The sequence below is a fragment of the Pseudopipra pipra genome, chromosome 9 (genome assembly GCF_036250125.1).
Source record: "Pseudopipra pipra isolate bDixPip1 chromosome 9, bDixPip1.hap1, whole genome shotgun sequence".
Classification (NCBI taxonomy): Eukaryota; Metazoa; Chordata; class Aves; order Passeriformes; family Pipridae; genus Pseudopipra; species Pseudopipra pipra.
This window is the reverse complement of record NC_087557.1, coordinates 17,409,100-17,965,367: the sequence shown is the minus strand read 5'-3', so window position 1 is coordinate 17,965,367 and position 556,268 is coordinate 17,409,100. Positions and strand designations below refer to the sequence as shown.

The window sequence follows — 556,268 nt, the reverse complement described above, 5'->3', positions numbered from 1 at the left end:
AAGGCAGAGAACAAGTAAAAGTAAAAGCAAAAGTAATCAGATAACATAAATGAGAAAAAATTCCCCATTCATTGAACTTGATTTGATCTTGTTGCTTTTCAGACAGGATGTGGTCTCCTGGGCCTAATTTTGTGTTTCCCACAGGGACATGTCCTGCCCAGCAGCCCGAGGTCTGTGGTGGCTTTGGTTGGTGGTAACACCCTCTGTCCTTCACCACTTCCCTGGAATAACAGTAATAACAGGGAACCTCAAAACCCATCCAGTTCCACACCCTGCCATGGACAGGGACACCTTCCACTATCCCAGGTTGCTCCAAGCCCTGTCCAGCCTGGCCTTGGACACTTCCAGGAACAGGGCAGCCACAGCTTCTCCTCTTCCCTCCCTGCCTTTCTCTCAGGAACGTCTGAACTCAGAGCACTGTGCTGTGTTCTCCTTTCCAAGCGGGCTTTTGTCACTGCTGTTGCCTTTTCCAAAGACTTATTTTGGAATCACTTTGGTTCCCAACATCAAATCTTTCATGAGGGCTTTGACACTGACAGTGACTCACAGAAGCTTTCGCTGAAGTGATGCCTTTGCCAACAGCCACAGATCTGTTCCCAGAACTGCTGCCTACGTCCAGCAGCTCCTCCTGAAACTCTTCCCAGGAGCTCCAGGCACGTCTCTGGCAGAAGTCCTTGTGTTTCCCATCATACTAGTGCCACTAGAGCCCTGCCCTCACACCTCCAGTCCTTGATGGAGCAAACCAGAGGGTGAACATGGAGCACTCGGTGGGACTCAGTTTGACCTCAGCACTGCTTGGGAGAAAAGAGAAATCTGGAAAAGGGGCTTTTCTTCCGCAGGCTCTGGGCTGGGCTGGAGGGGAGCTTCAGGACATCTGGCAGGAGGAAGGCTTCTGCACCTTGGTGGGTTTTGGGGACTGGAAGGACCATGAGCAGGAGTGAATTGAGTCTGGTCCGTGCAGGAACAGCCCGTCCCCGTCTGAGCTTGGTCCCACCTCAGGAATCTGCAGGAGCTTTCCTGCAGATTTTCCTTTCTAAAATTTTCAGAGACCCCTTTCAGGTGGCAAAACTCATTGTTGATCCCTAATCCTGAAGCGAGTTACTTTTTTCTATTGTACATGAAACGCCCCTGCAGTGTCTCTTTGGTTTGCTTCTTTTTCCTTGGAAACAAATTTCTTTCCAACTTGGCCATCAGGCCAAGAATAATTAATGAAAACTCCCCTGAGACTGCAAGAAACAAATGCCTCCATTTGCAGCAAAGGTTAAACTCAATTTATTCTGTATTAAATCCATTCTTCAAAGAAAAATCCAAACAAAAGCCCTGCAGGACTTTCAGCACAGGTGGCTGTTGCTGTGCATGTCACCTGTCCCCATCCACAGGGTCAGGACAGGGACATCTGCTGCCATTCCAGCTGAAATGGGTGTTTGTCCAGCTTGAATCTAATAATCTAATCTCAGTCTGTGCCAGGGGAGGTTCAGGTTGGACATCTGGAGGAATTTCCTCATGGCAAGGGTGGTCTGGCACTGGAAGGGGCTGTCCAGGTCGGCAGTGGAGTCCCCACCCCTGGAGGTGCCCAAGGAACGACTGGACGTGGCACTCAGTGCTCTGGGCTTGGTGACAAGGTGGGGATCAGGCACAGGCTGGACTCAATGGTCTGGGAGGGCTTTTCCAACCTTGGTGATTCTGGGATTTTGTGATTCCATGATCCTATGGCAGGGAATGTTTTCTGGCTGCTGGGAGCAGAACCATTCTCTCTGTTCTATGGATGTGCATGTGCTGGGAGCCCCATAATGAGCTCAGAGGGGACTTGCGGGGGACAAGAGCTGATCCCAACGATTCTCTGCACTGCTGAGAGTGGACAGGAACCTTCAGTTCATTAGCTGGTGAGAAATGAGCCTGTTATCCTGGGAATAAAGGAAATGGGGTTCATATTCAGTGTCAGACAACGAGGCATCAGCTCTCCACTCTCACCTATTCAGGTACATCACTTTTTACCTCCTTATTCCTTTCTGACACCAAATTTGCCCCTTCAGAAAAGACATTAATTCCATTTGCTCCAGCCCCAGCTCTTGCACACTCCGTGCTCTCCTTTCCCTCACCACTGCAGAGCCTTTCTGCCTTTGAGGCTTCAACCAGAGCCCCTTAATTTGACAATCACCGTGGGAGCTGATGAGGCTAGAGCCAAGATTTAGTCCTTCCAGGGCTCCTGCAGCAGCTGAGCCTGTGTGGAAGTGAGAGTCCTTTGGCAGCAGCGTTTTGGAGCTGCTGAAAGGGCAGGGTGGGCAGCCAGGCAGGGAGTGAAAGAGTTTCATGTCCCCTGTGATCCCTCGGCTGTTCTTTCCCTGAAAGGTGAATTCCTGGGGTGCAGCCTCTGCAGATGCCCTGTGCCTGCACCAGTTTTCCTGGTGGTATTTCCATCCAGCAATAGCAGCTCCTGCTTAAGGGAGCCCTGACCCTGGGGCCACCTTCCTGGTCCCAGTGGTGGCCAGGCCAGCAGTGGGGTGGCCCTGCAGGGTGACACAGGGTGCAGGGGTAACCCTGACCCAAGCAGAGACACCTCTCCTTGATCGTGTTCTGCTCATCCTGGGTCTGCAGGAGCAGGTGGCTCTGACTGCTGATGGATGCTGGATGGTGGAGGATGGAGGATGCATGGTGGATGGTGGAGGATGGAGGGTGGCTCATGGATTCCATGTGGAATTTCTGTAGGTATTCATGGAGTGCATCCATAAGGCTCCATGAGATGGAAGAGGCTTTGCTGGAGGTGATGCCTCTGCACATCTCTCTGCAGCTGGCAAAGCCCAGCCTGGCAAACACACCATTGATGCTCTGGATTAAGCATGTTTTTCAGGGAAATGTAGGAAAGCTGGTGGCTGATGGCAGAGCCTTGTTGGAGATCCTGTTTGCAAACAGTCCCTCCACATCTGGGAAGGTATGTGCAGCCCTGGCTCAGACCGGGGCTGTTAAAAAGAGAACTAGCTGTTAAAAGATGAATATTTAATATTTTGTTATGTTCATATGTTTTTATTGAATATGTTTTTTATTATTTCTTTATTAAACACACATTTTGGGAAGCTTTGCTCGGCTGATGGGTGAAAAGCTCTTCAGCCCCCAGATGCTACAGAGCCTACTGCAAACCAGCTCCTGTGCCAGGAAAGAGACTTTTACTTGGAAATGGTTTTGAACTGAAAAAGGAGAGATTTAGACTAGAGGTTAGGAAGAAATCCTTCCCTGTGAGGGTGGGGAGGCCTTGGCACAGGTTGCCCAGAGAAGCTGTGGCTGCCCCATCCCTCAAGTGTTCAAGGCCAGGTTGGATGGGACTTGGAACAACCTGGGAATGAGATGGTCTTTAAGGTCCATTCAAACCCAAAGCAGTCTGGGGTTCTGTGACTCCTCTGAGGTGCCCCGATGCTCCTCTGAACCCCAAAGGAACTTCCCTCCTCACAAACCAGCCAGAAAACTTCCTCTTGATCCAATCCCGATGCCCATGGGGACCCAGCTTTTCCCAGTGCCCACAGCATCCCTACCCAGGGTGTATAAATATTCATGAGATGGGGAGAAATCCTTATCCCATCATCTTTTACATAAAACCTCTCATTTGTACTTGCCCAGCTCCGCCCCCTTTGAGCAAGAGCACTGAGAGTGAGACACAGGCTCACACGAACCTGACTTATCTTCATCCCTCACTGCTGCTTTCCAACTTTGAGATATGACTCCCAGTCCTCCCATTTCCTTTGTTCTGAATCCCAGTTTATGTTTTCTCTAAGAGGTTATGCTAACACCAATCAAAAGCCCCACAAGTCAGTTTGCAAATTTTGCTGCCAGCCCTTAATGACCTGCTAAAAATAACAGGAATGATTCATCTGCTAATCTATGGAAACAGTGTTATTTGCTCTTGGGCTTGGCTGCTGGAGATGACAAGTGTGAGCATATCAAGGAATATTGAAGGGATTTTTCTTCTTTGTGCTTCAGGGGAATGAAAATATTTTCTACAAACCCAGGTGGGGTTTTTTTTTCTACAAACAGAGGTGGGGATCCCTTGGGGGAGGTCTCAGGGCTTTTCAAACCTGTGGTCCCAAATTTGGGCACGGATATCCAATACTATTAATGTAATTTTTAGACAGAGGTATTTAAACAGAAATCATTTTAACCAGATTTACTCCAAACAGCGTGTTTGGGAAGCCCTACAAAGGCTCAATATTTTCTAATCTTTTAATAGGGGCTGCTTAAATGCCCTAATAAGAAAATAAGGGCTGTTATAATCACTTCTTTTTAATTGAAATAATCTCATTGGATTTATTAAAATGATTTAGGTTTTAATTCCAAACCTCCTCAACCCTGCAGCACATTTATTGTGGAGGTTTCCCAACTCCAGCCCTTTCCTGCTCCCTGCCATGCAACAAGGTACAAAATGCCTTAAATCCTGTTCTTTTCCAGCTCTCCAAGGCTGGATTAATATTAGATTTGACCAGAGCAGCTCCCAGTGCCACTGGATCCACACAATCCCACCTGACACAAATGGAGCTGCAAAACCTACATGGGCTGAAATTTGTTTGCAAATTATTTGGCAGCTGCTGCAAAAATAAATAGACTTTCAGAAATCTGTGGTGGCTTGTGAATGTCCCCTTAATGAAAAAACAGTCTATTTCCTCAAATAACCAATTTATTCTCTGTAATTCAATCACCTCTGTTGATGTCAAGGCTCTTTGCCCATGGCAGGAGATGCTGCAGTGGGCGGTGTGTGGGATCCTTGGGATCTGTTCTAGGATTTGGGTCTAGGGACTCCTAGGATTTGAGCAGTGTGGACCAAAAAGCCATGGAGAAAAAATTAGTCTTCTTGCTTTTTTATCAATGGTTATTTTTATGCTTTGAATCACAAAGTGACTCAGAATGGAAGGATTTGGAAGCACATGTCATGTTTCCAGATGTAGCTTAGGGAGCTGGGGGGTCTCACTGTAGTTCTTACAGCCAGAATCTATTCCAATGAATGAAAAAGGTGCAAAACATGCTAAATCCAAACATCCCTTTGAAACCCTGTTTATTTAAATGTGCTTTTATCGCCGTGCTGAGGAAGGAGAAAGTGCTTGTGTTTAGCTGTGGAAGAAAAATATTTATGTAACTCCAGAACTTCCACTGCTTCCCTGTGTCTGACTCCCAAAGCTTGTCAGGAGGTTTCCTGCAGATTTTGGCATCTTCCCTGAGACCAAAGTGGGCAGGAGCTTCTGTTGGCTGCACACTCACTGCAGGCAGAGGGAGCTTGGCCACTTCCCTTGTCACCTTGAACAGGAGATCCATGACCTCATCTCCTTGACCTCCTGCTCCGAGCATTTCTCTGAGTCACTGGGGGCACAGGGACAGGGGGCAAAGGGACAAATCAGACAGGAAAATTGGGTCCTGGGTCTTAATTCCCAACAGGATGGTGAGGTTGCCCTTGGTCATTGAGAAAAGCATCACAGGGATGGGTGTGAAGTTGGTGTGCAAAGATCTGGTGGATCTGGTGGTCTCCCTGTTGGAGTGCAAAGACTCCCTGTGGATTTAATCGAGGCTGCCATGGGAAGGGAATGAGAGGAGAGGACATGTCAGAACAGGTACATTCAACAGTGGGAAGGGCAGCAGAGGGGGGGGGGTATGTTCTGCAGGCAGGGCTTGGTTCTCCTCTGGGCTTTCATGAAGAAAATGAGAATAAAACAGGATTTACATAAGGTGAGGACAGTCAGGATGGTCCAGTGGTCCAAGGCACTGTGCCCAGGTCAATGTTTCCCTGGATCCCAGGTTCCGATGCCGCTCCTGGTGCTCCATTCCCCAGGGTAGCGTGGCCGAGCGGTCTAAGGCGCTGGATTAAGGCTCCAGTCTCTGCGGGGGCGTGGGTTCGAATCCCACCGCTGCCACAACTGTTTTAACACCTGGAGGCCATCCAGAGGGATCTGGACAATCTCCAGGAGTGAGTTTTAGCCAGACCAAGTGCAGGCGCTGCACCTGGGTGGGGCAACCCCTGGGATCAATCCAGGCTGGGGATGAACAGGTTGAGAGCAGCCCTGGCGGTGCTGGTGGGGGAGAGGCTGGACATGACCCAGCCCAGAACCCCCTGAGTGCTGTGCTGATCCCACAGTGTGGGCAGCAGAGGAGGGGGGATTCTGCCCCTCTGCCCCCTCAGGTGAGACCCCACCTGCAGAGCTGCCTCCAGCCCTGGGGTCCAACATCCAAAGGATGTGGAGCTGCTGGAGGAAATCCAGAGGAGGCCACGGAGATGCTCCAAAGGCTGGAACCCCTTTGCTCTGGAGCTAGGCTGGGAGAGCTGGGGATGTTCACCTGGAGAAGAGAAGGCTCCAGGGAGACCTTAGAGCCCCTTTAGGCACTGGAAGGGGCCTCCAAGAGAGCTGGAGAAGACTATGGACAAAGGCCTGGTGGGACAGAATGAGGGGGATTGGCTTCCCACTGCCAGAGGGCAGGGTTAGATGGGATATTGGGAAGGAATTCTCCCCTGTGAAGGTTTGCAGAGCTGAATTGAGGGGCAGGGCAGGGATGAGGTAAGAGCTGCTGGTGCTCCTGCAAGAGCTGCCACTGCTGATAAAGCTGCTTCTGGAGATCAAACTGTGCTGTCCCTGGGCACCAGCCAGGATGTGGTGGGTACCCACAGGGGTCAGAGGGGTCTGGCCTAAAACCATGAAGTCATATCCAGAAAAGATTAATTTTGTGATGTGGGAGGAGGAATACACCTTACATTGAGCAATGGGGGCTGGTAACAGTGTAGTTTCACTGCATCATCTCTACAGGCTCTGGACAGGACATGAGGTTATTTATAAAATCATAGAATGGTTTGACTTGGAAAGAACCTTAAAGCTCCTTGTGATCTTAGAGATCAAGATGAGCTTTAAGGTCCCTTCCAACCCAAACCATTCTCTGATTGGGTCAAAATTATTTGCTGCTGGGTCCAAAACAAAAAGGGAATTATGTTCTGGATAACATGGATCTTGTTTCCCTTGCTGCTATTTCTACAACCAAAATCTGGTGTGATTATGCTCTAAACACCTTTCCCTGACCAGAACATAATCTCTAATTTGAGATTCTGCTCTAAAACATCTTTCCCTGACTTCTGGCAGCTGCTCATCCATATAACCAGGGAGTGATTCCTCCTTCCCAGCCAAGCCGGGGTGTCAGAGCTCAGTGGGTTTATCCCTCTTAAGTCCAGTTTGATGTGTGGACCGTGGCTCTGTGGCAGCAATCAAGGGTGAAACTCCTTTTATAGCTTCTGCTGAGCCATTTGTGATCCCCATGACAGCTGCCTGAAGAAATCCTGGATTTATTCTATTTACTTCTGCATGACCTCTGTGCAGGACCCTGCAGTTCTGCAACCAGCTGACACTAACAAAGCTAAATCCCATGGATTTGGGGTTGTTATTGAGCCATCCTGTCTGGATCTGGGGGAGGGACACGTTGGGTTTCCTCATCAGTCTCTCCAGTTGGCTTCTCCTGCCGTGTTCCTTGATGTCTGGGAATGCCACGAGGAGGAGGAGGTACTTTATCAAGGTAGTCCCTTGTAGAGGTTCCGTGGCTGAGGGAGCTTGGGGGGGCTCAGCCTGGAGAAAAGGAGGCTCAGGGGGGATCTTCTGGCTCTCTGCATGGGGAGAGTGAGCCTGATGGGAGGGTGGAGCCAGATTAGGGTCAGGCTCTGCTCCAAGGGAACAAGGGACAGCATGAGAGGAAACGGCTTCAGGCTGTGCCAGGGGAGGTTCAGTTTGGACATCAGGAGGAATTTCCTCATGGCAAGGGTGGTCAGGCATTGGAAGGGGCTGCCCAGGGAGGTGTTGGAGTTCCCATCCCTGGAGGGATTTAAAAGCCATGTGGATGTGGCACCTGGGGACAAAGGTCAGTGGTGGCCTTGGCAGCGCTGGGGGATTGTTGGATTGGTCTGAGAGGGCTTTTCCAGCCTAAACTATTCCATGTTTCTATGATTCTATCTGATGACTAATGAAATAAAACTGCACAGAACTGTATTTCCCAGGGATCAAGGAGCTGGGGAACACTTTGCTGTGAGCTGCCCCCTCTTCATCCCACCAGAACTGTCCTCATGGACACCAACTGTGTCCATGTGTGGAGCCAGGGGGGACCTGGGGGTGTCATCCCCCCCCTGCCAGCTCTCCCAGGCCTGTGTTATCTTTCCAAGAACACCCTTCCATCCTGCCTGGGCAGCCAATCCCTCCCAGCTCCTGGAGCACTGGGACAGAGAGGAGCCACTACAGCCAGCACTTACCACCCCAGGCCATTTCTTATTCCCATTCCAAATGGGTTCTTGAACTGGAAGAAAATGCTGTTTCTTCTTTCCGGACTCGATGAAAAGCAAGAAGCTCATTTTCAGCACAAATTGCAGAAAATATATTAAATATCAACACTAATGAGATCAGCCTGGCTCAGGGCAATATTAATATTAATTGGATTAGGTCGAGTTTAAGAGGAAACCATGTTTAACTTAATGCCTGCAATAAATGAGGAGGAAGGTAGTGAAGCTTTTCCTCCTCCATTAAAACAAGCCAGATCAGAACATAAATAACTATCATTTTTATTTTAGGCTCTGAAGGGAGAGATGCCATTGCAGGGGAGTGTGACTTCAGGTCCCTGCACATGACCTGCTGTTGACTCTGAAGGGACTTGGAGTGCTGAGCAGAGCCACCCACCCACAGTGCTCCCAGAGGGATTAAGGAAGATAAAAAGGAACATCAGGGGAGAATGGGAGTAAGGCCAGTGGCTCCATGTGCAGCCCAACCCTACCTGGCCCCAAGCCCTGTGGCTGCACATCCATCAGCTCCAGGCCGAGGGTGAGCTCAGGCTGAGGGCCCTGTCAGACCTTCTGGCGTCTTGATTTATCCTCCCTGACAGTTGTTTTTCTCCTCCTTTTGGCTCCAATTCTTCCTCCTGGTGCAGGTCCAGCAGATGGAGCAGGCAGGTCCGGGGAAGCCTGGGAAGCACCCGCCCGGCAGGATGAGAGCAGGGGGTGATGGCACCTCCGCCAGGGACAGCCCAGCATCCCACACAAACCCCTCTGCGTGGGGCCAAGGAAGGTTTGGGGGATGCTTGGAGTGTTTCTTTTGGGGATACAGCACTGGTGGGACCTCCTTCACAAGGGACTCCATCTCCAGATGCTCCTGCCCTCACCCACTGGTCCTGGTCCAGTGGGAAGTCTCCCTGCCCATGGCAGGGGGTTGGACTAGATGACCTTTAAAAGGTCCTTTCCAACCCAAACCATTCCATGATTGTACAGTAATCCTCCCTCCCCACAGCTGGCCAGGAGCAAAGTGCCATCATGTTCCAGTCATCTTCACTGTGCCACACCTGAGATCCCAGCAGGAATTGGGCTTATTTGGTTATCAGTGGATTTTATTGACTCTTTGGCACTTCTTAGAGGGAAAAACTTTTTAATTTCAGTGGAGAAAACTGTCCTTTGGGTTTTTGAGGCTTAGTCAAGTCTGTGGTTTGAATAGAAATATTTAATCCCACAAACGTGTAGGACCATAACCAATGAGGCCATAATTATGTCCTGTTTAATATCATTATTATCTCATAATAGTGAAAACAGGATATTCCTGCTGCTCTGGGCAGATTTTCTAGAAGAGTATGATTTAACTCCACTTTTCTGCATCTTTGCTTCATCAAAAAACTCCAGGGTAATTAATACAGATGTTATTGGAGCAACCTGGTCTATGAAGTGTCCCTGCCCATGGCAGGAGTGGGACTGGATGGGCTTTAAGGTCCTTCCAACCCAAACCATTCCATGATTCCGTGATTAATCTTCTCCTTCAGAGTTTGTTGTTTGCTTTGTGTGTGAGTAAATTTTTTAGTGCACCAACAGTGGGGCTTTTCCTTTGCTCCTTCAGCTTTTAAAACTGACTCCCGTGGATATGAAGGGAAATGCCAAGATCATCCCTGGATTCCAGCAGCAATACTTGTCTTGTAGTGCCCCGTACTCCTGTTCTCCCTGCTTTTATAAGCAGAGATAAAGGCTGAATAATTAGCTGCTCATTAAGATGGTGGGACACTGCCATGGCTCAATAAATCATCACGTCCTGTAAACATCCCTGTCTCACAGACAAACAATGAACTAGTTAATTTATTACTAATTCTTTTTGCTGATTGATCTGAGTACTGAAGACTAGCAACGATTTTTAATAGAAAAGGCTCAGAGTCAAATCCTTATTTTGCTGACATTTTCCTGGGGTTTTTCGGTGCTGAATCAAGCAGGGAGTCAGAGCTGTGATGCCATAACCTGCTCCATGTGAGTGCCAAACCACGCAGTGCCTGCTCTGCTGCACGTCCCAGAGGCAGCTGAGGGTCCCCAAAGGGCAAGCTGGGGGCTTCAGTATCTCAGTGTTGCTTTGCAGCTGGAGAACCCTCCATGTGTGGGATCAGGGTGGGATCAGCTCTTGTGCCGTTGTTGGATGTTCCTGTGCGTGTGTGACATGGTGCCACCCCACCGTCACCTGGGGGGGTGCCCTGAGCTGGGAGAGGGTGTTTTCATAACCCCTCTCCCAGGATTCCTTAGCTGAAAAGTCTAAATATATTGAGATTATGGATACCACAATCTGCTTTTGCCAGACTTTGTTTGGAAACAAGCTCATGGCATGATGGCCCTGATAGCTGAAATCCATAGGAATTCAGCTGTCTAGACAGTCCTTCACATTCAATCTCCATGGGGCAGCATGTTTATCCTATACCTTTCCTTGTTGCTGTGTTGGAAATTCTTCTTGTTTCTAACACAAGCTCCTATTTTCAAATGATCTTAGAGAACAGAAGGAAAAAATAGATGGAACGAAGGGAGAGATCCTGGACATGCACAAAAGAATTCCTTCAGGCATCAGACGGGTGGTGCTGCCTCCTGCTAAAGGTCACGTGTGTATTCCTCCAGAAATGTATCTGTTCCATGGAGCAATAATGGATATTTACTGCCTGCCTCCTTGTTTTCACACATTCCAGCTAAAATGACGTCATTAAATGTGGGACAGAATGTGCGCCAGAACTGGTGGGAAGTGCTGAAGAATTCAAGGCTCCCATGGTTGATGAAGCAAAGCAATTCATTAAGACACACCTTTGAAAGGCCTGGTTTGAGTGGAAATGATCAGAAAATGAGATTTTCAAGTATTATCCTGCTCAGGATCTTCCAGATCCAGGCCTATTCATGTAATTACATTGTAATGCAAGAGTTTCCCTGCTATGGTCCTTCTGAAATCCTAGGAGTCATCCTATGTACCCTAATCATGCAGCATTGAATCCCTGCCACCCCAGGGCACCACGGGTGGGAGGCCCACGGGGCTGGGTTTGGGAATGGCATGGGAAAAGGTGCTGAGCAGTTTGGGGGTGGGGTTGCACTGGTGGGAGCTGTGGCTGGGCTGTATTTTATCACAGAATCTCCTGAGTTGGGAGGGACCCACAGGGATCACTGAGTGCAACTCCTGACCCTGCACAGGATACCCCAACAATCTTACCCAGTCCCTGAGAGTGTTTTATGTTGTGTTTTTGCCTGTCTGTGTTACCTCCGACTCCACCTCCCCTTCACAGGAATTTGCTCTGCTATTAATTCCTGCTGTTCCACTCCTCCGAGGGGCTGTTACTCATCAAATTCTCTGCGTTTAAAGAGCTGTTTCACTCTCTAATTTATATAATTTCCATTCCCCTGCAAACTACTCCCTTACAGCTCATCCAGTCCCACCCCCTGTCATTGGCAGGGACACCTTCCACTATCCCAGGTTGCTCCAATCCCTATCCAACATGGCCTTGGACAGTCCCAGGGATGGAGCAGCCACAGCTTCTCTTGGCAACCTGTGCCAGGGCCTCACCACCCTCACAGGGAACAATTCCTTCCCAATATTCCATCTAACCCTGCCCTCTGGCAGTGGGAAGCCATTCCCCTTTGTGCTGTCCCCCCATCCCTTGTCCCAAGTCCCTCTCCATCTCTCCTGGAGCCCCTTTAGGCCCTGGAACGGGCTCTCAGGTCTCTCTGGAGTCTTTTCTTCAAGCTGAACACCCCCAGCTCTCCCAGCCTGCCTCCAGAGCAGAGGGGCTCTGGCCTCCTCTGGGCTGGATTTTATTTTTTTTCATCAAAACATGTCCATATAACAATTGCATTAGTGGACTTTTCACTTTAGAGCATTTATTTTATCAATATTGAGCAAATATTAGCACCTCCTCAGCTGGATTTGTTTAATAACCTGAATGAGCCTCATTGGCTGTGACTCATGATCCTCATTAAAGGTAATCCTTGATTGTCCTAACAAGGAACACGTGGGGAAGGGGTTTGGTGGTGCTGGGGTGGAGGGGAGGTGGTTTCCTGAGCCCAGAGGGCAGGGCTGGGGAGAGGTTCTGAGAGTCTTGGGGAGTGTGGTCTGTGCAGGGCTGCCCCTGTCTCCCCTGTGGCCACTGACCACGAGCGACAGGAACATCTGCTGATCCATCACTCGCTTCCCTCTCACAGCTCCCTGCTTGCCAAACCAAAGCAAAGCCCTGCAATTTGTCTTCCCCTCTGGTTTGATCTTTAAAACAAAACAAATCCAGACCTAGTCATTACAGATGCAATTTAATAACGTGCACTTTCAGGCTGTGGCTGGTGGTCAGAGGCACAGATATTTTTCCAGGCTTTGGAGGAGCAGGAGCTGCTGGGCTGCACTGGGAGTGGGGGCTGAACTGGGCACAGGGTCACAGCTCCTGTGGGTGCCCAGAGCAGAACAAACCCTCCTGTGCCTCAATCCCATGGCGGGACTTTTGGAGTGTCCTGTGCAGGGCCTGGAGTTGTACCCAGTGATCTTGATGGATCCCTTCCAACTCAGCATATCCTATGATTCCAAGTTTCCAGGGAAATCCAAGCAGACACAATAAATCAGAGCCCCACTGTTTTCAGAGCTGTTTTTCAGCAAATCCCTGGCTTTTGTGATCCCTCTGTGCTCCGTGGTTTGTGGTGTGGCACAGGATCACCTGTGCCTGCTCCAGCTTGGCCCAGGCAGCCCTGCCCAGGTCTGAGCGATTAACTGGAGTTAACTTGGCCTCTGTGGGCTGGGAAAAGCAGGGTACACTGCCAGGGAAAACCCACTCCCGTCCCACCCTCTGTGCCAGGACAGGTGATGTTTGGGGTGAGCACAGGGGATGCTGGGTCCCAGGGTGCCCAGCGGGGCATGGCCAAAATTTTGGGAAGCTGGGGATGTGGCAGAGCTGGGAGGTGGGTAATGAGCATGGAGAACCTGGGCTGGAGGCAGGGCTGGGGGACAGCCTGAGAGTCCCTGTGACACCCTGAGTTGCTCCCCCTGGTGGGTTTGGGGGACTGACAGGAGGCAGGAGGCCAGAGGTGGCTGTAGGGCTCCACTCCTACTGCATCCCAGCATTCCAGCCACGGGAGCTTTTGCCTCCAGCTGGAGCCAGCTCAGGTTCTCCTGCATGTTAAAATGTACAGGGGGGCAGGGACACAGCTCCTTGTTTACCCCTTGTGCCAGCTGTTTGCTCCCTCCCAGGCTGGCACATTCCCTTCCTCCTCCTGTTTGCTGCTAAAGAACATTTTCCCTCCACTGTTATTATGGATGGAATTGCATTTCTCCCAAACTTGGCAGGGATCTGATGTGACTGGGAATAATTTTGCACAGGTGACAGTAAAAACGCTCCTCATTTGTAACAAAATGGGCTTGTTGCTGCTAATGGGGGGAAATGAAATTTGGAATTTCCAAAAGATATCCAGTTTGTAGAGTTATGAGGAATTTACTCACTGATGGTGGTCTGGGGGGACCCAACGAAATGAAATTGCTGCTAGAAATAGATAAATGCATATAACAACAACCACATTTATATATATATATAACAAAAAAATGAATATAATTAAAAGAAAACAGAGAATCTGATTCTGATTGTTATTTACAAAGGAGAGAATAACATTGTCCTGAAATGTGTTTTTGTCATCTTCATCTTTCCTTACTGTACATCTGACACACAAGCAAATCCAGAAAAAACAGGTTTGGGAGGAGGGGCACAAACACTGGCAGCAGCAGGAGCCCTGTGCCCCAGCCCTGTGCTGGGGATTTCTGTTCCTGGTGCCCTTTGAAGGGCAAAAATAATTCACCTTAAGGATGGGGTGAGGAAGGATGTGGCACAGAACTGGTTGGATGGACCAGAGCAGCAGAGCTGGAGCTTCATCCTGGGTTTGGCATGAAATGAGAAAGGACTGGCTGTGGGTTTGGTTAATGTGCTGTTTAAGTAAAATAAATGAGTACTTTTGTAGCCTTGTGTAGAGACTTTCCTGATGCCCAGCAGGATGTTTTTTTCTTTGAGAAGGAGCCAGGTCCCCACTCCAAATTGGAGAGCACATTTCCCACTGGAGGAATCAGGCTCGGGATTGGGGTGGTGGGAGACTGAGTGCCTGGGAAAAGGACTGGAGCTCTGGGAACACCTCTGCTGTTGAAAGTCAACCCCAAAGCCACTGTGTGAAGCACCCCCGGGATTACAGAGTAGGGGGGAGAAAGAGCTCATGCAAAATTGATGGGAAGAAGAATTTTCCGAAAGTACAGCAGAGAAGCAATGGCAGGGAATTCTCTGATATCCCAGCTCGAGGCTGCAGCCCAGCTCCAGGCTCCATCACTACAGGGAATGTTTTCTCCAAGCAGAGCTGTTGGAGCAAACAGGATCAGCACAGGCTGTGGGATTTATGGGATTTTCCAGGGCCCAGGTCTCAGCCTGGAGTTCACACTATTTGACATTGGAGCTGATGCCAAAACCTCCTGGAGATGTTGCAACACCAGCAAGGCTTCGGTGGCTCAAGTGGGGCTGGAACAGGGTTGGAGCACTCCCCGCATCCTGAAGGGATGAGAACATGGAATTTGTGGCTTTGGGGACCCCTGGCAGCCTGCTGGAGGGCGTGGGGTGTCCACAGCCATGAGTGAAGGAATGGCAGGACATGGGCAGGGGTCAGATGGTGCAAGAAAATTCCAGACTGGACGTAAGGAAAGCCTTGTTCCTTGGGCAGTGGCACAGGTTGCCCAGAGATGATACGCAGTGTCCATCCTTGGAGGCTGTCAAGACCAAACTGAGAAAGTCCTGAGCATCACAGAGCTCCCAACTCTGAGTGGGTGGTTGGGCTGGAGACTCCCTGAGGTCCTTTCCAATGTGAAGTGGCCTAAACACCCAGGATTTTAATTTCCCCTCAGTGTATAAAACAATTGTTTCAAATCAATCCTCAGTTTTTGGATCCCAAAGTCATTTTCTGAAGGATTTATACTTCTGAGGATATAGACTCAGACTGGAGGTTGGAACAGCTGATTCATTTAAAAAAATCTATTTAAAAAAAAATTCTTTACGTGTGTCCTCTAATAAAAGTCAAAGTTGTTTTGAAAATTTTCCTCTCTGAAATACAACCACAGAGAGAAGTGACACGTTAGCAAATCCTGGGCTTTTTATCTGGAAAAATTGTGCACATGGAAATTTCATCTCCAAATGGGGAGGTGATTTTTCCTTACTGGTCCATTGCAAAGCAAGGGAATAAATCTCTGGAACTGTCCAGGTTGTAGAGCTGTGGAGAGGGATGTGGATGAGTTTGCTGTTGGCTGGTGATGTCACCTCAGCTGGGGAGCACTGGGGGGATGCTGGAGCATGTCCATCCCTGTCCAACTGGCCTTGGGCACTTCCAGGGATGGGGCAGCTACAGCTTCTTTGGGCACCCTGTGGCAGGGCCTGTTCCAGTGCTCTCCAGGTTCTCCAAGGGAACTCCGTAAAACAGCTCCACACAACAGCTCCACACAACAGCTCCACAGGGACCTGCCCTGCTGCAGGAACTGTGTGTGTGTCCATCACTACTGGGGACCTTTTTTTTGCTGATGATGAATTTTCCAAGCAGATTCAGCTTCCTCTTCCTGCTGTGCCTCAGGAAAGCCTCTGGCAAGGGGCAAGCCAGGACCACTGGCACCAGTGCTTGGTGGCCCTGGGCAGCGTTACCCCCTCAGCCAACCTCTTGACTGGTTCAGGTCACAAAGCTCAGCAAAATACACCCTTCTTCAGTCAAAGATGGGACTCAGTGACCTTGGAGGTCTTTTTCAACTTTATTCTATAATTCTGTAGTTCTATAAAACCTCTTGTTCAGAGCAGTTTGTTGGGAGAACATTGCGTTATCTCTCCAACATTCAACTTTAACCTTTTGGGTCTGATGTAATGAACCCTCCATAAAGAGCTGGGAATGGAAAATTTCCTGGAAAATCTGGGCCTTACGGAGGAAAATTGGCACACAGACTCCAGAATATTGAATACTAAATAAACTGAATAATTTAAATAAACTGAAATGAACCGGGAGGGCTTAACTGGTGCTGCTACTGCTTCTGGTAAGTAAACACACCCTTCCCTTGGTGAGTCTTCAGCTCCTCTCTGTCCTCTTCTGGTGGAGCAAGGGCTTGAACTTGGAATCAGAGAGGAGCAGAGCTGGTTTGCACAAGGATGGGTCAGGAACTGGGGGTGGCTTCCCTTCCAAACACGTTGGACTGGTGCTGCTCCAGCTCTGCTGCTCCTCCTGGGTGAGGACCAGACCTGTGGAGACATTGGCTCTCCTGACCTCCCCTCTCACACCACTGGAATGTGCAGGAGCAATAGGTCCTGGCAGACACTTCTGCTGGGCCCAGCTCCCCCATGGCTGTCCCAGTCCCAGCCAGTGCTCAGCTGGGGAGGAGCAGGAGCAGAACAGCCCCTTCTGCACAGGGCAATGGCCCTGGGACACCCTGCTGGGACCCTCAGCTGTGCCTGGGGCTTTCTGGCATCTGAGCTTCCAGTGTGCCATGGAGACCCACCAGATCTTGGGGGTTGAGACCCACCACAACACCCACATCAGTCCTCATGTCTCTGCACTGCTGGGTCTTCTGAATTTCTGCAAGCTGAGACTGTCACATATTGTGTATCTGTGCAGGATATTTAGGAGAACATAACCTGGCTTGCTACCAGTGTGAAAAACCTGTATTTTCTTTTTTTTTATTTATTTTAAACAACTTTCTTCACTGCTTTCCATCCCCAGTACACAGATCCTGCTGAACCAAATAGTCTGTTGTTGATTTATAAGGACAAAAACAATCTTCAAGTGCTTAAAGAATACACCAACCTCCCCAGAACCAGCTCTGGAATATCTTTTAAACTATTCCCATGTCAACAGACTCTCCACATTACCTCCTCCATCATGCATCTTGTAAAATTAGAAGCACCGACCTTTCAGCCTGTGGAGAAATAAACTACAGGATATCTCAAGTTACTGAGTTTAAATTAGACCTTTCTTAGAGGTTTGAGGTGAAAAGGAATAAGGGGTTCTTCCAGGAGACGCTGTTGTTGGAGACCACTGTTGATGTGATTACTCACTGATGGTTTTTCAGGCTCTGGTGTTGGGGAAGGAAGGAAGGCAAGATATCTGCCATCTCAGCATCTTCCTGTGGCTGAGAGAACTTGAACGATAATCTTACACTGAAAAATTGCCCTGTGCCAGTCCTGGGGACATGGTGAGGGAGTCACATCTGGGAAATGGTTTCAGTGTCATGAGGGGAAGTGGAAGGGAATTGAAAGTAAAGGAAACATTGGTACAGATTTCCCAGAGAAGCTGTGGCTGCCCCATCCCTGGAAGTATCCAAGGCCAGGTTGGATGGGGCTTGGAGCAATCTGGTTTAGTGGAAGGTTTCCCTGCCCATGCAGGGAGTGGGACTGGATGAGTTTTAAGGTCTCTCCCAACCCAAAGCATTCTGTGATTCCATGGTTCCAAGTTAATTTGGGAATGACAGCCCAGCATCTGTTGGTAGTGATTTATTTATTGATCTATAAATCTATTTACTGAGTTTCCATCCCCCCTCTCTGTGATCCAGGCCCCACTCTGCTTTGAGCAGGAGCTGAGGCAAACACAGACTGAGCTCAATGGCTGGAGCTGTGGAGCTGCCTTGATCCTCACCAGACACTGTCATTAGTGTCTCAGCTGATGAACTCTGAGCTCTGGATGTGCTCAAAGCTCTGGGTGCATGTGCTGATGGGCAGCTGGGCATTCATGTCCCAAATATGCCTTCTGCCCTCCTCCCTCCAGCTCCTGTGCTTCTGATTGTGCTCTCACATGCCTGGCCTTGTGCTCCTGGGATTCTGGAGATGGTCTTCTGTCTGTTTTCCTCTTTCTCCTGACCTCTCTGATCACCAAGACATGGCACTGAACCAGCCAGCTCCTTCAGCCCAGTTTGATCTCGCACATTGGGTGGGGCTTTGAGATTTCAGAAGAAACACACGTGATGTGGTGTGTCTTTCTAGTTTAAACCAGAGTCATAATGTTTCGCATCCTCATTTTTGAGGAACTTTCAGTTCTGTGACCCTTCCCCACCAGCAGCCCCAGCTCTCCCTGGCTCCTCAGGATGGGCTGGGCTGTGCCAAGTCCAGTGAATGGAGCACCAGGCAGATCACTCATGCTCTAATTAATGCTTTTAGTCTCTTTTATTGCTTTATTAGTTTTAAATTGGCAGCACAGACTCCTGCCATCTTGACACCACAGGGTGCAGCATCTCGGTTCAGCTGGCAGTGTTTTAACCTGTGGAACACTATTTTCCCCACCCCTACAAGTGTCCAAGGTCAGGTTGCACGGGGCTTGGAGCAACCTGGTCTATGGAAGGTGTCCCTGCCTATGGCAGGGGGTGGAATGAGATGAGCTTTAAGGTTCCTCCCAACCCAAACCAGTCTGGGATTCTGTGATTCCACGATTTCTGGGTAATTTACTCTTTTTGAAAGTAATGCTGCTTCAGCTCCACTTCCCACCCCCATTCCCTTGCCTTCCCTCTCAAATCCCTTGCTGTTCTTAGTTGGATCAGGGCTTGGCTGGAAGCTTGAAGGGATCTCACGGCTCTGCATCCTGTCACAGCCAGAGGTGCCGGAGATACGGTCCATGGGATGGCCATGCATCTGTCCATGTACCAGCCTTGGGAGCCTGAGCCTAATGGAAATAAAGGTGCCCTAAAAAGGTAAATTTTGAATAGAAAGCAAAGAACGTCCTCTGGAGAGAAGATGGGGGAGAAACTGGCTGAGATTATCTGGATGGAAAATCTTGAGCTCCTCCACCATAATTGGTATTTATGAACCACGGGAGAGGGCCCTGGCTTGCCCGTGGCTCAGGGGTGTTTGGTGCCATGGCAACTTCTGGCTGCAAATAATCAATATCATGCACGTAAACAGTGGCAGAGACATGGTGGAGGGGGACTAGAGCCTGTTCTCTCTAGGTTAAAGTGCTGCTGTGCAAAGAGATAAATAAACTGCTTCAAACCAAACATGCAGTGTAATTGTGGCAGGGAATTTGTTAAATCTGCTCATATTTCCATGCCTGTGGAAGCTGCAAGGATGGATGTTTGGCTGATAGAACCACACAACTGCTCTCAACAGCTGATTTTGAGAGTCTTTGATATTTTAAATCCTGAGTGCACACTCGGGTGTGACCATGAATGCTGGTGTTTTGGGAGAACTGGGGGGAATGCGCTGGGATAACTCATCACGCTCAGGAAAATCATTTTAAACAGTGATGGTCAGGGTCTGCAGCAATAACACAGGGCTAAAAGCTGAGATCTTGAGGGAAATAATCACGGCTATTTCCTAAAAATTCTTTAAAAAGTATCATAAAATGGTGTTAAATTCTATTAATCACTTTGGATATTGGAATGAAAGGTGAGAAGATGGTTGTCCCAGTCCTGGAAGTGTCCAAGGCCAGGTTGGATGAGGCTTGGAGCAACCTAGGATAGTGGAAGATGTCCCTGTCCATGGCCAGGGGTGGGACTGAATGAGCTTTGAGATCCCTCCCAGCCCAAACCAGTCTGGAATTCTATGAAGTCAGAGCCCAAGTAACACTGCCCCCTCCCTCCCCAGTGCCCGGAGCATCCCTGGTTACTCCAGGTTTTTATTCAGCAGCTGTAGCTCAGGCTCTGCTTGGCGGTGGAATGACCTCTCTCCTCTTTTATTTGGCTGATTTAACAGGAATGTGGACAGGAATGTTCCAACCTTCTGTGAAGCTCTTTTCAGAGGAGCTGTGGGCTCCCTGCCTGAGCAGGCCATGGAATCCTATGAGGATTTGGATTGGAAATGTGCCACTGCAGGGGGACCACAACCTGGGGCTGGTGGGATCACTGGGGCTTGGGGGGGATGACACCAGACTCTACCCTGGCAGCCCCCGGGGTTTCCCAGGACCCAGCACCCTCTGCCAGGTGTCCAGGGACAGCCAGGGGTTTTGGGGGTCAAAGGCAGGAGCAGGATTCCAGAACATTCCTCTGAGCACCACAAGCGCTGCCTGACACAATTGTTTCAACAGGGAAAGGAAGTGGTTTGGGGATTGTTTTTTTTCAAAGAATAGTGGCTATTTTAAACAGAGGAAATTTTCAAGGTACTTCCTGTTCAAGAACACTATGAGTCAGTGCTTTTTGGTAGGAAGAAAAGTAGTTTAAAGAATAAGTGTCCATTCTTGTCAATGACAAGTCACATGTATCTGCTGGAGAAATGAAACCAATCTTCAACCTGTTTTGACTGATTTTGCGGGTTGGATCAGATGACCCCCAAAGGTCCCTTCCAACCCAAACCGTTCTATGATTCTATGACCCTATAGAAGGTTGAAGGAAAAGCCTAAATTACTTTAGGGATGCTTTGGTTTAATAATCCAGCACAGAAGAAAATGGCACAACTGGAACCAAGGAGAATCATAGAATCACGGAATCTCCTGAGTTGAAAGGGACCCACAGGGGTCATTGAGTCCAACTCTGATATTTCACTGGTAGGTGTGTAAATGTTCACAGATGTGGGTACAAGTAAAGTCTAAATATCAAATAGAACAAGAATGGGTCACTGGACTTGGCACTCAGTGCTCTGGGCTGGTTGACAAGGTGGGAATCTGTCCCATCACAAGACTTGATGGTCTTGAGGGCTTTTCCAACCTTAGTGATTCTGTGATTCTGTGAATTAGCAGATTCTTTCTTTCTTATTGCTTCCTCTGAAAATGATTTCTCCCCTACTCCCCACACATCCACTGCACTGGAGGGTGTGCTGCAGTTTGGGAGGAGGCATTGCACCTTCAGGCAGCCACAGGAGCTGAATTTCTCCCGAGAGTTCAGAAAGTCATCCCAAAGGATCAAGGCCAGGCTCGTTTCCTCTTTTACTTCTTGCACAGCTTCAGCTGAGGAACCAAGTGCAGAAACAGCAACAGGCTTGGCCCAATGTGGCTGTGGGTTACAGAGAACAAGTCTGACTGTGCTGAGGTTATCTGGCAGCTCTTCCTGTGTGAAGTGTGTGGGTTCCCACCAGCCCAGCTCCTGCCCTGTGCTGGCCATGTGATGCTGCAGTTCTCAGAGCAGTGATGGATCTAGACACCTCATCTTGGAATTTAGCTCATTTTCCTGCAGTCTGAGGGATCCTGCTGGAGCAATCGTGGTGTTTGCAAACAGCAGCAGCTCTGCTGAGGCTGTGGCTGAGGCCCAACAGCCCTTGGGGAATCCCTCAGCCAGGAGCACATGCTCATGGCAGGGTGGAAATAAAAGGAGCTTTGAGGTCCCTCCCAACCCAAACCATTTGTGATTCTGTGGTTCTATGACATGGTGGTTGTTGAAGCTGATGGTGCTTGTGGGGTTGGTTGCCCACATGGGACTGAGCCTGAGGAGCAAAGGGAGCAGCTCAGGGGCCCCTCATGTCTAGAGAGACTAAAACCACAGGTCTCAGCCCCTGAGCCCCTAATGTCAGGTGCAAGTCAGCCAAGGAATGAGGTTTTGAGAAAGGCAGGAGAGAAACTCTGGGGCAATGCCAGGTGCTGACGGGGTCAGTGTGGACGTGGTAGCTTCTGACCTCACATGAGGCCCCACATGGTGCTGCTCAACTGCTCTTAGTGCAGTGTTCCATTAAGGGCATAAAAACTCTTTTAAAGGCCCTTCCTTTCTGCCTTCATAGGAAATGAATAGATGTGTTTGGTAAAATACATTCCAGTTAATATTTAATGCAATGTTTGAAAGTGAAAACAAAAAGAAAACTATTAATTTATCTTTCCTTGGTGCTTATAATAGCAGTTTAATTTAACTCTGCAAATGCTTAGAACAAAAGAAACACCTTTCAGATTCCTGCCTTCGTTATTATTAATGGCTTTATAGGGCTCAATGTACTATTTGTGTTCTTCCAGGCTGTAAAAATAAGCCCAGTGGAATAATTCAGCTGAGCAGTGTCTGGATTTCCCTGCCCTTCCTGACTGGAAGCATGGAAGTGTAACAGCTGATCTCTTTCCCTCCTGTGGGTCAGCCTGCCCTCTCTCTGCCAAGGGAGGTTGGGAGGAGCAGGGCAGGGTCCCATTGGAGCATCCCAGTGTCCATCCCACCACAGGTGGTCCCAAGGGGGTGACCCTGGGCTCTGGGCTGGAGGCTCTGCCCACTCTGAGTGCTGCCCTTAGGGAGAAGCCAGCAGCTTTTCCCAGGCCCTCCAGTTCAGCTCTCCCTGGAGAAAAGTCTTTGAAGACCAGAAAAACAATAGACAGCCATAAAATGTCAACAACTGCAGAATCTGGGGATGCTCAGATAAGGGGCACAGAACCAAACTCAACCCAAATGTGTGGGAAGAAGTGTCTGAGGTGGAACTCACATTCCATGTGGGCTGGTGCTGAAGGCAGAGGCTGGAGTGGCCTTTCTCAGGAATCCTCATGACACCTGGAGGGTGGTTGGGCACTGAACAGGCTCCCCAGGGCAGTGGTCACAGCACCAAGGCTGCCAGAGCTCAAGGAGTGTGTGGATGATCCTCTGGGGCACCTGGTGTGACTCTTGGGGATGGTCCTGTGCAGGGCCAGGAGTTGGACTCAATGATTCTTGTGGGTCCCTTCCAAGTCATCATGTTTCGTGATTCTGTGATTGTGAATCACCATCTATCATGGAATGGCTGGTTCCCTGCTCAGGTTTCCTGGAAAACACCCCACCAAGGCTCAGCATTTCTTCCTCTCTGATGACTTGGAGGATGTAAAACAAAAGTTGGGACTGGAAGTAGACTAGGAAGTTAGACAATGCTGCAAAATAAGTGGATTTTCTGCTTTTTTACATCTTATTTTTAGTTTCTTTTTCCTTTTTTAGGCTGTGCTCATCCTTCCTCTTCCCAAACCAGTCCCATCTGGATTCTGCAGCCTCTTGAGGTATTCTGACACAAGGACCCAGTGCTGAATGATTTAGTGCCTCTCAGCTGCAGCCAGATAATGCTACTCCCAGGTACTTAAACTTCCCTAATCAGCCTCTTGAGTTGTTTTGTTTCCTGAGTGGCTTTGAGTCCACAGAACACTGTGGAAGAGAGAAACCTTCTGCTGCTCCTCTCCACCATCAGCAGCTTTCTGCTTCCAGCAATGACATGGGTAAGGAGCTCACACAGCCCTTAATAGACATGTGAGTCTGAGAAAGAAAAAGGAACAAAGAAGGTGAGACTGGGAAAAAAAGGACTTTTTTCACATGTTTTTTCAGCACTGCCACACAATGTGTCAGAGTGTAAGTCACACTGGGAACTACTGGCCTGCTCTGCCTTGGATATCTTAAGAACTTAAGAAAATGAAATGTACTTGATTATCAAGTGACATTAGAAAATTTAATTAAACCACCCATAAATAAATTGTACAAACAAATTCTCTGCTGACTTGGGCTCAGCCTTGGCGGGTTGGGTTCCCCTCTGCCTTTGGAGGGGGAGGATTTGCAGTGGAGATGTTTTGAAGGAGACAAAAAAGTTTCCCAAAAAAGGAATAAATTGTTGCTCTTGTGCTTAATTTATGGTGCTCAGTGATCCTTCTGGGAAATCCAAGGTGCAGCCCCTGCTCAGCTTGTCCCAGGCTGCGACAGCCCTATGTTGGTGCCAAAGGGAAGGCAGGAGGAGTTTCCAAGACATCCAGCGTGCTGCAATACAGTGAATGGCACTGGATTTTAGAGCAGAAATAGGAATTGCTGTTTCAGTTGTACCACAGGGACAGAATGCAATAGGGACAGGTATTGTACCCGGTTGAGTCTCACCCAGCAAATTCCCACGTGCAGTTTCTGGGGTGTCAGGGTATCTCTGGAGCTCTGGCAGGGGGGGTCAGGGCCAAGTGAGACCATGCAAGGGAGGCACACCATCCCTTGGGAACACCAGCCCTTGGAACACCAGCCCCTGGCACATCAGCTCTTGCACTCTACCCACTCTTTCCCAACTGTGGCAGCTCCCAGTCTGGGAAAGGTCATGCCTGCTGTGAATCCAGGGTGAGTCTCCAGAGATGCAGTGCCGGGAAGCAGATTGGGAATGTCCAATGGGGAGTCTGAGCAGCTTCACCCCATGTCTGCCACTGCTGTGAAATCTCGAGGTCGCGCTTGCACAAACCTCTCTGATGTGGGACAACAGCTTTTATTTCCTGGGCTATTGCTTGCCCCAGTTATTTTGGGAAGGAAAAGGACATCAGGGTGCCGTGGTATTGCTAAATGTTTATTTTGTCAGTGGGAGCAGTTGGTTTTCCACATGCTGTGTAGCTCCCACTGTGTTTTTACACGAAACCCACCAGAGCTCTGAGTTTACAGCAGGATACCAGAGCTGAGGAACGTCTCTGGCTGTGACGCTCAGATCTGCTGGCAGGAAGGAAGTCTGGATGCAGGCAGGGAATTGTCCACAGTGTGCAGTGCTTGCCTGGACACTCCTGGATGCAAGGAGGGGGACAAGGAGACTCCTGGGTTTATCTTCCCCTACCTTCCCAGGAGATGCCAGGCTGAGGAATGGGGAAAAGGCATTGCAAATGCAGGTGAAGCCAGATGACAAGGTGATACTAAGGTATTTATTTTAATATGCTAATTGAAATGATTTGTTAATGTTCTGTGTAAAAATGAGGGGAATTTGGCCCCTGGATGTTTATAAATGGACTGGAGAAGATCATAGAATCCCAGACTGGTTGGGGTTGGAAGGGACCTTAAAGCCCATCTCATTCCACCCCTGCCATGGGCAGGGACACCTTCCACTATCCCAGATTGCTCCAAGCCCCGTGCAACCTGCCCTTTGACACTTCCAGGGACGGGGCAGACACAGCTTCTCTGAGCAACCTGTGCCAGGGCCTTCCCACTCTCACAGGGAAGGATTTCTTCCCTAAGAAGTGTCACCTGAACCCCCCCAATGACCCACTCACAGCCCAAAGTGTGTCATGACTCCTTGGGGGCTCATTCAAAACCACTTACAGTCACTAAATCACTAAAAATCCTCATTATTCTCAGAGGCATCAGTGCTGCCTTTCCTTTATTAGGTTTGCTGGGAGCTCCTGTGCTTCCCCCACCACTCTGCTGTGGGGTGTGAGCCCACTTGCACAAATGGCTTTTAATTCTGGGAGCTCAGGATCAGCCAGCACGAGCTGTGTCAGTGATTTCATTTCAGAATTGCATTGCAAGGTGGCATAAATGAAGGATAACTGATGCCCAGGTGGGTCAGGAGCCTTTGGATCAAGTGGGAAACCTGAATTAAAAAGCCCTCATGGCAAAGGGAACCTGGTTGGGTGAACCCAGTGGCCCTAGTGAAGCCCAGAGCATGGTCCAGCGCAGCACAGAGGGGACATGTGGGGACACAGACCCTTCCCAGAGTGACACCTTCTACCCAGCTTCAGACAGGGCCACTGGGAAACTTCTGTCAATCATTAACCAGCATTTCCCAAGGCACTGCACAGGTCTCTGTGCTCACATGCACCTTGCCTTGGACTGGCTCTCCAGAGCATTTCAAGACATCAGATCAACCACACTGGGGGGTTGTAGTTACTATAATGTTACTCTAAAGTGCCACTGCTGGAGCCACAAGAGGCTTTACAGTCATCTACCATTTTTTTCTCATTTGGGGTGAAAAACGCAAAGAAAAAGACATCTTAGTGTCCCACAGCAGCCACTCTGCACCTGCCCTTGGGGAAGAGCTCTGTGCTGGCTTCCATACCAGCAGGATGGCTGGGGACACTGGGGACACTGGGGCCAGGCCTGCCCAGCCGCAGTGACCCTAACACTGTGTCCTTTGTTTTGGGACATTTGGTGTAAACGGGTCATGGAGTGACTAAAACAAACCCCCTCAGCACGGGCAGTGCCCGCATGGTCGGGTGAAACACTGGCTGAATTATTAACTCTGCTATTGTTACTGTAATCACACAATTTATTGACAGAGCTGCTCCAACCCCTCATTTCCCACAACTGGGACAATTCTGCTGTGTCAACATGTCTGGGAGAGAGAGGAATGGGGCCAAATCCAGAAGTGGGGGGTGTTATCTGTGTTTTTAAAGTGAGGGAGGGGATGGGGAGAAGACAAAGAGTGACATTGGGCACTTGGCAACCAGGGCCTGTGTGGTTTGGGTTTTCCACAAATTCATGTGGATAAACTGGTGGGAGTTGTTGGGTGTCTGAGTGTCTGATAGAGGGGTTGCACAGGACTCAGCCATGAATTCAGACTTGGAGCGGGACTGGAGGTGTTGGATTTCTCAGGGTGGCAGGGACAGGCTCCCCCAAGGTCAGGATGGGACAAAACCTTGCCCAAATGTGGGCAAAGGGTTTCCAGGCACATTTTTGGTCTTTGTCTTTTGAGGTCTGTTCACATTCAGAGCCAGCAAATTGCAAACACATCAGGCAAAATCCAACTGACTCCAACCTGTCACATAAACCACAGAGTGTTGGGAACTGCATCTTCCCACTGTAAAGTCACTCCAAATTGGGATGTGCACTTCCTTTCATCCCCAAGCCTCAAAGCCTTTAGAAATGCTGAATTTATTCTCCCTAATGGATGCATGTAAGAACTGTGGCTCCTCAGAGCAAACAGTCTGTGTGGGGAGGAGGGGCAAGGTCTGTCAAACCAGCGTGTTTACAAAAAGTCATAATAACTGGGGCTTCTATCCCTGGCCACAATGTGTTATTAAAACAAAGCAGCCCAAAATATAAATACATTGTCTTTAACAAAATGCATTTGGGCATATTTGACATATTTCATATTCAAAGCAACTCTTTCATGTTGTGCTGTGGAGTGAAGGGGGAGCTCAGTTCCTGCATCCCCTGTCAGTGTTGAGGCCACTCAGGCTGCTCTGTGCTTTATGACAGGCCCGGCTGAGCACAGGATTAATCCTCCTTTTGACTTCATTCCTGAAACATCTGAACTGCTCCGAGGGAAGCCAGAGCTGGCGGGAGCTGGCCAGAGGATGCCAGGGGCTGGGTCAGCCAGGCAGGGCTCGGAGCCACGGGGAGCTGCACGTGGCCAGCCCAAAGTCCTGCTCCGTGGCTGCCCAGGACAGGATGCCAGTGCTCCATATTTTCAGAAGTAATGCTGGGGAAAGGCTGGAGCTCCTGCCAGCCTTCCCAGTGCTTGGGCTCGTTTTCTTCACCATGTTGGCCTGAGGCCCTGGCACCCAGAGAGGCCCTTCCTAAAGGCCCACCAGCAGCTGAATGGAAAACTTCTCCTGTATTTCCCAGGAGGATGGAAACATGGAGGCAAACAATGCATGGGGGCTTGGGCAAGGACACTCAGTGTGAGTTCAGCAGCTGGATGAGTACCCAGCACAGGCTCCATGGGGATGGCAGTGGGGATGGGAAGGGCTGAGCTGGCCCCTCAGGGAGCACCCACAGTGTGTGGGATGCAGTGCTGGGATGCTGCTGCAGCCAGGACCAGTTGGGACCCTTCCCAGCATGCCCCAGCCAGTGCCCACCACGGTGCCCATGCTTCCAGCCAGGAACACTGGGACCATAAGAGCAGCAGCCAGTTAATTTATAACCTCTGTTCTCCAGTGAAGTGTGGATTAATGGTGCACAGGAAGGAGCTGGGGCTCAGCTGCCATCGCAGAGCAGGAATCTCTGGAACATTAATGCCAGGGAGCTGCTTGTGGATTCCTGCCCCCATAAATCTGCAGGGCCCAGCCTGGAAATACCTTTCTGGTCCCATTGTCCTTGCCAATAGTTTTTGGAAAAGACCCCCCAGTCCCAAGGATGCTGGATCCCAGCAACCAGGGGAGTGATTCACGGGTGGGTGAAAACTGCCCTGAGCAGGGTGTGAGCCTGTAAAACACACTTTATATAACACAGGGTCAGATGGGATATTGGGAAGGAATTGTTCCCTGGGAGGGTGGGGAGGCCCTGGCACAAGTTGCCCAGAGAAGCTGTGGCTGCCCCATCCCTGGAAGTGTCCAAGGCCAGGCTGGACGGGGCTTGGAGCAACCTGGGATAGTGGAAGGTGTCCCTGCCCATGGCAGGGGTGGAACTGGCTGAGCTTTAAGGTCCCTTCCAACCCCAACCAGTCTGGGATTCTTCTGGGATTCTATGATATCACACCAAAGCTCCAGAAACTCTGGGCTGAGGCTTGTGCATCTTGAAGGAGTGGTTTATCCTGACAGAGCACAGTTTTGGGGAGCTTTCTGCTGTCTCTGGGCAACCAGACCTATCAGCTCTTGCTCTTCCTGCTGCTGTTTAAGATCAGAAAGATCTGCCTTTTGTGTTTCCATCTCTGTTTCACAGCCTTCACCACTCTCTCGCAATCTGCTTTTTTAAAATATAGTTTCTGTGTTGCTTTCTTTTTTTAACTGAGATTAAATTAGTTGATAAAGGGAAACTCAAACCCAGACCCCAAACTTCATTAGGGATTTTGACTTTTTCTTTTGGGTAAGTGGCCTTTTAAATTCCAAACATCTTTCAAGACAGGAAAACCATTTCCCTTTCACTTTAAGAAGAAACTCTGAGATTAGCTCAGTTGGTTGGAGCCTGGTGCTGATAACAGCAAGGTTGTGGGTTCAATCCCTCTACAGGCCATTCACTTAAGAGTTGGACTTGATGACCCTTGTGGGTCCCTTCTAACCCAGAATATTCTGTGAATTCCTGCTGTAGCTCTGAGCACTGTTCACCTCCCTTATCCTCCCCTCTCCAGCAAACACAGCCAGTCTTCACTTACGTGGAAGATTTGGCCTCCTTTATGGGCTTGTTTGGCAAATAAACATCTTGGGCCAAGCCTTTAGTGCAGCAGGTGCTTGGTGTGGAGGTGAAGGGTGGCCCCTGCAAGGAGGAAGCTGAAGACAAGGGCAACAGACACCCCAGGGGACGTCCCCGGGGACCCCCCTGGCTCCAGCTCTGGGAGTGGCAGGACCCACCTTGGCAGGGCTCAGGGAGCACTGGGGCAGCTGGGCCAGTGCAGGGCACCAACTGCTGGGCATTGAAATGAGGGAAAACTGCATCCAGTCACCTGCTGTTGTTCCTCCCAAGGTCATTTAAGAAAGGGCAATGTAAGAAAGATATGAAGCCATTAGAGAGTGTCCAAAGGAGGAAAATGGAGATGGGGAAGGGCTCTGAGGGGAAGCCATGTGAGGAACAGCTGAGGGCACTTGGTCTGTTCAGCTGGAGGTCTCATTGCAGTTACAACTTCCTTGGGAGGGGAAGAGGAGGGGCAGGCACTGATCTATGCTCTGTGGGGACCAGGGACAGGACCCAAGGGAGTGGCCTCATGTTGTGTGAGGGGAGATTTAGGTTGGATATCAGGAAAAGATTCTTCCCCAGAGGGTGGTTGGGCACTGAACAGGCTCCCCAGGGCAGTGGTCACAGCACCAAGGCTGCCAGAGCTCGCAGAGCATTTGGATGATCCTCTGGGGCACCTGGTGTGACTCTTGGGGATGGGCCTTTGCAGGGCTAAGGGTTGGACTTGATGATCCTTGTGGGTTCTACTCAGCATATTCTGTGATTTAACTGGGAGAAATACCCAGTGACCTTTCCCTGGCTGGACCATGCCCAGTTCTGCTGGGCTGGGCTGGGTTTGCCCATCCCAGTGATGCTACAGAGTCATTGCTCTCCTGTGTAAATGTGCTTTAGGAACTCAAAAAGTTTGTGTTAAAGATACAAAATTTAAAAAAACCTGGAAAATAACATGAATAATACAATAAAAATATGGGAACAAGCCTTGGCCAGAGATGCTGCAGAGGGGCTGTGGGTCTGGGTTTGGGATTTGCGGGTGCAGGGTCCTGATCCCATGTGCTGTCCTCCGCTAGCATTCGGGATACCTGAGCTGGGAACTGCCTTCAGCAGGATCAGCCTTTCCCGGCAGCACAGCAGGTTGCACCAGGCACTGCCTGGAAGAGTGGGCAGATAAAATCTGTTCTGGGCACACCCCATCAGCAGGTGCTGCTCCTGCAGAAACCCAGGAAGCCAGGCGATTATTCAGATTTTTTATTCTGACTGATACAACATACATGGATTTGGTACACAAACAAGTGGGTTGAAGGCAAACCATGTCCTCCAAGTGACTCTTCCGTACCCTCCAGGTCCCATAACACCTTCGACAAAGGTACAACACATCGAGACCAAGTGGGAAAGGCATCGCTAGAGAAATGCAACACAAACACCTTCCCACTCCAAGCACATGGGAATAAAAGCTTCCATTTACACTTTGGCTCTTCAAATCCATTTTTGAAAGTGCATTTCTCCAGCCACATCCCATCACACAGCTGTGGCTGGAGAACAGTGTTCCCACTCCTCCCCCTCTGTAAACGAACGGAAAGCAGACATTCCTTCCCATTTTGATATTCAAAGTAGCTTCTTCATATTACTGCACCCCCAGATGCACAGAAAGGCCTTTTTCCAAATATATTGTGAATATTTCACTAAAAAAGGTATAATTCTAAGTGATCTGAAGTGAAACCACCCGTGACTTTAGGAACCAGCAGCCTTAAAACTGGTGGAGGGCCCTTCTCAACGTCACGTTAGAGCTGCTCTCCCAGTGCCCCGCACTGGGTCAACAGTGTTCAGGAGATACAGCACCTCCCGGTCTTAAAAGGAGCTGAGAAATTGGGATGGATTCCCTCTTCTTTGCAGAACTTCTCCCTTTGTATCCCACACGTGATCCCAGATAATCCCAGCGCTCTGCAAGTGCTGCTGCTCCAAGCCAGCCCAGGCTGATCCAGGCAGTTGAGGTCATCCCAACATACCTCCCAAGTGACCGGCTGTGTTTATTTCTTTCCCAAAGCTAATGTACACAGAGGGAACAATACGGATCCTCTGCACAGAACAGGCTTTTTACAGCCCCAAATAATTAAAAACCCAAAGGCTCTGAAAAGGCACTTCTTCAAGGAGAATTTTATCCACCATGTTCCTGAAAGCACCAACCAAGGTGCAGGTACCTGTAGTTGTTACACTCAGGAGTAGCTCAGCACAGAGCAGGGTCCTGTGGGTCAACTCATACTGAAAGACATTTATTCCATTCAGTTTAGGCCGGCTCTTGAATTAAACCTAGACCTTAGCTTTTAGCTGCACTCAGATGTCATCTGGATAAAATGAGATTTGTGTGGACAAGGAATCAGACCATGTGGCAGCAGAACAAAAGTGAGTGGACAGATTCTTTTTCGAGGAGTTACTTTTCTAAACAAAGGAAGAAAAGTAACAGTAAAGTTTCTGTGCAAGAAATCCTCCCAGATGCAGGACTACATTTGCCTGGAAGGCCCCTGAATTCCATAGTACCTGGCACATGATATAATGTATTTTTTTGTATTTGTATTTACTATCATCCCAAAGGCCGGGAGACAGGAGACATTAGAGACTGTAAGCTACAAATGGGTGAAGAAAATGAGTTAAAAATCTAGCTTATTAAAAAACAAGCGTCAGATGTGACCCCAAATGTATTAGAGCCGAGTTTTTAAATAAAACCTGAAAAGTTACTTTGGGGACAGACCTGACTAATTCACACACTCCCAGTGTGCTTGAGTTTAAAAATTCCCAAAGTTGCCACAGTTTTCCAATTTGTCTCTTTGGGGGAAAGAAGAAATAAAGCATTTGGGATGCTGGTTTGGCCCCTTTGAAGGACATTTCAGGAATGAAGGAGCTTTTCAGTGGCATCCCTTTTACTTTCAAACCATTTGCTGCTCATTTTACTCCTGGCCATGTGCATTTCCCAATAATGCAGCTCATATGGAAACAGTGGTTTTGGCTGTGTGAACCTTTGCCATTAATCTACAGGGAGAAGGCCATGGACTGTTTTTACAGCCTGTTTATCACCCTCTCCCATCTGCTCCCAGCAGCTTTATGGTGTGTTGTGCAAACAGCAATTCCCACTGGCCCTGGGTATTCCACAGGCTGCTAGTACAAAAAAAAATCATAGATTTCTCCCTACATCCTCCTCAGCAGATGAGCTCCCTTCAGCTTCCACATGGGTGAGTATTTATCAGGACAAATTCATGTGTCAGGAGACTCATGTTACTTTCAGTTCTTGGAAGAGATGGATGTACCATCACTGGCACAACACAATCTGCTCAGTTCTAAGCCACTGAAATCCAATCAAGTCTCCTAATTTTGTTTTCCTTTAATTCCCGTGTTTTTTGCCCCTTTTTCCCCTTGTCCCTCCAGAAAAAAGGAAGAAGAAGGACTCTCTGAGTAGATAATCTCAGTATTAAAATATACACAGGAGTGTGTCCCTTCAGTAATTCCATCTGTTGAATCTGTTCTCTGACAGAAAATACATTTTTTCTACCTTAATGACAGAAAATTCCCTTCAGGCTCTGTTTTAAGCACACGAAACACCATGTTCTGCAGCTCAGTTGTGAGTGGCAATAAGGACAGGCTGTCTTGCTGTGTCTGAGCAGTTTTGGCACACTGGATAAATAATTTGGCACTGAAGTCCACCAGTAACACCAATTTCAGCCATTCAGGGGATGCGAACATGGAACAGATGCCCCGATTCACAGTAAGGTTTCCAAGTACCCACTGGAACAGCAGTTCCCAAGCCCAGTGCTCCCTTAGGCCGTTGTCCGTCGGATCTCCTCCGACAAGGTGATTGACCTCTCCTTGCACTCGGTGTTGGAGCACTTGGACACAGCGTTGGCCGCCTGGCAGAACTTCTGGAGGAGGATCTTCCTGAGCAGCAGGTACACCCAGGGGTCCAGGATCTGGTTGAGCGAGGCCAGGCGTACGGCCGTCAGGAAGAAATTGCATTCCCGGTGCAGTTCGGAGCCTGGAGCCTCCCTGGGGACACCCTTGCAGTGCTCAAATGTGTGGCCCCAGATCATCTTCAGCATTGTGATCTGAGGGAAACGAGGAGGGAAAAGGGATAAATGGTAAGGGAATGTTGTCTGTGTACCACCAGATCTTATGGTGCCCAGAGAGGCTGTGGATTCCCCATCCCTGGAAGTGTTCTAGGCCAGGCTGGACTGGACTTGGAGCAACCTGGTCTAGTGGAAGGTGTCCCTGCCCATGGCAAGGGGTGGGACTGGATGGGCTTTAAGGTCCCTCCCAACCCAAACCAGTCTGGGATTCTATGACAGGGGTACTGAACACCCCACTTTTCCTGGCAGGTCCTTTTGTTGGTTGCAAGTCTCTCCTGGGTATGGCTTGGACACCCCAGCTGTGAGTGTGCTGCCTAAATCACTGTGGATGGACAGGCAGCAGCTCTGCCCATGGTGCTGTGTCTGCTTGGAATGTCAAGGAGATGGACACCCCCAGCATGGCCCCAAGGCGCCTCCATCGCACTGTCTGGGCAGAGCTCAACACTCCCATCCTCTGAATACACTGGCCAGTCCTGAAAACCCCTGGAACAGCCCAGGGACAGGCTCATAGGCCATCACTCACAGCCCTGTCCAACTCCTTGGCTTCAGTCCTTGGAAAGAACCAGGACAATCTGCAGCAGTGGCAACACAGGGGGAGTGATCTCACCATGGCTTTCCCACAGAAAGCCTCTTGGGAGCAGTGTCAGCACAAAGGTCACATCTGGGCTGCTGCTGTCCCCACAAACTGGGACAGCCAGAGCCAGAGTGACCAGAAGCAGAGGCTACAGGGGAGGATTTTTCCATTCAGCAGGATATTCTGGGTGCCAGATTAAAAACCATGTGTTGACCTTGGAAAGACTTGGATGAGTCCGGAAGGTAGGGCAGCATAGACAGCAAAGGAGAACTGTTTCTCTTTCTTTAAATAGAAGCTGTTGAGGATTCCATTCACTACATTTCATTTACAAAAGAAACCATGGATAGAGCTTTGTAAAAACTTGGATAGATCCAGACCCAGATCACATCAAGCCACTTGTGCACCAGACCCACACAGCCACAATCCCACCACTTCCTCAGCCACCTCCAGCTCTTCAGGACACTGTCCCTGTTCCTGTCACAGCATCTGCCTCCTGTGCCCGCCCATCCAGCACATCCCAGCTCCTGCAGCATTCCCATGCTGTAAGGAGCAGCAGCGTGATGGAAACATGCTGTGCCCACGTCACAGCCAAAGGGAACCCCCCCGCACTCAGCATTCCCAGGATTCACATTACTCTCTCTCAGATCAGCTCTTCCTCTGGGAACTCTGCAAGGACCCTGGTTCTGCAGACCATGTTGTCTTTTCTTTAGTTGGTGAACCCATGGAGCTACAAAAACATCAGGCTATAAAATACATTTTCCAAGCAGACAACCACTGCTTATTTTTGGGGCTATTACATAATATTTCTTTACTGGAATATTTGTTGGACCAACAATTGCTCCACTGGAAATTTTATTTGTTTGATATCATTAGAGGTTGTTTATTTTATCATGGCCTGTATTGGTCTTCTAAATAAATTAAAATAAGGGCTGCACAAGGCAGAGGAACAACACCAGGTGGAATAAAGGCAATGGAACTATGTAATTTATGCCAATAAAAAATTTGGCTCAAAATGCATATACTAATATAGTTGATAATTGTATTTATTCAACTAGAGTACCTCAACTTTACTGTTATCATGACTGTGGTTTTATATATCTTTAATTTCTGTCTGCCAGGAAGCTTAATGAGCAGAAGTATTTTAACAGGAAATGCAGCAGAATTCCTGAGCATTTTGGCTTTAAATGACCTTGAAACAATTCTGGGAGGGAATAATTTTGTAGCCTGGAGCTCCAAAAGACTTATTATGAGAATTCTAGTTTGTGCTGCACAGGTGTTTCTGTGCAATCATGGAACAGCTTCCCCTACTTCCACTGAAGAGTTATTTGTCTGCTGCCAGTCCAGCTCAGCAGTTATCCCTGAATCCCAGACTGGTTTGGGTTGGGAGGAACCTCAAAGCTCCTCTTGTTCCACCCCCTTCCATGGGCAGGGATACCTTCCACTATCCCAGGTTGCTCCAAGCCCTGTCCAACCTGGCCTTGGACACTCCCAGGGACGGGGCAGCCACAGCTTCTCTGGGCAACCTGTGCCAGGGCTGCACCACCCTCACAGGGAAGATTTCTTCCCAATATCCCAACTAACCCTGCCCTCTGGCAGTGGGAAGCCATTCCCCTTGTCCTGACAGTACATGCTCCAAAATAAGCAGAAGATCAGTGTGAACTGGAAACCACTTAGGATAAATCTTATTGGAGTGGGGTGTCTTCCCAGGTTCTTGATGCTGAACTCCCCCAGATCCTGTGAGTGCACAGAAAAAGGAGGCAATACCTCCACTGTCTGTCTCCTCCCTTCTACCCAAACCACCACAGAGCCAGAATGAGCTCCACGGAGTCCTTCAGAGCAGAGCCACGACTGTCAGAACTTTCACTCTGCAGCTAAATCACATTTGAGTTTGTTGTTTAACAGATCAAGTCTAAAAATACTGTCCGTGTACAAGGGCATTGTTTTCCTAACAGCAACAGCTGTTAGTTCTCAGCTACAAAACTCAGATGTCTTAAAAAAAAAAAATCACAAAGAACTCCTCTGTAAATCCCTGGTTTTCTGTTTCAACTCAATTTCTTACAACTGCTGAGTGATGCAGCTACATGGTAAATGATTTCTACAATCTCGCTTTCACTGAAAATGCGCTTGCATTCTCCACAGTCACTCCTCCAAAAATGCAGCATCTAATTCCTAACCCTTTCTCTGTGGCTGTACAGAACAGTCAGGGTGTATGTATAAAAATGGAAGGGTATGTACAAACATGGAGGTGTATGTACAAATATGCTCCTGCAGTCATGACTCTGGATTTTGAGAATATGAACACCTGAGAACACACTGACCAGGCAGAGAAGTTTTGCAGAACTCCACAGAAAAAGTTTCACACTTCCAAGTGTTGCTACCACGGAGGGAAGGGAACTGCTGACGAATTCCCTTGGGGTTCTGGGTTGACTTCTGCCTGCTAAACCCACAGAAATGCCCTGGGAATCAAACCACTAAGAGGAATCCCTGCTTCCTCACTGATTTATCTGAGAACTCTGGTTATGAAGGAGGAGAAAGAGTTCCTCATCTCGGATCTTCTCTTGATGCTGCAAGGCTGGTTAAACCCTCAGGAGAAACAGCTCCGTGCCCCGGGATGGCCAAGGGAGCAGGATGGGTCCCACTGTCCCAAAAGCAAGGGCTGAGGGGGAAACAGGCTTCTTCCATCAGGGTAATGATTAACTTCTGGAAAACGAAGAAATCCTAGTGTCTCCCTCGGGACAAAACACCAGCAGGATGGACCCCAGGGAGGTCAGGGTGTGCAGGACTGCAAATAACCACCTCATGAACACAGAGCCAGAGACAGGCTCCTGCTTTCACTGACCAAATCTGCCATTCCATGGGGTTTGAGGAGCAGAACATAACTCTCTGATTCCAAGTTCTCACTAACCTTCACGGTGGTTTCATGTTTTACTTCCATCACTGTTAATGATCTCTAGAAAGTTAACTTAAACTCCTGACTGATTTTGGGGCAGTGTTATTTTGAGGATTTGATGGAATTTTAATTCATTTACAAGGATAACATTACTAAATTGAATTGTTTTCTCTTGTCACCTCACTGACCGTCAGCTTTGTCAGCCATTTCTCTTGTCTCAGCCCCACTCACGAGGGCTCAAGGACAAGAGGGAAGAAAATCCTTCTCCAGCCATAAAGAACCTTTCACGTAAGCTCAGTGATTCCACAGCCAGTTTCAGCCTGGTTCTGCTTAGAGATACCAAGTACAAACTTTCTATTCCCAGACAGCAGAGTAAACCAGCCTTTGGGGATGGGGTTCTGGACACCCGGGTGTGCCCTTGTCCCACATGGCAGAGAAACGTGGATTCTGCCTCCTCCTCTCCTACATCATGAGGAGGGGTTCATAAATAAGGAATAACAAAGCAGTGGAAAGAAATGCAAAGGTCCTTAAAAAACAGAGATGAAAAGCCAAGGAGGCTGCTGCAAATCAGGCACAGGGAACAGATGGCTGCAAGCCAGAAGGTGCTCACAGAGCTGGGGGCACATTTTCTCATAAAACGCTAAGTTTTGCTACAAGGTGGAAGGAAATAAAAAATCGTACATGATAGCCGACTGCAGTATCCTGCTCCCAAGCCCACTCCTTATGTCCTGCTTCCCTCCTCTGTACAAGACTTGTTTTCCTTCTTTTGACTCCAGTTCCTTCACCTGATTTTTCGAAACAGGCTGCACTTTTGCTGTCCTCTTGGACCTCTCCCAGCTTCTCTCCTACTAGCTTCCCACTCCGATACCCCCTGGGCTCTGTCCCTGTCCCTGCTTTCCTTCCAAGAGGCTGTTCATGGACACGCTGTCCACAAGGAACAGGAATTCCCAGTGCCTCCCACCCTGCCCAAGCTGGCAGCCACGCATTGTCCTTCCCAAAGGAAGGAGGGAGGAAGATTTGGGTCACCCCAGGGTGGTGAGACAGGGACCTACCAGCAGCGGTGACCAGCAGGCCGAGAGGACACACATGATGCCGAGGAGCTGGATCAGCGTCTCCGTGGTGATCCGTCCCCACTGCTTGCTGGAGTGCGCCTCGGTGGCCTTGGTGCGGCAGCGGGACACCAGCGCCTCGATGGTGGCCAGGTTACAGGCCACGGTCACCACGAGGGACAGCAGCCCCAGCACGGCGAAGGTGGCGGCGAAGACGGTGCTGCCGCTGGGGCGGCCGTCGCCGGTGCTGATGAAGCACCATGTGCCGGGCCACTGCAGGGTGTACTGTCCGAGCCCGGCCACGGGCAGCAGGGCGAAGGCAACCACGGCAGCCCAGATGGCAAGCAGGCCGCCCTTGGTGAGCCGCGGGTTCATGTGGCTGGCGTACCAGTGCGGTGCCCGGATGGCCAGCGTCCGCTCCACGGCCATGGTGCTGGCGATGAGCAGCGGGCACAGCCCGAACACCGTCATGCTAAAGCCGAAGAAGACGCAGAGGTGTCCTGAGGGGTCCACGGCCTCCCAGGTGCGGTTGGCCAGGTAGACGGAGATGACGATGGGGCTGGTGAGCAGCTGGCCCAGCATGTCGGTGAGTGCCAGGGAGCCGATGCACAGCAGGAACGATCTCTTCCTGCGGCTGCCCTTGGCGCGGTAGCTGCGGGACACGAGCAGCATGGCCAGGGCATTGCCCACCATGCCCGTGATCATCATGGTCAGCGGGATGGCCACGGACACGGTGCCGCAACCCTCAGCCGCCCGCCCCATCCCGCTGCCTCGCTGCCCCACGGCGCCGGGCTCGGTGGCGTTGGGAACGGGCTCGCACTGCTGCCAGGGGCTCATCCTGGCGCCGCGGAGCCGAGGCACAGGGCATGGAGCTGGGCAGCGAGCCGGAACCCGACGGAAAGCGCGGGCGGACACCTTATAAGGGGGAGGTGGCTCGACCCGCCCTGAGGCGGCACCGCTCGGTCCCGACCCGCCCCTCCGGGCGAGCCGCCTCAGCCCCGGCGGGAACGAGTCCCACCACAGACCGCACACTGAGGGGCTGGAGCGTGTCCAGAGAAGGGAATGGAGCTAGGGAAGGGTCTGGAGCACCAGGAGCTGCTGAGGGAGCTGGGGAGGCTCAGCCTGGAGAAAAGGAGGCTCAGGGGGGACCTTCTCACTCTCTGCAACTCCCTGACAGGAGGGTCGAGCCAAGTGGGGGTCCGGCTCTGCTCCCAGGGAACAAGGGACAGGACGGGGGAAACGGCCTCAAGCTGTGTCAGAAGAGGTTCAGGTTGGATATTGGGGAAGCTGAAGCAAGATGCTTACAGAGAATGGAACTTCCATCCCCTCCCCTGACAGCCCACAGAGTCCTGGGAATCCTGGAGTCCATCAGTCAGTGCTTGATTTTCAAAATTTACTTTTTAAGAAGGCTTTTCTGATACCTGAGTAAAAGACACCAGGTATCCAAGAATCCCAGACTGGTTTGGGTTGGGAAGGACCTTAAAGCCCAGCCTGTTCTGCTCACTAGACCAGGTTGCTCCAAGCCCCGTCCAACTTGGCCTTGAACGCTTTCAGGGATGGGGCAGCAGTGACTTATAGGATTCTTACAGGGTGAGGGACAGGCTGAACCTTACTCTGTCATTTCATCCATTTAGGCCAGATATCAGGAAAAGGTTCTTCCCCCAGAGGGTGGCTGGGCACTGATCAGGCTCCCCAGGGCAGTGGTCACAGCACCAAGGCTGACAGAGCTCAAGGAGTGTTTGGACAACAGGGACAGGGTGGGATTGCTGGGGTGTCCTGGGCAGGGCCAGGAGTGGGATTGGATGATCCTTGTGGGTCCCTCCCAACTCAGAATATTCCATGTTCCTATGGAAACACCCTGAAGCTTTATAAAAGCTCAGCTTGAATGCACTGCTGTTGAAAGCCAAAGACATTTTCAGAACTTAAAGAACTGAACTGATCTGAAAACAGATCTATTGGCCAGCTAAGTGGGACTCCAGCCATGGAGTCCCTGCCGGTGCAGGTGACAAGGAGGGGGGGGGGTGTGTCCCCAAGACAAAGCACTCATTGCACAGTTGACTCACAGGTTTTATTTACACTTGTCTACAGCATCATTTTGCCTTACACATTCTCTAAGCCAAATGAACCCATTGTTCTCCTTTGCCTGTGGCCTATGAGTTGCTAACTTTAACCCCCCTCATCTGTTAAGTACAGCAACAATTGGAATACAAAGCACAAGAAAACCCCAATGCTAACAACAGAGCGTCTACTTGATCTGAGTTGTACACTTTAGTAGTTGGACGTTGAAGTCAGAGGCACAGTTACAGACTAATCTGCTCTTGTGCAACCTACACACATTTAGCATCGAAATTAGAGAGAAAAGAAAGCATTAAAGAAACTGCATTTTTTTTTCTGCAAAAAGATTACCAAAATAGTTCTACACCAAAAACATTTCGCTTCTAGACCAGTCCAAAAGACGTCTCAAAAAAAAAAAAAAGGAAAAAAAGAGTAGAATGGAGTTTTTGAATGTTGCTCCGTTTGTTTCTGTGCAGTTTACTGAAAAAAGCAGCAAATCTGGGTTTGGGAGTTTTACTATTGAAATAAATGCAGATATATTGCTCTTTGTTTGCTTAAAATTAATTTTCCTCACCATACTTACCTTGCGATGGCACTGAAGACTTAAACCTTTCTTAACCAAACGGAGCTCAAGAGAGACCAAGTTTTATACTAAAATGGATTCCACAAAGCATTTTAAGCCATAAATTATGTTGCAGGAAAAAAGAATGATTGATGAAGAACACATTTAAGAAGCCAGAACCTTCTACACAGTTTATTCATTCTCATTTTTTGAAAGAAAAATAAAATTGAGATACCTTGAAAATTTTAGTCAGCCCCAAAGGGAATTTTACATGCGGCCTGCGGAAGCTTCCCTTGATTCCAAGGAGCTAGTTCCAAACTCCTCCATGGCAGGACCAGATCCTAAATGATCCGTTTGTAAAAGGATCATGGAGTCCAGGGTCAGGAAACCACCACAGCCAACAGGCCCTTTGCTGGCTGCAGCAAAGAACTTCTATCTCCAACATCCTCGCTTCCCAACAATGAAGGCTAATTCCCTCTATGGAATCATGATGGACTGGGGGGTCTAAGAGCTGCTTTGCACTGAGCACTGCTAGAGAGGGGTGTCCATCTACACTGGTACTTCAACATGGAACAAGAACAAATCTTAGCCCTAAGCCCTCACACTGTCCCCAGGTGACTCCAGCCCTACCCTATGCTGTGGTCCCATGGGAGCTCCATCACACGCTCCAGAGGTGGCTAAAAAAAGCTCAAGGGGTCCTCCTCACACGGCTTTAGTCCAGGAGCAGAGTGGGATCAGGACATTCCCAACCTGCTCCTACATCTGAGGGAGCCAGAAATGGAGGAACTGATCTTTAAAAATAATAACCCTCCCCTCGCTCACACCACAGAACCTCCCACCTCCGCCGGGGGAGTTTATGGCTTAAAATGCTACCTCACGTTTTGGGTCATGGATGAACAAAGCTGCAGTTTGCCAGAAAGCAAGGACAGACATGCACCTCTACTAGCAGATTTAGCACTTCTGACCAAGTAAGACACCAACTTCTTAAAAATGTCTCATGCACTGACTGGAATTTTGGTGGGTTTTTTTGTAAATGTGAGCTTTAATACATTATTTCTTTTTAGAACTTGTACGGGAACCAGAATGGGAGGATCCGGAGGATGATCTGCGGCGTCTGCAAGATACAAATGGAGAAAGCATGCAAAGAAATAAGTGGAAATGAATTTTGGCATCTACTCTGAGCAGTCTGCATCCTACAATAGCTGGAAGCCAAGTATATCTGATAGGGGCCTTATTGAGTAACTTTAAGCTACTAATTTAATACTAAAAGTCTAAGTTTAATACTGAGAGTAGAATACAATTTCTAAATGCAATATTTACTTATGAAAATAATTCAATAATGTACACAGTAACACTTTCACACGCTGAAAGAAGGGTGAGCCAGGTCTTTCTACGGAACATGCTCCTACCAGGAGGAATTTCATTGGAGGGGGGGAAAAATAATTAAAAAAAACAATTACAGAGGGTTTAACAAGAAGTAAGAGTAGGGGAAGTGAGAAAACTATTTTTTACTCTCAGAATAACTGATCAGATTCAATTCCTTCCCAGTGAATCTCAGTCCTTCAGAATAAATAAAATAAAAAATCACACATTTCAATACACCCATTCTTATTCTACATAAACCCAAACCTTTCGGGTGACCGTGATCTCGATCGTCTTTTTTTGCGATCACCAGATGAAGAGGATCTAGAGCGGCTTCTCTTCTTGCCTCTCTCGGGGGAGGATGAGGAGCGAGAGCTTGAGTAAGATCTTTTCCTTGGGGTGGAAGACCCCCTGTAGGACCTGGAGCTGGATCTTTATTGATTAAGAAATAAATCAGATTTAATTCTGGTATCACAGAGAAAGCACAAAGAAAGAACAGACAGAGACAGTTTTCATGAACATTCACTACTCTACACCAGTGCTCTGTAAAGCAAATGGGGGGGCTTCCATACTTACTCCTGAGTTCTGCCAGTAAAACTTCTGCCAGGTACCTTCCTGAATAAATTTTGCTAAATAGTGTTTCTTGATAAATGGGCCACCAATGGTTTGGAAAGCTTTTCCCAGCATTCACCAAAACGACCCATTTTGACAAAAAAAGCATTGGGAGACTGGGCCAGGAAATTGCCTCTGTAAGGACCTTTCTCAGCAGTTAAATTCAGAAAGCGAAAAAACCCCCAGAGATCTAAAGCTCATTTAATCCCGTTTCATTTCATATCTTAATGGATATTTCACACTGGAGATTTGACTAAAACAGTAAAAAATTCAGAAAGTATATTTACAAATCGCAGAATAAATCTGTGTAGAGATTGAAATCTTCCTCCGCCAAAATAATGTAAAAAGCCTTTTAGAATATAGTAAAAATATTTTAAAAAAAGTCTTAGAATACAGTAATTTTGACATAAAAAAAATAAAATGAACCGTCTTCACTTACAGCACTCAAAAATCACTTTGGCTTTCTAAAAAAAAAAACCAAGGAAAAAAACACTTGTGGAAAAAGTAAGAGCTAAAAAATCCTAAACTGTCCTTTCAAAATGACATAAAATGCCAAGCTAATGTGCTGGGGACACTCTGTAAATGGCCATGTGGCACCTCAAACAACCCAGCTCAGCTGAGGAGCCCCTTCAGTCTCTAGTGGGGGCACAGGGACCCTTCTCCTCTTCCCAAAAGCACGGATTCCATCCTGTGCTGACCCTCACATGACAATCCACAGCACGCTCCTGCCACCAAAGGGTGGTGGCACCATTTGTGATCCTTCTTCCCAACTCAAGCTTCCTTATTTAGAGTTTTGGGATTCTCTCTCTGCGTGCATGAAAAAGGGACATTTCTTCATCCATCACACAGGGAATGTTCTGCCAATGTGCAAGGACACCTCCAGTGTGCTCCTGTTACTCTGCCCTGCACAGCTCAGTGACAGCTCTACAGAACTCAGCTCTAATTGCTCTCAGCTCCTCACAGCATTTGCCATCAACCCTTTCACACAACCCCCAAGTTTATAAGGATGACGGCCGCAGTGCCTCGTGGAAGGTATGGAATTAGCACTAAACACAACACCACAAGTACAGTGCAATTTCTAACTCTCTTCCACACCAAGCAGCCCAAGTGGAAACAATAAAAGCACCCAAAATGCCTGGAGCAGGACCAGGCACTCAAATCCTTCTTCCTCCACACTGCAGATCTGTGGCGTCCGCTCGGCTGGCTTAGGCTAGACTTAACCTCTTCCACCAAAACCTCGCCTTCTCCACAAACACATCTGTGGTGGCAACAGCCTCGTGCAGAGACCCCAGGGATTCTGACTTCCAAGATAAAAACAAGTTAATGTTTCTCTGACCAGCACAACTTTACGATGAACTCAACAAGGTTGGTCCTTCTGCCCTTTCCTCTCTGCAAGGACAGAGCGGTACCTCATTCACCTGGATTTCGACCCACGAGATCTAGACTGTTCTCTGGAACTGGAACGAGATCTTGATCTGGAACTGGAAGAACTCCTTGAATGGGACCTGCAACAACATGGAAGATTTTTTTCCAGTGTCTGACTTGCATTTAGCAGAGTAACTGCTCTCTGAGCAGAGACACGATGCAGCAACACAATTTGAGTTGCTAAGGTGACAATTTCTTCCTGCCCCCCCATATCACCACAGCACATTTTAAACCAGACACCTTAACATAGTAAGATGATGCATTAAATATTTATAAAGTCAGCTTTAGATTGTGTTTCCTAAAACAAAGCACAACAATTAAACAGGATCGCAGTTACTTGGAAAAAAGAAATAACTGCTTATCTATTAATTATTTCATGAAGTCAGTGCCTTAATTTGTGCCTTAATTGGAAAACCATCAGTTTCTTTGAAAAGCAGAGCAGATAAGAGCATTAGGAAAGGCCAGCTCAATTTTTCCCCCAGTCAGCTCTCAGAAGCATTTTGTAATCAACTTCTAATTCACATAAAGATTTTCCCCTGCATTAAAAATTAAGTAGTTAATTTGGGGCTAAAACACAGCCAGATCTAACATGACTTGTAACTGACCAAAACCACGTTCCAATTTTTCACTGATGGATTTCTTTTAAAGCACAAACCACAAGAGATATGTAACAATGGCAGAGGACTCACAGCAATCATTGTAAAAGGAGGCTTTGCAATCAAATTCTCATAGTATTTTCAGGAAAAACATATTCTACTTGCTGTTAATCTCTCAGTTTATACTGTTACCATGGCTTTCGCACTTTACTGGGCAGGACACCAGCAGTGTGAACACATGCTAACTAGAAAATACATTGAAACCCTTTTAAAACCACAGAGGAGTATCCACAAATGGCACTGATATTTCCATTAACTGCAGTCAAAAGCAAAATATTCAACAGGAAGTTGAAATCTTACGACAAACTACTTTTTACTTCACATTTGCAGTGAGAGCAGAGAGGGGCAGTTAAAAACCTGGGAAGATCAGAAGAAACTTGAACTTTATATATATATGAATTTTATGTATAACCCTGTGAGCTAGTACATATTTTAGCTCTTAAACCTATCAGATTCTCCTTGTATTAGTTACAGGGCAGCTCAAAAGCTACACCATGATTTCCATCACATGTTTACAGAGCACTGATTGAACTGTTCATTTATTACTGAATGTAAAGAGTAATGACAGAACTTAAGTCTGCCTTAAGCAGAGCTTTGTGTGGTCCCACATAAACCTTCAGTGTTATTAGAGAATCCCAGATTGGTTTGAGTTGGGAGGGAACTCAAATCTCACCCCCTGCCATGGGCAGGGACACCTTCCATTAAACCAGGGTGCTCCACGCCCCATCCAACCTGGCCTGGAACAATTCCAGGATGGAGAGGTTCTGACAACATTACCACCGTACTTTAGGATTTGTCACTTGCCATCAAACTAAGTTCAAGTTTCTTGTCTTTATTCCCAGGAATTCCATCCTTTCACTGAATCTGCCTGGACTGCACCATCACTGCCCCTTCTGCCACATCCTCCCACTCCAGCAGTGCCACCCTCTGTTCAACAACTGAACCACACACGGCCAACAAGCCTCAAAACCCTGAAAATAATTTCTATTTTTAAAATTATTTGGAGGATTTCATCAAACATCAACTTAAATTCACTACAACAAGAAACAAGACCCACAGAGCCTCCCCAGAGGGCAGAGAGAGCATCGTCCCCCCTTCGTAAATCCTGTACACAGAATCATTCACATCATTAACTACAACTGTAAGGCAATCAAGAAAAACAAGTAAAGAAGGAAGTTAGATACTGACATTTTGCCTGGCGTTACCCTGGACCTGTACCCGTTTACCTGGACCTGGACCTTGAGCTCGAGTGAGAGGATGAGCGCGAGGAGGAGCGGGAGTGGGACGAGCGGGACTTGGAGCGGCTGCGCCGGGTGGGCTTCTTCTTCTTGGTGCTGTCCTCCTCCTCACTGGCATCCAGGTTGTACTTGGACAGGTCAGCATCGTCCTCATCCTCATCCTGGGAAAGGCACAGACAAGAAACACTTCAGGAATGGCTTTATTTTTTCTTCACTTAGCGGTTTGTACTTATTCTATGGTTTATTTGTGTTTTCCAACCTTTGAAAATTAAATTGAATTTATTTAGATCTCCTAATTTTAAGGAGTGACTGAAAATTTGTGTTTCAAAGTAATAAAACCCCACATGAAATCACATTTTTTGTTATTTAATGAAGTTAATGAAAAAACATTTTTACCATTTTAAATGAGTGCCTGAAAGAGTTTTCAGACTCAAAATCAATAACCAAAGATATATATATATACTTTTATTTTTGTATATATATCTATGTGTATATTTTTTATTTATATATGCCTATTTTATATTTACACATGCATATTTTATATTTATAGATGTCTATTTTTTATTTATATATGTATATTTTGTATTTATCTATATTTATCTATAACCAAAGTTAACCAAATCTCCCAATTCTGCAGAGACTTGTTTCACATGCAAAATTTGGTGACTGATGTACAAAACGCAGCCATATGCACATGTTTCTGCAGGACTCTTGTCTGAAGATGTGGACAACCCAATAAGTGATGCTCATATATTTCAGCAAAGATGAAAAAAAAACCCTGAATATTTTATTTCATTTTATAATGACGTGCTTTTAAAAGCCTAAGAAGAAAACTCAAGAGCATTCCCTATATATGGTAACCACACATAAAGGTTCCAAATAAAGACATTGGAATTTTGGACTCTGATCTCAGATAAGCTTACAATTTATGATTTAAGAAGTTATAAATTTCTGGATGCAGGTATTTAGAACAAAGTAGAGCTTGTGCTCATCTTTCACAGCAGCTTTGGGCACTGTTATTCCAAGGGTTGCTGCTCTAAAGACAGCTAAAAATACAGACCAGACCTTCCCCGCTATAATAATGATTAAAAAGTAATTAATTTAAAAATAACCATCCTACCTCATCCAATTTATATTTGGAGAGATCTTCATCCTCATCCTCCTCATCCTCCCCTTCAGATTCCTTATCTTCCACTTCCTTCAGGATGGACGCAGGACCCACTGGTTTCCCTCGGTACTTTTTCTTTTTGCGCCCAAACTACAACATTTTAATGCCATCAGAATATGATTTAATCAAAAAATAATCACCAACTGCATTTTGTGATAAAACTTCGATGAGAAAAAAATTTACATCAATTTAAAATAAGATCTTGCTCAAAGGGAAAGGGGAGGATCATGAAACATCAATTAGCAACAAGAAACTTTTTAGAAAGAGAGAGAGAGAGAGAGATGCTTGTCTTCGGGACAATTAGAATCAACAGAGAAGATGAATGGAAATCTGAACATTTTATATTTTAATTTTACGGAATATCCTTAGAAAACACTGCTGAACATCTGGCACAACACGTGTCTCTCCAGAGTAATCCCTGCACCTTCTCTTACCTCATCATACTCTCCATCGGATTCTTCCCGTTCTATATATTCCACATTCTCCCGTTCATTAAATCCTCCTCCGTAGCCTTTAAAAAGGGATAAAACAGGACAATCTCTTGAGCTGCACCAAATTCAGCTGCATCAAACCCATAAACTTCCACAGAGGCTCTGGAAGCCTTCATGGAATTATAAATATGCCACAAGGACGTAATAGGATCTCAGGAGGAACATGAATTGTTCCCACACACATTTATTAAATACAGTTCCTCGGAAACCTAATTGAGAAAATAGGCTAAGACATACAACCAGCACAGCAGCAACAATGTTTAAAGGAATGGAAAAAGAATAAAAACTATTTCAGGATTACAGCTGTGATAAGCAACCAGCTTCCCAAAGGGCTCTGCAGTGTCTCCAAGGGCTGGGAATAAAGGGCACCATCCTCAAAAACTGGAATCTCACCTCAGAGCAGCCAACTTGGGAAAGGAGTGAGAGGAACACAAGGGGAGTGCGTGTGTATATTTACATATATATATGTATATGCAGCTGCACAGTTGTACAACTGCCAAAATTTGCCTTAAGAATATTTCTATTCCTTTCCTGTTTCTTTTCACAATGGAGTGGAAAATTCCAAGGGCTCATTGTCATTTCAGCTGACTTTGTAATTTACTGCTAGAGTGTGTAACACGCTGGGTGTCCTGCACGTGTCTGCCAATGTCCTCTGCAGGACAGCAGAACTCCAATAATTCATTAAATACTAAGTATCAGGGAATCCCAGACTGGTTTGGACTGGGAGGGACCAAAGCCCTTCTCATTCCTTCCCCCTGCCCTGGGCAGGGACAACTTCCACTGGAAGTATTTTATCAATTAATTATTAAACACTTCAATAAATTATTTAATAAATACTTTAATAAATTGCACATCACAATAATTATATGAAACACAATTAAATTATATTCTTTAATATTTACCATTTTTACAAAAATAAATAAGAATATTAAAATATTGTTTTTCCTTTTGAATAATGAGCTCTAGGCTCTTCTCCAGGCTTCTATTTTTTTTCTATGCATTTGTGTTCCACTCTGTGCAGAAAGTTCCCTGCCCTGTTCCACTCCGTGCATTGAATCCCCTGCCTGATCCCACATGCAGAGGGAACAGTGTCAGAGAGCTGTAAGGAGATCCTGCTCCAGTTACCTCTGGGCTCATGTTCGTGCAGGAGGAGCTGAAACTGGGTCCTGGTGTGACCAGCCCTCCTGGGGAGATAACAGCCTTATCTGCAGAGCCTCAAACCTGCCCTGGGACAGCCCAGCCCTCTGCACATGGATACCACACACGCCCCAGCCCTTTGGGACAGGAATAAAACATTGCTCCCAAATGTCCTGGCATCAAAATCAAACATGGAGGCGGTTTAAGCTGAATATTCCCTGATTTTCCACATTAAACCATCACTTCACACACCACCAAAACTTATCACGGCAAAGAACCTAGCTGTGAAATTCCTTAACTTCCATTCTGATTTACAAAGCTATTTTCTGACGGTAATTTCAGGATTTAATCCACACAGATCTCACCTGTCCTCTCCTCTAGCTTGGCGTACTTTGGGGTGTTGCACATGTTACACTCTGATCTCCTGGCCCAGTTCACGTTGCCACACCTTCAGGGGAAAAGGAACAAAACAGGAGTAAGAAATGTTTTGTTTCAGATTGGAAATAAAAAGGTGAAGTGTTGAGACACTTTGGAAGGTGACTGTACTGGACAAATCAGGGGAAAGATGTGCAATCACCAGGCAAGTGGGCAGGCACATGGACAGAGGCAAGATTACACAAAAAGCATTAAAATTTCTCGTTATTTCCACACTTCAGATGAGTTAACAAAAATGCTACCATAGGACTAATGGTCATGGAATCACAGAATAGTTTGGGTTGGAAAAGCCCTCCGAGCCCATTGATTCCAACCATTCCCCAGCACTGCCAAGGCCACCACTAACCCATGTTGCCAAGTGCCACATCCACATGGCTTTTAAATCCCTCCAGGGATGGGGACTCCAACACTACCCTGGGCAGCTGTGCCAGGGCTGGACAACCCTTTCCAGGAAGAAAGTTTCCCAATATCCAACCTGAACCATCCCTGGCACAGCTTGAAGCTGTTTCCTCTTTTCCTGTCCCTTGTTCCCTGGGAGCAGAGCCCGAACCCAACTGGCTCCACCCTCCTGTCAGGGAGTTGCAGAGAGTGAGAAGGTCCCCCCTCAGCCTCCTTTTCTCCAGGCTGAGCCCCTGCAGCTCCCTCAGCTGCTCCTGGTGCTCCAGACCCTTCCCTAGCTCTGTTCCCTTCTCTGGACACACTCTGTGGTCACGCCCCAGTGCACAGCTGCAGTTCTCTGCTTCCACATCTGCATTTCCCTCTTACAGCACCCAGAAGGCACCTTTCAAATAATGTTTGACTGTCATTCTCTAACACAGACGTTAATTTTTTCAACTGATGGCCTGGAGAAACATCCAAGCCTTCACCTGTGTGATAAACTCTGCTCATTAGATATTTAGGGAACTTCATGGAATCTCAGACTGGGTTGGGTTGGAGGGGACATTAAAGCCCAACCAGTCCCACTCCCTGCCATGGGCAGGGACACCTTCCACTAGACCAGGTTGCTCCAAGCCCTGTCCACCCTGCCCTTGGACATTTCCAGGGATGGGGCGGCCACAGCTTCTCTGGGCAACCTGTGCCAGGGCCTCACCGCACTCATGCGGAAGGCAGCTCCTTGCCCTGCAACGGGGGTGTTACTCCAATCTCCACATTCCCTCCAAACCTGGGAAGTGTCTCAGCTTATCAAGGACAAACTTGTCCTGTTACCTGTGCAGTCCTGACATTTAAACCCTTTTGCTGCCACATTACTGAAGTGCTGTGCAGCCAACGAGAGGCACCCCCACAGCTTCCCCCCGCTGCGGGTCTGCTCTCTGGTATCAGCAGCACAAGGACTCACAGCCCCCCAGGGTGTGTTTGGTGTCTGGGCCATACGTTTTGCACTGCCAGTCGTTGGCACTGAACAGCCCCCGGCTCTTCTCTGCCAGCGTCTTCCCGATCTCTGTCCCTCCCGCCTTCATCATCTTCGCCTCCGTCGTCTTCTCTGGGGAGGGAAGGGAACAAAGGGCTCTCAGACAGTCCGGGGCTAACGGGGAAGGTTTAGCGCTGTTTTAGGGGGGCCGCAGTGCAGGGGGAGGAGGGCTCTGTCCCGGCACTCACCTCTCCCGCATCTGTTACAGCTGGTCCTCCTGGCGAAGTTCACATTCCCACACCTGGGACGGGACAGATCACGAGGAATTGGATCAATAACGTTGGGAACGGCACACGGGAGGCTCGGACCCCTTGGATCGAACCCGAATGTGGCCCAATTTAACCCAATTTGTCCCGAACCCAACGCGAAATTGCTCAGTCCCTACCTGGTCGGGGCTGTGACACCCCTGATCCGGCGGTTCCCCCTGCCCCGCTTCCACTACCTGCCCCATTCCCAGTCTCGTTCCCATCCTCTGCCCCATTCCCGGTGGGTCGGTCCCGTTTCCGTCCCGGTTCCTGGTCCTGTTCCCGTTCCCCGTCCCCCATCCAGTCCTCATTCCTCTCTCCCATCCCCCGTTCCCGTTCTCATTCCTATTCCCGTTCCCTCACTTCTTATCGGGACAGATCCAGACCCCGTTCCCATTCCCCATTCCTCGTTCCCATTCCCATTCTCATTTCCATTCCCGTTCCCTCACGTCTTGTCGGGACAGATCCAGTCCCCGTTCCCGTTCCCATTCCCCGTTCCCATTCTCACTCCCATTCCCGTTCCCTCACTTCTTGTCGGGACAGATCCAGTCCCCGTCGCTCACGCGGAAGTTTTTCGCCGCCATCTCGGGCCGAGCGGGGCCGGGCCGAGCGAAGGACCCAGGCCCTGCGCCGCCGGGCTGCCCGCGGCGCGCCTGCACCCGCGCCGCGCCCACACCGCGTCTGTTTCTGTCAGGCATCGCCGCGGACGCCTGAGACCAGGGAAGAGGGAGGTGGGAGCGCGAGCGCCCCCTGGCGGAAGGAGAAGGGGGAAAGCAAAGGGTCTCCGAGAGGGAATTGGGAACAGGGGTCAGGGACACTGGGAAGGGTTTCCACTGCCAGAGGGCAGGGTCAGATGGGATACTGGGGAGAAGAGGATAGTGAAGCCCTGGCACATGTTGCCCAGAAAAGCTGTGGCTGCCCATGCCTGGAAGTGTCCAAGGCCAGGTTGGACGGGGCTTGGAGCAACCTGGGATAGTGGAAGGTGTCCCTGCCCATGGCAGGGGGTGGGACTGGATGGGATTTAAGGTCCCTCCCAACCCAAAGCATTCCAGGACTCCAAGGAAGGCAGCGAAGATGAGGAAGGGCTCTGAGGGGAAGCCGTGTGAGGAGCCGCTGAGGGCACTTGGTCTGTTCAACTGGAGGAGACTGAGGGGAGACCTCATTGCAGTTACAACTTCCTTGGGAGGGGAAGAGGAGGGGCAGGCACTGATCTCTGCTCTGTGGGGACCAGGGACAGGACCAAGGGAGTGGCCTGAAGTTGTGTCAGGGCAGGTTTAGGTTGGATCTCAGAAAAAGGTTCTTCCCCCAGCGAACACATGAGGTTGGGGCTGGTTTCCCTCTGTGGTGGCCCCAGTGAAATCCCCATAGGGACAGACAGAGCATTCCAAATATCACAGAATCATGGAGCATCCTGAGCTGGAAGGGACGCACACGGATCATCCAATCCAACCCTCAGCCCTGCATAGGACCAAGAGTCACACCAGGTGCCCCAGAGGATCATCTGAACACTCCTTGAGCTCTGGCAGCCTTGGTGCTGTGACCACTGCTCTGGGGAGCCCGTTCAGTGCCCAACAACCCTCAGGGAAGAACTATTTCCCAATATTTGAATGACACATTGGGATGACTATTGATGTTAGAGTGTCCAAGGAAATTCGTTATTTAAATAAATATTCTTTTATTTTGACCCATCCCATGGTTTGCTGGTGGGTTTGTGTCAGTGGTGGGGCACCATTCCTTGTTCCCTGTGTGTGCCCGGGCTGGACATGGTGCTCTCTTGGCAGCTCCTTCCAAACAACCTCTGATCCCTCTTCCCTGTTTTTTTTGACTGGGAATGACCTGTGTTCAAGTGGACCAGCATTACCTAATTACATCCATGCAATATGTTTATTTATAGCAAATGCTACTTTCCTGGCAATTTTTATTCCCTCTCCTTCTTGTAGTCACATCCTGTGAAAAAATCTGGAATCTGGGTACGAAGCTGGTTTTTATCACATCATGAGGCAAGGTGACAGTGTTATTGCTGGTTATTTATAGAAGTATAAACCAGTGTGGAAAAACATGCTGGGGCATCTGCTGTACCACAGGGGCTAGGAACAAATTCCCACTTAGGGAATGTCCATAATAGTCAGGAAGGACAGAACCTGTGTTTCCCTGCTGCTGGAGAAGTGCTGGATTTTGGAACAAGGCTGTGTGAAATGCTGGAAGAGTTCACTGCTGCCGTGTCCTGCTTCAGTCAATACAGCAGGTGGCACTTGAGGAACATGTGTTTTCCATGAAAAAAACCCCTGCTTTTTCATGGAAGTCAGGGGAGATGTTTTAAATCCAATATATTGGTAAGTCTAATAAAAAATATCCTCAGTGTGCCCATGTGTGGTTGGCACTGGGAACTGAGCACAAGATTGTTTTGGGCTGCACGTGGCACAGGATATGGAGCTGTTGGGATGTAGCAGGACTACCCAGGACATGCCTCTGATCAGGATTTTCCCAGTATTCCCTGCCTGTTCCTGACAAACAGGCACCACCCAGCTGCTCCTGTGGTTTCCTGGGGGAGGCTCTGCTGATGTCAGGAGAGGTGGAGGGAGGGAACAATTGCAACGTGGGCCGGCAGTTGATTCATTCTTGCGTGCCTTCAGGGAAGAGCCTGTCACAAAAATGGGAATATCTGCCATAAAGTGTAATATCAGCGGCACAAAACTGTCTGGTCTTAGGGAATAAATTAATGAGTGATGGAAGGGCTGCTGCTGTGATGCCCTTCTGTATAGCAAAAAAACTGGAATGTTGGAGGAAAAACTGGTATCTGTTGACTTCAGTGAGAGTTGAATTGAACTTCAATATGCTTGGAATCATGGAATCATAGAATCATGGAATCATAGTATCATGGAATCATAGATTCATGAAACCAAACAATCAAGGAGTCATAGAATCATAGAATTGTTAAGGTTGGAAAAGACCTTGAAGACTGTCAAGTCCAAGAAATGAACCAGAATAGACCTTGTTTAAAACCAAGCACAGGCAAAGCTGCCTTTCACCTGGTAATAATTTCAGGTTTAAATATTATAAAAGTTACCACAATAAGAATAGTTAGTAGTGTTTGTTTTCTGCTGGAGGAGTTGCCTGGGGAGGCTCTGACTGGGCATACGTGGTAATTTTGATGTGTTTCCCTGTGTGTGCCGAGAGAGTGGTTTTGTAACCTCTGTTTGTTCAATTTATTTCCAAACCAGAAATATTCATACAATCCTAGAATAGTTTGGGTTGGGAGGGACCTTAATCTTGTCCCACCCCATGCCATGGGCAGGGACATGTTTCACTATCCCAGGTTGCTCCAAGCCCTGTCCAACCTGACCTTGGACACATCCAAGGATGAGGCAGCCACAGCTTCTATTAAAAGCTGAAAAACCAACAAGGTACTGAAAAATAACCAAAACTTTTAATTTATGACTAAAACAAGGCCCAAGTGGACAAGGTAGGACCTGGAATCCCTCAGTGTGGAGGGACACTGTGACCAGACACAATCTGCTGTTCAAGCTTTATCCTAGGTTTTTGTTGTACCGCTCTTCTTTTCCCATGTTTCTCATCCAAAGCTCCATTTCAATGTCTGGTCCCTGTTTCCCAATAGCTTGTGAACACTTTTATTGGATTCCTGTTTCTATCACAGTACATTTGGCCTTCAAACGAGGATAAAGAATTGATAATAACCCAGTAAATGAGAAATACATCAGCCATCATTTTAACGTAATGAAACCGAGCAGCTGAGAATGAATCAATGTGCAGAAAACTGGTTAATTGGCCCAGCTCTAGACAGCCAATTCCTCCCAACAAGCCCTGAAAATCAGTTTCCTGAAGAAAAACTAAACGGTACAAAGGGCAGAGAGATCAAAGTCAGGTAATTAAACAGAGTTTCTGTTCCTCCATCCCTTCCCATCCCTTCCTGTGTGCTGTGTTCATACCACGCTCTTTACTCGGCAGCTCGGGGCTCCCAGGTTTTTAAGCATCACTTTAAAGCACTTAATACATCGTTGATGCTTTCCAAGACACACTAATAATAATAATTCAAGCTCTTGGAGCTAAAGGAGTGCAGTGTGCTTCCATCAGGTGCAGTGTGACTATTGTGAGACCCCATTTGTGTTGCTGTAATTTCACAGGCACTGAATGACACGGAACAGGGGGGGCTTGACTGTTTGGATTTCAACATCACAACATGACAGGTCCTTGTTTAAACGAGGAATGGGGAAGATGTAGTGCCTGTGTTGGGAAGTGCAGGTGTATAAACCACCCAGGACACTCCTGGGCTTGGGGTTTACCATGAAATCCAAGGAATGCTGCGCTGGAAAGTTTTAGGATGCACCAGGGCAGCTGGAGAGTTGGTTTTCCACGGTTTATTTCAGTTTTCAGGTGTGACAGATGTTTGATCATCAAGTTTTTCAAGCGAATAATGAGGCTTAGATTTAGATCAGATATTGGGAAGAAATTCTTCCCTGTGAGGGTGGTGGGGCCCTGGCACAGGTTGCCCAGAGAAGCTGTGGCTGCCCCATCCCTGGAAGTGTCCAAGGCCAGGTTGGACGGGGCTTGGAGCAATCTGGGATAGTGGAAGGTGTCCCTGCCCATGGCAGGGTGTGAAACTGGATGGGCTTTAAGGCCTTTCCCAACCCCAACCAGTCTGGGATTCTGTGATGATTCCATGTCACTCAAACTGATTGTGCTTTTGGAGGGAAGATTTCCTTCAATATGTGACTTTTTCAAAAGTTAAACACTACATGTCATTTGGTGATTTAATAATTAAAGGGTGATTCGAGCTTGCTAAGAGGACATAATATCACAAAATAAATGTTAGAAATAATAGTTGAAATATTTTAGTTACAGTAGAGTTGGCAAATAGACACTAAATCCCCTAAGCCTGGGGCTAGAAGGGTCTTGCGGAGGTGTTTCAGTCTCTGCCTGGCTTCAGGGTAGGCTCAGGTGAAGGAACCAACCACAACAACCACTGGTTTAACCCCCACCTGGCCCTCCCTGTGAGCCCTGACTCAATCTGTGTTGAATTCCCTCTAACTCCTGTCACATATATGTCACACAGTCCAGGCCACAGGCATTTCCCAAGTGAGGGTGGATCATTCCTGGCTGTTTCCCTCCTCCTGCTGAAGATGCTGAAAGGAGTGAAAGGAGGTTGAACAGAATCATAGAACCAGTTACCTTGGATCTGCAAGTCTTGATTTACATAAACCTTCTATTTTTGGCTACTGTGTTGTTTTCTGTTCTGCCAGATATTCAGTATTTTGCATGTCGTTGGTAAGGCAGTAACAGGAAATACTTCACCTGAGCAGTGTGTGAAACCACTTCAGCTTTGAAAAGGAGAAGCCTTGACACCTTGCCCACGTGCTCTGCTCTGAGCCTTTACATCCACCAGCAGCGTGTGATAGAGGGATAACAGGAAATTTCAGTAGTCAAATGTGCAGGGATGATGGGGATGGATCATATCTCATAATTAAATGTTTACTCCCAAACAGTACAACACATTCTCCAACCATTGTTGACAACAGCCTTTCCTGCAACCACAATTTGATACAGATGTGTTATTGTCTCCAGCAAATTCTACCTGTCAGGCAGTTTTTTAGTTCCAGTGCTCCTCCTCAGGAATAAATCAGGCCTCATGATACACGTCACTTGTCTGACAGGAAGATCCAAACATATATTTGCCCACAATTTACTTGACATTGGCAGCTCAGGGGAGGAATTTCTATTAGAGCCACAGGACTGGTTTAGATTTTAAAACTTAGTCTTCAGAGCAGATGTGGAATAAAGTCATGTTTTCTTTATTGTTCAGGAGAAGTAACCAAACTTTGAGGGCCCTCCCAACCCAACCCAGTCTGATCCCATGGTTATCCAATGAACTGCTCTGTGGTTGCTCGTTGCTGTTTTTCTTTCCCTTTTTCCTCTGTCTCCTCCTCTTTTTTCTGACCCACTGGCATGTCTTTCAGGAAAGGACTGCAGGGTTCCTGTCTAGAATCAGAGGAGTCTGTCAGACAAGAAAAAAGCCCCAAAGACTTGTTATTTGGTCCTTTTCCAGCTAGTTTCTGGTGCACCATGATCCCTGCAGGTCATTGTGTGAGGACACGGAACCTCCTTCCTCTGGTACCTTCGGAAAACACAAAAGGCATTTGCAATGTTCCCACCTGACAGCGCAGGGAAGCAGGGACTGGTTCAAAAGATGACACGTGTATGATGTTGGAGAGGGATGAGCATCATCCCTTTCCCTCTGCTCTTCTGGCACTGAAGGAACGAGACTCCCAGCAGGAAAAGCAGGAAATGCTCTCCAAACCTGCTGCCCAAAGGACGGTGATGTGTTTGAGAAAAACATACATAAATAAGCCAATATTTATCATTTTCAAAAGTGTATTTGGACACTGTGTAGGTGAGATGCAGAATAAATCATGCCCCCATTGACATTAATTACTGTGGTTCAGAGAAGCTTCTTTTGAATACAAATTTCTGGGAGCAAAAGCATTTAATGGGCATTCTTATTTAATGTAGGAATAAAGGTGAGGAATGTAAAAATATCTAATATATATGTATTTTAAAGCCAGGTTAGAAAAGGTTCATCATTTAAGGAGTCGTCATTTAAGGCTTTGCAGATCAGGGTACTCCTACAGATTTCAAGTTTACTCCTTGAAATTTGGTGTTAAGCCGACAAAAGTGTAACTTGGTCCCAGAAATAATTAACCCCTTCATATCAGTCGATTTTAATTTTGTACTCTGTACATGTAAATGAAATGTATTTGCCAAAGTATCTCTTCCTTTGGCAATCTGCCTCTCTAAACAAGTGATATGGTCTGTTCACACAGATCCCAGTTGATGGAAATGTGCCAGCTGCACATTTAAAGGATAAGGAACAATTCCAAAAGAAACCGTACTGACAAATTTTTGTACTAATTTTAACTAGAGTATTACTGTTCTGAGCCATGTTCTTGTTAAAGGCCATGGAATTGCACCTGTTTAGGACTCTGAAGTCAGAGTTTGGCTCCTCTGGTTGCTGAACTGTCTCCTTCCCAATGGAGTTCACTTTTGCATCTCACTGACATGGAATATTTTGCTTCTTCTCCAAATTGTGTTTTAACAAAATGAAACAAACAAAAAAATTTAAGAGATTGGTTTAGGTAAAGAACTGAACAACCCCAAAGAGTGAACAGTCCAGAGGGTCCTCCATGGTTTGCTGGGTCACTTCCTAGAGATGCATCCCTGTGTCCTGAACCTTGGGATGTCCAAGGAGAACCAGGAGTTTTCCCACTGGCCAGGATGCAAAAGCAATTTCTTGTCCTCATTTTTACAGCCAGTTCTCCTTCAGATCCACCCATTTTAGTGAAGACAGTCTCCCTTTTTCCAGGATAACCAATTACACTAACGTCAGACACAGAGTCATTGTGAGAGTGCCCTATTTCCAGGGAAATGAATGGCCAACGAGGAGAAGAATCTGCTTTTTTCCCCTTTTCTTTCTTTTAGTGTAGAAGAAAACTCCTGAGTAAATTTTGTTTTCTTTAAGTTACAATTATAAATAGAATGAGGAGTTCCAAATGCAATTTCAGTTCACTTCAGGCTCAAATCAAACCAAAGAGAGTCAAGTGAATCCAGACTTGGAGCTCACTCCAGAGAGGGGCTAAGTCTCCTGCTCAGGAGGTGGAGAGATTTCGGTGAGCTGACAGCTCAGCACCTCCACAAGACAGAACTTTTTTTCCCAAAAACCTCCTGAGGTGTATTAATCACACTTTTCCATGAGGTTGGATCAGATTCTGAGTTCAACACAAACTCCTGGCAGTGGACAATGCAGGCACTGATTGAAGCAGAGGTGTGGATTTATATCTGTGGGCAGGAGGGGTTTCTGGAAGGTCTCCACCTGAAGCAGGTCGGTGGAATCAGACCACCCATGGCTTTGTGTGACTCCAAACCCTACAGCAGAGTCCAGTACATCCCCATCCCCCCAGAAGTAGAACCCCACTGGTCTCCAAGGTCCCTCCCAACCAAAGCAGTCTGTGATTCTGATTCCTTATTGTGTTACAACTCTGCTTTTTGTTAACAACAGGAATTCTGAGTGCTGTGCAAACTCTCCACGTTGCTATGGTTACAGCACAGCCATTCCCAGAGCCTCCCTCGAAATGCCAGAAATCCAAGGGACACTATGGAAGCAATCCCAGCATCATGGGGGTTTCAGATGTTCCTCTTGCTGTCAGTGGGATTGGAGGTGGCAAAGCAAGGGAGTGCCATTGCTGGGATCTGGGGAATTAAAATCCACTGACAGCCGGAAACTTTTCAATTTAAATTACCTCCCAGGAGGTGCCATCAAAGCTAAAGGTGTCATGGAATCACAGAATCACAGATTGGTTTGGGTTGGAAGAGACCTTAAAGCCCATCCAGTTCCACCCCCTGCCATGGGCAGGGACACCTTCCACTATCCCAGGTTGCTCTAAGCCCTGTCCAACCTGGCCTATGTATTCTCTTACCTTCCGTCTTTCCTTCACCTCTGTGTTCATGCTCTCCTCTCTCTCTGCTGAACCCCAGCAAAAGAAATGAACCCCATGTTGGAAATAATATAACTTTCTAATTTTTTAATGGTTTTAATTAACCTTTTAATTAATTATTTTAATTCATCATAAGTGCTGTCTTAGGCCTTAAATCACTTTTAGCCAGTGTTTAGCAAAAAGTTGTCATAAGCTCCTCTTACAAGAACACAGTTTGGGAAAAGTACTGAAACTGTAAGTACATTCAAGGAGTGTTTGGATGATACTCTGGGGCACATGGTGTGACTCTTGGGGATGGTCCTGTGCAGGGCTATGGGTTGGACTCAATGATCTCTGTGATTTTTAACACTGAAAAGATGATGTTGGAGAGTTTTATTTGTCCTGATTTTGGAGTATTTGGCAACACTAACCCTGTGAACTGGGCTGAGAAGTGGCTCCCGTGGTCCATCGGGCTGCAACCACACCCTCCACCCTCCCTCTCCCCGTGGGGCACCCAAGGGTGCCCAGCCCAGGCCCTGTGCTGGGTAATTGCTGTGCCAGGTAATGGAGACTGACAGTTTCATCTTTAAGCCATTTATCAGCCGTGCTCAGTGCATCAGGTGTCACAGGAACATGACAACTCTTGTCAGGGAAACAAGAGAGGCCTGTGACAGGCTCTCAATTGAATCCCTTCACCTAGCACTCCCAGCATTAACACTGCCTTAAAACAACTCCATTCATTATTCAAAAAAGGAAAAAAAAACAGTGAGATCCTGACAAAATATATAACTTTGTTTGAATCCTAAAAATCCACTTGATTTTGCTTCTTGGGCGCCTTCAGAATAACCTGTCTGGGTTCATTAAGAGCTGTGTTATTTGTTGCCAGTGAAGAAGCCAAGTGTGGGTCATTCTTCCAACGAGTGGGAGTCACTTGGTGGCCATGAATGATTCATAATCCTGGCTGCTTTTTAATAAAATGCTCATGTTAAAATTCTACATATGCTGAGAAGGAAGAAATAAAAATTCCTCTCTCTATTTTCATTAGAATTTGTAATAAATTACAACTCAGAGATTTATTCTTGTGTCTGAGTGGCCTTTCAGCAGCTGCACCATGCATGTAGACAGGCTTCACTTGGCTGCCCACCATCCCTAAAACCACTCTGCTCCCTTACAAACATTGCAGAGAGACAGTTAACTCGGATTTTATCTCATATTAAAAGAAAAAAGAATTAGAAGAAGAAAAAGCAAAAGCTGCAGGAAATGGCATTCAAAGAATCTTCAAATCACAGACCGGTTTGGGCTCATCTTGTTCCATGGGCAGGGACATCTTTCAGTATCCCAGATTGCTCCAAGCCCCATCCAACATGGCCTTGGACACTTCCAGGGATGGGGCAGCTTCTCTGGGCAACCTATGCCAGGGCCTTACCACCCTCACAGAGAAGAATCCCTTCCCATTATCCCATCTAGCCCTGCCCTCTGGCAGTGGGAAGCCATTTCCCTGGTCCTGTCCCTCCAGGCCTTGTTCCAAGCCATTTCAATGTTATATTTTTATTTAGCAGTGCATGTTGTCAGATATATTTTTTTAATTACTGTCTCTTTATTCTACTTGTTGGATCCAAACATCTCAGAAAACCAATTTCTGTTCCCCAAGAATCTATGGGACCCTTTATGTGGAAAGGTGCCGCAATGTCAGCAAAATTAGACTCAAGAGTGCTCTTGAGATTTAATACCCAGCCTAAGGACTCGTCTGTCTCCCCATCTCCCACAGCCCTGCGGAGGAGAAGGGACTGCAAAGGGAAGGTCAAGATGGTGTAGTTGGGCTGTTTAAATCAGGGAACTAAATAGGATGTGGGCAGGTGGGTGTGGGGTCAGTCAAACTCATCTGGATAACACAATGGAGTGAATTGGAGGGAGGTTTTGTGCTGCCACTCCAAGTTGCACAGCAACACGCTCCAGACAAAAATAAACCACACAGATGGCTTTGAAAATCTGATTTATTTCTGAGGTAAAATACAGGGGTTTTTTCTTTCTTGAAGGTTAAAGTCTCCTGACTAAAATGAGTAAGTCCAGTGACAGCTCTAAAAGTGGCTAAATCTTGAATTTTTCAAGGATTCCTCTGTATATATTCACTCCCATTCCCACTGCTCTTGGCCAGTTCCTTCTCAGCTTTGACCAATCTTGACCATTCCCTAGAAGTGTTCAAAGAATGAGGGATGTGGCACTTTGTGTTATGGTTTAGTGGGCATGGTGGTACTTGGTTCAAGATTGAATTTGGTGACCTTGGAAATCTTTTCCAACCTTAATGATTCCATGACTCTGTTTCCTTTTTTAAGCTGTTCTTCCAGCTCTTGTGGTTTTTTTAAACTTCTTTTTGGAATCCTGAATTGTTTTGATTGATGAAGAACAATTCCCTAAGTCATTCCTGTGAAATGGGAGTCTCAGGGCATTTTTTGTGCCTTGCAGACTCTGCTGATCCCACACTCCCCAGACAAAGCTGGGTTTGTTCCTGCAGCCTCCAGAGGGACAAAGGGATGCCTCTGGTGTCTCCCTGGGCATGGAAATGCCTTCTTACTGCAAACAAGAGCCTTTAAGCTATTAAATCGAGGGTTTGTATTTTTGTCCTCAGCTTCCAGCCTTGGAAGAGCAGGGGAAAGCACAGGGTTTGAGTGGATCTGTGGAAGGAACTTGTGTGTCCTTCGTACGATGTCAGTGTGGCTCTAATTACTTGGGATGTGAGTAAAGAAAGACCTATTGAAATGGTTATAAGGACCTGCAGCATGTCTTGGTGGTATCATGGAATCCTGGACTGGTTTGGGTTGGACAGAAACTCAAAACTCATCTCATTCCACCCCCTGCCCTGGGCAGAGACAACTTCCACTAGACCAGGTTGCTCCAAGCCCTGTCCATCCTGCCTTTGAACACTTCCAGGGATGGGGCAGACCCAGCTTCCCTGGGCAGCCTGTGCCAGGGCCTCAATACCCTCACAGGGAGGAATTCCTTCCTGGTGCTGTTATCCCATGTACCTGTGCAGGTGGGATGCAGTTGCTGCTGGTGGGATGTCGTGGGGCCTGGGGGCTGGTGACCCCTTCCAGAAGGTTGCATTTCTGTGCTGTGATGGTCCCATCAAGCCCTGCCTGTGCTGCCTCAGGGATGGACCATAAATATTCAGAGATGTAAAACAGCAGGTGCAGCAAGTCTCTGGTGAGGATGTGCTTAGTGGGTGAAGGACTCAAACAACTGCATACAAAACCTCCATCTGTAGCTTTTTATATAATGTTGAGGGGTTTTTAAATTTAAAACCACAGTTTATTTTAAAAAGTACAGATACTCTTGTAAAAGATGGTTTTATACAATTAAAAAGCAAAATGTATTAGAGCCATTGATGAAAATGTAAAGATTTGAATAATTTTAGGTTTCATGTGAGTACGTTCAGAACAAAAAATCTTGTCCTGTGCAGTTCTTCATGTTCCATTTCCAATGGGAAAATTCTTGCCTGCAATTACTCTCTTTCTTTTGGTCTGTTCTTCCTTTGTTTCCATTTCCCCTCTTCTTCTCCCCTGGCTCCTTCAGCTCCTTCTGCTTCGACAGCAGCTCTTCATGTTATAGGGATGTGCTGTCAAACCTCAACATGAGCCAAGTACCTCACCGGCTCCCAGGTTAGAGACTGAGCTTCCAGCAGTACAGTTTATGGAAAGCAATGCCTGGTATTTCCATTTATCTCCCCATAATGCCTTTAGAAACCCCCCCCTCCTCCATGCTCATCTCTCACTGATTGCTGTTCATAGGAGTGTTGACATTTATATAGTAATATTCCAATATTCAGATCAAGAGAAAAAGGGACGGGAGAGAGGGAATGGTGGCCTCAAGCTGTGCCAGGTTGGATATTGGGAAAATTTCTTCATGGCAAGGGTTGTCCAGCCCTGGCACAGCTGCCCAGGGCAGTGGTGGAGTCCCCATCCCTGGAGGGATTGAAAAGCCATGTGGATGTGGTATTTGGGGACGTGGGTCAGTGGTGGCCTTGGCAGTGCTGGGGATTGTTTGGACTCAATGGTCTGAAAGGGCTTTTCCAAACTAAATGATTCCATGATTCTGTAAAGACCACCTGATTGCAATAGCCAAGTGCTGTGTGGCTGAAGTTTCTCCCAGAACTGAAGTTTTACCCCACATACACAATAATTCCCTGTTATGGTGTGCATTAACACTGATAATTACTCTTTGAAATGAGCTCATCATCAAAGCCTTGATTTAAAACCACATCTATTTCTCTGCATGTTCTCTATGACCTCTGATATCCCAAAGCATGAAAATGTTGCTGTTCCAGTAATTAGCTGTTCCTGCATTGCTAATCCATTAACTCCTCGATTCTAGTCAGGACCATGATGGGCTGAGTCAGGGCTGAGAACAGGAAAATATATCCCATGTGCTAAAACAGAAAGGTTGAACTCCGGCTGCTCCCCAACGTTTGCAGTTGCTACTCGTGCTGTGAACATTGGGAAATGTTATATTGCTGAGAAATGAATGAAAAATGAAAATAAATGTTGTTTCCAGAAGATCCTAAGCATCACTGGTGGGAATTGATAAATAAATTTTGGAGTTTATGAGCTGTTTGGCTGATAAAGGCTGTGTGGGATGAGCTTCAGCACCATGTGTGGGAATGCACAGGTCAGGAGGGACCTGCCCTGGTCCTGCACAGCCAAGGCTTTCTCATTTTCTAAAACATGTCTAACTCATCATTCCCAGCCCTACCTCAAACACAGCAGCAGAAAAGCCACTTCCTTTGTGGCAGCTGCTTACACCAAGCTGCTCTGAGTTGATTGTGTTCTGAGTTAGCTTCAAACACAAGCAAATTGCAGTTGTACAGGGAAAGGGGTTTAGTGATTAATTAAAACCAGTCCCAGGATGTGTTGAAAGGAGGTAAAATGAATAATGAATTTTTTTTTAATTAGTGTGTTGAAATTTATCATAAACTGTATGCATTCAAATACAAGAGTGAGAAATACATGAAGAAACTCCTTAGGAAGGGATTCTTCCCTGTTAGGGTGGCGAGGCCCTGGCACAGAGAAGGTGTGGCTTCCCCATCCCTGGAGATGTCCAGGGCCAGGTTGGACAGGGCTTGGAACAACCTGATCTAGTAAAAGATGAGCTTTGAAGTCCCTCCATACCCACACCGGTCTGGGATTCTGTGATCTCACCAAATAAAATACCTCTGAAGCAAATAATAAGCTCTAAATCCACTTCTCAGACTAAACCCGTTGCTTCGGACTTCTGAAAATGTTGATTAATTCTCATTGCATGTATTATATTCTTGTTGTTTCATTTCATCTGTATTTTCCCATTAAAATGCACATCATCTGCATCCCTTTATTCCGGGATTAGCTCTTTTTGTTTCATTTGCCCACAGGATGAACTGTCAGTTCTGTTTGAGTGGCTTCAACCATGGCTGGATTTTCCACACAGCTACCTGGGCATCTGTGGGGTAGAAATATGAATGTTTTCCAGCAAATCCAAAGATTTCTGCTAGGGGTGGCAGTTATCTGTAAGAATAGTTTTTTTGGAAGTGTTTCATGTTCTTCAAATGTAGCCAGACAAAGTATTGAAGTTCAAAATTATTTATCCTCAAGAAACTGTGGATATTGTTCTTTGGGTCTTAGTTAAAAATAATATAAATCCTGCCTTTAAGGAATCTTTGGATTTCAAGCTTCATTCTCACCAACATCAGGAGATATGAATCTGAAAATTGGAGATCTTTAGGAAACAAAATTCCTGCTCAAAGGCAGGACATTTAACACCTTACATGGCTCTGAGCTGGGGAGAAAAGGGGAGGAGGAGGAGGGAAAAAGGATTATTTTCAGTGTGTTTTGATTTTAGCCACTTATGATTCACTGCTCTGTGTATTAAAGGCAGATACCTGGAGGTGATAAACTCTGTGTGGAGACTCCTGGAGATTAATATCCACATTTGACTGGTGTAGGCAAAGTGAAGTGATTTCTTTTTACCTGGCAGAGATGGAGATTGGGTATAAATCTCATGGAGAACAGCACATAATCCTTTTCTAAGAGACACCCTAATGGGGATAAAAGCCCTGCAGGCCCAGGGGAGCCGAGTGACAAACAGTATCTCTGGAGGTGCAGCATCACCCAGGCCCCAGGCAGGGACCCCAACTGCCTCAGATTGTGCCAGGGCAGGTTTAGCTTGGATACTGGGAAAATCTCTTCCTGGGATGCGCTGTCCAGCCCTGGCACCGCTGCCCAGGTCAGTGGTGGAGTCCCCATCCCTGGGGAATTTAAAGGCCATGTGGATATGGCACTGGGGGACATGGGTTAGTGGTGGCTTTGGCAGTGCTGGGGAATGGTTGGATTTGATAATCTTAGAAGAGTTTTCCAAACCAAACCATTCTGTGATAGTGTGTTTCTGTGATTCAGTGTGATGATTTACAACAGAAAAAAAATGGAAAACATGTTTACAACCTTGTGCTTTACCACCCTGAGACTCACCCAGCCTTTCTGAAGTCATTCTGTGCACAGCACAATGAAGATGCCTCCATCCCTAGGGCTGGATTCAAAGCAGGACGTGTTTGAAGATCTCTGAGAGATAATTCCAAGTCAGGACATGTGGGGTTTAATGCCAAAAGGTTCAGTGATGTGCTGATCGTGCATCCTTGCATTGTTCCTGCTGGGAGCCTCTGGATCTGATGATCTTCCACATCACAGGATGGTTTGGGTCACAACAAACTGGGATCTGGCAACTATGAATTCAAATATATTTTAACCTATGAAACATATTTTCAACCAGGCAAGATCTGTGGAAAAGAGTTGGAATAAACATAGTGTTTGTGTGTTGCCAAGGCTTCAAATCTGAGCATGGAAAAGAAAAGTAATTTTGGGCTCAGCAGGTCCCAAAATATTCCCAGCCAAGTGGGAAGGCACGTGTTTCTCATAGATACAAGGACGAATAGTTTAATAAGCATTCCTACCCATCCCAAGACAGGCAGAACCACTTCTCCCCTTCTCTGGCTGAGTGAAGGCCAGTCTTTGCCCTGCCTCTCCTGGCAGCCTCTTCCACATCCTTGGAGCCCATGAAGCTACAGACCCGGGAGCACCAGACTCGGCACTTAGAATAAAAATACCACTCTCCCCCTATTTTTTTTTTTTCTTTTTCTCTTTAAGGAGAGCCTCCACTCCATCACAACAGCAACATCACTAAACCTGTTCAGGATTTAATTGATCATGTTTAAATCATTATGATACAGGTGGCTGGGTGAAGGATGTGACAAATGTCCTCAACAATGCCCAGTGAAGAGAGAAGGCATTTCCCAGGTGTGTCCCTCATTCTGGGGCTGGCAGTGCTGCCCAGTCCCTGTCCCAGCACTTGCTCCCTCATGGAAGGAGAGCTTGAGCTGCTCTCAGGCTGCAGTGTCAGACTTGGTGCAGAAGGACAGGGGACACAGACCTCCCCAGCCCCGGGTCTGATCCTACAGGGAGGCACTGTCTGGGCACAGCTGGGCTTGAGGGGCCCTGAGCAGCCCCATCCTGTCAGACACTGCAGGCACTACATGCTCATTACACAGCACTTCACAGGGGCTTTATCTCCTGCAGAGAAAGGAACACAAGACTCAGAGAAATGGTTTGTTACAATCAGCAGAGAATTATTATTCCAGTGCTGTGCCAATACATTGTCATACAGGAGCCAAGGCTGCCTGATAAGGTTCCTCTGTTCAAGGCTCCTCTTCTGTCTTGAGATATTTGGGCTGCATTGTTATTCTTAAATAATTTCTTTCATAATACGTAGAGTGAGTTGAAATTGAAGACAATCTCATGCCATTTCCCCCCCTTCTGTTCAGTTCTAACTATTCAAGGCCATATCCAAATATTTTATTAATTAATTTAGTCTGAAGAGCTGGTATTTTTCAGCAACCAAATCCAATTGCATGGTGGATTTCAGTAAATCATCCTTGAAAGCTTTTTTTTCTACTTAGATGCTGGTTTTGCACAGCATCAATCATTCTGCTCGTTGACAGGAAAAAATGTTTTCTAAATCTGGCTTGCTTTATTGTTCTCCATTACATAAACCAAATGATTTATGGAGGGAGAGAAGGAAAGGAAGAGAAGGAAACATTGTCTGATCTTTTTAGCACTGTTTTTTCTTTATCTTGTGTTTTATGCATTTTTTTCTCCTGGGCTCATGTTGGTGCTGGAGAAGAATCTCAACTTCTCGGTGACCTCTGCAATGTCTCTTTTGCACTGTGGCCTGGAGATGAGGAGACTCTCAGACTGCTCCTCAGTTTGGGTGAGATCATGGAGGTGTGAAGAGCTCCATGAGCTTGACTGTGCTGTGTTCCTCTGGAACCAGCTGGGCTGGAGCCAGAGTGGGATCAGTGCTGGGCTCTGCCTGTCCCTGCTCCAGGGGGGAATGTGGGTGCCAAACACACACAGGCACATGGACACACACGAGTCAAAATCAGTGGTGGCTGTTGTGAGGGACAGCAAATGACAGTTCACTGATGGCTCTGTATCAGGTCAGTTGGTGCTGTCGGGCTGCAGGAATTCTTCTTCAGGCTTTGCCTCAGCTCTTTGCAGCAACAGCTGAGTCAAAGGTACTTGGAGAAAAAAACTAATGCCTGTAGATAACTCCAGGTGTAAATCTTTGCTCCTGTGAAGAGAGTGTGCCAGCGAAGCCCTTTGGGGCTGCTCCAGGAGATGCTGATGTGGTTTCACTGTGTTCAGCTCTGGCCCCTCACAACAAGACACTGAGGGACCAGAGTGTGTCCAGAGAAGGGAACGGAGCTAGGGAAGGGTCTGGAGCACCAGGAGTGGCTGAGGGAGCTGGGGGGACTCAGCCTGGAGAAAAGGAGGCTGAGGGGGGACCTTCTCACTCTCTGCAACTCCCTGACAGGAGGGTGAAGCTGGGGGCAGTAGGGCTCTGCTCCCAGGGAACAAGGGACAGGAAAAGAGGAAATGGCCCGAAGCTGTGCCAGGGGAGGTTCAGATTGGACACTGGGAAGAGTCCTTCCTGGAATGGGTTGTCCGGCCCTGGCACAGCTGCCCAGGGCAGTGGTGGAGTCCCCATCCCTGGAGGGATTTAAAAGCCATGTGGATGTGGCACCTGGGGACATGGGTTAGTGGTGGCCTTGGCAGTGCTGGGGAATAGTTGGACACGATGGGCTCAGAGGGCTTTTCCAAGCTGAACAATTTTGTGATTCCATGTTGGCCCACTATTGGATTTAATGGATTGCTGAATATCCCTGAGCTGTAACAATTGTGCTGGACAGGTGTGAGTGTCTTCCTCCTGGGAAACCCCCCACATCTTGTCTGTCACATGTCAATGCCTGACAACAACACTGGGCCTGAGGGCAGAGGTGTCACACGAGTGTAGCAACCACAGCTGTACTGTATTTCCATCCTGCATTTTGATTGAGGGACCTTAAAATAGGGGCACCACCATAACACAGATACCCTGCAGTGCACACAGCATGTGGAGCAACCTGACCAGCCATATCGTCATGGAGCTCTGCTTTAGAGCAAAGTCTGGGTAAGAAAAATCTTAGATGTAACTTAACAGTCTTTGGTACATTTTTCTGGGGCAGACAATACCAGGGAAGGATCATTTGTCATAAGTACATTCTTCTAATATTCAGAGAAACAATTTTTCAGCTCTGCGTTATCTGGTATTGCTCCTTCTGTGTTCTGGTACCTTACTAGGAGTTTCTGTTTGAGAGAAAAAAATAAGTCTATTTGAGAGTGACTGGAGTCCTACACACAGTTCTTGTGTGATATATTCAATATTTTATGATTCCTTTCTTCTTAAGCATTTCTAAGCAGCAGAACGTCACAGGCGGGCAAAGAGAAATCGGATTTGTTTTTATTGAATATAAGTATCCTTAGAAAAGGAGATGGAGCTATATAGGTGTGGGATAAGCTTAAAGGTTGAACTGTTCCATCTCCAAAGGAGCACAGAAGGCTGCTGGAAATAAGAGCTGAGGCTTCTGACCTTTATATCATCCCAGTTTTGAAACAGAATCCAGGATTAGAAGCCAGAGGTAAATTTTTGTTCAAACCCTGTCATTGGTCTGACGTGACCTGTGTTCCCTGGCAGCAGCTTAAATGTTCTCCCCTCCAAGGGGAGCAGCTGTGCTGAGAGGCTGGACCCCCAGTCCCTGTCTGTCTGTCACAGAGAGAATCCCAGAGCCACTGAGGATGGAAAAGCCCTCCCAGCCCATTGAGTCCAGCCTGTGCCCGATCCCCACCTTGTCACCCAGCCCAGAGCACTGAGTGCCACGTCCAGTCGTTCCTTGGACACCTCCAGGGATGGGGACTCCACCACCGACCTGGCCAGCCTTTTCCAATGCCTGACCACCCTTTCCAGGAAGAAATTCTTCCTCATGTCCGACCTGAACCTCCCCTGGTGTAGCTTGAGGCTGTTTCCTCTCATCCTGTCTGTCCCTTGCTCCCTGGGAGCAGAGCCTGACCCCCATCTGGCTCCTATCAGGGAGTTGCAGAGAGTGAGAAGGTTCCCTTTGAGCCTCCTTTTCTCCAGGCTGAGCCCCCCCACTCCCTCAGCTGCTCCAGACCTTTCTCCAGCATTGTTCCCTTCTTTGGACACTCTCCAGCCCCTCAGTGTGTTTTCTGTAGTTAATGAATGACAGTAGGTGACACCATGGCACGTCTCCCCTGCCCTGAAGCACCCCCAGGTAGTTCCTCTCACCCCTCCTGTAGCAGAGGATGTGGTTTGAAGACGGAGGGTATGGCTTCCACTTCGCCTATACCCCTTTGGCACACCAAATCTCCAGTAAACAATCACTAATGGAAATCTCCAGACTGGTGACTGAAATCAGATGAGATACAGAATATAAAAAAAATTGGGAATTTTATTAGCACTGAATATGGACAATAATAAGGGGGAAACAGTGCCAGCTGGGAACTGGGCACTTAAGATAAATGTCACCCAGCCAGTATGGGAATTAATTTGCTGCATAGATTGTCCTGACATGTCACATTCTGGATGAAATGTGCCTTCCGTGGCATTTCTGAGCTTGAGCCTGAGCCTGGGAATCCTCGTAGCGTGTTCTGGCTCTTAAGAGATTTTTGACTTGAAGCTGCATTTGTTTGGCTTTAAGCACTACACTGTGCAGGTCTCTGCAATTTACATTTCAAACTTGGCAGGGGGAGAAGAATAAAAATACATAAGGCAAATTTTACCGTTATCTCTGAATTTCTGTGGATTTATCAGTTTCACTCAGAATCCTGCACGTCTTGGAAAGGCTGTTTTTGAAAGATAAAAATAGGAATTTCAGATTTCTAAAGTAAAAGATATTGATAAAAGAAGAAAGAAAAAAATATCATTTGAGGAAGGGCATATACCCATGGATTGAAAGGATGCTCCGAAGTGAAGAACAAGGTGAAAAATATGGATTCTTAATAGTGGGAGATGTTTCCTGAGGAGAATCAGTCACAGCCTTGATCAGCCAAGGCTCTGCTCACCCCTGGGCTGTGGGTGAGCATTGTCCTGATCACAGGAATCTCTGCTCTTCCCACAAACAGCTTGGAGATGGTTTTAATCACTGGCAGTGGCTTACAGATGTGTGTGAGCTCTGAATCCAGCTTTTGTCTCCTGAAATTCTTTCCAGTAACAATGAACTTCCTTTTTGACTCCACAGACAACCTTTAACCATGTAACTGCCAGAGGGCAGGGTTAGATGGGATATTGGGAAGGAATTCTTCCCTGTGAAGGTGGTGAGGCCCTGGCACAGGTTGCCCAGAGAAGCTGTGGCTGCCCCATCCCTGGAAGTGTCCAAGGCCAGGTTGGACAGTCCCCAGTGGTGGGAACAGTTGTCCTGTTATTTTGATTTTGACAGTTTGAAGTATTTCCAGATTTGAATGCTGCACTTTTGAGCTCCTGAACTGCTTGGAGTTTGGGGCAGGTCCTGCAGCCCCTGCCTAGCCTGCCCCAGCCCCGTGTTCTCACCTGTTGTGAGCACAAAAACAGCTTCTAGAAATCAGTGTGTGCACTGAGCAGTTCCCTGAAACATTGGAGAATTTTCTGAAATGTGATGTTTTCCTGGCAATATACACCAGTATCATGTATATCAGCACATGATACACTATATTCTGATCATTTTTAGTCTTAGACTAGCAAAGCAGGATTGAGGGGAGTAAACACAAGGATGTGATCTCTGAGACGATCAGGAGGTGCTACTGTATCTGCCTCAAGTTAATGCAGAGACATTCCCAGGCCTGTGCTTCCCTGAATAGCCCCTTAAACTGGAGAAGGGTTTCTTTGTGGGAGGCACAGCTAGATGCAGCAGGGGGAACTGTTCACCTGCACATTGCACAGCCTGTCAAAGACAGGTTTGGAAGGCTTTTCCAGGCTACTGATCCTTGTGGATCCTTTCCAACTCAGGATATTTCATGATTCTGCTCCCTTTCAGGAAAAAGCCAGTGGCTGCTGAGGATTCCTCAGCTGGTCAGCAATGCCCAGAGGGGTTTGATTTTATCTGGTTTAGGCAACAGCAGTTATGTCCCTCCTTCTTTGCTCCTGTGTGATGCAGAACAATCCTGGGAAGGGAGCTCTGGGTTTTGCTTTCTCCATCCTGCATCAGGTTCGGGCACTGAGGGGGCACTTGGGCTGTGTAAAGGACACAGAGGTTGGAGCAGTTGGTACTGACTGATCTGGGACCTGAATTAGGCTGAAATCTTGCTGGTGCCATGGTGGGACTATGAAAGAATCCTAATGCTACTGATCTGAACTGGCCAAGGGCAGCTTCACCCACATGATGGAGAACAGAAGAGAATTTTCCCAGATTATTACCAAATAAATTATCTCAATGCTTTAAAATGTGGAACTGTGAAGGCTGCCTTTAGGAAGTTCTTGCATTAGGGGAATCATACTCTCCTGGAAGGGTTTAGGTTGGAAGAGACCTTAAAACTCATCCAGTTCCACTCAATGTCATGGTCAGGGACAACTTCCACTATCCCAGGTTGCTCCAAGCCCTGTCCAACCTGGCCTTGGACACTTCCTGGGATGGGGCAGCCACAGCTTCTCTGGGCAACCTGTGCCAGGGCCTCTCCACCCTCACTGCACACACTGATATTCACAGACACAGCAGAATCATTCCTATTTTTTTTGTTGCTCCTGCGGATTAACTGCTTTTATATTATTTCCAAGAGATACATCTTGTATTATTTATTGTTGTAATCATTAAGATTCCAGTGCCATAAAGAACTTTGCCTGCACAATGCGTGACTTCGTTTTATGGATCCCCTTTAATGGATTAAATTAGATTTTCCTGGAGATTGGTTTTACTGCGGCATGTCCAGTGAACACCGTCATAAAGAAGGAATTGTTTGGGTGACCTTGGCCTTGAACTTTGGGGTTTTGGCAAAGGAGGTTTTACAAAAAGCAAGAAAGACCATAAAGTAAGTTCAGGGAGAATAAAAGATAATCAAAGCCAACATGAGCATGCATTTCCTTCTTCCATATGTTCATAGAGTCATGGAATGGTTGAGGTTGGAAGAGACTCTAAAGCTCATCTCAGTCCAAACCCCTGCCACGGGCAGTCCTACCAGGACTGTCTGCCCTGAAACACAGGACTCACCACTTTCTTCCAGAGTTTTATTCCTCCCTTATGTTCTGAGGAATGTTGTAAATGAATGAAAAAAATTCACATTCTTTGCAAAAAAGCCCAGAAACCCATTTTGCAGTGAGTAAAAACTTTCATCCTTCTCATCTTTGTCCTATAAACCTGCTCTGGGAGCTCACGTTGTTCAGGACACTCCCATGGCAGGAAGGGTAAGAGGCACATTGTTGTTGTTGTTGGGGTGGAAGTGGTTCAGGGATGTGGATTTGCCCTCTGGAGCTTTCCTGGAGTGTATCAGTCCATAAAACCATGAAGCACTAGAGAAAGAAATCTGCTTTCAAGAGGTGATCTCTGACATTGGGAGGGAGACAGGAACCATCAGTAACTTCCACCCTGCAGCATGTGAGGAGCTTTAATGATCCACAGGCACCACAAAGCAGCATTTTGTGCCTATTGTGCTGATAGCAGGTTCTGAGCCACACCACCATTACAAACTGTTACTGTCATTAGGGTATCTTAAGAAAAGAGTCAGCAAATAAAGACAAAGGTTTTTTTGTGTTGTTTTCATTCCTTTTTTAAAAGCATAGAAAATAATATCCGTTCAGCTCCCATGTCTTGGAAAAAATGAGCCTTTCTGACAACAAAGGGAAGATGGGGGGAGCATAAGCCATCAGCAGCTCTTTCTTTTTTTGGAGAAAAGAACAAGCAAACAGCATAGCAGCAAGATTTGTGCTTATTAAAGACAGCACCAGGGCTCTAGGCAACATTTATTAACACAGTCACAAAAGTCTAGTGTGGGATTTACCACTGCCTATCACCAGGAAAAAATAACAACTAATGAACCCTGCATTTGTTCAAGCAAGTCAAATATCCCATTAAAATTCCTAGTTGGCATTTGCAGGTAGGAAAAGCAAGACAATGCATTTTCCAGAGGAGTTGTTTCTTAGGAAAAAAGGGAAGGTGTGAGTGGCAGGTCTGTGTCTGTCCCTGGCCGGTCCCGGAGGATCAGGGGTCTGGTTCCTGCCCATCCCACATGATCCCTTTCTCAATTCTGTTCCATGACAACAGTCAGTGAGGTGAAGCACTATTCCTGACTGGTAGCAGGTACTGAGACCAGCATTCCCAGTGTGGGAAGCAGAAGGAAGAGCTGCTGAGTCCAGGCCATGTGTTCATTGGAATTGCCACATGCAAGAAGCAAAAATACCTAAAAGTATCTTGCAGAAAAATTCTTGGTCATATTTTTGGGCATATTATCCACATTTAACTCGCTGCAGACCAAGCTACTGGAGCTACTCTATTTTAGTTATCACCACTAACGCTTCAGAGCATCCAAACCCATCTGCCTCCAATTTTAATCCATTTTCAAATATATTTGGTGAGAGAAATTGAATAATAAATTTAATTTTTAGTAAGGAGAATCATTAGAGAGGATCCTCTAGTAAAAGATGATGATTAAAGTGTTCTTGTGCTTTTTTCACTCTACAGAATTTAATGTGCAAGTTGTCTTTTTCTCAGGGTTCTCGAGCTCAGAGGTAAAGAATCTGTGAGGGACACAGAGCTAAAGGTGGGTGGAATACAAAAATGAACAAACATATAAGTAATTGCAAGGTATTCTTTAATCTGATAGTAATCTCTTTTTAAGGCAGCATTCTTTGCTCTCCATGTATTAATTAAAACATAACTCGGCTGCTGAGCTTATCTTTACAAAGTCAGAACTATTAATATTCTTCTTTTTTGTGCTCCTTTTATTGGCTTTTCAGCCAAGGCACAGAAGCGATGGCTGAACCAATTAGGTGGCCAAGTACAAGGTTTATTACACATGCTCTGAAATTAAATTCTTGAACATCCAGTAACGAGGCCCCTTAAAATGCAAGAGGGTGGGCAGGTGCAATCAATCACAATGAATCCATTGGTGATCGTCTCTTTAAGGTTTTATTGGTAACTATAAAGGCAAAGGAGACCAGCAGTGATCAGAATAGAAACCCTCTGATTAAAATTCAGTTTGTTTCCCGTTTCTGTAGTGGAAAAGGCTCGGCTCAGCAGGTGAGGGTGACTCTGGGAAAACCAAAGGGATTTAAACAAAGCCATCACCCCAGTTGTGTCAGGAAAAACTTGTGTTTTTCCCTGAAACAAGCATCCTGACTTTACCCATTGGCATTGTAAAGAGTTAAACCTAACAATTGGAAAGATCGGATGCTTTAGATAAATATTGTTGTTGTTGCTGCCTGAGATCATATATTTTTTTGTTTTCAACTCATTAACCTTCAGACAGGAAGAAATGACTCCCTGGGAAGGCTGTAATGTTACTGAGTGTTCCACATTGGGTACTCCTTGAAATTCATCTCCCTGAGACTGAGGAGCAGCACTCACACATCTGTGTGTAGGACTCACAAATTCAGGGTGGTGCTGTGGTGCCCAGGAGGGTTTTGTCCTGTAGGACATTGTCCTTTGCAGACTGCCCCAATCAGACCCACTGGCACAGGGACAGGCCCTTGGTCCCTGGGAGCAGCATGGCCAAGGGGTTTGGAGACCAGGTTACAGCTTCTGAAGTGCCAGCAGCAGCTCAGCCCTTCAGGGGCTTCCTCCTGCGCCTTGAATGTGTGTCCCTGGATTTTTTTTTTTATATACTTTCTAGACTATTTTCTCTTTGTGGAAGTGGCCATGCTCAGCAGCAGTGGAATGAGCTCTTGCTTGTCCAGTAGGAATTCTGGGAAGGTCAGCAAGAGGCCAGTGGGTACCTAAATTGTGGGCTAATACTAACCCTTGGCTGTTGCACATGACCCAAACTCACACACCTCTAACCTCGTGACTTTGGGCAGAAACCAAGTGGTTTGTTATCTCTTTGATAAAGAGAAGATTCTTTTTGACAGATGAAGAAAATTACAAGGAAACCCCCACTGGTGTCCCCATGATTAATATCTCACCCAGCTTTGTTTTTTGATAAGACAGTAGGAGAGGCATCAGATTCGGGGCTGTGCCGCTGCCAGACGATGCAGGAACCCCCCGGCTCCACTGGGCAGAGCAGAGACTGCAGGGAGTGATGCTCAGAGGTTTTGTGTAGCATTGCCTGGGTATAATTAATGCTGTGATATATCGTGAGGGCTATCAAAGGGGCAGCTGCTCCGGAACGTGTGGCATCAGGATGTGGTGCTCATTCCTCGGAGTTTTTATTCTCAGCCTGCCTCAACTCCCTCTGAACTATCAATTTATCCAGGCAGGCTCATTTGGGATGCAGCTGCTCCACATCTCCTGGGGTCTTACAGATCTCAGCATGCAGCTGCATTCCCCCATCCCTGCCACCAGCTCCTGCTCCAGCAGCACACAATCATTGGGATATTCTTCATCCCACCTCCTGAGCTGCCTCCGTGTGCTCCTCCCCACTCCCAGTGTTCCACCCCACAGGAGCTGCAGTTCAGCGTCAGGTGAAGCAATTCTGGAGTGTGTAAATGTTTCTGAGATGTTTTTAGACCCTTTGGAAATGGAAGTGGCTTTATGAGACCCATTATTATATTATTATTCTCCTTCCACAGAAACATTTAAAGCAGGAGCATTGTCTTGGCAGGGTTGCCTTGGAAACGTGGTTGATGTAGTTGATGCTTTAAAAAGGTATCTTTGTGTTGGGTGATTGCAGTGCTGTGTTTGGTGGGTACAGAGGAGACACCTCATCAGCTCCATTTCCTTTGGAGAGCAGCTGTTTTTTCCTGGGGTGCTGCCTCCATCCCTCCTCCGCCTCTCAGAGCTGTCTTGTGTTGATTTATGGATCAGGAAGCCTCAGGGGAACTGGTTTTCCTCTGAGCTTTTATTAGTCATGTTTGCTGGCTGACCAGCCCGTACCAGCAAAGCACTTGGCTTGGGAGTGTCACAGGATCCCAGAGTGGGTTGGGTTGAAAGGGACCTTAAATTTCATCTCATTCCACCCCCTGCCATGGGCAGGGACACCTTCCCCTAGACCAGGTTGCTCCAAGCCCTATCCAACCTGGTCTTGGACACTTCCTGGGATGGGGCAGCCACAGCTTCTCTGTGCAACCTGTGCCAGGGCCTCAACACCATCACAGCCAAAAATTCCTTTCCAGTATCCCATCTAACCCTGCCTTCTGGCAGTAGGAAGCCATTGCCCCGTGTCGTGTTCCTCCAGGCCCTTGTCCCAAGTCCCTCTCCAGCTCTCTTGGAGCCCCTTAGGCACTGGAAGGGGCTCTAAGGTCCCCCTGGAACCTTCTCTTTGCTAGGTGAACACCCCCAGCTCTCCCAGCCTGGCTCCAGAGCAGAGGGGCTCCAGCCCTTGGAGCATCTCCATGGCCCTATATATTAACACTATATATATAAAAATATAAATCTCTTCACACCATATATACTAATAAGATAATAATACTAATGAGATAATGGTACTATGTCTATTTTTTTACTTCTTTTCCCTGGCATGGCTATTTTCACAGCTTTAGCTTTGGATACAGCTGCCTTGTGCTGCCTGGACTTCTAGTTGAGTCTTTTTCATTTATATTTTCCCTTGAAGAATAAAAAGCAAGAGAAAAAGGCGTAAATGCCACCGTCCCCCGAGATGTCACAGCTCAGCCAATCCCTGTCTCTGCAGGGTTCCCCTCATGAAGCTCTCAAAGACTCTCACCAATAGCTCTGCCTGAGCTGAAGAATTGTTTCTTCCATACCAATAAATAGCAATGGGCAGAAAAATCCATTTAGAAATTCATTTTAGGGGTTGCAATACAAGAGGGACATTCGCTCAGGGCAACTATGGAAAATTTGATCATCCCTCTTTTTTTTCCCGAATAAAGTAAATTATTGTGGAATAAATACACCTTCCCCTTTAGAAAGAAAAGGTAGGAGTTAGGAACAATACAGCCAAAATGTTTTATTTGGGCAATACAAATACAATCAAATCAAAAATATCACAGATTTTCATACATTAGTAAGAAGTTACTGTACACTTGAACAGTTGCCATTTTTTACAGCTAAACAAAGCTTTACCTTTATTAAAATGTATTTTCCTCTCACATAAAATATACACTTTGCACTGACGTATTTTACATCGTACACCTCTCTGGGATAAGAAACAGCTCACGAACAACGCACGACAGAGGCCATCTTCTCTAACCCATACAAGAGTACATCGAAGCGAGGGACACGGGGACATCCTACTGGGCTGCGGCCCCCAAATGGCAGATCTGTGGCTACTAAAGATACTACATGCATCCTAAAATGCTGTACATCGGATAAAGTTGGTATTGGATCCTGGTTCCAGAGGGTACTTTGAGGTGAGTGTTAACTATGATGACACACCAACCCTTCCTTGGGTTCACATCTGCAATGAAACCCCCTCCAAGGATGTTCCCAATGCCAGAGCAGAGGATTTGGGAATATAACATCACAGCAGGTGGTTTGGGAGTTTGTCCCCGGAGCCACAAGGTCTTCTCTGTCTGACAGCATAACAAACAGCTCATGGAATTCTGCATCCACTGGAGTCAATGGAAGTCTTGCCATGGACTCCCAGCAGAACAGATTTGAACCCTGCAGTGGTGTTATATTCCCCTTGCAATTAGTAGAACATAAAAGGAGAGGAAACAGTCGTGTGAGGAATGACCCTGGCAGATCACTGGGATGGAACATTCCAGAAGAGCTTCCCCGGGCACTACCAAGAACCATAATCATTTTCTGAGTTAATTTGGGGAACAGATGCAGAAATAAATACACTCATCCCTACAGGCTGTAGCTGAGATCTGGGAAGAATTAGGGACTTTGTCAACTTCAGGTTAAGCTAATTAAAGAAATGTAGAAAAAGGAAGTGTTGCTGTGTTTTAATCCTGGGAGAAGTTCTGTTGCTACCCTAAGGAATGAGTTCTGGAAAAGTGGTTTTGTCCCTGCCTATTGTGCAGCAGTGAGGGGACGGGGAAGTCAGTGAGTGACTCTGGAAAAAAATATCCATGAGTGACTCTGGAAAAAAATATCCACGTGTTTTAAAGAGGTTTTATATTTAATTGCAAGTAGGATGATCTGTGTGGGCATGGAGGCAGAGACTCCCTGTACTGTAGAATTCTGCTTGGAATGGTCTTTCTTGGCTTGAGACCCCCAAAAAAGGCACCAGCCACTTCCTGAGGGTTAGGAGGGGTCGGGCTAATGCTCGGGTTTGGGAATGTCAACCCAAGCCTGGGATCTCAAGGCTCCTTTCAGACATCAACTTCTCCTTTTGCAGAGATTGGTCCTGTCCCAGTGCCATGTTGGCTTTACACAGAAACACCCTCCCCACCTCAGCTCATCTCCTACTGGGATTCCTTCAGGGACCTTGGGATAGGGGCTTGTTTCTTTTCAAAAATATCCTGCAATCCTCAGAAATAAGGCATCTGTTTAATTTAGTTACTGTAAACCACTCTTTAAAACCTAAAATCCTCACCGTATTCTGGCATCTGATTTACTTAGAAATGAATAAAAACCAGTAATATATATATATATATAAATAAGTATCCTTTGCTACTTGTAACACAATGTACAATCTGCAACCTGATTCTGTAATCAAATACAATCCTCAACAGGAGCAATGGGAACATAGGGAAAAGTGACTCAACCATTGTGCATTTACTGTGTTAAATGGCTTTGTCCTCTCGGTGGCTCAGGGTCCCTTGAGGAGGGATTCTGCACACCCCACCTCCCCCTGTGGAGCCACATCACTGCCATGGGACCAGATCCTTCCTGGTAGTGAGGGTCAGATCCTTCCTGGCAGTGAGGATCAGATCCTTCCTGGCAGTGAGGGTCAGATCCCCCCTGGGAGCGAGCACCACGCAGTGGATTGTCGGGCTAAGAGAAGGATGTTTGCACAAGGAATGTGCCCTCGGCCTTGGCTGGGTAGGTGAGGAATGCCCAGTCCTGGTTGCCCCTGGAGCCAAGGTGGGAGCCTGGCTATGCTCCATCACCCCCAAGGAGCTTTGGGAACGTGCTTCCTGCATGGCTGCTGCTGATTGATGGAGTTTAAGTGGAATTTGATGCAGTTGGAGTCGCACCAGTCACAGGAATAGATTCCTGCAGCAGTGCAAGGGTGACCAGGGACTGCCACAGGTTTGATTTCCTTGGATTCGCTTGGCTTGTGCTGTTCTCAGCTCTAAACAAGCCAGAAAACAAACACATACAATATGTGATCTTTCCACAGAGGTACTGAACGCTGGGCTGGAGGCAGGAATTTTGGCAGAGAAAGGGGGGATGGGTATTGCCCAGAATGGAGTGAAATTATGGCTCTGAAATTGTGTGAATTGCACATTCTACAGAAACACTTCCAAGTTGGCTGCCCAGAGAAGCTGTGGCTGCCCCATTCCTGGAAGTGTCCAAGGCCAGGCTGGACAGGGCTTGGAGCAACCTGGTCTAGTGGAAGGTGTCCCTGCCCATGGCAGGGGTGGAACTGGATGGGCTTTAAGGTCCCTTCCAACCCAAACCAGTCTGGGATTATTCTTGGATTTACTATGAATTCAGGAAACAATTCACCTGTGAGAAAACTGCCCATGCTCAAACAGGGGCAGGAGTTGGCTTTGCTTTCATCTGAATGCTACATAATTTGTCCTGGAATAAAATACAGCATTATTTGGGACATTTGCCAATACCTCAGCTAAATGTTTACAGTTCGGAAATTCATTATAAGTCAGCTGTTAAGTTTCCTCTTGTGGTTGAGGTTTTTTCAGTCTGATAATTAATAAAATTAGAATAAATTTATTTAACTAAACTGAGGTTTGCGAAAGTATATAAAAATTATTTCTTTTACATGTAAGGTGCGTGTATGGGATATTCTTTATAGAAATGAGCATATCTGTAGTTGTTTATATTCATGTCGTGCCTCCCTCCTTCATTTGGATCACTGGTGTGTCTCAGTAAGGGCAACTGGTGGAAACATTTTGTAATTGCTCAGTATTAACTTGCCTATTTTACTGTGCCCCTGGACACCAGTCAAACTCCTCCATTTGTAGGCTGATTTTTATTCTTTCACATATTTTAATGTAACAGTTCCACCTCACTTTCTGTATGAAATAAGAAGGGAAGTCCAATATTTACCATGAATGAATATGGAGATTCATAAGCAAACACCCTGGGCCAACCCTCTCTTTTTGTGTTACAAATCCTGGCAGGGTTTGCTTTGTTTAAACCACTGAGGGCACTTGGCTGTGTTTCATTAAACCTCTCTGATTTTGTATTTATTTTAATAAGACCATTTTATTATTGTGGGTTGTTAGTTCTTACATGACGCATATCAAACTTGGCAGGTGCCATTTAGAATATTCTTCTGGAAAAAATTTTTTTATACTTGAGGATTCACCTCAGTCATTTACTCTGCAAGAAAAAGAATACTGGTCTTCTACAAAAGGGTTTTTTTTTAACATTTAAGAGATTAAAATGAATGGAAAATATTTGTTTTCATTCACCAACCATATGTAAAAAGAGCCCCATTTTAGAATTCCCAGGCAATATGATGGAATGGTTGGACTTGATCTTGGAGGCTTTTTCCAACCTTAATGATTCTGTTACTCTTAATGATTCTATGAATGGGGTCCCAGAAAAAAAACAAGGCGTCAGATTCCTGCTGAGTCCTTCCCATGTGTTGTTTCTCTCTTTTGAAGCTCATTTTAATAAACACTTTCAATTTACTCAGCCACTTCCACCTGGTAATCTCACTGGCTGTGCTGCACTAACTGGGAAGTGACTCTTCTCTCCGTCAGCGTGCCAGGGACTGGCACTATGGGCTGTCAAATGGGAACTCCAGGACACTCTGGGATTTGCCTGCAGGGGATCAGAGGGGGCACAGGGGACCCCAGAACCTGCACAGCCCTGAGCAGGGAAGCAGTGAGACCACTGGAGCATAAGGGAAGTGCTGCCCAGGCAGGTGCTCATCCCACCCCTCCCAGCCATCCCCTCATCCCTCCTTACACCCCAGCACTAATTCCCCAGCACTGATTGGATTTCCATGGGTGAGGGGCTGTACAAATGTTTGCTTTCAGCACCAGCCCTGCCATGGAGGCTTTGTGTTCCCAGCGGGTGGGTATTGCCAGGCTCCCCTTCGTGCCTCTTAATGCCTCCCTGACCCTGTATGCCCGTAAGTAGCTTTGCCATCAGCGCTGTAATTCCACTGAGTGATTTCAGGAGGGCCCTGCTGGGTGATCCCTGCCTGGCTCCCAGCAGGCAGCCCCTGTTACATGGAACGCTGGCTATGGAGCGATTCCATTGCACAGCCCAGCTCCTCCAGCTTGTAATTAAACAGCAAACCCCTGCCGAGGAAAGGTCACCCAGATCAAACCTGCCAAAACGAAGGGACTGGGGAGACGGAACTCCAAGCCCACTGTACATTCAATATCCATTCATTACCTTAGGATTTAGCACTTGCCATGGAAGTAAACAGTTTGCAGTGATGCGCTGTGTGGGAGCTCCTGGAGCTTACATGGGCTCTGCCTCTGTGACCTGTGTCAGTGCCATGCTCAGGTGCATTAATTTTTGAAAGGGAGGCATTAACAGTGCAGTGACTTTGCTCATACACATGCTTTGATCGGGTGTTTTGAGCCGTGTAATCGGGAGCTGCTGCGTGATCGCTCAGATTGGGGTTTATCTCTCAAGCTTTTCAAGCTTTCAGAGGCTGACAGGGAGATTAGGTCGGGAATATCAGCTCCATATCCTCACCCCTCATGCAAATAAGTTTAACAGATGCAACAATGCTCCACTCCCTGGGTGTAGTAAAAAACATAACACACTGTTATGTGCCCAGAGCACCTGTGGCTGCCCCATCCCTGGTAGTGTCCAAGGCCAGGTTAGACGGGACTTGGAGCAACCTGGGCTAGTGGAAGTTGTTCCTGCCTATAGCAAGGGGTGGGACTGGATGGACTTTAAGGTCCCTTCCAATTCGAAACAATCTGGAATTATGTGATTCTATAATAGACCCAGTTGGTAGGAAAATATAAGCTGTAGGTTGTAGCAGTTTGATTGTGTTCGTTGATGTTCATAATAAATTTTTCCTGTCCTAGAAATGAGCTTTACTCTGTCTCTCACAGAACTCATCATCTACTGTTTGTTTTGCACGGGTAACAATAACTAAGATCTTTTTGAATAATTTGCTCCTCCAGTTTTAATTGGAAATGTCTGGGCGGGTCCTTGTCCTGTCCCCTTCTGATGCTGTTTGACTCTGCTTCACAGAGGGCAAATGGAGCTGCAGCAGCTGCAGTGACACATTTAAATCTGTTTTTTCACAGAATGAGCGGGCTGCCCAGGGAGGTGGTGGAGTCCCCATCTCTGGAGGTGTCCAAGGAACGACTGGATGTGGCACTCAGTGCTCTGAGCTGGGTGAACAAGGTGGGGATCGGTCACAGGTTGGACTCAGTGATCCTGGAGGGCTTTTCCAACTTTAACAATTCTCTGATTCTGTGATTTTGTGCTTGAGATGCTGGAGATCCTCAAAAATACTGGATTTTGTTGTTGAAAAAATTGAGGAGCAACTATTTTGCAAAACCCTCTTTGATGATGCTTTAACATAGTTTTTCATGAGTCTGCACAGGACTGAATCAACCAAAATGCCCTCCCTTGTCCTTCTGCAGCATCACTGGGAGCTTTGGTGCCAGATCACTATCCATATTTATCAAAGAAATGATACACGAGTGGAGCAACAACGTTGTTGGAATCACTGGTGTTATGAAGAAATCTAAACCTGATAACTGCTGAGTAAATGTTAATATTCAACATTGTCTGCTGGTGATGGGGAGAGAGCGGGGCCCATTAGGAAGAAAAAGAGAAATCAAATCCCTGGGAAAGCTGTTTTCCCTCTTGCAGTAATGACCAACACTGTTAACAGGATTTCTAGTGTATGTTTTATTCTCTTCCCTAAAAGTCTGCTGCTAATAGAAGCCCTTTGTCATAGCCAATGTATTTATTGGCAGCTGTGTGTAGTCCCGCATGTTACTGAGTGCTGGGACCTGGGGGAGCTGCTGCACAAAGGACACTGAGAGGAACTGGCAAACCAGCCGATGAGGATTCAAATGTTTTGGGCTCAGAGCAGAGGGAAAGCAAGGAAAGGGAATTCTGGAACAGGGACACAATTCAGAGCCAGCCCGGTGACATGGCTCTCGGTGCCTGTGCCCCATGGAGCCTTGGGGTGGGGGCAGGATGTCTGAACCAGGATCTCTGCTTCCAAATTCAACCTGAAACACTCAGGGTTGGAGACTGGCATTTCCTTCATTTTCCTGACCAAGAGGTATTGGAAAGACCATCACTGAGTGTGGCATGGTCAGCAAGTGAAGCAAAGGCTGTTCAAGATTGAGTGGGGATTGGAGCAATCTGGTCTAGTGGAAAGTGTCCCTGCCCATGGCAGAGGGGGGGACTGGATGAACTTTGAGGTCCCTCCCAATCCAAACTGTTCTGTGACTCTGTGATTCTATAATGAAGAGTGAGCACCTTTGGAACATCACATGGTCATTGGCCATGTGATGTGTGGAATTCTACCAGCACATTGAAATGGATCTTGGGCAGAGAGGGGGTTTTGTTTGTTTAATTTAATTTAATTTAATTTAATTGTATATTTTATTTTATATATTATTTCATTAAATTTCCTGTATTCTATTTTATTTCAAACCCACAAGCCAGGCCCTGCCATTGCCCCCTGTGAGCTTCATGGAGAGCTGCTGAAGCTCCAGGTTGCCACTGCTCTCCTTGGCTCTCTGTGGTGTACTAGGCAGGGATCAGCTTGAACAGGGAAGGTGGAATTGGCTCTTTATTCCCCCCGTTGTGGAAATAGTGTCTATTTTCCCTGGTAGAACATTCTGAGAATACCTTCCAAAGGTGCCTTCCACGACACTGCTGTGGTACCCCCAGGAATGCCACGGCCTCATTTGTCCCTCTCCAACCCAGAACAGCCAAGTCCTGCCCTGGAGGGGTGGAATTAACTGCTGGAGCAGCCCCTGGCACCTTCTTTCCCATTCCCATGAGCAGGGTCAGTGTCTCTACCTTCACTCATTTCTCTTTCTAGTTAGATAAAGATTTTAAACAGAATCTCTCCTTTAAGTCATGGTCCTCACTTGGCAACCAGAAAGAGTGTGATACATATGGGGAGTTTAGAGGAAGTTATTAACACAGCAAGATTATTTTGTTTATTCCAATTTCACTGTTCACAGCTCAGCACAAAGCCAGGACTACTTCATAATTCCTAATAAATCACCTTAAAACCACACTTTCATTACTTGTCCGCAAGTATTTTTAGTTTTCTGAGCTATTTTTAGCTTTAATCTCTGCTGCATCACTCAGGTGTTATTGTCATGTTGGCTGCTTAATGCTGAGCTTATTTATTCTTTGAAATTGTCTTATCATATGCTAATGTGCTAAGCCTTGTGCTCTGGATCACCAAGGAAAGATATTTTGTGGAATGAAGAACATATGGCTCCAAACCAAGGTGTTATGCAGGGCACTGCTTTGCAAAATCCTCCCTGTATTAGTGGAGTAATTAAAATATAAGCAAGATGCACCAAAACCTGAGGTGTTTTTGCTCAGGGCTCAATATGCTGTTGTATTCTCAGCTTCCCAATTGCTGCCGTGTAAAACAGGAGAGAAAAATCCAAAGTCCATCAGGGCAGAGGAATAATCAATAGTTACAATCTCTCAAAGACAGGCAGTGCTTGTTAAACCTAAGGGGAACACTCTGCGCTGCACTGCAGGAGCCCAGCCCTGGCCTTGAGCTGAAGGAGAGGGGATTTAGATGGGATAATGGGAAGGAATTGTTCCCTAGGAGGGTGCCCTGGTACAGGTTGCCCAGAGAAGCTGTGGCTGCCCCATCCCTGGAAGTGCCCAAGGCCAGGTTGGACAGGGCTTGGAGCAACCTGGGATAGTGGAAGGTGTCTGTGCCCATGGCAGTGGTGGAAAGGGATGGGCTTTGAGGTCCCTTCCAATCCAACCCAGTCTGGTATTCTGAGATGATTTTATGTTTTGTCTTTTTCCTAATTTTTCAGCAGAAGCCAGGCTGTAATGTGTCACATGACTCTGGCTCCAACAGCAAAGCTCATTTATAAGAGAACATCCTGTTCACACATGAAGGTTGATGCCACTGTACCATTTTTGGGCAGCAATTATGTGCCCCTGGATGTTTCTTTCATTCAGATCATTTCATGCCAGTACAGAGAGAGACCCTCCAGAAAAAAAACCAGGATCCTAACCTCACACCCATTGGATTATTTCAATTTATCATTAATACCACCTTTTTATTCTACTGCCTTTTAAAAATCTGTTTGTGGAAAATGCTCCTGGAATATATTAGCATTTACCTGGAATAGGGTATTTAATTTCACATGCAGGAACTGACAATGCAGCGTGGATGGTGCCTCCCACACAGCATTTACTGTCATTACAGTCGCCTACATCTATTAACTTATTTTGTTGATGATTGGGGATGAATATTAGAGAAAGAACTTGGTGCAAAATAAAACCACAGCTGCCCACCACCTGAGAATGAAGGAAAAAGGGCATAAACATGGCTTGCAAACTCTGAACTCACTGTTTTGAAACTATCTTAGGAAAATAAAGGATTATATTGAGTTACTTGTTGCAGTGTGGCATAAACCTGGTGTCCAGGAGTTGGACTTTGATGATCCTTTTGGGTTCCTTCCAACTCAGGATACTCTGTGATTCTATTCCATGATGCCTTCAAGGTTTTTCTCTGCTCTGTTTTCTGCCCTTGACCCTTTCCAAAGGCAGCACTGTGAACACTGAGCAGGGCTGAGGAGGGAAGGGAGACAGAGGCTGCATCTTCCAGTCTCGCAAAAGATCCCAGAATTCTTTAGTGCTGCTGCCTTTATAAGACAAACTGATTTATTGTTGCCGTGGTAAGTCCTGCATGAACGATGAATTAATTCCCCCCGAGATATAAATCAGAGTCACTGCTGTCTCTCATGCTCTGCTGTCCCTGCCAGGGCCCTTCCCTGTTCTGTAACACTCCCACAATATCACTGCACTGGAGCAAAGGCTCCCATGATGGCACTAGGGACAAACTGGAATGACCTGGAAGAGTCACCAAACCCCTGCTGGGTCCCTGGTTTACTTGATCTTCTGATAATGGCATTAACTGAGGGAGGGCAGGGTTGGATGGGATATTGGGAAGAAATCCTTCCCTGGGAGGGTGGTGAGGCCCTGGGAAAGGTTGCCCAGAGAATCTGTGGCTGCCCCATCCCTGGAAGTGTCCAAGGCCAGGTTGGACTGGGCTTGGAGCAACCTGGGCTAGTGGAAGGTGTCCGTGCCCATGGCGGGAGGGGAACTGGATGGGTTTTAAGGTCCCTCCCAACCCAATCCATTCCATGATTTCATGTTTTCCTAAGGAAGCTACAAGACATTTTATGAGAACAAGTGCATTGGAGAAGGTTCTGGAGCAATCACTAAAATTGTCTCATGTCCTCAAGGTACTGCTAGAGTGGTGGCCCCACGGTGGGCAGAGGTGGTCCCCTGTCCCCAGGTGTCCCTTGAGCTGATCTCCTCCAGAGATGGCTTCAAGCCCCAATAGTCTCCTTTGTAACTTCTGAAGGCTGGTAATTATTTTGTCTTACCACTGACTAAGTTGACAACTTTCTTTCCCTTTTCCACAATAATTCAATGACTTTTACATGTTCCTATGAAAGGGTGTGTTTACTTTGATTAGACAAACTGTGAATATTAAATTACAGTCTGTACCATTGAATCTGCTCTTTATCTTCTGCCCATTGTCATAGACCAATATTCCCCTTTGGGAAGGCATTTAAGCCTCTTCACAGTGATTGAAGGCAATGACTTACTTTTTATATTCTATTTACACTGATGTCTATTAGATTTCCACAGGTATAAGAGCTTTCAATAGCAGGATCCCCCTTATCTGCAGATGTGGGCTGAGCAGAGGCAGCACATGGCACTGGTGATCCCAGGAACCTGCTTCTCTGAGAGTATTGCTAATTATGTATGGTTAATTACACAGTTTTAAACAGTAGCTCAGGCTTAGTCCACAGCCTTAATACACACAGACTGTCAGCTGGCTACCTAGGACAGCACCCAGGGCCTTCTGGCTGGGTACAAGCTGTGCTGCACATCACTGGCCTTATTTGCTGAACCCAAATTCTCCAAGAGAGGTAAAAATTTGGCACAGCATTGGTTTAAAGCAACTTTCCTCTTACAAAAATGCACATAAACAGCCTTTAGAGTAACGAATTCTAATTCTTATATAATGAATTTCTAGGAAGTGCATTATAAACAGGGTTGTTTCACAGCCCCAAGAACTCGGGTGAAGGGAGGAAGAGAGACCATAATACTGCTGCTGCTGCTGCTGCACTAAGAGCTGGTTACTATTTTTTTGCATCTTCTCAGACCATTTTAGTACACATTAATTTCCTAAGCTCAGACAGACACCCTCGTTGAAATTGTTATATTATCTGTTGGGGTATTTTTTAGCTGCTTTCCCATGCTGACACTGAAATATTGGGCCAGCTCTGTGCTGGCATGGATGTCTCTCCCAAAGCTTTCTGTGCAGACAGGAGCAGATGTTATCAGTGTTAGCTGTAAACAATCTGATGCTGGTGGGAAACTGAGAGTGGTCCAGCTGGAAGATCTTTGGAGGACACTAATGGGCAATTGCTCCTTGGATGTCAGCCTGTCCTTCTGAATAATGGAGGAAATCCTACTTACAGAGGCTACAAACCCTATCCTGATTTGGGTTGTTTTGCTCCTCCTCCTTAGTAAATCCAGGAGTCTTTCACAGGACATTCAAAGTTAAAGGAACCATAAATAATATCTCCTTGTTGTCTCATTAAATCTGAAGTTGGTGAACAGCTCTGGTGAGTTCTGGCCCCTTTGGTTCCACACACAAGTCTGTTTATTGCATGAGTGATGGGAAACTTGGGATGCTCTGGTGGTTTTCCAGCCTGGAGAAGACAATGGGCTGGCAAGGCTTCCTTGGGAAGCCATAGAGATGTCATGGAGCCCAAGAAATATAAATCCTTCAGTGGATGGAGAGCAGCCCTCTGGAAGGTCGCTGGGATGGTCACATTTTATTAGGTAGTTCCTCACTTTCTTCATGTGAGAGATTTCTGAAGCTAATTACAAAATCTTTACCATGAAATATTCAGGGACACTTATTTTTGAATACCTCAGGTTTAATTTAGGTTCCTTGAAATTTTAATATCTGGCTTTAATATTTAATGCTGCCCTGACAGGAGTATAGAAATTTAAAGTCTATCCTTTGAATGAAACAAATCCTGGATTTCTTTGTGGAAAAAGCTGAGATGGAGAGTTGAGGAAAGGGTCTGTCTTAAAAGGGTCCAACTCTCTCTTCTTTTATCCTACACATGTATATATATATGTATGTGAATATACTGGGCTTGCTCTGCTCTAATTAAAGCCTCTCATTTATTACAGCATGGTACCTAAAAATGAGAAGTATTATGATATTTTTTAGTTTTTTTTTTTTTGTTGTTGTTTTTTTTTTTTTCTGGGAAAGGGATTAGCAGCCCAATTAACAGACACCATTAATTCATGAACTGCATTTAAGGTGAAATGAGTAACACAGGCTTTGTGAAATTTGCTCAGAATCTCCATTAGAGTCAAGATGTATAAAAACAACTGGAAAAATATCATGAGCTGATGGGGTTTAGTGTTTAAGAGATCCAGGTAAACCTGTAGCTGGGTGAAAACTGGGCGAAGAAAGGGTTCTTGTTAAGGTCAGCGTGAGACTTGCCTGGAGGATTTTGCCACTGCCTCATTCAGAAGGCACAGGAAAAATATCCACTACAGGTTATGGAGTCAAGCTGCTGGGTGGTGAGTGTCAAAGAGCAGGAAAATATATGTGAACATGTAAAACAGCCCCCAAAAACTGTGCTCACAAAGGCTCTTTGTGAGAGAGACCAGGGGATGGATAATGGGGCTGATTGGGAAAAGCAGTTCGGGCCCATTCTGTGCCTGCAATTTCCTGAGCTCATAATGCCTGAGTGTCTTTATGGCCACATTTTATACACTTAGATGATCACCTTCCCAGCTTTTACTGCCAATCAGTCAGATTTCCATGGGGCTGATCTCATGTGCCATTATTCCCACAGGATAAGAGCCTGCACAGTCTCTCCCCACGTCAGCCAGGCTTTCTGTGCAGGTACAGCAGGAGCAGGATGTCCCCAGGGATCCCCAAACCTCTGCCTGAGCTGAGTAATTATTTGAGACAATAAGATGTAATTGTCAGATACGAGGACAGAAAATCCCTGAAGTAATTTAAAATCCCTGGTAAATGTCTGCACACACTACTCAGAAGGTGCTAGTGGCTCCTTGGAGGGTGGAGCCAGGTGGGGGTCGGGCTCTTGTTCCCAGGGAACAAGGGGCAGCACAAGAGGAAATGGCCTCAAGCTGTGTGAGGGGAGGTTTAGTTTGGATGAGGGAAAATTTCTTCATGGAAAGAGTGGTCAGGCACTGGCACAGGCTTCCCAGGGCGGGGGTGGAGTCCCCATAACTGGAGGGATTTAAAAGCTGTGTGAATGTGGCACTTGGGGACATGCGTTAGTGGGGGCCTTGGCAGTGTTGGAGAACAGTTGGACTCGACGGGCTCAGAGAGCTTTTCCAACCTAAACAATTCCATGATTCTGTCTGACCTAGCTTATTCATCACAATGGAGAGAAGGGGCCAGGGATCAGCTCTAAGGGCAGTGTTGGCTTTTAACATCCTGTACTTGAGCTAAATCATTGTTGTAGGGTCCCTTCCAACTGCAGTATATTCTATTCTATTCTATTCTATTCTATTCTATTCTATTCTATTCTATTCTATTCTATTCTATTCTATTCTATTCTATTCCATTCCATTCCATTCCATTCCATTCCATTCCATTCCATTCATCTTTTTTGGGGCCTTTTTTTTTGAGTGGCCATCCATACTGTCAAACTAATTTGAAGGTTTCCAGGGGCTGTGGTGCAGCAGGATATTTCTGTACAGACAGGTTTGAGGTGGGATAAGGGTGAACTTGGCTTTTAAAGCATGATGGAACAGGAGACAAACTCTGTCCTTACTCCTGTGGCAACTTTGCTAAAGTGATCTTGGATGGGGATTTGTTCCTATGAGAAGATACAGAAAGGGAACTCGGGGGAATGAGGAGCAATTCAAGGCTTGAAGAAGTTAAAGAAAAAGGAAGAGTGACGAGGCCTGATGAAAGAAATTCATTAGCCCCCAGCTGAATAAGGAACTGTGAATCTCTTTTAATGGAAGAGCTCTGCCAGCTTGCAAAGGAGCAGATGTGCACACAAGACGGATAGTTGTAAATAGTCAAAATACTGTTTTTTGGGGCTTTTCCTGCTTTAGTGATTACCTTTTTTCATCTAAAATAAATCCAGATTGTGCATAGTCTGGAAAACAAAATAACAATATTTGGAGAGTGGGAGTGTTTATTTAACAGGTGGCTTATTTAGCAAATGGTTTACTCTTACAAAAATAATATTCCTGGAGTATCCTGCAGTGGTGGTTCAGAACATATGAGAGCAGGGAGGCATTTTGGGGGTTATTGCTTCATGTGGGCTCGGGCTGGGCTGGTTTAATTAAGAACATCTGCGGGAGCACTTTGCTAAGTGCATTTGCATAAGTTATTGATAAGAGTTGGGTGCTGTGTCTTTGAGAGCATCACCCTCCTCTGGGGGAGGTGGGACAAGGCAGGGGCTGTTTGCAGAGACACCGGGATGGGTTTGCAGGGACACTCGTATGGGTTTGCAGGGACACTGGGATGGGTTTTCTCTGCTGCCACAGAGCCCTGTGTGGGCAGAGGGTGGGTGGGCTCCACCATCACTGAGGGACACCTCAGCAGGTCTATTTCCAGTCTCCAGTGGCATGGGATACCCATCCTTGAATGTGAATTTGACATTTGGATGTTATTTCCTACTCAGGATGTTATGCCTTTATAGGATGTTCCCTCTAACAGAATGATATTTCTGTTATTTCCAGGAATTTATCCTGCAGCAGGGAAAAAAGGGGAAGATGCCCCAGTTGAAAAGGTGGAGGACAGGAGCTGAGAGCAATCCCAACCCTTCCCAGAATCTTGCCTAAGGCTCATTTTTGATATGAGTTGCTCTTTGTCCCTTAGTCACAAACTCAAACCTTGGGGTTTGAGGTTTGCAGAAAATTTGGAGGAATTTTAAGGGTTTGAGGGATTTGGGACTGCAGGATGACTGGTGAACCCCTGCCTGGTGCCAGGGAAGCTGTCATTACCACACTGGGAGCGCAAACACATCCTGCTATAGAGCAAATACATATTCTTTACATGTCTCTACACTGGGTGTGATTACTGCACTGGAATTGGAGCTGAGTTGTTTTAATAACAATATTTTGAATATTCAAGGGAAAATTACACACAGACTTGGCTCGCTCCCTCCAAGCTTTGGTTTTTGTCTTCAGATGGTGTCTCTCAACATTTAACAAATGACAAATGTGGGGTTTTTTTCCTAATACTTGTTTTATTTTTATTAACCCTTCCGAAGGCACTGGATCATCACTAGATGATCTTTGAGGTTCCTTCCCACCCAAACCAGTCTATGATTCCATGAGGAAGTTGCTGGCCTGGTACTGAGCAGTACCTGCTTCATGACCCACTGGGGTGTGTTTTGGTTTTGCTTTTCTGCCTCAGCCTGTGGAAGGGATTTCTTCCCACAATATTTGTAATCTATTGGTATATTAAAGCACTTGTCACAACTCCCAGGTTTTCCTAAAAGCATGAGTATTAAATGCAGGTAAAATACCTCTGATGACACAAGTCATGAACACAATGAAGTGATTATTAAATTATAGCGGCCTTAGTTCTTGCCATTCCTTTGAGGACTCATCCCAGTATTTACCATTATGATTTGTCATTTACAGCAGTGGTGCCATGATTTTTGGGTGGAAGAGGAATTAGAAATTGAGAAAGTCTGGAGGTGGGGGGGGAAGGTTGGGTTGTTTTTTTACCTGAATTGGCCAAATCAACACTCATAAAAGAGATCCTTGCTAAAGGAGCTGCGATGCCAAGTATAAGAGGCCTGACAGCAATTTTTTCACCTTTCACCATATGGCAAAATAATTACTTTGAATGAGCATCAGCTTCACGGGGAAGCAAAGAAATGAATTGTAATTCAAGATCAGTTTGTCAGGAAAACAAACACATTTTGAATGCCCAGAGGAAGGTCTTGTGTTCTCTGTGGGGGTCTCAGCTGAGAACCAAGACAAGTCTCCCATGGGCAAGACCTGCAGTGAAACCCTGTCCCTTCCCATCCTCTGGCAGGAAATTCTCCTCCTTCTTTTCCCTTTCCCCCCTTCTGAGAAGGTTGTCCTGGTGGCCACGGGGGACAAGGGGAGCAGTTCCTCCTGCCACAGACCTGCCCAGAGACCTGCACGTGTTTAAACCCATTTCAGGAGTATTTCAGTGCAAATTTCCCTACTCCCTTCTGTTCATTAACCTTTCCCGGAGTGCTAATTCTGCATTCAGACAGAAGGTCAAAGCCCTCAGCTGATTTTTTTTCAGGAGAATTAAGTGTCTTATCTGCAATATTCTGGAGAGAAATACCACGCCAGGAGACTCCTCAAAGCCTCTTGACTGCGCTGCCGCCGTCGCACTTCCTGAGGAGCCACAGCTGCTGGGGGAGCAGCTGTGCCGGAGCCGAGTCACTGAGCATGATTAACTTTGGGAAATTAATTTCTTAAATGTACTCTCTTACATCGTGGCCTTTTGCAAAAAGGTGCTTAAGGCATTGAAACAGAGACTGAGACACTTATTGAAGCTCCCATGACAAAAATCGATAGACTGGAAAAACTCAGGTGTCTTTTCCACACCGTGTCTCATCAGCCATCCCTGCCCTGCTGCAGCTGATGGAAGGACACTGTCTCGCCACCCCACCCTCAAGGGTGGCAGAGTGGATGTGTCCAGCTTGGGGAGGGAAGTTTGACTGAGTCAGAAGGACCTCACAGAGCTTTCGGGTTTGTTTGGGTTGAACTCAGAGCCCTTCTTCTTCTTAGAGAGGGTGAGAGCTCAGTGCACAAGGAAGGACACCCCGTTGTCTTTGGTGACTGCCTGATGCCTGGTTTTAAGCTCCATATTATAGGTTGGGAGCTCAGTCTGAGAACTGCAGCCTCCTCCTCCTGCTCTCCTGCCTTCCCCTTCTCTGTGGTTGGGGAGAGAAGGGCACCGAGTGATGGGGACCAAGAGACAGGGATGAAGAGATGAGGACCAAAAGATGGGGATCAAGAGAAGGGGCCAAGAGATGGAGACTGAGAGATGAGAACCATGAGATGAGCACCAAGACAAGCACCAAGACACAGGGACCAAAAGATGGGGACAAAGAAATGGGGGCCAAGAGAAGGGAACTAAGAGATGAGGATCAAGACACAGGGACCAAGGCTTTGGGAGCAGCACATGGGAAGGCATCTTGTCCCATCACACCATTTGTCTTTCTGGTACTCATAACACAAAGCTGAGGAGGATTTGTGCACCTGTCTTGCTAAAAGTCATTTAGAAATGAGTCACAGGGACTTATGATCTGTAATTTTTAGCAAGCAGACATTAAATCCTCTTTTTACAGAATATAGTGGCAAATTAGATCCATTGCTCCCCTGGTCCAGCCCCCCAGGCTCTCTGTTTTGAAAAGGTTGGGGGGTGTGTGAATTTGCAGTAGTTTCCTCCAAAGTTAACTTGGTTTTTCCTTATGGTAATACATGTAAAAAGGTCATGGATAATGAAGGAAACAGTGAATTCGAAGTTCTATGGAAGAGCAACTCAGCGCTTTTAGCAATTCACTTAAATGGGAGAGGAGAACCAGTTTCTTGAAGGTTTTAAAGCTTTCACAGCCTAATGAACTGAGCTGCCTCCCACAGTTTCTGCCGAGCCCAAATTCCTGCCAGGAACTGTCTCATTAGGCTCAAGTGGCACAGCCAGCCTGTCCTGCAGCTCCCACTGCCTTTCGCTCTCCCGCCTGTGCCACGGCTCCACCTGGACTGACACATCCAAAATATCAAACACATCTGAACGGCTGCACCTCCCAGCCAGAATTAACCACCCTGAAGGAGAGGGAAGTCTGTTTCATATAAAAAGTCTGGATGCATATATACAGAATGGAGGGAGGGAAGCCTGGCCCTGCCATCTCATCCTCAGCCACCCACCAGAAATCAAGGCTGCTGCTGTTCCAGCTCATCTTGGAGGGTTATTCTCACTTGTGGTTCACATTTAAGTCGCTGTCGTGGAGGTTAATGGGAGTGATGTGCTTCTGACTCTAATGGGGCTGAGAAGTGGGAAAACTGATGTTATTGCACATAAATCGTGGTGTGTAATGTGCGAATTGTGTTTTGGTTTGGGCTGAAAAATAATAAAGAGAGGGATGAATGAGCATTAGGAGAGAACAGATTTCCCCCTCTAGATACTGAGGAGAATATTCATCATCATTACAGGCAGTTTGTTATCTGGCAGCATAGGAAGAGGGTAGGAATAATGAGGACTCCAATATTTGACTGATAAGAGGGGAAAGTCCTGTGGCTGTTGGGGCTGGAGCAGCCATGTGCTGTCCCCTCCTCCCTGTCCTTAAATTCTGGCTGCTGCAGAAGTGTAATTTATTCTGCTACTGGGGGCCAAGGTGTACCTGCCTCCCACTGCCTGGGGCTGAGGCACTGAGGCACTGCAAGGAAATCCCTGTTAACTGTGCTGGTTTTCATTGCTGCTTGTGGGTGGTTCAAAGTTCACTGTGTGGGAGAACCCAGCGCTGTGCAGGGAGGGAGCCAAGGAGAAGGTCCCTCCTGCATTTCTCCCATCACCGGGATGGCTCTAGGCATAAATTGACTTAAAACTTCAGGGATAACTCGGGCAGTCAGGAGTTGCGGAGCAACTGTGCAATGGCTGCAGAGTGGCTGGGGACTGATGTGTACCCCTTGAAGGCCCCCCTCAGAGACCCCACAGCCTCACAGAGCTCCTTCCCAGACAAAGGCAGAGCAGCCAGAGCGGGTGGGAATCACCCCCCTCACTCCCCCACCCCATCCTGTAATGCAGATTTTCATCCTACCCAGTGATGGGGAAGCTTAATATGCCCTAAAATATGAATGACTGAAAACTAAGCTTATGAGAAGTGGCAAATGTGCTGATCTCTGCATTTTTTAACATGAGAATTATCTAATAAAAAGGAACCTTGGAGCTCTTCATGAATTAGGCATAAGGGTATAGGAACAAACAGGTATGTGCTCAGCGCTGAAGGTGCCCCTGTAAAACCTCCCCTGCCCTTGCTCAGACAGAACTCTTGGAGCAGGATTTACTGAGAATCCCTCCCAAACCATTCTCAGACCCTGTGCCAGTGCCTTGGCCTGGTCGTTTCCAGTTAGATTATAGACTTTGCTGATTACAGAATAAATCCCCTCCCTTGCCCTCAAAGCTCAACAGAGGAACACAAATAAGGACCAAACCCAACCCAAATTCAGGCCTGCCCCTGCCACGGCCATGCTCATGGCTGGTCAAATTCAAAGCAAATTCTTCCCTCCCACACCAATACTGATTTCTCTGCTCTCAATATTAAGGCTGAGTGGAGAATTTTTAATTCCTATTTTTTTTTAAATTCTATTTTTTTGTAAGATTTTCTTGTTTTAAAGGATTTTTTGTTGCCAGTAGTAGCATGGGGTGGGGAGATGGCCCCATTCCCGCAGTGCTGTGGGATGGGGGGCCACCCAGGCCCCTCACTCTGCCCCAGCTCAGGGCCACTTGAGAGAGCTGAGTGTACAAGGGGACATCAAATGGGTCGTGCCAGGTTTTGAGTGGCACTACAGCCCCCACGGCAAGCCCTGCATTGCCAGTGCTGAAGTGTCAGGCTAAACTCCATACTTTCCTAAACTTTCTCACATATATCAGTTTATGCAAGAATTTTAAAATTATTTAAGATTCTTTTAAAAGAAATGCTTTTTCTCCCCCCTTTTTTCTCCAAAGAAACAAAGCCTTCCATGGCAGCTGTGAAATATGGATTATTTACCTCCAGACTGGGCATAAGTTTTATCCAGCCTTAGAAGTAAATGCATATTTAGTCTTTAAGGCATATTGTTTATCCATGTAAATACATATTTTGGTATACACATTCTTCATAACACAGTTCTGTGGACTCGGTGGAGGTTTTGGTAGCAGAACATTTGCCATTGTCTATCTAGAACACTTGCTCAGAAAATGTGCAAAAAAGCAGCTGTCACTATGATGGGTTTTAACACTCCTGTGTCTTAAAAACAGCAATGATTCGAAAAAAAAACAACTATTGAACAGTTTAAAAAAAAGCTGTCTAGCTCTGACAGATCCTGCCAAGTTCTAAACCCTTGAGAAACAAACTGCATTTGTTGCAGAAGTTGTGAGACATCCTTTCATTGAGTATTAGGATCATATTCCCGACCAGCAGCGCCACTGCTCCGTGTGGCCCCGGAGCCATGGGGGTGGCAGCCCTGTGTTACTGCACAAGGAGGAACTTCCAGACTTCGGGGGTTCCCATGTGGACAACAACCTTGATATAAATGTTCAGCTAAGCCATTTATTTTTTGCATTTGAAAGGTGGTAATAAATATAATAAGATTTCCCCGACAGATATGAACATTATGGGTCAGAACTTTGAAGAACATACACCCAAACAGTTGGCTAAAGTGCACCCCACAAATTACAGGGTTGGAACGAGATGGGCTTTAAGGCCCCTTTCAATCCATTCTCTCATTCTACAGTTCCTAAAATGTGAAATGTTGTGTTCAATTTGCAGCATGGCCCATTTTTGGAGAACACCCCGGTAAGTCCCAGCCTGTACAATCACCAGGTCACTGCACAGCATGGATTCACCAAGAACCAAGTGTCTTTATTTGATCCACTCTGCCTCCAGCTCCAATCCTGCCAAAATTGTGGTTGCAGAGTCTCAGAGCACCTTCAGGAGACCAAACTCTACAGACCCTGAGGACAACCATCCTAGTGGCCTCACCCACCCCCAGGTCACTGCTGAGCACACAGCTCCCACAGACAGCAATCCCTGTGTCACCTAAGGAAAGCCATTGGCACTTAGAGATATTTGGGAATTTGGCTGGATTTTTTTTTTCTTTTTTTTGGACTTGACAATAATTATGTCCCCCCAAAATAAAAATTCAAACATAGGACTAAAAATCTTGTACCTGTCATCCAGTGGCTCTACCTGGTCCGAATGCAAACAGTCAACACTTAACTACATATTATCTTTCCATATTTAATAAATCTGCTGTTCATTCTGTTCTGTTGCTGGAAAGATCAGGTTCCAGATATCAGGGATCCCTGGAATGCAATATATCACCAAAATGCAGGATCTGATCCAGGCACAGCATAGAACCACCTCTCAATTCCACACGAGATGAGGCATATGGGTTGGGTTATCCCTATCCTTGTTTTTTCCTTCATCAAACTGTACTGCCACAATTCTTCCTGCAGCACCACTGTTTCTAGTGAATGGATTCTAAAATAGAGCACTTTAAAGCTGCAATACAAGATAGATCAGAATATCAGGGCTGTGTACAATATAATTTGAGCTGAATTTTTACCCTTTCCTTACAGAATGGATTTTGTCATGTTATTCCAGGTTTTAAAAAATGCCACATTTCTGAAAATAGTAACTGCTTAGCACATGGCTGCAAATAATGAGACACAGTTCGGTCTGTCACTGAACATGCAAAGTGACCTGGGACATCTCTTTGGAGTCAACATACCTCTGTTTATGCCCTTTATCAGCAACTACAACAAACTCACTGCATATTCTGGCTGCACATTGGGACAGGAGACATTGAGTGTAGCAAAACTCAGAGTCCTCCTTGTCAGAAAAATGGAGTATCTGTGCTGAGTTTGGGACTGCTGAGTACACCCAGGACTCAGCTGGTGCTGCTCTCTGCCAAAACCTGCTGTGAGGAGAATTAATGTTGTACTGTAATGTTTGTGTCAACTACTGGAGCTCATACACAGAACATGGGAATGATCATGGTGAAAAGTGGGGGCTGCCCCACCCCTGGAAGTGTCCAAGGCCAGGTTGGACAGGGCTCAGAGCAACCTGCTCTAGTGGAAGGTGTCCCTGCCCATGGTAGGGGGTGGGACTGAATGAGCTTTAAGGTCCCTCCCAACCCAAACCAGCCTGGGATTCTGGGATAATGGTTTTGTTATTTGTGTCATCAACAGTTGTTTGAGAGCAAGTCAAGATCTCTTGGGGTCACCAGGGGATCTGAGATTCAAGGACTGTTGGCCACAGTCATGCCCCAGCAAGTCCCACAGATGGCAGCTTGAAATCAGGTGTAAACCGTGAGCACATTTCACATTAACACTGTCCAGGGGGTTTAAAAAATAAAAGCAACATTATACACTGTTTTGAAACTTGATCCTCATGGGCTGCAGGACTAGGAAATGGTGTATGGGGACTGCCCTGCTGGGGGAGGGACCTGAACAGTGTGAGCACAAGTCCTGCCTGGAAGGATGATCCTACCGTGGACGGCAACATGCACTTCAGTACCATTACTGGAGCAACTTCCTTTTAATAGATATATGTATATATATAAAATTCTGCTTGATACTTCATGTATTTTCAGATATCTAATATTTAAAAGCATCCTTTATCATTGCTAAATTAGCCAAACCAGTACAAAATTAAGTGCAAGAAAAATACCAATTCCCATCAGTTTTGCCAGTAATACAAAAGGGGACGATTCAGCTTCTGCCATTTACAGTCATGTAGGAATTTGGATTTAGTTAGGATGAGTACAGGAAACCTTCCTACATTCAAAAGATGCCTCAAAATAATTTGTGTTCTGTTTTGTAATGGGAAAACTAATTTTTACAGAGATCACCTACTGGTTAGTTGTGGTGGAGGTAAAAACAAAAAGGACTTGGTGCTACCCTTGACCTAAACCCTGTGTCTGGAGCAGCTTCTGGACCCCCTGGAGATGGCAGAGGAGGTTTTCCTTGTAGCCTGTAGCACCTTCATCCTCAGCTAGAGATTTCTTATGCTCAAAAGGATGCTTTAGCATTTCCCAAAACACATTCCAGATTTGTTGGAGAGGAAGAGGAAAGTCGTGTTTTATGAAGGCACAACCATGCTGAATTTGCAGGAAAAAGGGTAGAGAACAAAAGCAGTACTGCACAATGCAGTTATAATACAAGGCTCATTCTTGAAACCTGAATATCATGCTAGAAGAAAATCTAGATATGTGTAATATTTTGAAGAAGTACTTTGAAGGCAATATTATTTGATTTTTTTTTTTTTACTCAAAAAGGAACAAATGCTTCTGTGTAAATGTGGAGAGAATGGTGGTTGAGAAGGGAACTGAATGTTTGTATTGCAGCCTTAAAGAAGCACATTTTTACTGCAATATCCTTTTTTCTTTTGTAAACTACAGTCTGCAACTCAGCAGACCATGACTGAATGCTTTTGAAAACCTGTCGATTACAAACATGAAATCACAATTAATATCCTCTAAAAGTAATTTCAGAGTTCTCACGTCTTAAAAAAGGACAATGTGTACTGCTTCACAAGGTAATGCAGCTAATCAGAAAAAAAGGAGGGGAATTAAAGTATTTACATAATGAGCAATTCTACAGAAGGCGATCATCCCCATGTAAGCACGGCTGATTATATCCCACGCTGCTTTTAACAAACTCTACCAGATTGGAGCCAGTCATCAGCACTCTCAGGGAATCCTTAAAAGCCTTTTATGGTCTTTACATTTAGTGCAGAATGATGTTCTTCAGGTAGAATATGCTACTGAGGGAGGACAGTGTCAACACAAGGTACCAGCAGGAGAAGAGGACTTCGGCGTCACCGGTGATCCCGTACTGGGCTGTACTGGGAGCTGCAGAGAGAAGAAAAAGGGGTTCAGTGAAAATTCCCACCAAATTCTTAGTTTTCATTAATTCTTCTAAGATAACACTTAGGGCAACAGAAGCATTCTCCTGAAAACCAGAGAAAACACTGGAAAAGTAGCCCAACCCTCCTGTCACCCTGCTCAGGGAATATTCCTGTTTGTTTAAAGAGGATAAATTGTTTTTAAGGCAAGCATTTAAAACTTGGGAGTGCTTAGTGTCAGATGAACGTTTCATTTTTAACCATCTGAATAACTGATCTGTTTCTAAGTTACTGAGCATTAAGATCTGCAGTGAAAGCAATAAGAGGGGACTAGATTTAATTCTGTTGGAAAGCAACTCATTTACTGCCTATGTCTAAAAGCCAAAGTTTGACAATTTTGCTCAGCCAAAGACATTCCCATGTATTTCTGGCCTCTTTGAAGAAATTGTATTTATTTGTTTACCATGAAGTCTTCCTCAAATTCCTGAGTAAATACACACTAACTGCATGCAAAGAGAGGGAAAATACAAGAAAAGTATAATCCTGAATTCCAAGTCTTGATCAGTCCAAACACTGGAACAGAAAAACTCCTTTTCCATCTGTACAGAACCCAGTGCTATGAGATCTGTTGTTAATGTATAACATTTTATTTGGTGAAGAGTATGTGATACAACCAAAATCTATTTGGCTTCCCCCCACGCAGAAAGGTTCAGGTAATAAAACCAAAACAAAACAAGATTGAACTTGATTTTGCAGCTTAGTTTAGCGACTGATAACCGTGACTAACTGTGGGACAGGGCACTCTCCTCCTCTCATTAAAAAGGGGCTTTCTGGGCGAAGTCAGTGTGACAAATCAACCTTTAATTTATTACCAGACCCAGGCGAGGCTGCTGGAGCAAAGCACAGGTGCTGTTTCATTTTACGGTATTCAAAGAGTTTCCTCAACTTAAAGATAATTTGAACTATGGTGGCTATAAAAGCCAGCGGAAAATTATGTAAATCTGATTTCCTGCATATGAACCGGCACTGTCTTTCTAAGGCTTATTAAATCATACCTGGATTGTTTCAGCACAAAGGTACAAGGTGAGTTAATGAGGGAAAAATACACTGACTTGGGCAGATAATAGAGAAGAGTTATGGTTCCCAGAGCTGCCTAACCAGGGGAATTTGATGGGAGAGAAACCTGAAGGAGAAGCAAATCTGGAGAAGTTTAATTATCAATTATGATGTCACAGTAAGCCTACTGCATGACATACAGCTTAAAATATTGTGCTTGGCTCTTAAAAGGTCTTTAAAATTAATAAGCTTCTGCAGTCCTTTTCCACCTCAGAGTATTGAATTACTTTTCCTGTGGCTCCCTGAATACTTTCCTGTTCCTAACTTAATAAAATCCTATAGATTTTTTTGTGGTGTTTCACAAACTTGAAAAAGTAAAGAAGGTTTTACAATTTACAAATTTAAAGGTTCTTAGTATGGTCTTCTCAGTCCTTTATCTACAAGGAGTAATTATTTTGGTAAGTAATAAGCAGTCCTTGCTTCCATGAGCATTTGCTGTGCAATGCTATGCAAGGGAACTTTGTTCTTGGATTGTTAATTTTCATGGTGCTGTGTCAGACTAAGCCCTTAGTTTAGGAATAAATGAAAAGGTTTAAACATTTGAAAATAGCATAAAACATCTGCTTTCCCCCCCCCTTTGAAATCTTCCCCTGTCATTGTTTCACACACACACACACACACACACAGTCACAGTCTTAATATTCATGGAGGAAGATAATGGTGCAGGTATGTGTGATCAGGCATTAAATAAAGCTGGAATTATTTGAGTCTGTGATTACATCCACAGCTATCCTGGGCTTTTACATAATCCCTGTCACCACCATTACAATAGAGCATGACATTTATAACTGATTTTACAGCCTGTGAAGCTTTTGGTGCATGAAGAGGGGAAGGAAAAGTGGTTGGCCTTCAGAGAGTTAAGGATTCTCCTCTAGACCACCACCTTGGTGACTCTTAATAGAAACCAAGGTCAAACGGTCTGCCTCCCCTTGTGCTAACCCTTGTGAAGGGTCTGGAGCACCACGAGTGGCTGAGGGAGCTCAGCCTGGAGAAAAGGAGGCTCAGGGGGACCTTCTTGCTCTCTGCAACTCCCTGACAGGAGGGTGGAGCCGGGGGGCGTTGGTCAGGCTCTGCTCCCAGGGAACAAGGGACAGGGAGAGAGGAAACAGCCTCAAGCTATGCCAGGGAAGGTTCAGGTTGTACATCAGGAGGAATTTCTTCCTGGAAAGGGCTGTCCAGCCCTGGCACAGCTGCCCAGGGCAGTGTTGGAGTCCCCATCCCTGGAGGGATTGAAAAGCCATGTGGATGTGGCACTTGGGGACATGGGTCAGTGGTGGCCTTGGCAGTGCTGGGGAATGGTTGGACTTGATGGTCTGGAAGGGTTTTTCCAACCTCAGTGATTCTGTGATTTTATGAGCTGGTGATGAGCAAATTCAGTTCAGAGCCCTGGTAGTGATACTTTAAAACATCTTAGAAGACGGTGAATTTCCACTTAGAAGAAAGATTAAAATGAGCTCGATAAAAAGTCTGATGTCTGAAATATAAAATGACCCAGGATTTAGAAGATGCAATAAGTTTAAAATGTCAGCTTCAGTCATGGAGGGACAATAATTTCCTTTCCTGCTAATGGATAAGTCATTAAATGTTCCTTAGAGCCCGAGCAGCTGCATCCCTGTGGGTGAGAGAGTAACATCCAGCTGAGCCACACACAGAGCAGCACCACTGAAGAGCTGGGAAGAGATCATGGATTCACAGGCTGGTTTGGGTTGGAAGGGACCTGAAATACCATCTCATCATTTACATGGTGGGTCAGCCCTTTGGAAGGAAAAATCCCATGACTGACCCCAAAGTCCCAGCTGCACATCTAGGATGCCCATGTGCTCTTATCAAGCTCTTTTCTTCTAATTTAGTGATTATTCTGCATAATCCTAATGTTTTATACCAGCCAGCCATTGTGAAAATATTTAAGACACCCTTAGCACAGATAGGATTATATTCAGACATCTCTCCTGGTGCTGAAAAGAAAGGAAGAAAGTAATATTATATCAGTATCTCTAATTAATACAAGAGATTAGGAGAAGTGCTGTGCTGGAACACACAAACCAGCATTTCCTAACACCAAGGGCTGCATTAACCAGAAATAATTATAAGCTTTAATGCTGATGCCGTGTAGACAAAAGCACAGACCCCTTTAGGTTGTCTGAATAAGCAAGACTAATTCTGTTAAATGGATTATGCAGGGAGATGTTAATAAGCATTTCATTTAACTATATTCAGGTTAATCATTTACTATAGGAAAGCCTTAATAAATTGGATTTTTTCATGCAACATTTAAAATATCCAGCAAAGGAAGGAATAAACTAACTCAAGGTCAAAGCAGGAAGAAAAAAAGATGAAAACGACTGGGCTGTCAAAAAATGTTCTTTTAAAAGAAAAGATTGTGAGATAATGGGCCTCGGAAGGCTCAGCCGAGTCCTGGGATAACATCTCTACATATTGTTACACTTGAAGTTAGTTGAGGATTTATGGCTGTGCAGGAGAAGGTCGACAGCCTCTAAAAGATCTATTGGAAAGGAATGGGTGATAGAGGAGATAATCAGCCTGGAGAGCTCCAGAACAGGCTCCAGAGGGCTCTGACCAAAGGGGAGCTTGTCAAGATGAGAAACATCCCCCTGTGCCTCAGAGGCCAAGGAGGGTTGGAGAAAGCTTGACCTTGGGAGAACAAAACCTTAAAGTCTTGTCTAAAAATGACTCCGTGAAGACACCGATTTGTTTAGTCTTATGCAAATGCAATCATCCTCCAGGCTGAGAGACAGGAAATTCACTGTGATGGAAAATTCACCAGTGAAGTTAAAGAGATAAATCCAAAGGAGGAGGCCCTTTTGAAGTGTGTGCCAGATGGAGGCTGTGATTAAACAGGGCTTTGACCATGATAATAACACTGGAAAATGCTGAGGATTTTAGTAATGGTGAAATGCAGTTGGACCACGGCTGTAGTGGCTGAGAGGTGGATGTGGAGAATGAGAAGGTCCTCTCCAGTCTCATGTTCCTCTGTTACTGGCATGGTTTTTTTAAAAAAAATTACCCCTGTTGAGGCTACACCTTGAATCCTGGGGTCAGATTTGGGCTGCTAAGGACAAGAAAGACATTGAGGGGCTGGAATGTGTCCAGAGAAGGGAACAGAGCTGGGGAAGGGTCTGGAGCACCAGGAGTGGCTGAGGGAGCTGGGAGGGGCCTCAGCCTGGAAAAAAGGAAGTTCAGGGGGACCTTCTTGCTCTCTGCAAGTCCCTGACAGGAGGGGGGAGCCAGGTCGGGATTGGGCTCTGCTCCCAGGGAACAAGAGACAGGGAGAGAGGAAATGGCCTCAAGTTGCGCCAGGGAAGGCTCAGGTTGTACATCAAAAAGAATTTCTTCCTGGAAAGGGCCATCCAGCCCTGGCACAGCTGCCCAGGGCAGCGGTGGAGTCCCCATCCCTGGAGGGATTGAAAAACGTGGGTCAGTGGTGGCCTTGGCAGTGCTGGGGGAATGGTTGGTCTCAATCTCAGAGGGCTTTTCCAAGCTGAACAATTCTGTGATTCTGTGAATCCCTGACATTCTTTTTAATGCGAGAGGAGTGTGCAGCACTGCCCAGGCCAACTTCCCCAGAGCACGTGTGAAATGCACAGTGATCCTATATTTGAAATAAAGCTATAGGTTTGTCAGAGATTATTTTATAAGGAATCTACAGTCAGATTGTTTCTGTATCCCAGCAAAGAAAGTTAAGTGAGGAAACCAGCACTTCCCTAAAAAGTGAAACATGTCTGTGATGGCTCATGGGGCACCGGAAAACTTTCTCTCTGAGTATAAGGAACTGTTGGATGAGGATGCTCAGCACACTGGACATGAGCCACAGCATGAGCTACATCAAATATTTCAGCCCAGGGAACAGCCAAATTTGGCTCAGGTAATGCCTGGGCAGCCATTCCCTGTGTTGTGTGGATGTAATTTTGGGTAGAATCTTGCTTTGGTATATTTTCCATCCAGAAGAGCTCATCACTTCTGAGACAAATCCATCTGAAAATCCTTGAGAAAGGACACAGGAAATACTGCAGAAGTTGTCCAAGAGCAACTCTACCCGGTGGATAAGCCAGAGCTGGAGAGGATAAAACTGAGAAGTGCCAGGTTCTTAACAGAGTGGCTTTATCCTTTTCTGAGATGTGAGTGCTGGCAGGAAGATTTCTAAGAAGAGTCCCCAGGAGAATGATGTTAATGATAAGAGAAGGGTATTGTCAGGCCCTGATCTTTGGTGTCCAGACAGGGCTGCTCTCACAGGCAGGAACTGTAAAATGAGATGCTGATTTGTCCGTATTTCTAATTTAAAGGAATAAAATGGCATTTTCTGACTCTTAACATAGGAAAACAGAGAATAAAAAATTATTGCTAGAACTGCAGAAGCAAAAATCTACTATTTGTTGTGCTAAAATATTAAAGCTAAGTACTTTAAACACTTGAGATGTGCCACCAGCAATGTTTTAAAGTGAAATATTATCCCAGTGTATGCGTGTGTGTAGCTCTGTGTATACATAGAAAATAAGACAGAAGCATTTCTCATGAAGACTCCACTTGGGACATGCCCTGTGTCTAATTTAAAACTGGTTCTTGATACTGATTTTGACTGAGTTAAAACAAAAAATAAGGTATTTACAGGATGAAAATGAAAGTCAAGCAATCAAAACATGGTAACCATAGCCACCAGCTCTGTAATCTCCTAATTGTGGGGATCTTTGCCTGGGAATTGGGGTTCCCTGGCTGTGGAAATACTTGGGTGAGGAGGCAGAAGGAGACACACGTTTCCCTCCCTGCCTTCCACAATAGTTGGAGTCACCCTTCCCATTCCATCTACCGAGAGATAACTACAGTTAAATATTGTAAACAGCAACAAACTCATTGAAAACCAGCTAAAAATACACCCAGCAATGGAAATTATAAAGTCAGATAATTTTTCTGGGTTCTGGGTGTGATGGGACCTGCCAGACATATCCTGCAGTTGTTCCAACCAGACCTACTTAATGAACGTTAAACAGCTGTGTTTCCTTAGGCTTGGAGAGACAGCGGAGCCGGAACTGATGGTGCCGCGAACTACAGGGAAAAGAGTTTAAGTGTCTTAATTCCTGTTCTAAAACAACTCTCTGGAACAAAGCATTTCCAAAGTCAGCAATCTCTCAAAATACTGAGTGGGGGCACCTTAATATCTACAGATGGATACGAAGCACCTCTGACCCCCCTGGGCTGAGTCATCAGCAATATGTTTCTTGCAGTCGGAATTCTCCCTGTTCCAAGGAGACCATCCCATGCTGGGGATGGAGAGGGGAGCAGTTCCAGATCTAGACAACACTTTGGAAACATGATCCTGGGGCTGGGAAGAGCACTGGAGGGCAGCAGCAAGGAGCAGCCCCACTCCAAGGGGGGGGGTGGTGCCAAGAGGACATTGGGTCAGGTCACCTGTTGGATTTTCACTGTCTCCTGTTTCCTTTTCACTCATTTCACTGCCTTGAGATCTGCCTGGGGCAACCAATCCTCAGCAACCTCTCCCTTACTTTCAAAAACTGTGCTAATAAATGGAACCCTGAAATTGTAGGGAATTTTTCCCCCAAAAGTTCATTCCTCCTTCCTGCCAGCTTCCAAAGTCTCATTTATTTTCCACATAAATTTGACTTTTCTCATACAAACCCAGGTTTAAATCTGGTTGTTATTGTTCAGAGCCAAACATTTAATTGAAAAAAAAAAAATAGGTGTGTTATTTTAGAGAAGCAAACATGTCTAATTTTTCAAACTTATAAATGGTTGAGTAAATAAAACTTATAAATGGTGAGTATATTTTGCATCTAATTTATACTTTAAAAAATCATGATAATGTGATGATATGTAAAGTTACAGACTGATTGGCAAAATTTGGGTAACAACTGAAAGAGGGCAATATAACCTTTTCATTCTAATTAAAGGGATGCTCTTGTTGAAGAGTATTTAAGATACTGGGAAAAAAGGAGGCACATGGGATAGTTTATAATGAGGCACAATATATGACAACTCACAAACCTTGACTTCGGACATTTTCTGTTCACATGGCAAAGTAATTGCTGTGGTTCTCAGCATCAATGTGTGCTTTTTCAAGGAGTTCAGCATGGAATTATTAGTGATCCCATAGTTAAGAGACCTACAGGAGTTATTCCCATTTTCTATTCAGTGTAGTACACCCTTGAGTTGTTACAAATCTGCTGCTGCTGCACTGGAATACATTCCAAAAAGCACTTTATATTGCCACTGTTTTCGCAACGAAGAGGAATTAGTGTAACTTTATTACCCAACTGTGATTTGTTTCTGAACTCACATTTTGAATTTTAATGTATAGCTGCCTAAAGAGAAGTTCCCATTTATGGGGAATTATTCACTCAATGGTACCTAAAACTCCCTGTGGGTCCTGGTCCTTCTGACTGTATGGCCTTGCTGTTGTACCTGCTCAGTGATGGAGAAGAGAAGCATGTGGGGAGACCTCAGAGCCCCTTCCAGTGCCTAATGGGCTCCAAAAGAGCTGGAGAGGGACGTGGGACAAGGGATGGAGTGACACGACAAGGAGGAATGACTTCCTATTGCAGAGGGCAGGGATAGACGGAATATTGGGAAAGAATTGTTGGCTATGAGGGTGGGAGGCCCTGGCACAGGTTGCCCAGAGAAGCTGTGGCTGCCCCATCCCTGGAAGTGTCCAAGGCCAGGTTGGATGGGGCTTGGAGCAACCTGGGATAGTGGAAGGTGTCCCTGCCCATGGCAGGGGGTGGAATGGGATGGACTTTAAGGTTCCTTCCAACCCAACCCAGTCTGGGATTCTATGAAATGTCTCTGAGTACCACAGACTCAGAGCTCTGGGGTTGCTCAGAAAGAGCCACCTCACTCCAATCATTCCCACACTGTAGGACGTTAGTCACAGCCCCAAAACAAACCCAATTTTAAACCCTTACACACTACTCTATGGTGTATCTTTAATAGAATTTCATTTAGACAGAGATAAACTTGATCATATAAAATAAAAACCCCTTCCATGAAATACTGCAAAGGAAAAGAATCCTTCTCATGCACTGATGGGATAAATGAAGCAGGTACTGAACATGGGGTGTCTTGATGTTTAACAGGATGAAATAGTACAGCCTTGATGGACTTGGTTCCTGCTGCAAGCAATATTTCATAATCCAGAGAAGTATTTATGAGGAAAAGTACTGTGAGGGAACAGAATAAAATCTGGCTTTACATATCATCCTTTTTACTCAAGTCATGTTCCATGTCTTTGTGTGGTTGAGATGCTCAGTTATGTTGGAAAAAAGAAACATCTTTTAGGAACTTCAGAGTGATGGATGTGAACCAGCTTTAGAGGAATAGGATGACTTTTAACAGACAGAGAAGATACCAGTCCCAGTCCTGGGATGAACCTGTGTTTAACTGGATCACCACCTGATCCAGCTTAACCAAAGGAGACAGGAGAAATCAGCCAAGCGGGGCCTGGAATCCCTGGCTCTGAGCAGCCTGAACACAGTTCTCCAGAGCAGACACAGCCTGCACCTGGTCACCCACAGCCCCACATCATCTCCCTGGGTCCTCTGCCACCGACCAACAACACAAGGACTGTCCCTGAGCTGGGATTTAATGAAGAACCTCAAAGCTGGATGTGCCACAGTGGGAAGGAGCTGCATGAATTCCAGGGGACAGAGGAAAATTCAAACTGAACTTAGTGGCTAAGGGAAATGTTTTGGCCAGAAAGGAAATAATTCACTTCAATAAGGCACAGGTTGCCCAGAGAAGCTCTGGCTGCCCCATCCCTGGAAGTGTCCAAGGCCAGGTTGGATGGGGCTTGGAGCAACTTAGGATAGTGGAAGGTGTCCCTTCCCATGGCAGGGGTAGAACTGGATGGGCTTTAAGGTCCTTCCCAACCAAAGCCAGTCTGGGATTCTGTGATATTTCCCAAGATGTCAGTATAAAGGTGTCCTAGTTCTGAGAAATACGGACTCAGAGACAAGTTCTGAACAGATACAGAATTTGAACTATTAATTTTCAGATATTTTAAGCTGTAATCCACAAGAGAAATGTACAACTCTCAAACTGTTTTTCTTGCCCCAGATTTGGTGAGAAACCCACTTTTTTTCTGAGTTTATGTCTGGAAAAACTAAAAATTTGTCAGGAGAAAGAAAGAAACTCTTTCTTTAGAATGAACCCTGAAATCAATTTTAGAGACTTTTCTAAATGATGTAGCAACTGAAACCTCCATTTCTTTAAAATGATGCTTTATAACTGATATCAAACCTAATTGCTATTATTCATGGGAAATCTCAGCCTAGCAGGCAGTTAGGCTGCCTCACCCTGGGGCTACACTATGGTGACTAAATATGAGCATCACAATCATCTTCCAAAGCTTTGCTTCAGAAAGGTGACTTCTGGAGTGTCTGCAGAGTGATGAACACACTGGTTCTGGAGCACATATATGGACTCTTTTGTTGATGTAGCTTACAGGCTTTCTGTTTTAAGCTTTCAATTTCTTTAAACTAATTTAGATTTGAAAACCTGTGTTAAATTTGTTGTAAATATACAGTTTTCATTAGTCAAAGGTAAAAAGATTCTTGCTTATTTTGCAGAAGTTCTTGGCAGGCAGATATGCTTGTTAGGACATTCCCATGTCCTAAGAGACACACCAGAGCTTCCTACAACAGGTCTTACCAGCATATCAGAGATCCACAGAATATCCTGAGTTGGAGGAGCCCACAGAGAATACCCAGTCCAACTCCTGGCGCTGCACAGACACCCCAACAATCCCACCCTGTCCCTGAAAGCATTGTCCAAATGCTCCTTGAGCTCTGGCAGCCTTGGTGCTGTGACCACTGCCCTGGGGAGCCTGTTCAGTGCCCAACCACCCTCTGCAGGAATAATCTTTTCCTGATATCCAGCCTAAATGGATGAGATGCCAGAGTAAGGTTCAACCAATCCCTCACCCTCTAAGAATCCTCCAAGTCATTGCTTTTGGAACAGTCAGGGCAAAGGAAACCACAAATCCAGCTTTGGTTTATGAGCCTAAACCCTTTTGTCTTGTCTGGAAGATGTGGAATAGCAACAACTGTTGAGGTAGAGGGGGATAACAATTAGAAGGGATCATTTGAAAGGAAACTTGTAAGCTCAGCACAAATAAATAATGTATTATTTCATGCTACTGTGCAGTTTTCTGATCACATGACTGGTTTTGGATGTGATTTGTTCAAGGTTGGGACCACCTCCTTACCCACATATCTATGATACTCCTCTGGCCCTGATTTTGTGATCATCTGCAGCAATCAGCAAACCCAATTAGCTTGAAATAGAAAACAAGCCTGATGCTGGTTCTGCATAGAAGTCCAAAATTAAACAGGAGAAAGGGTCATGATCTTCCGCTGGACATGGTAAACACAGCTTTGGTTAAGAGGACATTGAGAATAAGACTAGAAAAGTACCAGAAAAAGCATTGGGAGAAGCAAGAGCTGCCTATTCCCATTCCCCCATCCATGAGCTGTGGTGTGTAGCCCAGTTCTCATCTGTAACCCAGACCAGGGAGGCTGAAAAAGTTCTTCAGTGAAGGAGAACCAAGAAGAGCCAAGGACTGAGGCTCTCCATGAGAGATAGTCCCGTACCGAGGGGTACAGAAATTTCTGAGTCAACTGAAAAGGTCCAAGCTGGATAAATTTGCCCACTTCAGAAGTTTGATGCTGCAGCAAAACTACAGAGTGACAAAGTCTGTTGCTGAGAACCACAGGTTGTTTTGAAAGTGAAGTGTTTTCAGGTCTTTACGCACCTCATTTTGGCAGCCTACAATAACTGCTTCCCTGACAATGTGGCCCTCATTTGTAAGTGTCACATTGGAGAAAAGGAAAAGCATTTTAATGTGACAGAAAAATTCGACTTGGGAGCTAATTACTTTAATTTGAGAGAATTTTTGGCTCATCTGCATAGTTGACAATTATTTACAACTTCCATTGGTAATTAGAGGTTGGGTCTCATGCACAAATATTGCCAATGGCTTTGAAGACATTTGCTGATCCTTCTAACTTTTAAAGGAAATGAATTTATTAGTTGTTAATATGTAAAATATTTGTACTTCTGACCTTTTGTTAAACATTCTTCCTATATTTTAAATGATTGGTTGTCAGAACAATTTTTCTGCAAGTGACGTGTGACATTGTAAATAAGCTCTAGAATTAAGCAGCACATTAAATCTCCGTGTTCAGTGGCAACCTTTGATAGTTCTCATATATCATAAGGACTCTGTTGGTTCTGCTACGTTGAGGCAATGTCATATGCATTGTGAATGATAATTTTTTACGCTGAACTTTCCAGCTACTGGATGGTTTCAACATCATTCTTCTGCTCTTGACAAAGGATGTTGAGTTAAGCAAGTTAGGACATGATTTCTCACAGTTTTTGGTGACTGTGTATGAGGAAGGAACTTTTTTGCTGAAGGAGCTGACACCTTTAAACAAATCTTCCACTGCTTGTCAGATGATTTCTAAGATGTGGGGTTTATTCAGCTCTGCTGTTGATTTCCTTAAGCATTTCTTATAGGTTTCTCTTGGTCATATTTCTGCATAGTGTATATATTGTTCTTGTTTTATAGATATATTAAAAACCCCATAATCCATCCAAGTTCACTGCTGAACCTTGTTAAGAGCCAAGGAATTAATCATCAATAGTGCTTTGATTACAATAAGGTGATGGATGAAATAAATAACAAAGTCTAACTGTTTACTGATTTCAGAAGGTTTAGTGGCACCTTGAATCATAACACCTCTCAAGCTGTGCCAGGGAAGGTTCAGGTTGGATGGCAGGAGGAATTTCTTCCTGGAAAGGGTGGTCAAGCATTGGAATGGGCTGCCCAGGGACGTGGTGGAGTCCCCATCCCTGGAGGTGTCCAAGGAATGACTGGATGTGGCATTTAGTGCTCTGGGCTTGGTGACAAGATGGAGATTGGACACAGGTTGGACTCAGTGATCCTGGAGGGCTTTTTCAACCTCAGTGACCCTGTGATTCAGTGATTTTGTGATTGATTCTGTGATCTTGTGAGCTGACTAGGCTGGTGTTATCTCTTGGGTCTGTCTTGTCTGTCAATAATGCTCAATCCTGTCCTTTTTCATGGGGTACATCTTACATTGAAGGACACAGGGTAAGTCATCTACGTAAAAGCAATGCACATCTCACTGGCATGTGAAATCCCTCTAACACACATTTTTACAGAACTACCAGCAAATTATGTGCTCAACAGCATAAATAAAAGAGCGGGTTACCTGGCAGTTTTACATTTCCTACATTAGTTAGTAAATGCAGTGGCCACCCTTCCTCTCCTATAGTAAAATCTGCTGAGCCTTTTCATGAAGGATGATTGCAATTTCCACCGGGCTGTGTACTCAAGGAAAAAACATAACTCATCAAAAGCTGAGCTATTTGCTCTTAAGATACAAGAGAGTTTTTCTTGAACACTTGACGTGACATTAACTATTCATGAAACTCAAGAGTGTTCAAACACTGCCTAAGTAAAATTGTTACTACTTTTCAACTTGATTGAGATCTTCTCTGAGCTATCCTCTGCAGCAGCCAGCAATGGGCTCCCCACACATGAGGAATGCAGAGAGTGTGCAGGTACTGCAGCTGTGAACTATCGATTCGCTGAGAGTTGAGTTCCTCCTCCCACACTGATTCATGATCACGGCCTCCATTTGGGTCACACAGTATTTAACCACTTGTAAATTTTAATTAAATGATTTGTCACTTTGAGCATATAGTTTGTCATCCTGCAGCTGAGTGATGTGCCTCTCTCGGGGACTGACTCAAGGGAGGGCATCCATCTCTCCTGTCACCTGCCTTCCATTAGGGGGATGTAGCCATGGCACAGCAGGAGGGTCCGTGCGACATGAGCCACTTCCACGAGCGAGTCCAGCCCACCAATCATAAAAACACAATTTCCTCTTTTGTCATCAACATGCATTTAACTTTCTGCTGGAAAGCAGTGCCAGGAAAGGTCCCTGGAGGTCCTGTCGGTGGCCAGTTGGCCATGAGTCAGCAGTGCCCTGGCAGCCAGGAGGGCCAGCTGTGTCCGGGGGGGATCAGGCCCAGCATCGCCAGCTGGGCCAGGGAGGGGATTGTCCTGCTCTGCTCTGCACTGGGGCGGCCTCACCTGGAATATTGGGGCAGTTTGGGGCACCACAATATAAGGAAGATATGAAGCCATTATAAAGTGTCCAAAGCAGGGCAATGAAGGTGAAGGGCTCTGAGGGGAAGCTGTGTGAGGAGCAGCAGAGGGCACTTGGTCTGTTCAGCTGGAGGAGACTGAGGGGAGACCTCACTGCAGTTACAACTTCCTTGGGAGGGGAAGAGGAGGAGCAGGCACTGTGGGGATCAGAAACAAGACATGAGGAAATGTCCTGAAGTTGTGCCAGGGCAGGTTTAGGTTGGGTATTAGGAAATGGTTCTTCCCCCAGAGGGTGGTTGGGCACTGAACAGGCTCCCCAGGGCAGTGGTCACAGCACCAAGGCTGCCAGAGCTCAAGGAGTGTTTTGGTGATCCCCTTAGGCTCATGGGGATGATCCTGTGCAGGGTCAGGAGTTAGACACAATGATCCTTGTGGGTCCCTTCCAACTCACATATTCTGTGATTTTGTGATTCTGAGTGCACCAACCCCTTTTCCCTGCAGCACTTGGCAAAACACTGTTTTCCCTTCCAACAACTTACTTTCTCCTTTTTCCTGTGCAAATCCCACAGGTAGCTGCCCAAGTGTCTTTTTCCTGCCAGCCTTGAGATAGTTGTAGCTCTGGGAACTGCTAAGCCAGAGGTGGTATCTCACAGAATTCCTTTTTTTCTTTTTTTTCCTAGTCAGTTCTGGAACTCATTTAGCTTTGGGAATCCACAACAACCTGCCATTTGCTAGTTTCATTTAATGTACTCTTTGTCTGATTGGAAGAGACAATGAATAATGATTTCCTTAACAGTTTGTGCTGTCCAAGGTTCTCTTTCTCTGCCTAAAGTTGTCCTTATATGGAAGATGTTGATTCCAAGAGAAAGTGAAGCTTATAAACCATAGATAGCTGTTGCCTGACTCTGCTTTTAATTGTTTTTTGTGACTGTGTAGCTCTTTCCCTCCTCTCTGCCAGCTCTGGAGTTCTCATTTCAATGAATTTAAATAGCTGCATGTTATACAGCACTGAGGTGAGCACATGGATTTCATAGACATCCTCCTCTGGCTGCAACAAGGGTTAATCCTTCGAGGCAAAGGGCTTCTTGGTTGTGTAGGGACATGAGCTGCTGATTTAAAGGTGTTGCTTCAATTGTGGGGGTCACCATTTGTGAGCTCAGGGAAATTAAAAAACATCATGGAAAGTCCAGCCGCAAAATACACAGAAAATGTGTATAATGGAGTCAAGTATTTTGTACTTTGCATGAATGTGCAGATTTTCTTTTTCCCAAAGCACTTTCAGATTTCTATTCTTTAACCAAGGGTATCATGTCAGAGTGGTGAGGCTCTGGCACAGGTTGCCCAGAGAAGCTGTGGCTGCCCCATCCCTGGAAGTGTCCAAGGACAGGTAGAATGGGGCTTGGAGCAACCTGGGATAGTGGAAGGTGTCCCTGCCCATGGCAGGGGATGGGACTGGGTAAACTTTAAAGTCCCTTCCAAGCCAACCCAGTCTGAGATTCCATGATTCCATGATTCCATTTATCCTTATTCACTGTTCCCTCTGATGAATGATTTGGGATTGCAGCAGGAGCTGACATGGCCATTGGGAGGACTCTGAACTTTTGGAGCTGTGTGTGAGAGGGCAGATGAAATCCCTCACATCTGGAGCCATTTTGGGTTGTCTTTCTGCTGGAAGTCCCTGAGCTGTGGGAGTCCCTTTCCAGAGCCCCTCACCCCTCCTGGCTGATGCTGCTTCTCCTCTGCAGCTTTTACTGCCGCTGGAGGATTTTGCATTGCAGGCCTTTTGTGCACCAGCCTTTCCTCACCTGCTTTTTAACTTAATCCAGAGGATTTTGGAGACATTATGGCTCAGCTTTGCATATGTGATTACACAGAGGAGAGGAAAAAACCCCAATAGTTGAGATTTTTCAAAGTTGATTGGGACATTTAGGCATGAGGATTCTGTTAAGAGTCATGGCTTTGAAAATCTCTATCAGTTAGTATATTATTTTAGGGGAAAGAGAAAAAAGCACAAAAGCCAGCATTGGTGCCTCTGTGGGAGGCTTCTTCCTAATTAATCATAGAACCACAGAAATGTTAAAGTTGGAAAAGACCTTTAAGTTCATCAAGTTCAACAGTCAACCTACCACCAACTCCATGTTCAGCACTAAACCATGTCCCCAGATGCCAGATCCACATATTTTTGAACACTTCCAGGGATGGAGACTCCACCACTGCTTTAGGCAGCCTGTGCCAGGGCTTGACAACCCTTTCCATGAAGAACTTTTTCCTAATATCCAATCTAACCCTTCCCTGATGAAAGTGTCCTTTGAAACAGAAAACAAAAAGCACCAAAAAAGGTTATTTTGTATTATCAGCGATCACCTTGTAGGTGATCCATGGCTCAGCTCTTCTTGGGGTGCAATCAGATGAACCTGACATGATGCATGTCCTTCTGCTCCAGAGGGACACATGGATTCCCAGGAAGGTTTCCCAGCCAGGCAATGGGCAATTTCTTTCTGCCATTGATTTTGGCTCAAAACAAGGATTTAGAAAGACAAGACAGAAAACAGCACGTGGTGCTTGGCAGGAATGTGAGCAGCTCTCAGAGTAGTTATGGATGGTATATTTTTAAAAAAACAGGAACAGAAGGGGAAATGAGATATATTCTATAATAAAGTAGGTAAATCTCACAGTTGATGCTGAAAGCCTTTCACCTTTCCTTTTTTTCTTTCCTCTCTGGGAATTAAGGGAGCTTTCTTTTGAGTGTGTATCCCAGGCCATATCTGCCTAAAGTGCTTTTGGGAAGACAGAGATGGACTTTTAGATGCCTTCAAACCAACTCTGATAGTCTTGGGGACACAGCAGAGAAAGACACATTTTGCCTCAAAACCAATTGACTTTTTTCCTAGTTTGTACCATGTATAAACCTTAAGTATAAAAGCCTGCAAGTTTCTATGAAAGGAACTTTTTGAATGACTGATTTGGACTTGGATAGTCATCATCTGCATTTAACAGGTGGGATTTCCACCTCTTTGTAAAACACAGCTCTTTCCTCATTTAGGAGTTGGACTTGATGATCCTTGTGGGTCCTTTCCAACTCAGGATATTCCATATGAGAATTGAACACTAAATGTGACTGTGCAATGTGGGAGGGTAAGACACAGTATGCTCGGGTTTGGAACCCTTAAAAACAGCAACGCAGACATTGCTTTCTCCTGACACATCTCTACAATCAGAGTACTTTGCTTTGACAATTTACTGCAGATTATTCAAACGACTCCCTGTTTTCCCATTACAAAATCCATACCCTGTTTGTTCAAGTGAACATGCTCTTGAGCTTTCAAGACCTATTTGTTTCCTGAATTGCCTCACTTTGGCAGCAAACTTATTCAGAGTGGTTTTATACACCATGTTGTTGAATGAGGAGCTGAATGGTTGGCAATCATTCGGCTGCAATCAGGGGTATTAAGGAGGGTAAGTTCTATCAATTCTTTTTCTCATGGAGATGCAGCCCTGCCATTGTGGAAGATGATCGAGGGAGAAATGCGAAGTTGAGTTGTGTACCTCAACAATGAGAAGGATGTACAAAAGACGTCAAGGTCAATCATTTCATCATCACTGAATGTCCCAGTGTCATCCAACATCACCCAACGTGGTGCTATATCGAGGTGGGCGGGTAGGAGAGGACAGGCTGCCACTCATCCATTGAGTTAAACTTCCTCTCCCTGATGCCAACATCTTTTTCTTACAGAAATGTCTGACTAAGCAGCTGAAAATGGTCACATATTTTGCAAAACTTCCATCTTGATGAAAACAGCCTTTAAAATTTTAACCAGATGGCTCCACAGTGTTTTGTGGATTCAGAGGCTCAGTTAAACTGTGGACTTAATGAAAATCATGTACAGGAACAGGTGCCAAAGCACAGGAACAACTATAAAGTGAATTTTCCTTGTCAACCTTACATTGATGAAGCAACACACACTAAACTGAGCCTGAGCTCTCAAAATGTTTCCTTCCACCTGGGTGGGTGTGAGATTCCTATGAACATCTGCTGCTCAGAGGTACAAACCTCTGAGCCTGCCATGCCCACTTTGAGGATCACCTGCATCCTTGTTTAGTTTTGAATTTTGGTATTCAGGTCATAAATCCTCATCAGCAGCTGGGCCTGGAGGAAAGCAAAGGTGATGGTGTAGCAGGACAATGTGCAAGTGTATAACACAAGGTAGGCTCGAGCCTATAACACAAAGTACATGGCCTAGACTTGAGCTCTGGTCCAGCTCTCTGCAAACTATCTCTGTTTTACTCAGCACTCTCAGCTCCACCAGCAAACAACCTCAGCCTGCTCATAGCCCAAGTCTGTTTGAGCCCTGTTGGATGTTCAGGGACTTCTGCACTGCTCTCACCAGAGTATTTGTGCCTTCACAAGCAGTTCCTATTCTGAGGAAGGTCTGTCTCTAATAACTGTAGACTCAAACAAAGGCAGGTAAAACCAAGACAGCACCACTCCTGGGATTGCTGACAACTCATGATAAAGAAATATTTGCTTAACTGTTTAGAGGTACTGTTCAAACTTGTTATTCCTACACACTTGGAAGGACATGGGCTTGGCTCAACCATCATGTTTTTACTTACAAATTTTGGTGCTGTTTTCTTTAACCTAGAAGAGATTACTGGAAAAACCCCACGTCCTACAGTGTTTCTTGGGTTGCCTGAGAGCTCATCTGAAAAGTTCAAAGAAGGGCCAAAACCAGCTTAAAAGCCAGTTTGGTAGACTGAGTCTTGCAACTGGTTTGCAATAAGAAGAAGGTAAAGATGGAGCTATACAGATTTAAAGGTTCAGAGCAAGGAAATGGATTCTGGATCATCTCAGGATGTTGTTTTTCATCCCTGGATGGAAATATTGTTGGCAACTGCATCAAATTGTCCATGTTGCATAGATACTCTAAATGCAGCTGGCATGGAATGGAGATTTCCATGTGGTGCGAAATTCAGACAGGGAAAAGACAAAAAAAGCAGAAGTGTTGCTTGCAATAAGATGGGTAGCTTGGAAAGAAGCCAATTTTTTTTTCCACTCAAAACTCAACAGGCCTTTATTTGAATTTCTTTAAAACTGACATATTCAGGGAGATTTCAAATAGGCTTTTTCTGACAAGTCCCCTAATCCCCCAAGCCTTCCCTCCCTCAACAACCCAAGTTTGTCAGCTCCTTCCCAGCCAGCTGTAGCTAGAGGCTCTTTTATATTCCACTAAGAGTTGGGACCCTCCCTGAAGTTACAGATACCCAGTTCTATATACATTGTAAATCTCTGCACATGGCCACATATCTCATCGAGATGGATATATGCATATTTATTCCTGTACGAATTACTGTAGTCAGCCAATTCTGGCTGATAAAACCCTCACATAAAACATTCCCTTCTGTGATAAATAAAAACAAGGACTGCTCTCTTCCTGCTGCTGAATCACATTCTGGAATCTCCTGCTTCTCCTTTCTTAATCAGAACTGAAAGGTGTCTCAATCTAGTGGAAGGTGTCCTTGCCTGTGGAAGGGGGTGAAACAAGATGGGCTTTAAGGTCGCTTCCAACCAAACCATTCTGGGATTTTACGTGCTGGTTTAGATGGGATATTGGAAGGAATTCTTCCCTGTGAGGGTGGTGAGGCCCTGGCACAGGATGCCCAGAGAAGCTGTGGCTGCCCCATCCCTGGAAGTGTCCAAGGCCAGGTTGGACAGGGCTTGGAGAAACCTAGTCTAGTGGAAGATGTCCCTGCTCATGGCAGGGGGTGGAATGAGATGAATTTTAAGGTCCCTTCCAACCCAAACCATTGTAGGATTCTATGATTCTATCGTCATGATTCTATGGTTCTAGGAACATGGCCCTCTAGGGACAGTCTTTCAGTGCTCCTGTGCCATGTCTTGCAGTGTTGCAGGCTACAAGATATTCCTTCTCTTGTTGCAGGATCATGGACAGAGCACAGGAACATATGACTGGGCCACCCAGATCAGCCTCCATGGATTTACTGTGTCATGAGCTAAATGTGCAAACACCCAACTTCCCGGCATAGTTTGGGAGCACAGGCCTAAATCATGGCTGTGGATGAAGAATAAAATTTAACTATATGGATCTCTGCCCCCAGCCTGCCTTCAGAGCAGATGTTTTCAGCCCATCTGAGGGAGTACATGCCATGCCAGGCTTCCCCCATGGCCTGAATAGAATGGGTACCACTATCTCACTGAGATGGGGAGATGTCTTGAGGGTGTGGACTGAGGAGGTAATGTTTTTTTATCTATAGTAGCAATTAATAAACTGATGTCACACCTATAAAGAAAGAGGGAATGACATGAAGTTGTGTCGGGGAGGTTTAGGCTGGATGTCAGGAAAAGGTTCTTCCCCCAGAGGGTGGTTGAGCACTGAACAGGCTCCCCAGGGCAGTGGTCACAGCACCAAGGCTGACAGAGATCAAGCAGTGTTTGACAACACTCTCAAGGACAGGGCGGGATTGTTGGGGTGTCCTGTGCGGGGCCAGGAATTGGACTCATGATCCTTGTGGGTCCCTTCCAACTCAGGATATTCTATGATTCTGTGATATCGATGTTTCAAAAATCTATTAAATGTGCAAAGTGAGTGCTGTGCTGAAAAGAGACTCCTCTGTGCCTCCAGTGTGTGCTGGTTCCCATGCTGGGGCTCCTACACTGAGTGCACTTATATATGCAAATGCTGATCCTATTTACAATAACATAAATGAATTTGCATAATGAAAAACAGCTAACACCAAGGACAATGATCCGTTGGAGCTGAGAACTTCCACAGAGGGGTGAGCATCACTCAGAGATGTAGAGGAACATTGGGCTCATGAGATGTGGCTCATCCATCCCTCAGCATTGGAAACACTTAGACAGGAGAAAGGTTCAACACTGAAGCAGCAACAGTAAGCTGAGCATCTCCCCACCTTCCACATCCTGCGCCCTTCTCTCAGACTACAGAAGCCATTTCACACCTGTCCCTGGCATTTCCCTGGCACTGCTCTCCTGGCATTTCCCAAAAGCACTTCTTGGTTAAAATGTGACATTTCAGTAAACTGGTCAATGTGTTATATTCTAAAATATTCATCAGCTTCTCCTCCTAAGTGGGCTTCTCATATTTGCGGGAAAACTCATTAACATTGAAATCCCCCATGACAGAAGGCTTGTAGGCAATACACTATTAGGATAAAAACATTCTTGTATTTTACATTCTGGTTTAGAGAGTAGGAATCAATGGACTAAAAATGACCTAGTTCTAATCCCATTTTTCAGCTGATAGAAAGTAGCTCTTTTGATATTAAATAATGCATCTCTTCAGCAAGCAGTGAATAATATGATTTACTGTGTTCAAACAGGCTGGTGAAATGATGCAGTCTCTAACCACTGCAGAATGTCACTGAGCACACCCTGCGAGCTGTCTGAGACGTGCATTCTGCTCAAACAGAAACATTTACCTAATTCCATAGATTCTGCTTTGAGGATGGAGCTTTCACAGAGTGATTTAAAAACATCGAGTTCACCTGTTTGTAACAGCAGATGTATGTAATGCTTTAAAGACAGCTATTTCCCAGAGCACAGGCACTGTATAATTCCCAGTGTTCTTAGTTTAAGCACCGTGTTCCCACAGGAACACATTACCACAGAATTCACTGGGCAGGTGCACTGAGCTGGGGGAACACAAAACAATTTCTTTCTAGCAGAGAGAACTATACTGGAATTTCACATTGGCTTGGAGTTCTGAAATGCAACAGCAATGCCCATGAATGTAAAGCTTTCATCTAATTAACAAGTAAGTTTAATATACTGGTATTTTTTCTTTAGAGACTGTTCTCCAGTTTGGTACAAAACTACTTGGTAACTCTATATCTGTTTTATATTTGTTATATTTGACAAAAAAAGCTCTGGTGTGGTTCTCCCGGGTGCTGGAGGGTGATTCAGCCATCAGCTGCATACATGGGACATGGGGCAGCCTGGGAGACACTGCCTCCCTTCCCAGGGTGGGGTCATTTGGGAGGCAGTGAAGTGGCCACCAAGCATCAAAAGCTCTTCGAACAAACAGACATCTGTTCCTAACATGATTTAGAAGTTAAATTTGCAGTGGTCCAGGATCTGTTACCCTAAATCTGGATCATCTATTCATACTTGTTTAGTGTTTTGGAAGGAATTCCACAAACTGGGAAAGAAAGAACAGTTTGAGTGTTGGCTGCCGAAGCACGACCGGCTGTGACTCACAGCTGGTCACCCTCTCCTGCCTCAGGGCTTGTCCCCAGTCCAGGGTTTGCTGCACCAATGGCTCTCCTGCCCATGTGCAAAAATCTCCATTTGAAGGTACAAAGACAAAGTTAATGGCAAGAAAGAACACCACAAATTCTGAGATTCAGAGTCCAGCCCTGTAGATATTCCGTGTGCAAATCATTTATTGATTAAAATGGGATTTGCAACTGCACAAGAAGAGAAAAAAAAAGCTGGTCTGAAAGCTTCCCATGAGACAAATAGAGCCTGCTTGAAATTAGGTGTGATTTGGTATTCTGGCCTATTAAATATATTAGATATGCAGAAAGGCAGATCAGGGACAAGCCACTGAAGTTCAAGGAGTTGTCCATCCTGCCCGAGTGCTCATTTAAACACACGCTTTTGTTCCTGAGAAAATTAAATAACTTAAGGTCCTTCTCCCTCCAACTCCAATTTTTATAATAGTGCCTCATCAGATGTGAAATCATTAATTAAAGAAGATTCCTCAATTATTCTCTGTGACCTGTCACAGTTACTTGTTTAGTCAGCGTTAAGAATTCAGCAGCATCTTCAAAGGCTTTTCAAGACACCACCTGTGAACTAATTACACTGAAGGAGGAGACGTTTGTAAGTACCTCCAGCTCCTGGTGCTGCCTGACAAAATAGATACCAACCCTGGCCTTAATTTTTTTAACTTTTTGTAGCTAATTCTACATGTTTTAAGCATTGCCACTTCAAATTAGGAAAGTAAATCCCCAAATGTAAAAAAAAGGGCTCCAGCAGAGAAATGCATAAATGTATCACCAGGTCCTCAAACACTGGGTAGGTTTGCAAATTATGTCTGAGATGGTTTGTCTCCTACTTGGAACTGTGAGGGATCCTTAAAGACCTTTGGGATTCCTACAGATTCCTCAGTTCCTACAAAAAGTAACCTCCTAGTTTGGGCTTTGAGAAAGATCCTGGAAAATTCAACAAGTGATGTTGAACAGCCTGTCAGTCGTTTACTTTGATTTCTGGGAGATCCTTGACCTGCAACTCTCCCTCCTCTACCTGCAGTTAAATGTTGACTCTGTTTGGGGTGTTTTCAAAACCTTTGGCTCCATGTTGAAACCCTACAAAGGATCTGTGTCCTTCCAGCACCAAAACCTTCTGCAGGAAAAACATCCAGTGGAGCTGCACTGAAGTGGTAAAGGATGGTGGTAATTAACCAATTAGCTGCAAAGCCTTGATTAAGCAGGGGGGAGGCTGATGATCTGTGTTCTGACTAATGCAAGATACAAGACAAAAACGATTTCCTACAGATTATCCACATTTTGTGTTCCTGCAGGAGGGAAGCAGGACAGACAGACAGTGATCCAACAAGCTCTGTGGCTAAAACCTCCTGAGATGACTTAAACAAAGCCAGAAATTTTGTCCCTGCCCATGGCAGGGGTTGGAACAAGATGATCTTTAAGGTCCCTTTCAACACAAACCAGTCTAGGACTCTAGGATAAATCTTGTTTTACTGTCATATTTTACTGTTGAAAGCAGCTACAGATGAATAACTGGGGTTTTCTGTCCCCATTTCCCACCCCAACCTCCTGCCTAATGCTGCAGCACACGAGGGACTCTGTTTCTGACACTGGAAACTTCTGAATTGCCTCTGCAGCTGTAGAAGTTGGTAGCAATAGTGATGGTATTACCCAGCTATTTACCAGCTAAAAGTTAGCCAAGTAGAGGGACTATGATAGTGTTATTTCATTATGCAATGCCAATAGAACAGTTCAGTGGCAATGCCACTGCTGATACCAGAGCTAAGTTCCAGGAAGAAGGACTCAATCCTAAATTTTCAACCATTTGGAGAACTTCCTTTGAAAAATCCCACCCCTTCTGTTGTCTTTCAGTGGTACAGATATCTTTCAACTGCAAACTGATCTCAGAGTCCTTCCCTCGGTCATTTAAAGTTGGACTAGCTCATGTGGCTTCAAAACTATTACAACTTTAACAGCTTCTAAATTTTCCCTCTGTTGCATTCAAATATTTTCATATTTTCAATTTTATATTGTATATGGCAAAATACCTCTGTATTTAGGACTGTGCCCTCAGAATTAAGACAGAGATCACTATAAAAGGATGTTATTCATTTCCATTCCCCCATCTTCACCCTGCTCCCAAAAATACATATGATTTTGCTCATTCATCAAAAATTTCTACAGCAGCAAGAATTCAAACACACCTCAAAACTGTGTTACTTGAACATCATTGTTTTAAAGTGAGAAAAGCTGTGCTCTTTGTTGTAGTTTTTACTTATGGAAATTAAACCCCAAAATGTTACTAGAGAGCATTCCAACCAGAGCCATACAGCAGAAACCATCACTCTCTGAACAAAGCTTGGAATAAGATCAGGCTATAGGGACTTTTTAAGGAATTAAAAACCCCAGTGTTAACACACAGACTGAGGTCTCCTATCACCACTTTGCACGATTGACATATCAATGACTCTTTTCTTCTTCTCAGCTTCTGTTAACTCTAAAAATAATTCCTTAGCTTATTTTCAACTGCTTGGGAGTCCAAAGCAAACCATGGAAAATCACAAGGAAAGGGGCTTTCATTGCAAGCACTATCAGCTTTTTGCAGTGAAGTCCATTCCTCCCCTCCTGCTGTTGGGTTGGCAATGGGGCGGTCCTACATTGCTCAGGGTTCTACTGCTGTTTGTGGTCAGCCACGGGAGATTCCCTGCACATAAAGGACACTGTGCTTTAGGGAGCTCAGGGCTGTTCAGGGCACAGGAGAAGGCAGAGAGGCAACACCTCTGTGCCCCGAGTGTCCCCACAGAGGACACCAGGGATTGCCCTTCCTAAGCCTTTAATTAAAATCTACAAAGATTTATTCACTTGTCTAGCTACTCCTGTAAGTCTGAAGCTGTTGGAACCTCCTGCTGCCTGCAACTCTTGGTTTAATCTGCTTTTTTTAACTGATGAGTCGATCACCTCAATTGTTGTGCCTTTCTGGTGCACTCTTTCCAATCATTTTATCTCAATTTGGAAATAAAATTACAGTTTAGGTGAAGGTTTTGCCAGAGGAAAATTTTCCTCGTGTTTGTCTCCCAGATAATCCTGATCTGGCTTCCCAGACTCCTACTTGGAGGAGACCTGAGACTGCACATCTTACTACATCATGCACATGGAAATCATATCAACCTGCTGGGTCTGACACTGTAACTGCACCACGGGGAAACTGTTTAACGTGGATCAACAGAAGCTGGACCATGGTATGTAAGACTCCTGCCTGCCCCTCCCAAACCCTTTGAGAAGCATGTGGGAACCTTGTTACAGGCTGACCTGATCTGAAAACATCTTTTACCCAGCTCTGGGCTGGGCAGCTCCTGTTCAACACCCTGTGCTGGGCTGATTGAGTCCAGAAGAGACCACAGAGATGCTCAGAGGGCTGGAGCCCCTCTGCTCTGGAGACAGACTGCGAGAGCTGGAGGTGTTCACCTGGAGAAGGCTCTGGGGAGATCTTAGAGCCTGTTCCAGTGCCTAAAGGGGCTCCAAGGGAAATGGAGAAGGACTCTGTATAAGGGCCTGGAAAGACAGGACAAGGGGGAATGGGTTCCCACTGCCAGAGGGCAGGGCTAGAGGGATATTGGGAAGAAATTCTTCCCTGTGAAGGTGGTGAGGCCCTGGCACAGGTTGCCCAGAGAAGCTGTGGCTGCCCCATGCCTAGAAGTGTCCGAGGCCAGGTTGGATAGGGCTTGGAGCAATCTGGTCTAGTGGAAAGTGTCCCTGCCTGGGGCAGGGGGTGGGACTGGATGGACTTTGAGGTCCCTCTGAGTCCAAACCAGTCTGTGATTCTGAGACAAGCTCCACTGAGAGTGTCCTGTTGAGGAGCAGCAACAGGAAATCCCCAAGGACATCGGAATGTACTGTGAACAGTCAACCACCTGCCAAGCACAAGGGCAGGTGTTTCAGCTCTCCATGAACACCTTCTGGCACTGTAAATGGGAAGGAGCTCACAACAGGCCCTTGGATCCATCCTACAAGTCACTCAGTGATGAGATAGCAAGAAATTTGTCAGCCTCAACCCAACATTCATGTTTACAGCAACACCAGGGGAGAGTCAGGAAGAGCCAGGTCATCACAAGAGCACAGAATCGCCCGCGCGGCGTTAGCCAGGAGAGACCGAATGGCAGGAACAGAGATGCGGGAGGGGTCTGCTCAGAACGGGAGAGAAGAGGACAAGAAATGAAGCCTGGAGGGAAGACACACCAATGACAGCACAAAGACAGAAGGAGACAGTCCAGCACTACCACAACAAGCTGCCCGTAACCAGCTCCGGTCACTGACATGGCAATGCATTGGGATGAGTCCCTCAGGAGTACCCAACATCCTGTGGGAATGTGTGTGGATACTGACCTGGGCTTGAGACAGCACTAGAGGTAGTAGGCTCAATAATTTCTACAAAAAGGGAAAAGGAAAAAAAAAAAAAGAGAACATTTGGGAGTTAATCACACATGGAAGACAAATACAGAATGAGACAGCAAACAGTCATGCAACAGACAGCACAGTTTTATTTCCAGGTTGGGCTGGGCACCACCGGCCCCTGACAAGCCTGCAGGCGACCAGACTCCTGTGCCTATGAACTACAGCAGGGCTGCTCTTTGCCCAGCTACCTTGTGTGAACAGCACCAGGACCATCACACTCCCCATATGCAAATATTTTTGCCCTTGGAGTTCTCGAGCTCCAAACCATTTCTCCTGGGAGGTCCTAAAACCTGGCTGGAAAAAACAGTTTGCTCACTTCATCAAAGGCAATTTCCTCCCATGAATATAAGTCAAGGTAACAATTTTGAACAAAGAATGTTTTAAAGCAATAGTTTTGTGCTTCAGTGAACTTTTAAGAAGGCACATCTTTTTAATTACTGAAGTCTTTCCAGAAGAAAACATTTCTCAGAAACATCAAACCCATTTGGAAGTTGTTTACTTCCCCCGGGGCAACCAATGCAAACAACAGGCAAAGTTAAGAGAAGACACAGCTCTCCTGCATCCAGCCTAATGAAACAATCACCTGTGGCTTTTCATTATAATTTGACTTCAGAATTCATTATTCTGGGCCTTTTCATTAGCTTTGAATAGTGCTATGCAAAATGAAATACCAGTCCCAATTAATCTTGCACGGAAGCAAACTCCCATCTCAATGCAGCAATTCAATACTCTTCATAAAAAAGGTTTAACAAAATTACCAAGCTCAAAAGATCATTGACCATATCTTGGCTATAACAAGAAACTAATGAAAAAAAAATGTGAGCAAGTTGACTACAGGGCTGTGCAGGGAATAGCTGAGCACACATACCGCTCTTGGCCAAATTTGAGGGGTTTTTTCCCCTTACAATTACTTTTCAGGTTAATATGATGCAAAAGTGAGTCCAATGGAATAACAGACAAATATTTTCCCAAATAAAAAGTTGTGACTATGGCTTTTTACAAAGGCAAAAGTTCCTCTTTTTGCAGAATAACACCATTCTTTGCAACTATCAAATAAATTAACATACTCACTAAGTACAGTATTTCATTAAAAAGCAAAATACCATTCCCAAACCAGCAGGGATTGTACTACGATCGTGCCTCTTTGGATCTAGACTTAATTATAGGTGCTTAAGGTGGCATAAAGTCACATATTCATGGCATCATTGAGGCTGGAAGTGAAGGTGGTAATATCCATGTATTATTCTTGCAAAAAATCTCATTTTTAAATATATTATTAGATCAAGGAATTGGTGAGACGGATCTATTTCTAGTTTCAAGTTCTAAAACTCTTTGCAAATCTTTATTCATGAAAATGTTCAGGTCTGTAGAGAGAAAACAAAACCAGCTGGTTTTCTATAAGCACGCTCGGCTGGTTCATTAAAATGAAAATATATTAATGACTTCTTAGCAACACTGGGAGGCAGGGATGTGTGGGGAAGAGTGGGACTGGCTCTACTTCATTTTCCTGGGACCCCAGTCCTACAGTATCAGCACTGCTCAGATTTTCAGGGGTGATTGTGGAAAAAAAATCTGCAAGTATAATGGAAAACCATGATATTCTGTGCCACTTTTGTGACTCCAGTGGAGAATTCTCCTTGAGCTGAACTTTTGGGATTTTATAAAGCAGAGGAACAGCAACGTGTTCACAGCAGCTCCTGGTTTGCCCTTGACAGACTTGGGGCTGTCTGTGTGCAGGACCTTGTGTTATCTCCAGAGTTGTCTATTCTGGGGAGGCAGGTGTGAACCAAAACCATCTCCTCAGTTTAAAGCAGAGCTTTAATTCAGGCTGGGACCAAAGAGATAGAAACAAGAACATCCTGGGCATAGGGATACTGGTATGGCATTCCTGGCTGCTACACATACATGGAGAACAGGAGATTTCCATCCATATCTGGCCTAAATTTCTTCCAGTGAAGAAATTTAGTGAATAAATTTTCCCTAGTATCTAATTTAAACCTGCCCTGGTGCAACAGAGAAATGCACTTACAGGCCCTAGTGTAATCCCATTCCCAGGAGAAATGTATGCAGGAATCTCCACCCCATTGTCATGGGAAAAGGCAAAATGCCATGTTCTCTTCAAAATCGGTTTTGGTTGTTGGTGGTGTGTGTGTGCTGGATCTGAGCGCTGGAGATGACCTGAGAGTCAGCGGCTGAGTGAGTTTAAATGAAGTGGAAGAATAAGCCCCCCAGATTTGTAACTGCAGCTCTAATCCTCAAAAGGGAAACCTTTGGAGAATATAAGCTCCTAAAGACACCTGGGCAGGGGAGGTGAGGTTTGATGTCAAGGACATTTAATGCTGCCTTTCACCAAAGGGAAGAGATGGTATCTAGAAATTCCTTTCTGATCCCAGGCAGAAAATAGCTGGCAGAGAAAAGCTCTTAATAAAATGGGAAACCACTCCATGAAAGGCTCCACAGCAAAAGGAGGCAAATTGCAGGGAGCAAAAGGAATTGGCTGTAAAGAAGCAATGCCTGGGAAAACCAGAACAGCATCTTGGAAAGGAAGCCACAGCATACATTCCCTGACCCCAGAGATCATGGAATATTTGAGGCTGGAAAAGACCTCCAAGATCATCCTGAATGCCACTATTCCCACTAAACCATAACATGAAGGGTTGAGATACCTCAGAAAAATGGGAGCCCTTCTGCTCACAAAGAAATTAAGCAGGACCTAAAAATATTTTTGTCTCAGTTTTAGCACAAGCTTAAAGGCTGAAGTTCTGCATAACAACATGGAAACGGAAAATGCCAGAGCAGAGTTAAAGCAAAATTCAATCAGCTCAGGAGGCCGAGGTCAGAGGGATTTAAATATGTTTGCACATAAAATTGTCAAAACAACAGTAAATTCATGGGGAAGGGAGGACAGCAGGGGCAACAGGATTGAGAATTACAGACGTGTTCCAGGAGGGCAAGACCTACAGCTATAGCTTCATGGCATCCAGGGCCTCAGAAAATATGAGCTATTAAAGGATATAGGCAGGTAAAAATAAGCAGGTAAATAAAACTGGCTATCAGTTTACTAGAGGCCAATTACTTGTAATTATTTGCCTAGAAAATGTCCCTGTATATGATTATGGAACAGAGCAATTCATGAGCCCCTGTTTGCATGAGCAGAGGGTACAAACTGAGGGTGGATGAGTTCAGAAATGCAGTGTGGGGCTGCAGCTTTCCAGCCTTGCTGTTCTCACACTGCTCCTCACTGGACCTCAGGAAAGGAAAACCAACTCCTTCAGGAGAAAATCCCATTAACTGAGGGAAGGAATTCTGCAGGGAGCAGCCTGCAGTGTGAGGGGATTAGATCCAATGCCCAGGTGTCCTCCCAGGCCCAGCCTCTTCAGAGCAAAATGAGCTTTTTTATACCCAAGAGATCACGGAAAACTCAGCAACAGTAAACAACTCTTCGTTTCAGGCTAAGCCTGAACAAACCAGCCAGAAGAGTGTCTGACTCCCAGAAAAAAACCATCCAACCCCAGCTACCTCCTCTCCCAGCTCCCAGCCCATAGCACTCAGCATGGACATGGAGCTGCCCCCGGAATGCACACTGGAGAGTTCTCATGTCTTTTCATCTCAAACACCAACAGAGACAATGATCTTTTTCAGTTTTTTGGAGCCCCTCTCAGCTCGAGCTCAGCACCAGCCCCTTGCTGGGACTGTGACAGAACAAGGCTTGAGTTAAAGCCAGGAACCCAATTTTTTTGTTACAATGGTACCTTATTTAATCACCTCGCAGCTGGTCCAAAATGAAACTGTTGGGTTTGGTGCAATTAATACTGCTAGGGGGATAGAGGTTTTTAAAAATGAAAAAATATGCTTTATTATGAGTAAAGCCATGTGCCGCACTCCAATTCTGGTTTGGGGAACAAAAAGCAATTTTAATTGTTTTCTGTAGCCCTTGTGCCATTAGCCCCTGATATTCTTCAGGGATCTGTCAGGGCAGGTTTTGGTTGGATATCAGGAAAAGGTTCTTCCCCCAAAGGGTGGCTGGGCACTGAACAGGCTCCCAAGGGCAGTGGTCACAGCACCAAGGCTGACAGAGCTCAGGGAGCATTTGGACAACAAGGAGCATTGGTGGGATTGTTGAGACCATCATAAGGAGAACAATTCACAACAGGGGAATACAAAAAGCTTCTTTCATTCCAGCCTGGACCAGTAAAATTGTTTGACTTTGATATTTCGCCTTCCCATGTATTGGAGGAATCAATAACTGGACCAACACACAACTGGCAGTTAAATACCAACTCATTAGTTAATTAAAAAAACTCACATAACTCTTTCCATGTATGACCTTTGATAATTAACTGGGCTTATTTAAGCTAATCTCCCCCAGGCTTCATCAGCTTTGTTAAAGATTAATGATTTATTGTGAAATACAGGTCTTTAAGTCCAGTGAAGCCAGAGCCTGTTTGAGAACCATGGCAAATGGAAAAACATATTTAATAAAAAATCTTTAGGGTGCAAACTAAGTGGATTGGGCAGAGACGTGACCTTAATTTATTCTGTGTCTTTCCCTCACCCTTAATATTTTGCAATTACAATTAGTGCTCTTCTACAGGTTTGAGTTATTACACCTTAATTGCCTGGTAATGGTTTATTTTATTTAAATGGTTTATTTTTTTATTACAGGATGATAAATATTTAATAGCTCAATGCCTGTGAGACATTAAAAAATAGTAATTCCTAGCTTGAATTTTGAGGTCTGAAATTGACGGGGAGTTTCCTCCCTCCTTGGGCAATCCTCCCTCTCCACCTGCAGCTGTTTGCTTTTGCTTGACAGCAGGTTTTCAATAAATATTCAAATATCTTTTAGCCTGTAGAAAACCACATTATTGACACCTTTTTTTGTCCTCTTGTGAAAAAAGTCCAATGGAAGGTAATTTTTAAGAGCCCTCACTAAAAGTCAGTTCTATGGAGTCCAGACTTGAGGTTTACTTAAATTCTAATGGAATTTGATTTTCCTGTGAAAAGCAAAGAAGTACTAAACATATTGTTTTAACTCCAGAGTCTCCTAAAGACTGATTTATTTATTTATTTTTAATAAGTTCCAGGATGAACCATCATGTTTTATGTAGGATGAACTATTTTAGAGTGTGAAAAAAATTGACTTTAATTTAATTTAATTGTGGGGGTTGTTGGTGGTGTGTGTATGTGTGTGAACCACCAACAGGCAAATCTATATTTCCATTAAAAATATTCAAAATAATATTTAATTAAAGGTCACACATTTGATTTTCTTGGCAGGAAGAGTTTGCAGTTTCCATCCCCACTCTCCCAACAATTTCCCATTTCTAAGACATTGATATATGCTCAAGGCTTTACCTTTTACAGGACTGCCTGTATTTTGAATAAATCAGGGAATTTTTTCCTCAGCAAAGGGATTTTGGCAAAAGTACCCATTCATTTACAGGCTACTTTTTGAGTACCACAAAAACATATCCACTAATTTGAGGTCTCATCTTTGCACTTGTATTTACAAACACTAAACTATTAAAAAATGAAACAGTGCAACAAATTGCAAAAAAAAAATTAATAAATTAATAGTGAATTTTTTCAGATTTGAAAAATAAACATGACTAGTGAAATCTTTACAGATTTCAGAAGGACCCTCAGCACTTTCAGCCTCCTGCCACCCCACACAACATGTGCTTGAAGAAACTGCTGCCAAGCAATTACAGGAGGAGAATATAAATCCAGCCATGTGAAGGGTGACTTGTGTCAGGAGAGCAAAACGAATTAATTAATTAATTGCAAAGAAACTATGGATTTGGGTAGTCTGAGTACATGAAGGTGACGTGTGGTAGCAGTGAGCAGCTCTGCCTTTCCTCCAGAGCACCACACATATCCAAAGGGTCCAGGACACACAGCCTCATGGAATATCCCAAGCTGGAAGGGACCCACAAGGATCATCAAGTCCAACCCTGTCTCTGCATAAGACACCCCAAAAATCCCACCCTGTCCCTGAGAGTATCATCCAAACACTTCTCAAGCTCTGTCAGCCTTGGTGCTGTGACCACTGCCCTGGGGAGCCTGTTCAGTGCTCGACCACTCTCTGAGGGAAGAACCTTCTCCTGATATCCAACCTAATCCTCCCCTGGCACAGCTCCAGCTGTTCTCTTGGGTCCTGTCAATGCTCACAGGGAGCAGAGATTGGAGCTGCCGCTTATGAAGAACCTAACTTACTCTACATAGAGCCACATAAGGATTATTTTTTCCAAAGAAACTGAGGCCCTTTCAGATGCAGATTTCTAACGCCCTCAGTTTCCCTCCCAGGAACACTTGTTGCAGTTTATGAAATATAACGATATAACAATAACTTCCGCAAACAAAGACAACCTCAAACAACACTTTCGCATTCTGAGAAGAAACATCAAATGGGCTTGTTTGAAATCAAATCCAAAAACATTTCTCCCCACGCTGTGTATCCAGTTACAAGAAACTGTCGAGTATTACCAAAAATAAAAGATAATAAAAGGCACAACCAATTTGCAGCCTCTGTCAGGACCTGTGTTTATGAAACATTCCACCTGGTTTACAATATCTCTCCTATAATGAGTGTCAGAAAAGCACCACTGAGGATGTGATTTATGACATTCCCTTCCCCTGACTATCTGCCCAAAAGCAAAGGCAATCCATTGTTTTAACCACCATCAGTTAAGAAAAATCTTTTGAAAGTTTCCTGTTGCCCCCTAAGCTGTCCCTGTGTTGCCTGACCACCCATTTTGGCTTGTGTGTTGTGCTTTGCCCATCCATCAATACATGGAAGCATGTGCCATGGTCCACACTATCTGACTCCCAAGCTCTCTGCAGAGCAAAGAGCACCCCAGTGTCCAGGGATGATCCAGCCACACAGAAGAACCAGCAATGGAGACTCTTGTAAAAGAAAAAGCCTGTAGTTGTGGCTGCCCCATCCCTGGAAGTGTTCAAGGCCAGGCTGGACAGGGCTTGGAGCAATCCCGTCCAGTGGAAGGTGTCCCTGCCCATGGAGGGGGTGGGACTGGATGAGCTTTGAGATCCCTCCCAACACAAACCACTCTGAGACTAAAATAAATTGCATGTTTTTAATTAAAATGAATAGAGAGAAGGAATGTTTCATGGAAGAGAAAAAAGAACATTTTAGAGGTTTTCTGAAAGTCATCTCTAAAGGCTTGATCACCCCTTCCCAGCCTGCTGTTCTTCTACACCAAGTTTACACATCAGAGCTGCATAACCAAATAGCAGAACGGACAAAGGAATAGCCAGGACAGACCACCAGCTGCCAGGGCTGGACACGACCTTGCTCGATGGCAAAGGTCTGAGGAGGCTGGTCCTGACTCTGCCCCTTTCCAGGTGCCATGTCACCCGTGGGCTCTCTGTGCCTTGGGCAACAAAACCATGGGAAACAAGCTGAGAAATCCATTGAATTTCTATTTTCAATCAACATTTGAAGTATGTCTACATCATCAAAGTCACATGAAAAATAATGTTTTTACTTAGTTGTTCAAGTTATAGTATTATAAGGCATATACAATATTTGCTCACTGGTCCTTTTTCCCTATTTCAGACTTTTCCAGAGAAAACTTCTGCTTTAATGATTTTTACAGCTGTTGAGACCATAGCTCAATGAAGAAAAGTGACAAAGTCGTCTGTGTCCTTTGAGTTTGGTCTTTCATTCATATGTATAAATAGGAAGCTCATGAATAATGCAGCTCTGGAAATCTGTGAGCATTTCTGCTGCTCAGGAACATATGATTAGCACTGCTCTGACTCCCAGTAATTATATTCTTGTTCTCAGAGGTCATTCTTCAAATCTGCACAACTGTCGCTGTATTTCTGGAAGTAAATAAGGCAAAATATCCTTTAGAGATGCAGTAGGGAGACACCCGTGAAGGTGCAAGTCCTGGTACACAAGAGACACCTTTCTGCCTGGGCCCCTCTCACAACTCAGAGAAGGCATGTGGGGTTGGGAGTCCCACATCCCATGGGACACAGGAAAAGTCACAACAGAAGCAGTGGGACAGGCAACTCAGAGAATCCCAGACTGGTTTGGGTTGGGAGGGACCTTAAAGCTCATCCAGTCCCACCCCCTGACATGGGCAGGGACATCTTCCACTACACCGGGTTGCTCCCCATCCAACCTTGCCTTGGACACTTCCAGGGATGGGGCAGCCACAGCTTCTCTGGGCAACCTGTGCCAGGGCCTCACCACCCTCACAGGGAGGAATTCCTTCCAATATCCCATCTAACCCTGCCCTCTGGCAGTGGGATGCCATCACCCCACTTATCAGAAAACAGTGGAATCTACCTGAGTTTCAACAGAGCAAGAAACTGGACACATGGAGAGGTCTGGGAATACTTCAGACTATCTTCAGGTACCAAACTGGTAACATCCATAGTGGATTTATAGCCCAACAGATGGTACCTGTGCTGGTGGGTCCATTACACCTCGGGACAGCCCATGAAGATGCTCCCCCTGACCAAGAGAACCTGGGTTCCTGACCCAACCCCTCCAGGTTAAGCTCTAGTAGGGTGAAAGCCTTCTCCTGCTGCTTGCAGCTCTGGGAATACAGGCATAGGATAAAAGTCTCATTCTCATTTACAGACTTTAGTACCTGATCTATGCATTACCACCATGTTTAGAGCAAGCAGCCCATCCCTGCATCCTTGCACGTATAGAATATATGCCCAGAGGAACAAGATGCTCTTCAACTGCTCTGATATTTGCTTTCACTGGCACAGCAATTTGTAAGTTATTTAATAATTACTGTGTAATTATAGCTCTGCTGATCCCTGACGAACCAAAATCCACAGACAATGCCTATCAAATGAATCATTACAAGCCTCTAGAAATTACATGGTGAGATGTGCCCATGTCACAGTGAAATTCATAAAATGTCTACAATTCACATAAAAGGAGATTAATTAAGATGGAGTTAGAGCTTAAGAAGGACCACATTATCCTGCCCCTCTGCTCAGCCCTGTGAGGCACATGTGGAGTGCTGTGTCTGGTTCTGGGCTTCTCATGACAGGAGGGACATGGAGCTCCTGGAGAGCGTCCAGCTTTGCAATAAGGTGTTCTCTGAAACAGCAGAAAAGGAATTTTACGTGAGAGCTACCTCTTCTGGGACTTTTTTTTTGTGTGTGGAGAAGACCTGTGACTTTTGGTCCATCTCTGTGACACTGAGGACAAATCCCTTCAATAAACTCACCAAGTTTAATTGCCAAAATAATTTTGACTGTTTGCCCCTGTGCCAGGGTCTCACCAACCTCACAGGAAGAATTCCTTCCCAATATCCCATCTAACTTGACCTCTGGCAGCAGTAAGCCATTCCTCCTTGTCCTTCCCTCCAGCCCTTGTCCAAAGTCCCTCTCCAGCTTCCTTGGAGCCCCTTTAGGCACCAGAAGGGGCTCTGAGATCTTTCCAGAGCCTTCTCTTCTCCAGGCTGAACACCCCAAACTCTCCCACCCTGTCACCACAGCAGAGGTGCAGATGTGCTAAGAGGAAGTATTTGTATGTCCAAGAAAAGTCCCAGGCAAAAGTTTCATGTAAATTGGGGAGCAGTAGTTTCAGTCCTTGGCCTGGGAATTGTATTTAAAGCAGTGCAAGCTTTCAGGGTATTTTTTATAGCAGCTGTTGACAAAGACCATGAGGAGCTGAACCACCTTCTCACTCACATTGACACGGCGTGTTCTGACCACAATGATCTGCTCAGGCTGCACAGCCAGTGAGGAAACAATATTTACAGAGCCCTGGAGCAGCTTCAGCAAGTGCTGCTTGAGAGTAAACGCTGAAAGGTCAAGATTCAGCCTTTCATTTACAAACAGAAATGGTCTGGCTGCCAAATTTCTTGAGCAGGAGAACCACTGTGTGCTGGATGTGGGGGACACTGCAATTCTGACAGGATGGGGACAAGCAGTGTGGGGCAACTTTCGTCCTTTTGTTCACATGGCATTCTAATTTAGAAATCTGCATCAAGGGAAAGCATTTTGTTATTTTATGAAACTATAGTTGCATCCTGACCCTGGAGTTGATTTTTCCCTTCTGACAGATCTTTTCCCATATTCTTGCAGCGCTCTGGACAGCTAAGCAACAGCATCAGCAAAGAAAAGGGGCTGGTACTGATGGACATTTTATTGACTAACTTAAAGCTCCTACATAAGGATATGCCTTGGCCTACAGTGCAGTTACTCCATGAGATTTGTTCCTTTTCTGCTCACATCCCCAGTAATTTAAATATTTTCTTCTTTTTCTTGGAATCTAATTTTAAGTGAATAAATTAACAGGATTTAAATGATCCAGTTCGCGAGTTTGTGTTTTATTTTTGAATAAAATTAGTAAATCTAAATCTAAAATATGAATATCTTTTTACAGGCCAATCTATAAGTAAAGCTCTATACAGTAACAGCCCCACAGTAAAATTTAGGGTATTGTTGTAGGTGCTTCATAGCAGAAAGTTTAAAAGTCAAGAAATCAGCTTTAATACCTGTGATAATATACTGGGGGAAAAAGTAAGTTTCTGAAAAATTCATCATAAGCCTTTCTCTCTGAATAGTTCTGATATCACAAGGAATATCTGACGGTAACTCTTTTCACTGAAGGTTTGGAAAAGCCCAGAGAAGAGGAAGATTTTATACTCAATTTATTATTACAAATCCAGCCAAAATCTCAACATATAAACCTGGAGGTGGAATTAAGGATAACATTAAATGAGCTCTTGATTTTAGAGGCTTGTTGAGATACCTCAGCATTTTGTTACTCATGTGGTTCAGTACAGAGGTTAATTAGTGCTTATGGTGTAGGCTCACTGGAAAAGCTCTTGTTTTTAAACCTCTGAGGCTATTTTTAGCTTTCTTGTAGCCAAAAATTAATTAATTTTTTTTCCCTTCCTCTTTTTCTTCAGCTCACAGACTGTCCAGACCTCATACTGTTAGACTAGGAACATGTAGCAGCTCTCAGGAAAATGTAATGGGAGCTGTTGAGACCATCTCTATATTTTGTGAATCACTATATTAGAAGGCACTTGACTCAAAAGGAGCACACACACTTCATAGACAAAGGTTTCAAACAAGTGCTTTTGTTAACTAACCTAGAACTTATTTGATAAATTATCTCAGTTGTGGCATTTTCCAACCTGTTGGACTATTTGCTTAAATGCTGAAGTCTTGGGTGTAAAATCTATTCTCTGATCTTCCTGGAAACTCTGGATGTCCTTGATCAATAGCTCATTCCTTTCTAAAGCCCCGTGAGCTTTGGTCTCAACAACTTGTTACAAAAATAAGTTCTACACTTAATAATCTTTTAATGAAGAAGTGCTTTGCATTAACTTTAAAATTTGCCACTGATCAGTGTAAGTGAATCTCTCTCGGGTTTGTTTTGTGAGAAAACTTTCTAATACACCTTCTCTACACTCTAAAATATTTCAATAACCTCTTTTCCTGTAGAAGATAGATGGTAATCATCTTAAATCTTTTGACTTGGGAATTTCTTCATCCTTTATTTCCAAACACACCTTTAGGAGCCTCTGCCCTCCATTCTGCCAAAGTTTTGAGGCCAAGGCTAAAGTCTGTGTTTCACCCTGAGTTGTAAAATATATTTATAGTGCTATTTTTAGCACTTCTGATTTCTATCCCCTTTGTTACACAAGGTATTCTTTGGATTTTCAATTTTGCTAAAAAGTTAATTCAAAGTTTTCTACCCTGTGAAAAGAAACTCAAGTTCAAGAGAGCTCTGACCACAGGTGCTCCTCCCCCTGACGGGGGCAGGGGCAGGTAATTAAATTCCATGGATGACCTTGAATGTTTTAGTCATTGTTTGGACAATGCTCTGAGGGACAGGGTGGGATTGCTGGGGTGTCCTATGCAGGGGCAGCACTTGGAGATTGATGATACTGGGTCCCTTCCAACTCAGGATGTTCTATGATTCCATGATTCTGTGATGACTGACTGATACTTGAGATGAAGCTTTGGATATGCTTCAGCCTCTCTGATTTATCCAGTTTTGTAAGAATATATGTCTAAATCTTGTGGGCTGTTGTTATAATTGCAAAATTCGAGAGTAAAAGCACAAATGTAACAAAACAGAACATTAGGAAACTTCAGTAAGGATCCAGAGCAAAGATCCCCAGGGTTTTCGTTTGATTTTCCCCCCTCAAACACAGATACCCTCTCAGATCTTTAAATGTTCTGCTAAATGTCAAGGAGAAACATGTTACTGGCCTTGCTCAAATGGGTAATTTCTACTTCATCCCATCTCAGTCACTTATTGTCATATAATTCATAATAAAGCTCAAGCTGCAAAAGGGATTTAGAGAAAATTTCTTCATAACTCTCCATAATTGTTACCTGGAGCAGCCGTTGGCATCCATATGGAAGGATCTCAAACCCAACATTTAACAGAATTATTACGACTTACATGAATGGAGGATTTGGCCATTTATCTTATTCTGTGTGAATATATGAATTTAAGGTGCTGGGTTTTTAACTCTGTTGGGCTCCTTGTCTCAGCAATATGTTATGAAATTAGTCCCCCAGGTGCACTTGTGATGTGAGGAAAGCTCCCTGCTTTGGCTGAGCTGCTCAGCTGCATCGCATGCCTTTGTTCCACTCTGTGTGAGAGCAGGGAGAGAAAAAAGGTTTTCACTCTGTCTGTGAATCCCATTGGGGACGGTTGGAAGTTTTCAGAGTTGTTTTCCACTGGGAACATGACCACCCAATTAAAATGCCCTAGATGAATACACCTTGATCTTTGAGAAGGGTCCCCAAGGAACCAACTCCCAGATTTATAACCCAGCTCCTCTAATGCCCTGGATTTCAACCCACTGCTCAGGAGCTGGGTGTCCATCTCCAGGACAGGTCCTTTCCATGATGGATCACCTATTCTGCAGCAGCTGGTCCTATTAGTCCAACTTGGATGTGGAAAGCAAAGCCAAGGCCTAAGACCAGAAATACCACCAGTGAAGACAAAGCCCACACAGAGGGAAGGAAGAGGAAAAAACCTTTCAGATTGTAAGGGAAGAAGGAAACCAGGAACCTCCTGAGCTTCTAGATGGGACAGTGCACCAGACAAAGATGTGGCTTGGCTTTATGAAGGGTGCACAAGAAACCCCACAGGTGTGTCCTGGGTGTCCCATGACACCGATCAGACACCAGAAGAAAGCTCGATGGCTCCGATGTGTGACCACCCCTTCACAAAGGACTTGGAATTTCCTAGAATGGATTTCACATCTGTTCCCTGTCCATCATCCCTCCAGACATGTGGAGAGAGAGACCTTCCCATCAGGCTCAGCAGGAGCTGGATGAGATCAGGACAATGACTGCATCTCTGAGGGAAGGACTGAAAGGGCTACAAAGAGAAATTAGGTCCGTGGCCCCAGTTCTCTGCACAGTGATGTCTACAGGAGACTTTGGGCTTGATCCAGACCTTATTAAATCAATAACTGTCTTTTGAGTGACTGCAGCAGGCTTTGAGTGGGCTCCTAATGAGCATAGGAATTTTCATTTAAATTTTTGTGTGTATATATATATATATATATATAGTTTTAAAATAATTTTTTTTGATGCAGACCAGCCTGCCTGGCTGAGACAGAACTATGCAAATTGAAGTTTGATTTGCTTTGAAGGTTGGTACTTGAGAGACAAAATAGTAAAATCTTACTTAGGTAATTGGACAACAGCTGAAACTGTGGACACAAAGGGAATTCCCCTGGAGAGAATATTTCTTCTTGAAATGTCAGATTTGGTGGGAGAAGCAAAGCTATTGAGCTAAACTGAGCGGAAACCTGTCATGTATCCAAATACACTAAAACCTGATTTCTCAGTCAATAAATGAAACTGCTGAGTTTAATGATGATACTGAAATATATGAATAGAGATGACTCAAGCACTGTAATTAAATCTGTATAAATTACTGATAAACCTGCCCCCACACAGCCTGGATAACACTGGAAAACTCCCACAGGAGTCCAGAGGTCAGTGCTGGGAGAGGGGAGCATGGCCAGGGATGGAGCCCAAACTTTGTCTGCATCAGGAGACTTATTCCAGGCAGAATCAAAGAATCACAGAATATGCTGAGTTGGAAGGGACCCATGAGAATCGAGTCGGAAAATATTTGGTTTAAATATAAAGAAGAAGTTACCAAAGGAGGGAAAAAGCTTATTTATAATATGACCACAATAGTGGAGGGTCGCCATGGATCATAGGAAGCAAGTTCAACAACTGCCAGGAGTGAGGAGCAGCATCATGACTGTTCAGCCAGAATCATTAAGGTTGGAAAAGACCTCTAAGATAATTGTGTCCATGACTGAGGAGATCTCTGAAATCCCCTTAAGTCTAGTCTGTCACTGATTGTCAGGACCAGGCACAGCAGGAGGCACTACTGGAAATCACCCATGGGAAATGGTTGTCTGTCCCCTTATTTAGGAGATGTGTCATTGCAAGGCCATGACACCCCTTTGCAGAGCCCCTCGATCCCTCTGCATCGCTGATGTTCCCGCAGACACAACCAACGCCACACCAACTGTTCGCAGTGCCACGGAGGAATGTGCATACTATCACAGGTTGTGTGCAATTCCTAATGAGTTCTTTTAAATTTTTGGAAGAATATTAATTTTATTTACATTTCTGATACGAAACCCGATGTATTAAAAATACAAATCCAGCTGTTTAATTAGGAATCTCTGTGTAGGAACCAGTACACAAGGCAATCAGCACGTAAACTGAGGGCACGGTCTGGCGCTCCCAGCACGTAGAAATGTTGGAGACAAGATTATAAGTGTGTTGCACCAACCATGAGCTCACAGTTGGATGCTTCCTCAGTAAAACAGTTGTGTTCAGCTGCAGTGATTAAATTAGTACAGAAAATGCTACCACATCTCTTGCACACCTTGCCAGGCTCCTTCTCCTTCCAAATGTCCCTCCTGAACTTTTGGGCAGCTATTCCCCATTATTTACATTTTTTGCACAATTACTGGCAACATATCTCATATTTCTGTATAAACCTAGACATGAGTAATATCTTTGCATTATACAACCAGCCATGGAAAGAAGTAATTCCTTTGGCAGCTATTAGTAATGGACATGGATGTTTCCTCTGAATTGCAAGTTTTCTTAGGAAATGTGCCCCTTACCAGTCAAATTATTTGTAGGATTCTTAAAAGTATTAGGGAAGGTGCTCTCTAGAACATAAAAATAATACCTTTACTTAAGAATACACAGATCTAATAGAGGAGTAATGATTATTTTAATCTTCTGCAAGGTGAACCCAGACTTGTGGGTAATGTGTCTTCAGGGGACACAGAGAGACCACATGTCACAGTGAATTTAAGGCCCCTATGAACTCTCTAATGTAGGTTTATAGTTTCTGTAGATGTACAGATTAAATCTACAGATTTAATGCCCTCCATCTGCCAGGCCTGCAGAGGTGTGGAGCGGCACTGCACCCCTGACAGAACCAGAATACCAAACTGCTGCACCCTAGAACCTGGAACAGACTGGAACTCCGGTGCTGCGGAGCTGAGCTGAACCCTGTGCCATGCCTGGCCTGGGATCTCCACTATTCACAGGTGCTTGTGGTGGCAGCATCTCACTCCACATCCCACTGTGGGGAGCAGAAGCTGGGGTCCACCTTCATCCTCATCACAGAAGGGGAGGAAAAACCTTCTGCCACAACTCAGCTGGGGTAAGAGAAAGGAAATCCACCACCAGCTGCGGCCTCCAGTCAGGAGAGCACGAGGACAGGAGAGACCTGTGGAAGGATGTGGCTGCTTTAGCAGTAATAGACCCATCTCAGTTTTGGCTGCTTGAGAAAAACGCCAGAATAAACCTCCTTTGGTTGCCAATGGTTAATGACAATTTCTCTCCTCACAATGGCCTTGCAAATCTGTCTGTAGGAAAATGCCTTTTGTCTCAAGTTAAGATTGCACTAATTTAAAAGCCAAATGTACTTAATTAAAAAAGGCTATTCCATCACTCCCTGCTGCCTCCTCGCCCCTGGAGAGGGAACCTCTTGCCCCCGGTCTGTGCCGTAAAGCCTCATCTCCTGGGTTTAATGAATCAGCAAATTCAAACTTTATTTACAGGAAAGGATTACATTTTTCTTCTTCTTAAGTATCAGAAATTCTGGGAACAGTCAGCGTAGGCAGTGCTAAATATCTGATCAATTAGGCCCAGAGATGCCAGTGTGGGACTGTCCAAACACGCCTCCCATGGATGCTCCGGGGGGATCATGCACTTCAAACGCTTCCCCACAAAACCCAATGCAGTTGGATGATCCAAGGACTCAGCCATGAATAATTAGCAAATTGCCATTCATTATTCACTTTTTGGAACCACTGCTTCTCTGCATTTTCCCCGCAAGGCTCCGACTTTCTCTTTTACAGCTGCTGCATTTATTATTAATAGCTGGATCTTAGACATGGCCAACAAGTCCTCAGTTAGGGAGATGATAAATTCCGGTATGTTCCTGGGATCTGGGATGTTCATAACTCCCCAGACACAAGGTTCTTCTGCAAACTGATCTGGCTGCCTGTCCCCAGGACAGAAGCAGCTCTGAGTGTCCCTGCTGGGTGTCTTCTGGCCCTGGGGACTAGCCAAACCCCAGACAGGTTCTCCTCCTGCCTCATCACCCCACGGCCACCATCTGGGACAGCTTCATTAACCTCCCATCTCCTTGGTTCAGTCCATGTCCCAGCCACACAAAGTCAGCTTGTACCTTGTCCTGACACCCCCTGATCTGCTTCATGACTTTCTGTTAGCTCAAGGTTGCCTTGATGGATCACAGAAACCCAGAGCCTCTCCATAGTAGACGAAATAATCCTGGTTCTGGTATCCTGGAGTTTTATATCTGCATTGAATTCAGACACCAGTAATGGAGAAGGGGCTTAGTCTTGTCCCTGAGAAAGGTCCCCATCCGTGCACAGCTTCTGTGTCATTTATGTATTACAGGGGGATGTGCAAAGAAAAAAATACAGATTTTCTAACTCTGCTACACACATTATTATTAAAAACCCCAACCTAAGAGCAGAAAGAAGCAGCCAATTGGCAAATTCCCAGCGATGCTGGACAAGGTGCTGATACCAGACCTTGCTGATACCGTGATACCAGAGGGGTGCTCTGTCTTTGCACATCTGTGGTGGTTTTCCACGGGACAGCAGCGAGATGTGTGGTGGGGGTCCCAAATCACTGCATCAGTGATGTTATTCCAACCATTCCACATAAAATCACAGAACCACAGAAGACACGAGTTGGAAGGGACTCACAAGGATCATCGAATCCAATCCTTAGCCCTGCCCAGGACCACCCTCAAGAGTCACACCAGGTGCCCGAGAGGATCGTCCAAACACTCCTTGAGCTCTGGCAGCCTTGGTGCTGTGACCACTGCCCTGGGGAGCCTGTTCAGTGCCCAACCACCCTCTGGGGGAAGAGTCTTTTCCTAAGAGCCAACTTAAACCTCCCCTGACACAACTTCAGGACATTCCCTTGGGCTCTGCCACTGGTGCCCATAGAGCAGAGATCAGTGCCTGTCCGAGGAAGTTGTAACTGCAATGAGGTCTCCCCTCAGTCTCCTCCAGCTGAACAGACCGAGTGCCCTCAGCTGCTCCTCACACGGCTTCCCCTCAGGGCCCTTCCCCATCTCCATTGCCCTCCTCTGGACACTCTCTAATGACTTCATATCTTCCTTATATTGTAGTGCCTAAAACTGCACCTCAGACTGTATCTCCCCAATGCAATTACAGACTAAAAACACACACTGAAATTTTTAACACTTCTTTCAAGTAACATGATGATCAAATTACATTTAACCCTACATTTGACTACTGAATGTTGCAACCAGCCAGGAACTGCTCCCAGTTCCTTCGCACATACCTGAACCAGCACATATGTTCTGCTATCGCTGCCAAAAAAATTAAATGTAAGTAGAGCTTCACATGAGAAAATTCTCTCTGAAGGATTAAGGAATTCACATTTAACAAGTTGCTACCCTGTGATTTTTTTTTTGTAGTTATAATATTCCTAGATAAGATTAATGTAAATTATCAGCAACGAAAAAACTCCACCAAATCATTTTAATTCCCAACCAAATGTAGATCACCACTTTCAGAAATCTCTCCTTTTTTTGACTATATTACAAAAAAATCATAGTATAAAATAAGACATTTCATCTTGGTCTTTCAGTCAAACCTCTGAGCCAACATCATCCCCCATTTCCTTCTTGAGGTCAGGATGAGACCCAGATTTCAGCGTTTTCTCTCAGACCATTCTGCTTCACACGTCCCATCTCTTTCATGATGGAGAACATCTATTTTTATGATTTGTAACAAGGTACTTGGTACTTATATGACATTTTCAACCTCTGCATCCCAAAGTGTTTTTTAAGGATGGCCCCTCACAATACAAGACTGATAATATCCTGGCAGCAGCTCAGAGACAGATTTGGCTCTGCTCTGTTCAAATGAAGCCAGACCTTCATTTTCCCTTCTCTGAATTGCAAATACACCAAATTCCATCTCCTTCTGGCATAATATTCCTTTGTTTTCACTTGCATTTTCTGTTTAAAGTAAGTGCAATGTCGTTCCCCCTTTGTTAATGATTCCTCAGATATTAAATATATGGCAGCCAAGGCTCTGTGCTGTTTTCTGCCTATTACAGCTCTTCTGCAGAAATTTAGAATAACCTGACAATACACATCATACAGGGAATATGTTCAGAAGGAAGTTTCATGGCTAGAAGGCAATAACTGTAGGATTTAAGCAACTGAAAATGTACATTTTTGCTCAGTAAGGAGTATCTTTATGTGGAGAAAAACATGTAGGATATATCCTGAGTTTTGTCTTTCAGTTTTATTCACTATCAGAACAGATAGTTCAGCACCAAGAGTTCAACTCTGAACATCTTTGGATGCCATTAGCAGAAGGCTAAATATTCAACAAAGTGAAACACTACCAATTCACAGATAAAAATACCTTCCAAACAGGACATCTGAGACCCATTTTAGGCAACCTCCATGCTGAAAATCCCGATGCTTTGCCTCTTACAATGCTTATTGTCTTTTCCAAAAGATTTCACCTCAAGTCCTCTGAGACTTTCCTATACCAGAGGCCAATGACCAACAAACTGAGGTGTGAGCAGAGCTCCAGCACATCCCAGTTCTTCAGCTCAGGATATTCCTTGTTGGAAATCCTTGTGGAACGTTCTAACCTTTGTTTACAGTGGTACCTTAGGGATCTGGCATTGCTCTTCTGAGCAGAAAGATGTTGCTGTGCCAATTCTGCCTCTACCCCACGATGGCGGGTTGGGTTTAGCTGTGAGTTTTTTGGTAGATCCATAACTCATCGATATCCCCAAAACGTGCCACCACCTTCAGAGCAGAAACCCTCCTGCAGCACAGGGTAATCAACCAGGTGCATCATTTCCAGTACTGAGGAACGCAATGGTATTTAGAGGGGAGAAAAACACACAGCCACTTTTTGGCTTTTGAATCCATGTCTGTGTAACAAACACCCATGAACACTGGCCACATGTCCACGTTACTTACGGTTGAGAGGCAGGCTGGCATTGGTCGTCCCTAGCTTGTTGGCAGCGACACATGTATAGTTGCCAAAGTGCTCTTCTGTCACATTGGTAACAGTAAGAAGTGATCTTGTACTATAATTTTTAATAGTGATTCCTTGTTGACCATTGATCAGTCTAGAAGGCAAAAAGAAAATGTCTATAACTCATATACCATAACCAAGATTTTCTTTTTTTTTTAATCTCTTTATTTTTCTTGTTTTACAGACACCACTGACATCACCATCAGCTCTTTTCAAGCTGCCAGTGTCATCTGCTGAGCAAAACTCCCACATCGGAGAGGTCACATGCAACGCTGGAGCTGGGGGTATTGAGGGGAAGAGTTGCTCCCTGTGTGTCCTATAGCTGAAAGAAAATAAAGACCCACACCCCCTCGTGCCTTGCCAGAGTGTGGGATAGAAACTCTTAGATGGAGAGCCTACATTGTGAATTGGGAAAATCCAACTGGAAATTGAAATACCCTCTTTGGGGCAGAGAAATATTACTGTAAGTCCTTCAAAGTGTGTTTTTCAGACTCCGGAGTTTGTTGTCTCCTTTCTCACCACCAGCTGATGGCAGGTGAGGATTAGGAGCCAGAAATGTGACTGTGGGATTGTGACCACAGTTTGTTTTACAGGGCTGCAAATCAGACTTGCAACTAGGAACATGTGCTGAGTCAGCAACCTGGGCAGGAACCAGGGAACCGAGTGCAGGAAAAAGCCAAATCAGGGCTCTTTTCACTCAACTCCAAGCTTCCTACCCCGAATTTAACAGAAACTGTGCAGGTGTTTTGGTATTGCTCCCAAAGCCATGTCAGAATCATCGCTGGTGCATCGAGGCAAAGCCAGATGACCAACTTAAATGGTGGTGTTGTAGGCAAACCACGTCTGATCAAACAAGGAGATGAAAAGGGTAACCACGTTATTAAAAAACTCGCTATGGTTATTACTCCTAATTCCTTATATTTCCCATCATGAGCAGAGTTTTAGATTAAGAATACAATTTTTGTCTGCTATATTGGAAGATATAATGGTATATCCTGGGAATTAAGGCAATCTTCTACCTTTCTGTCTAAAAACGTCCACAAATCTGTCATTAATTGCACTTCGGCATGTTGTGGGTTGAACACTCATCATTACATGAGTGCCTCTCTTCCCACTGGATCACTACAGGCTGCTCACTCATGGGGACTTCTTTTCCCTGTGCAGCTTGTGTTGGTGTAGAGGACTCTGCTCCTCCAGCCCATGGTTGGGGAGAGGACGTGGCACATCCCACGGACACACAGGGTTTTGCATGAAATGTAAAAGAAATGGGATTGAAGTGCTTGGTTGGAGGTGAGCACTGCAGTTGGAAGATTCATCTCTTCCTGTGCAAGGCAGAAGTTTGTCCATTCAGCCTATGCACATGGATGTTCTTCTAAACCCACCAATGTCTCTTCGCTTCCTGCCTCTCATGCAGACAATCTCAAGAGCCTCCTTCACTCCCAAACCCACCCATCACATCGTGGTTCACACACAGTGACAGTGGTAGGGCAGGAGCTGCAGCCATGGCCACCATCCCTTCCTGCTGCCTTTCAGGGTTTGATCCCTGCCCCTCACCCAGGGAAACTTGGGGTACTGGAATCACAGCTCCTGGTCCACCTATGGCTTTTTCTTTGTTGGGAGGGTGGTGAGGCCCTGGCACAGGTTGCCCAGAGAAGCTGTGGCTGCCCCATCCCTGGAAGTGTCCAAGGCCAGGTTGGATGGGGCTTAGAGCAACCTGTTCTAGTGGAAGGTGTCCCTGCCCACGGCAGGGGGTGGGATGAGATGAGTTTTAAGGTCCCTCCCAACCCAAACCAGTCTGAGATTCCATGGTTCCTACCTGCTCTTTCCAAGCCACCTCCACCCCTTTGGCCCATAACCACAATTTGAGCTACAGCATCTCTGTTTTATAGTTGTAAGGTTTAACTCATTGTCCAGAAAACATTGCAGGGGTGGGAATTTTGCTGTCCCCATGCCCTGTCAGGGGTGACATTTGCCTCAAAAAATAACTGTACCTGCTTGTTGTGACCTGCTGCCTCCCCAGGCTGCCGAGAGGATGATATCTGTGGGTGCCAGCTCAGAGCCTTTTTCCTCCTACTCCTGCCCCTCCTTCCTCTCCCACTTCTCTCACATTACCGTCCCTCCACGTCCCTGCTGGAAGTGGCTGATGCTGGTGGCCAGGACTGGAGGTTCTGGAGTAAATGGAACTGAATAGATGTGCATATCAATAAGCCAGGCAATTAATGGAGCGAGGAGCTGGCATTAGTTTGCATAAACTCAGCAGTTCCGAGGGTTTCCATTTGCAGTTGTGAGAAGCAGATGCTTTTACTTTTAAATTAATTGCTCCCGTGTGCTGCTCAGCTTCGTTTACTGACTGAACACACATTTATCACTCGTCTGGGTTTCACCAAGTTCTTTCCCAGCCTGGAATGGCATTTTAAGTTGTGTGCAGCCACCCCACATGTTTCTTCACCTTTCTGCTTTGCACCAGTTAGAAAGGGAAGAGTGATTTCCTTTTTATTCCAGAGATTACTCCTGCACATCCAGAGCTCATGCATCAGTGCCAGCCCCCAGGGGGTACCTGCCTTTGGTTTCAAATTTGAATACTTTCACCTTATTATAATATATTAAGCCCCTATAATGAGTTTTGTTATTTCAAATGTGTGTCTTGTTTGCTTTGAGAAGGAAAAGGGAATTAATATTTTAATATTTTATTTAGGTGACTTTTGGGCTTCTTCCCTGTGGCTGTTTAATGTCTGAGATCTAATTTCTGTGTAACCCTAAACATAACACACTGAACAGACGTGGATTTTGGAGTTGGTATAGTGAAGTCATTCTCCTCTCTACAGGGAATCCTGCTACAATTTTAGAAGCCACACACATTTATAAAGCCCCATCCCTGGAGGTGCCCCATCCCTCGAAGTGTCCAAGGTCAGGTTGGACAGGGCTTGGAGCAACCTAGTCTAGTGGAAAGTGCCCCTGCCCATGGCGAGGGTGGGACTGAATGGGTTTAAGATCCCTTCCAACCCAAACCAATGACAATTTTAATATGATTTTACTATCTTCTCCCCCAGACTTTCTGTCTCTTCCCAGCTCACCCCACCTTGGGCACCAGCACCTATAGAAAGTTATCAAACAGCAGTTCTTGGGAACTCAGTGACTAGGCAGAATTAGCCTCTCTGCCTCAAAGACTAATATTTTTAACTTAATGTAGTCTCTTACAGCCTTTATGCTTAGCTGTAATGGCTCTTTTATGATAAGATGATCCCTTGAGTCTGGAAATGGTGGGTTTGGATTTACATTAATCTAAGTAACAACAATATAGTTTACAGGCCTAAAAGGCTTGTTTCAGACACTGAACATACACTTAGGGTTTCAGATGTCCAAAACCACAAGTCCCAGTCCAAGAGTATCTGAAGCAAATGGGATTCTCTCTATTCTGTTAACAGAAAATCCAGCAGGGTGTGCATTCCCAGGGGATAAATGTAGTCTTGGAGTACAGCTGCAAATTATCTGCCTGCTAATGTAGATGCTACTCTGAGCTACCTCTGAGAGCTTTGCATTAAACCAATGACTGAGCTGCCCAAGGCTCATCTTGTGGTGGCTGCCCATCATCCAGAGGGAAAGGGGATATACTGAAGGAAGAAACAGCGTGTATGGATTTCCTTCCTTCCTGCAAGTGAAGGGGGTTCAGGGATCCCCAGCACCTTTGTAGTCATCTGCCAACAACAGTTCATGGAATATCCTGAGTTGGAAGGGACCCACAAGAATCACAAAAGTCCAACTCCTAAAAAGGATGGAGTGTGAGATTTAACACAACATTTGAACAGCAAAACACAACAGGACAGTACTGTTCTTGCTGAGGTGAAACACCAACTGAAACTGAGACAGAAGCACAACTCTGGTGTCCTGAAATGCTCTGCTTCATTTTTCCTGCTGCTGCCTTGGCACTGAGTGCACTCATGGGAAAGGAATTTGGTCACTGTTATAAATAGAAAGGTGATTAGCACGCTGGAAAGGGCTGGTTGAATCCAGAGTGCTAAAACTGCGCTGAAATATTTCCTACGCAAAATATATTCCTGCTGCAACTCCCCCCAGGATAGGTACAACGCAACGGGCATCTCTGCAAACAGGATGCAGCTGAATTTCACCAACAGAGGAAAACCAGTTTCTGTCACATAAAGGTCAGTTTTTAGAGAATGTTTTAGGATAGGGTGAAGTGCAAAGCTGTGACTGCTCAGCAAAGTGAAGAGGGAGGAGGAGCAGCTCCTGCTGAGGGAGGGGAGCAGCTGAGAAACGAGCTGACAGATGGCTTTCTGTGAAAAAGGGTCATTAATATTCTCCTGCCAGCTCCCAGGTTTAGGGGGATGTTTGAGCTGAGAAACCTAACTTGGAAGCTGGGAAGTTCCAAAAGCTTGACACTAAGTTACAAGGGACAATATCCACTTGCTTTTGCACTGACATGAGAACCTACCAGAAATAAGCTCTCAGACAAGCCAAGAGCTGAAAAACCCAATGTCCTATTAAAAATGGAAAATATCTACCTGTTTAATGAGCTGGTTTTAAAATAAAGCTGACTCTACAGAGATTCCTGTTACCATTCCATAACACTAATGACCTGGAAGTGAAGCTGGCTGCAAACAAACCCAAAGCACAGAATCAATTTCTAGGGTTCAAGCAAGGAGCACTCCCTGGACCCACTCTTGGATGCAGTGACCTGCAGAGCTCTGTGGAATACAGACCCATGGTCTAGACCACCAGTGGCACAACTGGGTGAAAATCCATACACAGGAAGATTTGGTTGAAAGTCTTGCTCATGAAACAACCTCTCCACCCCAAAACCCACAGCAGGAAAACTGGGAAGATGAATTAAAAAAAAAAAAAAAATCCTTTTAGTAGCTTTTTCAGTGCTTTTTTTTATTATACTTAAGAGGCTGTAATTACTAAAGCACGTTTGAATGTTAGGCTTGTTATTGCAATTATCACTCTCAGAGCCCAGCACAGCCTGTGTCCAGAGCAGGAAATACAACCACGAGGAGACTGAGTTGCTCCCCCAGAACTGCACAGCCAACGCTTCCAGGTACCCGCTGCTGGAGCTCGGCATTGATTGCAGGCCAAGCTGCTGGACTTGTCACCATGGGGACAACCCCAGCCTGGCGGCTCCTCTCTCTTCCACCCTGGTCCCCACGGGCAGGCGACAGCCCCGGCAGCACCGGCTACTTACTTCCTCTCTCCTTTGTACCACTCAAAGTTCGGGGCAGGAACTCCTGCACCTTCGCACCGTATCAGGCCGTTCCCTCCAAGCACCACACCGCTGGATTTAAGTTCCTGAATTGTGGGGGCAACTGAAAGAAAAGAATTGTAAAACGGATGTTGGCATCTGGACACGCAGATCATTCAGCACCGCTGCTCCTCGGCGCGCTCGGCCTGGCGCGAGTGGTCTCCAGCTTGGTTCTCATTCAACCACGTTTGCTTCCAGAAGAGTCAAAATTACCCCACACTGCAGATTCTGAGATCTGTCCTATATGTTTGGTGTAAAAACACAACTGAGACATGGAGCGAGATCAATCCAATCCTGAAAAAAAGCTGGTTGTCCAACAGTTACTCGGCGTAAACCACAACTGTAAGCATTAGTGTCATACAAGATGCACGTAAATCCTGGGAATTGGAAAGAAGCACATGAAACCCCAACACTGGTGCACTGAGAGGCTCCCACTGGGTTCAGCCGAGGACCCCTGGCATTGGGAGGGTACAGCAGTGCCAAGGCAGTGCTCAGGCCACAGGGTCCCCAGTTCCAGCACGTCTTACCTCCTGCATCATGGCACCAGCAAACAGCACATAAACCCCAGAGCTCAGGTGGCCTTTGAGTTCTCGTTTTGCATATTTAAGAAATAAACCTTCAAGATGATGAGCCACCCATCAATCTCACAGAACAGTGACTTTCCCAGCATTGCACTGGATATAGCGTTGTTTTAGTAAATGTATTTTGTCTTTTTAAATAGTAAACACTGTAAATAGTAATGAACATTTTGAGCTTAGAAACACAGATACAAATAAAGATAAAAAGCCATTGTCAGGTTTTCCAGTTGCCAGCAAAAGGCAACAGTGAGCTGAAAATAAAACACAGCAAATTCCTCAGGAAAGAGATTATCAAAGGGAACAACTGCCTCCCCCCCGGAATTTCTTTTATGTTTTCTAGTTTGATACAATAATTTATGTGCATCATCAAAACACTATAAAAACCAAACCACAGAACTTATAAATAAAAATCTGTTTACTTTTTCCCAAGCAGTTTTCCAGATGTTGCTTCAAGGTGTTTATGTTCATGTGGAGCTCTGACTGCCTCACGTCTGCTTTCGGCACCATCTCACCCACCGTTCATCATCTGTGTTGTCGTGGTGCATCCCCACCCCATCTTGACCTGACCTCAGAAGCTCCTGATAAACCTTGACAGAATCATCTGAGTGCTGAAACATCCCCTGACTGTCCCAGTGGAGCCTGAGACACTCCCTGATCCCACCAGGAGCTCATACATGGTACAGGTGGGAACAGTCAGAACCAACACAGGGGAATTTTCAACACGTGCCTTTACACACCTGGAAACAGGAGCACACAGGGCTTTAACCACGTGCATGGGAATTGATTCTGGGATGAATGTTCCTGTCCCAAATCCAGAGTTAAGGCATTTTTATAACTACAGCAAACCTATCAAATCGCTTTGTAAATGTTAAAGTGCTCAGTGATTCAGTGCTGCTAAACCCTTTGGCAGCGTTATCTTTGCACCCATACCCTTTGCATTCCCTTTTGCATTCCCAGCTTCTGTGTTAGTCATTCCAAACGGCTTCTGATCTGATCTTCCTGTGTGTGCTTCAGCATGGGCAGTAACAGAGCAACTCTTGACACCCAATTCTGTAAAGTCACATTTTCACAAAATCAAATTAAGCCTGCTTTCGCCAATACCTTTGATGGTGTTTCTTTAGACAGCCAAACCCCTCATTTCTGACACAATTTAAGAGATCTGAATATTTTACACAAACCTGCCACTAAAGAAGCATCAGGTCTATGACAAAACAGTGATAGGCAGGTTCCCTCATCACAGACTTGATGATTACAACAAACCAACCCAGAAACTGATTAACTTTCAACTGGTAACATTCAAATTTCCAGGAGATAAGAAGTGTTTAAGCAATTTGCAGGACTACTTCTGCATAATGTGCATAGAAAAAAACACATTGGTTTTGTTAATCCATAAAAATAACAGGGACACGTAAAGCGTTCCCACTCCTTCACTCAAGTTGTACGAAAGATGTGACCACTGGAAGAGCGAATAAGAGACAAGAAAAGGCCTGAGTCGTGTACAAAGGTTTTTTCTAAAACGTACCACTTTCATGCTACCTCTGGGGTCTATTCACCTTTTGCTTGGTGTTTTGTGTCGTTTTTAGGAATTTTTTTTTTTGCTTTGGATGCTTTTTACATAATGCAGAACATCACTGACAATATGTTTTAAAATGAAATGATGCATAAAAATGTACAGCTTGCTGCTCCTTCTTCAGGCAGGAGCCTCAGGGCCCGTGCTCCCATTGCAGCTGGGAAGGGATTACAGCTGCATCCCAGCCATATGCAACGATTCCAGGCTTTGCTATCTGGTGAGGTTTCTGCTTGGAAACTACTGGAAAATTTCTGAAGAGGGAGTTTTCTTAGATCTCCCTTTCAGAAGGATTTCAGATTCTGTTTCTTCAGAATTAGAATTAAAACCAATGTTCCCTGCTCCAGGAAATCCCTGGTTAATACAGGTATGGAAACACAACCCAGGGATCGCTTGGAGCCACCATTCTCTTGGATTTATCACTGTCAGGTTATTTTATTGTTTTTAGTCTGATGCAGGTGTGTTCCTGGAGCACTGATTAGTAATGAGCTGAGCCAAAAATCCACCAGACCCACCTGCTGCCATGGGGGTGGAAGACCGAGATATTCCAGCTAAAATCACACCTAAAACCTGCTGCTCTCACTGCCAAGGCCTGCTTTGGAAAGAGAAGAGGCAAACTCCTGGGAGAGATTTTCAGATCATCACTATTATATATATATATTTTAATGTAGTTTTTTTATGCAGTCAAAAAGACTCACTTTTGAGAAGATATTTGGGAGCTGATTTTATTGCTGTCAGTCAAGCTGCAGCTGTTGGCATCCTCTGAGGTGTGGGACAGGTGAGGCTCCAGCTGCAGTCTTCCCTCAAACTCCTAAAACTAATGCCTTCGCTGGGTTTCCCCTCCACGAGTTCTGTGGGAAGAGATTCCCGTTGTGTTGCAGACACAGCCTTGTGCCTGAGCCCTTCACTATAAATAATAATAAACAAGCCAGCAAGAAAGTAACACCTTGTCTCAAAGGTACAGAGCACCAGGAGAGAGGGAAACCTGGCAGAGGCTGCAGAAGGAGGGAAAGGGGTGAAACCCTTGCTGAGTTCCCAGGGTGGGGATTATCCCAGACAAGTCAGGGGGCTGACAGAGATACTGCAGTCAAATCGAACAGTGATGTTAACAAGAAAACCTCATGCAAGACTAATAATTTTAAAGGTATTTGTCATTTTTATATCTCCTAAATAATGGTTATATAAAATAATAGAGAAAAGAATATGATTGCTATAAATCTGTCAGCAGCACTGGGCTTCTGTGACTCATGTTTGTAGGTTTAGTCTCCCTCAGTGGATCCTTGTTTAATCCTCTCCCATGGTTCAGCCCTGCAGAGAAAGGTTCTTAAAACAAATGCCTAATTTCTGACTTGGAAATACATTACTGGAACTTATTTAATATCCATTTCTCAAATCTGTGTGAGTGCTTTGCTGGGAAAGGTTATTTGGAGAGGGTGTCAGAGCCGTGGCTTCACTGGAGCTTCACCAACACCCTTCACGTCTGTCCCTGTGTGAGGTGGCTCAGGAGGGAAGGCTGGGCTTGAGCCAAAATACATATTTATTATTCCCCAGAAATACATATTTATGTATCCCCACATGAGAGATCTGTCAGAAGAAGTGTGTGAGTGAGGAGAGTTGGACCCAACAGGCACTGGAGGCGATGCCAGATGTCCCCAGGCTCGCCTGGGGTTCGGTGTCATTGCGTGGGGCCTGTGCAGGTCTCACCCTACAAAGCCCAGTGTGCAAGGCCAGGCTGGACAGCGCTTGGAGCAACCTGGTCCAGTGGAAGGTGTCCCTGCCCATGGCAGGGGGTGGAACGAGATGAGCTTAAAGGTACCTCCCAACCCACACCTTTCTATGATTCTGATTCTGCACATCTTTGTCCCCCAACACCTTCGTGTGACTCAGGCGTTTGTGCTGGAAAACTGAATTTTAGAACTTAAGTTTCATCCAGAAATGACTCAAAGTCCTGCTGAATCTGGTCCCCTTCCAGGTAGTTTCATTTTGCTTTTAAATGCCTAAGGCAACAGTTAAAACAATCCCTATCATTCACAGGCACAGGGAACACGCTAAAACTCCAGCTAGAGCAGGTTTCCCCTTTTTACATTTTAATGAGCATTGGGACTTTTATGCACATTAGTTATGTTGCCCTAATTACTCATTATAATTCTAATGTGCATTTTATATTTAATTACAATGCTTATAAAGATTTGGTATGGACAGTAAATTATTATAACTAGCATGTGCATAATGATTACGAGATGAATTTATTAACTTTTACGCGAGCATTCAGGGCTGGTAACTTTCAATTTCACCTTTGTAAGCACCCATATTGTCTGATTAAACTAACATTTTTGTGGCATTAATTGTAAATGTCAAAAAAAAGAAAGTCTTTTATTTTCCTAGTTTTCATCAGCTTTTAATTTGGTATCCTAATGTCAGCTTTTGTTAGTGAAATTGCTTTCCAGGGTGTTAAGATAAAAACTTAGGTAAGAGAACGGGTTTTGAGGTCTGTTTTGCTGCTCAGAAAACCAGATATCAGTGATAGTCAAATATATTCTTTTAGATATATGTACACACATAGTGTTTTGCCAATACAGTAACAAGTCTTTACAAGAGAAACAGTATTACTTGTGCTTTAGATAATTAAGATGGGCTTTTGACAATCTAGATTGTTTAATTTTGCTAATTTATTCCGAGCATCAGTCCTACCTATTCCCAAAATAATGGAATGGTTTAATAAATGGCTCTTCACGTCAGAAACTTCTGTGCTGTGCAGAAACATTTGAGAGATATGCCTGTAACAACCACTGGGCTCAGCAACTAACAAGTTTATTTATTCCATCTTTTCTTGACGACTTATCAAAACACACAGATTCAGTGGGATCTTGACTTGTAGATGCACATAAATTTTATATGCAAATGTATGAGATATCAGTGAGAATGCAGTTCTATATGTAACCCAGCATCTCTTATGTGCTTTTCATGGAATCCTGGAATGGTTTGGGTTGGAAAGAACCTTAAAGCTCATCTAGTTCTATCTCCTGCCATGGGCAGGGACACCTTCCACTATCCCAGGTTACTCCAAGCCCCGTTCAACCTGGCCTTGGACACTTCCAGGGATGGGGCAGCCACAGCTTCTCTGGGCAACCTGTGCCAGGGCCTCACCACCCTCACAGGAAAGGATTTCTTCCCAATCTCAGATCCAAATCTCTCTCTTTTTCAGCTTTCCCTTTCCCTTTTAGGATTTCCCTTTACAAGCACTATACTCTAGATGTCAGTTAAACAATTGTGTAAATACCTTGCACTGTCAGGAATCGAGTGGATTCTCCAGCACTCTCTGTGTGGGATCTGCCTTGTTGCAGGGCATATAAATTTCCCAAAACATGTCCCTCCCTCAGCTCCATCTAATGGATTGCATTATAACCATCCAAATCCCCGGCTGCTGTGCAATTTATAGGTTGGAATATAAAACCTCCTGGTGTTGAGAGAAAACTTAAAATCCATGAGTAATTGTTATGTGGGAGGAAAACATAAAAATCAGCAACATAAAATAATACTTAATAAATAATAGCCTGGCAGACAGGAAATCTTAACAACATGTTTTACAGGTATTTAAGGGATAAAAAAAGAAGAGAAAGAAACTTAATGAAACCTCCCAAAACCAGCAAAGCAAACAAAGACCTCAAGGGAGCTGGAGAAAAAAGGCAAGTTAGAACTGCTTTGTTTCTCTGTCCACTGGGTTTTATCTCACTGCTTCATCTATTTAATCCTTCTATTTTCCAACAAAGCGTTTTTCTCCTCATATTCCCTTGAATGCAGCTCTGTAAATGTATTTTTATCCCCTATTAAAGGAGTTGCTCTAGCGTGGGAACACAAACCCTTTCCTTGAGCAGCATCCAAGGACGGGTGAGCAGCTCCAGCCATGAACTGGCACGTTCCTCAGGTGACCTGGGATCCCTGCACGCATTATATGGACAAATATTTGTGTGTGAGCGTTGACACACTGAACCCCTTTGGCCACAGACCTGTCTGGAATTAGCCCCTGGCCCCTGTGGGGGAGATGCTCCCCTGCTCCCTTCGGCTGTGTCAGGGGAGGGTGAGTGGTAATGCCAACGTGTGCATGGGGAGTAAAGGGGAAAAATGAGAATCCATATCCTGGAGTGGTACTGAGGAGCAAGGAGGAGGGAGGGAGATGCTGTCATACAGCTGGTGCCAATCCAGAAGGAAGAGCTGGCCGGGAGCCTGGGTGTGAACAAATACGAACGCTTTTGCTTTGCTATTTCTCTCCCTCTAAGGAAGATAAAAGCAATGGACTTCAACAAATTCCAAGAATTACTAAGCAGATCTTTTGGCAGTAAAGCTGAGGGGAAAATGAGTTAAAGGAAGCTGGTAGTTTTCCAAGGAAAGAAAGTTTGCAACAAAAATGCAAAATCCCTCACAATAGGTCAGAAATGCAGGCAGGGACCTGCTCCAGTCGTAGCAGAGCACAGAGGAGCCAAAGCACAATAGCAGGTGTGGCAGGATGGAAACACCAAAGGGAGGGAGAAACCACTCCAGAAAACGCTGTGCTCAGTTCCCCCTGACTGGTGCCCAGAGCCTCAGCTGCCCACAGCGGTGCCTTTCTGTGCCACCACCTGCAGCTCGGCCCCACCAGGAACCACCAGGTCACCACTCACACACCGGAGCACCGGACTCAGCTCTGGGGACCCACGTCCCTGACAAGGAGCCTTTGGGGGACAACTTTCTAACTAATTCAACATCCTCCCCAGGGACATTTTTTCTCATCCATGTTTCTCCCACTTGCACCTGTAAGCACCACACACCAAAAACTTGTGACATGTGACATCTTCTGCCTTCCCCTGTGATAAATGGGAATTAGTGACACAGTGTGAAGTGTTGTTGATGAACTCATGGTGGCTGTTACCCTCCTCAGGGTCTCCCCCAGGTACAACTACATCTTGCTACAGCTCTCACACATGTCTGGGGACTGGGGATATGCCAGTCAGTCCCCTTTGAACATCAGACACCGGGGGCTCAGTGTCAGGACCCTGACCAGCCTTTCTGTGGTCTCAAAAAATAACAGTTTCATCTTCATGTAGATATTTGATGAAGTTTATTGTCCTCATCTGATGGCTTAAGATGACAATTAGCCCAGAAATGCACAACAGATGTGTTATCTAGAACAAACCACTGCTTTATGGCCAGGCACTACTGTGGGTTCAACTGGAGTGCCAAAAGTTCAGGAAAACAGAAGGAACTGGGATTAGTAGAGCTGGAAAAGGTGATTTATTAGGGATATATTGAAGCACTAAATGTGCAAGACAGGAGGAAAAAGGGATCAGCTCTTCCCTTCTCCCTTATGGGCCAGGCAAGCAATAATCAGTCACAACTGAAGCAAGATTTAGAGCTGGTAAGATACTGCAAGAAGAAGTTACTTAAGGAGACTGTCAAGGTGCTCTTTCCCTTTTCTTTTTATTTTAAAACAAAAGGCTGACAACTTGCATACTGGATCTGGACAGCAGCACCAGCCTGACTCCTCAGTTCCTTCTTCAGGTGGAATTTTAGTGGGCTCTGAGATCCTGGGATAATTAAACATCAGAACCAATTCCTGTGGATCCTGGTGTTGTCTTTAGGGTTATAATCCATTTTTAAACACAATAGGGAAAGTAAGAAATGCTAATCTTCTTATGTTACAACAGTAATGAAATCTCCAGGTCAATGCTTAACTACAAAAATTGAGGTAAGGACTGGATCTGGACTTTAAAAAAATAACTCCAAAGACAGAAGTAGAACTTTTTTGCAGCAAACTTATCCCGTCCACCTGGGCTCTGATTTGCTATATCCACATCCATACCAAAACAGCCAGGTGAGCTCCCCAAAATGCTGTTTCCAAGGCCAGAACTCATTACTGCTGTATAATAAATGGAAGCATAAGTCAGAGTTAGCACTGAACAGATTGTTTGGGGTTGCAAAGACAGCAGCTGTCACAGCTTGACAGCTTTCTTGTTAGTGAATCAGCTTTCCTGACAGGCTTTTTGATTGAAAACCCCTGTTCGCTGACAGTGTGTTGGAGCTCATGTACATATGTAGCTCATGAAGAATGAGAACGAGCCATGAAAGGTCTCCAAGCTATTGCTCTGGATTAAAAAGAAGTGAAGTTTACATAAAGGGAGGGTTTGGTGCATGTCCCCCCCATCCCCAGTAATCATGACAGATGTGACCTGATGGAAGGAAACAGGACCACGGACACTGAGAGGTGACAAAGACTAGCCACCTCCACAGGGGGTTCTGACTAAAAGCAATAAAGCCCCAGAAATCCTGGCTGCTTCCAAACGCTCTCAGAAAAGTTCATGTCATTGAAAACAAGTTTTAGAATTAAAATCATAAAATTTCAACTCAGTGTAACTGACAAGGGCTTCCCAGACCTCCTGCAAGTCCAAAGGGGAGAGTAGATACAGCCATATAAATTTAAAAAGAAACTTGTTTACTCTGAGTGACATTTACTTTTCTCTTAGAGGCTCCATCTGTGTCCATGGTTTCAGTTGGCAGCTCCATGGGACAGGGAGAGGTGGTTTCTGCATCCTGCAGCACACCCAAAATACCTGTGCAAACCCTCCATCGCTGCATGGCCAAGGAACACATGAGGTTTCCTTGGGCATCTTGGCTCAAACACAGCTGCCTGCTTTGGACTTCTCCTTAAACACGGCCTGCACCCTTGTGGCACCAAAAAATCAGCTGGCTGTGGGAAAAGAAGCATTTTATTGAAGCAAATGCATCTCAAGGGTCTATCCTTCTCCCCCTCTCTCCAATCTGTATTCATTTATAAGATTGTCCATATAAAGTAATTTCTTGCTCCTCTGTTTTGTGGTATTGAAACAGGTAAAAGCCAATGAATTGGGTACAATGGAGGCATTGAGGTCACCTTCTATTCTGAGATCAGGGCTTAAAACAAAGCACACACGTGATGCCGAGCTGGGGGAAAGCAGAGCCAAAAACTGAGCCACTGCCGAACACCAGAAACACCCAGGGCTTCCCAGTTTGTCCCAGTGGATTGTTTAATGTTCTTGTGACAACTCCTTGTTTCCAAAGAATGTCACGCATTCTTCAAAAAGGGACAATAGATTCCAAGTCAACACTCAGATGTAGATGCTTTACATGGGAAACCTGGAATACTGGGAATTCCTCACTTAAGGAAACTGCTGCTTTGAAAAATAATTCCTGATTTGTTCTCTTTCTCCAGACTCTCTTTTTGCCATCAGTCCCACCAGGTGCAGAAGCAGCTGAACACCTGGATTTTGATACATCTGATATTACACAGAATTTTTTCCAAATACACTGGAGATGGTGCATTTTAAGTGAGTTTTTCAAAGTTTGTAAACTGAATTCTTTAGTCTAGCACTGACTATCGTGATCTTTGTGCAACAGGTGCCAAATCAACACAGTCCATGATGTTCCCTGTCTTTGGGAAGTGTCCCAGAGTCTGGCTGTGCCTGTGAGGCACAAACTTCCATCATAGAACCTCGTGTTTGCTCTGCAGCTCTAAGGTCCAGAAAAGGTCACTTCAGCCTCAAAACACTTTGTTTTGGTTTGAGAAGAAGTAGAAAACATGAAGAGAACCAGCTTTATGAATTATAAAGCCTGAAAAGTGATGTTGGAAATTTTTCCTTTCTTTGTGTCAACAGCACCATTTTGTTTGAAACTAGAAAAGCAAAGTAAAGCTTCCCAAGCTGCCTTAGCTCCAACCTGTTGCCTCCACCACACACTTGCTAACACCAGCCAACCCCCTCAGGAGACATTAGATCTCATTTAGCCATGTCAGCATGGAAAACCAGGTTGTACCAACATCCTTACAGCCTTAGCAGGTATTGGGTGTCCTGCTGGATGCCAAATGTAGCCGGGGTAGGAGCCAACAGGGACTGTCCCACGTGGGGTCACACTGCGCCCACACACTCACAAGTTGTGCAAAGCACATTCCTTCTGCACAACCATTTCAAACTGCAATTACTGGTCAAAAAAATATTAAAAAATAATCAAGGGATGGAGAGTTTCACAAGACCGACCCACTGTTCAGACCTGTCTTCCCATGATCCCGCTTGGTGTCACCTGCTCTCTTGGAACCCCTTTGACTGTCACCTCAAAGGCACTTCAAGAGACGAGGGAGACTCAGTCTTGGCCCAACAGCAATAAGGAATAATACAATTATTGGGAGAAATATTGCTTTACAGTGTGTAAAGCTAGGAGAAATATTTTAAGTAATTGTTTTTGCTGAAGAGTGATCTGGGCAAGTGAACACTCATGGAAGCTGGAGAGCTCTCCATTAATTTTGGCTTCTGCCTGGAGTCTCACACAGCCTGGAGTCTCACACAGTCTGCTGAACACTCCAAATTGCTTCTTGAAACACAGGAGCTCTTTAGAGATGACTCATCTTCTATTAAAACTTTAATTTTCCCAAACTGTATTTTAGCTGGTTTTCAGAGTGGGATCGCCTGGAGAAGCCAGCAGTGGGAGAAAGCATCCGCCCCAGGCAGGATCGGCTTCCCAGGAGGGCTTTTCCTCAGTCACTCCCTGGCTTTGCATCCCGTGAGGTTGGGGGTTAACATCCACCTGCAGGTGTGAAATTCCAGCACCTCTGAAGATGACAGGACCTGCATGCTGACCCTTTGGGGAGCCATACCCACGGAGAGGAGCATGTTCCTGCTCCTACTGGAGCCAGGAGAAGGAGCTACAAGAAAGGCAGCTTCACTAGAAATGGATACACAGGGGTGTCCACAATATTATTGTAACCTTATTTTGGCCTTAACATAAATCAAGAGTAGAAAAGATAAAAACTATTAAAAAACCCTTTCATTAATTTTTCTGTCCACTTATTCATGAGCTGGTCCCACACTTTCACCAACAATGGTCTGAAAGCTTCACACCAGTGTCTTCATAAAAACCATCAACAATATGTTGATGACAATATTTTTCACTGATTTTAGAGAGCATGTCATGGGTTGTTATTATTATTTCACAGCATCACAGTGAGATTGAAAATGACCTCTAGGATCATCAAGTCCAACCTGTGCCTGATCCCCACCTTGTCACCCAGCCCAGAGCACTGAGTGCCATGTCCAGTCATTCCTTGGACACCCCCAGGGAAGGGGACTACACGACCTCCCTGGGCAGCCCCTTCCAATGCCTGACCACCCTCTCCGGAAGAAATTCCTCCTGATGTCCAGTCTAAAGCTCCCTGGCAAAGCTTGAGCTCTTCTTACTGTGGTTCAGAGATCAGTGTTGGAGACCCTCTAACACAGCGAAGGGAGAACTTGAGGTGGTTTTTGTGGTTTAAACTCTTAATTTGCCTTTGCAGCAGCAATGCTGGTGTTATGCTGGAGTACCATCTCTTCTCCCACAGACGGACTGAAGCTGCCTCCCTGTCCTGCAGCCTCAGCTGCCACTGGTCAACCTGAGGTGCTGCTGGAGGGCAGAAGCCACTCCCTTGCCTGGCTGCAGTCCCAGCACACCTGCCCTGCACCACGGCAAGCACGGGATGTGCAGCCCCGCCACTCCCTCACAATTCAAATCACTTGGCACAGTTAAGCACAGAATTTCTTTGAGAAGATGAAAAACATGCTCCTTATCTGTTGGAGAGAGATCTTGAGTACTAATGCTCCAACTCCTTCAAACACGAGCCCTCGTTCTGTGCTGCCAAAGTCCCCGATGATCTGCTGTGTTGGCACAAATGCCACCAATGTGGAGGAACAGTATAATCAATTCTGTCATGCTTCAATATGAGCAGCATTTTTCAGAAATATGCAGTAACCACACAGCAGTTTTCAGAACCTCAGCACAAACCATCACACCCCCAAAAGAAATCAATATTAATTTAGGAGCCAAATTGCACCTGAGTCACAAACTTGAACTATATTGTTTTAATCTGACTTCTGAAATGTTAATAAAAATACCTGAAGGATATAGCATGACGAACATTACATTTACAAGAGGCTTCTCTCCCCACCAGCAAAGGAAATATTTTCTTCAAACCAACTACATCCTTTCCGCACCCAACCAACTAAGGTGGCTTCAATTATAAGAACAGTTTTTATTGAATTGGTATAAGTTGTTTTTCTTTAAGTGTTGCCATGAGATAGGACATCATGACTCCTACAAGTGGTCTCGGTGATGATAATACCTTGCAAATTAAGTAAATAAGAATTCAATCCTAATGTTGACCAAAAATAACAACACCCTCCAAAGTAAACCCTGGTTAATTATTTTGTGCATGAGCAAAACCTCCATTTTACAGGATAGCAGAAATTCTACAAAGATCTTTATCTTATGCAAAACCCTGGCTGTTATTTGCATTGCTTTCACCTGGAATATTTGGTTGGCAGTCCCTGGACTGGATGGCTGGACCCAAACTCAACTCTGCTGTTACTGTCTTAAATCCCGATCAAAGTTCTCATATGGGCTGTACAAACACCTCATCTCCTTTAGCTGAGTGGGCTCTGTGTTCTCATACACTCAATCCGCCAACACAGAAACTAATTCCAGTGTTATTTCTCCCCTCCCAGCTGTGTGAAATGTGCTGCAGGAAAACAGGCCCCTCCATCATTCCCTGGCAGCCTTCCTACAAGTTTTTAATTGCAGTAGTATTTCAAATGTAAAAGTTATAACCGCTGAGCCTGAACATCTGTACAACAGAGAATTCCATTGTTAGAATTAGGTTAATATTGAACAATAACAGGAAAAAACAGACAAGAGAGAGTCTTGCTGGGCTGATACACAAACCTCCACACCCCCCTCCCTCCTGGTCTGCCTGTATTGCAGACTGTCAGTGCATCCTTCGAGAAGTCAGGCCATAGTCCCCCAACAGCACACTGGGGAACAGGACTGTTCCCCCGCTCGAAATCACAGAATATTCTGAGTTGGAAAGGACGCACACAACTCTGAGTTTGATCTTTTGCAACAGTTTTCAGATCAAAAGGAGTGAAGGTAGGACACTCTTCCTTCCCCAGGTCTGCAGTAGGTAGACCTGGGGAATGGAAACCCAAACTGAAATTGGACCAATCCTCATAGTACCTTCCCAAAGAAAACCAGGAAATTTGTGGCAAACAGAGCAAGCTGAAGTCATGCCTTGGGCACAGCTTAGACAGGCCAGGTCACCTCTTGCGCCTGAAACCTCTGCCCCAGGATGCAAGTCCTTGGTGTGCACCAGCATCCCCTTGCCCACACGTCCCAGACCAAGGCAGCTCACACAGAGCAGAACCACATTCTGGAGAGCTCACATTGCACTAAACCCTACTGACCCAGTAACAGAACCAAATAGGAACCAGGACTCAGATTTATAGGAGTCCCCAGTGTGACTTGGAAGCCAAAAATCCCATTTTGAAAGGTAACCCAAGATAAACATAACCTTTAGGAAAACATGTTCCCCCAAAGGCAGTGAAACCACACGCTGGAGGACTTTTAGCTTTTCAAAGGGTGATTTTGGCACTTCAGAAGGCCATTGCCAAGTTCAGTCTTTCTAGACTCCACACGGACCTCTGCAAACAGCCAGTGGGAATTGTGGCTGCTCAGTCAGTACCTGCAAATTGCTCTCTGTAGTTACAATATTGGGAAATACATCTTGATTAAAGAGAGACTGATCTATATGATGCTGTTTTCCCACCAAGATAAAACATTTGGGATTAAATTTCAGGTCCTCTGAGGCTGTGAGATGCAGCATGCCAACCACAGTCACAATTAGGAACTTCTGGTGGAGCAGCCAAGGTGGCCCGTGTTCTTCCCAGGCTGGTTAACAACCAACATGGCAAAAACAAGGAGCCACAGAAACACCTACAACTGTTCCATACATTTTCCGTGATGTTTTAAGAAAAAAAGGTGTTGCACTTATGAACAAAAATAAATTTATGTAGATTCACTGATTTCTTAACAAAAATTACTCCTGGGCTCCCAAAGTCAATGCTGACCATAACCCCCCAGTCCCAAATTTAGTCAAGGATATAAATATGGAGCTGCACATCTGTGGCTATTAAAAATTGAAAGAAATCAGAGTTATTGATTTATGCTTCAAGAGAAGCCCTCCTCCCTCCACTCTTTATATTAGAAGAAAGTGGAAATTAAAACTAAATTGCTCTGAGCAATTTTAGACTTGGTGCCAAAGCAGAGGAGGACAGAGACCTTCAGAAAATATGTGGGCATTGCCTTTATATGTAATAGTTTCATAATTTAACTGAGGCAATTTTCTTTCTTGAATCCAAACCCAAAACCTTGCCAAGAAAATGTTTTTCCTACGTCAGGAACAGTTCATAGCACGACACTTACTGGGAAAACAAAGTCACAGCAACGTGTCCAGATCTGAGGAGCCCCAACAAGCACTGAAGTCCAAGAATGGTTCTCCCCAGTAGGTTTAAAGTTACAGATCTAATGAGGACAGAGCGGCTTGTACAGTATGTGTGATTTCCAAGTAAAATCAGAATATTACACATAATGTTATGCCAAGTGCCATAGCAACAGGAAGGCGACTTCTAAGAAATGTTAATGAGCTGAGCTGTTCTGCACAGCCCCAACCTGGCCAAGTGAAAACAAACACAGCACTTCAAATTCACTACAAGAAACTCACACATTCCTGTTAGAAAAATTCCCCAGTGTAAAATACCTTATCAAACCATCACAGCAGGAAGGGGCACAGGATCCGTACAGGAGGCACCTCTGGAACAGCCTCACTGCTCCCCAGAAACCCAGTCCCACAGGATTGACACTGCTTCGGCTGAAAACCAGTGGCAGAACAGGGATGTCCAGGGTCCCTCTGCTCTGGACTTGAGCGGGACCACCACAACCTAGGGGATGAGGGACTTGCTCTGAGCACACAGACACGAGGTCCAGAGGCAGAGGAAAACCTGATGAAATTAGGAAAAAAGCCCCCAAACCCCAAATTTAGATGATTTACTAAAGAACACAAAACACATGCACAAAAAGGAAAGGGTAAATGAGACAGAATCATTGCAAACACAAAATGAGACCAATCAAATGACCACAATTCACAGGTTTATATTTCAGGTTAAGACAAGGAAAGAATAATGCAGCAAGTACTTGAATAAATCAAACTGATATACACCCAATTGGCCTAATGAGGTTCAGAAACTTATCCAAAGGCTGGATTAAGCAAATGCAGAGCTGCAATGTCATTCCTGAGGTGTGGGGTGAGCACCTAACACACAGCTTTGGTGAACTGTTATGAGGCAAGGAGAGCACACCAAGAGCCAGGGAATTGCACTCTAGCCCATTTCTCTCCAATGCCCATAAAAATGCTGGTCAAGCAATCAAAGGTGTGAGAGCACCTGGAAGGTAACGAGGAGACGAGCAATTGCCAGCTGGCTGGTTAAGAACAGTTTGTATCGGGTCAGCAGATCCTGCCCACAGCAGGGAACAGCAGCAGATACTGTTTGACCACGGCCCCCATGCACAAACAAGCCGGACTTGGCTGAAAGCTGCCTTAGGTGAGGACCCTTTGTCTGTAAGACTGTGCTCAGGGCTCTGCTGTCCCATCTGCTCAGCTGGGCGCCAGTCCTGGGCCTGCTGCTGGAGGAGGGGGTGGGTTTGTTAACATCATTATCAGAGATGAGAACCCTGAAATAATTCAGATAAATTGAAGAAGTGGTCTGAAAACTGGACAAAACCAAAAAGGAACGAGTTAAACGCTCATGAATCCAGTGAGGGGGTGAGATGGGCATTCTGCAGAGGGTGATTTGGACCCTTCCCCCCCAAGGGTCCTGCTGTCACAGGGAAGACAAGTGCCTAGAGCCAGGTATATGGAATCACAGAGCCACTGAGGTTGGAAAAGCCCTCCCAGATCATCGAGTCCAACCTGAGCCTGATCCCCACCTTGTCACCCAGCCCAGAGCACTGAGTGCCACGTCCAGTCATTCCTTGGACACCTCCAGGGATGGAGACTCCACCACCTCCCTGGGCAGCCCCTTCCAAGGCTTGACCACCCTTTCCAGGAAGAAATTCCTCCTGATGTCCAACCTGAAGCTCCCCTGGCACAGCTTGAGGCCGTACAAACAGGCATCAAAAATAATCCTTCCCCATCCTCAGCAACACAACACCTAATCTGGTGTGTTAGTTCAAGATTTAAAGACATGGTGAACACAGGAAGGTGAACAAGGGGGGCACAGGTTCACTGGCTGAGAAGAGACTGAAGGAGAGACTGATCTCCATTCCCCAGGGGACAGGTGAGGAATGGGGCTGTGATTTTGCGAGACAGAGTCACATTAGACACTGTGACAAATGTCCAGTTAAGGACTGTGACTGAGGAGAGTTTGCTGCCATCACTGGAGGTGCCTTATGGAGGGACTGGGCAAACACCTACTGGGACTGTGGATTCACTGGCACAGCTCACAAGGTTAATACAGGTTATCATACCATATATGCACTTCCTTTTCTCAATATTTTCAAGGCTTAATGGAAAATACCCATGCAAAGAGATGCTGCTACAAGCAGACAAGGCTCAACATTTGGAATATTTTGAGTTTTCTTTGTATTCTTTGTACTTACTGCCTGCAAATGTTTCAGATAAGCTTTCTCTTCATGGCACATGGGAGGCAGGAGAACTGCTGCAGGTTGAACCCAGGCTGCAGCAGACATGGTTTCCCTCAAAGCAACTCATGCCAAAAAACTGCTTGGGAATTCTGGCCCCAAAATGAAGCCCTGTCCTCCCTCCTCTGCTGCCAAGAACAGGGACCCAAACCAACAGACCCAACAGGCCCAGAGCTCTCTGGTGTTCCTGGCAGGAGTTGGGCTCCCTCAGCACAGGAACTCTAATGAAAGATGCAGCTCTAACAGAGCTGTCCAAGGAACAATTACAGGAAAGCCAACCCTTAGCATAAATTATCTTTAAAAAAAGGAATCCTGCGATACCACTCCACTTTAAAACCCACGTTTGCTATTTGTTTAGATAGCTGACAGTTTTAAATGAATTAAAATAAATCCCAGTTTTCTGATGCACACATTCCATCCTTCAGTCTCCTAGCACGGCCTCAGCTCTTCTGGAAATTCCAGGATTTAGCAGCTGCCTTCAGTATTTTTAAGCATGGCACTAATAGAGCAGAAGAGAATCAGTGGAGTGACAGTAGCACATAGAGAGTTTCAGACCAGTTTTCAGATGACATATTAAATCCAGACACTGGTTCATTCAAAGCAGGGTTCAATATTATAATCTATAAATCAGTATTTGCCTTACAAAATGTAATGGAAAATGCTAATAGGATTTACTGGAGCAATGAAATTGGATCACGTCTTATCTATCTGAACTTGATTTGGTACCATATTCCTTCGTCATCAGCCAGCAGCTTCAATGGCTTTTCTCCTCTCCTTCCCCGCCCTGTCCTCTCAGAATTCAGGCATAACCTCAGGCCACCGTTTCTCAAAGGGAAATTAGGGGGGACAGACATAAATCAAGTAGAGAATGTAGATTATGCAATATCAAGCAGTATAATGAAAAACTCCTGTAAAGTCATTAGAGCTATAACATGTGTGCCTGAGCTCATTGTTTATGTAGGGTGGGAAGCTGCCCAGCCAAGAAACTTGAATTTCAGAAAGTAATTTAAACCTGGTAATTTTCTTGTCCACGCTCGGGTGACTGAACACCCGCTGTATCGATGAATATCCGTGTTCAGAATTATGCTTCTATCCACAGGAACCACTCTGGGCTCATTGATACATTCTATTAACTGGGCACAATAAAGCCTTGATTTATTTCCAGTTATCAGGGCTACGGGAGTGAACGTTCCCTTTCACAACAGGGAAATGTATGAGAAGTTGTCAGAGGCAGTTAAGTGACGACATTCACACAAACGTGGCTCTGTGTGCTGGGGGGCGGGAGGTGTAGCAGGATATGGCACAACACACGGTGGGGGGACACAGAGATGGAACAGGGATTGCCTGCACTCTGAGATGAAGTGATGCTTCTGTAGAATATGACTGACCAGACCCCATCAGGTCATTCAGGTTGCAAAAGCAGGAATCATGAAACCCCAGACTGGTTTGGGTTGGAATGGACCATCTCATCCCACACTGTGCCTTGGGCAGGGACACTTCCACTAGACCAGGTTGCTCCAATCTGTTCAGATCTGGAGCATAAGCCACACATGTTACTTCCAAGAGTATTTTCTATCATAAGCACTCCAGGTGGGAAAGGTGGTGGACATTTGTGAAATTCCAGGATCCCTGTGAGACTAAAGGAGGAGAGTTGGGTGTGTTGATCACAGTTTAAGTGTTGCCCACCAAGGAACTGAGTCATGAGTAAATGGAATAAAAAGCACATGGAGGGACCTGGCAGATGGGCAGAATATCCCTGCACCAGGAGTACAATCATGAAATGACATGGGGGTGGGTGAGAGCAGCAGCAGAGAAAAATCACAGAATAGTTTAGATTGGAAAAGCCCTCTAGAAGCATTGAGTCCAACCATCCCCCAGAACTGCCAAGGCCACCATTAACCCATGTCCTCAGGCACAAAGGAAAAGAATGGAATTTCTGGGGGGATGTGGAGGGAGAAAGCCTTGTTCTTCTCAGTTTGTCAGAAAAGTGAACAGATACCTTTAAAGAAGAAACAGGGTGGAAGGACATTTAACAAAGGAAACTGCCCAATCAGGACAATCAGAGGAGCTGAAGGCTTCCTCTCTTTTATATTTCTTTTTTTAAGAACTTTGCAGATTTAAACCTGAAAATAAATTTGATATAAATTTCTTACAAATAGTGACCAGTAGGCAAAGTACATCTCTCCTAAATGAAATATCTCACTTTCATTGATGGAAGCTGTCCTGCCAGGCCAGCTCAGCAGCAAAAGGGCATCATTCCATTGATTTGGTGGCAGGCACGACATTCCCATTGAACAGGGTTGCCCACCCAGGCTGCCCTGGGCAGAGAAAGTCACCCCCTCATGTCCCACCTGCCTGGAGCAATGTGCCCATGGGGCTGATCACGGTACATAAGCTCTGCCAGCACCCCCACCCCTGGCACAACCCTCTCCCATGTGCAACAAGCTGTTTTTCTGCCTGATTAGGATGGACGAGGATCAGCAGCAAGGAACAGATGTTGGAAGAGCTCCTGCACTGGGCTCAGCTGGCTGGAGGACACTAAAACCCAGCCAGGGCAGTGTCAGCAATCAGCTGACTCTGGCTGATCACTCAGGTGTACGAACTGCTTCATGCTGTAGCCACATCCTACTTCTACATTGCTTCCATTTTATCCCTGTTCCCTCCTTGTTTAGTGTAGTGCATTGACCCCGGCTGGATGCCAGGTACCCACTAAAGCCACTCTCAATCTCCTCTGCAACGGGACAGAGGAGAGAAAAAAACACCTAAGGATTCATGAGTTGAGATAAGAGCTGGCAGAGGTCACTTACTGATTACCTTCACAGGCAAAACAGACTCAAAGTGGGGATATTACTTGAATTTATTACTAACAGAATAAGAGCCAAAGAGTGAGAAATAAAACAATCTTAAAAACACCTTCCCCCCACCCCTCCTTCCTTACATGTTCTCCCTCCCCCCCTCCCCAGCGGTGCAGGGGGACAGGGAATGGGGGTTACAGTCAGTTGTTGTTTCTGCTGCTGCTCAGGGAGAAGAGTCCTTCCCCTGCTCCCGTGGGGTCCCTCCCACGGGAGACAGTCCTTGATGGACCTCTCCAACATGAGTCCATCCCTTGTGCAGCAGCTCTTTCCAGACTGCTGTCCCATGGGTCACTTCTCCATGGGGTGCAGTCCTTCATGAATGAGCTGTACCAATGTGGGTCCCCCACAGGGGCCACAAGTCCTACCCGGGAAAAACCTGCTCCAGTGTGGGCTTCCCTCTCCACAAGCTGCAGATCTCCAGCAGGACCCTGCTCCATCCTGGGCCTCCCATGGGGTCACAGCCTCCTTCATGCATCCACCTGCTCCAGCGTGGGCTCCTCCATGGGCTGCAGGTGGGTCTCTGCACCCTGATGGTCCTCCATGGGCTGCAGGGGCACAGCTGCCCCACCATGGTCTGCACCACGGGCTGCAGGGGCCTCAGCTCCGGTGCCTGGAGCACCTCCTGCCCCTCCTTCTGCACTGACCTTAGTGTCTACCTTGTTGTTGCCACGTTCTCACTCTGCTCTTCCCTGTCTGGAATTCTTCCTGTGCAACAACCTTGTGTTCTTAAATACGTTATCACAGAGGCATTACTATTGCTCCTAATTGGCTTGGCCTTGGCCAGTGGCAGGAAGTCTGTCCTGGAGCCAGCTGGCTTTGGCTCCACCAGACAGGGGAAGCTTCTAGCAGCTTCTAACAGAAGCCACCCCTGTAGCCCCAACTTGCTACCAAAACCCAGCCACAGAAATCCACTACATTTAGTTATAAGAACTATTAGAAAAATAAAATACTCTGCATATCCCCAGTGCAGGCTCAGAAGTGTGCCTGAATCCCACATAATGCCATGTGATCCACACTATGGCCAAGGACACTCCAGCTTAGCCCAGTGTCTGAACTGAGACAAAGAGCAGGTTTATTATTTTATTCTTTGTACTTATTATTTTCCGAGCTTGTTGGTTGATGGAGCAGCCTGGACACGTTTCTCCCTGCAGACAGAGGTCCCTTACACCATGTGCTGCAGTTGGACCTGAGCACTCCTTGCTTGTGGCACATACCAAAGAGGAATGGGACCTCCTGAACCTGCACATCCTTCAACACACACATTTTCTGCCATTGCTCCCTTGGCTCACTGTTCAGGGAGAGCAAACTCCATCCCACCTGCACCCCTGGGCGCAGTCATCGCTCCCACAGAGAGACCTGGGGTGGCTGGTACAGCAATGAGCCACCACTGCTCAGCTTTACCTTCCTGGCACTGTCAGAGTCAATTGTTCTCATCACAAAGCCATCTGGCAGACTCAAAACCCCTGTTAAGGAAACAGTGATCTGAGGTCAGGAATAGTTCCAGCTCAGGCACGACTTGGGGCACAGGGCACACACCAACCAGGGCATCAGCTGTGTGTTGCATTTAAACTGCAGTTTTGGCTCTGGCCAGCTAAGCTAGTGCTTTCATCCAAACTAGGACTCATGTATGTCTAGATCTTGACTTGGAATGTAAGAAAAGTTCAGTGAGTTTATCACATCCATTGTGCTCTTTTTCTTACTTAAAAAAACCCAAATACGAAAGCAACCACTGAGCAGCTTTAGCAGCTTCTCCCGTTCTCTGAACATGACACAGCTGGTCTCACCCTAATTGAAATCCCCATGATATGAAATAACACAGACGCAATATTTGTTTTGCTAAAACCAGGCTGAGCTCACCACCTTTTTGCTCCCTACTGCGAGTTATGGCCACAAACCATTTTGGAGAGCAGTTTGTTGAAGGTGTCACCTATAACACCGAGGGCAGGCCTGAGCAAATGTCTGCACAGGTTCTTTTACTGAGAGTCTTCCAGTAGCAACTCATTGCACAGAAAGTAAAGGTCACTTGTTCCATCAGACACTATCCACTGTGGTTTTCCCTCTCCCACAGAGCCTCTGATTTTTAGAGCACTGCCTGTTTTTGGAAATGCAGCAAAGCTGAGATAGGTGGAAACAGATCAATGAGGGCAAAGAAGCAGCAACAGCGATGGACTCTGAGTGAGGCTCCTCAAGCTGCTCTGCAGTTCAAGTCTGTCCTTGTGACTGATGATCACATCCCATCACACCTGAGCCTCAGGACCTGCAGGCAGTGTCACCAGGCAGCACGAACTCGGGGCAGTGTCATCCGGCAGCCTGTGTGACCCAGTACACCATCAAACTGTTCTGTAAGTGCCTTGATCCACCATGTTTCTGGACAGCACGAACTACAAGAGCCTTGGTGTCACATAAATGAGGACAGTCTGGTCATGAATGAACGCCCCCTGAATGCCCTGATGACACAACTGGCCCCAGCAGTGACCAGGGGACCAGGGGCTTTGCTGCCCATATCAACAAGGATAGTGTCTGTGCAGGAGACACGATGCTGACATTTGCGACCAATAAAGCTGCCACAGCAATTCTAAAGCCAGAAACTGTTACAAATGACAAGCTTGATAATTGAACTTAATCAAACAATATTAACTGTTAGAATGAACAAGAGAAATTAGGCACATTTTCTTTCCTCTATTTTCTTTACATGTTGGAGGGAAAAAGAATGTTTCACGTCATACCAAGTGCTAAATCAAATTCAGCTCCAAGCTGAGAACACCTTGGCGTGGAAGTCTGAGGCGGTCCAACCTGACAGGCTGCAGGGACAGGTACCAGGTGGCCTTGGAAGCTCCTGGTGTCCCCCACCGCCCTCAGGATCCCCACAGCAGAGCCACACGCCAGTAAAGTTCTTCTTCCTTCAGAGGGCAACCACATGAACAACCTGCTGTCTCTCCTGGGAATATTTCAAATTTCCTTAGAGACTGATCCTCATCCAATCACCCAAACAGAGTTTCTTGTCTCCTTACAGTATTGCACACCATGGCAAGTTAAATCAGGAAAATCTCAGCCCAACAACCTCAGCAGCCACCAGCACCTACTCAGAAAATGACTCACAACAGAGGGTTTGCACCTCAACCTCCTTGGTGACATCAACCCGGCCATGACACAGCACAGCTCCCTTTGCCACTGTGACACAAACCCCAACACTACAGTTTCACCACTGCACCAGACTTTCCTTCTCCGCCGCTTCTCCACCAGATTTAGGGAATAAGAAGCAACATGACTTACAGTTTACTGTGACTTTTACTTTTTTCACATCTGGGACTGAGACATCATTTTCTGCGCTGCATTCGTATTCCCCCGCCTGGTCTCTTGTAATTCCATAGATGTCCAAGTACTGCCCGCTCTCGAAGGGCTTTGCTGAAATGAAACAATAACAGAAAGAAATTACTGGAAGCTTCAATACCTGACCAGCATTTGGAGGATTTAACACACATCCAAGGCGAGCCGGGAGCTGCTGCAGCTTTCACCCAGAAACCCCACTCTGAGGTGAGCTGAAAACCCCCTCAAGCTCCTGGAGCTGAGCAAAGGTTCTCTCCTGCCCCGGCCCCACAGTGATGCCCAGACACATTCAGATACATGAGTAATTTGCACCTGATGGGCTTCACAGAACAGAGAAGCTGCGGCTGCCCCACCCCAGGAAGTGTCCAAGACCAGGCTGGATGCCTCTTGGAGCAACCTGGTCTAGTGGAAGGTGTCCCTGCCCATAGGAGGTTATAGAATTAGATGTACTTTAAATCCCTTCCAACTCAAAGCAATCTGGTATTCCTGCCTTAAAAGCTTCAGCATCCATTAGGGCTGATGGTTTGCACTTGGGCAGAGCCCAGCCCCTGAAGAGACCATGAGCGATTACTGGAGCAGCTGATCTGTTGCAGCATCCACTGCCCATCCCAGCTGCCTTCGCTGGTCAGGGACCATTCGTCCTTGCTACATCAACCAGCAGAGCATGAAGCTGGATGGTGAACCCCCACAGCTGCCAGAGCCAGGCATGTCCTGGAGGGAACCAGCTGATCACCTGTGATGGGGGTCAATGGGTGCAAAATGGGTCATCACCCTTCCTACCTCCAAAGAAAAAGCTCTTCCAGGCTTGCTCACCACCCATTCAGTGCTTACATGTTGTGCCCTAATAAAAATTTCATCATATTAGTAAAAAATTGCTGAAGAGTTCTCCTTTCCCAAAGGAGCCAAACCCAGGAAAGGGGATCCTCAGTGTTTGCCTTGTTACACAGAAATAAGGACAGTCTGAGTGAGCAATTCTGAGCACAGGCCAAAGTCTGTCTGCTGGGAAACAACAGGAAATCAAAGGGAATGTTTGTGTCCATAAAACCTCAGTGCCCTGTAATGCACACACAGATTGTTTCAGAGACCAGTGACAATGACACCATTCAAGAGCTCCTTTAACTCCACTTGACACAGCAGATATAGGCATTTCTGGAGCTCCCGAAATCCCAGTAACTGCTAGTGCTTCCCTGCTGTGGTTTCCACCGTGCAGGGAGTGCTCTGATATCCCTCAGATGAAAACTGCTCTTTGCTTCCAAGTTCATCTCTCCATGTCTTTTAAGCAGAGCTCCCCACGTGATGGCCAAGTAAGTGGTTTAGATTCCTCACAAAGCACCCACCACATAATAAACAAAAAAGTGTTAAATATAATTATTATTTTAACACAGTATATCACAACAGCCATGACCACAGATGCTGGAAATTATAGGTCTAAAGGTTTAAAAGACTTGCTGTAAGTGTTTTCCCACCCAGACAAGCCTTTAATTGACTGTTAATAACTGTGTGGCTTGTGGAGCACTGAAAAAAACCCAGAGTGGGCAGTGAGGACCAAGCAGGAGCTTGGTTATGTCATGTCCATCATGGTGGTGAATTAATTTGCTTATCTGCTCATGAATTAATGTTTTAAAGTGTGCAAGGTTCAGAACATCAATTATCACATCGTTCAGCACGGCAGCTCATTAACATGCACATGACGATGTGTCTGTCACGGGGAGGAGCCCAAGTGAGCACTGGTGGTGGGAAGTAGAAAGATAAGACTGAAATAGGAAAATTAGTGTGGATTGAAGTGAATATTCATAACATGCAGTGAAATAGTTTATGGGACATGAGGAATTGCATAAGGATTTTTAATTGCATGATTTTTTTTTCTCTTCCATGTTCATGGAATAAATGATAAAGAACCCCTTCCCCAAACAAAGCAGGTGTTGCTGTTCCCATGCAGGTGCAGCATGGTCCCATCCTGCTCTGCTTTGGCCAGGCTGAAGCAATTCCCAGGAAAACTGTATTTCCTCTCACTTTGAGCAGTAGAGAGGGATGCAAAGTCCCTCCTGCACAGGGGCATTGGCCCACAGAAAGGAAAGACCTTCCAGCAATTCCACTTTGGTTCAAATGCTGCGAAAATTATATAAAATGCAAAATTCCCTCTTGTGTCAGGTTAAAAATAACTAAAAATGATGCAATTGTAATGCTCTCCAATGCCAGTGCTTCCCTGGATATATGGTAGGCACCAAAACATTGTACAGCATCCCAGAATCACTGAGGTCAGAAAAGCCCTCCCAGACCATTGAGTCCAACCTGTGCCCATTCCCCAACGTGTCATGTGGGAGGCAACTGAGCTGTGGACAGCTTGGGCCCTGAATTTGAGTGGTTGCAGCTGTGAAGTTGTGAAAGAATATAAACAACGAAGATGAGAAGGTGGACAGGGAGGACAGTGCTGTGGAGCAGCTGTGATAGCCAGAGAGCCTGGACTGTTTGCTGAGCGACCCTGAGTTGCAGAAGCTATAGAGCAGCCAGTCTTAAGATGTGTATGTAGTAAGGGCACCGATGGTGGTGAAACACACTGGCTAGGGGAGACTATAAATTGTCCATGTTTATATGAAATAAAGGCTTTTCTGCATGAAATCCCAGTGTGGTGTCCGTCCCGACAACGACAGTGTCACCCAGCCCAGAGCACTGAGTGCCACGTCCAGTTGTTCCTTGGACACCACCAGGGATGGGGACTCCACCGCCTGCCGGGGTAGCCCAGTACACTGAATCTGAGATAAATTTATGATGTATCCCTCGGAGAAAAAGAAACAAAATACATCTCCAACTACTTGGAATTTTATTAAAACTTAATTGTGTTTTGGAGTTGAGGTAAAACCAAATATTCTCTGCTCTAAACTTCTGGTTAAATGTCAACACACCACAGAATGGCCTGATTTGGGAGGGACCTTAAAGATCATCCAGTTCCAATCTCTCCTGCTGTGGGCAGGGACACCTTCCACTAGACCAAGTTTCTCAGAGCTCCATCCAACCTCGCCTTGGACACTTTCAGGGATGGAACAGCCCCAGCTTCTCTGGGCAACCTGTGCCAGGGCCTCACCACCCTCACAGGGAGGAATTCCTCCCCAGTATCCCATCTAACCCTGCCCTCTGGCAGTTTAAAGCCATTCTCCCTTGTTCTGTCACTCCAGGCCCTTGTAAGTAGTCTCTCTCCATCTTTCTTGTAGCTCCTTCATGTCCTGGAAGACCGCAATTAGGTCACCCCGATGCCTTCTGTTCTCCAGGCTGAACAATCCCAATTCTCTCAGCCTTCCCTCACAGCAGAGCTGCTCCATCCCTCTGATCCTCTTGATACCTCCTCTGGACTCGCTCCAACAGCTCCATGTCCCTCCTGTGCTGGGACCCCAGAGCTGGAGGCAGCACTGCAAGTGGGGTCCCACCTGAGCAGGGCAGAGGGGCAGAATCCCCTCCCTCCATCTGCCCGCCAGTTCATTGGTTTAGATTCCTCACAAGCCATTCACCACTTAATAAACCACCATTCCTGTTAGAATGATTCCCAAAAATGCACGAGTCCTTTCCATGACCCTTGTATTTATACAGATTTATGCTGAGCTCTGACTCTCATTTATGCTGCAAATGCTCTTGTATTTTGATAGTGCTGGGTAGATCCGTGATTTTATGCAACTCACACACACATTCCAAAATCTTCAAATTAAGGCATTTTAAACCCTCATGTCCTCCGAAATGTTACATCCAGCTCACATAAGTAAACTCTTAGTAAATACAAGAGATGAACACTCTTAAGGAATACACTGATATCCTGTTTCATTTCCCCCATTCGCCTGCCCTGTGATGCCCCTTCCTCAGCCTGTTCTTAGTTCCAGAGATCTCCCAGGGCTGTGTGGGAGCACGTGGATCATGTGAGAGCACATGCACTGAGCTGTGGGAGGGATCTGTGCATAAGTATATGTATGTGTATTTATGCTGCATCACATGAACATCCAGCTGAGGCAAGGGGATCCATAAGCAGCAGGAGAATAAACTGTGGATGAAGACATTGGGGAAAGAAGATGAGTTTCAGGAGATATCTCAGTTTTCTCACTGTTTTTTCCTGTGATCTATTACAGTCCTGAGTAACCAACCCTTGTTCTGCTCTTCTGCAGCCCACAAGCATTTTATAGACTTATCAAGAGATTGGAAATACTTCTGGCTGCCTTTTCTGGCCATCAAGCCAAAATACTCCTCAGGCTTTGTACCTGGGAAAAGGAAATCTGAAGGTTCATTAGCAGCAGTCCCTCAGCCTGAAGTCGTGTCAGCCAAGAACTTTGATGAAAGATGAGAAAAAAACATTGGTTGAAGTAAAAGTAACATAAACGTGCAGGTGCCCCACATCCAAGGCCATTCCTGATGGGATTTTCAGAAGATCTCTTAACTAGATTATTGATACACATACAGATACCTAAGTAATCACGTCTGGACAGCACAGGTAAGGAAACTAGGTTCTCCAGGAAGGGAAATGCCTGTGAAACTAAGCTTGAATGTCTATTTTCTGCCACTGATGTGTGATCTGACGTCTGATAAATCCTTACACTTTTATTCCTCAGGAGAACATAAGATTATATCCGTGTTTTCTCACCACACCTGTGGTTTCTGGCACAGGTGCAGCACACACACACGCATGGCCATATGGACCCATTCTCACAGCCTTGGATGGAGGAGTTCTGCAAGGGCAGCACTTGCCTCCCTGGTGTTAAACATGAGTCAGTCCAATCAAAAATCTGGTGCAAGTCCAGAGAAGCTCCAAAAATGGCTGAGGACTTCAGCTGAACCAAGGGGGATTTATTTTTATTTTTTCTTTATTCACTAGGATATTATATAACTACAATATAGTCCCAGTTTATGAACTGTAAAACAGGTGGAACAATTTTGTAAGGAGTTAAAAGACAAGAGATGGGAACAGAGAATAACAAAGCTGAAAGTTCCAGGGGCTGGAGGGGGTTCAGAGGCTGGCGTTTGGAGAGCTGTGTGTTCTCCCAGTGTGAGCAATGTAAATCTCAGCCAGTTATCGAGAGCATAGTGTGGAGAAGGTGGAGTTGGTCCTACAAAAGGAGTTATTTCAGTTTTCCCTATTCTCTACAGTTACACCAGATTCTTTCCCTGTACAGAGCCATTGCCAGGCTGCCCTAGAGTCTGAGATCATGGACTTAGTATGGCTTGGAGCAAGTTTAATTCCTTTCTTTGCTGACTTCATGCCAAGGAACACATGGTTGGCTCATACTCCAGAATATGGACTGACCTTTCCTCCTTAGCAGCTGAGAATTAACGTAAAGGAGAACCAGCTCCATTTTAATACCCGATGTTGCTCAGAGAGGTTGTGGACTCCCCATCCCTGGAAGTGTTTAAGGCCAGGTTGGACAGGGCTTGGAGCAACCTGGTGTAGTGGAAGGTGTCCCTGCCCATGGCAGGGGGTGGAACTGGATGGACTTTGAAGTCCCTTCCAACACAAAGCAGTCTGGGATTCTGTGAATTTAAGATCCAGTAAACTAGATGTTACTTTGAAAGAAAAAAGTAACCTCTCTTGAGATAGGTTTGACCTGCATGTCATATATGGATATTGATGTTCCTGTATATCAGACCTCACTCTGATCTTTGTGGATCTGTTCAAAACTCTGTGATGACCACAGAAAATTAAAAAAGACTAAATTAAAACTGTGTAAGGAAGAACTGGGCAATGATCTTTTTAATAAGAAAGCTACGTGATTAAATCTCACTTGAGCTATTTATAATTCATAGGACTTAATGTGGGCATTTGGCTCTTGGGAAGGGGCTAATTATTCCCAATAAAGGCCAGTGCCTACGGTGGCTTTTGGAAGAGCCTTGGTCTGTCAGTCAGATGGAGGCTGAGGGCGCTCTGGGTATGGGGAGCAGGAGGGATGGGGAACAGGAGGAATAGGGAGCAGGAAGGATGGGGAGCAGGTGGGATGGGGCAGGAGGAGTCTCAACAGGGCCACATGGATGTTCGCCCTGGGGTAAAGGACTGTGGTCTCAGGTGGTCTGACAGTTTTATAACATTCCTTCCTCCTCTTCCTATATCTGTACTGATTATCTGTTTGGTTCAAATACATTTGTTGACGGCTCCCATTTGATACAACTCTCCTGTTGGCAGTTTGTTGAAACTGGAAGCATAACTAAAGCTAAATGAATCACTAATGAATTTTTTTTTCCATATTGTTTCGAATCACTCAAAAGCTACACCATGTTTTTTGTAAAATATACATCCAAAAAAGCACTATTAGTATGTTTAAAATATGATTTATTAATAAAAATGCCCAGAAGAAATGATTCTGGGAATTAAAGCAGGAGGAACTGCAGGTATGGTCGGGATGACCACAGTAAACACTTGTGGTACCAAGTAATAGCACAAGAGGCAATGGGCAGAAACTGATGCTCAGGAAATTCCAGCTGAATATGAAGGAGGAGCAGATGCCCCCAGAGGGAAAATAAGAGCATCTTGATGCATTTTAAAGATTATCTGTTACGTTTCTCTAGAAAACTTTGTGCAAGTCCCAGATTTGTCATGCTTGGTTCAAAAGACCAGGATCTCCCAAAAAAACATGAGGGATGTTGTACAAAGGAAGTAAAAAGAGAGTGAAAAGTTGGTTTGGTTCTGAACATTAAAGACTTTGTTTCATTGAAATATCTCCTGAGAGTCATACACTGCTCACTCAAAAGTGCAATATTTCTCACATAAAAATGAACTAATATCTGTGGGAATAAGCTCAGCCTGTATTAAAATTCTCATTCTCATTGCATTTTATGAGTTATTAATGAGTTCATCTACTTTTATTGAAAAGTAAAAAATACTTTCCATTTGTTATAAAATTGTCAAAAAAATAATCATACTTTTTTCTGTGCAATGATTTTGGACAGTTTTAGTTTGTATTTCACCAAACTGTAATTGTGCTCTTGTTTCTCAGTTCCTTCACAAGCCCCCAATTATTTGACCATCTTAAACTGAATATTCTTCTGACAACTGTACTTTAACAAGAATATTCTTTTAAAGATTTTAAGAAGATCTGAGGATTCCTGGGAATACCTTTAATTGTTCCTGCAGGGATGGCCAAACTTCTGGAACAGTCCTGATTAAAATGACATTTTTCTGAGAAGTCTTCCTCAGAAATGCCCTGACCACAGTGCAATGCCACCTCACCCCAGAGTAATGGCTTGTGGTACTAAATGTCACTTAATTGGATCCTAATGCTAAATCTCCCAAGAATGGTACTTACAAGTCTCGTTAAAAAGAAAAGGCCAAAATTCCCATAACCTAAAACCAGAAGGCACCGTCTTTTCTAAGGGAGACCTGTGATTTTGGAAGTCACTTTACTGCTTGTACAAAGGCAAAGGGAAGAAACCCACCCAGCAGTTTATCCTGGGTGCTGTGTTTGCTGTGCTGTCTTTAAACTGTTAATTAATCCCTCATTACTCTGTGCAGAGCTCCACACTGTTCCCCTGGAGCTCTTGGGAAGCTGCCAGCCCTGTGTTTGATATGAGGGAACCATTGATTTACTGACATGCCAAGCCTTTATCAACAGAGAAATGGCCCTCCAGGATCACGAGCCAGGCCATTAAATGCCTATAAAATATTAATCACAAATCTTTAAGTCCCTGAGGGGTTGTAGGATGGCCCTGCTCCTTATTCACGCAATTCCCACGTGCCCATCGCTGGCATGTTCAGCTGCCCCATGCACATCATGTTCCTCACGTAAGGCCTGACAGAACACCCTGAGTGCCCCCTGAGCATGAGTCCCAGGGGATGCATGTTTTAGGTGTTTTCCAGGAACATGCTCATCCACGCCCAGGATGCAACCAAGGAAGCACTTGGGCAGGAGGGAGCGGTGGGACGTGCAGCCACAGCCCAAGCCCTGGTGCTGTGCCTTTGGTGTTAACAGGGCACTGTGCCAAGCCTCCAGGCTGGGAGATTCCCTGACTCCTGGGGGTCCTGTACACCACTGATAGTTGGGAGAAGCAGGAATCCCTGTTCAAGGTAAAAATCCAAAGCTATGGTTTTGTGTAAACCACCCACCACAGAGCAGTAAACCTCAAGCTGCTTCCTCAGAGGGCACAGAAAGAGAAGTTTACAACAAGGCAGGAAAAGGACGGATGTTCCCTATTAAGTCATTCAGTAGCAGGACACAAAGGCTTGGTAAAGCCCCAAGGAATGTGAGCTCTAAATTATCTGATCTTTGTCAGGCATGCCTCAATGCTGGCATTGAGGTTCCTGCTGGAACCCGGGACAGGACAAGTGGGAATGGCTTCCCACTGCCAGAGGACAGGGTTAGATGGGATACTGGGAAGGAATTCTTCCCTTTGAGAGTGGTAAGGCCCTGGCACAGGTTGTGGCAGAGAAGCTGTGGGTGGAATGAGATGGGCTTTATGGCCTCTCCCAACTCAGGCTGGGAGGTCCAGGTTCTCTGAAACCAGCTGGTGCCAATAAGTACAACACGCAGCCAAGAGGCCACGTAGAGGTTTCTCTGGAGACCACATCCCTGTCCTTCCTCCCTCCCAAAGTCGTCCTGGAGAGTGCTGGCAGATCCCAGGGGTGCGTGAGTGGCAGCAGAGCTGACGGCTCTGGACAGGCCTCTCCTGCCTGGCCCCTCTCCCGTGGCACAGGTAAACCCTCCCTGGTCTGGGACAGTCTTAGCCTGTCTCTGCTGATCCTCCCCGCCTTGGTCTGTCACTGAAGGTTCCCTGGCTCTTCTCCAAACACTTTCAGCTCAGTTGCGGGAACAGATGTTTGTGTTCAGGCCGGTAATGCTTCACCTGACCTGGGAGCACTGCACCAGCGCTGGGATGGAGCTGTTCCCTGCAAGATGAGTAATGATGGCACGAGGGAGGCGTAGCTCTGTCAGCGCTCATCAGGTCAAATCACTGAATCATTTCACATTCTGCTGCTCAGGCGCCTAAAAGGAACCAGCTTTGCTTTGGACCTAATGCAGCAATAAATCTCCTCCCGTTAGGAAGGTGACTGCGTGGCATTGTCTTCACTGGGACAGGATCCCACTTCATCCCCCAGCCTGTGAGCCCTTTGTCTCCAGCCCCAAAAGACCATCTCCTGCAAGACGTCACCTCAATGAAGGGAAAGTTCCATAAGAGTAAGCCCCTCACTGCCTTTAGGGCTGTTCCCCAGCAGCTGACAAAGTGACTGGGAACAGCAGCTCCAGGCGCTGCAAACCCAAACCCATGAACAGTAAAAAAGGTGGTTGAAAAAGAATTCTTTGATAGAGGAGAGTTGAAACAAGATAATCTTTAAGGTCCTTTTCAACTTGAACCATTCTAATCACAAAAGCCTGGAGTGACAGGACAAGGAATGGCTTCAAACTGGCAAAGAATAGGTTTAGACTGGATATAAGGAAGAAATTCTTCCCACTGAAAGTGGGGTCCTGGCACAGGTTGCCCAGAGAAGCTGTGGCTGTCCCATCCCTGGAAGTGTCCAAGGCCAGGTTGGATGGGGCTTGGAGGAACCTGGGATAGTGGACAGTGTGCCTGCCCATGGCAGGGGGGGTTGGAAGGAGATGAGCTTTAAGGTTCCCTCTAACCCAAACCATTCCAGGATTCAGTGAACCAGGAGAAAATAATCACTGGTTTTGAGCTATCTGTGACAAAGCTTGAGAAAAGAGGTCGTTCCAGCCAGCAAGATTGCCAGGCTATTTGACACACTGCTAATTGAATTTGGAATTCCAAAGTTGGGAAATGCAGTTCGACAGCAAAATCCTTCATATGACATGGTCGGTGCTGAGAGCAGCTTCACTGTGCACATGCAGCAGCCAAGGGGAGGCTGGAGGAGACCAGCTTCTCACTGATCACAAATGACACAATGCACAATTACACTGGCATGAGGGGAAACTGGTGTGAAATGACTTCACCAGCAATATCTGCTCCATGTTTAGAACTTAGTAAGAAAAAAAGAAACAAGATAGAAACTCATGTTTCTAAAACTTTCACTTTTAAACCTATTTTTAAGTGAGGGATGGAGGATTTTAAAAGATTTCACCATTCGTACACACACAAAGCCCTTGGAATCTGATAATAATCCGTGTCAGTTAAGTATTTTCAGCCTGAAAATCCACGTGTGAAGTACTTGCACTTGAACAAAACACTTCTCATTTCTGTCACGTGTGCACACATCTGAGAGGCAGTGGCTCTGCAGCAGAAGGGCAAGTGGAACAGAATCTTTGACATTGCCTGGCTCAGGTCAAGCTTTGTTTGTTTCTCAGCATTTAGGGAGAGTTTTTAAAAACCCTCTTTGCTTCTCCCTCAGAGAAGGACCTCAGTGTTGTGCAGCGGGATTGAGGAAGGGTCCTGTAGCCCAGGGACTGGCAGCGCCTTTTGTCCGCAATGGAATCAGCTCTGAAGCTCCTTCCCCACCAGCCCAGCCCGGTAATTGCAGAGCTCTGAAGATGAATTGCACTAATACATGGTCAGGCTGTGATGATACATTAATGCAATATATCTCCACAGCTTTAGGGCTGTCCAGGAGCAGCAGGAGGGGCATTAGAGTGCCTTCAGTCCTATCACATCCTGCACACGTGGCAAATGGAAGAGGGAAAGGGAGAGGGAGAGGAGGGAGAGGAGCCATCATATGGACATGTTCAAGTCTAAACTCAGCCTAATTTCTGCTTAGTGAGCACTGCCACTGGTTTCCTCAGTGTTGGTGAAAAATCTGTTATTTTGCACATGCTAAACAGTTCTTACAGGGCTTTTGGTGGTTTGTTGGGTTATACTGGAAATGTTTCTGTGTCATCATTCCCTGGAACCCGGACAGAATGAACAATGGGTGTTCTGGTGCCAGGATCTGCCTTCCACTCAATGTGGGAAGATCTGTGTTTATCCAGCTAAATTCACAGTTTCTGAAAATCTATTCTTCCAAATGCATCCCTGCATCCAGATCATCATCCTGTTTGGGAAAGTAACTGAAAGCTGGACTGGGAACAATGGAGATATAACCGTGAGAAAAGGAGCAAGAGAGCAGGGAAGAACTGGAAAATATGGAACTGGAAGTAACCAGGGATCATAGAATCCTGGACTGATTTGGGTTGGAATGAACCCTACAGCCCACCTTGTTCCTCCCCCTGCCATGGGCAGGGACACCTTCCACTATCCCAGGTTGCTCCAAGCCCCATCCAACCTGGCCTCGGACACTTCCAGGGATGGGGCAGCCACAGCTTCTCTGGGCAACCTGTGCCAGGGCCTCACCACCCTCACAGCTGAGAATTCCTTCCCAATATCCCATCTAAATCTCCCCTCCTTCAGCCTAAAGCTGTTCCCCCTTGTCCTGTCACTGCACCCTCTGAGCATTCCAATCCCTCTGCAGCTGGAGAACCTCCCCTTTGGAAACTTTTGTCAAAATGAAAGTGGAAAAGAATTTTGACATAACAGCACCTGAACTTTGGAAAGCAGAAACATTTTATCAAAAGATTTCTGAATGTCTTTTGCTAGTTTTGCTGCCGACAGAGCTTAGCCAAACCCTCAGTGTAACTCACACACACAGGTTGGACATACAAGTGCTAAAGCTGGAGTTGTGTCAGAACTGAATTCTTTAGCATTCTGGTTTCATTCTTAAACTATCGATGATGCACTTTGCTCTGAAATGTCAGAACAAAATAAGTAATACCTGCAATTTATTCGGGTGACATTTCAACAATACAGATTTCCAGATTACAAACTGCAGCCTGAGCGTTCCGCTGAGTGTGGAGATTTGCTGCATTTACATAATGGGGCTGTGTAATGAATATTTATATAATGAAAGCATTTACATAATGACTGCAAGTTAAACATGCACAATAAAGATTCCAGGCCAATGATTTACAGACTGAGCTTAAAAATCACCTCAAAATGTATTTTATTTTTATTCCTACGAAAGGTTCAATTTATCTCGTGTTCCAAAAAATTGAATCCAACCTCGTGCAAGTCAAGGCTGCGCTGATGTAAATCATGATCATATCCTGGAATTAGTCTACATTGAGTCATTTGTATTCAGAGATTTCAGTTCCTTATCTTTTAGCAGCAGCTTTGACAAACAATTTGAGAATATTCTAAATATGCTTGGTTAATATAATTTAGTGCTGGATTGGAGACGCGACGCTTCCCTGTGAGCCTCATTAGTGCCACTGGGAATTACAGGGGAAAACTGGGAGAAATTAGAAAGTGCAGATGAAGCTGATGTTTAGAGAGAGGTGAGGTGCTGCAGCCAGAATATAAACCATTACAGAGACCTGATGTTTGCAGCTCTCTTGCATTTTCTTTTCTAATAAATCCAGGCTTTGTGTTTGCCAGGCTGATGTTCCCTGGGCTATGAGAGCCATTTGTAACTGTCTGCACCCGGAACATGCACCTGAGCACAGAAGTGTTACTGGAATGGAAGAAGTCTTCTTTATTTGTTGCACTAGCAGAACATGTGCTGGAAATTGTACCTTTGTTTCCATCACATTTTACAAGATTTTTGCGCAAGAAGTTATTTGGATCCTGTGTTCTCCCATTCCAGATCGAGCCGTGTCCATTAATCAAACAGGGGACACCCAAGGCACGTCTCAAGGCACAGAATCTCAGAATCACTGAGGCTGGAAAAGAGCTCCAAGGCCATCAAGTCCAAGGTGTGACCAATCCGCACCTTGTCACCCAGAGCAGAGCACTGAGTGCCAGGTCCCAGTGCTCCCCCTTGTTGCCCACCACTTGGAAAAGGAGGGTCTGTGGGGATGCAGGTCTGTGACATGGCATCTGCAATGAATTTGCCAGACCTCAGCACTGAGGCTTATCAGGGCATCTCTGCCTGGGCTGTCCTGATGTGCTGCGTCAGCCTGGGAACTCTCCCTCCTCTCAGAGACGTCCCTGCCTAGTCTGTGGTACCTTTGCCTCTTTTTTGTCTCCCATGGGCACTATAAACTAAAAGAGGAGAGATTTAGATTAGAGATTGGGAATAATTTCTTGGCTGTGAGGGTGAGGAGGCCCTGGCACAGGTTGCCCAGAGAAGCTGTGGCTGCCCCATCCCTGGAAGTGTCCAAGGCCAGGTTGGACAGGGCTTGGAGCAACGTGGGATAGTGGAAGGTGTCCCTGCCTGTGGCAGGGGGTGGGACTGGATGAGCTTTAAGGTCTCTTTCAACCCAAACCAGTCTGAGATTCTGGGATTCTATTCATATCCACTTCCAAGAAGCGGTGAGAAGGCAGAGTGAAGCAAGAATTTGACACCTAAAGGGAAAACAAAGAGAGGCTATACCTGCCTGCCCTTAGACTTTAAGTGGTGGGAACAGCTCCTGTGGGAATACCTCCTGTGTACCCACACTTTGCTCTGCTAGGCACTTGGCAGGAGCACCCTGAGCACCCCCATTGTCTCTCCCCGTTCCACAAGATCTTCCAAGAGTGTTTGCCTCAAATTCCATTTTCAGTTCTCACTGTGGTAATGGATGAGCACACCTTTCGTCATTCGCAGCCCTTTTGTCAAGATACAGAGCCAGGGGCTCACTGGAAGCCCTTCTGATTACCTGCATTAATTTTCATGGAGTCATTAAGGTTGAAAAACCCTGTAAGCTCATCGAGTCCAACCATCGCCCCAGCACTGCCAAGGCCACCACTCACCCATGTCCCCAGGTACCAGATTTTCATTTTGCCTGAATTCAAGAGGAGACTGCCTATTCCTCAACCTCTCCTGCAGCCTGAGTGCACTAATTCTCCTTTTCTGCTTTATCCCTCTCCAGGAACATTATAAGAGCTCCTTTCTGCAGCCACTCAATGCTTTAAGCTATTACTCTAAAGTATCACCATGGCTTCTAATAAAATTTTATTTGACATTTAGTTAAAATCCATTTTCTGCTACAACTGAATTTTTCCTCGAGTCCCTTGATGGACACTCCAAGCCAAATTCATTGTCATTGTCTTAAAGGTCAAAAGTGACCTTTTTTTTCCAGATCTTGCTTTGTAAAGCAAACTGTTCCTCAGGATTATGAGAGGCTGTGACAGTCCATGAAAGCCTCCTTCCCTGCAATTACACGGATTTTATAAAAGTTGTGGGAGCAAAGAAAGCCTTTCATTGCAAAATCAATCATGACTGTAGAGTCCCTGTAAAAGAACCAGTGCAATGCCAGTCTAGCCAGCTGGGAGCAGGGAGCAGCTCCTCCCAGGAACACCAAATCCATCCTAATTTCCAGAGATAGGGAGTGGGGATCTCTCCACAGACCCTGCTTTGCTCCCAGGGAGCAGCTTTGGTGGCTGTACACCAAGCCAACAGTGGAGAGATGCCTACAACATTAGCCAGAACTTTTCTTTAAATATGTTATGAGGAATCAAAAGTATAAATGGAAATATCAGACAGAAGTGATACCTTTAGTTGCCATTTTGTTTGCAATTTTTCCTAAATATCATTTACTTCATTCATTAAAACCATTCCAATAAGCTGTGCTGCATCAAGGAATAATCATTCAATGGTATAGAATCCTAGAATATCCTGAATTGGAAGGGACCCATGAGGATCACTGAGTCCAGCTTCAGGCTCTGCACAGGACACCCCAAAAATCCTACCCTGCATCTGTAGTTACAGTAAAATAAATGACAGTAAATTAAATCTATTACATGATGTGTTCATATGTTTAACTTTCATTCCCATTTCTAGAGAGTGCTGTGTGTTCCTGATTATGTCCTTGCTTGGATTTCAATTGAAATTGTGTGGTCCATGTCTGCAGCCTGTTAAAACATACTTATTCATATTTAAGAGGCCCTTATGTCTTCATTTGTGTGTTACAGTAGTATCCGAGTTTTCCCTGATCTCACCCAAAATCTGAAGAAGATTCTTTTCTAAAGGTCCCATTAGACAAGCACTTTTTAAGGCAAAAATGCTGCCACTCGTCCCACTTGTGACTCCCCAAAACACTAACCCCGTTGGGGTGGCAGCTCCACACTCACCAGACGGGGAGATGTGCCTCCAGGAGATGGAAGGCTCCGGCTTCCCTGTGGCCAGACACACCAGGGTCACGTTGCTGCCTTCGTTCACAGTGATGTCACTGGAGATGCGGAATATCTTGGGAGACACTGGAATGAAACAAGGAGAAAGGGGTCATGGAAAGCTGCTGACTCAGTACAATCCCAGCAGAGCACAGAGAGCTGGCTGGGAGAGCTGGGATACCTGGATTTGCTGGGAGAGCTGGGATAGCTGGATCACCTTTGGGATAAAATTACAGGCAGGTGTTGAAATGCAACTGTGCAAACCCTCAGTGAGGTGTGAGCACAACTATTTTCATCAGGTTTGCAGAGCTCAGCCTTGGATTCTAAATGCTGCAACTGAGAAAGCAGCACTTCCCTCTGTTTTGTGCAAAGCAGGGGTTGCTCTCGATTTCCCAGGAAAGATGGATGCTCTTGTTGAAAGGCTGTGCTTGCTCGTGACAGTGTGTAAAGAAGAGAAAATGAAATTGTTCTTGTACTTTTAAAAATCAAGATGCCTGTTACATCCTGCCTGTGTGTACTTGGAGAGTTGTATCTTCTCCTGCAGAAGACTAAAATACATTTATTTCTGTTGTCTCATATTGCTTTGAGGCCCCCAGCAGCACCAGGGCTAAGAAAAAAATAAGCTGGATTTTTTTTTCTTTGATTTCATCAGCAGAATTCTTCACTAACCCCATTTTCTGTACTATTTATACACCTGGGCATCAGAGAACAGAGTTCCATGTGGATGGAAAGTGATGTAAAGCATTAAATGGCCTGTCCTTAAGGGAATGCTTTACTTGTAATGTTACAAAGGGAGAAAGGGAACTCGGGGTCCCAGCAATGAAAGCAAGAATTCTGGCTTTCAGTGTGAATTTCTCTAAAGAAAAAACCCTCTCCAGACTTTCCTGAAGCCAAGAAGGTCTGATGCAGGAGAAATGTGCAGGCTTTTGTTTGGGTTTGAGGTTGATCCTCCGGAATTTTACAGTCTTTCTAAGGGAAGATTGGACCCATGACATGGTTGAAGGTGAAGAGTTTTCCAGACTTACAGAGTGCAGATTAAGTGATTTTCTCTTAAGTATGTGCTTTGTTCATTTCCTAATTGACTGGGCTCCTCTTTAATCTTGGTTTTACAGCAAGGAAATGAAATAAAACCTAGTAGTGTCATTACAATGACACTGAGCAGGTCACATCATTCATTCATTCATTTCCAAAATAGAATTAGAAAAGAAATGAATAAGAGATGTACATCAATTAAAATAACATAAATAAGCACAAACATGTAGTCCTGCTGTATAATGTAATTCTGTAAATTACATAAATGACACAATATGATCTGGTACTCGTGGAGAATTGTTGATGTTATTATTATCAATGACTTCCCAGGAAGATTTTCTTTCCCATGATAGAAATTGGCTTCCACAGTATTTCTGGAACCTCACAGTGTGAGACAAATCAGGATTTCTGGTATATCAGTATGCTGCTAATTTTTCTGCTATTTACTGACTGATAGGGATCATTACATTCAGATCACTCAAATCTGTGGAATTTAGTAATTATGACTTAAATATATATGCATGAACACAATGGAATGTTAATATTTATTAAGAATTAAGAAATGTTTATTTTGCATACATATTTCTTCTGATACCTCTAAAGACTCTGATCTATGAGCAGATTTAGCATTTCATATCTGCTCTGCCAAGCCTCGAGTGCAGATTAAACCCATCACAGAGCTCCTCTACATTTCAACAACTACAGCCTTCCACCCATCTCACGTGGCAGCTGAGAAGGTCAGAAAAAAATTAAATATAGCAGCGAATAAACATTTATTCAGTAAATGGATTAACGAGAGGTAGAAGAAATGAGATAATAAACAAGGATGAAAAAGGAATTAAACTCCCAAGTAAATTTTGTGCAGGGGTTCAACATGAAAAGTACTTTGCAGTAATCTGACTTCTCTTTTTAATGTTTTTAAATGAGAACCTTTCCATTTCAGACAAGGTGTGTAACCAAAGGCCTGGGAAGCTACTGTGAGAGGGAAGGCTGAGAGAACTGGGGTCATTCAGCCATGAGAAAAGAAGGTTTAAGAGAGACCTTGTCACAGTATTTCCAGGGTAGCTGAGGAGAACATGGAGACTCCCTTCTTACAGGAGTCATATGGAAAAGGTGAGAGGTAACAAGAACACAAGAGGAAAACATGTCACAGTAGAAACCATCAGTCACAGAATCATTAAGGTGGGAAAAGCCCTCCAGGATCATCACGTCAAATCTTCGACCAAATACCCCCATGCCCACTGAGCCACATAAGCCCCTTCCAACCTGGCCTTGGACACTTCCAGGGATGGGGCAGCCACAGCTCCTCTAACCTGTGCCAAGGTCTCAGCACCTCCCCCAGTAACAACTACAGGGAGCTGAACATAAAGGCAATGTGGGCAGTGTGTCCTCAGTGAAAGGTGGTGGAGACACCACGGTCCTCCTCCCACCACACACTGCCCACCCCTAGGTGCTGTGCACTAAGAACTCGTGACCATCTCCAGATCTCTGAAGAGCTTCTCCAGATCATCTTTGAATACATGATTTTTTCCACGTACACACAGGTTCTGTAATATTTTCTGTGCATCTGCCTTTTCAAATTTCAAAACCAAATCTCATTTAAATATATCTAAATATAGCTGTGAAAATGCAAAATATGTTGTTGGCGGGGCTTTTTTGAGATGTTTATCAGCGATGTGACTCATCAGGTCTCGACCTGGGCTAACAACCTCCAGCAATTCATCCCACAGACAGATGGAGCAGGTCCCTGCTCAGTCCCCATTTGCTCCTGGGTGCGGCAGCGATGGGGGCATGGGACAGACATGCTGGTACAAGAAGTGGTTCCTCTGAAGTGGCCAAGGTAGTCAGGGCCAGTGGTACAGCCCTAAAAGTCTTCTCACCCCGTGGCAATGGACAGCCTGTCCACAGCACACAGGAAAGCTGCCTTTCCCAGGGCGAGATCATCACCTGCATCTCTGACCCACCCTGCTGTAATGACACATCAGGGACCTTCATGGCCTGAGCCCTCTGCTGTAAAGACTGAAAAAATCAGATGAAGCATTGATTTCTCTCTGCAGACACAATAATGCATAATTTTGCTTTCCTAATATGCAGATTGATTTCATTAACTTGTGGAATATCTCAAAATCACTGACATGACACAGGAAATAGAATCTTATTCTTCTTTTTATGGCTTGGACATAATAATTAGTTTTTATGACAAATACATAGAAAAATTAGAATGTGCTTATGAGGGTTATTAAAAGCAGGTTTGAACTCCATTTGCCACTAATTGAGAATCTCTATGACTCCTCAGTTTGCAATCACCACATCCCCTGGTCTCTGGGAAACCTTCCTGTTACAAATAAGCCTGTTTTCCTGAAATTTTCATGAATTTTAGTGCTGCACTTGCATGAAGATTTCTTGTAAGAAACCCCTAAATTCCAGTTCTTTCCTTCTCCTATTCTTCACATTTTAGTCAGGACAATGAAGCAACTTGTGGCTGAATAACTAGACACAGCAAGAACACTCAAATCATAGAATTATGGAATCATTAAGGTTGGAAAAGACCTCTAAGATCATCAACTCCAACCATCAATATGGGAGGGGGGGAAGAGAAAAACAGGACAGTTAATCAAAGGAAAGATTTAAAGAAAAAACTCAACCCAAACCAGGTTGAAATGTGGTTATTAGGAATAGTGACTATACCTGAATCATTTGGGAATGAGAAGAGGGTGAAGCATTGACAGCTACAGAGTCTGCAAGGGGCCACAGGACCATCTGCAGAGCTCATCAAGAACCATCTCCAAGCCCCACCGAGGTGTGAACACTGCCAAACACAGCACCCGAGGTGTGTTCATCCCCCAAAACAGATGTCACTTATTTCCAGGAGATTTCACTGGCTGCTGTCCCACACAGCAGTGAGAGCTGCTAATCCAGTCCCCCACTAATGAGCCAGGGAGGTGTGGGCAGCTCCACCACCTGCTCCTGACCCCAGCCCAGCTGCAAATCCAGTCCTAGTCTTGCTTCCGTGTGGTTTGGGAGAAGATACCATCCAGCCAGTGCTTTATGTAGAGCATGCCAAATCTTGCTGACCCCAAACTAAAAATGGCAGGATTGCAGAGCCCCCTTGAAGCCTGGACTCCGCAGGAATTGCCATCAGTGCAGAGGTTGGTGAACCAAAGTCACAGTGCAGAAAGCAAATTCATAAGTTGTCATAAATCAGCTGCTTTGAATGCTCCCAGGAATAAGGAACTGTTTGAAAACAGTCTTAATTCTGTTAAGGTTGAAAAATTATTTATATAATAGCATCATATAATCATGGAATAGCTTGTGTTGGAATGGATACTAATGCCCATCCAGTCCCACCCCCTGCCATGGGCAGGGACACCTTCCACTAGACCAGGTTGCTCCAAGCCCCATCCAACCTGGCCTTGGACACTCCCAGGGATGGGGCAGCCACAGTTTCTCTGGGCAACCTGTGCCAGGGCCTCACCACCCTCACCCAACAAAATCATTTGTGTAGTTGAACATATCACACTACTGATCATAAAAAAGATAACTGTGCTTTTTAGAGCAGTAAAATAATTTATCAATTTTTTATTTAAAAAACGCTTCATTTTTATACTTTTCATAGTATTTTTTCGTTTCGTAATCAGATGCACTGAATATTTACTGAGTTGTAAAATACCCTCAAATCACACATGATTTTTAGCGTATAGTTAATACAGATTTTAAATCAGGGGAGCAAATAAAATAAAGCAGAACCACCAGCCTGTGCAAATGGGGCACAAATCTTCATTTACGTGACAATCAGTCTCCAACTGGGAAAACCAAGAATCTTTTGTATTTTGCATTTTCCTGATTAGTTCCTTGGCACAGTTTGATTGAGGAGCATTGCCTAAAGGTCCCACCCCCTCCTTATTAAACATACTTTGTCAGCTTTGGCAAAGTGGGGCTGAAAAAATAAATTATGGGTGGGCTGGGAAGATAAATGGTTGGGCCTTGAGTCTTCATTTATTTCCAATTCCTGTCAACACTAAAGCCTGACAAAAACCTCATAAAAGAAGCACTCACATAAGGTTTTGATTAATCTCTTCCTCTTCCCTGTTTTATATGAGTAGCAGTATAACCATAATCCGTATAAATTAAAGTAATATCATTTATGTTTTCAGTAGAACTTTATTTTCACCTGTTATCTGTGATCAGGGATCAGTTTATTTTAGACCAACTTGAATATTAAATTCTAGAAAAAAGACCCACATTGCCACAGGAATGTGATAATGCAGAATTGGAATTAAAAATTGAATTAAAAATGTGTAAGCAAGTATTTTACCTGTTGGAACTATTGAATTTGTATCACCATTGTCCTAAAGTCACAGGAGAGGAAGGTTTCCTGCAAGTGGACACTGGCTGGAAAAAGGTCCACGCACCTGGAATCCCTTCTGAAAGATTTTTCCTAAGTCATTTGCCATTCCTAAATCAATCCTAAATCATTCTAACCTTCCTAAATCATTATCATTCCTAAATCTTCCTTAATCAATCTTCCTAAATCTTCTTAAATCACTGTCATTCCTGAATCCATGCTAAATTCTGAAGGACATCAAAACCAACCTAAAGTGAGCCTTGAATATGGGAATTGAATAAAAAGTTTCTTTATACTTGAGACAATCAGAATCCCTGAGAATGACTTTCCACTTAAGGGAAAAAGATGGAAAGCCTTAAAAAACAATATTGCTTGATTTTTAGTTCAGTGAGGTTGTTCTGATTTGTAGCTCCATCTTTGCAAATCAATTAACAGACATGGCAATTTTATTTTCTACATTTCTTCTGCCTTCCAAAGCATCAGGGAGCTGCTGAGAACAAACCCACCACGAGACTAAGAATTCAGCTTTGCTATTCCTGTGCTTCCTCAGTGATAAATTGAGTACAGTAATGAAAAAATGCAGGAGTGATGAAAGTGCTGCAGAGAGAGCAAGGGCTCGTCCTTCCCCTTCTCCCTGCATTTACCAAGTGAACAGTAGGAGGCACAGAAAACAAGGAGAATCTATGGCATCAGAAACTGAGCAGTGATTGCGTGCAGAGAGTCTGTTGCTGCCTGACAAAATATCTGGGGGTAAGAGATGCAGATCTTTGGAATTTCTTGGGGAAAGGCAAATGTCCTCCTAAAGAATTTTGAGCATCCCAGGGAATACTGAGCAGCAGCCTTCGCTTGGAGCCTCCTCCTGCCCTGAGGAACAGGAGCTGGTAGGTACGTGAAGCTTTGGGCTCCATCCTCCTCCCTCCCAACATAACTTTGGGCTTTAGGTCAGCCACAAAACCCCATCCTGCTCTTGGACCTGAGGGATGAGCCTTGTTTGGGTTGGGGGAGATGAGCAGAGGTACCAACTCCATCCCCCAGTGCTACAGGAGCAGCAGCTCCCTCCTCATTCCTCTTCTCCCAAGGACTGGTGGAATGGCACAGCCCATGCAAGGCTGATTTTGGCTGACTACATTTTCCAGTAACACGACTACATTTGTGCTTTTTAACCCCATTTTCAGCTGTACTCAGCATGCTTGGGATAAGTCAGTGCTTTTTGTGTTAACTGTCTAATTATTCTTTTTAACATTTTAAAGCACCACTGAATTTGGTTAAAATGAAAAACAAACACGCTTTTTCAAGGCCAGGTTGGACAGGGCTTGGAGCAACCTGGTCTAGTAGAAGGTGTCCCTGCCCATGGCAGAGAGTGGAACTGGATAGGCTTTAAGGTCCCTTCCAACCCAAACCATTCTGGGATTCTGTGAAAACACATAATTTACAGAAAAGCCCCTTCCTGATTCCTGATAATAATAGCACTGTAATGGGATGATGGGATGTAGTGTCTTTTTGGTATGAAAAACTGAAGTAAGAGGAAATGAGAAGAAAATGTTTCTATAAACCATAAATTCCTCAAAGCCATCATGTCCCCTAAATCCAGGTCCAGGTGTGCCCCCATGCAGGTGGGAATGGGACACTTCCCAGCTTCAGAGAGAATTCCTCATCCAGAATAGAGATTATCAGGATATGGATAGAAAAAGAATGACTCTATTTGGAAATTATTCCTGTGCAATTGGGGGTGAGATCTGTGGGCTCTCAGACATTCCATGAGCCACTTTCAGTGAGCAGAGCTCTGCAATCAACCTGCTGCTAATGGTTTAATCATGGAAATGGAGACAAAAAGTTATAATGGGTAAAAATACTAAAGAAGAGCAATAACCTGCTGGCTAAACCCAAAGCTGTCCCAGCTGGGCTCTGATTGCTGGCTGAGCACGAGGCCTGAGCCCAGACAAGCTCTGCTTTAGTCATATTGTTCAACTAATTAACACACACTGATAGGGAAGGGCTCAGAAAAATCAGGGATTCTTTTCTGTGTATCTGTCAGATCATTAAATATCTGATTTATTTAATTATTTCCTAGGCCCTGGCACAGGTTGTCCAGAGAAGCTGTGGCTGCTCCATCTCTGGAAGTGTCCAGGGCCAGGCTGGACGGGGCTTGGAGCAACCTGGTCTCTTGGAAGGTGTCCCTGCCAACAGAAGGGGGTGGAACAAGATGGACTTTAAGGTCTCTTTCAACCCAAACCATTCCATGATTCTGTGACTCTACGGAATTATTTCAAATTTCATTGTGATTCTACAAGGGATTCTTCTCTGTCTCAGATCCCAACACCCCCAACCCTCAGTCTGACACTGGAGACTTGTGTCATGGCTATGAACTGCTTCTGTGCAAGAGCTAAATATAATCTGAAGAAGGATTCTGGGAAGCATTAGCTCAGATAATCAATGCCAAAGTCTTACACGCAGCAGCAGGGATATTGTTTGATTAATGAAGTCATTCTAATTCATTAAATTTATAAATATAAAAATACACAGAGGTTATTCTTGAAAAATCCTTTCCAGTTTAGTGAATTTAAACATTTAGTATATCCCCAACTGCAATATAATGTGGTTTTAACGGTATGTTGTTATAGAAAATAGGTACTCCCAAAAAGATGAATTATTAAGAATATGAAAATAGCCAAAGGTTAAAATAATACAATATTTTATATAATTAAAAAAAAATTTTCCCCTGCATTAATTTTTATGCCAGCAGAGCGATTGCTAAGAAAAGACAAGAAGAAAATAGTTTATACAGGGTAAGAAAGGAGCACCTGGGTGGAACAGGATAAACATTTGTCAGTTAAAACACAGCCTGAATAAATCTGCATAAACCAGTCAGAACATCTCAAAGCCCTCGTGGTCCCCAGGAAATGTCTGCAGATCTCGGTGATTAAGCAGACACAGACTGGAAGAGGACAATAATATCCAAGCAAAACTGTATAAATAACCTTGCAGACAAATCTCTTCCATCTGTGATGCACCAGCAAACACCCCCACCTTCCCCAGTCTGCCAGAAATATCCCAAACTCCTTCTTTCTTCCTGTGCCATCAGCCCTAGGCTACACTGTCCCTGTTCCTCCAGAAGGTGTCAATAAGCTGCTGGTTATTATACAAGGACACACAGATACTATTCCTTCAAACCCCACTCTTCCTTTTTCCAGACCACAAGTTCAATCCTACAAGGTTTGATTTAAAACCAGCAGAGAGAAAACCATTGTTTGCTCCAGCCAGAGAAGCAATATAATGTAATAATTCAAAGTAAACTTTATTTCCCTTTCTATATCTTTCCAAGAGCCCACCCAGGGTGTGGATGCTGCTGAAGGGGCTGGGTACAGTTAGAATAATAAAATCACAGAATCATGGAATATCTTGATCTGAGAGGGACCCACAAGGATCATGAGTCCAACTCCTGGCCCTGCACAGGACACCCTAACGATCCCACACTATGCCTGAGAGCATTGTTCAAACACTTCTTGAGCTCTGGTAGCCTTTGGGCTGTGACCACTGCCCTGGGGAGCCTGTTCAGTGCCCATCCACCCTCTGGGTGAGGAACCTTTTCCTAAGATCCAACCTAAACCTGCCCTGACACAGCTCCAGCTGTTCCCTCGGGTCATGTCCCTGCTCACAGGGAGCAGAGATCAGAGCTGCCCCTCAGGAGAAGGTTGTACACACATATATGTGTGGACACTTTTTCAAGACAAATTCAAACTTAGGTGGCCAAGGGCTTTTCACTGCAGTATTTATGCAACTCAGAAGTACCAAGAAAAAAATCTAGACAAGAAAATTAGAGGTAAAACCTCATCACTGGTTCTTCCAGGCAAAATGAGAATATTAAAGGGTTTTGACAGATAAACACTGATATTCCTGTTGCTACTCTTGCTGTCACAGGAACTAAATAAAAGATCTGTAATGATTTGCAGTGGTTTCTTGTAACTCTGCATTTTTCCTTTTGGAGAATTCTACAGGTTCAATCTCTCTCCAGTGAGGATGAATGACAGATTTATATCGTATTCCCAATATAGTTATTAAAATCATTTCCCTTGACAGTTCTCTGGCTGCATCACTCCCCCTTCTCTGTATCCCAACCATATGTCTCTGCTTATTTTGCATTTTAAGTATCTTGCTTTGATCTGAAAAACAATTCCTCATCCTTTACTCCTCAGGACATGTCTGGTCCCACCTGTTACAACTTGAACACCAATCCCAGGCCTGGAGCCCCCCTGCCATGGAGCTAGGCTGGGAGAGCTGGGAATGTTCAGCCTGGGGAAGAGAAGGCTCCAGAGAAACCTTAGAATCCCTTCCAGTACCTGAAGGGACTCTAAGAGCTGGAGATGAACTTGGGACAAGGCCCCGGAGGGACAGGATAAGGGGGAATGGCTTCCCACTGCCAGAGGGCAGGGTTAGATATTGGGATATTGGGAAGGAATTGTTCCCTGGGAGGGTGGTGAGGCCCTGGCACAGGTTGCCCAGAGAAGCTGGGGCTCCCCCATCCCTGGAAGTGTCCAAGGCTAGGTTGGACAGGGCTTGGAGCAACCCAGTCAAATGGAAGGTGTCCCTGCCCATGGCATGGGGTGGAACTGAATGGACTTTAAGGCCCATTCCAACTCAAACCAGTCTGGGATTTTATGACTGTGTGGCTCAGTTGTATCCACAACTACCTCCTTGGACCTCATCATGTTCCCTGTCCCTTCATCCACACTTTCCTCCACACTGGAGAACCCCCAGGGAAAGGACTCTCCCCATGACTCCTGGGCCCCTGATGTGATTTCCACACTGTAGCAGTTGTTTTACTTGTGAGAATTCTCTATCTACAGGAATGAAATGTTCCACTTTCTTGTTGGGCAGGACAAGAGAGGGCAGTAAGTACAAACTATTTCCAAACCAGGCATTGCATTTCTAGATGCCAGCTGTCTTTTTCCTGCAGGATTTGTTCTGGTGTCCTGGATTTAATCCCTGGCCACTCTTACCTCTCCTGAAGTGCTGCTGTCTGGGTAGTTTTCACTCATTTGTGTATTTGATTTCTCCCTGAGACTCCTGTCTTGTTCTGTCCTTATTGAATTTCATCTTATTGATTCCAGAGCACTTCTGAAATCCATCATTCGGAGTTCGAAGCCTGTTGTCACAAGCACTTGCATTTTGATGTCACTGGCAAATTATACAGATGTATTCTCTAGTTTATCACTTCATTCATCTATTGAAATCCCTCTGAAATCCTTCTGGAATCATGACAGACCCATCCAACACGTTCTTCTCTATGGACAGTGAATCACTGACAGTCATTCCCTCAGTAATATTTTGAACAAGCTATGGACCCACCTGACAGCAATTCGGTCTGGGCTGTCTGTCCTTGATTCTTGGAAAAGAGATCCGGGACTGAAGTGTGAGCATCAGTCTAATATCCTCTTGTTATCCCATCATATACTATTTTACTGAGGAAAATAGTTCTCTAGTTACGCTGAACACAAATACATATTGAGCAAATTTCAAATGAATTGACTCAATCCAAAGGCTCATTCCCTGAATTAAGTCAGTTGGTAGGAATTTATTCAGTATTTATTCAGTATTTATTTTTGTTCTCACTATGTAGCCCAGAAATTAGTAATGATTATCTAACATTTAAACTTGGAATTGCTTTCCACATTATTAATTTCTTCTCTCGAGCTCCTGCAGAACTGCCCCCATCGCCCGGAAATGTGATTTAATCTTCATGAGGTTCCAATGACATGAGAAGCGTTTGTATTAATGGGGATTAATGGGGTTATTAATATTCATATTTTACAGACAGTTAACATCAAATTAAAATCAAACTTCTACCTGCCCAACAGTTTTAGATACCTGAGCAGAGACAGTGCAACATCTTCTGCCAGAATCCAGTTCTACCCTTTGCTGCATCACCCCCCAACCAGGAGATTTCTCGGGGGAAAAACGCAGAGGGTTTTTAGCTTCTTCAGCCTTGAGACACTGCCGGGATCACTCTGTGCCTTTTCATTAACAGAAACAGCACTTTGAACAGAGCATTGTCCTAATAATGGGATTTCTAACGTGTTAAAGCCCTCCAGTGATGCCTCAAGCACAGTCTCCGGGACAGTGAGTGTCTGAGCACTGACTGAGCACCAGTTCCCTCTTAAGGCACTTCATTTGACTAAGAGAGGTCCAAGAGAAAATTTTACCATAATTTCAGCCTTGGAATCACAGCAATAGATTCAATTTGTGCTCTCGCTGTTACGGTGACAGATACACCCTGTTACAAGGCACGATTCCCACCCGGAATGGCTCTGTGGCTCTGCTCACAGAAATCAATGGAAATGAGAAATGGACACGGGTTCTATGCGCTTGTCCCTGTAAATTACACTGATTATTAAAGACTCCCATAACAAGGAATAAATCAAATCTGTGCTGCTGCGCATAAGGATCACACCCAGTCAGAGCAGGCACTTGCTGCAGTGCAATAGGCTGGAGCTGAGCACTCACACCCTGTTTAATTGGCATTTAAACGCCCAGCTAATGACTCTGCTTTGATACTGCAGAGCATCCCTTGCCATCTGAGGGGAGAATTACAGCACTGGCTCCTCTGTGCTGGGTAACAATATCTGTAACAACGGGCCTCACTGTCATAAATAAATAACCAGCTCTCAGTGGAAACAAGCATCTGGATTAATATAGAGGACTTGAAGTTAAAAAAGACTGAGCATGTTCTGTTGGTGCAGCAAGTGATGAGGGCAAGGATTCCCTTTGGGACGAGGCACAGGGGCAGAATGGCAGAAGCATCAGTAGACATGGTGAAATTCCATGGCTGTCCTTTGTTACCCTATTTGGTCTGTAATTCCATCACGACATCAGTGTGTTTCCACAAGGAGAGAGCCAAAAAATAGCCCTGAGGGCCATTTGGGATGGGAATACTGATCAGCTGCATCACACATCTCCATAGAAATCCCAGAGTCATGGAATCTCACCCTGGTTTGGGTTGAGAGGGACCTTAAAGCCCATCTCATTTCACTCCTTGTCATGGGCAGGGACACCTTCCACTATCCCAGGTTGCTTCAAGGCCCATCCAACCTGGCTTTGGACACTTCCAGGGATGGGGCAGCCACAGTTTCTCTGGGCAACCTGTTCCAGGGCCTCACCACCCTCACAGGGAATTCATGTCACGTCACATTATTCACAAAAGATCCCCCTAAACAATAAAGCCAATCAAAATACCTCTATGAAGAAACTAATATCTTGCAGCACATAAATAATCCTTTCCACAAGATCTCACAGAGTCCAAGATGCCTATTGCTGGTTGTTTCTTGTCATAAAGTAACAGCTCTTTTACATAAATTATTGGAAACTTTGAACAAGAAAGGACTTCTTGTCCCTGACAGACTCTGTATCTGCTCTAAGCAGAGTTCTGAAGGAAATAATTCCCCACAGCTCATGAACTCTGGGCTGAGATTGAAAGGAGCCTGGAAAATGAAGCACTAAAGCCCAGTGTGTTCCTGGGCTTGCTCTGGGAGTGTTCAAACACAGGTGAAATGCAGCATGTGCAGGGCACAGACCTCCTGGGGCACCTCCATCACTGTTAGAGATGGAAATTAAACAAGGAGAGTGGGATGAGAGGAACTGAACAGATGCATTTCAGGGAGATGATCAGAAACAGGGCAACTCCTCCAGCAAAGAGGCCAAACTCCCATCGAGCACAAAGCAGAGGCCTTTGATACCTGCACACCTGGAAATGCCTTGAGAAGAATGGTCCCAGAAATTCTGGTACAAAATTAAAGAATTTTGCATCTGTTTGCTAGAAACCAGAGAGGAGTCCAAAGGCAGAGCCATCATTTAATGGGAAGTCTATATTTCAGTGGTGCAGAAGTGTCTGTGCAGAGAATGCTGTGATTAAAGAGAGGTTGTCATCTGAGGGGAGATGCAGGAGGAGACTCAGGGCAAAGACTTTGAAATTCCCAAACCTGGGGCGTGGAACGCTACACTGAGAGATTGCTGTTATCACACAGAGAGATTTGGGAATATTTATGGGTAAAATATTTCAGCATGTTAACTACATCCAATTCACTGTGAAAACACAACAATGTCTTTGCTTTGAAGTGTTTCTAACAGAAGGGGTTTTTTTATTAAACAACCCTTTTATTGTGTAATGGAACGGTTGTGTTAATTATAATTTCTTTTGCCAAGGATCTATTTTACATAACAAAGCCAATCTGCCAACTATTAAGGAAATTTTCCTATTTTCTCCTAAAGATGATAGAAAGGGAAATAATATCATATTTTAAATGCAAAGTGGGAATGATTAAAATTTCAGTCTAAATAAAATAAGAACATTTCTGAATCCTAAAGACAACAAAACGAGTAATCCACTGGGGTCAATCGAATAACTCTCACAATTCTGTACTTGAGCCTTCAATATTATAAAGCTGTATAAGTAAGCAGAAATTCAGCTATTTATTTTATCTGGAATGTCTTCAGCTCCTTTGGCCTTGAGGCAGCTCTGAAATCATAGGCTTAGGAAGGTGCTGGTTTTATCCAGCTCCTGAAGTGCCTTTTTATCCATTCAAATCTGGGCACTCACATTCAAGTTCACGTCTCTCTTGTGAGATTTTTATTTAATCTTTTCCTTATAAATGAACATATTCACCTGAAGGGATAAATGTTCAAAACACCACATGGGAAGAAAAATTTAAAATAAAGAATGTCAAAAACTGCTGTAAAAGAACAGATTTTGTGTGTGCATCTCCTTGAGCACAGCATTCCAAATTTACCCATGGGGCTGTGCTGTTCTGTTTGCAAAAATTCCTGAGCTTTTACCAGAATAGCTGGGATAAAAGACCTGTGATAAGTAGGTATAATAGAAGTTAGAGTCATATTATAGGATTGCATAAGAATCAGTGCTATAAGGTTTCATTTTGCTGTAGTTTTCTCATATGGAGCTAAAGATCTTGTACCATTTATTATCCTTGTTACTGCTTCACAAGTTATAATATGCCAGAACTACAGCCCTGGTAGTTTCAGTCACAGTGTTTTCATTGTGTGGGTCCTGTAAGGAAACTCTTTAGAACACTTCTGTGCAAGATCTGCTCCTATAAATGAACAGTAAGTGTTACATGACTGGGCTTTAAAGGAAACAACATCTCCCTTAGGTAGAAGAGAAAATCGTGAAATCACAGAGTCGTTCAGGTTGGAAAAGCCCTCTCGACCATCAAGTCCAACTATTCTGAGCACTGCCAAGGCCACCACTAACCCATGTCCTCAAGTGCCACATCCACATGGTTTTTAAATCCCTCCAGGGATGGGGACTCCAACACTGCCCTGGGCAGATGTGCCAGGGCTGGACAGCCCTTTCCAGGAAGAAATTTTCGCCGATATCCAACGCAAACCTCCCCTGGCACAGCTTGAGGTTGTTTCCTCTTGTCCTGTCCCTTGTTCCCTGGGAGCAGAGCCTGACCCCCACCTGGCTTCACCCTCCTGTCAGGGAGGGGAAGAGAGCCAGAAGGTCCCTCCTGAGCCTCCTTTTCTCCAGGCTGAGCACCCCCAGCTCCCTCACCTGTCCTGATACCCCAGCATATTCAAATCCTGAGCACTGTCTGACACAAACATAAATGTAAAGACCAGTCTTTTAAAAATCAATAAATTCTACTGAAGTGCTGAGGGACGGACACATGAACCATAACTTAAGGAAAAGACACGGAATTTTTGCTTTGCAACCAGGAATTTTGCTGGATATTTTAATTGTAAGCAAGTACCACAAATATACTTCTGATCTGGATGAAATCCCTGGTTTTATCCTTCTGCCTTTCCCCCTGTTATTCCCTGCTGGCACTTCCTCCCCACTCCCTAAGGTGATTTCCACTTGTCATCATCACTGTCCACCAGAGCAAGGTGGAATCCAAAAAGCTGCAAATATGACTCCCCCAGAAGTGGGGGTGATTTTAGTAATTCTCATTCATTGCTGCTGTTACTGAAAACATTCTGGTAGAGGTGGGATGAACATTCCCAGAAAAACCCACACCACCACCACCTCCTCCCAGAACTCATTATTGATGTTCAACTCTGCTGTCTTTTGAACAAACTGGAAGACACTGAACAAAGTTGTAAAATGAAGCACTTGAAAACTGTTGCTGAATGCTGTTTTCATGCCTCCAAAAGAGAGCTCTGCTTTGCTAATTGCCTCAAGGAGGGCCTCCATTTGCTGTTTGCTGCAAACACGGCTCTAATTTAGTTTCTTTGTGAGTCTGCAGCTGTGTTCCACTGTGAGGATGTTTGGGGTTCATGGAGCTGCTCTGAAATTTGTTCATTCGGTTCCTTTGTAAGGTAGGGTATGTTTTTTGTAGAGTGGACTCCATACCGGGCACTAGGTGAAGACTTAGATATACTGACCTTTGGCATAACCTGACGGGAAACCCACATATATTGTCTTAGTTAAAGTACCTAAAATCTGAATCATCACTGCAGTCATCACATAGAAAAAAGAGGTTCGGGTTGGACATCAGGAAGAAATTCTTCATGGAAAGAGTGGTCAGGGGCTGCCCAGGGAGGTGGTGGAGTCCCCATCCCTGGAGGTGTCCAAGGAACAACTGGACGTGGCACTCAGTGCTCTGGGCTGGCTGACAAGGTGGGGATTGGGCACAGGTTGGACACGGTGCTCAAAGAGGGATCAGCAGCATTATTTCCCAATAGAGGATGTGCCCCTGCATCCCTGACAGATGTCTAAGGTTTAGGAACCTCAGTATTTGCTGCCCTGCAATCTTTTGATACACAACTGAAAAGTTTCCTTTACATCTCTTGGAAGGTTGTACAATCAAAGATTAACTTCTTCAAATGGAGATTTTCCAGGCAGGAAACATTCAATCCATACCCTTTAAAGCTTCCTTTCAAATTCCTTACAATTCAATACTACTGTACAAATCTGCCTCTTTACTTCTCACTTGTTTTTTCAGTCCTTTCCAGAAATTTTCCTAAATTAGCTCCATAAGTTCTTTTTAAAGACAGGCATTTGGTTTTGCTCTTTCCAACTGGTGGATTTGGCTGCTTGCAAATATCAGATATTGTCATCATCCTCTCTTTACCCTTTCTTAAGCTATAAAATCAAAATTAAACTGTAGAGTTTTAAAAATAAAGAAGGAACTGCACAGCATGTGAGTATATGCACAGTATGAGAATATACTACTCATATGTAGTACAGGAGAAGGAGCTGCTTTAACTGATCCATCCCCACCCTTGTTCACTCTTGGTGTTTCTCCCATAACCATGAACCCAACATAGCTCATAGTACAAAATATTTTTCTTTTGCAAGTTCCCAGCTCATAAAACCAAGACCAGATGTACCATCAAGTAAATTCCAACAGAAGAATCACATCTCCATACACTGGAGGTGGGGATTAAAGAGATAACACACTGTTATTATTTTAAATTTAATTAAATCACTTTTGCAGTGCAGATAAAGTTTGTCATAGCTCAGTAGTAGATATACCAACAGGAGACAGTCCCCAGCCACAGGAAAATCCTTAAGGAATCATGGAATCATTAAGATGGGAAAAGACCTTTAAGATCATCAACTCCAACCATCAACCCTGGACCACCAGCATGTTCATCACTAACCCATGTTCTTAAGTGCAACATCCAAGCACCTTTTGAACACTTCCAGGGATGGGGACTCCATCAGCTCCCTGGACAGATGTGCCAGGGCTGGACAACACTTTCCAGGAAGAAATTTTCCCAGTATTCAACCTGAACCTCCCCTGGTACACCTTGAGGCCGTTTTCTCTTGTCCTGTCCCTTGTTCCCTGGGAGCAGAGCCTGACCCCCACCTGGCTCCACCCTCCTGTCAGGGAGTTGCAGAGAGCCAGAAGGTCCCTCCTGAGCCTCCTTTCCTCCAGGCTGAGGCCTCCAGCTCCCTCAGCCACTCCTGGTGCTCCAGACCCTTCCCCAGCTCCATTCCCTTCCCTGAACATGCTCCAGCCCGTGTTTATCAATTGATAAACAACAAAAGAGACTGAACTGGGAGTCCTGTGCATTTCCAGAACACTGCTGTACATTTTCCAGTATGACCTCTGGCTGCTTCTAGGCATAGGGAAAAGACCAAACATTCAGTTTCTCTAACAAAGTCTCCAATTGTTCAAGTCCTTCAGGTTTGTGCATTTTTCCTCTTTCTCCAGCTTTTCCTATTGAGATCTTTCCACCCCAATCCTGTTTGGGATTTTATTAACGGGCTGCTCACTGGAGGTGGGATATTCTTGCCTATGTATAATTCAGTTCTAGGAAGGGGTCTGGCCTGCCAGGAGATCGTGCAGCAGCTTTTGCTGAAGTAGAGTTGGCTACAAAGGCTACAAAGCAGGGCCCTTTGCACTGTTCTGGGTGATGGTGCCATCTCTCAGGGCTGACAGGAATTTAAAAGCAGGCATGTACAAGCTCCCTTCACGATCCCTCGGAGCAGCCTGTGAGGGGAAGCACAGCAGCAACACACATTGCAGATCCCAGGGTTCTGCATCACAGAAGGAAATAAAAGACAAAACAAACCCTCTGTGCTATCAGCTTCTCCAGCATTAAATATGGAAATGGAGCATGAAGCGTGGAGCTCCTTTTACTGCAAATATTCTATCAAAGTCCTCCCAAGTTTTACTACTCACTCTGCTTGGAACTCCAACTTCCTTCCTACGTGTGCTTGGCCTACTTTCACTCCTACCACTGGTGCTTCTTCAAAGAGAAAAAGAAGCGTGGGAAGAGACTGACACAGAAAAATGAATAGCAAAGCATTAAAAACAAATCCCCCCAAAATACTGCTCTGTATTGTTGTCATTTTGTTTTTCATTATTATGGAATCATAGACTCATGGAATGGTTAGAGTTGGGAGGGACCTGAAAAATCAACCAGTTCCTCTCCCTGCCATGGGCAGGGACACCTTCCACTAGACCAGGTTGCTCAAAGGCCTGTCCATGTAACACAAGAAGTTGCTGAAAGACACTTTGGACTGTGCTGAAGGCACCTTTTGCAAGACTCTCATGTGTCACGGAACATCTCATTCCCCTTAATTCAAATGTAACAGAACTAATGCACTTGAGAGCCAAGAAGAAATTATCATTTTCTGTAGATTATCCTTTGCCTGCAGATTTCAGAAGATGGAAATTTCAGACTCATAATAGAAATTCAGTTGCAGCCATGACTAAAGCACCTCCAACATGGCAGAATTACGAGTTTCAGATGAGTACAGCCCTACTGTAGTTCAGATAAAATATCCCTGATTTACATCCCTGGAAATGAGCTCACCTACTAACGCAAACATTTCCCATGGTTTGAGCTGTTACGGAGGGAGAGAAGCCATTCATCCATATTTCAGAGCCAGAGATCCCCCGCAGCTCATCTGAATACCACGAGAGGTACAGATGTGGGAGGAATTTAATGAATGGATAAAAACTACAAATCCTGGAGCAAACATTGGGATCAGTCATTAATGACGCATTAATGACTGTGGGTGCAGCCTTGGGGAATGGCAGCTTCAAGGATGCTCCTTGCTGGAGAGGGTGGTTCTCTGGGGGCCTCTCCCAGGGAGCAAACCTCTCATGGTTGCTTCCCCCTCTAGAACTATTTTTCCACGTCTTTTTCTTCCTGTGCTGAGCAGGGACAAGATGATAACAGTGGCTGGCACCAGCAAGTTAATTTTATAAAGAACTGACACCCTACTCGAGTGCCAACGATTTAAAAGAGTAATAGATTGTCACTTTTAGCTGGAAACTGGTTGTTAGATGATTTTAGAAGTCTTTTGCATATTTATTTTGTCCCACTTTAAATAAATTTGGGGAAGATTTATCTCGTTAGCTCCAAATGCAAGTCCCTCTTGGCCTGGCTGAGGAAACAAATTAGACTTTGCAAACATTGCAAAGACTAAATCAATACATTAATATTTAGGGGACATTAAGGGGGTTTATTAAACAGAAAAAGGGCCTTGAGTATTACTTTGGGGACGTGTTTAAATAAAATCCCGAGGTTGTGGTTTCTGACTGAATCTATAAATGGCATTTCCTCAGATAACTGAACTCTTCACAGGCATGAGTCGAGTGCTGATCTTGTACAGAAATGAGACAATGCAGGGAGGGCAGGACAGGAGTGAGAGCCAGGTCTCACACGCACAGGGTCTGTCCCCAGCAGTGTCCCACATGTGTCCAGCATGGGCTGGATTAAAATAAAAACTAAGACAGCAAGTAACTGATGGGAGAAAGTTTTTGTGTCACTGATACACCAGTGTTGACAGTTTGCCCATGTCAGCAGGTGGAACAGGATGATCTTTAAGGTCCCTTCCAACCCAAACCAATCTGGGATTCTGTGACAGTCTTATAGAAGTGCTCCCTAAGCTGGTGTTTGTTCTTCCTCCCTGGGATCCACGCAAGTGCATTGTTAAAGCAGAACAAAATCCTCCCCAAGCCCTTATTTCACTGCGTTCAAGAGAACAATCTCTTTCAGAGGAGTTCCTTATTCTCCTGATCATCCTGGTGGCCCTCCCTTGGTGACTGAGGTCCCTTTGACACCCTAATGTGGTCTCTGTGTCCCTGGAGTCCCAAACACAACTCCTGACCTGCCCTTTACCCCCACAGTCCAAGAGCATCCTCACCATATCCTGCCCTGGGGAGAAAGGGGCCCTGGGGCTGGGACCCCTTGCTCTGTCCCAGGGATCAATTCATTCTCAAAGACAGCGGTAAACATGTCTTAATATTTTTCCCAATTGAAAGAAAAACATAGCTTGGACGATGCAATTTAGAGTTTGGTAGAATAAATGTCAGATTAGAAATGGCAGAAATTGCAACCTTTCGGAGAAAAATTATGAGCAATAGAGTGTGGAAATAGGGATTTAATTTTTCTCTTTTACTGTAACAAACAGCTGATGTTTAAATCATCTGAAGCTCATGACTTTGCGGATCAAGCATCTGCCACTGAGGTAGACTGTGTTGATTACAAGCTCCTATCGTCTAAACTTTCAATTAATTACTTCATAATTCTCACTTCTTTTTAATAAGGTCACTGTAATAAAGTTAACTGGATGATGTTACTCTCTTTCATGTGGTTTTTCTTTCACAGATGTAAATGTGAGCTAAAGATATATTTTCTGTTTTCTTTTTCATTAACTATCATCTTCACTGATTTCCTTGGTACAAACAGGAGTAACTTTAACAAGAAATAGTGACCAAGACCTGACCCGGTGGTCTCCTTAAGGTCCTATGCTGGGTTTGGCACAGGGCTTTGAGGAGGGATTTGGGAGACTGAAACTCAACCTCCAGCTCTGCCAGATGTTCCTGATGGGAAGTGGCCGAGTCCCCCTGGGTCTTGGATGGGACAGCAATGGAGAGGCTGCTGCTTCCCTTGTTCATTCATCATGGTGCTCGTCTGTGTCTTACTCACAGAAATTAAGGCATCTTTAAACTATTAAAATGTATTTATTTACTTCTATGAATATGAAATTGTCAGCCCAAAAAGCAGAGAAGAGGATATTCAACATGACAGCTCCTGGCTCCGTGTGTGTAGAAAGACTGACGCACACACCAAGTCAAAGGAAAAAAGAGGGAGTTGGGTTTGCACAGCTTCTAACGTGGAGCTTCACAGCAAATCATTTTCCTATCTGGAGTCTGAAGCTATTTGGGAGCTTATGATCTGACATAAGCCTTTCCTCATCTCATTTGTGACACAAATGTGTGACACACATCCCCCTGGCTCCTCCAGCTCCACTGTTTCCAGCAGGAGAACATCTTCTTCCACTGTTCCTCCATAGAACATAGAACACAGCCTGGAGGGTAGAGCGGTGTGAAGGGACTGAGACTCTGCTCTCAAATGATCCTTTTCTGCTGTGATTTCCTGTGCTGCTCTGGGTCTGTGCTGAGCTTTATTCACAATGTTAAAGGAGGCTCAGCCCTTTGACAGAACGGTTTTGCTTTGGCATTTATCCCCAATAGCAGAAATTGCTTCTATTCTCAAAATACAAAGTCATGAAGGATATTACAGGGAAAAAAAAAGGTGCTCCCATGAAATCTGATTCTATCATCCCTACAAACCCTATTGGGCAGAAAAGGCTATTTCTGCTCCTCACACCAATCAGGACTTTGCGGTTTTCTTTACAATCTCAGGTACTTTCAGACAGGTCAGTCTCCACCTCAAAGGAGGCCTGAACGTGGTGTCCTCACCTACAGTCTCAGCACATGGAGGATGAAGAGATGAACATAGGTCTAGGTGTGCCCAGGTGGCCAAAAAGGCCAATGGCACCTGGCTTGTGTCAAAAATAGTATGATCAGAAGGATTTAGGGAAGTGATCTTCCCTCTGTATTGGGCACTGCTGAGGACTCACCTCAACTCCCATAGTTCTGGACCCCTGATGACAAAAAAGACACTGAGGGGCTGGAACGTGTCCAGGGAAGGGAACGGAGCTGGGGAAGGGTGAAGGTGGAGGTGATCTAAGATCAGGCAGAACAGGCCTCTGAAATGTGGGCTCCTCTTCCCACAGGAAAAATAAATGAACCTAAGACAGAGTCCCTGTTCCAGGAGATTTTCAGCAAGAGACACTGAGGTTCTGGTTGGAAAAGCCCTCTCATATAATTAAGTCCAAACTGCTCCCAATCCCCACCTTGTCACCCAGCCCAGAGCACATCCAGTCGTTCCTTGGACACCTCCAGGGATAGGGACTCCACCACCTCCATAGGCAGCCCCTTCTGATGCCTGACCATCCTTTCCAGGAAGAAATTCCTCCTGATGTCCAGCTTGAACCACCCATGGCACAGCTTGAAGACATTTCCTCTTGTCCTGTCCCTTGTCCTCTGAGAGCAGAGCCCAACTCCCACCTGGCTCCACCCTCCGGTTAGGGAGTTGCAAAGAGTGAAAAGGTTCCCCCTGAGCCTCCTTTTCCCCAGGCTGAGCCCCCCCACTCCCTCAGCTGCTCCTGGTGCTCCAGACCCTTCCCCAGCTTTGTTCCCTTCTCCAGACATGGGAAATACAAAACACTTCTGCAATCTCTGAACATCTCCCACATAAACCACATGGTGACAGGTCTTGACACCTTCATAGAAAGTCATAAAAATGACTCAGTGGTGGCTTTTTGGCCATACTGATGAAATAATGTTCTTTAAGCAATAACTACACTTAGCTCAGAGCTCCGGCCCAACATTCCTACAAACCAGTGGGTTCTAAAGATCCTGTGGATAAGGATAATTAGTTTGGGAATGGTTTCACACCCGTTCTTTGTAAGGGATTTCTGTGTGCCATATGGATTAATAGGGATTGCCATTTCGATCCTTCTCTTTTATATTCATTGCCTTATTACTCATAAAAATGCAAAAGAAAATGTAATGATGATTGCACCAAAGACTAATAAGTTAAAGCCTTAGGTTATACTTTGCATTTCTGAAGATATAAATGCAATTGCTTAATAATTATGCATATTTTTAACTATTGAGTTATTATTTCTCTATATGCTTGTAGTTAGCCTAATTAATTTTAAGCTCCTGTTGATATATTTTATACATGCAATTAATTTCCGACTTGGTTTTTTAGCCCTTGCACGAGGGCATTAATTATTATGAAAACAATCAAAGTCGAAAATTGTTCACCTTGGAACAACACAATAAATATTAAACCCACATGTGTAAAACTGACACTGCTGTTCTGAAGTCCTTCTAGCAGAGAACTGTCACTGAAATAAATACACTGTTCTTATCAGGAATACTGGGATCTGGGTATTTCTGTGGGAGAAGTGCTCTGGAAGAAACAAGAAGGAAGAATGGGAGGGATAGGGAGAGAGAGAGAAAAAAAGAAAGAAATAAAGGAAAGAAAGAAAAGGAAGAAAGGAAGAAGAAGAAAAAGAAAGAAAGAAAGAGAGAAGGAAAAGGAAAAAGGAAAAGGAAAAGGAAAAAGGAAAAGGAAAAGGAAAAGGAAAAGGAAAAGGAAAAAGGAAAAGGAAAAGGAAAAGGAAAAGGAAAAGGAAAAGGAAAAAGGAAAAGGAAAAGGAAAAGGAAAGGGAAAAGGAAAGGGAAAAGGAAAAGGAAAAGGAAAAGGAAAAGGAAAAGGAAAAGGAAAAGGAAAAGGAAAAGGAAAAGGAAAAGGAAAAGGAAAAGGAAAAGGAAAAGGAAAAGGAAAAGGAAAAGGAAAAGGAAAAGGAAAAGGAAAAGGAAAAGGAAAAGGAAAAGGAAAAGGAAAAGGAAAAGGAAAAGGAAAAGGAAAAGATGATGGTTCCCACCTATAAACCAGATCTTTTTCTCCTCCACCTCCCGCAAGGATGTGGAATTGGCTCACACACATACCTTGCACAGTTAGGTGCACCTGCATGGTCCTGGGGGTGTGCTGGGTCTGCACGGAGCAAGTGTAGGGCCCATCGTCGGTCACATCCACGTCCTGGATCTGCAGGCTGTACTCCCTCCTGTTGGCTGTGGCGATGGAAACCCGGGGATCCACCGACCACTTGTCACTGCCAGCAAAGATAATGCTCGACCGGTTCAGCCAGGCACCTTTAGAGGCTCCATCTTCCAAGTAACACCTGGGAAAAAAGTGAAACCATCAGGATGAAAATGTAGGAGCTGTAAAGTCCCATGCACTGCTATTGATTTTTAGACTGAACACAAATATCAGAGTTGAACCTCAAACTATGGATCGATTGTAAATTCAAAATCATCCTAAATCCAAAAGCCCATCTTACAACACAATAAACACACACATATTTTTTCTGTTCTCTTCTTTCTTTCTGGTTTTCCTGCTGGGAAAGGTTAGTGGAGCAGTAGCAAAAAAGTCTCAGTTATTTCTGACTGGGCTGGATCAGCCCTTTCTCCTCCAGTCCTGGCCCGTGAGGATCAGGAGCACCATGTGCTCCCATGAAAAATACTGCCCTGTTCCTAAGGCACAACCACCTCCTGCTTGCTTAGTGAAGGAACCAAGAGACTTAATCCACCAAAATATATAAGGACACTGTAGAATCCAAATCATTTTTTTTTCTCTTTTCAGAGAGTTCATGGAATCACAAATCAGGGAATTGTTTGGATTGAAGGAGCCTTAAAGGTCATCCAGTTCCACCCCCTGCCATGGTTAGGGACACCTTCCACTACACCAGGTTGCTCCAAGCCCCATCCAATCTGGCCATGAACATTCCAGGGATGTGGAACTGTTCTCCCTCCCAACCCAAACCAGTCTGGGATATGATTCTCTGAAAACCAGTAAAGTCCAGCAGTGGCTGAAAAGGGACAGAATAAAAGGACAGGGAGAACATGTGGGAAGAGCTTTATTTCCTGAGCTGATGGAGAGACTGAGCCAGTCTGCAGCAAGGTTAAGGATATTTAATGAGGAATCAACACCCACTGCACACTGTACTCCAGGTTTCCATGAAGAAGGTGGCATCCAGCATGTGGGAAAAGGCAGAGATGGAGTAATGGCAGAGAAAAACCCTGATGGACTCGGGTTTTAAACTAGGAATCTGCAAATCCAGGAGTAATCTGAGAGTGATGCTCTAGGATTGGGAAATCTGCATTTCTTTCCATAAGTTTAAGGAACTGTGGAGAATGAATGAGGCAGATTTTAGGCTCACCATCATGCCCACATTGGGAATGCAGGCTTCAAAATGACTTTAAAGGCTGAAGGAAGGTAATAAGGAAGGTAATACAAAGTGCAACAGACTAATGGGACATTTTATTTGATAAAGAGGTTTTCACATAAAGGAAATCCAGCAGAAGAAAGGAATGCCATGGAGCTCATCTCTTTGATGAAACATTAAAATAGCACAACTATAGAAACTGGGAGGGGGAAAATGGTGACTTTGTGGCTTAAGCATCTGGCAGTATTGTTTAAGGGGAAAATGACATTCCTTTTAGGAATAAGAAACTAGAAACATGAGGCTGAAATTCTTCAGAAATAAATCATAAGAATAACCATTCATTTAATTAATGATCTCAACATTAAATCTGAAAGGGTTCTAAGAGAAGATACAACATGGGATAAAAAATCCCCATTTGTATAGCAGAGAATTGGGATGTCACTGGCAAGTGTCACTTTGAGGCTGAAGAGCACAGCAGACACCTCTGAATCCCTGCAGGAGGAATTCTGTAGGGCCTGGTCCCATCCAGAGAAGGCAAGGAGCCACTTTCAAAGTCTTATGAACATTTTCAAATCGATTCTAATCAACAGCAGAATGGGGAGAAGCAGAGAAAGCTCTAATTCACTGATGTTTTTCTATATCGTGTTTCTTTTCTGCTGCTGTCTCTGCAGAGCTGGATCCAGTCAATTACAGCAAATCTGACAACCTGGGCTGGTGGAAGGTGTCCCTGCCCATGGCAGGGGGTGCAATGGGATGATCTGTAAGGTCCTTTCCAATCCAGGCCTTTCTATGATTCCGTGATTGTCCAGGCCCTGATGAAGCATGTGGTGGTGGTATCTGAGAACATCTGTTTCAAACTAAACATTATCTCCAAATAAGGTGCTTTGCAAACATTAAATATTTCACCTCAGACAGGCTCCTTCAACAGCCCAAAGCTCTCCTCTCTTCACTTACTCAAGCCCCATCCGCATTCCCTCAGGCTGTGGGAGTGAAGTGATTTGGAAATGCTGCAGAATTTGGCTGGAATGTTTTGCACAGGATGGCTTTCAGATCCAGCAGCAGCCAATGTGCTGTATTTTCCCACCATGCACGTGGGATGCGATGGATAAAGTGCATATTTACTCCATGGAAGCAGCAATCAAATGATTCATCTCAGAAATGTTTTCTAATCTAACAAATTTAATCCCTTGCAGTTTGCAAATCACTTTTCAGTTCTGAAAACACAGTTATTCCCTAAAACTGTTCCACAGGCAGCTCTGAGACCACGTCCCCCCATGTGAATCCCTGGCCAGCAGAGGCCACGCTGTGGTTACTGCTGGGGAACAGAAATAAGAACAATTAAGGATTTGCCCCCTTTAAATGACGGTTTGGCTCTTCACCCCCATACCTTTACAATCTCCTGTGAAAGAGCAGCCTTTCACATATGGATTGTGTGACATGTGGATGTGGATGAACAATTGCAAAGAATAAACACTGAGATCAATAAAAACACCAACCCCAGGCAATTCCATGGGATCTGAGCAGCACACAGGGACTCTGTGACACCCCAGCCACCTTCATGCTTAAGATCTGCCTGTCTCTGTGCTCCTCATTGCTCACAGGGTTCACCACTGGACAAATGGCTTCATTTTAACTAAGAACACCGGGTTTTACACTATTTTTTAAGCTGCAGATAAGAAATGATAACTCCGTATTATTTTCTGTGTACCAACATGAACGTGGCATGGACCTGTGTCAGGAGAGGTCTAAGCTGGATATCAGCAAAAGGTTCTTTCCCTTGAGGGTGGTTGGGCACTGAACAGGCTCCCCAGGGCAGTGGTCACAACACCAAGGCTGCCAGAGCTCAAGGAGTGTTTGGACAATGCTCTCAGAGACAGGGATTGTTGGGGTGTCCCAGGCAGGGCGAGGAGCTGGACTGAATGATCCCTGTGGGTCTCTTCCAAGTCAGGATATTCCATATTTCTATGATATCTGGAAATACATTGGCTCTTCTGACTGAAACCCTGCAATGGTGCAGCTCCTACAAGAAGATGGGGAGTGGAAGGTGTCCCGGCCCATGGCAGGGGGTTGGAATGAGATGAGATTACAGTCCCTTCTGACCCAAACCATTATGGGATTCTATGAACTGCCTGCTGTACAGACACACTGTCCGTGTCCAGGCCCCTCGGACTGGAGGATCAGAGAACACTTGGTGACAACCTCCTCATGAGTGAGGACTGGGGAGGAAAGGCAGCTGTGAAGAGGCGAGGACCCTTCAGAGCAACCCAGTGAGGAGTTCAGGGCCCCCAGCTGTGTGGATCCTGACTGCACCTTGCCGTGCAGCCTGGGCAGTGAGATGCCCACATTCAGTGCCTGGAGTGCAGCTGCACAGCGCTGCCCAAAGTCCTTCCTGAGAACCTCTAGTTCTTTAAGGGAGCAGCAGGAAGGCTGAGCAAAATGTGTTACAAACCCTAAAACAGTAATAGCCAAGTGAAGATTTAATAAAACCCTCAAATTTGGGTTTGTGCTCTGGAACAATTTGCCCATTTGATCTTCCAAACCCCTCAGGGAGCTCAAACATGAGTTTTCAGCCAACACGAGACATGAGGCTGAGCAGAGCTTCGATTTCATGGGAAGCTCCGAGGAGCTGGCAGCCTTCCAGTGCAATCCCCTGGGATAAGGCTGAGCCTCAAGCCAAGAGCCCAACTCCACCTCCTGGTTGTGAGTGCCATAAATACATTAATAATGACCCCAGACCAAGGCACACACAAAGTCTGTGGGATCCCAGCACTGAAGGCCCACAGTGACGGGACCAGGACTGTGGGACCTGGGGAACATCACTGCCTATCACTGGGAGACAACTCAAGCCAAAGAATGCTGAGGTTTAATAAAGTCCAAGATTAAAACAATTCCTCTGGTAATCTATGGGAAATAATTTATTTAAAAGCAAATATCAGTGGCCCTCCCTCTCTTCTTCCTTTCCCTCTTTTCTTCCTTTCCCTCTCTTCTCCCTTTCCCTCTCTTCCCTCTTTTCTCTCTTTCCTTGAATTCTGTTTGTTTTTAAACTCATGACAGCATTTCCTGCAAAGCAATTTTTGAAATCTATGCATAGGACTAATTATTTTTAGCAGTTAATAATTACACTCTAGCACAACTAAAGTAAGCATAACAATCATTAAATGAAACTAACTTTTGCTCTTTTTACCTTTACATGGTTTGGAAAACTATTGATGAAACCAGAGCTGAACTCAGAAGAGAATTCTATTTTTAAACTTGGAAGACTGGAAAAAAATACAATTTATTTTTTAACTGATGATTGTAATCAGAAATTCCCTACTCAACAAGCATAAAAAATAGATTTTAATGTTAACTGTCATACATGGCTGAGGGTACTTTATTATTTTTCCAATCATTATTAATGGGGATGATCTGTAATTTGTAAGTACAGAAAAATTGAGTCTCACCCAGCTTCCTTCAAGTTTTTAATTCTCTTTTTTTTTTACACCTCCCTCTTTCCCAGCTCTCTAGTCTATTATTTCCCCATAATTAAAACAGAGACCTATTAATCTCTGTAAAAAACAGTTCTTTGCAGTTGCTTAATTAAAGTAGCACATGGGCTCTGTCTCCAGGAGCCTTTGCAGTGCACCAGGGCCAGGGCTCCCAGCTGGTTGCCCCTGAAGGACAATGCATGGGAATGCACGTGGAGCCTTCCCACATTTCATAGAGCAGAGGAATATGGGACACTTGTCCATCTCCAAATAGCCTTTGATTCCCTCTGGTTTAAGGATAGTGCTTCTGGATAGTGCTTGGGCAGTGTTTAACAGGAAAATAATCTTAGAATCTCAGAGTGGTTTGGGTTGGGAAGAACCCTAAAGCTCACCCAGTTCCACCCCCTGCCATGGGCGGGGACGCCTTCCACTATCCCAGGTTGCTCCAAGCCCCGTCCAACCTGGCCTTGGACACTTCCAGGGATGGGGCAGCCACAGCTTCTCTGAGTAACCTGTGCCAGGGCCTCCCCACCCTCACAGGGAAGAATTTCTTCCCAATATCCCAATATCTAACCCTGCCCTCTGGCAGTGGGAAGCCATTCTCCCTTGTCCTATCCCTCCAAGCCCTTGTAAATCCTTCACACAGGAGGACCAAATGCTGCCATTTTCCTCACCCATTTTATTCACTCCCTGTGCAATTCCTTACTTGACCTGGATTTCCAAGCTAAAAGGATAATTAAGTTAAAAACTGTCTCATAAATCTGTAGGTAAATTCAACTCACGCAACCCTCTCATTTCACCCACAAGTCCCAGGGGCCTCCATTTGGTGTTCCCTCCCTAGGTGGGATGTAGGAACACCAAGAGCTGTGGGAAATGGCCAGGAAATACCAGGAGCCACTGCACTGCCCAGCTGCAGAATCCTTCAAAATACCTCTCTGGCTGAGAGGACACACCCGTGACATTCTGTGAGATGCCTCCTCCATAAATCACATCCCCTCAATGTCAGGACACATATTCCAGGTGGGAACATGACTCATTTCTGTGAAGGCTGTGTCTCTAAAACCAGCAATGCTATTGCAGTTCAGGTTAAAAGTTCCATCTCATTTACACAAATCCTGGAATCCTTTCTTCTTCGTGGAAGCCGGAAGAATTTGAATTGAAAACGTGTCTGTTTTTATGTAATGGGTGCTCTGGGTGCTGGAGGAGCTGCCTGACGCCCACAAGGGATGGCAGCAGCCTCTTTCATCACCCTGCAGTGGGCGACTGTTCACCAAAGCAGATGTGAAGAGTTTTTATTGCTTACTACAGCAGCTTTTTTTTTTTATCCAGCAAAATTGGATTTGGCATTGAGTTATAGCTGCTTCCCCCAGAACATGGAAAACCTCTGCAAAAAATAGTGAATTCCTTCTGCTTTAAAGGAGACTGTCTTTATGTTGAGCAGTGAGAGAAGAGAGAAACACAAGGGTTGGGGCCTGCCTAGAAAAACATCCCCAAGCTCAGAACATAAAATGAGACATCCAAGCCCCAGAACCAGAAAATCACACCAGAAATCTGCTAAGAACCTTTGGAAAAGTTTTTTTATGGATCATCCAATAAATGTTTCTCCATGTTTTCCACAGATTCTTACAAATCCTATCTTAGAAGTTTGTTATGCCAAAGGAATTTCTCTAAACATTAAAAATAGGTGTGATTATAGTTGATCACAGAATCCTGGCATGGTATGGGTTGGGAGGGACCTTAAAGATCATCCGGTCCCTCTGCCATGGGCAGGGACACCTTCCACTATCCCAGGTTGCTCCAAGCCCTGTCCAACCTGGCCTTGGACACTTCCAGGGAGGAGGCAGCCACAGTTTCTCTAGGCAACCTGTGCCAGGGCCTCACCACTCTCACAGGGAAGCATTTGTCCCTAATCTCCAATCTTACCCTGCCCTCCTTCAGCTTAAAGACACTTATTTTTGTGACCCTTTTACTTCTGTGATCAAAATCAGCTTTTCCATGTCTGCTGTAGGTCAAAGCCTGGAACTCTTCACAGAAACCTGCACAGCTGCTCATTACCATCACAGTTTTTAACTTTATTTACAGAACAGTCCAGTCCATCAGGGAGTTGATGCATCGATGGCCGAGATCGGGACTGGTGCCCACTGAGCCCCAGCTGCATCCGCACCCGAAGCTCAAGGTGCCCCCAGCACAACTGCACCCCCAGCTCAGGGTATCCAGAGTGTAAAGCTGCTGCAGCTCCAATCTCACCTTTTCCTCAGGTAATTTAACCTGTGCTCTTCACTGCCAGGCCTGAAAGAGTGGACACATGGACTGGGAGGTCACTAGGGGAGGAGACTTGACCAGTGCTCGGCTCCAGCCACTGGCATGAAACAATCCTTGAAGTGAAGAAGTATTGAACATGGCAGAGGAGTCACTCCAGGAAGGAGGGAAGGTGAGAGACCTGGGACTAAAGAGTTTCAAAATCTTAAGCCTTAGGAAGATGGGGTTTTTCCTCCCCAAGAAGTAACACTATTGATGAAATGCAAATGTCACATTTTCCTGCAGAGGTAGAGAGGGAGACTGTTCCCTCCTGAGTGGAACTGAAATCCAAAACCCACACAGGCACTCTCTGGAAAGGCTAGAAAAAAGGAGTTATGTAAAATGGGGAAGACAAGCTGATGTTCTACAGCAGAGTGTAAAAGCAGAACCCCAAGCTCTGTCTCACAGCAGCCAGAACAGACCAAATATCAATAATTAGCTTTGCTTTGTCTGGAATTCCCACTGTATGCCCAAGTCCTCAGATCTCCCTTTAAAATGCCTTCTGCTCAGAGGATGGTGGCAGCACTTGACTGAGTTGGGGAGAGGTTTCTTTACCAGTGTACTTTTCCAGCTCCACTTGCCCTCTCCTGCTTCCAGAAATATGAAACCCACTGGGAATTCTGCTCTTCTGCGTGTCTCAAATGGCACCAGGCGAGTGGGTATTAAGGAGAAGTGGCACTAATGGATCCAATATGGATTTCAGAGCTCTCTGTCCATGCAGGCACTGGCTGAGAGCAAATATCCCTGAACTTTGAAGTCCTGCAAACACCACGGGCTCTGCTTTGGTCCCCTCTGAGCCCCCCGTCCTGCCACCTCTATGCCTGTCCTGGCCCCATCACCCCACTGTATTCACCCCAGTACCTGCTCCCACCACCCCTGCACATGCCTGGCACCAAACCCTTCCTCCTTCCTCCCACCCTGGTCTCAGTTTTCCTTCTTTCAAGACCCAACGTCTCCATTATTCTCTCTCTTTCCCTGTCAGTAGTGGGCAGAGCTCTGATCAAACACTGAGGTGTTCCCAGCACAGACGAGCCTGGTTCCTTTGTTCTCTGCTCCATGTCCTTCTGCTTTTTAAGCACCAAGAACCGTAATTGGTACCAAATCTCTTTTTAGAGTAAGTTTTCTCATCAGGTTCAAAAGATGCAGCATCTCCCCTACGGAGGATGGCAAGGCTCCAAAGCCTGGCTCCTGCCAATCATCAGGAAGAAGATCATAGAAACATGGAATCATTAAGGTTGGAGAAGACTTCCAAGATCATCAAGATGCCACAGGAGACCAGTCCCTGTGCTGCTGTTGTGGCACTGGAAAGCCACCCAGGGAGGATTCCTCCAGGAGAACCTTCTTTGTTCTTACCAGCACCTTGTGAGAGCATGACCAGGCTTCCAGCCTCACCTTGTCCTGTCACAGCCTCTGCTCCAAGGCATCTTCAGGCAAAGAGCAATCTATTCACAGAATCATTAAATCTGGAAAAAACCTCAAGGACCATCAAATACAACACTCAAACCAGCACCACAGCTATGTTCACCACTAACCCATGTTCTCAAGTGCCACAGACACAGGTTTTTTGAACGCTTCCAGGGATGGGGACTCCACCACTGCCCTGGGTAGTTTGTGCCAGGGCTGGAGAACCTTTTCTGTGAAGAAATTTTTCTTAATATCCAACCTAAACCTTCCCTGGCTCTGAGAGCCAAGGGGCTAAGGATGCAGTAGGACCTCCATCCCTTCCAAGCTGAACAAACAGGACATGCCTGGGACATCTTGCCCAGTGTTTCCATCAAAGAACACCAAACTCATTTAACACCATATCAATGCACTAACTCGTAATCCCCTCCTCTAAATAAAGACATTCTTCCACACTAACTACCCTTGATTCCACAAGACTCTCAGCTGCCCATTACACTCCTTTGTGAAGCAGCAGCTCAGAACGGAGATCTGCAAGTTTAGGGAAAACACAGGATAATTCTATAAATATTTGCTGATCCACGGACTTTTCCAAAAGGAGCAGACAACAGGATAAGCTTTTTATTTGGCAAACTGCCTGAAACAAATGGGGCAATGTGCTACCTGAGTTTCCATGAGTAATTAGCATAATTAACCTCCCTGCTCTGCTCCTCTACCACCTCCACCCCTCTAGAGAACTGGTGTAGAGTTCATTAACCAGGAGCACTCAGATTTCCTGCTCAGTAGCTGCCAGGGATGCACCTGGCTGCAGATGAGACACAGGACATGGTGGAAAGAAACCAGGACAAAACACTGGGAGAGAAAGAACCTTCACCTCCTCCTCCTCCAGGCAATGCAGTGACAGAGGCTGCTGCCCCCTGAGCTCCAGGAATTTCTCAATATTCCTGCTCTTCCACATTTTCTCCCTGAAAAGGCTTTTTTCCCTATCAAAGCTTAATGAAAAAAACCTGTTCCAAGTGAAAACAGGTTGGGGTTTACAATTTCCTCATAATAATATCTACACTGTGAGTGGGGAGGACACAGGGTGGGAGATAACCACATGCTGTGCCATGTCCTTTATGGGATCAGCATTGACCTGGGACTCTTCCCTGAGCAGGTAATACCAACCCTGCCCCCCAGGTTGGTTTAAGTAAAATAATAGAGTTAATGACAGAAGCAGAACTACCTGGAGAGGTGTAATTCATCACCGAGTGTTCCATGCCATTATCTTAAAAACATACAGTGTAGTAATCACTTGAAGTAGTGATAACACATAATTGTATGCTTCTCATAAATTATAGGTGAATGGGAGTTGCAGCTAATGAGAGTCAAATAACAGCTCAGGAGCTGCAGTGATTACAGCAGATGTGGTGATGAATGCATTTATTATTGGGCTATTGCAAAGCTTTTTATAGCAGAGACAGCTCATTTATAAATAAATAATGGCCACAGAGGTACCCACATGTCTGACCAACACAGCCCCATCCTCAGCCTGCAGCTTCACCAGTCTCTGGTGCAGAAAGGCTTCAAAGCTGGGGGAAAACAAACCAAAAGAGTAAAAACTCCACCCAAACTCCTGCATCAATGGGTGTCACACACTGGTGTGCCAGCACAAAGGATGTGCTGCTGGAGCCTTCTCAACAGAAATCCGAACTTCTGCATGGTTTCTCATGGAAAAGCATCCCAGCAGGTCCACCCAAGGCTGTCCAGCCCTGCCATGACCCTGCCCTGGGCAGTGCTGGGGAAGGGCTCTGCTGGATTTGGGGCAAACCCAGCAAAACTCTGTTCAAACTGTAATTTTAAATCCTGTCCTTCTCTGCAATGCTCACTATCAGGAAATGCTTTTATTTGCCAACAAAACCCAGCAATATCCCCCTGGGACGTCTCCTTCCTCCCCAGGGTAGGAGGACTGATGGCAGAGGAGCAAAGGTGGTACTGACAGCACTGTGGGAGCTCCATGAGCCCTGTTTTGGGGTGCTCCTCTCCCCCCACAGCCACCCAGCACTAACCAGTAACCACTGGGGATGACAGCACCGATGGAGAAAGGCCAGACCTGCCCTTGCTGGTATGATGAGTGTTCTCAGTGATGGCACCAGAGGCCATCCAGGCGCAGCCTCCTGCTCCCTGTAGAAGTGTTCCATGAAAAGCGATTGCTCTGAGCCCCAGATGTTGAAAAAGTGAAAATCAACTAAAAATTATTTTTGACTGGGGAGCACAAAGCAAACGCTCCTCAGTCAAGGGGCAGCAAGGATGGGGGGCCAGGGCTGGGCCCGAGCACAGGCTGCCCCCCTCTGTCCTGGGACACTGTTGTCACCAGGGTCACTGAGGGCTCTGCACAGGCTGATGTCAGTGTGATTCTCCTTCAGTCACAGAATCATGGAATATCCTGAGTTGGAAGAGACCCACAAGGATCATGAGTCCAACTCCTGGCCCTGCCCAGGACACCCCAACAATCCCACCCTGTCCCTGAGAATGTTGTCCAAACACTCCTTGAGCTCTGGCAGCCTTGGTGTTGTGACCACTGCCCTGGGGAGCCTGTTCAGTGCCCAACCACCCTCTGGGGGAATATCTAGTCCTGGAGCTGCTGACTTGGACCCACCAGGGCAGCAGGTCAGTGCCATGGGTTAGCATTGCTGCATTTGAAAGAATTTGAGTGCTCTCTTGCTTTTTTAAATTAAGAAATTATGTTAAAATGTATATAAAAAAAGCAAAATGAAAACATTCTGGAATTCTGTTACCCATGTTGGTGTTTTTTACAAATACCACATTTCCTTGCAGCAGTTCCTCAGCCCAGCAGTGTGAGGTGTGTGACCAGTTCTGCTGTTTTTCCAACACAATGAAAACAAGCCAAAAGGCAGATCATGAGAAGCATCCCATTTCCCTGAAGTTTCTGCCATTACCTCAGACCCAGATTTAGTTCCTGCTCGAAACCCAGAATGATCTATGACAGATCTTTGCTCTTTGTCAGGCAGAACAGATTCCACAGAAGTGTCCCCCAAAGCAGGCAGTATATAATAATGTATTTCAGAAAGTGCTGCTGGCAGACAAGGTCATTTCAACAATTCCATTTTTGTCAAAATATTTCAGAAACAATCTTCATCCCTCTGTGGAATGAAAACAAAATTTCAACATACTAAAGGCTTCTAGGAAATAGAATTCTCCGCCCAAACTAGTGACTAAAAGACTCGATTCGTCTCACTTCTACCAGGGCTGATTCATTTATCATGTGTTTATCTTCTGGAACATTTACTTTGTTGATATACCACTATTTGGAATATTAAGGATAAATAATAAAAGAAGGCAAATTTAATTGTGCTGCAGTCCTCTGCTATAATGAATCATTCAGCAGAATCACAATGATCTCTCGATTTACAGGATGAAGAGCTGGTTGTGGATGGATGATGTAAATACAGGGACTTGGCACAGATGGCTCAGGTTGTGTTTGCCAGCACCAGCCAGATTTTTGGATGAACCCCACAGCTGTTTGCTCCATATTAATACATTATTAATAATACTATTGCACATCTCCCTGGGGGGAGATCTCAGTGTGAAGCAGCTCCTCGGGGCACCCCACCAGTGCAGCACTGAAGAGGGGTCACAGGAGGCTGGTGCCATCCTTCCCCTGCCAGAACTTCTCCTCACGCTGCTTGGACAGGGCTGGTGCAGCCAGAAAACGAGCTGTGCCTTAGGAGAAGAGTGCACAGCTCAGGGAACACTTCAGCAAGACAGGATTTCACCCCAGATCCACAACAGCCTCGGCTACAGAGAGTGAAACCCCATCTGAGCAGTCAGTGCCCAATGCCAACATGCAGGGTCAGGTCCTGGAGTCGGTGGTGCCTGTGTCTTACAGCACAGTCCTGGACCAGCTTAAATCATTTCATAAACCACACAACAGCCCACACTGGCAGGAACCTCGAGAGGTCGCTTGGTCCAGCCTTTTGTGGAAAAGGGAACTTGGGGAATTTCAGTTCCCTCTGGAATTAAATGTATCTGTTGTTGGGTGACAAAAATGGCATTTCTCAGCACAGGGTTTTTGGGAGAAACCAGCTGAGAGGAAGGATAAACAACCCACCCAAACAAACACTCCCTGACTGACTATCCAAACAAATACTGACTGATTGCTTTCCCAAGTAAACATTCCCTGACTGCCCAAACAAACTTTCACTGACTGCCCAAACTTTTACTGATTGCCTTCCCAGTCAGTCAGTGACTGACCACATACACAAACCCTCACTGAGCACCTACACAAACCCTCACTGACCTCCCAACAAACACCCATTGACTGCCCAATAAACACTCACTGACTGCCCAACACCCACTGACTGCCCAAACAAACTTCCATTGACTGCCTGTGTGTAACTATTTTTATAATTCCTGGGAAATCCATCTGAGCCTCTTGAGTCTCCTCCCAGAGACTTCCCTTCCTCGACTGCTCCAAGGCACAGTTTGATGTAACCTGACAACATTTGCATAACCCATGTGCACCAGGGAACTGCTCTGCAGACATTTCCTTTAACATATCACCTATAAACAGCTTTTTAATAGTAACAACTAGTGGGAATTCTTTTTTTCTTTTCCCTTTATGTTTTCCCTTTGAAGAAAACATATCCAGCCTCCTTATTTGTGTCCAAAATACGTTGGCTGTTCATTTTACTTGTAAAAGAAAAGGAAAGATAGAAGCACATCTTTGAAAGTTAACAATTTCCCATCAGAACAAATTGATAGAGTTTTATAAACTCTATCAATTATTGATTACCTCTGTATGAGGTGTATTAAGAAGCTGAGTTTGGTAACAACAGGTAGGAATAATGCACTGGAATCACACTGGAAAACACACAACATACATTAAAATTCATACTTAGGGAGAATATCCACAACTTTGTATGATTTTAGATTAAATCACAGAATGGTTTGGATTGGGAGGGACCTTAAGGCTCATCTCGTTCCACCCCCTGCCATGGGCAGGGACACCTTCCACTATCCCAGGTTGCTCCAAGCCCTGTCCAACCTGGCCTTGGACACTTCCAGGGATGGGGCAGCCACAGCTGCTCTGGGCAACCTGTGCCAGTAACAATGTTTTACTCTGCAGTTTTGACAACTAAAATAATTGTTGGCTATAGAATAAATGAGCACATATTTATTGTATAAATAGCTAAATGAATAGTATTGAAAGTGTTTATAATCCCACCGGGCATTTTTCTTCCATGGAGGATGAGAGCTGGTCCCTCCCAGGTGATGTGAGCATTTGCATTCCTCAGTATTAGGAGGTGCTTGGATTGTACAGGGAAAATCCAGAATAAATAATCTGAACGGATGGCTGGATAATTGCACCTCCGGTTCTACCCACTCCACTCCAGACAGCGTGATGCCAAACAACACAAAATGATCTGCTCTATGTTGCTGTGTCACTGCTTTATAAATCCCAATCATTATGGGGGTGTGTGTGTATAAAGTGATAACTAACCCTGCAACTCTGTCACTGTGTGTTCTGTACATCCATCACTATAAAACCATTATATAGAAACAGAGTGACTCATACCCCTGCCCAGAAAGGTGTTTAAATTAAGGCTAAAACCACATACAGCCAAGTACAGGAATATCTTGTGGAAGATGGGGAAGCACTTACTGAACACTCACAAGGGTGGTGACAGGGTGTGTTTGATGCCCCGGGCTGTGCCTTCCCTCCCCACCACCAGCATCACTCAATGCTTTCCCTAGGGAAATCCCACGGGGAATTATCGCCCTGCTCCAGCCTTGCAGCCCTGAGCGGCTCAGCAGCCACACGCTGTGCTGTGCACACTGACTGTCAGCAAGGCAGCAGCCAGCAAAACCAGGTCAGGCTGGAAAGGAAGGGAAGGCAGTTGGTAATCGGGATTTTGTGTTTGCAAAGCCTGCTGGCCTCTAACTCCCCACCCTGCTCTGTCCCTGCTGTTCTCTGACCCCTGTCCCTGATGGCTCCTATCACTGTTCCTACTGTCCTCCAACCTGTGTTCCTGCTGGCCTCTCACCTCCTCTTCCTGCTGGCCTCTAATCCCCCACTCTGCTCTATTCCTGCTCTCCTCTCACCTCCTGTCCCTGCTGTACTCCAGCCCCCCCGACCTGCTCTGTTCCTGCTGAGCTGGAACATCTCGGAGGAGAAATGAGAATATTGCTCTGAAAAGAATTGTACAGCAACACCATCTTGTTTAATTATTCATCCCACATGTCCAGACCTAGCTATTTATCAGTGTTTATTTAAATTAATGGAAAAATATGCTTCCCTCTCCAATTCCCTTAGCAGGCAGAGCTGGGCTGCACCCTCAGTTTTGCTCAGTGCCAGGGTGTCCCAGCCCTGCCAAGCACAGAACCAGGTCCTGTTCCCTTTAGTAAATGGAACTGGAAGAATTCCACTGATTCCCAGAGGGAAGCTGAATCTAAAGTGCTGGGAGAGATGAGAAATCAAACAAACCAACCCCAAACCTGACCATGTTTTAAGCAGAAATAATTGAAACTGCAGGTGGAACCTCATCGTGACATTTGCAAAGAGTGACTTCATTAAAACCTACTCCGTTCCCCAGGATTGCTAATCCACCTTTCCTGCTCCCTCCCAGACAAATACTCCAAATGCTCTTGCCAGGAGCTTAGCGGTGTTCCAGCTGCTCACCCGCTTTGAGCCGTTTTTAGATTTCTGTGTCTCCTTTTTTTTCTTGGTTTCATTCAGGCAGAGCCGGGAGAGATGAGACAGGAACACTGAGACAGGGCCATTGAGGAATTTGTGTCCTGGGGCACACATGGCTGTGGGAGAAGCACCAACATTATTCCCACATCACAATTCAACCTCTACCAGCCTTGGATCAGCTCATGATTTTGCTTTGACTGGAACTGAATAGGAACAAAGATTTTACCCTTTTATAAGCAATATATTATCACAGAATCATGGAATGGTTTGAGTTGAGCTTAAAGCTTGTCCCATTCCATCCCCCTGCCATGGGCAGGGATACTTTCCACTATCCCAGGTTGCTCCAAGTGCCATCCAACCTGGTCTTGGACACTTCCAGGGATGGGGCGCAGCCACAGCTTTTCTGGGAAACCTGTGTCAGTAATAGTGCTTTACTTTTCTATACGAAGGAGGTCAAAGACCTTACTCTGGCCATAAAATAAAAAAACAGGGAAAACAGATGGATTCCTGCTGGCAATAGCACGTCTCCCTGTGCCCTGGCACTGTGAGCGTAACTGCTTCTGAGAGCACCAGCAATCAATAACCGGTTTTAAGCAATTATTCCAAGAACAGGTGGAATATAGTCAATTCAGGAGCTGGGCTGGGATGGCTGGGAAACATTTGCTATACATATTTCAGTATTTAAAAAAAAAACAAGCATTTGAACCTCCCCATAAATAGAACGAATCAGAGCAAGGTTATTAATCTGTGAGAGCCATGTACAACTGAGATTAATCAGCTTGTCCTCCTAAGCAGTGTCTGCAACTCTAAAATAAAAACCATTCCCAGAGAGAACACACACAAGCAGTCACCGCTTTTCCCTATCTTAAAATCCCCTCTTCATCACACATTGTAAAATACAACTTCCTTTGCAAGCCAAAGAGGCAAGATCAGTCATTTACTCTGATTTATAGCATGGGAGGGATAATTAGCTGGAATTTACTGGCTTAGCAGGAGTGAAGGATCAGAGTAGCAAGTGGGGAGAGGTCTCTGACACTGCCCCAGAGCTGAGGGGTGTCAGGACACCCAGGGAGATGTAAACCAGAGACAGAGGCTGTGCTGGGCATGGCACTGCGCCATTCCCTGGGGAAAATCACCCCTTTTTTTCCCAAATAGGGTGAGTTTGCCTGTGCTGAGCTCCAAGCTCCCCCAGCCCACCTGCCACCTCTGTTTAAAAAGCTGAAGCTTTAGAAGCTGCCACAATTATGTTCAAACTCCTGCAAGACTGACAAATGCAGGCAGTCAAACCCAAAATGTGGAACATTTCATTTCTAAAAGAATAAGAAAATACCAAGAAAATGGACCAGACCCACTTATTTCTACCATATACAAAATCTATCTTCCCACTGTCCCTATCAGCCCAACAACCCCTCCAAACCCACGTGCTGGAAGGGAGGAAGGTGTGGGTGTTGGTGGGATGCTGACAGTAAACTGACACATATTGTGGGACTCCAGTGGCTGGGGCTGATCAGGCAGAGTTCCATTCTCAATTCCAAGGGATGGAATCACTCATGGAAAGAGAGAGTATTGGATCTACATAATTTTTAACAGTGTTTGGCCTTTGCTGGTTTTGTTCATAGAAGATCCAGAATTTATGCACATAATTGCCCATAAATTACATATTTGCAGAACACTGTAAAAAATTACGGCCCAGCTTTTCAGTGCTGCACACACTCAGCTCCAATTAACTCCGGTGACGGCCCTGGGTTTGTGTGCAGGGAAAAACTGGACTTAATTATTTTGTGTATCTTTAATACAGATTCTGTTGGGGTGTTGATGGCCATCGACGCACTGCAGAGTGATGGAAACACGACTTCCTGTACCACCACAGATGCCTGATTGCACATTTATCCAGAATGGACCTAATAATTTTGCTGCACGGATTTTCTGCAATATCACATGTTAATTGCCAGAGAGAGCTGAAAAGAGATCTTAAAATAGGATGTAGGCAGAGAGCCCTGAGGAGAAGAGCAGTGAAAGATTTAGTCCATGATCTGGCTGTGTCCAAGGGAAAAAAGCAGCAGGTGAGTTGCAGGTACAAGTAGCAGATGGGGAAGAGGAAAACTGGAGTTATATGGGAGTACATCTCCCATCCATCTGATCAGTGCTGGCTGCTGCTTAAGGGCTGAGTATCGTCCCACCTGTGTCCACCTGGGAATAGTTGCACAGAGGGGTGGGAAACACCCAGCATGGCTGCAGAGGGGGCTAATGCAGAAAATAATAGTTAATAAAGAATATGTTGCAGTGCTGAGAGAGTGTCAGGAGGAGCAGAGACTGGAATTGCTGCAGCTGGAGAACCTTATCGCACCACAGTCCCTCAGGGCCCTGCAGGGCTGCAGTGCCAGGGGGATGGACAACGGGCACTGGGACATGGTCTGACACACACAGAGCTGCCAGAACCTGCCAGAGAGGTGGGCAGCCCCAAACAGCTGCGGGATTTACAATAGCCATGTCTATAAGAGTTGTATTTCTGACCAAAAAATGATCTTTCTCTTTGAAAGGAGCCAATAAAAAAATCCAGCCCTTCCACAACGTACTCACAGCACTTGTCTCTCTGCTCTCCCATCCCAGATGACACCAGCTGCATTATTGCCACTACTGGAATCTGCACTGGGGGCTCTGAACCAGCACAACAAAGGCCCCTTTGAGGAGAAAGAAGAGAAGCTTTGAGGTGACCTAATTGTGGCCTCCAGGACCTGAAGGGAGCCTACAGGAAAGGTGGAGAGGGACTTTGGACAAGGGCCTGGAGGGACAGGACAAGGGGGAATGGCTTCCCACTGCCAGGGCAGGGTTAGATGGAATATTGGGAAAAAATTCTCCTTGTGAGGGTGGAGAGGCCCTGGTACAGGTTGCCCAGAGAAGCTGTGGCTGCCCCATCCCTGGAAGTGACCAAGGCCAGGTTGGATGGGGCTTGGAGCAGCCTGGGATAATGGAATGTGTTCCTGCCCATAACAGAGTGAGGAACTGGGTGAGCTTTAAGGTCCCTTCCAATCCCAACCAGTCTGTGACGCTGTGAAAATGGCACTAAATCAGCTGTCGAGCTCCCTGCCCAAGTATTCCCTCACTAATATTCCCTACATTTTCTCAAGTAACCTTGCTTAATTATGTTCATATTTTCTGTCCAGAAATTTAATTTCTTGCAGTTCTTTAGTCATGTGTCAACATCTCTAAAATTCCTACAATATTTATTCTCCTTCTATGGATAACCTTGTCAATCTTAATTATAGCTTAGGGTAGGCAAACAGAATTGGCTGCATGGCTCCAGATGAGCTGTCCCATTGTTAAATATGTTGCTGGAATATATTCCATCCTTCCAATGCTCCAAAGCAGTTTAAGTGCTGTTGCACACTGTGCAGAGTCATTTGAGCTCTCAGCCCCATTTATTTATTTCAATTGCAACCTATAAAACATAAGATAACACATTTCCAAGATTCTGGCTGCCCTTGACAAATAATTAAAAATGCAATTCCCCAAATTCTCAAGGAGCACCAGCACATAAAAAAACCTTCCTCTGCATAAAACCTCACAAATGTCAAAGTCCTTCACCTGAGCTGTCACACAACTTTACTCTCTCCTGTCTCTCATTTCTGCTAAAGCAACTCTTACTGCCTTGCTCACAAATTAAATGCCCTATCAAGGCAAAGGGGGTAATGGATTCTCCACTTCCAGGAGTTTTCTGTGGAGAGCTCTGCCAGTTCACAATTTAAACTGGTTTTGAAAGCAAGTCCCTGGGCCCACCAGGTTTGGCAGCTCCTTGGCTGAGACCCACCCAACTCCTCAGGCTGCTGCTCCCAATGCTCCAAACTGGGAAGAGCCGCTGCCTCTGCCAGTGCTCCAAACAAAACCCCCTGTGCTGCATGGGAGCTCATCCCACTCTGGCCTGTCCTACCCTGGCATTTCTGGATGGAGTTTGGTGGTTCCTGCAGCACTTCTAAGCTCGTCAGGCCTTGCTGTCACCACTTCCTTCTGGAAGTCTGGCTAAGGACAGCACAAATCTTGCTTTGAAGCACCAAACCCCTTGGTCCTTGACAGCAACCTGCCACTGCTGAGTGCACCCCTCGGGTATAGAGAAATGAATCAGAATTTAGACATCCAAAGTGCTTCAGGATTTAAAAATCCCAGTTGTGGAGGCTCCCTAGGGAATAAGGGAGCACATACTAGTGAATATTTAACAGGTGTTGAAGTGCTTTGAGAGTTTGCAGCAAGTATTTGACAGTTGCAAACAAATTTTATAGAGACTAATCAAGGGAATTAGGAGAATATCTGAGAGGCTCCTGCACTGACAAAATTCAACCACCAGGTGATGGTGTGGCTGGAAAAACGAAGTGCTGAAAAAGTTTCTATTACTTTAAAGACTTGAAAGATTTGATTCCTAAGGGAATGGTTCTATATAAATCATATTTGCATAATGCAGGCTGGGAAGTGTGGCTGGAGCACTTTCATCTCATTTTCATGAAGTAACTCAGATGAGCAAGAAGCTCCTACCCCTGAATAGAGATATTTCAGAAGAATTAAGGAAAAAATGATGTCTTAGTTCAAGCTTCCCTAAGGCAGCTTCAAATGCAGAAATATGGAATTATTTAGCAAAATTATGAAGGTTGAATTTTACACATACTGTGGTACTGGTAATTACTGAGGATTTGCTCAGAGCCCAGGCTCTTGCTCCCCCTCTAAATTCTAGGGTACAAATGGGGGAAAAAGCCTGTTTCCTCAGTAATTAATCTTTTCCCACAGGGATGAAAAATAGATGAATCGTTGTCCACATATATTCTCAACTCCTGTTCTAAAGCCTTTTGTTAAAACACAGTGGAGAAATCCCCATCCTGCAGTCAGGAACAGGTTTATAGAACTCCTGCTGCTGGGACTCTGAGCTCACCCACTGTTGGTGTCCTGTGTGAACACCAGACATCTGATATCCTAGAATCACAAAATCCCAGAATGGTTTGGGCTGGGAGGGACCTTAAAGTCCATCTCATTCCATGGGCAGGGACATCTTCCATGGACTTCCATTCCATTGCTCCAAGCCCCAGAGTCCCTCTCCATTCTCCTGGAGGCTCTTTAGGCACTGGAAGGCTGCAATAAAGTCACCTCAGAGCCTTCTCTTCTCCAAGTTGAACAATCCCAATTCTCTCAGCCTTTCCATGATTTCAAAGAAATATACATTGGGGAATTTGAACGGAAGGTGACGTTCGCCAGTGCTCCCTCATGAGCCAGAAATGATGCTGATAGATTGGGTTATTTTCATAATAAATGTATCTTTTCACAAGCAAGACAAGAAATGGCATCATTCTACCCCAGTGCTCTCAGACCAAACTCGTAATCACTCCTCCCAATTTCCTGGAGCCCTCTCCGTGGTGGAGTCTGACAGGACCAGATCACACACAGCAGCCGTTCTGCTCTGCCTCCTGCAATATCGATTTTTACAACAAGCTCTGTAAATATCAATATTTTTGTACTTGGAGGAGATGAGAAGCAGCCAGTGAAATGTACCCTGCCAGCCAAACACGGGTCAGTCTGCAGAGAGCCAAGACAAGCTTAATGAGAAAGTAGAACAGACAAGTAAAAAAAGAGCTTGGGAAGAGAAAATCAGACGTGAAGGAGAGGGAAACTTGAGTGAAATGGAAGAAAGGTGGGCAGAGAAGCTGCAAACACATGCTGGGGACATGCCAAGCCTGGGAGAGAAGTAGATAAGATAGAGAAAGCAAAGAATGGCAGGGAGAGCCACCAGGACTGGAGCAGACTGTTGAGCTTTCTCATTTTTTGGTTATTTTCACTATATTTGCCTGTCCATGCATGACAAAGTGCCCACGTTGGTCTCACTAAGTAACACTTTGTGATTCTGTGGGACTAAAAATTCCCACAGAGTTGAAGAAATTGGTGTCATGAAGGATTTATTTAATGGTTGCCCTTTATTCCACTGGATATGGAGGAGTCATCTTTGTAGACTCATAGAATCTCCTGAGTTGGAAGGCACCCACAAGGATCATCCAAGTCTTCCCAAACTTGGCCCAGACGTGGCTCCAGTGCAAGTCAACTGGCCAATGTCTCACTGTACAAAGTGAGAATTAAAGAGGAGGGGTCAGGACAGGAGCCCACAGTGACCCTGCCCTGCGGTGGAGTGGGTGCTTCTCAGGGAGGCTCAAGAGGTCCCAGGACCTCCTGAACCCCTGACAGGCAGGAAGGTGCTGCACCATTCCCACACCCCAGCCTTGAAATGTGCCCCTACAGCCCAGACTGGTCATATGCACATGGATGACTTCTCTCTTGGTTAGGGATCAGGAAACTAGAGAAAAATCCTCCTGATTCAGGAGAGGTAGCCCAGGGAAGGAGGCAAAGTTCGGATCTATGGATATTATTAGTATTTCCTCTCATGTTTCTTCTTAGCTGTATTTTCAATAATTCCTCTCCAAAATGGCTATAACAGAGAGCTACAGGCAAAACTACATTTTATTATTATTTTTTCATGCCAAACATCATCAAAATTAGCAACTATTGTACAGCTGACGTGAGAGAGGTTTGAGGCACAATTACTCCCTGCGTGCTTTTAATTTGGTTTATGTTGTTAGGTACGTTGCTCATTAAACTTTTCATGAACTGGCAATTCAGATGGAAAACGCTGTGGAATGCCAAATTCTGAAGACTTCCTGTAATTTTGATTCAACCACAGAATTAAACAGATTTGCTCCGAGGAACTATTCTTTCTTCAGAGAAACTAAGTCCAAAACCAGAAAAAAACCTGCCTGTTGAAGCCCTACAGCCTTTCGGAGACTCCGATTTTACAACTTGTAGAAAGAAAGCTGCCAAAAATGGGAACTCTCCTGTTTTCCAAAGTCCCACAAGTTGCTGAAATCCACCCCATGAAACAGTGTTTATTTAAAGAAAGACTAATACTGTTCCAGTTAAGCTCAAAACTATTCTTTATGTGTTCTTGGCACAACAGTTCACATCAAACTGCTCCAGGCCCACTCTTTAAGCATTCCCTCACCTGACTCTATATCTTTCCTAGTTTTCTTTAAGAATAATTTTTATGTGCCAAAAATGATGTGACTTAAGAGTTCTTAAATAAAAACACAAGTCTTCCAAAGTGAATTGATAAAAGCTCCTTTTTTTAGAAGAAAACATACCTCAACCAGGTGTGCCATTATTAGATCTGCCATTAATTATGCCATTTTTAGAATTTAAACCTTTTTCCAGCTACCTCACACATATTTGAAATAAAATATTCAAATACATTCAGTGTCTAATAAAAGGGTAAATTCAGCAGTGGAACAGATTTCCATTTTCCTAATGCTTTTTGGCACTTGCTGCTGTCCAGTTACATTAATCTGTAAAAATGTTTCTACACTTATCAGCCCCCAAGTCTATGCCAAACCAAATGTGAATTTATAATTCTGAGTAAATAAGTCCTACACATAAACTCCCTCAAGAACTAATAATATGTAATAGAAAGTTTATATATTTTAAATGCTTATTATCACAACACTGTGCTCAAAATATGATATATCAGGGGAAAAAAGGAGCTTTTAAGGTAGATTCTTGACAAGACTAATAGCTTGTGTTTTTTTTCCTGTGCTACACATGATTTTGACACAGAAAAGTCGAGGACATTTCAGACACATTATGCATTTTGACACTAAGTAACTAGCAATTAGCTGAAGTGCATAATTGCATCTTAATGCAGCAAAGGAGAAAATAACAAAAAAGGCTGGGGAAAAGGGTGATAGAGCTGGGGCTTCATGAGAGTTAAATCCACTAAACCATCCCACTAAGTGCCACTTCTACTTGTCCTTTGAACACTGCCAGGGATGGCGACTCCACCACTGCCCTGGGAGACCCTTCCAATGCCTGACCACGCTTTCAGGGAAGAAATTTACGCTGACGTCCGACCTGAATCTCCCCTGGCACAACTTGCATCCATTTCCCTTGTTCCTATCCAGCCAGTGCAGGGAGTAAAGTTCTTCCTCTGCTTGTGAACAAGGGAAAAACATGGAAATGTGACCTGTCTTAGAAAAGGATTCTCCAGTGTGGTTCACTCTGGCAGCAAAGGTGAGGTTTGGTAGTACCCAGTGTGTTGGTTCCCACTCCCAGTCTGTTCAGCAGTGGCCAGGCCACCCATCACTGCTGGCCAGGTAACACCTCAGCTGGCTAGGACACATCCCCAGGGAAGAATAAGAATAAATATGGAAATGCTTATGTACGATTAGGCCTAGTCTAGTGGAAGGTGTCCCTGCCCATGGCAGGGGGTGGAATGGGATGAGCATTGAGGTCCCTTCCAACTCAAACCATTCTGGGGTTCTATGATAGGAAGAAATTATGTTGTAAAGTGCAGTGATGAAAGTGTTACTAAGATAGATCCACGGAATAAAACATCTTATAAAGTTGTTGTGGCTTTGAGAAATAAAAGATTCAGTGGAAATGTAAGAAAACAAGAAAAGGTGTAAATCTTCCAGTGGAGTTGGTGCTGCTCCTCCATGCTCAGCTGGGACCTGCAGAACATTCCCAGCTGGGCTTTGTGGGCACTGATAGCCAAAATCTGTAAGAACCAACCCTTTACAAACCCTACAAGGTTGGTATTAGCATCAGAAAAGCTCTGCCCTTTAGGCTGCAAATGTGATGCAAATATGTGCCAGCATCTCGCCTCTAATTTCTGGCATAATTATTCTATGTTAGAAAAGATGCTAATTTGAATGTCCATTTCGAGCACTGATCAGATTGATGCCACTGTTGGAATTCAATTATCTTCTTAGGCTTTCAGCAACCCAAGGCAGTGTGTGTGTCTAACGTGGCATCAACATTTGTTTGGATGCCGAGATCATCAGAGGAGACAATAACATGAATCTTTTTTAAAAAGCACTGCCTTAAAACAGTTCTGTTTGCTCCATCTGTTTTACCAGGGACATTGGAGAACCATGCACTCCTCTGCCTCAGTTTCCTATCACCAAAGTACCATCCACTGAGCCCACATCCTTGGCTCTGCAGCCAGGCACAGTCCGGGGAGAGCCACTGCCGGCCCAGCAATGCCTGGATTGGTGCCTTCAGCACAGCCAGAAGTGGAGTGGGGTCAGGAGGTTTTACACATCATGAGAGACATTCAGATTACTCAGGTTTACCCCCGACCTGTTCATACAGAAGCTCAACCCAGACTATCACAAACAAACCAGTGGGAGAGGAAAGGCCAAGGGAAGATCCTGCTGTGGGGACAGGGAGTGCTGGCTGGGTGGAGTGGGACCCAGGCAGGGATTGGGGTCCCTGCTCCACACGGAATCCTGGGAGGATGAGGAACCCACTGGAGAGGCTCCTGTGGAGCTGTCAGAGCCCTTAGGAGCAGAGTCTGCCAGGGAAGGGGCACAGCACAGATCCAGATGGGAAACCCATCTTCCTCATCTCTCCAATACAGGGACATGGGTGCCGAAGCCTTGATTGTGCTTCTGATGGCAAATTCAAGCAGTGATGCCTCAAACCTTGTGCTCTCTGTGCCAGTCCTCCCAAAGCAGTGAGAACCCTCCCATGACACTGACCATGACCACCTCTTTCACTTGGAAGCTCCCACTCCATACCCCCTCCATAGAACTGGCACACAGAGGCAGTCCCAAATAGGATTTGGAGGCATTAATTTTGTTCTGGAGTTCATATTTCCTTTATTTTCCAAAGACATCAACCAGTCTTTCTGTCTTGGCATAAATGATCTACTGGGAGCACATTTTGCATGTGTACAAAGATTTTATACACCCCTCAGAAGAACTAAATAACTGGGTTGGTTTCCTTGTTTCTTTGAACCTGAAATTCTGAATTAAACCCAGAATATTTTCATCTAGCCTCAGGGCCTTCGGTGTTTAAATTCACCTATAAATTTGTTTCTTACAGCATAAGACTTGCATGTCCTTCCTTTCTTTTCTGCCTAATTTTCCACCCAAGGAATTCTGGTTGCTGCACAGATTTGCCTTGGTGGGAGGCCATTAGTTGGCCACTGGCAATACCACCAGATGCTGAAATATTATAACTCTCATTTCAGTGGTAATTGTGCTTAATACTCACAGCTTGCTCCTTACACATCATTTGTTAAAAACACATTAATAATGCAAATAGAGTCATAGTCAGGACCTGAGCAGCTGTAGAGCCAAAGAGGGCAGAGCTTCCTGGGAATGTACCCAGTTCAAGGATAGTCTCGAAAAGAGCAGATTTTTTAAAATAATCCTCTAAATAATTTATTTGCTTGGAAAATCTGTGACCCTCCCATTGCCACATTCCCACTCACGGATTTGTCACTGTACCACAGCATGGGGGAAGAGGAGAACTGGGAAGGTCAGGGATGCTGCCTGTCAGGAAGAGACTCTTTTGCTGGGTCACTGACAACTCTGGAAGCAGGAATTAGGGTACGAGTAGGAAAAAGAAATGTTGAGATAAGGTTTTTCTGTGCCTTTTTAGCATTTCTTGGAGAGGCAGCTGCTGTTTGTTATTGAGATACAAACTACAGTAACATTTTTAATTGCAAAAGTGATAAAGACAATGAATTATAAATGCTTTTAAAGAAATATATTAATGAATGTAGTGTAAGATATGAAATTTAATTAGAATTTCAAGCCTTTAAGGATAAAGTGAGTTAACTAAAAGGCTTTATAATGAACTAGTATAATACATGAGCTGGAAGTGAAATAGATTTTGAAGGTATTTTAGGTAGTTCTTGTATGGAAAAAGAGCCACACATTTAACCAAATTTTAATTGGTTTTGAACACTGGGAAGGAATAGTTACTGGCTTCATTTTATCTGAGCACGATTTGTTATTTACGTGTATTTGTAATGCAACCAAAATAATAGAAATTAGGTAGTTACACAAAAAACTTGATTAGATTAGGTGAGCTGGAAGGGACCCACAAGGATTATGGAGTGCAACTCCTGGCCCTGCATAGGACACCCCAACAGTCCCAGCACGTGGTAACCAAATTCATCTCCTCCAGTGGTGGGAGTTTGGTCCCTAGAGCACTTGGTGTCCTCAAGTCTCTGCTTCCAGCTCTGCAGGAAACTTCTCAGGGAACAGAAGTGACCCCAACGGAACCACCAACTCTGAACAAAGCCCAACACACACAGACTCCCCTGCCTGCTCTCTGTGCTCCCCTCATCCTCTACATTGTACAGTCCCTTCCATTACAGACTGTGTCCCTCAGGGAGCCCAAAACAACTTTGGGAAGAGCTCACACAACACATCCGCAAAAGACCGACTGAGTTTTCAGAGAATGATGGAATGGTTCGGACTGAGAGGGACATTAAAGCTTACCTTGTCCTACCCCCTGCCACGGGCAGGGACACCTTCCATTATCCCAGGTTGCTCCAAGTCCCGTCCAGCCTGGCCTTGAACACTTCTAGGGATGGGGCAGCCACAGCTTCTGGACAGTTGGACACAGCTGAACAGCTTGTGCCGGTCAGGACTATCAACACGCCAGGACAGCTATTTTTAATTTTGTTTTGTTTCAGGCTAAATATGAAGTCAAAGAACTTTAGATCTTCTAGTTTATTATTAATAAATTTTTGTTTTATCTAAACTTTTCTTCAGTTAATCCTTGTTTTTTCTTTCAAGTGCACAGATAAGAATACTGTGACAGCACACAGAGTTATTGGGTGTATTTGGATAGACTACTAAGCTGAGGTGACATCACACTGATAGACTACTCCTACCATCCTCTGTCTCAAATGGATATGTCAGATTCTACTCAACCTGACATGAGATGAGTTGATACAACTTGACCTACTCATTTGAGGGAAAATATTTCTGAAAGGAGATGACTCTTCAAAGTACGTGAATACACAGAGATCCAGTGCCTGACATTTCAAAACAGATCCAGTTTAAATTAACTCTGGAAGAGGTCATCCCGGGTTTCCTGTGGCACCTGTAGGTCTTCAGATAAAGAGTGGTTTCTTTTCTAAGAGGTGTGTTTTAGCTGAAAAAGAAACTGTGACTGGATACAATAATTACACAGTTAGAGCACATCAGAATAGATGATCATTAATTCTTTCTTCAAGGCTGAAAATCTAGAAATCAGCTCCATGACAATAGTTTGTGGTACATTTTACATTAGATGTCTAGCTTGGATCAGGTGTGAACTCCAGAGGATCTCCTGGAAACTGCCTCTTTATCACCTCTTGTTTCACACCAAAAGAAGTCACAGAGCACCATGGCTGCTTCCAGAAGAAACTAAACTGGGCCAGGCAGGACTTGATGATTTTGAAGGTTGGACTTGATGGTCTTGGAGGTCTTTTCCAACCTTAATAATTCGAAGATGCTTGAAGATGGCCTGCACTGCCCTCCACCAGCCAGTGGGCATGAGCACGTGGGAATGACCACAGCCACCCAAAGCAGCAGCTGGAAGACATGGTATGGATACCAGGTCCTTTGGACAAGCTGCTCTGCTCCCAGCCCCTCTCTTACATGTCCCAGGATGTGCTAAGGCAGCCAAGGACCTCAATAACCCCAGGGAGCCCTGAGAGCAGGATGGGGTGGGCTGGCACAAGCTCTGAGCAGCTGGTGTGGGCAGGAGAGCAGCAGGGCCCAAAATGACAAGGAGAACACAGAGAATATCCTGAAGTGCACCAGGGAGCTACTGCAATAATTATGTCAGAAATGCAGTCTTAATGTTTGGCTGACATGTCAGCCATGAAAAATTCATTAATGAAGACTACAGGATCTGACAGCTCTGCCAGAGCCACCATGCTCTCCTGCTCTAACACACGCTTCAGGAATGGGAAGGTGTCAGATACAGGATGATCAGTCTTTGTTAAACATTCCCATCTTCAGAAAATGTCTACATGTACCTCGTTCAGAATCTGTTGTTGTTCCTAAATTATGCTGCACTGCAAAGAAATAAACACTTCATGTGTAGAGTCACGAGCCAACAGGAGTTGGGAGCCCAGAAATCTCCAGGGAGATTAGTCTTTAATAGCTTTTAAGTGCAGTTGCTGGAGACTAAAAGCCATTTTAAAAGTCTTTCACAGAGAAACAATAATTGAGTGAAGTGAAGCCATAGTAGGACAACAACCTGGGTAAGAAAGGGGATTGTAGCTGAGCCAAAGGGAATTTTGTTTCCTAGAGAAAAATAAAAGATGAAATGAGAGAAGTAGAGAAAATTAGAGAATGCACACATAAAGCTTTTTAAGCTTCCCAGAGTACCAAGCATCACCCTGTGAGCTCTGAGGGTAACGAGGCGCAAAACAATGAGGCCTCCTGACATTGCCTCTGAGAGACAACGTCTCCAACAAGGGGCCACGGCAGAACCATGGCCACAGGTCTCCATCTACAGGAAATTTGGTGTTTCCTTCAGCAAGAGGGAAAGAAAATGTACCACACTGAGATGACTGTGGTCAGCCTGAGGAGGGGCAGTGGTGTGGTGGCTGATGAAGGTCACAGCATGGGGCACCCTTTGCTTGTCCCAGCACTGCAGGAACTGCTGCTCAGTGCTGTGGTCACCATGCTGTGCAGGGTCCAAACACAGTTACTTAAGATTTTGGCAAATGTGCTCTCCTGGCCCTTAACAAGCTGAGCTGAGCTGCTACAAACCCATGGCAGGCTCTGCTTGTCTTATGGAATCTGATGGGACAAAGTCCTTCTGCCTGTATAGAAAATAATGGCTCACCTGTCTCCTCACTGCTTTTAAACCTTCTACTGAATGGCTGAAAAGGCTTCTTCGGTTTGTTTGTCTAAATTCTGCAAGACAAATGTGTTCTGTGTTCCTCCTCCCACTCCCCCAGCCCATAAACAGGCTTTTCTGGGATATGGGTTGTATGTTAACAGCTGAGGACAATATAAAAGACAATTTCACTGTGACTTGATCTTAAATTTAGGAGGGAAGAGGCTGCAATGGTTTTCTTCTCTGCGATAGCAAAGCTAAATAAAGTTATTCTCAAACAACCAGAAGAACTTTTCTGGTTGTAAAAATACTCATTAAATGGGAAAATGGCAATTCCATGAGCACAGAGGAATGTAAGATGAAGTGCATATACCATTCCTATGAAAGCTTGTGATGGCATTGATGCCCAGGAGTGTGGAGCTGCACAGGCACCTGGAGCTGACTCACGCCCAGAGCACAAGGCTTGCTACTTATCCTGCCCTGACAGAGAGAATTTTCAGGCACTGATGCCTGAAAATGTACCTTTTAAATCAATGAAGAACTGTGTTCTTCCCTTTTGGATGCTTCTGTTCACCTTTACACCCTGGGTCAAACCCACCTATTTGAATTTTAAGCCAGTTTAATCACTGAAGAGCAGCTTCTGACCATCACCCTGCCAAAGACACACTCTTGCCCTCCCCTGCCTTTGATACTCAAGGTTTGCAACTAGTGATGTAACATTACCAAAGCTCACCACACCTCCACACACCACCTCATTGTCCTGAAAAATGACACTGAACCTCTAAACGCCCCAGTGACAGTGGAAATCCATTTTGGCAACAACCTCTGAAAATGCTGCTCCGCCTCTGTCACAGACCAAACAGCTCTTGGAGTGACACTGGGCTACAAAAGGTCTGTGGGGTTTGTTAATGGGCTTATGTTGGGTTTACACTGATGTAAACAAGATGAGATCCAGGCGTTATCCGAATCTCCTGGCAAATATATTTATCCCTGTTGAACAAGAAGCTCCTCCTCTCGTGAAACGGCACGAGAATGAAACCATGGTTACAGAACTTGCCTTGTGTGTTAAACAGTGCAATACTGCAACATTTAAATCTCTAATCTCATTAGGATCAAAGTGGAGCAAAGGATCAAAGCAGAGATTAGGAGCAGTGCAGAAGGAAACCCTATCCCTCTGCAGGTATAGAGTGGAAAGGCCTTAATATTGATTAGAATATAGAATAATAATTATTTTTTACTGTGTGAGCCTTAACAATCTCAAATGTCCTTCTGAAATTGCAGAGTTTTCAACCAAATTCACCCTAATCATTATGCAGGAAGTTCATAATACTAAAAAAGGAATTTGATTCCAGCATATATGGAAATGTTGACATTGACTGAAAAATAGAAAGAAATACTCCAAAGTCCATTGTGCTGAAGCATTTTAACTGGATGCAGAGTGTCAGAGCCCATATTTTGAGCCTTTAGGGTTCCTTCCCCATCCTGTAGACCTAAGAACCAGAATCTACAAAGCACTTTTTGCTTCAGCAGTGACAGGAAAGAATAAAACTGCCAATTATTTCATTATGAATTTCATTACAATAATTTCAATACTTATCAGCTGTAAGAGGCATCTCTTACCTCTGAGCACTCACTGCCCAAGAGCCCCATGCTGACCCTGTCTCTGAACAGGGACAATCCCCTGCATAGAAAGGGCTTTGGCAGGAATCCCATCAATTTAGGTGACCTGAGCTTAATTTCTTTGTCATCTGAAAGAATTAATTCCTGTTACAGCTTTTACATTACTTCTATTTCTTAGAGCAGACAGCTATTATTTCATCTGCCTGGGTATCTCTGTATGTACAGATACAACATGGACAGTGTTTGTTCTGTGATCACTCTCATCATCTGTTTCCCTGGGATACAAGGTAGTGTTTTCTGCAAACAAACATGAGAGTTTCCCCCCCGCTGAAGAGCCCTGTAACTGAAGGGCTGGGATGTCATCCAGCAGAGGTGGCTTTTGGAGTCAGAGTTTGCATATCTGGCATCCTGTCTCAAAAAAGGTTTGGGAGACCTACAAAAGGTATGAAAAATATGACAAGAATGAATAGAATCCTAGAATCCCTGACTGGTTTGGGTTGAAAGGGACCTTAAAACTCACTCAGTTCCAGGGGGGACACCTTCCACTATCCCAGGTGGAAGTGGGCTCCAAGCCCTGTCCAACCTGCCCTTGGACACTTCCAGGGATGGGGCAGCCACAGCCTCTCTGGGCAACCTGTGCCAGGCCCTCACCACCCTCACAGGGGAGAACAGGCTGAGGTTCTATTCCAATGAAGATAAAACCCAGCAGTATCCAGTTTGGGGAAGAGCCAGTGGAGCAGACCCAAAGAAAATCCAAACGGCAGCAAAAGCACAAAATGGCAAACAATTATTTGTTGTTACTCAAAATGCAAGAACAAAGGATTGTCAGAAAATAATGAGACAGTAGGTGCAAAATAAAGAAAATAAAGTAATTTTTCACATAGTGCATAATTAAAGTGTAGAACTCATTACCACAGGGTGCCGTGGGAGCCAGACACACAAATGGATTTGAAAAGCAATTAGACAAATTAATGGAAGAAAAGTCCATCAAAGCCTATTAAACACAAAGACATGGATAGGACTATTGACACAACCTACAGCATCAGCCATGCAGCACTTCTGTCTTACTGTGGTTACATTTAAAATGGCATTTCCCAGCACCTCTTCTGCCCCTGCAGCCCAGCGTGGGGAATGGGGGTCCCCTCCAAACCACTGAACAGACACCTGGAGCTGGTGGATAGTCAGGTTTTACCACTGAAGCACAAAGTACTTCTAAATTAATGATACACACTCATAAAAAATACTGGAAATACCTATTTGGAAATCATCAATACTGGGGAAAAAAATGAAAACTTCGATGACAGTTAAGAACTTCAGTTGAGTGACAGAATCACAGAATACTTTAGGTTAGAAAAGCACTCTCAGACCATCAAGTCCAACGGTACCCCAGTACTGCCAAGGCCACCACTAATCCATGTCCCCAAGTGCCACATCCACATGGCTTTTAAATCCCTGCCAGGGCTGGACAGCCCTTTTGAGGAATAAATTTCCCCCAGTATCCAACCTGAACCTCCCCTGGCACAACTTGAGGCTGTTTCCTCTTCTCCTGTAGCTTGTTCCTTGGGAAAAGAAGCCAACACCCACCTGGCTCCAACCTCCTTTCAGGCAGGTATAGAACTGCCTGTAGTTCAGGCTGGCCACCAGGAAAGTCTATTCCAGCAGCTGGAGGCAACCAAGGAGATATATCCACCTTTATTACACTAGGAGGTATAACCCAAGGGCTGCTGATTGGTATTCTTTTATGCGGTAACAATAAATGCTCTTTCTATTTCTTATTAAACAAGGGAATTTCTGCGTGGCATCACAATGGGAAGACAGTGTGGAACTGGCACTTTCAAGAGCCATAAGGTCTTCTGGGTTTATAGAAAATACAAATGCAAAACCAAGCCCAACAACTTTATCCTCTAAGACTTACCCACAATTTCAACTAAACAAAAGTTTATGTTTCTGATTAAGTTTTTTGTTCCCACTATACTACATCTGATTTTCTAAAGAGTTACATTGATTTTATATTATATACAAATATAATTTAACGTTGGAAAGTGAAAATTATTTTTTATAGATCTGGAATGTAAAAATTTTTGATAGGTTTTTTTCCTAACATCAATGCAGTGTTGATTAGAGATAAATAAAAAATGCTCTCACTATATTCCATGTACATGAAGCTATGCCGCCCTTCCCTAGCAAGGTCAAACACTTCCTAAGCTGAGAGAGAATTCATTTAATCAGTTTGCTGATCTTAAGTAATATCTATTCTACTAAAAAGTCACCTAATTATGGACATTGTTTGAATCGAAAATATTATTGATTTGAAAAACATAAAAAGTACAAACCACAAACTGCGTAAGACCCAGATCTGAGTAACTTCTGTACAATTTGGATAAACCCAGGTAAAATCAAGTGATTTGCAAAGAGATCACTGGAAAAACCACAGGAAAAAGGAATGTCCTCCGCTCAGGAGGAACTGGGGCAGCCAGAGAGGTTCCTTATGGTAATACTGTGAAAAACTGGGATCCAGCATAAAATGATTCAGGGGCTGGGGCTGCAGAGAGAACTGCAGCTTTCCATCCTTCAGGAAGAATTGCTGAAGATGATTCAGGAGGAATTTCTTCCTAGCAAGGGTGGTCAGGCATTGGAAGGGGCTGCCCAGGGAGGTGGTGGAGTCCCCATCCCTGGAGGTGTCCAAGGAATGACTGGACATGGCACTCAGGTGCTTTGAGCTGGGTGACAAGGTTGGGATTGGTCACAGGTTGGACTTGATGGTCTGGGAGGGCTTTTTCAACCTTAATGATTCAGTGGCACAAAGGGCTCAAAATCAAAGCCAGCCCTGCCTGCTTTTGTTCAAGATGTGCTTTCCATTTTCAGCCTGTGGTATGATGAGAATCCACCTTTGTGTCATTACAAAACAGACACAAAACCTTGCTGTTTAACCTTATTTGTTTGGCTTAGATGGTCTTTAAAGGTCCCTTCCAACCCAAACAGCCCTATGATGTCCAAAGGGGAGATCCTCCTACCCTTCTGGACTGACCTCTGCCACCCTCCTGGTTGTCACACACTGCCCCCAAAAACCACTCTACTCAAGCACAAAGAAGCTGCTGAGTTTGCTCAAGGACCACTTTAGGACTCACAGCCTGCAGAGGAACGTGAGAAGATCATGCAACAAAAAAGCTACAGAGCTTCTGTCCACAGACTTCAAAACTTTCCATCTTTGCTCTTCTAATTGGGAAAGTCTCTGAAAGGCTGTACAGAAAAAACTGACAGAAAACTAACACACACTGACTGCTCACTGTGCAGCTGAGCAACAGTGGGTTTAATTCTTGGCTTCAACAGCCCATTTGCTTTTTTTTTTAATTAATCTTCAGGCCTGCACAAGTTGGGTCATCTCCTGGTTAGAAGCAGAGGAACTTAGGTGCATAATATATAAAAATTCAAGTTTTGTAGAATTTTAACTTCTGGGATGGATACGCAAAAATTATAATTACATCCAGCATTCAAAATAGGTACAATCCAGATCTGTGCCCCCCTGAAATGCACTGTAACATTTGCTGCCTGGCTGATGGAGGGAGAGCTGCATTAATTAAATTGAATTGGAGCCTCGTGGAGTTTTCCAATAACTTTTTAATTATAGCTTAATGCTGCTTTCTAGCCCTGACAAAATTGAAATTTCTTCTGTAATGGCTGTATTTCAAATTCCACCTTTCCTTTTTTCCCAAGACACCCACAGGAGGCCATGAAGCTGCAGCCCATCAGCTGTGACTGAAGCAGAAAAGGTTTAGGGCAATACAATATTTTCCTAATTTCTTTCCAAAGTGCTGCTCCACTAAGAAAATGTTCTTGTAACCTTTTAGACACCTGCAGTTGTGTGCCCAGGCTGGAGGCCAGTCTCTGTTAGTTAATCAATGGAAAAGGGAATTTTCTAGAGAGCCAAAGCAGTTTCCCAGGCTCCTGTTTTTCCTGCAGGGGTGGCTATACTCATTTCACTGTCTGTGCACTCTCCCTTGTGGCCGGAGACAGTCCTGGGAGCTGGGAATGGCTGGAAGAGTTAGGGAGGTCCAAACTGCTCTAATAAACAACACAGGGTGGGAGGAGGAGGATGAATGCTGTGCTGGGAAATGGCACTGGAACTGAGCATCGGCCCAGTACTAGGATCTGCCCTGACAGGACAAGGGGGAGTGGCCTTAAACTGGAGAAGGGTTGATTTAGATAAAAGATTAAGAAGAAATTCTTCCCTGTGACGATGGGGAGGCATTGGAATGGATTTCCCAGAGAAGCTGTGGCTGCCCCATCCCTGGAAGTGTCCAAGGCCAGGTTGGATGTGGCTTGGAGCAACCTGGTCTAGTAGGAGGTGTCCCTGCCCATGGCAGAGGGTGGAATGGGATGATTTCTAAGGTCCCTCCCAACTCAAACCATTCTGGGATTCTGTGGTTCCATGACTTCCTCATCCTGGCACGGGAGATGTCCTTCCTCCTCCCACATCCCTCCTGGACTCTTCTGGAGCAGACTGGCACTGCTATGTCCATTCTACCACTCCCAAATCAATAATTTAGAATTCCCACAAGGCACAGTATCTGCTCTCAGACTGAATGAATTAATCTTGGTTATAATTACCATGAACATCAAATGAAATATTAATATGCTGGCGTTTTCAGGCTCGTTCCAATTCCACTCCAATCCAGCCAGAATGCACAAAGGGTGACATTTAGGGAAGACAATATACAATGTTCCATGGCACAATTCTGAGGTTCAGAAACTTTCTGGGTCTGAAGGGTTGTACTGGCTGTAAGACGACCTCACAAAATAGCGCTTTAAGAGATATAAAAGATGACATTTCATTTTTGTTCTCTGGAACATTTCTGTTTGAATGGAATTCTTTCCTAAAGAAAATATCAAAAAAAGAGTTCAGAATGACATTTCTAGCACTGCGAAGCTTTGATTTCAAATCCACAGATTCCAGCGCATGAGCTTTAGAGCCTGGGCCTGACAGACCAATTCCCTGCCAGACCTGGGAGAGGCGAGGTAAATTATCACCACCTTTGGAAATTATCTTGGTGCAATTTAATCTGGTCATGCCGTCAGCAACCAGTAAGTGGGGAGAAATTACCAACTCATTTTAAAAGACTGGCAAAAGTCTTTCCAAATTATTAGCAGAAGTTTCAGAAAATCAAGAAAAGGTGAAATACTCCTCAGAGGCAGAAATGTGACACATAAACCTGAATCCTTGTTCGTGAAAGAAATCCTGTGAGTTCTGCTCTAAAGCAGAGCATGAATACAACGAGAGGATTCCATTCCTGATTGTGGCAGAAATGACAACAGCCTGGATTGATCCTGTCCTTCTGAAACAAAGCAGTTTGTATTTCCAATGCTCCTGGTGGATTGTTCAGCGTCATGGTGGGTTTAACCAAGGGTTTAGAAAGAGGTTCTCTCCCAGAGGGTGGTCGGGAACTGAAGAGGCTCCCCAGGGGTGTGGTCACAGCACCAAGGCTGCCAGAGCTCAAGGAGCGTTTGGACAATGCTTTCAGGAACAGGGTAGGATTGTTGGAGTGTCCTGGGCAGGGCCAGGAGCTGGACTGATGATTCTTGTGGGTCCCTCCCAACTAAGGTGATTCCATGATTCTGTGATTAACAAGACTCAGCAGTGACAATGTGACGACCTGGTCGATGTCAACGGAGTTGGTTCTCAGGGCAGGGGAGTGGGAGAAGCTGGTGGAGCCTGTGGAGCTCAATTAGATACAATGAGACATAATGGTCTTTCTTCTTCAGCAGACTCCATTAATTCAAGGTATCTGAGCCAGGACTAAGTTCTAAGCATCCCTTAGCACTGTGCTCTTTAACGTGGTGCTGCACACTCACGTGTTCCATCAGGCACTTCATGGAATAGGATGGAATTGCAGAGGCTGCTGGAATGGGGAACCCAGCCCTGAGCTATTTCTCTCTGGCTGATGGTCTGAAGTAATCAGTTCATTGTCTGTGCATTTCTGCAATTACAATTATTAGCAAAAAAAAAAAATATAATCCTAATAACCCAAACAATGCAGCAGGGATGTAGTTTGTGTTCATCAGCCTGGAACTAACAAAGCCGCAGTCCTGAGAGGATAGCACGGACAATCCTGCCCATTAACTGGCTGTTCCTCACTCCTGAAATCAAAAATAAAGCCTAATTTATTATCTTTACCTAAAATACTACCCAAATTTACCAGCCGTAGTGTTGCTAAGAGCTGCTGGTGTGCAGACCCTGCAGCACGAGTGAGGGGTAAGCACTGCACACAGCACAAACACGTTTTAATTCCCCAGTTCCCCAAAACTGAGGAACGCACCATTGTATTTCCAAACTTTTCACTCTGCACAGTGGACACTAAAATTTCCTGTCATGGCAGACTAAAGCCCCTCATGTGCCTTCTCGCATTGTGCTGCAGGGCCAGAGCAGCAAATTAATCATCTCATTTACAGCAGGGAATCGATAGGAATGAATAAATCCTGACTGGGGAGGGAACATTAATTTTGTATCATGAGGCAACTCACAGAAAACACTGAAATACAACCCAATAAACATCTTTATACACAACAAAACCACAGTGGGGGTGTGTGCACGTACCTTATCCTCTCCCAGTTAATTAGAAAGAGAATTCCTACATGGAAAAGACACATTCTGCTTGGCCCAGAGCAAACCATTTCCAGTTGCCGGGTGCTGAGTACAGTGGCCCTGTTCATTTCTGGTACTGCTTTAACACTCTTCAGCCACAGAAAAGTGGGAACTTGACTTTGGCAGCAAGAGGAAAAGAAGAGAAAGCAGAATATCTCCTGGATAGGTAAAGGCCAGGCTGGAAGTGACTGAGCCTCTGGGAATGAACAAACTCCTTACAAGGCTCTCAGGCAACTTAAATCTACAAACTCCATGCTCTGATTCCAAAACCTTGTGTTCTCAAAACTCTGGATAGTGGATCCATTCTAACTTTGCAGTCCAGAGTCGTCCCCAGTTTCACCTGCCACAGCCCTGGGGGCCCAGACTTGGGGGTTCAGGGCTGGCTTTCACAGAACCCAGCTCAGAAGCACCCATTTCACTATGGAAGTGTGGACACACCACGGCCCAGCTGGAGCTCTGCAGTTACTCACAGAACTCGATCTACTTCAGCACTAAGAGCAGAGGCAGGGCAAGGCATTTGTGCAAAACTTTATGTCCCTCCAATTATCCTAGAGTTCATGGGAAGGTGGCACTGACTCATTCCTGACAGAATCCAGCATCCCAAAGGGACCCAAATGATTCCTCCCACAAGGCTAATTTGCCTTGGCAGCAAAATGATGAAGACGGAATCAAATCTAAGCTTGAGCGTAATCTTACGGTCAATAATACATTATTTATGTTTTAAATTAGTTTCTCACGTATGTCATTAGCATAATTGCCCTGCTTTGGGCCACGTCCAAGCATGTTTGATCACGGAAATGAAACCAAGGCAATCACACTAAATTTACCTGGCTGGTGATGAATCACACCCCGGTGTTCCCAGGATTTGGGGGCTTAAAGCAGCACATTGCAGGGCTGGAAAAAGTAACGGCACAGGCCCCACACAAACACATACAAATCTGGGGGATCTGGTTTCCTATTGCACCTATTCCTAGACCTCTCACTGGTTTGGGGTTGGTTCTCTTTGGTTTTGTGGGGTTTTTTTTTCCTGGAAAGAACAGTTGCCAAATAATATCTAAGCCCTCTTTTCCAGCTGGCTTGCCCCTAAGCCTCTTCCAGCATCTCACAGGATTCCTCTGCCAGGAGCAGTACTATTGCATGTCCATTACTTTTCATTTAAATCCTGGGTTCTCACCATCCCATGGACTTCTGCCCATCCACCAACAATTCCTCTGCATGTTTCCATCTTTGGGACTAAAGGCGTGCTTGGAGTAAAATCACACCAGGCATTTGCTTTTGCAAAGAGACCTGTGCAAGTCCACGATAAGCTCATTTTTTTCATCTCCCTTCTCCTTTTTTTGAGGATTACTTCCCAAATTGAGACATATATGCCATTGGCTGCACCTCTGCAAGGTGGGAATGACAGTTTTAAAGGGATCTGCTGAGGACATAAAAACCTAAAAGCCTTGTGCCTCTGGAAGAAAGAAATTTCAGCTATTTTTGAACCATCAGATCTCTAAATGCAGTTCAAAGACAAAAGGAAAGGATTTGGACACCCTTTGAGAAGGACATAAAGATGAACTTGTTAAGCCTCTGTTGGCTCTCTGAAGGGCTGACAGAGTGATCTACCCCCAGCATCAGTAACTCCCCTCATCAAAGGTCACCACTGTTTGATTTTCAGGTTGGTCGGACACTAGGACACTTTTGTTCTCGGAGGGGATAACAGAATACTAGAACTAGGAATTCCAGAAGGAAGGCCTTTGATGACTCCAAACTTTGCTCCCCATTAGCCAGACTCACACAGTGTCTTGTTGTTTTAGTGTAACACGCAGAAAAGGCACATTTTCAATCAAGAGTAATTAATTTAAAAATGAGGATTTTGAAGCACTTAATGCAGCATTTGACCCCATAAAATGCCACAAAAAGCCATTTAGCCAATTATACTGAAAACCAGTCTGCAAAATAAATGTCAGTTTTCATATTTGGATTAAATCTTTAATTCTTCCTTGCGATTTAATCTGAAATACCAAACTTCTCTGTGGCTATCCAGGAAATGTTTCACAGCAGAGAATGGGTTCCACAATTATTCTGTGGTTATGAATGATCCAGAAGCAGGTTGTAATGTGTAAAAGGCTGCAATCTGCTCACATCCTAGGCATAATGATTTAACCCCATGGATTGCAGATGGACTTTTCTATGTGAAATATTAATCACTAGTCATATGTGTCCAAGGAATGACTGGATGTGGTACTCAATGCTCTGGGCTGGGTGACAAGGTGGGATAAGTCACAGGTTGGACTTGGTGGTCTGGGAGGGCTTTTCCAACCTCAACAATTCTGTGATTTCACATCAGGTTGTAATTTGTTAGGCCTGGATGGCCTAATCCAAACACATCACCAAAATATCTATGGAAGTCATGCTATGATTTATGGAAGGATGTTTTTGCACTTACATAATACTTTTCTTCCAGTACAGAAACAACAAGGAAAGTACTGACAGTGTTTTGGTCCTAATCCCAAACACTCACTTATCCAGAAAAGCAGAATAAGACCAAATCCCTACTGGCCCTTTCCATGTCCTCATTCCAGCCTCATTAATCACTTGTGCCTTAACTAGTTCCTGAAACTCCTGCTGCTCCAGACCCCTCCTGCTCATGGTCTCACACAGCTCCATGCCACAGGGCTGGGCCAGGAGCTGAGCACAGGAAGGTGTTAGTCAGGCTGTGCCAAGGGCTGTGCCAGGCTGAGCCAGACTGAACCAGGCCATGCCAGAGGCTGTGCTAGGCTGTGCCAGAGGCTGTGCCAGGCTGTGCTAGGATGTGCCAGGCTGTGCCAGCCCAGTGCCTGCTATCTCCAGGCTGACAGTCCCGCAGTCCCACTGGCACCAGCTCAAGGTGGCTGAGATGCCTCTTTCTCCACTTAATAAATCCCATCTCCTTCTCTAGTCCATGACACGGTTTTATGGCTGACGGAGAAACCCAGGGGAGAGAGGTCAGTGAAAGCCACCCACCTCCTCTGAGGGGAGCAGTGGGAGCAGCGGGAGCAGCTGGAGCAGTGAGAACAGAACTGCTCCTCCCAGGAGCACACCCCATCACCAGGAGCTCACAGACCTGTGCTGCAGCAGGACATAGAATCATAGAATCATAAAATAGATTGGGTTGGAAAAGACCTCCAAGATCATCAAGTCCAATCCCTGATCCAACTCCAATTACTATATCATGGCACTAAGGGCCATGTCCAATCTCTTTTTAAAAACCTCCAGGGATGGTGAATCCACCACCTCTCTGGGTAGGCCGTTCCAATGCCTGACAACCCTCTCCGTAAAGAATTTCTTCCTAACATCTAACCTAAACCTCCCCTGGCAGAGCTTGAGCCCATGGATGGATGGATTGTATGGATGGATGGATTGTATGGATGGATGGACATGATGGATTGTATGGCCATGGTGGCCTCCATGGCAGGGCATGGGCCCAAAACAGCCAAGAGTAATTTCAGTGGGAATTAAAATATCCCTGACATGCAGCCTGCATCTCTGAGCAGTGCACCCTGTTCCCATCAATCCACATCCAGGTCCATCACATCCAGGTCTATCACAGCCAGTACACCCTGTGTTTGTGTTACAGAAGTGTCACCTGCAGTGGTGATGTCCCAGACCTTTCAGCATCCACCTTTTATTTCATGGCTGCCCTCACCCAAATGAATCAAATACTTCACTCCTTTTTAAGGACATTGCTTGGCTTCCTTCCAGAACCTTTGAATGTTTTTTCGATACAAGATGAACTGCCTTTTTATTATAAACACTGTCAAATGTTTGAATTGCTGCTCTGCATCCTATCATTTATCATCTCCCCGAATCCACACCGATCACTGAGCTTGCAGCACTGCTGTCATGTTCATTCTTTCCCCACACAACAACTTCATCCTATAACAACTTCTCTTTGTAATGGAATAATTTGAAAGAAAAATTCCAGCAACACACATTTCTCATTACTTACAAATCAGCAACTTGCCAAAATGGTCCCAAGCAGATACTCCAGTAATTTCAATTCACTGGATAAATATAATTAGTAACCTCACATCGTTTTCAAAAGGCGTTGGCATCACTTTGCAATTCATTCCAGGGACCAAAGACAATCTGTCTGAGAAATCCTCTATCAGTAAATGAATCTGAAGAGCAGTAATTACAGCAATTGGTGCAGGTTAGCAGAACATCTCGGCTTCTGAGAGTGTCACTGCTTCTTGTTGAGGTGAGAATCCCTATTTTTCCCTGTTTTAAGGAATAAAAGTGGAAGGCTCCATGGCTTGGCTTTGGACAGAAGCCAAATCTACTGACTGCCAGATCTGTGTTTCTTCTTCCTGTGACCTGGCACAAATCCCACTGAGTACAAAGGTAGACCAAAGAAGAGCATGATCCTGCAGCAGAAGCATTTGCAACAAAAATTAAGAGCTTTCTGAAACCCAAAGGAGAAACGCTGCAACTGTCCCAACTTCCACAGAAACTGATTTATTTTCAGTGTTGACATAAACTGTAGCAATCCTTTCACCTCCCTTCCTGCCAACCCAGGTGCAGGTCACTGCTGTACCCACCTGCCTGGCCCTCTCAGCTACCTGGGAGCCCACTGGCCCATTTGCATCAAATCCACCAGAAGGACAGGAGGTGCAATGAAAGGAACTCCATGGAAAGAAGGCAAGAGGCCCTTTAAGTGCTTCCAAACTGCAAAAGGCAGGAGCCACTCAGCTTTTGGCATCTCCTGCAGACAGAGGGTGTCCAGCTGCCAACACAGTCAGGTGTTCTGAAAACACAGAGCAGGTGGGCAGCTCCAGCCTGGTCCCAGCACCTCCTGGTCCCAGCAGCTCCAGATCCTGCATCTCTGGATCCCAGCACCCTCTGATCCCAGCTTCTCTTGACCCCAGCACCTCCTGAGGCCAGCATCTTATGGTTCTAGCATCTCCTAGTCCCAGCACTCCTGAATCCAGCATCTCCTGACCCCAGCATCTCCCCTCAGTTTCATGGAAAGGGGGATGAGGACAATCACAAAGAAACTGAGAGTGTTTCAATGGGTGGGGAAAAGAGGAGCAGAGAACACAGGACCCACCTCGCATGAAATCAGCCTCAGATGGTAAAATGCACCCCTGAAATGGGTAAGAGGTGGGAAAGTCCCATTTGCCGCTCACTACAAATTTAGTATCAGAAAATGAGCTCCTCACACATCCACTGTCAGCTCAAACCCAGTGATGCCAATCACAGTAGAAACACAACTCTGCAGTGGAGAGGCGCCCCATGTGTTGGAAGGATGACTCTCCAAGCTCCAAAGGCTTCCAGCAAAATTCCCAGAAAGGTGTCAAGCTCCATGTAGCCAATTTACACCACAAGCCAACTACGATGGCTCCTGCAAGGTTTGCACCTGTTTGTTGTTTTTTAAAATGCCAGGAAAATTGGCAACAACATCAAGTGAATGTGCTGAAATTGTTCCTTAATAGGAGTGAAGTGAGAATTAAAACAAAAATAACACAAATATTGTGTTTGCAGCTGAGAGAACAAAGTGTTCACGCTTCCAAGTTGATATTTGAATGTTCCTGTTTATCCAGTGGTAGTTTAATATCTATTCCAAAGGGAAAAAACCCAGCAATGGAGGCAGCATGGTTTGGTTTAATAGAAAACAGGTTAAGACGACCAAAGGTAAAAGAGAAAAAGAAAATCTCCTCTGAAGGAACCCTTCAGTGCGAGGGTGACCTTGAATGTAACCCATCTCTAAGACATAAAAATCAAAAAACAAGGTGCAAAGGTAGTGTATCAATCATTTTTAGGACAAAACAACTCTGGAAAGCACTGGAAGTGGATCAGACCTGGCTGTGGGATCTGTGAGCCCCTGACATGTGAGAGCTCCACACCTCAGCCAGAGCAGGGATGTAATTACTGTTTACATCCCAGGTTCAACCCACATTTTAGGGGAAGATAAATCACAGGCTGACATTCAGAGCAAAATCTCCATGACCTTGGCAGGAACAGCCTCGTTACTAACCTGAGCTCCAGCCCTGCAATTGGATGTGCACTTTGTGGAAGGGAAGACTCCAGCTGGGACCCAGCGCTTTACCTCGGAATGTCCTTCTGTGGTTTATGGTGATCCCTTATTTCTACCCTCTGCTTTTTCAAAACTCATTATACTCCTCTTACCACTGTTATTCAGAGCACTTACACTGGTTTTATTGTTTCCTTCTTTAAAAAGCCTATAGTTGCTGATCAAAAGCTTAGAAGTGAATTGAATATTTCAAAGAAAAAAATTAAAACTGCTGAGGTTAATGGGGTCCAACCACAGGAATCATGGGACAATCTAGTTCTAGACACCTGTGTTCCCTTCCTAACTTTTCTCTCAGATTTCACATAAAATTTTAGCCATTTGGATAAGTTTTGCCTTTATCCATAACCTGAATATATCACAAGAAACAGTAAAACCAGAAGTAATTTTAGGAATTTTGCTGATCAATTCCATCACTACACAGGCTCTCCTCTAACATCAAAGTTCCTGGTAACACTTGATCGTTACCTTGTATTCCTCTATTCCTACTGCTGCAAGATACTGGTTTTCTCCTCTTCCAGCCATAAATATTTGTGACATAACACTTATTTTGGGACAGCATCTTCAGCACCGGGCCATCACTCCACTCCCAACTGCTCCTGTGGCCAGTTGCGAACAGAGCCAAGGCTGTTTCTCAGTAAATATCCACACCCAGATAGCTCAGCTCCAATAATGTTTGATGAGAGAAAGCCAGGGAGGATTACACAGAACAGCCGACTGGGCATATGGCATTTCATCAGAACTGACAGTCATCCAAACTGTTCCTGTGCCTTTATTGGGGACTGTTTTATCTACATTTGTTTGGCACTTTGAAAAAAATATCCTAAAAAATTTGAGAATGAATAAACCACGACCATTCACTGTCAGAAAACCCCTTGTTCAATACTTAATTAGTTCCAATTATTAAAATATTTCGCTGTGCCTTACAACCAAATACCACATATTCATAGAGCTTCATAGAGCTCTACAAAAACACCAGACAGGAAATTTATAGGCTAAAATCAGTGCCTAAATCACAATGCAAAGCAATAGAGACAGACTATACAAGAAAGGATGAAAATACAATTTGCGTATCTATTATACATGTACATACACATGCACAATTTCCACAACCTATTGATGGAGTTTATAATCAAATCCTTTTATGAAAACCTTATGAGAAAATATGTAATTTAGATTGACTCTAGTTATAAACCCTCTCTCTGACTCTCCTCACCATTGGCTCCTACACTGAACTCACTGGGCTCCAACCATCGATTTGTCTGAAGACCTTTAAAAATTGACATTTTATCAAATATTTTGTCTTTTTTTGCCTTTTGTCTCCTGCAAAAATAATTGTTTTAACATTTGATGTAAAGTCTTTTGTTGTGGGTTAGGCTTTTCCTGGATGTTTTCTAAAGCTGGGATGAGATGTGGCATTTGAGCTCATTCTTTGTTGAGTAGCCCATGTTCTTCTTTACAAGATTCTGGAGTGACAGGACAAAGGGGAATGGCTTCAAACTGAAGGAGATCAGGGTTAGACGGGATATTAGAAAAAAAATCACCCTTTGAGGGTGGGGAGGCCGTGGCAAAGGTTGCCCAGGGAAGCTGTCGCTGTCCCACCCTGGAAGTGTCCAAGGCCAGGTTGGATGGGGCTTGGAGCAACCTGGGATAGTGGAAGGTGTCTGTGCCCATGGCAGGAAGTGGAACAAGAGGAGCTGTGAGGTCCTTCCAACCCAACCCAGTCTGTGATTCTATAACTCTTCTAGTACAATACTTCCCCAATTTATACATTTAATTAAAGCTTTTAAAATCATTACTAGGCAGCGGTTGCCAGTTCAATTCTCTTTGCTTTCAGGTTTCATGAGGATTCAAATCACTCATAAAACTTTTGATTTCTCTCTCCCATGGCCAAACCTCCATAATCTTTGAGATTTATGAGTTGCTTTGCATGCAGAAGCTGTTGGCAATGCCCAGGTTGTGGTGCAGGATGGTCATTCACGTTCCCCTGCACACAAACAACGAGCCAAGGCAGCAGATGACCTGACAGGACATGCCAGGAGAAGTAACCTAAAGGACTTCCCAACCTGCCCCCAGAAGGACAGGGACTGTCTCCAACAGCACTTTGGTAAGTGAAACAGCTGAGAGAGGAAGAGTCCCCATGACATTGCAATTATGCAAAGGTGACATATAAATAAAACCTCAAGGCAAGAGGAGCTGCCTTTTCATATTAAGGCTGAAATAATTCTCTGATCAGGACCGTATTTCTGGGAGCACTGTCACAGCAATTAGAAGATTTAAGGAAACCCAAGTCATAGATAATGTATTGAACATAATAAAGTGACATTTTGATATGCAACCAGCAGACATTAAGGAAATGACAACTGACTCCAAAATGTCCAGAAAGATATTTAAATCAGTAATGCTGAATAAATTAAATGAGCAATTACTGGTATGTTTGACAAAGCATGATACAACAATACATTAAGCGTATATTAGCTCAGCCTTTACTCACTGATCTTTATCTGCTTTTAATTAGTGAATTTAATTGACTAGAAGGGAGATTTAAGAATGGCTTGTTACAAGGCAAGAAGGAAAATCATTTGATATTTGGGAGATGAGAAGCAAAGGGAGTCTGGAGTGAGAAACGCTGGGGTGGAGCCACTGTTGGTCTGTATCTGATGTTGATGTAGGAGAGCCATTAATAATTGTGATTTTCACAGAAAACTCCGTTACTGCTGCCTAGAAAATAAACCCAGCCCTGGCTGAGCTCCACCTGCAGCCTCTGAGCTGGATCAGGCTCAGCCCAGGGGAGTTTCTGCTGCATCTTCCCTAGAGACAACCTGCACACAGGTATGATGGAAAACACTCCTCTGTGCTTAAACAGGCTCAGATTATTTCCTTTTAAAACCTGTATCTTACATATACTCACATATGTGTGTGTGTTTTTATATGCTCTCCTATCCACTTATCTGTTCATTGTGCATGGTTGTGCACAGACAATAATACAGTCATGTCTGTATTATTCCCCCAAAACACAATAATATTAGGTCACATAATTAGAGCAAACTTTCTAAAATTGGAAATTTATTTTGCTGCTATGCGCATAATCCCTACAAAGAGTGAACATTATTATTATTCTTTCATCTTTATTTTCAATTGCCTTTTAAATAACAGCTGTTTGCATTTTTTTTCTCTTTTCCACACCTGGGGAATTAAAATAGATGCTTAAACTGCTTGAAATTAGTTCTATTTTCCATATCCGGGTAACAAAATGTAGGCTTAAACTGTCTGGAATTAGTTAAGCCTGCGAATGTCAGATGGACATGAGTCTTGGAGTTTCTCATAGTAAATGATATTTAAATGGCTCATGGCTTTGCTAATTCCAGTCTGGAGCAGCATGAGGACCAACAGCACCTGAGAGAACAAATCCCACCAGCTCTAAACTAATAGGGCAAAATAACACTGCTGAGAAAGGCTGAGAGAGATCCATGATGGCCTGGCACGGGTGAGAAATGTATCTTTTATACAATGATAGCAAGTTTGAAGCCTTTGATATCCCATATTTCCCAAAGTTGCACTCTGTCACTGTAAATAGCAGAATGTGCTCAGCCACTCCAATTCAGCTGGAGCAAGCAGTGATGCAGCCACATCTGCAATCCCTCAGCAGCTTCTGGAGGTGGGACATGTCCCCATATACACTTATTTAATATATGATCCCACTGGCTCCTTTATCTTTTGCTTCCACCAAACATGAAATAATAGGACCAAAAATGTGCTTGAAATCCAAAAGGTGACATTTTTAGCAAGTCTGTCTCAGAAGGAATGATCCCTCTCTCCTCCCTGCAGCTTCCATCAGCAAAACAGGAAAAAGGAACAGGGGGTCAGTGGAGCAGTCAGGACAGCAGATCAGGAAAATCCTCTGAGGAAGGAGTGAAATACCTGGGAGTGTGTAAAGACAGAAAAAACAAGTTCCCTCTTCATATCCTGCACCCTGCAGGTGAGGAGTATCCCAAATTTTCTTGGCTCATAATCTGGGTGACAGAAGAGCAGAGAATACAGATACTAAACCTACATCTTGCCAAGATGCCCTGTCCTTCAAATGTAGAGCTGAAGGCACAGTCAACACCTCAGTGATCTGAAATACCTCAGGGGCATGAAAATGTGAGACCTGTGGAACAACTGATCCCGTACAACAACTGGGTTGAGTTTGTTATTTGTTTTTATTTCAGATATTTTTCTCTCACTGTGTCTGCACAGAGTTACAAACACCCCCAGCTTTAGGATGGGGAAATGCAGTTGGTCAAAGTGTAAAATTGCAGCTTGCAAAGAGCCCCACAGCTCCCCAAACCAGCCTGTCAGTGCGAACACACCAGAGAGATGTTACACCTACAAAGCCAAGAAGGTTTCCATTACACTCCACTTCTTGGATGCATGGTTACTTTCATCCATGAATTCACATCAGCAGCTGAAGAGCAGCTTCTCCTAAGCCGAGTGTACTTTGGCACCACAGAACTGCAACTGAGGACTCCACACACACCCTGAGTATCATGGCTATAAAACTACTGATAGTTCATCTATTCCTGTAACAGAAATTTGGGGATTTGGAGGAGTGGCTTGGGTTTTTTTCCTAAGGAGGAAAAGCTGGTAGAACTCTATATGCAGGTCTTCTGCACAGGAAGAAATATAGCTCAGGAAATATCTGGAAGAGCAAGTACTCATCACTAGTACAAGGGACAATGGCTTCCCACAGCCAGAGGGCAGGGTTACATGGGATATTGGGAAGAAGTTCTTGGCTCTGAGGGTGGTGAGGGCCTGGCACAGCTTGCCCAGAGCAGCTGTGGCTGCCCCATCCCTGGAAGTGTCCAAGGCCAGGTTTGACGAGACCTGGAGCAACCTGGTCTAATGGAATATGTCCCTGCCCCATGGCAGGGCATGACACTGGGTGGGATTTAAGGTCCCTCCCAACCCAAATCAGTCTGTGATTTCATAATTTTCCAGGCAAGCAATATCCCCACACATATCAACAGTTTTTCCAGGGACACTGGGGGATGGTTTTTATATTGACCTTTGATAAAAAAGAACAGAATATCCCCATCTTTATTTACAACAGCTGAACACATCTTGTCAAAAGGCCAAACTTTTCAAAGGATGGCTGAGGACGGAAATTTGGGAAGCAGGAGCTTCACACACCTGGTTGTCTCCACCTGGCTTTGCTCACAGACATCTGTATCAGTAACCAGCCAAACAACAACATATCAAGCATTTTAATAATGCCATTAGCTGGGCAGCTCCTTAGCAGCACACCAGAGGGGCCAGAACAACAAGCTGATATAAAAACTCTGGTTATATTAAATATTAAAATAGTGTTAAATATTAAAACAAAACTTCTAAAAGATAAAAGCCAAGCAAAAGTCACCACCCATTCTAATATTTCACTTGGTTCTGCCTCAAAATATTTTGTAACAGAAATGGCCTGGGCGCTTGGGTAAAATCAAAGGATAAGAACAGCACTTAATTACAGCGTTAACCATCAAGTTCCTGGTGACTGAGGAGAACACAGAACCCAATAATTCATATTTGATTGACAAATTCATCTTCCTTTTCTCTGTTGGCTGACTATAACATGCTCAAGACAATCACGAAAGTTCACCAAAGAGAGCAGCTCCTCTGAAATCCTGCTGCTAACCTGCTCCATACAATGAATTATTTTTTTTCTCTTCCAGGGGAAAAAGCTCTTTTTATTTCTGTATGTGTAGTGACCCTGATCAAAGCCATGTCTACTAAACGAGGGTGCAAGACAAGAGAAGGTTAAATTCTTTGAAGCCTTTGCCCAAAATGAAGGCTCTATGTTCAATGGCAACAAATACGTAGGTCACCCAGGAGAGCTTTTATGGATTATTGAATCCTACGAGCCTCTGCCATCACAGCCAGGAGCACCCAGGAGCTGGGAGACTGCTCTCCACCAGGAGCACCGGGGAGGTGGCTGCAGATTTTAATGGTACAGGGAATGGGAAGAGGAAGTGAGAGAGAATGGGGAGGGAGAGAGAACAGAAAGGGAGAGGCAGACAAAAGAGAGGAGAAATACCAGGGTGCCAGTTATCACCAAGCTGGAGGTATGAGGAACAGAAACGCCACTCGTTACAGCAGAAGACAATATAAATCTATGTGGAAGAGCTACATACAAAAAGGGAGACCTGAAAACATACAAGAACTGGTGCTGTGATTCTCAAAACCTGAGAATAATTTGAGAAAATGTCCAAGAAAAAAATACAGAATCACAAAATTGTATATGTTGGAAAAGCTCTCTCAGACCATGGAGTCCAACCATTCCCCCAGCACTGCCAAGCCCACCACGAACCTCTGTCCCTATTTTTCTGTGTATTAAGATGTGCATATGTTTTTCCTCCCAAGCAGCCATTACTCACCCATTCATCCCTCAGCCCTACCCTCCAAAGGTTCCCTCACCACTGAAATACCCAGAGTTTTGGGGGAACCAACAGACCAGTATGAGAGCAAAGATTGTGATACCCAATCAGAACCTGTGTCCTCCTGGGTTTGGCAGATCACACGGGATCAAAGCAGAAGAGCATTCCCTCAGACCTGGAGTCAGGAGCACACGGGTTTCCCCTGGGATACCACATCAGCCACCAACATCCCCTCCCACCCTGCCCAGGACAGCAGTGAGCTCTGTAATTACAGACACTGAGCAATAAAATTGGATAAATACACCTAATTAGTTCTTTGTTTGTTTGTTTGTACAAAGATGGGGAGAAAGCATATTTGAAGAATGGTGAGACTGAAGAGGAAACAGGATCTCCAGTACCTCTCAGAATAATTGTCCCTTCATTCACAGCCCGGGGTAACCATGGCAAAGAGCTGCTCTGTGCTCAGCACGAGGTGCCCGCGTTCGTCATCCCTGGTGCTGAATTACCTCTTCACAGACAACCCGTTTGTGAACAATTAAACTATTGTGAAAATAGGATTTTTTTCTCCTCTGAAAGCTCAGGGATGCCCATTGATGACATTTTTTAAAACTTCCCAGGAATTTTTGCTTGTGCAGCAAATACCAGCAGACATTGCTATGCACACGAACTTGTATTTTATTAAAATTACATCCATTAAGAGTAGGAAAAACAATACCAGATACAAGAAGGGGTGACTTTCACACTGGCAGAGAGTAGGTTTAGATTAGATATTAGAAAGAAATTCTTCCCTGTGAGGAAGGTGAGGCACTGGCCCAGGTTGCCCAGAGAAGCTGCAAAGCAGCACATGTGGGGCCTGCTCAGGGACATCTGCAAATCCAAGGAATTAACGGAGAGGAATCATTTTACCTCAAATATTGGAATTTAATTCATTTATTTTACAGATGTAAGTATCTGTTTTTTACTGGAATGATTTGGGAAGTTTGTCCTTTTTTGGAGGTTTATTTGCATTAAGGTACTGCTGCTCCTCTGAGCATTCCCTCCCAGCCCTTGCTCACCTTGGCTGCACAACAGCTGAATATTAACCTGAATATTCAAATATTTATGGAAAACAACATCTGCAAGAATTGTATTTCTGGTAATTTCTTTTTTTTCCCTCCATGTCTCACCCATTTTAATCTCTCTCAGTGCAGAGCAGTTGTAACCTGATTATTAACTGACCACTCCACTGAGGTTTGGTAAATTTGGTTATAAACTGGGCATTTGATAACCATTATAAATATGGCTATAAATTGCACTGCACGTTTTGGTGTGAGCTGGAGACAGTCCCTCTCCTCCTTTGCCAGCGGGGAGCAGCTCTCCCACCCCGTGGGGCTTGGCAGTGCTGGACCATGCCCCATTCCTGTTATTTTGCAGAGTCCTGACCTGAATTCCAATGGGAAAGGGAAGCGCTGGCTCCCAGCACTTCCCAGCATTGCCCTTCAGCTCAGTGCCAGTGCCTGCTGGGCTCAGCTGTCCCAGGAAATACCTATTCAGGTCACACACGCCTCACAGAACCCCACGTCCCTATTTTATAGTCTTACTGTGTCTTTTGAAAATCAAGGATACATTGAATTCAACGCTGTTTATTTCTTAAGCCTGAAAATAGGAATTTGCCTGGAATTTCCCCATACAAGTAATATTTCATTTATTCACTGCAGCTCCTTTCCTTGCTGCACATGGAGCCCTTTGCCTCCCAGACTGCCACAAGCCCAAGAGATCTACCCCCGAGACAACAGTTCACCTACGGTTCAATCCAATTTTCCTTCCCAATTCCCCACGGTATCCTCTAAATGATGTACCGTGTGCTGTTTGAAAGACTTCTCAGAACATTGTAATACTGTGAAATAAGGATTCAGCTGATCCTAATTTAAATTAACATGGCCTATCCCATGGCAGAGCCATGGTCCCCTCTTGGAGAGAAGCCATGGGAAGGCAGACACCATGGCAGGGAGCAGACGGGAGCTGCATCCCCCTCCCCCTGACAACGCACCTGGAAGCCTTTTTCCCTCTCTCTCTCTCTCCCCCTTTATTTTTTGTTTGGTTGGTTTTATACTGTTTGTTTGATTCTCTGTTTGTTGATTTTTGCTGAGGTTTTTTATGTGTTTGTGTTCTTCGTTGTATTTCGTTTTTTTGTAATAACAATAATATGTTTTTTCTCAAAGTGAACTACTCATGTTCTGCAGACCTACATCTTTGGAGACGCTGCCACCCCCAAACAGTCCTAGCATGGGGAAGTACAGAATGATATAATTACATAGATTTGATGTCATCTCTCCCAAAATAGCGAGTGGCTGCTTGTTGTGCTCACAGGTGCAGCTCCTTCGGGAACTTCCTGCAGCTGCCACACAGCCCCAGAAAAGCCTTTCAAAATTCAACTTTGATGAGTTCCTGCAAAGCAAGAACACATTTACTAATCTCTCTTCAGAATCCCAAGAATGGGTGAGGCTGGAAGGGACCACAGTGGGTCACCTGGTCCCACCTCCCTGCTCCAGCAGGGTCATCCCAGAACACATGGCACAGCATTGTGTCCAGAGAGTTCTGGAATATCTCCAGTGAGGAGACCCCACATCCTCTCTGGGCAGCCTGTTCAGTGCTCAGTCACTGCACAGTAAAGAAGTTCTTCCTCATGTTCAGGTGGAACTTCCTGGCCATCAGTTCCTGCCGATTCCTCTTGCCCCATTGCTGGGCACCTCTGAGCAGAGCCTCGTCCATCCTCTGACTCCTCCCTGCAGACACAGACATGGATGAGGCCCCCTCTCATTGTCTCCTCTTGAGGCTGAACAGCCACAGTTCCCTCAGCCTTTCTTCATAAGGGAGATGCTCCAGTCCCCTCATCATCTCTGCAGCCTCTGCTGGACCCGCTCCAGGAGCTCCATGTCCCCCCTGTCCTGAGGAGCCCAGAACTGGACACAGCACTGCAGATGTGCCTCACAGGGCTGAGCAGAGGGGAAGGATCCCCTCTCTGACCTGCTGCCAATGCTCTTCCTAATGCAATTCAGGATCCCACTGGTCTTCTTGGCCCCCAGGACACACTGCTGGTCAGGGACAGTTTGTTGTCTACCAGCCTCCTCAGGTCCTTCTCTGCAGAGCTGCTCCAGCAGGTCATCCCCAGCATGTGCTGGTTGTTCCTCTCCGGGTGCAGGACTCTGCATTTGCCTTGGCTGAACTACAGAGCCAATTCTCCTCTGCCCAACCTCAGGAAGAAAGGAGTAACTAAAGCAGGATTCCTCCCTGCACCATGTTTGCCTCCCACCCTCTCAGAACACGCTGAGTTCAGCTGTTCACAGACAAGAGGAACCTCAGCTCTGGGCTGTTCTCATCCATAACACAGTGGTCTCATAGCACTGGAAAATAGGACTTCTCAGCACTGGAGAATGTACAGAACCCTCCCTTTCCAGCTGAGGACCCCTGGGGACCCTGTTTTTAAGGACTGGCCTTTGCATGCACACACAGAACCCATGGCTTGAGCATTGGCTGTGGATCCCAGGCCCAGCCCTTGGAACAAACTTCATGCTTATTCAAAAAAAAAGCCTTTGTAGAGCTGGTTTAACAAAGGGAATGGCTGTGTTTCCACTGCCAGGGATAAACCCTGCTCAATTACTTCCGATTTACTGGAATAGCAATCCAGTCCCTGCACCCAACACAAAGTGACAGCACTGCGTCCGCATCGGCTTCGTGAAATTAAAGCCCCAAAACAGCTCCTCTTATAAGTTTAATGCACGAGTCAGTTCCAATCTGATACAACAAGATTGTTTCCACATGATATTTTTCTCTTCTCCTTTGAGACAAAGAAAAAATCCCCAATTTAGGAAATTTTGGGCAGTACCCTGAGCTGGTATTAAGCATCGCATCACCAAAGCCATGAATTAAATACTAATTAAATTTCCTCCATCTCCTAATTTAAATTGACCAAAGTAATACATTACTATTTTATTTATAGAATATTATTTACATTACTGAATTACTACTTTAAAATACATTTATATATATGCATATATATAAAATAATAAATAATATTTCAGTAATATAATTTCTATTACTAAGAGATAAGGAGAGGTATGAAGAGATGACAGATAAGGAAGGGGACTGTCCTCTATTTTTTTCAAATTTACTGGAAATCTTAATATATATTGGAACGCTTACATCTCGTTCTAACTACCATGTACATTCTGGTTTCTCCCTGCTGTTGCTATTCTTCAGAGTTTCTGTCTTTAAAAGAGATACAGATCTAAACATATTCCACCGGGAACGCCTTTGCATGTTAATACGAATGTAATTAACGCCATCCCTAATTGCCTGCAAGCAGAGGGAGCTCTGACTCTTCCGAGAGCAGCCTCGGTGGCTCAGATCCTCAGGCAGTGCCAGATGCGATTTATCCGTGTTTTCCCCCAAAATCCACCATGGCAGGGCAGCGCTCATCCCGCTCACCCCCCCGCGCCGGCCTTCCCGGGAATTCCTTTTCACACTCGTTGTAGAAATAAAACCTGGCGACAGTAACAATTCTAAAGAAAACATTTGAAAAGAACGATGGAACTTCACCCAACTCCTGCAGGAGACACCTTTGTTAAACACACAGTACTCTGTGTGACACACAAAAAGGGACCCGATCACATTTTCTGCCAGGTGGAAAATGTAATTTTTTACGTGCAAATTTCGAACAGAAATGGGCTCGAAATTTGCATTTGAGCCCATCTCCCAAATGTAAGTGAAGCCACTATAGCTGCCTCAAGGTTAACTGAGAAGGACTTAGGCTCAGTTCAGCTCATATCTCTCTCCACCAACCCCACGTTCAGGGCAGGATCCCCCAAAAAATGAGCCCCCAAAGCTGAAGCAGCCCCTGCCTGGCCAGGCACCACTGCAACCCCACTGCTGCACGACAGGACACAACCTTCTAGGAAACCTCTCGTTGTTTGTTTAAAGACTGCGTGGTTGAAAATAATTAACATCATTGTTATGAAATTGTGACAATGAAGAGAGAACTTTACATAAATCACAGATAGAATGAAGGAAGGAATTGGAAGGAAGGATAGAATTGGAAGGGAACTTAAAGATCATCTTGTTCCAATCCTTTCATTCTCCAGGCACTCATGTAACCCAAATACCAAAATCACTACAAGTTACTGCAACTTGGGATATTCAAGAATCCTCATTGCAAAAGATTTCTTTTGTTGCGTAAAGTCATCCCCCTGTCCTGAATACACCCCACCACAACATCGTACAGACAAATAACAGAAAGCCCCTGGAGAAAACTAAATCAGCTCTTGAATCAGATATGGCAGAAAACCTGACATGTGCCATTAGTTTGATGCAATGTTTTCACTGAAGGCACAAATTAGGCAGGGTTTGGCTGTATATGAAATAATGTAATCAGAATTACGAAACACTTTGAGAGGGGAAAAATACCCTTCCTCTTATAGAAGAATTTCTTTGACCATATCACAGGTTGAATTAGGATGAACAACTAAATATACACTCCAGTTTTAAAATCATACCCCAAATTAAGTCAATGTACTTAAATAAACGTATCTCATCGTGCTTGTAACTGTCAATATATCTTTAAACAGCTGCTATTAACCCTCTACAGGCATCAGTGCTCTGTATAGTGTCATCCTCCCATGCTGGACATTACGTTGTGGCTGCCCCATTCCTGGAAGTGTCCGAGGTCAGGCTGGATGGGTCTTGGAGCAACCTGGTCTAATGGAAGGTGTCTGTGCCCACGGCAGGGGATGGAACAAGATGAGATTAAGGTCCCTCCCAACCCAAACCATCCTGTGATTCTGTAATGCCATTGCTCTCTGTTTACTATCCACTTAAGTACTGATTGTTTTGACCTCTGAGCTACCTGTACTTAAATTAGAGCCTTCTTTAATGTTCCAACTAAGTACAGGAAGAAACATTTGCAGTTTGCTGGAGGTTACACACACATCCAGAACATAAGAGAAGAGCAAGAAGATTACCAGTAATGATTACAGTGCACCACATAATCGCCTGGGATTACGGAGATGAATTGCATTAGAGCTTTTACAGCACAGCTAAAACCTTCAGAAAGTAAGACACATGCTAAAATAACAGCTGGGAAACAGGTGGATGCTCGAGACAAAAAGTATGGAAGCACAGCAATAAATCATGAAACCTGCCTGTCTGACACCCTGACTCGATCAGGCAAAATGAATTGCTGAGCACAAGGTGTAATAAAGAGAGATGCCAAGAAATAGTCATGTCTGCCAGTAATAATTTGAAGTTGAAATATAATCACACACAATATATATGATAAATAACACCAGACAAGGTCTCCAGCGACAAAGGTAAATAATAAATTTATGTGGAAGTAAGGATTTACACTGAAGCTGTGAAATGAAACTAGAGAGATACTGTAAATATTGTCCTTTTGAACTGATGACTAATTTCTCAGACAAATAACTTCTAAGGTTTCCCATGGATTTGCTGGACCTGAAACCAACACATTTTCTATCTCTAAAGTTTCAAAATTATATCTGTGGTTCCAGTCAGCGGCCACAACTGTTTTGAAAGGAATGGTGTATTTGACACACGAAATGTTCAGTTAAAATTTTCATTATGAAAACTATTTAAAACTGGACAGGTTATTCCCAGGTTAGACCTTAGATAAGAAAACAAGGGGAAAGGGGAAACCCTGCACACAAGCAGCTTCAGGGAGGAACCCAGGCTGACATATGTGAAACTAAACTGCTACACACAAAATTTCACCCAGGATTTCAACCACTGCCAACACAGAACTGCAGAGACAGAAAAAATCACACTGATAAATCTTGCTTTTCAAGTTTAGTTCAAGACAGGTAAATTTATCTCTGCCACAGAACTATGATTTTTTTCCAGCTTAATTATTATGATTCACACTTGAGCTTCATTGGTTCCATTACAAATATCTAAAGGAAGTTTAGTTAAATGTGGAAAAGTGTCTCTGTACAGAGCACGGATGTGTCTGCACTGAAACTGCTGCACTTGTCAAACATTCGGCTCTGACACTCGCTCTGCTGCCAGAAATAATCAGGGTTGTTTTGGTCCTTAAAAGTCAAGACAAAATTAAATATTAACATGAAAACATGGACGGGGCCACGAGCCAAAGCACTGCAAATGACACACAGGAAGAGGAGAGGGTGTGCTTTGGGCAGGAGGTGATGTGCCCGGGGAGGCAGCCAGTGCTCACTGGTGGCACCGCAGCAGTGCCAGGTGCACTGCTGGGGCTGGGATGTGGCACCAGCCCAGGTGTAGGTGACCCACAGCGATGGTAAAATAAACTAAGAGGTCAGTGGGGAACAGCACAAGAGGTACAGCCCTTTCCATGCTGATGCAAGGATCTCACCAGCAGTGCTTGGTCAGGCATCCCCTTTGCTGCAGGGGCAGAGGCAGTTAATGGAAATAATCCCTCGAGCCAGGCAGATTATCCATCTCAATATTACATTAAGGGTTTTACACTGGGCCTAAACCAAATGACCTTACTCAGGAGCCCGAGACAATCCAGGCATGGCTGGGCCCAGGAACTGGAGCAGAGATAGGCATGGCTGGGCCCAGAAACTGCAGCTCTGCTCCAATCTCCAGCCAGGGATGTGGAGCTGCAGAAGGGGAACACCATGTCCCTTAAAATTGTTTTCATCAGCCTGGTCACCTCCTGCACAGCCAGAGCCATCCCACAGTCCCTGCTGCAGAAGCCCATGTGGCCTGAGGTGCCACGGATCTCCATCAGCAGCCAAGATGCCTCTCAGAGCTCACCACAGGCTCTTGTAGAGCCGGGGCTCACACTCGAGCTGTGGCTCTGAGAGTGCTCTTGGTATTCAGAGGCCAAATAAGTCTCTGTCATGGAAAATCTCCATCTAATAACCACCTTCCGAACACCACTGGAGGGTCTGACCTCCCATGCCAAGACTCCAATGCCTTGGACAAGAAGCAGGACCCTTTGGATGGCAAATAAAGCCCAACAGAAAACAAAGAGTGGTACAAAGCATTGGACCAGCTCTCCCAAGGAGGGAGCACACTGTCTGTCTGTGTCTGAGCCATTGCAGCTTTGAAGAGAGCCCTCATTAAACTTGGGGGCTGGACCTCGGCTGATTGAGATCTGACTAATTGGGTCTATGGGTAAACAGGCAGAGACAAGAAAGGGAAAATATTTAGAGTAAGCAAGTGGCCTAGAAAAAGCAAAGCTCTAGTGAAAAATGAACTGTGGTACATGTTCCAGAAAGTGCTTTCTTGTCCGCATTTGGAAAGGAATCGGACAGTTTGGGGTTGATGTGATGCTGCACAGGTATCTGGGGAGACCAGAGACTGGGCCAGTGTCCTACTGCTGCAGGAGAAACTTCTGGGGGTATTTGCATTTCAATTTGTTTGTTATGCAGACTCACACACCTTTAAATATTTGGTAGCATTCTGCTGTAATGCAATAGAACATAACCCAAAATATGTGTTTTATTCTCCTGTGGAGACAGGCTGAGAGAGCTGAGGGTGTTTAGCTTGGAGAAGAGAAGGCTCCAGTGCCTAAGGGGTTCCAAGAGAGCTGGAGAGGGAGTCTGGACAAGAGCCTGGAGGGACAGGACAAGGGGGAATGTCCACTGCCAGAGGGCAGGGTTAGGTGGGATACTGGGGAGAAATTCTTCCTTGTGAGGGTGGTGAGGCCCTGACACAGGTTGCCCAGAGAAGCTGTGGCTGCCCCTGGATCCCTGGAAGTGTCCAAGGTCAGGCTGGACAGGGCTTGGAGCAACCTGGTCTAGTGGAAGGTGTCCCTGCCCATGGCAGGGGTGGAATGGGATGAGCTTTAAGGTCCCTTCCAATCCAAACCATTCTATGATTCTATGAAATATACTCCCCAAGCACTCGGGGAGCTCTGCTGGTCCTCCCACTCACTGAATTCTTAGCATATTTGATGGTGGGACTGAAGGTCTTGCCATGACCAAAGGGCCAGAATCCATCAGCTGCTGAGCTGCAGCTCTGCCCTCAGAAAGGAAATCGTGACTAATCCCAGTATTCAAAACAAAGGCATGTTCTCCAACACTGGAGAAGGAACAAAGTCAGGAGGAGCTTTGCAGGGATCTGAATGACAGTGCTGACCTGGGGGGTGGGGAGAGTGACCTCATACTGGCAGATTAGACCTTTCCTCTTTCCTTTAATCCAATAATTTTTTCCTTCCTTTTTGTTTTATTTTTTATACTATCTAGGAGTAAAAGGGAAGATCTCTTTTGAACAAAAATTGCTGGCACAAACACAGCAAATAATTTCTGCTCCTCAGAAATGTAGAAATCAGGAGCATCTATGGCTGGTGATCCATACTTCCTACATCATTCCTAAAAGACAGAACTTTCTCCTCACCACGTTACTGTTTATACTTCATTATATTGAAGGGACTTATTATATTTAACGGATTATCTCTGCTGCCTTGCACGGTTCAAAGCAATAAATGGCTGCCAAGTTTGGTTAATGGCCAAGAGGAACCTTAGGCATTTAATCAATTTCAAAGCTTCGTTATTGCAAATATTCTACCAAGAGCTTATTCCTATTATAAAAGAAACTATGGAGCGAAAATAAAGAGAAGTCTTCTTCCCTCCCACAGGAAATTGCAATCTAACACAGCCCTGGACTTCCAATGGATGGAATTTTTCTGTCCTCTCGAGGCACACACAGATTTTTAAGGGAAAAAATGCATTAAACTAAATGACTGAGTGGTGTGTGTGGAAAAACACGAACATTTAGCACCTGAGGCACAGTTTGCAGGACTACCCATGCAAAAATGTGCATGCAATTGCACACCACCACATAATGATCTGATTTGCATATGTAATGAAGTCTGAGGCCATCCCTTCCCAAAAGGATTTCAGTGGAAGGGAATGACCACCAGGTTCTCAGCTTCTCAAAGTTTATCAGGAATCCAGTGCTCAGAAAAGGGCCCAAGAGAAAGCTGGGGAGACCAGACATTTCTTGGAAGCCTGAACAGGAACCATGCAAACATTTCCATGATAGGTTCACTGTCCTGCCTGGAATTATGGGATAAAAACCAGTTCACTGCTGAAGAAACATGGCTTATAAGATAAAATACCCCAGTCTCTCACCTGTCACGATTCATATCTCGAGATTTTTAAATTGTGTGTGTTTAATACAAAAGGATGAGAAGACAATTCATTTGTGTGGCAGGAGGTGTCATAGAGAGGCAGAGCAAAGATGCTTAATGGGGATGGTTGTACCTGATCAAAGGTTGGGTTTGATGATCTTGGAGGTCTTTTCCAGCCTTAATGATTCTGTATCTTTTGTAACCTTCCTGAGCCACATCTCTGCTTGCTCTGTGGGCAGCAAAGACACATTCCAGACTACACTTCCGCATACCTGGAAGTACTCTGAATATATCCCAAACTTAACCCAGACTGACCCAAGCAGAAAAATGAACCACAGAATCATGGAATCACTAAGGCTGGAAAAGACCTTAATCCAGTCAAGTCCGACCTTCAACTGAATAACACCATGGCCAATAACCAGATAATGAACTGCCACATTCACACATTTTTGAATCACTTTTAGGGATGGTGACTACCCCACTGCCCTGAGAAGCCCATTCCAATAGAAGCAGTAATAATTTTATTTATATCTTAATACTTGGGATTACCCATGCACATATTTCTATTGAACTTCCAAGGAAACAAAGCACTCCCCTCAGGGAGGTCTGATTTTGCGTTCTATTAGATTTCACTTTATTTAATTTTGTCTCACTAAATAGATAAGTTTGACAAACATGCAGCAACTGTATTCTAGCAGATTGTTTTTCCCGTTATAATCTGTTATAATGAAAGATAATCAGCAATGAGAAGGGGTTGTTGACCAGAAGCAATTCAAGAGTTACACCATTAAAAACATATCAGGAAAAACTAAACAGAACACTCCTGGAATCCTGTGGAAAACTGGCTTCTTGAAAATTGATCACTTTCGGAGAATAGAAGCAGAAATTTATGCCCCAGCCTATTATCCTGCTTGCCAGTCCCACGGGGCTGCACTGAGACAGGGGCTGGTGTTTGGGAAGAGTACGGGAATAGCCCTGGGCAGGGACCTTTCCCATTATTTATTATTTAATATTTCTTGGTCTCTCCCACATAGTGTGAGTTAAATGAAACCCCTCAGGTGTGCTAACTATGCACCTATGGATTTGCCAGGTGCCCAGAGCTGTCAATTACATAAATCTCTACACTGTTCCAGGTTTCCATCCACAACATTTTCTTGTTAAAAGACAGGAAAATGCCTGCCCAAGGAATAGCTGTGCTTTAATCGATCCAGACTAAAATGTCAATAAATTTATTTGCCGTAAGCAAGAGCAGTGCTGTCCCCACAACGCAAGCTGAGATGACAAAGCTCTGTATCTCGGACTGATTCCAGTATAAATGATAGATGAGATCCGTAAACCTTCAGCCCCATCTGCAGCTGCACTCACGTGTGCACTTATTGATTCCCAAAAATTACTCAATCTACATTTTCCTGTGTTGTTCTACAATCCTGAATTTTATAGCAGTAAAGCACCACAGAAGTAAATCTTTATAACCGATACTCAGACAACTGCAGCTTTTCCCAGTGACACTGGGGTAATAATTAAACATTCACAACAGAAAAAAAAGAAGGGTGAATGGGACCATAAAAAAGCTGATGGCTCATAAAGAAAGGATGAATCGACATAAAGACTCTGCAACAACTGCATCTGTGAGTGGGTTTGGACAGACATCTTTGTAAGAGGCACAGAGCCCTCTTTTAAAGCACCTCTGCATTAAGGAGCCACAGAGCCAGACTCTTTTCGAGGCTGAGCAGGCCCAGCTCCCACAGCATGTCCTTGTACCAGGCATCTCCAGGACCTTCTTTGATTCCCTCTGCTGGACCCACTCCTGGATCAGTGGCAGCTCTTGAATCACTTCCCTCATTTCCCTGCATGACACCCCACACAGAGACCTGGAGTCCTGTGGATCTGCTCCCCCAATCCAGGTACACAGTACCACATACACAGGGATGGCTCCTGCCCTCACATACCTTGGAAAGACATTTCAGAAAACATAAACAAGAGCTCAGCAATTCAGGGTGTGCAATAACAGCCAGCAATGATACAAGGAGCACCTTCTTCTGTCTCACAGCCCTTCTCACACACAGAATTCCAGAATCACTGAGGCTGGAAAGGCTCTCCCAAACCACTGAGTCCAACCTGTGCCCGATCCCCATCTTGTCACCCAGCCCAGAGCACTGAGTGCCACGTCCATTCATTCCTTGGACACCTCCAGGGATGGGGACTCCACCACCTCCATGGGCAGCCCCTTCCAGTGCCTGACAACCTTTTCCAGGGAGAAATTCTTCCTGATGTCCAACCTGAACCTCCCCTGGTGCACCTTGAGGCTGCGTCCTCTCCTCAAAGAGGAGAGATCCATGTTTGTAAAATCATTTAACTGTGGAGAGTAACAAGTAATAACTGAATAATAATGACTGAAATTTTACTTCTTACACTGAACTACCCAAGTCCCACTTGTGTCTGGAAGCTGTTTGTTTGTCCAGGTGGCATCTAAAATGCTTTGCTCTGTCTTCTCTGAGCCTGTCAGCTGCATCTGCTTGTTCCCTTCACATATCAACGCTCTGAATCCTCTAGTAATTTGCCTACTTGCAATTCACATTTTGTAGGCATTAAAAGTCTGAAACTGAGTGTCTTGGGCTGAGAAGATTTTCAAGATTTCCTCTGTCATTCATTTGTTGTCCTTTAATATTAATTTGCATCACCAGTGAACCTGACAGCTGCCAGGAAGAACAAGCCTTTCAACCTGGAAAGATCCCATGAATTTGGAACTGACACACTTGGACTTGGGAAGAAAAAGCTATTTAGCTGTGGGTTTGGGTTTTGTGTTTTTTTAAGGAACGCATAATGAATAAACATTTCCGGCTGAGCTTTCTCCATTAATGCTGCTGGGTAAGTGATTGGAATAGGAAATCTTTACACTAACCATGTTTATGGTAATTGCAGACAAAAGGAGCTTGAGTAAAAGGACAGAATTTCCGGAGACCATATGAGGCAAATTTTAGGTCACATTTGAGTGAGTTTCTTGGTCACTGCAAATTTCCCAGTCCAGAATTTCTTTTTCTGATGTCAAGTGTAATACTTCAAAGAATATACATTGTATTTTAGTCTTCCATGAGAAATTCAGTGGACTTTTAGGAAGAACCTGTGGTCAAACAACTTTGGTCAAGATGTGAAGTAAAAATTGGCTCTGAGAAAATCTGGTTCCATTCGGCCCACGTCCTACAAGGTGTCTGAAGTGTCATTAAGTACTGACACACAATCAACACCAGAATTCAACTTCCTCAGGAATCTGATGTTTTAAAAAATACAGTCTGGAAACATTAAAAAGTTACTTTGCGCGAAACATATGGCCTAGCAAGAAACTCATTGCTGTTTTAAAAAACCTTTTAATCTTCTACACTGAAGGACTGGACCATTGTATTTTAATTGTTATAATCTTAGTGCCATAATCAAACTTATAGAGGGCCAAACCCTGAAATGCAGCACATCAGGAACTCCACTAAAAATAGTTACAAGCCATGCAGAGCCAATAGAGTGATTCCCCTCAACACAGCAAAATAGTTTAACTCTCTCCTTGCTGGCACTGTGACCCCTGTTTCGGCACTGTGACACCATTTCTGAATTGCAGACTAGTCTGAGTGAGCAGCTCCATGTCCTTCTCCCAGGTAACACACAGGGAGCTGGAGCAGGTTACTCAGGTTTTGCACAGGCAAGGACAGTATCAAGTGCAGCAAGAACAGACAAAGTCCAAGTGCCTTACACAAGCAGAGGTTATAAACTGAAAGGGGAAAACATTCCATATTAAGACAAATCTAAGCCCTGAATACAGTTTGAAGAGGATCCAGAAGCCACCTTGCAGCTCTCCAGGTTTAGCACCACACTGTTTCCACTTTCATACAGGCAATACCTTAATCCCATCTCCAATGCTTGGCACCTTGAGTCTTTGCACCTGATGATCTCTTCCACACCTCAGACACTTCCCTGTGCCAAAGAGCATTTCTTCATTCCTTTTATTATTGGCCTAAGAAATCTTACTCCTCCCTGTCAAACTTCTCTTTCCCTTCCACAGATTCTCAAAGTAACATGCTCTCAAGGGCTCATTTTCTCTCTGTGTTCTTTATTTCTCTCAAATTTCTAACAACCTAATTCTTAATAACCTTAATTGCAAATACCAATGACCAAAATTTAAAATGACCAAAATTCCAAAATACTAAGTCTTGGATTTGTGGAGGATACATGGAGGACATGCAGCAATGAGCTTTTTTTTTTTCTTCAATGCCATGTACTACTAAAATATTGATAAATACATACCTTGGGTATTCACAGCAAAAAATCCTGCTCTCAGATTTAAATCAGTGAACAATATCTTAAATACCAAGAATGGCTCATTGTAAATTCTGCTATTTAAATGGTGACAGAAGATTAAAAGTACCTTTCAATACAGGACAATATTTTATTGAGTACACCCAACCCATCATTTATTTAAAGGACATTGTTTCAAGAGCAACAAGATCAGTACTTGGTGGCTCAGTCAATAATGCAAAGATCGTTCTATTTCATTTTTAATACTTAACACTTGGTAAATACTCTGGATTTTAAAACACATACTTTATCTTGAATTAGGCAAACTGTCAGGACTGTCTCAAACAGAAATACACCTTTCTGGCTGACCCCCACCACTGACCCCTCTGGCTGACCCCCCCCCGCTGGCCCCACTGTTGACACCCCTACCCCCCCACGCTTCCTTTTCCCCTGTCCCTTGTTCCCTGGGAGAAGAGCCCAACCCCCACCTGCCTTCACCCTCCTCTCAGGGAGTTGCAGAGAGTGAGAAGGTCCTCCCCTGAGCCTCCTTTTCTCCAGGCTGAACCCCCCCAGCTCCCTCAGCCACTCCTGGTGCTCCAGACCCTCTCCCAGCTCCGTTCCCTTCTCTGGACACGCTCCAGCCCCTCCAAGTCTTTCTTGTCCTGAGGGGCCCAGAACTGGACAAAGGACTCAAGGTGTCTCAACAGTGCAAAAATCTTTGTCACAACAAAAAAAAAAATCACAGCCTTTGTCAGCAAACTAGATATGATTCCTTGCTATACTCAGAAAAAAATGATACTCTACCAAATACCACCATTTATTTTGTTCATCCCCCTCAGCCCAGCAAAGGAGAATAAATGAGCAAATGCAGAAACAAAGGAAAATCCTTAAAGGGGCCGTGGCAGGAGCTACCAACCCAACCCCATCTCTCATTCACTGAACTCGTCTGTAAAAACAGCTCAGACGGTCTCAACTCTAAGTAGAGTTCCCTGATCAATAGAGCCTCCAAGGAATACTAAACACTTTTCAGAGAGAGAAGGAGAATTTAGATTAAGATTAAAAATCAGACACTGCCAGCAATGGGCGGTGTAACCCCAGTTCCTCTGCAGCATTTCAACAAATATTTTCCTTTTTGCTATAGGTACTTAGATTGCTCTAATAAGACCAGCTTGCTCCTTACAGCAGAACTCATCCATACTTATTATTTTTCCAATAAAATAGGAAGTTTTTTCAACACTGTGCAATCACAGACAATTCCTCACACCTTATTTTTCAAAATAACATTTAGCTTGCACCAGTGTTTTATTTTTTAATGTAGTAGGAATGAAACAACTGATTCTTATCAAAGCAAGCTATAAAAGCTAGGATGAAAAGCAACAGAGAAGGAATGAGCCATCACCCTAATGAGGAAAAATCACTTTGGCTACATCTGTGTATATCAGAGTCTTTCAGAATAAATCTGAGAGGTTTTAGGAGTGAAAACAAAGCTGTAGAGCCGTTCAGGGGAGTGTTTAACTGCATTTTGGTGGCAACAACAGCACCCGGTTAAGTACAGGGATGGAATGGGTTTGGATTGGCATTGCAGCTCAAGGATCTGAGCTCATAATTCATCTTGTGGAGCAGGAAGGCAAAACCCTCCAGCATGTGCTGCCTGTCTAGCTCCCATGTGGGACCCTCTGTGACAGTCACAGAATGAGGGAATCCTAAGGCTGGTTTGGGTTGGGAGGGACCTTAAAGCTCATCCTGTTCCACCCCCTGCCATGGGCAGGGACACCTTCCACTAGACCAGGTTGCTCCAAGCCCCATCCAGCCTGGCCATGGACACTTCCAGGGATGGGGCAGCCACAGCTTCTCTGGGCAACCTGTGCCAGGGCCTTACCACCATCACAGCCAAAAATTCCTTCCCAATATCCCATCTAACCCTGCCCTCTGACAGTGGGAAGCCATTCTCTGCTGTTCTGTCCCTCCAGGCCCTTGTCCAAAGTCCCTCTCCAACTCTCTTGGAGCCCCTTTAGGCACTGGAAGGGGCTTTAAGTTGTCCCTGGAGCCTTCTCATCTCCAGGCAAACACCCCCAGCTCTCCTAGCCTGTTTCCAGAGCAGAGGGGCTCCAGCCCTTGGAGCATCTCCATGGCCTCCTCTGAACTTGTTTCAGCAGCTCCACATCCTTCCTGTGCTGGGGACCCCAGAGCTAGAGGCAGCATTGCAGGTGGGTTCTCTCCAGAGGGGAGCAGAGGGCAACAATCCCATCCCTGGTCCTTATGTCCATGCTGTGGGATGAGCCCAGGACACAAGATCATCTCACTGCAGCTTCACAGTTCATTCCTTTCAGAGAAATTTTACACTGAATTATTAACACAAAAATCAGCTTTCTTTGCTCTTTCTAAGCAAAAGCAGCTCAGAGGCCTCCCAAACACTCTCCATCCCATCTCTGGAAGGTCCCCAGCACTTGGAGCTGCCCCTGGGGCCGAGGAGATGACACTGGCTGTGCCGGTGCAACACGCAACCACGCAGGGTGTGAAACCATCCAGGTTTCATTTCTGTGCTCAACTCAAACAGCTGCTCCCACGGCTGCAGGGGCAGGTGCTTGATGCAGGAATGAGATTGCTGCTAAAAGAACAGGCCATTTGCTGATAACTTTGCTCGCTATAAAGCCGTATCAAAAATACTTTTAAATTCCTGAAAGTGTTCAGCTGGGAAAGGACTTTAAACAAAAAAAAATTGTATTTTGAGAAGAAGAGCAGAGAAAGAAATCTTTTTCTTGCTTGCCTTCCCTCCATGACAGTTTTTGGAGAGCTGTAATTAATCTGAGGGGTGTATGGAGCCAGGGAACTGTGTGACTTGAGGCCAAGGCTGGATGGCACCAGCACAGACCTTCCCCTGGGGGCTTGGGACTGAGAAACCATGTCCCTATGGTGTAAAGCACAAGTGATAGTAGTTGCAGCATTCCCATGGGCTTCAGTCCCCAGGGCACAGTGGATATGTCTGGAACTGGGCTCTGTAACATCAGCACGTCCAAGAGCAAATCGGGCTCGATGGTTTTTCACTGAGTTTTCATAAGAGATTTGGAAATACTTTTGGAACTGAAACGGGGAGTGGTGATGATTTAAAAATGAGGCTGCAGTGCAGCACCTCTTGGTGACAATCAAATACTGGATTTGTGGAAGAAAACAACCATATGGAAAAGCTCAGGGACATGTTTAGCTTTCAGACAACTGGGAGTTCATTTACCGGATATCTCTGATCTTGCTTGTACAGCCTTTATCCGATAAATGCCTCCCTGCTGTGTGTATCTAAGGGCAAACACACCAACCAAACATCTCCTGCTCATTCCCAGAGTGGCCCTGGGTGTCAACGGCTCAGCAGATGTGCCAGTGCCTCTGCTCTGGTGCCCAAGGGGTTCACACAGACACTTCTCACTGGGGCTTTTAGACCATTACTCAGACTCCATCAAATTCTGGCTCCCAAAGTAGAACACAGTCCTAAGCACCAAAACACACCTGACCTTACCCAGATGAACTGCAAGCCCCAGCTGCCCTGGGGGGTCTCCAGCCTGGCTGGGGAAGTTCAACCTTGACTGAAGCTTTTCACTGGGTAAAGCTGGTAACCAGACCAAATCCAACTGCACCAGGAGTGGTAGGAGCAGGTTTTGCCTAGAAATGATTATGTCTGGTGATGAACAGCAAACACAGGATGGTGAAGGCCATGAGCATCCGCTTGGGGCTTCTCTTGGTGGGCAGCAAGACAAGGGGGAGGAGGGAGGGAAGGATCCAAAAAGCCTTCAAGAAACACATTAGCCTTTCTCAAGACTTTCTGTGGCTGTTCCCCGCCCTCCCTCATCTGTGCTGGAATCTCACACAGCCAGGACAAAAACGTAATTCCTGCTAGTAGAAACAGAACAGGTCATTTTATCCCCAACATCAGCACTGCATATGGGATAACTTGGTTTTCATCTGTAATGGGAAACAGAAAGACAAATTCTCTTTCCCTGGTCCGTTTCTGAAGCCTGACATCCACCCCAGGTATCAAACACCCTGAGAGCCCCACGGAGACCAAGGATTTGTGTAGCACTGGGATGGCCATAGGATTTCTGCTCCTACAGCTCCTCCATAAAATACTGCACGGGATTTGTTTTCTTTCTTCCTTGATTTCTTTATTTTACTTATAGTGGAACAGTTAGAGAGAAGTTGCTCACATTCCTTATGAAGGAGAATACTGGTTAAATATGCACAAAAATGAGGAGCTTTGCTTTCCCAGATAATAAAAGCTCAAATACATCTCTTTTATATGCCTTTAAAAATAAAAAAAAGGGGTAGGAAAATTATTTTTCTTTTTAAAAAAATCATGCCTCAAGCAAAGGAGAAAATAAAAAATACAGAAAAAAATAAATTTCAATTTAGTTGAGGAAAAAAAAATCCAGAAAGCTGATCTATCGGTGCTTTGTAATCCTAAATTTCAATGCATTAAAACTCAGCAAATCCAAAACATCCCTGCAGCCAGGGAGCTGCAGACCTCCTTGCTGGGCCAATAACTTTGAAGAATAAGGTTTATTTAAGAGTGTGCTAGAAACAAAACACAACTACTAATGTAGGAACACTACACTGGTGGTGTTTTGGATCTACTGTCAGGAAAACAGCTGATCCCAGGGTAACTATGGAAAGGGTCAGAGAAAGTACTGGGCAATTTTAAACTGTTTATAAAATTAAACAAAACCATATATTATTTTTCAAAAAAAATGCTGCTACCCAGCTCTCCCAGAGCACATATTCCCTTCCCCACCATAGATCTCCCGGTGCAGCACCATCCCAGGGCAATGTGGGTTGTGTTTATTCACCAGATGTTCCTCATTCAGTTGTGTCAGGGCAGGTTTAGGTTGGATCTCAGAAAAAGGCTTTTCCCCCAGAGGGTGATTGGGCACTGAACAGGCTCCTCAGGGCAGTGGTCACAGCACCAAGGCTCACTGAGCTCAAGGAGTGCTTGGATAAATTTGTGGGACACCTGGTATGACTTGGGTATACGGCTGTGCAGGGCTGAGGGTTGGACTCAATGATCTTTGTGGGTCCCTTCCAACTCACATATTCTGTGATTCTGTGATCCCCTCAGAGCAAGGGAGGTCTCTGGGGAATGTTTATGTGCCTCTAAGAGCTCCCACCTGAAACAACAGCCGGGACTGTCCCAGGGTAAGGGGGTCCCCACGAGCTCCCCGTGGGTGGCCAGAGGTGTCCCCGGGCTGGAGTTAATGGAGCTGCCGCCCGCTACCCAAACACCATTAGTATGTCTCAGCTCAAGTTCTCGGGATCAGAAGTCACCGTCTCCCATGGAAACAGGAGCTGGCAGGAGTGAGAGGAGCCGAGGCATCTCCGAGGCAATTAGAGGCGATCCAGCAGCATCCAGGATGTGAGCGCTGCTGAAGTGCAATGCACACACAAACTTTCCCCCGCTGCCCCCAACACAAAAGGGATTTATTTACGCTGTGGAGAGCAAATAACGTCCTTGCTCATGCCTTCCCCACCGATCCCATTGCTGGAAGCAGCTGGAAATTGCAGCTAAATACACAGATTTGTACATAACCAGTGTCCTTGTGCCCTGTCTGCCGGCGCTGGGAGAGGAGGCTTTTGCTGCATCCGACCCCCGGCTCTTCCCAGGAATTTGCCCGCTGAGCTCTCATTGAATGAGCAGCCCGGGAGCGCTGCATCGCGCCAACCGAGCAGCGTGACAACCTGGGAATCCTGGGACAACAGGGAATCCAAGCGCTGCGATCACCGTCTGCAGCCCATCTCAGCCCCTTGGAAATGCCCTGTCCCCACTGCTGCTGTGGGCAGCACACAGACCCCCCCCACACACAGCCACTGCGTGGGATCTGCTCCCATTGCTGATCACAGTGAGCAATGACTTCACTCCCCATGCCACTCTTTCCCCCCACTCACCTCTGCTCTATCCCTGTTTTCTCTTTCACAGAATCACAGATTCATTTTTCCATCGGAAAAGCCCTCCCAGCCCATCGAGTCCAACCTGCGCCTGATCCCCGCCTTGTCACCCAGCCCAGAGCACTGAGAGCCACATCCAGTTGTTTCTCGGACACCTCCAGGGATGGGGACTCCACCACCTCCCTGGGCAGCCCCTTCCAATGCCTGACCACACTTTCCAGGAAGAAATTCTTCAAAATGTCCAACCTAAACCTCTTAAGATGCTGTCCTCTCATCCTGTCCCTTGTTCCCTGGGAGGAGAACCCAACTCTCCCCGGCTTCACCCTCCTCTCAGGGAGTTGCAGAGAGTGAGAAGGTCCCCCTGAGCCTCCTTTTCTCCAAGCTGAGCCCCTCCAGATCCCTCAGCTGCTCCTGGTGCTCCAGACCCTCTCCCAGCTCTGTTCCCTTGTCTGGACATGCTCCAGCCCCTCATTGTCTTTCTTTGTGCTGAAAACCTTTTAGAACAGGGACTCTGTCTTAGATTCATTTAGATTTCTTCTGGACAAGGACCCCACTTCTCAGAGGTTATTCTACCTGCTCTTAGGTCACTGCCACCTGCATTCTACCTTACCCTATCCAGCAGCCTTAGTTCCACCATTTCTTATGGAAGTTCACAGTCCCAAAGCAATATTGGATGTTGATAGAAGAGAATTCAACTTCAGGGGATTTTAAAGTATGTTAGTAATACTGACAAGTTCTGAGATCTTGAATTTCTGCCTTTCACCTTGATTCCAGAAGTGATGCCATAGAATCACAGGATATCCTGAGCTGGAAGGGACCCACAGGGACCATGGAGTCCAACTCCTGGCCCTACACAGGACACCCCAACAATCCCACCATGTGCCTGAGAGCACTGACCCAGGAGGATGCAGGCAGCTTTGTTATCCAAAGGTTCCTATTAGAAAACATCACCAATTCAACTGGAAAATATCTAGAAATGCCCAATAACTGCTGAGTAAATCTTGTTAAGAGAAGAAAAGTTCTCACATAAAGGAAAGATTCCCAATTACAAACTTATCTTACATTTTATATAATGCTTCAAAGCTAAAGAGAGCTCACGCTGAGAGCAGGAAGATAACACAAGATATTCTTGTTGTCATCCCTTAATCGTGATTAGGCAATGAGGGAAAACCTGGATCAAAGTAGGAGGTAGGAAAAATAATACTGACAATCAGTAGCAGAAAACAATCCAAACCATGCTGATAATCTGAAAGGCTCTGGGAAATCTCCTAATCATGCTCATGAAGAAAAGGTGCAATGATACAGCATCGTCCCAGCCAAAAACCTGATGCCGGGGTGCCCATCCTGCCTGCCCATGCACAACACTCCCACTGGCACCCCCCTGCTAATTGGCACCACTACAAATCCGTAGGGACCAGGTGGGGGAAGGTCTGAAAGTACAAAAAGGAGTTGAAATACTTGCTCTGAAGCTAAGTTGCTGTGAAGCACGTTCCTGTTCCAGCCAGCTGCAAAACACAAGGACTGGGGCTGGCTCACAGCATGTTCCACCACCTGACCTCACAATCCCTGCAAACATTGTGTGATAGGAAAACACAGAAGTTGCAAGAGGCAGAGAGCAAAGACGGAGGAAAACCAGGATTTTCCTACAACCAGAAACACCATTCAGAGAATCACAGAATGGCCTCAGCTGGAAGGGACCTTAAAGGTCATTTCATTTCAGCGCCCTGCCACAGGCAGGGATTCATTCATGCTCCAAGATTCCTACTGCACACCTTCCACATGGATGTATTTCTCACCGCATTTATTTCTTTTGAGTTCTGATATGGATGGATTTGGTGCAGACTCTCAGATTTCTACCCAGGTGGAGGATGCTTTGCCCTGGTGTAACACAGAATGCGTGTCTTTGTGCTCTGGATAAACAAAATCCAGCTATATAAGCAAAAATGTGTCTTCTAACCTTCTGCAGCTTCACTAGTTGCAATGCAAGTGAAGACAGACATTTTCTAGCATCTTTTATTTTCCTCATTGGAGATGATGCTCCAGCCCCTTCAGGATCTTGGTGCCCTTCACTGGGCTCTCTCCAATATGACTGCACCTCTCGTGTACTGGGGAGCCCAGCACTGACCCAGCATTCCCAGTGCAGCTCCACCAGTGCTGGGTGGAGGGGAAGGATCTCCATGGTGACAACAACCACATCCCTGTGTTCCCAGTGAAGCCACAGCCCTGCACCTCCACAGACTTCCAGCCACTACTGTGCTGTGTGGGGGTGTGTCAGGGCATTTTGGAGGGACACCCAACCTGCCAACTCTCCAGACAGGCCAAGAGACCCTCCCCAGGGCCTCCCACCGCCCTTCCTCATGCAGGTATGAGGTGGTTCCCCCTCAGCCCTGCCTTGTTGGCACCCACGGCCCCTCTGCTCTGTTTCCATCCTTTCCTGCCAGAGTTATGGAAACAAATCTGTTTCCTCATTAACAGTCTCACTGTCACCTGCTCTCCCCCCTTTCCTCATCATAAGTGTTTGTGTTCGAGGAGGGAAAAACTAACGAAGAAAACAAATGCAAGATCTCCCAAAATCCTTGGAGGAAGCCCTCACTGCAGAAAATTCAGTGCTCAGGCACTCACTGAGGGATTTGTTTCCCTGGTGTGTTCACAAGGCCATACAAGTGCAGCTCCTCACCCAAAATTAACAGTTATTCCTCAGTTCTGAGCTGTTTTGTAAATGCCAGTCAATGCAGCCTTTGTGCTGCAGCAAAACATGACATTTTCCTTTCCTGATCAGATTCTATTCAGGAAGGAGTTTAATTTGCACAGCAGGAATGCTCCATGTTCCCACCGAGTCATGATGGAGAGTCCTTGCAGCATCTACCCCAGGAGCTGTGCCCGTGGGACAGGCTGCTCCAAGAGGGAAGGTGGACAGGACCTCAACAGAATTTGGGTATTTTCAGGTGGTTTAGAGTTACAGGAAAAGGCCCACAAATCCTCAGTGCTCTGTATTAGCTGTTAAACATAGAAGAACCTAAATTATTAAAACTAAAAGTTCTTCTCTAGATTCAGCTGAGAAGCAGATAAAGATGATAAAAACATCTAGTGGTGCTTGACTGATAAATTTCACAATTAAGCACACAAGGAAGAAATTCCTCCCTGGGACGGTGGTGAAGCTCTGACACAGGTTGCCCAGAGCAGCTGTGGCTGCCCCATCCCTGGAAGTGTCCAAGGCCAGGTTGGACGGGGCTTGGAGCATCCTGGTCTAGTGGAAAGTGTCCCTGCCCATGGCAGAGGGTGGAACTGGATGGGCTTTAAGATCCCTCCCAACCCAAATCAGTCTGTGTTATTAACAGGCAATAATAAAACTGTCTTTTCTTGGACTCAGGAATACCTTTGAGGACTCTTCATCTCAGCCACAATCCAGGCATTTATATGCAGATAACACGGTTTAAAATGTGGCAAATTCAAATGGTGGTATTAAAAAACACATTATACAAAAATAAAATGAGTGTGTAGGTGGTGAATTTGTGATGCCAGACCCCCGAGCTGCAATGCACATCTATCTCTTCCTCCAGCTTGTCCCACGCTGTCAGCAGAGCCTGAGTGATGAGCATCTCTGCTCTGCACACCAAATTCCCTCACTCCATCTCAAGTACCTTCTCCTCCCATCCGCTCACAGAAAGCCCAAGGACCTGCTTATTTCTGGTTGAGTTGCTCAGGAACTGGCACACACAAGTTTCACCTTGCAACACTCAACACGCGGGCACCTGACTGAGCTGTGGTAACACAGCAAGGCAGGATCTTCCTGAATGGAATTTATACTGACTGATTTTTGTGTGTGCCTCCATATCAGTATTTTACATTTTAGACTTATTGTCCCCTCTAAACCACTGAAATGGCCCTTGTTTCATTGACATCAGTGAAGCTTTAGTAAGCTCCCTCAGAGTCTTTCTCTTCATATTTATTCAGTCGCTGTTCCTCACTCAGTGCAATCACCAGACTGAGCGAGGGCTTTGCTGAGTGTTTATGGGCACGTCAGAAGCTCCCACCTTAAATAAAAAGTGCCAGACTTTCAAGTATTGCTTGTGGAATTAATCCAAGCAAATATAAAGTCAGATGTGCTGGTTCACTGATGCCACGCAATACAGGGTCTGCTTTTGGGCTCAGATGATAAGAATCAGCTGAATCTGTTCTCTTTAATTCTGATACAAGACAAAATTTCCACTTAAATTACCAAAATTCACATTTGTATGGAGGAAATGGAAAATTCAGGTGGCAAGAAAAACAAAGACAAATTTCAGAGCCAGCCTCACTGCTGACATTTTTTTCTGTGCAGAGTACATTAATGGCCAGAATAAAAATGACACCTGGAGGGCCTAAAGGAAAAAAAAAAAGGAATTTAAGAAGTGGCTACTCAGCAATATTGACTAAATTATCATTGAAATAGCACAAACTAGTCGCTCAGACAACTCTTAGAAAAAGAAAAAGGTGTCTGACTTCATCTTTAGGCACTGAAATAAACTCTGGCCACTTCTGTGTGCAGGAGCAGAGAAAGGAAAGTCAGTGAGAGCCAGGGCTCGAACAGCTGTAGCTCAAGGGCTATAAAATCACTCTCAGTGTATAGAAAGCCACTCATAACACAGGGTGTTCACCATGTCTTGTTTTGCTATTAATGCATAGAATAAGTGAGAACTCATCAGAAAAATGCAAGAGGGAAATCAGATCTGTTTTCCCATTCAAGACCAAACCCACCCATAAAGCAACCTGGAAAGGTGGGCTAGCTCTCTGCAGCCCTCCATGACTGAACTTCCACAGTCAGCTCAATAATTTATTGCACTGTTTTGACTGTGGTTATAAAACAAGTTTTTCTTCCTGCTCTCGACACGATTCATATTTCCACTGACAGTAACTGCGAGAACTGACCCTGGCTCTGCTGGCACCAGCTGGAGCAATCCCACTGCCCAGGGCAAGGTCTGGCCCTTTCCACAGAGGCAGAGCACACACAGCACTTCTGGACGTTTCTTGGAAAAAAGCACAACGAGTTTTAACACTTAACCAAGGACAGCAACAACATTCAGTCTCAACTGATAAAACGTGGTGCAGCTGCTGTGACTGGCCACGAGCAGGCCTGGACATAACACTCTAGTGGAAGGGTTCCCTGCCCATGACAGGGGTGGAACGAGATGAGATTTAAGGCCCCTTCCAACCCAAACCAGCCTGGGATTCTGTGACATCAGCATGAAAACAGGGTACGAATTCATACCTCTTACACCTTGATAAGCATCTGCTGCATGAAAAGGAAATTCAGTAGTTTGCTGGAAAAGAAAACTGTATGGATTAGGACCACTGAATAATTCAGGTTGGAAGGGACCTCAGAAAGCCACAGAGTCCATCCTCCCCTTCATATTGACTAAATCAAAGCCCAGAACAATGAGAATCACAGAATTGTTCAGGTTGGAAAAGCCCTCTGAGATCATCAACTCCAACCATTCCCCAGCACTGCCAAGGCCACCACTAACCCATGTCCCAAAGTGCCACATCCACATGGCTTTTAAATCTGATGGGGACTCCACCCCTGCCCTGAGCAGCTATGCCAGGGCTGGACAGCCCTTTCCAGGAAGAACTCTCCCCAATATCCAACCTAAACCTCCTCTAGTATAACTTGAGGCCGTTTCCTCTTGTCCTGTTTTGGTGTGAAAGTAAAGGCAGAAAGGAGGATGGAGGACACCACTGGGCATCCGCCACCATCTCTGAAGGGCAGAGGAGTTGAAGAGCCCTAAAAAGCCAGAGTTATGGCTCAGCCTCTGGTTAGTGAACACATCCAGAGGTGACGGACACATCAGCAGACACCTGACCATGCCCTGCCCACCATGGAGACAAGAGGAGTGTCACCAAACTCCTAGAAAGCTGTCCCAGAACTGCAGCGATCGCCTGCAGGACACCGTGTCATCACTGCCCACGTTCCTGTCCTGAGCATCAGAGCAGGGAAAGCTGCTGAGGCAGGAATTTCAGGCAGCCAAAAGAAACATTCTGTTCTTTCATTTATAAGGAAAATTATTGCTCTGCATTAATGTTGTATCCCTTTATTCTTGTTTTTTCTTGGAGAAAGCAGGAAGAGGTTTGATGATTCTTGTGGGTCCTGTCCAACTCAGGAGTTTCTGTGATTCTGTGATTCTAAATTTGGTATTTTTTGTTGTATACTGCATATACATTACATACAGCTCCTGGGCATTCATGGATGACAAGCGGGAGAGAAAAGCTTCCATTTTTGTTTTTCTTTAAAGACTGAAAGCCCATGAGTTTCTAATCTGAGTAACAAAGACTTCTACAGCTTATAAAATCTGAAAACAGAATCCTGTGCTCTCTGATTTCTATGGCATCAAGATTTCACCATTTCAAACTTCAGAAAGGGAGAAGACTGATTATGAAACACTGATTTTATATCACTGTCACAAGCCTGTGATAGAAATCAATTAATGAATACAAACACATTTAAGTGTATCTGATTTAAACAACAGAACCATTTAAGGATCACTAAAAGAAGTGTCTTCCAATGGTTCAGTTACCTATAAAATTTTAAATTCCTAATGGGAAAAATAAGTTTCCTTACTATGTGAAATACAAATATTGTAAAAGCAAAAGCATCATAGTGGCTTTCTCTCCTTTGGAAGTGAAAGTCAAAACTCTCTAGATTTTCAAAGGCCTATTTGATTAAAAATACATGACAGCTTTTGGGCTATAATGAGCAAACAGCCTTGCAGCCACAGTACCAGCTCCTGCCCTGGACTGCTCCCAGATTTTTCAGCCTTAGTTCCTTTTCCTTGGATTGGAAACAGGGATTTCTGCAGCAGCACCATCATGTTGTTCACTTGCCCACGTACAGGATATGCCTGCTGTGTCCTGGGGAGAAGAGACAGCTCAAAAAAAGCTGAAAATTCCCTTTTTTGCAGTGATGGAAGTTCAGTGCCTCGGCTCTAGGACATCTAGAACACCACCTACACTCACTTTTCTTTCTAACAACATCTAGGGAAGAGATTTCTTTACAACGACAAAATTTCTGCCACAAAGTGAATTTCTCCCTCTGTCAAGAAGCCCAGGTATCTCTCAGAACTTTATGATCAGGGTTAGGACATTATTTTCCAATTCACTAAATAGGAAAATATTACTCAGAATCCTTAGAGGAGCAACCTCAAACAAGCAAGAAAGGCTTTCAAAAGACACAAGAAAAGACAAATTAGACAGGGATGCTTTGAAGATGAATTATATTTAGTGTGTCTTTAATTACTCACACCCGTCATCTCTTTTAATCAAGGGTCAGATGCTTTGTTTGTCAAGAATTGTGGTTTAAATAATTTTCAATGCAAGATGCAATAATTGCATTTTCTGCTAATGAGTCCTTGTGCATATTATTTGTCACTGGGTTTAATGAGGAAGCTCTAAATACAAATTTTTGTTAAAATGTTGCAAAAACTAAACAAGCTGCTGCAGCAGGGTGGTTTCCACCAGCTCTCCTGGCACAATGCCACACACAGGGAGCCCCGGGAGGGGTGGGAGGAAATCTAGGCCAGGCTTCTACTGAGGCAGGTGGGGCCAGCCTGCCCCAGAGCAGCATCAGGGACACCTGTGTGACCTGCAAACCAAAGCTGGAAATGACAAAGGATGGGATTGTGCCTCAGCTGGTCACCAAGGGAAATCTCCCAGTGACACACCAGCAAGGGTGGGTGACTCCAGGCCCTTGTAAATAGTCTCTCTCCATCTCTCCCGTTGGCTCCTTCAAGTACTGGAAGGGACAAAAAGGTCACCCTGAAGCTTCTCTTCTCCAGGCTGAACACTCCCAGGTCTCTCAGCCTTTCCTTGTAGGAGAGGGGGTCCATCCCTCTGGTCATCTTGGTGGTCTCCTCTAGACCTTAATGACAGCAGTGGCTGCTACAAAGCAATAGGCTATTTTTGGTATATGCACCAGCACTCTGGCTCTGTTTGCCCCTGGAACGTTCACATGGTGCAGAACAGCTTTGGATCTGGATCTGGCTCCAGTTTGTTTTCTAGAACTATCCAGAGCGCACCATAATTTTCCCTCTGTACTCCAGAACATCCTCAGTACAAGGAACACTGAGTAATTTCTGTGTGCAGTTTAAAGCCTGGTCCCTGAATGAACAGAAAATCCCAACTGCCTGTGTGCATTCCCAATGTTCATCCGGCTGGATGAGCAAACAACTCTCAGTTCTAACTGTTGTGCTTTGGGTAATTCTTGATTTTCACCGTTTGCTGGAAATGAACAGAACAGAGAACATAAATTCTTCCCAACCCATTTCCAAGTCTAGAGTAAAATAGTTGATTAATGTTTTAAAAGGAACAACTAAAGAATTTGGCTTCAAGGAGCCACAGCAAAGCCTGCGAATGCGGATTTACACTTCAGACACATCCATTCTCTTAGGAAGTAATGAAGACACCATTTATATTCATTCTGTGGCACTGGCAGTGCTGATTGATGTGAACCTATTCATATTTAGATAACCTATGAATCAACAAAATTAAAATCCTAGGATTAGGAAGAAGAATAGACAAAAGAGGAGACGGTACCGACTTCCTCTTTTCAAAGCCATCAGCAGCATCTACAGACGGGAAGCTGCTTCCCAGCCTTCCTTTTGCACGGACACTGCACCCCGTGTGTCCCACCCCTTGTCACCTCCTTGGCAGAAGGAGCACAGCCCCACCTGCTCAGTCCAGGAGAGGGGTCCCAGTGTCATCCTCGGCATGGGGATGACTTGCCCTGAGGAGCAGGATGTCCTGCAGCCCCTGGACCAGGTGCTGGTGCCATGGAGCATCCTGCCCCCCACAGCCAAAGCCAGCCAGAATCTACCACATCCATGCACTGACATCGAGAAAAAAGCAAAATTCCCAGAATCAGGAGGTGGGGTCAGCACAGGGCTCGATGGAGCTCGCAGTAACAGGGAAGTAACAAAATCCAGAAGGATGTGACTGAATAAGAATGTGATATAAAATATTCACCAAGGGTTGAGTGTTGTATAGTTACTGGATAGGCACATGTTTTGCGGTGAAGCCTGGATTTAGTCCCTCTTTCCAGGGCAGTGGATTTCAGAGCCCTGAAGAGAGGTTTCAGTTCAGATCAGCCCCAGGTCAAGAAGTTGCCATCGCAGGTTATTGCTGAAAACACCTTGTGTAAGCTCTGGCAGCACCAAAAGTGCTCTGGCAGCTGATCCACAGCCCGTCTGGTCCCTCCAGCAGAGCTGCCAGCCGCCCCCCCCCCCCCCCTCCGGGGATGCCACTGCCTCCCTGGGATACCACGCCCTCCTTCTGCCCCGTCCCAGCCGAGGCTGCTGCCAGAGGAGCCTGCTCTTCTCCTGCCCTGGAGTGCCCTCCCATCGACAGCTCCAACTATTGACTTTCTTATACTTTAATACACTGCTGGGAAGCTGCAGCAGCCGAGAATGGATCACCAAGGTCAGGAGAGGCTGAAAGCTGTGGGGGAGGCAGAGCTGGAAGTCCAGCCCTCCCACAACCAGATGGATTTGCTGAGCATGCTGCTGGAGCACAGTCACTGCTGAGCTGAGCCCTGGAAAACTCTCATCCCCAAACCGGAATTGAGAGCAAAGGCAAAGCATGGGGTTTGCTTTGGCTTTCTTGGTCTTAGGGCTTTTTCAAAGCTGTACTTGGTTCAAATTGGGAGTGTTATCTTCCACTCATGGATTTATCCAGAGTGCCATAAACATTACTGCAGACACCACCAGGCTGTGACTGGCAGAGGTCAGTGTGTCATGACTGGAGGAATATTCCTCCCAGGATTAATTTGCATTAACATTTTGAACCCTTTTTATAGACCTTGTATTGATTTGCTGCATTGAGCTGCTTGCATTTTAAATCACAACTGTGTGTGTTTCATTTCCATCTCAATGTACTTTATTATAAAGTTGCAGTGCTAATATTTCCCCATTTTCACAGGAAATCAGCTATTCAAGATAATCTTTCCCAAAGTTTGTTACCCCAAGCCCTGTCTGCAGGGGGACAGCAGGGTTTGAACTGGTGAGTTAGCACTGCAAAAGAACAGGATGGTTTGAGTTGGAAGAGACCTTAAAGCCCATCCAGTCCCAACCCCTTCCATGAGCAGGGACACCTTCCACTAGACCAGGTTGCTCCAAGCCCTGTCCAACCTGCCCTTGGACAATTCCAGGGATCCAGGGGCAGCCACAGCTTCTCTGGGCAACCTGTGCCAGGGCCTCTCCACCCTCACAGGGAGGAATTTCTCCCTAATATCTAACCCAGCCCTGCTTTCTGGCAGTTTAAGGCTATTCCCCCCTGCCAGGATTTTTCTAAACTGGTTGTTTCTCTAATTCTCTCTTCATCCCTTCAGCAATGACGGGGTCACAGTGGAGCCAGAGTGCAGCTGAAGCCAGGGAGTTTGTGCGAGAGCGGGACTGTGTTCAGGTGCTGCCCTGGCTGAGGCTGGATTTCCAAACACCATAGGCATTTATGAGGATCACAGAGTAATATGCTGGGAGAGCACTGCAGGAAGTGTTTGCCAGTTCTCCCAAACCAGCAGCTCCCAGTTCACACCATCACAGGTTGCACAGGCTGTGAGGGGTGAAAAGCAGTAAAAGGGACCAGGCTCATCTCTAGTAGGTTTTGCTGTCAGAGACATTGTCTCGTGGGGTTAAAACCCAGGTACCACCCAGTACCTGGCTCTGCAGTGACTGAAACCAGCTGGTGCAGAGGGTCCCTGACCCCCTGCCCCAGAGCCGCTGCTCTGCCCAGACAACAAGCAACATCAGAAATCAAGTCTAACTGACCATATTCATTTTCCCTTTACACCAGACCCTCCACACAACCACTTTTCCCATGTTCAGTGAAGATCTGCTGTGCAGATTTCCCTATGAGACATTTTCTTTAATAAGATAAAGTGCTTTAACTTGTCTGATTTTGTCTGAGTAGCATGTTGCAATTTGTACATTGAAAATAATCATTAAAAGTGTATTTTTATCCTCCTCCATATCCCCACATAGATCTCTACCCATCTCATTCCTCAGCAGCAGAAAACATATTTAAATGTGTGGCAACATCAAACATTTCTGTAGCGAATAAGCCAAGCCATGAACCGCACGAACAACACAGAGGCAACAACTCTGCAACACAACATTCATTTGCTAAATTTCACACTGTAGAAGAAAACACAAAAAATATTTATTTCTACTACCCAGAACTGTATCTATACTTTTCATTCTGTAAAATGAAAATCACTAGCCTGGTCCACTTGACAACATGGCACACCCAGATCATCATGTGGGTAAGAAGACTGTGCTAGCACCTATAAGATATGACCTGTAACACAGGTCATACTTTAGCAATATATTTATCCATAAAACTGTCTGATAAAATCCACATAGATCTATTGTTTATCTTTTTTTAATATGTATGAGATAAATGTGAAATATTGATAAATTTTTCATCTCAGAATGTTGGATAACCCCTAACGACCCATCTCAGTGCTGCAGGTACCTCCTGTGCAAAGAATCCCAGAATCCTTGAGGCTGGAAAAGCCCTCCCAGAACACTGAGTCCAGCCTGTGCCTGATCCCCATCTTGTCACCCAGCCCAGAGCACTGAGTGCCATGCCCAGTCATTCCTTGGACACCTCCAGGGATGGGGACTCCACCACCTCCATGGGCAGCCCCTTCCAACACCTGACCACCCTTTCCAGGAAGAAATTCCTCCTGATGTCCAACCTGACCCTCCCCTGGCACAGCTTGAGGCCATTTCCTCTTGTCCTGTCCCTTGTCCCCCGGAAGCAGAGCCCAACCTGTCAGGGAGTCCTAGAGCAGGAGAAGGTCCATCATCCAACCTGGCATCCACAGTCCCACCACCTCTAATCACTGGCTGTAACAAGTGTAAATTCCTCAGCATTTCCTTATCCTTGTGTAAAAACCAACAATAAAACTTAATGTGCCAACAACTGCCTCTGTATTGTTGGAGTACTTGTCTCACATCTCATTAGTAGCTTCCCTTCATCTTGCAACTTTAATTAGCAGCTCCAGTGTGGGATTTACCTATGACTGCCATGGGTGAGGAGTGCAAGCTAATGAATTATTCAAAGTAAATTAAGAGACTGAGGGAGTTCTCTACCTGTCTCACACTAACATACACTTCATTAGCAAATATTTTCACCTGTGACAGTCACAGGTACCTCACAGGCTGAGTTTTTGTGCTCACCTGAAATGGATTCTGTCTGTGTCCGTGAGAATGTCAAATGTGGAGTTTTACTTCCAGAGATTTCATTACCAGTGACAGTCAGTAAATTGGATCCTCAAGATTATGGGAGTCTTCATTAAACTTGGGCCATGCTAGGAATGGTTACACAGGCAGGTTCCCATCACCCCAGAAATACCCCTGTGGGGCCTGTCAGGACCCCACACTGATCCATCACTCCCCCCAGACCTCCTCATGTATTGCCTGAAACTTTCTGAGGACTCTTAGCAACATTTTTAACTCTGAAAATATGGAGAAATCTTCAAGCCTGTTTTCCCTGACTTGACCCATGATGAGCAGGGTGAGAATGTGCTCTCCAGCAGTTCATCCTCCCAGCAGCCATTCAGGAAACCCTTCTCCACCAGCATTTCCATTCACCAGGAATTGTAGTGATAGGACAAAGGGGAATGGCTTCACTGCCAGAGGGCAAGGTTAGATGGGATACTGGGAGAGAAATCCCTTCCTGTGAGGGTGGTAAGGCCCTGGCACAGGCTGCCCAGAGAAGCTGTGGCTGCACCCTCCCTGGAAGCATCCAAGGCCAGGTTGGATAGGGCTTGGAGCAACCTGGTCTAGTGGAAGGTGTCCCTCCCTGCCCGTGGCAGGGGTGGAATGAGATGGGCTTTAATGTTCCTTCCAAGCCAAACCATTCCATGATTCTATGATTCTATTGTAACACCAGCAGATCAGTAAAAGCAGAATTTCATACACCTCTGGCAACCCCAAGGGCCATGACTCCAGCACACTGGAGGCAGCAGAACTGTGTGTTCCTGCAGTCTCTGGGGACACCTTCCACTTTTCCAGATTGCTCCTAGCCCCATCCAACCTGGCCTTGGATGCTTTCAGGGATGGGACACCCACAGCTTCTCTGGGCACTTGGTACTCGAATCTTTAATGTAGTTTATTGTATGAACTGTACCTGTTTTCTATTTAGGTATTTCTATTGCTAGTATTTATTGTATGAGCTGACACTCAAGAGTTATTTAAGTTAAAATAAATTAATTCCCACTAGCAGTGGCTGCATCCCAATCTCTGTGAGACACAGCCCTGCTCTGGCACAGATTCCCAAAGGACAGCAAGTCGGCTCTCAAGGATATCGATCTGCTCCACTGTTCTACCTCCTAATTGCCACCAGTGCAGTCCCCTCCAATTAGCAGGGACCTGGCGATGCTGCCAGGTTTGCTGGAATGAGGCAGGAACCATCACTCGGGAGTAGAAAGGCATCATTTTTTTGTTGTTGACAGAAATCACTGGTTCTCAAAAGTACTGACTTTCACAATGTACAGATAAAACTATTAAATTGAACTGTTTACTTATAGCACAGATTTATGAGTTTATGAGCAGAGGACACAGGAGTAAATTGTTTGCTAAATAACTAGGGGGGGGAAGGCACAGAAATGCTTTGAGTTAGCTAGTTTGTCTCCACAAGTAGCTCAAATCAGCACCATTGCCCTTTGCAGCCCTGTACCAGAGGGTGACCACAACAAGGCAAAGGTGAAGCATCGCTTGAACATGTTTTGTATTTTTTTCCATACCTCCATCCTACATTAAAAATTCTTAGTGACATTCCTACACACAACTGATTTCATTTAAGTCATTAAAAAAATCACGATTTTTTACATTAAAATTGAATAATGATTTAATATATGTTAAAGAACAGAGTTAATTACACGGAAACACTCAGTAATACACTGAAAAAAAGGTTTGGGTAGAGGAAACCTTCAAATGAGCAAATGGTTGTTCTCTGCTCTGACACCGTGGTGCTGGTGGGGGGGGCTGGGGCTCAGCAGAGCCCTGTGCCCCCTTTGGCCTGGGTAAAAGGAAATTTCTGCCAGAACTCTGTCGAAGAACCACCTTTCTGACATTATTCAGCTCAACAAAGGGCCTAAATGTATCTTGTGGAGAGGCGAACAGCCACAAGAGATAACCAGTCCTGCACTTCTTTGATAGTTGATTCCAGCAGTTAATTGCCTCTAAAACACTCGCTTCACATTTATGTTGAAATTGCTCACTTTCAGCTTTTAGTCATTAGTTTGTATTATGGGTTTTTTGCCAAGATTGGATTTTCTGAGTTTTTTGACATTAAAACGTTCTTCAGCACAATGAGGTTGCCTGTTGCTATTCTGCTAAACTAATTAGCCAGAGTTCCTCGAGCCTCCCCCCGTAAATATTTTTATTTCCCAGACAGTATTTTTCTCTCCTCTGCCCCTTCCTGCTCTGTCAGCAGCTTTGAGAAAACATGCCCCAGAACTACCCATCATGTTTCCCTGCCCGTAGCAGCAAAGCATTTGTATTCCTGTTCATGCCCAGCTGTGCACACCTCTGGACCCTGGCCCTGGGGGATTTGCCACAATGTTATATTAGGGCCCAATGCAAACTATTTTTAGAATGGATCCAGTCCCCTTTGAGCAGCTTTTCCACCTTCATTATCTCCTATTCCACTCACCCTTGTGTCAGGAAGAATTTCTTCCTGGAAAGGGTAGTCAGGCATTGGAAGGGGTTGCCCAGGAAGGTGGTGCAGTCCCCATCCCTGGAGGTATCCAAGCAATGTCCAAGGTGGGGATCAGGCTCAGGTTGGACTTGATGGTCTGAGAGGGCTTTTCCCACCTCAATGATTGTGCAATTTTCAAATGTCATCCATACTTTTATATCCAATTTCAACATATTCCTGCAAACACCAGTATTGCCCTCCCTCCTTGCTCTCTGCTGAAGAACCCTCCTGAAATTCTCTTTTCAACCCCACTCAGTGTTGATTCCACATTGTTGATTTTTCTTAGGTCTGTGAGAATCATAGACTCACAGACTGCTTCTGCTACATAAAGATCAAATGAGAAACCTTATTACACACACCAGGAAAATGAGCTTTCCAGTGACATGTGACATGACCTTCACCTGTCAGGACTCATGGCAGAGTCTGCACTCAGCCAGTCATACATATATTCATACATGTGGAAATTGTAAATTACATTATGGGATGGATTCAGTCCTAGTGAATGCTGCATCCTTTCACTTATGCACATCTATCACAAATAAATATGTACCAGCACACCCAGAGTGTTTTCTTCAACACTCACCTCCCGATGAAATGCAGGGAGGGTTCATCCATAACTGCTATTCAAATTCAAAAATAAAGTGATTTAGGAAATAAATTACGATTTAGAAATATATTTAGGGTCACATGTCTTAGTCCTCTCAGTCAAATGTAAAACCTTCTCCTCTCTGTCTTCTTTGTTTTCCATCCCATGATGCCAAACTTTGCAGCCAGAGCTGCAAACAAGGAGCTGGAGTGTTCCATCCCAGCCTGGGCAATGAGCTGCCTTTGTCACTGTCACATTGGGGCAATGGCCAAATTAAAGACATTCATTTTCATGGCTGGTTATTACTACCTGATAATCTGCATGGTAAGACAAATGCATTATTCCTGATGAGCTGGAGAAGCTGGAAGCAGAGGATACTCTGAAGTAGGACACAAAGAGGATGGGCTGAAAAAACATTTGTCACCAAGGTCCAAAGAAATGTCAGAAAGCAAAGTGGTGTCTTTTAAAATCAGAAGAAAACATAGTTCATTGATAAAGATTAAAAAGCCCAATTAGGAATTTTCATAGAATTAGAGTCACTTATGTTGAAAAAGCCTCTGAGCCCATCGAGTCCAAGTGTTTCCCAGCACTGCCAAGGCCACCACTGATCCACGTCCCCAAGTGCCACATCCACATGGCTTTTAAATCCCTCCAGGGATGAGGACTCCAACACTTGCCCTGGGAAGCCTATGCCAGGGCTGGACAGCCCTTTCCAAGAAGGAATTTTCATTTCACAGGGATATTACATGGAAAGAATCAGCAAGGTTTGGAATGAGGATGGACAGAAGAGCCAGGAGAGGGGACCAGGCTGCCAATTGGCAGCAGGATGGTGAGTGGAAAAGGCATTTACTGGGGACAGGCAGAACTGCGAGATATGAGATTTTTTTACCTTTTTTTTTAAGTTCAATATAATTTAAATTTCAATTTTAGTGTTCCTTAGTAGGTACCTACAAGGAGATTTCAGAAGATAAAACAGTTTCAGATTGCAAATCCAGGATGAAAATCTGAAATGGAAACACGTCTGTGCATCACCTTCACAAAGATCCCAAGTTAAATGTGCAAGAGAGATAAGAAACGAGTGAGTAACTGAGGGGATCCAGAGCCTGCTTTCATAGCAAAAGTGTGGAATAATAGGACTTTTCAAAAGGAAAAAATTTTTTTTAAAAAAAAAACAGAAGATCTATAAGCTTTACCTAAGAAATGCATTCACAGCCATATTTGTGAAACCATCCTCTGGGAACAGATGGTCGATAACCTAAATAAATTATTGGGTCCAGCTTTCCAAGAAATCTGAAATATTCTGTTAACTGCTGAACAAGTCTTGCCCTGGAAAGAGAAGCTGATTAAATGAGTGTAGAAATAAATTTTAAAAGATCTTTCCTGGCCCCTTTTCTGCAGGACTTAGCACAAAAATGGTTCATTCCAGCTCCAGCATCATGGAAAGCAAAGAGCTGTGGCCCAGTTCCCTAACAGATGCACTGCCAAAGGGAAGTACCTCTGAAAGAGCACCTGAGACTCTATTTTGCTAAAGAGATCACTTCCTGTTGGAAAATGGAGCACCTGTATAAAATCACCCTTAAATATTACCTTTCCAAGTTCATTTCTCCCCAAATCCACATACTCAGGAATTTGTCTTGCAATGTGGAGCCAAATTTACAGCCCAATAGCTGCTGAAGTCAAAGATGATCATTAAATCACCTAATTCTTCACTTCATTCTGCATCACACCACCAGGTCCAACAGATCTTGATGTGGTGCAAACCCTTTTGTTATTTATAACCACTTTCAGAGGATTTTACAGTATGGATTTTAGCTTACACAAACGAAGATGATGAAATTACCTCACATCTTAAATAATCAAGCTAGTCTACTAATTTAGAATTAATGGGATGGAATGAAAATGTTGGGCAGTTTCAAAATAAATTAAGTGTGGAAGCAGGTTACATTTAATCAAGCTGTCATGCAAATTAGCAGCTACATTCGGTGAGTGCTATTTAAAGAACTCTTTGCTAGTGAAAATGGTTTTGGAGCCATTACAGGAACAGTCTCTGTTTTGTTAAGGCTGAGGAATGCTAAAAAGCACAGCTCCCCCAAACCAGGGTCAGAATGTCAATACTGCAAAGCTTTGCTAGAGAGGGAAAGGCCACATGGGGCCGAGGGGGCAGGGGAGACTGAGTCAATATTCTCAACACTCACTGTTAATCTGTGATGTTACAAACAGCTGCCAGAACAAAACAAACAGCCAAAAAAGAAAAAAAGGAAGGAAAGGAAAAAGCAAAGAAACAAACAAACAAACAAAAAACTCCAACAAAACCCAAAGCAAACAAAAAAATTATATAAACACAGGTTTCTTACAGGAAAAGTATCACAGGATGGTTTGGGTTGGAAGGGACCTTAAAGCCCATCTCATTTCACACCCCCTGCCATGGGCATGGACACCTTCCACTATCCCAGGTTGCTCCAAGCCCTGTCCAACCTGGCCTTGGACACTTCCAGGGATGGGGCAGCTACAGCTTCTCTGGGCAACCTGTGCCAGGGCCTCACCACCCTGGCAGCCAAGAATTTATCTTCCTCACCCACACTCTTTACTAGGAGATGTGCTTTAGGTCTTGTAATTTATCTGCTTCTAATTTATGAATAATATGTCAAGTGCTCTCCAAACACAACAAAAATCTGCACAGAAACTGCATTCCAGATGACACAATCTTTGATCAAGAGCAAACACTGCACAGTGTTTGCTACTACAGAAATAATGCGACTTTGTCCTATGACAGTGTCTGATCTTCCACCTGAGAATTCAAAAGGTTTGCAAACAATAGTAAGACTTAAAGCTTATTCTGCTTCCCAAAAAAGTCACAGGAATTGAGAGGCTTTGGACAAGGCCTTGAGAGCCAGGACAAAGGGTAATGGCTTCCCACTGCCAGAGGGCAGGGTTAGATGGGATTTTGGGAAGGAATTCTTGGCTGCCAGGGTGGTGAGGCCCTGGCACAGGTTGCCCAGAGCAGCTGTGGCTGCCCCATCTCTGGAAGTGTTCAAAGCCAGGTTAGACAGGGCTTGGAGCAACCTGGGATAGTGGAAGGTGTCTGTGCCCATGGTAGGGGGTGGAACAAGATGGGCTTTAAGGTTCCCTCCCAAACCAAACCAATCTGGGATTCTGTGATTTCAGGAAGAGGAAGTGAGGCATCACAAGCACCCCAGAGCCTTTACCTGAGTGTGAAATGTCAAAAACTGTTCAAAATTTAAAATTAGACTTGGAGAACAGGCGTGGAGTAATGATCCCTGAGTCTTTAGAATAGATATGCTAGCTGAATTTTGAGATTTCTTTCATTTAGAGTTGCATGTTCTCATCAGGAGATTAGAGAATACGCAGCTTTCCCAAGAGCGTGGCTGGAGTTGGCTTGCAGGAACCAAGCTGGGCAACCTGGCACAGCCCAGTCCTGTGTGGGTGATGTCCAGTGACCTGGACCTCTGGTGCTGCAGTATTCCTTACAGATGGCAGAGTTGTTTCTGCATCCTCTCATCCTCCTTCATGTGTTATATCCACATATCTGATAGTGATTGCTTTGTTATGTTTTTGCCTCTGATCAGTAACATGTCTGTGATCCACTGATAGTGATCTGATCACCACATAGTGGACTGGAAACATGTCTTGGTTTGGGAGGTGTAAACCCTCTTCCTGTGCTGTTCACCCCACTGACTGCAGTAGTTTTGTGTGAATGTTCACAGTTCCTGTGTATGCTTTGATAACACCAATACTCCTTAAGTGGCAATATAAGTAACTGATATCTCAGGATGCCTGGTCTCTCTAAATATACATCCCTGGGATGCTGGAGGAGCTTCACTACCTGCAGGTTGGTTTTCCCTGTACCTCTGGCCTTCTCTCCCCAGCAGTTCACCTTTCCGCCCTCCCATCTCTCTCAGCATTAACTGAGTTTACTGCAGTGAAGCAATTCCTGCCCTGGCAACACATCATTCTGCTGGGGAAAATAGCAATAACCCTGAACACTGTGTATGTACTTGGGACTTAATTTAAATAATTCTTGAAATATCCCATTTCCAATGGACTATGCTGCTTCCTGCTCTCTTTTATACTAACCAGGCAAAGGGAACAGTGAAGGAAAAGATTTGCTGTAACAAAAATTATTTTTAATTCCAGGGTAATACTTCTGGGCTGACTGCCTTGATTTCTGTGAATTTCATCAACTCTTTGACTCTGTGATTTTTCATATTTTATACACATCCAAATCTATTTTCCTTTTACAAGATTAACCGAGTGAAGGATCAGAAGGAATATTGTTTTGAAGTATTAGTGAAAATAAAAAAATGGAAGAGAATGTTAAGGATGAGTCAGTGCATTTATCTCTGTGAATTGAGGTTGTGGTAACTCATGAAAGAGCCAGGTCAGCCCAGGAGCCAAGACTCCAGTACTGATGGTGGGGAAGAGTCACTCACACAGTTGCCCATGGAGCACCAATGGTATTTTGATGCCAAATGTATAATTAGTTGATCTGCTCAGTACAGGTACAATAAATCATGAGGAGAATCCACCACCTCACTAAGTTACGGTTTGGGATAAATATTTTGGAGGTGCAGTGTTTGGAATTGTAAGTGCAGAGGCCAAACCCAACCACCAAACAAAACATCTGTATAAAGTGCAGAAGGTCACTAAATGCAAGTACATCTGAAATCCACAGAATCACACTGCTTTGGGTTGAAGAATTTCTTCCTAAATATCCAATCTAAATCTACCCTCTTTCAGCTTAAAGCCATTCCCCCTATTCCTGTAGGACACAGGATGTCCTGTCATCCCATCTTCCTCCACCCTTGTCCCTTCACATCCTCACACCCACTGCTGGCAGCACTGACCATTCTGCCTCTTACTGGGGAGAACAGGCCAAACTTCTCCCCCTTTTGCCTTGTGCTAATTCACCATTTCCTCTTATAGTTGGGCTGGAAGAGGGATTTTCACTCACAGCTCCCTGCAATGTCCCAGGAAGGCTCAGCCCAACATGTCCCCCCCAGCCCGGGGCTGCCACGAGCTGCAGTCAACTCAAATGACCCTGGCATCCACACTGAATTTGCAGGCTGTGTATATCTTTAGCCCATGCACCTTCACACTACCAGAAACATAACATGAAAAAGGTTTATACAGGTTAAAAAAAAAAGTCACAAATTAAATACAATGAATTAAATTAATTTTAAACTGATTTCAGGCAATGTGCAGGACTCAATACTAAAAAAAAATAAAAATAAAGAGCTGTGACAAAAGCTATATTTGTTCTCTCTTCTCTCGCTCTTTAATAGTCTCTGAATGAAAGGTCTAGTACAATTTTCTAGTCCACTTGTTCCAGCCAGGGGAAAACTGCTCGTCGTAATTAGGCCACTTTCATAACAGATTTCCTCCTCCCCCGACCTCCTGTGGTTGTGACCAAGGCTCCACACCTGGAAATTGGTGACCTATTCCCTCCTCTCTGGTTGTTCCCTCATCATCTTCCCTCCTCTCCAGATTTTGATCCCCTATGCTCATGGTCACAGGTCAGGGACAGAGCGGCAAAGTTAACAAACTGCAAGAAAAATCTACCAGAGAATATTTGGCTTTGTGACCATGGAATCTGTACATTTTCCAGAGGGGTTTCCCTGGGTGACCTGGGACGGTGCCCTGTGTCCAGGTGGGAAGCCCCAGGACACATCCAAGCTTCAGGGTGGGGCAAAGTTTGGTGAGGAGAGGGAATAAACCCATAATATCTACACCAAACTATCTCCTCATGAACACTGCAGAGAGCAAACAGAGCTCTCCAATCCCGGGGAGTCTCTCAGATGATCCTCATGTGATTCCCTGGAAGGGTGGTGAGGCCCTGGCACAGGTTACCCAGAGATGCTGTGGCTGCCCCATCCCTGGAAGTGTCCAAGGCCAGGTTGGAGGGGGTTTGGAGCAGTCTGGGATAGTGGAAGGTGTCCCTGCCCATGGCAGGGGGTGGAACTGGATAGGCTTTAAGGTCCTTTCCAACCCAAACCATTCCATGGCTCTATAAGATTGGAAACACAGTGTTTTTTTAGCCACAAGGTTTTACGCATCACAGAAATACCTGAAAGAGAACCTTAGACTTGTCAGTTTTTTCCTCCCACTGTTTATATTAGCACTTCAATGACATTTTCAATATTTAATTTCAGATTTACTTAATAACTGTCTGACCAAGAATTATAAAAGAACTCCACTGCTGGAGTGGGAGTGTGATCAGGAGTTAGGAGGGGCCTGGTGAGTCCAATCACCAAAGCCGTGCCTGAAGTGCTGAGATGCAATTTAACTTATATCCACATGACCTAAAGCAGCAGCTGGACAGTGAAACACTTCAACACTTCTCTGTGTACAACACATTTAAGGGACATGATTTTGCCACAGTTTCTTGATTTAATTCCTATCATTAATTCAAGATAATTATGACATAACACACTGAGATAAATGCATACATATTTTTAATGAATTAACCAAAATTTGTAAATATTATATTGCACTATATTAAATTTATAAACAAAAGTATTTAGCATGATTATACAGATAAATGTTTTAATTATTGAATTATTATGTATTAATTTATTCCCTAAGCAACATAATACCTGCAGAACTCCTGTATCTTTAACTCCCACTGGTATGAGATTTTTCATCATATCTGTTAGAGTACACAACTAACTCAGTGCTTCATAAGCACAGATCCCAAAATACACCAATTTAATAATGTAAGCCCTTTCTGGACCTTCATATCCAGTTGTGCTCATTTTTTAACTAATTTAGTTTGTCTGATCCAAATCCCCCATTAAAACCTGCTCTGTTATCATGGGTAGAAAAGGAGTAACAGAAATGTTGCTAAGTGAGTTACATATTGAAACCTGCTCAATAACAGTGAGTTCATCTATTTACTCATTGCTACCAGGAGCTTTCAGAAGAGCAAGAGATGGAGAAACCTCGTTCCAGCATCGTTTTAGTGTTCATCAAGCGTTCTGGTGGAAGGTGCCCCTGCCCATGGCAGGGGACTAGAGCGAGATGATCTTTAAGGTTCCTTCCAACCCAAACCAGTCTGGGATTCTATGATCAGAAGATGCACAGATCAGAGCTGCCCAGCAGGGTCCAAGTGGGACCTTCCTGCCCTCGCAGTCAGCCCCCTGAGACATCGGCTACGCTCAGCTCTTACACATGGTGACAAGAAGAAAGTCATTTAAATCTCTGTTGTCTGTTCATCAGAACAGCCCTTTGGAACAAATCCTGGTTTTCATTCCTTATTGACTCCTTGTTTTGTTAGCTCCTCTACATAACAGCTGAAACATTCACCATCACTTAAAATGATAAATTATTTTAATTTACGCTGAATTTATTTATTATTGTTGCACAGACAAGAGGCAAGTACCATAATGTGCTGTTTTATAATTGGTAGGGATTGAGAATAGGAAAGCCTTAAGCAAACAACTTCATTTTCCAGGGGGTGTGCACACGAGTCTGCACATACCAGGTCACGTTTCAGGAATGAAACTTCACATAGACAAAGAATTTGTGACCTTGAATTGCACCACAGTACCAAGAGTATGGGCCTTAAGAACTGAACCTTTGAAAACCATAAAGGAAAGAAGAAAATATTTATATTTATTACACTCTCCATAAACACATCTGCAGGTATTCACGGCTGCACCCAGCACTGGACATGCACTGGAGGGACTAGGATTCTGGGATGCATATAGTATCTCAAAATTCCAATATACTGTATAAACTTGTTATCCACCTGCTCTTCCTACTGCAAAACTTCCTTTCCAAATGCTCAGTTCTCAGTAACAGGAATGGCAACAGATGGGGAATGTTTGGTAGATGCGCCACCAGTTTTCCATGATGCTGTCACCTCCTGGGCAAAGACTCTCAGCTGTAAAGTATAGCTCTTTTGGAATAGAAGGCAGAACTGGTAAATCCCAATCCCCAAAAGTCACTGGTACCCCAGCAATTTAAATATTAATTAGGCACCATTGGGCACCCCCACCATCACAGTCGGGAAGCTCTGTCCCTCCCGAGGGGGACAGAATTCCCACTCACTGCATTTGGGGCAATAGCACTCCCAGACACCAACAGGCACAGAGAGCTTCTCCTCCCATTCCCTAGATGGTAACTGCTTCCACTAGCAGAAAATCTTACGGAAAAGAACAAGTTGAGAAGCTCTAAGAGCAGCCAGCAAAAGAGACAAATAGTTTCAGATCAGCTGCCAAGGACGTGCCCAAACCCTTCAACACCAGTGAAAAAAACCAGTAAGACACAGCCCTGGGCAGAGCTCCTCTGCAGGCACAGCCCATCCTGCCTTGCCAGGGGCTCACCTGGAGTGTTTGGGGACAGCTCCAGATCCCCACAGCCCGTCCTGCCTTGCCAGGAGCTTATCCGCACTGTCTGGTGACTGCCCCAGGTCCCCAAGGCAGGGGAGAGCAGACACAACACAGACCCAAAAGTCTCCAAGGTGCAGTGAGAAGCAGCCAGGCTGCACATGAAGAATTTCCAATTCAGCAAGCAAACTAAAAAGCCCCAAACCTCCTGAGCTGTGACCAAAAAAAGACATTCTCTATAATCACCCTCCTTAGGTGACCGTCAGCTACTCAAACCTTAGACAACATTCATGGGATGGCCAAAAGGGACAACTGTGGGCAAACACGTGGATCAATTCATTGACCTGCTCACATGCTTGGCCTAAAAGTGATCCCCGGATTTCCCAGCCAGGTTTGACAAGAACCCACGTCTGCTCTGTGATCACAGCTGGACACAGATATCTGCTTTCCAGCTCCTCCTGCCAGCCTTTGGGAACATCACGGATCCCAGCCTGAGCTTTAACTCTTTGAAGCAAGTAATTCACAGTATTTTACAGACTGCAGAACCCATGTTACCTAAATTCCTCTATAATCATATACTGGTAAAAAGATCTTTTGCTTTTTTAAAACCATGACAACTTCTGAAGCTCAATTTGCTGTGATGACAGAACGTAAAGGTACTATAAAGATGCTACCAGGTAGAGTTGCCTTCATTATCCATGAGCTTTGAGAAAAACAAAATGCAGGATAAAAACATTTGCTTGCTAGACAAAGCCCTTTTGATCATCTTCAGCACATTTTGCACATTCTGATATCCATGGGGACTTGGGCTCCAAATGGCAGGTGAGGTACATGGGGACTGCTAAGACAACATCCCTGTTTCCTGCGTTATCTAAAGCCACGGGGGCCACACACACATATCGGCCGTAACCAGGATCAGCATCACCACAGGAAGGCAAAGAGGAATTCTTTTATTTCTCACAGAAACAGAAATGCCTCTTGCTGCCATCCCAATGTGAGCTCTTCACTGTCCTCCCCACATCACCTGGAAGGGGAGGAAGCCCTTCTCAAGTGGAGGTGTTTCATACCCCCTGGGCATCCAGCCCTGGAACGCCAGCCCTGCTCCCGACTCTGGCTGTGCCTGCGTCCTGTCAAGTGCTCTGCATTTGTTACCTCTCCTAAAACACTCCCTCCTGAAATCTCCACTTCTGCTGTCAGTGAGATGGATATGCTGGAACACACAGTGATCCCACTCCTTACAGAAGGTCTTGGAAAGGGTCATGGGAGAAACCCAGCTCTGAATATACAGCTTGTTCCCTGTATTTCTAGCAGTCCACAGTGAAGCAATATATTCTTTTAATAAAATCATGGGTTTATAAGTTACTCTCTCCTTCCTCATGTGTTCTCATGAAATCTTAACAGGCTGCCTGGGAAGAACACAGGATGGAATAATACTACTGAAAATGAGCAGCTTCCCAACATTATTCTGCTATGAAGAACAACCGCATTACTGATGTGATTTCTTATAACTTAAATAAATACAAATAGTGTTGGGACTGCAGGGATCAATCGCCAATTGAAATCAAACAAAAGGGACCTGGGTTTAATTACTGAGGCTACAGAAATAACTCATCACAGACAGAACTCCTCAGCTAACAAGGGCTTTTCTGTAAAATCCCCTTGCTGAGGGTGTTTCTGTACCAAAGCAGGTGTCCAGTGACATTCTTGGCAAACCTGCTCTTCTGTCAGTCCTTCATGAAGGGCCATGTGGGTACTGTGCCTCTGTCAGCATTGGGAACTGCTGGCCAGGGAGGCCACGGGAGAATCCCAGCATCCCAGTACCACCTGGGCACAGCAAAGCAGGACCCAGCCCCACGATGGTCCTGGTCCTGGCAATGGGGCTGGAGAGGGCACTCACCCCAGGGGTGCTGTGAGGGTGAGGAGGGAAGGCGTCTGGATGAGCAAGAGCATCAGACAGGAGCGATGTTCCCAGAGCACCAGGCAGGGAGAGATGTTCCCAGAGCACTGGGCAGAGAGCGATGCTCCAAGAGCACCAGGACAGGGGGTGATACTCACTGTGCTGCTTCTGCAGCACTAAATAAACGCTGTGTGTGTTTGATACTAAATTGACTAATTACACTGTTATATGAGTTAACTATTTCAAAATGAGGGAGCCAAACTTATTTATTTTACTCCGTGTTAACACACAGAGGATTTTACTGGAAAACCTCAGCAGTTCCAGGAGCCTTTATTGCTCATCTTCAGCAAAGACAACGAAAACTTCACGTGAGAACTGGAGCTGGCACCTGGCCCACCTGCCCCACACTCATTCAAACAGGCCACGTGCTTTCCTCTCTGATATATCAGCTCAAAATGAGATTTGTGAGTAAAAGTTTCTCCTCAGTTCAACACGGGTAACCCCATTTATTCACTCTCCTGAGGAGCTCAGAGCATGGGGTGATGTGCAATCCAGCTGTCCAAGGTCCTCAGCCCCACGCAGGGTCCGCGCCCAAGCAAGGGCACCCGCAACGCCCCTTGCTGGGGGCTGGCTCCACCTCAACACACATCCCATAAATCACTCTCATCTTCTGACAGCCATGAAAATGCTGACTCAAAGCCATGGGAGTGCCGCCCATACTCCAGCTTTAATTATTAAAGCAGGATGCTCTCGGCACAGTGTTGCCTCGGTTCCGAGGGGAGGAGGCAATGTTTGAAGCCCTCTCAAGACTGCTAAAGCAGAGAAGGTGGTGCTGAGGGGGGAATCAACACATGCTGGCCACAGGGAGCCCATGGCCATCTTGCTATGAGAGGCTGGGAACCCCGGAGCGCAGCCAACTTTGGACGCTGCGAGGCACAGTCATTGGGAAGCTGAATTCAGATGGCTACAGAGCTGGAAGGAACAAACTCCTTTTCCAGCACCCAAATGGTTTATCCAGCTCACTGGAATTTGTATTTAAATAAAGAGTCAGCTTCCAATACTTAGGATACTAATAGCAATTATTTTACTGAATATTGAAATTAGTTTATGATACAAATATCCAGTGAGGAACACTCCCAGAGGAGCTGAAACACTGGGCAGTGGGAGACTTGGGATAACAGGCTCTGCCTGGCTGCTGCATGCTCTTCTAAAAGTGTTTGCTCCCACAGTGATCCTGCACTGCCCCTTCCAAGTTACAACACTAGCCTAAAACAAAATAAGCCCTGATTTAAAGCAAGCCTGCCGAAGGCACAGGAAATGAGAGAAGTTAATCACAGGGCATGAAGAATGAAATCCAGATGTAACACTCAAAATTCCAGCACCTCATCCCTCTGTCCCAGAGCTCAGCAGCGAGGTGAACGTTTCCTGTAGCAGCACCTCTTTACAAAACACACACACCCTTCCTAGTGAGACCGAAGTGATGTTTGCAGCCTAAAGCTCCCATTTCATTTATGTAACCTATCCAGCTGGATTGACACCGAGTTCCAAACACAACCTTAGGCCTGGAAAGCTGGATATGCTCCATCAGAACCCCATCGGTAGGTAACATTGAGAGCAATCACACCTGTTTTTAATGCTGTAGTTTTAAACACATTTATACCCTAATAGCATTTAGTACTGACTATCTGTCTTAACTGCTTGTGAACCCACCAAGTTACCTTCTGTGCAACCTGTGAGCCTGAAGCAGTATAAATAAACCACTTTTTAAAATTATTATTTCCTTTGATCCTCCAATTGTGCTGACAGAAAGCACAAGGACCTGAGCACGTCTCAAAATACAGAGTATAATTGAGGTACACATAAAAACCACTTGTCAGCTGCCCTACATAGACATCTACTGTATTTTCAGGAGCTACTACACCAGGAGCAGCCTGAAAACGCTTCCAAATCTCTACTGAAAATGCTTCATGCAGCATTTTACAGCAGACTGTAGGATCATTGGGAATGCTTATGGATAAAACACATTGCAACCTGGAGATTTCAGTGATAGTCCAACAAAAATAATACATAGCTGAGAAGTGCTGCTAATTAAAAATCAGAGATTTATCACCAGTGAGGAGATTCAACCCACTGCAACCATATTCCAGAGAAGAAGAAAATGTGGGGTTTTGGAACTACAGAAAGATGATGGCAAAAGTACAACACACAAATAAAAAGTTAGAGTCTGAGGGGCTGGGGGAATAATCAAGTCAAGCAGAGGATTAATGAACACAAACCAGAAGGAAGGACTCGAGTAGATTAACTATGGTGTCCGACTCCTGGTAAACAAATTTTGCTCCAGTCAAGTAATGAGGAGATACGGGAGCACAAGGTCCATTAGGAGAAACAGGAACATAATCTCCTCATGGCATAAAGCATGGCATTTCTTGTTGAGAAATACAGAAATATATCTCAAAATAAATAATAATACCAATGTTAATGCTTCTGGCAGGGTGTAATCATCCTCTCCCTGCCACAGTCCAGTGCTGCTCACTCTGCAGAGCTCCCAAACTGCTGCCAGAAGCCAAAACTGCATCATTTCACCCCAACAACCCGTTTCCAAACTTCTAGCAACAGACTGGGCTTCCTAAATAGAGTTAAAACAGAAGAAACCGCGGAACGAAACCGCCCCGGGAGCGGGCGAGCAGCCCGGAGCTCTGGGGATGCGGGTACAGGGTGGTAACAGGGATAACTTCCCGCATCACCGGGGCACCCCACAAGCATCCCCGGGGGAAATTCCCGCCGCCGCATCGTCCCCGAGAGGGGTCGGAGGCTCCCGGCGGAGCCTTGGGCATCTCGGGGATGCTGCGGCGGCGGGGACGCTCCGTCCCTGCATCCCTCCCGCCCGCGATCGCCTCCTACCTAAGCACCGCCGTGTCCCCTTTCCTGACCACCAGATTGTCCACGGCAGCCCCGGGGAAGTCTCCGCCCGGCGCAGCGAGTCTCCCAGGAGGAAGGAACGAGCAAAGGCCGAGGAAAGCGATCGCCAGCCACTGGTGGGAGCCCCCGGCGCTCCGCACCAGCGGCACCATCTCCGCGCCGCGCTGGTCCCGGCAGCGGAGACCGAGCGCTGCTGCTCCCGGCGAGCTCGGCCCCTGGTCGGCACCGGCAGTGGGGGACCGGGAGCGGAGCGCGGCTGCTCCCGGGCGGCCGCCGCAGCATCCAGCGAGGAGGGCAGCGCGCCCGCTCTGCGCGGCAGCTCCGCGGCGGCGGCGGGCGGTCCCCGCTGCCAGCCCGTTGCCACGCAGCCGTCGCCTTGGCAACCGGCCCGGCGGCGGAGGGATGCTCGGCCCCCTTATCCCGGGCTTCCCGCTCCGCCCTCCTCGACATCCCGGCTCGTGAACCCCCCCACCCCCCCTCCCCCCGCCTCTTCCCACAGGCACCACGGACACCCCAACCCCCGCTTTCCCAGCCTACTGCTGTGCCACATCCCACCCGGCCCGCTCCTCCGGCCCTCTCCACACAGAATATTTCAGAAAAATTGGCCACTTTGCCAAAAGCCAGCAAGTCACAGCCTGTGCTGAGGCGGCAGTGCTGGAAACGGCACCCGCGGCTCCTCGGTGAGAGTCCCCTGGGAGCTGCTGCAATTTCCAAACAAACAATCCAGATCTTTCTGGAAAAAGGGTCGGCCACTCTGATACTTCCATTTCCTAAAATTATTACTAGAAAAATTATTCCAGATAGAGATCTTCTCCAAAGAGCAAAAAAACCACTGACAGATTATTTCCCAGAATTCTATCTACCAGGATATCTAGAGATCTTCACCCAAAAGTAAAAATCCACTCACAGATTATATCTTAAAATTCTACCAGGACACTTAGAGATCATTTCCAAGGGACAAAATCTACTGACAGATTATTTCCCAAAAGTCTACCAGGAAAGCTGAAAACCTTCATCAAGGAGGAAAAAAAAAATCATCAACAGATGATTTCCTAAAATTCTACCAGGACATACATTTAGAGATCTTCACTGAGGAGCTAAATATTCACTGACCTATTATTGCCCAAAATTCTACCAGGACAACTAGAGATCTTCAGTAAGGAGCTAAAAACCACTCATTTATTATTTCTCAAAATTCTACCAGGGCATCTGGAGACCCTCGCTAACAAGCAAAAATCCACTGACAGATTATTTCCCAAAATTCAACCAGGATATGTAGAGGGTTTCACCAAAGATTTCCTAAAATTCTACTGGAGATCTTCAACGAGAAGCAAAAAAATCCCCTACAGATTGATTCCCTGTAGACACCCAGGAATAAGGAACTTCCTTCCTCCTGTGGTCTTCTCCAACACACACACACATCATTCCCAGCCTCTGGCAAACACACTGAGCAGGGAGTTGTGGTTGCTCCATTTGTTTACCAAACACCCACTTTCTAGGTTTATTCAGCACCAGAGCCCAGGCTGCACCTCACCGGGATCAGCCTGAATCCCTACAGGAATGACTCTCCTCTGCTGATCAAGAGAAGTTGCGTAAGCACTGCGCTGCTGTGGCACAGGAATTGCATGAGTGCTCCATTCGGGCAGTTCTGAGCATTCCCACACTAATTCATGCACATCTGGCCCACACAATGTCAGGATTGTCCCTCGCAGCAGCTCTGCCACCCCATGTGTGCCATTTCCCCACAGTTCTCTCCCTTTCATCTGCTGCCAGGGTACAGATTTTTCTGGTGCACCATTTTCCCCTACCCACAATTTGCATCAGAAGGATTTGGGAGTAGAACGCTCCAAGTAAAAAAAAAATCTTTAATAGTCACGATGCTTCCACTGCGTGCTCTGTCGGTAAAGCCGGATCCCCACTCCTGTAAGCTCTACCCTTCATTACTGCATTCCAAGAGATCTTCCCAGCTGCCAAAAGAAATTCTAGTGTACACAAAAGGGAATTCTTCCTCTTCTTCTGCGGCACACGATACTACAGAGTTTCCTTGATAAGGAAAGAGAAAGGGGAAGAGAGAGATTGGCTCTTACATGGTGGCTGGGGAGGCCTCGCTGGCATTATTATCGCTGGAACACAGTGATGCCTTTTTCATGTTAAGCACAACTGCACAGTGACACAATCCCTGTGTCACACACACACAGCTGCCGCAGCCCGTAGTTCCCAGCCATCGACCATGGCAGCAGGAGCCTCCCGCAAGTACAGGCGAAACATGTAGTATCCAAAACATTGTTAGGAATGCTTCTGAGGCACAACTGTGCCCTTGGGAATGGGCTGGGCACAGGACATGGGAGCTCTCACTAACAGGGAGTTAGTTGTTACTGGCAGGTGGAGCTGTCCCACACACATGCTGCCGCCTCCCCATGTTCACAGATGTGCAATAGCCTCCCACAGGGCCTTTCCAGCTCCTGAGTCAGCAACCAAAGCACATCCCATGCCAAACACCTGGAAATGTAAATGTCCAGTCCCTAAAGAAGGCTGGAGAGGGTCTCTTGTCTTGGCATCAAGAGGAAGGCAACATGGAACCACATGGGAGTCAGTTTTCAGATGTGAAAAACTTCACAGGGCTGTCGCATGTCAGAGGCTCTTTGAATGTTCTGGTACATTCAGTGCTCAGATCATCCACAGAGAGATGAGATATAATAGTCGAGATCTAATTTTAGGGAGAGCTCTGTAACCTTTAATGAGTCGCATGATGTTGCTCTTACTTGACCTTAACAAACAATCAAATAACTTGCTCTTCTTTGAACAAGAAGAACAAAAGACATGTCCCCAGCACCATTCTATTAATTTTGCAAAAGATCAGATAAATCTCAATCAACAATAGCTAAGATGAAGCTTTTTATTTTGTTTTGTTCATTTTTAGATTCATATCCCTGCCTTTCAGGCTATTTGCAGATCAATAGAAAAACAAGCAGGTCAAAAGTCAATAGCAGTTACGGCAGTCAAGGTTGCTCTAGGGACTGAATCCTTTCATCTGGATCTCTCGCACCTGCCAAGTCCGGGAAGCTCTCAGGGAGACAATGAGTTGAGCCCCCCCCAGCTCCCTCAGCCACTCATGCTGCTCCAGACCCTTCCCCAGCACGGATCCCTTCCCTGGATATGCTCCAGCCCCCTAATGTCTTTCTTGTCACGAGGGGCCCAAAACTGGACATAAGACTTGAGGTGTGGCCTCACCAGTGCCCAGTACAGGGGGACAGTCACTGCTCTGGTCCTGCTACAGGCCATGATGTCATTGCCCTTCTTGGCCACCTGGGCACACACTAGTGACTGCACACTTCCCATGGAGAGAAGACAAATCTTCTTGTCTTGACAAGAATTTCTTGACAGAAGTCTTTTTGAAATCCTTGTTATTCGGTTGCATATTTTTGTTTAGAACCATTTCAAAAAGCTAAATTTAGTTGTTGTTTGCAAGTATTCCTTCAACAGTTTGCACAAATACTCAAGACTGATTCCCAGACTTCACACTTGGCTTTTTGCTTCGTTTCCTTCTGTGCGTTTAACTCTCCTGCACCCGTTCCTTCCCTCTAGTGACAAAAGATGGAAGTTGAACGACTGAAATAATCTCCAAAGGAATTGATGCTTTTGGCCTGCATCACAGAGCCAGAATTCCACATGGAAAGAGGTCACAGGCAACGGAAGCAGGGTATCCATGGGTTGGTAGTCACCTACAGGCAGAACCCTGGGGCACGGTGCCCTTCCTGTCTGTATCCAAGCACAGGATACCAGTGGAATAATCCACTCAAGGAAATCCCTCTCCATAACACAATGGTTTGTGTCAATTGCTGGTTTTCATTGAACCAAGGAAACCCCTCTCCATAACACAATGGTTTGTGTCAATTGCTGGTTTTCATTGAACCCTTCAGTTTTTCCCATGTTCCTTTTAATTCCTTGTCACGTTGATTTCCAGTAGCTTCTTTCAGGGTTTTTTTATGGATTCAAGGTCTTTTCCAACCTAGATGATTCCATGATTTTTCTGTGTACTCTGGACAGCCACCTTGCCCCTACATAAGCATCGGTCAAGGAACGGGCTCCATCTCCACATGTTTTAACATCTTCAGCCAACGCGCATGTCCTATTTTGCGTTCCCAACATCCGGGACAGCCACATTCTCAAGGTATGCTGGAGCAAGTCCAGAGGAGGCCACAGAGATGCTCTGAGGGCTGGAGCCCCTCTGCTCTGGAGACAGGCTGGGAGAGCTGAGGGTGTTCACCTGGAGAAGAGAAGGCTCCAGGGAGACCTCAGAGCCGCTTCCAGTGCCTAAAGGGGCTCCAAGAGAGCTGGAGAGGGACTTTGGACAAAGGCCTGGAAGGACAGGACAAGGGGGAATGGCTTCCCACTGCCAGAGGGCAGGGTTAGATGGGATATTGGGAAGGAATTGTTCCCTGGGAGCGTGGTGAGGCCCTGGCACAGGTTGCCCAGAGAAGCTGTGGCTGCCCTATCCCTTGAAGCATCCAAGACCAGGTTGGATGGGGCTTGGAGCAACCTGGTCTAGTGGAAGGTGTCCCTGCCCATGGCAGGGGTGGAAGGAGATGAGCTTTAAGGTCCCTTCCAACCCAAATATTTCTGAGATTCTATGTCTCATCCTTGAACTCAATCCCACTTTGGGAACAGACAATGTCCTGCCCTGGTGTTTTGGTAATGGCTCCAGTTAAAATTTTTTCACACAGCTCTGAGAATGAAATGGGCAATTTCCACAGATGCAATAGTTTGCTTTTGAGATACATATTTCTGAAAGTGTTCCAGCATTCCCATCTAGTTGCCAAATCACTTTGGTTGGCATCGCCCATGGGATCTGAAGGGCAATCTGAGGTTTGGCACGAGACTGTCCCTCAGAATAAGACTGGGGGAAACAACACATGTGACACATAAGACAACAGGACAAGGATAGGACACAACAACAAAAGAACAAAAGAAAACCCCAGCACAACACATAGAATTTTAAGACCCATGTTTTACATCCAAAATCACAAAATTAGTTATTTTTAAACATTTTTACCCTGGCCAAAAAACAGTAGAATTATAGATGTAATGAATAAAGTGCTCCCAGAGATAAAACTAGATTTTAGATTTTAATACCTTTAAGAAGGAAAAAAAGTAATAATTCCTCTTAGGTTAGGAATTCTCAGGTAATAATCTCTAATATATCTGCATTTTGCTCTTCTCTTTTATATCAGAAAAATCACAAGAATAATGGCAACACCTTATTCCTGTGCTGCAGCACAAACCCTTCCAAAGAGCATCCAGACACTGCTCAGTGTTCTTAAACAGTGTCTCAAGTTGCCTAAAATTTGAACAAATAACCCAGTGCACCCAAATAATTTACCAGCTTTAGTTTTCAAAGAGCAATTTCTGATGGTTCTGCAGGAATTATGTAAATGAGCTCATCCAGGTCAAAATCCCACTGGATCATCAGTTACAGCATGAAAAGACTTTGCAAAAGGCATTCCCTGAAAATTTCACTCGGAAAAGGGGTTGAGGTGCAGATAAGTTGAGGGATAAACCTCAGAAAACGCAGACCCAGCACTCTGACATTTTAAAACAGACATTTTTGTCAGTCTCCTTTCCAATACCTGCTTTTTATTATTTAAATCTCTCACACACAAAACATGAAAATAGTGATTTTATCAAGCATCAGAATGAACAGAAATTTCCTTTTAACTGAGTGTGTCTCTGTCCCAGATGACTCCAGAATTCCTGACATGAAGGTAGGGTTTTTTCTTAATAAGATTAAAAGCAAACACCAGAATCTCTATAAAACACATTTTCCACTTTCTGCATAGTCTATGGCATGACTATGTAGACAATTGTGCAGTAAAATATGAAATCGTTTCTTATATTCAAAACCTGGGAGAATCCTGGTGCAATACCATCTAAGCTGGCACCTACCACCTGTAAGCCAGGAATTCTCTTAGCACAGGGATGAATGAAGTCCTGATTTCCATAGGTTTGAGTCGTCATCGGATATGAAGTTTTGAATTGACAGAACAAGGCTGCAGAACACACTCAGCCCGTATCAGAGAGCAGAAAACACAGATAACAAGGAATCCTCAAAGGAGGAGCGAATCCAGAGGTGCCTATTTATAAAACACAGGCTCCAATTATACCATTCCCAGACACGAGGCACTCGGGACATCACTGCACTGGATTCTCTCCTGTATGAGAAGACTTAACATCCCCACCGCAGTGGGAACACAGACGTGCTGCAGGAGCAGAGGTGCACAAGGAAAGCCACGAGGCAGGAGCCGTTTCCATCTTATGCCCCTCATTCACAGAACCATTCCGGTTGGAAAAGCCCTCTCAGACCATTGAGTCCACCCATTCTCAGCACTGCCAAGGCCACCACTGACCCATGTCCCCAAAAGTCACATCCACACAGCTTTTAAATCCCTCCAGGGATAGGGACTCCACCACTGCCCTGGGCAGCCAGTTGCATTTGAGCAGGAAAACTCAACAGTGCAGGAAAAAAACCAAAAAAATCACAGAATTATTCAGGTTGGAAAAGACCTCCAAGACCATCAAGTCCAACCTGTGACCAATCCCCACATTGTCACCCAGCCCAAAGCACTGAGTGCCATGTCCAATTGTTCCTTGAACACCTCCAGGGATGGTGACTCCACCGCTTCCCTAGGCAGCCTGTCCTAATATTTAACAACCCTTTCCATGAAGAAGTAAAAAAGTAGTAGAACAATTCCTTCTTAAGCATCTACAGAGGCATGAGGGAGAGCAATGCTGTCCCAGCCCTTCATAAACAAGCCTTTTTACCCCAGGAACAGCATGGAAATGCTGTGCTTATACAAGATATTCCTTCTAAAATCTGACCCTTCTGCCCAACAGAAGTGCTTGCGTGTCTTTGGGGTCGTGGTTGGCTTAACCAGTCCTCAGAGGGAGAGAGCTGCACACAGCATGAGGTTCTCAGCAAAACTTGAGTTGTATGTGGGTGAATGAAAACATTTTCTTCACCATATGGTGCACAATGAAAATAATTGCCAAGTGGCAGCAGCTCGCTAATATTGGTGCCAAATCCACAGACAATGCTGTCAGCCCAGCCCACTGCACCCTATTTTAGGATGCAAGTGAGTGCAGTTTGAAAACATCCACCAGAAGCTTCAGGCTGAAGAACTCTACACAGAATCCCCGCATTCACGGAAAGTGTTGGGGTGTTCAATTGTTCAGAACTCTTTGATTCACAAAAGGGCAGAATTTGCTGTACAAAGAATCACAGAGTCATTTAGGTTGGAAAAGCCCTCCTGGATTGTAGAGTCCAACCTGTGCTCAATCCCCACCTTGTCGCCCAGCCCAGAGCACTGAGTGCCATGCCCAATTGCCTCACCAGGGCCCAGCACAGAGGGACAACTGCTGCCCTGGTCAAGAGTTGGCTTTAAACAAGTCCCAGGGAAAAAAAGCAATAGGTGACAACACACAAGCATCCTGCTGTCCTAGAAATGGCATAATCTTGTCACTGCTGTTCTGTAACGAGGAAACATCTTCCTTGTTGGGTCTGGGAGAGGAGCAGAGGAAGGAAATCTGGAATTCACAGTGCAACAATTTACAACTTTCCACACTCAAGACAAGTCAAAACATATCCTTTGATGGTGTGGTGTAGTGCTTATAAACAAAGTGCTTTTTGAACATTAAGGAAGTGCACAAACATGTCTCCAAGGAGCCTTGCAGCACATATAAGGCCATTACAGAGCCTAAGGATTAAAAATGCAGGGTATCTCAAACTTACAAAACAAACCACAGTTGTTCCTTTGGTATTTTTCGGCCTGGAGATGTGCAGAAAAGTCACTACCAAAAGTGATGGATTTTAAATTTTTTCCTGACAGACATTCCTGCTTTACAGTGGCTTGGAAGGGGTCCCTCATTGCAGAGTCTACAATTCAAACAAGACAGGATGCGTTGTGTCAAAACTTGTCAAGTGTGGACAATGTGTGACTCTGTGCTCAGCAGCCCAGATCATTTCTCTACTCCAGGATTTCATTTATTCATCAGGGAGCAATTTGTCTGAACAACCTCCAACATCTCACACAAACATTCTGGCCTTGGGAGAAAAGCCCCATGTGCTCCTGTGCCTGGAGGATGGAAAGGCCCAGACTGCCCATGCAAAGGGTCAGGGATCAAAAAAGCCAGGACAAGCTCCTGCTCTGTCTTAACATGGACCTGATAACTGGGGAAAAAAGCCTCCCCTGCTATCACATAAATAAACGTTACCCTTACTATTGCCATGAGAGACCCCACCCGCTATTTTATGACCAACAAAACAAATGAAGGAGGGGAAAAAAAGAAAAAAAGTTTTTTTGTGTCCCAAGGTGACTCACACATGTTCCTTTGGGACAAAGTCATCTCCAGCATAATATTACGGGATCTCCATTTTTTTCTTTTTAAAGTTCTCTAAAGAGTACATGAGTTGTCTGGAAATTGGAGACCTTGTCACATTCAAGTCATGGAATCCCAGAATGGGTGAGGCTGGAAGGGACCACAGTGGCTTATCTGATCCCACCTCCCTGCTCAGGCAGAATCATCCCCAGAGCGCAGGATTGCATCCAGATGGTTCTGGAATATCCCCAGTGAGGGATATCCGCACCCTCTCTGGGCAGCCTGTTCAATGCTCAGTCACTGCACAGCAAAGAAGTTCTTCCTCGTGTTCACATGGAACTTCCTGGACATCAGTTCCTGCCCATTTCTCGTCCCATTGCTGGGCACCCCTGAGTAGAGTCTGGTCCATCCCCTGACCCCTCCCTGCGGGCACTGACAGACATGGATGAGGTCCCCTCTCAGAGTCTTCGAGGCTGAACAGCCCCAGCTCCCTCAGCCTATAGAAACTGCTCATCTAAGAGCTTTTTTCTTTAGGCCAATCAAAACAAACTCTTCCCACCTATACTCAACCCACCAATCACCCTTGTTGATGTCTTCTGGACCATCCCTGGCTTTTGGCAGCCCTCATTGTCCCTGACGGCCTGGGCTCTCTGGGTATGTCTGAGACAACCACAAGCCCTGAGCAACTTGGTCCAACTCCAGATCCATCTAGTGGTACCAGACACCCTGGAAAGGGTCCCCTGAGTCAGGGGAGGTTTAGGTTGGATATTAAAGAAAATGTCTTCACAGAAAGGGTTGTCCAGTCCTGGCATGACTGCCCAGGTAGAGTCCCCATCTGTGGAGGGATTTAAAAGATGATACAACATGAAATAAGTTTTTAAAGGGGGGAGTAGGTTTTTTACTCTTCATTTTTGGTATGCAGCACAGTGGATGGAGGATGTGAAGATTGCTGATCACAGCACGCCAAATAAACCAACCTGATAAATTGATTAATGTGCTGACTTCATGTTATCCCACTCTGTTTTGTTTGATTTACATGTATAATTTACTTACTCATTTAATCTCATTAATAAAATATCAGATTGGGAGACTGTGTGGACTGCATGTTTTCTCCTAGGGTGTTAAGATTAAAAACCTGAGGAATCTCCAGATAGTGCCTTTGTAAATCTCTGAGCAACGGTACAAAGCCGTGCCTTATAGCGCTTCCATAATTGATGCTGGAATCACGGCACCGCTGGAGTCTATGGAAAACAGTATTTGCATATCACTCATTTCTTTTGACTAACAACAGGGGTTTGGAAGCTGCAAGGGGTGGATAGAAAGCAACCATCAGAAAGGTTGATCACTGTTCCTAAAAATCAATCTCTGCTTCTCACAGGGCTGGCAAGGGAAAAGGCACCTGCTCCACTTCAAGTCAGTAACAACAACCGAGTTAGAACCACAGAATCTCAAAATCACTGAGGTTGGAAAAGCCCTCCCAGACCACTGAGTCCAATTTGTGACCAACCCCCACCTTGTCACCCAGCCCAGAGCATTGAGTGTCATGTCCAGTCATTCCTTGGACATCTCCAGGGGTGGGGACTCCACCACCTCCCTGGGCAGCCCCTTCCAATGCCTGAACACCCTTTCTGTGAAGAAATTATTGCTGACCTAGGACATTATTAGTGAAAACACATGAATAAATGAAAATAAAGTCAACTTTGGCCATGCTTATGGTCAAGAATAGAAATGGAATTTCATGGTCACAGAGACCAATTATCCTTCTGAATACAGAAGAGTTTTGTGTGAGAGGAGGTGTAAGAGCAGAACAAACAGCCCCAAACTAACCACCAGGAAACACAGGTAATCTCCCCAATCTCAGGCCAGCATTACAGCTCAGGGTTTAAATATTCACACTCCATCCTCAGAGTGGCATTTGAAAAAGAGACTGCATCTGTCAGAGAAATTGAATAACAGCAAGAAACAAACCACAATCTGCTGGGAGATGATAGACTTACAAAATAAGCTTAATTCATCAAAAAAGTACACCTTGCCCTGTACACACTCCTGATTTCTCAGACATGAATTATCTGCACATGCAGGCCTATGCATACATTCCGCTGCACACAGGGAGATTCAAAAGACACAATCTTAACAAATTTCCTTCCAATGCAACAGAGACCACGACTAAAGGTGGCAGAGATAAAGTGATCTGCTTCATAGGCTACATTTTGAAGAGAAACTTTTCAACATCAATTTAAAATAATTTTTAGGTATTCCAAAACCCCCCTCAAAGATCAGCTCTATAACACCCACCAGTGAAACAACTCATTTGCACATTTTTAAATAGTAAATCTAAATTCCAAACCAAAGGAACTTTAAGAGAGTCAGTCAGATATTATTGCCCCAGAAGTGAATGTCTGTTGAATTATTTAAATTTTTTTAATTATTAATTTTTCAAATTGAATATCAATAAGGTACCTGATCACAACAACACAGAATGTTTTACATCAAGCATAAACCTATTTATTAGGTTTCCGCATATTTTTATCTTTTCTTTTTCCTTTAAGCAAAGGAGGCTGATGTCCCCAGCTCCATTTGTATTTGTGTGCCCAACCCACTGTGACGAGCTTTGCAACTGGCTGAGTGATTTCAATCATGTTTGTCACACAGACAAAGGTCTAAATGATAATACGCTCCTACCAACATTATGAAATTAAGTAACCAGAGATGCTCTATTAGTGCCCCACTGGGGAGAAATCTTGCAACACGAGCTTGTCGTTTTATTAGCCCCAAGAATTCCATCCTGTAATGCTGAGTCACAGGACATGGGACTTGCCAACACAGAAATTAAATCTGGATTTAAAACAGATTTAAAAACTGTTATGTCTGAGAATCTAAGATATCCCTGGGTAGGTCAGTTACATGGGAAATGTCAAACATTCCCAGAATTTTCTGAGATGTCTTTGCTGCTGGCAGTCTCCTGGCAGGCCTTTCCATAAGGAATCATGATGCCTGCAGAAATCTTGCCAGGTAGGTCCTGATGGGCAATAATCAACTCTTCACCTCTAACCTTGTTATTGCAAAGGCATGTTTTTCAGACCTTGAACCACTCTTTGTCACCATTTTGTTTATATGTTTCCAATTTTTTGTATCTACTTTCAAGTACACAACCCCACCCCATGGCCCAGCATTCCAAACTGTACCAACCATCACAACACTGCTGCATCACCTCTTGGTGCTTCCTGTTTCCCACATGGACATCCAAAGAATGGCTGCCTTCATGTACCAAAACAGCAACAACCTGCTTTTCTTTCAGAGATTTGTGAATTTAAATTAGGAAGGATGTTCAAACTCAGCATTCACTTCACCTGTTTGGCTCTAAGGAAAAGTTATTGGCTTTCACAGTGAGAGCTTTTGGGAAGCACCATAATAGGATCTTACAGCACAAAGAGTAAACTCTAATATGCAGGTGAAGTAAGTTGAGAATCCAGTATAACTTAAGTCGAGTCGAGAATAAAACACATGCAATTATGATAATGGTAAACTCTAAATAGAAATGTAATTTTTGGGTCTGCAGGCAGAGACATTCTGCTTGTGTGTACGTGCATAAAGTTGAAATGTTTGTGTCTGACATCAGCAAGGAAAGAACCATTTTAAAGAATGCAAAAAATATTATTTTAAATAATCTGGGACATGATTTCAATCCTTAATTGAAACCCCAAAACTGATTGCAAAAAGACAGAAGAATGAGCAACTACAACAATTGCCAGCAGCGTCTGACCCCCTCCAGGAAACAAACCACAGAAGAGTGATGAAAAGTGGGTTTGCCTAGAGCAAAGACTGGGAATTGATGTTCAAATTCTCATCATTTGTTGGTAATTAGTCATAGCTGTTTGAAACAACACGTCTTGTACAAGACTAATGATGTGTCACTCACATACTTCCCAGAGGTTCCACAAGTACAGGAATCCTGATGTGCTGGTAGGAAATTAGGGATGTTTATTAGTGAAATTGCAATAGACAGCACCATATCACTAAGAAAAAACAAACTGTTGTGCTGGTGGAGAAATTAAGGCACATGGCAAGGAAAACCACAGAAGCCAGAGGAGATGATTGGCCCAGATCTGGCTTCTACATGGCTGAAGGCTTTACTGATGCTCTGCAGCTCAGCAAGGACAGGCAGAGAAACAGCCCCAAATTACTCTATCTTCCATCAGAGTGCTCATTTCCGCTTAATAAAGTGTCGGATCAAATGAAGTCAGTGCAACAAAACCAAATCCAGGACTGCAGAAAATTTGCACATTGAAAGAGTGCAGTCATATTAATGAAATAACTGACTCAGCAGCTAGAAGAAAAAATTACTCCTCTTATGGATGAAAATTTTCACAGTAATGAATAATCAGAACATCTAGAGGTAAAATACTTGGGTGCACCAGCTGGAGGACAAAGGACAGGAAAGAAATGAAGTACAAAACTTTGGGGGATAGTGAAGAACATTCAAATAGGAGTGTTAGATACTAGAATAAATATGCCATGCTGCTAAATAATGCTACCAAAAAGATTTAACTTACAAAACCCAGGAAATAACTACTTTCGACAATGGAAATGCACAAAGAAGTTCACTGTTCCTGTCAATAAAACCCAGAGATTGCAATCTCCAGCCTCAACAAACAGCAACGCAAAATAGGGACACAAAAGATTTCCCTTCCTCAAAGAAACACAATAATACACAAACTGTTGCGTGTTACAAGCTCTCACAAACGCACCAGGCTTGGATGTGATTGCAGTCAAAGAACTTGCGGCTGGGATTTCCCACCACACCCATATTTCAATGAAAACACAGAATCCTTCTTGCAATTTCAAAAAAACCAAACCAAAACAAAACCCTCATTCATTCATCCTATGAAAGTACACCAGTTGTCTGCATATTTGGACCTTTTTAAAAGCTCTGTTATGAGTCAAGTTTTCCCTCAGTTTTTAAAAGATTAAAAAAAAAATGTGATCGTCTTAAAATATAAATTTCATTTTTCTATAGAAAAGGCCTCATATAACCACACCATCACCTTTCCACTCATGCAAAGGGATTGTTTATTTTGCATGACATGTTATCCAGGATCTCCATTCTACGTGACTATCAAGGAGTTATACGACCTCTCCTCAGGGTGTATTTTCAGTAGACCAGCAAAGGGTGTAGCAGCTCCTGACCATCCCAAGAGAGCAGTGCATGGAACACAGCACTGCTCTGCACCAGGGGTCAGTGTGAAACCACTGCACCACAGCCTGGGCTGGAATGGAGCTCCCCAGAGCTGTGGCTTCAGCAGAGCCCAGAGAGGCTCAATGACACAGCGATGGCTTTTCAGCAGCCACACAGCCCTGAGAGGTTTTCCTATGAGTAGGACACAGATGGAAAAGCGTTTCCTGAAAGCACCAGCAGCACCAAACTCAACGAGGTTCCTGCTGTGTGTGGCAAAACGTTTCTGAAATACTGAGTCAATAAGAAGGTAAATCAGGCTCCTTACCTCAAGGTCAGGCACAGCAACCACAGTCTCCTCTTGGACAGTAGGAGAAGCAAAGCAGAGGATAGTAGCCTCCCTGGAGACAGGAACTGATCTCTTCCCTCTTTGCTGAAGGCTTGGATATTTTTTGACATTATACATCCCATTTAGCAGCCTTCCCAGTCCAGCTGTGGCCAGTCTAGAATGGTCCACTGGCAGCAGATTTGGTATTCCCATATAATCAGCAAGAGCAGCACCATCCCACACCACATGGGCCAGGAGAAACCAGCTCCCTCCTCATTTCCCTTCTCATTGTCTGTGCAAGAAACACCAATGCACCCCAGGGCGCTCTCCAGCCTTGTGCCAGACTGTCAGAGAGTCAGGATGAGAAGTCTTGGTTCATTGGCTCCTTCCATGATGGACAGGCACAGAGCACCAGGCCTTTCCATGAACACAACCTTGCAGCTGCACAAGTTTGCTTGTGCCCAGAGCTGTTTTCCATCAATAACCTCTCCAACTAGGGGTCACGAGGAGCACCCCATGTACCCTGAGAATGGGGGTCCCTTCTTGGAGCCAGGTGTTAAAAGACATCAGTTGAACATTTCCTGGAATCTGAAAATGGTTTGGGTTGGGAGGGACCTCAATGCCCATCTTGTTCCACATCCCCTACCATGGGCAGGGACACCTTCCACTACCCCCGGTTGCTCCAAGCCCCAAACCTGGCCTTGGACACTTCCAGGGATGGGGTAGCCACAGCTTCTCTGGGCAACCTGTTTCTTCCTTTGCTCAACAGTAGGGTCACATTTATATCCCCCACTGCCCATTATCCTCAAGGGCAAGCAGACAAACCAGGAAAGGAATAAAGCAGCACTTCCCAGTTTAAAATACACTGGGACACCTAGAAAAGGAAATAAAGCCTGTTAGCTTATGGATGATACGTGGATTCCTGTATGACTCTGTCTTTAGTGTTTAATGAAATCAAAATCCAAAAAGAAAGAAAAAAGCTGCATTTTCATAGAAAACTAACTTGAGAAAATTATTTCAGACCTACATAGTCACTAATATAGAAAAGTTTCACTAACACCAGTTTTCAGCATATATTTATGGTTTTCTTTCAGTTATTAGGGAAATTTTATTATCTGATTACATTCTTCTCCCTTCCTCCCTGGCATGCATCTACCTTGGCTTTTATTTTTACACGTATTTCAAGAAGACAACACTCCTTTAATTTCTACTGTCTTAGTCAGGTAAGTAATATTGAATGGGAAACATTCACAGTGTGTGGAAATCAGGAAGACATCAAGGAAGCTCTAATCCAGTGCTCCTTCCAAAGCCTTTGTCACTAGAGCTGGGTCTATGGAGACACATCTCAGGAGAAGAGAACAGACTAAAACAGCCCCAAGTCCAAAATACATGTTTTCAGTAATTTCAGCATATGCTGCTTCAAGAAAACATTATTTTTACCCCCTCAAGCTCAATTCCAAGTACTTCTGAAACTTAAAATAGAATTAATTTGGGGAAACAAACAAACCAGAGAGAGGAATGTCCTTGTAGCTGCACAGTCAGTGTATTTTCTTACATTGAACTGCTGAGACTTTGCCCAGTCAGTGCTTTAAACCTCCCAGTGAGTAAACACATGGAAGGGCTGTTTCATCTTCACAGAGAGTTTAAACAGCACAGGTAAAAATAGCTCTGGTTTGGCATACAGCTGAGAGCTGAGCAGGGAAAGGAATCCAGGTTAATATTCCAGCATCCTCTAACTAGTCAGTGGCCATCAGTCAGGCAAGGACTAAAAACTGATCCAACAGAAATTCCTGCTCACTTAGTCCTAGAACAGATTAACCTCTGAATCTAAGGAAGTGTCTCACTTCTGCTTGTTGAGGGACAGAGGATGCCAAGAGGAAAGCTCCTCCCTCGCTGGCACTAATCCCACTGCAAGTAAGGACACTGGGAGCCAGGCTGTGTAAGAAACACAGGAATCAGACAAGTGAAGCACACACCTCCTAAACGAAGCTAGCATCAGTGAGTACAAAGAACACACAGAGTGTGAACTCCAGCAGCAGCATCCTGCCTGCACACGGTTCTCCAGGGCTGGAAATCAGTATACTGTTACTGATTTCAGTTATAGAAACACAGAATCATTAAGGTTGGAAAAGACAAATGAGATTAACAAGTCCAACCTTCAACCCAGCACAACAATGTTCACCACTAAACCATGTCCTCAAGTGCCACATCCACACAGTTTTCTAAACACATCCAGGGATGGGGACTCCACCACTTCCCTGGGCAGCTGTGCCAGGGTGGGACAGCCCTTTCTAGGAAGAAAATCCCTAACACCCAACCTAAATCTCTCTTGGCACAGCTTGAGTCTATTTTCTCTCATCCTGTCACTCATTACCTGGGAGAAGAGAGTCCAAACAGGCTGAGGCAGAGAAGTCCTGATTTTATACACACTGGTGTTTATGAAAAGCAAATGTTCTTGTAAAAGAAATCCAAGGCATCACTTAATAACTGAGCAGTTTCGGTCAAGGAGTTATTTCTTCTTACCAAGTGCTTGAGTTGCTTTCGTTAGAAGAGAGACATTATTCAAAACACTCCTTAGTGCAAAAACTATTTCACAAGAAATTTTAAACCAGATTTAAGCCCTAACACCACCAGTGACAGCTTTCAGCATCCTGTTTTTTTCCTGGAAACACAAACCCTTTGGTCTTGGGAGCTGTGTGACCCTTTCCACTGCAGCAGCTCTGCACCTCAGTGAACATCTTCGGTGAGAAACAATCTTCCTGCCCTGAATTATTGAGAAAGGCACATGTTTCATTCTTGTGTTTGTGACAGTAGAAGGAAGATCAAACAGACCTCCAAAATTTGTTCCAAGCCTTTTGAAAGCCTCTGACAACATGAAAGTCTTGACAGTTTAGTTACTTAATTTTTTATGGACTACTTCATTTATTAGAAGGAATGATGCCTAAAACTTCAGCATTAGCTGCTCTGCTTCCAGGAGAGGATAAAGCCCATGTCACAAACATTATCTTACATGCGGCATCAGATGGATAAGGAGTGACATTCCTTCGGAGTGGACTGAGCATTTAAATCAACCTCAAAACCAAAGCTCATCCCTGTGACTCTGCCACACAACCACTACACACATTTCACGCAGAATTTTAAAGTAGATGTGAGCAAAGCTTAAAGAAACCAAGAAGTTCAATCCCTTTCCAGACTGTTCAACATTTTGAAAAAGAACATGAAGAGAAGCTTTGGGGATGTGGCACAGCTGGGCACAGAATTACATTGCAACTCTCCTCTGAAGGGACATTTCTCTTCCAGCCAAAGCATTGTCCTTGTCCTTAGTGACCACATTCCAGCTGGGTAAGGAAAATCTCCACAGGGGGCCCCTCTGCTGACAAATCTCATCCAATAAATTTAGGAGCTTCTGTGCCAATCAGGGCAGGCAGCATGAATTTATAGAAAGGCAGGAGTTAAACACATTTGAGTGACACTCAGACAGCTGAAACTGGAAGACAGTCACTGACCACTTTTGTGGCTTTAGCTGTTTGGGGCTGTTGGCCCTTGCTGTGTAGTTCCTCTGGGGGTGGAGGATTCCAGGCTGGGTTAAGCTTATGTTTCAGAAAGCAGCAAGATGCTTCCAGATCCTGCCAGAGGACCAATGTGACCAACACTCCAGGTGGTCCTTCCCTCTGGTTTGCATCTGCCAGTGTTTCTAGGGAAAGCAACAAATCCCTACTGCCCAATTTCCATAGCAATGTCTAGGAGGCCAACTGACTTCCACTCCTAAGAACCAGAATGCTCAGACTCTCTGGGATGAGGAGGTTTCCAGGAACACCATTTCTGTACTGGCCACTGGTGAGGCACCTCAAGTTCTAGTTCTGGAACAGCAAGAAGGACATTGAGGGGCTGGAGCATGTCCAGAGAACAAAACAATGCTGGGGAAGGGTCTGGAGCACCAGGAGCAGCTGAGGGAGTTGGGGGGCTCAGCTTGGAGAAAAGGAGGCTCAGGGGGACCTTTTCACTCTCTGCAACTCCCTGACAGGAGGGTGGAGCCAGGTGGGAGTCAGGCTCTGCTCCCAGGGAAAAAGAGACAGGACAAGCAGAAATGGCCTCAAGCTGTGCCAGGGGAGGGTCAGGTTGGACATCAGGAGGAATTTCTTCCTGGAAAGGGTGGTCAGGTATTGGAATGGGCTGCTTATGGAGGGGGTGGAGTCCCCATCCCTGGAGGTGTCCAAGGAACAGCTGGATGTGGCACTCAGTGCTCTGGGCTGGGTGACAAGGTGGGGATTGGTCACAAATTGGACTCAGTGATCTGGGAGGGCTTTTCTAACCTCAATGATTCTGATTCTCACCAGTGACATTTTTGGCATTGCTGCAGGACAACCCCATCTTGGTTTTTCCCTGCAGGAACCTGTTGGATGCTCTAGAGCTGGACCACCTCCCTTCCATGCCTCTACTCACAACTGGTAAATACAAAGCAAGAATAGCACTTGCCTTTTACATTCTGGTAACGACTCATTCAAAATAAGCAGATCAATCACATATAATTAAGTTGTCAACCCTTAATATAGGGTGTTGAACTACTTTAAAAAAGGCAAATATAAATACCAAAGCAAAGCAACAGGAAACAAGAAGAGAGGTCAAACTGACTTTTATGGCCAGCAAAACCCAGGCCTCTGATTTTTCCCATTATTCCAGTTAAAAGCTGAAATTTAGCTGTTTAATATTTCAGCTGGATAAATCTCAACCATATTTAAGGCATTTAAATCTGCCATTTGTGGATATGTAGCTGACCCTTAGCACAGTATAAACCCTGCAATATATTTATGAAATATAAAACCAGCCATGATGACCGGCATCCATGGTCACACATCCAAGAAATAAAATCTCTCTTCCAAGGAGAACAAAGGTAAATCAATAGGAATGATTTACATGAGCAAAAGGCAGCTCCAACATAAAATAGAGGTGCCTTGCCCTTTTATGGAAAGTGTCTTCACAAAAATTGGCATTTTGATGAAGACTGTTCCAAATTTTAGTGGCACACAGAGAAAAATTGTAAAAATTCTGTAAAAAAACTTCTTGAGCAGTTGTTCTAAACAGCAGTTGTCCCTGTGTCACACTCTGGGGACATGGCCCCAGCTGTGGATGGAACTTCACCTTGTTCAATGCATTGTGATTTCTGCTGACCAATTTAATTTGCTGCAGGTTAGCAGCTTTCAGCATAAATACTGACTATTTATTTAACTTTATTCAGATCCTGAATGGTATTTCTTTGGCTGCAATCTCATTTATGAGCTGTATTATAAACCTGTGAATGGGGTTTTCTTCCATACAGCCAACATCATCCTCTTCTTGGCTTTACATTCCATCAGTTGTATTTGTCTTTGTGCATGAGGTGTCTAAACAGAAAAAAAAAAACACAACTATTTTTTTTTTTTAAATCTTGCTCAAATTGTCTTCTCACTTTGATTAGTTTGGATTGACATCAAGAAAACATTTTACTGTTCCAGAACAGGTGAAATGTGTTTCCTGTCTGAAGCATAACAATCATCCTTTTGAATATCCCTTTGGACATCAAGATTGTGATACAGTATACCTAGGAAAAATTCCACAGCTCAAAATCCAGAAGGATCGATGTCCAAATGCCTCTGGGAGTCAGCAGAGGTTGTTCCTGCCTCTCCCAGATGCCATTTAGGTTAAAATCAAATTAAAATTCATAAGTCTGAGATCTCACAAGGTAGGAATGTCTGACAGGTTAAGTTCAAAATGGATTTCCCTCCCCCTCAAATTCCAGAAAGATTTTGATCTTTGGCATCAATATGTATTTCAAACATGAATAAGTGGTAAAACCTATTCTAAAAATCCATCATTTATTAAGCTAAGTGACAAGTTATTTCCTTTCTTTTGATGGAAAGGCATTCTCCAAAAAAGACAAAGAATCTGATCCAGTGATTTTGGTGACTTCTAGAAAAGCGATGAAAGATCTGGAGTGACTTTTCAGTAAAGCACTGAACCACCTCACTTAGGAAGTATCCCAGTGAGAGAAAACCAAAACCAGGGGAATTAAGCCAAATACTATATTCAGTTCAGCACTTTGATGGTATTTTCACTGCAGGACATCCAAGAAATAAAGCAAAAGGAGCTGGAATTATATAACTTTTTTTGTAATTGTAGCTGAATTATGGACCTGTAATTATATCTTTATTTTTTGTTTTGAAAGAATCACTTTTGTGAAGATGAATATGGCTTTGCAGGTGGCCATATCCTCTGCTCAGCACCAGGTACATGGCACATCCCTCCTGGGACAGGTGGGAGCCAGGCCAAAATTCCCAAAGTGTCCTCACAACGGTGGGAATGTAACCATGGCCAAGTGTCTCTGATTAGGATGGATTTGTTCCTGCCTCCTGTGTCCTTTTCCAGGCTGATCTGGTAGAAAAGCAGCAGCACCAATCCTGGGGCAGAGCACAGGATAGACAGGAGGCACCTGAGTATCTCTTCCTACCAGGGAACCCTGGCACAGCCCCAAACAGTCCCAGAAGGAAAAGGCAAACCCCTGGATTCCCAGTACAATGTACTGCGTTTCTAACTCCAGAAATAAATACTATGGGGTAGAGATCCCTCAGTGGTTACATTCCAACACTGATCTTGGCTGCCTTGAGCAAACCACCTTGTTGTATTTTGATATTTTCAATGATAAAAGGAGAGCCCTTCCAAGGAACACTGCAGTGATCACATCTCTTTGTGGAATATAGAAAGAATCTTTGAAGAATCCATGCAAAGCAATAAATTCTGGAGTCGCACCAGAGAAAACAATGTAGAAAAGAGAGTAAAAAGAACCATTAATAACATATAGATAAGTAAGATAAGATCACAACAGCGTCACAGACTGTTTTCCACAGAAGCAGCTTGGATGGAGTCAGAACAGTCAAGCTGGGACCTGATCTGGTAGCACAGTTAATAGCAGCTGTTGGAAATTATTTCCATAAAATTCAAGTCTGGTTTGTTGGCTTTTATTGATCAACAAATCTGTGTCAGGTGGAGCATTTCACAACACACTTCTTTGTAAGCAATACCATCTTTCAGAAGGCAACGAGGCAACAAACATCTTATCTGTACTGGAGGCACCGGGGGAAAGAGATGATCTCTTGGCAAGGGACTGACTACACATAACAGCCAGATTTGTACTGGCAATAGTGTCTGCAAATTGTAACTAATGATGGTTTAAACTGTTTTGTGTACTGGGAAAAGAAAGGTTGTTAATAAAGGATCATAGAAACGTACTTGGTGACACTACATCATGTCTGTATTGTGACACCCAGATCAGAGAACTGCGGAATGGTTTGAGTTGGAAGGGACCTGCCCATGGCAGGGGGTGGAACAAGGTGAGCTTTAAGGTGCCTTCCAACTCAAACCACTGAGTCTACGAAGGGCTCAGCCCTCAGGCACAAGTATATTTGTTAAAGATTTTCTTATGAAAATCTTCCAGCCCTCAACAGGAGCAGCATTTTTCCCAAGCCCATTGTGCAAATGGCAAAATAAGACAACATGCAGCAAACTGCTTACCTGGACTAAACTCCAGGTAAGCAGAGTCTGGGTCAGCTGAAACTAAAACTCTTTACAAACCGTGGCTCTGAGTCATCAAATCTGTCACCTTATTAAAAATATATTCAATTGTGGTATTTTTTAACAAGCGGGTGCATGGACTAGAGTTCTATTTAGCAAGCAAGGTTTGATTTTTTTTTTTTATTAGAGATCACACTGTAAGCCTCTTATTTTTGCTGTAAGCATCACTTCTTTAATTTGTCTGCATGCCTATTAATGACTGGCAGGTGATTTTTCCTTTAAATTATTTTGCTAGAAGTCTGTTGTGAATAATTGATTAGTTGTAGCCAGATTGACTTGCAGCCTCATTCTGTGCTACCTGCTTCAAGTGTTACATACCCCAGAAACATTTGCCTGCCAGAGGCACAGCAATATGTGCAGATTCCACTTTGCCTGCAGCCACAACACTGGATCTAGATAGTTAAAAGACATAGTTTAGGGGGAAACAAAAAAACAAAAAACACCCTCCTAACAAACAGCTGTGTTTCTATCTTCCATATTTGAATGATTTTGCTTGTATCTCCAAAAATCATCCATGTTTTGTTTTTCCTTCAGGACTGACAAAGAGTTGTGATGCAACATCAAGAGTTAACAACAGGCTTTTCAAGGGAGCCTTTGATCATTTAAAGCCTCGACTGTCATTACACTTCTCCTGGGACACTGATTTTTCCACTACTTCTTGCTGGGTGAACTCTGACCGCTAAGAGACTTAAGGGACTAAAACATGTCCTTTTGTGAGCAGCCTTTACTCATTATCCATCTCAAATAGTTTTGTAAAATTTGATTTATGTATTTCCATGTGTGTAAGTTGCCCAGAGAAATTGTGGGTGCCCCATCCCTGGAAGTATTCAAGGCCAGGTTAGATAGGGCTTGGAGCAACCTGGTCTAAGCAGAAGGTGTGGGGCTGGGACTGGATGAGCTTTAAAGGACCCTTCCAACCCAAATAACTCCATGATTCTCTAATTCATAGGGGAAGAGGTGGGGGAAGTCAAATACTGAACTCCTTTTCTCAACCAAACACCAGCAAAGGTCATCAGAGCTCCACCAATAATCCTTTAAATTCATCTTGGATAAAGGTGCTCAAAGCACAACAGAAAAGTGTAGCAAAGGTGCAGGGTATATGTAAAATAACCATCCAAAAACTTGAGCCTCTGGGTCCTGGGGAGCAAATAAGCCACAGTAATGCTGTGCCAGAATTTCTTCCAGGAGTAATAGCCAATCAACCATGGAGATGAAAACCTAAAATTGTCTATTTTGAGGCTTCCTGCAAAGAACTTGGACAGAGCACATAGAAAATTTTCTCTGTCTCTAACCCTGACTCCATCATTTAAGCTATTCTTAATCCTGGCAGGCTTGCTGTGAGTCCTCAATTCCTTCTGAACCTTCAGCAGGCACTTCAGCCTCATCTCAAAACACAATGTGAGTCCTGAAAAAATCCCTGCTCCAGGAGACAAAAAAAACCCCATGCCTGCATTTATGTCCATAGTTCTTTCTCCTTTATCCCTAATTTCCACCCTGAAAAGTCATGCATACAGGGAGATGGTGATACATCTCAAAGGATGAGCTAGCTCTCAGCATTGCTCACAGCACAGGAGGGGAACTATGAGGGAAATGGGAAGCTCAGAGGAGACACTGGCAAACACTGATGGGGGCAAGGAAGCTTTGAAAAACAACTCAGCCTTAGAAAAATGAGCACTTGGAGACTTCTGGGCTGGCCTGCTCATATATTTAGAATCACACAATCATTAAGGTTGGAAAAAACTCTCTAAGATCATTCTGTCCAATCATTAACCCAATACCACGTTCTCCATGATACCATATCCCCAAGTGCCACATCCACATGTTTTTTGAACATTTGTAGGGATAGAGACTCCAGCGGTGTCCTGGGCAGCCCCTTCCAATGTCTGACCACAATTTTCAGCAAAAAAAAATTTGCCTAATACCCAATCTAAACCTCGCACTTACCTATGAACCTCTCAGAATCAGATAGTAGCAAGGTCTTGATTTTCTACAAAAGAAACATTTGCAGTAGTGTGAAAACTTGTGAGCACATGGAGACCAAGACTCTAAGGAGAGGAAATACACACTATTCCTTAGCATACAGCTGGAGCTGAAAACATCTGTGTGCTCAAAAAACATTTGAATGTAAAACTTAAAAGTGACATTTATAACTACAGACATTTGTAAATTATTGAATATAGCTCAGACACAAATGGAAGAGTCAAGAAGTACATGGGTTCTACACATGGGGCAGGGTTATATAGTGAGCACTGGAAAATACCACCTATATTTGCATTTATTATCATGCTACTGCTTTTGCTCAGCAGCTTCTTGGTGTGCACAACCAGACACCACACACTGAAATTCAGGAGCCAGGTCTGCTCCCACTACGCAAGGTGGAAATAAATGTGATAATCCAAATAAATCAGGTAATGAGATGTAACAAAGACTCAGATGAAGCCTTGCAATTAAATACCATTTAATTACTTTAATTAGGGGGGAAATAAACCAAATCTCTTTGAAAAGAAATTGCTGTGTCCCTTCCTTGCGCCTGAAGCACCTGCAGAGCTGCTGCTGAGCTCAGCAGGTTTGGTCACACTGTGGCTGCTGCAGCAGCTCTGTCTCGCTGGGAGCCTTTGGGGGTGGCTTCACATAAATCTTAATGTTTAATACTTCCTAACAAATAATCACAAAGGCTACCAGGGAGCCCTGGCACAGATATGACAACCCACCTTACAGTGTATATTTAAAAAACCCCAAACAAGTCAGTACTGTCAGACCCCAAGAGCAGTTACTGACCAAAAATGGGCAAGGAATAGCTCAAGCAAAAGATCCATCATAACATAAAACTTGTCTTTGGCCACAGAAAATTAACATGCTAGATTAAAAAAACCATTTAAATATATGTAAGTTTGAATATTATTCAGCTGAGGACAGTCTGCTTTCCTACAATGCCTGAGTACAAGTGTACTCTCTAAATCACATCATTCACCTATTCATATTTGAGGTCTAAATGCTGGCCTACAAAAATCTTAGGGAGAAGAGAGGTTAAAGTTGATAAGCATGGTTTTATACAAAATCTTCAGAAAAAGGAGACTAAGAATGACTCAATGACTTGCAGGAGAAAACAGAGTGAGCTTTTCACAGGTGTGCTCTGAGGGGTTAAAATAAAGCCCAATAAGTGATACAGAGCAGAGAAACTTGCACTCTTCAGAGTATTCTTTCAGCTGGTGTAGGTTGTAATTTGGCTTGATTTTTTAACGGCAGCAAGGGAAATCTTGGACTGAAAATATAAGCCTACAAATGACTTTACCCTGCAGTCTCCTCCCCCCCAAGTCTGGATTTTGAGCAGCAGACATCACATACTGCTACTATTACTTTTGCTTATCAAAAGCAAATATTAAAATCCATTTTTAATAAAACCTATTTTGAGAGGAGTAAATGAAGGATTTACTCCCTGATTTATTGCTCAGCGTTCCTGTTGTTCTTCATCCATGTGGGGAAAAACAAGGCAACGCATTTGTAACAACCTACATTTATCTCGGCAGGTACAAACCTGCTTTTGTTTTCTCCTGATCCTACACAGGTTTGCTCAATGACTAATACAGATCTTTAAAAGGAATCACACACTCCCTTTGTGATTCCCTATACCAGGGATTCCTCCACAGCAGGGTTGGGAAACACCCTCAGGGCCATTTTTTGACAGGGCTTGTAGAAAGGCAGAGTCTACAGAAAGTAGAGTGTGGAAGGCAGGTGATGCCCCCACTTCATACAGACCTTGGTCTGTTCCGCCTGGAAGAGACAAGACTCAGGGGAAACCTCATTGCAGTTAAGTCTCCTCTTCTATGCACTGGATTGAGCTGTGGCTAAAAACAATACAAGTGCCCAGAAGACCCCACCTTAAAGCCGGTGTGTTTTACATCAGACCTGTTGAATGGACAGAACCAAAGGCAGTACCCGCCCAGGGAACACAGCCCTGGCTGCCGCCAGGCACCTAAAGAACAGCTCGAGGCAGCACAGGGCCATGGGGCAGCAGGTGCCCTCAGAACACACAAAGCCAGCCAGTGATGGGCACAGCACTGCACGGAGCCCTGGAAAGGTGGGTGGAGTTGGATGTATTTTACCAAATGCAGAACAGATTTAGTGCTGTGACAGCTCTGCCAGATTTACCACTATCTTGTCCTCTGATAAACCAGGCTGTACCCACAGAGCTGAGCACAAACTGTGCTACACCCAGACCATGAGCACTACATCGGGTCTGGACCTGCTTCATCACCTGCAGCGTCCCCACCATGAATGGGGAGAAAGAGGCACTTCAGTGCCAATTGTGGGCTTGTTTACCCAGAGCACAGAAACAGTTTGTACCTGCTCAGTTCAGCTTCAGCACTTCAAGGGAAATTATACATTTGGGTTTCAATTTGCAGAGTGGGGCTGGCAAAAGGCAGAGCCCAGGATGGGACACCTGCACCCTCATCCTCCAGGAACATGTGCAAGGCTTTTAGCAGGGGAGGGGGGACACCCTCAGCACACTGTAGCACCTCTTGCTAAAGGGATAACCCAAGTCCTCCAGGTTTAACCTCATGGCTTGGAATCAAAGCGGTTGAAAAGAACCAATTCTTCAAACACAAGCAGTTATTTCTTCTACTGTTTGGGGGAGTTGTTTAGTATTTCAGTAAAATGCAAGATAATCTCATAAACAGGGTAATAGGAAATGGAGTTAACTTCATTTTCACTTCTGTAACACCAAGTGAGCTTTTAACAGGAGTGTTTAACATCAGCAGAGTCACAGGAGCATCCTCCAGAATTTTCAGGGAAATACATGTAAAAGCAGCTAAGTTGCAAGTTTACATTAAAAAAATACCTTGCAATAGAGAAGTATTATTTCTCAAAATTGGTTTAAAGAGAAAAAAGATTTTAACTGGTTCACAAAATGTAATTTAGCCTTAGACAGCTAAATTAGGCTTTTTAGTTCACATCAGCTTTGGAGGGAAAAAACTTTTCCTTCAGCATCCTGAAACAGATTTGAAGAAACACATATGAATGATGAACCCACGAAGAAGTGATAGCAATTATCATTCAAGAGATCAAACAAAGATACTCCAGGAGATACAGAATGACATGCAATCAGGGAAATACAGTAAAATTATCCTGCCACTGTAAGGCAACAATTTCAATCCTGGCACACTTCCATAAATTGTTAGAACAAGGTGATGTAACACAGCCATCAGTACAGAGGAGAATCTACAGATTAAAGAACAAATTTGGGGAAAACTGTAACACTTCCCACTACTTTTGTTTTTCCTTAAAGTCAGACATGCAATTTTTTTTCAACGTTTGAAGGCACACGATTAGCACAGGTATCGGTTACTCCATGGGAAAACCAACTGGAATTTTATTAGCTGGGAAGATGAAATGAAGATTACAGATACAAATCCTTTCACTCACAGTAGGCAAACCCAGCACTTCACTAAACATTGGAGAGCAACATCCTGCCCTGGGAATGCTTATTTCCATGTAGGAGGAGGACTCCAGGGCTGAAATCCAGCAGGATTTTTGAGAATCCCCAATAAACTGAGGAAATCCAGACAGGTACTGTTCAGCCCAGGTGTGTTCACAACAGAGGGGAGGACCACAGGGAACACATTATCCCTGTACTCTCTCCTGCTGCCACAAGCCTGCTTGTGATCCAGGACAGAAAAGGCCAAACATAAGGAGCTTTTTTTAAGACACTGATATTTCTGTCATTCCCATTTCAGATTCAAAGGATTTTTGCTGTAAATTGGGAGCACAAACTGAGCTGCCTCAATTACACAACTGCAGGTGAGAATGCAAAGCACAGTTCAAGCTCTCAAGGGACTTCAAAGAAACCAGCCCTTTCTGGGTTTCTTGCTGAATTCATGATCTAAATTCTGTCTATTAAAGAGTCATGTCCAAATAATATATAGTCTTATCACACCTTCATGCAAATGTGGCAGGGGAAAATTGCTCAGGACATTCCTACTGCTACAGCTCAGTCCTCTTGCTCCAACGTTACTCCTAAAGCTGTAAGACAACATCTCATCATGGAGTAAATGCACCCACTCAGACTGTAACACTTGTCTGGGTCTTGCTTGTCAACACCATTTCAATAAGCTTCAGAATTCACAGCCCACTCTGGTAGGATTTAAAGGCCAGAAATACAAAGTCATCACACAATTTCATAATAAAAAAAAAAAAGAATTATTTATCAAAGCACTACAGCAACATGGAAGAGCTATTTAAAAGCACTCTGTGAGCAGTTATCTTTCATGCAGTGACTCCTCATCACAGCAGGGCAACCCAGGCAAGTTTCTGTGTGTAATCAGCTGCAGGACAGCTTGGGCAGCTCTGCAGCAGCATCCAGGATATCCCAGACTGATTTCCCCAACTGGCTTTGTCCCATCACCAAGAGGTTCCCCCCTCAAGGAGGGAGGAAGGCAGCACAAGTCCTGCTCATGTGATTTTCCCCATCTGGGTTTATGAGTTTTAGCCCCTGTCGCACAAGCTCAGACCATGAGCTCAAAATGGCACCTTATCAAGCAACTGGTGTCCCCTGTGAGTGCAGGAGCCATGGCCACTCTGCTCTCTTATGACTTTTATTTCCAGATGGCTCTATTTAAATTAAAAGGAAAAAAATACCCAGTATTTTCCCACAACCAGGTCAACTCCTCACCTGCCAGATGCATAGTCACTTGTAGAAAGGGTTTGAATAACTTTCATCAGTTCAAAGGGGTGTTTAAATTCCACTACTATCACTTATTCATCTGGAATTGAGTAAATCATTAACCATTAAATACTTGCTTATTAATTGCTTAATACAAAGCCACTTGGACCTCTTGGTTGAGGTGGATGGGGATTCTTTTTCATGAAAACAAAGTGGTTTTGCTAGTGAAGATACAAAGCATTTGATGAATCAACCCACATAAATTCTAGAGGTTTTTATATAATTCCTTCACTAAGCTCCCAACCTGCCTTCACTGGGAGAACATCATTAGCAGAGATGCAAAAGCAATATATCATTCCTATAATATTTCAAGTTATTGACTATATCTATTAAAATGCGTATATCTACTCCTAACCACCAGCTTCTGCTCTGAAACTCAGCAGAAGCCCAAACCTCCTGCCTCAAAATACTTGCTGGGAGCATGCAGATGTAAACAAATTTCAATTTGAAAGCATTCTATAAAATAAACCCATCAGTTTTCTTCTCAAGGCTCTTATTTGTGTCCCATCTTCATAAAATCTTTAATGCTTCAATTTGTAGGTGTCACATGAGGAAGTCAATCATTGCCAAGACTTAGGTAGTGCTGTGTATTTTCTACCCTAGAATATTTTTCCCTTAAAATAAGCATGTTAGTGCTATTTGGTGCCTCTTCACAACAGCAGGGTATGTAAGCAGCACCACCCCTGAGCAGGGTGCCTGCAAAGGGAAGCACATTACCTCCTAGTGAGCTGCAGTAACTGAGGCTGTTTTGCTTCTGGTGCCTAAAATTACTTACTTTGGAACTCTGAACATCTTGGCAAACAAAGATGAAGCAAAATGTAGGTCTACTCTTTCCTGCAATATGGCTCAACGAGGGTTAAAGCAACCCGTACTTTTTTAATGTAACTCTTCATAAAAGAATTGTGGCCCATGACCAGGTGCATAATGCAAATAATTTACTTGCAGAGGTCCAGCCTCCAGCCTAGATTTGGTAAATGAAGTTTGAAACACACTAAGCATGCCTTGGGAGTCTGAAGACATTCACTCAGGGTCACAAAGTAGACAAACAACTGCAAAGGACAAGGAAGGTCACAAAGGACTGAAAGACAAAAATATCTGTGATTGAGGGGTGGAGAAAGGCAGACCCTGGAAAGCTGGAGACAGGTCAGAGCAGCACTCAGCTTTGGAAGGAGGCCAGGAGTTAATCAGCTGGTTTGGAAACCCCCGCTGGTTCCTGATGAACACCACCAGGGAGTCCTCAGCAATAAGAGTCAATACTGCTGTGCTTATCTCTAAACCCAGCCCCCCCATAGAAACAGGGATGGGGAGTCAAGCAGGGCTTGTTGCTGCCTATTTCCCCAAGGTTTGTCATGTTGGTCAGACTAAATCCATTTAAATGTACTTTGCATTAAGGTATTGTTCCAAAGAAAAGAAATCTGTATCTCCTACATCCAAGTTCATTAAGTAGCCATGACCAGCCATAGTGGAACCAGTACTCCTGGAAGTGTTCAAAAATCTTATGGATGGGACACTTGGGGACATGGGTTAGTAGTGGCCTTAGCAGTGCTAGGGGAACAGCTGGACTCCGTGGTCTGAGAGGGATTTTCCAACCTTAATGGTTCTGTGATTGGATCCTCTTACATCTGTTTTGGGGACAACACTGTCCTCATGATGCTCAAGGCAGGTGGATAACAAAAACAGAAGAACCTGGAAACAAGGCTCAAAACTTAAATTTGTTTGGATTGTTGATTTAATTTAATGAAGTCTTAAAAATGCAAAATAGGAAGCACATTTCACGCTTTCCTCTCTCCCATTCTAGTTTTTTTTTGTCTAATGGTTATGTCCACAGCCAACAAAGCTGCACAGCCAGAAAGATCCTGAAAATTAGAGTTGTGCCTGACAGAGCCTTGCACCCCAACAGCGACTGGAAAGCATCAAACCAGCAACACTGTTTGGATCACAGATGCTGTGGAATATTTTTACAATTACAGCTGATTTAATGCAAGATAAATAAGGCTTTAGAGACACATCTATTGGTTCATATGAAAAGGAGCAAACATAAAAAGATTTATTTAATTGCCTTTGCATTTTAAAAGTGTAGGTTAGAGCAATTAATCACATGCAGACATGAAAGTGTCCCAGTGACACAGAGTGTGTCAGCACCATCCTCACATAGGGACAGCTCAAAGCAAGGTCAGTGTGGAGTCTCACATTCAGACTTAAACACTGGAAATTAGGTACAATGTCACTGTCATGTGAGGGTTGAGTGCCCTCCTTGAGGAGCACAAGACACACACACACAGTGAGGAAAACCAGCCACTGCAAGAGGTCAAGCTCAGCATCTACCAAACACCACGCCTGTCCCACCATCCCCCTGCAGATAATCCCCCACCCAGACCTCAAAGCCTCAGAGCCTTCCAGCAACTTCAGCAAGTCTTTGAGATAGCTGCTCATGGAATTGGTTTTTCTCCTTGGGAGCTCCCCCAACAAGGTCTAACACCCACCTGGCATCTCTGGTCCCCTCCATTTTTTATTTCTACTTTTTAATCATCCATCATTACTAAACACACCACACTGAAGCCCTGTCCCACCTGGGGCTGAGTCACTCACCTGTTCTGGTGCAGCCCTGGGCCTGCAGCCCTTTGTATAATGGGCTTCTGAGGGTGGTGCTCAAGGCCAGGTTGGACAGGGCTTGGAGCAACCTGGTCTAGTGGAAGGTGTCCCAGCCCATGGCAGGGGGTGGGACGAGATGTGCTTTAAAGGCCTTTCCCACTCAAACCTTTCTTGGATTTTATGAAAGCACAGTTACGCAAGAAGTTAAAACGCTCTGATTCAAGAGAGAAGACAAGAGTCCTGCAGCATTTGTTTTTATTATCCCATTTTTCATTATGACTTCCAACTGAACAGTATACTAACCCACAGAAAAGGCTTATTTTTCATAAACCCCTGCCCTTTTGCCATCAGTGAAGAGGAAAGGCAGCAGTCCCTCCAAATGCCTTCCAAATACTCAAACGGGTAACAAGGAGTGACCCCACGCTGGACACAGTACCTGAGCTCATTCTTACACAACACTGCTCTTGCATGCACACACAGACACCCCACAAAACACCACCAGCTCCTGCCAACACTGGAGGGAACTCTCTCCAGCCCTTCCATGTCACCTGCACCAGAGCCCTGTCCCACCCAGCACACGCTGCCTCCTGATGCCATGTGGCTGCAGCTCATCTGACCCTACTCCAATGGAAACAACTCCCTGGGTGCTATTTGAAAGGGTTGGCAAGTACTGATAACTAACTAATTGCAAAAGTACACTTCTTGCAGTTCATTAATAAGCATGAGTAATTGCAGGGCATTTTTAAGTGTCATAACAACCTCACATTAATGCAATTTATTGCTTCATGGCCCCATTTTACACATGGTGTTGGTTACAACAAACATTTTATCTTGCCAGAGGATAGATATCCCATTCCTGAAACCATCCCAAATTACAGGTCTGCTCTGACAGAAGTTTAGTCTCAGGAAACCACAGAAAGTGCAACAGCAGCCAGGATTTCATCCCCCAGAGAAGTTCAGCACACCACAAGAGTTACACCAGACAAAGCCCTGCTTTAGGGGAGTCTCTGAGCCAGCCCCATGGAAAGGCTGAGAGAGTTGGGATTGTTCAGCCTGGAGAAGAGGAGGCTTGGGGTGACCTAACTGGGGCCTTCCAGTACCTGAAGGGAGCTGACAAGAAAGATGAAGAGAAACTATTTATAAGGGCCAGAAGTGACAGGACAAAGGGGAATGGCTTTCCACTGCCAGAGGGCAGGGTTAGATTGGATACTGGGGAGAAATTCTTCCCTGTGAGGGTGGTGGGGCCCTTGCACAGATTGCCCAGAAAAGCTGGGGCTGCTCCATCCCTGGAAATGTCCAAGGCCAGGTTGGACAGGGCATGGAGCAACCTGGGATAGTGGAAGGTATCCCTGCCCATGGCAGGGGGTGAAATAAGATGAACTTTAAAGGTCTCTTCCAACCCAAAGGGGTCCAGGATTCTACCAAGTGTGATCCTGCCAAATGCAGACAATATCTGGCTCATTTAAATCACAACCCAACCTGCAGCTGGAGGACCAGAAGGCAGGCTCTGCTTGCAGCAGAAAGGGGGCCCACAAACACTTCAAGTACACAACTTTTAATATATCCTGGCTTTAAAAAAAAAAAAGTTCTCCAGTTTCATTTCTCTATGCCAAATATGCAAATTATCCTGATTACTACTAAGTCATTAAATCTAAGATATGTAAAACATTGCTACATCAATTAAATGATAACAAGGAGATGGATGAATAAGCTAATACTCTCCAAGTTACACAGATTTACCATACAGAGCAGCGGCTGTTTCTGAAAACACGAGGGGCACACTGTGAAATGCATCCAGCTGTTATTTCTGGTTTTGCAGTACTGTACAAAACCTTTATTATTTTAGGTCTCAGCTGCTATGCTTGACCTTCAGGAGCAAGCACAGCCTTATCATTTAACACAAATTAGATTTAAAATAAACATATAAAAAAAGATGTGGAACTGCAGGTATTTCATACAACTTCTAGCTGCAAATTGAATGTTAACCTGAGCACAGATTTGAGCTGCTTGCTGTGCTCCTCTGTGCTTGACCTCACACCATTCTCCAGACAGGTGGAAAAGAGTTAGATTTAAGTCCAAGTCAGTGCATGAGTGCAGAAGAGAAGATGTAACAAGAAAAATCAGGGGTTGCCTATTTAATGATCTGAAGGATTTTGTCATACTCAAATTTCAGATGAAGCAGCTTGACCATTGAAAAATAAATTAAAACCCAAACTATAGTCCTTTTCCCCACCTTTGGCATCACTTTTCAGCTCAGAAAAGAGTTGAGTCCTTCACATGGTGCCCTTTTTCAGACATCTGGAACAGCTCTAATGAAGGAGGCAAATGCCTTCCCATCAATAATGTTTGGATGACAGGAAACTCTTCCCCTTCTCCCCAATTAATTTTTTTAAAAACACTTTGTTTCATCTCCCCTCCACTGAGCAAAACCTTCAGACACAGGATGGAGGAGGGGGCAAGACCAGTAAAGTTCTTTTTACATGTATTCAAGTATTATGCAGAGTAAAAAGCTTTCCCACAGAAATTGTACTAAAACACTGACAAGAACAGAAGTGCTTTTATCATATAAATGTTGTAATCACAGAGGTGTTTTGTTCCTTTCCCCATCTTTTTCCCAGTGTAGTAGAAGTGAACTAAAATTAGCACCCCTCCCATCCCTGGTCACTGCTGGGAGCAGCCCTGGGGGCACTGTGCTTCAGGGGTCCAAGTTCATCAGGCACAGCTTTTGCTGAGCCAGAGAGGGGATTGACTCCTACAAATTAGAAGGTTGTTTTCATGATCCATCTCATCTGCTCCATCAATAAAAATAGACCAAACCCTTCTGGCACAATTCATTTCTCACTCTCAAGTGGGCTCCAAACACAAGCAGCAACACCTGCCTGATTAATCACAGTACTGAGCATCCCCAGTACCTGGGGAGATGCAAACCCACCACTACAGCAAATTTTAATTTAAGCACTTGAGAGAAATTAAAGAGTACTTGAAAAACCAGTGGCAGTTGTCCAGTGACAGGTAACAACTCATCTTCTGGCTTTTCCTGTGTTTTTCTTTACAGTTTCTGATAAGAGAAGTCTGTCAGCTTCTGTAAGGCTTTGAGTCCAGCCTCCTTATTGAGGAGGAAAGTGAAAGGAGAATAAAACCCACTGGTAAACATTCAAGTCCCAAATTATTTTTATTTACACCCCAGTGACACAACCAGGCTTTCACATATGGTGTCAACATGTTCCCTGAGTTCTCTCCACCTTCTCCTGTTCAAGCACAATGCCAACTCAGCAGTCCTATGGCAAAACAGCTGAATGTGACACACCATGTTCATGCTGCACTTTGGGAATTGTCATATTGCATCTGTGGGATTCAATTTTTTAAGGAGTTGTCAAGTTTAATTGGAGAGTTCACACAGTCCCAGCTCTGGTGCTATGATTTATCCAGCAAGTGTTTCTCTTTTATCACTTTGCACTAACTCACGGAGCTAAATAAAGCCATCTGTGAACAGAGCCAGAGGAATTCGGCAAACAGCTCCAAGTGGATCGGTTTTCCCAAGGTTTTAGTCTGTATGTTTTGTTGTTTGCTGAGTGTTGGGTTGTGTTTTAACCTTTACTGCAGGGTCAGTGTTTGGTGATGCAGACGGAGATTGCTCCAAGCCAAGGGAAGCCTACCAGCCACAGCTGGGGTGCTCCAGGGTGCCACCAGACAGTATGGCTCTTTTTGGGCCACATTCCCAAATTTTCTGCAGTCCTGGACATGAGAAACATGAGGAGTGATGCACTCATGTGGAAGGAAGAGCAGCATTATCCACCCACATGCCTCTTCCCAGGCTGCACAAGCTCTGTGGGGAATGGCCAGTATTGTTCTCACTCTCTCCCAGCATTGCCCTCTCCCTCCCCAGCGGCTGCAGTCACAGCCCTTGTCTGCCCCTGGAGCCCATCACAGCCTGAAAAGACTATGTAGAAGCATATACACACTTACTTGCATATAAAGTTTCTGCTTGGAATAACATTTGATGAATTTCAAGCTTGGGAGCTGAGGAACAGGCGTGCAAGCCGGGATCTGTACCAGGCACAACTCAGGACAGAAGGAGTTTATTTAGTTAAAAGGCTAAAAAGTACTTCAGCACCTCTCAGGAAAAGGAGCTGATACCACATTAGTTCTCTGCCCAATGGCTGAAGATTACTGCAGCCTAAACTAACCAAAAATGGGTTTTTAGGAAGTTAAACAGACCATGGCAAAACTCACAGGGCACATCAGGGCTGAAAAGGCAGATGCACAATTTAGCACTGTAAACTCACCTCTTACTCCTTGTTTTGTGGCGGGATGCAGAGTATTAGTAAGTTTGATGGACTCTGAATCCCCTAGGCTTAGCATCCTGCTCAGTGGCACTGCTGGAGATGAAGGATGGGGGTCACAGAGCACCCCCACAACCACAGCCTCCTGGGGCCAGAGCAGGCCCAGACAACCAGTCCTTCTTTGGAGGGGTAGGGGTTGTTTATTCAGCACCCCTTTGACTGGTATGTGTGTGAGATTTGTGCAAGACCCTTTTCTGTCTGGCTAAAGACCAAGAGAACTAAAACTAAATATCTGCATGTGCCAAAACCCCATCTTACAACATAAGAAATTATTATTGCTGCAATTATTCCCTGGAACTGATTTGAATAAGTTTCTCTATTATCACCAGATGCAATGAAACTGATAGAAAACATCTTTTCATAGAACATCCTTAGTTGGAGGGACCCACAAGGATCATCAGTCCAACTCTTAGCCCTTCCCAGGACACTCCAACAATCCCACCCTGTCGTGGGAACATTGTCCAAACGCTCCTTGAGCTCTGTCAGCCTTGGTGCTGTGACCACTGCCCTGGGGAGCCTGTTCAGTGCCCAACCACCCCCACTGGGGGAAGAACCTTTTCCTAATATCCAACCTAACCCTCCTCTGGCACAGCTCCAGCTGTTCCCCCGGGTCCTGTCACTGCTCACACAGAGCAGAGATGGGAGCTGCTGCCCCGATGAGCTCTGCCCTCAGTCTCTGCTCCAGCTGAAGGAGGGAAGTGCCCTCGGCTGCTCTTCGTACAGCCCCTCCAGACCCTTCCGCATTTTAAATTCACCTAGAAGAGGGGAATTGCTCAGAGATATCCTTCATTTCATCCCTCAGCAGCAGATGAGCTCCCAGGGTTGGGGTGTGGGGCTGTGCTGGGTTCAGGGCAGCGCTCAGGGGCTTTCGAGTTCAGAGAGTGGTTTGGGCTCTGCTCCCTCCCACCTGCCCTAATGCAGCTCCTGTTTGTTTTGCCTCCAGCACTTAGTACCTGGAGCCTGTAAACTAATATAAAGTGCACGATGAGGTTGCTGAACCAGGGATTGAGTCATAAAAGCCTTTTGCAGCACTTTACCTTAGAAAGAAAGCCCACACATATCCTAAGTGAGCTCCCAGACACATTATGCAGCAGCAACCAGGGGTGTTAACCCTTCTCTTCCTCTGCCACGAAGAGAGTCAACAACGAGGATGACATGGCCTCAAAATGCATTTACAGAGAGAAACTACTCTTAGAGAGCAAAGTCAGATATTTCAGCCTTTCAAGCATTTAGAGCTTTCATCTGTACATATTTATTCTACTTCATAAAAACATATGGCTGGAAAGCCATATACCAATCCATAAACATAAAAATGGGAATTGAAAGCCTCCACTTCCTGCAGCACTGGTGGGAATTACCCCAGCAGAGATGAATAGCATATATGGATTTATAGAAAATACTGATAATGGGTCCAAGTTAAGTGTTTTATACCAAAGAAATATTTACAAAAACAGCCCTGGAACTACGTAAAAATGTCTAATCATATACCCGCCTTTGCAAAGTCCCCTTAAAAAGCATAAATTGCAAGGATCAGGAGAACTGAAGGAATTTGTATAGTGTCTGGAGACTTTTAAAGAGACATCACTCCACAACAGCTTCATTATATTTGATCATGCCTTAGGGCAAAACTAGATGACTCCAGGCTCATTTTTAGTGCTTATTATGTAAAGCTTATGCAATCCAATAATATTGTCTCATTAACATGAGCAGAAATTTAGAGGATCTGACCCACTCATGGTCAAGTGCTCAGTTTGCAAGAGCAGGAATTATACACACACACATTTTATAACGAGAATAAAATAAACTCCATTACAGCTTAAAACAACTGGCAAGCTTTCATCTGAAGTTACAAGTTTTAGCCCACAGAAGCTGAGATACTTGGCCCAGCTTCACCTTCCCAGTTTTCCATTACTGCTCAGTGTAGTGCCTCAGACAGGGATCAGAGCACACTGGAAATAAAGTCCTTGTACTCAGAAGTCCATAATCCAGTTAAAAATGTGCAAACAGGTTTGACATCACAGCACTTAGCAGGTGCAAAGCTGAACCATGCCCTGTTCTCAGGGTCAAAGTGCCTGAACTGGAAGAAGCTCTCCCAGTCAGAGCTCCTAGGCAGTGCTGCTCCTTTCCCTGGATGTTATCCTTTAGCACAGACAATATTTGCAAAGGCACAACATGTTCTGCTATCAGTTTCTGGGGTTTGGGTGTAGAACAGCAGCACAAACAAAGGAATTTCAGCTGTGTCCTGCCTGAGAAGGCAAACTGAGTTCCCAGAGTCCTATGTGTTGAGACCCACTCAAAGCTGCACCTCTTTCTCCAGGTCAAGGCAGAGGATCAGCCAGTCCTACAGGATCAATACACAGGTGAGCTGGTGCTGCTCTCCCCAACCTCACTCCTGTCTCTCACCTTCCAGCTTTGTTCCAAAGGGTACCACCTCTGTTATGGACTGAGGGGATGCCAGGTGGGGAGGTTCTGGCACAGGTTGCCCAAGGCCAGGTTAGACAGGGCTTGGAGCAACCTGGTCTAGTAGAAGGTGTCCCTGCCCACAGCAGAGGGTGGAGCTGGATGATCTTTAGGGCCCCTTCCAGCCCAAGCCATGCTATGAACTTCCACCCCACCAGCACATCCATTACCCAAATGTGACATTTAACAGTCCCCAGGTAGACTCTTTCCCATGGAACAGACTCAAGTGCAGGATGAGGAGCTGGTCACCATCCAGGCACAAACACAGCTGTCCCAGTACCTGCCTTGGGCCAACACATGCTCCCTGCCAGGACAGCTGCCAGCCATAGGCACAACTGGTCACTGACACCCCAAAGATGAGCAATTCTGAACTTCAGTCAATTCATACAATGGTTTGACTTAGGAGGGACCATAAAACTCATCTTATTCCACCCCACACCACAGGCAGGGACACCTTCCACGAGACTTTCTCCTTTCTGTGCTTCACAGCAGTGTCCAAACACTTTAAAAAAAGAAGTTAAAGTTCTTCTGAAGATAAATTCTCCCAGTTTTAAGAAACTCTTCCCTGGATTCCCTTGTAATTTAAAAACCAATTGACTAGACAGGAAGAAAACAATCTTTTTGTTTTTTATTCTTTTTTCAAAGAATAAAAATCTCATCATCCAGGAACCATCAGACTCCCCTGACCTCAATAATTATGACCATATGGAACCAGGAGAAGAATCCATGGCTGATCATGGGCTCAGCTTGAGCCATTTAACTCCTAACATAATGTTTTCATGTCTTCCTTTCTGCAGCAGGGAATTGCACTGGATGAAACCAGCATCCAACCCTGGCATCCAGGTTTTTGTTAATGGCTTCAACCTTAAACCTTCACCTATTTTTCCTTATGGTAAAACTTTAAGGAATCAGTTTCTTAGCCTAAATGATGACTTAGAAGATACACATTTTATTTAAAACATGTACGAGAGCTCTTTTCCTGTGACACATTCTCATTTCTCAACATAATTGACACTTTTATTCCTGAGTGTAACAGTCTGAAGACGTAGATGTGAAGTAGAGCTATAGTTAGCATATAATTTGCTCTAAACTTCCTGTTCTAAAATAATGAGATACAGAGAAGAAAAAAAAAAAACTGCTGGACTGAGAGAGTGGATAGCAAAGAGCTCCTGAACAACCTTGGTCAGATTGCTGACTGTAGAGCAGGTCTCCTCCAGCACTTGTGGACCAGGAATTTAGGAGGCTCACAGCAGTGGTTTCCACCACAGGGGCCTGGAATTGCTTAGTTTAAGCCTGCCATGCTTCCATCAACCAGCAACCCAAGGCAGACTCCTGGGCTGTTCCAAAGTGGAGGGAACTGCTGCTCCCAGGGTACCTTTGGAATGCAACAGCAGAGACACTGGACATCAGGAACAGTCATTATCTCCCACTGGCTCTGCACAAGCTCCATACCATCCAAAGGAATCAAGCACGGGATATTGACCTTTTCATCTTGCTACTGGGGTTCTTTGGGTTCCATGGGAAAAGCCAGGTTTCACTCCACATCCCTCTCCAGCCAGTCCTGCAGTACAGGCAGCCTCACCGTGAGGAGAGATGGAAGTGGAGCTGCTCATGAATTACCAGCCAATACAATCTCCTTAAAGATAAGGGGGAACCATAGCTATAGCAGCCCATTACACTTGTTTTGTCAGGAACTTTTATACCTCTATATATTGCATATTAGTTATGCTAATGACAGTGATCTCTGAAGCTAACCAGGTGACAGCCCAGAGAGCAGAGGACATGGGGTCCTTTGCAGAGGCTGAGCTCTACCTCCCCATGCTGAGGCGCACACAGCCTAAAGCAAATGGGTTTGGGCAGTTCAGGAGCTGCTGTAAAGCCTTCTCACAGCTCAGCCGGGTTTAAAAGCACTCTGTGCTGGATAATGGCCTGTTGAAATCCCCAGGTTTTTGACTCAGACCAGTTGTTTACATCTAAATTGCTTTTCCTCGTTAAACTCAAACTTTATTTCCCAATATATTAAATTTATGTTGTTCAAAACAATGACAAGTTCTTCTTTATTGCCTTTTCTCTGCAATTGTTAGATTAAGAATGTCATTACAAACTTGTCAGTACTTCTGTAGTTGTATTTTGGTAGTTATAAACCAACTAGATTTTCACATCAATTTGGAAAGCAAAAAAAATCCACTCTGCATTTGATGGCCCTGTAGCAGCCTATTGCATCTTATTAAAAATGCTGTTATAGGGATTGAGGGGACTCCAGGGAAGAACGGCACTGAATCTGGTGACTCACTGGGGTTTGGGCTCTGTTCTCCCTCCCCATTCCTTAGCACAGGGCATACAGCAGCAAATCCAAGGGAAAAAGCCTTGCTGTCTTCTCTGCTCACAGCCAGACTGCTTTTGCTTCTGCTGAGCATTAAGGTGAACGCAGGACCTGTTTGCCATCAAATGAGCAATCCCACCTTCTCTAAAAGAGTTTTCTTCGTATAGAATCCTACACTGGTTTGGGTTGGAAGGGACCTTAAAGCTCATCTCATTCCACCCCTCCCATGAGGGGGGACACCTGCTATCCCAGGTTGCTCCAAGCCCCATCCAACCTGGCCTTGGTCACTTTCTGGGATGGGGCTGCTACGGCTGCTCTGGGCAACCTGTGCTAGGGCCCCACCACCCTCGCAGCAGAGAATTTCTTCCCAATAACTGATCTAACCCTGCCCTCTGGCAGTTTGAAGCAATTTTCCCTTGTCCTATCACTCCATGCTCTTGTAAATAGCCTCTCTCCGTCTTTTGAAACGATTTTCCAGAGCTATATATGCAAAACAATACTCAACAGCTCATATAAAATAAAATAACAGTGCTGTAAGGTAGGATGCAGCAGGAATCATCTTATGTTTTAAGTGGAGAAGTTCCTGATAAATATTTATATTGAAATTCCCAAGTGCCTGAAAAGCTTCAAGGCCATGATTTTAATCCACACGAGCACATGAGATGTACATTATATATACACACTTGCATATTTTTTTAAGCCAATGCTGCAGAGGTAACGCCTGTAAAAGAAATCTTTAGGTGCTGTATTAGATCCAACTCCTCAGAGCCTCTCCCGGGCACGGCAGGAAAAAACATGAACACGAAAGGAAAACATATACCCGAAGTCCGGGGGCCAGAGAAGTTCCCTTCCTCTCAAAGCGTTCCTTAAGGTTTTGCAACATCTCTCGCACATCTGAACACACGTCGCGGAAGGTTCTTTCCGGCAAGTGAAAGTTTATAGAGAAACTCACCTAAAAGCAATAAGTTGAGCCAACAATTCCCTTTCCTCTCTCTATGGATTCAGCAGCTGGGAGGTCAGCCCTGCCTGGAGCGCAGGGAACGGCTGGTGCGGTCCCTCCCGAGAGCCAGGACACCCGAGCCGGGAGGGAATCCAGTGACCCCCCCACCAAGCCAAGGGAACCTTTTCCCCGAACCAACCATCTGCAGGAGTCAGGTACCGCCCAAAACCAGCCAACAGCCTGAGAATTGTCAGTGCATCGCTCCCAGCCCAAGCACTTTAGGGAGAAGAATGAGCTAATTAGAGCGTTCAACAGGCCGCTGGGAGCCTCCTGAGATGCAGATCCTATCTCCCAAGTGGAAATACATCGCTCATTTGCGAAGCCACTTGCTGAGGAACGGAGTTCGGACTTTTTTTCCTTATAATTTTTGAATAGTTTACTCTAAACTTTAGATTTTATTTTTTCCGTCTGAGGGTTGCTGCATCCCCCTGCAGTGCCCTTCCAAATGCTTGGCAAAGCAGGACACCAGCGCAGCCCTGTCCTGTCCCGCTCATCTGAGCCCCAGGAGCCCTTCGTGCACCTCCCTAGTGCCTGTGCACCGAGCTCCAACAGATTTCAAGAGTCAAGTAAGGAGCATTTGAGAAAAGCTTCTCTGCAGCAGAGGTTGCAAAGCCCGGGTTGGATGGGAAGCGCGGGGCAGAGCCGGAGCCGCGCTCCCTTTGTTCCCTCGGTGGAAGGACAAGGAGCAAAACGCCCCATCCATCCCAACGGGCTGGCAGTCAGAGGCTGCAAATGCTACTGCCAGCACACCGCCCCAGGCACCAACAACTCGTTAACAGCCGAGAGATTGTTCCCCGGCTTCCCCCACGGGACAATGGGACGGTTCCCTGCTCCTGGTGGGGGGTTACAGCTGCCCCGGTGTGTGAGAGCACCCCAGCACCACCTCACTCTCACACGAAAATTCTTCAGGAGAGTTGCCCGCATTTTACTTGTATTAATAATTTAAAAAAAATATTTTCTTTTTTTCTCAAAGAACATAAAACATAATTTGCAGCAATGGAGGTATAAGCACAAAATCGCCCCTTGGCCGCAGTTTTAATTCTAACTCCACAGTCCCACCCTGTTTTGCCCTGGGATCCATCAGCAACTGCTAATAAGAGGCTGGACGATCCTTTCTGCGCTCAGTGCCCAGTACATCTGCTCGGCAATCATTATTTATCCTTTGGGACACGTTCCCAGTAATAACTAAGTTGAGATTATAGCAAACGTGCATGCGATTCCCTAGCTATGCATCACCTAAATTCCAACCAACACATCTCTCACCTGGTTAGAGCAGGAGGGGAGCACACCAAGTGTTTTATAAACTTCCCAGCAAGGCAAAACACATCTCAGTCAGCACACACCTCCCCCACACATTCGTATAATACAACTATATTCTAAAACACAGCCACCGATGATAGTTTCCATTTTACTGATATTTTGCATCCACAGCAACAAAAGCTTCTTTTTAGGCGAGGAAAAGGCAATTTGAACATTATTCATTAGTTAGAATCCATCTAAACCCCCAGACCACTCTAACAATAGAAAAGCAAATAAAAACACACAGCACTCACCCTCCAGAAGTTCGGAACAAACCTCACACCCTTCACTTCCACCATCACCATTTGGTCTGGCCACAGATGCCCCAATTTATTGCACTTTGAATCATTGTTAATGACCCACAGCTGATTCTCATTGGGGGTAAAGAGCTGAAGGAATAGAACAAAGCTCTGGGGAAGGGCTGCTCCCAATTCTGTTGATGCACAGCAGTTGGGGGTGCACAGCTTCACGCAGGGGTGAGGGCCTTCATCGGGAGTGTCGGGCTTCATCTGAGCCTGCAGGGCTTCCCCTGGGTTGGCCCCTGGCCCTGGGGGTAGCCCCCACCTGCTCGCTGAGCCAGGGCCAAAAGCAGAGAATGGGGCAGGGTGGCCTGACTGGCTGCTGGCCATGGTCAGGACAGGACATGTCACAGCCCATGTCCACATTCTGCTGGCCATGGCCGGGACAGGGCAGTGACAACCTGTGACCATGTTGTACTGCCCTTTCCAGACATTCCTGGGGCAGCCCTTGCAGACAGGGCCACAGAGAGAACGCAGGAGTGATGATGAGGTGATGCCATGACCAAGTGCAGGAGCCAGAACATTGAATGGGAGCTCTGGGTCATCAGCTTTGCTGTTGGGAGGAGGAGGAGTAGGAAGAAGAGGAAGGGCAAAGGCCTGTCCAGGCAGCAGCAGTTCAGCATGTCTTTGGAGAACATGGTAGGAACAGGAGTCAATCTGGACAGGAGTAAACTGGGAAGAGTTAATCAGCAGCTGCTGGTCCAATATGTACCCTGGGAAAATAATTGTTATTTTGGCACTGAAGGTGCAGGGTGGTGACATAACACTTCTGTCTTCTCCCTCGTTAGCTGATGGAAATGTTACACAGGTGTATTTCTGGAATTAATTAGACTGATCCCATTCTTTCAGTTGCTTGTGCAGTTTAAATAAGTCTCATGATAACTCAGCTGCTTCCTTATCCTGGTGCTGGACTTGCTAATGCTGTTACTCCTACACAGCACCGACTGCACTGTGAGTGGCTCCCTGGGCACATCAATATCAATATTAATTATCAATAATGCAATTTAAGCCCTCACGTGTGCACCAGCCATACCCTGACAGGCAATTTGAAAGGCTCAGGTTACTTGAAAAATAATTCCATCAACAGAGGAAGAGGAATCCTTTGCAACAGAGAAATCCAGCTGTGGAGCAGTTGGAGTCCCCTCTGTGGGATGCTTGTGCTGTCCCCTCCCTGAGACACCTGGCTCTGCTACCAAGAGTTCCAGCAGCAAGGGCCCATCAGAGGGTGTGGGTGTCCCATTAAATAGAGATGGCAGCTAACTAAAATGCTTAATCTGCTGTAAACTCCCCTGTTATCCCAAAAGGCTGTAATTTGTACTGGACCCTAACAGCTGGATAATGAAAGGAGCAAATAGCAGGTCTCAAAAGCTGATGACTTGTAGCAAATTGAGCTCCGCGTGGTACAAGGTATAAAATGTATTGTTGTTGTGTGTCTGCCAGGAAAAGAAAATACAAATTTAAAAACCTCCCATGGGCCAATGACTTCCCAGGCTAGTGGGAAATGATGGTGGCTGATGTCTCTCCCAAGAATGTTGATGTTCCTCAGGCACAAGGGGGATGTAGGTGTGGAAGAAGTAGACGATGAGCTAAAGATCTGATGATCTACAGAAGAAGCTATTTCTTCTACAGAAGCCCTACAGTAGATCATGTAGAAGTAGATGACTAGAAGCTGCTGTTCCCTATGTGAAATGCAGCCTGGAGGTTTTCCAGACTTTTCACCCGCTTACACACCTTTTCCATCTGCTCAGTGGAAGCAGATGAGCGCTCGTTGTGGAATGAGCACTTGTTCCATTCAGCTCTCTGGCACGTTCAATTCCTGGGAGGGCAGTGCCCACCATCAGGACCCCGTGTGTGCCCCAGGCAGGTAGGTGTCCCTGTGGCAGAGAGGAGCCCCAGCTTAGGGCAGGTGAGCGCTTCCCGGGGGCTTGCGTGGCATCGGCCCCCAATTCCTCATTGACAGTTTTCTTGGGAGCACTTTCCAGCCAAATCAAGAGATTGTTCTCCAAAGACAGGCAGCTGGGTAAATGTCAAGAGCTCAAAAAGTAAATTATAGTGCAAACAGGTTTGATATTTCTATGAAATGAAAGTTAAGCACATTTCTTTTTAAAATACAGAATTTTATTTAAAGCAAGAGAAAACCTTCCATTGTGACCTTTATGAGATCCCAAACAGTGACAAATTTGGTCATTACAAATAACCTTTTCCTAGCAAGTGCCTCACCAAAGGGGACTTCTTTGCAGTAATAGATGTAAATTAATTTCAAACTAACAAAACAATAAATAAGAATCTTTTAAGATACCGATTCTACAGTAAAATATGAATCACAAAAACCCAAGCCAAAGGCACCTCAATGGTAGGTTTTATTTTGTACACAGCATTCTGGAAAGCCAAGTCTGTCTCTCCTCCACTAGTCCACAAGTGAATAAATATTCCAGGATTTGCCTTGCCATTTGTCTGTATGATAAACCCAACGGTGAGAATGAGATCATTAACCTGCGATTACTCGCGTATTTAGAGCTCTCATCACACCCGTGGTGCCTTGTTAGCCAAACTAAAAATACCTCCAATTTTACATTTTTCTTTTAACTTTACGCTGACAAACATTATTCTATAGATGTAAATGAGAAAGAAAAATCAATGGTCACTGAGATTCTCAGTAATTAACCCACAGAGCACTAAACCATATCCCATGATGCACTATCAAACTAATGAGGGGCTTTTTGAGACAAAATGTTCCTTTAGCAACGGGCACTTAAATTTGTTGGTGTTTTGCAAAGCATGAGCCTCACAGTCCCATTCTGCTGTGAACATGTAGAGACAGTGAAGCAGGGGCAGCTTTGCCACTGGATCTGAGGCCACATCGTCTGTTCCTTATCAGGCACACAGCCTGCACAGCAGGGAAGGGTTATTTTCCTTATCAGAGTGGCTGTGGCAGCCCCTGCACTTCAGAGGAGAGCTCGGTGTAAGCCAGGGTTGAGCTGCTGCTCGCAGGTGGTAAACGCACGGGATTTACTCTGTTGGCTTTGTCCCATAAAAAATGTGCCACAACTCTCTGCTCCCACAAAAAAGGGCACCATGACCCCCTGTTCCCACTCTGAAACTGCTCCTAGAAACAAAAGTCACTTTGGAATAAGCAGCGTGGGGAGGAAAATCAAGCCAAGGGCAAGCACTGACCACCCCTCACCTCCCACTGCCCCATCCATGGGGATGACCCTTTGTGCAGCATCCTCGGTGTGCCCAGCCCAGAGGTATCCTGGGCCCCGGGGATGTCACATGAGGAAATGTCTGAAGAGGAGGGATGTGGACCCTGGGTGTTCCTGAGCCTTGGGAAGCTGGGAGCCCCGTCTCCCCTGGGATGTGTGGGAAGTGCCACAGTGTGCAGGAGGAGCTGGGCCTTTGCTTGAATGGGACCCCAGACCCCCCAGCATCCTGCTGGCTGAACAGCACTTTGGGGTCTTGTCAGAACAGCCTCTCCCAAACATCCACCTGACTGTGGTGTTCCCTTTTGGGAGTGACTGGGAACACGGGTCCCACCAGGCAGCAAAGACGTAAAGGGGGGAATAACAAAGGGAATTTCTTCCATGAGGGAATGGGCAGAGGAGAAAAGAGGGAAAACAAACTGATTTTTCTTCATTGGGGTTCCTATAGTTCGAGTATTGTATTGTCTCCATTGTCTTTTTGCTGGAACTTGAAACTATTTTTGATATTTGGGATTGAAAAAATTGTCTAAATGTGACAGTGCATTTAAAAATATTGATAATAAATTATTTCATCTTTCACACTGTGTCATAAGTCCAGCCTCTGCTTCATGTTCCCTAACGAGGTGTAGCATTTGCTATTTAATTATATCTAAAATAGAAAATGCAATAGCTGCTCCACTGTTGACAAACCCAGGATATAACAAGGAGTAACATGTTAAAACATTTCTGTGATAATTACAGGGAAGGGCCCCCTCTCCATTCCCACCCTGGACCTGAGGAGGTGTCCCGTGGCACTGGGAGGATGCTGTGGGACCAGAGCAGGGACACGTGGTGGCTGCTGGAGATACAAGCCCTGCACAGTTTGCCATGCCTGCAGCTCCATCCTGTAAACAAGAGCTCCTTAAACAAACAAGATGAAAGAACTAATCAGCACATAAATCTCCTCACACTAAGACATTAGAGGCAAAATATTTATTGAAGAGTCATATAGTTTTCTAGCTGGAGATGATGCATGGTGCACAGAGACACCTCTGGAATAAACACCGCGTTGGCATCTGTGAGAGCCATCATTTGTCTGCATTCCGGGGCATGAGTGATGCCTCTGGCTAGGTGCTCCTGCTAATCACAAACCCCTCTGCGGAGCATTGAGCTTAAAAATAAATATCGGGACATTTACATCTGTGTGTTTCCATCAGAAAGAATCCCAGAATGGTTTGGGTTGGGAGAGACCTTAAAGCTCATCTCATTCCACCCCCCGCCATGGGCAGGGACACCTTCCACTAGACCAGGTTGCTCCAAGCCCTGTCCAACCTGACCTTGGAACACACCCAGGGATGGGGCAGCCACAGCTTCTCCGGGCAACCTGTGCCAGGGCCTCACCACCCTCACAGGGAAGAATTCCTTCCCAGTTTCCCATCTAACCCTGCCCTCTGTCCATGGGAAGCCATTCCCCCTTGTTCTGTCACTCCAAGCCCTCATCCAAAGTCCCTCTACAGCTGTCTTCACCCCTTCCAGGTGAATCAGAAATAAATAAGGGTGGGTAGAAGATCAGTATCAGCAAGTGGTGAAAACTTCTGCTGGAAACACTCTTGGGGCTGCCGGGATGCTGCTGAGCCCTGCACACAGATCCCTTGGGAGCAGCATTAGTGCAGCAGAATCCCTTGATGCATAAAACACAAATTGAGACCAGGTAAGGAAATAAGACCCTCTGTAAACACAGAGCCATTGCTCCAGAGAGACATTCCCATGGATGGGGAAGGCCTCCTGACCCCAGGCACAGCACTCCTGACATCCAGGGAGCATGCAGCTGAGCTGACACTGTGGAGCTTCTCCAGAGAGCAGAATGAGATCCATGGGAAATAAAAAGAGAAGCCAAGCAAAGCCATCCACCTCTGTGTGGCTGTACTCTACCTGGAGCACAGACGGGAAATGGTTTTGCTACAAACTGCCCAAAGATGGTGAAATCAAAGGATAGTGAAGAATTTGGGGGGTGCGAGCCTGGTCCCCACCCCAAAGAGGCCCTGAGCTCGTGCTGGGGCTCTGCTGAGGAGCTCACTGGGCACTGGGGAGAGTGCAGCAGTTGGGGCCCTGTGGGTGCAATTACAGCTTTTCTCCTTTGCACCGGAACTCCAAGACCTGCAAATCCCTCCAATTCACTGACAACATCACACGCTGACAGTGATGGTGCAATAGGAATTGAAACTTTCAGAAATTTTTGTCCAGTCTGTATACCCATAAAATCAACAAACTGTAAGACAAGCCCCCCTGTTTCAGGTGCCACGTGCCCTCTGCACCCCATTAACTGCATTTTGACCCCCCTGAAATAAAGCTCTGCAATAGCTCTTTGCCTTTCCACATCAGGTGTTGCAAAGCTGCCAAGGCAGTACCTTATTTCAGTGTATCTTTACAACTGAGATGAAAAGAAATGTCCCAAAATCTGTGTAAAAATCCCTACTTCTCCTTTTGCAGTTTAACCGTCAGGTGAGAAAAAGTTCAGAACAGAGAAGCCTGAGAGCAAAAGGAATTGAAGTTATGTTCAGGGGAAAAGGAAAAAAAAAAAGAAAATTTGTTTAAATAGCATAATTCCTGCCTCTTGGGGTTGAAAAATTGATCTCCAATGGCCCGAGCCTCCCTCAGTTTGCTGCTGTCCAGTGCACCTTCCTCAGGGCTCTGGCTGGAGCCCACCCTGAGGGAGGCTAGAAGAAATGATCATTACTTAGATACAGTTCCCTGGTTTTTGAGTGCCAACCGTGTCCTTGAAGCTGCTCGAAACCAATAAAGGAAATCTTTGCTGTGAACTCTGTGACTCAATAAACTGATGCACAGAGTTGTTCATTACTGAGGCGAGGAGGAGGATTAGAGTTGGTTTCCTTTCCTTGCATCACAGCTTTATTGTTCCCGTCTCTGTTTCAGTTTATGTGAAGATTAGGGGAGAGAAGGGCTTGGAGAATGAGGAATTCCCCAGTTGCCTGGCTTCAGGCATTGCTCAGCTGGTTTTATTTGGTCTTCGTCATTCTCCAAAAATATTTTTATTAGCCTCCTAATAACTCTTGGAGATGCATCTCCTCCACCACCCTTCTTTCTTCTCCATTCCTTCTTCTGTTTTCCCCTTAATGTTTTCTCCCTCTGTTTATCATCATCATCCTGACAAATAGAGTTTTACAGATTAAATTGCTTTTCTTGCTGTAATTTCACTACCACAAGAATGTTAATTAGGGTTGCCTATGTCTCTGAAGCTATTTAAAATGTACTGTAAGATCATCCTCTATTCTTCACCTCAATACATGACTCCCACTGTTGCTGGTAAAGAAATAGTTCTGAAGATTTGAAGACTGGATTTTTTTGTTTTACTTTTTTTTTTTTTCTTTTCCTGTGGGTAGTATAAAAAAGAAACAAAGTTCAGTTCTCCAACTTAGGGTCTGTCAAAGAGCCTCCGAAAGTCACAAGCACAAAAAAACCATCTTTTCCCACAGCTCTGCTGGAAATTTCTATCCCCGACTCCTCCACAGGAGCTCGTTGTCCCCAAAGGCTTTGTGGATAAAGGCAGTGGCTGCTCTGCAGTCGCAGCGTGCCAAAACCTGGATTATTTTCTGGGAAGGAAGGGCTTGGCTTTTGGAAATGTCCTCACTCCATGAAAATGTCCCACACCAAAATAAACCCCCTGATGGCGTTTGAGGCAAAGGGAATGTTTCATGGTGTTTTGGGGAGTGTGGGGGTTACAAGTGACATTTTCCCAGGCCAGGGTGTGTCTGTCTCTGGGTACTGGGGTGGAAGGAGCTCTGCCCTGGCAGATGGAGCCAGTCCTGCTCCAGCCTGGTGTGTGCAGCCTCACTGCTCTCAGGGATGGATGCTGCTCCCAGGGATGGATGCTGCTCCCAGGTGATAGTGCTCTTCCTTGGCTTGACCAAACCATTCCCGAGGGGTGGTGTGTGGCACAAGCAGCCAGAGCAGAGAGAGGGAAGTGGTGAATTGTAAACAAACAAGCAGAAAAGATATAACGGCAGCAAACGAATTGAAATGACACCTGGCTGTTTCCATGAAATGGAGTGAGCGCTCTGTGGGAGCCGTGTGGTGCTCAGGAGCAGGGGAGCATTTGCTGTCATTATTCCCGAGAGCTGAGCAGCAGAAGCCAGGCTCTCCCCTCCAATGGCAGTGCTGTGACAGCTGCCAGCGCTACAGCAGCTCTCCCGACTTTACCTAAAATTAAAACACTGGCTTGGGGAAATCTCCTGGGGATTGTTCCCATCAAGTGGGAGAGAGGGAAGAAACACTCACCTGATTTTCTCTTCCTTTTTTTCCCCTTCCTTTTGTTTTTGTGAGAGAAGACAGAGTAATGTTCTATGGAAAGGATGTTACTATGACACTGCTGAGATGTGCCAAAAAAAAGGACAGATTCATATAAATTATTTATGATTAATGTATTATACTTCACCAGAGCAATTTAAATAGAGAGATTTCAGTATCTCTTAACATTATGATAGAGATGTAAAAAAGCATTAGCAGCAAATACCTGCTACTAATAAGCAGGTGGAACAGGCAGAGGAGTCTGTTTGGGTGAGAAAAGGAGGAAAGTAGGAAACCCCAGGGACATGTTTGCAGCATCCCACTTGCAGCATCCAAGGCTGTGAGCTCTGTCATCCAGGGAGCTGCCAAAATCCCATATACCCTCCTGTTCTGAACCTGTCCTTGTAGAAATATGTGCACCTCACAGCAACTGAAAAGGTTGATAGGGTTAACCATGACAATGAAGAATGTTTTTAAAGAGAAGAGCAATTAACTCCATATATATATATACATATATATACGACTGTATTGTATACTTACCTACCTACAGGCAGTTACCTCCTTCCAGTACCTGAAGGGAGCCTACAGGAAAGATGGAGAGAGAGTCTTTACAAGGGCCTGGAGTGACAGGACAAGGAGAATGGCTTGCCATGGACAGAGGGCAGGGTTAGATGGGGTATTGGGAAGAAATTCTTGGCTGTGAGGGTTGTGAGGCCCTGGCACAGGTTGCCCAGAGAAGCTGTGGTTGCCCCATCCCTGGAAGTGTCCAAGGCCAGGTTGGATAGGGCTTAGAGCAACCTGGGATAGTGGAAGGTGTCCCTGCCCATGGCAAGAGCTTGGAACTGGCTGGTCATTAAAGTGCGTTCCAACCCAAACCATCCCATGATTCTATGATTATTTCAGGCAAAGTAAGAAATTGTGTGAGCAAGGAGGACATGATTACTCTGCTGCAATGCCCTGTGTTTGTAAACAAAGAGAAAATGCCTGCACAGCACATATATGAATGGACAGTAAAACCAGGGGTAAATGAGTAGGGAGGAAATGCCAGGGAGGAGCATTGGCCATGCTCGCAGCAGCTCCAGAGTGGGCCTGGAGGGCAGGGGGTACAGGCACAGCAGGGACAGGGTGTGGTGCATAGTGAGCAGCTTGACCTCCAGCTCAGTAATATACACTGAAAAATAAAATAAAAAGGCCAAAAAAGCACTAAACTTTGTATTAAATCTACTTGGGAAAAATGTGACCCACTTGGAAACCCTCACAGCATCCTTGCCAGCTGACACCAGTCACATTCTTAATTTTTACTGTCCTGGTTGTGACAATTTAATAATGAGCATTGTCAAACTCCATCTTTAAATTTTAATTGCTAAAAATTCATCTTTGAAGGATATGTTTCAGTATCAAGAATGTAAATAGCAATAGGGCCAACCAGGAATAATATGAATAATTCAGCCTTGCAATATGCAAGTTTTATACTTGGAAATGAGTGATTCACTCCTCTTGTATATTCAGTCATCACAGAGTGCAGACACTAAAATATGGGAAAAAAATGGGAATAAACCATAATTATTTGATGGCATAGTAACATTAGAATTTTTTAGATTGTATTTTAATTATAACGTACCTTAGAGTGCAAATTTTATGTCATGAGTTCATGAACGAGCCAGTTTACTTCAGAACAGGCAGTGCCTGGTGCCAGCTCACCCTGAGGGAGCTTTGCTGCTGCCTGAAGTGGGTCACAGCTCTCTCGGGGACTGTGATGGATTCCCTGGTGCCAGGCAAGGCTGAGCAGCCTGGGCAGTGCAGTTGTTCCCTGGAGTCTTGCAGGACCAAGATCTCCTGACTCCAGGCTCTCCGTGCCCGCTCAGCTCCAGCGGCACTGGAGGAGTTTTTTGGGGGCCCCACCCTGCTGGCACTGATGTGGGGACAGGAGCCAGGAGAGACACTGCTGCCCTGCTCCCACCATCCCACACCTCCTCCAGGGAAGGAAAAGAGTAGGAAAAGTTCCTCTCTTGCCTGTTGGCCCAGTCTGGTCCTGGAACCAAACATTTGAGAGATTTCAGCATTTTCTAATCTGGTAAAATTCCTTTTCTTTCTGTAACTTTGGAATATCTCCTTTTGTCCTGTAATGAAAATATCTGCCTTCAGGTTGGTGCTGGGGTGGGCCCAGAGGCAGCACCCTGAGGGTGACCCTCAAGACACAGTCTTTGAATCCTCAGTTCTTTACTTACAAATTCTCTCTGTAAACAAACAAAAATACAGATACAGGTGAGCTACACCCTATGCTGGTTCAGGGCAGGTGAGGTGCTGCTGGCCCCGTGTCCGCTTCAGCAGAAAGAAGACAAACCCATGGACGCCTTGGCACACCCAGTGGATTTGGGATTTTCTGAGCACAGAAAGAATCCATCATGCTTCACATTGCACCTACAATTTTACACCTCAGCGACTTTAGTATTGCGAATAACAGAGAGTGGCTCCGAAGGCGGCTGCGGGGCCACCTGGGACTCCAGCTACTTGCTGCCACTCATCTCACACCTTGGATGGCAAACCTGTCTGATTCTTCATGTTCTTTAGTCCCAAAGTTCTTTCTAAACACTGAAATATGGACCCAGGTGAGCTGTGCTGAGGCATTTATGTGGAGTCAGCTTTAGCTGATGAGCTGCATGAGTTATTTCACCACCCTCCCAATACAGAATTTCTCCCTAATCTCTAAACTGACTCACCTCTGTCCCTGTGAACCCCCTGCTCTGTCCAAGTGGAGCTTTGGGGGGTCCCAGCCCTGCAGCCACGTGCTCTGGGGCAGCCAAGGTGTGTGAGTACCTGTGTGAGTACCACTGTGCATTTGGCCAGGTGTGCTGGGTACCTGAGCAAAACCTCCTGGTAAAAGCTAATCAAGAGCCTATCAGAAATTAATAGTTCCCCTCTTTGATAAACATAGTTCCCCTCTTGATAAACAATATATAAAGAATTGCTGCTGATGCTCCCACAGGGTCCCACAGCACACGTTAGTGAGCAGGGACACGACAGGCAGGTATCTGAGGGCAAGTGACAATAAATATTCATATGCAGAGTTAATACTAAAACATTTTCTTTACTACTTCCACTTTACTTATTTGTAGCTGCTGGAGAAACAGGCATATTAGAATATTAATTTTCCGCTTTACTGGAATGATTTCAGAGTCAAGTGCTGTCAGATCGCAGGATGCAAATTGGAGCAGAGAGGGTGGGACTTACACTAATTCACTTCACAGCCTTGGAAAGAAAGGTCTGTTTATTTGCATTTTCCTTTTTGGAGCCTTCTTCAGATGTCTCAGAACTGCTTTAGAGAAGGTTGAAGGCACATATGTAGATCTGCAGCACAGAATCTGCTGCCTATCCTGCTCCTGCAGCTGTGTCTGCTCCGGGAGCAGAGACCTGCCCATGGAAGGGGTCAGCAGGAATCTGCCCATGGAAGGGATCAGTGGTGATGTGCCCACAGAAGGGATCAGCAGGGATCTGCCCATGGAAGGGGTCATCGGCTCAAAGAAAGAACCAGGCTGAAGGTTAAATTTGGCATTTTCTGCTGAATTTGCACACCACTCCTTGCAAATTCCCAGCTTTACACTCTCATTGAAATATGGATATTCTGCTTATTTGTTCACTTAAATTCTCCATGGGATGAGGTATCAGAGGAAACAGCATTTTGTGGCTTCTCAAGGAATTTCAGCTAAGCTTGTCTCATGGGGAGAGACCCCATCCCTGGAGGGGGCACAGTGCGAAAGTCAAGGTCAAGGCAGCAGCAGCCGAGGCTTTGTCAGGGCTCAGCTGCCACAGGGTTACTTGATATCAAATAGTAAATTGGGTGTTTTCCTCCTCAAGAAAAAATGAGCCATCCCCTGAGCAGGGAGGAGAGGAATCTACCCAAAAGACCTTCCTTACAAAGGCAGCAATGCTATGTGGGTAGCAATAATGTTTAATTTTAATTAGCTGCTAATATTTTGTGAGGGCAGTTGGGGTTTTGTACACAGTGATATTGGCAGTTTGCTCATTTTATGGAATTTAATATCGGATCAATTGGTTTAGGCAGCTGGGGAGAAGGGTCTCGGTACCGTTTGAGATAAAAAATGCTGTCTCTTTCTTCAGTAAACCCAATCCAATCATTATTAAATCTTTTGGTAAATATCTTGGAGAAATTAGGTCTCCTAATGTTTGCGCTCACGGATCAAGGAGAGAAAGATGGAGTCAGATGGTTTCCAGGTAAGTAAACAGGGAGAGTTTGTTATTTCAGGTCGTGGATAGAGTGCTACCTACAGACAAATAAACCAGTATCAGCAGAAGCCACGGACACACGGATTATTCCCAGGTACCTGGAGCTGTGCAGGAACCAACAGAAGCACCCTGTGCACAGTGTGAAAACACAGACCTGGAGATTTATCATCAGCCTGTGCAAAGGTGCTGGATCAAAGCCATGGCATGGTGGGGAGGGAGCCCTTACTGGGAACAGCACCATCACCCTCCTCACTGGGACATGGGGGCACAGCACCATCACCCTCCTCATTGAGGCACAGAGGGACAGCGCTGTCAAACTCCTCACTGGGGCACTGACTCCCAGAGCAATCCCTGTGCCTGGACAGGTGTGCTCCTTGTGCCATGCGGGTGTGCTGGCAGTGGACACAGGATCTGGGCCTGGGGCACAGGGAGCTGAGGCATGTGCACAGGATCTGGCCATGAGGCATTTTAACTCCTATGAGCTCTTCTGTCAACTTCACAGGATTCCCAAGGATGAGATTTAACAGGATCTCAGGATGGGGTCCTCAGGGACCTTTGACAACCTCGGCCCTCCCAGCCCACCTCTCAGATCAAAGCTGCTGTGTTGTCATCATTCTCTCCAAGGGCAGAAGCAAATGAGCAGAGTTTGTAATTCCAAGGGATTTGTTGCCTGCACCTTTAAAGGGCTGAGAAAGGCATTAATTACCCCTCTTGCCATTAGCTCCTGCAACCATGTTCCTTGATGTCTTCCTTGAGCCAGCAGCACAGCTGCTGCTCAGCCTAGAGACGGACACAGCATTTCTGAATTGATACAGCAGCGTCTGAGTATTCCGCAGTTCCCTGGCACCTGTCACAGGAGGCTCTGGGAGAAATCTGCTGCTATTATAAGATCACATTTAAAATTTTGATATCTGCTTTAAAAGGGCAAACCCTGCCAGCTGACAAATAATAAGTGGCCCTTTTGTATTCCATTCCATTCTTATCCATTTTTCATGCCTTAGCAAGGTGAAGCTTTCCAATCAAGGAGTGGCAGTGTGGGCAAGTGGAGATAATATATTTTGATGGAGGTCTGTAATGAATATGGTATTTATGAAGACGCAAGTCATTAAAAGAAGCCTTCCGTGGTTGTTGCACGTTATTTTATTGATTTTTCTAAATGCACCGATCAAGGAGAGGATCATACTTTACAAGAAACATTTCAATTTCTAATCTTTAGTTTGATAAAGCATGATAGTATTTGTTGATTTTTGCCATTGAAAGGGTTGGTGGGTTCATTGCCTGTACACACACCATGAATTCTAAATTCAGGGTGTTCTCTGGAAAAAGAGGACTCGAGCAGTGGAGAGTAATGGGGAAAGTTTGGAGAATAAATGGAGGTCATCTCTCCTCTTTTCAACCCTTTGTTCTGTGAGCGGGTGTGGGGTGAGCTGACTCCCCTGAAGTCAATTCTAACACTGCTTGTTATTGCAGTACTGAGGGAAGAAGCTTCTTGTAGACATGAGAGATGTCAAAGGAAAGTCCTGGGGGATGAGGAATCATCTTTATCAACAGAATAAACACAGTCCAGGCATCAGTGCTGAGAAATCCCTCCAACCTTTTGCCAATCCATGTTGGTCAGGATGTATTGACTATCACTGGTATTCGTATGTCAAGAGGAAAGTTTGGGTGGGGACGGTGCACCTGGGCACCCAGCTGGGGCTGTCTCCAGCTGCTGCACAGCTGGGCAAACCCACTGCTCTGAGAACCTCCACTCCTGGAGATTGGCCTCGTTTATCGAGAAATTAGATGATGCTGGTGCTTATCACCATCAGTCACTACACTTTTGAGGGGGCATTTAACTTAGTGATTGGTTTTACTTGACATCTGCAGTGCAACCCCTTGATATTTTGTGTTCCTTTATATAAATATATATATATATTTACCAATTTCATATAATAGAATCTGCCAATTTTTTTTATTTAAGAAGATAGGAAAAAATAAACCTACCTGGGGACAGTGTGAGGTGGGGAGATGCACAGACAGCTTTGGCAGACATCCTCACTTCTTACACATGGTCTTACTCTCGAGAGTTAAAAACAATTACCTCTAAAAGGCTGATTTTGTTCCCCTATTGCTCACTGTCACTGTGTTCCAGTGGGGAGATTAGAAAGGGTGGTTGACCCCTTTCTGGGTGACACAGAGTGGGAGACACCAGCAGTGACACTAAGCCCAGGACCAAGGCCACGCAGGCCAGTCCTGCTGCTTTCCCAGCCCTGCGGTGAGGGAAGGAACTGCTGCCAATCCCCAGTGGTCACCAGTGGCCACCAGTGCTGGTGTGTGATGGCAGTGCTGCCTGGCTTGTGTTTTAAGTACACAGATGGTGTTTGGATTTCTTTTAAGGTAGGCAAAAAGCCAGTGATTAGGCAGAATCTGTAAATACCAGTTCAGATGAATAGGTTAATAATAGATTGTTTTCTGTATCTGATCAGCAAAGTCAGGTATAAACAGGTTTTTGGTGAAGAAATGCAGGGGAAAAAAAAAAACAACAACAAAAAAGAAGGAGTGTTCCTGAATCCCTTATCTCTGTGCAGAATAACCTCCATCCTGATGGGGATGAATTGCAGTTTAATGTGTGTCTGCGGGCTTTGTCTGAGGCTCCTTCCTGCAAAGAAAGGGAAGCTCTTCACCTCCGCTTGCGAGCGGGGCTTGGCAAGGGCTGGGATGAAAGGAGGTGGGGAGTGCTTTGAAAGGACATTGACCCCCACTGTACTTTCACAGAGCCCTGAATGCCGGGAAGATTTTTCTTCTCTCTTTGCAGTACCAAGTGATGGATGGCAGCTCCGTGGGCAGGGCTGCAGAACACCAGGAGTGCCTGCGGCTCAGGAGGACGGGAAGCCTGTGGGTCACTGTAAACACGGGTCAGGCAGAGCACAGTGAGCAGCAGCCATGAACACAGGAGGGAAGCAAGGAAAGGCTCCGTTCTCCAGGCTCTGGAGCTCTTGAGGGGTCTCCTGCCTGTTGTCCTGAAAATACAGCAAATCAAACACTCTGGGCATTTTAAAAATTAAACTCATTGGTCTATGAAATGAGTTGAGCACGTGCATGCTATTTTTCCATACTGATTTATTAATATTGATTATCTGCTCTCTGAGTCTTCCTACTGTCACCCCACACTATCAACTGCAAGTCCCTGGGACACACTGGTGTGGGTGTTTGTCAGGATGGTGTTGTGAAAGGCACCCAGACTCCATTGTGAATAGATCAAGCTGCTGTTTATTTGGAGCTAATGCTGTTAGGGAAGACCAGGCAGCATGAGAATCCTCTGTCCCTTCAGCTGCTGGGTCCCCAGCTGTCCCACTGGGCACATCTGAGGAGAAGCACCTGCAGAGCTCTTATGGGATTTTCCTAGGAGCAAACAACCCTATCCATCCTCCCTACTGCCAAACAACAAGATATTCACAAGAGACCATGTATCCTCCTCGTCAGGCAGGCAATGTAAGTGCTGGTGGCAATGGGAGCTGCTGTAGGCTCCTCCATCAGGATCAGTCCATCCCTCAGTCACCAGGGTGCTCAGCAGTGCTTCGGCCCACGTGGGGCTGTTCCTGGTCGCTGATTCCTCCATGGACCATGGTCATTTGGACAGGACCATTAGCAGGGTACGGACTGAGACTTTAGCAAATGGGATCCATATGGATGAGGCAGTGCATCTACTCCTGCTGGATGCTATTGCCTTCCCAGCAGCACTAATGTAATTTCCAATGAATTTTCATGAGACAGAAACCTTTCCTACTCCCTGTCACACTCAAGCAAAATTCCTTTGGGTCTGCGATGTCTGCATTAAACACCAGGTGACTGCCTGACTCCCGAGAGTGTTTTATGATAAATAAAATATTCCTTTTGTCTTGGGAGCCATTATCCCCTCGCTGCATAAGAGAGGTCTATGATTTGGTTTGTGCTGCTGACATCCTGCTTTCCAAGAACAATGTAAATTAGTATCCTTAAGTGGAGGAATAACAGTGCTTAATGAAAACCCAGATCTCTTACTGAACCTGAGATTTGTTGTCCCAAATCTGTAGTTTCCAGATTTTCACTCCATTAATTTCCTATCCAACACTGGTTTTCTGAAGCAGCTCCTGCTCTCAGCTGTGCTCCTGATCTTGCTTCATTCGGTAGCTCTTGTTTTATCATTATGAATAAATATTCACTTTTGGGGTTTATAATTTTAAACTGTTGTTCCTTTGTTGTGCTCACTTTATAGACTATGGAATGCTCCATGTTACACTTCCAGGACTGGATGTGTGAGCTCACCAGTGCTGAGTACAGATGGACAACGAGGGATGTGCAGGGCTGGGATGAGGTGCCCAGGGATGGGGTACTCAGGGATGAGGTACCTAGGGATGGGGTACCCAGGGATGGGGTACCTGTACAGCAGTAGGATGCTCTGTCAGGAGGGAATTGGTGACAATTGGAGCAGTTAGTGAGTGGGATCTCCACAGGGAAGTGTGAGAGCATTGCGTGGGTATCAGGAAGGCACCTGAGGGGGATCCTGCTCCAGGAGCTGGGAATGCCTTGTGAAACTGCCACCTGCTGAAGAAAAGCCAGTGTGTGAAGGGCTGAGAACCTGGAGAAGTGTCCCAACTGCACCTGGAGCCCCAGGGACAGCTCAGGGCAGATCTTCCCATTTTAATGGTTCCTCTATGCAAGAAAGCATGAGAGGGAATATGCCAAAACTGCATCTCTTTGAGGCACAGGAAAAAGCATTAAGGGCATACCTAGAAACAGCCCCTACCCCAGTGTGCTGTCTGTCATCCTGAGCCAGAGAGAATTAGACGGAATTTGTGACCAAAAGGCGAGAAATTATATTGTCGAGGTAGCAAATGCCTCAGTGGGATTTTCAATTGCACCTGATGGAATTCCAGACGTTGCTGGGAGAGAACAAGTACCTCCAGGAGAGGGGCTGGCTGGGCTGCAGCATGTGAATGCTCACGGGCACAGGAAGTTCTTGAACTTTGTGCTGGGCTTTGCTCTCTGTGTACAGCCAATAAAATCCTGAGGAGTGCTTTGGAGTTTGGGCTTGACCTTGCCAGATTAATTGGTTAAGGATATGACTGTTGCTGAATGCTCAAGGACAGTAGAAGGAGTGAGAGTTGTTAACAGAAATACCCTGGCATGATGGTGGATGCTGCTCCCTGCGTGGGTTAGCCTGGTTATTCATGGGGAGTGGAGAGGCAGTCTGAGACACAGCCAAAGCCATCAGGGAGACCATTCAGGGCACTGGGGGACTCCCTTCCTTGCTTCCTCTTTCCCTTCTTCTCTCCCTCCCTTCCTCCCTCCCTCCCTCCCCAATGCTCTGAGAAGCCATCCCAGCCCCACTGTGTCAACGCTGTGTCACTGTCACTGACATCTCAGCATCCTTCTGGCAGCAGCCTGTGACCTCTGCCTTCACAGCGGTGACGGCAATAAAAGGACCTTTATATTTGCTCTTTTAGGTTGCAAATGCCTTGACCTTTATAATTAGTTTGATCACGTGACAAAGTTCTATTGGAAGTTTGAACACTGAATCAAAGATTTTTTTTTTTTAATTAAGTTGATTTGGGCCATGGCAGGGAGCCACCTCACTGCTCCCTGCTTTGCTTTCTTTGTGCTGTGAAGTTGAACTTTACCAATCAACTTGGAGGTGCCTCTTCCTCAGCTCCTTCAGGCTGGATTCCTCAGAGGGGAACCAGGTGCTACTGACTGGTACAGAGGGCAAGAGCCTTCCTCCACCTCCTCTTCCTCCTCCTCCTCCTCTTCCTCCTCCAGAACAAACAGTAGTTGAGAGCATTTATATTTTGACCAAAACCTATAGACAGGAACAGTCTTTCCTGGCTTGAGAAAACTGAGCAACAGCTCTGTGAGAAAGAGCAGGAAGGGATGATTTGGATGTGGGACAAAGAAACCTCTACTCCTATGAGGAGCTGGTTGAATGCAGGCTGAGGGCTGTGTGCTGGCTCCGGGAGTCTGATGCTCTGTGTAACCACAGTGATCAATCACTTCCTTGTTCCCCCTTTCTGCACCTTGACACATAAATGTACCTGAAGCAGCAGATCTGCTCTGGAGTGCAGGTAACACAACAGCTACAGCATTCAGAGGAGGGGGGGACAGTGGGGTGGGATTGATCCTGTTACCCATCCCATCCTGGCTCCCCTGACTGCAAGTGCTGAGCCCACCTTTCTGGGAGCACACATTCCTGCCCACAAGGGAGTGAGGGAGGGTGTCTCATCACTGCAAGACCCGACTACAAATCAGTCTTGTTTTGCCTCTGCTTACATCAGGTAGAGTGAGGGAGGTGTTATAAAGCTTGAAAGAAACTGTTAAAACTAATTTTCATTGTGCTAGGAGAATTAGCATAAGATTTCCAACTGCATTTTAAGGAGGTTGTGGAGTAGAAGTAGCCTAGAGGCAGGAAAGTAATCTAATCAAGGGACACAGTAGAAAAGTTAATTAAGGTGCCCTGGACCCAGTGGCCTTCTGAGGTGGAATGACTCCATCAGTGGACAAGGGAAGGCTACAGATGTGATCTGTCTGAACTTCTGTAGGGCCTTTAGCACAGTCGTCCAGAACATCCTTCTGTCTAAACTGGAGAAAGATGGATTCGATGGGGGTGCTATTCAGTGGATAAGGAATTGGCTGAACCCAAGTGATGCAGTGACACACCTGAAGGACGGGGCCATCCAGAGGACCTGGGAAGTTTGAAAAGTGGCCCCATGAGGTTTAACAAGGCCCTCAGTACCAGCACAGGCTTGGGGATGAACAGATTGAGAGAAGACCTGATGAGAAGGACTTGGGGGTGACAGTGGATGAAAAGTAACAAAGGAGGGTCCTCATGGCTTAATATTTCCTAATTTCACATTCTGTTGCCATTTGACCTTGCTCCATCACTGAACCTCCAGTGCACAAACACTGGGACCATGAAGGGCTTTCTCTGCTCCCCCAACTTGGGCTGTTCCCCATTCAGCTGAACCAAAACTGGCAAAAAAATGGTCCAGTGCTGGAAACTGGTTTCTCATTGATCTGATTTGGACAATTTACTCATCTGCTGCTTTTTTTTAACAGACACCCTTGAAAACAGCCTCACCATAGCAACCCACTTCATTAAAGCACATTGTAAATCAACCTAATCTGGCAAAAGTGAATACATCGAGCTGGTCCTTAAACTGCAACAGGGATTCACTCGGGTTCATCTCCCAAAACCCCAGTGAAATCAGCAGGATTTCAGATATGCTCATCGAGAGAAGGCGGAGAGGGAGGAATGCAGATGCTGCAGCTGCCTGGGTGCTTGTTCAGGGTGTGCAGTGCTCACACAGGAGGTTCAGGGATGCGACTGGCCCCTGGCTCCTGTCACTCAGCCCATGTTTTGCTCATGTCCCAGAGCCACCGCCTCTGGCCCCACAGGGGAAGTTCTGGTGATTCCATGTGAATTCCAGGCCCATGTGAAGCCCACCGGACTCCTGCTCCTCATCCCGTGGCCAGAGCAGCTCCCATGGCCAGAGCACCTTGTACCAGACAACTGTCCCTTCTCCCTTCAGTTTTCCGTCTATGCTCACAGCCCACAGCTGTGTGCTCAGGGAATGTGAACTTCCATAAGAGCCTGAGAAACTGTTTCTGCGTTATTTCAGATTCATCCTGGGCAAACAGACATTTGCCTCTAAGAGCCTCTTCTGAGTAACAACATCCTTTCCTGCATTTGAATGTGACATTTTGGGGAATTCTTTATGAATTATTCAGAAAACAGAAGCAGAGAGATGCCATGAAAGCCACAGGCCCATGCATGAGGTGGGAAAGACTCACCACTCTCCAAGTGAAGCAGTTCAGAACACAGGAGATGTGAGAGGAGCCCAACAGCAGTCACAGATGGGGTCTGGTCAAACTGCAGTTAAAGCTGAGAACCACGTCAGGAGAGCAGCCTGGTTCTCCCTCCGAGCTGAGACGATGCCCAGCTGCGACCCCACAGACCTGGCAGCAGGCTCTGCCCTTTCAGTTCAGGTTCCCATGGTCGAAGGGTTCAGTCACTGACAGTTTCTAACTTTCTATTTCCAAATACAGCTCCAAAATCACTCCTAAACCCACACAATAAAAGTAGCACATCCTGACATGCTCACAAAGATTAATTTATCTCCTTGATGCATTCTCCCTAATAGGTCCTGGGATTTTCCCAGTCATTTTACAGGCATTTTCACAGTTCATTTTATGGTTTTTCTTCACAAAAGGTTTCTCTGCTTTGAAGAACAAATAAAACATTTTTATTTTTAATTTATATGGATATAGCCTCCCAATCTGAGTGCAAAACCGAGGGTGGCAAGGTGCTTGACTTCTCTGCATCTCTTCCCTCTCACAACCTGTGCTACACCAGCTCAGCAGTGAGCAGCTCCACTGTCCTTTGCTGTTAGTTGGTAAAACAGAGCAGACAATAAATAAGCCGCAGGAACCCAAACACAGCAAATAATGATCATATCACATCCTAGCTCAGGGCAACTAATGAGAGCTGATTTGTGGAAAAGGTCATGAGGAGAAGAAAGACGTTTCACAGGAACAATGTACATTATGATCATCTTTGCAATTAGGAAAGTGACTGCTCAGGAATAAAATTGTGATGTTGGGGTTTGTGGCTCTCGCTCCTCAGCAGCACTTCCAGGTCCTGCCCTGGCACAGCTGCCCAGGGCAGGGGTGGAGTCCCATTCCTGAGGGGATTTAAAAGCCATGTGGATGTGGCACTTGAGGACTCAGTGGCTTTGGCAGTGCTGGAGGAACTGCTGGACTCAGTGACCTTAAAGGTCTTTTCCAACTTAACGATTCTGTGATTCTCTGGTGTTTTATAGCCCCTCTTTTCGGAGCGGACGAGCTTTAGGATTTGTATTTAAAGGGCTGGAAATTGCATTTTGTTGCTTTGGCCTTTTCTCCTGTCTTTCTGGGAAAAAAAGCTTTGACATGATTAATCTTTAGCTGAAAATTGAACTTTTACTTCAGAGATCCTCAAAATAAAGTGTTAAAACATCATGTTGTAGATTTCCAATGTAATATCTATCCATGGAAGTGTTAAGTGAAAAATGGTAAGAATAGAAAATCTTAACCATCTTTAATTAGCATGTACTTCAAAAATAAAGAATTATTTGCTACCAGGCAGTGCCCAAAACCACATTTCCACCTGAAATTTTGCTAAAACTAGACTTTTTGGGACCTCATGGTATCGTATTTTGTAACTGAGACTTGAAGGAATTTTGTGCATTTTTCTTCCAGGTTTAGAGCCATTTTTTGAGGATTTTCTGAACTTTATTTTTCTCCTAATTTATTCCTGATATTTGTGCACACCATAGCGGGACATCACCTTCAAATATATGCTGTCCCAAAATAACTGAAACATTTAGGAAAAGGTTCTCTTGACATAGGAATGAGTGCTCCAAACAGGGACACCTCTGAAACAGTTGGATCAAATTGTTGTGTTAATAGGATTTTTTAAAGTAATTAGATCACAAAGCTGCTTTTGTCTTTCCTCATTCAGAGCATGGTGTGACACCACCAAACAAATTATTGTGAAAATAATAACTTGTTTATTTTAATCAGATATTGTCATTGGAATACTTTATCAGTTATTGTACAATTTTCAGTTGGATTCACACTGCAGAATTGTCTCACTTGATTCTTATCAACTCTGATTAATCTAATTTTCTGGGCATTTCCCTTCATGCTTCTTCCTTGCCTTCTGATCAGCTGAAATTGTGAGTTTGCTTTGATAGCAGAGCTCAAGAGAAAGCCAAGCTTTGAAGGGGATCCTCTCTTAGATTAAAATGCGAATTTCTGACAAAGTCCCATTTGAACCTGCTCAAAAGAAAACCAACTTCTTTTTGACAGTTGCCTTTTCTTCTCGTGTCAGTTCTATGTCTCCAGAAGACTTTCTGTTGCTGTGAAGATTTCTGGTGCTTCTGCTGGTGACATGCTCGAGCATCTCCTGAGGCTCCCGCTGGAGCCATGGGTCTGTTTGCACGGTCAGGAGGTCACCAGCGGATTGTCCGTGTCTGGGTTGCCTGGGGAAGCTCTGCCTGGGCAAACATGCCAGATGCTGAGTGTGGGAGCGCTACCTGGAAGAAGAAAAGGAGTCACTTACTTGTGAACTAGTGTAAATGTGTCCTAGAGAAGCAAGTTTCTGTCTCCATATTTCCTTTAGGATGGTTGGGTTGCCTGGGAGATGTGTAGGGTGCTACGGAGGCCTCCTTCAACAGAGGTGGGAAACAGAAATAGATTTAAAAGAGTTTGGAGCAAACAGTAGGTTTTTTTTCAGCTCTGTAACCAAATGAGAAAATCTGAGTTAGGTTGAAGTGAAACAGATCTGCTTCACTTTGGATGAATTCAGAAGCCTTTGTATTATTTACTGTTTAACTAAATCATTTTCTCTTGCTTTATTTCCCAGCAAAAAGTCAGCAAAGAACTTCAGTGATGTAAAAGAAAGATTCCCTTGTAAGACAAGCCCTGGTAGAGGACTTGATTGAAGGAAAATCTCCTTCTGCTGCAGTTGAGAGCTCCTTTGCATGGGAAGAATCTTTCATAGAATCTTGGAATGGTTTGGATTGGAAGGGATGTCAAAGTCCATATCAATTCACCCCCAGCCGTGGGCAGGGACACTTCTCATTAGGCCAGGTTGCTCTATGCCCTGTCCAACCTGGCCTGGAACACTTGGAGAGATGGGGCAGCCGCAGCTTCTCTGGGCAACCTGTGCCAGTATTGTAGAAACTCTCTGTCTATCCCAAGGCTGGTGGGACTCGCTGCAGCAAGCAACAAAGGGCAGTGCCTGGTGTCTGCAGGGCACAGAGTCAAGGATAAGGACCTTTTCTCCATGAGTAACACAACCAAAGGAGCTGACACACAAATAAATCACCAAGTGGCCACCTGTGAGATATAAACTGTGAGTGATGTTTGCTTTGTGAGACAGAAGAAGTTGGCAAACTGTTGGAGGCTGTTTTAAAGGTATAAATCAGTGTCTGAGGGGAGGGTCTGGTGACACACGGTGTCAAAGCCTCGTGCTGCTGTCATGGGAGATGGCTCAGCAGCGGAGACGTCTGCTGCTTACTCCCCTTGCTGGGGCTACCCACAGGGCCACAGCCAGAGCTGTGACACATGCAGGGGAGCACGGGAAAGCAATTGGACATAACAGTAATTCTGTGGAGTTTTGCCTCTGAGACCGTGGAACTCTCCCTAAATACACAGGAGCTGCATGTACTTGATGCACGTGGGATTAGACTCACACCTAGCACTGATGTGAGTCTGAATGAGAGAGGACCTGTAGAAAGTAGTTGTTGTTATTACTATTATTATTATTAATATTGTTATTGTTTGAAGAGTCCTGATGTCTTGGCAATGGTGCAGTTAGTGTTTGGGTGCACCTCCTGCAGTTGCACACTAAAATGTTTTGACCAGATAATGATGAGGGAGAGGAGGAGAGGAGGAGAAGGAGGAGAATGGCTATTCCATGTCCCCTGTGTGATGACAGGAAGTTTGCACACAAGTCCTTTGTATTTCACATGCACAGAAATACTTGGATAATAACCCAGTCCTTCTCAAGCTCAGAGGAGCCCTTGGAATTGCTGCATGTGTGGTACATTTCCAGTCTCAGCTTTATTAGCCCTGGGAGATTTATGGAGAGCCTGAAACCGCCATCATGGGCTGTGACGCTCTGATGGCAGCATTAAGACAATATTGTAAAACTGCTGTACGGTATAAACTGTGGGTTGTTATCACACAATCACTATAAATCTGCTCATTTTGCGAACAGGTTTAAAGAGCTGGTGATTTCCTGTTCCACTGGAGAAAACCTGTTTTCTGCCGGAGTATCTCCATGTAAATCTGACTTGCTGCTGTCTGCTCAGCATCTTGAGAACAAACAGCCTCATAAATCTGCTGAGGGGAGGGGGTGTTGTTTGTTTGTTTTAATTTACCATTTGAATGTAGAGATTTCTGGGGTGAGTTGGCAGAAAGCAAGGTGGGGGTTGTCCCTTCTGGAGACCAGCCTCACTGACCTGCTCAGAGCAGCAGCCAGAGCCCTCAGCACATGCTGAGCACAATGGCCAATGGGCAGAGAAGGGTCTATGGAGCAGGAGGATGAAGGACGGGAACAGATAGAGCCCGACCTTCAGCCTTTAGCCAAGCACGTGCTCCAAAGGGTTCCCATCCCACACTGTGCCCTGATTTGGAGGGGAGGGGAGGGAAGGAGAGAGGAAGGGAAGGGACAACCCTTTGTTTGTGCCCTTCTCCCAGGACAGTTGGGGCACCCAGGGCTAGGTGTGCCCATGCCACAGACCCATTGCCTGTGCTGCAGCACGAGAGCTTAAAGTAATGCTCACAAGAGCTGGGCAATTACTCGGTTTTAAATGACAAGCCCCATACTTTCTGTCATTTTCCTTTGGCTGCAGAAGAAAGGCAGATGGTCACATTGTCTGTCTTACCCAGAGCAAGGCGCCTGTTTATACAAACCTTTGAAGATTTGGCAATGTGCAAATCCCAGGCTGGGGCGGCCGAAACCATGGTTGTGCAAAAGGCTCTGTGAAACCTAACAAAATAGTACAAGCTGTGGGCATTAACTGTCAACATGGAAACAAACCCCCAACCCTTGGCACATATGCTGGGGATTTTCGAAGATGGGGTGAATAAGATTTGAAGGAAATAACTGCAACCACCCCAAGATCCTCCAGCCTGTCCAATTAATATTCTTTCTCATTAAAACTGCCATTAACCCGCTTGTTAAATTACCATGTTTATTAATAAAAAACCTAAAACACACATATACCCTGTAATGACAGAGCATCAAACAAGGAAAAAAATAAATGCTAATTTCAAGTGAAGGCGCGAAGAGGTCAGCAGTATTTTATCCTGTTATTACTGCCTCCTCCATATGGTTATATTTTCCATTTTGTTTTTTCTGTGACAAGAGGTGAAGACCTAGGAATGCATGAACATGATTAATTATTTGCAGAAAAATAACTTCTCAAACTTTTACATTTTAAATGGAAAGAGGAAAAAACCACTTAGTTTGAGAAGCAGGAAAACAAAAGAGGTGAGAACACACATTACAGGAACGGTGAAGTTTATTCTTTCCTACCTGCCAGTCACTTCCCTTGGTGACAATACAGAGAAAAAGCTGAGGAAAAGTTACACCCCCATAGAATCACAGAATCACTTCCCTGAGTTGGAAGGACCCACAAGGTTCATGGAGTCCAGCTCCTGGCCCTGCACAGGACGCCCCAACAATCCCACCATGTGCCAAGGCAAAAGTTAAGAGTTTAGTCTCCAAAAATGAACACTCTCAGATTGCCCAGTCTCTCCCATTTCCACAAGTTCTCCCATTTCCATGTTCAGAAGATGCCAGTTGGGTTCTGTCCCCAGTGGGTGGGTACATACCTGCTCTCGGCAGTTGCTCTCATGCTGCTTTTCTTCAGCTGAATTTAAGTGTTTATAGGTGTTATTTTGGGTACAAAGAGAATCTCCTGTTATTTGTTAAACTTCTCCCATTATAGCCCAAATCCCAGAGGTGATTTTTTCATCTTACCACCCAAACTGCAAATTCCAGCTCTGTGGGGAAAATGCCCTTTCCCAAAGGTATAAACCACTGTCCGTTTACAGGGTATCTCTGTCTGAGCCCTTCAGCCATGACCTCCAAGGGGCTGGAGTATGTGGGGGCTGCACATGGCTCAGGGGCAATAATGGGGCAGATAGAACACAACTGCATCCACTACCAATAAGGAAGATATTAATATTTTAATTAGGCCTATAATTAACTAATTTGTTCTCATCAGGTAGGAAAGGCCAGTGCTGTTATTGCAAGATATTAATCACACAGATTGGGTGAACACCAAACGAACTGGGTGTGAGTGGAATGCGTTAAAAATGAAATCAGTGTCTTCTTCTAAAGGGTGCTCCCTTCCCAAATGCTGCACAGTGCAGGGCTCTGGGATGGTGTCATCCTTCCTGCCTGCAGGAAACAGGCTGGGAATTCCAAGATGGGAGTAGCCTCACCTGAAAAGCAACGAGGAGGAGTGACTGTTGTAAGGCAGATGGAGGAGCATCTTGACAATTGTCACCTGGTTGGAAAGACTCAGAAGGACTTTCCCTCTCCCCAGGCTCACACCTTCCTGACAGGGCTGGACAATGCTCATCCCCGCGGGTGACTGGACATCATCTGATGCTCCAGTGCTGCTCAGACTCCTGATTCTCTCTGGTCCCAACTGGATGTGGCAGCGCCTCAAGTGGATGAGTGTGGTGAGCCCCGTCAGTAACCACAGCTAGTCAGTGCCAGGAGCCCCAGCAGGACCCCACACCCTCTGGCACTGCTCAGGACCATTCTTTACCTTTAGACATGAGGAATAGTGTCAGTCACAGTTGTCCACCTTTGGGTACTATCCTCCTGATGAATTCTAAGTGCATGTCACAGTGTCCTCTACCCTGAAAAATTTGGTCTTGTTTTTATCAATCGCCTGTAATTACAATTGACTGCAGCAGTTTTATTTCCATAGTATAAAATATCCATCACAGCGGAGGATTTGTTAGAGTACTTTGGACTAGCTTACATAATTTTTCCTTCAAAGGCTGTCATAAGGAGTTGGGTAACAACAATAAAAAGATCTTTTATTTTCTCTAGCACTATGCAGCAAATATAATGCAGCACACATGTTTCTGTGTAGCAACTTGGTATTTCTTTTCTTTAGAAAAGGCAAAATTTTCATCCACATCATAATTTATATATGCTGCATTTCCTGTAAGAATTTGATCCCACCCACCTCAGTAAAACTTGGGTCACGTTGTAATGATATTTAATAATAATGCTGAGAATAAAAATCTGGTTACATGTGCTGAGTGGAGCACTAACAGAGATGTGTGAACCTTTAGGGAATGCAACCCAAAAAGTGGAGCCTCACTGGGAACAATGTCAATGGAAAAAGAAATACCAGTGTGTTTGTGTAAAAAAGTTAATCTGCTCTATAAATGAAGCAACATAAACACATACAGGAAATGCCATTATTCCCCTCAACAATGAGGTTAAATAAGTACTTGATGGGTAGTTCTCAGAGGCATTTGTGTACAGGAGAGATACTTATCACAGTGCATGAAGTTAGGGATGGTAATAGAATTAGAATGAATTAAAACTCAGCTGTTATCTGTGTGCAGAGGGAAAAAGCCCAAGATATTAAAGCAAAGAGGATCAATTTATGCCTTCGTAATTGGAAATTCTTAGTATGAGTGAAATTATGCAAAAATCACTGTCCTTTAATTTTCTTTGGTTTTCAGCGCTGTGAAGATACAAGAAGATCAAGTCAAATGTAATTTCAGCTGAGAGAGCCAGGCAGGAAAATTGCTACTGAGCAAAAAAATAACAAAACCCCAACCCCTGAGCCTGTCTCTGGGTGATCATTTTCAATCCCTGTTCAAGGCTGTGGGCAAACAAATTCTCACACTCCATGATTAATTACCAGCAAAGGTCAGAAAGGAGCTCTTCCCTCCTCTCAGGCCTTGTTTCCACAGCTGACAAGCAAGGGAGGGTACTGTGATTAATACCCAAATCCTTCCCTCAGCAGGGAGAATGAGAGGACCCAAAACCTCCTTGTAGTCAATGTTTCTGTCCACTCCAAGGAACTCTGGATCCAGACTTATGCTCCAGACCCTTCCCCAGCTCCGTTCCCTTCTCTGGACACACTTCAGCTCCTCAGTGTCCTTGCTGTGAGGGGCCCAAACCTGCTCCCAGGACTGGAGGTGCCTCAGCAGTGCCCAGCACAGGGGACGGGCACTGCCCCGGTCCTGCTGCCACACTACTGCTGGTACAGGCCAGGTGCCATCAGTCACTTGCCCACCTGGGCACACCTGGCTCATGTTCAACCCCTGTCAACCAGCACCCCAGGGCCTTTTCCAGCTTTCCAGCTGCTCTTCCCCAAGCTTGGAGTGTTCTAGAGGTTTTGGTCACCCAAAAGCAGGACCTGGCACTTGGCCCTGTTGACCCTCACACCACTGCCTCAACCCATTGATCCAGCCTGTCCAGAGCCAGTTGCGGGGTTAGTCCTTGTGCAAATAGTGAGTAGTATTAGACTTACTATAGGTTCCTACAGTAATTATTCTTATTCTTAAATAGTAGAATAAAAACTGGAGCCAGAGTCTATTTAAAGTGAAGATTAGATCCGCCTCCTGCCTGGCAGAGTTGAATTAAGAACTTTTTATCCTGACTTTATCATACTTTTTTTATCATACTCTTTTTATCACTTTCCTCCTTTTTATCATACTTTCACTTTTATCCAGAGCGTTACTTTTCCCTCAGATAGGTAATTTATTTATTCTGAGAGAGCTGGACATGAGACTTTTAGTTGGGCAGGTTATCACTGGGTGCTCAGGACCATTTTGGGTAGACAAGGAGTCTGGTACTGTCAGAAAAGTGCGCCAGGGCTTTCTCAAAGTAAGTAAAAACATATCAAGAAGCAGTGTTATAGGTTAGTTTCTCTTTTAATTAAGTGTAGCAGTTGATTTTTCAAAATTGAGCAGACAGACATCTCCTGCAGCTGGGCTGCAGTTAACAATATGAGTTAATAGGAATATTTGGATTAGCACTGAAACCACCCAGCAGGATTCCAGCATGTGCACTGCAGCCAGTACCAGCTGTGGGACGTGGTGGGGGCACTGCTCGGCCAACACTTCATGGAACTGGGTGTCTCACACCCTCTTGGTGACTTGGGTTTGGGCCACGTTTTGCTTTTCCAGGAAAGCAATCAGAGAACACACCACTGTGGGCAGATTTGTTCCTGAGTAAGCTGCATAATTTACTGTTCTGCTGGATTTTGCCACTGGAGATAAACACATACCTGAGCCCATATATGTGTAGGGAGATCTAAGGAGATAGTCTACATCAGGGTAACGACAGTGATCTCAACCTCAGGAGGAAAATAGAGCGAATATATCAATTACGAGCATAATAATGTCATGGGGAGACACTCTGTGATGTTTGTGGTCATTCTTAATCCAATAAAATTGCCTGAGGTTTTATCTATGAATTTAGAATATGATAAAAAAATGACTTCAGGAAAGGAAGATGAAAGGATTCTTTTTTTAGCCTCTCTCAGACTGCATATCAAATTGTTCAGGGTGGGAAGCAGAAGATGTTTACTTCTGCCAGTCTTGCAGATTCAGGTCAAGCTGTGAAAGACCAAGTTATCTTTTTACTGATTGTATGATGAAAGGTAAGATAAAAGCAGAGCAGGGAGGGAGCTGAAAGCTGCCCTGTGCGTGTGTTAGGACACAGCTCTGCTGAATCCCCCCCCCAGTGCCATGTACTCTCAGAGCGATGCTGGCTGGACCTGTGGCCTGGCCCAAGCCCCTCACCCCTTGAGGGGAGGGCCCCTGATGGGTATCACCTGCTTTGGCCCAGAACTGGGTCTTAGGTGTGAGAAGCTTTTCTGTTTCCCAAAGAGCCCTGGCTCCCAAACTGCTCCCATGTGTGCCTGGGCCAGTATCCTCTCTCTGCTGCTGGAAGCTCTCAGTGTTTTCTCATCACAATGAGCAGCCCAACTTGCAAAGAAACATTTTGGTTTAGAATTTTAATTTACTGTCTCTCACCTTCACTGACTATATATTTATCCCTGTATGTGAGAAAATGGAAACAACAAGATCTCTTACGCTGGTGTTTATGTCGTTCCAGCTACTGAGGATGATGTTTTGGATTCCAAAACATGAAATATCAAAGGACGTGTTTGGAAGGCTGACACTCAGCCTTGGAAGTGACCCTCACTGGAGATCACTGGAAACACAGGATTAATCAGTCACCATCAGCCTCTCTCTTCAGCTGCTGATTCAAAATTCAGACCAGCCTCACTGACCTAATGGCAGCTCCTCCTCTCAGGCTCTCCCAGTTCACATCACCCAATCCAAAGCCACTGCTCCCCACTAACCTCCAGCACCAACAGAGAGCTGGGATTGCTGTCTTCCATGGCCTCCAAATACCTGATTTTTTTAATTTACATTTGTTCTGTACAGAGGTAAAACCAAGAACATTTATGCTTATATTCTATTTCTCTTTTTGACATTTTTAATAGAAGAAAAGCAATGAAAATGGATGTGCTCCAAAAGGACTGGGAAGCAGCATTCAGTCTCCAGCAGCAGTGTGGATACAGGCTGACAGAAACAGCTTGTGAAATGGTGCTGTCTGCTCAGCAGCTCCAGAAAGTTGAAATTCAATGAAACTTCTCACCTTTTTAATTTTTTAAATGAAAGTAAAATAAGAAAAGAAGAATCAATGTCATTTAAGTTTCCTTTCCACCTATAGAATATAACATGTGAAAGAAGAGCCACGACACTAATGGGAATCTCTTCAGGATCTGCAGTTGATCACCAGGACTGTACCCACATCATTAGTCAGCCAGTCGCCACTAATGAAGCAAACAATGTTCCTTCATCCTGTTCTCTTCCCATTACAGCCCCTTATTCCCATTAAAGCTCTGCATCCCCATGCTCCTGCAGCCTGGGCCAGCACAAGGTATGAGTGATGCTGGTCCTCGAGGGCACCAAGATCCTGGCAGGGCTGGTCTGCTCCCCTTCTCCTGTTTGCTCAGGGCCTGGTGTGCATTCCTGCCTTACCTACTGTGGGGCTTCATCCCAGTTACGTTATCCAGTGCTTATTGTCATCCTGTTAATCCTGTGCAGTGGTCTAGCCCCCTCCTGCATTGACAGCAAATTTCCCTCTTTCTCTGCCCAACTCATTAATCAAAATTTTAAAGGAGTCTCATTAAAGAGCACCGAGGAAGGCCCCTGATAGCTTTCCACAGCCTGGCACACGTCCTCTCTCATTAACAGTGGTCCCAGCTCCATCCTCCCTATCCTGCCCAGCCCTTTCCCTGTGTATCCATCTGCACAGCCATACACAACAAATGCAAACTCTGCACTCCTTTCAGGCACTAATGACAGGAAGTGTAGAGATAGTCCCAAAATCACAGAGCAGAGGTTTTATTCTCTTTGCCCCTCCTCCCTCCTGTTGCCCTGCAGTGGGGAAAACCTCCCAGAAACATAGGAGGTGAAAATCAAACCCTTTTTCCTGCCTGTTGTGAGAGGCACTGGACCCAGCTCACCTACCTGAAGGGAGACAAATGTTTATTTATTAAAACCAGAAACTACAACATTTAAATAAAATAACCCCCAGAGGTAGGACTCTAATGATATTTAAATGAATCATACCACCTTGCAATAAATTGTTACACTTCTTGTGTTAAATCCATTTTATTACTGTAAAGGAGCTGAAGTATTTTTTATTCTTAGAAGTTCATGTATCCTAACATTTGATTTTTATGATTAAAAAGGGCAGAAACTTGTGGCAGTCACCTACTTTGCCTTCGATTGCAGATGTTGTAGCAATGAAATGAAATCAAACCACACTCTTCCATGGTTTGCTGGATTATTAATAGTGCTGCCAAGCTCAGTATAATATAATTTAAAGACAGATCTAGCAGAGAGACATGTGAAGGATGGTCTGAGTTCGGGCCCGACAGCAAATTGCTTGAATCTTGATCTAATTACCCCAGAACAGCCACTGTTACCAGTGGTTCATATTTGGCAGGAAACTTGTGAAAATTAGCCTGATTGGTGTCAAAACTGGGAGGGGGAGGGAGACATTCGTGTGTTTGCGCTGTGGGGGGTGGATAAATGAACAGTGAGTGGTCTGGGACCCTCCAAGGTGCCTCGCTTGCTCATGCCCAGGTTTTTGGCAGTTGGGTGCTGAGATGTGCCTGCTGAATGCAATGACAATGGCATCCAAGGGCCGTGGGCCGAGCCGAGGATTTTTCATGCCTAAAGTTCAACTACATTTTGAAGCAGCAATTGAACTGTTTGACCTCCACCAAATGCTTTGCCTGACTGAAAACTGCAAACCAGAGGATAAATCCATGAGTTCTAGTAGGCATTTGAGTCATAATCACTCCAGGACCCAATACATAACCGAATATTGCTCTTAATTAATGAGACAATTAGACTTTGATTATGGCACTACAGTGCCCATTATCATTTTTATCTATCATGACCCTCTCGTACAAAGCATCCACTTTTCCTTATATGCTGCTGTATTTTTGTCTGGCATAATATTGGATAATAATTTATATAACGGCACTGACTGGATGAGCATTCAAATCATCTGTGTTACGATCCGGGAATGAGCAGCCGAAACGGCCCAGAACTGAGTTATGGGCTCACCGATCACCAGGGAAGGACGCCCAGTCGGGGCACAAAGGTCACTTTAGCATTGCCAGTGCTTTACATAGTGCCAAGGTGGTTGCTATGCCCTGTGCCATGGCCTCCCACTTCCCTGGAACCCTAGAGCACTCAGGAATGCCATGCTCTGCCACATACTCTACATACACCTTTTCATCTTCCTCTTTTACCTCAACCCAATTTCATCTTGGCCTTGGCCAACCTCCTTCCACTGCCCCACCATTTGATGTTTGACCTCTTGGTTTGGTGTTTGATCTCTCAGCTGCCCAGGCAGGGGAGGATTGCAACGAGGAGTCCCCTCCCTGCTCTGGGGCCAGCGGTTCCCCAAGACTCCCAGCAAAACTCCTCCAGACCTGTCCCTTTGTTTTCTTACCTAAGTCATGATCAAGGCTTTATGTGAAGGCTCTTAGGTAACTTGGCACCAAGGGAAATAGGGGTAAATAAATGCCAATATGTATTGCCTAATGCCACATCCTTGTGAACAAGGCATCATCTAGTGATGTGTAAAACACACAAAATGCTCTACCTGCAGCTTTTGGGAAGAAAGGGAAGTTTCCTCTAACATGTAGATTTATTGTTCTGTGGTGAACTCAAACATTTGCTATTTAAATTTTTTGCCTCAGCACCCAGAGAAAACAAAGGCGACAATTCAAAGTGCCTCTATATTAATATTTCTTGGGTTTCCAAATATTTATGGAGATCAAATACACTACTGCTGTGCCAGCTTTCCTTTCATATGAGGTTTCCCATCAAATCTGATTTTTGTTCAACAAGTCAAGCAAAGTCCACTCAGCGGCATGTCCTGAAACACTGAAAACATCAGTGGGAATGGTAAGGTAAAAACCCAGCTGGTTGGAGCATCCATCCTCTAGCTGTCACTCCAGATATGCAGGTACCATGTATAAATCTCTCTCTGATTGTACATAATATCTAAAACATTACACACCCTGACAAACCTACTCATGATGTTTTCCATAGTGCCATGCTATTGTGCACCTCTGCAAACACCCACCTGATCCTGCTTGATGGGAAAGCCCTTCACATGTCCATCAGCTCAAGAAAAACTCTGATTCTCACAAAGATGTCACTTTTCAGTTGCTGTTTAACAAGAATCAGAGAATTGTGGACTATTTCCCTTCAGCTAACAGCCAGTGCTGCAAGAAAACTCAACTCCCCCTCCAACGAGGGGCTGAAATTGTTGACCACATTGTAAGCACTGCTGCTTTCAGCAGTGTCCTGCCAGGACTTCAGAGAGAAATAATCAAAAATTTCACAGATTTTATTCAAGGCAGGAATTATTTCAGTTCTGACTTATCATGTCTTCAGAGTGCTATTCCCACAGACACATAAAAGTAACCTAGGAAGATTAAAATCCTTTCATACATTATGGAAATCTCTAGAGAACTCTAGGATGGGCCATTCACTGCAACAGACAAATTGCAGGCAATGCCTTTGATGGACAGCTGTCAGTCATCCCTCTGTGCCAGCACTCACATCAATGGGGGTGAGAATAGAAATGCACGGTGGCAGGTTGCTGGATTTGGATGGAAGATATGGAATGGAAATTATTGACATAAATTTAGCACCAAGTAATTGATGACAGCTGAATGATATTAATTACCAAGTGACAGAGGCTGGATACCACAGTGCCTGTGGACAGTCGCTCATTGTCTCTGAAGAGGGGGGTTCTGCTCTGGATCTTGATTGCAAATGAATATTCATTCATCTGATGGCTTATCCATCTCCTTTGTTCAGGTTAAACGCACATCCTCCAGCAGCACTTGGCACTACCAGTGCAATTGCCAGCCCTGCACCGGAGGGCCGAGGAAGCCAAACCACGATGTGCGACGGCTCCATCCCCTCAAGGACACAGGAAGCCTCCTGGCCCCTGCCCATGGCCTGCCATGTGCATGGGAGCGTGGAGGGCTCTGCTGCTGCCACTAAATCCACCCACAGCATAAATCTGCAGGAGCCGAAAGAGTGGCCAGGAAATGGAACTTTTAAAGGCAATGAAGTTCAAGGGAAAGCAAATCAGAAGTGCAATGGCTGGCGGTGAGTGGCAAAGGTCCCTCACGCAGCTTAATGGCCAGGCAGAGCACAAGGAATGTGGTGGGTGCGTGAGAGCTGACAGGACACCAAGTGTGGCACCAAGAAAAGTGTGACAGTGTGAGGATGTCTTGTGGCACTGTGTGAGCCTTGTTAGCTGGAGAGGAAATCTGCATCCCCACAAACCCTGCCCAGGGAGAGATTTTGAAATGAGAGAGCAGCTGGCAGCCATGAAGGGGTGGAAACCTCTCCCTTCTCCAGCAAGGGATGGCCCATCCCTAGAAGTGTTCAATGTCAGCTTTGATGGGGCTTGGAGCAACCTGGGCTAGTGGAAAGTGTCCCTGCCCGTGGCAATGAAATGAGTTTTGAGGTCCCTTCCAACCCAAACCAGCCTGGGATTCTGTGATAACATGGGGAGAAATCTGACTTCAGCAGCTTCCAGCTGGATATGTCTCATACAGCCTGTTTCATCACCTCTGTCCACCTTGCTGTGTTCTTTTGCTCCATTTTTGGGGTGCTGTCTGTGCAGCTCTATTCAGATACTGAATGGTGCCATTTAACTGATATCCTTTGACTGAGCTGCAGGCACTGAACCTCAGCTGCACCGCCCTGTTGACACACTGAGTGCTGCACGGACTGGTCGGCTGCTCTCTGGTCAATAGTGGTGCTCGGAGATCCAACTGGTGAGAACAAACCACACTGCCTGGAGAAGATCAAATGAGAAAGGTGGATAATAATATTCTGAGAGCTGCATTATTTCCACAGAGTGATGAATATTCCATAAAACACTTTGGGAAGCAGTTTATCTGGGCGTAAGCAGCAGCACTTTATGGCTCTGTGAATGCTGTGTCTGTCAGAAAGTGTTATTAAAGATGTACCTGAAAATTGTGGTGTTAATATGCTCCTCATAGTGCTGGGATTTGATCTACTAATGATGATCACCTGGGACTCACAGGCTCTGCATGTGGCAGGGCTGACTTCTGCTAGAAATAATAATAACCAGGCAAAACTCATGCACACTCACATTTCTGGAGTAACTAACAGGATTGTGCTAAGCAATTTGTAGATATGAGCTGCACAGCAATAGGCAAATCACACTCCTCACATTTTCTCATTTCCTTTCTTTTCATTATGTTTTGGGCTAAAAAAGTGTTTGAATAAAGACTGTGGCAGTGGTTTCCCATGATACTTTATGAATTTAGGAATACAAATGCTTTCAAAATTCTTTATCAAGTCACCTTTCAAAATGCCCGTGTCCTTCTGCACCTCAGGGAGGTATCACATTCATGATCTCAAGCAAACAACAAGAATCTCATATCTGAGCCTGTAGATTTGAGGGGATTTTGATAGGATCACTGTCCAAAGGGCAGGGGCTGGGAGGGAGCACTTGTGGAGCTGGTCCCACCACAGAGTGTACCCAAAATCATGGCTCATGAGAGCCCTGCCTACCAGAATCACGTGAACTGCAGACAGACTATTCCCTGTGTACGTGTTCAGAACTAGATTTTAGGACATTTGCCAAGAGCTGACAAGCTTGCTTTGTTTCTCATATGGCCTTGGTTAAGTCCTTGGTTAAGTATGTAGATGCTGACAGGGATGTCCTGCCTGTGTGGGATAGAGAAAAAGCCCATCCCCCTGGCAAGGGTGGAGTCATTGCCATGTGAACAAGGGTGCACATACTGCTTATGACTTCATGTCTGAACACACACTCGTGTTTTAAGCCCATGAAATACTGTCCCACCTAGGGCCCACCTCTATATTGATACATTCTTCATTGAGAACTAAAGAATATATGTAAATGTGTTCAAACTATCCCTTGCTGGTGACCTCGAGGTGTGGGAAGCAATGCTATTTTTCATTTGTCAGGGATCTCAGCTACACTCACTGTCAGGGTGAGATAGAGCCGAGATCTCTGCTTCAAAGTTCCCCAGTTATAGTCCACATGTCCAGCTACTTGCAATGAAATTCATTTCATCCACCACAGTGTAAATATCATCATTCCTGTGCTGTGCTGTTGTGCTGTTTCCTTCTTGCTCTTTTCGGCTTTTTTAATATCAAATTGCCTTTGGAATCTGCAAACTATCATGGAAGATTAGTGGTCAGTGAGTGAGGTGATGTCAGAGGGCAAAAGAGAGAAGAGATTGTGGATGGTTAATCATCAGAGTGTGCCCCAGTGCTGTCCCAGTGCTGTCAGCAACATATCCCATAGGGATGGGGGCAGGAGCCCCTGGGATCTCCCCAGGGAAGACATACTCAGCCCTTGGTCAGTCCCCATGCCTTACTGCCAAGCTGGGAATCTCAAGGGGTAACCTGAGCTTTACAATTCCTACTGGCACCAAGACCTGTGAAGTTCCTGAGTCTTTTGGATACTGCACGTGCACAACATCTAAATTATTCTCCCAGGACTTTTACTATGAGTCCTCCTGGTATTCGGGGTAGATTTAAAGTCACTGTAGGATTCTGTTGTGACAGGTTTTGTCCAGAAAGTGAGTGAACAAATTCAATGAGGAATATTGTATTTGGAAGCACAGACATCCTGGGAAGGACAGACCTTCCTCCTGAGTTTCATTTATGGGATCACAGAATCATGGAATGGCTTGGGTTGGAAGGAACCTCAAAGCTCATCTTGTTGCATTCCCTGCCATGGGCAGGGACACCTTCCACTAGACTAGGTTGCTCCAAGCCCTGTCCAACCTGACCTTGGACACTTCTAGGGATGGGGCAGCCACAGCTTCTCTGGGCAACCTGTGCCAGGGCCTCACCACCCTCATAGGGAAGGATTTCTTCCTTTTATCAGCTACAGGCTAATGCCTGACAATGTGAAAGGTCCCAACTTGTCCCTGCAATCACTGATGGATTTCATGGGTGTTAGAACATTTCTGAGCCTATCAACAGCTCTTCTAAAGCAAACATAAATTTAAAAATTAATCAGCAACAATTTATTTCTATAACATTTTAACATTTCTGTCAAGCACACATTTAAATTAAAAATGAACAAGAAACCGAAATAAGAGATGGGGTGAATTGGAACAGATCAAAGGAAAATGCTCAATGCTTAAGGCACTGCTCCCTTGCTAAATCCCTGTCCTGTGACAAACACTCCAGTGTTGATTAAAAGCTTTCAAGATCTTTTCATATTTCTAAGAAGAACAAGTTACTAGTCTTTGCTATTTCTAGTTACTAGAATTTCTTTACTATTTGCAGTTTTGGTCAAATTTTTTCATAGTTTTTTAGGGTATTTTTTGTGATATTCATGAAAGAAAAACCACAATCATTATACAGTGGGATTCTGGGATTTATTTTTCAATAATGGGGCAAGTTGCTGTAAGAAGCAATAACACAGCAATGAAGGTGCTGCCATTGTCTTTGAGTGCATCTTAAGTATAGTCATTACAAATTGGACGTGTGCAATTCCACCTTTATGACTGGCTGTTTCATCTTCCCCCTCCCTCATTTGACAAGAGTGTTCCTGAGCTAAGTGAGTCTTTCCTGAAAGTGAAAGGCATGAGAGTTGGAAAAAGATTAGAAAGAACATGAGGAAAGGCTGGGAATTGGGAAAATGAGAGATGTTGAAACACAGGAACATGTCCTTGACTGAACTGCATTTTCCCTGCCTGGCTGAGCCCAAGAGCTGTGGAACATGTACATGCACAGGAGGGAGAGTCTCAGTTTTAAAAATAACTTAGTGAAACTTCTCTTGGAATAATATAGACTTGAATAGGTCATTTTGGCAGTGCTGGGTTAATGATTGAACTCGAAGAGCTCAGAGGTCCATTCCGACCTAAATGATTCTATGATCACAGAATCACAAATGGTTTGGGAAAATTGAATTGAATTTCCTCTGTAAATTCTAACAAGTTTAACTGAGGGGGTGGAGGGACCTGAGGGGGTGGACAGAGCCCTGGGTCATCGGCCTGCTCAGTGTGGTTAGTGATTAAAGGCCTATCAGCCCCTTTCAAGGAAGCTGGAGTGAAGTTTATCTGACATTCTTCCATCCAATACTGCAGCCTCCTGCCTCCACATAAAAGTTTTTTGGTATGATTCCCAAATATCAATATGTTCTGTATTGTTACATCATAGGCTTTGGAACATTCCATCCCTTCTGTAAACATTGGCCAGCCCCCTTTAAGAACTTTTCTGTAATTTCACGTCTAATAGTTTCTTGCAGTTAAAGAATAATTTGAGTTTATTCAGTGCCATAAATACGTGTTTGTGTCTGTACAGAGTCAAAGCTCACAGTTGTGTGGAAGGAAATAAGTGTATTTCAATTGATCTTCACTGTGCAGCTCTGATTTTTATTCCTTCAGCATTTTCTCTCTGGAGTAAAACCCACTTGCTCTGTTCAGCATGGGTTTGCTCCTGGGCAGAAAGCAGTGGCTGGTCGGATTCCCCCTGGTCAGGCTCTGTGTCTGACGTCACGTGTTGTCTCCCCACGTTTTTAATGTTAAACTGCTGCAGGTTTAGGGAAGCGAGTCATTTGTCAGGATTGATTTCTTGTTGTCAGCGTGCAATGCCATGGTAACTGATGGTGGGGCTCCATCCAGACAGACAGGTGCTGTTAAACTCCAGCTCAGCTGGGATTTCACCCTTCTGCTGCAAATTACATATATTAATTAAAACAACAGCATTTTCAAAGCAAGAGCTTGTGATTCTTTCACTGAAAGAATGGTCAAGCATTGGGTAGTAGTGGAGTCACCATCCCTGAAGTGTTCAAAAAACAAGTAGATGTTGCACTTTGTGATACAGTTTACTGGGCATGGGGATATTTGATCAAAGATTGGACTTGAAGATCTTGGAGGTCTTTTCCAACCTTAATGACTCTATGATTCTATGACATTTAGTGGTAACATATTCTAGAGGTGTCAAAGGACATGGACAATTGACCATGGTGGTTTCAGTGCCCTGACCATACCAGTGTGAGGGGCTGGCCCTGTACCTCTGGTGGCCTGGTGATGGCACCAGGAATAAGTGTTCCTACCCAATAGCTGTGAGAGGGTTTTGTGCTCAGTCTGAAGTTCCCACATAGGCCCAACCACACAAACTCCCAACCCACAGGTCTCCTTGCTGAAAAACAGAAAGCAATTTCTTCTCAGCATTCCAGCCTATCAATATGGATTGTGCATATCAAAAATTAAGATGCACTTTGTTGTTTAAATAAAATATGACATTCCAGGAGCCAAATTGCATTTCAGCTCCTAAAGAGACTCCTGGGGTTGCTGGAACACTCTATGGAAAACCAGGGCAAACCAGGAACTGCCTATGGCAGTGGGGTTGGAACTAGATGATCGTTAGGGTCCTTTCCAACCCAACCCAGCCACTCCATGATTCTGTGATAAGAGTAAATGACTATTCTAACACGAGACCTCTCAGTTCATGTATACTGAAGTACAGCATATGCAAAACTGCCCTCCTGACCCACAGCTTCAGGCCCGGGCCATCATCAGAAACACCTCAGGTTATTTGCCGAGGGGCATCGGGCTGTGTCCCCTCCACAGCCAGAAGGACCATTGGTGAGAGAAACTTGTTACAGATACTGAAGTCAACAGCACCTGTATTCTTCCTGTAGAAGAATATTTCTTCTTTTAATTGGGTGCTGTTCGAAGGTGTTGGCTTGTATAAAAGAAAAATAAAGCTTCTCACTGAATGAAACTCAAAGCAGTAAATTACAGCTGAAAAAGGAGGAGGAAAAAATCACATTTAGGATATCGCATTGTTTAGCCTCAGACTGAGTCCAACCCATAATGATGAAAATGACCCAGACCTGGGTCCAGGAGTTGGACTTGATGGTCCATGTGGGTCCCTTTCAACTCAGAATATTCTATGACTCTATGATGATTGGACCTTCTTTAGCAGAGGGCTACAACAGCAGCTGGGGTAAGTTGCAGACTGTACTTAAGATGGAGTGACATCTTCCCTACAGTGAGTAGAGAGGTTGACCTTACTGTCCTGGCCAGATTCACACTTGAATGATTAACCTCTGGCTCTGGGGATATATTTCCCCCTTATTCTTAGTTGTCTCCTGAAAAACTTGCAGTACAGAATGTTTTCCAAGCAGCATGGAGAATGTACTCCGTTCCAAAGGTGAGGTGACTAACCCTCTCCCTGTGTTAAGCGCTTTGAGATCATCCCATATAAAAATCACTATAAACATTTAATATTCTCATAGAAGTGGTGTCAATGCTGTCTGCCTGGGAACCTGTCCCAGGAGAAAAGGGCAGAGATCAAGGAAAGTATTCAAAAGGATAATTAAATATTTAATAAAAGCCATTAAATAGTGTGGGCCAGAATTGCAGGCGGCATAAATCATGGTGACTCTCTTGGTGGGTCTGTGCTGCTTTATATTGAAAGAAGCTTCTTTGGGGTGGCATTCAAAAGCCTTTAACATTCACTCGTGTCATTGCAATATCTTCTATACTAGGGCAGTGTCAGAGCTGCTGTTTTTCAGCAGACCTAATGAGGAAATCAGGGTGAAAGTACAGTATTAGAAGTAAAATGTTTTTACATGGAAAACCTATTTAAAAATTAAATATCGTGGAGTGTGTTCTGTGTGTCTGATGCTGCTGACAGACACTGAATTTATTCTTTTCATAGCCAAAGAGACTGAAACTGTTCTACTGTCAGTTTGTGAGAGTAGATTGACGTGGGACACATTAAAGCATCACAGCCCTGGAGAGCTCTGAGTGTTCAGTACCAGTTAGAACAAGAGCACTGGGTACATCCTGCCTAATGCAGGTCTGAAACTGCCACCAGCTGAAGACAAGAGGCTTGGCAGATGTGTCCCCCCATGCTGAATATCCCAACTCTGTCTCTCAGCTCTGGAGTTTATGGTGTCGCTCCCCTCATTTAAAATCAGCGCAGCAGCCCAGGCTCTGAACTTGGCACCAGCAGTGGTGCTTAACAACAGCAAGAGCTTTTCCAGATATCTAGCCCTTTTCCTCCAAACACCCTCCACCAGGCCATATGTCATCCTTAATCCGTCAGCACATACAGGGAATAATTGGAATTATTCTTTTACTATCTCAGCTTGCATTGTAAAACAAAGAGCCAAATGCAGAGGGGACATGTAAGAGGAATAAGTGGCTTTAATTGAGGTCAAATTGATGTGACATGTCTAGGAGCTAAATGAGGCTTTAAGTTAAAGTGGGAGATGGCTCAGGTTAACTCACACACCCCTTGAAGTTGTTTTTCTTCCTGCTTCTTTTTTTTTACAGCCCCTTAATTTTATCAAATTACTCTGGTAAACCAGATTCAGCAGGTTCAATTTAGAGACTAATATATAGGGAGCACTTTGGAAAATGAGTTTGTGACAAAACGCTGCTGCTTGAGAAGTGAACATAAGACCAGAAGAGGTCCTGACCCAAAACTGAGGGTCTCACCTGCCTTGTGCTGAGCAGCGCATTTCTTTTTCCATGTAAAAGGTAAAAACAATGAAAACTCTCAGAGGCCTTTGGGAGTGGGGAGCAGCCACACAGGCTCTGGGGCTCATCAGAGTTGGTTGCACGGAATGGGAGAGAGGAAGCGACTGGGATGTGACATAAATCCTTTTTGTGTGGCCTGGGAAAAGCAGCCCTGCAGACAAACCAGCGTCTCTAAGGGATATTTATGGCACTCTCCATATAAATATGCACATGGGATAGAGGCAAGAATATCTCTTTTCATATCCTCACCACAAGTGCTGGTGCCATTAATCTGTCACAGTCATCCTTTAGGTGCAGTTTCAAGTTTGATGTAGTAAAGATATGTGAATTTGAAATTATATTTCAGTGCTATCATGTGAGTACATAAAAAAGAAGAGAGTAAGGAACTGTTTGTGTGTGAGCTCTTGGAGTGTATGCATTCAACACGTGATTCTAGAAAACCTGGAATGCATGTAGTTGATAATGATACATTTCAGAAATGCTGAAATATTCTAAAATTTTATTTATCCTTTTACTGATAAATCACATTCCTGTCACGTACCACAAATTCAGCTTTTTGGCCGTTTCCTGGCTGTACATTTAATTTTTGTTCGAAGTTCTTTGTTCTGCCAAAGGGGTTGACTAGCTCACAAATTAACCTTGTGCCCTGATCCTTCAGACCCCTTTTGCTTTTCTCTGTACTTCTCTTTCCAAATGGAACAAAAGTCCCCACCCCTGTAAAACAACCTGAGCAAAAAATTCTGTTTCCATGACATCCACAATTTGCACCAATTCTTCCATAACTGAAGGGTTCGTGCAGGTGGCTCTCAATATTCCTGAGCAGGGTTTCATTTTGATCTATGACTTAAGTGCATTAATAATTTAAGGTAATGCTCAGTGTCCAGTGATGTCAATGAGACTTAAGCTCATGAAAAATAAGTTTGCTGAATTAGGGTGAAAATAGAATTATGTTGGTCCACCCTGCAGCTACAAGTGAGCTGGTTGATAGGGGATGAGTTCATTTGATGTGCACAGGAAATTAAAATTGACCTTGGGATCACTGATTTTTGGAGGAAAAAAAAGAAGTAAAGCTCTTAGAAATGGAGCCTTTGACTGTTAGAAAGGTGTGAGCTCTATTTATAGCAACACATGCCATTTTCGTACAGCATTCAGAGTTATTTTAAGTCAATGACAAGGTGTCTGCTTTTCTGAGGGAGCAGTTTCTTGGAGGTGAGGTCAATCCAACCACATCACTGATGGGAAAAATATGCAATAATCCTGGGCAATTAACAGAAAGGGGGTGCGGAATTGGGAATTCTCCCCAGGCAGAGCACTGCTTGGTTCTCTAATTCTGGTTTTCTTTCTCTCTCCCTTACTTTCAGTTTAGCAGCAGTTCTGTGTGGAGGAGCCTTCAACACGCCCCTTGGGGGTGTGAACTCCAACATCCGCAGGAGCTGCTGTTGGAGTGGAAAATGGGAGCTCGTTCTGGGAACTGGGATTTTGAAACTGTTTAAAATGAAAACACTTTTCTTCCAATCATACTGTGCTTTCATGTGTGAAGATGGTGCTGAGAGGCGGCTGGTTCTAAATATAGAGCAGCCACTCCTCTGGAGCCACTGAATGAGAGGCAGAGGACAGAGGTCCACTTGGAATAACAGGCGAGGTGGGAATGGAATAATGCTCTGTAGTAGGAGATTGATAGATTACTAAACACCACCCTGCCGTATCAGGGAGACATGAACAGGGGGTTATTTGGGAATTCCTCCTGCCTCCTCCAGCTTATCGGGAAGCCGAGCGGCAGCAGAATGTTCAACTGAGCCTGGAAATGGGGCGGCTCTGAAGCAACATTTTCATCACAAGATGTTTATTGGGGTCACACATGAGTCTGCTCAGTTTTGGCCTCTCTCCAGAAGTGTTATTGCTGTCGCTGGAATGTGTAGGATTTTCCATTTATCTCCAGATCAGATTTTATCCGGAGTAGGCAATTGACATTCGCCGTCCACTGCATTTGCCCGGGAATGAAGAGCACTGCTAAGCCAGACATCACAAAAATCTCTCCTTTCACATGTGAGCACCTCTCCCTACCCTTTTTATTTGTTTGTTGTCTAAATATAGGTTCCCCATCTGTGCTTTTTGATGCAACAATCTGCCTGGTTTCCATTTTATTCTTTATAGCCCAAAGAGAGCGTTGACACCAGCGGAAATGCACTTCCACGAGGAGCCAAGGCTTGAAAGGCAAGCCTAGACTCTGAGAGACAGGGTACCCCAGGAGGGTCAAAGCACAGACTGGGGTGTCCTTGTCCCATCTGCCAGGCAAGGGCAGCACTGAGACCTCATTCCCCCTTCCCACACTCTCTGCATCAGGTGCAGGGAGTTGCCAATCAGTTTCAAACTCAAAGAACATGTTTTATATCAACATTTTTTCATGATAAAGCCGTTACTGAGCAGATCAAACACCACTTTTGGTTGCAGTTATTTGCTGTCAGGCTGGCAGAGATGGAGGATGGAGGGGTGGCAGGTGGATGTGTGCAAGAGCCAACCACATCACCAACGCTTTAAGGTATTCCAAACTTTGTTGCCAGTTATTTCTTTAATTATTTTCGATATTTCAAGTAGAAACCCTTGCACACTTTTCTTCCTAGAAAGCCATTTCTTCTTAAAAAGTCGTCAATAATTACTTCTTAACAAGAATTAAGTCATTACTTATTTCTCCTTATCTGTTTGCCCAGTAAGAGCCTCATGACCTCCCTTTTTGCAAGTGTGTGGCAGAAACTGTTTTTTCCTGACTCTGGTTCACCCTCATCCCCATAACTGTCATTGAATTGGGAATATTTGGGGTTCTGATAGAGAAAAACAACTTGGTGGTCATGAATGATAATGAACTTGCTCTGGCTTTTCTGAATTTTGAGAGTAGGAAATGATAAAGTCAGACTGAAACTTCAAAACTTAATTTTCAGAGTCACCAATGAAATATTTGTGTTTTCCCAGTTTCATGGAATGGTTTGCATTGGAAAGGATCTTAAAGCTCATCTCATTCCACCCCCTGCCATGGGCAGGGACACCTTACACTATCTCAGGTTGCTCCGAGCCCTGTCCAACCTGGCCTTGGACACTTCCAGGGATGGGGTGTTCACAATTTTAATAATTCTAAAAATTGTAAAATTATTGATAATTTTATTTATTGAAATATTTACTTAGTTTACTTTAAATATCTATATTTAAATATTTATTATTAATAAATAATTTCAGCTTGTATTTTCATTATTTTGATGAAGAAATGTCTTTTAATACATCATCTTGTTTTAAGGGTAAAAGCTTAAGGATTTCTTAAAACTGCAGCAAGATCTATAAAAGAGTATCAAAGGGTTAAATGAACCATTTTGTTTGACCTGAAATGACTTCTGGATTTCTTGGAACTGCCAGAACATTGAGAAGTCATTTAGTTGCACAGCCTTAATTAAGCAACTGCCTCCAGTTATGATTTACTCTGTCATTCAGAAAATTAGACCTTCACACTATTCCTAATTTTTGCCAGAGTCCTTAAGGACCAGTGTTTACCAAGATCAGCTGTAGTTTGGGGTGTTCCAGCTTTTAGATGCCGAGCTTGGAATGCTGCCAGGTTTCCAGACACATCTCTGCAGATCAGCCACCGTAAAGGAGCTTCGAGCTGGGCACTCGAACACTGAGGTGGAATTACTGCTCGTCTCTTAGAAATCCCAGGCTGATTATTTTCATTGCAGCAAAAGATTGTAAATTGCATTTTGGTGCAAAGGGCAGGTGTGGCCTGTGTTTTACAACCATGAATGTCCCAGTTTCATACCTACTTTTTACAGCACGATGTTAAGTGACAGCACTTTTATTTTATACATAGAATCACAGAATCACAGAATATCCTGATTTGGAAGGGGCCCCCAAGGATCATCCAGTCCAACCCCTGGCCCTGCACAGGACATCCCAACAATCCCATCCTGTCCCTGATAGTGTTGTCCAAACGCTCCTTGAGCTCTGGCATCCTTTGGGCTGGGACCACTGCCCTGGGGAGCCTGTTCAGTGCCTGACCACCCTCTGGGGGAAGAACCTTTTTCTAGTATCAAACCTAAACTTCCCCTGGCACAGCTTCAGCCATTCCCTCAGATCCTGTCACTGGTCACAGAGAGCAGAGATTTGAGTTGCCCCTCATGACAAAGCTGCAGACCTCAGTAAGTCTCCCCTCAGTCTCCTCTGCTCCAGCTGAACAAGCCAAATGCCCTCAATCTTGAAGACCCAAGTCTTCCCCTCAAGACCCTTCACCATTCTTGTGGACTCCTTTGGACATTCTCTAATAGCTTTGTACCTTTTTTTATACTGTGGTGCCCAAACTGCCCCAGCGCTCAAGGTGAGGGTGCCCCAGCACAGAGCAGAGGGAGACAATCCCCTCCCTCGCATATCCCTGTCTGTTTGATACATTGCATTAGATGGAGAAAAAAGAGGTTGTTGTGCCCTGAATTTTGTTGCTCATGTGTTTCTCTGGAAGTCTGCAGGGCTGCTCCAGCACCACATTGCCAGCAGTGCTTGTGTGCAGGGCTCTACGTGTATTTACACCCATGTGTGTGTGTTAAAAAATCCTTCAGAACAGGAGAGACAGAAGGCTGGGGTCTGTTTAATGGACTGCCATAATAATAGATACTGATTCATACTCATCATCTGAAAACAGCCAGCCAGAAGATGAAATAACTTTACATCAATCAAACACTAAATGAATATGTTATTAAGTGTATTGTAGACTATCAAAATCACCATGTGAGCACTGTCTGCATTCAATGCCTTCCATGGGCAGAGCAGTGCTGTGAGATGAGGGTCACTGCCTATAACAAAACTAAACAAAACAAAACAAAGAGGGAAAAAATAGCCACAACATGTTTCCCACACATTCCTCTCTTGTTTTCTCCTTATATTCTGCACTAGATTTTTCTTCTGAGGAAAAGAATATGACATGCCTTTCCCTGCCTTTCTCAGCATGCAGCAGAACCCGAGCTCTGCTCAGCACTGATTTCCATCTCACACTTCCAAAGTAAGCTGAGGGCTACAACCACTGCTGCAGCCAAGCTGCAATCTCTGGGTTTGCCAGGGATGTTCTGGTGCCCAGCAATTATCCCAATCATTGCGTTGTGGGAAGCTGCCCATCCCAAACCTACAGCACTGGGATCCAAATCAATACTAACAGACCTGCCCCGGCTGTCCTCCCTCACAGAAGGCCCCATGAAGAGTTCTGCAGGATGGGAGAGGAGATGGGAGCTCCTGGATCCTGACTGAAGAGGAAATCACAGATGTCAGAGAGCATTGAGATGCTGAACACTAAGATGCTGAAGACTCCAGTCTGCAAGAGTTCAGAGAAAAACAGTACAGGTGTTAGGATAGGTGGTAAACACCAAGATCAAAGAAAACATGGAGACATGTTCTGATCTGCTGGGGGCAGATCAGAAAAACAGTCCCAGAGTGCAGTGCTGACATTCTCTGTCCTGATGTATCCGTCTCCTCCCAGGATCCCATTTCCACTTCCACACCACCATCCAATGGTCCAGAGGTCCAGTTTGTATGACTGTGACATGGAATGATCTGCAGAGCAAATATCTGAGGAATAAAAGAGTGGATCCTTTGCTGTTAAAATCAACAGGGCATAAACATCACAAATGTGGTTTAAACAACCAGAAGCAGAAAGAAAGGAAAAGCTCTGTACAATAATGGCATCTGAGATGGTGAGAGCACAGTACAGCATTTTCCCCAGTGTCTGGAGTTTAAAAACACTGTGCAAATGCTGTGACACGGGGAGCAGAAGGCTGGAAAGGACCATATACAGCAGCTAATGTGACCTGCTGTACTGACCCAGCAGGAGCGTCTGGAGTGAGAGTGTTTGGGGCTCCCACAGCCATGGCGAGAGCCAACCACGGGCTCGTTGTTAATGCTCGGCCTGTTTATTATCTGTGCTTTATATTGTTCTGCTTTCTTAATTAAAATGTGATATGGCACTATTCAGATGCTGTACAGACACCCATTGCCACACTATTACCTTTATCAACCAAGCGCATCACCTCATTAAAAGAAGATGTCAATTCGGCTTGACAGGATCTATTTCTAATACACCCTCCCTGACTGGCATTATTTACATTATCCTTCCTCAATTTATTAATTGAGTCCCTTATCAGCCGTCCAATTGCTTTTCCCAGCACTGTCTGGCAGCCCCCTGCTGCCGGTGCTGGGTCGTGTGCCCTTGGTGTGCCGACATGACTCGAGCTATGCCAGTGCTGAGGGAATACAGGGGGTCCAGAGAGTCTCAAGGTCAAATCTTTTAAAATATCATAGAATTGTAGAATCATAGGATCATTAGAATGGTTTGTGTTGGGAAGGACCCTAAAGCCTATCTTGTTCCACCCCCTGCCATGGACAGGGCCACCTTCTGCCAGACTAGGTTGCTCAAAGCCCTGTCCAATCCCATCACTGGAATTATTTTTATTCATTAGAAAATTAGTTTTTACTGGTCTGATTCCTGCTAGATACTGCCTTTTCTTCTGTTCTTCATTTTCCTTAATATTATTCTGAGTTTCTACCTCTCATGCATATTCATTACTGTTCATTTTTCTATATCCCATTTGCTTTCCATACAAATCTCCACAATTTTCCTGTAGTTCAGTTGAAGATTCTTTGGCTGGTATTTTTTACGAGGTATCACTTCCTTTTCTGATCATACTATAGAGTGAATGACCTCTGCAGGACTTCAGGATGTTTTCATAAAATGGATTATAACTGTTTTCACAATTTTAATGATTTGTTTACATTATGAAGCCTGGACTTCAACTTAACAACATCTGTTATCACAAGCAGGCTGTGATAGCCTGAATCTAAGCTACCACCCAGTTCTGGTGGTGTTATAAATTTCTCCTTAATTGATAAATGAAGCCTGATACAAACTGTTCCTGTGTTACTTGGAAAACTCCCTCCTCTGCTTGGAGGAGTTCGCACTGCCCAAAATTGTGCCAGCACTGGGAGTTCCAACCCCTCCATCTGAATCCTTTTACTGGCCAATGGACCTGATGCACCCACAGACTGTGGACTATTAATTTTATAAAACTTACTTCATTTTAGGGGGGCTTTTTATCTCAGTGCTGTGATGGAGCTTGCTCGCCTCTGGAACCATTTTTCTCCTTAGTTACTGCAAAATCCCTGTCAGGTACCTATGAACCAACTGGATTTCCTGAGGTTCCCCCAGTAACTCCCACAGCTGTCTGGCTTTGAACTTGCAGGGTGAGGGCAGTTGGCCTCCTTGTGCACAGATGGATTTGAAATAGCTGAAAAGTAGGAATTAGGAGTAAAATAAACACTATCTTTTTATTAGAAAAAAATAGGGTTTCTGTTAATTTCTAAGATTTTGTACTGGATTACAATTTAGTGCATTTTTGGTTTCCTGCTAGTGCAGTGTTTAACATGTCAAATTGTAAGTAGGAATAACAATGCCCTAACTCAGATATAAATATAATAAATAGAACATGTTGCCACTGTGATTATCCTTTAGGTCTTATCAGAAATAATAAAGCACTTGACAGAAAACAGCAAAAGTGCCCTTTCTCCTCTCACTCCAAAGGATCTGGGCAGTTTCACCTTGGATATTTGACCTTGGTTTTGGGTTTAAAGTGTGACATTACACTAAAGCTGCCCTTGCTGGAGTAATTGTTGCTGGGCATAAAGATGGCAGAGAACTCTGAGGTAGTGAATGGGTAAAAGCAACACAAATCCTTTCATGTCAGTTTATATCATGTTTGAAATGTGATAGTAGATCTGATTTCATATCTTTTAGGAGCACAAAAGGGGGTTTTGCTGCTTGAATCAACACACAAGATGGTATTAAAGCTTTTCAATTAAACTGATAGTCAAATAGGTATCAAGAAAACTCTACTTTTATTTGTGATGCTGTGCATAAAATTATCCAGGCATCACATGGAAGGACTATGAAATCAGCCTAAGTTTCCTCCATGAATTGATGTCTCTCCCTTTTCCTAGTGTGCAGTTGTTTAACAGTGACATTTAATAATGTATAAGTATAATTGCTGGAGTTTACTGCTCATTACTTCTTTAAAAACCCAGGAAAAGAGTACTAGCTCTTTGATTTTTTTTTAGTATGAAAATAATTTTCACTATAAAGTTGAAGCAAAACACGTGCTCTTTACTTATAATTTGATAACGTCGTTGCTGTTTCTCTGCTGTATTTAAATTCTTAAAATTATCATTTCAATTGCAGTTGTGCAGGCTCTAGAAAGAGGACTTAAAAAGCAAGTTATTAATTTTTCTAAGCAAAGTGTTTTAGGACAATCCCTGACAATCCCCACTGCAGCAGCTACAGATCTGTTCAGACAGACATTGCCCAACCTGGGCTTCGACACCATCAGGGAAGAGTTTTTAAGGGTCCCCCCATGAGTTAAGGCCCCATTTTGAGCCTTTTGGGTATTTGTTAAGGGCGCAGTGTTGGGGTGAAGTGACAAAATTTATGAATTCCTAACACCCTATGGGCAACCATGTGCCTGGGGCTGCTAAGCAAAACAGGACCAACTTAGTTTGAGTCCAGCTCATTGCTGGGAGCACCACGGTGGTCCTGGGTGCAGCACACACCAGTGACGTGTGTGTTTGTCCTGACCCACACAGGTACGCCCTGCCCATGTGGGTTTGTCCTGCCCCATCCCTGGGTTCTCCAGCCCGTGGTATGCCCCCCACTGCCACAGTTTCCCAGTGCTGCCTCTTTCTTGCCAAGTGTTCCCAATCAGCCAAGTGAATTTGGATGAGCAGCAATCACTCCTTTAAGCACCACCTGGGCGTCTCCAGGCTCTGGAGACAGATTTCAGCAGGGAACACCAAATGGAGGAATTAATAGCAATGTTGTATTTGATGGGTTTTCCTTGATTTGCAATTAATCAAGTGATGGTACAGAAGCAGTTGGTTCTGTATTTATGTGTTGGCTTTCCAGAGAAAGCTAGAGAGTTTGTTTTGGACCAGAGCTAAGATTTTATATGAAAACAGATTTTAATTGGAATTATCCAAATAATTGGCTATTATTTGATTTTTAATGAGCTTCTTCACTTACTACCTTATCTATAAGTGAATTTAAATGAAAGCGGTTTGTTGTTGTATTAATATTAATATTTTTCTTATTGTTTGGAAATGTATTTTTAATTTCTCTGTATGTTGCCCCAGACTCAGATTCGCTGCTAATTTGCCTAGGAAGCTGTGCTCCAGTCCTTGGCATGCTCTTTTTTTCTGATGGGAACCACCTGGTCACAGCTGTCAGACTCTGGGGGCTGGACAAGAAGAGACTTCAGGATGCTAAGTCACATTCCTGGAGGTGGATACACAGGTCGTTTGTTCACATGGTGCATCTACTTCACTATCTGTGAAGTGTCCCTGCTCTTTTGCTTTTGGAAAATCATCCAAGCCCAGATCATGACCTATTTTTGAATTAGCCTTGCAAATCTGACCTTCAGTTGGAGATACTCTGAAGAGCTGTGTGGACTCATTTTCCAGAAGGTCCACTAAGCAAATAGTCACAAATTTTCACAAGGACTCTCAGTTTTACCATGAGAAACAGTAATTTTTAATTATTTCCATTTTAAGCACCAAGTGGAAGCACTGAGTTGGCTTCGAACAGAATGACCCCATCCAGCCTCCTGCTCCACCCTTCTTGGAATGCACAGCCATAGCACACCTGAGCTGTAGGTCTCCAATTATGAACTCTGCAGGATTACAAAGATTCTTCAACAAATTAAGGACAAGGCACAATTACACATCTTATTCTTAAAAGCAGTCTCTGGCCTACATGATGCGCTGGAAACCAAGGTGGTAACGCAACAGTTCTTCAGAGGAAAGTCCTCCCCTGAAGAATCTCCCTTCCTGACATTGTTATCACCAATAAAAAAATGTTTTTAAAAAATCAGATTCATATCCCTGCAATGCACTGCCTGGTCACCTGATGTATATTGACGTAGTGCTCTGCAGTGAAGTGCAGCTTTACTGGTTTTCAACCTCTGGAGAGAAAATTATTGTGCTCATCTAACATTAATTAGTTTTAAAATAGCTAATACCCTTCTCTGCAAAATGCAGAGGTGCTGGAGCATGTCCAGGGAAGGGAACAGAGCTGGGGAAGGGTCTGGAGCACCACGAGCTGCTGAGGGAGCGGGGGGGGGCTCAGCCTGGAGGAAAAGAGGCTCAGGGGGGACCTTCTCACTCTCTGCAACTCCCTGACAAGAGAGTGGAGCCAAGTGGGGGTCAGGCTCTGTTCCCAGGGAACAAGGGACAGGAAAAGGGGAAACGGCCTCAAGCTGTGCCAGAGGGAATTCAGGTTGGACATCAGGAAGAATTTCTTCATGGAAAGGGTGGTCAGGCATTGGAATGGGTTGCCTGGTGGAGTCCCCATCCCTGAAGGTGTCCAAGGAATGACTGGATGTGGCACTCAGTGCTCTGGGCTGGGTGACAAGGTAGGGATCAGGCACAGGTTGGGTCCAAGAGAGCTTTTCCAACCTCAATAATTCCATGACTCTGCGATTCCTCTGTGATTGCTTTTCAAGAAATAAAAGTCAGACCCTTCACCAGCTTCATTGCTCTGCTCTGGACACAAAGAGCAGAGCTCTGGCTGTAAGAGCAGGTTTGTGTAAGCAGGTTTGTCTTTTGGACATGTATCCACTTGTATGCAGGAAAGAGTCTCTCAGCACAAATATTATTCACTTCTAAATTCTTTTTAAGCTTAAAGTTGTTCAGCAATGAAAGGAGAGAGAACTCTAATCAGAGCAGTACTTGCTACGTTGTGAAGACAGAACAGTCTCACAATTCACAGGCTCAATCATTTTCCAATCACAATTAACATCGTGTTAGCTAAGGAACGATGAGTGGAAAAAAAAAGGAATGGGCACTCTAAGAAAAGGAAATACAGTGAAGGCTCAAGTGCTGCTCATTTCCAAAGCTCCTTAGCTCAGATTACTGTATAATCAAAATCCTCCTCTTTGAAAATTGAAGAAACTGGATAGAGAACCCTGCAGAGAAACTGTGGCTGCCCCATCCCTGGAATTGTTTAAGGCCAGGTTGGATGGGGCTTGGAGCAACTTGGTCTAGTGGAAGGTGCCCCTGTCCATGCCTTCCTGCCTTCCTGCCTGCCTGCCTCCCTCTCTCCCTTTCTCTAACTTTCTTGGAGTCAGATGTGGTTGCAGACACGGAGCTGTGGCCAGTGGAAGGGGACTCTGTGCCATGCTGGCCAAGTGTCCTGCTGAGCCCCCTCTGAGCCCCAGGAGGAGCGAGCACAGCCTCTCCCTCACCTGCAGTCCCAGCAGGGCCAAGCTGCTTTGCCAGGACCAATGCCAAGTGCTGCAGTGGCCCTTGCTGATTTCCAGCAGCATCCTCAGACACCTGAATGGAACATAATAAAATTCCACTTTACTGAACTTCAAAAAGTAAATACAGGATTTCTGGTGGTGATGCCCAGCCTGGTGCACTTCTGTCCTCTGGCAATTCCAACCACACCACATCCGGATGTATTTGCCATTGTGTTGGGTGATTCTACTTACCTGTTTTCTCAGACCTTAAATCAAGTCAGTAAGCTACAATTTGCAGAGAGCGGTGTCAGCTGGTGGCCTTTGGGGTTTGTGACTCTGCAGAAGAGAAACATTGGGAGCACCTCTTCTCCAGGGATTTGAAAAATCTAAACTGAAACATGACTCCAGCAATGTGTGTGACATTGAAAGGAAGAAAGACGAGGAGTTAGTTAATGAGAAGGAAGCATGAAGTGATGTGGTCACATTTGTCAGCTGCTGTTATAACCCTATTGCTCACAGTTTTCCCATATAAAATAATTTCAAATTGAAATTAAACCTTCCGAGCTCTTCCGTTATCTCAGCTGGCAGCCCGTAACCCTCACTGGTTGACTCAGATGGTCATTTCATCAGCAGCTGTCACTTTCTGTAGGTATAAGGATTTAAAGGGTAAGGGAAGAATTATCTCTTAACATCAGTCACAGGTGTTTGAAGGAAATGAGTGGTTTATGGATCCATCAGGGCAGGGAGGACCAGTTGTGCCCTCACCTGAGCCTTTGAGATGGCACCTGCCTTGTGCTCCATCCCACCAGTGAGAGATCACCTGGGATGGCCAGAAAGGATCTTCTGAATAATGTTAAAAGACAGAATATTGTGAAATTTATCTTTTGTCAATAAGGTGTTGGCTAAAGGGCTCTTCGTTCTTGCTCAATTAGTAAGATTCATGGTTGGTGAAGAAAACCAACTCAAGGAGCAGAAGCCAAGAGTGAGCAAAGGTTGAGCTGGAAATCCAATGCTGGAATAGTTGTGATAATGTGCCATAATGTCAGTGCTCCTGACTGGTCCAGGTGGGCAGAGGTGCCCAGAACAGCAGGGGGAAAATGCAGACGGGGCACTGGGAGCCAGGAAATAACAATGCGATAAAATGTGTGGGAAATGGTGATGCTCCCACTGCTGCTTGTGCAGGTCTCTGCCGCTTTCCTCACAAATTGGATCTGTTCCACAGCCTTTACAAGCATTTATGGGAACATCAGGATCTCAAGGCCTCTGCAGTGCCCTATCCGTGAGGATGAGTGGGAACAGACCACGCATCTTTCAGGCTTTCTGAGAGCCCAACCAGCCATCATTTTGGACACTGCTTATCTGGAGTGTGTTTGAGAGGACTGTTATTATTTTCAAACCAGCTGGGCAGGAAGAGCAGTGAGCTGCTGTCAGAGGCAGGCCTGGTCCTCCAGCATCTCCATCCCTGTGGGAAACATGAACTGTCTAAGCACAGAGAGTGTGGGAGGAAGGTCAGGCACTACCTCTGCTACCCAAATCTCTGATCTTCCCCACCCCGCGGCCCAGACGTACTCACATCACTCCCAGTCCTTGCATAGCATAAAAAGCACTGTAAGGTCCCAGAGGGCTCATAAACTGCTGCCAGGTGTGATTTGTGTTCTGCAGACCCTGAGGACCATTTTCCTGAATCAATGAGGTTCCGAGAACTCACAGTTCAAGCCATTAATTACATTAGGATGCTCCAGAGTGACACAAATGCCTTGATGGAAAGCTGGGGGTCTATTTCCAGGATCATCCTGACCCCAAGGAGCAGTTCTGCTGAGCCTGGTGCAGGTGCAGCTCCTTGGTGGGTGATGGGGAGCTGCAGCCTCCCGTGGTTGTTCCAGGCAGCACCGCGACACGGTCACCCTCCAACCCCGTTTTGTGCATGAGAACATCTTCCTTCTGCAGATAGAACAACAAGTTACACAGGTGTGTCCCCCTTGGTACGGGGCATGCCAGGATGTTCACTGGAATACAGAGAATCAGGGATTGAAGTTGCCAGCTGTAGCACTTTGGAGACTCTTGCCTGTCCTTGGATATAACAAGTGACACATATCAGTGCAGAGGAGCCCTTTCATGTGCACACACTCTTCCTGAAATGTATTTAACAGGAACGCAACATACATTTAAAAGACTACATTCCCCTTGTGGGGAAAATGGGATTCGGAAAAAAAGGAAAAAAAAAATCATTATCAGCATTTCAGTAGAAAAAACAATCCTGGAGAAACTGTTTGCTGTCTTTTCAAACAAAAATGTTGTAAAGCATTTCAGATTAATAAACACCGTCTGCTGTTTTGTTTCAGGGAGTCAGTCCCTTCATAGACAAACCCTTGATAGAATTTTTACAGCCCATCTTTGTCAATAACCCTTAGAGAGCATCTGAACCACAAAGCCCACAGGGCAGTCACTGAGAAAAGCATATACTGGGAACTTCGGGTTAAAGATATGAAGCATAATATTTTTAAATAATTTTTTATTAATCAAGCATCTGCAAGACTTTGAAGATCAAATAAAGCAAGGTTGTGCTTACTGTATTGCTGGAACTATTTCAGTCACTGGGAATATCTCCTGGCCCTGGGATGACTGCACTCTGCTGCCAGTTGTGCTTCCCTGAGGGCACACAAAACTTCTTATACAATATTGGTCTTAGGGAGAGATCCCTCGTGGAGCAGACCAGGAAAAGCTGTTGGGCAGGGGGAGCCCTCCCAGCACAAAGGACTAGACTGGTCATGGACTGGTTCATGGTCTTTACCTTTAAAGACCTAAAGGACAGTTGGCTGATTGCAGACACTGGCAGTGTGAGCACTTTAGTTGGAGGAATGTCCCTTTCCACTATGAAGTTTCTTGAAAATACATGTTTAAATTAATTTTGCAGAGTACAGTGCAGAAATTTAAGGAAAAGGAGAGTTTGGCTTTTGAATCAGTGAATATGGATTGAAAAAGGACTTTAGTCATCCCAGACTGCTTCACCATCCTTGTTAATTCCAGCTGCAAGTAGATATGAGGGGCTGTTATTCCCAGTCCCTGGCTTTACACAGCTCCATTCTCGTGGAGCAGGGTCCCTGCCCAAGCCCCCATATGGGAGCAGAGCAGCTCTGTCCCTCTGTCACAGTCTGACCTTCTGCAGATGTCTCTTTGATAAAGACCCAGAGTTCACACCTGGGCACAGGCAAAGCCCTAAAACAGGAAGGACCCTTCCTACAAGCATTTATTCAAATCCAAAGAATATCCTTTCCCTGCTCCCACTTGATGCCCATTGGGTTCCCATTTATCGTCAGGCTAATGATTTTAGTAAAATTGTAAATGAAATTATTTGGGCATAGCTTCTTTAGATCCCTAGGTTTTACTCTAATTAATGCCAATATTTTGAATTATCCCTAACTTTCAAGCTAAATTTGCTTTGGGCTTAACAAATGATAATTCCAATGTATCTGTGAGGGATCTGTGGGTTTTTTTTTTTTTTCAATGCATTAATTTTCCATCTTCAAGTTGGGATTGAAAGAAATCAATATTTCTAACACATTTTAAAGTTATTTTGAATTAGTAAAAATATTTTGCATTACTGAAATTGAAATGTTGTCATGATGGTAATCTTCAGAAGTCTTAATTTTTGTAAGTGTAAGCACTAATGGCTTCATTTGGACAAGCTCTTTGGAAACAGAAGATCAAAAACATTTCTTTTAAACTGTTGAAACAAAATGTGTCGCTTGACTGAAATACTTGATTTCAGTGGTTTAAAACCAAAATTTTATTGAACTTTATTTGATGTTTTAAAACTAACCTGATTTAAATGACAATAGAATTTTGCATTGAAAAATCATTTGACTTTCAAATGTAACTAACATGGAGAAAATAATCAACAGAGAGCTTTGAAGCACCCGAATCCTCAGAATTAGCTGTAGCTGGGGCACAAATAGAGCCTGGAATCTGTCAGCACTGCAGAGGACTCCTGGCTACATAGAGTGACACCTATCCAAGGGACTGGGCTTCTCATCACGGGCGAAAGGAGTGAGGGAGAATTACTGTTCTTATTAAACTCCTATCCTTGCCATTGGTGCAGAAACTTCAACCCTCCTCTTTGGAACGCTCCAGGATTTGCTTTTTCCTAGCGTTGGGGGAAGGCAGTTCTGCAGAAGAGTTGCCTTGAGTACCTGCAAAGGAGAAGAAAATTCTCCATGAAATCATGTGCATGCTCAAAGTTGGTCTTGTAACGTGTTTGAACACTTTTTAGATCTGAAATCTCTAAATTAGTCCCATTATATAGTAACAGCATGTTCTGCAAAGAATTCAGTCATCCCTAAAATTATTTGCTAAAATAAATGAGTAGAGAAATGACATTATTTTTTAGAACTCTATCTAAAACTGGGTCTTGACATAAGGGGAACTGAGATACAGGTTTTTTAACATAACAGCTCCTGGCATGTACATCATTGCTGAGTGTGAACAGCAAAACCCTCCCGACAACATATGTGTGTGTGCATTAAACGTTTGTGCTGCTGTCACTTTAAAGAAACCCAACATTATTTAGGGAAGGCGTTCCATGTAGTATTTTTTCCATGTGGAATGCCTCAGTTCCACTCAGTTTTGCAATCCCATACAGGGGTGTGTGTGTAGGAATAATCTGTGTGTGTCCTGACCCAGCCCTCCTGCAGTGTCAATGTTTAAGGTTCAGGTGAGAGTTGCAATGAAGGGTTTGGAAGAAAACCATCACACAGGGCTGGGGAGAGTTCAACATCACAACTGGCTGAAGTACTTACAGCTCACCAAATGTTTGCTCCAAGAGACATTGAGAAATAACCTCCGTGTGGTGCCAGGGCTGTGGGGCCTTCATTTGGCGCTTCTGTCTGAGTATAATTATGGAATCACAGAATCACAAAGGTTCAACAAGCCCTCTGAGATCATTAAGTCCAACCATCAACCCAGCACCACCAACATGTTCATCATTAAACTATGTCCCCAGCTGCCACATCCACACGTGTTTTGAACCCTTCCCGGAGATGGTGACTCCAGCACTGCCCTGGGCAGTCAGTGCCAATGTCATGCTGTAGACAAGTGGGGTGACCAAATGTGCCTTTGAGGCCAGATCGTGCCCCAGCGCTGAGTTAATGATGTGCATCCATGGGGTCCTGCTCTGGGGTAGACAGACCTCTAAAGGAGAGGAAAACCATTGTTTTCTTGTGTATGCTTTGATGTGCTGCTTGTGTGTGCTGGCACAAGCCCCTCATTAGTGACAGACTGTGACTAGAGCATGGGCAAACCCGCTCTCTGTTTGCTTTACCTGCAAAACAATAACAACTTTGATCAACAAAGGGCCAACAGCCTCCTTGCGTGAGACAAACTTTTTATTAGGTCTGAGACTGAGAGTGTTTCTCCTTAAGAAATACTGGTTTATTGCAGCAGGCTGGGAGATGAGATAAGAGTGAAATATCAAACATACACCCACAAAAAGAATGTGTATAAAATTGGAATGATAAGGTTTTCGGAGCAGGTTCCTTCTCAGGTGCTTGAGGTGCAGCACTGCTTCATATTTGCTGGAGAAGTTGAGGGAAATTGCAGTAATATCAGTTATAACTGGGGCCGCTGTGCCTGGACAGACCTGTCTCAAAGCAAAATAAAATAAATACATTTCTTCTTTACCTTTTTGTCAAGGTTATGCGACTTTGAAAACAGAGGATGCAGCTGAAGAAAACATTCCAGTGTTAGCAGTGAGGAGTGGACAGCATGAGACACCTTCCTGAGGATTAACCTTCCCTGAGGATCAGAGGGAGAGGATTCTGCCTGGTAGGGAGGGGATTTGCTCCCCGAGAGCAATTCCCCACCACAGAAAATGTGTAGTGCTTGGGGACATGAGTTAGTAGTGGACTTGGCAGTGCTGGGGAAACAGTTGCACTTGGTGGTCTGAGGGGCCTTTTCCAACCTCAATGATTCTGTGATACTTCAGGAAATCAGGATAAGTGCACACTCTCTGTTGGAATGTATCCGGTCTGCTGTTACTCCAGGCATGCCACAGGAGTCAATGCCAAGCTCAGCGGTGACAACCAGCCAGCAATTACCATGACTCCAGCTTCATTCCTTTTCTCTTTCCTTCTCGTGTGAAGGAAACAAAGGATAATGGCTGATCCTGTCTTCATATGATCCCACAGCAGCATTGCCCCGTGCTTTGGAGCAAGACCTGTGTTAGGGATTGAAGATCATTGGCTTGGTCCTTGCTGGTCCAGCAGTGCTCTCTACACAGCACTTGGGTCACATGCTGGTTTCCAAGCAGACATTTCTAGTTCTCAGATGTTTCCTTGGAGCTATGACCCTTGAGCCAGGAAGAGCTGCCCATCTGTCATTTTTGCTGGCTTTATGGTATCAGACATCTCCAGCTGAACTCCCTGCAGCATCCAAGATGGACTTGCTCCTTCACTGACAATCCACTCAGAGAGAACTGACAGAATGGTGATTACGAAATAAAAAATAAAGAAAAAAAGGGGGGAGAAAAATACTTACAAGTTTTTGAATCAAACATGTAGAGAGGAAAAAAAAGACTGAAAAGGGCAACAGCATCAATACTGTTCATCCCTGGACTATTTGGTGCTGTTACTATAGAAAACAGTTGACATTTATTTATATCAGTATGGTCAGGTCAATATGAGGAGAAACTGTTGCCTTTAGATTCTCTCTTGCTGCATTTCTCGATCTCTATTTCCATCCAAGCTCTCAAGTTTCCATCTTATGCTTTTATCTTATCTTGGCAATTGCAGTGAATATTGATAAGTAACTAAATGTAGACAGTTTCCCAGGTGACTTCTCTTCATACTGAAACCCCAAATTTGCACTTTTTTTGGGTGCCATATGGGTCCAATTACCCATTAACTCACAAGGAGGCCGGTTAAATCCAATATTGCATTAAGGTGTGCAATATGTGGGCTGAGATTGTTTTCCTGCTGGCATTTGCTTGCAAGCATTTAAATTTCCTGTCAATCACAAGGCAAGCAAGTTATTTTCACTGTGCCATTGAGACCCAACTGTCACAAAGAAAACATCACAAAAAGCACAAAAATGGCACCTTTTTGATGGTACAACATGATTATCCTGATCTTATATTTTGTTGTGTTTTCTATAGATTATTTTTCTGCTTTTATTTTTTTCAGAACAAAGTTCTCACTTTGATGTTTCTCTTTGATAAAGTTACAAAGCTGTGCCAAAGATTTGAAATCTGTCATGGGACTTCTCTCTTCTCAGGAACGAGCTGCAAATGATGTCCCCCATAGTTTTTAAAAAAGCTGCCTGCCTCTCAATCAGCAAATATTCTTCCATGACACTGTGAATCTCTGATTTTTTCATTTCTGCTTTTGTCTGAATACTACTGAAATATTAACGGGGTGCCTTAGAGCTGACATGAGATCCAGAGTCTGCTCAGCACATCACTGTTGATACGATTCCAAGGGACTGCAGGGAACAGCCACTGCCCACCCGGAGGACACCAGAGGCACCAACCCTTCCTGGCCTTGGGAGGTTTTCCAAAACAGCCATCCTGTCTTCACCCCACTTTAATTACCATTGCACTGGGAGAAAACATTACAGAAGTTTCTCTCTTGTGAATCAAGAGATTCAAGAGTTCTACCGCATATGTAAAACTTGCTCCATAGGGAACAGTAGCACAACGGTCCTTGAGCCTTTGCTTGGAGGCTGTTTCCTGCTGAGCCTCTTTTCACCAGTGTTTTCCCCAGTCATGTGATCTACTTGACCTCTTCCCAAGCAGAGAGCTCCCCACAACCAGGGCTCTGCATGGCAAAGCAAATAACGCTGTGTGCTCCCTGAGCGGAGGTCCCTTTCTCGAGCACCACGGCCACCCAGCTCCACATAGGGACCCTCTGCAAAGGTGTCCTTCAAAGCATTTGTTTGAATCATCCTCAAAGAGATAGACACCCAGAACAATGTCCCCAGAACCATCTCTACCTCTTCTCATGTTGTAACAAAGCTGAAGATAAAGACTAAGTCTTAAATGTAGTTGGAAAAAAACTGAATTAAATCAAAACAGGTTTAAAAATGTATTTCTGTTTCATTTGGAAATTAACAGGAGGGAGGGCAATGTGGTCAGAGACAACAGTACAGCTCACAGCCACAGAGCAAGGAGGAGGCCAACAGGCTGTGGGAGCTCCAGGAGCAATTACACCATTTGGAGAAAAGGAATTAGGTGTATTTGACAAAGGAGACACAAGGCCTTGGTGCTACAGACTCCTCATGCATGGGCAGTTCATGCCGAGGCAGCACAGCCATCTCTGCTCTCCACATCTCTGCAGGTCCCAAGCCAGAGGAGCTTGGTGGGAACCACTACGGATATTCCCATGTTTATGATTTGTGTTTCCTTTGCATCTGCTTTTATCTTCATAATGTCACTGAGGATGACACTCTTCCTCGCTTAAAAACCCTTCAGAAAAGAGGAAGAACCTCATGAACAGCAATAGAAATTAAAGAGTCCTGTTTTTTACCTGATATCCAATGTCTGAGTGAGGAGGAAAAGGAGCCAACAGGCTGTGGAATGTTTTACAGAGCACTAAACAGTGAGGCCAAAGCCAAGAGCCCTGTCTGGGGTTCCACTGGGAATAAAAATTGATAGTGAAGTCAGGTATTTCTTAATGCAATTTTTGTTTCCATGAACACAGGAGAAACCAAATAACAAAAGAACATTTATTTGCTTGCAGCTCCAGCCCTCTTTCAGCCAGCACTCACCTCGGAGAGCACAGAGACCTCAGAGGTTTCCATCAAGGCTGCATTTCCAGCCTTTGTTCATTTTTCTGTCTGATACTCAGCATGTCTTGTCTTTTCCCACTTTCCTTGCAATACCCCAAATTTATTTCACATGCTCAGCAGTGACTTGGCTTCCATTTGAGCTTGATGTGGATGGGGCCATGTTTTTCCAGCTCTATACTCCCAACTTCTCATAGAAATTGGGAGATAAAAAGGTCTCTTGCATAGTAAAGGCCAAATATCTCATTCCCCAGCAGAGGGGGGGGATGATCATCATGTCAGGATTGTTTGTACAGGCTTCCCTGAATGTATCTCCCAGTCTGGGGGAGATCAGAATGGGATGGTGCAGGATAACACAGCTCTGGGGCTGGAGATTTCTGCTCTCACACCTCTCTCCCCTGCCCTCAGCACCAAAGCTGAGGTAGCCATGACCTGCAGATTGGATAACACCACGTACAGTGAGACCTGGAGGCAGGAGAGAGACAGGGAGTGCCAGCTGACCCTGCTGGTCAGGACCCCTCTGCTTGGTCAGCAGCCTCATTAAACCCTAAACAACATCCTCACAAACACAAGGAAGAAAGTTTTTGTTACTGTTGGAAAATCAAGTACTGACAAAGTCAGTCTGACAAAGTCAGTCCTGAAAAATCCTCCTCTCCTGCCCTCCACTGGACCACATCACTTGTGTGCAGAGGCCTGGGCCGGTGGGACTGTTGCTGATGAAACCCCAGACCCTCTGAATTCCATGTGGACTCAAGTGCTGCGAAGACAGTTAGTACCCCAGTTCATTCCTGCAGTGTTGAAACCTGTGACACAGCTCTCACAGGCTGCTCTGCTTGTCAGACAGGGCTGCCCGGTGCCTGCAGCCATCAACAGAGTGCAGGTGGGATAACAGCTCTGGAGCACATTGCTCTGAAGAGGAGAAGGAAAAAAAACCTTCACTTGGACTTCAATCTTCAGCCCAAATATTGATGGCAAAAGCACCACTCCGTGTCTACCAGAAGCCACATCAGCTGCATGAGGATTTATGCTGTGCTTGCTGGGAAGGATTATTAATGTTGTGTTTTTAACCATCTGCATGTCCCCCTTCAAATATAAAAAAGTGAACCTTGAAGTTGCCAGATGAAGACAGCATTTATCATCTTCAGCATGAGTGCTGCTGAAATACTCCAGCTCTCAAGCTCGCTCATCTGTCAAACTGGGGATCAGAGGGAGCAGCCAGTTGGTATTCCAGGATTTGCATAAAACCCAGCATCTGTCCAGCTGAACTTCCACATTTTCATAGAGAGACTACTTACAAGAGCATGTAGTGACAAGACCAGGGAGAATGCCTTCCCACTGACAGAGGGCAGGTTAGATGGGATATTAGGAAGAAAGTCTTCCCTGTGAGGGTGTTGAGGGTGTTGAGACCCTGGCACAGGTTGCCCGGAGAAGCTGTGGCTGCCCCATCCCTGGAAGTGTCCAAGGCCAGGTTGGACGGGGCTTGGAGCAACCTAGTCTAGTGGAAGGTGTCTCTGCTCATGGCAGGGGGTGCAATGAGATGAGCTCTAAGGTCCCTTCCATCCGAAAGCAGTCTGGGATTCCTTGCTTACAGGAGGCCATGGTGCCCCTGTGCCAGTACTGGGGCCCGGGCAGAGCAGGGGCAGTGGGGGCAGCCCAGACATCAGGATGGTCTCCACCAATGCAATTGTATTTTCCCTTCTCGCTCCAAGTTCCACCTGTGATCACACCACTTTTCTCTCCACAAATGATGCACACAAATTAACAATGCTGAACATTTGAAACTCGATTTCTCACTTCTTTGTGAATTCTGTTAAAATTCCTGTGCTCCCTCACTGACAACAAGCAGGTGGGAAATCACTGCAGAGGCAGTGGAGGAGTAAAACATGGAGTTGTAATATTTCAGTTGTAAACATTAGCACTGTGCATGTGGGCACTAGAGCCTTTCCTAAAAATAAAACAGATAAACCACCATTTGCAGCTCTGCAAATCCAGCACCCGCCTGGGACACAGAGAGATGAATTCTGTAGTGCCACCAAAGCCAGATGATTAATAATTAGCTTTAAACTTCCTTGTCATTTTTCCATCTGCTGACAGTGCCTTTTGCATATTATAATTGTGTCTCACTCAATGAATTACATCTTTTTTTTAGTAAGTTCTTAAAAATAGGCTTTTGTTAAGCTTCAGCTCAAAAACAAATTTTTAAAATCTTGTAACTTGATCAGTTTTCCAAATCTGCACAATCAAATCTACTGACAAAAAAATGATTGAAAGCAACTGTCGTTTCTGTTTTCAGGAGTGAAACTGGGGGGGGGGGGGGGGGGGGGCATTTCCAGGGCTTGGGAATGGTGCACAATGCAGACAATAAACCAGCAATAATTGCGCCATCCCACCTGTTCCCATTCAGGTATTGATAAGAATATTATCAGCCTTTGGAGACACTGATTCATTGTGTTGTGGAGTAGATATGAAAAAAATAAATTCTTGATGGAAGCTGTTAATATGAATTCCCTCCCTGTTACGCGTATTAAAGGAATTTCATCCCATCAGGAACTAATCACATTTCATTTTCTCCTGTTTTTTTTTCTCATGGTCAACACATACCGGCACAGCCGAGGTGTACGATAATCAAAGCCTTCTTCATGGTTGAATAAATTTAATACTCTTGCTTCATCAGTGCAGCGTATTAAAAAGTCCCTTGACATATTTAGCTTGATTGTTTAAGGCATCACTCCGGAGCCACGGTATTACAGATTTCACCTGCAATATGGGGGGCCTTGGCTTTCATTTATCTGTAACATGACATAAGGAATTGGATTGAAATAAGTTTCTTTGAAAAACAAAGCCAATTGATGAAGTCATAATACATTCTCCACAACCTAAGTGGAAAAATAAATGAACATTAATTCGTGTTTGCAATAGCAGGCAGCACAAATAACACAGGTATTTGGAGTTGTAAATAAGTAATTCAACAATGTAATGTCATACCAAGTAGATATTTGTTTTACAAACAAATTACAAACAGTTCCACTATGTTTAAAATATTAACTTGCTTTTCTATGGCATAATTTTGTTACTAAAAAATGCACGGTCAGCTCCTGTAATTCCCATGTGATTCCAGCTTGAACCAAGTCTTTCTCCTCCTTTAGCTGGCGAGAATGCTGGGCACCGGAGGAGCCCAGGGCTGAGCAGAGCAGGAGCTGGTGCTGATGTGGGGTAAGGATCCATCCCAGCTCCAGGGCCCAGAGGGCAGGAGGGGGTTCCTGCATCAGGCATTGAACAGCCAATTCAACCCACTGAGCTGCTGGACCACTTAAACTGCTTCAAGAAAAAAATGTCAGACTTCTGGTCCGTGATGGACACGGGTTTAGCTAAATTAGAAAACACCAAAGCAAAACTGCTGATTTTCTAGTTAAGGTTTCTGCATTCAAAGCCAGAATGCAATTGGGGAAAAATGTTTTCAGCAGCACTGGAGACGAAATCCAAGAGCCTAAAGCCAATGCTCGGATCGGCGATAAATTCAAGTGAAGCCTCTCTGTTAAAGGCTAGGTTGCAACTTATATGAAATTCAATTAAAGATAAAATATCTATTTTCCTGGCCTTGCTAATAGAGCAGCTGGTAATGACCCTACCAATAACTCCAAACTTGCTTTAGGATATATCCAAGGGTGCAGATTTTCCTGTCATTAGTAAATCATTTTGTATTCCACTGCGCCACCAGAATTGTCTTGGTACACCTGTGACAGGAAGTAAAAGGATACAGTGCTGGAATGTCTCTTAATAGTGTTTTTCCAAGAGCAGATTCCCTCTAGGATGGGAACAGGGATTTGGAATCCAGCTGTCTTTTCTCTATCAATGCCTCAGCAGCCGGATAGCGCCCTCTCCCCTGGGCATGTGTGGGATCCCCAGTGACAGAGCAGCACCAGAGGTTCTCACCCCATGAAACACTTTCAAATGCTGAAAGGTAAAGAAACAAATAGATCTCCCTCTCCTTTCAATGCAGGAGTGCAGAGCTGAGGGGCAGTTCGGAAACTTCACCAGGATCTGGTGTCCAGATCCTTGGAAAACAGCATCAGCTGGAAAGGAGAAGTACAAGTCTCCAGAGCAGCCTGTCCTGGGCTCTGAGGATTTTGTTGGGAAGATGGGGAGGGCATGTTCTGGCCTTGAATGGCTCAAAGCCTACCCAAATCCATCCACCAGTGCCCACTACATAAAGTCTAGTTTTAGCTTTCCTGCTGGAGAAAAAAGCCCCATCTTTGCTTTGTGAGGTGACCTGGAGGGAGGCACAGCCCTTTTTTTATGGAGGAAAACCATGCCTGGTGCAAAAAATACCCCAACAATTCTGTTTCATGCCCTGGTATTTTCAGGTCTCTTGGAGTAGCGCAGAGTTCGGGGTCATTTCAGAAGAGATTTCTCATAGACAGTCTTGAGATCTGATTTTTGTGTTTATACAGAAATGTATTCACAGAATCACAGACTGGTTTGGGTTGGGAAGGACCTTAGAGTTCATCTGGTTCCAACTCCCGTGCCATGGGCAGGGACACCTTCCACTAGACCAGGTTGCTCCAAGCCCCATCCAACCAGGTCTTGCTCCTGGAGACATGGAAGAAGGCTGGATGGGGTTTCTCCCTACAGGTACAGGTATGTCTGAGTGTGTCTTCATTCCCCAGGTGAACAGCAGACAGGATGTGGGGAGGGCAGCCCCCCAGCCTGTTCTGGGCTGCCTTGTCTCCCTGTCCTCCCTGGGCCTCAGCACACACCACTTCCCAAAACACACGGAAATGGCCAAAGATCACCAGCGTAGCCTCACACCTGTGCATGGCCCTATGAGCACCTGCAAAAGAAAGGATTCACACCAGAGCTGTGCAGGAGGCAGCTCCCAGTGAGAGGCAGCACAGTGTGTGTCAGCTGAGGGTGGCACAAACCTTCAGCTGCAAGTTAAAAGGTCTATTAAGTAAAACACTGAGCTGATAAAAAGATATTTATTGTTAGTATGGAGTCTATTACTATGTCATTAGTAATAATAACACCCAGATAATGAATTGAGCTTTTCTCCTAATGACTTGGGGTGTGGAATCATTCTTTCTAACTTCCGTTCTTCAGAAGAACACTCACTAGGCAATTAATATTGTCACTGGCATACCGAAGATCCTAACCCCACTGTGATTAGAGCAAATGAATAATTTGCCATTCAGATGCACCGAGAATAAAACCAGGATATGACTGAGAACAAAATTCCTGAGTTGCAAGCTGTAATAATTAACACACAGCAGAGAAGTGGAGGAACAGTTTAGAAAGACCTGATCTGAAGTCTCCTCAAGGGACTAGGAAGGGTCTCCCCTTCCCTCCCCCCTCTTTCCCTCCTTTTCCCTTCCCTCCCTTCCCCTATTTGGAACACCTAAAATACAAGGAGGAAATGCCTGCCCAGCAGAATTCCCATAGAAGGGGAGTCAGGGCAGAGGGGGGTAGAGCAGAGGATCAGTAGGGCCCCACCAGTGCTGGGGTCCTGCCAGGTCATTGCCAGCTCACGTGTCCTGTGCTTCAGTGTCACTGCTGACAACAACCCTTGTTTTGGTAAGACAGAGCTGGACTGCAACATTTCATGGAGTTTTTGCTGATAATTAAGGTAAAAGTTGGCACCACAGCCCAGGCGCCCCTTTCAAATTGGGTTCCTACACCTGAGGTCCTACAGCCACATCCTGCAGAGGTGATGGCACTTCCCACTCCTGCTATACCCACTGTGAATTTTACTTCAAAACCAAGTGAGTTGTGAGAAGCTTGAACCAATCTCCCATAATTCAGATTTCTTCTAGTATCTGAAGGGGGCCTACAAGGAAGCCAGAGGGAGATGAAGAGAGGGACTCTTCATCAGGAACTAGTGACAGGACAAGGGGGAAGGGCTTTCCACTGTCAGAGGGCAGGGTTAGATGGCATACTGGGAAGAAAGTCTTCCCTACAAGGGTGGTGAGGCACTGGCACAGATTGCCCTGTGGCTGCCCCATCCCTGGAAGTGTCCAGGGCCAGGTTGGACGGGGCTTGGAGCAACCTGGTCTAGTGAAAGGTGTCCCTGCTCATGGCAGGGGGTGCAATGAGATGAGCTCTAAGGTCCCTTCTAACCCCAACCATTCTATGATTCTACAATTATCTGGTAGAAGGTCAGGGAGATGGTTCCCCAGGGACAGCCAGTCCCCCTTGTGCCAGGGGCTGTGTGAGAACAGGAGTCCCAGCCATGCTCTGGCAGCCTCCCAGGTAGGGCCCCAGGCAGCCCCCCTATTCTGCAGCCACCTGGTTTCCTCCTCCCAGACATCTTCCCTCCCCAGGGACACCTATGGCTTTTCTTATTCTCCTCCACTTGCTTAAAGCTCCTTGAACTGATCCATGCTCCCAGGGGAGGTGAATAGTTAAAAAATAAATAAGCAACCAGAATTATGTGGGAGAGAATAAAACCCCACATGTAACATTTATTGTGGAGAAAATGAGTATTAAAATAATTTTGACAGGAAATTAAGGATGAGTCAGTAATGGAATTGTGTTTTTGAAATAACAGTGGTTGGTTAACACCAGTTCCGAGTCTGGAAAACAGGATTGAAATGGATCAAGGGGCACCTGGGACAGTAAAAGATCTTTATGGAATAAATGAAGATCCTCATAATTCAGCACGTGCCTCACGTTCTGCTGTCAGAGACAGAGGGGAGGAGCTAGTTGTGTGACACACTATGGGCAGAGGGACACTTAGCTCCTATATATACACAATTTTGGGTGTAAGCATTTCTGGTTTGTATTCTCAAGACTTGTTTCAGACCTCTTGGGCCATTACCCTCCCAGGCTGGCTCTACCTCGAGGGGGGACTCCTCACTCAGCCTGGCAGAGAGCGGGACGTGCATTTCCTGAACATTAGTTTGCAAATGGAGCCTGAAGTGTTGGTTACGTCCCATAAACCCCAAATAGCCCAAAGAGATTTAGGTGAGGAGATTTTCCCAGCTCAGCCCCATGAGGAGGGCACACAGGGTGCCTCCTGCATCCCTTGGGAGAGAGATGGCAGGAGGCGATGAGCCAAGTTCCTCTGTCAGTCATTATTTTATTGCTTTGGGGATTTTATGGTACTTGTCAATACCCTGTTGGGAAACCCATGGCCCATGGGGAGTGTATTTAATATAAAAGCACCTGAACTGATCCAATGTGGGCTGTAACAGCAAGAAGTGCCTCTCTCCCCACACTGTTCCACAGCCCCATCAGGCAGGACATGTATGTCCCATCCCAGATATTTTACACGTGAGTGAGGGCAGACATGGGCTGTTTCATATCTGGTTTGGGCTTTCTCTAATCATTTCTCTGGAGCTGTACTAGTTTAAAGCCATGACCAAGAGCACTTCAGGTCTCAGCACTTCAGCATCCAAACTGGTGGGAGGGATAAAGGCTGGAGCCCAGTGTTCACCTGTTGCTGATGCCATTCCATGATTCTGTAACTCTGACTCTAAATACCTTTGCCTGTCAGCCATACAGCCCCATTCCCTGGGGTTTGGACAGGCTGCAGAGACATGGCCCCATTCCCTGGAGTGAGGACAGGGGCACAGCTGCATTCCCTGGGGTTTGGACAGGCTGCAGGGAACCGCCTGAATTTTTGCAGCAAGGACAGACTCATTGCACACCACACTCCCATCCCTTCTGGAAATGGATTTGTGTTGTGACATTTTCTCTCCTTGCTACAATTTTTGTCACTGCAAGGAGGTATCTGGGGTTGTATTGTCTCATTTTCACATTGCCATGCCATACTCTGTTGACCTTTTTAATATTCAGCATTTTGAATGGTTGACCATTGCACTCCTCCTCTTCCCATTAAAGGGGAGCCCAACCTGTTGCAAAGGACTGGGGTGACCAGGCAATTGAAATGAAAAATTCTGAAAAGGTCAGATGAGTCCAGCACTCCATATATTTCACAAAATGTAGGAGCTATTGAAATTTGTGTGCCTTCTCTCTGTGACAAAGGCTGTTCCAGCAGCAAAAATAAAAATAGGTACAACATCAATCCAGTGTTCTGCTAACAGCAGTGCTAGAAAAACCGTGGGGCTGTATAATTTCTCCCATTGTTATTATGGTTTTTTAGCTTCTGCTCCTCTTTGGATGGATTATTGCAGAAATGTAGCAGAAAGCTTAATTTCCATTTGATTCAGGTATCTGTTTGTGGTGCTGCTCAGGCTCCTGGCATTTCGGAGAGACTCCTCAGCCGTCTCTCGATAAAAAGGTAAAACTCATTCAAATAAGAAACATACATTTTTTCTGCTTCTTCAGCAACTTTAGAAACATTTTCAACCCCTGATGTCTGCATCCACATTACCATTATCAATGGGCATCTGCTGCTCATTGTCCCCTGCATAAACAGCCCATTAAAGCCCAGTTTGGCACTCCCAGCCCTGCTGCTGGGTGAGAGAAGAGAGGGAAGGCTGGGAGCAACAGAGATTCTAAAAATGCTATTTGGAATTTAATTTTGAAATTGTACTTGGCGCATTTCGCCCCGATGATCAAACATTAATCTCCATCTTTTGTTTGGGTTTTGTTTTCAATTGTTTTATTTATCATTATTTAATGGCATATCAAGACTATTACTATTCTGATCTCAGGGCTTTAATAGTAAAATATAAAATCATAGAATCATAGGTTTGTAAGGGACCTTAAGGATCATCTGCATCATCAAAAGACCTTGAAGATCATCTGGATTATCAATCCAAAACTAATTCCAAGCGTGCTGTCCCATGTTCTGTGGCATGGCCTGACAGCCCCGGAGAGGTTCTGGTAGTTGGCTGAACCAGGTCACATCATTTTTCTCAGGTCAGCCCAAAAAAGAGCAACAAGATTTGCTGGTGCTTTTCCTGTTCCAAGACAGCAGGTACAGAGAAGGTCATGGGCTGAGAAGTTCCTGTGCTCTGCAGAAATGGTCCCACGCAAAGGCAAGTTACACCCCTGCAGCTACAGGTGCTTTAGAAATCAGAACAGAATGAATAAATATTGTTACCATTTAAATTTGTCCATTTATTAATACTATTGATAAATCTCCCACCAGGGGAGGTTCAGGTTGGACATCAGGAGGAATTTCTTCCTGGAAAGGGTGGTCAGACATTGGAAGGGGCTGCCTGGGGAGGTGGTGGAGTCCCCATCCCTGGAGGTGTCCAAGGAGCAACTGAACGTGGCACTCGGTGCTCTGGGCTGGGTGACAAGGTGGGGATCAGGCACAGGCTGGACTCGATGGTCTGGGAGGGCTTTTCCAACATCAGTGATTCTGGGATTCTATTTTGTTCCTCAAAATGTCTGATGTTCCCCAAAGCAAACGAACATCAACAAAATCCTCCTTTTTACAGGGTGCACAATCAGCTTTGCTCCAAATAGCAGAAATATTGCAGACAAGTTTCCAAAACTCCTAATTCCTCTCCTCTTTCTTTCTCCCAAGACTTTTCCTGGAAAGGAAGAGGAATTATGTACCATGAGAACCCATAATAAATCCCACAAGTCACAGCTGCGCCCAGCACAACCACCACAACGTGCTTCCACTCTCTGTTAGATCCACATTCTAAAGATTTACCTCATTTCCATTTGTATTTTCCTAATGAAACTATTTTCCTAATGAAATAAGTCTCAGTCTCAGCCAGATTTCCCAGTGGGAATGGACTTCAATAAAATATTCAAAGCCCAGAGTGCAGGAGTGCCGTGGTGGCAGCACTTCTAGAAACAGAGGGGATGATCCATGGGGAATGCCATGCCCATGCCAGAGCAGGGACAGCCCTGCCACAGGGATTACAGTGCCATCAGCACCTATGGCATGTGTAGGAGCATCCAAACCAACTGGGAATGAGGCACCTGAGTTTGTGTCCTGAGGAACTGCTGCTGTCTCTGGCCACCAATGAAACCCTATTTGAATTACTTTAGAGTTTTCCTACACCAGCCCAGCACCACTGTACTAGTCCTAGCTGGAAAAACCGGCATATTTATCACCTCTTTTCTGCCAAGATTGCAGAACTGACCCGAGCTAAAGAACAATGTGGTTAAAGAAATCACCAGAGCATGTTAATCAGTGAAAATGCTCTGTGCTACAAGAAGCAACACACAGTGCCTGCACCTGAGTGATTCAGTACACAAACCTCCAAGACACATTTTTAACCTTCATTTTCATTTTACTATTTAAGTGCCTTCAGCTTTTCCTTTTAGTCACCCTTTACCATGTTAGAAGAAAATGATTTTTCTCTTCTCCTTTCAAACGCATCGATGTGGAGTCTCTTTCTTCAGCAGAGATGATCTCAGAAATTGGTTTTATCCTCACTTCCCAGGATGTAAGTTGAAGAGAAGCTTTGCCAGCTGGCAAAGGGTCTGTCTGCTATGGAAAACAGACACTTTGGCTAATTTCTGCAGCACAGCATCAGTTCCTATGATGATTCCTGAAGCTCTCAGCAGCCTCAGCTCCTGTAATCCATAGCAAATGGGACATCTCTACCAACGGGCAGAGACAACGTGTTATTCCCTGGTCGGAACGAGATGCTGATGGTCACACTGCCGTGCCCTAAGTCCCATCCCAGCCTGCCCCAAGGAGAGATGCTGGGCTCCCTGCTCTGGGCCGGATGGCCCCAGCACACAGTGATGCTCATCAGCAGTTGCTGCTGCAGGCAGAAGACACAGCAGCTTGAAATGGTTAATTCCCGTTCTATAATCATGGTTCCCATCACATGAGCCTGATTAGCATAAGGAAACAGAGGAGAAATCAAAACGCAGAGAAGAATTTTCTAAGAAACAGATTTTCTCTTCCCTTAGGAATTAAAGAACAATAAAGGAACCCATGACAGCAGCTCTGCACTCACCCCTGCACACAGTTACTGCATGCTAACAGTGCTCACAGGAGTCAGTGAGACATTTCATCTCTTTCCTTGGCACGGGCAAATTTCTTAATAGGATGTGAGCTCAAGTCCCAGTAACAGATAAAACACACTAACCATTTTTTTCCTTTGACACCTTTTCCAATTATATTTTTAAATCTTCTTTGAATTCATTACATTCTGTAATCCTGCCAATTTGCATCATTTACTGCCATGCCTTCCCTTTGGAGGCAACTCTCCTTGCACGCTCACCGCTGTCAAAGGTACAAAAGACAGAACCATTCGGATCATCTCTCCAAAGTGGTTTCCAAGGCATTTCCTACTCCGGTTTATTTTTCTTGCACTCAATGAAGAGTGATCAGGAAGAAACATCAATAAGATGCTACTGTACAAAAGCATCTCCAAGCAGTTGTAGTTATTTACTGTCTGGTATTCATTGTACTCACACCCCACCCCATTATGGGAAATTACCTCTGCTTTGATGTACATGCTCAATAAATGAAGGGCAGTTAATCACGACCCAAGAAGGACACAGGCTGTGACTCTCAGGGCACAGGGCAGTTAATAAGGATCACTCAGTCCAATCTGCAGAAGATGTCTTGCAGCTCTATAACCCAATGCTTTGGATATGCTCCCTGGGAAATGGTCAAATCAAGCATTTACTTTGTCGAGGCACTGTTACCATTCAGACATGGCAATTAATGCCTGCAAACAGCTGTATTAATTTAGTGTTGATGGCTACTACCAGCCCTAACTGTTTAAGGTTAAAATGAAATTAAACACCTTTAATAGACTGCAAAGAAAAAAATAAAATGCTATTGACAACCTGCAAGTTCTCCAATCCCAAACACAAATTATGGGCATGACCTCTTTCTCTTTTTATTAATTGAATGCTGAGCTTAAAGCACAGTCCTGGTAAACATTTCTGAAGTCACTCCAGCACCAACACTGGGCGGGCTGTGCAAAGTAAGAGCTGAGAAAGCAAATGGCCACTGCACCTCTCGGGGTCCATGTGGTTCATGTCAACCCCATGTTTGGTGTTCATTTGTACTGAGGTCACATTTCATACATTTATTAAGGTACCTGCTAAACTGCTAGAGTGTGGCAGACAATCACAAACAAGATGAAATATTTACTGTTCTTTTTTAGAGACTGGAGATGGGAAAGAAAACACTTTATTTCACTCTTGTGGTTCCTCCCCATCATTTCCATTCAAAAATCACTATGCATTTCTGGATGGTCATTATACAAAGAAGGCTGAATTTCTACCCTGTGCAAAAGACAACACCACCTCTGTCTCCAGCACTGGCCAAGCCTCTGGAGTTTGAGGAAAAGCTTTCAAGTAGATGGGAATTCTCATTTTCCCCAATAACTTTCTAGGACAAGGGTTTTGTAGAAGCAAGGAGTTAGATGAACCTCCAATTGCCTCAAAAAGTCATTAAAAAATTACAATACATCCTTGTGCTTGTTTTCACTTGCTGATTGATTTCTGCCTTTTAAAATGACAAATCTTGATATTTTTAAGAGAATACTCATAAGAGTTAAGATGATGAATCACAGCATCACAGAAGCTGAATTTAATAGTTGTAAAATATCTGTGTGAGGGCAACACTCACCTATAACCATTGAAAGAACATTTAGAATCCCAGAGGGTTGGAAGGGACCTTAAAGCCCATGTCATTCCACCCCCTGCCATGGCAGGGACACCTTCCACAGGTTGCTCCAAGCCCCGTCCAAGCTGGCCTTGGACACTTCCAGGGAAAGGGATGGATGACAGGGTGTTCTAACACACCCCTCCTAGAACTGTGCATGGAGATTCACCCCTGGAGTGGTGACACCCCTCAAGGTCACTTCTCAGGGCTGAGCCAAAGATATTTACCCCCAGACATTGGTGTAACTTCAATCTCTACTTGATAATTACTAAGATGGATTTGAAATTATTGATTTAATAAGTAGTGCACTATAATTGAATTTATAACTTCCTATATTGTGTAGCAGATAATTCTGATTAAGATGCTTTATTCTAATCATTATAATCATCAATTGAAGAAAGTAATTAATTTTGCATATATTTGGTTTGCCATCCCTAATTCTGCGGGACAAAGTTGTAGAGGGGCTCAGTTACATTTGTATAATCCATTCTAATCTGAAGTCTAATCTTTAGACATTCCAGTCCCAGACCAAATCTGGGACTAGAATTGGATCCAGCCACACCCAGACTCCTTTCTGAGAAGGGGTTTGGGAAGCCAGGGGGTCCTTTCTGCACCTCATGGCTCAACAGGAGGGCATCTCTGACAAATTTGGATGAAGCTTCCATTCTTCCCATGACAGTGCTGCTTGACTCTGGCACCTAGGACCTCTCAGTCCCATCTTTGCCCACTCACACAGAGTGGTGGATGGTGGGAACAGCTTCCAGCCTGGCTGCATCCCTCCCTCCAGTGACCCAAAAGCCTGGCTACTATTGTTTTTAGAAAAGAAATGTCCCTAAAGAAAAAAAAATACATTTCTGCTTAGAAGTAAGAGAGCCAAGGCAGTTATTTTTGTCACAAAATGAAGACAAAACCTGAGTTTGTGTTCCTCCTCTCAGGGCAGCACCGATTCAAAGTCTGCACAGGCTGGTGAGTTGCAGCCAACATAGAGACCTCAATCTATGCAGGTCAAACAGGGTTCCCAAAAATACCCACTGTGACCCAGAGCAGTGAGCCTCAGGACAGTGCAGGCTGTCCATGAGTATCACTGTTTCCTCCCTGCAACTGGAGTTTATCACAGAGTGTTTGGGGAAAACTGAGACAGGCTGTGTTTGTAAGGGCACAGGGCGACAAGGCCATGGGTGGATGAGGCCACCGTTACTCTGCTGTGTGTGTGCATTAACACGGGATCAGCTTTGTCTGTGAGCATGCCAGGGGATGTCACTGTTTTCCCAGGCCTCACCAGGACCATCATTCCTCCTGCACCAGTCCTCAGTGTCCCAGCCCACGCACAGTGTTGCGTACTCTACATGCTGATGGAAAGATGGATCATAACCACCTTCCCAGGACAGGGATGGACTGTAATCACCTCCCTGGGACAGGAATGGACCATAACCACCTCCTCAGGACAGGGATGGACCGTAATCACCTCCCTGGGACAGGAATGGACCATAACCACCTCCCCAGGACAGGGATGGACCAAAAACACCTGCCCGGGACAGGGCCAGAGCATAAATTGAGATAGAGCAGATGGGGTGACCAACAGACAACAGACAAGATTATCACAACCAGCCCAGTCAGTCAATAAAACCACCCAACCTCTTTAAACTGAAGAACAGCCACAGAAGTAGGGCCTCAGGGACACCCCACTTGGGACTCATCTGAGCTCCTTGTCCCCTTTCCCTTTCCTCCAGCCACATCCAATTCCATCAATCAGGTACCTCTCCTGCTGTTTTGGGAAGGCATTGTTGCCAAGAGCACACAGCCCCCTTCCCTTATCCTCCCTGAGTAGGGGACTGGAAATGGAGATAATTATAGGAAAAGGTTTTCAAACACACGGTTTGTAACTGACACATGCTCAGCTCTTGATGTGTTCTGTGCCTGTTCTCATTAAATTTTATACACAGCAAACCCGAACAAAAACCTTGTGCAGTGTTAGGGAACAATGATTCCTTTTTGCCAGTAAAAAGGAGATTTATGGGGAAAATCACTTGAATCTGACAGTCACTGACATCAGTTCTTAGTTCATGAAAAGTGAGTGGGACCTGATGGATCCTCTTCTTTTCATCAGAAAGCTGCTGGTTTTTTTGTCTTGGCTGAGAGTGGGAAGTGAATAATGAGCATATTGCTGATTAAAAAAACCCTTACCTTCAACTTTAGCCAAAATTCTTTGCACTTATGACATGAATCATTAAAAAAATTCTGATTACACACCCCAAAGCATTTCATTAAAAAACATTTTTTCAAGCACCTTTTCTGAAAAAAAAAAAAAAAATTAGAAATCCCTTCTGTGAGTGCAGCAGTCACAGCAGGGAGGCACAAAAGAGGCTGATTTTGAAAAGGTGTCCCCCATTGTGCTTGAGGGAGGTGAAACCTCCAACCCAGTGTATCCCCAACCCACAGTCAGAGCAGTGCCAACACCCAGCCCCGGAGCATTTGTCCAAAGAGCCACTTGCTGGTGTTTAACACCCGTGTGTTGCAGGACCCTCCCTCCTTCCCTTAACAAAACCTCTCTTGGCGTGCTGCAGAGGCAGCTTGAGAGACAGGGCTCTGAGCAAGAAAAGAAAGGGCTCTGAGTGAGGAAATTGCCTCTAACAAACCTCCTCCTGTGGAGCAGAGCACCTGAGGATTGCATTCCTCATTCCACCTTGGTGAGCAGCACCGTGCAGCTTCCTGGGAGTGAGAGAGCTTTATTTCACCCTCTTCTGAAGCTTCTCTGAGAGCCCTGACAGGAGCAGGCAACTGCTTCAGTGGACCACAGCTCTACCCCCTGGACCATCCTCTCCTCACAAATAGGTGGGGGAACAAACACAGGGACCTGCTGCTTTCTAGTGATCCTTCCAGCCTTGTCCCAATTAAATAAAGGTCAGCTCCCGGGGCCAGACAGGTGGTGGTTGGATGAGAAGACAAATCAAAGCACACTGTTGTCAGTGCACCAATTCCTCCCCATTTATTTCTGGCTGGTTTCCGAGCAATTTACTCGGGGCACGGACAGAAAGACAGCCATGTCCAAATGGAGCTGTTGGAACAGCTGCCGGGTTGTGCTTTCTGACTTATTCCTAGAAATGGCTTTTGCAGGGAGAGCTCCGTTTCTTTCCTATTATACTGACAATATGTGCCAAATGATTCGGATTTTTGTTAAACCACATTGTAGCAAAAATAAATTTCTCCACTGTATTCCTGCATAGATTTGGTAGAAACTCAAAACACTACCCAGTTTTTTAGGTGAAAACCACCTAAAACTCCACTTTGCAAAGGTTGTCTTCAGGGTGGAGAGTCCAAGCTGGGCACTGCAGATTTCCAGGGCCACATAGAGTGTGAGCATTACCTTGAAAAGTCAACTCCACCCCCCACCCAGAGAGAAGAGAGCAAGGAGGAAGGAAGGTGTTACTTATCGTCCTGAACCCACCTTTCTGAATTTCTCTTTTGAGACAGAAATGAATTCCCGAAGTTCCTGTTCCTCATTCATACATCAGAATCAGCATTTCACCCCTTTTCTACATCAGACACTACCAGACCCCTCCTATCATTGCTCTAGTGGCCATAATCTCTTGGACTAACTTCTCCTGCAATATTTGGGGATTTTTATGAGGCTAAAGGGAGATTCTGGCATGTCCCTGGGAGAACTCTTTGACAGTAACAGGAGCTGTAATGAAAGACTGCAGTCCCCAGGAGCACCATTTGCCCTCTGTCCGGGGGATGTGTTGGCAGGGATGTGGATGCTGTGCTCCAGTTGGCCTCAGACGTCCCACAACACACCAACAGGAGCTGTAGGGAGGAGCATGTCCTGGCAGGTTTGGGCACTTCTTTACATTTTACATAATTGCACCTTTATGCAGCAGGAAAAAAAATCAGAAGAACTGATCTTATAGAAGACTTGAACTTCTCTGGTTTGACACCTCGATTTCAGAGTCACTGGAATTCTTTAAGTCTCCGAGGGAGGTAGACAGTCCCTTTGGTCACAGTGCATTCCAAGCAGCAAGGCTGTCAGAGCTCAAGAAGTGTTTGGATGATACTCTCAGGCACCAGGTGTGACTCTTGGGGATGGTCCTCTGCAGGGCCAGGAGTTGGACTCAATGATCCTTGTGGGTCCCTTCCAACTGGGCATATTCTGTGATTCTGTAAAATGGCTTTGTCTTGAAATCACACCTGCTTGGGGCAAACATACAATTTGTCAGTTTGCAGCATGCAAGAAGTACAAATGTTTTATACACACATAAAGACATGGGTATGAAAAAAGCATGTGTAGCGGCCTTTCTGCAGGAAGAGCCTTAATGGACCTGTGACCTGTGAATGACCACTGAGTGTTGGAAATGGGAGGGGTTTGGGGTCCAGTAACAGCCTTGTGCACCTCAGCAGCGCTCGTGGTACCAGCTTGGGAGCCCTGCGTGGCCCAGGCCATCCCACTGCCCCAGGAGGACACGGCTCCCTGGGCTCCTGCCTGTGTGTGGCTGTGCCAAGGGGACGGACAGGGCAGACCTGCACCTACAGCATCCACCGAGAGGTGGAAGATCTCCTCCTGCGCCTCTGGACTGCCTAAGGACAGGCCCATCTGCCGAGGACAGCTCACGTGTATCCCACTACCACAAGAGCAGAACACTCACCTCCAGCCCCCTCCACCTGCCACCAGGAACGGGGCGATAATTGGTATTTTTCTCCGGTTTTACATAAAAAGCTTTTCAATAATTTTGTGCAATATTTCAGCTCAACCAGGAGAGGCAATGTGTAATTTATTTTGTTACTTGATAGAATTAGTTGTTCTTAGCTTGCTGTGGCAGTATAAACTGAATGCAATATTTTCTAGTGTCCTTTTTCCATGCGATTAGTAAATTTAATTTGAAATTCTGTATTCACAAGTAGTGCACTGGCTGAAGGCAAGCTGTAGAACAGATGACAAAGGTTATTACATTTTTTAAATTATATTTTAAAGATGTTTAATAGCTGTGGAGAAAAGACTTTTATGGAAATGGAAATTGGCAGATTAAAGAATGAGTTTCATGAAGTGATTTTAAAAACACATGAACTTAGTTTTCCTATCACCCCTTAAAGGGCCAAAGTCTGGTTCTCCAGACCAAAATCCTAATTTGGACCAGGATTTTTCTGAATTCACAATCATATTCTATAAATTGATTACAAATGCAAATATAAAGTAAGCGATGGTTAGTGATGGTCAGCAATTCCCAAACATAGCTTTAAGAGTTCTTTTTCTTGTTACCAACATTAAAATTTAAGCTGGGTTCAAAATGCAGGTGATGTTTTTCTGCTTCTGTTCAACCCAATATTTAGGCTTCTCAGAGCTAAATTCTGCCTTGGTCTCAAGACAGTGATGTAAACAGGCAAAAGCCGCTTCCACACTGGGAATTTACAGCCTGATCATCCAGTCCTCAAATGTGTGGGAGTTTTCTGCGAGTGAATTAGAGTGTGAATTAGAGTAAAGTTGCTGTACACAAAATAGAGCCCACCCACTCCTCCATAGGCTTCTGCTGCTCCTGAAAAGAACAAATTCAAGTAAAAGCCGATGTTTTCTGCTGAAGTCAGCAGGTGCAGCTGAAAACACAAAGGAACGGAACGTGTTTCAGGAGGCGACTTGCTGGTTTTCACCTTATTTTCCAAAAGCTTCACTCTTGCATTTGAGAATAAGTGATAACAGTGAATAAACGATCAGAGAAGCTTTCAGCTTCGCACACAGAGGTAAATCCAATAACTCATACCCAGCCCAGGTTCCTGTTCAGTTCCTCATCCCTGGGACCAGCACAGCATAACCAGCACCCACCCTAGCCCGGCCCCATCAGCTCTTCCCTGCAGGTCTGAGCCTTCCACCAGCCTCCCCAGTATCTGTGCCCTCAGAGGGGGCTTTGTTCTTCATCAGTGTCAGTCTGACAGCCAAAATTATAGGGGACATCAACTGAGAACCTGCAAGAGAAGAAATGTGTGTTTTGGGAGCAGAGCATATTGGGTACCCTGACTATTAGGAACTGCTCTGGCTTCTGTTAAGGTTCCTAGTGTTTAATTATGCAAATGACTCAAATAATAACAATAATAATACATTTTGTAGCATATCAGTAACTGCTCAACACCTCCAGCCTCTCAGAGTAAAATGACTATTAGGAAAGACAAGATGAAGCAGGAACCTGTGAAACTCCTGTCCTGGCCACTACATGTTCAAAAAGCACCCCAGGGAGCATGTCCCCTCTTCCTGGGGTAAGTAATGGAAGAAGAGGGAAGTTTCAATCAAATCACAAGCAACTGGTTTCACCCTCTTCACATTGAAAAGCTTTTAAATTTTCAGAGGATGGCATCCAAAGGAAAGCACTTTTTTAGTTTGGAAAGCTGCCCTAACTAGCTGAACCTAAAGAACAGTCACAAACATGTGCATCCCACGTAGCCAGTAACTTTATAAATTGACTGTTGGAATTTACATAAATTTCCATTTTCTTCGTCAACTTTATAGTACATGTTAAGCTTAAATTATAGTTTCTTTCTAACATTGTCTGAGCCAAATACTGCTATCAACTGATTCATATAATTACCACTTTCCTCTCTAATTATTTGCGAGAGTAAGGTACAGCAGGAAGGGGACTTTTAAGTGATAATGCAAAACATTTCCTACTTGTCTGCACCTAATTCATAAAAAGGTCATACGAAGGTTTTACAACTAAACTCAATTAAGGATTAAAATTCACACAAATAGCTCTTCTAAGTGAATCCACTGATGTTTTCACCTGTAACATCCAGAAATCTGTTAGCATCAGGTTGGAGACAGCTCTGCTGCCTTAGGGGTGAAGGAGAAGGTGTCCCCTCATTCTCAGTCTGACAATGGCCAAGGCCAGAGCCTGGCACCCCTTGCAGGGACCCATCCTCCCCACACACAGGGAGGCACTGGAGGTCGCATCACCCTGCCTGAAAATCAAGTTCAGAGGAAGAGATGCTGAGCTGGTCCTAATAGCTAGAATTTCAAACCTCTAAAGGCCTGGTGAGAAAAGCCAAAAAAAGAGTATTTTTTTATATGTTTTAAAATACCAGGCAGATGTCAGTGGTTGCAATAGCTCCAGAATCAAACCAGCATTTCATGTGGTCCAGCCAAATGACTCGAATCAGTTGGCATCAAACTTGGACAGTGTGTGTAATGCTGCTACATAATTAAATTCAAAGTGCTAAAAAGGTAAAAATACACTTAATGCTGATCAGCACCACTTTTGAGGTTAAACAGCCCTGATTACATTTGATATTCTGTGTCTGGATGGAAAAAACCCACAAAACTGGCATATACTTCATTTTATTATGAAAGTGCTTTGGATGAAGACCTTTATAGATGAGATCCTCCCCAAAAATAGGTTTTGACAGTGAATATGATTGAGGGAGGGGAAGGTTATTTCCAAGGTTCCCCAGTGACCCTGGTTTGATGCTATTTGAAGTTTCCATTAACAGCCTGAGTGGAAAGAGGTGCTGGCAGAAGTCCCTGGGAGCAGCCTGGCACCAAGGGGACACAGCTACCCACCATGACCCCAGGTCTCTATGTTTGGTCACGGCACTATGTTGGCTCTGCTTCCTTAGGTTGTCTCAACAAGCCTCAAGGCAAAGAGCCTCTTCACCAGGAGTGGAGACAAAGCAAAGACAACTGCAGAAGTAACCTGTGAGGTGGAGAAAATGCAGCACAGCCACGGATCTGAAGAACTGGGTGGGCTCTGGGCCTCCAATTAGAGAAGCGACCAAATTACAGCATTCAAAAGCTTTCAAGAAAAAGTATTGGGTAACACAGTGCCTCTTAGTCTACCTGTGAAAAACATGGCAAAAGAAATTGCTGGAGAGAAAGGCCTGGGAAAACTAGCTGTTGTTCCCTATTCAGCAGTGGGGAAATGATTGGAACAAAGTCTTGGAGGAACCTCTGAGTCCCCTCAGCCTCTTGAAATCCACATGAAGCAAGAGGTGAGGATGAGCACTGGTGGTGGTACATGAAGAGGCTGCATGGCACTTAATGATCCTGGATATATCACATGTTGGAGATGATTTGGTCTCTTCTGATCTTACAGTGACCAACTCTGAAATTCAGACAATGTGTCCTGGTCCTTGTTAGAGAGAAGGAAGTTGGTATCATAGGTTTGGGTTGGAAGGGACCTTACAGACCATCTTGTTCCACCCTCCTCCCATAGGCAGAGACACCTTCCATCAGACCAAGTAAAACAACTTGCTAAATGTGCTGAGAAGTCAACCCAGGGCAGTGCAGGCTGGTATGGTCTGCAAGCCCTCCCCTCCAGGAGGAAGTTCTCTGTGCCTGTTTCAGACTAGGTCCTCAGCACAGACATGAGAAGCCATTCCCAGCTGAAAACACTGGCACAGGGCAATTGCTCTGTTGGGAACCAAGTATTCCCCTTCTCAACCCAAGGTTTCACCCCTTTTTGTTAAGTATCATTTCCTTGTCCCTAAATCCTTGTTGTTTTCCTCATTGAGGCCCCCATCTCTATGCTCAGCACTAGTCACCAACCACTGTCACCATGGCCTTTTCCCAAAGCCATGTTCTTTGTTCTGATAAAAGTATTTCCCCCTTCCCAGCCTCAGAACACAATCATTGAAAACTTGCCCAGAAACCAGAGGAAACAAGCAAACCGAAGAGCCAGCAGGGGGGATCCAGCCCCAGAGGGGCACCTTCCCACAGATCAGGAGAGCACCAAACCCTCCTCATGTGATGGTGACCTCCAATCACCGTTGTCTCATGGGCTGCCACACCACCACTACTCACAGCACGTTTTTGTTGATGTTCCAGCAGCAGTTGGAATTTTACATGGCTGTTTTCCCTGGACAACAGTTGTTATTTGATTCCTGCAACTGGTTTGCTTTTTGCATTAGCCAGTCAAGGGTAGGCACAGTGGAGATATACTGCAGCAGAAGATAATGCTTGTCTGCTTGGATCACCTTCAAAAGTTGATGTTAAAAAAAAAAAAAAAAAAAAAAAACCAACAAAAAAACAACTCCACAACCTTGGATTTGAATTCACATTTATTCATCTCATTTTTTAATATGAATATTTTTCTCTGGTGTATTACAAAAAGCCTCCTTACACATATCTTATTTCACAGTCCCCTAAAAATTCCCATGCATCCTGAACAGAAGTTCTGACTTGCTTTAATCGTTCAAAATAAAACAGAATTTAAGATGGTCTGAAATGCTTAGCCAAGTTTGCTGAAAAGGATAACACGATGTTTCTGTGAGACCTTATGAGAGCATCGACACAAATGGCAGACGTTTGTTGCTGCTGGCTTTCTCCCAAGTACCGTGGACTCCTGAGCCAACCAGTAAGATACATCCAATGTTTTATGTTTTCTTTACTCTGTCTACCAATGAAGAGGGTTCTTTTAATCAAGTATCCAACTCTTCTTAGCACTGACAAGTTATTTCCATAAGTCCCTCTGTTTTCTGACTCCTGTAAAGCCAGAAAATGCAGATCTTTAACAAACATTGCCAAAACACACTGATGTCTGGGAACCCCTGATGTTTTGGAGTGAACTCACATCTCACCTCCACACGGATCCTGGAGTGGGCTGGTTATTGAGGAGTGTGGGTTATGGGTCTGCAGCGCTCAGCAGACTGAACAGGTTGTCTCCTCTGTCTGTTGTTAACTTCATGGAGGTCAAACACAACAAACCTCCTAATATCCTCTGGGACACCTGGGCTAGCTATTCTTGATCACCCCCTGCCTACCTCATCTTCCATTAATCAGCAGGAGGAGGAGATGGTCACAGTCTGACCACGCTTGGTCTGTGCAGTGCTTCTCAAGTGATAAATTATTGCTGAGCCAATATTCGACACATCCAAGTTGCAGAAGGTGGATTCAGACATTGTACCCCCATTAATGACGCAGTTTGTTCAATCCAGGACTCATTGTATGCAGTTTCTCACCCCAGCATTTCATCAGGTATCAGCTTCTCATTTCCTCCAGAATCACTCCTAGCCAGTATGGTTCAGTGTCAGGAAACACAAGAAGTGTGCAATTAAATTCTCATTCATGGCCTTGTTCCAACTCTTGCCTCTAATTTATTACCACCCCAGAGTCCTGTGCAGGCTTTGCTCTCCGGACGCCCACCTTCTGTCTGTCCCTCCGGTTTACGGGGGAGCAGCAGCTGCCCAAAGCCTCCCCTATTGCTCTGCCATCTGCTCAGAAAGATATGGTCTGCAAACATGGGAATACCACTCCATGCCTTTGTTTCAAGCTGCAGGAAAACAATCAGCTTCTTTCGAATCCTAAAGAATGGACTTGGTTTTAGGTCTGTTATAGAGGCAGGGTTGGCCAGATCTCATGGAGGGTTGAAGGTGCTCTACCCCAGTACAGAAAGATTTCACCTCCAGAGTCTCCTGACCACATCTCATGGCAGTGGAGACAGGATGAGACTCTGGTGTCATGTCCCAGAATGGGATGAGCACCCTGTGGGAAATACAGAAAGCAGGTGTTTCCTTGCTTGTGCATGACCATGCATGAATTTATCCATGTAGGGAAGAGCCATCCCAGCCTACTTTGAAAGCAATCTCCAAAAGAGGGCTCTGGAAGCACCATGAAACCATGAGTCAACGGAGATGGGTTTTAGCCCTCAAGAATACAATGAGCAAAATGGACACAATCAGAGCCTGTAGGCACAGCAGCTTCACTGAAATTCAACAAGACACTGTGGGACGGCAGCCAGAGAGCTGCAGCCACAGTGACCACACACACAGTGATGCTCTCAGTACCTACCCAGGTGTTTGTGCCCCAGCACAGCAGGCATTCTGCTTGCTGAGGGGTCAGGCCATCCCAGGGAACACAGGACAACATGGGTGTTGGTAGGAAGGGTTTGAATGACCTACTCCAGCCATATCCCAAATAAACAAGGCCGTTGAAGTTTTAGCTTCATTTCAGAGAGCACAGTATATCCAATAAAGGAGTAATAAATTTGAGGTTTAAACTTTCCCAAACAAAGTCAAAAGTTACCAACTTCAGAATCTGACTGCAGTTCCCTTCTTTCCCATCATTTCCCAGCTAGAGGTGGCATTAAGCTGTTTTAGTATTTTCATCTTTTGGACAAGCACTGCAGAAGCAGCTTCACCAGTGGACACCTCCACCCCCATCCCACCAGCTCCGGCTCAGAGATGAAGAGAAAGTTCAACACATTCCCCAGCTGGTTCAAACCCTGACTACACACCCAAGTCATACAAGCTGCAATGTTGGAAATTGAAATTATCACTAGAAGAATGCTGTCAGCTTTGTTGCAGGACTAATTCCTTTCCAAGCCTAAACGGCCTTGGTTTTAACACCCTACACCCCACACAACTCCTCCAGCACCATATTAATCTCATAAATCAGTTCCACATCTCAGATTCCTGAGTGCATACAAACATTTTTATCTTCCCATTTTGCTGACCTTCCCCATTATTCCTGTAAACCCAGCCCCAAGCACTGTCTCCTCCCAGCATTACATGGGAGCACTCAGAGCATGCCATGAAATATTAAAGGAGAATGCCAGGATGATTTCAGGGATCTAGAAAGCCCCATCAGTAATGAGCAGCATCAGAGCTGCTTTCTCAGCCTGAGACCTGCTGAGCTCCATCCCAGCTCTTACGGAGAAGCTGCACAGAGTGAGTCAGCTTTTCCTGGTAATTACTGGGAGGTTTTGTGTTCCAGTAAGCAGAGCTGATCTCTGCAGGAATATGCACTCTTTACTGGGGAAGGGCATTGGGGAACTGTTACTGTTGTTCCACCAAACAATAGATCCCTCAAGAAGCAAACCAACATTTTCTATTTACACGTCTGTACAAGCTGCTGCTTGGAGAGGGAACTGCTGATGTGCCCGAGGCACGGCAGAGCTGGCTTGTGCCCTCACTGACCCAAACTGTGCATCGTCGGGGAGTAATTTGTGTTACAAGGGAAAATGCAATGCTTGGCCCTTCCTCAGAGCAGGGGCTGGAGTCAATCTTTGTTCTTGATAAGGACTCCTCCACTGACCTGCTCCAGGCCTTTGTGCTCCTGGTTTCATTACAGTTTTCTGGGAGCACAGAAGCTGTACACTCCACAAACAAAGCTCGTGAAAGACAAGGGCTGAGGGCTGCGTGGGAGCAGATGGATCCCAGCAGTGGGGAGACCACTGCAGAACCCCTTGCTGCCAGTGAGGGAGGGGCTGCCCAGAGCACTCCAAGGAAAAGAGGGATGACACTTCCACTAAAGGTCACAACATGGCCCAGAAGGACAGGCTAACCTTGGTGATAAACCGTTTCTGTGCCACTGCAGACCAAGCAAGTGACCGGAGTGCTGCTCCATGATAATTCCATGCTCCCTGCAGGGAGCTGCTCTTTCTGCTTCCCATGTCCTGCTGGGAACATCTCCAGCTCCTCAATTACAGAGCTCTCTGGAAGTTGAAGCTCTGCTGCAGCTTTAGCAGAGAGCTCTTCTAGTGCCATATAGGTCATGGCACCAGCCTCAACACACAACAGATCTGCTCAGGACAAGCAGCAGCAGCAAGAAGAAACACAGTGAGAACTTTCCTGGGTGAACTGAAAATAGCCTCACAGTAGCTAAAGCACATTTTGAAGGAGAATGGAGAATAGCTTAATTCAAGTTGAACTGAGGCCATGCAGCTACACAAATTCCACGTCCCCCTGTGCTGACTTTGTGACCACACAGAGCACCCACAACCCACCCTGCCCAGCACCTCCTGCCCACACCCCTTTTACAGCCCCCTGGAGGAAACAGGCTGATTCCCCACAGCTGGCCCAAGCCAGGCTGCTCCACTCAGCTTTGCTCTTGGGAGAAGCTTCTTTCTTTGCTCGGAGTAGAGCCCATGGGTGCTCTCCTTATCCACCCCCAGGCAGGTAGACTGTCTGTGTCCTCACAGCACAGGTAAGATTTCCTCTTGAAGAAAGCACCCTGTGCCTGAGACCTTGCCTCTCCATTGCAGATAATGAGGCAAAGCATTCTGTCCCTGTGTTCTATCTTAATTCCACTTTAATTCACTTTTTATAAAGAACTATTTAAACACAGAGTTGCTTTATTTGTTTCTGAGATGTTAGGAAGTGCTTCCTTCAGTCTTTTCATCAAAGGGAACTTATATAATATTCCAGATTTCCATGTTTCTGTCCAACTGGAAGAGGCAGAGGTAATGCTGCTTTTGAGGTTGTTCCTCTGCCAGCTCCGAGTCACTCACATTCTCCTCCAGCTGTGCCATTCATAAAGGTGCAGATATGACATTATTTCACAGAAATTCGTTGGGTAACTGAACAGTACCAGAGCATTGCAAAATAAAGGTGTGTATTTGACTTTCAAAACCTGTTCCAAATGCACTGTGTTCCTATACAGCCTATCTTCCTTTTTCATATTGATGTCTTTCCTTTTGCATTTCCCGTTTGAATTATTATTGTGTCTGAGACATGATTTACATTTAGTATAGCTCAGAACAACAAAATGTAACATTATGTTATACAAGGCTAATTTTTCTTTATACAAACCTAATTCCAAGGAGTAGTGTGCACTCACTGATCCAATATGATCTAGGAAGGCAGGTTGTTAGATTTAGACAAGTCCCAGCCAGGAATTTGTTACAGGTGACAGTCCCTGGGCTGTTAAACACACACTTGAAACACGCTTCTAATGACAGCATTATGATCACAAAATGATGGTTAAGGAGTAGCTGACACTCTATGACTGGGCTTTATGTTCCCTGGAATAGCAGGACTTTAATCATAGGGAAAACCAGAAAGAATTTCACCGACTTACCTGTTGCTTGTGCTGCCATATGCTGAAAAAGAGATACATAAAGATATGATATTATGTAAGTAAAGTTAAACCGGGGAAATCATAAAGTGGGATAACACGATCATACTGACATGCTCTTCTGAGAAGGATTGCCCTCATCTGAAGGAGAGGGGAAGGGAGCTCAGCACATCAGCAGCACCTTAATGTCTTGTGCAAGGAGAGCAGCAGAATTCCCTCCTTACTCCCACACAGAGCCTTTGAAGCTCCCATCATATCCATGGTCAGAGGGACATGTCAGGCCAGGCTGGGATTCTGGAGGGCCATTTCTGCCTCAAACCCTGCAGGTGCAGCTCTGCAACCTCCTTGGATGGAGTTCTATGGTATGGCAGGTTTTGAACTAAACAAGAATTATCTTCTTGTAGGAAAGCTGGAAAACCATTAAAGGAAAACTTATGCTGGGTTTTTCTTATTCAGGTCTTCTTTTCCTGTGCTCAGCCATTTGGCTGGGAATGGAAAGTGGAGGGAACTTGCCTTTGTTTACAAGAAGAGCCAGTTCCCCAGGCTGGTGGGTTTCTCAGCATTAAATTAACCACTCGCACCAGAATATCCTTTGCTATTGCTGCCCTGCCATCCAGGGGGGAGCGGGGAGGGGATTCCCTGGACCTCTGCTCCCAACCCTGCAAGCTTTGTGCCCTCAAAATCTCCCCCAGGGTCTGGCATCCACAGGACTTTCCCATCATCTATTCCAAAATTGCAGTGTCGGGATGACAAAGCACTGGCAGTGGAGAGCCAGGCCGTGGCTTGCCTGCCCTTCAGAATTAAAATGGATGAAATGAAAGTCAATTTTTCAGCTTCCAAACAGTCTGTGTTAGGGGAAAACATCTCCACTCTACTTGACTCTTCTTATCTCCTTTTCATTCCCAGCATGGCTGGAGGATTTAATGTCTCTTGCTGTCTCTGGGAGCTCACAGGGAAGCAGCTGCTGGTGCAGCGCTGGTGGAGTGTGTGGCACAGCACGTGTCATGATGGGGAGCACACTCCAGCCCCAGGACCTGTGCCCTGTGCCTCTCCACCACGGTGCTGCTCTCTGTGATGGGGAAAGGAGGCAGATACTCACTTATTCTGACAACTTCTCCCTAAACACCCCATGTGCCATGGTCACTGCTCAGAGTCAGAGCTCCCCATGGCCCATGGATTTGCTCTGGTGATGGTACCCATTTGCACTGGATTCACTGTAATCAGGGAGGGCAGGGCAGGGCTGCTCAAATATTTCATAGAATCATGGAATCACATGGTTGTTAAGATTGTGTTAAGAAAAGCCCTCTGAGGTCATTGAGTCCTACCAAACCAGCACCACCACAATGTTCACCAATAAACCATATCCTTGAGTGCCACATCCACAGGTTTTTTGAACCCTTTGAGGAATGGTGACTCCACCACTGCCCTGGGCAGCCTGTTCCAATTCTTTACAACCCTCTCCATGAAAAGATATTTCCTAATATCTAATCTAAACCTTTCTTGGTGCAACTTGAGGCTGTTCAGTGAGACCTCTGTCTTGAGGGGTTAACAGACCTAAAGGTTTCTGCCCTGCCTGGCATGGGAATGGCCTCTGCAGGGACTCTGGGCACCTCTCCAGGTGGAGCTGAGTGGTTTTTGATAGATTGTTTTGAAATAATTATGGCTGGCTGGGAAACTGTTGGAAAAAAAAAGGAAGAACTTCATGCCTGAAGGCATTTTCAGTAATGTATAAAACAAAAAAAAAAAACAAACCAAACCAAAACAAAAATTTTAAAGCATGAGGAAGAAAACAAAAATGTAGTTACATACAGAAGCAGACACAAGTGTTTCTGTAAGTAAAATGAAAAATAACACAGATGATAGCTGAGGGACACAGAATAGGTGGCACAGGTGCAGAGCAGAGCATCACCTCTGCTGCCAAAGACATTTCTTGGTTGCCAAAGCTGACAGAAATCTTTGTTCTTCTTTGAACAAGCCCTTTTCTCACTGAGGGGCCTTTGGCCCCGAACCCCCAACACATGCAGGCTCTTCTGCTGTCCCAAGGAGCAGCCAGAATTCCAAATACAGACACACTTCTAAATGCTGCAGAATTCCCAGGGCAGTGCAGATGGATACGAACCTGGCAGGGCTAGGGGCAGGGAAACTTCCAGATGGAGAAAAATGGTGATGCAGGAGGAAGCTTTTGGTAAACAACATAAGGTGGGTGCCTCGCCAATACCATGCTGTGCTGACATCTCAGCTCCACACGCATCCCTGAAATATATCCATCACTATGGAATCCCCAAAATATTAGGGGAAAAGTAACAGGTGACTTGAAAACCCTTTGAAATATGGTCAAAGTACCTCCAATGAATGACTGGTGATTATGTGCTCAACCCGTGCAGTTGTGTGGTACTCACGATCTCTGGAAACCCAAGAAACTCAGCTGGAAGCTTCCCAGGCAGGTTTGTTTCATCTCATTGACCTAAACTCAACCTGATGCCTTTGCTTTGCGTTCTCTCTGCAGGCGTGTGTTGTGGGCAGCAATGATAGAAAATGTGGGACCAGCTACATCTCATATTAAAAATGGGTGGGGGACTCATGTGTGCTCTCAGCTGCCACAATATGCTCTTTGATGGGCTCTGTGCATGTCTTGGGAAAGCACTGATGCCAAGGTGCCCTGATGGTGAGCTGTCAGTGCCCAACAGCCCTGCACACCTGCACTGGGTCATCCACTGTGGAGACCAGTGGCTCTGTTTCCCCTTTTCCTTTGTTTATGGAGTTGCTTTGGGTTTGTTCCATCATCAGACCTTTGCTCAGTGTGGTTAATGATATCACACTACGATGCCATCAAATTGGAAATGTTTTGGCATCAAGCAATCATCTTTCAAGGCCTTACTTTTACTGAAAATGAGTTCATTATAGCTGCAGAGCAGTCCAGTAAATGCCCATTTGAAACCAGAAGTGAGAAGGTTCTGGGTCCTCGTTCGCCAGCCAAACTCTCAGAGTAAGTCCCAACAGGAAAGGGAGTTGTGGCAGATGGCACCCACCATGGATCTGCCACAGTGACTCCTTTGAAGGGTGTGACCAAATTGTAACGATGCTGAGAACCAGTCATAGAATATGTTGAAGTGGAAGGGACCCACAAGGATCATCAAGTCCAACTCCAATGTTTGTGTCCTACAATTGTATTAATTAACTCAGTTGTATTTTTTAAATTTCTGTTATTTCTGATGGATTTCAAATGAATGAATAAGCAGGGAAAACCTAAAATATTTAATGCTGTGGAGTAACTAATTTTTTTTAATCAAAAATATATTTTGCTCATGCAGTTAATAAAATGTTGTGGCAAATTGATACATATTGACAAACCCCAGTATTTCAGATAATACATTTTTGTTCATGCCAAAAGCCTTTTGTTCATTGAAAAAGCACATAATGGAAATATTTTAATCAGAGTTTTAAAATATCAGATGTCTTCAATGAAAGGTCAGGCCTCTGGAGCAGAGCAGGGAGCAAACAGCTCAGAAGGGTTAATTAGCAACAAAAGACTAAACAAAAGGAGTTTGGAAGAGGCCTCTGAAGGAGAGAAGGCACTTAGGATACATTAAAGGACTTTGAAAAGCACGATGGGCTTTTTCCATAATAAAATCCCTGGTGCACCGAGATGAAGCTCCAGCTCATGCTGCACTGCACATTCTTTAATGTAAATATGGGGTTGTGCTTATCAGGCCACTTATGCTTTTTAGCAGGTTCCTTGGAGAGCCACCTGAGCTGTCCCTGGATGGCTTGGCAAGGTGGGTACCCTATGGCCCATCTCACTGGGAAGTGGGAAGCAATGCTGGATGGTGGGATGTGGTGCCAGGCAGTAAGAAGTGGTACTGGGAGGTGGGATGCAGTGCTGGGCAGGCGGAAGTGATGCTGGGTGGTGGGATGTGGTGCTGGGTGGTGGAATGCAGCTGGGTGGTGGGATGCAGCTGGGTGGTGGGATGTGGTGCTGGGTGGTGGGATGCAGTGCTGAGCGGTGGGATGTGCTGGGCAGCAGGGGCACAAGGAGCCTCTCACGGTCACGGTACAGGCACTGCCACACCACAGAGCACTGACCCTACCGTGGGGGCTCCCTGCTCTTGGAGTCCTGGAGGAAGAGGAAGCAATCCTGGGAAGCTGCCATGGCTTCACAGCACGAGGTGCTCTGTGGTGGAGGGGTGTACTTTGAGCCCCACCTAGGCACGAGTTAGGTGCCGCGGCTGGAAAGGGACTATCAGTCCCTGGTAGAGCTGGTAAGGGACCGCCACCCTGCCCCCCCTCCTCCCCCCCCCCGGTACAGCTGGGAGGGGACTGTCACCCCTCCTGGTACATCTGACCCCTCTGACTCAGAGCTCACTAGCCCTCAGCACAGCTGTTCTTGTAGTGGTCTTGTAGGGAAATAATTAAAGACGAGAATTCCTTCAGATCCCTGCTCACTGTAGAAATCAGTAGGTCGCAGGAGTGCTGAATTTATTAAATAGTTTGTCTGTGAACTTTTTCAAAGATCACAAGTGATGTGAAGAACGCACACACCCGGCAGTGTCCATGAAAACAGGCACCAGAGCTGCTGGCAGCATCTGAGCAGTGTATGTGGGAAAGGGGGTGGGATATCCGACTTTCAAGCCAGAACAAACCTGCCATAGATGCCTCACGCTCCCGATCCTTTCATGCCGTACATCCAATTAACCTTTCCTTGCCAAGGAGCGAGGACACTCTCCTTTGATTGGCAGTGCTTGTCCTGGTGCCGGTGGCTGGAGTTCAGAAACGCTGCTGGAAAATCAGGCTTTATTAATACATCATTTAGCAGTTGAAATAGATTCCAGTGGTGTATGTCTAAGGCAGGAGATAATTCAGCATTTGTTACTTACTGACAGAATACAGAATTGGAATATATAGTGCAACTCTTAATGTCAAAAAACCTAATGTGCCAGCAATTGAATTCCAGTGTCATTTTGTAGCCTCCCATCAGCTGTTCCTTTAGCGGGAGGAGTGGGAATGCTGCACTGATGCTCCTCTGAACACTGTATGCACTTACACTGCAGAGGCAAACCCGAGTAGAGACAGAGCAGCAATTTGATGTATTTGTGATGTGCGTGATGAGCATTTAGTCCTCAACAGTATTAACTGACTGGCATCCTTTGCAGGAGAAACATATTGTTGGTGTTACTTTTTCTTTAATGAGTGCTCAGGCTTTTCCAGCCTGAATCAGCATCTCCAGCTCCCAGTGAATTTTATCTGTATCTGTATCCCTACTTAATTGAAGCAGCACAAAGATGGGGGTACACCACATGATGGACAAGAAGAAATGGCCTCAAATTGTGCCAGAGGTGGTTTAGATTGGATATTAGGAACAATACCTTCCCTGAATGGGTTGTCAGACCCTGGAAAAGGCTGCCCAGGGCAGTGGAAATGGAGCAGCAGGTTGTTATGTGGGGGCAGTGACTGATCACCAGGGATCAGGAGAAAACTCCTGGGACAAATGATTCCATCCTTCTAAAAAATTCAAACACTTCTGCCACAGCTTCTAGAAGAATCCATCCTCTCTCCAGATGCCCCCAGGATCTGTGGATGCTGGCAGGTGGTGTGGTCAGGTAAACTCAGGTGTTCGGCTTCAGCACAGCCCCACTGGGAGCATGGGGCGCTTGGCCAGAGTAAGGCTCACGCAAAGATTCATCCCAGGGTTTATGGCAGAAGCTTTAACTCTGAGGGGGCCACAGCTCTGCACTCGGTACTGGAAGGTCTAACATGCATCTTACCCCAGGGAGATAATTAGTTGGGATACCCCCAATTGCCTGATGAATTTACATGTTTTCCATATCTGTTCCCCATCCCCAAGCCATCAACCGTGTGGATGGTGCTTCCTGTCCTCCTGGAAGAGCTCTGTGTTTGGGGAATCTAATCCTTATTCAGCTGTTTTGAGAACAAAGGCAGAGCCTCAGTGAGCAGAATTATCTTAATGGCTTCAGAGCCCACATTAGCTTGTGGAAAATCAGGAGTTCCTTTCTTCCCTCCCTTGTAGAGAGGACTTCACTGGATTATCTGAAGAATGAGCAAAACAAACTTGGATAACAGGATGCAGAGAAGGAGGAGGAGGAGTAGGAGGAGTAGTGTGAAATGAGCAATGGAAAGTCCATCAGATAGCTGAGGGAAGGCAGTGAGCACTGGAGATAAAGGGGGAAGCACCTATTTAGGTGTGTACAATGATTTCCTCGCCTCAGGAACAGGCCGGGTCTATTTATCTGCAAAAGCGATTCATAGGCAACTCATTGTTACAGCAACTCTGTCAGAGGAGAGAAAATAATTGCAGGAGATAATTCCTTACCTTGAGGGCCCTGCAGCAGGATTCAGCAATGTGCTGGGCCCATGGGGCAGGATACCAAGGAAGGGAAGGCAGAAGGAAAAGCTGGGGATTCCACAGGTTGGCGTCCCACCATGCTGGCCTCCAGCAGGAAACCAGGAGGCTCCACAGTGGTGTCCCAAGGGAGATGTTTGCCATGTGTGCAGCCCAAGTGGTGCTGGAGGGATCGCGAGGGTTAAGGTAAAGGATAGAACTGGTGGGGAAGGAAGTGATGAACTGCAGCGGGAACAGGAGAAAAACACAACATGTACTGGGATGTGCGGAACCAGTGGTGAGAACGTGGCTTTAATCAGGCAAGGCTTCAGCACCCCACGCCTTTGCCAGGCTGGAGCTGCAGGGCCAGGGAGCTGCGTGTGAACAGGAGTCCCTGAGTAATTAGGAACAAGAACAAACGCTGAAACCTCGAGGGAACTGAAAAAGCCTATGATTGGGCTCTCATTTACAAAGACAAACCAGCCCTGGCAGCACTCTTGGGGCAAAACCCCTTTGGCGGGATGGGATGGGTGAGGCACAGGAGACTGGCACAGCCACTGAGGCCAACCCACACCCACACCAGCAACCCCACTGACAACAGCATCCACATCCACACCAGCATCCACCCCCATGCCAGCATCTACCCCCACACCAGCACTCCTGTCCCCACCAGCACTCCTGTCCACAGCAGCACTCCTGCCCATACCAGCATCCCCTGCTCACACCAGCACCCCCTCCCACACCAGCAGCTGGACAGTGGCTGGTGAGCCACTGGGGCAGGGCTGTGGAAAGGCTGTGGAAACTCCCAGAGGCATTGCAGGAAATCATGTCTTCTGTGAATGGTGACAGCTTCTGACTGTGTCCAGGTTTTCCCTCCTTTCCCACCCACTGATCCTTCAGGAAGGTTCCCGCTGGGCTGGAGCATCATTCCCGTCTCAGTGTGCCAATACTGCCCAGGGAGTGGGGGGACACAGGGCAGTGTGGGAGCGTTTCTCTGACAGTGGCTGTATCCCTGCCAGTGATGGCACTGCCCGTGGCTGCCTGGCTCTGGCTGCCATGGGTGCACACCATCCCAAAGCCCCATCCCTGTTCAGACCCTGGACCAGGGGCACTTCCCTGCTCCTGACCCCTACCTCGTGGGGTGAGCAGCTGGGCCCTGCCAGACACTTCAGCACTGGCTGATCTCCCCTCACTGCAAAGAGGCAGACACCCACTCCAGCAGGTTCTCACCACCGACTTTGGGATTTTCCAGAGCAGCCTCAGTTCATTTCAAACAGCCTCACTACATAGCCCTGTCATTACTGTCAGTGACAGGTGGATCCAGATGAGCTCAGGGTGACACTGCAGCCCTGACTCTGTGCAGGCAGATGCAGAGATAATACACTGCCACAGGTCCTCCGAAGGAGCAGCACTCCAAAGGGGATTTCTTTTCTCCTGAAAAACATCAACGTTGCTGCACTGAAATGCAGCCACAAGCTCGTGGCATGTTTTCCTGTATAGTGTGTCCTCAACATGAGCTGCCAGAGGACAGGGCTGAGCACATGCTTTGCTTCTAGATAGCTGCATTTTTCCAGTCGTGTGTGGAGCGGCAATTACAATTTCTTGTATCTCTGTCATTAGTCCCTCTCTTCCCCTTCTTAATTTATCACTGAAGTCTTGGGTAGCTTAGCCAGGCTCTCTGCTTGGACTTTTTGGGGAGTGCTGGGCATACCAGCCACTCCACTCATTCGTCAGGGATGTCAGAGTATGGATGGAAACCACAGTGTCAGGGACAGCAGCATCAACCAGGGAGAGAACCAGGAGTCCTGCCATCCCTTCACCTGCCAGGCACTCTCTCCTTTTCAGATGATCCAACCTTCACTGGTGAACCTCTCCGGGATGGGCACAAGCACGTGCTGGGGCTGAGGAAAAGTGGGTCTGGATGCAAAGGGGACTGACACAGCATAGACAACTGACAACTCTTGTTGGGCCGTGGCACAGCCCATGCATGGACACAGCAGGGAAGACACAGCTTGCCATGATTGGCTCAGCTGGGCTGCCTTCCTCCTCCTCCTCATCCCCTCAGTGACAGTATGTCCTGTCTGTGCACTAAGGAGAAGAGTACTGGTATCAATATTCATGTTCTGGTTTAATTTTAAACCCCAGGAAGGCTACAGAAAGTGTTGGTAATGTAATTCGAGGTAGGAAATGGGTATGAGTAGGAACACACACTCCTTTGGGACTTTTCTAATCTCCTCAAGCAAATAAACAGATGAACTCCACATGTAGAAAAAAATAAAAATCCTGCATTAAAAATAAAGTCCTTGAGGTGCAGCTGGAGAGGCTGCACTGGGGAAGGTAAAATATCCTACGGTGGTGATAATGGGGACTGTTCCCTTGGGAAGGGGTGCAAAGGGATGCCCCACCCCTGGAAGAGTTCAAGACCACGTTGGATGGGGCTTGGAGCAACCTGATCTTCTGGAATGTGTCCCTGCCCATGGCAGGGAAGTGGAACAAGGTGAGATTTAAGATCCTTTAGAACTCAAACCATTCTGTAATTCCATGAAATCAGAGAGGCAGTGAAAGGTCTCCCCACTCACATATAGCACCAGGGAGGTGCTATGAGCCAGCCCTCCTGCACCATGCCCCAGGAATCTCCTGTACTTCTGGTTCCATCACCGTGCCTGGGCTGACCTGGCACCTCCGATCCTGCCCCTGCACCAGCCCCCTGGCCCCTGGGGTTCACCATGGCACCACCTCTAGTGAGCCCTGGTGCAGAGGGTTTGTGCTGAGCATCCCCTGGCAGGAGCAGTCCTGGCAACTGCAAGGAAAATGGAGCATTCCCCTGCTGTCCAACTGAAGGTGGAAAACATCCCGATTACCTGGCTGCCCTCCAGCGGGGAATCAGAGTGGGAGGCGCTGCGATGGCCACAACCTGTGCCAGTGCCACAGTGCAGTATCACAGGTGGCTCTGTCACTTGTGGGGTCCCTGATGTACAGCTCAGACATGGCACATGCAGTGAGCTGCTCCCAGCCTTGCAGTGAACGCGCTGATCAACCTGACACAGGCACCGTGAGGAAGACAGAACCGGCTCTGAGGGGATGCAGTGGCAGTGAAAGGCAGCCCTTCCCTTTTATCTGCCTGCTCCTGACTTATCCTTCTCTTTACAGTCTCTCTCATTACAGTGCAGATGAGACCCAGCATTGGGCTGAACACTGAGGAGCACAAGGCAATCACGACTTAGGAGAATTATAACAATAAGGTGGTTTTTTCTCCTCCGGTGCTGGAAGGTGCCTATGTCTGATTTTGCCCCATAACGAATTTAAGTACCAACTGGGCTCCCTTCCCCCAAGCAATGACCAGGAAACTCCCCTCCTGCCTGTACTTCTTCCTCTTTCACATTTGTGCTCATCTCCCACGAGGCACAAATGCTTGTTATGACAGCGTTGACTCAGATGTGTCCAAACCTGTCCTTTGCCTTCAGATTCCTCGTCATTCATTAGCAGTGTCTGCAGATTTGCCTTTGGAGTCCTCTACTCCTCTTTTATTCTTCATATTTAATGAGGCGCAAAGAATTGTGCAATAAAGGCTCTTCAAAGCTGTCATTTATCTATGTTTGACTGTCTTTGTTATATATTAGCAATAAATGTCCTAAGGCTTCCTTATATGGAGACATTTCTCCTAATTATTTCATATTGTTTTCTCCAGAATTCATTCACATACTCTTTTTTTCCAGTCTTCCTTCTCTGGTCTCTGACTTAGAGAGGGACTGTGGGAGGTCTGCAGTGTCTTGAGAAGGGACCCACAGCTTCATTGAACGCTTCCTTCCTTGAGGGTTTAGCATGGACAGGGAGCTGTGATTTCCCTGTGCCCCAACCTTTCTGCAGCTCTTACACCAGGACAAAAGGACAGACTGGGCTGAGGTGGAGCACCTCCTCTCTCCTTGCCTGAGGAGCAGGTCACAGTGGCCGTGCCATGTCCCAGCCTGTGGGTCCCACTGGCAGTGGGGTTGGGAGTGTCCCTCCTCCCAGCATCCCTGCTCCCAGGAACTGCTGCAATTTGCTGTGGGAGCAGCATCAGCAGGGATGGAGATAAGGAGGAAAACTGGAGAGTTGCTTTTTCTCTGTTATCTCCTTTATCAAGGCAATGTCCAGTTTTCTGGCACAGAGGGAGAAAAAAAAACGTTAAAAGCTGTGTGGGACAGATAACACCAGGGAGACTTTTCTGCAGGGCTGGAAGGGAACAGCACATTCCATAAGGAAATGTCTCCTGCCCTGATCAGGGAAAGTGCCCACTGGAAGAAAATCATAGAATCACAAAATGGTTTGGGATGGAAAGGACCTTAAAGCCCACCTTGTTCCACGCCCTGCCATGGGCAGGGACACCTTCCACTATCCCAGTTTGCTCCAGGCCTCGTCCAGCCTGGCCTTGGACACTTCCACGGATGGGACAGTCACAGCTTCTCTGGGCAAGCTGTGCCATTGTTCAGTGCGTTTATTTTTATCCCAGACAAAGGAGGAGCCACATAACTTCATAGAGCTGTGGTGGAAATGGCTTACTGGAAGCAGGACTGGGCCCTCCTGTGGCTCCAGCTGAAGACTCACTGGGGTCAGGAACCATGTGCAGACCTGCCGTGCTGGGAGCAAGAGCTGTGGCCGTGGCTGGGGCTGTGTAGTGTCTCCAGTGGCAGGATAGGACTCAGTCCCCAAAAGAGAAAGTGTGGGTGTGCCAAGCCCTCCCCACCAGACAGCTCGAGATGGAGACACCAACACTTCTGAAGAGTTTCTCTTCAAGTTTAGGTGAATAATAAAAATGCATAAGTAAGCAGGAAACATAAACAGAGCAAATAATTAGCTAATTACAACCTGCTTTAGCAGAACATTTTTAATTATTAAAATAATTAGCTATATTAAATTCAAAACAAAACCTCCATAAACTCAACCTGAACTTGTCCTTGAAGCTCTCAAGTGCCTGAGCTGAATGCATTTACCTGGTGGTACTTCCATTAGCACAACAGAATTCATAAATTTTTTTTTCAACCTTCCAGTTTACTTCATTTGATATTTCTGGATATTTTTAGCATTTGTGTCTTAGACTGGATATTTGAGAATACCTCTTTGGCATTCTGAACAAAAAAAATTATTTAATTCACTTTTTTTTTCTGGTAACCTCTTCTATTTGTTTGCTGTATTTTGCATAGAAATCACTTCTGCCAGAGCACCCGATTTATTTCCGTTTTCCCAACTATGGTTCTTGAGAAGGGCTTTTAAAAAACGTTTCATCAGTCTGGGTCATTCATCTCGATCAGCATTACATCTCTGTTAGTGTCCCAAATCCCTCAGAAATTCCCCACTGCCATGCTGGGGATGTCTTTTTGACATTAAAATACAGGACATTGTAAATAATCTAATCCTCGGCTTTCCAAGCACATTTTCCCTTCCAGGACCTGGCTGCTGTGTTCATTTTGTGTGGACAGGATGCACACATGGAGACATGGACATGCCCATGAGAAGAGTGGAGAGGGGAGGTGGGGATGGGAGACGGCAGCTGGTGCCCAGCTTCGTGCCCCTTGTGCTGCCTGTGGTTACACAGATGTAGAATTTTTCTCTATCTCCAACCTAAACCTCACTGGGCACAACTTGAGGCTGTTTCCTCTGGTCCTGTGCTTGTTCCCTGGGAGCATAGCCCAACCCTCACTTGGCTCCACCCTCCTGTTGGGAGTTTACCGGTTTGTCAGTGCTGATGTAGTTGTTGCGACTTTTTTTTCACCAGTGAATGAAATTTCCAATAGAATTCCCTGCTAAGACTGACACTGGAGCTGGAGCTCTCCCTCAGGACCATGACACAGGATCAAGTCCTGGCAAATTTCTTCCCTCTTGTTAACCTTTAGCAGTTTTACCCTTAAAGAAGGTTCCCAGCATTGACCACCATTTTCTTAAATCCTTTTATTTGAACCTCTATGGTACTTCCTGAGTTTCTGACCATCCAGGCTCTCATAAATGTGCTGGCAGGAATAAACCAAAAACGTTTGGTGAAAGTAGAAGAGGGTTTGTTTCATGACATGGCAAAATGCAAATCTGGAGCCAGAAAACAGTAGGTTGGCAGGTGAGTGGAGGGGGCTGAGCTGTATCTCTGTTCACCCCCTGCTGTTAGTCCCTCCTCCCCACACACTCCTCCACTGCCATCCAGGCTCCCTCCTCCCTCCAGCCTGGATGGGCACTGGGCCTGCTCCTTATTGGCCATGCCGATGAACAAGCTGCAATCTGTTTAAAACTCCATTACCAGGACAGGACACGGGACCAAACAATAAATAAAAATGTGATGATATCTCACCCATTCGCATCCCTTCATTTATCACTGCATGAGGCAGAGGCTGATAACACCAGTGTGTTTGATACTCAACCATCAGTCACTTCCTTGTGTGCCCTCATACATCTGAGATTAATTGACAAGATATTTATCGCTTGGACTTTTATGAATAAATATAATTCCCAAATATTGAGGTTTGTTCTGGAGTGTTCCTTTTTTATTCAAAGCTAATCGAAGAGAGAAGAATTCAGGACGGTTTCAGGAATTTCGAGATCAGGCCAGCACAGAGCATGTTCTCTCTTTTTCCCCTTAGGAGTTTCAGACCTATTTATCTATAAACTGTCTCTATCGTTATGTAACTACTATCACTTCTCAAGTTTTCAGAGCCCATTAGGAATGAAAAAATGAGGATGATGGTAAGAGACTTGTCCCTCTCTGGTGCTGGCAATAACCCATGGCATCAAAGCCCTTGTTTGGGATTGTTCTGCTGGCGAGAACCCGCTCCCCATTCTGGTGCTGGTTTGCAAGAGACCTTAGTGCAATTCTTGTCTTAAAATTAATCCTACAACTATGTTTCTGTGCTGCTGATTTAAAACCAAAATGGCAAATCCACAAGGGACAAAGAAGTCACCTTAGCCCTCCCAATTTTGGGTGCTGTGCTGGAAATGAGCTCTACAGAATAATTCCATAATCGTAGCTTCTTGGTTAAATTTGATCAGGAAAGCAGAAGGACATGGGCAGAGGAGTGTGTGAGGTGCATGTCTGAGAGGAGGATGTTTCAGCATTCAGGATTCAAAAAGGAATTTGAGCAGATGGTTGATCTATGCAACCATCACCCTTCCTCTTTCTCACCTCTCGTGCTCTGGACGTCATTGCCCATCAACCTCTCCATACATTGTGTTAGACTGAATTATGGTTAAATTAATCCTCTGCACATTTAAAATTCGGATGAAGGTTAATCTTGCTCTCAGATGACAGGTGAAAGTAAGTTTGGGGAAAGCCTTTCGCCAGAGGCCATGGGAGACCTTGGTGAGCCACAGTGGGAGCAGTCACCCAGTGCCTGCTCTCCTGCCACCACCCTCTACCTTGCACTGGCTCCTGGTGCTGGGGCTGGTTAATTGGGTACATAATGAGTCTGATCTTATTCTTAGTGGAGTCAATAGGAGGTCTGGGACCAACATGGCATGCTGTTTTTCCTGTTTTAATTTACATTGATAGTTTGCTTCATTTAAAGGCGGCTCCTTACTTCAAATGACTCTTGATCTAAGGGTGAGTAATCTATGCTGGTGCAGCTGCATACCCAAAGAGGCCCATATTTCTTCATTATCTGCCCTGGGAAGCTTCTTGCATGGAGATCTCTCTGTTGGTGGACTGAGCTGAGCTTTTTTCACCACTCCTAAAGAGTTTCGTCTCAGTCAGACAGAGACCTGTAAATGCCTGTTGCAGGAAAAGAAGTTACAATATTAAAATCTGTCACTACTGTAAATTTAGCAAAGATTAATAAGAAGTGGCAATATTAAAAAGTGTCAGTGCTGTAAATAGAGCAATGATGGATAATTGGAATGAGTTCCAGTCCCAGTGCAGATGCTATATGTTACGCATACATACTCAGCTGGTGCTCACACCAACCATCAATAACTCCAGGTCACTGGGAGTCTGGAGTGTCTGTGAAGGTAGGAGAGAAAATATGAGATGATGAATGTGCTCCTAATGCTTTTACAGTCTTATCAATTTAAAGAACCTTGAGATGGAAAGTTCCTGATTCCAGGTCAGACCCTGCAAGGTGTTGGATCTTTGTCAGGGGCAGGTGGGAGATGGATGTGCATCAGAATCAGTTTTCTGTTCAAATTCTCTTTGCATGTTCATGGAGGTGTTTCTTCTTCCTCTTGTATCAAAAACCATCTCATGTCTTGAATGGAGAACACAGGTAGGCTGAAAAAAGCAGCACAGTGCAGTTTGAAGCCAATGATGAAACCACATTAGTACCTGCACAGTGTGTGCACACATTTGCAGAGCAGAGAGAGAAGCAGAAAGAAAGGCAGGGAAAAGCAAAACCTGTGAAAATGAGCTGACAGCTTGGATTTCAAATGGAACTTTGGGAAGAATTTTTGTCATCCTCAGGAAGTCAGGAGTGAGCCTCCATCTCTGGTGTCTGCATCCAAGCCAGCCTTGACCTGGCAGGAAGGTGGCACAGCTGCCTTGAATGAAAAACACTTTTTTTTTTCAAGCAGGTAGAAAATGGAGCAGAAACAACCCAAACTAAAAACAGGAAGAGAAAGAAAAGCTTGGGATATTAGAGCAATGTGTTAAAAATGTTACTTGTCTGTCATGGCTTTCTCACTTCTTCTTGGAAAGCTCCACATGGCACCATCGCATGTGTAGCCTGGGCAGGACAGTCCTGTACCGACCTCCAAGGGGCACTGTACACTGACCCACAGATGGATGCATTTCCTGGGCCACGGGGAATGTTTGCTTGCTGCAGCAAACTGAAAGAGTGCCACTAGAAGGCCCGAAAGACCAGGAGAAGTTAAACAAGGCACAAAGACCTGGAGTCACTGACAGAATTAAACAGACCCCAGGTGAGGGGTGAATAAATCTGACCCCAGGTTTCAGCTGCTCTGACTTCGTGAAGACCCACCTCAGGCAGGTGACCAACGTCTGTGAATACCTCTTGTCCCCAAGGATGAGTGACACCAGCAGCTTTGGGGCACATAGATGGATACAGTGGGTGTCCCTCCACACCCAGTGCAGGATCCACACTAACCTGGGTTCCCTGCAGTCCTCATGCATCTTCTGAAGCAAGAAAGGGATGAGTCAGAAATCATTGCAGAGCACTTTATTACCCAAGAAATTAAATCTGTTGACTCACACAACTAAAACCCTCAATTTACCAAACATGACATGATTTCCATATTACCCGAGAAATTGTGCCACATCCCAAATAATTAGATAGTGGCATAACAGGAATGCACAGACATTCCTCAGAGTTCTTTCAAGGCTTTTAGCATGAAAATAAGCAAACAAACAAACAGAACTCAACAAAACTGGTTGTGTTATAGGCAGGATGTCACAGGAAATGCCAGATCTTTGGGCTGCAGCAGAACAGGCGATGAGCTGCCTCGAGATGAGAGGTGTCGGCTCTGTAAAAGCATCAGTTCTGGATGCATGCTCCGATTTCTCACTGTGTTGCATAAAATGAACCTTCCCCCTCTGCAGGTAGCCAGCTTCTCAGAGATAAACTTCCACCTGTCAGAAAGCAGAGCCCATGACGATGCCTGAGCAGATGTGTTATGGGCTCTCCCAGCACAAGCTCGTTCCTAACAAGACATGCTCGAGTGCGTTTTGGAACATTCTTGTCCCTGCTGGTTGCCAGCCTGTGACTCCTAATGTTGAGAATGGGGAAATGCTGTCCATAAATCAACCTGCAGTTGCAAATGCAGTCCCAGTGCTCCAGCTGTGGGGTGTGCCAGGGGGAGGCTGCCTGAGGGGACACCACATGATGGACACTAAGCAACAGCCGGCACAGATCCTCAACTACAGCTGGAGCCCTACCCAAGCTAAACCTCCCCTGGTGCACCTTGAGGCCATTTCCTCTTGTCCTGTCCCTTGTTCCCTGGGAGCAGGGCCCGACCCCCACCTGGCTCCACCCTCCTGTCAAGGAGTTGCAGAGAACAAGAAGGTCACCCCTGAGCCTCCTTTTCTCCAGGCTGAGCCCCCACAGCTCCGTTAACCAAGCAGGAATCTCCCACCTTGGGCTGCCTCTGCAGTTAAGTTTTTGTGTGCAGTAGAAGCAGCCTTGAAAAATGTTTTCCAGCGCATGTTCTGCTGCCTGGCATAGGAGAGTCAAAGATTAAGATCAAGAGAAAATCACATCATTAATAATTTAGTCCCTAAATTTAGCATCTTACTCTGGTGGAGGCTGTTGGAAAGGAAGGATGCATTCCCTGGTATTTATCCCATGCCCAGATGCACTAGAAAAATCTTCTCAAAATACTCAGCCATCAGCCTGACTGTGAATTGTCACAATTAGACTGGTCAGAGCTCACCTGCTCTGCTGCCTTCTCTGGGTGCTATGTGAGGGCATTGCTCATACATATGGTTTGGAAAGAAAGTCTAGGAAATGACTCTCAGCAGGTCCAGCCTCACTAAGGTGACACATGGATGAGCAGCTGGGGGAGGGAAACGTGGACCTGCAGCTCTTCCCCTTGTTCCCCCTGTGCCCATGGGAGCATCACTGAGGCAAAGTGAGCAGCGAAGACGTTCACTCTCATTTCAGGATCCCGGGGTATGAGGAATGGGGAGCACCTGGTGCATTTGACTGGAAGGGGGGAATCATGAACAGCGAGGGACCCACCGAGGGAAGCAACAGCTGAGGGTGCTGGGAATGGGGTGACAGAGCATTCCCAAACTGCTCTGTGGGAGAGTAACTGGGGAGGTGTGTGCGTTTTACACTGTGGCTGTGGCTGTGATCCTGCTGCAGAGGGTGCTGGAAAAGGACTCACCACAACATCCATCCAAGATCTGAAAAAGGAGAAACAACTGCTGGAGCATGGAGTGGTTTGGTTTAGAATGACTTTGTGGGCTCAGAGGCCACTTGTGAACTGACTGAAAAGGAACAGAAACTCATCCATCTACTAAGGACGGAGATGCGATACCAACTTATAGCAATGCTTGCCCAGACCCCAGCGATGCCTGCTGGCCCCCAGCAATGCCTGCACGCCCCCAGTAATACCTGCTTAGCTCCCAGTAATGTGTATTCAGACTCCAGTAACGCCTGCTAGCCCCCAGTAACCCCTGGTAGCCCAGTAATGCCTGCTGGCCCCCAGCGATGCCTGCTGGCCCCCAGCAATGCCTGCAGACCCCCAGTAATACCTGCTTAGCTCCCAGTAATGTGTACTAGGACCCCAGTAGCACCTGCTGGCCTCCAGTAACACCTCCTCAGCTCCCAGTAGTTTGTAATCAGACCCCAGTAACTCATGCACGGACCCCATTAGTACACGCTTAGACTCAAGTAGGACATGCCCAGACCCCAGCTGGGCATTCCTGAGGACAGGAGTGTGGGGTTGGGACCACTGAAGACATTTTGGTGTGCTCTGGTTTGCCCAGGCTGCTCTGTGGCTGTGCTGGCAGCACAGAATACAGGATAAAGCAGGGGTGTGTGTGAGGGTTTAACATCTCATCAGCACATCGGATGTCCCCGTCATGATCACAAACAGCCCTCCCAGGCAGAGTGGGGCTGCATGGACCAGCCCCTGCCCTTACAGTGATCTTTTGGAATTGAAATCTGCTTATTTGTTTAAAAACAACAAAACACTATCAAAGTTCCACAAATTCATCATGAAATTGATTAAACAGTGTAAGCAACTCAGTGTTTGGGAATATTAGAAAAATATTAGAAAGAAAATTAAAGCATTGCAGGATTGGGTCTTCTCTGTTTGAGTTGAAGCTTGCTATAATTCAATTAAAATTCACAGTTTCACACTGATTAGAGGCATCCTTGTTCATCTTGCCTTGCTTTTGTTTTTCTAAGTGCAGCTGCAAAGTGTTGACAATGAGGTTCAGCTTTGTCATGGGGCTGCTGACAAAGGCTCCAGCTTTATATGTCAGGAGGTCGCCCTCCATTTGCAGGGGTCTCTCTTCTTCATCCTCCTATGATGTGCCTCCAAACAGCTTTTCTCTCACAGTCTCATTTTTGTGACTCTAAATTCCAAACCATCATTTTATTCTTCTTACACAGAGCACAAGAGTCTTTGTTGCACTTTATTGATGATGAAGTGTTTGCTGTTTGGTTTTATTGTTGTTATGTATTGATAGATTGTCTCCACTGAAAAAAAAAGAAAAATCCAATCCATGGCAGTAAAATTACATTAGGGATATAAAGAATATTAAATTACAATGTTGAGTGCAAGGGGGATGGTACTTTGGGAATTTTACTTTAAGACCAGATTGGTCTGTGTTTGTGTAATGGTTTGTTCGCACACAGTGTTTGTGCACTGAGAGCCTTGAGCATCCCTTGCAGTGGAGGGAGACATTGGATGGGCTGCTTGTGGGGCCCGTTCCCCTCACGTTGGTTCCCCACATTGAGCCGTGTCTGGCAGTGCTGGTGGAGGCTGGGGGCTCTCCTGGCCAGGGGGAACTGGAGGGACCCTGCCTCGAGACTGCTGTTGCTAAAATAAACTCAGATAAAATCAGATCAGGGCATTAATGCTGGTGTGTTAACGAAGGCATTTCTGAGCCCTGTAGAAGATGGTGAATCAAAGCCCCCATGGGAAAGGCCCTGTCACTGTTACACAGCACTTGGCAGCAGTGGACCACTGGGAGGCCACAGGAAAAGGAAATATAATAAATTTTCAGAGCTATCTGAGTCAGACTATTACCTGGCTTGAGTGGATACTAGCAAGTCTTAGTGCCTACAATAACGTATTTCTGGCAAGTGAAAGTTTAGCTGATATTTCCATCATTCCTTTTTTCATCTGAATCCATATTCTCACAGATTTTTCACAGTGTGTGTTAATAAAGATGAAAAGGTTTATCTTGAAAGGTGACAGAAGTGCCATGTTTCCTGATGAAAGCCCTGGGGAGGATGTGGTCAACTGGGCAGGTGGGCAGGGGTCTGCCCAGCAATGGGCATGGTGCCCCACCACACATCCCACCCCAGGCGTTGGGCAGCTCCCACCAGGACCCACAGCCCCCCTGCTCCAACCCAGCACCCAAACTACTTCCTTCTCCTCATGGTGCAGGAGTCACGTCTGCTCACACAAATATGTTCCAGCAGCAGTGACAATCAGTGGTTACATATATAGATATATATAAATAAACCTTTAATTCTGATTTGTTGTTCCACAAAGATGGAGCATACCGCACCTTGTTTTAACGGGGGATATTATGCTTCGACACAAATGACAGGAATTCTGACTTTCACAAAATTATTTCAAAGAGAGACACAGCAGCTGTGGTAAAATCATGCTTGGTGAATGAATTTCATTTCTCTTACTTCTAACTTTTTTCCTTAGCGAAAGGTCTGAGCCAGGTGATTTATCAGTTTCCAAGCCAAAGCACTACCAAAGCTGCAGTGAAGAGGCTGGGGCATGTCCTTGTGCCCTGGTTCCTGCTCACCCCTGATGATGGGGCCAAAAGGCACGGCAGGAGAGTGTGGAGCTCACCTGGGCTGTGACAGGAGCGGTGGCAGCTGGCTGCGTGCCCAGCTCACCTGGGCTGGGGCAGAGTGGTGCCCAGCTCACTTGGGATGGGGCAGGAGCAATGGCAGTCAGCTCTGTGCCTCTCACCTGCATAGTGCTGTGCCCATAGCAGACAGACCCGTCCATCCCATTGCCAGCATGAGCAAGTTCTCCAGCACCTCGGACTAGAGGTGTGGTGAAGTCTGTAAAAATGCCTTTTCCTTTATCTAATTTATGTATTCAGCTCAGAACTCCATAGCAAAAGGCTACAGTAAGCCAACTGTAACATTTAATTAATATTTCCCATCTGCTTTTTAGCACCACTTTAATTTTAAATGGTTAATTTAGTCACGGGGTAAGTTGATCACAGACAGGAAGAGGCCAGAGCTTGCACAGCTGTGCTGGGGTCTCCTCCCACCACGAGGCTCCTCTGCCTGCGGGTCTCACCTACACTCTCTGCAGCAGCACTTTGCACCAGGGTTCTGGGGCAGGATGTGACACCTGGACACCTGAAAAAGCCATTTGAGACAAAATGAGCCTCCCCAAGCCCTGGGGAAGACTTGTGGGAAATCCAGGCAGGGTTTGCACAACTCTTGCTAAACGTCTGTGCCCGCTGGGAGCTGCTCCAGCCGCGAGGCTGGTGGAGCAGGAGATGCTCCAGGCTAAGCTGTCTCCAGCTCGTCCCCCAGCAAATCAGCTGCAAAAACTGACTTAAGTTAAACTGAAATTCAAAAGCTGTTTACAGCTCCAGCATCCTTGGTTTTTTGCTTCCTTCCCACTCCCTCTGAAATATTTCCTTTTGATATTTTAATTTCTCTTGGGCTGACTTTAAGCAAGAACGTTGGGTTGAAACAGATGGTTGTCAGCAAACCAATGCCTGCGAAGCACAATTGAGAATTAGCTACAAAAACCCAAAACTTGGCACCAGCAGAATCCTCTTGATATAATTGTCAAAAGAAATCTGGCTTGGAAAAATTTTTGGAATAATATTTTCAAAATTCAAATGACTGAAACTTTAAACAAACAAAATACACTTTATTTGAGTGTGTGTGAGTGGCAATGAAAAACCTCTGAAGGTCATTTCCAAAAGGCCACATGTGACCCACAAAACTCCTTCTCGAGGCTCTTTCACCCTGGAGTAGCTGGGTCAACCACTGAATAGCAGGACTTGTTGGCCAAGGAGCTGCCTTCAGCAGGAGAATATTAATGAGTAACTTCCATCTTTCAGTTTTTCCATGGCTGTGGTCAGCCCACTTCACCAGCACCGGCAGAGCAGCGCCACTAGGATTGGGCTGCCTGCCCTGGGGACATCAAATCGGCCGGGGCAGATGCAGCCTGAGCAATCCCCATCTAGCCTTCAACACAGAAATGTTCACTGGTAGTTTTTATTAAAAGTTTCTCTTCTGCTTGTTTTTTTCAGAGAGAATTCGTTTGCTTTGGCAGGAATCTCCTCTGTGGCCCTGTTAGACAGGTTTGTTGAGACCAGGAGTCTGTAAATTGCTGTTACTGTGGTCAGAGAGAACTGGGCCTTCTCAGTGACAGTGTGTCCCAGGCTGAACCTTTTGCTCTTCTGATCTTCAGCCATTATTGCTTTCTTTGTGGTTGAGGAGGCTGTTTCACATGAATCCAGTGTGAATTTATTCCAGGATGAGAAGATAATTACAGATGAAAAGCATGAGTGAGCACAGAAAAAAAGAAAAGAAAAAAGAAGATTCTCTTCCGGTTTCCCTTTCCCGTTTGAAAAAGATATTTTATTTTGAAAAAAAATTAAAGAAGAAAAAAAAAGGAAAAGAAACTAAAAAAATAAAATCAGACAGTAAAACTGTTGGTCCCAGAAGAGAGCTGGGAGGGAGTGAGAAATGGGCACAACATCACTAATGAATGTGGCCAAAGATGGCATAGAGGGACATCAGGTCTGGACCTTGTGGGAGAGGGGAGATGCTGGGAGCAGGAAGAAAGGGCACTGTTCCTGCCCCTCAGTCCTGCTGTCAGAGGACACTGAGTGATCAATAACAAACTGCACTCAGCAGACCAGATGTAGACGACTTCTTGCAAGATTCATGGAATGTATCAGTGATGCCTCCATTAATGTTATTGTTGGGTAAATAACTCTAAATTGTCAGAGCTCCCTGTATTTGACAGCGCTCTTAATTTGGTGCTCACAAGGAAACGAATGCCCTGCATTGTCCCTGTTGCCTAATTAGCAGACAGAGGCCATTCATCATGCGGTGACATGGGAGTGTGACGAGGTCAGGGTAATCTATCACTGCTCAGCTCCTCAGCAGGGACTTCCACTATGCAGGCAGATGCTGGGCAGCTCTGGAGCTGAAGTTCTCGAGGTGGGGTTCATGGGGTGGTGAAGACTGACCCAAGATGGCAGAAGCATGGTGGGCACACAGCAGGGTCCCTCTGCCCTCAGCCATGTCATGGTACCCAGACCCCTCCCCATGGGGGCACCTCCAGCATTGCTCTGGCCTTGGTGGCTGGCATGTCCCCAGGCTGCCGTGCCATCACCTGCCCTGCGAGCCTGCATTTACCAACACCTCTGCAATACGTGGCCAGTGTTCACTGCTTTTGGTTTTATCTCTCCAACCTTGCATAAAGCACATTGTTCATTTCAGCATCTTCTCCCAGATGACATCATCTAACCATTGGTTATGTAACCATGAAATGAAATCTAACCTTTAAGCTGATGTTTATAATTTCCTTCGGTAATAATCATTAATCCATGGGGTTGGGGTTAAGCATTTTAATCATCAGAGGAAAGATAATTTTTTATTGCAACTGGAAGAAACTTGTGAAAATAAACCCAATATGACAGCCAAAATATAAAAGGATAATTTAGTGACAGCAATGGAAACTCCTCTGCAGAACCAGATCAGAGAGTCATCACAGAATCCCAGACTGGTTTGGCTTGGAAGAGACCTTAAAGCTCATATTATTCCAATGCCCCTGCCATGGACAGGGACACCTTCCACTACACCAGGTTGCTCCAAGCCCCCACCAATTCCCAGTTTAGTGTAAATAATAACCATTGTGGCAGTGCCTTGGTGCTGGTTTTGGCCAGGGTTCAGGGTGCTAAGTGGAGTAGGAATGTACAGCACATGGGGTACAAGATGGACCCCATCCCATCACCCCCCCAATGGGCTTGATGCAGCTGGAGAGCAGCACAGCGTCTCATCTGGCACCACAGAGGCTGCTTCCACCTCCACCATCTTCACCCTCCTCACATGGGGAATTTTTCTTTCCTTCTGGAACCTCAGATGTGAGGGAGAAGAGATGCAGCTCTTCACTCAGCCGTAGCCACAGGATGAGCAGGATGAGGCCCTCTGCCTGGGGCTGAAGACAGCGAGGCTCTGCTCGTGTCCTTTGGCAGAGCTGCCTTGTGTCAAGTGCAAAATAAGGTGAATATTAATCAAATTGGATGAATCTGTTATTTTTAATAAAGGAATAAACCCCACATATTCTTTCATTAGATTCATACCCAGGAGGGACCATTAGGATAATCCAAATGTGATCTGCACTTCCTCTACTAATTTCTTCACAACACATGACTACTCATTCCAGCTTCAGCACTGCTTCCAGACAATACCCTGGATTTTGTTTGGAGGAGCTTCGTGGTATGCTGTTCCCAGTGTGGCTAACTCTTCTAGCCACTAATTGCTTTGAGTAATCAGAATATTCTTCTTCCTGCTATGAGTTTGTTGCTCTTGGCTTTTAGCACCAGTGCTGCCCTGCTGCCTCTCAGATACCCTTGGAGGACTTCCCTGTGCCTGATAACTGCATAGCCCCTTAAACATCATCCAGCAGTATCCAGTGCTTTTCTGGAGTAGCACTTTCTCTATCGTATTCCCAGGTGCTGGGGTCGAACTCACAAGTTTGTAGTTTTCTGGGTCTTCCTTATGCCCTTCTTGTAAATTCTCAGTCCTGCTGTGTTCCTGGACATTGCTTCCTTACTACTGGAACATTCCTCATCATTCCCACATTTATACCATGGGTTGAGCTCCACATGATTCCCTCCATGGCTAATCCCTGTGGCTGAGCTGTGGCCACCCCAACTATTAGCACTCACTGATGTATGCCCTCTGCAAGGCAGGATTGTGTTATGGAGAGATCCCTATGGCAACTTGCTCGGAACATGCCCAAGAGTGATGGCCTCCTAGGTTTGATTACATTTTTTGATCATTTAACTGGTTTTAATCCATTTAATTTCTGAGGCATTACTGGGTATAAGGCAATTTTTCAAAGTTCCTGAGGCAGTGAATCAAATTATTTTAGGAAACCTGTTTTGTGGGAGTTACCTTCAGTCAGCAAAGTTATCATCTCCTATGGCAAATGTCTATAAGGCTTATGCACCATAAAACCACTTTGCTTGGCATTAATTGCACTATGGAACTGAAGAATTCGTTACTGAAGATTTCTCACATGATTTTTCCATTATTATTTCTGGGCATGACAACTGGTCATTGGTACGAGAACTTTCTAAGCACAGACAGTAATCTAATTTCTCCTCCTTAGGAATTGACCCATTGTTCCAGGGTTTGTTAAAAATTATTATTAATGGCTTGGAGTATTCAACTAAGTTAATTTAATTCCACTACGTAGAAGCCACCCGATCATGTCACTGTGAGTGCTTCTGAGTGCCACTGGCCCTAAGTAGGGATGACAGGATTTTGATTGTTACTGAGACATGCAGATAATTTCTTCCTTTGTTCTTAATTTTACCAACTGGCATCTTCAGTATCTTTAGCTCTCATACTCTTTTCCATTCCCTAAGGGCCCATCAGCATTGCTTGCTTTCCATCTTGCTGTCTGTACCCTCACTGATGTCTCTGTTGGGCACAAGGACAGCATTTCCAACTCTTTCCTCCTGGTTTCTTGTGGCTGATCAGCACATGGTGCCAACTGCCCTCCTGTCTTGCCCTCTGTTGCCACTCTCTCCTTGTTTTCCCAAAGTCTCCCATTTCAATAAAATAGAAGCCATGTTTTTTGCAGTGTAATTGCTGAAGCTTTCTTGCTATTTCCGAAAGCACAGAATTGTTGTCTGTGTTCTGAGGCTCTTCCTCTTCTTATGTGTCTTAAAGCCTTAATTCTCCGTGCTCAGCTGTGTTGTGTCTCAGCCATGGCTGAGCATATGCACTGTGTTTACCCCTCCGCATCTCTGCTTTTCCCAGGAGGAGAGGGGCTGGAGCAGCACTACAACTCGGTGCCTTGACAGTGCCTTTTACTGGAAAGGTGATTAAGTATATCTGTAGATAATATCTCAGAAAGCAAACAAAAACTCAGAAGAAAGAAAAACAATTTTCTCTGGAAAACAATATGAATTTTTCATTAAAAGCTGCACTCTGGCTGCCTGCTGAGTGCCACGAGGTTATCCCAGCTGGAAAACACCCAGGTGCTGCCTGTGAATCTCTTCTTTCTCCTTTGACATCTTCAACTTAAAAACTTTTTTATTATTTTCTAGCAGTTTTTCTTCAGCATCACCTTTTCTCACAGTCAGACTAGAGGCCAGGTAATGAGTTGGCAACTTTCCAGGTGTGATTCTCATCAGTCCATCTCTGCCAGACTCTCAGGAGGAGATGGCAGTGTAACACAGAGCAAGATCCTGGGCAATCCTACACCCCACGTCCCACCACGATGCTTATGTGGTTTGAGTTATGCCTCACCAGTCAGTGCAAAACAGACCAGAGCTGGATTAGGCTGGCAAATGGAAGAGAGAATGGAGAGGTCATGGCACTGACTTGTCACCTGCCGTGGCAGTTGTGTACAATCACAGACTGGCTTGGAATGGAAGGGACTTTAAAGATCATCTCTTCCACCCCCTGCCATGGGCAGGGACAACTTCCACTATCCCAGGTTGCTCCAAGCCCCGCCCAACTTGGCCTTGGACACTTCCAGGGGTGGGGCAGCTGCAGCTTCTATGGGCAACCTGTGCCAGGGCCTCACCACCCTCATAGGGAAAAATTTCTTCCCAATATGCCATCTAACCCTGCCCTCTGGCAGTGGGAAGCTATTCCCCCTTGTCCTGGCGCTCTAGACCCTTCAGCCCAGCAGCACAACCATTCCTCTGGCAGAGAAGGAGGGAACAGGGAGAAAACCATACAGGATCTACATGCCCAGCAGTGCACAACCTACCAGCTGATACCCTATATATAAATATAACATTAGAGGTTATATCACATACTCATAATCAGGAAATCCAGAAATTTCCATGGTTATTTTGGCTTGATTTTCCAGGAATCAGCTGATCCAGAGACCAGCACTTGCTTGTGCACAAACATACTCTTATGACTAAACTGCCCTCACAGCAGGCTGAAACATTAGCAATGGTGTCATGCAAACGTCCTTTATCTTTTGCTATAAATTCAAAATTCTTTAAATTAAGGCCCATAAAATCTCTAGAAATTAGTTGTTGTTATCACTGAAAGAAACGTGATTTTGTGAAGAAAACCTGTGAGAAGGGCAGTCTGAGGGATAGCTGATGACAGACGTGTCTGAACTGACTGAACCTGATTAAATTTGGCCTTGAGAAAGTGACTGAGTTCAGTCCTGAATCTCCAAGAACACTGGGAGGGGACAGGCTGACGGGGATCAAAAGCCGGAGCAAATCTTGTCACAGCCCCTGTGAAGTGAAACCAATGAGTTTTACACAGCAGTGCTTAAGGGCTTTTATGTGTGTAAAATCTCAGTCACAACATGGCCCTGATGTCTTCCTCTTCTTCATTTAGTTTTCATGGTTCTCTTTTGGAAGTATAGATTGAAATAAAAGCAAACCCAAGCACAAGCAACAGTAAAATATAGGCCAGGAGGTCAGAAATCCCCATCGTGTAAATCATGAGTCAGTATATCCTTCTGCGCCCAAAGAAAAAGTCTTTGCTGGTCCATCCCTGCCATCCCACTGGGTCTCCAGTTCTGCCTTTTCCCAGTGAAAATTAGGAGGAGGAGGAATGACCCTGACAGGCTTTCAGGCTTAAAGATTTAATTCTTGAAAATACAGCAAATCAAATATATTTGAAGAAATAAGGAAAAAAAAAAAAAAAACTTGAAGAAAAATTATCATATCCCCATGCATTAATATTAATACTGGAACTTCAAATGGAAGATCCTCCTCAATACCTAAAACACGAAGCTCCTACAACCCTGCAGCTGCTCAGGAGAGGCTAAAGCTTGTGCAAACAGCTGCACTGGGAAGAGCAACTATCTCAGCTGGATTTCATTTTAACCTTTTTCTTATCTTATGAGGAACACCTGAAAACAGTTATGATCATTTACTGACAGCTAAGCTATAGATAGATAGATAGATTTTATGAGTGTTTAACCTCCCCAATTGAAGTCCAATGTCCAACACAGTAGGTCCATGTGGGTGCAGTGAGATGGTGGGAACAAGAAACAGAGCCGATCCACTCCAGTCCTACTGCTTCTATTAAAGGCTTTTATGGTTTGGTGCAGCCCAACTACCCTTTATTCTATATCATATACAGAATCAGAATCCCAGACTGGTTTGGGTTGGAAGGGACCTTAAAGCTCATCTCACTCCACCCCCTGCCTGGGCAGGGACACCTTCCACTATCCTGAGTTGCTCCAAGCCCCACCCAACCTCGCCTTGGACACTTCTGGGGTGGGGCAGCCACAGCTTCTGTGGGCAACCTGTGGCAGGGCCTCACCACCCTCACAGGGAAAATTTTTTCCCAATATGCCATCTAACCCTGCTCTCTGGCAGTGGGAAGCCATTCCCCCTTGTCCTGTCCCTCCAGGCCCTTGTCCAAAGTCCCTCTCCAGCTCTCTTAGAGCCCCTTTAGGCACTGGAAGGGGCTCTAAGGTCTCCCTGGAACCTTCTCTTCTCCAGGCTGAACACCCCCAGCTCTCCCAGCCTGGATGGCAAACAGGCAGTTGAAGTGGTGTTTTGACTGAAAAGTTCCTTATTGCCCTCTGCAGTGGCAATGAAGGCACATTTTTGTGCGTTATTCCTGCTGATGTGGACTCTCTGGTTCTGTGGAATGTTGTCAGCAGCAGAGGAGGTTCTGACTTGGGAAAGGTTTACTTTCACTAATAATTTAACCTCATCATTTCCTTCCCACAGATGGCTTTTGGTTAGGGGTTTGGTACATGCAGGATACTCTGTTCCTCTTCCCCTGAACCTAAAACATAAACAGCAACAGCCTGCAGAGCTGTTCAGAGCTCAGCGTTTACCGGAAAATGGTAGGACAGAGTAGGGAAGGAGAGGATCAACCTTCCAGTCCTCGATCCCAGTGAGTGTCAGGATCTACCAGTCTCTCTGCCTGGAAGTCCTGTAAGCTCTGCTCAGAGCGAGGCTTTCTGGCTTACCCTCCTTGCAGTTGTCCCTCTCTCTTCCAAAATTAGTGGCAGATTGCAAGCACTTTGCTCTAATCTGCCCTAAATGTAGCATTATAAACTAAAAGATAATGTCAAAACCACAGATTTCATTGGCTTTGTAAAGAGAAAGGGCACCACCCACAAAATTCATTCCCTCCTCTCTGTATGTCCCTTCTCCCTCTCAATCAGGGACACCCCTGTGCCCTGCTGATGGTGGTTCTTATCCCACTTGGAGGCAGGAGCAGCCCTGGCCCCTCTGGGGGAAGGTAGAGCTCAATGGCCCTTCCCAGCTTCCCAGCTCATGTGGGACCCAGCCCAAGGCACAGATGTCCTTGCAACAGGCACTCACATGGGATGGAGCATGAAGGGACCCACTGACCTCAGCCCAAAATGCTCAGGAATGCTGGAACCTGGCTGTGGGTGAGGGTCAGAAGTCACCCAGGGGTGCTGAGGACAAAGGTGGCAGGAGGCACCCAAGGGGCACAGGTACTACTCCAAGGGCCAGTGCAGGGACTTTGCCTCCACAGCTCTCTAACCCCCCCTCCCAGTCACAGAACATTTGCTAAAATATCAATATCAGCCTGTGAACACACGTCAAATAAATATTCCGGTGTGTTTGTGCCATCAGATGGATAACCCGGCGGTGTTTGGGTTGGGCTTTAAAAGTCAATGACACCCTCTGCATTCCCTTGGCAACGGAGGCGCCGCAGAGAAACTCCTTTTACATTTAACAACTTTAAATGTGTTGACACATATCAAATCCAGATCTGGGGTAGGTTTAAGTGACACATGTCATCTGACTGGAGGGTTTCTGTGTTTGCCAGTGCGAACACAAAAAGGCTCAGCATGTCTGGGGAGAAGCAGAAATCAGATCTGTGACAACAAAATTTGCTTGCAGATAATTAATCACATTTGTAAATAAGTGAGGCCATATTTGCATCTCTTTTGTTTCTTCTTCTTATGATCTATAGGTCAGCTCTTGCTGTGAAAATATTAACAGCAAGCAGATTTGCTAGTCACACGCCCCAGCACGACTAAAGATGTATTTCAGTTCTCCGACAGACGTGTTTGTGCTAGAAGGGCTCCCAGCCCAGGCAGTGGGGGCTTCTGTGGAGCAAAGCAGGGACAAGGTTCACCCACGAGGGTCACACTGCACAGCCAGAGCTGTAAATAACCAGAGCAGTCTGTTTGCTGCACTGGGGAAGGAACCAAGCTCTTTGAATTAATAAATAGGAGTTGAATGAAACCTTCATGGCCTTAAGCAGATTTAGATAAGATATTAGGAAGAAATGCTTCCCTGTTAGGGTGGTCAGGACCTGGCACGGGTTGCCCAGAGAAGCCATGGCTGCCCCATCCCTGGAAGTGTTCAAGGCCAGGTTCGGAGGGGCTCAGAGCAACCTGATCCAGTGGCAGTTGTCCCTGCCCACGGCAGGGGGTGGAGTGAGATGAGCTTTAAGGTCCCTCCCAACCCAAACCAGCCTGGGATTCTATGATTCTTATATACCTATATATTTGTCTCTGCTTTTCCACTGTGACATTACATTTTCCCGACAGCACTTACCTCGCTGTACACAGAATGTCATCTCTGCAGCTGTGGCCGAAGTACGGGGCAGCAAACACTGATCTGGCAAAAACCTGAGCACTGGAAGTGTCCTGGGAATTAACGTGCTCGGCCTGTGCACGTGAGGAAACCTATCGCCACATTCTTGAAGCAATTTATGAATCAGGGAGATGGGATCCTGCATCTTCTCTGCGTAGGTTCTTTACACTGAGGATACAACCTCTTTCCTGAGTCCAGATAATGAACTGTGGACTCAAAAGCTAATATAGATTTTCTCCAGCACTATTGATTGCAACTCAAGTATAATTCTTCCATATAGCTTCATGTTAAAAAAGAAAAAAAAGGAGCTATTTAAGTGCCTATCAACAAAAAATGCAATTTTAGTTAAGTCTTTTCAGGGCTCTTAAATATGTTGCCATTAATAGAGAGAGGAAAGAATTACAGGACAGGTAAGGACACTCGAATCTGTCGTCTTATGCATTACACAGTGAAGGTTTTTCTCACAAAACATTCAGGAAATGCTGGGATTCAATCGGTCGGGAATGCCCGGATGCAGACACACAAATACACCCCGTTAACCTCATTCCCAGCACATCTAATTGAGTTTCAAGAGGGAACAGCAAACCACTGTCATGTACAACTCTTCAGGGAAGCTAAGGGATCAAGCATCCGTTATTTGCACGTGCTCCAGAGAAGATCCCAGTCCGTGTATTGCCTGTGCGGATGCAGATCATGGAATGTACAGAGATGCAAATCAATGCTCTTGTAGCTTTTAACATTCATAACACACCAACTTTTCTATAAACCTGTTGAGAGCACACTGAAGTTTCATTCTCCCAGTACTTGTTTGGAAACAGATTTGATACTTATTACACATTTTTCTGCACCTCCAAAGGCACAGAAGGCGATCTGCAGCCAGGGCGTTGTGTACACCAATGTTTATGTAGTTGATTAATGAGATGAATTTCCTATGTGTGATGCTTTCAGGAGCATTTGCACAGGGCTGTGTAATTCTCTCCCTCAGCAGGAGGGAGCTGAGGAGGAGGAGGGGCCTGTGGGGGTTCTGGAAGAGAGAAGTGATCAGAGCAGCTCTCCAGACCAAGACCCCATCCAGGTCTCAGAGAAGCAATTTCTTACAGCAGACTCAGAGACAACGAGGGCTATATGGACAAGCCACTTGTGTGCCCCACAGAGCCTTGGGGTCCAGCAGCCCCTGCCACCTGCTGCCTTCAGCACATGTGGGAACAGCATCTCACTTGGCTTCCAAGGCTTCTCCATGGAAAAAACCTAGGCCAAACATTGTGGTAGACATGGATGTGGGTTTTGGCAGACCTTGGGCTACAGAGCAGGAGGGGTGACATCAAACACTGCAGAACTGGGGGGATGGGACCAGGCTCCCTGGGGAAGGACTGTTCCGGCTCCCCTCGGGGCTCTCCTCCAACCCCAATGCCTGCTCTAACCAGGGCACTGCTGGCAGGGCACACTGGGCATTCAGCACTCAAACTTCCCCTCTCCCACCTCCTCATGGTGTCCAACACCACCACTATTCCCTGGCCTTGTGTCCATGGTGGACACAGCAGGCAAGAGGGAGGGTGTGATTCCCAGGGAAGCCTCCAGCAACTCTCCTGCTCCTGTGGAACACACTGACAGAGCCTGCAGGAGCAAAGAGCATTCTGAAATTCTAGTATTTAGGTTTATTCAAACTGAAAGTGAGATGGAAATTGAAATACAGCCTGAATTTGACCTTGGATTTTCTGGGATTTGCATTAAAATGCTCCCCCCTCCCTTATCCTCAGACTATTCCCAGGCTGCTCCGGGCACATGCTGTGCTATAACAGGGCAGGAGAGTTTTCAACTTGTTTTTTGTTGCCTGTTTTGCAGAAATGTGTTTCTGCTGGATTCAGTTCACAAGCCCAACTTTGCCAAGATCATTCTTACATTTCTTTCACATCTCCACTGATCTGAAGTAAATATTTCTGACTTTCTTGACTCTTAATCTAGTGTTTTGTGATAGAAGCCATTTGGCCTCATCAGCTTTTGAGTCTCAGAATGATGGGAAGTAGAAAATTACAGAAAATTTCCCTTCCTACTCACTGTGACCATCAGTCAGCAAGAGCAGGAGGTGAGATGTTAAGACACCCTGACTCGGGCTGAGATTTAATTGCCCTCTTGTACTTTCTTTGGGAAAGTAGTCTTGCACAGGCACAAAGGGTCACCAGAAGAGCCACGACCTGCAGGAACTCAACTCCAGTTTACAGGAAAATACCAAAATAAACAAGTGAACAAACTGTATCTCCTCGCAAGGAAACAAAGGGAAAACAAAAAGTCAACATCAATTTGTAAGACATTTCATGTCAATTCACTCTCACGTTTCTCTGAGGCACAGTGAGAGACCTTGTGGAGAGGAGTAGCTGTGCCTTGAGGAAGATGTTCTCCTACCTGAGCCAGGCAAACACTGCCCAGGTGACACCACTGCGCCAGGGATGGGAAAGTCCTCAGAGACCTGTCTTGGAGCATCCAAACAGGAGAACAGACAGGCAGAGCCTTGAAGCCATGCACCTACTTCAGTGTCATTAGTGCTTTCATTTAAAATCTGCAGACTGTGGGGTAGTGTGTGGAAAGAACCTCACCCACAGCAGGTGGGGCCTTTCTGGGAAGCGTTACCCAGCGTGGAGTTGCCTAGAGCTGATTAATCCTTACTGGAACACAAGAACAGGTACCTGCATGAAGGATGGGGAAAAGGGCTCTTTATCAAATTAAAAGGATTGGATTATGTTTTAAATTGATTGTAAGCTTTAAAGATTTTTGTTCCAGTAAAAGTATTGATCAGTGGGGGATTTGCATATTCCCCTTTCTCTGTACAGGGCAGTTCTGCTACCAGCAGCTATTGCAGTGCTGGTTAAGTAAAACAGGAAAAGATGAAAGGCTGCAGTTGAGCCAGGAACATTTTTTTCACACTGCCAAAAAAGAAAAAGAACATTTTTTTCTAAGATAAAGCTAAAACTATTTAATATACACTTTATTTTTCAATAGATTCAACTAGCAATAGATACTGCTTTTGCTGCAACATCCTGTTACCTTTAATGGTTTGCCAGATTTTCAGTATTAACATGAGAAGGAAAATAATGGAACAGCTTCAGTCTGATTTTTAGCTCCTTTTAAGTACTTCTCAGTTACAAGAGCTCTAGCAGGAATACCATTTTTAATTACCAGAGCTATGCTGTATCCACGTCTGAAAGCACAGTCCTCAGCTCAGAGATGGGAGAAAAGACTTCCCGATGTCACTGGAAGAAAGCAGAGTCAATATTTAGACATTTCAGGTGGCTTTTAGTTTTAATTCCAATAACTAAAACTGGCCTCCCATTGCTAATTACCTTTTGCATCAGCAAAGGTATAAGAGGTTCTCAGGCGCTGGTGATTCAATGTAAACGCAGAGGTGCATTGGTGAGCTGTGGTCACACAAGGGCCGGGTGTTGTGGGGAGCAGCACCCTGGGGGCCGGGGCCAGTGGGGTTCCTTGGGAACCCCGAGATGCTCCTGTGGGAGCGCTGACCCCACACCGTTTCCCTCAGCTCCCTACTCCCTCCTGTCCCTTCCTGACACGCAGCAGCCCCACCACCCAGCCCCAGCCACAGTGCTCCTCACCCAGGTCCTGCCTGAGCCCACTGGCACATAAAATAGTGCCTGGAAGGTGAGGTTCTCCCTCATCCCTGTGAGCCTCTCCCAGGAGAGGAAAGGCTGTGAACAGCAGCAAAGGGCCATCCCAGCAGCAGTACTCAATTCCCCCAGTTCAGCAAAGAAATGGACCCACCAACTATTTGCTGATTTCTGCCCCAAGCTGGGGGAGTACCTGGGGATGTTGGGCTGGTCCCACAGTGTGGGGAGCATCAGGAGGGACTCCAGCACAGCTGAGGAATTCCCTCCCTGCCCTTCTGTATGTTTGTTTTCAACCTACAGACATCCATGACCTGCAAGACAGCACTCAGCAGGCCATGGGGTGCCCAGAGAGGCTTGAAGGAGGGGATTCAGGTCAGGGTCACCTCCCATCCCTGGCCACGCAGTTCTTGGATTTTCCACTGTAAGAGGTCAAGCTATGCTGCCCAATCCCACAACTGTGTAAGAAACCCTTCAGAAAAGCTTTATTTTTCCAGGGCAGGAACACAGCAATTAATAAAAATAAGCAATAAGTCAAAACACACCCTCATCCTGCTCCAGCTCACATCAGGGGCTTTAGGGCAAGACCCAAGAAGGAAAACTGTGAGATTCAAGTCAGACACCGAGTGCCTGGAATCAAAACTATGTAAGGGATGGGCATTTCCCCTTCCCCCCAGGTTTAGATGTGCATTCAGGAACCACAAGCACTTTCATGGCTTCACAGCCATGGCAGGAACAAAGGCAGCACAGTCCCACAGTCCCCAGCCCCGATCGGGGCCACGCACCATCCCGGTGCCCAGGGAGCCCCAGCACGGCTGCGACAGAGACCAAAGAGGCAGCGAATCCTCTCGTGCCCAGAGATCAAGCAAGAGAAGTTCACAACAGGATTCTGGGCATGTAGAGCAATGCTCGCAGTCATGATAGTGCCGCTAGGAAAATTTGATGTGGCAGATGGGACGTCTTTTGCCGGGAAATAAAATCTGATCTTTAGCAGACGAGTTCGTGGTACAAGTCCTCAGGAGCATCGCAAGGATGAGACACTGCAGCTCCTGCTGCCTCCCTGGCTCAGGAGGGATCGTTCTGAAAACACTTCAATCGTGAATGGTTTCTTTTTTGTCTGTACAAGCTCTCCAGCAGGACCAATTCTGTACTTATGTTTGTAAGGACAAGCAGAATCCTTTTCCTTTACAGTTACCATACACAGAATTTCTCAACCAGGGATCCAGGAACTGCTGTGATTCCAGGTACTCACACAGTATCCTTCAAGGACAATTTGCTTCGTGGTATTCCCTTCCACCTGAACCTCCTCTCTGTTGGCCTGTGGTCCCAGAAAACATCCCCGCAAGGGGATGCAAGTTACACCCTCCCAAAATGATTTACCTTGAAGTGAAATTCTGGTTCCGCTCATCTTTAAAAGCCTTTCCTCACATGTTAGACACTTTGGAAAACAATCTGCTTCAGCACTGGGATTTCAGGTTCAGACCTTCCCTCACGTGCCAGACACTTCAGAAACAATCTGCTCCAGCACTGGGATTTCAGGTTCAGCTCAGGAGAATTCAGTTTTTTTAGAGATATGTTGACTTGCTGCTGTTTACGTTTTTGCTAAGCTGAGATAAGGCCCCAAGTTTGCAGCAAGGCTGTGATATGAAATCAGAGCACAGCATTATTACATGGTTGCACTTCAAAGGTAAACTTCAAACCAATTCCTGAGAAACACCTGCATGAGGTGCAGTACAGTGTCAGAGCTGCCTGTACCTCACACAGCAAATGTTCCAGCGCAGGGTCTGGAGGAAGGGGACAGGGCAAGGACCTTAGGAAATGCTTGGAGCTGGCACACCAAGTGACAGGCATGCGGTGGCACTGAGGAGACAACCCTGGGATGGCTGCTGGCCCACCAGCACCACCACAGCTCTGGGTCACAGCAGCACCAGCACCCTGTCCCTGCCCCAGGAGGCTGAAAGCAGGACCATGAGGATGCTGGGTGCTCATGTGACCACTAAAGCCATGAGCAGTGCTGATGCCAGCAGAGACCACCCCAGGTCTGCACTCCTAGAGAGAGAGGTTGGAAAAGCCCTCCAAGATGATTGTGTCCAACCTGTGCCAAAACCCCACCGTGTCACCCAGCCCAGGGCACTGAGTGCCACGTCCAGTCATTCCTTGGACACCTCCAGGGATGGGGACTCCACCACCTCCCTGGGCAGCTCCTTCCAATGCCTGACCACCCTTTCCAGGAAGAAATTCCTCCTGATGTCCAACCTGAACCTCACCGGCACAGCTTGAGGCCATGTCCTCTCAGCTCCCTCAGCTGCTCCTCATCAGACTTGTGCTCCGGTCCCTGCCCCAGCTCTGGACACGCTCCAGCCCCTCAGTGTCTTTCTGCCCAAAACTGACCTCAGGATTTGAAGTGCCTCAGCAATTCCCAGCACAGGGGCACAATCATTTCCCTGGTCCTGCTGGCCCCACTATTTTTGATACTATTTGTACTTCAGCAAAGTCACTCTAGGGGTGCAGACACCAGAGTTGCTTTTCCTGGTCCCTCTTCAAGAGCTTTTGAAGACAACAATAAACAAACTCACAGACTTGAAATGCATATTAGTAATTTATCATTTTAAAACAATACACTGAAAAGGCACATTTCCTTCTGGAATGTTTTTTTAGATTCCATTTGCAATTGTAAATAATAGACCTGCAGTCTGGGAGCACAGACATTACAGGTGCACTGCAACACTGGATACTTCATAACAGAAAATGCTTTGGGGTATATATTTTATATCGTACTTCATATATTTTGTTTTGAACATGAATAGTTCATAAGTGCACATTAAATCCACAATGTACCTCAGTATATCGTCACCTCCTCACCAGTAACTGAGTCCCTGAATACATGGTGGGGTTTTTGTCAGGTAACTATGGTGATATGCAAGGGTGGGATTTTTTGTGGGTTTGGAGATTTTTATGGGATTGAGGGTGGGGATTTAGGCTGGACGCTGTCTTTTTTATCTATGTGGGAGTCCTTGTCAATATACAAATACTTTTTGCTAAGATAATACAAATAAAAAGATAAGGATAGCAGTTAATAGACACTGTATCAAAGCCAGATCAGCCTGACAAACAGCTGTAGTACATTATATTTGTCTTCATGTATATGCATTTGTCTTTACAAAAGTATTTCTGTGCGACTTGCCACCACCAAGGTCAAAATTTAGAACGCAAAAATAACATGCATGAATATAGACCAGAATGAGGTCAGAGTGGATCTGCCAAAGCAGCTCTTGAACATGAATATTTAAGCCCCATCCCTGAGAGCAAGGTGTTCTCCTGCTGCTCTCCTGTGCTTTGCAGTTTAGCTTTGTACAAGAACACAAATTTTAGATAAATGTTCTCCAACACACCCATCTCACAGGCCTGAGTGGCTCATTTTTTGTTCAGCCTTTGGGGATTGCACGGGCTGCACTGCTGGAAATGAGACGTCCCTCTGATAACAGTGATCACCATCCTGAGTGATGCCTCCTCCGACTACACGCCCTGGTGGGGAGAGGAGCCCAGGCAGGAGGGAAACAGCAACATGTTCCCACAAAACAATTTCCTAAATGTAGATGTGATGTGCCTGAACATCATTACGAGCTGGGACCGGGTAAAGAGGTCATTGCAGCAGCTGAGCCGCTTTATTGAACACGTCCGTCATGGTCAGGAACCCACGTTGAGGACCTGGCCCACTTCCCTCCTGCCCACAGCTCATCCCAACAGGATAAGCGAGCACCCAGACACCCTGGTGGTCGAACAGAGACAGTAATGTGCAATCAGCAAAATAAACAGTCACAACGAAGCTGCTGTGAGGGTTTGTAATGCAACAACTACTGATACACAATATCCGGTTACCTGGTGCACATACACAGTGCCTCCAAGGTGAATATCTCTGCTGATACCACCCTTGGCTTTTGTTTCCTTCCCTCTAACATCCCATGGCTCAGCTCTCTGCAGCCCAACACCTGCTCAAGGACACTGTGGACTGTCTCAGATGAGGGCACCAGCCCTGTTTCAGAACACTGCGCACCCAGATGCTCACAGAAATAGCAACAGATTCAAACAGCATTTAGCCAAGCAGAAAGGTCAGGCTAGCACCAAGTAAAAGGATTTTTTTTTTAATCAAATATGTATCAGACAAGTTTTTAAAAGTCTTATAGAGTTTCCTTTCCCCACAGTGCATTGTAACTAATATCCGAAAGTTTTGTTTAGCCCTTACTTCTCCAGTAACACCCACCACTAAGTTCATGGCAACTGATCTAGAGAAGAGGATGTGCCACATACCTCGAACTTCCAGCTGTCCCAGCCATGGGTGACAATATCAGGGGAAAGGAAACTGGTGAAAAACACTTTTATAACCAAATCCAGGAACTTCTCTCAGCTGGAGGTAGGGAAGCACCCAAAGACCTGCCCGGAGGGGGGTGCTGAACATGCTCCAGGTGGACCAAGTTCAGGTTGGGCTGATCTAGTGGAAATGATTCAGGATAAGATCGATGCTGAGCAGAGCTGATTCCAGGATGCCCGAGGAGCTCCCCCACTACCTCCAGTACATATTGGGGTAACAGTGGGGCCAGAGGGAGGTGCTGGGGCTAGAGAGGCTGGGGCTGAGGTTGAGGTTGGAGCAGAGTCTGAGGTTGGGACTGGGGCTGGAGCAGGGGCTGGAATGCCTTAGGGAGCACTGGGGTCCTACAGAGCTCTATGGGGCTCTACAGACACGGCAAACACAAGAATAATTGCTGAGGAATATCAGAAGGGGGTTGTTTGCAGAGTGTTCTCTGAGTCTCACAATAAAAAGACATAAAAAGGAAAGTAATTGGCCACTAGGGATAGAGCTAATGGTAAATATTCTAATAAAAAAACCCCAGGCTGAGCTGCAAGTAGATCACTTATCATGGGGTTTCTCCAATAGAAAGACTTCTCCTCACACCTCTGCACTTTTACGCTTGATTTGCCGGTGACTTCTGCAATTACAGCTTCTAAACAAACCAAGAAAGAGTCTTTTGTTGGTCTGAATTAGAAAATGAGTCTGTCTAGGTGGAGAACTGCCATCATTTTAAATTGCCTTCTCTGAAGCTTGACATTCCGGGCTTTGGGGCTGGGGGCATGCTTGGCTTGGATTGTTATTTTATATTTTGACTCAGCTGAACTCAGAAATACGTGCCTGGGAACTGTGGGGTCTAATACAACAATATTCAGTGGGATTTTATTAAAATGCAGTAATAGTGTTACAAGAATTTAAAAGAAAAAGAAGTCTGTGTTTTTTACTGTGGTAGATTCCTACGTTTGCCACTCTGGGGCAGAGTTGGGGCAGGGACAGTTTTTCTGCACCTGGCAGGATGCCGACCCTGTGGAGCGCTGGGATCTGGGGAGGCTGAATTCTGCTCTGGTTGGAAACACACTAGCATCGTGGGGAAACCTGTGTGCTGGAGCAGCAGCTCCTCTGGTTCCAAGGGTTTAACGCTTGGGCAACCAAACAGGATGAGCTGCGGGGCTTCCCCTGCCCTCGGGTTCGGTCAAAGGGAGTTGTTGCAAGGGTTTTAATGGAAAGAAGTCTCTGCTGTGGTCTCCCAGCCAACAGAGCAATATTGCTCCCAGTCAATGTTTAGAGGTTTGAGGGATTTTTTTTTTTTTACTGAGTTTGGTTTAATGTTTTGCATGCTGGGAGAGACAGTGAATGGAACAGCACAGACAGGTGCCCAGTTACTGTCACTTTTGAAGCAGCAACAAGATGATGAAGAAAAACAAGTGATATCCCAAACTAGTGTTGGCCACATTTAAAATTTTACTGTCAAGTCCAGTACCTAAGTAAATTTACATTGCCCAATTTGGTTGCTTCAAGCAAAGCTTAGAAAATTTGCCAGTGGAGTTCTGTGCTCCTGCAGTCCCCTTCAGATGTCATTTGGAGTAACTACCTATTCAACAGCAAATGTGTATGAGAAATCCACGCAAAAGAAAATCAGCACAAGGCCAGCAAATGAATCTAATAAGGGCTAGCACTGAAAATCACCCTTATGATTCTGTGTCTGGAGAACCTGCAGGGCTCTATCAAACCTCCAGCACTCGGTGTCAGATCACATGTAAAACATTACACATCCAAACCATGTGCAGAAGTGTCCTGGCTGAAACTCCGTGGACTGTGACAAGGAAAAGCTGCTATCATCCTCTTTAAGTCTTAAATTGGATAAAAGCTGTCATTTTTTTTAGCACGGGGTATGTGTGGATAATTCACAGTGAGTCATATAATCAATGACTTTCACCTCTTTTTGCTTTATATATTGTCTAGGGTCGCATCTCTTGAACACAATGATCCTTTGGAAATCATTTTCTGAATCATTTGGCTCATTTTTTCATTTTTCAAATGAAATTTTATAGTTAATCTCTATCTGGGAGGTTGATGTTCACAGTTTGCAGATATAAAACTGCATTAGATCTCCACGCAATTTGACTGCATGGAAAGTGCTCTTTCAGTTGGATTTCTGGTGCAAGTACAGCTCTCATGTTAGAGGTGTTGGCTATTTATCTTTTTTCATCTCAAGAGATTCTGCTGTACCTTCCATAGTAAATAAAATCAACCATCTATTTACTTTTCAGATACAGGATCATAAATCCAGATTAACTCCATTGAAAATAACACATCTTTGGACATGAGAGATCAAGGCAAGAGTCTCCAGATTAGAGTAATGAGGATCCATGCACTGGAGAACCAATTGGACAGAGGAGATGAGAAATGGTTAGTGCTAATTGGTGCAAACCTCAATGCAGGGTGATTAAGATACCCACGTGCTCACTGCCCTTTGCTAGAGGGTGGATAATGACAATATTTTTTGGTGGTTGTGGTTTTCTTTTCCATATTCCTGTTGTTATCTGTGGCCTATTTTCAAAACTATGATCCTTTAAGTGTCATGGAAACTAAAATCACTGTACATGATCCTGGTTCTGTACTGGTGAAATAAGCCATGAATACACTCCCTATTTGAAAAGCCGTGGTCTGTTATCGCTTTGGTTTGTCCTTTCGAAGGAAAATTAGAAAAAGCTCCTCCATAATTCAACAATCTCTGCCAAAAAAAAAGAGAACATCTCTAGTTTACTTACATGTCTTACCACCAATAGATCTTTATGCAGGAAAATGCCAAAAACAATCACTGCCTGTTGCTGTCACAGTGTTCAAAGGAGCCCGACAAGGGCACTGCGCTGCCCCTCCATTTTTGGGTCAGATTTCACTCAGGCTCTGGCCTGTGCCCTTTCCAGTTTTGTTTCTCCCTGCCAGCACTCCCACTTACAGCTATTGACATTTATTTTTGTCTGAATAAATGCAATTTATTGGAAACAGCTCCACTATCAAATCAATAAGACATATGGTGCCCATCTAAGTACAAATTAAGTTCCATTTGTGATAATTTCTTTCAGATTTCCTGCACCTCAGGAAATGGGAGCTGCAAGGAAGGCCTAGTGCCCATGGTGCTGTACCAAGGCAGAAAATTGGGTCTGTCACCCCAAACTGCCATGGGTCAGTTGTGTCCCACACTTATGCCTTATTCTTTCCTCCTTTGACATAAGCAGCTTCTTCTGGGCTGGAGAAGTCCTTCCTTGCAGGGAGCCATAACATCTCCTTGGCCAACCACACGTCCACCATCCATGGCCCCAGAGCTGGAGGCTGTGCAGGCACAGTCACAGCAGAGCTCAGGTGGGACAGGGTGTCTGGGGGTCCCCAGCTCAACCTCCGCTCAGGGGGTTCCTGCCAGACCTGGGCCTGGGGGCTGCCTCTGGGGGGCTCTGGCCTTCGGCGAGGGCAGCGCTTGTGCAGCACCACTAGGCAACCTGGTCCTGCTCTTCATTAGAGCATCAGAATGGAGGAAAGAGGTAATTTTGCTACATCAAAATAAAAATGGTTTAAGTGTCAACACTTTGTAGCTGCTGGGGACATTCTCCACCAGGGCTGACCCCAGTGCAGAGGCAAGCAGGGTCACCTATGACCCCTGGACATGCTCTGCGGGTGGACCCCTTGAGGTGTCAGGTCTGCAGGTGTGTGATCACACAGGGGAGGGAGCAGAGAGGGGCAGTGCCCGTTCTCACGCTCTTAGAAGGAAAAATCAAATGTTCTTATATTTTTGATTCTCAGAGACAGGAAAGAGAAATGCATTTTACACTGCTTTGACCTGGAGTTGCAGCCATTTCCAGTCTCATAGATAATGTCAAGGTTAAGAAAAATTATCTGCAGACCCAAGGACCACAACACTGACCTCATTCAAGCAGAGCTCACATTAGTGATCCTTGATAATTAATGAGTATGGAGCAAAAGGACACGGTGTTATGTCCTAATTGTACATTCAGTCTTAGGATAGCTCAGGAGGGTGGAATGAGATGGTCTTTAAGGTCCCTTCCAACCCAAAAAATTCTGTGATTCCATGATTTTCATCTCACAGTACCTTGGCAATTGAAGTCCAGGTCAAGATCTCTTCTTAATTCTGGTCTTGCTTCATATACAAGCAGGTATTTTCATAGATCTGAAATTATAGGCATAAAAAGCCTTGTTAAAAATCCTTATTAGTTAAAAATGTCTTTAGATTTCAGTGAACACTGCATAGGAAGATTCATTGTCCAAACGTGTGCAATTAATCTCAGGATTCGGCTGTGAGATTCCTCCAGTTCTGCCTTAAGAACCAAGAGCCGAGTGCACTTTCAAGCTACAGCAGAAGGAATTCAGAGACACCTGAGCTGGTGAACACCACCAAGCTGCTCACACAGCTCAAGCTGAGCACACGTGTAGTGTCCATGCACATTCTGGACAGTCCTGGAACCTGTAGTTTGTCTGAAGGCTTTTCTTGAACCAAAAGAAGATAAAGTCGTAGAGGCAAAACCTCAGTGGCAATCCCTCCCCTAGGTCCTCTTCCTGCCAGATACTTCCCACTTAGCTCTCCAAAAGGCAAGGTCCAAAAGCCTGCATAGAAATCAAAATTCTTTTGCTTGTTAAATAATCCTTGTCTAAATACCAAAGTCTACTAAATCCATTTCTTCATTAAATTAAGTAAAAACAAGCTATTCACTGCACACAGTAACTTCCTAAGTTAGTGTGGAATGTGAGGGGGAAAACGGTCTGGAAACTTCCTCTAGAAACACTATTGGACATGATTTCTGCCTCACTTCATGGATGGGGTAGCTGGAATGAAATTAGAGCCACATTTGAATGCTTGGAAAGCCCAGAAGATCTTTTATGTTTAATTGAAGAGTTGCTGAAAATATAAAAGATTATTTGTAACATTCAGGGAACTAAAAATGTAACTGAGCTGAACTGTCATGCTATTGATGACCTCCTTATCTCTCGTCAAAAAATCATAGCACCTGCTTGTCTTGCAAAAGAATGAATTTTGGAGATGCCAGGAGGATTTGTTGATACGTATGTGGCTCCATGTGACCTTGGCCACCTGCTCTGCTGCTGGTCGCTCATGTCTCTGCAGCAAGGCAGCAAGAACCCGTGTCAAAACAGGGAGATAGAAGATCAATAAATATTTAAATTAAATGAGATGTTAATCAAAGGCAGGAAGGCTTGTGACATTTACCCAGGCAAACCTTGGGAACTCGGGGAAGCAATCACTTACGTTCCTGATTATCTTCAAGAGCTCTCGCGTGTCCCAGCGGACTGGAAAAGGAGCAGGAGTATTTATTTTTAAAAAAGCGGGGCCAGGGGAATAGCAAACCAGTCAATCCACATTCTGTGCCTACAAAGACAGTGAATCAAAGCATCGAGCAGGTGATTTGTTAACAGCCAGTGGTAATAAATAGAGCTGGCTACAGTGATTCTCAGTTTCACACAGATTTGGGGGCTTTACTGCTGGTGTCAGTCTGGAGTGATGGGTAGGCTTACCTAGGAGAATGAGAGAGAGCAATAACATAAATATTGGCAAGTGCCTCTTTGCCACAGGCACTGCACTTACTAGAGCTGACTGAAGCATTATTGCAGTCAGATCTTCCCTTCATTTCTTTGGGACTTTCATAAGTTTCGCACATTCGGGTGATTTTTATCATCTTCTGTGTTTGTTCATCGTGGTATGAATCTGTTTTATAAGTGCCTTTTGGGGAAATATGCTCTGTACAAGCATTTTGTATCAAGTATCCCAAAGAATAAATGGAATTTTCTATTAGATTTCCCTGCTGGTCACCCACATTTGTCCTGGCTCACAGAGGACACAGAGTGGAAAAACCCTCTATTAGCCCAACTCTAGTCTAAGACCTCACTCAAGTGTTAGGAAGCCCCAGAGCTATTAGAGTTGGGTTGCTGTCCATGCCCAAGCCCAGTGCTGCTGGATGTTCCTTCCCCTTGTGGCAGAGCCTTGCTCAGCCCTGCTGTTGGGGAGCAGGATGCTCCTTGGACTGGGTTGGAAAGAGGGGCTGTGCTGGGTGGCTGCAGCAGCATTGAGTCTGGAGGGCTATGAGACACTTTGAATCATAATGTGGTTTCCCAGCCTGTGGGAGTTTTCCATCCAAAGGCAGGGCTCTCTCAGACTAGTGTCTGGAGGAGTGTCAGGCCCCCAGGCTTTCCCCATGCCATCACTGGCCAGTCCATGTCAGATTGAAAGCAGTTTGTATTTCTAGTAAGCCACTTGCACCAAGCCATCCATGTTCAATAATCAGAACATTCCATTGCTCTCTGATGTGCTCTCTTCAGACAGTGTCTTTTCCCTTTGTACCTTCATCTGTATATAAAGATGTCCACATTCCATCTGGCATAGAAAGGAAGGAATGAGCTGACTTTGAGTTTGACTCCTTAAATACCAAAATTATTTTTCTGATGATGCTGCACTCAGAGTGGTACCTGTTGTCTCTTGGACCTCTCTTTGGAGCTGGCAGGGAGAAAAAAATACCTCAGTCTGGTGTAGTCAAAATTGTTAAAAAGTCATATTTGAAGTTTTCTTGTTCTGAAAACATCAGTGTATCAGTGATTGACTGAAAGATTCTGGAAATTTAAATAGACTACAAAAATAACTTTCTACGTACTTCAAGTTCCTCAAAGAGTGTCTTGGGTTTTCTCAAACCTCAGTTTTTCCCCTTGCAGTGCTCTCTCTTTCCACTATACACTTCCAGGGGAGGAAGTTTGATTTCATTTTTTCAGAGCTAAATTATTCAGTGAGAGCTGAAGATCTACTGCTGTCATGTCATCTGACTCCTTGGCATGTCACAGCTCGAGCACCAAGCATCGCGCCCCAGGAGCTGTAAGTAGGTCACGGCAGAACCCACCCAGTGTCACGTCGCGCATCCTTCCAGCGGCACCACCGCGCTCCTGTCCTGCCAGGGCACAGCTTTGCTCCCATGAGATGCCTCGATCTCAGCCTGCAAATTTTATTAGAGACCTTCCCAATAAAATTATTTTTAAAGGCTTTGATCAGAACTCCTGGGCCAGATGACCTCAGGTAATATTGCACTGGCGTTTTTCTCCGGCATCATGTTGTCACACCTGTACTCATCTTCAGGCAAGGGGAGCAAGAGGAGCCAAGGAGGAAAAGTAAAAATATTAGCAAAGTAAAAACTTGTTTCGAAACTTCTCATATAGAAAAATACTGAGTGATAAACTGCATTTATAAACTTTCAAGTGATACAAAGGAGGATGCTTGGAACACATCCCTTTGAAGCGTGCCCACCTCATGCAGGATCAGTCTCCTCATGGTCCTGAGGCAGTTCAGAACCTAATGCAAACCTGTAGCCCCTTTGGATCTGCTCAGACAGAAGGTTCCTTACTTTTAATTAAAGCACAATTAATTTTTCTTTCTTTTTTCTAAATTATTTTCTGAGCATCTGAAGTAGTAAATTTTGCTGAACCTAACTAGGATTTCCCTGAATAAAAACAGAGGAAATAAGAATTTGCATTTAATTAAAGAAGGTCCAGCTTCAGCATGCCGAAGTTCAGGCACTTTGAAGATGCACACATGTAAACTTAAATGTTTGGAGTTGTACTCGGATCTTGTAAAAGCACGTTAATTACAGAGGCTGATCAGGCTCATCTGTGACAACTCCTCACAGATTCTCGGCAGAAAGGTTTTCTGCAGGAGTCTGGCAGGTCCCCAGGACAGGGGAGTCTGATGGATCCAGTGCTGTGGACCCTCTCATCCCCCTCCCCACAGCTGGGACCCTCCATGCTGGGACTCCTGTCCCCATCCCCAATGGCAGGGCAGCCCCTATCCTGTCACTTTTGGGTCCCTCCCTGGTCCAGCCCAGCTCCCGCCCTCCTCCTTTCCCAGTGTTTAAGCAATGGCTGCCAGTCCATTTCACTAATGAGGCAAGATTTGTAATGCTCCAGAAGCAATATTTTAAGAATCAACAGGTCACATTTTCCATCCTGCTTATACACACAGGTTGCATAAAATGATGACTAAAAATGAGCTAAAAAGTTCCCCATGCATTACTAACAAGTGCACGTCCTACAGAAGACGTTCTACCATATGATTCCGGTTATTTTTTAGTAAGCAAGGATCTCAGCTGGAAAGCAGACAGCGCTGTGCAACATTGGTACCACGGGACTTCACATAATAAGAACGTGAATTAATTCTGCAAAGCAACACATTTCGGAGAAGAAGATGGCTGGTGGATCCACATGATGAGATTATCTGTGCGGAAACAGTCGCGGCTGCTCGTTATTTTGACTGCAGAAGCTTAGTTGCTGTGGGTGGAGGGGCCTCGGTGTAATAACAGTTATTGATGGGCAGGGTACAAGCTCTCAGCACAGTGTGAGCACTGTCAGAGCACGGAGCATGGAGCCACAGCACCACGATCCTCTCATGGTGGCAGTTTGCAAGCACAACATCTGTCACTGTGCTAAATGTTTCCCTGTGTATCACTTTGTTTCTCCAAAAAATGGGATTCATCCTTGTTGTTTCCCATGAGGCAAGCTGGACTGTGCCCAGAACAGAGGGACAGCAGGGGTTAAAGGCAGCCCCGAGCCCTACACTGTGGTATATTTAATGCTGTTCCTTTACATCATTTTAATATGTATTTTATATATGGTTATCCAAAAGTACATGTATTATGACCCTGAAAGCTCTTTATTTTAAGCAATCATATAATTACTGGCTGTTTTCAAATTGCACTGTTCTCCTCTAATCTTGTTTTCATAATGAAATTTATTTAAGTCTAATATAGGCATAATGTAGAGTAATGTATCTTCCGCACCTCAGAATGGATGTTGGAAGTGTAAATTCATTACTTCTCCTTCAGCAGATCTGCTTTTTATCTCTCTTCTATAGACATTACAGTCATATTTTCCTCCTGAATACACTGATGAGGATCCAAAACTAATTTTCACCAAAATGAGAACTCCTTAAAAACATGCTCTTATCATATCGTGCAGGCTCTCTCAGCTCTACCAGTGTTCTTTGCTTTAACCTCAGCTTTCATTTGTAAGTGGATTTTTTTTCCCCCAGCATTTCTCTCTATCTGCAGAGCCAAGTCTTCTTTCTCCCGTGTACCCAGCCCCTCCAAGGGGTGGCTTCCTTTCGTGAGCAGAGGAGGCTTCATTTGCATGGTCCATCCTGGGGCAAAGGGAAGGACACAAATGCATTAGCCCAGGAAAAGTCTGGCAACTCAGCAGTTTGCCCCTGACTTCAGGTCCCTCCCTGCTCCTGATCCCACTTCAAGACAAAGTAGAATCAAATGTGTGAGGTCAATTTCTACTGCTTGGGCAGGCAGATACGTCATTCCCTACTCACCAGTACACACCCATTCATCACTTCAGTCACCAGAGCTGGCAGAACCTTTGACATCAGGTCTGCAGTGGGTAAGTGGGCTAAATCACTTTCAAAGACACCTTTTCAGGTGTCAGAAAGTCTGTATTCTGAAAGAGAAAAACCAAAACCTCCAAAACCTTGGCCCAAAAATAATTGCCATTTCAATATAGATTGCTGTAATTGTGTTCTTGCCTACCAGGCTCTTTTTGCATTGCTGTATGGAAAATAAAGAAAGATGAATTTCAATCACACAGTTACTCTGAAAGCTATTATCACAAGATTGATTAACTGATACTACTTTGCTTGAACAATAGGTTGTGGAGAGAGAAAAAATACATTTTCCCTCGGTCTTAATCCATGAAACAGCGATTAGACATTTATTTCTCAATTGGCATGGTAGAAATCAATATGTGTTTTCCAAAGATGTGCGCAATTTGCTTTAAGAACTTGTCCTTGTGTGGTCTTCAGTACTACGAGTCGTTTGGTAATTATTTGTTTTAGGTTTTGATGGATTCTCCATTCTTGTCCATGACTTCACATTGCTGGAACTTTTGCCAACTTGCTGAGTGGTTCCTGATTTACGACACTGGGTAGTTAAAGGGAAGTGAAGGTGCTCCTTCATTCATCAGCTGGTTTGGGGTTCAGTAAGAAGAGGGAATATGTGTGCACAGTAATGACTCCAACCTACACCCATATCCAACTGTAGGTGGCTAGGCTGGGCATGTGTCAGGCTTTAGCAGAAAGAATTGAATCTTTCTTGCAGATGATGCACCGAGGTCCTACCCCTCTACTCAGCCTTTTGCTGCTGCTCTTGTTGGTGTTAACATTGCAGAGGGACACGATTTGCCTATGGACCCACTGTGCTGTGCCCCCTCCGCAGCTTGACCCTCTCCCACCGATCCTTCAGGGTGTGGGCACTTGTTAGTCAATCCTTTGCAGCAGGAAAAATCTTCCTTTGAACATTGGGAGAACGATTAGTGAGGAAAAATAAACAAATCAGCTACTTCGAGGCACAGATGTTGCATGGGAGCATCAGGCAGAACAGGTGAAATTAAAGACCTTTCCCTATGTATCTCCTTTCCCTACACAAATACCCTCAGGGTTGTTCTGAAAATTCTCTTCTTTTGAATTTCTGTCCCAGTTTTTTCTAGCAAGTTCAAAAGTGCCCTGAGACCACCTGCTATATCCATCCGTAACCAATTTGATACCATGAATCATTGAATCACGTAATATAATGTAATAATGAGCAGGTTGGACGGCAGCTTTATGAGCTGATGCTCTCTTAAATAAGTTCATGCTGAAACAGAATCCTTCAGCCAATTTTTTCCAACTTCCCCTGCTGTTCAGGGGCAAACTAGGAAAACTAAGGAAAAAATCAGAGCTGAGAGCAGCACCGCTCCGTGTCTGAAACCTGCTTGGCCATCTGAAGAGATATTAAAGGAATACAGATATCTGAGCACATTTCACTAAAGAAGGCAGCCTTAATTTTAGCTGGCTGGCAGATGGGGTTTCTCATTAGCCTGTCTTTTCATCTTATTTCATGCAATTAAGTAGGCTCAGGAGGGACCTACAGGACTGGCCATCTTCCAAAGGCTTGCACAGCCTGGGCTGCACGGCTTCATGCTCCACAGCCGGATGCCCTGTCCTGTGGAGCTGTTTTCCTTGTCACACAGAGCCAAACTAAGGGCTTTTCTGCATGAGTCAGGTCTGCAGAACTCCAGTGCTACGTGGAGCATCCAGTGGTCCCGTGATGACACTGTCCCCCAGACACTGGGGTTCAACCACGCTGGGCAGTGACACCCCGGCCTTCCACAGCACCCAGCCCCAGGACAAGAGAGGGGATGGGAACAGCCCTAGGGACATGGGTTAGTAGTGGGCTTGGCAGTGCTGGGTTAGTGGTTGGACTCAATGACCTTAGAGGACTTTTCCAACCCAAATGATTCTGTGATTCTGTGACCCATCCCGAGGTGCATCATGGCAGAGCCCCCTCTGCTCCCAGCGTACCCCCCAGGAGGGAGCAGAAAGAGGTGGCCCCGCACTCCAGGGAGGCACATGGGCAAGGGACACTCCCTGGCTACCAGCATCCCACCCTGCCACTCCCGATATCTCCTCCTTCTCCCATGCATGCACAGCTCAGAGACATCAGGCACAGCCACAGTTTCACTCTCTCATGCTGGGACCTGTCCTGAAAGCCTTTACCTATGGGAGATGTTTCAGCTTTCAGAGGGACCATTGGGATAAGTAAAACCTGCTCCCCAGGATTTATAGGACAGGCCCCATATTTTGCAGTCCATTAATTCAGCATTATTTCTTTGTTCCCATAGAAATGGGGTGGGGGGGAGCTTTGAGGAGTAGTGTGGAGCTAAGACAATGAAAATAAACCCAAACAGAACCCTGGCAAACCTCTGTACACACGTGTTGGGGGAATAAAATAAAATCCTTGACTTCTTTTTCTGCGTTCTGTAAAGCTTCGTAATTTAGTTGGGAAAAAAAACCCAAACCCTCGCATGGATGTGATCCTTCTGCACTTTTTTCTGAGGCAATTTCAGCAAAATGCTTAGCAACACATACAGAAGGAAGCTGCTAAATCTTTGTATTAATTCTAAACCCCCCATTTCTTATTAAGTCACAAGAGATAGCTTTTACTTTGTTTCCAGTAAAAGGTAATTTGGGCTTTATTTTATTTAGAATGTTGTTCACCGTGCTGGAGAGGCGAGATTTCTTAATTGCTTTGTTGCAAAAACAATTTATGTGGGGTTTTTTAATGAGTTTAATTTTCTTTAAAGTTTTCCATGTATAAATGTGCAGCATTTTGAAATCAAATAAGTTATCTACCTAGCTGCCTCAGTGCTCTCGTCATTACATTGAACACTTGAAGCTGCTCCATGAGGCTTATTGTATAAAAATTATCTGTACAGAGAGGAGATGGAGTTGGTGGTTAAAAAAAAACAACAATAAGCAAGAGAGAAAAGGAGGGAGATTATTACCTGCATCCTTGAAGCTGTCCTCCTACTACAGAGCTGGAGCTGAATCCAAACTTGGGGAGCTGCAACACAGAGATGAGGTTTTGAGAAGATGGCAAAATGCCTGATCATAGAATCCCAGACTGGTTTGGGTTGGGAGGCCCCTTAAGGCTCAACTCATCCCACCCCCTTGCCATGGGCAGGGACACCTTCCACTATCCCAGGTTGCTCCAAGCCCCATCCAACCTGACCTTGGACAGTCCAGGGATGGGGCAGCCACAGCTTCTCTGGGCAAGCTGTGCCAGAGCCTCACCACCCTCACAGGAAGAATTTCTTCCTAATCCCTAATCTAAATCTCTCCTCCTTTAGTTCAAAACTGTTCCCCTCAGGTGCATTAAAACACTGTACACAGAGCAAATGTTGATGCGCACCAGAGGACGAGAGGTGGATCTGCAGGATCAGTGGGTTAGCAGCAAGCCAGAAGGCAGAGTTCTCTCTCTGCGTCAACAAACACCCCAAGACTTCATGAAGCTGAATTCTGTTCCACACCTCCCAACAGCCTCACACCTGGGCACTCAGCAGACCGTGTCTTGGAGAGGTACTTGCCTGAAAAGGCAATTTATTAATTTCATCGAATCCAATGATGTACACAGCAGGTACCTGCATATCCACCTCAAGAAGGGAGCCAAATAGAGTGCAGTTTTGCCACTTCTCATGGCTTTTACCACTTAAATATTTTGCTTGCCAGCGTATGTAAGTGTTTCTGACTTTCTAATGTCATACAGACCTGATGCTGTAAGTGCACACAGCACTCCACTTGCCATATTTCAGTGAGGCAATGGTTTATAATGTGCTCTTCTGCGTGAACAGTCAACTCTCAAAGCAGCTCAGGGACCAGCCAGAGGTTCTGCCAACCTCAGCTAGACTGGGATGCTGTGATGTGTCACCCCATTCTGTACCCCAAAATCTCAAGACCCCAAGAGTACAACAAATAGACCATAATGGCCCCAATTCACCTCCATGCCTCCCCCATCCGGGGCCTAGGAGCCCCCTTCAGCCCAGGATGGAGGTCTTGGTTCTGCCTGAGCTCCATCCAATATTCCAGCTCAACCTGGGACCTGCCCAGTCACCATCCCAGCAATTCCCACACTCAGAACCATCTGGTTCCACAGAAGAAACTGCAGCAAAAAGTCTGAACAGGTCACAACTGGATGAAATTCCAGAGAAGCTTCAGGAGGAACAAGTGATCCAAACTGAAATTGCAAAAAGTGTCTAAATCTCCTCACCTGGCTGTTGCTCATAGGCTCTCAGAGGTGTGAGAACTGACCATGAAATCCTGCACCAGTCTCGCTGGTAAGCTGCAGCCTTTACATGATATATAAGATTTAGCAATAAAGAATTCATGAAGCAGAAGTTGAATCCCTCCGCTCTCATGCAAATGGGAACATTTCCAGCATTGCAGGCTGATGATTAATTTATGCCCAGGTACCAGGACAGCAGACAAAAAGTCCTGTTTATCGTCTAGACAGGGGACAGTTCCACCTTTATTGCCCTGAAGAGCATTGCCATTTCTGAACCTTGAGTGAGACCCATCACTAATTTTTCAGAAAGAGCATTAAAATGAACCTGCCAGGGCAGTTATAGGAGGCAGGGAGAGAGGGAGGTGTAGGATATGTAATCATATATTTATCTTATAGTTTGAGGCATAAGTTCACAGTGACCCTTTCACAATCCTAAAACAAGGAAAATCCTAATAGCTGTATTGAGACACAACAGAGAAAATACGCAGAGCCATGGTTAAAACATTGTTTGGGAAAAAAATCCAGGAGATTTCTCATTGCATAGGGACAGGGAAAGGAGAATTAAAATTGTGTTTATTATACCAAGAGCCACAATTCCTGCCCAGTCTCCCCCTAAGTCCTCTACAGACAGACAAGGAGAATGCCACCAATGCCACATTCTGTGGCTCACACCAGTCAGCAGCCACCCATCACTCATTCCTTAGCCAGACATGGCCATCCATGGAGGACACGTGGTGTTTGGACTTGTGACTCACACAGGATGGAACAGCCCTACAGGTGACAGTGGAGGAGAAGGTGCTCTGGGGAGGAAGGCAGCTAAAAGGTAACAAGGCACACAGCTTCTCATCTTTTGCAGCCCAACATGTCACTGGTAAATGAGCAGAAACGAGGCGTTCCTCTTGTGCCTCTTTAGGTGCTCCTGCACATCAGCACCAACCCAGACCTCCCTGAGAACAAGGGAGCTGTGACTGCTTCCTCCTCACATCCTCCTGGATGTGCCACGTCCATGAGATGACAACTCCAAGAGTAATGTGACAGTGACAGCTAATTAATGTTGTATGACACCATGACAGTGTCATCCCTGAAAGTGCCACTGTCCAAAATGATGGATTAACATGGTGGCTCTTGTATGGAAAACGCCTAAACAGCGACAGCTCAGTAGTCAAGTAGGTCACCCCGGTTAGACGCACTGGTGCTCATTATGTTCAGTAGTACCTCGCTGTTCGGGAACAGTCAGGCTCATTTTTTCATCCATAATAAATAAAGTCCAAAAGCTGTGGAGTTCATGGGCAGCCAGGACAGCCACGGGCATCGCCAGGCGTTTAACTTGTCAGGCTGTTGCCCTCAGAGTGTGATTTCTGCATAGCAATGTTACAGCCTGAGAAATGCTGCTTGCTAAGTGTCTGTTTCCAGATGAGATGTTATTATTTATTTATGTGCCCACAACAAGTGACTGGAAATTAAGAGATATTCACAAAAATGAGATCTCTCGTGACCGTCAACTGCATGATGCTGCCAGACCATCTTCCCTGTGTCATGTTTGCTCCTAGTGTGAGCAGTAAACATGATCTGGATTTATTTCTTAAAACTTTTTTGTGATTCATCTGAATTTCCTTTCAGTCCCAATAATTGTGCTCCTGAACAAGCACCAAGTGATTGAGAGGGGCTCTGCCTGGCAGCGAGACCTGGTTTTGTCCACACATCGAAGCCACACGGGTTCAAGGTTCATCCACCTCTGCACACTTAAGGAGTGTTTTACTCCTCTGCCCCTCCCCACCACGAGGCTCAACCAGCATGGTGGCAGTGGAGCCACCAAGGCCACCCCTCAGTGTCCTGTCCGCAGCTGCCTGAGGAACACCACAGCCCATTTCCAGACTTCTGGCCTCTGGCAAGCAAAAGGTGTTTGGAATCAAACTCCAAATACAGATCAACTGACAATTTCATTTCCAGTCGAGCAGCATGTTGGGCCAGAGCCGGTGGCAAGTTTGGTGCCACAAGGGCTCAGTAGTGACCAAGGAAAGGAAGAGTATCAGGGCAGCCCAGGCTCCATGTGCTACTTCCCTTCCCTAGCCTGGATGAGCAGGGAGGGATGTCGAGGAAGGGCTAGGACAGAGCCTGCAGTATCCCCAGTGCCTGTGTCCTGGCAGGCAGTGGGCATCATTGCCCCTCCAGCCCCTCTGAGAGCACACCACTGGCAGTCCCATCACTCTCCTGAAGAGCAAAGCCTTTTTTATCTCTTCCTCTGTGAGCTAATAATGTTTTTTTAATTGAAACATGCTCAGCTTCTCCTTCTTTCTTCTTGTTTCAAGTGATTTCTGCCTCTGCCAGCAAAATAAGAGCCTGTGTTGCTGTGTCTCTTTTTTTTTTTCTTTCAGAAAATGCAAGGGTTTTTTCTTCCTCTTTTTTTTTTTTTTTTCTGTAAGATTTCAACTCTTCGACTTTGGAAGAGAAATCATTGTGGAGAAAGTATTTCTTGAAATGATGACAGAAGCAAAATTATATTCCTTTGTAGAAAACAGGGACATTTGAAGACAGGCTTTACATCTTTGTTCTTTGTTCTGGGAAGTGCGAATTCGCAGGGTCCTGGACCATTAATCCTTCCCCATTCTTGGTTTTTGAAGATGAACATTGCAGAGAATGAGGCATTGTGCTTGAAAGGTCTTTTCAGAAAATACCTTTTCCTTACACAATATGTTCCAGTTCTCTGATAATTTGCAGAATAACTTGGCAATTTGTGGCTTTTCCTCATAAATATTTATTTTCCCAGGACACCCCAGTGTGATTGGGTTCCCAAGGTGGCTACTGTGAGCACCCTGCCCCCACACTCCCAGCATAGCAGGTTTGGCAGCTGCCCTGAACACCAGCATCCACTGGGCTCTTTCCCAAACATGTTGCTGTACCAGAGGATGCTCCAGCCACAGCCATTGGAAGTCTGGAGACCATTGCACCAAGGGTGTCCTGCTCCCCCTATGTGCCCAGCCTCCTGGGGGTGAAACCAGTTCCCATCTGCTTGGGTTTGGACATCCTTTCATAGAATTGCAGAATCCCAGACTGGTTTGGGTTGGAGGGGACCTTAAAGCCCAACTCATTCAAACCCCTGCCATGAGCAGGGACACCTTCCACTATCCCAGGTTGCTCCAAGCCCTGTCCAACCTCATCTTGAACACTTCAGGGATGGGGCAGCCGCAGCTGCTCTGGGCCACCTGTGCCAGGGCCTCAGCACTCTCACAGGGAACAATTTCTTCCTACTATCTAATGAAAATCTACCCTCCTTCAGCTTCAGGAAGGAAGGAAGGAGGGAGGGAGGGAGGGAAGGAAGGAGGGAAGAAAGGAAGGAAGGAAGGAAGGAAGGAGCATGAGCCTTACATACACTGGACTAAGGGGCTGGTAACAGGGGTGCTGGTGCTGAAGCAGAGCACGGCCAGCTTTCACTCTCTGTCATTACAAATAGCCTCATCCCTGTCAGTAAGGTGAGAATCCCAAGGCAAGCAAACAGCATGGCCAGCATGGGGAAAACTGGCATGTTGTGTTGCCCAGCCAATGCTCTCCCATGTTTTATGTTATTGCTCAAAGTACATTAACACCAGACTGTGACACATGTGGAGGTGTGAATCTGAGGACCACTCGGTGCTGTGAAGTTTCCCACTTTATCAGTTACAGAAGCAGCTCTGCCAACTTGGGGCTGTGAAAACTCAATGCCTGATATGCTCACAACTTCTCAGCTTTTAAATGGTGTGGGGCAGTCATAGAGAGGGGGTGGGAGAAGGTCCACTGGGCTCCTCACACTGCCTGGGTTTGCATGTGTGGGGGTGTGTGCATGTGTGTGTATGATAGAGTCATAGAATGACCTGGGCTGAGAGGGTTGGGAGGGACCTTAAAGCTCATCCAGTTCCACCCCTTCCACTAGACCAGGTTGCTCCAAGCCCTGTCCAGCCTGGCCTAGGACACTTCCAGGGATGGGGCAGCTACAGCTTCTCTGGGCAACCTGTTCCACTGTCTCACCACCCTCACAGGGAAGAACTCTTTCCTAATACATAATCTAAACCTACTTTCTATCAGTGTGGGTTATCCCAACAGTGGGTTAACTCAGCTCTGGGTTATCCCAGCAGTGGGTTAAGCTGAGTTAAGCAGTAGGTTATCCCAGCAGGGGATTATCCCAGCCCTAGATTATCCCAGACACTGCTCACCCTGCAGCCGCCCAACATGTGCCCTGGTGCCATCGGCACAGCTGCAGGGAGGGGTGAGCCTGCTCCAGGGCTTCCCCAGGCAGGGGCTCCCCGGGGCTCCCCAGGGCTCCAGCGTTGGGACAGGACTGGCACAGCAAAGCCCAGCACATGCCAAAGTGGGTTTGGTTGCAGACCATATCCTGCAGGGAAGTCACTGCCCTGGTGCAGCCGTGGGGCTGCTAACCCTCGATCTGATCTGATCCCACTTCTGCAGAGGTCAGAGGCTTCTAGAGCCACATTCCGGTCTGCAGTGTCACACTGTGGTGGTTGTCACTCAACCTTCTTTCTCTACACTTTTGAAAGAAAAACGAACCAAACACAACTCACTTGAGCACTTCTCTATCCATCAGATTTTGCCCAGTGCTCACCCACACCTCTGGCTGTGGTGATCCTGACCAGTGGCTCCAGCAGCACCACACCAGCGGGAAGGTGGAGAGGACAGGGATGGGGGGCTCACTGCAGGGGATCTGCTCACCCTCATCATGGACATGCTTCCTGAGGTGTCTGAGGCTGCTCATACTGGGGTGCTTTCCAGCCCTGTGGGCAGTCGCTGCTGGTGGGAGTCTCCAAGCTCCCAGAGGCTGGGGACCACCAGGAAGCTTCAGGAGGGTAGGATCATACCCCATATTGTAATGAGGGAGGGGTTCAGCTGTCAGGGAGACCCTCCCCTTGGGCTCCTCTGGAAGCACTGAAAAAAATCTGAAAAAAACCTCAATGCAACTGAGTTTCCACCCAAATCTGACTTCAGTCCAGAAGCAAAAACTACACCAAATTTGCAAGAGTTAAAGTGAAAATAGTTATAAGCAACAGCAAACCTCCAGATATTTGGAGTATGACATCCTGTGGGAACTGCTGAGGTGGATGTATCCTGCATAAAGATTATTTTACGATAATGCCATGAGGTCACGGAGCTCAGCACGACTCCCAGCTCTGGCTGAGCACTGATAATTCCAGGAGCAAAGCTCCCAGTCTCATCACGCAGCCACTGTGATCGCTGAGCCCTGAGAAGAGGCATCAGGCAGAGCGCAGGCTGGAGCAGGGACAGGAGGGATGCAAAGGGCTGCCACAAACCAGGACCCTCAAGTTTCTCTCCCCTCTCCAATTCCCAGGACAGAGGGAAAATATATAAAGTCAGAACTTCAATATTCCAGCTGGAATTAACACATTTATTTTTAACATTTCAGACTTTTAATTTTAGCATCTTATTTTATTATACTTGAATTAGGGTGTGGGATGTGAAACTAATGTTGCAGCATGTTTTAAAGTCCCAGGGGGGAAAGTGTGATCATCTGGTGGATGCTGGGGATGGGACCCCTTTTGCCTGACAATCACCCTGGGACTGCAGAGGAGGAAGCACCCACAGAAGCCCCTCAGAGGCGCTTTGCAAAGCACAGTCACAGATGTGATTGTGAACAGCATATGCAGCTGTGTCCTGGGAGAGGCACGTTGTAGTTATATGGGCTCATTACACCCTGGTATTAAATCCCCCCAGCAACCAAGGCAGAGCATGCACCACCTTTCACTCCCCCGATGTGAAAACAGCCAGAGGTGTTTTTCCTAAGGCAGTTGCTGTCTGTGACCTCCCAAACCTGAAATCCAACCACAGGCTGATATGGGTGTGCTCTGCAGTTCGTCACTCAGCTGCTCTCCAGCACTGCCGTGCTTCCCCATCTGAAGAGCAGATGCCAAAAGCCTTTTGAACCAGTTGATAGCGATAGCAGGTGCTTGTGCATGTGTGCAGAAACACAGACAGTGGCTCACGGCAGTGTCTGCACCCGCCCTTTGCTTTGGGATCAGTGGAAAATTGTGTTTCAAACCAACATTTTTAAAGGTTTGTGGCTTAACTTCTGCAATTTGTCTGGATGAGACCCAAGAGCGTGTGATCCACCTGGAACTGGTGTTGTACAGCCCCTTGACATCCTCAAACACACAGTACTGACTGTGTGAACTGCAGACGTTTCTGTTTTGCCACTGGGCACAGGGTGTGCGGTGGCACAGGGACTACGGATTGCAGCAGCGAGATGTGCAGAGCCAGGCACTGCCAGATGTGCAGCATCCCTACACCAAGGCTGTACAGTGCCACAGCAGAGGCCAGAGCCAGCAGCTTTCTTGGTGGAGAAATTAAGCACAAAGTAGTTCAGTTTTAAAAGAAAAAGCAGGGTCTAGGCTGGGCAGAAGGGGGATGGTAATTCCTGTGCCATGAAAGAGAAACAGCCAGTTTTACCATAAAAAGACAAATAAAAGCGACCACAAATAAATAAATAAAGGTGACCATTTTCCCCTGTGTCTGGGGCCCTCAGTCCAGCATTAGATATGCACTCTTTTATCACCATATTGCTCATAACATCATTTTACTCATTACTTTCACACTTGATCACACCTAACATTAGTAGCACTGACACTGTGCAAATACAGCAAATATTAAATGCTGGAGATTATTTAAGCCTCTTGCTTTCAGGGCTAAACATATTACTTCCAAGCTGAACTCCTTACCTGCCAGGGTGCATTTTTCTGGTAGAACAAAAGGCCACAGTGCTTTGTTTATGGAATGTAAAAGGAACTACAACATTGGGAAAAGGAAAATGAACCATAAAATTTTATTTGCTTTGCCCATCTTTTTTTTCCTTCCCAGGGTAACTAAGACTTCTTGATGTTTATTGTGTGCATCATATCATAATGTGTTTGTCATAAAGGGAGGGCTCTACACATGCCCCTGCTCTGGAGCTGCTTCCCCACAAAGGCTGGGCTGTGTCACAGACTCAGCCACTGGCTGTGAGTGCCCTGTGAGTCCCCAGACACACGATACCTCACTGCAAGGCTGTATTTATTGGAACAAGACGCCCCCTATACCCACACCAAATCATTTGCACCTTGCTCCTGTTCTTGGCTTTGTGTTCTTCGTATGAGCTGCAGTTCCAGGTTCCTTACAAAGAGTTTCTGGAATGTCCCTTGATCTTCACATGAAGGACCCAGCACAGCCCATGCAACACCCACTAAAAGCTGAATTGCAGTGGAGGAGGGAGCCTTCCGCAGTACGACAGCCTGTAAAAGTGAAGAATGAGGTGACAGAAGTAGCTGCAAAAATTTTATCACACCCAGCCAGTATGGGCCCAGGGAAATTTAGAGAATAAGGTTAATAAAATCAGGATGGAAAATAAATAGTGGAAGGAAAGAGAGGCACAAATCAGCATTTATTTATTTATTTCTGTTGAGTGCCTCATTCACCGCTGACCTGCAAAAGAGATATCCAAGGAAACGCCAACACCTTGCAGAGCTCATCTGGTGACAACCACACAGGTGTCTGGGAAGCACCAGTCACAGAAGCACAGCTGAGGTCGAGGGATCCTCTGTCCAGGTTTTACAGCCAGCTGGGGAAACCAACCCCAGCTAAATGCTCACATTTTCCACGTCCTCAAAAATTGCCTTTGCAAATCCCGTTCTTATCAAATCTGATTCTCCCCATTAATGGCTTTGCTTGGCAGTTTCAGATGACTAATGAGCTCACTAACAATGTTCTCCTGCCATCTTTTTGCTCAGAATGTTTAAATGATCTGCCAGTAAAACCCATGGTCGTTACCCTGCGCTCGTGGTTATTGTTACTTTTTCTAAATGCATCCTCAAGGTTCCTGAGCCTGTGTGCCTTCAAGGTGACCACAAATTAACAGCTATTTTGGCTTACTCTTCCAAAGTCTGAGTACAACAATGCTACGTGCTGTAAATCCACTCTTGAAATGTATTTACTCAGCAGACAACACATGTATTGTGTTGTCACAAATATTTCTCCCCACTGGCAGCACAGCCTGGTGCATGTCCTCTTGGAAAGGTCACCTTGGCCAGCACCTGCCTCTCAAACCCCAGGTGGGTGCACTGTGGTGGGACTGGCTCAAGAACAAGGATGAAAGTAAGAAAGTAAGAGGCTCCCCTTCAGATTCTTCCAGAAGCTCATTTCTGTTATTTAATAAGCAAAAACTTCCAAGAATTAAAGAAGGAAATATATCCCAGTCATGCCAAAATAAAGATGACTCTCAAACACCAACATCTCAGGTCAGAAAAATTACCATTCAGAAAAAGCAGTGCACAAGGTTGCTCTGGAGAAGGCATTGGTCCAACAGCCTCTGAGCAACCTGGTCTAGTGGGAGGGTTCCCTGCTTGTTGCAGGGATTTTGGAGTAGATGACCCTTAAAGGTCCCTTCCAACCCGAACCATTCTATGATTCTATGATCATCATGAGCCAAGACAACAAAGCAAGAGTCAACAGCTTCCCACAGGGTGCCTGCTCTAACTAAACTTTCTGTACTCTGGTGGAAGCAAGAAGCAAACCACTTTAACAAATGAGGCCTTTGCCTGTGTTACCAGCAGCCTGTAACTGCACCAAGTCCAAACAGAGCCATCCTCCTCCATGTACAGCTGCTGCAGCAAGTGGACACTGAGCTCATCATGTTTTCTTTCACTGACCACAGAGCCTCTGCTGCAATCACAGCTTCAGAGTGGTCAGGACTAATATTTGATTTCTCCCTCACTGACCCCACACTCATGATCCAACTTCTCCCCCACAACGAGCTCCCCCTGCTCCCAGAAACCTGATTAGCAAATGAACATCGATTGTTCATGCCCACCATTCATGATGTCATTTCTGCCATTTCTTATCTACTCCTTGCTGCAGCTCAGCTCTGTCATTTCCAGCTCTGAGCAGCTGCCCACTGACTTTGGGGTCACGAGCAGTAATCACCCAGAGTTCACAAATATTCCAGACATCAAAAAATACAGAGTTCAATTCACATCTATTCTATGTTACTGAAATATGAAACAATCCCACCGATTTCAGCTGTTGCCCCAGTTCACTTCCAGCATGGTGATGATCCACAGCCAGCTGGTCACTAATTTAGCCTAATTGCATGTTCAGTATATGCGTGTGCACTTCTTTACAAAGATTTGTCTGTTTCTGATGAAATGCAGAAAATGTTTAGTACAAGGTGGAGACTGAGAACATTTCAAACTGAACAGTTACAATTTGTCATAAGTACCACAAATTCAAAGAGACAAATTGGAGCAATTTGCTGAGTTCAGTGGTGGGAGCCATTGGATGCATGTACAGAGCAACTAGATGCCAAAGAAAATGAAGATTTTGCTGTATTTTGGCCTTATTCTGTGTGCTAAAGTCCACAGAGGGTCTGGGCAGAGGCTATTAACAAGGTTCAGCACCTAATTTCCCCATAAGAACCAACCTGCTGGGAGCTGGTGCAGGACAAACCCATGAGAACCTCAGGGCTTTTTCCCCCAGAAGACACCACCTGCACACATGGCTGCAAGCCTGAGGAGTGCAGACAACTGAAGTCCCTGTGTGCTGGCTTTGCTTTGAGTTGATAACTAAATAATTAATTGTTAAAACATGAATGTTGATGCCTAATGCTTTTTCATGTCTGGGCACGGCTGCTCGTAAGATCAGCAGGTATGTTTAAATTTAAAGGAATCAGCTTTCTGGTGATTAGGAAGAGACAGTACCTGGAGATAATTGCGTCAAGACATAGCACTAATTTTGTTTTCCTACCCTGCTTAGAGAATAAAGACTTAGTCTCATTTGTGTGTTTTACAAAGCCGTGAAGTCTAAGGCTGCAATCCTCCTGGTGTTTTGCTATGGACCATTAGGACAAAAGCAGAACTTACATCTGCAAATGCAATAAACCAGCCCAAACACATCTTACTCATCTATGTCTTTTGAAATTGTATTTAACTTTGGAATATGAACAACAAAAAAAGACAGAACAGCAGGAAAATATAAAGGAATATGCATACAGTGTGACGCCTTTAGTATTCCAGGGTGCGACAGCAGCAAACAGTTTACCATGTGCCCTTTCATTTGAAAGGCCACCTGCCAACTCATTCCCATTTTCCCTTTGCTGGGTTATCAGATGCATATAAATTAAAGTATTCCTGGGATATGCCGGAGTGTTTATCCGTTCATGGATGAGCCTGGCTGTGGAGGCTGCTTGAAGACCCACCAAGCACAGCCCCTGCAAGGCAGAACTTCTCACACAGACTGGCTGCATACTTCAGATTTAACAGCCCGTGAATTAAAAAACTCTCTCTGTTCCGAGTCACCTCAGTCCAGATGTCTCAGCAGCCTTTGATACAGTCTTGAGTCTGACTCCTGAGCTGCCTTCGGCAGCCGGGGAGGCTCTTATTGCTCTGCCAGCATTGGAGTGAGGCACAGCGAGGAGAGGGCTTTGCTCTGCTCAGTGTCAGCCAAACAGGCACTGCAGTTTTTGCACAGGAGCCTTCACCCCCCTGCCAGTCTGGGGTTCAGCAGAGGGGCTGCTTCCCCCCCACATTCTTGTTGGTGAATTTGCAAAAAAGCCTTTTGTTTATTGTCACGCCACAAATAGCCAGAAATTGGGTTATTAATCATTGGCAATTCAGCTCAGAACAGGCAATAGATGTGTTCCTGGCACAGGAATACCATAGGGCTGAGGGAAATCCTACAGAAGCCACTGAGTCCCGCTAATGCACACTTGGACACACATGTGCACACAAACATGCACATGCACACGGTCATGGTGCCCATCCATTGATACAGAAAGGCTTTGGAATGGTCTTCAGGAGAACACCTCACCCATCTGTCTCTGTCTTCCTGACCATTTTCCTTCTCCACTTTTGGGAAGGAGACCTGACAGGTGCATTCCCATTTTTTATGATGTGAAGTTACAGCACTTCTTTTTCTTGGGAAAATATCCTCTTTACACCCCTAGGCCTCATCTTTGCAATCTATGTGTGTTATCCTGCAAGACAGTCCTGAAAACCTTCAGGAAATATTTGAGGAGAAGCAACCAGAGGTAAATGGTCTTTATTCTATGATTCTATGATTTGTATAAGTTTATGTTTTATTTTGTGTGCTTGTTCTTTCTCTTCTGTTGTTTTCTCTTGCTCTGCAATCCCTTCATTCCCTTAGTAAACAAGTGATTAATTGCATTGGGCAACAGCTGACCCTATCATAAATGGTATTGAAATGTTGGCTTTATTAAACATGGGTTTAACGCTACCAGACCCACTTAGCAGTGTCTAGTGATGAATGATATCACACAGAACATGAAATGGATCATTTATAATTGTTGACTTGGCTGCTCTCCACACAAAGGCATGAAGTTTTATCCCAGGAAGCTGCAGTTCTGACTGCCTGGCACTGATGATTGGCCACAAAAGCCCTTCAAACTGGACAAAGAAACTGTTAAAAAGGGCACTAGATATCTTTCATGCAGAATTCCTCAAAGATCACCAAACCTCCCTGAAGTTTATTTACCGTAAATTTCATATAAAGAAGCTTAGAAAGCTGTGTACTTTACTTCCATGGATTCGCAGTGTATCCCCAGTGGAAGGAAGTACCACAGACATAGAAATGCTAAATGGATTCTTGTATTAGCACCATCACAGTGATTACCAAATAAATTTATAATTATGATACACTTACAGTATTATGAGGAATAAAAGATCAAACACACCTCTTTATTAGGGAATAGGAGTTGAAACTACAGACTATATCAACATGCCATGCTGAGAGATAAAGATCATGTTACCATTGAAATTTTTATATCCTCCAAAGGTCAAAATCACTTCACCATAAAATTTTCAGTGTCACAAAACTCAGAAGTTGTAAATGTGTTTTTGTTCTAGTCTAGTCATGCACATGAATTATTGGAACCCTTAAATTGCTAGAACATCAAATAAAAAAATCAGGATGTGAGAGTTCTCATCATGACATTAGAGTGAATATTTCTGAATATCTAATCCATTGGAGATGGTCATAATTACTGTAAAATTGCTTCTGAAACTAATTTGCTCATGCACACGCAAATGAAACAGAATTACATTTCCCTTTTTTTCTTTTTTTTTTTTGGTACAAAGGAAAGAGGAGACACCGGCCTCCTTTGAGTATCGGAGTTTTGCTCAGGTTTTGATCCTCTTTGAAATTTGCTCATCAAGGGGCTTGTTAAGGCAGCAGAGTCCAAACTTGACACCTTATGGAGGTGCATCCCAGGCATTGGTTCAGCTGGAGAGGTGCCCACAGAGGTGCCCTGAGCTCACACCTGCACACCCTGCTATGGGTGGACAGATGTGCCCCACATTCACACCCATACATCCTGGTGTGGGCAGTGAACAGGCAGACATGCCCTGAGCTCACACCTGCACACTCCACTGTGGACAGCAGGCAGGAGTGTCTGTTTAGCCATGAGACACTGAAGAAGAGTTGTTGGTGGCTCAGAAGGATGAGCTGCTATGATTGCCCACACCACACCTGATCAGCACCTTGCCAGTGAGCAGAGTTGACACCCACTGTTCTCTTCAAAGAACTTTGTGTGTCCAATTGGTTCCTGCTCTGGCTGAGCTGATCTGGTGCTCTCTCATGCAGCAGAGGCCCATCAGGATGAGGCTCCAAGGAGTGCTGGGAGTGTGAGTAGGGAAAGATTGATTATTGGCTCCCTTGTTCTCCCTTTGCTCCATGTGGCAGCCCAGACTGAGGTATTTCTGCATTTTGTGTACTTTACATCCGCCAAGAACAGTCAGGGGCGGCTCTTGCTCAGTCTGCAAGTCACAGTGCAAAGCCAAGCCAATCAATTCATCCAAAAGCCAATACCATATATTGAGAGAGACCCACTGGTGTCTCTTAATGTAAGCACTGTTTGCCTACAGCAAGGCAGGCTTTAGCAGCAAGGGAACCTGCGCCTTTCCTGTCATACATTCCCACAGTCACCATGCAGTCAGCCAGGGGTTCAGTGCTTTGGGCAGAGGGCAGCTACGGGCATGGACAGTTGTGGGCAGGGGGCAGCCGTGAGCTGGCACTCAAGTTTTCTGGACAGATTTCTTGCTTATGGAAACTTCATTATTTCCAGTCTCCTGATAGTTTGCAAAGTTGGTATTTCTGCCACCTTGGAAGAGAAAATAAAACTACGAAATCTCACCATTCAGAGAGATTTGTGAATTGCCCCTCGTTTAATCCGGTCTTCTTCAGGAACCAACCCCTGGTTACCAAGTCACTTTGGTCATCCCCTGTTGTTTAAGACTCTCTGGTTTCATGTTTTGGGCCATGGCTTTACGCCAGATATTTGCCACAGAATGAGAAGCACACTCAGGATCTCAGCCTCGGGTGCAATTTAAAAGCAAATCTGAAGCATGTAATGAGTCACTGTACGAAGGTAAATGTTTTCTCTCAGAGGCAGGGGTCTGTGCCAGTATATCTCAAATATTTATTTGATATGTTTCCAACTTCACAAACTGCAGATAAGGGAATTGACTCTATTGCAATTTTGTTCTTTAATCATGACAAATTTTACTTCCTCACTAAGAATATTATCATTCCCTTGTCATTATTTCAACATCTTCTTTGCTGCTGATAAATGAAACTTAATTGAATTTAATACTGTAAACCATAGGCACAAGCCCATTACCCAGCCTGAGCTACTTGAGTTGTACTTGTTGGTATAAAGGCACTAGGCAGGAAACAAGGGAGTGTACACTTAGTTGCTGACTCAGCAGACAGAGACTAAGGTCTCTTCTTGTTTATTTTACCAGCTCCAGACCCAGGATATGAAGTCTTCAGCTCTGGCATATTATTTGTGGCATTAATGAAGCCCTGTCACTGCATCACACAATGAACACTTTTGGGACTCATTGTTAATGAGTCTTCTGCTTCCTGTTGTCAAACCCAAAGGTGCCACGAAGGTTACTGTGGACTAATGAATAGGTATTGAGGCAAAAAGGACAAGTTTGTATTTTCTGCAATTGCTGGGACTTAAAACTTCCATTTCATGTGCACACTACCTTTGGCTGTAATACCAGGTTTTCCAGAGGGGAGAGATGGGGAACCTGCTTCCAAGACTTCCCCACAGTGCCTGTAGTCTGCAGTATTCTCATTGCTCCACTAGAAAGATTAGGCAGATGCAACACAGAAATCTGCTGATAATTTTTTTTTTTTAGACCAGGAGTATATTTTGAAACATTATCTTGGAAAGAATCAGTTCATGCTTGAAAATCAGGCTGGTGACTCCTTTCCCTGCCTGTGGGTGGGTTGGGAGTAGTTAGCACATGGAGGGGTCCTTCATAGTAAAACCCTACAGAAAGAACACAGTTTCTTGCAAGTCATGCTCTGTCTCGACGAGAATAGCATCAGGCAGGGTGTTTGGATTGGAAATCTCAAGGGTGAAAAAAGGGTGTTAAAATACTGAGCTGGAGTGTGTTCAGTCTTCCAGCATAAATTACACAGTTGCTTAATATTATTTACTAGTGTAAAAATGTGCTTAGGACATTCAGGCAAATCTAGCAAACATCCAAATGCACATTTTTGATAGATCTCTGAAAGAAAACAAGGTATGTACTGGTATCCATGACAACAAAACCACTGCGATCCGTGGGTATGTAAGCAAGACACTGCTTAGCATTATGGAAATTTTAAAAAGCCTGGTACTGTTGAGGGCAGAGCTTTTCATGCATATTTTCACACACATTAAGTTTATTACCTATTCCCAATTAGGTGTATTGGTGTTTGGTGTGTTTTGGAATTTGTTAGGAGGCAGAAGCCCCTGGCTCGCTGCAGAGGGGGCAGCCCTGGCCCCCCAGCTCCATGGGCAGCCTGGGACAGTTGGTTGGCAGCTGGACCCAGCTGTGGGGGTGCCAGTGGGGCTCCACATCCCCGGCATCCACAGCAAGGGGAGGGAGGAGTGGAGGTGGTGCCGCACTGGCCTTGGGCTGTCCAGTGAGTCGGGGCTGCAGGAGGCAGCACATGGGGCTGACCAGCACCTTAAGTCAGGTCTGGTCCCAAATGACCTGCCAGTCCTGCCCATGTCCCCTCTGCAGGTGTCCGGCCCATGGAGGACACCGGCAGCTCCTGCAGGTGCTTCTCCCCTTTCCCTGTGCCAGCCCCGCGCTGCCACACTGGCTCAACCACAGCCGAAGTTATGTGGCAGAGGCACCTGCCAGACCCCAGGTGAACAGGGGACAGGGGGGCTTCTTGGCACAGATCCAGGCTGGTGGGGTGATATCCCTGGTGGGAAATAAACCCTGTGATGCGCTGAGAAGGAAATGGGATCAATGGAAAACCAAACTCCTCTTAGACCTGTTCTCCTGCCTTGCCTCCAGTGTCATCTTTCTGATTCATGGAAATCTGTCACATCAATCAGCACCAGTTCAGAACTGCCTTAAACTGATGGCAAAGGAAAGAACAATTGGAAAATTCAGGGTAGCCCCTCACAAGACCCACTGCTCTCCAAGCAGCATGGAAAGGAGGAAGGTTCCCTTTGAGGTTGGTGTTGGCCAGTCCCGTGAGTGACGGCTGACTCTCCCTTGACAGTTCTCACCAAATTCAGCTCCTTCCTATCCCACTGGTGCTTGCCAACAACAAAATGAGTTAGTCACCTCTGGATTAATGCAGCCATGGCAGAACCTCAGCAATCCTTCAGATTTAGATCCCATAAACCTGAGAGCTCACATGGAGCTTTACTGCAGGAATCAGAGAGAAGGAACAAAGACCCTGAAAAATGTCCCAATGTTGCTTTCCTGGGGTTTGCTCTGTGGTTCCACTGACCTTTCCCACTTCTAATGTGCCCATACTCATGAGTGCTAAGGGACCTCTTCAGGTGTAACCATGATAATACAAACCTTTGCATGACACTGGAAGTAATAATTTCTCCAAGGAAGTCTCCCCTTTCAGACTATTATTCACATGAGAAACTTTACATCCTGCCATTTATTTTTAGGATAAATGCTTCATTCCATTGCCTCAGTTTCATGACTCTTTATTTCAGACATAGCAAATTCTCAAGAGAAAAAGTGAGTAGGAAATGGATGACTTTGGGACAGAAATGATGATGTTCCTTGAAACGAGGGTCAGTGGATAATGCATGAGTCCAGTTTCTCTCTGAAATGTTTTCTGGGTTTTTGTGGGGTTATTTTCCCACAAATAGCTTTTTTATTTCCTGAGAAAAAGGCTGTGTGAACCCAGAGTGCCCGTTGGAAAATCTGTTGTTGTGTTTATGAACTGTACAATGGGCTGGAGCTTGTGACATGAATAGCAATTTAGCAAAAGGACAGAAACAAACTGTCCATGCCTGGGTGGAACCACGTCTGCAAAATGTCAGCTCAGGGCAACTTTTTACAGAGAAAATACAGTAATTATAACTGAGAACATGTTCATAATGGAGTCGTTGGCACAACCTTAACTACAGTGATAGGAAGAAGCCATTAGGTGTTTGCTACGATGGATTAAGGACAGAAGGGTCTGTGCTGGCTCTCCAGAGTCAAAAGGACAAGGATATTAACACCAGCTGCCTGTCAACAGCTGGAGGGGTGGCAGAGCCAGTGCTCCAAAGTTGGGGACCATGATCCAAGGGCAGGGCTGGGCTGGGACCCCCACAGCCCCATCCTGGGGAGGGGAGCAGCCCAACTGCAGCCCCATGGGATGGGTGCTCCCACGGGGAAGAGGGGAGGCAGGGACATGACTGTTTGCTTGGACCGTGGGCAGGGAGCCACAGCTCAGTTCTCTTCCTCCTCACGGATGTTTTCACGTCTCCACACTGCAGGCTGGATATGGGGCCCTTGGGCTGGAAGGATGTCCCAGTACCTGCACACTCCCCTCTGCCACAGGATGGGTGAAGATTTACTGAGTGCCCACAACCACTTTCCCGACTGAAGTGACTGCCAGTGGGATTTTCCTCCCGACTCCTGCCCAGTAGCACAATAAACACCGGCTCCAACATGGCCCCAGTGAAACCCACTGGTCTGCAGGATGAGACGCTTTGTGTTGCCCCCAGCTGCCCCAGCATTATCCCCAGCCCTGACCCCACTCCATCCTGCCATCTCCTCTCCCACACACTTCCTTGCTTGGCCCTCCACAGCAGGAGGGACCCTCCAGCTCAACGACTGTGCTACCTGACTGGCACTTCCTGTCCTTTCGGATCCAGCGGGGCTGAACATTTCCAGGGTGGAATAAATTAATTTAGCCTGCAGCAGTAAAGTGCATTACAGAGGTGATTATGTTCTGTACTAGAGTGAATGCACCTTAATAAACCCCAGCCAAATGCATATAGAAAAGGTAATGTTGCAGATTTATCTTTTTTTTCTGTATTCTTTTATAGCCTCCATTTGCTTTTGTTCTCTTTTTTTATCCTTTTGGCTTTTATGTTTGCAAGTGATAAATTTTCCCATGTTTTACATTTTATATGTAGTTTATCTCTTTATTTTGTACTTATTTTGCATTGAAAATGGAATGAGTCTTTAGAATAATACAGCTGATATTGAATTTTTTAAATTGCTATTGGGTATATACTGCACAAGGTGGTTATCTGATCTCCAACTTAATCATGGGAAAATATTGCTATGGGGAAAGCTGGCTGGGTAACAATGAGACCCCTATGCTTTCACAAAATTTACTTAACTATAAACCTATTATAAAGCATTAATACAGAATTCTCTTACTTTCTGTCACATTCAGGTCAGATTTATTGTACACCATTACTGAATTCACACCAAAACTGAATTAAATGTGCAGTCTCTATAGAGGATGCTATTTAAGCTTATCAAGACATGCTCCTACTCTCAGGATTTCCTGGCTGCCAAGTCAGTAAATATAAACAAAATTATGGTTTTGTTGTAGTTCAAAAGTGGAGATTCAGGGGCGAGATAGAACATCTTGGATTTGTCCTACTAGAAATAACAGTTGTCCGAAGGGAAAGGACAGCTAGTAAAGCCTGAAACATTCCCAGTACCTTGGACAACCACCTCTCACTGTCAGCCACCAGAGCTGGAAAAAAGCCTGGCACTTTTTCACAATGGTCACCTCTCACCTCTTCACTACTGGCACTGCTCTAATGCTTTGTGTAAGTACTGAGTTTACGTTTTTCATGGCAGCTCTGCAGTGCCAATGTGACCCCACAGTGCAGCAAGCAGCGAGCCCAGGCATGGAAACTCCCCACCCAGTGTCAGCCTAGATAGTTCAGTCACAGCACAGGGAAAGGGGGATCCCACATCTGCTGACTGCTCTTCTGCCAGCAGTCCTTGTTCCTGCCCCAGCCCAGCAAACCGTGCTCTGTGCTGGCGTTGAAATCCAAGTGCACCACAGTGTTGTAATGTGTGTTAATCCAGAGTCACTCTGCTGGCAGGGACACCTCCATCTGTGCTCACACCAGGATGACCAGGCACAGAATACTGCCCCATGGTCTGGACTCGGCATCCCCAAAATTTTGTCACCTCAAAGCAGAGATGGCTTCTCTAGTCACAGTAAGAGCAGGTGGGAAGGATGGGTCCCGCGAGGTGAGTGAGGGACTGCCCAGTCCCGATGGAGTTGGAGCCATGTCAGAGCCATGTCAGAGCCATGTCAGAGCCATGTCAGAGCCATGTCAGAGCCATGCTGCGTGGTGCTAACAGCAGCTCAGGCACGAGGCATCACTCATGTGCAGGGCACCCGCTGCCTGTCCAGGCAGGCTGCTGCTGAACAGAGTCTCCTGCTGGACATGGACTTGGGTTTACCTGTAGAGCATTCAGCCTGCAGGACATTTTGATATGGCTGAGTCATGACAAGGCACGTTGCCCTCTCTCAGTGTCTGGAGGTGTGGGAGCCATCTTGTAAAGTTTCTTGTGTCACAGCTATTTCTTTATTGCTACTTTAATCCAGCCTGTTAAGAGGTTCTAAATAAAATTATTTCTTCTGGAATTTTTACTCAATGCAGTGCTGGTCACAACACAGAACGGTCACAACACAGAACATCACAGTGTTATATTGTAATCTACACCAACATTGACCCTCAGATGGTACCCTCTGCAGAGGATCCTGACAAAATCAGGAAATCTGGGCCCCACCTCACACTGTGGAAGCAAAGGAGAGGCTAGAGCTTCCACTGGTGAGAGACCAGATGGACAGATCCAAATGTATAGGGACACAGGGGAAAGGAGTTAGAAAGCAAACTGTCCCTTTTGAGGCATTTTTATGGTGATTTCTCCTCATATTGCTCTCTGGGAGGTATTTTCCTCAAGGATGCTATATATGAAGCTAGAGAATTACATGTAAATAATGTGAATCTATACAGTGCATTTTCCCGTTTTTAACTCACCCTAAAATGAATTTTGAAGGCATTTATGTTAGACTGTAGAAGTAAGTGGAGATTCTCTATTTCATGTGTAACTTAGTCACTTTATTTTTCATGAGTTTATCTGTACAGGGCCATCTGAATTTCCATGCTGGATAGGCAAAACTAATGCATCTGCTCCAGCACTTGTTTCCTGAAGTGTCCAACATCAGAGATAGTATGGAAGGGGATAAATCCCCTAAGCTGACAGTTAACAAATCAAAAATGCACAATAAAGCTACTGTCATGACATGATAATTTATGCTCTGAAGCTTCTAACTAATAATTTTAAATATTATTAAATATTTTCCATATTTTCCACAGCTATTTCAAAATCCTTAGTATTTATTATGAATGTTGAAGGCTGATAATGACGCAGATGACAGTTTCCAGGAGTGAATTCAATAGATATTCATTCTTGATGTAAAGTGGTTTTAAGTTAGGTGCCACCACTTTTATGAGACAGAAACTTGTGTCTGATCCTCTCTGGATCTTTGCATTTATTACTCTACCAAGAGAAAGGTGAATACTTCCCTTCCTTTTGATTTCAGGAGTCATTCTGATTACCAGGAGAAGTTGTTAAACCTCCGAAACCAGAGTCAGCCACAGCAGAAAACAATGGCAGGATCTGATCCATTAGCTTCTTTATATATCAAGGGGAAGTAGAATCATAGAATAATTAGGTTGGAAAAGACTTCTAAGATCCTTGAGTCCCACTACCAACCCAGCACTAGCTCATGTTGAGCTGCTGTAGACCAGCACTCCCAGGTCCTTCTCCTCCAGGAGCCTTCTATTGTCTCTGCCCCAAACCTGGAGCGCTGCCTGGCATTGTTGTGAACCAAGTGCAGTTCCCTGGATCCTCCTTCTGACCCTTCTTGTGGATGGGCATCACATTTCCAAACTCCAGTCAAGTGGGACCTCCTTGGTAAGGGGAGTAGTGACCATGTTCACTTTTATTTTTTTTTATTGTTTCTCAGTATAAAACCAAGGTAAGAGAGTGGAGCACTTGTGCACCTGGATATACCATCCCTTTCCCCAGGCAGGGTACAGCTATTTCAGCAGAGGGGAAAGAAATACAGAGGCTGAAGCAAGCAAGGTGAACACTTGCACAAATAAAGAGCAAGTGTAAGAGAAGACTTTGAATGTTAAATTTCTTTTAAGTGTAATTTTTCTTACAATATGGGAACAGTTTGTATAAAAGCATTTTTTCTCCAGACATTTTTGCTCGAGTACGTTGATATCCCAGCAGAGTAGAGTGATATTACACAGTTGACGAGAGCCCTGCCCAGAGCCTGATCCTCTGACTCTCTGCAGTTCTGGTGTACACTAGGATTTTCTCTGTCTCATCCTCCTGTGCAAGGTGAGATCCAGAGCTAACATTACCCCCCGGATTCCTAGTTGGAAGTGGGCTGATTTGAGTGATTTATACTGATTAAAGCCAGTACAGCCAGCTGGACTTCGGAATATACTAGGTCTGAAATCTTACACGTTCAGCTGTCCCCAGTGAAGCTGATTTCCCTCACCACTCTGCAGTGAGGATTTGGCCCTCCGCATTAATTCTAATTTGGTCATTCGCAGCTGAGTCCACAGGATCACCATGTCTTTCTGAAAGGGTACAGTGATGTGAAGTCCCAAACCTCATGAGCAGGACTCTTACCATCAGAGCTGCAGGAAGACTGTGCAACCCCTTGCATACCTGACCACTCAAATAAAGTACATTTTGACTGGTTATCCAATTTACCTCTTCTCCAAGGTTTATTTAGATTTCAAGCAATGAGCAGAATTAAGCATCAAATCAGATTATAGGACACTTAACCCAGGGTAGCTTTAATATCGCCCATCAGAAGAAACATAATTCCTCAAAATCCAAACATTTCTTTCAGGATTGCTGAGGAGTAGCGGGGCTGAGCAGAGGCTGCAGCTGCTCTGGCAACTCCCTCAATAAGTACCTTTGGGAGGCAGGAGCAGATGGCCTGCTCCCAGATTTCCTCTCAAATGACCAGGGCACACGTGGCCCAGTGTCTGAGAAGAGAACAGGGGCTGCCTACATCAGCTCTGGAGCAGCTCTGCGTTTGCTGGCCTGCCTTATGTGCAAAAGTATGATCACTGAACAACCAAGACTTCTACAGTTTAGAGCCTTTAAGTGCTGCCCCACTGAAGCATCCATCCTTTCCCAGCCTAGTCAATTTTCTAAGGACAAAGAAAAATGAGATTACAGAGTGGCAGTAATGCTATTGCAGTGAATGATCTCATATAACAGCTTGTTTGTAACAAAGCACATCTCTTCCTCCTGAACGCTGCTCGGCTGTGGAATCAGGATCAATTTCTGGGATAGGAAAGAACATGTTCCTGTTTGTTTCATTTGAATTTCACTTTTAATGTGCTGGTAATAACTGCAATGCCCACTGCTGATGTAATATAGATCTAATTCTCAGCTCATTTAGCTGCTGCCTCAATAGAAACACAATGCCTTGTGGGAGTGATGATTAGAGAGCAACAGCAGAGATATTAAGCAGAGACAAATGAAATAAATTTCAGAAAAGTTACTAACAACATAATCTGTGGCCACATCAGTCAGCTGCTGCTCTGATGCACTAAATTGCTGCTTTGTTTTGTTGGGTTTTAAATGATAGCCACATTGAAAAACAGCCAGGAGGAGGAAAGCAAGCAAGAATGCATAACCCACCCTCTGCTCCCGACCCCAATGTCATGGGAGCATCAAGTGTGGAGGAGGCGGAGCCATAAAAGTGAATGGCACAGCACATGCCTCTCAAGCTGTTATCTGTTATCCATAAAGAATTAAAATGAGCTCGTTATTTCACATGTGCCAGAAAAATGGGTTCATCAGTGTTGTGCTGAAATGCATTATGACTTACTGATTCCTGATTTCATGGCTGTTGTACTTATTTGAAAACATATTTATAAGCTTTGTATCAACTGCCAGCCATTGAATTTTTATTGTATATTACAGAGAAAAGTCTTATGTCTCAATTTGCATCTCTCTTAGAAACACAGAGTCATAGAATACATAATTCTGGTCTTGTGTGATTTACTTGGGAAACATCTGATCACAGGCTCTGAGAACATCCCTCCCTAACACGCCCAAGTGAGTTCTGTTAGTTCCCATCACACTGCCTGGCTGTGCAGGCCAAGGGAGTCGAGCCTCTCTCCCCAGCCAGGAGTACAGTGTTAGAAATGGCTTTATTTCCACATTGCCTGGCAAAAGCTACACATTGAACAAAGAGCAACAGGAAAGATCCAGGCTGCAGCTGAAGGGACCAAAATACATCTCAAGCTTATCCAATCCCACCCCCTGCCACTCATGGACAACTTCCACTATCCCAGGTTGCTCCAAGGCCCATCCAACCCTGCCTTGAACACTTCCAGGGATGGGGCAGCCACAGCTTTTCTGGACAACCTGTGTCAGGGCCTCACCACCCTCACAAGGAAGAATTTCTCCCCAGTATCCCATCTAACCCTGCCCTCTGGCAGTGGGAAGCCATTCCTCCTGTCCTGTCACTCCATGCCCTTGTTCAAAGTCCCTTTCCAGCTCTCTTGGAACCCCTTTAGGCACTGGAAGGTGCTCCAAGAATGAATATATATTTTAAAAAAATGAGTGACATGGCAGAATTATGACACTTAAGAGTCCTCCTTACAGACAGGCATTGCTTGCTCTGATGCAAAGGCCACCTTGTAATGGTGTTGACATTGATCTCTTGTAATGCCAAGACTGGTCCTACAACCATGTATGGTGGCAGGGAGACAAACAATGGGAGGTGTGCAGGGTCTGGGTTTAAATTTTCTTCCGCCTCTGCAGCATTTATGGTTGTTCACCCAAATTTGGCACAGGCTTGTGGAAAAAAATGTAAAATCATTCTTTGCCTTGGTGGTATTTTGGTGAGTCATGGTATGATACTTCCCCCTCCCCATCTCTTACTCAAGATTTTGAGATAATCTGAATATTCCTGAAATGTTTTCAAACCCAGCAATTAGGAGCTGAGGGAAAAAACCAGCAAAACCTTTGGGTTAATGTTGGCCATCATTCTTCTGCTTCAGATGTTTCAGTCCTCCCATCAGAACAGAAATAAAATCATCTGACCAACTGCTGGCTGAAATGATGGAGCAGCTGATTCCCAGCTGATCCATTGCCTAAAGGTTAGGCAAATAAATGTATACTTACCTGTGTATTTTCAGTAAATTTTCTCTTTCTTCATTCCTCTTTTCCCTGTACCATTCCCCTCTCACTTTCCTGCCTCTCCCCATCCACCAGCTCTCTCTGTCCCAGAGAGAAGGGGGTCCAGGGCTCCTGCTTCACTGGAGCCTCACCATCTCTCTCCCTGCCTGTCAGAGCCTGCTTCAGTTCTCCTTCCACCACACAGCTTCCTTTTCAAGCTCCAACAGATGAACTTCCAAAGTGGCAAGTTGCTCCTGGGCTGCTCCCAGGGATGGTCTTCCATTTGCAGTGAACAAGAAGCTGAGGGTTGAGGAGGGGTGACACATTGTTGGAGGTCTTTTCCCCCAGGAGGAGCAGGACAATTTGTGCATAGTGACCTCTGGAATCACCTCCTGCCACCCTCCTCTGTCCCTTTGGTGCCCCAGCTGGTTTTCTTCATCTTAGCATTGCCAGCTGAACATGTGCCCATGTTCCATTACTGTAATTCTGGAAATCTGTAAAGGCTGCGAACCAAAATCTCTACAAATATTTGCATTTATGTTTAATGAATTTGCTTCAGCTGTGTTTACCCTATTTTTGTACTCATGTCCTCCAAACACTTGTGCATGAAAGCCTCACAAATATGACTCAAGGCTGAAGCAGTGTTGAAAACCATGATCTCCTCCCTAGTTTCATGCATAGCAGTGTCCCAGCAGTGCCCCAGCACTGTCTCAGCACTGCCCCAGCAATGTCCCAGCACTATCTCAGCGGTGCCCCAGCAATGTCCCAGAAGTTCACAGCAGTGTCCCAGCACTGCCCCAGCAGTGCTGACCCCTCTGGTCACAGAAAGACTCACTATTCAGACTTCAGAGGAGTGACCAAGCTCAAGTCCAGGTTGGACAGGACCTGTAAAAGGTGTCCCTGCCCATGGCAGGGGGGCGGAATGAGATGAGCTTTAAGGTTTTGGGTTAGGATCAGTCCACCACATCTCAGTCAACCTGGACAGGAACAGCATGACCCTCACAATGCACACCTTGCTGAGGGGCTGTAGGAATAGTGTTTTCTGAGCACTTTGGAAAAGGTAAATTCCTCTACATTGTTGTTATCTTCTAGTGTATCAAACCAGGCAGACGCGAGAGACTTCACCTCCCCCTTGGGCCAGGCTCATCTGTTCTCCTCATTAAGGGTCACAACATCTTCCCAACACGGCTAACCCATGAGGGCACTTCATTATATAGATAACATAGTTTGTGTCACAACTAATCAGACTCCATGTTACACAAGAATCTCTTCTGAAGTGAGAGGTTAAACGCGTCGTTGATGTGAATGACAACGTGTGCAGCTACAGGGAGAAAAATCATCAGGAGTGGGTGTTGAACCCACTCCAGAAATCTGGTTTTCAAGGAGAGAATTAAGCTGAACCACTGACATTCTCTACTCTAGAAATGAAAGAATACATTTTTTTTTGTGGATTTGTAAGTAGGGAGAAAATAAATCCACTGAACTTCACTCTATTCATGACTGGTTAATATCCGTATCATGTCACAACAAGTTTTCCAGCAAGAGGTGATTGGAATTCCACTATTGTGTTCTGAGAGCGATGGGGGCACACTGCATATTGCTTTTAGTCACACTGACTTCCACCTCACCCCACTGTAATCAATGTTAAAATTCAGATCAATGGGACTATTTATATGCCTTAAGTTGGGTTCATGCATGAAGGTCACCCATGAATCAGGTTCTAAGAGTGCAATAAAGCTCCAAAAATCACATAAATGTTAAAGCATAACCACCTGACCTAAAGCTGCCTTTTAAGGTGAGCAATCCCCATTCTCTATAAACGTGGTGAAACCAAACAGAAAAGCTCTCCACAATGGGGTGTTGGTTCTCATTTACTGTGCAGCTGGATCAAGATAAAATACCTGTTGGTTGCTGTAGCCCAGAGGAACACGTTCCTGGCATTGCCCTGGCCTTTGGTTCCTCCTGCTCCCATTTCTTTGTACTCTAGGGGATACTAAAAGGTTTGATCCATGCTTTGCTGTAGATTTCATACATCATTTCCTTTCATGGAGGAAATAAAACATGAGTGGGATTTGTGTCTTAAGACAGATTCATTGTCAAGTTAACATTAGATGTTATTTTAAAAACTCATAAAATTGATAAGTGGCATGGCTGGATAAGTCTCAATAAAGACATTTTGTCTGCTCTGAACGCCAGGCAGAACTGATGGTTATGTCTTTGGACTTACAACAGCAAATGGGTTTGATATGTCTCATTATTTGTATAAAGGGGAGAGCAGCAGTATGTGGTGAGGCCTGCCTGGAGATGGCAGTGGGAATGAGCCATTCAGGACAAATCTGGCCATGTTAGTGAGTTATTCTTGGGAATGGGTGTGAGGGAAAACACTGGGAAAAAGAGTAAAAGGTAAAACACTCTTGAGATAGACTTGCTGCTGATGAATAAAAATAAAAAAAAACACGATTAGGAGCACAATGGTGCCTGGGAAAACTCTCTGCTGCCCGGCTTTGAGTGTGTCGACGCTTTATTTAACCCAGGGGAAAGAGCAAGCAGGATAAGAGTAGCAACATAAAAAAGTCATGTTCCTTGTGACTGCGTTCACCTGGGCTGCCCAGGTGAAATGTCATCGTTTCCAGAAACTGACTTTTTTCTCTGACCACATCACAAGATCAGAAGATTTGCCTTACAGTGGTTTGTGAACTGCAGGCAGAGAAGGTAATGGAATAACCACAGAGAGAAGGGTAAACCTGTGGGACCAGAGCACCAGCACACTCTGACTTGCTGCCCTTCCAAGAGCTTCATCTCCTGGAGTCCTGTACTTCCCACAGTCAATCCATATTCAGTGTTTGGGGACGTTTTCCCCCAGGGCTCCTCATGGAGATGTTGCTCCCACAGACACTGATGATTCTCGAGTCCTTGTGCTTCCCCAGGCATGTCCCAGTGCCTCTCACACAGCGCTGTTGGACATGTGGGCAGGATTTCATACACCTAAAGGTTCAGTTTCACTGCTAACACTCAGGAGAATGTTCTGTTTCATGAAAGGGAAGAGCTGAAGAAGCAATGCTGACACAGGAGTCATCAAAGCTGTGGCAAGAAGCATCCATTTCAAAATATGTGTATTTCTTTTCAAGCTGGGACCACACACAAGAGGCATTACCTGGTGCTTTGGGATGGATATGATCTCAGGTCTCTGTGCTCTTACAGACATATTCAGAGCCAGGCAAGTGGGGCAGAACAAGTTTTCATCAAACTTTTTTTGTGTGAGAAGAACCCGCCCAACAGCACAGCTTGGTCAGTGCTGGGCTTGCCCCACATGTCCTGTATGGTCATGGACTGGCTTTCCTGCCTGTTTGTGGGGAAAGAAAGGACTTATCTCTGAGTTATTGGTCCCAGTAAAAACCTGACCCCAAAACAGGATTCTGCAGGCTCAGATCAGAGGCTCCTGGCTAAATGTGGCCTCCTAGCTCTCATTTGTCCTATTCCCATACAAGGAGATAATTCTTCAAAATATACATTAAATTTTACCTCCATAATTGTAAAAACAGGAATTATAATAAATCCATAGCTTAGCTTGCTTCTGGAGTAGTAACTTTACTACTCTGAGTAAAAAGGACATTGCCCACAGAGGCAGATGTCAGGCAAGCTCAGGGCCCAGTGGTGGAGCTCAGCTCTCTGATCGTGATGGCAGCACCAGCTCTGCTCATTGTGCCCATGGCAGGAGCTCTCACAGCCCCCAGCCAGCAGGAGAAACCACCTCAGCCCCTTTCCCAAGTTCTTTGGGGAAGGGCCCTGGGCACCAGGGTCCCAAGGACCCAACTCCACAGGCTGGGCTCACAGTCTGCTTTCCAGCCAAACACATCCCAGTCTTCCTCTTAATGTTACCTCCAATTATAATTGTGCAAAACCACACTGCTAAGCTCATATTTTTCAGATTAATTTCAGCAGCATCAGCATATTGGCAATTCAATTAACTAATTATTGAATGTGTTTGTTTTCCTTTAAAATGTCCCCAGTAATAATTGTTGGCTCTCTTGTTATAAAAGATGCCAGAATCCATTTCAATTATTATTACTTTTAAAGCACAAATGACATTTTTAATATCCTCCTAGGTGCTTATTACTATAGGAAATTGCCACGGGAATCCAGTATCATCCCTTTCTGTAACTGATATTCAGATTCTTCTCATTTGTCCCATGGCCACATCAAGCACTCCCTGAGCAGCAATCACATCTGACTGGGGGTATCATCCTGTTCCGTTTACTGAGTTCCAAGGTCATGACAAGAGCAAGACTTTTCTGCATGACAAAATTTCTGACCAACTAAAAAATATTAGAAATAATCTTTAATGTCCCTTCAAACCCAAACCATGTTAGGATTCTATGATTCTACAATTCTTCGCTCTCTCAGGACAATGTTGAATGCAAGTTTTGGTGATTTTGCCCAAAATGCCATTTTACCCAACCAGCATTTCATAGGAAAACCATGCCAACAATATGTGAAGCATGAAGCTATTGATGTCCTCAGTAAGACGTGTCTTCTCCTCAAGTTCTACCACCAAAGAGAGGCTGGTGTTGGTATGGATGGGCTCAAGGAATGCGCTTCAGCCAGTGCCTCTGCCAGCTGTGATGGGTTTGCCCTGCCAGGAATGTAGCATTCATCCCCAGTGTCCATCAGAAGGGACACTGCTGCTCTACAGTGGTCAGTGCTTTCTCCATGAATGCTGAGCTCCAGAAAAAAATATTGGAAGGAAGAAAGGAACTAGGATCCTACTGTCACAAGGCCCTTTCATGAAGTTCCTGGGACAAATCAGTGTTGCTCCAAGGAAATGTGGCTGTTTTCCTTCTCCCAGAAAACACGAGACTAGGTCAGCAGAGCAGAAACTGCCCATCTAAATCACATTAAAATTTGTGTCTAACAGATGTTGATACAGTCAGAGCATCACCTCAGCACAGCAACTAAAAACTGGAATCTGCAACAAAATTAAGAATAAATATACAAAAATAACACACTAGAGAGATGCATTGAAAAGACCCATTTACAAACACACCTTTTGGTACCTGCATCTGCCTTGGCAGTGCACAGGTGGTCAACTGCTCAGCTCTCAGATTGGAATTTTGTCTGTGAACTGAACTGAAAAGAGTGAAGCTCAATGCTTGTGTTATTGATACGCTGGTCATCCCAAATTTCTCACCTCACTGCCCAAATTGCTTTCTAAGGACCTGATCCAAAGCCTATGGAAATAAATAGGAGTTTTTCCATTATGTGCAGAAGCCTTTGGATGGAGCCCGGCCTCTTGCACGGCCTGTCACTGAAAGCCGTTGCTGCATAGGAATTGAGTTGAGATTTTATGAACTGTATGTTTTATGAATAATGTTCTCAGGCTGAGCCCCCAAAGTGCAGAAGAGATTGGTTTTATACAGTTATAATCATAAACCCCTGTGTCCATAAACAGAGAAATACATTCTAATTCCCCCACACCAGGAAGGGGAGATATCTGGCACATCTCCTCACTGCAGCACAAGCTCTTTCCAGCCTCCATTTCCTGGGCTTGCTCCCGATTTATCACTCCCTCACTGCCTAGGATACATTTGCAGTGCACTGTCCACAGGCTGCAAGAGAGATCTGTGAGGATAAATGCTGAGGTTCCTATATCCAGCTCCGTATCCAGGACTTCTGCAGGGGTGAGGGACATTCCCATCCCCTTGAGTTGCTCCAGCCATCTCCAGCAGCGTATGGATCACTGTGTACACAGCAGTGTTCTTATTGTCTATGGAAAGAACAGATGTTTTATCCATTTTCCACTGGGATTTTCCTTAGCCTGATTCTCCAACACAGCCCTGTTTGCAGAGTCCACAGCCAGCGGCTGCACTTCAAAGTGACTCACACCACTGTGTGTTGAGCTCAATAATTAAACATGAGATGGCATTAAAGAGAAGGACTTTAAGTGCAGCTGGCCCAGATTCAGCATCAGGATATCGATTTAAAGCACAAGACCAAATCCTGTGTCCTACACGGCCTTGCAGGTATCAAGATGCATCTCTGAGCTCCTGCTGAGGGGATCAGTTTTCTACTTAAACTTTGTCACATCCTCCACTCAGGAGATCTGCTTTGAACCTGGAGATGTCTCCAACTCTGCAACTCACTGCAGCTGCACATGTAATAGAACAATTGCAGTGCCAGGGCAGTTTGAAGGAGCTGCATCAATGCTCACAAACACCCCATCTGCTCCCCATAGGAGCATCCAATTTTTGAAATTAATTGTGCAGATAAAAAGGTACCAGGATTCTGTCTGTCCCTGGGATGGATTGGCAGACTTGTATGATGTAATCAGCTTTACAGACTTCAATCTGACCTCCTCTCCTTCCTCTCCCCCTCTCCAATAAAACCAGGATTGCACAGCACTAGTTGGGAGTAACATCTGTCTGAATCTCAGAGTTACACACATACAAAATGAAATGCATTGCTCCCAGGTGAACTGATTTTAATGATGCTCTTTGTTGACATTACTAAGATTGCACCTGCCTGCAGTAGCTGCAGTACTTCAGCTCCTTCCAAAGGAGAAAGAACTAGTGCTGGAGCCCAGGGATGTACTCTTATCGACCGCTCCAGAGCCAGGAGAAGGAGCAGAAAGAACATCACAGAACATTCCCTTCACTCTGCAAAATCTTTAATTTTCTCAATCGTCCCCTCTTCTTTCTCCAGAGAGCACTCATGGATGTTTGTCTGCTGCCTTCTCCATTCCTGTAATTATTCCCATCCACAGGACAGAGATTCTATTGTGCATCATTTCCTGACTCTGAAGCTGAGAGCAGGGGTATTTTCATACAATGTAACTTCCAGCAAAATATGGCACATTCTCAGCATCCCTAGGTCACATTCTTCCCTATTGTCCCTTCAGCAAACTTTCAGCGCACAGCAAACAGCTCTTTCCTTCTGTGCCATCCTCTTGCAGAACACTCCTCATCAGAACACCCCTTTTACATCCTAAATTACAATTGTAATAGGCTCCTTGAAGCACAGAATTGTTAAGGTTGGAAAAGACCTCCAAGATCAGTCCAATCATAACATTTCCTTGTGAGAGAGTGGCTGTAACTGCATTTGGCTCATCCTGTCGCTGCTTCAGACCTGAGTTCATTTCTGCTCCCCTCCAAGAGAGGGTAGGGAGCAGGCAAACACACCACCCACAGTGGGTGGTTCTAGTGCATAACTGCTCCAGTTTATGACTCATGAATCCTCTTGTTCTGGTTCATATCCTCAGAAGACAGCTCCAGGCACTGGAGACACAGGCAAAACTGATGCTGCTGCAGCTGATGCTGTGCCCCAGAGGACAGCAGGCAACCCCCCCCAAACACCTGCTCCGGGGCTTTTCTCAATGTTCAGGTGCTTTGAAAGCTCCCCAAAAAAGTACATCACTTCACCTCTCCCCTAAAACTGCAGTCCAATGGTAAATGGCACCTGTCCTGACAGGATCTGTCTCACCTCTTCTGGCACAGCCTTCTCTTATGAGATGGCACCTGTGACCGAGCAGCGCCGTGGTGGTAAATTAATTGGAAGATCATTAAATTAATTGGTAAATTAACTGGAAGATCAGCTCAGCCTCCTGACACCTCCTGGGTCTCCTGCAAGAGCTGCCCCATGCTCTGGGCTGGGCGTGGGCATGTGTGAGCAGTGCAGAGCCCAAGCCTTCTCCTGGGGGGACAGGAGTACCCACACTGCTGCCCAGCTGTCCAGGCACCCCTGACTCCCTCTTACTGAGAGGTTTCTTTTCATACTTACACATAACACTGGCTGAAGTAATCTGATATCATAACATTCATGATGAAAGATGCTTCTAATTAAAAAAACTTCCAAAACCTTGAAAGCTGTGAGAGTTCATTTGTAGCCATATCTGTGCAAGAGGCAACAAAATGGTTAAGTGAGAAAATAATAAAGATATTACCGTCCTCTCTCGAGGATCTTGTGTCCCTAATATAATAGTATGGAGCTTTTTAAAGCACTTGCCAGCACAGTTTTCTCACTTCAGCTGGGCACAGCTTGTGACCTCCATCTGAGTAGTGTCAAATCACAACGCAATACGCTCGTGAATGTACAAATAAAAACCTGTTTTCTTCCTCTCAGTTTTCTGGACACCATTTGCCAAAGCAGCCTTGGCACGGGGACCAGTCTGGGGAAGGGGGAGGGGGGGATCCTGCAGCTGCAGCTGACCCAGCGTTTCCGACCCAAATCCCATCTGGGGTGGAATAGTGGTTTGGAAGCACCAAGAGGAAGAGCCTGTCACAGCTGAGGGGTGACCTCCCCAACACTGCAGGGGTCAAAGAGCCCCTGCAGCCAAGCTCCCCATGCTGGGCTCCCTGCAGCCTCCCCACGGCAACACCCACGCCTTGGGCAGGGAGGAGCTTCCCCTGCATTTGAAAATAATCCTGTTGGCTAGGAACAACCTAGGCATGATCTATCCCAGGGTGGTTTATCCACAGACACAGGGAAAAACTCCCTGAATGTAAAAAAGACGAGGTAAAAAGGATCAAGAAGGCTTTGAAGAGAAATCTCACCAACAAAAAACTGAAGTAAATTACAAGAGCATCAATAAATCCCAGATTATTCCTATTGAAACAGGATCTGGACCCCTTGCTGCAGGCTGATCACACTGGCTGAGATCAGAGACACGGACAAGGAGACAGTAAAAAGCTTTTATTACATCTTTACCTTTATTAGGCAAGAAAAATAGCTCCAAATGTAGGTTTCCTTTGAAGGGACTGCTGGGCTGAACTGTGACATTTTTCTCTTTGTGTTGTTCTGCCTTGACACAGCAGTTTGAATAATTCCAGTATCTTACCCTCTAGTGGGAACCTGATGGGAGAGGCACCAGCACTTCTGCACATGCCCAAGGAAAACCTTACATGTTTGGTTGGGGTTTTTTCCCTACAAGGGCTGAAGGAAGGGGAACTTATGAGATGTGCACTTCTGATTCCCCTCCCTTGGATAAAGTTGTAGAAGCAGTATCCCGTTTCCAGAGTTCCCAATAAACTCTGTGCAGTGAGCCAACCCTCAGCGCACCCCGGAGGAACTAGAGAGGGGTCCAGTGAATTTGGGGAACAGGATTCCAGCATCCTTCATGCTTACGGTGTCTCAAATTCTACATTGTCCTGGCAGAGAGACTGGAACAACCAAAATCCATGAGAAGCCCTTAATTGTCCCTTTCTCCAGAAAATGGGTGTTTGTGTGCACAAGTCAGAGCCATCACCATCCATTACCATGTTCTTGTGTTGCTAACTGTGAATAAGCAGCAATGCTTTGATAAAATTTGCAAAAGCATAATTAGTCCTACAGGCACAATATTTTCCAATTTCAAATGCTGCTTCCCCAGCTGTACTTTTCAGATTTATGATTTCAAAAGCAGCTGATCTCAGCCTCTACTGCAGTTCAAGATTTGGGGTGTTTGAGCTTAATGACATTCACAATCTTATCAAAATACAGACACGGAGAGATGCAGTACATGTTCCTCTATTTTCTTTGTTATGTGCATCTGTCACCATCTAAAGATGTGAGAAAAAAAAAGAAAAATCTAATAGAAACACTGACTTTATCAGAAATTCTGCTGGGATTCCATAGCATGTAATCATTTTTCATGCACTCCTTTATTTCTGTAATGAACTAAAACACACTCAGGTAAGTGATCTGCTCTTTGAGCACCACTGAGGAGGAAATATTGCAGTAAAGGATGACAAGAGGAGAGGAGAGAACCACGATAGTGCATCTCACTCCACGGGCCTGGCTGCAGGGGGATGAGGAGAGTTCTCACCCGGTGCTCATGGACGTGGGGACATGAGTGCTGACACGGTTCAGTGCCACAAGGATGGAAACTCCCTGAAAGCCAGAGCTTTTGTGGCTGTAAGGCCCCATGATGTCAGTTATAATTAACCTCCTCTTGCAGAAACAGACCCTCACAGTGGGCTCGTTTTCAAACAGATCCAATATTTTTCTACTTACCTTGACTTTTACATTTATTTCCCAGTTGACTCACCCGTATCAGCTTCCCCTGTACTCGGTGACTGGTATTCCTGAGCTTGAGGAGCTGTGCAGTCTCTGATCAGGCAGTGCTGAAACAGTGAGTAAGTTTTTATTTATTTTACTCCCTTAAAATGTCAGGATGTAATACAGCTTCAACCTTACTCAGCTACTGCAGTGCAAGAGCTCCATTGCTGTTTGCCAAAGCCAGACTTTTTGACAGCCCTGGCCTAAATCCAGCCATGGGGAGTCTTCCCTCAGCCAGGGAAAATTCCCCTGACTCAGGAACACTGGTGTCCCCTTAGGGTCCAAACGAGCTTCTTTTAGAGCATTTTTCTGAGGGTGGTAGGATGGAGTTGATGATGATCCAATTCCTAATGAGCAGAATTGGAAGCTCCTTCGTTTTCATTTTACATCAGGTTTATGGTTTCTTACCTCACTTGCATCTGAACAGACATTTCTGTGTAGATTCAGCATCTTCTTTCTACGGTTACTGCAGTCTGGTTTATAGTAATTCCCTGTGTTTCATATTGGGAATTCTCTGCATGTTCCAGACAGCAAGCACTAGGTTTGGCTGTGCCCACTGGTTATTTTAATTCAACCAGAGACCATTGACCCTGGCTCATCTCTGAGCCTGGCAAATGCTGTTTTCCAGATCAAATGCAGGACCATGTTTCTTGTTGTTCTGACCAGATTTATTTCCTGTGCCAGCAGATGGAAATAGCAAGTTCTTTTGAGAACCAGGTTTATATTTGCATTTGAAACCTATGGCTGTTTCTTTGTCCCACCTGCAGGACAGCCCCTGGCCAGGCAGTGCCCCTGCCCCAGCTTGGCCCCAGCTGAGCAGGTGCTCAGCCCCAGCACCTCTATCACAGACAGACAGATGGACAGCAAAAGCTCTGGTTAGAAAAGGGGTGAACAGCAGAGAGGGAAGAGACAGAGTGGAGGAGTGTTCAAACCCATGGAAGCTTGGAGAAAGCAGAAACCTGGACAGGTGTTACCCTAAACCAGCACGCGGTAGCTCCTGGTGCAAACAACCCATGCTTCTCTGCTCCAGATTGGAGCCATCTTTAATCTAAAAACTAAAATGATAAAATAAAATAATAAAATAAATAAAACAAAGCATTGGAATGGCTCCACAAGTATTGCATTAACGTGCTCACATGCTGCTGAGGGTTTACTCATCATTGCTCCAGGGTTTTACAGGTCAAACCCAACATCTATCACCATTCCTGTACTATAAATCCCAATAGTTTGGCCAACTGCAGAAGGAATGGAGTGAATGAATGACTGGGACCATAAGAGCCTCAACCAGCCTCACAGACTTTCCAAAGGGCTGTGTTGGAGGTCAGTTGTGCTCCCCATTCACTACAGCAACAGCCTCCCAGTGATGTGACGGTGCTACACCAGCTACTGCTTTTTAACTTTTTTACTTTTTTTCCTTTTCTTCTGTGACCTTCTGGGCCTGGAAGTCTGGAAGGATCTCTAATAGCCTCTTGTTATGGAAGTTCTTTCCTTGGAGCAACGAGGGATAAAGATATTTTCCTCAGGCAAAACAAAGGAATGGGCTTTCTCCGGGTAATTGAAAAGCTATTTGGTGGCAATTAGGGAGAAAGTGAGGAAAGGTCCTGCTCTGGTCTGTTCGTTGAACTAAGCGAGGAGAGTCTGGTGCTGCTTCCTGTGGATCGAACACTTCAAAAAGCAAAATAACCAAACATTCCAAAAGCAAAATAACCAAATACTTTAAAAAGCAAAAATAACCAATAGCAAAAATAACAAACACTTCAAGTAGCAAAAATAACCAAACATTTCCAGGAGCAAATAGAACCAAACATTGATTGTAGCAGATGTGGCAGAAAAAGCAAAGATCACCAAATGAAGTTTTTGTTTCCACTGTTGAGGGGTGTTTGGTTTGGGTTCATTTCCTTGCCTGGATCCTCGATGGACTCTCTGTCCCTCCCTGTTCCCAGCCAGGGAAGAAGACACACTGCTGGTCCTGCGCGTGCCTGCCCAGGCAGCAGCATCCAGGCACTCCTTGGGAGCTGCTTTCCCAAAATCCCATATTTTGGCCCTTTCCAGAAGCAGGTCTCATGGTGAGGGACATGGGCTTGCTGGTTCATGATATTGCAGAGCAATAATTGCAGTAGCACCCTGAGCAGGACTGGTCAGTTCCTGACACTGTAAATAGGGAGAGGGTGATGTGAAAGCTGCGAAGCCCCGGGGGCCGTGCTGGCTGCTGCCTTGCACACCCTGTGTGTGGAAGTTTGTAAGTGCAAAGGATCTGGCCATTAATTTTTATGAAAATGACTTTGTAAATGGCAGCTTATTGAGATAGTCATTGGGAGTAATTATTCAAATGAAGGAACAAAGCCAGTAAATTTTGTTCTTTGGGAAATTAATGCTAATTTGCAGCACAAATAAATACAAATACTGAGTCTTCTCCTACACTCAGCAATGACAGAGAAACAATCCTGCCCAGCCCCGCCATCAGCACAGCTGGTCCAAGAGGGACACCAGGGGCTCCATGGACCATTCCTGGGAATGATTCACACCTCAGTAATAAACAGTGTGAGAAGGATCTCACCTCTTTGGTTTCACAGGCACATAAGAAGCTTAGAGGAAATTAACGCATATTATAGATATATGAATTATAAAGAAGGAATACTAACGGATCTTTTGTTCATTATGTTCCACAATTACTTTAATTCCTCTCCAAAGGCAAGAGGCTTAGCATGATCCCAACAAATCACTGTGGAATGTTTATAGGGAGCACTGAACTGGGGCCAGGGCCGAGCCCTCAAAAACCAAACCCTAACCTGGCAAAGTTCCATTGCCCTTGGGCTGGTGGCTGAGCCAGGAAGGGAGGAGGAAGGGAGGGAGGGAGGGATGGATGGAGGGAGGGATGGATGGAGGGATGGTTCACCAGCACTGGCTCAGCACCTGCCCAGCTGGGACCCCCGCACCACAAACAAAAACTCACACCAGTGAGAGCCTCTTTTCTAAATCCACAAAACCATTGTGGAGAAAGGCCCAAAATTCAAGGCGTTCCTCATCCTCCTCAGTTTCATGGCCTCTCATTTCCTACATGTTTAAGGCCACCTTCTATTATGCACACAAGGGAAATACAACATCTATAAGCACAGGGTTGAAGAGAAACAGATGCAGAAGGGAAGGTCTTGAATCTATTAATTACATATAAATATGGTCTAAAATATAAGTATTTCTTTTGAAAACAACAGATACCAAGGCTTCTAGGCAGGAGAATATATGTTATAGAAGTGAATGTATGTTATAGGAGTGTCTTATTCTTATCAAGTAGCTTACTGAATAGTAAAAATGAAAGGCACTGAGCCCAGTAGGAACTGGGATTGCTCTCTGAGCACCCACAGGATTTGGGATGCTCCCAGCCTCAGGAGGCACTGAGCATCCCAGGCCCAGTCGTGGGCTGCACCACAGCATGAAGCAAAGCATTGCCTCATGCGACTAATGGGAGCAGTAAGTCCTCACTGTAAATTTCCAGTTGGAAATTTATTCCTGTGTAAATGCTATGTAAAAATTTTGACTTTGGACTCATCAGTCTGTGATGATCAGCAGCCTTAATCACGAAGATAAATTTCTGAGCACGTCAAAACATTTATGGAGAAGAGTCAAGGAATTAAAGAACGCGCAGTGATTCCTTAGGCACTCAGACTGAAGTCCGAGCCACTTTCCCAGCTGTAAGATTTAGTTTCATTTCAGTTTCAATTATAAGACTTTATTCTTGCTATTAATTCCCACTGTCATCTGAAATCTAAAGATTTGACATAGTAAGACTCAATTGTGGTGGAAAATAGAATCTTCTCTACCATCTTCTATGTTCAGTAAAGGACATGTATTTAGTAGAAATATTAGCAAATATTATACAAAGATTATGAGAAATTGTAGAAATATGGCTTTATATAAAAAAATTAATGATCTTGCATTAGATGAACTTCCATTCATATTGCTGACTATTTTTACTTTTTTCTCTCATCTTCAAATCCCTTTTTTGTTGCTGACATTGATCTGCCCCTGCTGAGATGCCGAGTTTGTGCCCACCCCATCATGCTGCTCCTCTCCCCTCCCTTGTGCCTGGTTTGGGGCTACAGCCTTTGCTCTGAGGATGTTCTGGTCACTCACAGGTATCTGGTTTTTGCACTTCCTTCCCTGAAGGGCTGTAAAGCCTCTCCCACAAGTGGAATTCCCTGCCAGCAGTGGTCTGTCTGGCCAATCTGAGGGCAAGGATTGCAGAGAGCAAGAGGCACCCAAGGGACCCGTTCAATGATCTGTCTCCCCTTGCTCACCCACTTCTCAGGCTCCTGGAGTCACTGTCAATGCAGAGCTCAATGAAACCAGAATCCTTAGAAGCTAAAAAATGAAAGCAGAAATCGGAGGGTGGAGCTGTTTTCAAGTGCAGATGTAAAGGAGCGATGACTCCATCTCTCTGCAGTTAAGATCCACCTTTCCCTCTGCTCCCCTGGGCCAGCACCAAAACATACACTGTATTCTTCAGGTCACCTCCAGCCAGCATGTGGGATCAGCCTCTGGATAATGCCTTACAAAGGTACGTCCATGCAAGAGAGAGACAGACAGACGACAGACAGACAGACAGACAGACGGAGATGAGCACCAGGATGAAGATGCTCTATTGGGATGGTAACACCAAACCATGGACAAATCTATGCCTCAGGCTGGGCTGGCATCCTCCCTCACTCTCACCAGCATGGTGCTGGGAGACCCTTGTCCACATTGCAGAGCTGCTGCTGCCCAGGGAATGGTGACTCTGACTGTACCCATGACGCTCAGCACAGGACTTGCTCTCCCCTACCCCACTGATCATGTTCACAAGTGCAGGAATTATTGTTTATGCCCTGGAAGGGAGCATGAATAGATGGGTCCTATTTCATTCTTGGGTGTCAGTTCACAGGGCAGCTCTGGAATGCTGGAATGCAGGGCCCAGCCATGGAACAGGAATCCCAGCTCAAAGCAAGGCCAGGATTGGGGATAGCCCAGCAGCAGACACTGGTTCCAAAGTGGATTGTAACAAAGTCATCAGATTTGTGTCTAAGCCACTGAAGACATGATCCTGACAACAGCACAAATAAATTGGGTGTGTGAAATAAAAACACTCCTGAAAATTTTATATTTACATGGCAACCAGCTTATTATATTTACAGGAACATCTGCTGCAGGTTCACTAAAATCTTTAAAACAGATGGACACGAAGAAAGAGCTGGTAATTAACAAAGCTATACGTTGATTAAATCAGCATGTGGTTAATTTTAATGATTACTGATCTTTATTGGGGTCCATAAGACTTCTCAAAATCCAATCCACTTTAGCTGACGTGTTGATGAGCTGCAGAGCTGCAGACGCTGGTGCCTCTCACCATGAGCTGCAGTGCCATGGCAGCATCAATGGCTGGTGATGCTCTGCAACCCTCTGCAGGGTCAGGGCCCCATCCTGCTTCTAGAAAAACTAACTGGAGAGGATAATCATGGGTCCATAGCCAGGATGGGCTGCTGTGAGCATCCTTTGTGGCTTGGACATAAAACTTTTCAAGATTAGTTCCTTTCCAAGTAGAGCATCCTTTCAGAAACCCCATATCGAGCTCCATTGAGACACTTTGGAGATGAGGAGCCAACCAGCAGCTCCAGCAGGATGCTCCAGCTCCCAAATGACCCTCACCATATCCAAAATGTGCACTTATCACAGATTTCAGTTTTATATCTCCTTATATCCCTGTCCACTTAGTTGAACAGCTCTCTGCTATAAAAATTCTGCATTCTGAGTTATCTTTCCTGTAAAAATTAAGGAATTAGTGAGCACAAGCAACATAATTTCTGGTGATGTCCAGAAAAAAATTAAATTTAACAGGAAACCAGGACCAGGAGTTGCAACCTAACCCCCTCCTCGTGCAATCTGACTGGGATTTCAAATGAACAAGCTGCCAAAAGGGGTGGTCAGCATCCAATAGTTAATTTACTTCTCAGCAATTATATTTCTGTGGACAACAAACCAAAAGGCCACCCCCAGGCAGTCAGGATCTTCTCCAGGGCAGCAATCTGCTTTACCCCAGTGAATTTGCCAGTAGGTCTGTGCATCAAGTCACACTCACAGGACACCAAATGGGCACAAGCTTCTTTTAATAACTGAAGGAAGAGCCCTGAACAGACATATAAGCATTTGGGGATAAAACATGAAAGAAAATTCTCTTGAGGCAGTTTCTGCCACACAGTGTCTCAAATAGTGTTGTGGGGCTCTCTGTGCATCCCAGAGAGGAGATGCAGGATAAAACTCATCCAGCCCAGGGAAAAAGTGGTATTGAAAACATGCAGACTGAGTGTCTGTTTTGCAATGAAAAATAAATCAGTAAATTTTTGACTGGGTCTTTTGCAGCCAACACAACTACCCCAGAACGAGGACAACGGGAAGCAAAGCCATGGGTCTGCAGGTGCAGCACAACAAATCACAACAGCCCCCATGCAGATCTCCATTGCAGCACCAGGTACCACACTATGGGCTGCTGTGCACAGGGGAGAATCACTGTCAGCAGGGCCAGGACAATCATCGACTCAGAGGCTGAGGGCTCTGTCTTGGGCTCCGTGTGGGATGGGGCCAGCCCTTGGGGCAGGAGTCAAAGGGACAAACAGGACTGGGATGGTACAGCCAATGAGTTCCAGTAGATCTGGAAGAACAGGTGAAATAACCCAAACAGAATCAGTGTTTGCATTGCAGATGATTTGAAGTTCGATAGACCAAAAGTAGAACAGCTTAAACAGAATCAGCCCACTGGATTCAGCCCAGTGTTATGCTAATTACTCTAAACCAATTCATCAAACTGCAAACTGCTGAATCTGTACCATAAAAATCTCCTGTAGAAACCAGTCACTGGGATCCAAATGCTTCAGCCCATCCATGAAAGGCAGGATCATCACTGCAGCTTCCACCTCACCGGCAGTGAGTAACCACTGACACAGCATCATTGCTGGTGTAACCACCGAGGGGCTGAAACCACGGCAGTGCCATTGGTGGGAGCAGTCCTGGATTAATCCAGCCAGGTACTTACTTAAAGAGCATTGTCTTTTCTGCAAACATTTAAAAATAAACATCAACTTTTAATAGTGCAAAACAAGCCTGTGCACCCCAGCATTCTGCATTTCATTGCAGCAACAACCAGTGATTCCGTGTGTGAAGTTTGCTCCTGTAAACAACAGGATTTCACAGAACATTAAATCCCATAGTTTTATCAAAGAGGAAACACACAAAACCAGCCTAATCTCTAAGCAAGTACACAACTCTGATTAAAAGGAAAAGGACTTCAAAAAAACCTCTAAAATGCTAAACTGAGCCATCACAGATAAGAAATCCTGCCATATGCTGCCACATCGCTTCGCTGGCATTCGGCAGTCACAGGGATCAACAAAACATTGTCGGGAATTATTTCAGTTAGCACGGATGATACTGCAGAGATTAGATTAATTAAACTGGTAAATCCCAAGCACGGATCAAAAGCACCCAAGACAGAGAAAGGAAGTGAGTAGGAGCTGGGAAGTGCTGCCAGGAAGATTTGCAAAGGCCCCAGCAGCCCAGCAAGGCTGACAAGGCTTGAAGGCTGAAACAAGGAAACAAATAGAAGGAACAGGGAACGTGCCAGGTAACTCTGGCTGTGGGGTCTGACTCTGGCGTGAACCCCCAGTGCTGCTGCCCCCAGCCCAGTCCTTGCACAGCCACCAGGACCAGTCGCCCACGGCACCCACCAGCACTGTGCTGGGTGAATGGCTCAGTGGTGCAGGGGACCCCATCCCAGGTCGTGCCCCCCTAGGAAGGAGCCACTCGAGGTCCATGTCCTTTACAATAGACTTTAAAATACATTTTCAAATGTACTTATACAAATAGACTTTAAAATCCAAGGGAGGATGTGCACTGTAATTCATACTGGACAGCGTCCTCCTGGCACTCGAAAGGAACTGACACCACATGAATGGCAATCACAAGTGACACCACTTTGGGAAATTAGCAAACCAGTAAAGCAGATAAATCACATCAGTATCATCAGAGGAAGTACCAATGTGGGCACAGTTACCCAAAAAATTTCCAGAATAAACCTGTGGAACTTACTGCTAATGGGTATTGCTGAGAGCAAACATTTAACAGGATTCAAAAAAACATGGATATGTAGATCGGTGCCAAAGAGAAACACTTATTTCAGGTGGGTTTGATGGAACAGGATATAAACCCCTCTGCAATAGCACAGAAACACACCAAGGATTTTTCCTATGGACAAAGGTTTCCATGATGATTCATTTCTGTGTATTTCTGTGCTTTTTGAAGCATCTGAGCCTGGTAAATTATGGAATAAAGAATAACAAAGGGATGGATCATCAGTCTGATCTCCTGTATCACTCCTTAAACTTTTGAGTAATAAGATGAGACTTAACTGGGAAAAAATGGAACCTATTAAGCAAGGGGGAAAAGCACATATTGGATAGGAAATGGGAACCCAGAAAAGCAGTAAAGCTGGAGACCTTGGGGCTGGGTTGGACGGTAAATTAGAAATGAAAATGCAATAGAATTTGGCAGCCCAAAAGGTCAATGCAATTTGGAACTGTATGTGCCAAGACTCCCGTCACCAAGCAGGGGGATAGAGCCTATTACCCAGTTTTAGATTTAAGCTGCTTGAATAAGTTTCAAATAAATATCCAAACATTTGGATGCTTAACCAAATCAAGCCTCAAAATCCTTTTGGATTTTCGCTTTGATTTCTAACATCTTTATGTTTGGCCTCTTTTCTGAGAATTCAATCTGTTGTTAAAGTGAATCTTTCAAGATAAGCATCTGCAGTTGCCAAGAGACTGTTGTGTTAAGCCCGAGGACGATTTAGCATCTTGCAAACTGGGATTTTGGAATTAGAAAAAATTGCTTTGTTCTTAGCAGCAGATACATTTCACTGCCTGAGAAACGGCTGTGGCTTCTCAGAACTTCTGATGCAGTTATTCCCCTCCCCAAGCCACTGCTATTTTCCTTAAACAACACTTTTTTCTGAGGCTCATTACCCGGCCTCTGGGTAACACACACCAATAAATAAAGAGAAGTCTCTAAACAGACACAAAGTAGTCCTTTCATTTCCAAATGCCCTGCAGCGACCTCCCTGTCACCGAAGCTCCATTTACTGCCACTTACAGCTCCGGAACACGGTGACAGCTCCGCTGGAGAGCGTGGTTTCCTGCACAGTTCTTCCTTGGGAACTCAAGGATCTGACAGACTGAGTGGGGACTAAGTTTCAGAATCATCAGCTGACTCTAGAAATAAGTTTTACTAATATTTAATACCATAAATACTTAAATATTATGGTGCAGTGAATACTACGAATTATTTTGTCTTTGAATGCACCCCTTTTATAACCAAAATTACATCTTTCAACTGCTTGTTTTTGTTTGATGTAACTAAAGCTTTCCTGCCAGGGAAGTTAAAATCAATTCACTCACAATTTTCTTTGCAGAAGGTAGAAATTTATTCAGCCTGACCTAATAATTGAACTGAGCAGATTTCTCCAAGCCACCTGCCAAGCTCAATGTGTTTACTTTGGGTGCTCTGAAGTTGCATTAGAAATGTTCCTTGTAAGTACTAACAGCTCGAGAAGCTTTCGGAATGACCTTGTGTTGTTGAGATAAATCCAGGGCTAAAACCTGTGTGGTTTTGAGAGCAGCCTCATCCGGCAGGGAAGGACTTGCCATCATTCCCCTGCAAGGCTGCAGAAGCACATTTTTCCAGGCATTTCACTTCCTGCCTAAGCAGCTGACACAGTCATTCAGAGGATAGGATCATCTCTAAACAGCATATTTTTTAACAGGAGGGGGAAATATTAAAAGTAAAACATATTGAAGGCATCATTCCGAATATCCAAGTCAGACAGGGACAGTAATTGGAATATGCAGTTGGAAACATGGAGCCTGAGCAAGCCCAGGCAGGGCAGCGGGGCAAAGTGGTGCTGGTGGGCTGCCCTGCACCTCCTCCTCAGCACAGCAGCAGCAGGAGCTGGAGGTGACAGCATTGCCTGGCAGCAGGAACATGTCTCCCCTGACATTTCCCAGAGTCACAGTCTCTCCCAGTGTTTCGTAGTGGCAGGTTCTCTCCTGGCATTTCCTGGTGGCAGGAACGACGTAGGGTTTTCCCCAATGTCCCAGCAGGTATGATTGTGTGAGGGTCACAGTTTCCAAAGTCTCTTAAAGCCTCCACTTTGATGCCAGAGCTGCAGCTCTTGCTTCCTTTCATCCATGTTATAAGAAACAATTATTTCTCTCTGATCAAACTCTTTTAATTTTCCTGTTGTTCCCTTTGACCTAAACAGCAGGTTAACTGAGACACAAATTACGTCTGTTGGATACAGCAAAGCACGTACCAAGTAATCTTAAAAGAGGGTGATTTTTTAAAGATCAAAAAGGCTTGATGTTGTCAGTCATCCTAAGTCTTTAATTCTTGGCCGTTACACCAATAAATTATAGGCTCACAAAAATATACTCCTCTCTGGGTTCTTGGAAGACAGAAACAAAACCCTGAGAAATGAGTATAAACCCTGAGTATAATAAATGGAAACTCACATTTGGCATCAAAATTCTGGAAAAGAAAATGATGTTGAAGGAATTCTTGCTCAGAATTGCCCCAAAGTGTTCATCTTCACACCAGCTAACTGGTGCCGATGCTAGAAGGGTCTGCTCACTACAGAACACTCTGAGGAACCTTATGTTGTCTCAGACAGCAACAGTTGTGCTACGATCTAGGCAGAAAGGTCAGAAATAATGGAATTTCCCACTAAGGTGTTCTCAATAACACAGAGCAAACAGGGGCAGCCCCTTCTGCTCCTGGGGAGTCCCTGACCCCACACCCCTGATGACTGCAAAGGCTCTGGCTCCCTGTGTGACGTGCAGGAGACTCCAACTCCTGCTGCGGCAAAATTCATCTGAGAGGTCTCCCATTAAAAATTTCACATAATTCACAATATTCATTGGAATGCAAAGTGTTTTTAAGGGAGTGGCAGCAATTTTTTCTCAGTTGCTTTCCATGCCAATGTCCCTTTGCTAAATCCCAGCTCTGCTTTGTGGCAGCAGTGCTTGCTCTTCTTTTCTATTTCATCCTCCAGCCTTGCCAATCACATCCTCCTGATCATATTCAAGCGATTCCTGAGATACACTTCACATATTATTTTCTCTCCAAGAGTCCTGATGGCTTTGCAAGTTAATTAAAATAGAACTTCAAAGGCTTTTTGTAATAGATTATAATATCTTTGGTTTCATGGCATCTGTTAAAATTTACAACTAAGGATGTCATTTTTGGTGAAAAACATGTTCTTTTACACCCAGACCATTTATTTGTGTATTTATTTAGTGACAGAGTACCTCATTTATAAGAAACATGGAAAAGCAATCATTAATCATACTTTTGTCACAAAACAGCTTCCCTAGTAGTTCACTGAAAGCCCACAGACAAGCTGCTTGGTGTGGGTGTTCCAAGGACAGGCAAGGAGCCTTGCCAAGGAAGCTGATGGAGGAGTCTCTTTGTTTCAAAGTCTAGCAGGGAACAAACAAAGAGGAAAACAAATAATTGGCGAATTAGACACTGGAATTATCTGGGAAGGATGCAGCACCACGGATGGTAAAGTAAATCCAAGGTAGCCAGTGTGACCAGGATCTCAGTGTATCAGAACCCTTTCAAGGTAAGTCATCAGTGTTTTTATATCACTACACAGCCCACAGGCTGTAGCACAGCAGCACCTTGATGCATTCCTACTCAAGAGGGAAACAAATGATCCAGCCACAGCCAGCCCCATCCGACAGTGTTCCAGTGCTCAAGGCCATGCTTATTATAGTACACAGGTATTGTCCATGCCCTCCTGCTCATTGGTGCCCCTGCCTGGAGCCCTGAGCATGCCCAGGGTACTGTTGTGCCTTCTGTGGGTCACTTGGGACACGACTGTGGCAGTGCCTTTTGGGCACAGTGCCAGGTCAGCATTTTGTGAAGTTTCCCTCATTTCTCTCTGCCATGCCTGGCTCACAGTGGGACCTCCACTGACAAGAGCAGCCCTTGACACAAGGTGACTGATCCTGTGTTCACTTGGGGACACGCATTGGTATCACAACTTTCACTTCGCCACAGCGTCGTGGCAGGGGAAAAGGAGAAGGAAACTCACCAAAAAAAGGGAGAGAAGGCAGAAGATTGTGTCAAACGCTAAGGTTTGATCTCACTCCAAGAGACAAAGTCCAGCAGGGGATCAAATTGCTGTTTAACATCAAATGCTGAGTCTCTGAGGTTACATGGATGCTGGTTTCAGCAGTTATGATGGGCCACAGTCTCTTCTTCACAAGGTCCCACAGTATCAGAAGCCACCCCCTACTGCAGCAGTGGAGGATGAGGGAACCACAAAGTTACCTCAGGTGAAACGTCCTTTAAGGGTTGTTAGTCCCTGCAGACAGTCCTTGCACTTGGTTATCTCAATAGCTGCAGAAAAGACTTCAAACTTTTGCACATTACTCCTTTTAAAGGAATATGTTCTGCCTTGTTTTATATTGTAACCGCAGCTTTAAAACACTGGTATAATCACTGAAATACAACATGCCTGCTCATTTGATTTCAAATTTGCCTTAATGATCATGCCTAGCCACTGGAAAGGACTCTGGACACAGAACAGCCTATGAAGATCCGTTCTGAGCAATCTGTATATGATTAATTTCAGTACATCAAAATGCCAGACTCCTCTCTGTGTACCACTGTTTTAAAGAACAACATCCCCTTCTCCAGTTGGTGCCCAGCTCTCAGTGCTGCATTACCCCACAGCATCCGCAGCTCCTGCAGCGAGGGCAGGGCCAGTGAGGGCAGGGATGGACACAGATGGTGGCGGGGGCTGCCCTCTCCAAGCACCCACCTGCTGGGGTCTGCTGAGACTGGCCCCACTTTTACAGCTCTTTGCTTCTGGTCCTACTCTACATTCTGGGATGCTCACCCATCCCATTCCTCATGGGCACTGTTCCTCCTGTGCCCACTTTCGGAGAGCGCATGTCTGCTTCTCACCCAGGCTGGGAACAAACACTCTTTGGTGTCACCACAGAGGCTGCCACGGCCGGCCCCAGCCAGAGACAGGCATGAAGGTCGTTATACGAGCGAGTGATTAATGGACTAATGTCTTTCCTGAGCTCTCCTCTACGCTTTAATGAATGTACTCAGTGTTCAGCATGAACCAGAGGGTTTGCAGCTCAGCTGATGAAACCCATCTTCAAAAATCAATGAAAGATGAAAAGCCCAGTGTCCATTACCAGAAGGGTGAGATGCAGTGTCATCTTCACAGCAACAGCAGTACGACTCCATAACGTACCATCCTATGTGTGAAGGCTGTTATTAAACATTAACAAACAGCACAGAACAGTTTTGTGTCTGCACTGTGCTGCAAACTAGAAATTGTCCCTGTCAGTCATTGATTTAAAGGTAAAAGAGCACAACTATACCCAAACCCTACACTATTGTGATTTTTTTTTTCCTTAAACACTGCCTCTGCATTTTGGAGACTACGGACTTCAAAACACAAAACTCGGCTGACTTACAGAGCCATGCAGAGGTCTGGGTGTCCGAGAAGCAGAACACACACTGCGGGGCAGCTCCACCCGGTCCTGCTTCTAAAACACGTGGTCACAGCAGCAACTACTCCCAACTTCTCTTGGGACCACGAGTGAACACCCCGGGGGGGGCAGCAAACCAAACCTTAGTTGTGGGTGGCTGTGTCAGGTGACAGCCTTTACCTCTAGGTAGGGACTTCTTGGTCAGTGTAGAAGAATCCAGAGCAGGTTAAAGAAAACATTATTCGTAGTGGGTTTTATGGCAAACCCTGCAGCAGGATTGCTGAAGGAGCTGGTGTCAGACCACAGCAGCAAAGTCACCTGGGAGAGCCCTGGGCTGCAGCAAGGCACCGATGGGGAATGTCAGACCTTGACCAAGGCTGTCCAGGATCTGGGCAGAGGAAGAGGAGCTCCAGCCATCTTCCTGCCCCGGGTCTGACACTGCCCTCAGCCACGGAACACAGGTCACATCATGTGTGGCTGCAATTGTCACTATTTCCATAAAAAGCTAAAAATATCAATGGTGTTACAAGTGAACCTCCAAAAGGCAGTAAAGACTCATGCTAGTGCTGTAAATATGTGCTTTTTAATTATGTAGCAGTGAGAGAACAGCAAAGGCTATCTTAAAAAAAAAGGTTTAAAGCTGAAAATCGGTTGGATCTCTGCTATTCTAAAGTACAAATATAGACAGTGCCAGATTGCCTCGGCTACCTACACCACCTCCATGCATCACAAAGCTCAGATGGCCTCAGACTAGCCAGATCTAGTTGAAAAACATTATAAAAGCATAACTCTACTTTAGCTATTCCTCGCTAAACTGGCAGGGATATTCACAGCCTCAAACCCTTTGAGCTCTTTGTAGATAAGGGACTTGGTGCATGAGAACATGGGGTGATTTGATCGGGAACTTCCCTTGACTATCTCTCCACACTCAGCACAATACTGCAAACACCAGATTTGCCCACGAGCACACAGCTGTAGCAGTGCTCTGGAATCTTTCTAGTACGCTCCTGTGAAGGGAATTACAACATCTTTTGAAGCAAACCCCTCTTGCAGGAATAAAGCAAGCTCCTAAAGAGTCAGGATGGGGGCACTGCATTACTTCAGTGGGGTACATGTTTATGTGGCATCAGCATGGGTAAGAAACCAACATCTCAACATCTGGAAGTGTGTTGGGAACAAACATTGCTGAATGTGGCAGAGGATCACTGTCATACTACAGCAATACCCCAGTCATTGAGTCACTGTGATTTCAAACATGTCAATATTGTCATGTGGGTGTGTGGGTATCCCAGCTCTCCACTGTCCATTGCACAAGGATGACCAAAGAACAACCTTTTGTGTAATTCTTACAAAACTCAGTCCCATTTGAGCTGCCAAGTGGCACTAAGGGATATGGTTTAGTGGTGATTATGGTGGTTCTGGGTTGTCGTTTGGACTAGATGATCTTGAAGATCTTTTCCAACATTGATGATTTTGTGATTCCCCAAGACCCACCAGGCACAAAGGCCAGAGAAACAACCATGGCCATGATCAATGACCACCACCAGCAGCCTGCTTCTGTCTCATGTGCTTTGTATTCTTCATGCAATACATAACTTCAAACATCCTGTGACCTTCACTTGTTACCAGAATAAGGATGTAAGTGGAGCTCCAACTTTTGAGAAGGTTTTTGCTACTTCCTCCCTCATCTGCAACACCCAGAGCCAGCATCCTTCCCCACAGGACTGCTTACAGCTTTCCCAAAGCACCTCTGACATGATCAAACCAACTTTTAGAAGAATGATGATCTCCTGGAAGGGGGCCAAGACCCTTTCTAAGGCACTGCTAGAGAATGTTGAAATCACTAGAGCCTCTGCTGTTCACCCAAATGTGGGTAATTTTGTTTTACAGTTTGCCCCTAAACATCCAACATGAAGAAAAATTGCTGCAAATTAAGGGCTTTCATTTAGTCATCTTGTAGAATTCTACTTTATCACACCTACCCGAGGTGGTTCATGCATCTGTAAATGCAGAAATGGGTCATTGAGGTGAGATGCCTTAGTGGAAAGTCAGTTATTAAATGCAGGTAGCAGATCCACTGACCCACAAATGCCATGGCATGAGGCTTGTGGGACCCTCTTACCTTCACCTTCCTCGGGCATGGTGCCTCTGCAGGCTGGGAGCCACTCATGCCACGATGTTCTGTAGAGTCAGATCAGTGTTTTGGCTGTCTAGGGCAAAATATATCTGAATCAAAGGGCATCTGCAGCAACAATGTCAAATATGACAAGGCAGGCAGGAACTGGGTCTAATAGCTGAGGACTTCCTGACTTTTTAAGCTGTTCAATTGAACATTTAAAAGGTTTAGTCCCCTCTCAGGTCTTGAAAGCACCCCAGGGCAGGCTTAAGTAACTGTGCCATTAGGCAGCAAGCTGTAAATTGCTTATTAAGTCTGACTGAAACTGTAAAATTGCTTTTCACAATGCAAATTAATGTAAATAAGAACAATTGGTTACACATATCACAGACTATCAGATTGACGACAGATGATGCACACTGGTTTTTCCCCCTGAATTAGCAGTGCTCTAAAGTTAAATTTGGTTTGTGTTTAAGAGGTCTAGATATTCCTAGGATAAATTCCACCAGTGTATTACAGACACACACACATCAGGATGTATAGCCTCTATTACATGAAATATAAACCTCTTCTTAGGTCAGCACTGATACTTGCTTTCAAGCCTAGTAGAAACACCACGAAGCACAGCCATTTGCTCAGCAGCACAGTCAGCCACATCTTAACCTCACTCAGAAGAGTGAGGTCATGAATTGAAGCCATTGTCCTTATGAAGCCATTAGGACAGAGGGAGGAAATCTGTGCATTTCAGAGCCATCGAAAGATGATCAAAGCCCCATAAGGAGCCCTTGGACCCCAGTCCATCACTGGTGGGAGCAGCCGTGTGCCACAGATCCCACCATCATCGCTGGGAGCATGGCCTGGGCATCACATTTTTAGATTTGTTTCCCAGAGATGTAATAGAATGATTATCAGAAAGGCCTCTTCTTTGCCTCATCCCAGGCTAAACAGAGTCACCACACACAGGCACAACCAACTTGGGAAGAACAAGGTCTGTGTTAAGACAGACACTTTCAGTCTCAATAGCCTACTTCTATCCCACAAATTTATCCTTCAGGGAAGCTCTAACAGCATGGGGCAGTGGCACTGCAGCAGGCAGAGCAGAGTAGTTTTTCTCTCTGCTAGGGGTTGTTCTTATCAGAGGTTTTGCTTATCATTATTAACATATGTTATCTGAAAATTTACATTCCCATTAGCTACAGAAATAACTGTTGCCAGTTTATTACAGACTCTTGCATAAATCAGATATCCTGATAGCTCCCCGAGGATTACAGCTCACCTTGGGAAGGGATAGAGATCTCTGAATGAGACAGGGGCAACTACAGCACCTGGTACCAGCCCCCTGTTCCTGCAGACCTCCCTGGGGTCCCATGGCCGTGGCTGACTGCCGTGGTAAACAGGGCACAGACACCTCCTTTAGCTACACACTTCCAGGCTTGGCTTCTCAGGATGGAAACAGCAGATGTCATGAGACCCATGAGGAGAATCAGCAAGGCTGGAAGCTCAGCCCAGGTGTCGGAGGGTTATGGCCATGGGCAATGAACACCTCAATTCAGACGGCTGTGATTTCAGGCCATGTTCATCCCTTCCCTCCTCACTGTGCTGCTGCATTTCCAGCAGCTTTTTCTTCACTTTTTCTAACATTTTAATTGCTGTTTTAAAGCGCAGTGTTTGGAAAGAGAGTCTGGTACAAGGTGCACAGGTCAAATAAACATCATGTTTGCTTATCTTCCAGAGTAATAAATTTTAAGGAAAAAAATAATTAGCCACAAACAAGAAGTGTTTTCTTTCAGCCTCGGGGACCTTTCAGCACCAGTCAGTTTTCTGCCTCTCCCTCTCATTAACATATTGGTAGATATAGATTAATTAGGCAAAAAGAAGTTAAACTGAATTTGAAAACGCTGACCTATATTTTAGGTTGGCTGTCTTGGAGTCCTCAGGGGGTTGTTCAGGCCTTGCTGTGTTGGGCTGTGCTGAATGCATTAGAATCTTTTTGTATCACATTGCTCACTATCTGGGACATAACATTTAAAGATCTTAATCCCTGGGTCAGCCAACCCTCTCCTTGCAGGGTTACCTCATTCTCCCTCATGGAAAATCAATAGTCCAGAAACTAATAAATGCCTGAATCTGTAGGGTTACTGTAGTCCCAGGTCTTAGCTGTGATACTCTTCAGTCAGGCAACAATTCGATGGAAGCTGCTGTGCTTTGTACCTGAATGTATTTCTTTGATAACAGTGCTCAGCACATGCACCTGGTCTAAAAATCTGTATTTCCCAACAACAAGGTATAAAATGAACCCTGAAAACCACCAAATCTGAATGTTAAAAGGCTATACCCCAGGCATCATGGCATTCCTTTAAATCACTAGAGCTGAAGTACAGGACTTGAGAACACTGTTACTACAGACACGGGTATTTATTGGGGTTTGAGACACTGCAAACAGAATTCCTGTGCACATAAAATCACAGTGCTTTATTTTAATGCATTTTGTAAGTAAATTCTTAACAGATGGACGGAGCACCAGAAAGGTGACACAAGAGAGTCAGCAGGTGGACAGAGAAGCCAAGAACGGGCTGGCACTGATCAGATTATCCACTCCAAATACCTTGAGACAAGCACAAGCTGCCCACACAACAGGCTGCCACTGACCAGATAAACAAGCAAAAATAGCGGGGAGCTGCAGCACTCCCCAGCATCCTGTTCCAGACCCGGTTCCTTCACGGGGATGACACTGTGCAGAGACCCCTGACAGCCCATCCCCACACACTCAGGGCTGGCAGGGCCACACAGGGGGACATGAGGGCTGGGGACCCCCAGAACCCATACAGGTACCTGGTGCCTTGCAGGCAGCATGAGCACAGGCCCAACTCTTGGCATGAGTCTGTACACACACACACACACACACACACACAAACACACGTGGTTTAAGGGCTTCCCATCACTAATGTGCTCTCATGAAGGCTCCTTCCAGAGCAAATCCAAATGGAATGATCAGGCTGCCGTTCAGTTGTTACAAATAATCCTTGTAATTTTGCCCAAATAAAAAAAAAATGGGGTTTTAGAACAATTGTAAAGCTGGTGACCAGTTATGCTGGCATCTCCTTCTGCTTTCTGACGTTACCTCTCCTGTTCAGCCTTGCGCTGACTCCTCCAACCACCCATGCCTGACATGCAGCTCTTATCCAGGTCCGGATGTCACTCCAGGGGTGGGGCTTCACCTCAGTCCGTACCAGCATCACCAGATGAAGGGTGGTCTGGAGGGCTAGCCAGCACTCAGGTCTGTACCCCTGAAGAGCTGACTGGTTTGAAGTATATTTCTAACCTTCAGCCTCCCCTCAGAAAAACCAACTATGGCATGTTTAGATGAGGTTATTCCATGTACACGGTACACCATGATTCATATCAGGTCTCATTCACAGCTTTCATTGCCTTATCATCCCATTTCCCTACTGAAAAAAATAACTTCCACCTTCCCTGTAACATTACCTTTAAAAACTGAAGGAACATGTGGCTCCAGACCAGCAGAGCCCTTGTCCGACCTCTTAGCCCTTGTCATGGATGCTGAACTCAGGGAGGAACCAGAGTGATTGAGGCACAGCAATGGCCTGATCAAAGAGACAGAGAGACAGAAAACTCACAGTGCTAACTGCTCAAAATAAAGAGGCTCAAAACCTTCAGAAGAAATCAATCCTCTGGGTCTCTCTTCTGTTGTAACGATCATAGGTGTTGATGTAACAATTACAAATAAAACTTCTCCATCAAAAACCTGTACTGTACACAGTGGTGCCTTTTAACGAGATCAGCTTGAGGGACAGCCCCTGTGTGCTACTCGTTACCTCATGTCTTCACAGATGTCTCTTGACAGGCCCTTCTATAGTTGAACAGATTGTTTCTAGTGTTCTAGAAGAAGAGGAGCTTTAACTGGTGAAACCAAAATCCTAACCAGAACTGAAGGTTTGGTTTCTTCTCTCATCCTTGAAAATAATAATTTACTCAAAACACATTTTCAGAGATTATTATGTCCATGTTGCAGATCTGCAAAACTCAAGGAGTTATACTCACCAACATAGAGGGAAGAGTTTCACGCATTAAAATGCAACTGAAACGAGGTTTGGATATTCTATAAAAATTTCCTGGATTAAATCTAGCCTGCTCCCATGCTGTTCTGAAGGCAGTGGCACAGTTTAATAGCACTGTCAGGTTATTAGGTGGGATCATTGTCACTCCATGTTTGCAGTACCAAGGGCTGCAGAGCTGAACACCACAGCTTGGGCCATCCCAGAGCAGGGCCTCCAAAGACCCTCCCCTCACCTCAGCACAACTTTCCTCTAGAGTTTCCCAGGCAGAAAGAGGCTTGGGAACAGATCACCAAAGTGAATTTTTAGCTACACACTAAGATCATTAAGGTCTCATCTTGCAGCCAGATGAGAACTATTAAACACCAGCAAAGTCAGCTACAAACTGAGTGCCTTGTCTCATCAGGGCTAAACTACTGCTCACCATCAGTCTTCAACAAGATGATTTGGTCAGCGGACTTCACTCTTCTGTTTTGCAGATTTACTGCCTTCCCACGGCTCTTTCTCCCAAATTTTCTTTCCTCTGCTTTGTTTTTCTTTTTTGGCAGAAAAACTGGCCTCACATGCCGAAAATGCAATTTTCAGCCACAAATTGTTCATTATTTTCAAAGTGATTGTGGAAATGTCCTCTGAGTGACAGTAGAAACAAATAAATAAATAATACCTTTCCATGGTGCTGTAAGGACTGATTTTTCCCCTTGGCTGAGTTCTCTGCATTCATTTATTGACAGTTCTCAGTGACCAAAGCACACACTGGCTTCAGGACACAGCACTGAGATGTGTAAGCTCAACAGGGCCAAACAAGGGTCAAAACGGACCAAAATATTGCTGGCCAAGATTTTCAGAAATGACTGGCTGCTTTTTGTGGTCAGCTTGCAACTTTTTCAGCATGTCATTTCTCAGTATGTTTTGGGTTTGTTTGTTTGTTTTGAAATGGAGGCCATCAAAATAATTATTTCTTTCAAAAAAATTTGGCTGCCATCTTTGTGCAAGCAGCATTTCCACTAAATATGAAACATGAGCAAGTGTTTAACATAAGCCTTAACATAAAGCAAAAGACAGGCTCAGACACAGTGGAGCTGAGAACCAACACGTTCTTTGGCATCCAGGCCCCAGTGAAAGAGCCCCACAGACCTGTCTAGTCACTGCCACCAGTGCTGGTGTGGCAGTCACACTGGCAAAAGGATGCACAAGGAGGACAGATACGCAGGGAGGAGGAATGAATTTCAGTAAGTCAAGGAATAATTGATTTCTTGTATACCTGGAAAAAAATACATACAGCTCTTACCTGAGAATGGAGACAGGAGTTGTAAATGTTACGTATTGCCACCTTTTAGGGTAGAATTTGCCTGCCTGGCCTTTCACAGGGGATGGAGAGGATCACTGTGTCTGGGTCTGGAGGCACCGTGCTCGCAACACTCCTGTCCCAGGGACCGCAGGATCGGGGTGTTCCAAAACACGCTCTGCAGGTGCAAGGAAAAGCTGTGCCCATGAGTACAGGCAGGAAGGAGCAAGGACAGCATGAGCTCTTGCACCTGATTAAATTGAAATCGTCCCTCAGCAGTTTGTGCCTGGGTGAAATGCAGCACCAACGCAGCGTTTGACTCCACTAATTTTTGAGCACCACAGCAGTTACATTGAGTGTTTGGTTGGACCAACCCTTCCCAGTCAGATCTCTCTGTGGCTCCAAGCCTGTAGCCAGGTAACACAGGTAAAACAGCCCCTCAGCCTGAGCTCAGAATGGTGGCAGAGAACAGCCTTCAGCTGGTGTGTAGGGCGGGGGAGCAAGATGGCATAGAGGGAAAAGCCAAGCAGCTGTGCCGCCAAAGATAAGCTGCCAGGAGAGAAGTTCATCCTAGCACCTGCACTGTGCATGCAGAGAAGCAGGGAATGTTTGTGGGAGGCTGTAATATGCACCTTTGAGATGATATGTCTGCTGGGAGCACAGCCAGGGATGCCATTAATGGATTAGAGTTGAACATGTTAATGATGGACACACCACGGCACCATCCCTTGCCAAAAAAAAAAAAAAAAAAAAAAAAAAAAAAAAAAAGAAAGAAAGAAAGAGAAAATTAAAAGGAAGAAACCTCTGTAACCACTGTGATGGGCCAAAGCCCACCTCATCCAGCAGGATAACATGTGCCGCCCCCGCACTTCGCAAAATAAAGAGACTTTGTTCACAATGTGAAAGTCAATGACTGGAGATCACACTGCACAGTGACCTACAGCGTGGAGTCCCACACTGCTGGCAGGGCCACTGACGCTGCCGGGCAGCCCTGGCTGGGGCAGGGGCTGTAGTCAGTGACTGAGGGATTGCAACAAAGACCTGACAACTTCCCACACAGCTAGGAGGGAGACAGACAAGGAGCAAATTCCCAATACGCACACAGCTGCAATGTGTTCCAGCTTTTATGTAATATCTAAATCGCAGGTCCCAAGATTCAGCATCCTGTATCAGCAATAATGATTAAAACTACTGAAAGTCATTAAAGAACTTGCTAATCAGTCTCTTAATTGAGGCTATCTGTTTCCCTTTACTCAGAGACAAATTAAGCAGGTTAAAGCAGCTCCCAGCAAACATCTGTTGAAGCAACTCAGAACTAATGACAAATACAACCGAGTTCCCTTTGTGGTTCATTTTTCTCCCAACTGTACCTATAAACATGCTGTCATGAATTGTCAGTCCAAAACAACTTTGCAGCACATTCCCATCCCCTCACACCATCTTGGAATCATAGAATGATTTAGGTTGGAAAAGCCCTCTGAGCCCATCAAGTCCAACTGCTAGCCCAGCACTGCCAAGGTCACCACTAACTCATGTCCCCAAGTGCCACATCCACAGTCTTTAGATCCTTGCAGGGGTGAGGACTCCACCATCTCCCTGAGTAGTCCGTGCCAGGGCTGGACAAACCTTTCAGGGAAGAAATTTTCTCCAGTATCCAACCTAAACCTCCATTGGCACAGCCTGAGGCCGTTTCCTCTCATCCATCCCTTGTTCCCTGGGAGCAGAGCCTGATCCCCCCTGGCTCCACCGTCCTGTCAGAGAGTTGTACAGATAGAGTCCCCCTGCGCCTGCTTTTCTCCAGGCTGAGCCCCTCCCAGCTCCCTCAGCTGCTCCTCAGCAGACTTATGAAACCACACCCTTCCCTGGCCCCATTGCCCTTCTCTGGACGTGTTCCAGTCCCTCAGAGCACAACCATTGGATCGTGTTGAACCTTTGAGTCCACCTTCCTGACAGCCCTTTGATCAAAGGTGACCATAAACTGAAACACTCTTCTCCCCACCTGAACACGTTCACTTGAGCACTTGCGGACACCAAACACCTTCCTTGCCTGGCACTGCCTGTCATCTCTGGGCAGGTCTGTGGAGCTGCACCAGCACATGGCTCTCCCAGGTCAGAACCAGAGAGAGATGTCAGGGCATGGAACCTTAAACCATGGTGGGTAGGGAGCTGTATCCCAGTGCCGTGCTCCTTTTCTCCAGGGAAGCCTTCCCTCTCCACCCCAGTGCTGCTGCACTGCAGATGGCCTGGCAGCCCTGGGCTGCTCCTCACTCGAGCAGCAGCAGCCAGGCAGGTGCTGCAGTTGGCACTCGCCTGCTGGCCAGCAGCAGCCAATGATTTTTTTGAAGGAAAACAGCAAAATCCCAATACCAAACCCAGTAAGGAAGCACAAGGCACCATCAGCACTGCACTGCTCAAGTGCTAATTGGTACCTCAGAGAGCTGGCTGCAGCTCACCATCTGGGCAGACCTCGGAGGCATTTCAAACAAGGTATGTTCAGCACTACATGTACCGGGCAAGGTTCTTCCCCAGCCTCAGCACTACCATCCCGCTCTGTGTGCTGGCTGGTGCCCCGGCACATCACCGTGGACCACCTTCCCTTGGAGGCAGCTGTCTCCAGATGTCAGTGAATTAGAGAATCTCCTTGACACTGGAAGACAAGTTGTCATGGAGCTGTTTCTCTCTCTAAGGGAGCTGCAGGAGAGCTCTGCCCACAGAGCTGGCTCGTGAGGAATGGCCTGGGGTGTTCATTTGTTTGCTCACTGATTACTTTGCCCACTAATACCTTTGCTCCCCATACCTGCGCTGCCGCGGCTGTGCAGCACCGGGTCCAACACGCCTCAGGGCAACAGCTATTCTGACAGTAAGAGACTCAAACATGCACCAAGATCAGAGACCTTCTGCAAGAGATTCTCTGTTCAGCAGGCAGCTACATGAACAATGTTTCCCAGCCCAGGAGGAACTTCTGCAGCCCCCACCAAGCTCCAGACTCCCAGCAGCTCTCCTTCCCCACACGGCAGTGCTGCTTCTCTCCCAGCTCCAAACATGGTGTGCAGAGCCAGCTCAGGCAGCTGGTCAGGGCCAAGCCTCCACTGAGGGATGAACAATCCACCTGGGAACTCACCACTGTCATCCATCACAGCTGTATGTAAAAGCCTGGCTTCTGAGGGGGTTGGGGTATAACCCTTGCCCATAACCCCTCAGATTTTCGAACTAGATAGATGCCCAGCTTAAAAGAAAGTTGATGAAAACACTGATATTAATAAGAATTAAACATATTTCCAGAAAAAGTAAGCCTTGAGAAAATCCCAGTGGGCACCTGGCTGCCCTTCAGGAGGCTGTCACCTTTTACATCATGTCTCTCAGTAACAAGAACCGTCTGCCTCTCCTTAAAACACTGGTACAAAAGCCCAGATAAAATTCCACAGAAGATGGCCAGAGAAACTCCACATTCAAAGCTGAGTGGCTTTAGTAAATACCAGCCAATGGACCTGGAAGATGGCTGAGACCACTTGGCCCGCAGTCCAGTCCAGAGCAGTGGGGGTGAGCAGCCCAGGCACTGAGTGCAGTGACCCAGAAATCCAGCCAGAGCTCCCCTCTGCCAAATGGGATGAACTTATCATACTCACAGACTGGGAAACTGGGAATCTTATGTTTAGTTATGGCTAAAAACGAGGTCATTCGAATCTCCCATCCAATATAGAATTCTGGCATTTACATTTTAATAACAGTTTTCCTCTCCCTTCCATGTTTTACGTGTGCAGATGGATCTGACACATGCTACTAAACACTTTTTTGTAGATGTAGGTTTTTGGGGTTTTTTTTTCCTTTTCAAGCAAGAAAGCTGCTCTATGAAATCTAATGCATGAGTTGTCTGTCCTCCAACTTCATGGGTGCCAAGTTCCCAAGCAAGAGCCATCAGGAAGCTTTCAACCCTATATGCTCAAAACAGAGCTTTTACATATGAAATGAAACAGAAATCCCAGCGCTGCTCCAGCCCAGCAGAGAGAGGGGAGGCTGTGGGCACGGCCGACAGCGCTGGCACAGCACTGCCTCGCTGCTTAGGAGAGCTGTGGGGAAGAGCAGGAGCCCGAAGCCCGAGCTGCAGCTGTGCAGCAAGAAAGCAGCAAGGTGGGGAGAGCTGTCCTGAGAGGAGCACGATAAGAGCTCCCTCTAATTGCACATCCTGGAGTTAACCAGGAGCAGATACACTGGTCACAGTGGCTGGCACAGCCCCATCCCAGTGCTGCTTCTCAGACTAGGGATTTCACAGACTAGGAATTTCCCTCCTAATGGAAGGAACTGCTTCCAGGACCTTCGAATCTAAGCCCAGAAAGTACTGTCTTCAGTTACTGTGTTTGCTCAACAAACACAGCAATTCAGAGGAGAATGATTCCCAAAACCAGTCTCAGCTCTTGCCAACCCATCCCAGCAATCCAAGCTAAGAAAATCCCCAGCAGTCTCATGCAAACACACCTTCAGGCTGTTGATCAAACAATGAGCTGAGCTCATCCCGCCCTTTCCTGGGAGAACGGAGATGGAAAGCGCTGGGAAATGGGGGTTTATCCCAGTTCTACTGCTGCTCTGGAGGTTCGCTCAGAATGCATCCCTGATGTCCAGGTGATGGTGGGGGAAATGATGAGTGAGGGTGTAGGGACGTGGCTTCCTGCAGAGACAGGCAGGGCAAACCCTGGAGTTCTGCTGCAAAGCGCTCTGAGTACCCAAATCTCAGGCTGAAAATAGGCCAGGAAAGGTGTTCCAGAGGCACTGCGTGGCCCCACTCACCAACAGGAGTTCAGACAACAAAGAGAGAAACACCTTTTCCTTTTCTTTTGATCTACCACCAGCGGAGTACAGACTGAATTCATGCTGCTGTTGTGTCATATCCTCCTCCTCTTTGTCCTCCTCCCAGGTGTGAGCAGGTGTATTCACTCACCTCAAACACGTCTCAGCGACATCCCAGATTGACTGCACAGCTGAGACACACAATTTCCTCCAGTTGGAAGCTGCTTGGGCGTATCAAACTGGGCAAAATAGTAAGACGAAGTCACTTAAATGGCAGAAATTCACTAGTTGAAGTCTCTGACGGGTCTTATTGCAGCCTCCATGTCTGGAGAGTTTTGTATTATCGTATTGTATAGAATATTGGATAAAGCAGAAAACAGGAGAAATAGTAAGGAAAATGAGAATAACCTCAGAAAAAAAGAAAAGCAGATTAATGATCAGAAAACTGAGCCAGATAGATTTAAAATGTAAGTTTAGTTTAATTTCTCCTGTTCTCCAGACTCACAGGTCACAAACAGGGTCTCTGTTCAATTATTTGAAATATTTGATTGTTAAGTTTTCCAGGAAAAGATGAAAAAAACTTAGCTTTACACTTATCCAAGACATATTCCTTTGCCTCCACAGTGAAAATGCCCAAGATGGAAACAACCTGATTCAGCTCCAGCACAACACAGCAGCCATTTCACCTCCCACAGAATAGTAAAAGTGGTTTTGGCTCCATGAGCCATCCCATTGGAATGATGGGGTAGACATGCTGTGTCCATATCCAGTACTTTTGATGGCTAGAAAAAGTTAATTAGAACTTCTGAAACAATGAGACATCCAATTTTTCAAATATGATTCATCCTGCATCTGCACTACTCTCCTGAGGGTCATTTTCATAGTAAATTAATCTCTCTAATGTCAGACTGAAGTTATCAGCAGTGACACTCTGGCCACAGTGGTGGCAGCAGCAGTGGCCGTGCTGCAGAGGCATGGGGGTGGCGCTGATGATATTGAGTCTGACAACACAAAAAATTAGCTTAAAATTAAAATAACTCAAATGATACCAAATGCAACAGAGGCTCTTTCAGCCCCTGGCTGTGTCTCTGTTCCTTCATCCTGGAACAGACAGGGATAACATTGCTGGACTGCCCTGCGCGACTCCACAGGTGCTGCTGGAAAGTGCTGGAGACAGGGACAAAATCCCCTGTTCCTGCTGCTCCCAGCTGTGGAGACAAGAGCTGCGATAACTATTCCTAGGACCTCCTAGGGACGGAGGGGAGTAGAGGGTACATGACCAGCTGACACATCCCCGCTGGACATGCACTGACCATGCTGCCTTCCCGTGGCTCAGCCACAGAGGAGACAGACCCTGACGCTGCTGAGTTAAACACAATTTTCTTTAGCTTGCCTTTAAGAACCAAATATTGCAGCCAGAGCTCCTGAGCGGTGTTCAGCTGGGACATTTCAGCAGTCACAGCATGCACTGCAAGCTGGGAAAATAAAATATAGCGAGTAGCTGTTCTAAGTCCTCAACATCCTTCGCCTCGGAAACCACCATTCTTTTATGGAGCTCTAAACCATTCCCTGAATACATCCTGGAAGTAATTTCATCCGCTGCCTGCTCGCAAGCAAGTTAGATAATATTTCATATTTTTCTTGGCAAGATGAACTTCAGGACTGGGTTCTAACAAATATACTCTGGGAGCTACACCCTCATTTCATATGCCATCAAAATTCTACATTTGACCAAATTTTTCTTTTTTTGGCAAGCACTCCTGCCAGGAAATTCATTAGCCAGGATTTGCAAAACTGGAGGAAAAAATCAATATTAGCACAGGAGAGCAAATTAATTTGCTGATTAATACAGGGATTGGTGGTATTTTCATTATCTCCAGTTATCACTGGCAATACACAGGATGTGGCAACTGTTGAACCTCAAAGTCTTTAGCATCACTCACAAACCAGACTGAAACCATGGCCAGGCTGGAACTTCATTAAGGACAGGGAGGCATTTTGCTGAAGAATCCAATATTAACACTCATTTAAAAAATGTGACAGTTACTAATGAGACATGTGACTTTTTTCCTCCTGCATTTCCCATTTGACTGGCAGGCTGGGTCCCCTTCTCCCTGGTTCCTGCCTCTCTCCTGGCGAGTGGCATCAGATCCCTCCGGCTCTCTCATGGTCTGCCTTGGTCAGAGAGGGAGGACTTCCCTGGGCAGCTCCGTGTGACTGAGCCCATGTTCCACCTGCTTAGTTACCTGTCCCCCACCATGGATACAGAGCCTGCAGCCCTGGGGTTGGCAATTGTGTCCTGGCAGGGGTGGGGGGGTGTCTGTCTGTGTGGTGTTATGAACCCAGCAAGTCAGTGAGTAGACAAGGGTGTTGGGGGGTCCAACCAGTTCCCCTTGCAAGAGTTTATTTAACAGGCACCTGCTGGCAAGCTGGCAGTCCCACATCAGAAACTCCCTCCTCCATTCCCCACCTGGTCTGAAAGGGCAATGCCAGGAAGGGAGGGGAGCACCAGCACCATGATCAGACATTCAGAGATATTTCCAACTGCCACATTCAGTGCTGAAAACTTCCTGGCAGCAAATGCCCTGTGGGCAAAACACAAAAAAACTCAACACTGTGGACAAAACATGAGCAACCCCACCCCTCCCTGCACCAACACGCTCATCCTCAATGTGGCGCTCAGCAAAAACTGATCTAAATGAACATGAGTTGTGAATCTACAGGAGATTACTGAGACATTGTTGTGTCTGTGTGGCAACACCCTTATTCAGAAGTAAAATTCCCATTGCCTTAAACTTAATTCTCTTACAAATTGTATGACAGTAAAGTGGCAGCTTTCAACCGTCTTAAGATTTGGGAGCACCCAAGAGCTGTCAGGGTGATGGAGCCAAGTGCCGCAGAGCTGCACAGTGCTGTGGGCATCCAGCTTCTCTTGGATTTGCTTTCTGAGCAAACCTGAGGAGGATTGAAATGGAGCCTGGAAAAGGGCTGTCTGGGGCAGAGAAAAGCCACATTAGTGCTGCCTAGGGTAGTTTTTGCATTAAAAAAATCTATCTTAACTGCTACTTTGGACATTTTCCCTCACTGTCCCACCCCAGTGGGGGATCAGTACCCCAAGGCTAGTTGGCTTTTGGTAGGAAACCAATAGATCTACAGATCAGTATTTTGCACACTTCAGAAAAGCTCAGGAATTTACATTTTACTATTTTGGAACCCCTCCCAGCCATGCGTATTCCCACTGCATTCATAGATCCTATACACAATGAAGACATCTACATTTAAATTCTGTAGATGAGAAGCAGATTCACAATTTGTAGTGCTGGTGTGTCACATCACATTGCCTCAGCAGCACTGGGAACCATGTCAGGAGGAAATTCTGCCCCATTCATGCTGCTGGAAAGGTCCCAGCTGCACTGACGATTTAAAAACCAGTTTAAATCCTTGAGGCTGAGTTCTGCACTTGGCGGGTGGGGAATTCACCTGAAGCAGCACAGAACGAAGCAGTATGTCCAGTCCTTCTTCCAACTAGTGGTCAAGGCCAGGTTGGACGGGCCTTGGAGCAACTTGCTCTAGTAGAAGGTGTCCTTGCCTGTGGCAGGGGGGTGGAGCAAAATGACCTTTAATGTCCCTTCCAATCCAAGCCAGTCTCTGGTTCTATGAGTCTGTAAACCAGAGCTATCCAAGCAGCTGTGCCAGCCATCCTCCAAGGGTGACCAAGCACTCAGCACCACATTTGAATCTTTCTCTGCTCCTGAGACAGACACACACCCACCGGAGCCCAAGAGGAGCCCTGCCATCCACCACTGCCCTCTTCCCATAATTACAAAACAAACTATGCAACAAAATAAACGAGGTTGGTAATTTGTTATCTTTTTGCTGCTCTGGCAGCATGCTGAGGGTTGTAAATTGGGTGCTGTATTAAAAATGACAGAAACGCTTTGGGTCCTGCTCTGAGAGAGGGATTTCACTGAGGTGTTTGTGCATCTCAGCACCTGCAGAGAGTAATGAGGAGGAAGGAAACAGCAACACAGAGACACTGAGAAGCCACAACACTGCTCAATAATCCACAGGAACAGAAATCAGAGGGAAATGGTTATGTGGCTGCAGTGTGTGTTGGAGCAGAGTCCTGACAGGGGCAGCAGGGCAGGAAGTCAAGGTAAGGTGGCACCGGGTCCCCGGGCAGCGGGCAGCAGGTAGCCAACAAACAGCAGAGGGTAGTGAGCAATGGGCATCCTGAGGAAGCCACATGCCCATAGGGATCCATCCTGAGCTCCACTGCTGCTCTTGGAGGAACAACTCTGAGCCATCCTCAAACTGGTGCATTGCCTCTCTAAATGCACTGTGTCACCCTGGACCAAGGGGCACGAGGAGCTCATAAACAGAGGTGGTCAGAATCATCACC

General features: G+C 45.4%; 3 protein-coding genes, 3 long non-coding RNA genes and 1 other non-coding gene across 9 annotated transcripts; 3 read left to right on the top strand and 4 right to left on the bottom strand.

Annotated features, from left to right (window-relative positions):
- Nucleotides 1-5,803: 5,803 nt before the first annotated feature.
- Nucleotides 5,804-5,885, top strand: TRNAL-AAG (transfer RNA leucine (anticodon AAG)). Its single transcript has one exon. It is a non-coding gene; the product is annotated as a tRNA-Leu (tRNA).
- A 15,742-nt stretch (nucleotides 5,886-21,627) lies between these two features.
- LOC135418972 (uncharacterized) lies at nucleotides 21,628-23,472 on the top strand. The gene is made up of 3 exons (XR_010432759.1): nucleotides 21,628-21,786; nucleotides 23,073-23,344; nucleotides 23,451-23,472. It is a non-coding gene; the product is annotated as an uncharacterized LOC135418972 (long non-coding RNA).
- A 6,656-nt stretch (nucleotides 23,473-30,128) lies between these two features.
- Nucleotides 30,129-38,489, bottom strand: PTGER3 (prostaglandin E receptor 3). The gene is made up of 2 exons (XM_064664870.1): nucleotides 37,524-38,489; nucleotides 30,129-32,986 (listed from the first exon to the last, which is right to left on the bottom strand). Exons 1-2 carry the CDS (start codon nucleotides 38,355-38,357, stop codon nucleotides 32,702-32,704), a joined length of 1,119 nt encoding a protein of 372 aa, XP_064520940.1. The 5' UTR covers nucleotides 38,358-38,489; the 3' UTR covers nucleotides 30,129-32,701.
- A 1,077-nt stretch (nucleotides 38,490-39,566) lies between these two features.
- Nucleotides 39,567-50,966, bottom strand: ZRANB2 (zinc finger RANBP2-type containing 2). 2 transcript variants are annotated; one of them, XM_064664868.1, is made up of 10 exons: nucleotides 50,843-50,966; nucleotides 50,258-50,310; nucleotides 50,033-50,141; nucleotides 48,592-48,674; nucleotides 47,033-47,109; nucleotides 46,551-46,688; nucleotides 45,419-45,591; nucleotides 43,530-43,616; nucleotides 41,767-41,931; nucleotides 39,567-41,251 (listed from the first exon to the last, which is right to left on the bottom strand). In XM_064664868.1, the coding sequence occupies exons 1-10, from the start codon at nucleotides 50,896-50,898 to the stop codon at nucleotides 41,188-41,190; spliced, it is 1,005 nt and encodes a 334-aa protein (XP_064520938.1). In that variant the 5' UTR covers nucleotides 50,899-50,966; the 3' UTR covers nucleotides 39,567-41,187. The 2 variants fall into 2 exon arrangements, with proteins under 2 accessions (XP_064520938.1, XP_064520939.1); XM_064664869.1 differs by lacking the exon at nucleotides 50,843-50,966 and adding an exon at nucleotides 50,764-50,831.
- A 26,243-nt stretch (nucleotides 50,967-77,209) lies between these two features.
- Nucleotides 77,210-311,165, bottom strand: NEGR1 (neuronal growth regulator 1). Of its 2 annotated transcripts, XM_064664871.1 has the most exons (8): nucleotides 310,821-311,165; nucleotides 212,524-212,756; nucleotides 188,821-188,946; nucleotides 173,836-173,967; nucleotides 150,944-151,064; nucleotides 145,686-145,837; nucleotides 126,071-126,112; nucleotides 77,210-100,165 (listed from the first exon to the last, which is right to left on the bottom strand). In XM_064664871.1, the coding sequence occupies exons 1-8, from the start codon at nucleotides 310,988-310,990 to the stop codon at nucleotides 100,041-100,043; spliced, it is 1,101 nt and encodes a 366-aa protein (XP_064520941.1). In that variant the 5' UTR covers nucleotides 310,991-311,165; the 3' UTR covers nucleotides 77,210-100,040. The 2 variants fall into 2 exon arrangements, with proteins under 2 accessions (XP_064520941.1, XP_064520942.1); XM_064664872.1 differs by lacking the exon at nucleotides 126,071-126,112 and having other exon boundaries at nucleotides 310,821-311,162.
- Nucleotides 308,981-310,792, bottom strand: LOC135418971 (uncharacterized). Its single transcript, XR_010432758.1, has 2 exons — nucleotides 310,390-310,792; nucleotides 308,981-309,185 (listed from the first exon to the last, which is right to left on the bottom strand). It is a non-coding gene; the product is annotated as an uncharacterized LOC135418971 (long non-coding RNA).
- A 20,921-nt stretch (nucleotides 311,166-332,086) lies between the features above and the next one.
- LOC135418557 (uncharacterized) lies at nucleotides 332,087-333,034 on the top strand. The gene is made up of 2 exons (XR_010432518.1): nucleotides 332,087-332,273; nucleotides 332,852-333,034. It is a non-coding gene; the product is annotated as an uncharacterized LOC135418557 (long non-coding RNA).
- The last annotated feature ends 223,234 nt before the right edge of the window (nucleotides 333,035-556,268 follow it).

Coding starts and splice junctions, on each gene's coding strand:
- PTGER3 (XM_064664870.1), bottom strand. CDS start 38,357: ATGAGCCCCTGGCAGCAGTGCGAGCCCGTTCCCAACGCCACCGAGCCC. Junction 32,987..37,523: donor CCTGCTGGTCACCGCTGCTG/GTAGGTCCCTGT, acceptor CGTTTCCCTCAG/ATCACAATGCTGAAGATGAT.
- ZRANB2 (XM_064664869.1), bottom strand. CDS start 50,828: ATGGGAGTGAGAATGGGAACGGGGAATGGGAACGGGAACGGGGACTGG. Junction 45,592..46,550: donor CCAAATATAAATTGGATGAG/GTAGGATGGTTA, acceptor TGCCTTTCCCAG/GATGAGGATGAGGACGATGC. Junction 41,252..41,766: donor AGATCACGGTCACCCGAAAG/GTTTGGGTTTAT, acceptor TGTATCTTGCAG/ACGCCGCAGATCATCCTCCG.
- NEGR1 (XM_064664871.1), bottom strand. CDS start 310,990: ATGGTGCCGCTGGTGCGGAGCGCCGGGGGCTCCCACCAGTGGCTGGCG. Junction 212,757..310,820: donor GGGGACACGGCGGTGCTTAG/GTAGGAGGCGAT, acceptor CTTTTTTCCCAG/GTGTTACTTGGAAGATGGAG. Junction 151,065..173,835: donor AGTAAAAGTCACAGTAAACT/GTAAGTCATGTT, acceptor CTTTTCTTTCAG/TTGCCCCCACAATTCAGGAA.